This window comes from Camponotus vicinus, unplaced genomic scaffold (genome assembly GCF_025532165.1).
Source record: "Camponotus vicinus isolate PSW18456_S1 unplaced genomic scaffold, iyCamVici1.0 SCAF_12, whole genome shotgun sequence".
Taxonomy (NCBI): Eukaryota; Metazoa; Arthropoda; class Insecta; order Hymenoptera; family Formicidae; genus Camponotus; species Camponotus vicinus.
This window is the reverse complement of record NW_028141948.1, coordinates 684,633-1,088,341: the sequence shown is the minus strand read 5'-3', so window position 1 is coordinate 1,088,341 and position 403,709 is coordinate 684,633. Positions and strand designations below refer to the sequence as shown.

The window sequence follows — 403,709 nt, the reverse complement described above, 5'->3', positions numbered from 1 at the left end:
TTATTTCTAAATATTAAATACTATAAATATTAAAATTAAAATAAAAAATTGGCTCAAATAATAATAATTAAAAATTAGACAATTAACAACTAAAAGTCAGTAAAAGGCGCTGTAATTGGAGCACGAGAAAAAAACCTTCCTCTTTCTTTTAATTATTAATATATTTCAATATTAATATATTTCATATTTAATTATATTAGTATATTTCAAATTACTCGTCACAATACATGCAATAAACACGAACGTTTTGGTCATCTTTTTAATCTATCTTCAACGTGACATTAATACTACACGTTAGAGAAAATATTAGACAATAACATATGAAATTATATAAATCAGATACAGATAGCATTGTAATATCTGCATGTCGATTGTGAAACGATTTATTTATTATATATATTTCATATGTTATTGTCTAATATTTTCTAATGAGTAATATAGTGATGCGCCGTTAAATTTATTTTCTAGATATGATCCCGATCAACATCGGAAAATTATTTATTATAACAATATGATTAATTAATTTTTATAAATAACACATAATTAATATCTATATACGTATCGCGACGAAAATTCTCGAATCGGGTAATTCGTAATTTATTCATTTAATCAACTAAGAATTTTAATAACAGAAATCTAAAATAATAAATTATTATTTCGATATGAAATTGATTTTTACGAGCAGAAATTATTTCTTTAATTTTTGTAGATATTTATAGAGTCGAATATAATATGTCTGCGATGTTTTATCGTTCTATTTTTCAATCATTGAAATATAATTCGAATTATGAGGACGCGTAGTTAAATAAGTGAATCGTGGATCTAAACAAAATTAACATAATGTAAGGCTCCATGATACATCATACAATCTTTTAATAAATAATCGTATAATTAAAAAATCCATATAATCTAAAGTACTTCTATATACTTTAATATATTCCATGTATATAATATGTTAAAGTACGTAAAATATTTCGATGACGAACAGATAATAACACCGACCTTGGCGGCGTAAACAATAGCGCGCTAATGTTTATATGCCATAGTCTTGAAAAATGTTTTGATAAAAAAATAATAATAACACGGTCTTTCGGACTAATTTTCTCGGCTCTATTATTATTCGCGCGACGACACTCAAAGAGTAAAATAGTAGTACAAGGCGCTCCGTTAAATCCTTTTCTAGACGCGATCGCGATCAATATCGAAAAATTATATGCTGTATTAATATACGTAAAATATAATATAATATAATATAATATAATATAATATAATATAATATAAATATGTATTGTTTACGCCAAGGTCGGTATTATTGTCTGTTCGTCATCGAAATATTTTACGTACTTTAACATATTTATATTATATTATATTATAATATAAAATATAATATAATATAATACAATATATTTCGATATGACGAACGGACAATAACACGGTGTTCGGCCTTGACGATGTAAACAATAGCGCGCTAGTCATACGGTTTTGGTATCATTCACACGGCAACACTCGAGCAGTAAAGATCGTAGTGCGAATATATTCGTCGTATATTCTTAAATTAATTATTAATTAAACAATTATTGTATCATGACTTTCACTTTTTTATTAAACTTTCGATTCTATAATTCGTATTAATATACATGTACTGCATATATATATCAATAATGAAAACAACATTTGTAATGAATTAGTATTTAATTTGATCTCATAAAAACGTCGAGCGAATCGTACTTCTCTATCCCGTAGATCTAAATAATTAACTTAATAAAAAGATTCGTAAAAGATATATTAGTCTTTTAATAAATAATATCGTATAATTAATTTACATAATATCGTATAATTTAGCTACATAAAAATAAAATATAACACAAAATATTCTAATTACCTATTTATTTCTAAATATTAAATACTATAAATTTAATAATTTTATATTTCGTAAAATTTAATTATAAAAGAATCTTTAATATATTCCAAAAGAAACGAAGAACCTTTGCCAACGTAGAACAAAGTTAATTTTATAAACAAATTAAGTATTTAATTTTATTGGAATTTTATTATTAATTTTATTGAATTGTCAAACTATACGCGATCTCTGTAATGATAGCTATTCACGGAATAGATACAGTGAAATAATCAATCATTATCGCCGAAAAGAGGCAATAATATACTTTTAAATCTAATTTAAACTTTTGATAAACGATATGAATTTTTTTATTACGATGATAAATCTTTATTAAAGATCATACAACATAAAGATCTCGACAAACGACGCACGATCTGCTCGAGTCTTCCCGCGAGAATGTCAAGGTTAGTTCGAACGCGTGACGCGCGTAAACATAATACACGTATGTATGTACGCCAACAGTTCTTTTAAGAAAATACCCAGTATCGAAACAGTTTTACCAACCGGTCAATTGATCAGTTTTTGTATCAGTGATTGGTAGAACTGTTTCATATACTGATTTTTTGAAAAGTTTATTCATCATCGTTGTCGCGATATTAAGTTTGTCCGGAATAAATGGAATATATTCGTAAGTTACAATTTTATTATTAATAAATAGTTGATTGCTCTCGAAATACGATACTCGATTATATGATACAGGAATCAAAATCATAAATTATCATTTCGTTGCCATTTTTACGAGCAATGATTATTCTTCTATTTCTATTTCGTTTCTATTCTAATATATGTATACACACACACACACATTTAGAATTCTAATATAATAAATAAATATTCTCTCTAATATTTATTTGATCTAAGTATAATTCGACTTAGAACGCGCAATAAAACGATCGAATAAAAATCGGATAATTAACATAACGGAAAGTATATTTTTAAAGTTATATACAAGTGTATTTATATACAAGTATATCTTTAAAGTCACACACACACACACACACACACACACACACACACACACACACACACACACACACACACACACACACACACACACGTACACACACGTAAACACACACACACGTACACATAGATTAATTATTTATTAAACGATTAATATACCTCGTGAAGTATATTAATCGTTTAATAAATAATTAATCCGTGTGTGTGTGTGTGTGTGTGTGATTTTAAAAATATACTTGTATATAAATACGCTTATATTATTAAACGATTAATATACCTCGTGAGGTTTAATAAATAATTAATCTGTGTGTACACTGAGAAAAAAAAGTTGTTAACTTAACTAAACCATTTAACTAAATTATTATTTTTTTAATTGAAATATTTACCTATTATAAATCTAACATGACATCTATTTAACTTAAATATTTCAATTAAAAAAATAATAATTCAGTTAAACGGTTTAGTCGAGTTAACAACTTTTTTTTCTCAGTGTACGTGTGTGTGTGTAACTAAAAATATACTGGTATATAAATACAATTCTCGCATACGTCACAGTACGCGTTAAATATTTCGGCAGCGAGCTATCAATAATACGACGTTCGGCCTTGTGACGTAGCGCGCTATTGTTTACATACTCGACAACCTTGTATCATTCGCACGGCGATATTCCAGCGGGAAAGTAGTGATACGGAACGCTCCGTATTATCGAATTCTTTCCCTAAAAGTACGATCGCGATTAGTATCGAAATATAATTCGACTATTACAATTAACAATTAATTAACTTAATAAATAAGAGGAAATTGTGGCGACGATAAATTCATCGAAACGCGATCCTTCATTATTGCAAATAAAAATTGAAGCGAAAGGAGCAAAAATTACAAATTTTCTTGCAATATTCTCCGATTATCGAACTTTACGAATAATAATTATTTCTTTAACATTGCATAGAATTAAATTCAATTTCGCCCGATGTTTTGAACTTTCCTAAAATACATGCATATATATTATATTAATTAAACGATTGCTGTATCATCACTTTACATTACTTTAATATTTCAATCTTATGATTCGCGTTATTGTGCATATATTATACATCAACAAATAGAAATAATTAATTAGTGTAAGAATCGAGTGATGCATGATTTTGGCTTCGTTTAAATATCGAGCGAATTATTGTAATTTTCGTGTTCCTCTCTTACAATAATAATAAAATAATAATAATATAATAAAAATACGTATCTCGTATGATTACTTTGCGATCGGGAGTGCCGTGCAAAGTGTCTCGCGATCGTTTCTATATATGACTGAAATATAATTAATTGTTTGTTCGCGAGTGAATGTGAGTGCTACGAGGAAACAACAAAGGATGAAGAAGAAAGGAGAAGGACATCTGGAAAAGTATCGGATAGCCAGAGAGCAGGGAGAGAGCCTGAAGCAGCCAGAGAGATATGCGGTGAGTAATTTATAAAAATTATTTATTATTTACGTATACTATTTTTAAAATAGATATATTGCTTATTATTTTTTATCGTTCTATTTTTCGATCATTTAAATATATGATTCGGATTGAGAACGCGCAGTAAAACAATCGAATCGTAGATCTAAATAATTAACTTAACAAAAAGATTCGTAAAAGATATATTAGTCTTTTAATAAATAATATCGTATAATTAATTTACATAATATCGTATAATTTAGCTACATAAAAATCAAATATAACAAAATATTCTAATTACCTATTTATTTCTAAATATTAAATACTATAAATTTAATAATTTTATATTTCGTAAAATTTAATTATAAAAGAATCTTTAATATATTCCAAAAGAAACGAAGAACCTTTGCCAACGTAGAACAAAGTTAATTTTATAAACAAATGTATTTAATTTTATTGGAATTTTATTATTAATTTTATTGAATTGTCAAACTATACGCGATCTCTGTAATGATAGCTATTCACGAAATAGATACAGTGAAATAATCAATCATTATCGCCGAAAAGAGGCAATAATATACTTTTAAATCTAATTTAAACTTTTGATAAACGATATGAATTTTTTTATTACGATGATAAATCTTTATTAAAGATCATAATTGCAAAAATAAAAATGGAAATAACGGTAAAAATTATAAATTTTATTATAATTTTTCGATTATCAATCCTTACGAATAATAATTATTTATCTAATAATGCTCACACCCAGGGTCAAATATATTTCGATATTTCCGATATTTTAAATTTGCTTAAAATGCGAGCATAAATTAATTATTAATTAAGCAATTACTATATCATGACTTTCAATTAGATTAATCTTTCGATCTTTTAATTCGTGTTAATATACCATACACACACACACATACTTATATATACATATACATATAATACTATATTTATTCGCGTTTCTTCTTGGATCTTTCTCTCTCTCGCCTTATCTCTAATTGCCTTTAAAGGGCAAGCTCGAGCGAGCATCGGCTCGGCTTTATCTACTGTAATTTGATACGCAGATAAAAACTAAACTAAAATAATGTACGATTTACGTGTCCACCTATCATCGACTTTCTTATCGCGTATAAGATTTATGCTTAATTTAGTTACACAAATTTATTTCATATATTTCAGTTACTTACACACTCGTTTATAACAATGTAGTTTCGAGCACTTTCTCTTTAAACTCAATTTATTAAAGGCGCACTTTATATATTATTCATATATTACGATTAAAGCAATCAATGTCATTTAAAATGTTACATATACGTCATGTATAAATGTTTACATATACACATATTCTTTTAATTTTCAGCTGTAAGGTATTGTAATTAACATACATTAATATTAATTCATTGATGATTTCGATTCGCACTTAGAAAAAAATATATTTAAAACATTTTAACTATATTTTCTAAAAAATTATTTGCAGATTTTAAAAACACATTTATTATTCTATATAAATAATTCGCAAAGAATGTTATAAAAAAATGTAACACAATGCTTACACAGAAAAAAATAAGTGTCAAATCAAAACTTATATACTTAAATTAAGGCGTTCATTGTTTCATATATACGCAACAATTTATAATCTTCTTAGAAGAATTTAATAATTTTAAATTTCAACAATATTATAGCCTTGTTTTAATATTATAATTGTCATCTCAAGAATATTTAATTATTTAATTCTACTTTAAGAAAATTATAATCTTTGATTTAAAAATATTATTTTCTTTCTAACATTGTTTCTTTTCCATTCAAGAAAATTAAATCTTAAATCATAAGAATATATTTTTTTTGATTGAACTATATAAAATGGCTTCATTCAAGTAAGCAATTATTCAAGCAATTATATTTTTCTTTAATTAACGCAATCTCATTTCAAGATTTTCATGTTAAAACTAAATATATTTTCAAAACAAGAATGTCCTTTTTTTCTGTGTATTTAAATGATACGTTGTGTTACATTTTTAATCAATAAAATTTTCATCGATTCAGTTTAAGATAGTGTTTTATATGTACAATTAGATATTTTTCTTATTCAGATTGCTTTTATCTCTCGGTCAACATTTCGCATGTAAGAACGGAAATAAATAATAAGAAAAAGAGTTAAGCAGTTCACGTATTAATATGAACGCTGTTGCAAATCTAAGGAGCAGCAATTGCGACAATAATTATTATATATAATATACAATATAATATTATATACAATATAATTATTATATAATTTTCTCATTGTTATTTATATTATATAATTTTCTCATTGTTATTTATTATTACAACATCTCTGTGAATTAGATTCCAATTTTTCTTTATTAAAGAGAATGATCGTCGTGTAATTTTTTATTCAACAATATATAAGTAGACATTACAATGAAAAAAAAAATTATTTTAACTAAATGCACTTATTGCGTACGTGACATAAAAATCGGAAGCTCTAATGATTTAGATTACATTATTGAATGATATAATTTCACACAAATTATGTAAAATTATATATAATATAAATTTCTTTGTCTCTTTCACAAATTATATTATAAATTTATATAATATAACCCCCCATGGGTACACCTTGACGAGGTGGGGTGGCTCAGTACTTGGATGGTCCCTTGAGGTTTATCTTAAATTCTTTTATTTAAGATAAATCTTAAGGAGCCTGAAGAGGAAGCTAAGTACCCATTTGCCACGAGTCGCAATGGATCGCACGCGCATTTAATGCGCTGGACGCAGATTGCGTCGTCGACTTTTCGTCGTCGGTGCCGTCAACGTGTCGCGGACGGCGGCGTCTCGTTACCGCGTTTTCGCGTTTAGCTTTTTCGCGTCATCGCGTCATCGCGTTTTCGCGTTGGACTTTCTCGCAATCCCAATTTCACTTATTTGTCATCGAGTTGTCATCTTCCGACGTCAACTAACCGGGATGTCTCATTGAGTCGTTGCGAATGTAACGAAATTCTCACGCCTCGTGCATCGCGGCACGCTTGGTGATGCCGGCCGCGCACACGTATGTCCAGTACTGTGTACATGGGCGCGCGGTTTTGAGCTTTTGCTCAAGTTCGGCTGATTGAGGTCACGCTCTGCTTCGGGCTCCAGTTCGGTACGGATCGGTTAGAATTCGATCGATTGCTTGGAATCGTCGTTAATGGGTCCCTTCTCTTGTTCTAACAGCCATGAGATATTATGCACGAACAAGAGTCGAGTGAACTTCATTCGCGTTGATTCCATCAATCGATAGTTTTCTTCCGTTTCGGACTTAACTCTTGTTTGGAGGTAAGATGTCGTTGAATTCCCAACCTGTTGACTCGAAGATGACTCTCGTAAGTGAAATGGGATTTTCGCTCGTATCGAAACCGGGAGTGCCGTTTAAAGTATATATATATTAAATATATACATCGCGCGACCAAACAGAAAATTTTTAATCGTATCGAATAGTGCGGGAACCGTCCAGTATCGCGCGTAAAAGTGCGAAAGTAGCGATATAAAAATATCGCACGTGAGTGCGGGAGTGCCGCTGAAAGTATCGCGCGTCTAAGACTGAGAGGAGGAGGAGGCCTAGGAGAGGCATCGGGCTTCGGCAGAGCAACCTTCTGGTAAATAATTTATTTATTTACAATTATATATTAAATATTAAATATATTTATTATAATTTAAATTAAACAATTAATCGCGTAATTTGATTTTTTATTTATATGATTTAAAGAAGAGAATTGAAGAATAAGATTTTTAAATAAAAGCTATAATCTTGTAAAGGTATAAGCTTTTATAAAGTTATTAAAGAATTATTAATAATGTTTTTTTTTTAATTTATAGAATTATTTTATTAATCTGCTTATTATTATATGGATCGAATATAAAATTCAATATATACAAATAATAATTTTTTGAAATATTAATTTTTTGGACATTATTATAATTTGGATTTTCTATATGTATGTTATAGATGCAACAACCCAGATGATCTGAGAGGAGGAGCAGGCCTAGGAAAGGCATCTTGCACCGGCGGAGCAACCTGATGGTGAGTATTATTATTTATATTAATTTTATATAAATAAATAAATTAATTTGATTTATATGAATGATTTAAACATGAAAAAATTGGGAAAATTTTTATAATTTTTTCTATATAAAAGTTTCTACTTAAAAAAATTAATTACTTATAAAATTATTTCATATTTATATATTTATTTATAATTGCGTGCATCGGATATAAAATTCAATGAGTCCAATAATAATTTCTTAAAATATTAATTATTTTGAACATTTATATAATTTGCATTTTATATTTGTATGTTACAGACAACGTAGCTTCAATATTAACTCCGCTGTTGCGCATCAGTGCCGGTAAGTAACAACCTTTTATTTTGAAGCAAAGGATTTGTAAATGCATGAAAAAATCCGTTGCTTCTAACTCTCGGTTGGCGGGATAATACGCGTGTAAAAATTAAAGTAAAAGAAAAAATATTTTTAAAATAACAATAGATATAGAGGTACATGAAATATTTATTTCCATTATATATATCGGCCTTTATAAAACGGCCTTTTTAAAAATAGATTTTTAATTTCTAAATATTTAATCTAAAAGATAAAGATATTTATAAGCAACCCGACGACGGAGAGTTAAAATGCATGCTAATTATATTTTATATATGCATGATAATTTATATTTTGCGATTTCTGACGACTTAATGGCGTACGTTAAAATACGATCGTAATATCGTACGATCGTAAACAAATTATTAGTCGTCAAAATGAATATGGCCAGAAGAAGAGATAACTGGCTTGAAAAATACATATCAATATTGGCAATATTGGCCAAAAGATGTGTTGCGCGGCTAAGGCTTCCTAAATTTTATCGCGAATTTCCGGTTAGGGCTCCTTAAATTTCTCATTATCGCGGATTTCTAATTAGGGTTCCCCAAATTTCACCTTATCGTGAATTTCTACTGGTGTAAGCCAGCAAGTAGGGCGGTTAGGGCTGTTAGGTCTTTATTAGGTCTGTTAAGGCTATTAAGTCTGTTAGGGCTGTTAGGACTGTTAGGTTTGTTAGGGCTATTAGGGCATATAAAAGTTAAATTTATTTTCAAGAAAAAAAAACATAAAAATATGTTATTTTTAGGGGTCTGTATTAGGCTTGTTAGGGCTATTAAGTCTGTTAGGACTGTTAGGTTTGTTAGGGCTATTAGGGCATATAAAAATTAAATTTATTTTCAGGAAAAAAACCATAAAAATATGTTATTTTTAGGATTATTTTCATATATATAATTTATTTTATGTAAAATTAAATAAATTATATATAAAGAGAATTGAAATTAATTATAAAAAAAACTATAAATAAAAATAAAAAATTAATGTATGGAAAATGTAAAAAATGTAACTTAAATACATAATGTACATTTAAGTTGCATTTTATTATACGTATAACATGTATTAAATTTAATATTTTATTTTTTGTAAATTGTATTAATATTTTATCACTTAAAAATTGTATTTTCTTGAAAATTATACAATTTTAAATTCGAATGTGAATGTTATTAGTATCTAATATGATAATATTGATTCGATAAAATATTGACAGAAAAAAGTAATTCAATCTAAATAATTTTTTTTTCTAACTTATTTGAATCCATATACATTGATTATCATTGATTAATCATTTCAAATAATAAAAATTTTGCAATTTTCTTGTGTTGAGAATATTGATACTAATAGCATCAATTATTAAATTGTATCTAACATTGTAATTATATCTATAAATTGTAATTATATTATTTTTTATTTTTAATAATTTTCTTTGCAATTGTATATAAATTATAATCTAGTTGTAATAATGTAAAAGAAATCTATTGTACATTACACGAAATTAGATGAATACGTACAATAACAAAATTTGTTTAATTAACACATTTGATATATTTTATTTCAATATTTTTATTGCAAAATTATTCAAATATTTGGATAGCTTATTTTTTTATATTAAAAGATTATTAATAAATTCGAGAAACTCGCGCAAATACCGTAAAAAAACTCTTTTACATAATATAAAGATTATTAAATAAAAGTGAATCAAGAAAAACACGATGTTAACCCAATAATTAGATATTAGCTTTTTACTCGTAAAATTTGTCGCGCTTTTAATATTATAGAAACGTAAGTATATTCGAAAATAAAATATTGCGAAATATTGAACATTATCGATCACGCGGAAATTAAAATCTGTAAAACAAAATAATTTTCTTTGATTATCGTTTTTAATTAAATGTATTTCGAAAATTTCGAATCGCGTTAAATATTTATTGATTTACGATTTATTGATTTACGATTTTATAATAAATTATATTGCAAACAATTGCGTTCTTTTCACGTTTTTGGACGTGATCGCTATCTTGGCGAAGAAGCCTTATCGCTGTCCCTCATGTCAGGTGGACGCTAGCAAATGCGGTTTGTACTGGCGGAGAGTCGAAACGATCTTCATTGCGGAGAGTTATTTCTCGTCGGTTTTTGTGGGCTCTATCCGCAATGCTTAGTTCGGTGCCTCATTGAAAATTGGAAGTTTCCATTACAGAGTAGGAATTAAACCCAGGTTTTCTTGGCGGTTCCTGAAAACAATGTTTTTGGCAGTGATTTAACGACGATCACCGTACATTTGAAATCGATTTTATTAAATATAAAATACAAAATTCATTAAGTATACTTTGAGAGAAGATATATTTTCTTTTTTTTTATTAAAAATGTTCTTCCATTAATATCAATATTATTTTAATAATGAAAATATTTAATAATAGTTCAAAAATGGATATAATAGATAAAATTCACTTTTTCAAATATAAATTTAATTTAATAAGTTTTTGCGCAAACTTTTTTGTGCAAAATTTTTATTATTTGAAAAATTATGGTTACAAACAAGTATATTTTATTAATTAATTTTGAATTAATTTTATTTTTGGTTTCTTTTAAGAAACCACTTGCAGGCACTGGACGTTCCACTATCTCAGTATATTACATTTATTTTAGATAAGACGAGTGTATATGTATATATAATAAAATACATGTGCGCAAATTGTGATGTATTTGCAAAAACCCTTTTTTGTATTATTCTTAATAATATATTAGGATGATGCATGATATAATATAAAATGTGTGAGTAATTAAAAAGTTCGAGACAAATCGAATGGGTACTCTGATATCAGTAAGATTCTGTAAATTATTGTCACGTGTTAAGTGTTAAATGCAACAGAAAAATTAATTTCTTGATAATCTTCCATTTGATGTTGCTAAATATTCAAATTGAATTTTTTTTTAAATCTCGCTGTTATTGGATTTGATTTGTCTCGAGCACATTTGGTACCCTAAAGTTATTATTATTCATACATTTAACCGAGCAACGATAAAAGCGCATGTATTTCATTTTTCCTAAATATACTCGATTGTAACATGTATATAAAAATCATTATATCCAGTCATTTTTTTAGTAAAAAAAGATATTTCTTACAATGGAAGAACATGTTTTTTTTCACGCGAAGTTTAATCTCATATATTGAAAATGATAATAAGGGTAACAGTCGTTAATTCGCTGCCGAAATCACTGTTATTGGGAGCGATCAGGAAGATCGGGGATTCGTTCCTTCCTGTAGCGGGACTTATGACGTTCAATGAATCACTTAACTTTCCTTTGTGGATCGATTCCGCGGGATCCGAAATAGAAGAAATAAGACAAATTGAGGTCGCTTTCCACTTTTAAGATCGTTCTTCTCTCTGTTAGATATTAACCAGCGTATCACTCGGCAGAGGGATTTTGATCTGGTTTAATCGTTGGGCCAGTTATCCTTCATTGAACGTGGCGATAACGCGATTATTTTAAGGAACATTAAAGTTTAGCCTATTTGCAATTGTCCGCGACACAAGATATATATTTTTATATACTTTTGATCGCGAAATTTACATGAAATTGTATATTTGGAAAGAAATCGAGTATTATAGATTCTGCATCCGCGTTTAATTCCTTACGTATATTATTTACAAATTATATGAAATGCGCCTCTAATGTTGCAATATTTTTATTGTCACATGAAATGATAATAATTATATTGCGTGTGCGCACGTTGTATTCCGATTATAGAAATTATGTGTATTGTAATTAAATATTACTATTTTTATCAATTTTTTTTATTCATCATATACATTCGCGAAATTTAAACCGCGATTTTTTTTCTGATTTAATCGTTGGGTAACATCGATGCTTTACTTATCTTTTCGCGTCATCGAACATTTCTTTTAGAAAACCTTACAAAATGCATTAAAATTCCGGGTACTTTTTCTTATTGAAAGACATAATCGATAAATTTATTAATGATTCTTTTGGTTGCGATAGATTATCAGCGCTACGCCATTCTAAAAATTTCTAATAAATTGTACGCATTTCTGATATTTTCGTGTAATATAATAAAATATGCTATGTATATATTCTATATAACAATTTGTTATGTATTATTTTATGTTTTATATATAATGTATTTTTTATTATTGTTATAATTATGTATTATATACTATATATTTTCAACGGAAAATTTTATGTATTTATAAATTGTATTATAATTATAATGTATATTTTGTAATATATTTTTATATGACTGCAAGCTATGTAATTATACATTATAATATTTTATAATTATATAATATACATATATATTTTTTATAAATTCTATGTATTATATTTTCTATTTGGAAAATTTGAAAAACCTACACTATTAAAAGAAAATAAAATAAAAAAATTTTACCTCCTCGATGGTATCTCCACCTTAACGAAGGCATTTGCCGGGTGAGGAGGTTTGAGTACTCTAATGATCCGGAGAGCTATGCCGGCGGTAACATAGGCCGGTATTTATATAATCTGTTTTTATATTTAATCATCTTAAATATGGTCTTCGCATCTTAAAATTCTGTTCAATCTCAATGAAATAATAAACATTTTCTAAATTTTACTTAAAACGATCTTAAATATAAGACTATATGAACACCGACCTTAATTACTGGTAGGGTCACCCATGCCGGATAGGTCAAAGAAAAAGAGTCAGACTAAGAGAGATACCCCGTAATTATAATTATTATATTAATAATTATTAATTATGAATATAATAATTATATTATAATATATTATATTATAATCGTTAATTAGTAATTATTACATTTTTTGAATAAGATGAAAGTAAAAGAATGATAAAAGCATGAAGAGAGAGAGAGAGAGAGAGAGAAGGAAGAAGCACGAGTCCCTATGGTCTTGGGAATGCGACAGATTACAACACTGCAAAGATTTGAAGAAGAAGATACATTGAATAAAAATGCGTAGTAATACTTTATATAATTATGTTACACTTTATAATTTAGCACATTGTATTATAATATATAAAGCATCAAGCATTAAATATTTTGATGTTATGAAAACTATAATAAAATAATATAAAAAATTTGCTATAAAGTGGAACATTCGAAAGAATATCCACTGACGAGATACTATTAAAGATCGATGATTTTACAATATTTACCGTGACCACAAAATATTTATGTATTTATGTGTATATATATATATATATATATATATATATATATATATATAGAGAGAGAGAGAGAGAGAGAGAGAGAGAGAGAGGACCATAAGATTCGTTTATATTAAAAATTTAACACTGGCATTTCGTGTACATAGCACGGAATAAAACCAGAAATTGTGCTGAAAGGTTGATGGTGCGAACATTTAAACATAATATATCAGCTCTATTGTTTAAAACTATATCTGTAAGAAAATAATCAACTTTTCCTCTTGACTTTTTGGTAGAATAATTGCTCCTCGACTTCTTTATCGAAATATTCAATCGCTCCATTTCTGCTATTAATATTTTATAATTTGTTAGCAAAAAACCAATCATTTTCTTGGAAAAATATATTTCCCATAGTCTATCGCAAATATATCCAACATATTCGCAGACCAAATAATATTTTATGATATCGTGCGATAATTGGAGTGCAGAGTATTACTCTGTATCTATAGGGATAGTTTAAGTTCATTTATATTGCGATATTTTGCGGCACAGTGTAATATTAATTATCTAGGGACAGTATAAGATTAAATACAATGCGACATTTTACGATATTTTGCGATATTTACGGACGTAGAGTAATATTCTGTATCTATTGGTAGTTTAGGTTTATTTATATTGCGGTATTTTGCGATATTTGGGAACGCAGTGTAATGTTAATTATTTAGGGATAGTATAAGTTTAAATACAATGCGATATTTTACGATATCTTGCGATATTTGTAGCGCGGAGTATTATTCCGTATCAAGGGGTAGTTTAGGTTTAATTTATTGCGATACTTTGCGATATTTTGAGGCGCAGGGTAATATTAATTATCTAGGGATAGTTTAGAATTTCTAGCATTGCGATATTTTACGATATTTTTCGATATTTTGGGCGCAGAAAATTATTCTTTACCTAAGGGTAGTTTAGATTTAATTTGTTGCTATATTTGTTGCTATATACTTTAATATATTCCACATGTGTATGTGTGTGTGTGTGTGTGTGTGTGTGTGTGTGTGTGTGTGTATATGTTAAAGTACGTAAAATATTTCGATGACGAACAGACAATAACACCGACCTTGACGGCGTAAACAATAGCGCGCTAATGTTTATATGCCATAGTCTTGAAAAATGTTTCGATAAAAAATAATAATAACACAGTCTTTCCGACTAATTTTTTCGCTCTATTATCATTCGCGCGACGACACTCAAAGAGTAAAGTAGTAGTATACAAGACGCTCCGTTAAATCCTTTTCTAGACGCGATCGCGATCAATATCGAAAAATTATATGCTGTATTAAAATACGTAAAATATAATATAATATAATATAATATAATATAATATAATATATTATAATATAATATAATATAATATAAATATGTATTGTTTACGCCAAGGTCGGTATTATTGTCTGTTCGTCATCGAAATATTTTACGTACTTTAACATTTTTATATTATATTATATCATAATATAAAATATAATATAATATAATACAATATATTTCGATATGACGAACGGACAATAACACGGTGTGCGGCCTTGACGATGTAAACAATAGCGCGCTAGTCATACGGTTTTGGTATCATTCACACGGCAACACTCGAGCAGTAAAGATCGTAGTGCGAATATATTCGTCGTATATTCTTAAATTAATTATTAATTAAACAATTATTGTATCATGACTTTCACTTTTTTATTAAACTTTCGATTCTATAATTCGTATTAATATACATGTACTGCATATATATATATCAATAATGAAAACAACATTTGTAATGAATTAGTATTTAATTTGATCTCATAAAAACGTCGAGCGAATCGTACTTCTCTATCCCGTAGATCTAAATAATTAACTTAATAAAAAGATTCGTAAAAGATATATTAGTCTTTTAATAAATAATATCGTATAATTAATTTACATAATATCGTATAATTTAGCTACATAAAAATAAAATATAACACAAAATATTCTAATTACCTATTTATTTCTAAATATTAAATACTATAAATTTAATAATTTTATATTTCGTAAAATTTAATTATAAAAGAATCTTTAATATATTCCAAAAGAAACGAAGAACCTTTGCCAACGTAGAACAAAGTTAATTTTATAAACTAATGTATTTAATTTTATTGGAATTTTATTATTAATTTTATTGAATTGTCAAACTATACGCGATCTCTGTAATGATAGCTATTCACGGAATAGATACAGTGAAATAATCAATCATTATCGCCGAAAAGAGGCAATAATATACTTTTAAATCTAATTTAAACTTTTGATAAACAATATGAATTTTTTTATTACGATGATAAATCTTTATTAAAGATCATAATTGCAAAAATAAAAATGGAAATAACGGTAAAAATGATAAATTTTATTATAATTTTTCGATTATCAATCCTTACGAATAATAATTATTTATCTAATAATGTTCACACACAGGGTCAAATATATTTCGATATTTCCGATATTTTAAATTTGCTTAAAATGCGAGCATAAATTAATTATTAATTAAGCAATTACTATATCATGACTTTCAATTAGATTAATCTTTCGATCTTTTAATTCGTGTTAATATACCATACACACACACACATACTTATATATACATATACATATAATACTATATTTATTCGCGTTTCTTCTTGGATCTTTCTCTCTCTCGCCTTATCTCTAATTGCCTTTAAAGGGCAAGCTCGAGCGAGCATCGGCTCGGCTTTATCTACTGTAATTTGATACGCAGATAAAAACTAAACTAAAATAATGTACGATTTACGTGTCCACCTATCATCGACTTTCTTATCGCGTATAAGATTTATGCTTAATTTAGTTACACAAATTTATTTCATATATTTCAGTTACTTACACACTCGTTTATAACAATGTAGTTTCGAGCACTTTCTCTTTAAACTCAATTTATTAAAGGCGCACTTTATATATTATTCATATATTACGATTAAAGCAATCAATGTCATTTAAAATGTTACATATACGTCATGTATAAATGTTTACATATACACATATTCTTTTAATTTTCAGCTGTAAGGTATTGTAATTAACATACATTAATATTAATTCATTGATGATTTCGATTCGCACTTAGAAAAAAATATATTTAAAACATTTTAACTATATTTTCTAAAAAATTATTTGCAGATTTTAAAAACACATTTATTATTCTATATAAATAATTCGCAAAGAATGTTATAAAAAAATGTAACACAATGCTTACACAGAAAAAAATAAGTGTCAAATCAAAACTTATATACTTAAATTAAGGCGTTCATTGTTTCATATATACGCAACAATTTATAATCTTCTTAGAAGAATTTAATAATTTTAAATTTCAACAATATTATAGCCTTGTTTTAATATTATAATTGTCATCTCAAGAATATTTAATTATTTAATTCTACTTTAAGAAAATTATAATCTTTGATTTAAAAATATTATTTTCTTTCTAACATTGTTTCTTTTCCATTCAAGAAAATTAAATCTTAAATCATAAGAATATATTTTTTTTGATTGAACTATATAAAATGGCTTCATTCAAGTAAGCAATTATTCAAGCAATTATATTTTTCTTTAATTAACGCAATCTCATTTCAAGATTTTCATGTTAAAACTAAATATATTTTCAAAACAAGAATGTCCTTTTTTTCTGTGTATTTAAATGATACGTTGTGTTACATTTTTAATCAATAAAATTTTCATCGATTCAGTTTAAGATAGTGTTTTATATGTACAATTAGATATTTTTCTTATTCAGATTGCTTTTATCTCTCGGTCAACATTTCGCATGTAAGAACGGAAATAAATAATAAGAAAAAGAGTTAAGCAGTTCACGTATTAATATGAACGCTGTTGCAAATCTAAGGAGCAGCAATTGCGACAATAATTATTATATATAATATACAATATAATATTATATACAATATAATTATTATATAATTTTCTCATTGTTATTTATATTATATAATTTTCTCATTGTTATTTATTATTACAACATCTCTGTGAATTAGATTCCAATTTTTCTTTATTAAAGAGAATGATCGTCGTGTAATTTTTTATTCAACAATATATAAGTAGACATTACAATGAAAAAAAAAATTATTTTAACTAAATGCACTTATTGCGTACGTGACATAAAAATCGGAAGCTCTAATGATTTAGATTACATTATTGAATGATATAATTTCACACAAATTATGTAAAATTATATATAATATAAATTTCTTTGTCTCTTTCACAAATTATATTATAAATTTATATAATATAACCCCCCATGGGTACACCTTGACGAGGTGGGGTGGCTCAGTACTTGGATGGTCCCTTGAGGTTTATCTTAAATTCTTTTATTTAAGATAAATCTTAAGGAGCCTGAAGAGGAAGCTAAGTACCCATTTGCCACGAGTCGCAATGGATCGCACGCGCATTTAATGCGCTGGACGCAGATTGCGTCGTCGACTTTTCGTCGTCGGTGCCGTCAACGTGTCGCGGACGGCGGCGTCTCGTTACCGCGTTTTCGCGTTTAGCTTTTTCGCGTCATCGCGTCATCGCGTTTTCGCGTTGGACTTTCTCGCAATCCCAATTTCACTTATTTGTCATCGAGTTGTCATCTTCCGACGTCAACTAACCGGGATGTCTCATTGAGTCGTTGCGAATGTAACGAAATTCTCACGCCTCGTGCATCGCGGCACGCTTGGTGATGCCGGCCGCGCACACGTATGTCCAGTACTGTGTACATGGGCGCGCGGTTTTGAGCTTTTGCTCAAGTTCGGCTGATTGAGGTCACGCTCTGCTTCGGGCTCCAGTTCGGTACGGATCGGTTAGAATTCGATCGATTGCTTGGAATCGTCGTTAATGGGTCCCTTCTCTTGTTCTAACAGCCATGAGATATTATGCACGAACAAGAGTCGAGTGAACTTCATTCGCGTTGATTCCATCAATCGATAGTTTTCTTCCGTTTCGGACTTAACTCTTGTTTGGAGGTAAGATGTCGTTGAATTCCCAACCTGTTGACTCGAAGATGACTCTCGTAAGTGAAATGGGATTTTCGCTCGTATCGAAACCGGGAGTGCCGTTTAAAGTATATATATATTAAATATATACATCGCGCGACCAAACAGAAAATTTTTAATCGTATCGAATAGTGCGGGAACCGTCCAGTATCGCGCGTAAAAGTGCGAAAGTAGCGATATAAAAATATCGCACGTGAGTGCGGGAGTGCCGCTGAAAGTATCGCGCGTCTAAGACTGAGAGGAGGAGGAGGCCTAGGAGAGGCATCGGGCTTCGGCAGAGCAACCTTCTGGTAAATAATTTATTTATTTACAATTATATATTAAATATTAAATATATTTATTATAATTTAAATTAAACAATTAATCGCGTAATTTGATTTTTTATTTATATGATTTAAAGAAGAGAATTGAAGAATAAGATTTTTAAATAAAAGCTATAATCTTGTAAAGGTATAAGCTTTTATAAAGTTATTAAAGAATTATTAATAATGTTTTTTTTTTAATTTATAGAATTATTTTATTAATCTGCTTATTATTATATGGATCGAATATAAAATTCAATATATACAAATAATAATTTTTTGAAATATTAATTTTTTGGACATTATTATAATTTGGATTTTCTATATGTATGTTATAGATGCAACAACCCAGATGATCTGAGAGGAGGAGCAGGCCTAGGAAAGGCATCTTGCACCGGCGGAGCAACCTGATGGTGAGTATTATTATTTATATTAATTTTATATAAATAAATAAATTAATTTGATTTATATGAATGATTTAAACATGAAAAAATTGGGAAAATTTTTATAATTTTTTCTATATAAAAGTTTCTACTTAAAAAAATTAATTACTTATAAAATTATTTCATATTTATATATTTATTTATAATTGCGTGCATCGGATATAAAATTCAATGAGTCCAATAATAATTTCTTAAAATATTAATTATTTTGAACATTTATATAATTTGCATTTTATATTTGTATGTTACAGACAACGTAGCTTCAATATTAACTCCGCTGTTGCGCATCAGTGCCGGTAAGTAACAACCTTTTATTTTGAAGCAAAGGATTTGTAAATGCATGAAAAAATCCGTTGCTTCTAACTCTCGGTTGGCGGGATAATACGCGTGTAAAAATTAAAGTAAAAGAAAAAATATTTTTAAAATAACAATAGATATAGAGGTACATGAAATATTTATTTCCATTATATATATCGGCCTTTATAAAACGGCCTTTTTAAAAATAGATTTTTAATTTCTAAATATTTAATCTAAAAGATAAAGATATTTATAAGCAACCCGACGACGGAGAGTTAAAATGCATGCTAATTATATTTTATATATGCATGATAATTTATATTTTGCGATTTCTGACGACTTAATGGCGTACGTTAAAATACGATCGTAATATCGTACGATCGTAAACAAATTATTAGTCGTCAAAATGAATATGGCCAGAAGAAGAGATAACTGGCTTGAAAAATACATATCAATATTGGCAATATTGGCCAAAAGATGTGTTGCGCGGCTAAGGCTTCCTAAATTTTATCGCGAATTTCCGGTTAGGGCTCCTTAAATTTCTCATTATCGCGGATTTCTAATTAGGGTTCCCCAAATTTCACCTTATCGTGAATTTCTACTGGTGTAAGCCAGCAAGTAGGGCGGTTAGGGCTGTTAGGTCTTTATTAGGTCTGTTAAGGCTATTAAGTCTGTTAGGGCTGTTAGGACTGTTAGGTTTGTTAGGGCTATTAGGGCATATAAAAGTTAAATTTATTTTCAAGAAAAAAAAACATAAAAATATGTTATTTTTAGGGGTCTGTATTAGGCTTGTTAGGGCTATTAAGTCTGTTAGGACTGTTAGGTTTGTTAGGGCTATTAGGGCATATAAAAATTAAATTTATTTTCAGGAAAAAAACCATAAAAATATGTTATTTTTAGGATTATTTTCATATATATAATTTATTTTATGTAAAATTAAATAAATTATATATAAAGAGAATTGAAATTAATTATAAAAAAAACTATAAATAAAAATAAAAAATTAATGTATGGAAAATGTAAAAAATGTAACTTAAATACATAATGTACATTTAAGTTGCATTTTATTATACGTATAACATGTATTAAATTTAATATTTTATTTTTTGTAAATTGTATTAATATTTTATCACTTAAAAATTGTATTTTCTTGAAAATTATACAATTTTAAATTCGAATGTGAATGTTATTAGTATCTAATATGATAATATTGATTCGATAAAATATTGACAGAAAAAAGTAATTCAATCTAAATAATTTTTTTTTCTAACTTATTTGAATCCATATACATTGATTATCATTGATTAATCATTTCAAATAATAAAAATTTTGCAATTTTCTTGTGTTGAGAATATTGATACTAATAGCATCAATTATTAAATTGTATCTAACATTGTAATTATATCTATAAATTGTAATTATATTATTTTTTATTTTTAATAATTTTCTTTGCAATTGTATATAAATTATAATCTAGTTGTAATAATGTAAAAGAAATCTATTGTACATTACACGAAATTAGATGAATACGTACAATAACAAAATTTGTTTAATTAACACATTTGATATATTTTATTTCAATATTTTTATTGCAAAATTATTCAAATATTTGGATAGCTTATTTTTTTATATTAAAAGATTATTAATAAATTCGAGAAACTCGCGCAAATACCGTAAAAAAACTCTTTTACATAATATAAAGATTATTAAATAAAAGTGAATCAAGAAAAACACGATGTTAACCCAATAATTAGATATTAGCTTTTTACTCGTAAAATTTGTCGCGCTTTTAATATTATAGAAACGTAAGTATATTCGAAAATAAAATATTGCGAAATATTGAACATTATCGATCACGCGGAAATTAAAATCTGTAAAACAAAATAATTTTCTTTGATTATCGTTTTTAATTAAATGTATTTCGAAAATTTCGAATCGCGTTAAATATTTATTGATTTACGATTTATTGATTTACGATTTTATAATAAATTATATTGCAAACAATTGCGTTCTTTTCACGTTTTTGGACGTGATCGCTATCTTGGCGAAGAAGCCTTATCGCTGTCCCTCATGTCAGGTGGACGCTAGCAAATGCGGTTTGTACTGGCGGAGAGTCGAAACGATCTTCATTGCGGAGAGTTATTTCTCGTCGGTTTTTGTGGGCTCTATCCGCAATGCTTAGTTCGGTGCCTCATTGAAAATTGGAAGTTTCCATTACAGAGTAGGAATTAAACCCAGGTTTTCTTGGCGGTTCCTGAAAACAATGTTTTTGGCAGTGATTTAACGACGATCACCGTACATTTGAAATCGATTTTATTAAATATAAAATACAAAATTCATTAAGTATACTTTGAGAGAAGATATATTTTCTTTTTTTTTATTAAAAATGTTCTTCCATTAATATCAATATTATTTTAATAATGAAAATATTTAATAATAGTTCAAAAATGGATATAATAGATAAAATTCACTTTTTCAAATATAAATTTAATTTAATAAGTTTTTGCGCAAACTTTTTTGTGCAAAATTTTTATTATTTGAAAAATTATGGTTACAAACAAGTATATTTTATTAATTAATTTTGAATTAATTTTATTTTTGGTTTCTTTTAAGAAACCACTTGCAGGCACTGGACGTTCCACTATCTCAGTATATTACATTTATTTTAGATAAGACGAGTGTATATGTATATATAATAAAATACATGTGCGCAAATTGTGATGTATTTGCAAAAACCCTTTTTTGTATTATTCTTAATAATATATTAGGATGATGCATGATATAATATAAAATGTGTGAGTAATTAAAAAGTTCGAGACAAATCGAATGGGTACTCTGATATCAGTAAGATTCTGTAAATTATTGTCACGTGTTAAGTGTTAAATGCAACAGAAAAATTAATTTCTTGATAATCTTCCATTTGATGTTGCTAAATATTCAAATTGAATTTTTTTTTAAATCTCGCTGTTATTGGATTTGATTTGTCTCGAGCACATTTGGTACCCTAAAGTTATTATTATTCATACATTTAACCGAGCAACGATAAAAGCGCATGTATTTCATTTTTCCTAAATATACTCGATTGTAACATGTATATAAAAATCATTATATCCAGTCATTTTTTTAGTAAAAAAAGATATTTCTTACAATGGAAGAACATGTTTTTTTTCACGCGAAGTTTAATCTCATATATTGAAAATGATAATAAGGGTAACAGTCGTTAATTCGCTGCCGAAATCACTGTTATTGGGAGCGATCAGGAAGATCGGGGATTCGTTCCTTCCTGTAGCGGGACTTATGACGTTCAATGAATCACTTAACTTTCCTTTGTGGATCGATTCCGCGGGATCCGAAATAGAAGAAATAAGACAAATTGAGGTCGCTTTCCACTTTTAAGATCGTTCTTCTCTCTGTTAGATATTAACCAGCGTATCACTCGGCAGAGGGATTTTGATCTGGTTTAATCGTTGGGCCAGTTATCCTTCATTGAACGTGGCGATAACGCGATTATTTTAAGGAACATTAAAGTTTAGCCTATTTGCAATTGTCCGCGACACAAGATATATATTTTTATATACTTTTGATCGCGAAATTTACATGAAATTGTATATTTGGAAAGAAATCGAGTATTATAGATTCTGCATCCGCGTTTAATTCCTTACGTATATTATTTACAAATTATATGAAATGCGCCTCTAATGTTGCAATATTTTTATTGTCACATGAAATGATAATAATTATATTGCGTGTGCGCACGTTGTATTCCGATTATAGAAATTATGTGTATTGTAATTAAATATTACTATTTTTATCAATTTTTTTTATTCATCATATACATTCGCGAAATTTAAACCGCGATTTTTTTTCTGATTTAATCGTTGGGTAACATCGATGCTTTACTTATCTTTTCGCGTCATCGAACATTTCTTTTAGAAAACCTTACAAAATGCATTAAAATTCCGGGTACTTTTTCTTATTGAAAGACATAATCGATAAATTTATTAATGATTCTTTTGGTTGCGATAGATTATCAGCGCTACGCCATTCTAAAAATTTCTAATAAATTGTACGCATTTCTGATATTTTCGTGTAATATAATAAAATATGCTATGTATATATTCTATATAACAATTTGTTATGTATTATTTTATGTTTTATATATAATGTATTTTTTATTATTGTTATAATTATGTATTATATACTATATATTTTCAACGGAAAATTTTATGTATTTATAAATTGTATTATAATTATAATGTATATTTTGTAATATATTTTTATATGACTGCAAGCTATGTAATTATACATTATAATATTTTATAATTATATAATATACATATATATTTTTTATAAATTCTATGTATTATATTTTCTATTTGGAAAATTTGAAAAACCTACACTATTAAAAGAAAATAAAATAAAAAAATTTTACCTCCTCGATGGTATCTCCACCTTAACGAAGGCATTTGCCGGGTGAGGAGGTTTGAGTACTCTAATGATCCGGAGAGCTATGCCGGCGGTAACATAGGCCGGTATTTATATAATCTGTTTTTATATTTAATCATCTTAAATATGGTCTTCGCATCTTAAAATTCTGTTCAATCTCAATGAAATAATAAACATTTTCTAAATTTTACTTAAAACGATCTTAAATATAAGACTATATGAACACCGACCTTAATTACTGGTAGGGTCACCCATGCCGGATAGGTCAAAGAAAAAGAGTCAGACTAAGAGAGATACCCCGTAATTATAATTATTATATTAATAATTATTAATTATGAATATAATAATTATATTATAATATATTATATTATAATCGTTAATTAGTAATTATTACATTTTTTGAATAAGATGAAAGTAAAAGAATGATAAAAGCATGAAGAGAGAGAGAGAGAGAGAGAGAAGGAAGAAGCACGAGTCCCTATGGTCTTGGGAATGCGACAGATTACAACACTGCAAAGATTTGAAGAAGAAGATACATTGAATAAAAATGCGTAGTAATACTTTATATAATTATGTTACACTTTATAATTTAGCACATTGTATTATAATATATAAAGCATCAAGCATTAAATATTTTGATGTTATGAAAACTATAATAAAATAATATAAAAAATTTGCTATAAAGTGGAACATTCGAAAGAATATCCACTGACGAGATACTATTAAAGATCGATGATTTTACAATATTTACCGTGACCACAAAATATTTATGTATTTATGTGTATATATATATATATATATATATATATATATATATAGAGAGAGAGAGAGAGAGAGAGAGAGAGAGAGAGAGAGGACCATAAGATTCGTTTATATTAAAAATTTAACACTGGCATTTCGTGTACATAGCACGGAATAAAACCAGAAATTGTGCTGAAAGGTTGATGGTGCGAACATTTAAACATAATATATCAGCTCTATTGTTTAAAACTATATCTGTAAGAAAATAATCAACTTTTCCTCTTGACTTTTTGGTAGAATAATTGCTCCTCGACTTCTTTATCGAAATATTCAATCGCTCCATTTCTGCTATTAATATTTTATAATTTGTTAGCAAAAAACCAATCATTTTCTTGGAAAAATATATTTCCCATAGTCTATCGCAAATATATCCAACATATTCGCAGACCAAATAATATTTTATGATATCGTGCGATAATTGGAGTGCAGAGTATTACTCTGTATCTATAGGGATAGTTTAAGTTCATTTATATTGCGATATTTTGCGGCACAGTGTAATATTAATTATCTAGGGACAGTATAAGATTAAATACAATGCGACATTTTACGATATTTTGCGATATTTACGGACGTAGAGTAATATTCTGTATCTATTGGTAGTTTAGGTTTATTTATATTGCGGTATTTTGCGATATTTGGGAACGCAGTGTAATGTTAATTATTTAGGGATAGTATAAGTTTAAATACAATGCGATATTTTACGATATCTTGCGATATTTGTAGCGCGGAGTATTATTCCGTATCAAGGGGTAGTTTAGGTTTAATTTATTGCGATACTTTGCGATATTTTGAGGCGCAGGGTAATATTAATTATCTAGGGATAGTTTAGAATTTCTAGCATTGCGATATTTTACGATATTTTTCGATATTTTGGGCGCAGAAAATTATTCTTTACCTAAGGGTAGTTTAGATTTAATTTGTTGCTATATTTGTTGCTATATACTTTAATATATTCCACATGTGTATGTGTGTGTGTGTGTGTGTGTGTGTGTGTGTGTGTGTGTGTGTGTATATGTTAAAGTACGTAAAATATTTCGATGACGAACAGACAATAACACCGACCTTGACGGCGTAAACAATAGCGCGCTAATGTTTATATGCCATAGTCTTGAAAAATGTTTCGATAAAAAATAATAATAACACAGTCTTTCCGACTAATTTTTTCGCTCTATTATCATTCGCGCGACGACACTCAAAGAGTAAAGTAGTAGTATACAAGACGCTCCGTTAAATCCTTTTCTAGACGCGATCGCGATCAATATCGAAAAATTATATGCTGTATTAAAATACGTAAAATATAATATAATATAATATAATATAATATAATATAATATATTATAATATAATATAATATAATATAAATATGTATTGTTTACGCCAAGGTCGGTATTATTGTCTGTTCGTCATCGAAATATTTTACGTACTTTAACATTTTTATATTATATTATATCATAATATAAAATATAATATAATATAATACAATATATTTCGATATGACGAACGGACAATAACACGGTGTGCGGCCTTGACGATGTAAACAATAGCGCGCTAGTCATACGGTTTTGGTATCATTCACACGGCAACACTCGAGCAGTAAAGATCGTAGTGCGAATATATTCGTCGTATATTCTTAAATTAATTATTAATTAAACAATTATTGTATCATGACTTTCACTTTTTTATTAAACTTTCGATTCTATAATTCGTATTAATATACATGTACTGCATATATATATATCAATAATGAAAACAACATTTGTAATGAATTAGTATTTAATTTGATCTCATAAAAACGTCGAGCGAATCGTACTTCTCTATCCCGTAGATCTAAATAATTAACTTAATAAAAAGATTCGTAAAAGATATATTAGTCTTTTAATAAATAATATCGTATAATTAATTTACATAATATCGTATAATTTAGCTACATAAAAATAAAATATAACACAAAATATTCTAATTACCTATTTATTTCTAAATATTAAATACTATAAATTTAATAATTTTATATTTCGTAAAATTTAATTATAAAAGAATCTTTAATATATTCCAAAAGAAACGAAGAACCTTTGCCAACGTAGAACAAAGTTAATTTTATAAACTAATGTATTTAATTTTATTGGAATTTTATTATTAATTTTATTGAATTGTCAAACTATACGCGATCTCTGTAATGATAGCTATTCACGGAATAGATACAGTGAAATAATCAATCATTATCGCCGAAAAGAGGCAATAATATACTTTTAAATCTAATTTAAACTTTTGATAAACAATATGAATTTTTTTATTACGATGATAAATCTTTATTAAAGATCATAATTGCAAAAATAAAAATGGAAATAACGGTAAAAATGATAAATTTTATTATAATTTTTCGATTATCAATCCTTACGAATAATAATTATTTATCTAATAATGTTCACACACAGGGTCAAATATATTTCGATATTTCCGATATTTTAAATTTGCTTAAAATGCGAGCATAAATTAATTATTAATTAAGCAATTACTATATCATGACTTTCAATTAGATTAATCTTTCGATCTTTTAATTCGTGTTAATATACCATACACACACACACATACTTATATATACATATACATATAATACTATATTTATTCGCGTTTCTTCTTGGATCTTTCTCTCTCTCGCCTTATCTCTAATTGCCTTTAAAGGGCAAGCTCGAGCGAGCATCGGCTCGGCTTTATCTACTGTAATTTGATACGCAGATAAAAACTAAACTAAAATAATGTACGATTTACGTGTCCACCTATCATCGACTTTCTTATCGCGTATAAGATTTATGCTTAATTTAGTTACACAAATTTATTTCATATATTTCAGTTACTTACACACTCGTTTATAACAATGTAGTTTCGAGCACTTTCTCTTTAAACTCAATTTATTAAAGGCGCACTTTATATATTATTCATATATTACGATTAAAGCAATCAATGTCATTTAAAATGTTACATATACGTCATGTATAAATGTTTACATATACACATATTCTTTTAATTTTCAGCTGTAAGGTATTGTAATTAACATACATTAATATTAATTCATTGATGATTTCGATTCGCACTTAGAAAAAAATATATTTAAAACATTTTAACTATATTTTCTAAAAAATTATTTGCAGATTTTAAAAACACATTTATTATTCTATATAAATAATTCGCAAAGAATGTTATAAAAAAATGTAACACAATGCTTACACAGAAAAAAATAAGTGTCAAATCAAAACTTATATACTTAAATTAAGGCGTTCATTGTTTCATATATACGCAACAATTTATAATCTTCTTAGAAGAATTTAATAATTTTAAATTTCAACAATATTATAGCCTTGTTTTAATATTATAATTGTCATCTCAAGAATATTTAATTATTTAATTCTACTTTAAGAAAATTATAATCTTTGATTTAAAAATATTATTTTCTTTCTAACATTGTTTCTTTTCCATTCAAGAAAATTAAATCTTAAATCATAAGAATATATTTTTTTTGATTGAACTATATAAAATGGCTTCATTCAAGTAAGCAATTATTCAAGCAATTATATTTTTCTTTAATTAACGCAATCTCATTTCAAGATTTTCATGTTAAAACTAAATATATTTTCAAAACAAGAATGTCCTTTTTTTCTGTGTATTTAAATGATACGTTGTGTTACATTTTTAATCAATAAAATTTTCATCGATTCAGTTTAAGATAGTGTTTTATATGTACAATTAGATATTTTTCTTATTCAGATTGCTTTTATCTCTCGGTCAACATTTCGCATGTAAGAACGGAAATAAATAATAAGAAAAAGAGTTAAGCAGTTCACGTATTAATATGAACGCTGTTGCAAATCTAAGGAGCAGCAATTGCGACAATAATTATTATATATAATATACAATATAATATTATATACAATATAATTATTATATAATTTTCTCATTGTTATTTATATTATATAATTTTCTCATTGTTATTTATTATTACAACATCTCTGTGAATTAGATTCCAATTTTTCTTTATTAAAGAGAATGATCGTCGTGTAATTTTTTATTCAACAATATATAAGTAGACATTACAATGAAAAAAAAAATTATTTTAACTAAATGCACTTATTGCGTACGTGACATAAAAATCGGAAGCTCTAATGATTTAGATTACATTATTGAATGATATAATTTCACACAAATTATGTAAAATTATATATAATATAAATTTCTTTGTCTCTTTCACAAATTATATTATAAATTTATATAATATAACCCCCCATGGGTACACCTTGACGAGGTGGGGTGGCTCAGTACTTGGATGGTCCCTTGAGGTTTATCTTAAATTCTTTTATTTAAGATAAATCTTAAGGAGCCTGAAGAGGAAGCTAAGTACCCATTTGCCACGAGTCGCAATGGATCGCACGCGCATTTAATGCGCTGGACGCAGATTGCGTCGTCGACTTTTCGTCGTCGGTGCCGTCAACGTGTCGCGGACGGCGGCGTCTCGTTACCGCGTTTTCGCGTTTAGCTTTTTCGCGTCATCGCGTCATCGCGTTTTCGCGTTGGACTTTCTCGCAATCCCAATTTCACTTATTTGTCATCGAGTTGTCATCTTCCGACGTCAACTAACCGGGATGTCTCATTGAGTCGTTGCGAATGTAACGAAATTCTCACGCCTCGTGCATCGCGGCACGCTTGGTGATGCCGGCCGCGCACACGTATGTCCAGTACTGTGTACATGGGCGCGCGGTTTTGAGCTTTTGCTCAAGTTCGGCTGATTGAGGTCACGCTCTGCTTCGGGCTCCAGTTCGGTACGGATCGGTTAGAATTCGATCGATTGCTTGGAATCGTCGTTAATGGGTCCCTTCTCTTGTTCTAACAGCCATGAGATATTATGCACGAACAAGAGTCGAGTGAACTTCATTCGCGTTGATTCCATCAATCGATAGTTTTCTTCCGTTTCGGACTTAACTCTTGTTTGGAGGTAAGATGTCGTTGAATTCCCAACCTGTTGACTCGAAGATGACTCTCGTAAGTGAAATGGGATTTTCGCTCGTATCGAAACCGGGAGTGCCGTTTAAAGTATATATATATTAAATATATACATCGCGCGACCAAACAGAAAATTTTTAATCGTATCGAATAGTGCGGGAACCGTCCAGTATCGCGCGTAAAAGTGCGAAAGTAGCGATATAAAAATATCGCACGTGAGTGCGGGAGTGCCGCTGAAAGTATCGCGCGTCTAAGACTGAGAGGAGGAGGAGGCCTAGGAGAGGCATCGGGCTTCGGCAGAGCAACCTTCTGGTAAATAATTTATTTATTTACAATTATATATTAAATATTAAATATATTTATTATAATTTAAATTAAACAATTAATCGCGTAATTTGATTTTTTATTTATATGATTTAAAGAAGAGAATTGAAGAATAAGATTTTTAAATAAAAGCTATAATCTTGTAAAGGTATAAGCTTTTATAAAGTTATTAAAGAATTATTAATAATGTTTTTTTTTTAATTTATAGAATTATTTTATTAATCTGCTTATTATTATATGGATCGAATATAAAATTCAATATATACAAATAATAATTTTTTGAAATATTAATTTTTTGGACATTATTATAATTTGGATTTTCTATATGTATGTTATAGATGCAACAACCCAGATGATCTGAGAGGAGGAGCAGGCCTAGGAAAGGCATCTTGCACCGGCGGAGCAACCTGATGGTGAGTATTATTATTTATATTAATTTTATATAAATAAATAAATTAATTTGATTTATATGAATGATTTAAACATGAAAAAATTGGGAAAATTTTTATAATTTTTTCTATATAAAAGTTTCTACTTAAAAAAATTAATTACTTATAAAATTATTTCATATTTATATATTTATTTATAATTGCGTGCATCGGATATAAAATTCAATGAGTCCAATAATAATTTCTTAAAATATTAATTATTTTGAACATTTATATAATTTGCATTTTATATTTGTATGTTACAGACAACGTAGCTTCAATATTAACTCCGCTGTTGCGCATCAGTGCCGGTAAGTAACAACCTTTTATTTTGAAGCAAAGGATTTGTAAATGCATGAAAAAATCCGTTGCTTCTAACTCTCGGTTGGCGGGATAATACGCGTGTAAAAATTAAAGTAAAAGAAAAAATATTTTTAAAATAACAATAGATATAGAGGTACATGAAATATTTATTTCCATTATATATATCGGCCTTTATAAAACGGCCTTTTTAAAAATAGATTTTTAATTTCTAAATATTTAATCTAAAAGATAAAGATATTTATAAGCAACCCGACGACGGAGAGTTAAAATGCATGCTAATTATATTTTATATATGCATGATAATTTATATTTTGCGATTTCTGACGACTTAATGGCGTACGTTAAAATACGATCGTAATATCGTACGATCGTAAACAAATTATTAGTCGTCAAAATGAATATGGCCAGAAGAAGAGATAACTGGCTTGAAAAATACATATCAATATTGGCAATATTGGCCAAAAGATGTGTTGCGCGGCTAAGGCTTCCTAAATTTTATCGCGAATTTCCGGTTAGGGCTCCTTAAATTTCTCATTATCGCGGATTTCTAATTAGGGTTCCCCAAATTTCACCTTATCGTGAATTTCTACTGGTGTAAGCCAGCAAGTAGGGCGGTTAGGGCTGTTAGGTCTTTATTAGGTCTGTTAAGGCTATTAAGTCTGTTAGGGCTGTTAGGACTGTTAGGTTTGTTAGGGCTATTAGGGCATATAAAAGTTAAATTTATTTTCAAGAAAAAAAAACATAAAAATATGTTATTTTTAGGGGTCTGTATTAGGCTTGTTAGGGCTATTAAGTCTGTTAGGACTGTTAGGTTTGTTAGGGCTATTAGGGCATATAAAAATTAAATTTATTTTCAGGAAAAAAACCATAAAAATATGTTATTTTTAGGATTATTTTCATATATATAATTTATTTTATGTAAAATTAAATAAATTATATATAAAGAGAATTGAAATTAATTATAAAAAAAACTATAAATAAAAATAAAAAATTAATGTATGGAAAATGTAAAAAATGTAACTTAAATACATAATGTACATTTAAGTTGCATTTTATTATACGTATAACATGTATTAAATTTAATATTTTATTTTTTGTAAATTGTATTAATATTTTATCACTTAAAAATTGTATTTTCTTGAAAATTATACAATTTTAAATTCGAATGTGAATGTTATTAGTATCTAATATGATAATATTGATTCGATAAAATATTGACAGAAAAAAGTAATTCAATCTAAATAATTTTTTTTTCTAACTTATTTGAATCCATATACATTGATTATCATTGATTAATCATTTCAAATAATAAAAATTTTGCAATTTTCTTGTGTTGAGAATATTGATACTAATAGCATCAATTATTAAATTGTATCTAACATTGTAATTATATCTATAAATTGTAATTATATTATTTTTTATTTTTAATAATTTTCTTTGCAATTGTATATAAATTATAATCTAGTTGTAATAATGTAAAAGAAATCTATTGTACATTACACGAAATTAGATGAATACGTACAATAACAAAATTTGTTTAATTAACACATTTGATATATTTTATTTCAATATTTTTATTGCAAAATTATTCAAATATTTGGATAGCTTATTTTTTTATATTAAAAGATTATTAATAAATTCGAGAAACTCGCGCAAATACCGTAAAAAAACTCTTTTACATAATATAAAGATTATTAAATAAAAGTGAATCAAGAAAAACACGATGTTAACCCAATAATTAGATATTAGCTTTTTACTCGTAAAATTTGTCGCGCTTTTAATATTATAGAAACGTAAGTATATTCGAAAATAAAATATTGCGAAATATTGAACATTATCGATCACGCGGAAATTAAAATCTGTAAAACAAAATAATTTTCTTTGATTATCGTTTTTAATTAAATGTATTTCGAAAATTTCGAATCGCGTTAAATATTTATTGATTTACGATTTATTGATTTACGATTTTATAATAAATTATATTGCAAACAATTGCGTTCTTTTCACGTTTTTGGACGTGATCGCTATCTTGGCGAAGAAGCCTTATCGCTGTCCCTCATGTCAGGTGGACGCTAGCAAATGCGGTTTGTACTGGCGGAGAGTCGAAACGATCTTCATTGCGGAGAGTTATTTCTCGTCGGTTTTTGTGGGCTCTATCCGCAATGCTTAGTTCGGTGCCTCATTGAAAATTGGAAGTTTCCATTACAGAGTAGGAATTAAACCCAGGTTTTCTTGGCGGTTCCTGAAAACAATGTTTTTGGCAGTGATTTAACGACGATCACCGTACATTTGAAATCGATTTTATTAAATATAAAATACAAAATTCATTAAGTATACTTTGAGAGAAGATATATTTTCTTTTTTTTTATTAAAAATGTTCTTCCATTAATATCAATATTATTTTAATAATGAAAATATTTAATAATAGTTCAAAAATGGATATAATAGATAAAATTCACTTTTTCAAATATAAATTTAATTTAATAAGTTTTTGCGCAAACTTTTTTGTGCAAAATTTTTATTATTTGAAAAATTATGGTTACAAACAAGTATATTTTATTAATTAATTTTGAATTAATTTTATTTTTGGTTTCTTTTAAGAAACCACTTGCAGGCACTGGACGTTCCACTATCTCAGTATATTACATTTATTTTAGATAAGACGAGTGTATATGTATATATAATAAAATACATGTGCGCAAATTGTGATGTATTTGCAAAAACCCTTTTTTGTATTATTCTTAATAATATATTAGGATGATGCATGATATAATATAAAATGTGTGAGTAATTAAAAAGTTCGAGACAAATCGAATGGGTACTCTGATATCAGTAAGATTCTGTAAATTATTGTCACGTGTTAAGTGTTAAATGCAACAGAAAAATTAATTTCTTGATAATCTTCCATTTGATGTTGCTAAATATTCAAATTGAATTTTTTTTTAAATCTCGCTGTTATTGGATTTGATTTGTCTCGAGCACATTTGGTACCCTAAAGTTATTATTATTCATACATTTAACCGAGCAACGATAAAAGCGCATGTATTTCATTTTTCCTAAATATACTCGATTGTAACATGTATATAAAAATCATTATATCCAGTCATTTTTTTAGTAAAAAAAGATATTTCTTACAATGGAAGAACATGTTTTTTTTCACGCGAAGTTTAATCTCATATATTGAAAATGATAATAAGGGTAACAGTCGTTAATTCGCTGCCGAAATCACTGTTATTGGGAGCGATCAGGAAGATCGGGGATTCGTTCCTTCCTGTAGCGGGACTTATGACGTTCAATGAATCACTTAACTTTCCTTTGTGGATCGATTCCGCGGGATCCGAAATAGAAGAAATAAGACAAATTGAGGTCGCTTTCCACTTTTAAGATCGTTCTTCTCTCTGTTAGATATTAACCAGCGTATCACTCGGCAGAGGGATTTTGATCTGGTTTAATCGTTGGGCCAGTTATCCTTCATTGAACGTGGCGATAACGCGATTATTTTAAGGAACATTAAAGTTTAGCCTATTTGCAATTGTCCGCGACACAAGATATATATTTTTATATACTTTTGATCGCGAAATTTACATGAAATTGTATATTTGGAAAGAAATCGAGTATTATAGATTCTGCATCCGCGTTTAATTCCTTACGTATATTATTTACAAATTATATGAAATGCGCCTCTAATGTTGCAATATTTTTATTGTCACATGAAATGATAATAATTATATTGCGTGTGCGCACGTTGTATTCCGATTATAGAAATTATGTGTATTGTAATTAAATATTACTATTTTTATCAATTTTTTTTATTCATCATATACATTCGCGAAATTTAAACCGCGATTTTTTTTCTGATTTAATCGTTGGGTAACATCGATGCTTTACTTATCTTTTCGCGTCATCGAACATTTCTTTTAGAAAACCTTACAAAATGCATTAAAATTCCGGGTACTTTTTCTTATTGAAAGACATAATCGATAAATTTATTAATGATTCTTTTGGTTGCGATAGATTATCAGCGCTACGCCATTCTAAAAATTTCTAATAAATTGTACGCATTTCTGATATTTTCGTGTAATATAATAAAATATGCTATGTATATATTCTATATAACAATTTGTTATGTATTATTTTATGTTTTATATATAATGTATTTTTTATTATTGTTATAATTATGTATTATATACTATATATTTTCAACGGAAAATTTTATGTATTTATAAATTGTATTATAATTATAATGTATATTTTGTAATATATTTTTATATGACTGCAAGCTATGTAATTATACATTATAATATTTTATAATTATATAATATACATATATATTTTTTATAAATTCTATGTATTATATTTTCTATTTGGAAAATTTGAAAAACCTACACTATTAAAAGAAAATAAAATAAAAAAATTTTACCTCCTCGATGGTATCTCCACCTTAACGAAGGCATTTGCCGGGTGAGGAGGTTTGAGTACTCTAATGATCCGGAGAGCTATGCCGGCGGTAACATAGGCCGGTATTTATATAATCTGTTTTTATATTTAATCATCTTAAATATGGTCTTCGCATCTTAAAATTCTGTTCAATCTCAATGAAATAATAAACATTTTCTAAATTTTACTTAAAACGATCTTAAATGTAAGACTATATGAACACCGACCTTAATTACTGGTAGGGTCACCCATGCCGGATAGGTCAAAGAAAAAGAGTCAGACTAAGAGAGATACCCCGTAATTATAATTATTATATTAATAATTATTAATTATGAATATAATAATTATATTATAATATATTATATTATAATCGTTAATTAGTAATTATTACATTTTTTGAATAAGATGAAAGTAAAAGAATGATAAAAGCATGAAGAGAGAGAGAGAGAGAGAGAGAAGGAAGAAGCACGAGTCCCTATGGTCTTGGGAATGCGACAGATTACAACACTGCAAAGATTTGAAGAAGAAGATACATTGAATAAAAATGCGTAGTAATACTTTATATAATTATGTTACACTTTATAATTTAGCACATTGTATTATAATATATAAAGCATCAAGCATTAAATATTTTGATGTTATGAAAACTATAATAAAATAATATAAAAAATTTGCTATAAAGTGGAACATTCGAAAGAATATCCACTGACGAGATACTATTAAAGATCGATGATTTTACAATATTTACCGTGACCACAAAATATTTATGTATTTATGTGTATATATATATATATATATATATATATATATATATATATAGAGAGAGAGAGAGAGAGAGAGAGAGAGAGAGAGGACCATAAGATTCGTTTATATTAAAAATTTAACACTGGCATTTCGTGTACATAGCACGGAATAAAACCAGAAATTGTGCTGAAAGGTTGATGGTGCGAACATTTAAACATAATATATCAGCTCTATTGTTTAAAACTATATCTGTAAGAAAATAATCAACTTTTCCTCTTGACTTTTTGGTAGAATAATTGCTCCTCGACTTCTTTATCGAAATATTCAATCGCTCCATTTCTGCTATTAATATTTTATAATTTGTTAGCAAAAAACCAATCATTTTCTTGGAAAAATATATTTCCCATAGTCTATCGCAAATATATCCAACATATTCGCAGACCAAATAATATTTTATGATATCGTGCGATAATTGGAGTGCAGAGTATTACTCTGTATCTATAGGGATAGTTTAAGTTCATTTATATTGCGATATTTTGCGGCACAGTGTAATATTAATTATCTAGGGACAGTATAAGATTAAATACAATGCGACATTTTACGATATTTTGCGATATTTACGGACGTAGAGTAATATTCTGTATCTATTGGTAGTTTAGGTTTATTTATATTGCGGTATTTTGCGATATTTGGGAACGCAGTGTAATGTTAATTATTTAGGGATAGTATAAGTTTAAATACAATGCGATATTTTACGATATCTTGCGATATTTGTAGCGCGGAGTATTATTCCGTATCAAGGGGTAGTTTAGGTTTAATTTATTGCGATACTTTGCGATATTTTGAGGCGCAGGGTAATATTAATTATCTAGGGATAGTTTAGAATTTCTAGCATTGCGATATTTTACGATATTTTTCGATATTTTGGGCGCAGAAAATTATTCTTTACCTAAGGGTAGTTTAGATTTAATTTGTTGCTATATTTGTTGCTATATACTTTAATATATTCCACATGTGTATGTGTGTGTGTGTGTGTGTGTGTGTGTGTGTGTGTGTGTGTGTATATGTTAAAGTACGTAAAATATTTCGATGACGAACAGACAATAACACCGACCTTGACGGCGTAAACAATAGCGCGCTAATGTTTATATGCCATAGTCTTGAAAAATGTTTCGATAAAAAATAATAATAACACAGTCTTTCCGACTAATTTTTTCGCTCTATTATCATTCGCGCGACGACACTCAAAGAGTAAAGTAGTAGTATACAAGACGCTCCGTTAAATCCTTTTCTAGACGCGATCGCGATCAATATCGAAAAATTATATGCTGTATTAAAATACGTAAAATATAATATAATATAATATAATATAATATAATATAATATATTATAATATAATATAATATAATATAAATATGTATTGTTTACGCCAAGGTCGGTATTATTGTCTGTTCGTCATCGAAATATTTTACGTACTTTAACATTTTTATATTATATTATATCATAATATAAAATATAATATAATATAATACAATATATTTCGATATGACGAACGGACAATAACACGGTGTGCGGCCTTGACGATGTAAACAATAGCGCGCTAGTCATACGGTTTTGGTATCATTCACACGGCAACACTCGAGCAGTAAAGATCGTAGTGCGAATATATTCGTCGTATATTCTTAAATTAATTATTAATTAAACAATTATTGTATCATGACTTTCACTTTTTTATTAAACTTTCGATTCTATAATTCGTATTAATATACATGTACTGCATATATATATATCAATAATGAAAACAACATTTGTAATGAATTAGTATTTAATTTGATCTCATAAAAACGTCGAGCGAATCGTACTTCTCTATCCCGTAGATCTAAATAATTAACTTAATAAAAAGATTCGTAAAAGATATATTAGTCTTTTAATAAATAATATCGTATAATTAATTTACATAATATCGTATAATTTAGCTACATAAAAATAAAATATAACACAAAATATTCTAATTACCTATTTATTTCTAAATATTAAATACTATAAATTTAATAATTTTATATTTCGTAAAATTTAATTATAAAAGAATCTTTAATATATTCCAAAAGAAACGAAGAACCTTTGCCAACGTAGAACAAAGTTAATTTTATAAACTAATGTATTTAATTTTATTGGAATTTTATTATTAATTTTATTGAATTGTCAAACTATACGCGATCTCTGTAATGATAGCTATTCACGGAATAGATACAGTGAAATAATCAATCATTATCGCCGAAAAGAGGCAATAATATACTTTTAAATCTAATTTAAACTTTTGATAAACAATATGAATTTTTTTATTACGATGATAAATCTTTATTAAAGATCATAATTGCAAAAATAAAAATGGAAATAACGGTAAAAATGATAAATTTTATTATAATTTTTCGATTATCAATCCTTACGAATAATAATTATTTATCTAATAATGTTCACACACAGGGTCAAATATATTTCGATATTTCCGATATTTTAAATTTGCTTAAAATGCGAGCATAAATTAATTATTAATTAAGCAATTACTATATCATGACTTTCAATTAGATTAATCTTTCGATCTTTTAATTCGTGTTAATATACCATACACACACACACATACTTATATATACATATACATATAATACTATATTTATTCGCGTTTCTTCTTGGATCTTTCTCTCTCTCGCCTTATCTCTAATTGCCTTTAAAGGGCAAGCTCGAGCGAGCATCGGCTCGGCTTTATCTACTGTAATTTGATACGCAGATAAAAACTAAACTAAAATAATGTACGATTTACGTGTCCACCTATCATCGACTTTCTTATCGCGTATAAGATTTATGCTTAATTTAGTTACACAAATTTATTTCATATATTTCAGTTACTTACACACTCGTTTATAACAATGTAGTTTCGAGCACTTTCTCTTTAAACTCAATTTATTAAAGGCGCACTTTATATATTATTCATATATTACGATTAAAGCAATCAATGTCATTTAAAATGTTACATATACGTCATGTATAAATGTTTACATATACACATATTCTTTTAATTTTCAGCTGTAAGGTATTGTAATTAACATACATTAATATTAATTCATTGATGATTTCGATTCGCACTTAGAAAAAAATATATTTAAAACATTTTAACTATATTTTCTAAAAAATTATTTGCAGATTTTAAAAACACATTTATTATTCTATATAAATAATTCGCAAAGAATGTTATAAAAAAATGTAACACAATGCTTACACAGAAAAAAATAAGTGTCAAATCAAAACTTATATACTTAAATTAAGGCGTTCATTGTTTCATATATACGCAACAATTTATAATCTTCTTAGAAGAATTTAATAATTTTAAATTTCAACAATATTATAGCCTTGTTTTAATATTATAATTGTCATCTCAAGAATATTTAATTATTTAATTCTACTTTAAGAAAATTATAATCTTTGATTTAAAAATATTATTTTCTTTCTAACATTGTTTCTTTTCCATTCAAGAAAATTAAATCTTAAATCATAAGAATATATTTTTTTTGATTGAACTATATAAAATGGCTTCATTCAAGTAAGCAATTATTCAAGCAATTATATTTTTCTTTAATTAACGCAATCTCATTTCAAGATTTTCATGTTAAAACTAAATATATTTTCAAAACAAGAATGTCCTTTTTTTCTGTGTATTTAAATGATACGTTGTGTTACATTTTTAATCAATAAAATTTTCATCGATTCAGTTTAAGATAGTGTTTTATATGTACAATTAGATATTTTTCTTATTCAGATTGCTTTTATCTCTCGGTCAACATTTCGCATGTAAGAACGGAAATAAATAATAAGAAAAAGAGTTAAGCAGTTCACGTATTAATATGAACGCTGTTGCAAATCTAAGGAGCAGCAATTGCGACAATAATTATTATATATAATATACAATATAATATTATATACAATATAATTATTATATAATTTTCTCATTGTTATTTATATTATATAATTTTCTCATTGTTATTTATTATTACAACATCTCTGTGAATTAGATTCCAATTTTTCTTTATTAAAGAGAATGATCGTCGTGTAATTTTTTATTCAACAATATATAAGTAGACATTACAATGAAAAAAAAAATTATTTTAACTAAATGCACTTATTGCGTACGTGACATAAAAATCGGAAGCTCTAATGATTTAGATTACATTATTGAATGATATAATTTCACACAAATTATGTAAAATTATATATAATATAAATTTCTTTGTCTCTTTCACAAATTATATTATAAATTTATATAATATAACCCCCCATGGGTACACCTTGACGAGGTGGGGTGGCTCAGTACTTGGATGGTCCCTTGAGGTTTATCTTAAATTCTTTTATTTAAGATAAATCTTAAGGAGCCTGAAGAGGAAGCTAAGTACCCATTTGCCACGAGTCGCAATGGATCGCACGCGCATTTAATGCGCTGGACGCAGATTGCGTCGTCGACTTTTCGTCGTCGGTGCCGTCAACGTGTCGCGGACGGCGGCGTCTCGTTACCGCGTTTTCGCGTTTAGCTTTTTCGCGTCATCGCGTCATCGCGTTTTCGCGTTGGACTTTCTCGCAATCCCAATTTCACTTATTTGTCATCGAGTTGTCATCTTCCGACGTCAACTAACCGGGATGTCTCATTGAGTCGTTGCGAATGTAACGAAATTCTCACGCCTCGTGCATCGCGGCACGCTTGGTGATGCCGGCCGCGCACACGTATGTCCAGTACTGTGTACATGGGCGCGCGGTTTTGAGCTTTTGCTCAAGTTCGGCTGATTGAGGTCACGCTCTGCTTCGGGCTCCAGTTCGGTACGGATCGGTTAGAATTCGATCGATTGCTTGGAATCGTCGTTAATGGGTCCCTTCTCTTGTTCTAACAGCCATGAGATATTATGCACGAACAAGAGTCGAGTGAACTTCATTCGCGTTGATTCCATCAATCGATAGTTTTCTTCCGTTTCGGACTTAACTCTTGTTTGGAGGTAAGATGTCGTTGAATTCCCAACCTGTTGACTCGAAGATGACTCTCGTAAGTGAAATGGGATTTTCGCTCGTATCGAAACCGGGAGTGCCGTTTAAAGTATATATATATTAAATATATACATCGCGCGACCAAACAGAAAATTTTTAATCGTATCGAATAGTGCGGGAACCGTCCAGTATCGCGCGTAAAAGTGCGAAAGTAGCGATATAAAAATATCGCACGTGAGTGCGGGAGTGCCGCTGAAAGTATCGCGCGTCTAAGACTGAGAGGAGGAGGAGGCCTAGGAGAGGCATCGGGCTTCGGCAGAGCAACCTTCTGGTAAATAATTTATTTATTTACAATTATATATTAAATATTAAATATATTTATTATAATTTAAATTAAACAATTAATCGCGTAATTTGATTTTTTATTTATATGATTTAAAGAAGAGAATTGAAGAATAAGATTTTTAAATAAAAGCTATAATCTTGTAAAGGTATAAGCTTTTATAAAGTTATTAAAGAATTATTAATAATGTTTTTTTTTTAATTTATAGAATTATTTTATTAATCTGCTTATTATTATATGGATCGAATATAAAATTCAATATATACAAATAATAATTTTTTGAAATATTAATTTTTTGGACATTATTATAATTTGGATTTTCTATATGTATGTTATAGATGCAACAACCCAGATGATCTGAGAGGAGGAGCAGGCCTAGGAAAGGCATCTTGCACCGGCGGAGCAACCTGATGGTGAGTATTATTATTTATATTAATTTTATATAAATAAATAAATTAATTTGATTTATATGAATGATTTAAACATGAAAAAATTGGGAAAATTTTTATAATTTTTTCTATATAAAAGTTTCTACTTAAAAAAATTAATTACTTATAAAATTATTTCATATTTATATATTTATTTATAATTGCGTGCATCGGATATAAAATTCAATGAGTCCAATAATAATTTCTTAAAATATTAATTATTTTGAACATTTATATAATTTGCATTTTATATTTGTATGTTACAGACAACGTAGCTTCAATATTAACTCCGCTGTTGCGCATCAGTGCCGGTAAGTAACAACCTTTTATTTTGAAGCAAAGGATTTGTAAATGCATGAAAAAATCCGTTGCTTCTAACTCTCGGTTGGCGGGATAATACGCGTGTAAAAATTAAAGTAAAAGAAAAAATATTTTTAAAATAACAATAGATATAGAGGTACATGAAATATTTATTTCCATTATATATATCGGCCTTTATAAAACGGCCTTTTTAAAAATAGATTTTTAATTTCTAAATATTTAATCTAAAAGATAAAGATATTTATAAGCAACCCGACGACGGAGAGTTAAAATGCATGCTAATTATATTTTATATATGCATGATAATTTATATTTTGCGATTTCTGACGACTTAATGGCGTACGTTAAAATACGATCGTAATATCGTACGATCGTAAACAAATTATTAGTCGTCAAAATGAATATGGCCAGAAGAAGAGATAACTGGCTTGAAAAATACATATCAATATTGGCAATATTGGCCAAAAGATGTGTTGCGCGGCTAAGGCTTCCTAAATTTTATCGCGAATTTCCGGTTAGGGCTCCTTAAATTTCTCATTATCGCGGATTTCTAATTAGGGTTCCCCAAATTTCACCTTATCGTGAATTTCTACTGGTGTAAGCCAGCAAGTAGGGCGGTTAGGGCTGTTAGGTCTTTATTAGGTCTGTTAAGGCTATTAAGTCTGTTAGGGCTGTTAGGACTGTTAGGTTTGTTAGGGCTATTAGGGCATATAAAAGTTAAATTTATTTTCAAGAAAAAAAAACATAAAAATATGTTATTTTTAGGGGTCTGTATTAGGCTTGTTAGGGCTATTAAGTCTGTTAGGACTGTTAGGTTTGTTAGGGCTATTAGGGCATATAAAAATTAAATTTATTTTCAGGAAAAAAACCATAAAAATATGTTATTTTTAGGATTATTTTCATATATATAATTTATTTTATGTAAAATTAAATAAATTATATATAAAGAGAATTGAAATTAATTATAAAAAAAACTATAAATAAAAATAAAAAATTAATGTATGGAAAATGTAAAAAATGTAACTTAAATACATAATGTACATTTAAGTTGCATTTTATTATACGTATAACATGTATTAAATTTAATATTTTATTTTTTGTAAATTGTATTAATATTTTATCACTTAAAAATTGTATTTTCTTGAAAATTATACAATTTTAAATTCGAATGTGAATGTTATTAGTATCTAATATGATAATATTGATTCGATAAAATATTGACAGAAAAAAGTAATTCAATCTAAATAATTTTTTTTTCTAACTTATTTGAATCCATATACATTGATTATCATTGATTAATCATTTCAAATAATAAAAATTTTGCAATTTTCTTGTGTTGAGAATATTGATACTAATAGCATCAATTATTAAATTGTATCTAACATTGTAATTATATCTATAAATTGTAATTATATTATTTTTTATTTTTAATAATTTTCTTTGCAATTGTATATAAATTATAATCTAGTTGTAATAATGTAAAAGAAATCTATTGTACATTACACGAAATTAGATGAATACGTACAATAACAAAATTTGTTTAATTAACACATTTGATATATTTTATTTCAATATTTTTATTGCAAAATTATTCAAATATTTGGATAGCTTATTTTTTTATATTAAAAGATTATTAATAAATTCGAGAAACTCGCGCAAATACCGTAAAAAAACTCTTTTACATAATATAAAGATTATTAAATAAAAGTGAATCAAGAAAAACACGATGTTAACCCAATAATTAGATATTAGCTTTTTACTCGTAAAATTTGTCGCGCTTTTAATATTATAGAAACGTAAGTATATTCGAAAATAAAATATTGCGAAATATTGAACATTATCGATCACGCGGAAATTAAAATCTGTAAAACAAAATAATTTTCTTTGATTATCGTTTTTAATTAAATGTATTTCGAAAATTTCGAATCGCGTTAAATATTTATTGATTTACGATTTATTGATTTACGATTTTATAATAAATTATATTGCAAACAATTGCGTTCTTTTCACGTTTTTGGACGTGATCGCTATCTTGGCGAAGAAGCCTTATCGCTGTCCCTCATGTCAGGTGGACGCTAGCAAATGCGGTTTGTACTGGCGGAGAGTCGAAACGATCTTCATTGCGGAGAGTTATTTCTCGTCGGTTTTTGTGGGCTCTATCCGCAATGCTTAGTTCGGTGCCTCATTGAAAATTGGAAGTTTCCATTACAGAGTAGGAATTAAACCCAGGTTTTCTTGGCGGTTCCTGAAAACAATGTTTTTGGCAGTGATTTAACGACGATCACCGTACATTTGAAATCGATTTTATTAAATATAAAATACAAAATTCATTAAGTATACTTTGAGAGAAGATATATTTTCTTTTTTTTTATTAAAAATGTTCTTCCATTAATATCAATATTATTTTAATAATGAAAATATTTAATAATAGTTCAAAAATGGATATAATAGATAAAATTCACTTTTTCAAATATAAATTTAATTTAATAAGTTTTTGCGCAAACTTTTTTGTGCAAAATTTTTATTATTTGAAAAATTATGGTTACAAACAAGTATATTTTATTAATTAATTTTGAATTAATTTTATTTTTGGTTTCTTTTAAGAAACCACTTGCAGGCACTGGACGTTCCACTATCTCAGTATATTACATTTATTTTAGATAAGACGAGTGTATATGTATATATAATAAAATACATGTGCGCAAATTGTGATGTATTTGCAAAAACCCTTTTTTGTATTATTCTTAATAATATATTAGGATGATGCATGATATAATATAAAATGTGTGAGTAATTAAAAAGTTCGAGACAAATCGAATGGGTACTCTGATATCAGTAAGATTCTGTAAATTATTGTCACGTGTTAAGTGTTAAATGCAACAGAAAAATTAATTTCTTGATAATCTTCCATTTGATGTTGCTAAATATTCAAATTGAATTTTTTTTTAAATCTCGCTGTTATTGGATTTGATTTGTCTCGAGCACATTTGGTACCCTAAAGTTATTATTATTCATACATTTAACCGAGCAACGATAAAAGCGCATGTATTTCATTTTTCCTAAATATACTCGATTGTAACATGTATATAAAAATCATTATATCCAGTCATTTTTTTAGTAAAAAAAGATATTTCTTACAATGGAAGAACATGTTTTTTTTCACGCGAAGTTTAATCTCATATATTGAAAATGATAATAAGGGTAACAGTCGTTAATTCGCTGCCGAAATCACTGTTATTGGGAGCGATCAGGAAGATCGGGGATTCGTTCCTTCCTGTAGCGGGACTTATGACGTTCAATGAATCACTTAACTTTCCTTTGTGGATCGATTCCGCGGGATCCGAAATAGAAGAAATAAGACAAATTGAGGTCGCTTTCCACTTTTAAGATCGTTCTTCTCTCTGTTAGATATTAACCAGCGTATCACTCGGCAGAGGGATTTTGATCTGGTTTAATCGTTGGGCCAGTTATCCTTCATTGAACGTGGCGATAACGCGATTATTTTAAGGAACATTAAAGTTTAGCCTATTTGCAATTGTCCGCGACACAAGATATATATTTTTATATACTTTTGATCGCGAAATTTACATGAAATTGTATATTTGGAAAGAAATCGAGTATTATAGATTCTGCATCCGCGTTTAATTCCTTACGTATATTATTTACAAATTATATGAAATGCGCCTCTAATGTTGCAATATTTTTATTGTCACATGAAATGATAATAATTATATTGCGTGTGCGCACGTTGTATTCCGATTATAGAAATTATGTGTATTGTAATTAAATATTACTATTTTTATCAATTTTTTTTATTCATCATATACATTCGCGAAATTTAAACCGCGATTTTTTTTCTGATTTAATCGTTGGGTAACATCGATGCTTTACTTATCTTTTCGCGTCATCGAACATTTCTTTTAGAAAACCTTACAAAATGCATTAAAATTCCGGGTACTTTTTCTTATTGAAAGACATAATCGATAAATTTATTAATGATTCTTTTGGTTGCGATAGATTATCAGCGCTACGCCATTCTAAAAATTTCTAATAAATTGTACGCATTTCTGATATTTTCGTGTAATATAATAAAATATGCTATGTATATATTCTATATAACAATTTGTTATGTATTATTTTATGTTTTATATATAATGTATTTTTTATTATTGTTATAATTATGTATTATATACTATATATTTTCAACGGAAAATTTTATGTATTTATAAATTGTATTATAATTATAATGTATATTTTGTAATATATTTTTATATGACTGCAAGCTATGTAATTATACATTATAATATTTTATAATTATATAATATACATATATATTTTTTATAAATTCTATGTATTATATTTTCTATTTGGAAAATTTGAAAAACCTACACTATTAAAAGAAAATAAAATAAAAAAATTTTACCTCCTCGATGGTATCTCCACCTTAACGAAGGCATTTGCCGGGTGAGGAGGTTTGAGTACTCTAATGATCCGGAGAGCTATGCCGGCGGTAACATAGGCCGGTATTTATATAATCTGTTTTTATATTTAATCATCTTAAATATGGTCTTCGCATCTTAAAATTCTGTTCAATCTCAATGAAATAATAAACATTTTCTAAATTTTACTTAAAACGATCTTAAATATAAGACTATATGAACACCGACCTTAATTACTGGTAGGGTCACCCATGCCGGATAGGTCAAAGAAAAAGAGTCAGACTAAGAGAGATACCCCGTAATTATAATTATTATATTAATAATTATTAATTATGAATATAATAATTATATTATAATATATTATATTATAATCGTTAATTAGTAATTATTACATTTTTTGAATAAGATGAAAGTAAAAGAATGATAAAAGCATGAAGAGAGAGAGAGAGAGAGAGAGAAGGAAGAAGCACGAGTCCCTATGGTCTTGGGAATGCGACAGATTACAACACTGCAAAGATTTGAAGAAGAAGATACATTGAATAAAAATGCGTAGTAATACTTTATATAATTATGTTACACTTTATAATTTAGCACATTGTATTATAATATATAAAGCATCAAGCATTAAATATTTTGATGTTATGAAAACTATAATAAAATAATATAAAAAATTTGCTATAAAGTGGAACATTCGAAAGAATATCCACTGACGAGATACTATTAAAGATCGATGATTTTACAATATTTACCGTGACCACAAAATATTTATGTATTTATGTGTATATATATATATATATATATATATATATATATATATATATATATAGAGAGAGAGAGAGAGAGAGAGAGAGAGGACCATAAGATTCGTTTATATTAAAAATTTAACACTGGCATTTCGTGTACATAGCACGGAATAAAACCAGAAATTGTGCTGAAAGGTTGATGGTGCGAACATTTAAACATAATATATCAGCTCTATTGTTTAAAACTATATCTGTAAGAAAATAATCAACTTTTCCTCTTGACTTTTTGGTAGAATAATTGCTCCTCGACTTCTTTATCGAAATATTCAATCGCTCCATTTCTGCTATTAATATTTTATAATTTGTTAGCAAAAAACCAATCATTTTCTTGGAAAAATATATTTCCCATAGTCTATCGCAAATATATCCAACATATTCGCAGACCAAATAATATTTTATGATATCGTGCGATAATTGGAGTGCAGAGTATTACTCTGTATCTATAGGGATAGTTTAAGTTCATTTATATTGCGATATTTTGCGGCACAGTGTAATATTAATTATCTAGGGACAGTATAAGATTAAATACAATGCGACATTTTACGATATTTTGCGATATTTACGGACGTAGAGTAATATTCTGTATCTATTGGTAGTTTAGGTTTATTTATATTGCGGTATTTTGCGATATTTGGGAACGCAGTGTAATGTTAATTATTTAGGGATAGTATAAGTTTAAATACAATGCGATATTTTACGATATCTTGCGATATTTGTAGCGCGGAGTATTATTCCGTATCAAGGGGTAGTTTAGGTTTAATTTATTGCGATACTTTGCGATATTTTGAGGCGCAGGGTAATATTAATTATCTAGGGATAGTTTAGAATTTCTAGCATTGCGATATTTTACGATATTTTTCGATATTTTGGGCGCAGAAAATTATTCTTTACCTAAGGGTAGTTTAGATTTAATTTGTTGCTATATTTGTTGCTATATACTTTAATATATTCCACATGTGTGTATATGTGTGTGTGTGTGTGTGTGTGTGTGTGTGTGTGTGTGTGTGTGTGTGTGTGTGTGTGTGTGTATATGTTAAAGTACGTAAAATATTTCGATGACGAACAGACAATAACACCGACCTTGACGGCGTAAACATTAGCGCGCTAATGTTTATATGCCATAGTCTTGAAAAATGTTTCGATAAAAAATAATAATAACACAGTCTTTCCGACTAATTTTTTCGCTCTATTATCATTCGCGCGACGACACTCAAAGAGTAAAGTAGTAGTATACAAGACGCTCCGTTAAATCCTTTTCTAGACGCGATCGCGATCAATATCGAAAAATTATATGCTGTATTAAAATACGTAAAATATAATATAATATAATATAATATAATATAATATAATATAAATATGTATTGTTTACGCCAAGGTCGGTATTATTGTCTGTTCGTCATCGAAATATTTTACGTACTTTAACATATTTATATTATATTATATTATAATATAAAATATAATATAATATAATACAATATATTTCGATATGACGAACGGACAATAACACGGTGTTCGGCCTTGACGATGTAAACAATAGCGCGCTAGTCATACGGTCTTGGTATCATTCACACGGCAACACTCGAGCAGTAAAGATCGTAGTGCGAATATATTCGTCGTATATTCTTAAATTAATTATTAATTAAACAATTATTGTATCATGACTTTCACTTTTTTATTAAACTTTCGATTCTATAATTCGTATTAATATACATGTACTGCATATATATATCAATAATGAAAACAACATTTGTAATGAATTAGTATTTAATTTGATCTCATAAAAACGTCGAGCGAATCGTACTTCTCTATCCCTTATACGATATATTAAAGTGCGTCTCTCGTAATTATTCCGTGATCGGGAGTGCCGTGCAAAGTGTCTCGCAATCGTTTCTACATATGACTAAATATAATCAATTGTTTGTTCGCGAGTGAACATGAGTGCTGTGAAGGTGCAAGCAAAGGATGAAGAAAGGAGAAGGATAACTGGAAAAGTATCGGACAGCCAGAGAACAGTGAGAGAGCCTGAAGCAGCCAGAGAGATATGCGGTGAGTAATTTATAAAAATTATTTATTATTTATATTGTTGTGTCCCCGCGTCTCTTTCCTGTGGATGTATACGCCATCCGTTATTCTGTCGGGAAGTACGTCGATGGAAGAAGATCGTCTCCGCGCGCGTTGTTAAGAGATTGTTTAACATCAACGACGGTCAGCTGAGTCTGAGCCCAGCTGTCAAGCTGAGCGGTCGCGCGTTAAAATCTGTGTTTCGTTTTACGAATTATCTGAGTTCTTGTATGTTTCTCGTGGTTCTATGTTTCGTGGTTCTTGTGTTTCAAAGAACCGTATTATTATTTTCGAGTGCGCGAGTGCGAGCGTGTGCCGATCAATTGTGTCGCGCGCGTTCGATACATATCGTTCCGGGGACGCAACAATATATATTAATTTGAAAATAGACATATTGCTTATTATTTTTTCATTTTCTCAATGGTATATATAATTCGCTCTAAAAATCACGTAATATAATGCATGTATAAAATATTCCAGGTTTTATTTTAACACATTTAAAGTATCTATAATAAAGCATTTATAATATTTTTGTTATTAATTAATACTTTTATATATAAATATTTTAATATCTTATAAAATATTTTTAAAATAATATAATTATTTAAATATTTCATATATGAAAATTAACATGCTCTCTTTATATAATTATATTTTTCAAAAATTTATAATAAAGAAACATTATTTTGCTAGTTTTACATTTAAAGTATTAATATCAGAGATAAATCTCTCTTAAAAGATAAAAAAATTGATTGCGCGTAATAATTAGTTTTACAAAATAAATTATTTTGAGTTTTATAAAGAATAGATCTATAAGAATATTAATTGATTATATTTGAATTTAATTTTTGATATATTGATTTAAAAATAGAAGTGTGTGACAAGAATTAAAATTAATAATAATTTGAATTGTATTTAGATTGTTAAAAAGTTGAATGATAAAATATCGAATAAAATACACTTAATCTTTAAGTATCGTTAAAGAAATAATTATTCTTATAAAAATCACAATAAAATAAATTATCGTTTCATTGCTAAGTGTTAACTGTTAAATGCAACAGAAAAATTAATTCCTTGATACTTTTTCATTTGATGTTGGTAAATATTCAAATTGAATTTTTTTTTAAATCTCGCTGTTATCAGATTTGATTTGTCTCGAGCACATTTGGTACCCTAAAATTATTATTATTCACACATTTAACTGAGCAACGATAAAAGCGCATGTATTTCATTTTTCCTAAATATACTCGATTGTAACATGTATATAAAAATCATTATATCCAGTCATTTTTTAATAAAAAAAGATATTTCTTAAAATGGAAGAACATGTTTCTTTTCACGCGTATTTTAATCTCATATATTAAAAATGATAATAAGGGTAACAGTCGTTACCCTTATTATCATTTTTAATATATGAGATTAAAATACGCGTGAAAAGAAACATGTTCTTCCATTTTAAGAAATATCTTTTTTTATTATATCGCTGCCGAAATCACTGTTATCGGGAGCCATCAGGAAGATCGGGAATTCATTCCTTCGTATAGTGGGACTTCTGATGTTTAATGAATCACTTAACTCTTCATTGTAAATCGATTTCGCGAGTTCCGAAATAGAAGAAATAAGACAAGTTGAAGTCGCTTCCCACTTTTAAGATCGCTCCTTTTTTTATCGGATATTACCGGTATGTCACTCGCGTATCTGCAATTGAATATTTTGAATTATCGATTTATTTATTCGTCGCGGTTTATCGCGAATTTTAAATTGCGATTTATCTTATAAAAATTCGCAAGTAAATCGGTCGGTGAATTGTATATCCACAAACATTACAGACTTCAAATGATTGTTGAAATATTTTTGATTTTTTATACTTACGTGATAATAATTATATCGCGCTCGTGTCTATTGAGAGCTTCGATCATTATATTTATTCGTCGCGTTTTCTCGGGAATTTTAAATCGCGATTTATCTTATAATTTAATCGTTGACTTATACATTAAAGCTTTGTTTATCTTTCCACGTCTTTGAATATTGTTTTTATTAGTTCGCGCAAAATGCTGGTAGTGCAAATATTTTCTTCTATAATTTAAAAGACGATCGATGACTATATTAATGACTTTTTTAATCGTGATTCTTTACATTATTTAAATCTTATTAAACTCTACTATTACATCGATTATTAGAGGGACTTTGAAAATCATTCGTTCCGTTATTTTCTATTAAACGTGGCCACAACGCGATTTTTAATTATATTTTAAAACTTATAGAGCTCATTTCTTCTTATTCAGCTAATCATGCGCGGAATAGGATATGTATTTTATTCTCAATCGTGAAATTCGTATAAAGTCGCGTATATATTAATCGCAAATAAATCGGACAGTGAATTTTATGTTCATAAACAATACGAATCACAAATGTTTGCTAAAATATCTTCGTCTGTCAACATACGTTAAATTTCTTTTCTACAGATACGATCGCGATCAACATCGGAAAATTATTTATTATAACAATATGATTAATTTATTTTTATAAATAACACATAATTAATAATTATATACAGGGTAATTCATATAAAGTGACCGATGTGAATATTAGCTAAAGTTGAAGAGCTATGAAAAAATTTTTATACCAAAAGATGTTTGACACAGAGGGGGACATCGTATGGTACAAACGATATTTTTATAGATGAAGGCATTAAGGAGATTTCAAGATCAACTTAATTTTTTTAAATGGAACCTCCTATTTTTTATTACATATTCTTGTAGCTCATCTCGAGAGCTTTCCAAAACATTATAATTAAGTTAGTTTTCATTAAGTACTTTCCGAGTTATGAGGCTTGAAATCATTTCTTAATTTTACATAAACCGTAAAATATCTTGTAAAATATTCATTTTTCGATTATCTTACCTTAATACTTTTACGTACAAAATAATGAGAGGAATCAATTGGTGTAAAGAAAACATATAGTTGTTTCGAAGAAAACATATGTAATTTGCAATCAACAATTACATATTTTTTCGTAAAAATAACTATTTGTTTTATTTACACCAATTGATTTCTCTCATTATTTTGTACGTAAAAGTATTAAGGTAAGATAATCGAAAAATGAATATTTTACAAGATATTTTACGGTTTATGTAAAATTAAGAAATGATTTCAAGCCTCATAACTCGGAAAGTACTTAATGAAAACTAACTTAATTATAGTGTTTTAGAAAGCTCTCAAGATGAGCTACAAGAATATGTAATAAAAAATAGGGGGTTCCATTTAAAAAAATTAAGTTGATCTTGAAATCTCCTTAATGTCTTCATTTATAAAAATATCGTTTGTACCATACGATGTCCCCCTGTGTCAAACATCTTTTGGTATAAAAATTTTTTCATAGCTCTTCAACTTTAGCTAATATTCACATCGGTCACTTTATATGAGTCACCCTGTATATCGCGACGAAAATTCTCGAATCGTATATTTCATAATTTATTCATTTAATCAACTAAGAATCATATATATATAGTCACAGAAATCTAAAATAATAAATTATTATTTCGATATGAAATCGATTTTTACGAGCACAGAAATTATTTCTTTAATATTTATAAATATTTAAATATAATTCGGATTGTGAGAACGCGCAGTAAAACAATTGAGTCGTGGATCTAAACAATTAACATAATGAAAGACTCCATCAATCTTTAAATAAATATATAATCATATAATTAAAAAATCTATATAATCTAAAATACTTGTATATATTTTAATATATTATATTCCATGTATATATATGTTAAAGTACGTAAAATATTTCGATGACGAACAGACAATAACACCGACCTTGGCGGCGTAAACAATAGCGCGCTAATGTTTATATGTCGTAGGCTTGAAAAATGTTTCTATAAAAAAATAATAATAACACGGTTTTCGATCTTTCGGACTAATTTTTCGGCTATATTATTATTCGCGCGACGACACTCAAAGAGTAAAGTAGTAGTACAAGGCGCTCCGTTAAATCCTTTTCTAGACGCGATCGCGATCAATATCGAAAAATTATATGCTGTATTAAAATACGTAAAATATAATATAATATAATATAATATAATATAATATAATATAAATATGTATTGTTTACGCCAAGGTCGGTATTATTGTCTGTATTGTTCGTCATCGAAATATTTTACGTACTTTAACATATTTATATTATATTATATTATAATATAAAATATAATATAATATAATACAATATATTTCGATATGACGAACGGACAATAACACGGTGTTCGGCCTTGACGATGTAAACAATAGCGCGCTAGTCATACGGTCTTGGTATCATTCACACGGCAACACTCGAGCAGTAAAGATCGTAGTGCGAATATATTCGTCGTATATTCTTAAATTAATTATTAATTAAACAATTATTGTATCATGACTTTCACTTTTTTATTAAACTTTCGATTCTATAATTCGTATTAATATACATGTACTGCATATATATATCAATAATGAAAACAACATTTGTAATGAATTAGTATTTAATTTGATCTCATAAAAACGTCGAGCGAATCGTACTTCTCTATCCCTTATACGATATATTAAAGTGCGTCTCTCGTAATTATTCCGTGATCGGGAGTGCCGTGCAAAGTGTCTCGCAATCGTTTCTACATATGACTAAATATAATCAATTGTTTGTTCGCGAGTGAACATGAGTGCTGTGAAGGTGCAAGCAAAGGATGAAGAAAGGAGAAGGATATCTGGAAAAGTATCGGACAGCTAGAGAACAGTGAGAGAGCCTGAAGCAGCCAGAGAGATATGCGGTGAGTAATTTATAAAAATTATTTATTATTTATATTGTTGCGTCCCCGCGTCTCGTTCCTGTGGATGTATACGCCATCCGTTATTCTGTCGGGAAGTACGTCGATGGAAGAAGATCGTCTCCGCGCGCGTTGTTAAGAGATTGTTTAACATCAACGACGGTCAGCTGAGTCTGAGCCCAGCTGTCAAGCTGAGCGGTCGCGCGTTAAAATCTGTGTTTCGTTTTACGAATTATCTGAGTTCTTGTATGTTTCTCGTGGTTCTATGTTTCGTGGTTCTTGTGTTTCAAAGAACCGTATTATTATTTTCGAGTGCGCGAGAGCGAGCGTGTGCCGATCAATTGTGTCGCGCGCGTTCGATACATATCGTTCCGGGGACGCAACAATATATATTAATTTGAAAATAGACATATTGCTTATTATTTTTTCATTTTCTCAATGGTATATATAATTCGCTCTAAAAATCACGTAATATAATGCATGTATAAAATATTCCAGGTTTTATTTTAACACATTTAAAGTATCTATAATAAAACATTTATAATATTTTTGTTATTAATTAATACTTTTATATATAAATATTTTAATATCTTATAAAATATTTTTAAAATAATATAATTATTTAAATATTTCATATATGAAAATTAACATACTCTCTATATATAATTATATTTTTCAAAAATTTATAATAAAGAAACATTTTTTTGCTAGTTTTACATTTAAAGTATTAATATCAGAGATAAATCTCTCTTAAAAGATAAAAAAATTGATTGCGCGTAATTATTAGTTTTACAAAATAAATTATTTTGAGTTTTATAAAGAATAGATCTATAAGAATATTAATTGATTATATTTGAATTTAATTTTTGACATATTGATTTAAAAATAGAAGTGTGTGACAAGAATTAAAATTAATAATAATTTGAATTGTATTTAGATTGTTAAAAAGTTGAATGATAAAATATCGAATAAAATACACTTAATCTTTAAGTATCGTTAAAGAAATAATTATTCTTATAAAAATCACAATAAAATCAATTATCGTTTTATTGCTAAGTGTTAACTGTTAAATGCAACAGAAAAATTAATTCCTTGATACTTTTTCATTTGATGTTGCTAAATATTCAAATTGAATTTTTTTTTAAATCTCGCTGTTATCAGATTTGATTTGTCTCGAGCACATTTGGTACCCTAAAATTATTATTATTCACACATTTAACCGAGCAACGATAAAAGCGCATGTATTTCATTTTTCCTAAATATACTCGATTGTAACATGTATATAAAAATCATTATATCCAGTCATTTTTTAATAAAAAAAGATATTTCTTAAAATGGAAGAACATGTTTTTTTTCACGCGAATTTTAATCTCATATATTAAAAATAATTATAAGGGTAACAGTCGTTAATTCGCTGCCGAAATCACTGTTATCGGGAGCCATCAGGAAGATCGGAGATTCATTCCTTCTTATAGTGGGACTTCTGATGTTTAATGAATCACTTAACTCTTCATTGTAAATCGATTTCGCGAGTTCCGAAATAGAAGAAATAAGACAAGTTGAAGTCGCTTCCCACTTTTAAGATCGCTCCTCTTTTTATCGGATATTACCGGTATGTCACTCGCGTATCTGCAATTGAATATTTTGAATTATCGATTTATTTATTCGTCGCGTTTTATCGCGAATTTTAAATCGCGATTTATCTTATAAAAATTCGCAAGTAAATCGGTCGGTGAATTGTATATTCACAAACATTACAGACTTCAAATAATTGTTGAAATATTTTTGATTTTTTATACTTACGTGATAATAATTATATCGCGCTCGTGTCTATTGAGAGCTTCGATCATTATATTTATTCGTCGCGTTTTCTCGGGAATTTTAAATCGCGATTTATCTTATAATTTAATCGTTGACTTATACATTAAAATAATATGGTTAACTTTCCACGTCTTTGAATATTGTTTTTAATAGTTCGCGCAAAATGCTGGTAGTGCAAATATTTTCTTCTATAATTTAAAAGACGATCGATGACTATATTAATGACTTTTTTAATCGTGATTCTTTACATTATTTAAATCTTATTAAACTCTACTATTACATCGATTATTAGAGGGACTTTGAAAATCATTCGTTCCGTTATTTTCTATTAAACGTCACAACGCGATTTTTAATTATATTTTAAAACTTATAGAGCTCATTTCTTCTTATTCAGCTAATCATGCGCGGAATAGGATATGTATTTTATTCTCAATCGTGAAATTCGTATAAAGTCGCGTATATATTAATCGCAAATAAATCGGACAGTGAATTTTATGTTCATAAACAATACGGATCACAAATGTTTGCTAAAATATCTTCGTCTGTCAACATTCGCCGTTAAATTTCTTTTCTACAGATACGATCGCGATCAACATCGGAAAATTATTTATTATAACAATATGATTAATTAATTTTTATAAATAACACATAATTAATATCTATATACAGGGTAATTCGTATAAAGTAACTGATGTGAATATTAGCTAAAGTTGAAGAGCTATGAAAAAATTTTTATACCAAAAGATGTTTGACACAGAGGGGGACATCGTATGGTACAAACGATATTTTTATAGATGAAGGCATTAAGGAGATTTCAAGATCAACTTAATTTTTTTAAATGGAACCTTCTATTTTTTATTACATATTCTTGTAGCTCATCTCGAGAGCTTTCTAAAACACTATAATTAAGTTAGTTTTCATTAAGTACTTTCCGAGTTATGAGGCTTGAAATCATTTCTTAATTTTACATAAACCGTAAAATATCTTGTAAAATATTCATTTTTCGATTATCTTACCTTAATACTTTTACGTACAAAATAATGAGAGGAATCAATTGGTGTAAAGAAAACATATGCAATTAACAATTACATATTTTTTCGTAAAAATAACTGTGTTTTATTTACACCAATTGATTTCTCTCATTATTTTGTACGTAAAAGTATTAAGGTAAGATAATCGAAAAATGAATATTTTACAAGATATTTTACGGTTTATGTAAAATTAAGAAATGATTTCAAGCCTCATAACTCAAAAAATACTTAATGAAAACTAACTTAATTATAGTGTTTTAGAATATTTATTAATATTCTAAATATTTCCCGTATATTTCATAATTTATTCATTTAATCAACTAAGAATCATAATAACAGATATCTAAAATAATAAATTATTATTTCGATATGAAATCGATTTTTACGAGCACAGAAATTATTTCTTTAATATTTATAAATATTTAAATATAATTCGGATTGTGAGAACGCGCAGTAAAACAATTGAGTCGTGGATCTAAACAATTAACATAATGAAAGACTCCATCAATCTTTAAATAAATATATAATCATATAATTAAAAAATCTATATAATCTAAAATACTTGTATATATTTTAATATATTATATTCCATGTATATATATGTTAAAGTACGTAAAATATTTCGATGACGAACAGACAATAACACCGACCTTGGCGGCGTAAACAATAGCGCGCTAATGTTTATATGTCGTAGGCTTGAAAAATGTTTCTATAAAAAAATAATAATAACACGGTTTTCGATCTTTCGGACTAATTTTTCTGCTATATTATTATTCGCGCGACGACACTCAAAGAGTAAATTAATGGTGCTCCGTTAAATTCCTTTTCTAGAGGCGATCGCGATCGATATTGAAAAATTATTTGCTGTATTAAAATACGTAAAATATATTTCGATATGACGAATGGACAATAAATGGGCCCGGTGTTCGGCCTTGACGATGTAAACAATAGCGCGGTAGTGTTCATGTCGTACGGCCTTGGTATCATTCACACAGCGACACTCGAATAGTAAAGATATAGTAGTAAGAAATACGTATATATTGTTAAATTAATTATTAATTAAACGATTATTGTATCATGACTTTAAATTATATTAAACTTTCGAATCTATAATTCGTATTAATATACATGTACCGTATATATATATATATATATATATATATATATATATATATATATATATATATATATAAAATTATTCATTATTTATATATATTATTTTCAAAATAGATATATTGCTTATTATTTTTTCATTTTCTCGATAGTATATATAATTCGCACTAAAAATCACATAATGCATGTATAAAATATTCCAGATTTTACTTTAACACATTTAAAGTATCTATAATAAAGCATCTATAATATTTTTGTTATTAATTAATACTTTTATATAGAAATATTTTAATATTTTAGAAAATATTTTTAAAATAATATAATTATTTAAATATTTCATATAGAAAAATTAACATACTCTCTTTATTTTTAATTACATTTTTTTAAAATTTATAATAAAAGAAATATTTTTTACCAGTTTTACATTTAAAGTATCAATATCAGAGATAAAAGATCAAACAATTGATTGCGCTTAATAATTAGTTTTACAAAATGAATTATTTTGAGTTTTATAAAGAATAGATCTATAAAGAGTATTAATTGATTATACTTGTATTTAAATTTTGACGTATTGTTTTAAAAATATAAGTGTACGACAAGAATTAAAATTATAAATTATCGTTTTATTGTGATCTTTATAAGAATAATTATTTCTTTAACGATACTTAAAAATTAAATGTATTTATTCGAGTGTTTTATCTCTCTCTCTCCCTCCCTCTCTCTCCCTCCCTCTCTCTCCCTCCCTCACTCTCTCTCTCTCTCTCTCTCACTCAACTTTCTAACAATCTAAATACAATTCAAATTGAGAACGCGTGATAAAATGATCGAATGATAAAAGTCATATAGTTAAAGTTTTGTGAGATATATTAATCGTTTAATAAATAATTAATTTATACTTTAAAATATTCGTATAATTTAATTTATTCCACGCATATATACATGAATTATCAATAACACGGTGTTCGACTTTGGCAATATAAACAGTAGCGCGCTATTATTAATATGTTACGGTTTTATCATTTGCACGGTGACACTCGAGCAATAAAGTAGTAGTGCGAAACGCTTCACATATTGTCGAATTTTTTTTTTCTAAACACGATTACGATAGTATCGAAACATAATTTGATATAATTATTAATAATTAAAAATTAATTAATTTATGATAAACGACATGAAACTGTATATCGCAACGATAAATCGAATCGCAATCATTAATTACTGCGAATAAAAATTGAAATAGGGGATACATAAAAAGGGATAAAAGAATTAATTTTGTTATGATTTTTCGATTATTGATGCTTATTATAATAATTTCCCTAACAATACTTATTAGAATTAAATAAATTTCAACCAATACTTTAAATTTTCTTAATCGGCAATCACTTATAGAATATTTCAACGATAAATTATAATAATAACGTAGTATAAGTTGACTTTGGCGATATAAACAGTACCGCGGTAATGTTTTTGATTTATGATCATTCGCACAGTAACCTTGGGCAATAAAGTAGTGACGTTTCATATATTATCAAATTCTTTCTTTACATAGTCGACCCTGACGATATAAACAGTACCGCGGTAATGTTCTTGACTTACGATCATTCGCTCAGTGGCTCTTGAGCAATAAAGTAGTGACGTTTCATATATTATCAAATTCTTTCCTTACATAGTCGACCCTGGCGATATAAACAGTACCACGGTAATGTTCTTGACTTACGATCATTCGCTCGGTGGCTCTTGAGCAGTGAAGTAGTGATGTGAGACGTTTCATATATTATCAAATTCTTTCTCTAAACACAATTGCAAGTGCAATGAGGAACTTTTCGTGAATAAGTGTAAGTGCAACGAGGAATTCAAATGAGTGCAACAAGGATTAAAGTGCCACGAGGAAAGAGCGAAGGAAGCAAAAGAAAAAAGGAGGTTCTGGAAGTGGATGGATCAATAAGATATGATGTAAGTCATTAATATAAATTATTTATCATATTCATTATTTATTATATTGTTGCGTCATTAATATAAATTATTTATCATATTCATTATTTATTATATTGTTGCGTCCCCGCGTCCCGTCCCGCTGACTGTATTCGTCACCCGTTGAATTCTTTCGAAGAAGATCGTTTTCGCGCGCGTTGTCAAGATATTGCTATAAACAACGACTGTCAGAGAGTCTAAGCCTAGCTGTCAAGTTGTGCGGACGCGCGTCTATTTGTGATCCGTTTTACGATTATTCTGAATTCTTGTATGTTACTCGCGATTTATTAAAATTCTTGTGCACCTTAAATCGCGTTATTATTTACGAGTGCACGAGCGTCAGCGCATGCCGATTGTGTCACCCGCGTTCGATATATATCGTTCCGTGGACGCAACAATATATAAATTATTTATCAATAGTATATATATTCAAAATATACATATTTCTCGTTTCGTTTTATTTCTTTGATAGTGATTCAATAGTGATTTTAAATTGTAACATATATAATACATATACTTATAAAAAATATTCCATTTTATTTTAAAATAATTAAAACATTTATAAAATTGTTTATTAATTAATATTTTCAGATACTTCTTATATTTTATAAAACATTTCATATTAATATATTTATTTAAATATTTCATGTATAAAAAAATAGAAATTTTTTTATTTATCATATTTTTAAAAGTTTATATATAAGAAATATAAATTATTTTGTAATTACGCGATATATAACATTAAAATATATCTATTTAAAAGTAAAAATTAATTGCGCGCAATAATTAGTTTTAAAATCAATTATTTTGAACATAGCTTTATATAATAGATTTTCTTTTATCTTTTATATTTTCATTTATCGTTTATATTTGCGAATTTAAATTTATGTACTATATTACAAAATAAATTTCAAATTATGTATTATATTATATATAAAATTATATATAATATAACCCTCCCATGGGGTACACCTTGTCGTGGTGGGAGGGCTTAGTACTTGGATGGTGCCTTGAGGTTTATCTTAAATTTTTCTATTTATGATAAATCTTAAGGTGCCTGAATGGGAAGCTAAGTACCCTTTCGCGTCGTCGGTGCCGTCAACGTGCCGCGGACGGCAAGCGCTTCGTTACCGCGTTTTCGCGTTGTAGTATTCTCGCGTCGTCGCGTTTTCGCGGAACTTTTGGACTTTTCATATAAAATCCCAATTTCATTTATTGTCACGAGTCTCTACTTCCGTTGCCAACTAACTGGGATGTTTCGAGTTTGCACACGTTGCTATGCAACGTACACTCTTGCTTCGTGCTTCGTCAAGTGATTCGGCCCGAATTAGTTAGAACTCGATCGATTGCTCGGAATGGTCGTCAATGGGTCCCTTCTCTTTGCTCGTCTACAGCCACACGCACTGCGTGTGTTAACCCTGTCGAGGAGTCGAGTGGATTCCCCTAGGCACGATTTTCGCTCGGTAAAAGGGGTTGCCTCCCCATTTTCTAAATTGCTGAATGTAAGCATTTAAAAAATGTGGGTATCCTCTTCTTTTGCCGTCTACTAGCCTGGTGTAGCATATAGCAACCGCGGGAGGCATAATATGTCCGGGCGGAGCACCTGAAATCGTGCTTAGCGGGTCCAGGTTCGATACGAGATAGGATAATTGCGCGAAAAAGAGTTGGTGAACTTCATTTTCCTCTATTTCCGTCAATCGTTTCGTCTTCTTTCCGGTTTGGGCTTAGTCCTTGCTCGTTGTATCGTTGCAATCCCGACCGGTTGGCTCGAAGTTGATTCTCATAAGTGAAATGGGATTTTCGCTCGTACCGAAACCGGGAGTACCGTTCAAGGTATACATATTAAGTATATACATCGCGCGATCAAATAGAAAATTTTTTATCATACCGAAATAGTGCGGATACCGTTAAGTATCGCGCGTAAAATAGCGGAAATAGCGATATAAAAATATCGCTCGTGAGTGCGGGAGTGCCGTTGAAAGTATCGCGCGTCAACAACATGAGAGGAGGAGGAGGCCTGGGAGAGGCATCAGGCACCTGTGAAGCAACTCTATGGTAAATAAATTATCGCTTATATATAATTATTTATTAATTGCGTACGCGCGATTTAAATTAAGTAATTAATCGCGTAATTTGATTTTTTATTTATATGACTTAAACAAGAGAAAAAGAGAGAAATTTTTACATAAAAACTGTAATTTAAAAGTTTCTACGTTCGAATAGCTTTTGATAGAATTATTAAATTATTACTTATTAGTAGAATTTTTTTCAAAATTTATAAAATTGTTTATCTGCTTATTATTTATGTGTGTCGGATATAAAATTAAATGCATATAATAATAATTTTTTGACCGTGACTACAATTTGAATCTTCTTTGTATGTTACAGACCAACAAAAACTATTGTGAGAGGAGGAGGAGGCCTGGGAGAGGCATCTTGCATCGGCGAAGCAACCTGATGGTGAATATTTATTATTTGTATATCAATTGTTATAAATCGTACGCAAAATTAAATGCATATAATAATAATTTTTTGACCGTGACTACAATTTGAATCTTCTTTGTATGTTACAGACCAACAAAAACTATTGTGAGAGGAGGAGAAGGCCTGGGAGAGGCATCTTGCATCGGCGAAGCAACCTGATGGTGAATATAATTCTCGTTCTTATAATTTAAAGGAATTAAAGAGAAAATTAGAGAGAAAGATTTTTATAAAAATCATATATAAAAATTTCTATTTAAAAAGTAATTTTAAAATTTATAAAATCTTTTCACGTGTTTATATCTGCTTATTATTTTACACACCGGATATGAAATTCCGCACAATAATAATTTTTTGAAATATTGATTGTATTTTGAGTTTTGTTATAAATGAATTTTATATTTGTATGTTACAGACAACGTAGCTTCGACAACTCCGCTGTGGCACATCAATGCTCCGGTAAGTGATAAAAACTTTTATTTAATTTTAAAGTAACGGATTCATACAGATTGTAGATAAATCCGTTGCCTTAAAATGGATGAGCTAGAATAGATTAAATTAAATAACTTTTAATAAATTCGTTCGAAATATATTGCATCCATTGCGAAAATATATTGCAGTATTTCAATTATAAAGAAGAAAGATAGAGAAAAGATTATTTTTGTAGATTTTACCTAATTTATTAAAAATAAAGAACACTAAAAACTGTATCAATTACATCTAATGCTAATTTATTCGCTTATAACGCGCATTTATCTTATTCACTTATCTTACTCTAATTTCTTATTAGCTCATCCATTACAACATTTGTTGTAGATATTGTTTTTAAACTTAATGTAAAGCCAAATGATTAATTAATGAAATAACTTGTAATGTGATAAATGTAATATGACAAATGTTATACACATATTAATTTTATTTTATTTTAAATTATGCATTACTATAAAAAATTTATTAATTATATATATTATTATAATATCAATCAATTTTTATTGGTAATCTGCACAGAGACTTTTATATTATAAGAATTTCATATATTATACCAGGCTGCTAACAGCTGAAGCCAGGATAATCATTTACATTTGGGCAGGACATACATATACAGATTAGATTAATATACATATTATATCGTACTTCAATTTTTGCCGGCATTTATTAAAATAAATATAAACTTCTATGAGATAGTGATTAAAATGAACATAAGTAGTTACAAAATATTAAAATATAGTATTTAAATAAATATAAGCAATAACCAGCAATTATTAAAATAAATATACAAGCGATACTCATATAAATTACAATTGCATCTTTCGAAAGCGATAGTTATGTTATGTTAAATTTTGTGATACCCGGTATAAATTCTGTCCAGTTATAAATGGTTGCTTTTGTTTTACATTTTATCATATGAGATATGGCCGTGTTAGCAGTCTAATATAATATAGAGAAATTTGTAATTTGGCTTTATTTCAGTTTAAAAAATTAAATTAAATTTATTTTTAAAAATGCTTTAAAAATGAAAATATTTAAATTATTAATTTAAATTATTAAAATTATTTTCAGGAATACTACAAGAAATTGCAAAATGTATAAATGTTTAAGAAGATTGTAAATTACGTAAATTCATTCTTATGTAAATTACACGAAAAATTATCGAAAGTATACGTATAATGATTATATAATAGTAATTCATTAAATTAACATATTTATTTCTATAGTATATATTTTTTAAATATTCATAAAAGAGTAACAATTTATATTTTCATATCAGAGTCATTAATAAATTTGGAAAATTTTTATATAAAATGTAAAAATTCGATGCTAAATTAATGATTAAATATAAGCGTTATAAAATTCGACAGACGCCTTTGTTATAAAATCGCGAGTCAATTATTAAATTTAATGATACGCTTTCCGTTAGATTTATCTATTTATGAATTCCATATCGCGCGGAGCTGAATATTCTTAAAATAAATTATTAAATTATGATTGCGAAAATACCGTGTTCTTTCCGTGTTTTTTCCGCGTTTTTTCCGCATTCCTTTCGCGTTCTTTCCGAGTTCTTTTCGCGTTCTTTCTGGGTTCTTTTCGCGTTCTTTTCGCATCCTTATAAAAGATTACCGTTTTAACAAAAGAATTTTATCGCTGTCCCTCTCGTCAGATAATATTCCTAAATATTGCTAATTAAATATAAAGAATTATCGAATAAGAGTGTGAAGATTCGATGTGATAAGTCAACGATTAGATATTAGCTTCACAAAATTTAACGATCACCTTCGCTATTATAGGATTGCGAGTTAATTATTATGAATTTAATAATTTGCTTTTCAGTTATATTTGTATTTACGAAATCCGTATCGGAAAATATTCATAAATAAATTAATAAATTACGGTTGCGAAAAACACCCATGTTTTTCCCACGTTCTTTTTCGCGTTCTTCTTAGACGAGATTGTCGTTTTAATAAAAGAATTACATTGCGTCATCGACTTTCCATCGTCGGTGCCGTCGACATGTCGCGGACGGCGGCATTACCGTGTTTCCCCGTTGTAGTATTCTCGCGTCGTCGCGTTTTCGCGCTTCCGCGTTGGACTTTTCGTATAAAAATCCCAATTTCCTTATATTGTCACGAGTCTCTACTTCCGATGCCAACTAACTGGGATGTTTCGAGTTTGCACACGTTGCTATGCAACGTACACTCTTGCTTCGTGCTTCGTCAAGTGATTCGGCCCGAATTAGTTAGAACTCGATCGATTGCTCGGAATGGTCGTCAATGGGTCCCTTCTCTTTGCTCGTCTACAGCCACACGCACTGCGTGTGTTAACCCTGTCGAGGAGTCGAGTGGATTCCCCTAGGCACGATTTTCGCTCGGTAAAAGGGGTTGCCTCCCCATTTTCTAAATTGCTGAATGTAAGCATTTAAAAAATGTGGGTATCCTCTTCTTTTGCCGTCTACTAGCCTGGTGTAGCATATAGCAACCGCGGGAGGCATAATATGTCCGGGCGGAGCACCTGAAATCGTGCTTAGCGGGTCCAGGTTCGATACGAGATAGGATAATTGCGCGAAAAAGAGTTGGTGAACTTCATTTTCCTCTATTTCCGTCAATCGTTTCGTCTTCTTTCCGGTTTGGGCTTAGTCCTTGCTCGTTGTATCGTTGCAATCCCGACCGGTTGGCTCGAAGTTGATTCTCATAAGTGAAATGGGATTTTTGCTCGTACCGAAACCGGGAGAGCCGTCTAATGTATAGGTATACATATTAAGTATATACATCGCGCGATCAAATAGAAAATTTTTAATATAAGTTCTTATACAAAATTATCGTTTTAACAAAAGATTTTTATCACTGTCCCTCTCGTTAGATAATATTCCTAAATATTGCTAATTAAATATAAAGAGTTATCGAATAAGAGTGTGAAGATTCGATGTGATGAGTCAACGATTAAATATTAGCTTCACAAAATTTAGCGATCACCTTCGATATTATAGAATCGCGAGTTAAATATTATGAATTTAATAATTTGTTTCTTCAGTTATATTTATACTTACGAATTTCGTATCGGAAAATATTCATAAATAAATTAATAAGTTACGGTTGCGAAATCACCGTGTTTTTCCCGCGTTCTTTTCGCATTCTTAGACGAGATTGTCGTTTTAATAAAAGAGTTATCGTTGTTTCTTCCGTTAAATAAACGTTAATAAAAATTGCGTGACTCGTAAAGACTCGTAAGACGCCGAAAAGTCGAAACGATTTTCATCATGGAGAATTATTTCTCACCGGTTCTTGTGAGATCCATTCGCGACGTCTAGTTCGGTGGCCTGTTAAAAATTGGGAATTTTTATTGTAAGATTGGAACTAATCCCAGGTTTTCCTGGCAATTTCCGAAAGCAATGATTTCGGTAGTAATTCAACGACGATACGCTTCTTTAACGTCGAATTAATTTAAATAATATATATTTAGATGAGAGAAATGTATCTTTTCTTTTCTTCGTTAAAAAATGTTCTTCATTATTAGGATTGGTATCATTATTGTCTATATAACGCCAGAAAGATTTAATAGTAGATTAAATATGGATATAGCGTTGTGTATAAATTTTAATTTTTTAAATAATTTCATAATTTAATTAATTTTTATTAATTTTTATGATAAAAATGATTACGAACGAATATATTTTATTAATTATTAGTTAATTTGAAAAAATTATTTAAAATACATGCACAAATTAACGTATCCAAAATATTTTTATAATTTTTGTTAATATAATATATTATATATATATATATACGCGAAATTATACATGAATGTTACATAAAATGTGCGAATACTTAAAAATTTAGAGACGAATCGAATGGGTACCCCTATATCAGTAAGATATTGATTAAAAGAAAAAAATTATTAATTTAAACGTTACAAGAATAAGAATCTAGATAATTAATCTAGAATTAATTATATATTTAAAATTATTTCATTTATTTTATTTTGAACACTATTCGAATTGAAATTTTTTAAATCTTGCTGTTATCGGGTTCGATTCGTCTCGCGCGCGACGGTACCCCAAATTATGTGTTCGCACATTCAACATAAACTCCAATAATGCATATATTTTATTATTTATAAATATAATTGTTCGTAATCACATTTCAATAACAAAGGTTATATCCATTTAATTTTCAATAAAGAAATATATTTCTTAGTAATGGAAGAACATGTTTTTTGACGTGAATATCAATTTCGCGAATTGAAAATAATGACGAGGGATAATTGTCTTTGATTTAATACTGAAATCATTGCTATCGGGAATAGTCCGGAAGATCCAGGATTCGTTCCCTCCTACAGTGAAATTCCCGACGTTCAATGGATCACTTAACTTTTCTTCGCAGATTGATCTTGCGAAATCTGATGTAGAAACAAGATGTTAATCGTTCTCCATTTTTAAGATCGCTCCTCTTTTTATCGGATATTACCAGTATGTCACTCGCGTATCTGCAATTGAATATTTTGAATATTATCGATTTATTTATTCGTCGCGGTTTATCGCGTATTTTAAATCGCGATTTATCTTATAAAAATTTGCAAGTAAATCGGTCGGTGAATTGTATATTCACAAACATTACAGACCTCAAATAATTGTTGAAATATTTTTGATTTTTTATACTTACGTGATAATAATTATATCGCGCTCGTGTCTATTGAGAGCTTCGATCATTATATTTATTCGTCGCGTTTTCTCGGGAATTTTAAATCGCGATTTATCTTATAATTTAATCGTTGACTTATACGTCGAAACTTTGTCTATCTTTCCGCGTCTTTGAATATTGTTTTTTATAGTCTTCGCTAGTAGTGCAAATATTTTTTTTTGCTATTTAAGAAGATGACCGATAATTTTATTAATGATTAATCGCGATTATTTAAATCATTATATAAATCTTATTAAACTCTACTAATACATCGATAGTTAGAGATATAGTTAGATAGTTAAATTATTAGAGAGGGATTTTGATAAAATTATTCGTTCCGTTATTCTCTATTAAACGTGGCAAACAACGCGATTTTTTAATTATATGTTAATTATATTCAAAATTGTAAAGTCTTAAGATTCATTTTATTTCATTTAACTAATCATGCGCGAGATGTATGTATTTTCAATATGTATTTTTCAATCGCGATATTTCTATAAAATAGCGTATTAATCGCAAATAAATTCGCAAATATTACAGACCTTAAATATCTGTCGAAATATCTTTGCACTTGTGCGTGATAGTAATTATATCGCGCGTGTCTATTAGGTGCTCCGATTATATTATTAAAATTGTACATATCGCAATCAAATATTCCGAATATTGTCGATTTATTTATTTGTCGCGTCTTCTCGCGAATTGTAAATCGCGATTTATCTTATAACTTAATATTATCTTATAATTTAATCGTTGACTTATACGTCGAAACTTTGTCTACCTTTCCACGTCTTTGAATATTGTCTTTTATAGTCTGCGCTAATAGTGCAAATATTTTTTTTACTATTTAAGAAGATGATCGATAATTTTATTAATGATTAAAATCGCGATTATTTAAATCATTATATAAATCTTATTAAACTCTACTAATACATCGATAGTTAGAGATATAGTTAGATAGTTAAATTATTAGAGAGAGACTTTGATAAAATTATTCGTTCCGTTATTCTCTATTAAACCCGTTATTCTCTATTAATTATATCACGCGTGTCTATTAGGGGCTCCGATTATATTATAAAAATTATACCTATCGCAATCAAATATTCCGAATATTGTCGATTTATTTATTTGTCGCGTCTTCTCGCGAATTGTAAATCACGATTTATCTTCTAAAAATTTGTAATAAATTCTATATTCGCAAATATTATAAATCTCAAATGTCTCGAAATATCTTCGCATTTGTTTGATAATAATTATGTCGCACGCTGTCTATTAGCGGTTTCGATTATCATATTACAAAAATTATGCATATCGTAATCAACTATTAATTTATTCGTTATTTATTTATTCGTTATCGCTCTCTCGCGAATTTTAAATCGTTATTTATCTTGTACTTTAATCATTGATTTACATCGAAGCTTGATCTATCTTTTCGCGTTTTGAATATTAATAATCTACATAAAATGCGCCAGTAATGCAAATACTTTCTTCTACAATCGAAAAAACTATCAATAATTTTATTAATGACCCTTTTGATCACCATTATTTATGTTTAAGCGTTATTTATATAAAACTAATTTCTCTATTCTTAAATGTCGATTATTAATAATAAATATCGCGTAATTTATCATCGCTAATCAGCCTTGTTTAGACTATGTAGAAATTTTTAATAAATTTTATATTATACGTATATTTTGGATACTTTTGTAATTCTTTTTAATAATTTAAAATTATTCTTCAAAAATTAAATTGAATTTCTTTTTAAAAATGTTTTAAAAATTAAATTAAATTATCAAAATTATTTTCAAGAAGATTAAACAAATTGCATAATTATAAATGTTCAAGATATATTTTAGCATGTTATATTTGATTTTAAAAATTAAAAGTATATCATATAAATGTGTAAATTAACACATTACGGTCCGAGCTGTTTGCGCGAAAACTTTTGCGTGTAGCCGGCATATTTTAAGATAAACCCTATTTATATGTCTCCGACATTTTACGAGCAGTCAAGAAAAAACATATTTTTATGTCTCAGGACGGTAATGTGTTAATATATAGCTATAATATTAAGTCCAAATGTTAATGCTATCAATATCAAATTATTTATGTTATTAAACATTTGAATAAATCGAATACATTTATTTGATATTGATAACATCATAAATTATATTTTGTAAATCGTACTTTGTAATTAAAAAATTGTGTTTTGCAAATTGTAAATAGTTATAATTGTATATTAATTATAATCTAATATTGATATTTTTAATGATTGACATAGTTGTGTATAAAATACAATTATAACTATAATTATATTACATGAAATTGTATTTACGATTGTAAATTACGTGAATACATTCGAGACACTTCCGATTAGACACAGTACAATTGGACACAACTGACTTTGACTGGCTAATCGTGCTTGATCGTGCTGGTTACCCTAGGCATCGGTCGATATGATTGGCTGTGTCTAATCGTACTGTGTCTAATCGGGCAATTCCCATACATTCTTATGTAAATTACACGAAAAATTATCGAAAGTATACGTATAATGATTATACGTATAGTATTAATTCGTTAAATTAACATATTTGTTTCTACAGAATATATTTTTGAAATATTCGTAAAAGAATAACTGTTTATATTTTCATATCAAAGAGTCATTAATAAATTCGGAAAATTTTTATATAAAATGTAGAATCGCGAGTCAATTATTATAAATTTAATGATATGCTTTCCGTTAGATTTATCTATTTATGAATTCCATATCGCGCGGAACTGAATATTCTTAAAATAAATTATTAAATTATGATTGCGAAAATACCGTGTTCTTTCCGCGTTCTCTCCGCGTCACCTTCGCTATTATAGGATCGCGAGTTAATTATTATGAATTTAATAATTTGCTTTTCAGTTATATTTGTATTTACGAAATCCGTATCGGAAAATATTCATAAATAAATTAATAAATTACGGTTGCGAAAAACACCGTGTTTTTCCCACGTTCTTTTTCGCGTTCTTCTTAGACGAGATTGTCGTTTTAATAAAAGAATTACATTGCGTCATCGACTTTCCATCGTCGGTGCCGTCGACATGTCATGGACGGCGGCATTACCGTGTTTCCCCGTTGTAGTATTCTCGCGTCGTCGCGTTTTCGCGCTTCCGCGTTGGACTTTTCGTATAAAAATCCCAATTTCCTTATATTGTCACGAGTCTCTACTTCCGATGCCAACTAACTGGGATGTTTCGAGTTTGCACACGTTGCTATGCAACGTACACTCTTGCTTCGTGCTTCGTCAAATGATTCGGCCCGAATTAGTTAGAACTCGATCGATTGCTCGGAATGGTCGTCAATGGGTCCCTTCTCTTTGCTCGTCTACAGCCACACGCACTGCGTGTGTTAACCCTGTCGAGGAGTCGAGTGGATTCCCCTAGGCACGATTTTCGCTCGGTAAAAGGGGTTGCCTCCCCATTTTCTAAATTGCTGAATGTAAGCATTTAAAAAATGTGGGTATCCTCTTCTTTTGCCGTCTACTAGCCTGGTGTAGCATATAGCAACCGCGGGAGGCATAATATGTCCGGGCGGAGCACCTGAAATCGTGCTTAGCGGGTCCAGGTTCGATACGAGATAGGATAATTGCGCGAAAAAGAGTTGGTGAACTTCATTTTCCTCTATTTCCGTCAATCGTTTCGTCTTCTTTCCGGTTTGGGCTTAGTCCTTGCTCGTTGTATCGTTGCAATCCTGACCGGTTGGCTCGAAGTTGATTCTCATAAATGAAATGGGATTTTTGCTCGTACCGAAACCGGGAGAGCCGTCTAATGTATAGGTATACATATCAAGTATATACATCGCGCGATCAAATAGAAAATTTTTAATATAAGTTCTTATACAAAATTATCGTTTTAACAAAAGATTTTTATCGCTGTCTCTCTCGTCAGATAATATTCCTAAATATTGCTAATTAAATATAAAGAGTTATCGAATAAGAGTGTGAAGATTCGATGTGATGAGTCAACGATTAAATATTAGCTTCACAAAATTTAATGATCACCTTCGATATTATAGAATCGCGAGTTAAATATTATGAATTTAATAATTTGTTTTTTCAGTTATATTTATACTTACGAATTTCGTATCGGAAAATATTCATAAATAAATTAATAAATTACGGTTGCGAAATCACCGTGTTTTTCCCGCGTTCTTTTCGCATTCTTAGACGAGATTGTCGTTTTAATAAAAGAGTTATCGTTGTTTCTTCCGTTAAATAAACGTTAATAAAAATTGCGTGGCTCGTACCGCCGAAAAGTCGAAACGATTTTCATCATGGAGAATTATTTCTCACCGGTTCTTGTGAGATCTATTCGCGACGTCTAGTTCGGTGGCCTGTTAAAAATTGGGAATTTTTATTGTAAGATTGGAACTAATCCCAGGTTTTCCTGGCAATTTCCGAAAGCAATGATTTCGGTAGTAATTCAACGACGATACGCTTCTTTAACGTCGAATTAATTTAAATAATATATATTTAGATGAGAGAAATGTATCTTTTCTTTTCTTCGTTAAAAAATGTTCTTCATTATTAGGATTGGTATCATTATTGTCTATATAACGCTAGAAAGATTTAATAGTAGATTAAATATGGATATAGCGTTGTGTATAAATTTTAATTTTTTAAATAATTTCATAATTTAATTAATTTTTATTAATTTTTATGATAAAAATGATTACGAACGAATATATTTTATTAATTATTAATTAATTTGAAAAAATTATTTAAAATACATGCACAAATTAACGTATCCAAAATATTTTTATAATTTTTGTTAATATAATATATTATATATATATATACGCGAAATTATACATGAATGTTACATAAAATGTGCGAATACTTAAAAATTTAGAGACGAATCGAATGGGTACCCCTATATCAGTAAGATATTGATTAAAAGAAAAAAATTATTAATTTAAACGTTACAAGAATAAGAATCTAGATAATTAATCTAGAATTAATTATATATTTAAAATTATTTCATTTATTTTATTTTGAACACTATTCGAATTGAAATTTTTTAAATCTTGCTGTTATCGGGTTCGATTCGTCTCGCGCGCGACGGTACCCCAAATTATGTGTTCGCACATTCAACATAAACTCCAATAATGCATGTATTTTATTATTTATAAATATAATTGTTCGTAATCACATTTCAATAACAAAGGTTATATCCATTTAATTTTCAATAAAGAAATATATTTCTTAGTAATGGAAGAACATGTTTTCTGACGTGAATATCAATTTCGCGAATTGAACATAATGACGAGGGATAATTGTCTTTGATTTAATACTGAAATCATTGCTATCGGGAATAGTCCGGAAGATCCAGGATTCGTTCCCTCTTACAGTGAAATTCCCGACGTTCAATGGATCACTTAACTTTTCTTCGCAGATTGATCTTGCGAAATCTGATGTAGAAACAAGATGTTAATCGTTCTCCATTTTTAAGAATCGCTCCTCTTTTTGTCGGATATTACCGGTATGTCACTCGCGTATCTGCAATTGAATATTTTGAATATTATCGATTTATTTATTCGTCGCGTTTTCTCGGGAATTTTAAATCGCGATTTATCTTATAATTTAACATTATAATTTAATCGTTGACTTATTTATTGAAGCTTTATCTTTCCACGTCTTTGAATATTGTTTTTAATAGTTCGTGCAAAATGCTGGTAGTGCAAATATTTTCTTCTATAATTTAAAAGACGATTGATAACTTTGTTAATGACTGTTTGAATCGTGATTCTTTACGTTATTTAAATATTATTAAACTCTACTGTTATATCGATTATTAGAGGGACTTTGAAAATCATTCGTTCCGTTATTTTCTATTAAACGTGACCACAACGCGATTTTTAATTATATTTTAAAGCTTATAGAGCTCATTTCATCTTATTCAGCTAATCATGCGCGAAATAGGATATGTATTTTATTCTCAATCGTGAAATTCGTATAAAGTCATGTATTAATCGCAAATAAATCGGACAGTGAATTTTATGTTCATAAGCAATACGGATCACAAATGTTTGCTAAAATATCTTCGTCTGTCAACATTTGTGTGATAATAATTATATCGCACGCGTGTCTATTGATGGTTTCGATTATCATATTATAAAAATAATGCGTATCTCGCAATCGAATATTCCGATTATTGTCGATTTATTTATTCGTCGCGTTTTCTCGCGAATTTTAAATCGTGATTTATTTAGTAATTTAATTTTTGATTTCGAAGTTTATTCATTTTTTTTATTTTGAATATTTCCTTTGATAATCTACACAAAATGCGCCAGTAATGCAAATACTTTCTTTTACAATCGAAGAAACGATCAATAATTTTATTAATGACTCTTTTTCTTCTTTCACGATTATTTACGTTATATAAAACTTGTTAAATTCTATAATTGCATATCTGTTATTAATAATAAATGTCGCGTAATTAATATTCACTAACGTAACTAATCAGTCTCGTCTGGATTATGTAAAAATTTTTAGTAAATTTTATATTATACGTATATTTTAGAGACATTTTCGTGTAATAAATTATTCAATGTAATAAATTATTTTGTATTAAATTTCGAATTATATTTATTACTTATATTTTACATTAACTTTTGTATTAAACCCTGTATTCAAAGAAAATAAAAACAAAATTAAAAAAAATTTTCCTCCTCGATGTTTCTCTATTTTAACAAAGGTATTTGCCGGGTGAGGAGGTTTGAGTACTCTAATGAACTTGAGAGCTATGCCAAAGAGAAGAACGAGAGATGTCATGGTCCGCATTTAGGTGATCCCTGAAAGCGATGCATCCCCTATATACATAAAAACGTGAACATGAACTACGAAGCTAATATCTACGAATGTTTTTAGTGGGTAACATACAATTTCGGGTTGTGTTCCATGCTACGTGCATGGAACACTACGAAATGTCGACAGCACAAATGTTCTAACGCAAAACGTTTGTATATATTAAATAAACTTCTAATGTAAATAAGTATATATTATATATTAAATAAACTTCTAATGTAAATAAGTTTGGGTGAGCTCTCTCTTTCTCTATCTATTAAGTATAATTAGTTATTAAAATATATTACCCGATTTTATTATATATTAATCACACATCATCCATCATCACCGTCGACATTACTACGTAGTTTAGTATAATTTTTATCACATTTTTATTATAATTTACGATTTATCATTGAAAATAAATTATAACACAAAAAATATTCTAGTTTATTTCTAAATATTAAATACTATAAATATTAAAATTAAAATAAAACATTGGTTCAAATAATAATAATTAAAAATTAGACAATTGACAACTAAGAGTCAGTAAAAGACGCAGTAATTAAAGCACGAAAAAAACCTTCTTCTTTCTTTTAATTATTAATATATTTCAATATTAATATATTTCATATTTAATTATTAGTATATTTCAAATTATTCATCACAATACATGCAATAAACATGAACGTTTTGGTCATCTTTTTAATCTTTTTAATCTCTTCAACATGACATTAATATTACACATTAGAGAAAATATTAGACAATAACATATGAAATTATATAAATGAGATACAGATAGCATTGTAATATCTGCATGTCGATTGTGAAACAATTTATATAATTTCATATGTTATTCTCTAATATTTTCTAACGAGTAATATAGTGATACGCCGTTAAATTTCTTCTCTAGATACGATTGCGATTAACATCGGAAAATTATTTATTATATATATAACAATATGATTAATTAACTTTTATAAATAATACATAATTAATATCTATTACATATCGTGACGAAAATTCTCGAATCGCATATTTCGTAATTTATTCAATTTCATTTAATCAATTATAATAAGAATCATATATATATATATATATAGTAACAGAAATCTAAAATAATAAATTATTATTTCGATATGAAATCGATTTTTACGAGCAGAAATTATTTCTTTAATATTTACAGATATTTATAGATATTTAGAGTCGAATATAATATGTCTGCGACGTTTTATTGTTTTATTTTTCAATTATTGAAATATAATTCGGATTATGAGGACGCACAGTAAAATAATTGAATCGTGGATCTAAACAATTAACATATTGTAAGGCTCCATGATACATCATACAATCTTTTAATAAATAATCATATAATTAAAAAATCTATATAATCTAAAATACTTCTATATACTTTAATATATTCCACATGTGTATATATATATCTGTGTGTGTGTGTGTGTGTGTGTGTGTGTGTGTGTGTATATGTTAAAGTACGTAAAATATTTCGATGACGAACAGACAATAACACCGACCTTGACGGCGTAAACAATAGCGCTCTAATGTTTATATGCCATAGTCTTGAAAAATGTTTCGATAAAAAAATAATAATAACACAGTCTCTCCGACTAATTTTTTCGCTCTATTATCATTCGCGCGACGACACTCAAAGAGTAAAGTAGTAGTATACAAGACGCTCCGTTAAATCCTTTTCTAGACGCGATCGCGATCAATATCGACAAATTATTTGCGGTATTAAAATACGTAAAATATAATATAATATAATATAATATAATATAATATAATATATTATAGTATAATATAATATAAATATGTATTGTTTACGCCAAGGTCGGTATTATTGTCTGTTCGTTATCGAAATATTTTACGTATTTTAACATATTTATATTATATTATATTACAATATAAAATATAATATAATACAATATATTTCGATATGACGAACGGACAATAACACGGTGTTCGGCATTGACGATGTAAACAATAGCGCGCTAGTCATACGCTCTTGGTATCATTCACAAGGCGACACTCGAGCAATAAAGATAGTAGTGCGAAATACGTCGTATATTCATAAATTAATTATTAATTAAACGATTATTGTATCATAATTTTCAATTATATTAAACTTTCGATCCTATAATTCGTATTATATACATGTACTGCATATATATTTTAATAATGAAAACAACATTTGTAACGAATTAGTATTTAATTTGATCTCATAAAAACGTCGAGCGAATCGTACTTCTCTATCCTTTATACGATATATTAAAGTGCGTCTCTCGTAATTATTCCGCGATCGGGAGTGCCGTGCAAAATGTCTCGCGATCGTTTCTATAGTATATGACTAAATATAATTAATTGATTGTTCGCGAGTGAATATGAGTGCTATGAGGAAACAGCAAAGGATGAAGAAGAAAAAAGAAGGACATCTGGAAAAGTATCGGACACTCAGAGAGCAGTGAAAGAGCCTGAAGCAGTCAGAGAGGTATGCGGTGAGTAATTTATAAAAATTATGTATTATTTATATGTATTATTTTCAAAGTAGCTATATTGCTTATTATTTTTTCATTTTCTAAATGATATATATAATTCGCTCTAAAAATCAGGTAATATAATGCATGTATAAAATATTCCAGGTTTTATTTTAACACATGTAAAGTATCTATAATAAAGCATTTATAATATTTTTGTTATTAATTAATACTTTTATGTATAAATATTTTAATATTTTATAAAATATGTTTAAAATAATATAATTATTTAAATATTTCATATATGAAAATTAACATACTCTCTTTATAATTATATTTTTCAAAAATTTATAAAAAAAAATATTTTTTTGCAATTTTTACATTTAAAGTATTAATATCAGAGATAAAAGATCAAACAATTGATTGCGTGTAATAATTAGTTTTACAAAATAAATTATTTTGGGTTTTATACAAAATAGATCTATAAGAGTATTAATTGATTATATTTGTATTTAATTTTTGACGTATTGGTTAAAAAATAAAAGTATGCGACAAGAATTAAAATTATAAATTATCATTTTATTGTGACCTTTATAAGAATAATTATTTCTTTAACGATACTTAAAAATTAAGTGTATTCGATGTTTTATCTCTCTCTCTCTTCTCTTTCTCTCTCTCTCTCTCTCTCTCTCACTCACTCAACTTTCTAACTATTATAATCTAAATACAATTCAAATTGAGAACGCGTGACAAAATAATCGAATGATAAAGTCATATAGTTAGTTTTGTGAGATATATTAATCGTTTATAAATAATTTATACTTTAAAATACTCGTATAATTTAATTTATTCCACGCATATATACATGTAAATCGTAGTACGTAAAATATTTCGGAATTGAATTATCAATAACACGGTGTTCGACTTTGGCAATATAAACAGTAGCGCGCTATTATTAATATGTTACAGCTTTACCATTCGCACGGTGACACTCGAACAATAAAGTAGTGGTGCGAAACGCTTCACATATTGTCGAATTTTTTTTTCTAAACACGATTACGATAGTATCGAAACATAATTTGATATAATTATTAATAATTAAATATTAATTTACTTATGATAAACGACATGAAACTGTATATCGCAACGATAAATCGAATCGCAATCATTAATTACTGCGAATAAAAATTGAAACAGGGGATACATAAAAAGGGATAAAAGAATTAATTTTGTTATGATCTTTCGATTATTGATACTTCTTATAATAATTTCTCCAACGATATCTATTAAGAATTAAATAAATTTCGACCAATGCTTTAAATTTTCTTAATCGGCAATCACTCATAGAATATTTCAACGATTAATTATAATAATAACGTAGTATAAGTTGACTTTGGCGATATAAACCGCGGTAATGTTTTTGACTTACGATCATTCGCACAGTAACCTTGAGCAATAAAGTAGTGACGTTTCATATATTATCAAATTCTTTCTTTACATAGTCGACCCTGGCGATATAAACAGTACCGCGGTAATGTTCTTGACTTACGATCATTCGCTCGATGGCTCTTGAGCAGTGAAGTAGTGATGAAATTAACATAAATTATTTATCACATTCATTATTTATTATATTGTTGCGTCCCCCCGTCCCTCCCCCCTGGATGTATTCGCCACCCGTTGAATTCTTTCGGCGGAAGTACGTCAACGGAAAAAGATCATTTCCGCGCGCGTTGTCAAAATGTTAAACAACGACTGTCAGAGAGTCTGAGCCCAGCTGTCAAGCTGTGCGGACGCGCGTCTATCTGTGATCCGTTTTACGATTATTCTGAATTCTAGTATGTTACTCGTTCATTAAAGTTATTGGTTTATTAAAGTTCTTGTGTACCTTAAATCGCGTTATTATTTACGAGTGCGCGAGCGTTAACGTGTACCGATCCATTGGTCGCTTGATTCGATATACATATATCGTTCCGCGGACGCAACAATATATAAATTATTTATCAATAGTATATATATTTAAAATATACATATTTCTCATTTCGTTTTATTTCTTTGATAGTGATTCAATAGTGATTTTAAATTGTAACATATATAATACATATACTTATAAAAAATATTCCATTTTATTTTAAAATAATTAAAACATTTATAAAATTGTTTATTAATTAATATTTTCAGATACTTCTTATATTTTATAAAACATTTCATATTAATATATTTATTTAAATATTTCATGTATAAAAAAATAGAAATTTTTTTATTTATCATATTTTTAAAAGTTTATATCTAAGAAATATAAATTATTTTGTAATTACGCGATTTATAACATTGAAATATATCTATTTAAAAGTAAAAATTAATTGCGCGCAATAATTAGTTTTAAAGTCAATTATTTTGAACATTGCTGTATATAATAGATTCTCTTTTATCTTTTATATTTTTATTTATCGTTTATATTTGCGAATTTAAATTTATGTACTATATTACAAAATAAATTTCAAATTATGTATTATATTATATATAAAATTATATATAATATAACCCTCCCATGGGGTACACCTTGTCGCGGTGGGAGGGCTTAGTACTTGGATGGTGCCTTGAGGTTTATCTTAAATTTTTCTATTTATGATAAATCTTAAGGTGCCTGAATAGGAAGCTAAGTACCCTTTCGCGTCGTCGGTGCCGTCAACGTGCCGCGGACGGCAAGCGCTTCGTTACCGCGTTTTCGCGTTATAGTATTCTCGCGTCATCGCGTTTTCGCGCTTCCGCGTTGGACTTTTCGTATAAAAATCCCAATTTCATTATTGTCACGAGTCTCTACTTCCGATGCCAAATAACTAGGATTTCGAGTTTGCACACGTTGCTATGCAACGTACACTCGTGCTTCGTACTTCGTCAAGTGATTCGGCCCGAATTAATTAGAACTCGATCGATTGCTCGGAATGGTCGTCAATGGGTTCCTTCTCTTTGCTCGTCTACAGCCACACGCATTGCGTGTGTTAACCCTGTCGAGGAGTCGAGTGGATTCCCCTAGGCACGATTTTCGCTCGGTAAAAGGGGTTGCCTCCCCATTTTCTAAATTGCTGAATGTTAGCATTTAAAAAATGTGGGTATCCTCTTCTTTTGCCGTCTACCAGCCTGGTGTAGCCATATCCTGCATTGCGGGAAACTTCGTGTTCCGGGCGAAGCACCTGAAATCGTGCTTAGCGGGTCCAGGTTCGGTACGAGATAGGATAATTATGCGCGAAAAAGAGTTGGTGAACTTCATTTTCCTCTATTTCCGTCAATCGTTTCGTCTTCTTTCTGGTTTGGGCTTAGTCTTTGCTCGTTGTATCGTTGCATTCCTGACCTGTTGGCTCGAAGCTGATTCTTCGTAAATGAAATCGGATTTTCGCTCGTACCGAAACCGGGAGTGCCGTTCAAAGTATATGCATATTAAGTATATACATCGCGCGACCAAATAGAAAATTTTTTATCGTATCGAAATAGTGCGGAAACCGTCCAGTATCGCGCGTAAAAGTGCGAAAATAGCGATAAAAATATCGCTCGTGAGTGCGGGAGTGCCGTAAAGTATCGCGCGTCCAAGACTGAGAGGAGGAGGAGGCCTAGGAGAGGCATCGGGCTCCGGCAGTGCAACCTTCTGGTAAGTAATTTATTTATTTGTAATTATATATTAAATAGTAAATATATGTATTATAATTTCAATTAAACAATTAATCGCGTAATTTGATTTTTTATTTATATGATTTAAATAAGAGAGAATTGAAGAAAAGGTTTTTAAATAAAAGCTTTAATCTTGTAAAGGTATAAGCTTTTATAAAATTATTAAAGAATTATTAATAATGTGGTCTTTTTCTAAAATTTATATAATTATTTTATTAATCTGCTTATTATTATATGGATCGAATATAAAATTCAATATATACAAATAATAATTTTTTGAAATATTAATTTTTTGGACATTATTATAATTTGGATTTTCTATATGTATGTTATAGATGCAACAACCCAGATGATCTGAGAGGAGGAGCAGGCCTAGGAAAGGCATCTTGCACCGGCGGAGCAACCTGATGGTGAGTATTATTATTTATATTAATTTTATATAAATAAATAAATTAATTTGATTTATATGAATGATTTAAACATGAAAAAATTGGGAAAATTTTTATAATTTTTTCTATATAAAAGTTTCTACTTAAAAAAATTAATTACTTATAAAATTATTTCATATTTATATATTTATTTATAATTGCGTGCATCGGATATAAAATTCAATGAGTCCAATAATAATTTCTTAAAATATTAATTATTTTGAACATTTATATAATTTGCATTTTATATTTGTATGTTACAGACAACGTAGCTTCAATATTAACTCCGCTGTTGCGCATCAGTGCCGGTAAGTAACAACCTTTTATTTTGAAGCAAAGGATTTGTAAATGCATGAAAAAGTCCGTTGCTTCTAACTCTCGGTTGGCGGGATAATACGCGTGTAAAAATTAAAGTAAAAGAAAAAATATTTTTAAAATAACAATAGATATAGAGGTACATGAAATATTTATTTCCATTATATATATCGGCCTTTATAAAACGGCCTTTTTAAAAATAGATTTTTAATTTCTAAATATTTAATCTAAAAGATAAAGATATTTATAAGCAACCCGACGACGGAGAGTTAAAATGCATGCTAATTATATTTTATATATGCATGATAATTTATATTTTGCGATTTCTGACGACTTAATGGCGTACGTTAAAATACGATCGTAATATCGTACGATCGTAAACAAATTATTAGTCGTCAAAATGAATATGGCCAGAAGAAGAGATAACTGGCTTGAAAAATACATATCAATATTGGCAATAATGGCCAAAAGATGTGTTGCGCGGCTAAGGCTTCCTAAATTTTATCGCGAATTTCCGGTTAGGGCTCCTTAAATTTCTCATTATCGCGGATTTCTAATTAGGGTTCCCCAAATTTCACCTTATCGTGAATTTCTGCTGGTGTAAGCCAGCAAGTAGGGCGGTTAGGGCTGTTAGGTCTTTATTAGGTCTGTTAAGGCTATTAAGTCTGTTAGGGCTGTTAGGACTGTTAGGTTTGTTAGGGCTATTAGGGCATATAAAAGTTAAATTTATTTTCAAGAAAAAAAAACATAAAAATATGTTATTTTTAGGGGTCTGTATTAGGCTTGTTAGGGCTATTAAGTCTGTTAGGACTGTTAGGTTTGTTAGGGCTATTAGGGCATATAAAAATTAAATTTATTTTCAGGAAAAAAACCATAAAAATATGTTATTTTTAGGAGTATTTTCATATATATAATTTATTTTATGTAAAATTAAATAAATTATATATAAAGAATTGAAATTAATTATAAAAAAAACTATAAATAAAAATAAAAAATTAATGTATGGAAAATGTAAAAAATGTAACTTAAATACATAATGTACACATTTAAGTTGCATTTTATTATACGTATAACATGTATTAAATTTAATATTTTATTTTTTGTAAATTGTATTAATATTTTATCACTTAAAAATTGTATTTTCTTGAAAATTATACAATTTTAAATTCGAATGTGAATGTTATTAGTATCTAATATGATAATATTGATTCGATAAAATATTGACAGAAAAAAGTAATTCAATCTAAATAATTTTTTTTTCTAACTTATTTGAATCCATATACATTGATTATCATTGATTAATCATTTCAAATAATAAAAATTTTGCAATTTTCTTGTGTTGAGAATATTGATACTAATAGCATCAATTATTAAATTGTATCTAACATTGTAATTATATCTATAAATTGTAATTATATTATTTTTTATTTTTAATAATTTTCTTTGCAATTGTATATAAATTATAATCTAGTTGTAATAATGTAAAAGAAATCTATTGTACATTACACGAAATTAGATGAATACGTACAATAACAAAATTTGTTTAATTAACACATTTGATATATTTTATTTCAATATTTTTATTGCAAAATTATTCAAATATTTGGATAGCTTATTTTTTTATATTAAAAGATTATTAATAAATTCGAGAAACTCGCGCAAATACCGTAAAAAAACTCTTTTACATAATATAAAGATTATTAAATAAAAGTGAATCAAGAAAAACACGATGTTAACCCAATAATTAGATATTAGCTTTTTACTCGTAAAATTTGTCGCGCTTTTAATATTATAGAAACGTAAGTATATTCGAAAATAAAATATTGCGAAATATTGAACATTATCGATCACGCGGAAATTAAAATCTGTAAAACAAAATAATTTTCTTTGATTATCGTTTTTAATTAAATGTATTTCGAAAATTTCGAATCGCGTTAAATATTTATTGATTTACGATTTATTGATTTACGATTTTATAATAAATTATATTGCAAACAATTGCGTTCTTTTCACGTTTTTGGACGTGATCGCTATCTTGGCGAAGAAGCCTTATCGCTGTCCCTCATGTCAGGTGGACGCTAGCAAATGCGGTTTGTACTGGCGGAGAGTCGAAACGATCTTCATTGCGGAGAGTTATTTCTCGTCGGTTTTTGTGGGCTCTATCCGCAATGCTTAGTTCGGTGCCTCATTGAAAATTGGAAGTTTCCATTACAGAGTAGGAATTAAACCCAGGTTTTCTTGGCGGTTCCTGAAAACAATGTTTTTGGCAGTGATTTAACGACGATCACCGTACATTTGAAATCGATTTTATTAAATATAAAATACAAAATTCATTAAGTATACTTTGAGAGAAGATATATTTTCTTTTTTTTTATTAAAAATGTTCTTCCATTAATATCAATATTATTTTAATAATGAAAATATTTAATAATAGTTCATAAATGGATATAATAGATAAAATTCACTTTTTCAAATATAAATTTAATTTAATAAGTTTTTGCGCAAACTTTTTTGTGCAAAATTTTTATTATTTGAAAAATTATGGTTACAAACAAGTATATTTTATTAATTAATTTTGAATTAATTTTATTTTTGGTTTCTTTTAAGAAACCATTTGCAGGCACTGGACGTTCCACTATCTCAGTATATTACATTTATTTTAGATAAGACGAGTGTATATGTATATATAATAAAATACATGTGCGCAAATTGTGATGTATTTGCAAAAACCCTTTTTTTGTATTATTCTTAATAATATATTAGGATGATGCATGATATAATATAAAATGTGTGAGTAATTAAAAAGTTCGAGACAAATCGAATGGGTACTCTGATATCAGTAAGGTACTGTAAATTATTGTCACGTGTTAAGTGTTAAATGCAACAGAAAAATTAATTTCTTGATAATCTTCCATTTGATGTTGCTAAATATTCAAATTGAATTTTTTTTTAAATCTCGCTGTTATCGGATTTGATTTGTCTCGAGCACATTTGGTACCCTAAAGTTATTATTATTCATACATTTAACCGAGCAACGATAAAAGCGCATGTATTTCATTTTTCCTAAATATACTCGATTGTAACATGTATATAAAAATCATTATATCCAGTCATTTTTTTAGTAAAAAAAGATATTTCTTACAATGGAAGAACATGTTTTTTTTCACGCGAAGTTTAATCTCATATATTGAAAATGATAATAAGGGTAACAGTCGTTAATTCGCTGCCGAAATCACTGTTATTGGGAGCAATCAGGAAGATCGGGGATTCGTTCCTTCCTGTAGCGGGACTTCTGACGTTCAATGAATCACTTAACTTTCCTTTGTGGATCGATTCCGCGGGATCCGAAATAGAAGAAATAAGACAAATTGAGGTCGCTTTCCACTTTTAAGATCGTTCTTCTCTCTGTTAGATATTAACCAGCGTATCACTCGGCAGAGGGATTTTGATTTGGTTTAATCGTTGGGCCAGTTATCCTTCATTGAACGTGGCGATAACGATTATTTTAAGGAACATTAAAATTTAGCCTATTTGCAATTGTCCGCGAAACAAGATATATATTTTTATATACTTTTGATCGCGAAATTTACATGAAATTGTATATTTGGAGAGAAATCGAGTATTATAGATTCTGCATCCGCGTTTAATTCCTTACGTATATTATTTACAAATTATATGAAATGCGCCTCTAATGTTGCAATATTTTTATTGTCACATGAAATGATAATAATTATATTGCGTGTGCGCACGTTGTATTCCGATTATAGAAATTATGTGTATTGTAATTAAATATTACTATTTTTATCAATTTTTTTTATTCATCATATACATTCGCGAAATTTAAACCGCGATTTTTTTTCTGATTTAATCATTGGGTAACATCGATGCTTTACTTATCTTTTCGCGTCATCGAACATTTCTTTTAGAAAACCTTACAAAATGCATTAAAATTCCGGGTACTTTTTCTTATTGAAAGACATAATCGATAAATTTATTAATGATTCTTTTGGTTGCGATAGATTATCAGCGCTACGCCAATCTAAAAATTTCTAATAAATTGTACGCATTTCTGATATTTTCGTGTAATATAATAAAATATGCTATGTACATATTCTATATAACAATTTGTTATGTATTATTTTATGTTTTATATATAATGTATTTTTTATTATTGTTATAATTATGTATTATATACTATATATTTTCAACGGAAAATTTTATGTATTTATAAATTGTATTATAATTATAATGTATATTTTGTAATATATTTTTATATGACTGCAAGCTATGTAATTATACATTATAATATTTTATAATTATATAATATACATATATATTTTTTATAAATTCTATGTATTATATTTTCTATTTGGAAAATTTGAAAAACCTACACTATTAAAAGAAAATAAAATAAAAAAATTTTACCTCCTCGATGGTATCTCCACCTTAACGAAGGCATTTGCCGGGTGAGGAGGTTTGAGTACTCTAATGATCCGGAGAGCTATGCCGGCCCCTGGCGAAAATAAGAAACTTTATAAAGCGTTAACAACCGTTGTGAGAGTTTTCTGAGAGTTTATATGCTTTTCAAACTTTGTAAGAGCACTTACATAACGCTGTTGGGTTTTGAATGCTTATCAAACGCTGCAGTGTTGCAATTTTTGTTCTACAAACTCTTTATATAATGTTACATGAAAGTTTTGCAATGCTGAGGTAACATTTTTCAGAGTACGTTCAGTAAACGTTGATACATCTTCGTGTACAGAGTTTACTCAGACTTTTCAAACGTTTACGTTTACGCTATAACGTACAAACGTTTTTTAAACGCTGCAGTGTTGCAATTTTTGTTCTACAAACTCTTTACTAATCGTTTTTAAACTCTCGACGAACTTCCACAAACGTTCATGTAAACGCCAAACAAACGTCTCATTTTTGCCAGGGGCGGTAACATAGGCCGGTATTTATATAATCTGTTTTTATATTTAATCATCTTAAATATGGTCTTCGCATCTTAAAATTCTGTTCAATCTCAATGAAATAATAAACATTTTCTAAATTTTACTTAAAACAATCTTAAATATAAGACTATATGAACACCGACCTTAATTATTGGTAGGGTCACCCATGCCGGATAGGTCAAAGAAAAAGAGTCAGACTAAGAGAGATACCCCGTAATTATAATTATTATATTAATAATTATTAATTATGAATATAATAATTATATTATAATATATTATATTATAATAGTTAATTAGTAATTATTACATTTTTTGAATAAGATGAAAGTAAAAGAATGATAAAAGCATGAAGAGAGAGAGAGAGAGAGAAGGAAGAAGCACGAGTCCCTATGGTCTTGGGAATGCGACAGATTACAACACTGCAAAGATTTGAAGAAGAAGATACATTGGATAAAAATGCGTAGTAATACTTTATATAATTATGTTACACTTTATAATTTAGCACATTGTATTATAATATATAAAGCATCAAGCATTAAATATTTTGATGTTATGAAAACTATAATAAAATAATATAAAAAATTTGCTATAAAGTGGAACATTCGAAAGCATATCCACTGACGAGATACTATTAAAGATCGATGATTTTACAAGATTTACCGTGACCACAAAACATTTATGTTTTTATGTGTATATATATATATATATATATATATATATATATATATATATATATATAGAGAGAGAGAGAGAGAGAGAGAGAGAGAGAGAGAGAGAGGACTATAAAATTCGTTTATATTAAAAATTTAACACTGGCATTTCGTGTACATAGCACGGAATAAAACCAGAAATTGTGCTGAAAGGTTGATGGTGCGAACATTTAAACATAATATATCAGCTCTATTGTTTAAAACTATATCTGTAAGAAAATAATCAACTTTTCCTCTTGACTTTTTGGTAGAATAATTGCTCCTCGACTTCTTTATCGAAATATTCAATCGCTCCATTTCTGCTATTAATATTTTATAATTTGTTAGCAAAAAACCAATCATTTTCTTGGAAAAATATATTTCCCATAGTCTATCGCAAATATATCCAACATATTCGCAGACCAAATAATATTTTATGATATCGTGCGATAATTGGAGTGCAGAGTATTACTCTGTATCTATAGGGATAGTTTAAGTTTATTTATATTGCGATATTTTGCGGCACAGTGTAATATTAATTATCTAGGGACAGTATAAGATTAAATACAATGCGACATTTTACGATATTTTGCGATATTTACGGACGTAGAGTAATATTCTGTATCTATTGGTAGTTTAGGTTTATTTATATTGCGGTATTTTGCGATATTTGGAAACACAGTGTAATGTTAATTATTTAGGGATAGTATAAGTTTAAATACAATGCGATATTTTACGACCCTGGCGAAAATAAGAAACTTTATAAAGCGTTAACAACCGTTGAGTGAGGGTTTTCTGAGAGTTTATATGCTTTTCAAACTTTGTAAGAGCACTTACATAACGCTGTTGGGTTTTGAATGCTTATCAAACGCTGCAGTGTTGCAATTTTTGTTCTACAAACTCTTTATATAATGTTATATGAAAGTTTTGCAATGCTAAGGTAACATTTTTCAGAGTACGTTCAGTAAACGTTGATACATCTTCGTGTACAGAGTTTACTCAGACTTTTCAAAGTTTACGATTACGATTACGTTTACGATTACGCTATAACGTACAAACGTCTTTTAAACGCTAAAGTGTTGCAATTTTTGTTCTACAAACTCTTTACTAATCGTTTTTAAACTCTCGACGAACTTCCACAAACGTTCATGTAAACGCCAAACAAACGTCTCATTTTTGCCAGGGGATATCTTGCGATATTTGTAGCGCGGAGTATTATTCCGTATCAAGGGGTAGTTTAGGTTTAATTTATTGCGATACTTTGCGATATTTTGAGGCGCAGGGTAATATTAATTATCTAGGGATAGTTTAGGATTTCTAGCATTGCGATATTTTACGATATTTTTCGATATTTTGGGCGCAGCAAATTATTCTTTACCTAAGGGTAGTTTAGATTTAATTTGTTGCTATATTTTGCGATATTTGGGAACACAGTGTAATATTAATTATCTAGGGATAGTATAAGTTTAAATACAATGCGATATTTTACGATATTTCGCGATATTTTACGATATTTTGCGATATTTTGGGCGCATTGTAATATTAATAATCTAGAGATTGCTTAGGATTAATTACATTGCGATATTGTACGATCTTTTGCCATATTTGGAGCGCAGAGTATTTTGACCAATTATGGTTGATTATTTTTGAAATAATCGACTATGAGGGTGCAGTCCCATGGAGCGTATCGCGCGTATCGCGGATTGCGCGTATTGAAAATCTGACCAATCGCAGACGTTCCGCTGTTTTTGATTCGCGAAAGTTTCGTTTCGATTGATCAGATTTTCAATACGCGCGATACGCTCCATGGGACTGCACCCTCATTGGTTAATTCGTTCACGACTTACAACTTACGACTCATTGGCCGCATTCAGCAGATTCAACAGTTGAGCAACATTACTAGATTTTCCGATGTAATTCGACGCTGATTGGTCGGATCTGAAAGTATAAACCAATCACGTTCGATTGCTACTTAGCAGTTGAGACCGCTGAATGCGGCCATGTAGCGGAGCCCTAAGTATTTGATTGACCAATCAAAGTAAAGATTTCTTTGTCCCGATTGGTCAGGAAGTGCTTCCGAAATTATGGCGTCAATAAAAACACAGTTCTTGTTTTTACTTCTCCATCTATAAATTTCTACACGTCTATGGTTTAATCGATGTATCACGTGAACAATACGAAGATTCTCTCATGTGATCCTCCCAGTTTCTGACAGCTCCAACCGATTCGTACGTGATAGATTCCTCGAATTTCGAGTTTGCTTGCGAAAAAAGAACAATAATTCCATAAAAGTAAAAAATAAAATGGGCGCATCTGCAATTCCTGTACTAATTTTTACGATACTCTGGGGCGCCGTAATATTTCTAGGTGTAGCTTTACCACTTTTCGTTCCCAAGGGACCAAATCGTGGGTAAATAGACTTTATTATTTACTTTTTCTTTGTTATGATTTTTATTTATACATAAAATCGACGAATATTTATTTCTTATATTTCTCATATAAAGAATCACATCTTATAATCTAACAGTAAAATGAGTATATCTTGAAACGATAACCGTTTTGAGGAAATGTTACAGTATTCTTTAGATAAATCAATGTTCACTAAAATATCATACATATATTTTAATTAAATTATAAATTTATTAATATATACTTCCAGGGTACTTCAGGTTCTGTTAATATTGACAGGCTTTACATGTTGGTTGTTGTAAGTATATTTTTTTGATATTTTTTGATGTGTCGTATGTAATTAATACGTTAATATAATAACCTTAAATAAAACTTTTGATACAGTTGGCTATGTTGCTACATGGCACAAATGAATCCATTGATTGGGCCAAAATTAGATAATGTAACAATATTAGTTATGGCTCGGGAATGGGTAAGTCCTTTTATAATTAAATTTCTGAGTTAATGTACACATGTTAAAGAATATTTTATTGTTACAGGGTAATCTTATTACCAACTAATGAACATTTCACAGTAGAAACTTGCTTTTTAAATATATATATCCAATTCTCTGACATCTGTTGCTTTTAAGAAAGATGTATAGTTGCAAACAAAAACAATATGCATAATACATTATGATTTGTCCAAATGGAATCTTTATTGATGTTCGATTATAATTTGGTTATTGAGAATTTAATTTTTGTATAAAGTATATCCATCATTGTTATTTAGAAATGTGTAACAATTTTAATGATTGTAGTTATCTGGATTTATATCCAACTATATATATATATGTATACTATAATAATGTATATGTGTATGTTAATATTATTTAATCTAATTTAAAAACTTATATATATCATTATAAGTATCCTATTACGCTGTATATAATTGTGAAAGAAAAAAGTTAAAATACATTAGCAACTGCTGTCTTTTATATATTCTTATATTATCTCGTTATCGTCCCATTCTCTTGTCGTATATTAAATAGATTAAAGAAAACTTTTTGCATTATATTATTATGTAACAAAAATAATCTATTAATAAATTTCTGTATTTGCAATATACATAAATTATAAATTTGCAAATAGCATCATTTCTCTTTTATACTTTCGCATTTGATATAGCACATTCTACCTTAGAACATATTAAAAGATCGGAGCTGATTTGAACAACATAGCAAGTGTTTCCAATCTGCCTGTTTTTTATACGTTTGCACGTAAATAATTGTAATGATCATCGTGCTTAATTATTTTAAACGGAAAAATTTATTTGTAATAATTATTGGAAGCTGTTTCAAAATTAAAAAGTAGTTAAACTTTGAATTATTAAATATAACAATATACAAAAAGATTGAGTCATTACATAAATGACAATAATCTCTCTTCGATGTATATTATAATAAGGATTTTAAAATAAATTGATTGATCAGAATAATAAAAATAAAAATTTCCTTGTCCTCATTAATCAATCAAACGCTCTGTTCTAAGAAGTAAATTTGGAATCCAGAAAGCTTCCATCCGTAAATTTTATAATATAATATTAATTATATATTCTTAACACAATTTAAAGAAGGCAAATGTATAAATTTAAGCAAGCAAATTTATTTTCTCTTGCTTAATTTATACGTCATACGTGGAAAGATGGAGGAATAAAGTACGCGACATGAAAATGACGTTTAATACTTTGAAAACGAGCCATGCGGTATGCCATCAATATAAACCAACGTTAACCTTATGCATATGAAAACCAGCGAAATTGGATACATCTCGCAGTGTCTTGCACAATCTCTTATGTGTTTGTACACTTGTGTGTGTTCCACGGTTCTCCTGTTGTTTATGCAAAGCTGCGGGTGATTCGACTTTTTATAGTGTTACGTGTCAAGTGTCTACTCAAGGATTAGAAATATCTAGGGAGCGTGATAACTGATCGAAGAATCGATTTGCTATTGTTCCACGAAAGTAAGTAGACAAGTGATTGTGACATAACGAGCATTACAAGCAGTGTCAAGCAGCCATAGTGCTATAATAAGGGCGGGGATGTTATTCGAGATGCGGGTCAAATTTCATAATCGGCTCGGCCTGTATTTCACACCCATTCCCTTTTTCGGGTCAGCAGGCTAATTAAATACATGGAAGAAGAACATTTGACGCAAAACGCATCGTTTATTTCGTCATATATGGGTCCATCTAATGCGAGAGACTATTTCCTTGGACTTTCTCTCTTGCTTGAGATTAGCTTAGATGTGAAATAATGACTGATCGTCATGAATGTTATCGTTCTGCATTAGATTACTACGATGACTGTTCTGTTCTTAGAATTACGTGGCACATCTGATGTCATGATAGATAAAATTAAAAATAAAATAAAAAGATGTTTTATTGAATAAACTAAGCAAATTTTATTAACGTACTGTTTAGTTTATTTCGTTTATTGAATAAATGAGTGAACGAGGAAAAATTCCATCTCTCCTCGAAGAAACCTAATTCCTTTATTTATTCCTGATTTTACCAAAATATTTACAAAACCAACATAAATAAAAGTAGGATTAGGTTGGATTATATATATATTATATATAAAGTTTTTTGAGAATATATGAGGCTCATGTTTATTTTTTAGGTATGGTAAAACTGAATAATTATCAGCTCATCAATTTTTTAATATAAATGTAGAATATATAAAATAAAATTGATAATTTGCCTAGTTGTAAAATATAATTCTTAATTATAAGCTGAAGGAAAGTTCTATGCAAATTTTAAGCTAAATCAGAGATGATAACCTTGATATAAAAATTTCCAATTTATTCAATTTGTCTTTAATATAATAGCTTTTTAAAATTGCATATTTTTTATATCAGATAGATTAAACTGGAAATACTTTCCCAATTTACATATTTATTGACATCATTTGGCAGAATTTGAGTACATAAGTACATATTCTGTATATTACTGAATTAATAAAACTAATGAAAATTAATGTAATTATTTGCATATAACATATTTTATTGACAGATGGATTACTGAATTAATAAAACTAATGAAAATTAGTGTAATTATTTGCATATAACATATTTTATTGACAGATGGATATGCATAAAAACGGACCACCGCCACCTTATGAACCACCTCCATATGCACCACCTGCTTATTCCCAGAATGTAGGTGGAGTTCCTCCAGCCAGTCCATTTACGCCAGCACAAGCTTGTAAGCTTAATAAAAATTATATATAGATATTTTGTATTTATATTAATGTTATTAATTAGTATATATATATATATATATATATATATATACATATTATTTTATAGATGCAAATGGACCCACTATAGTTACGACTATAGTTCCGGTTGGGCCGCACTCAACCCACATGATATGCCCACATTGCCATGCTGAAATAGATACAACAACAAGAACAGAACCTGGCACGATCGCTTATATCTCAGGAATCGTAATAGCGCTATTGGGGTAATTATAAAAATACACGTAGATTTATATTGTGCAATGTGTAAAATTATTCTTTCTTTTATATTAGATGTTGGTTTGGTTGCTGCTTGATTCCTTGTTGCATCGATGAATGCATGGATGTTCATCACACTTGTCCAAATTGTAAAGCGTATCTGGGACGTCATAGGAGATAAGCAAGTGGATTGCATTAGCATTCACGAATTGCATTTGAATATTGGAATATCTTTACAATATTGACCACAATTCCAACAGATATGTTAAGCTTGATATTGAATCTCTACATTTTGGGAATAATTCTTTAAGTCAAGGAAGTACTATATAGGATGTAGCTTTATACCAATCAACTATATCTTTAAAACGAAGAATGTATAGTATTTAAGTAATTATAGATATCCTACAGTCCAGCACATGCAGTTTAACATTTATAAAATGATCTTATTGCATATAATTTGATATATCTTACACATTTTTATAAAAATATTTACAGCACTTCTGCATTAATAGAATTATTGCATGCAAAATTTTGAATAATAAGAAGCATGTCATTTCAAAGCAAATTTATGTTATGAAAAGAAAATATAGTATTAATGTGTGCTTCCTTATTAAGAAAAAATTTATATCTTTAATTTACTTCCATTAATAGCATAAATAAGCACCAAAGATTTGTGTAGCATTGATTTTGAAAGATTTACATTGATTTATTTTGAATTTATGTTATATATCTTTTCTGAAGCATAATAATTTGTGGTATAATATTAAGAAAGCTATAAAATGGTAGGCAACAATACATAGTAGGCAGCTCCTTCTTCTCAAATAATGAAAGACTTCTATAGAGTAATTAGAGTCTATAGAGTAATTAATGACATGTTCTATTTCTCGTGAAAATCCTGATAATCAAGCTTACATTATTATAGATGACTTATGATATTCTTATTCGTTAATTTGTTAGAGATAGATGGCAGCCAACATATTATGCATGTGCTTGAAAATCAAGAAAACTTACTATACTTGTTTAAAAAGATGTGTGATGTATGTATGTGTGTGTGTGTGTGTGTGTGTATGTACATATATATACATATATATATACACACACACACACACACACATACATATATACACATACATATGTATAATTTACTATATACATATATGTAATTTTTTTATTTTGTGCGAGCAGGTAAAAAATTAATATGTGATCAAATAATTAGTATGTAATGAATTTGAAATACTATTGTATATGTTATGAATTTGAAATACTATTGATATTATTTTGAATAATGATATTATTTTGAAAAATTTATACACGCTTTTTATATAATAAAGTGGAAAAATAGCCCTTAGTATGTCAAGTAATTGCGAAATTTACTACGCTTGTTTCGCACAGTTCGTGCATCGAATCGAAATTGCACCAAGACTTTTTAAACCTCATGTGCTCTTATATTACAAAATATTTCTATTTTGTTAACTATGTAAGAAAAATTGTGACCATTAAAATAAATATTAAAATCCAAGAAATATATGTACATAACGTTTAATAAAAAAATATATATAATAGTTGCAATATATTTAAAAGGAACGAGAATAATATTGTATAATAAAATTATTTTACTCTATGCTATATTTATTTTATACTATCCTATTATAATAACATAATACGAAAAATGCCACTGATATATCTAGATATTTATTTTAAAAAAAATCATTTTTAAATTAAACTACCAAAAATGCCTAAATAAAATATAGCCCCATAATTGCTCATTTCATTATAGTCTCTGGGTACTTTTCGATTCACGCATGATGCGCATGAAGTGACAGAAAATGTATAGTTCATGTCACGCATATTATACATTTTCTGTCACTTCATGCACATCATGCGTGAATCGGAAAGTACCCCATGTTGCACTTGATATTTGTAATGCTCATAAAATCACTTTATCCTTATTGCTCATCGCAAGTTAAATAAAGATAACTGATGCTCGCAAACGCTTTGAACAAGTGGAACACACTCTATGTATAGAGTTAAAGGTCCATATTCTGAATCCTCTTTTATCGATAAAAGTGCCTCTAAAAGTGGCTTATAGCCAATCAGAAGGCTTATAAGCCACTTTTAGAGGCACTTTTATCGATAAAAGAGGATTCAGAATATGGACCAAAGCCTGATCGCACGTGTCTGTCATATACAACGTAATAAAAGGCGGGAAGAGACATTATATAAAAAGTTTTGTATTATGAAAATGTCAATCATTTAAATATTTTTTATATTGTGATCGACTCTGGCTATTAAATTCCCGATATGGCTGATGAATTCCCAGATCAGGACGATGAGTACGATTTGATCTGTCAAGCAGATTATGAAGCTCTGAGAGAATTAGAGGGTAAATTCTTCAATGTAATTTTTTATTAATAGAAGAAATTAATATTTCTTTGTATTTTCTTTTATTATTTTCATCGTATCATTGAATCATATCATCATATTGAATATTTCATTCAATTCAAATCACATAATTGGTTATATTTGTGTGAAGAACTTGAGACATTGACACAACCTGGTCCTAGTGGATATCAGCAAACAGCAAAGAGAAACAAAGATCAAGCAAAGCCTTCCATTTCTGTTAACTTTGATAAAGTTATTGAAGCATCTAGCAGTAATAAAAAAAGCAGTTATGAAGATTTACATCATAATAGTATACCTGGCAGTAGTAAAAAACGCAATTATGAAGAATTGTCTGACGACATCTCTAATCTCTTAGGAACAAATGTTTCAGGTATCGCATGCAATAAAAAACTATAATTTGATTCTTTTTTGAATGTTATTAGAAAATTTCAATATTTTTTAGCTGATACAAACACGAACAAAAATCAAGCAAAAACCTCCATTTCTGTTAATTTTGATAAAGTTATTGACAATGATGCATCTAGTAGTAATAAAAAACGTAGTTATGATTTATATCATAATAGCATACCTGGCAGTAGTAAAAAACGCAGTTATGAAGAATTGTTTGGTGACATTTCTGATCTCTTAGAAACAAATGTTTCAGGTATCACATGCAATGAAAAACTACAATACGATTATTCTTTGAATATTATTAGGATTTTAGGAAATTTCAATTTTTTTTAGCTGATGATCTTGTCAAAGAACCAAAAGAAAAAAAACTTCGTTGGGATCAGCCTGAAAATGTCATTCAAAAAATATTGGATGCAAGACAGTTATTACATGAACACGATGGAGATGCAGTGAGGAAAACAAAATATGATGAGAAGTAAGGAAAAACTAGTGAAATATACTCTGCTTATGATTCAAATATTATAGAATATATGTGGTTTAATCTATATTGTATTTATGTTCAACATATAGCAAGAAAAATTCCATTTCTACACGAGTTCCATCATGGAATTTTGTAGCAGTCACAAGATTGTATGATTCCCAGCGTTTATACATCAGAGTTAGAAGTAGGCAAAACGACATCAAACAAACAAAAAGGCCAATTACTAATTTATTGTCGATATCTTACAACCAATTAAAAGCTCAAGCGCAGAAAATTGTATGTCTATTTTAGAATTTTTCTTTATATTGTTTTTGTTATAGTAATGATATTTTGTTGCATTACAGATGTCGACAAAAAACGAGTTATCAATACAGTCACCATCGAATTTATGTGACACTAATGACACAATTAATGACGAACTTTGGGTGGATAAATATCGCCCTCGATCGTATTTAGAATTACTCTCGGATGAAACGGTTAACAGACAGCTCTTATATTGGCTGAAGCTTTGGGATAAAATAGTATTTAATCGAAATATTATAAAAGCAAAAAAACAACTATCTGTATTTGGAAAGAAAAAAAATATCGATGAAAAAACAGATATCGAGGAAGTGGACAATAGAGGATACCCAATAAAAAGAATAGCTTTACTTAGCGGACCACCTGGATTAGGAAAAACGACTCTAGCGCATATAGCAGCCAGACATGCTGGTTATAATATCGTAGAAATCAATGCGAGTGATGAAAGAAGTCCAGATACATTTAGGTATGCATAAATTTGCACATGATATTCTTATATTTGAAAATTACATATTTTTATTCCAGACAGATCCTTCTTGCATCAACAGAGATGAAAGCTGTAATAGGCGCGGATCCCCGACCAAATTGTTTAATTTTTGATGAAATTGATGGTGCACCAGCTGCATCCATTGAACTTCTCTTAAAATTCATTCAAGGTAAACTAATATCAAAAAATAAAAAGAGCAAGGGGCAATCGGAGAAAACGTCCGATGGTTGCATACGACCTGTAGTGTGCATTTGTAATGAACCATATGCACCAACGTTAAGGTGATTCCTTAGCTAAAAGCGCTAAATAAAATAAATATTCACATAGTTTAGAAACAATATATTTGAATTTAAAAAAAATGAATGACATATTTTAAATAAACTGAATTGAATTTCACAGGGCGTTAAGAGCCGCTGCTATAATAATCCCGGTACCGGAAGTAAGTCCTTTAAGATTAGCAGAACGTTTAATGGAGATAGCAAAAAAAGAAAAGTTAAGTGTGGACTTTGGCGATCTTGTAAAAATAGCAGAAAGATCTGGTTGTGATGTTCGAGCTTGTGTAGGAGCATTACAATATATGGGTGGCGCTAATTTAAAAGATAATATATCTCTAGGCCTGAAAGATACTCGTAAAAATTTATTTGATTCGTGGAAAAATATATTAACAATTCCTATGAACAAAGGAGGAGTGATTACTATACCTGAAAGAATCCAGAATATATTAAAGACAGTTCAAAACGGTAATTTTATAAAATTAATTTCTGCGCTTTAATAGGAATGTATATTGTAATTTCCCTATATTATATTAGAACCGTAAATATATATTTATTAATTTATAAAATGAATATATTTTTCGCTTATTTAGGTGAATCGGAAAAATTGGCACAAGGAATTTTTCACAATTATCCTGAAATTTGTGATAGGAAACTTGATAACGTATCCGTGTCTCTGGAATGGTTTCAATTTTACGATTTAATAACATCGCTTGTCACACACAAGCAAGTTTGGTCACTTATGCCTTACACGAATTACGGATTTATTGCGTGGCATTTGCATCTTGCGCGAACGCAAAAAGTGAAATTATCTTATCCTACTATTATTAATGAAGTAAGTATTATCTAATTATGAAAAAATTTTAATTTAAAAATATACTCAAGTTGATTAAAAATTTGTACATATATACAATAATTGATATATTCTGAAAAATATATTCATATATTCTGAATAATTGATTTATATATTTTGAACGTTTAATCACATTGCTATCCTCTCCGATTTTCTTTCAGGTAATTCAGAAATCGGCGAAAAACATAGGTATTTTAACGGCGGTACGAAGAGTATGCGGACGCGATGCTTTTACTCTAGTTACAGACATTGCTGGTTTTTTACCAGATCTCCTAGCACCCAAATTACGTATAGTGCCTTCTCATTTATATTCGTCGAAGGAAAAAGCTGATCTCGTTAGAATAGTAAACGTAATGCTTGATTTTGGCTTATCATTCGTGCAAGAAAAGAACCCTCAAGGAGGCTACATCTATAATTTAGATCCGTATGTTGCATTGAGACAATGATAAATAATGCATACGCGTGCGCACACACACACACACACACACACACATATTTCAGCATCCTATTTAAAATTCGTAAATATTTTTAGTAACATTTTGGAAGTCGGTGTCCTTCCCAATTGCAACCCGCATCGATATCTGGCGTACGCAGTACAGCAAATAATTGCGCAAGAATTGGAAGTTGAGCGTTTAAAGCGGGCGAGTATCTTGACAGGAATCGGTGGAGTTAGCTTGTTAGAAAATACGACAAAGTCAGGGGAATCTGAAAATACAAAAAATAATAAAGATAATACAAAAAATACAAAAAATAATAAGGATAACTCTTCTAATTCACTGAATAGCACAAAATCAGGAAAAAGTGCGACGTCGTTAAAGGAAGTAGTAAGTCTCTTGCCTATCTTTTTTAATACATGTTATACAATTGAAATTTATATAATGTACTATAATTATAAACAATATTCTTCCATTTTATATTAAAATTTCAGGTATATAAAGATTTTTTCGGGAATATTATTACGAATAAGAACGAAAATAAAATGACGAATCGTATTTCTCCAAAATCGCAAAAGGGATATTCCCTAATGCAAAATATTTTAACAAAACACGGAATATGGTACAAATATAAAGAAGGCTGTAATAATGCTGTTCGTCGAAGTGTATTCATGGAAAAACTCTTGTAAATAGAAATATTTTCCTGCAGCTTTTGCGATAATTACCAAATTGAAAATTTTGATAATAAAATAATTTAATTATAAACTAATTGCAGAAAGTATATTAATTGAATTAAACTTGTTTCTTTGTACTTTTAAAAATCCTAAAAATGTAGTGCTACACATTCTTTCTTTTTTTTCTTTTTTTATGTATTAATAGCTTGAGTATTTTTTGTGGAGGAAAAAATAGTTTAATTTTTAATCTTGCAATGTATAAATTCTGATAAATAATCGCATGTGTATATATATATTGAAATTAATTTAAATTTGTGCTCGCTTGTGTAATACATCATATCCCATGGCGGCACATTTTCCGGATCTCTAGTGACAACGAGCAGACTTTGATGTTACTAAATTTACTATAACGCAAAGTGCAGTCTGGGAACAATCGGCAATAATATTTTTGAATTATATATAATTTTATAATTTTGTAACTCTTTTGTAATCGAAAATAATGAAAGACTTTGCACTGGAAATAAGATGAATGTATATATTCGAAGTTGTGAAAAGAAAGAAAACTTAGAGTGCAGAAAGTACTATCCAAACGAACATATCCATAGTGAATAACTTCAGATGCGAGGGCATTACACACATACATCGAACGTATGACGAATGTCCAAAGTCCAAAGTTGGAGCAGTTGGGAGATTTAACAGCCATCGTTAAGTCGCAGGTCGCGGGTTGATTTTCATCAGAACCTAGAAAATCTGACAAGAGAGCACAAAGGCGTAAATATGTCAGATCCAGAATTGGAAGCGATACGACAGCAACGGTTGATGCAGTTGCAGTCTCAATATAAGGTAATCGCTACGAGATTCCACAAGAGTTTGTAGCAGAAAAAAATTTTTGAATTATATACGTTCTGCTTGATAATTATTTAAGTACATCACTTGACACATAAAAGCTAAGTGTATGTAATGTATTGAAATTAAACATATTACTATGTGTATATTTTACAAAAGAATATATATCAAAAGAAAAAAAAATATATATATACACATTTATTCTTATTTTAGGATAATAATGTCGACAATAAACAAGCGATGGAAGAGAGAATGCAACGTATGGAAGAGATGAAACATACTATATTGACTCAAGTATTGGATCAGTCAGCTAGAGCGAGGTGTAAGTTATATCATATAACCCTTTTTTTTGGCATTACTTTTTGGCAACACTACAGGATTGACATCACAGATATTCGTGATATATAGGTATATTAGCTAATAATGTATGTATATATTTATCGATAGTAAACACACTTTGTCTTGGGAAACCAGAGAAAGGAAAAATGGTAGAAGAGATGCTTCTGAATATGGCACAAAATCGTCAACTACCTGGGAAGCTCGGAGAGCAACAATTAATCAATTTACTCGAGAGTTTAAATCAACAGACACAAAGGAAAACAACTGTCAAAGTTAGTAATCAATATAAATTATTTATGCATCTAATATTATATAAAAAATATTTATAATATATATTATAAAAATTATATTTATAATATATATTATAAAAATTATATTTATAATATATATTATAAAAAATATTTATGCATCTAATATTATAATCTAAAATAACAATACTAAAATTTTACTTTATTTTTTTAGTTTGATAGAAGAAGAGCAGCTTTGGATTCAGATGATGATATGGACTTGTAGCAAATGTACAAATTTTTTATCTGAAATATTACTTTAATCACAATTTAATATTTTTGCCCTTGATTTGAATGTGCAGTTGAAGGTAATCTTTTACAGTACATACTTTTACGCTTAGTTGTATACTTTACTTTTATGCTATAAAAATAAAAATTATCAATGCCAATTTGGCAGATTTTGGTATAGATATAAGGGAAGACTATTTAACATTATCTCCCACTTTCTATAGTGAAATATTTCATATATCCATATGTGTAGTAACATAACAAATATTTATTTTGTATTTTTTTTTTATTTGGTACATATAAATATACATTCAGCAATCGCCTAACACGCAAGAGATTATTTTTCTTTCTCAAATAGAAATTGCACAATCACACTTGCAGTCTACACAATACAACAACAATTTCGCACAACTTACACAATTTTAAATATATTACCATTATTTTGTCCTTATATATAAAAAAACAATATTTGATGTTTAATTCGATCTTTCACGTATGTGAATGATCGTGTCTAATATACAAATTTTTGATATATCTTACACTCTCTTTTTTTAAAGCTGTGTTAAAAGACAAATTTTTCCAAGTGTACTTAACTCGGTTGTATTGTCTCGTGGAATACACTTCATTTTTTTTATAACATAATCATAAAAGAAATTAATACATGTACACAAAGATGGATTTAAAAATAAAAATGGAATGTTAGCGATAAACATTAACATTATAAAAATTCTCATAGTCTTAAAACTTTGGCAAATTTTTTTTTAAGAACTTATTACATAATCAAAAATGTTTATATATGCTATATATGATAAAAAATTTGTATCTCGAAACTTGTATCTCTGTATAGTATATATCTATAATTAATTTTAGTCATTCTTCATATGACTTGTTCCAGCATTTTCTGAAAAGAATACAAAATGATTACATATGTTTATTATTTTTTTATAAAAATTAATACTCTTTTCGTGATAGAAAAATTGTACCATCTTCTTCATCATTTGCATCCAAGATATCTGGACAACAAATGCCATAACATATTAACGATAAGAATCCAACTGGTAATCCGACCAATACAGTCATCAAAATAGGATTGCCCTTCCACATTGAAGCCAGAGTGGTTTTCAATTCAAACCAGGTTCTATAACTACGCACTAGCCAATTGTTTCCACCATATCGCTGAAAATTCATCAATCATAATAAGTTTTTATTGTTATTCTTTTCATAAAGTATTAAGATTTAGCATAATTATTAAGAAAATATATAATAAAAGATGTGTACCGGAGCACTTTCATTGCGAATTTGTTCTAAAAACAATTCTATCACGTATGGAGTCAGTTTCTCTGTTTCATCCTCGGGAATGTGATGGTGATTAGTAGTTGTATTTATCACAATTAAGCTCGGTAAAGGTAATACCATCATCGCTATACTATTGACTAGATCGGGACTAGCTATCCAACCAAACTGAAAGTGACTGAATAAAACTATAATGTTAATTTATATCCAGTGCTTCTATAAGAATTATGCTTTATGCTATCAAGCAAACGTACTCGTGGTATTTCTCCCGTTTGCTCTTAATCACAGATTCGACCATGTCCCTGAATTCCAACATATCGGGCGCAACTTCTTCTAGTTGATTTTCTTCAACTACCGCTAAAACAAGATTCTTATTTGTTAAGAATAATTGATTTATGTTTCCTCTGGTCACCTTTGGAAACGTCGGAAAACGTTCCGCATTCACCCATTTGTAAAGCGTCTCGTTCATTTTCTCTATGTCACTTAAATTATGCCCTGCAAATCAAATTACATTCGTATTAATTAAAGATAATAATAATAATAAATACATTTTTTTCCTTCAATTAACTCTCACCAGTAAAGTTGTAATGCGAACTTTCCTTATACACGAATAATGCCGGGACATTTTCTACAGGTGCATGTTTATTTACAACGCTCGGATGAGATTGATAAAAGAATGCATGCGGTTGAAATATATTTGCAGTCTTGTGATAAAGTTCCTGTGTTTAGTCAATGCATTTAAATATATATGTAAATTTATTTAAATATATATGTAAATATATGTAAATTTATGGATTTTTCAAACTTAAAATTTTCGTAAAATTGTGAAAAGAGTTTACCCATAAGACTCCAGATCTACCGCCGACGTATAAGAAATAGAGATCGCGTTCTCTCTTTATAGTGTCAAAGCTCTGAGGTCTCGTCACCTCTTGCACGGGAGGACCGCTGAGTCTTAAAGCAAATTTGACTATTTCATCTCTAGTTCTGTCACCATGATATACATACTCTTGATCACCCTTTAAACTGCAAATTGAAGATATTATTGTATGAATATTTAGTAGCCAGAGAGAAAGGTGTACTTACAATAAAATGGTGGGAAATCCTTTAATTTTGAATGAACTCGCCACACTAGTAAATCTAGTACAATCCACACGTCCTACTCGTATTGACGTTGCATGCAAATGCTGAGCAACATGAGACCAAATCGGTTCCAATCTTTTGCAATGCGCACACCATGGTGCATACATCTACAAAATAGAAATAGGTATATGTTTTAAATACATAGAATGGCATATATTTCATATTTAAGAATCAAATATACCATGACCAGCCATTGTCCATCTTTGTGTATATCCAGAAATCTACAAGAAACAAAATATATTAAATGACTAGCATCCTCTATAATTCAAGGTAAACAGTACACAATATTGCCAGATTTCTTACCTGTCACTTAGCTCGATTACGCGCGAGCCTGCCGTGTGCATCAAAATTGCTGAAAAAGCTAAAATGTAATTAGATGATAACAAGCTTACGTAGGAATATTTCTCGTCGCTAGGATTATGCAAAAATCGAATAACGTAAATTAAATCAAATTATTTATGTAAATAAGGTTTCGTAGAAGTTTATATTTTTACTATATGTGAATATACACGATACAAAAGCTTTAAAAAATAAAGGTATACATCTGTCACTAAAATTATATAAATGAAATTGAGAATCACGTTTCAAGTGAAACATTTTATCAATTAATTTGAAGTAGATAAACAAAGATATTTTTTAATTAAGAAATTAGTAAAGATATCTCTTTGTGAAATAAAATCGAATTATCCAAATTAAATTAAATGACCAGATTTGGCTGGCAAATAGAATTTGCCAGATGCTCTTATAAATTCAGAGATGTATAATAAAATCAAAATGCAAACAAATACGTTACATTTTCCATGTGCATACAATTATAAAAATAAATTAATATTATATAAATTATTATTATTTATATAAATTATTATTAACATAAATTTCGTATCAATCAAAATTAGACGAGCATCAAGCGACATATCGATCGTATAAGATTACGTCGCGCGCGCAAAATTATCAATAAATCGCGTGGCGCATTTTATCTTGACGCAGAGAGGACAGGGGCAACATTTTTCGGAGTTCGTGGCCGACAGCCGCTTACCATAGAGAAGCGTAACGAGAGAGATTCGCGTGAGGGAAACCATTCCGATCGCGGATTCGAGATGTCGAGATATTAGGAAAGTCAGCCTCCTTCATCTGATCCCTCGGTAACACGAGCGTGTTGAACGACGTTGCATAATTTTCCTTTCCGATGCACGCGGACGGATTTGTTTGCGGCAAGCACTCCCCGTCCCTTCGACTCGTCACGCGAAACGATCGAACGCGTTCTGTCGCATCTTCTCGTATTACGTTGGTATGTATGCGCGACGCGTGTCGTGTCACCGGCCAGCTGTGTTTTAACTGCACTCCACTGCACTTTTTTTCCCTTTAAAACGGCGCTTGGAAGCGAGACGGAGGATATAAATTCGAGTCTTGGAAAAGGAGTGTAAAAAAAAGTGCACGATGGGTACAACTACGTGATATATATGTATATGAGACGGAACAAAGTACACAAAGTATAAATATGTAAGCTCTGGCTAAATATAATTAGGATTTGAAAGACAGTAATTATTATGCTACTAAAATAAACAAATGTATACAAGAGACAAATCAGTTCAAAGAGAAGTCATATTCTGATCACTTATTTTAAAACATAATTTGTAGAAAAAAAAATAGAAAATAAATATATATTTCTATTATATATAATTTTATTAATAAAAATCTCCTCCGATACATATATCATTGGTATAAAACATTCACATGATCAAAACAAAAAATATATGTAGAAGGAATATAGCGCGCTGTAACATATTCCTTCACGATAGAACGTAACTATTTTCACATTCTATAAGTATAACAAGTCGCATCTTTCTTTTTTTTCATTTTTTTATATGTACATTTTGTAATAAATTAGCGACAATTTCAAGTTAAGTGATGTAACTTTTTTTCCAAGTGTACTGCACCTCTTTTTCTGTAATGTACAAGAAAATCAATTAAACCGGTATCACTACGTTAACATTGTATAGCACACGTAGTTAGGACCCAATGGGGCGACTCCTCCCATCTTCCCTATCTCTTTCATCAATGAATTACATTTTAGGTCTATTGTTTCCTCGCATGTCGATCCATCGAGGCCCAATATAGATCAAGCGAGAATAAAATCGCTATAATCACAATGTCGCCAGACGCAACGCAAAAACGTATGGCACTCTTATCTAGAATTTTCTTTTGTTATACGTGTCATGAATATGTTATAATAAAAAGTAAATCGGCCCGCCTGAGAAAAGAGCCGCAATCGAGAAAAAGCGTTATTTGAGCGAAATTGACTGACGAGATCCGATTTAGCCGTCTTCCTCTTATAACCCGGGATTAACTGGCATCGGAATTTTGTCGCCACTTCTGTACCGCCTCTCGGCGCGCATCGGGCACCAACGACGATCGCATGCCGCCCAACACATTGCTGGTCGCCTCTGTGGCCAGGATAATCGGTTTTACGACCGTCGGCGGAATTTGTCGCAGTACACCGCCGACCGCACCGACCGTGCCCTTGTGCTCGTGTTCCTCACTCGCCACCCGAACCAACTGAGTCGCAGTCTCGCCTAGACCCTGAATAATCAAATATTATAGATATTATAAATCAGGATATTATAGAGATAGAAAAGAGGAAGTCAAAAATGCAAATAGCTAAAATAAAATAGATTTATTTAGAAAGATGCGTGAAGGAGAGAAAGAATATATGAAAATGAAGAATAAATACGTGAAAAAAAAATGAGAAGTGGAAAGTACTTTTTTTGTAAGAATAAAAGTTTATGATATAAGATAGAATAAAAATTTATCGATTAAAATATATAAGAGATATTATATATTATTATGTATTTGTAATGCATATGTAATTTCCGAATTGTCTCACCTCTTTTACCAATGTGTAAGCGTTAGCTACTCCCTCTCGAATGTCAAGTGGCTGACTGTATCTCTTTCGACGACCTTTTTGTCCCTTATTTTTGCACCTCACGCTGGGACCGGGACTAACTATATCATATGCGGTCTCAGCTGTGGTCTGTAACGCTTGCACGATTCTGCATGTCAATTCTAATGCAGCCATCGCGGTACACGTTGTAAAGCTATTCGCCCCGCGCTGTAAACCACGGACAATTCTCCCATCTCTCTGATACTGTTCGATTGGTAACCAAAATAGATCGCGTATGCCTTGAACTATAACAACAGTGCCATTAAATACAATCAATTATAAGTATGTGTGTATGTATATGTGTGTGTATATATATAAAATTATAAATACACAAATAGATTTATATATATATTATATATAAATCTATTTGTATTTATAATTATATATATCTATTTGTATTTATAAATTTGTCACACTATACAAATTACTTTATAAATGAGGAAACTTTTCATACTGCATTTAATTTCCACAAAGAATCAGAATTATAAATCATACATATATATATACTCACACAATTGTACCACAGAATGCATCGGGCCTACGCCGCCAAGTAAACTCGGAAGTTGATTCTTCTTGATGTCTTGCAACCATTCTGAAGCTAGATACGTGAGAAGCTTATCATATCCTAGTAATCCGTGCCTGTACGACAGTCTTTTCAGTCTTAATTCAGAGCAATTTAGTTCTGCTAAACCCATTAGCAAACCTGCCAACGGTCCATGAGTGAAATCCATACGTTTCCCATGGTAATCCAATCTGATAAGAACTTCCGGACCGAATACCACGCTTCTAAATAGCACATAATTTTTATGAATGAATTGTCCTGATGATAATAATTCTAATTCGATACATACCTAAAATATATCGGCTGACTATCGTCGTGGACTTGATGGACAGCCTTTGTTTTGGTTTTATTGTCCCTGAATGTCAGCTCGTCTTCCAAAAGTATCAACAGATTCTGATCAATGATATTATTCTGCGACATATTCATCATCGTGTCATTCTTCAATGCGTCATCATTCACGCTCATAATGGGCGGATGATGTGTAGGTGTTCCTTGATTCGATACCGGGGTGGATTGCGAGCTATTGGGTGTACTAGAGTTTTCTTGGCTTCGCTTCGATCCACCGCCTAGTTCGTTAAAAAATTGTATTAAGAACAGTAGGCTATCTTGGTCTATGTTCAGTCGCAGTGGCAGTAGACTAAGTTTCAAACAACATTCTTGGGCACTTAATCTGGGATCCGGCCTTACGTGAACTGCCTTCATTGTAAACATAATGGAGTGAGATTGCCTGGGTTTCGCTTCGCTGCTGTACTGATAAAGGAATTTGTTTATATGCGATGACGCCAGTCTATCCCTTACTTCGATCTCGTGCACCAATAGCACCTGTCTAGATGCTTCCCGGGTATTCTCAGGATAAACCTCGTGTTGGAAGCGAACCTTGCTCAATTGCAATTCCATCAGCACGTCGTGCCGTCGACCCGAGCCGCCTAGCGTATGCCAATCAATCAATGATTCGTTGCTTCTCGTTGTGCGCGGCGAATTCGGCACGCTGCCAAAGTGTATTTCGTTCGAACTAGATTTGTTGAAGCCTACTGCACCTATAGCGGATCTACTCCTATTAAATAAAAAGAGAGAGAGTTAGTGAAATTTATATTCGCAGAGTTCTATAGAAATTTCTTTTAATCTCTTAATCTTAATTTTGAATTTTCATACCTTCCATGCACGATATTATTGCGAACGTTGTCGTTGATGGTCACGTGTTTCGCGGAGCACTGTGGTTGGGAGCTATCAAAATCATTACCGCCGTACATGTGCCATATCAGAGTCATCTCGCAGAGAGTGTACTTCAGGACTGGTGCAGGATAATTTGGCGGAGTCTGTAACAGATCGGTTTTTCCGACCGGCACGGAAAAATGATTATCCACTATCCTCAATGGTTCTTGGCACAATGACCGAATTTCAGGTACTCCGTAGCGCGGTAATATTCCTGCACCGGCCTCTTCTCCTAAGATACAAAATTCGTCGTCATCGTCGTCGTCGTCGTTTACGCCGCACACGATTGTTTTACCACATTCTTGCGAAACCTTTGTTCGTGTTTCTATAGCATGCAAAGCGCACGACTCATCGGGGAAAAAGAATTCAACTCGATTCTCTGTCATCGGTGTCTTCCCGTTTTCAGTCCCGTTTTGAGTCGTTATCGTCGTTCCCTTCACAGTCTCTTCCAACGCGTCCTCCATCAGACTATAGACTCGCTCAACCTGACTTCTGCTTAGAGTGTTGATACTTTCGACACCCAAAAGATTCTCCTCGCCCGTCGTGGATGCCGGTGGCACAGTGTTGGGTATGTTCTCGGTGCTGCCGCGGCTAGTCGTGCTGTTGCTCGGTTGCTGCTGCTGTTGCTGCAAATCGCCATCATTGGCAACATACGTGAGCAATTGCATGAGAGCGCGACCAGAATCCGAGCACGTACGTATATGTAACACATTGTTGCTCGCCCGGAGATCGACGCGCGGCGCGCCACCATACATCCTCTCGTTCAGGCGCAGCGACAATTCAAACAGACCAAAATTCATCACGCACACGTAATCTCGCCTGATATCCACTGACTTTTCGTGCATTAATCTGTCCGATATAAAGAGCGCGACGTCTTCTGCGATGAAGCGCAATGTCGATGTGTTAGTCTGCGCTGTGATATTGCTCGATACGCTGAAATTGCCGAGAGTCACGATAGATCTCAACGGTAGATGAAGTGGCCTGTAGTCGATCGCGCAATCCCAAAGATGCAAATGCAGTTCGGTTAAAACACCCGGCGGTGTGTAACCCGCGACCGGATGATCCGCCACATCTAAACAGTCTAAGAACTCTGTGAACCACGTAGTGGCGGTGCTGCACATTCGATGTCTCAATGTGGCATTGCTGATACTTATCGCAACACGAAACGTCTTTATACGGTGCGTTTGATGAGCTGCTTGTATCCTCACCGCGATTGTCATCATGTCCTTGTCGTTGGAATTCGCTGCCATGCTACTGCCCGGGCCGCTGCGATATATTGTTCTCTCGCAATGTCGCGGTGTAACACTATTGATACACCTCAACGGTGGTGTTTGCGATGGGCTCGTCGTCAAACCGCAATGATCGAGCGATATGTTCTTCATCATGGCACAAGCGTAGCTCAGATTCACATTTCCCTTGTACGCCGTTACGGAGAATATTGTGGCATCCTCCAATCGAACAATGAGCTCTCCTTGTTGTCCGGGTATAACGTTACGCATGGAATCGCGTACGGGAGTGTACATTGATAGCAGACCCTGATTGATGCTTAAAGTCATTGCGAGTTTGCTTTGAGCTTTCTTCGACATTCGTGTCTGCTGATGATCCTTGCGATTTTTCTCGTTCGTCGCAGAATGGAAAATACCTTCCTCATCCGAGTCGGAATCGGAATTATATTGAATCCCGCTTTTGCACATGCTGAATCTACGAATAATTTTCAGAAATATTTCAAAACTTTCCCGAAATATTGAAATATTTACCTAGGATAAGCAGATTCCTGCAACAGAGTAGATGCCAAGTCGAGGCTGATATGACTTTCCATGTGAGTGGTATATTTGGGTCTAGGCGCTGACGGCTCCCATAGGAATAGATCGGTATTGAATCGATTATAGAGTTGTTCATAAATGCGTTTAGACGGTATTTGGACGGAAGCGCAAGGTAGATTGATCTCCAACTGCAATCTAGAGCCATGTATACCTTCTTCTATAAATTCCAACATCTCTTGTCGACTGCCAGGTATAATTAATTCCTCACCGTCGCTGTTAGAACATTAATAAAAAATAATTATAAATCTATAAACATATTAATTTATTGTAAACATTTTAAAACACTAACCCTTGCTCATTCTTTTCACCATGTTCGTGAGATCTCGAATGAAGCGTATCAGATTCGCGCATGATTCGTCTAGAAGTAAACGGGGAAGGCGCATGTTTCGGGGTTTTCTCCAAGGTATCGTCCAAAATCCTTTTATCGTTCTCGAGTTCTTCCTCGGAACTATCTTCTAATGGAGCACCAAGGCGTTCTGGATACACAATGATCACCACTCTCGCCCAACCAAGGCCGTCGCTGACCTGCTGACACGATGCAGCATCGTTCTTTTCGTCAGCCGTAGCTAAACCGATCTCAATCGGCGTGTCGCCTTCAGTTTCAATATATAACAACATTAACCGGCGACATTGCAACTCATGCCTGGCTAGATAGTGAGATCGGCTGTCCATAGTGGAATGAACTTGAGCGTCTGTCATTTGCATTATCATGTAATCGGGTCTCACGGATCTCTTCCACCATGGTGCACGACTCATATCGTGCAATGGCCTCAAGTCTGGGACGGGAAATCTGCATAACAAAAAAAATCAGGCTTGTTGCATTCATGAAATACTCATTACTTGATATTTTACATAGTACCTCAGCTTTATCATACATGACGATGAAGAAATTTTTATATCCACTCTGGAATCTGGCAGTGTTGCACTATCCACAGCTTGATCAAATAATGTCTGCTGATTCTGAAAGATATGTTGTGACTCTTGATATCGCAAATTGAAATATATAAGAGGATATTAGGGCTAATATATAAGAACGATTCCAAAAATATACATAAAATATGTACTTACAGCATCCCTAGTATTTATTACAGGATTGCAAGTACATATTGGCTGCGGATTAAGTATAGCGGATATTCTATCTACAATAGTAATGTCTACTTCGCCTCTGCAAGGTTCCATTTGAATACTGGAAGATAAAATTGCTTAAAATACTAACGTGATTTATTCGCAATATTACTGCAGCATATCATCGATTAATAAAAATAATTAGTTCTTTTATTAATTTTAGATAGTTATAAAACATTTAAAAAATATAAAGTAAAGTATTCAAATTGTTATTTAAACATTATTTAAAAATAAATGTGAGATGACTTACTCGATTTCTGTGCGTGGATGTGCAAATTTTGTCATATGAGCATGTCGGACAGCCTTTTGCGTATATTTAAATCGCATCTTAAAATCGATTTTATTGGAAAATCCAATATTAGTCGCGTTTTCCTTCGTAAACGCTAATAACTCGACAAACTCTGTTGATGCTCTGTACGAGTTGGGATTGTTGGAATCAACCAAACACTCTACAATTTCCAGACTAGCTAGAGTCAAGCTTCCCGATATCGCAGAGTACTGACTAGTAGTTTTTTCACTGCCTTCAACCACTAGCGGTGCAGCCAGTAATCTATAACCAATTGACTTTTTACTTTTCTTATTTTAAGTTTATACATAAATTAAAATTAATTTATCATTAATGTAAATGATTAATGTACCTGATATGACTTAATCGACAAGCATCTGTGAGAGATTTTGACGCTGTATCGAAATCTTTACTTCCAAAGCCGCCTACTGCAAATGTTCCCAATTGTCTGAAAAATTCCTTCGCGGCACTCTTCATTTGTTTTATGCTACTAGAAGTTAGACCGAGTTGTTCCACGCACGGCGTCAGTATATCTTCGTGCAACAAAACTAGAGCGACAGAAGACACCCTTATATGGAATTGAGTAGTTTCCGCGGAAGTGTCGTTGTCTATATTGTGTCTCTGTCTATTATGTCTCGTTGGCAGGTTCGTCGCAGAGCTTTTCGAACTGATGCTACTAGTCGATATGCTGCCCTCCATACTGAAACTATTACTGACAATCGAATCACACATCGATGTAGAACCCGGCAATTTCATCGGTAAAAATTCATCTTCGTTATCGGACTCGTCCACGGATCCTGTAGACCATCCTTGAGCATATCGTAAATCCTATAATATATATGCACAACATGTTATATTAAAAAACACTTATATTTATGCAAAAATACATTAATAAATCTCGTTACCGTAGTCTTGAAGTCTTGTATAGGATACGTCTGATGAATAAGTTCACGTTCTATGCGAGTGAAATCACTACTAGCCATAGGTTTCTCCGCATATCTTCTTGGAACGACATTACTCATGTCTTCTAGATTCGGCGATGCTAGGCCATGCGCTAATTCTAACAAAACGTGCAACTGCCTGGGACTCAAGAACAAGGTAAGTGATCCCAGAATAATTTCTAGTTCCACCTAAAGAATACAATCATTCCTTTATTTTACAGAAATATACGAAATCTAGACTGGAGATAAACACAGCATTATGAATAGCCTTGGAATCAAAGGAGATTAGAAATAATTTATAAAAATTCATTTACTTTTGGTCCCGATATTCCTTCCCCTTGTTTCATTTTTAATCTTATTTCTTGTCTACCCGCTAGCTTAGCAAACATAATGGGATTTAATTCATTCGAGTTGTTAACAGCATTTCCTTCTGGAGGAGTGTGCAGCATGCTCTGAGTAGGAGACATTTGTGCGGAGATAAACAAACTGTCCGAATTCTGTTGCCCAAAGAAAAGAAAAAAAGTTATATCCCGAGAAAATCTCTTTTGAAGTCGTACTTGTAATATCGACTTACTAGATCTTTGTTTATACTTACTTTAGAATCGGGAGTAGAGCACGTACTTGCCACTAGACTTCTAGAAAACGTTCTCGCGTGAGACGGAAACTCGTCAGTATGGAAAGTCACTCCTTCCATGTAGAATCGCTTGGTGGAGAATGCCGAAATGACGTAACCCTTTGCAGATTCATCGGGATCCAGAGACGTACTACTAGGATCTAATCCAGCTTCATCTGAATATTCAAGATTCTGTATCCACATTTCGACCGCCACTCCCGTGGAAGAATTCAAAGGTACGTGTTCCAAACGTATCACAGTATCGATGAATCTCACTTTAACCCTGGATAAAACTGAAATGCACGAAAAATAATTCAGTTTCAGATTAAAAAACATAATTGTACGCAAATTGTATTATAAATGCATAAAACATATTGCATTTATAGAAATAAAATGATATGTTACTTGAATCTATAGTCTGCGCAAACAGTTCTACTGCTTCTAAAGGCTGAGCATTTCCTGCATTGGTTGCCTCTTGCTGCAAACATTCCTGTGCTAGTTGCATACTGGACGTCATGGAGCTCCACATGGACTCAAACATCGACGTTCCGGTCTCAACTCTTTGTCGCGGTTGCACCGTAAATCTGAGACCTTTTACTTCCATATAACTCGCTTGGCTAAGTAACGCCGACCATGGTATACTAAGAGATATTTCCAATATAAAACCATCAACGAATTCCAATGGAACATGTTGTTGCTCTCCCATTTCGTTGAGGCCCTAGATAAAATACAAATATTCATTCTTTTATAAAAAGAAACCAAATATAGTTTTCATCAGTATTTTACAAGTATTAAATCAACAAAAGAAAAAAAATAAATTGTTTGCAAATCAATCAGCAGCCATTATGAAGTGTAAGAAATTGGCACGCTATAATTTGTTGATTAAGAAAACAGTTACTCAATTGTATTATCGAGTATAATAGTCTGTATAAATTATCATTTATTAGCACATAAAATATTATATAGCGTTAACAATGACTAGCACTACGATTCGATGCGTCTTATTAATTTACATATGAATGCAACCAATTGTATTTGTGCTAAATTGTTATTAATATAATTAATAATAAGATAAATATTAAAATGAGATTAATATATAATTTCTATTTATTATACAATGAAAAGAAATAAACAGTTTCATATAAAATGTAAGTGCTTCTGTAATTAGAATTAAAAGATATAATAAAATTATATTAACAAAATTTATTAATAATATAAATAAGTACTTTTGATAGGAAATTACACATTTAATAAATGTATTATTTCAATATTTCATTAGAAGTACATAATTTCTATAATATTTATTCATTACACATACATATATCACATTTGCACACATACACGCCTATAGTTTAATTAATTGTTTTATATAAAATCATTATTTAATATTTTAAAAAATCGTGATATCTAACATCAGAAATTGCATTTACTTATCAAAACATTGGACGTCGTATGGTTTCTTATTGGCTTTTAAATACTACGTCGGATCAGCTGTTTAATGACAACGTGCGAACACGAGATAATCGCGGCGCTGTAAAAGTGTTTAACACGCGTGCCATATTTACCGAATGCAATCTTATCTTTACAACTTGGCTAACGGAAGGAAGGAACTTTGCGCGATAGACAAAGGGCAACAAAGAGCGCCTGCTCTTAACCTACCTGCACATTGAGATAGACATTGTCGACCTGACCCTTGCCATTGTACAGATCGACGGTCAGCTGATCGAGCGACAGATCGTGAAGGAAATGACCGAGGTAACGTTGCAACAGGTATTTGCAGGCCCTCTTCTTGATGTCCGCCGACCAACCGAGCCAAGACATCTTGCACGTTGAAGTTTCGCGCGCGCCGAAAGTTAGGCGTCGTCTATTGCTCCGAGGAAAATTCCGCTCGTGTTTAGCGTCCGAAATAGAGGATCATCATCTCGTCGTCGTCGAGCCAGGCACGTTGTCGCCGGGCATCGTCTCCGTTCCTCTCGCCGCTAAACAACGAACGTATTCTAGCAACGTAACGGGCGATTCGCTCGACCGAGTCTCATCTCCTCGACACGCGCACCCTCGTCTGCGACGCCTGACATAATACCCTCGACCGAACAATGGCGATGCGATGCACTGCACACACGCGTGTGCGTCGTCGGTCGCGTGGTATCCCCACCTCGATCGGAGTCAAATTGATGGGGAGACACGAGAAGAAGTCTTTCTCTCGACAAGGCCTGGAATGAACGAGCGGCGAGCTCGGGTTCGCTCCTGGAGGCACCTGCCTTTCATTCGTATCCTTCTTCGCGACAATCTTCAGCCAGTCTATGAAAAGAAAGGAAAGGAATTAATATTTTCACGGTCTTCTATTTATAATTACCTAGGAAAAATGAATCTCGAATTGTGGACGAAATAGAGATCATCTTTCGTGATGAAAAATCTTCCGATTTTCCTCGGACTCGAGAAGCGATGAAGTAGTTGAATTTTATAAAATGAGGCCTCTTGTGTGGCCCCTGTTTAATCGTTTTTATTTCGAAGTTTTTGAAAAATTCAGAACGTACAGGAAAAAAATATAATATACACAAATTATATTAATTTGTCCTTTACGAAATCCCGCCGAAACCAAGGTGTCCATAAGGGCGCATTCACATCTTGGCAGAAAAGCAGAAAGCCAATCAGAACTCGCGCTGGTAATAAGCAGTGTGTAAGCAATACATTAGATAGGCGAAAAGTGAAAATTGTGACTACCAGCGCGAGTTCTGATTGGCTTCGGGTGGCCCCCGATTGACCACGTCGCCAATTGGCCAATTTAAAATAGAACTCTCTGATTGGTCAGTCGTTGCTAGTTACTCTAGGCACGGATCGATATAATTGGCTGTGGTCAACGGGACGCTCCCATTGGCTTTTGCTATCATTATATCGCGCATGCGCGGAAACGGGAGTTTATTTAAAGTCCTGTATTCATGCTAGAAATCAGCCCGAGAAATGTAATGACACTTGAGTCAGAAAATGGAAAGCACCCATTGATATCTACTATCTGGCGCTCGCATCGCATTGTTATGATTGCAGCGGGTGATTCCTCGCGCATGTCCATGGACGATTATTTTGACAAGTGAATCATATATCTCTATCAATTTAAAAGTGATTCCAAGCGTCTGTCAATGAGAGGACAGCGGGATCCATGGATTCCAATTAATAACGGTTCGTTACAATTGCTTGCGGAATCTTGGCAGTGCACCTGGACCGTGAGAAACATCCTCGTCTCGACCGTACAATCCTTGTTCTGAAATATGGCACTGACAAATATCTTGTTGCTCAGTCAGATAGCAGGCTACGTCGTAGCTCTCATCTTGTCCATCTGCATCATCGTGCCTATGAGCTTGCACCAGGATGAGTTTAGGTAAAGATGAGAGATGTATTTTCCAATTGACGCCAAACTATCATGTACTAAAATTTTTTTCTTCTTGCAGAGGACACTGTCTCCTGTTTTCGACTGGAATCTGGCAGGAGTCGGATGGCCAGTTCGTGGTGAACTGGGCATCACAGGCGTACTGCAATTATACGATATTCGTGGGCCTGATACTCCTCATAACATCGGCGATGCAGATCTATCGACTGTCCTTGCTCATGTATCGCAGTGAGGACAGTTCGTTTCTTTCCGCGTTTGTGGACGTCGTCACGTCAATCATCCTCACTACCATCACCCTGGTCGCGGCAATTATCGTTACTTTAGGCTTTATGACGTGGTGTCAATGTATGACAAAGAGATTCCCATCTTGTGAGCTGGCTGCTGGAAATGATATTGACAAGGCTGATGGTATCGATACATCTGGCTTTCATATCGAGCTCGGTGCTGCACAGTTTGGCATCTGGAGCAGTCTATCGATTTGGGTCGGTTTGTCGGTTTTCGCTGTCTTAAAAATGTTACGATATCATCAGTTGGAGAACATGAAGGTCTCTATGTATAGAGAGAGACAAAAATTGATAGAAGCCACTACAAGCGGCACTCAGGAGCAGGAACCGAGTTAAAATTCGGTAGCCTAGTTTTCGTTTCTCAGGGGTAATATGTTTGAGAATATATGTTTGTTAATTCTCAAGGATAAATAACACATTTATATAAACAGTTACAACATATAGTAATTTTTTATTAATTTTCAAACGCACAGAGTTAATGCAAGTGAAATAATATATTAATATAATGGATATTATTCTATAAACAAACTGATGCAGAATCGATTAGTTTTGCAAAAAGTAGGTTAAATTCTTTTTATTGAAAGGTCAAGATATATATATGTACAGCATAATATTTTTAAAATATACAAGCAGAGATTACAATCTTATTTCGATTGAACAAGTATTCTTCAATGAAATAATAAGAGTTAAAACAAGACTTTAATATAAAACACAAGGAGAAAAACGAGAACCAGGTGCAGAAAACGCGAATAAGTATCTTCATAAAAAATCTTTTAATTAAATATTTCAGTTTCTTGTCTAGAATATTTTCAATAATTGTTGAAAAATTTATTTGTATCATATATAGATATAATACAAGAATGAATAGTAAATACATGATATTATTAAGAATCTGTGTTTTATACTTGAAAATATTATTTCTTTAGCTTAATGTGTGACATTTTTGTAATATCTTATTGTTGGCTCAGTGAAATTCCTTGATGGAACTGATTGAAGGACTCGTCTTGTTCACATTTTGTTTAAATCGTGCTGGATTGCATGAACATCAAAGATGATTCCACATGGTTTTTATAAAATGTATTCGTTTACTACTCACTTTTGTACTATTTCTATGTGTGACACAAGTAATTCTGTAAACAATTATTTAAGATGGTCCAAAATGGAATCAAAATTTAATTAAGGATTTTTTACAAAGATATTTATTCGTACTGCTTTTTTATGCTTGGTTCTCATTAGCCCGTTTTTCTCTTATAAATTCTTTAGTAGTATTGCATCATATATTGTTCAAAGTTTCGATTTTCTATAACTTTAGATATATAAGATTTGTATAAAAATAGATGTTAATAATGTATATATTACAATGTATAAGTATTCCTATTTGTAATGAACAAATAGAAACATAGTCATAGTATAATATAATAAGTAACAAAAGTTAATGTATATACCTGCTTATTTTATATATTTCTCTTTATATTATTCTGATTCTATTTATATATAATGCATGAAGTCATTGGATTATTGTTTGAATATATAATTTGAAAGAGATATACAGTTGTTACAGGAGCCTAAATTTTAAAAAATTATATTAATATATATTTAAAAAATATTTAAATATATTTATATTACATATGAATTATAATTACATATATAAAAACTGCAATGTAATATATCAAAATTATATCCTGACCTAAGCTAATGTTATATCTAATCCTGAAAAATTTCAATATATAAATATTGCAAATATATCTTGCACGTTACAAATCATACATAAAAAAGATCAAATATAAATAAATGATCGAAATTGCGACGAGACTCGATTAAAAATTATTGTATTTGTCTTTGTATTTTTTTGCATACTCCGAGCATGCTTCTACGACTACCTGGTGGACATTTGGTTCTTTTAGGAACTTCGATTATCACAAAGGGCGAGACGTCAATTGGCATACATTCCAGTTTGAAGGTAGTTTCGTTCACACTTATTGTCCCATTGGGCGCGCAAGGACCGCCTGCGGTTTTGAGAGGATAACACGTACCATTGTACGGCACCACGCCGTCTTCCAAGCAAGGATTCTCCACGCAACGTGGCACTGCTTCGTCCTCGGGAAGAACGACGTAATTCTCAGATGGACAAGGACCTTGTCTGTAGGCCTCATGACAGGAATCGTTCAACGGAAAATACAAGAATCGTGGTTTACAATCGCACACCCAGGTGCTTTTTACACCGTCACCCGGATAAAGAAGCATGTTCTTCGGGCAACTGTCCGGTATCGACACGGGTATACGTTCCGTTATCACCTGCAAGAAAACGAGTATGTAAAGAAAGATATACAGCCCACTCTTCTGCATGAACTTTTTACACCAATATTTTTGTTACCGTGGAATTGCCGCCGCTGACGTGGGATATCTCTTCATCAATCGGAAATGTCAGCTCCTGGCCGGGTATCATCATATAATTGTACGTAAAAAGAACAATACCGATGTATAAGCACTTCATTTTTCCTATTGGACGAATCTGTACTGCCAAGAAAATACAGATATTTGTAAATGAAAAGTTGAAAAGCTACTGGCGATATAAAACTTCGCAATGCAAGTGCAAAGGTCAATCAGAGCTAATTGCGCATAAATATTTGCTGCTAATGATTATTTAAAAATCGTTAACGCATAAAGATATGAACGGCGCGCACAAACGTTTCTGATCTTCTTCGATGATAAACTAGAAAAAAAGAACGAAACACATATATATATACTCAAAGGAAAATACCCATTATAAACTATCAAAAGTTATCTAAATGACTATTAATGAGATATATATGAGTACAAATAAATTTATATACTAATTTATGTATCACAAGTTAGCTCTAATTGGCGCATTTCACATCGAGATTTAATGCAGGCGAATATGTAAATAATATGATAATTTCTTACAATGTTCTTGACAATAATATATCCTAGTTTCCGATAGAAATAGAAGGTACTGCGCGCGTGACAAGCGTGAGAATGAGATGTGAATTTGAAAGAGGTGTTTTAAGATTCTCTTAAATAATTATACTGAGCCGAAGTAACACAGCTATGATGTTTCAAGGCTAACCACTATTACACAAAAGAAAATGAAAGAGTGTGCCGACTTGAGCGATATTCCTCTTCCTATACCAGTTCTTTTAATACCAGTGCGTCTTTATGTAAGCAGCTGTACGTATAACTCATAAGAAAGCCATTTAATATTTACATATAAGAACAGTAAAGAAAGAGCAATTCTTGGGAATAATATACTTCTTGAAATCACGATTCAAAATAATCAAACCACATCAAAGTATGACTTAGATCAATATTGAAACGTAAATAATTTTTTTAATATAATATTTAATATAATATTATATTTAATATAATTCATATTTTTTAATTTCATATCGACGAGATGTAAAATATTATCTTTCTATAATTGAAATCCAAATTATTTAATAAGCTTACTAAGAATTTGCTCGAGCCGCGTGAACGCACTGTATACAATATTTCGCTGAATCAAACATAAAATATCTTGTAATACTTGAGTAATGAGAAAAGTAAAAACTTTTATTATCATATATTTACAAAAAAGTGTGTGATTCGGATCGTCCGTGGGGGAAAGAGAAAAAGACCGTGACATCGAAAGAGAGATCACTCATCTATCTCCAAGTTGTCTTCCAGTTTTGCAGTTTATTACTTCGATCTGTGCACTTAAATCGTTTATAGAAGCTAAAAATTATTCTTATGATAGATTTAAGCTGAGATTTAAATTGTCCTTAAAAAGTTCTATCATTTATCTTGGAAGTCGTCAAACTGTGTAACTCTTTAGCTGTTAGTTTGAGAGATTCCATAGTCTGGTATCTATTTATAACATAAAAAGAAAAGATATTTATAAGAATAGAAAGATATATATGAGAAAAAAATATTTGATTAAAACCAATGAACTTACTCCAATTTGACGTGATTCAATTGTAACGTACTTTTCTGCACGCTTCGAGCTTTAGGCTTCTACGACTACCCAATGGACAATTTCTTGAGGTAAAATTCGTTTCTACGATTTCATTGTAGATACGAATTTGAAAACATTCCAATTGGAAGGTTATTATGTTCACGTCAAATATCTAATCGGGCATGCAAGGGCCGCCTTTTGATTTGAGAAGAAAACACACACCATAATACGGCACCACGCCGTCTTCCAAGCAAGGATTCTCCACGAAACGTGGCGTTGTTTCGTTCTCGGGAAGAGCGAAATAACTCTTAGGTGGACAAGGACCTTGTCTGTAGGCCTCGTAGCAAGAATCGTTCAATGGGAAATACAAGAATCCTGGTTTACACTCACACATCCAGACGTTCCTTTCATCCAGATAAGGAGCCATGTTTTTCGGACAACGATGTTCTTCGTACGAATCCATCGACGACATGAGCATGCATTCCGTTATCCTCTGCATAAAAATGAGTATATAAGGAAGTGTATATAACTCTCTTAGTGAATTTTTATATTAATACTTTTATTACTTTTAATACTATTTAATACTATTTAATACTTTATATCATTACTTTTATTACCGTCCCATTGTCGATACTGATATAGGATGTTTCTTCTTTATCGGAAAGAATCTGACCAGATAACATCATATAGTTATACAAGAAGCGCAATACCAATATATAAGCACGTCATTTCTGTTATTAAACGAAACTGAGCCGATGAACTGTATTAAGAAGATTGAAAATACAAATACATTTACTTATAAATACAAATACATTTACTTATAAATAGGAAAAGGCTATTAGTTATATAAAACTTTGATATAAGTGCAAAGATCAAAGAGCCATTTATTTATCGTTAATTATTGTTTAAAAATAATCGCGCATAAAGATGTACATAAAGCGCATAAAGCAGTACATTAAGTATATACAGGAGCAGTAGTAGGAGAGGTGGGGAGAAGAATTTTTTGGAAAAAATACGATTCGGAATCACGATTGAAGATGATGAAATTTCTCGCATCAAGATAACATAATTAACACTAAAACGTAAATAATTTTTTTAAATAGATCTATTGATGTAAGGTATTATATCTTTCTATAATTGAAGCCCAAATTATTTAATAAGTTTACTAAAAGAATTTGCTCGACCAAGTTGTGTGAACGCACGATATACAATATTTCACTGAATCGAACACAGAATATCTTGTATTACTGGAGTATTGAGAAAAGTAAAAGCTTTTATTATCATATATTTACAAAAAAGTGTGTGATTCGGATTGTCCGTAGGGGGAGCAGAGAAAGGCCGTGACCTGGAGGGGATCATATATCTTCAAGTTGTCTTTCAGTTTTGCAGTTTATTACTTCGATCTGTGCACTTAAATCGTTTATAAAAGCTAAAAATTATTTTTATGATAGATTTAAATACTCCTTAAAAAATTCCATCATTTATGTTGGAGTGAAGTCACCAAACCGTATAACTCTTTAGCTATTAATCTGAGAGATGTCATAGTCTGGTATCTATTTATAACATAAAAAGAAAAGATATATACATGAGACAGGAAAATTATTTAAACTAAATATAACTATATTAAACTTTATAATTATTATACTTACTCTAATTGTGACGTGTTCGTACTTTTCTGCATACTCCGAATTTCAGGCTTCTACGACTACTACGTGGACAATTACTTGTGCGCGTATGGATAAAACTAAATAGCATAATACCTTCGCTACATTTCAGTTGGAAGGTAATTTCGTCCACATCCAATATCTCTCCGGGCTCGCAAGGGCCTAGTGTTTCGAGAAGATAACACGTGCCGTTATACGATACCATGCCGTCCTCCAAGCAAGGATTCTCCACGCAACGTGCCACTGTTTCGTTCTCGGGAAGAACCAAGTAATTTTTAGATGAACAAGGACCTTGTCTATAGGCCTTGTAGCAGGAATCGTTCAATGGGAAATACAAGAATGGTGAGTAACAGTCACACATCCAGATGTCCAATGCATCGTCAACCAAATAAAGAGACATGTTTTCCGAACAATGATGTTCTTTGTACGAATGCCTCGACGACCAAGGTATACGTTCCGTTATCCCCTGCATAAAAAGGAATAAAGAAAAGTGTATAATTCTTTTCGCAAATTTTTATATTAATATTTTTATTACCGTGCCATTGTCGATGTTGATATAGGATGTTTCTTCATCATCGGAAAGAACCTGGCCGGATATTATCATATTGTTGTACGTAAGAAGCACAATACCGATATATAAGCACTTCATTTCTGCTATTGAATGAAACTGTGCCGATCACGAACTGTGCTAAGTAGATTGAAAATACAAATATTTATAAATGGGAAAAGGCTACTTGTTATATAAAACGTTGATACAAATGCAAAAATTACTCAGAGAATTGCATATATTTGTTATTAATAATCATTTAAAAAACCATCACGCATAAAGATGTCATATGTTTTGATCCGTGTCAGCATAAATAAATAAATATATATGTATAGGAACATTAGAGCGAGAGGAATTCATCGGAAAAATACGATTCGAAATCACGATTGAAGATGATGAAATCTCTCGTACCAAGATGACATAATTAACACTGAAACGTAATTATTTTTAATAGATCTATTGACGATATAAAGTATTATCTTTCTATTTGGAAGTGCAAACTATTCAGCAAAAATTTGTCGTTTGTTTCTCATTAAGAATTTGTTCGATTTAACCATGTGAACGCACTATATACAATGTTTCGCGTTGAATCGAACATAAAATATCCTATAATACTCGAGTATTGAGAAAACTAAAAGCTTTTACTATCATATATTTACAAAAAAGTGATTCAGTTTGTCCGGGACAAAGGAAGATGATAAGGTGAGGAAATCATTCCTCTATTTTCAAATTTTCTTCCAGTTTTGCAGTTTATTATTTCGATCTGTGCACTTAAATCGTTTATAGAAGCTCAACATAATTTTTATAATATATTTAAGTCGAGATTTAAATTACTTAAAAATTCTATCATTTATGTTGGAGTGGAGTCATTAAGCCATGTAACTCTTTAGCTATTAGTTGAAGAGATTCCATAGTCTGGTATCTATTTATCACATAAAGAGAGAAAAAAAAATACACACACACACACACACACACACACACACACACACACACACACACACACACACACACACACACATATATATATATATATATATATATATATATATATATATATATATATATATATATATACACTCATGTATGTATATATGTATGGATATGTGTGCGCGCGCATACACACACACCCACATACATATATATACATATACATTTATGAGACAGAAAGATATTTAATTAAAACCATTGTACTCACCCTAATTTGACGTCACTCAATTAAGAATTGTGACGTGCTTGTACTTTTCTGCACACTTCTCCAGACTTCTACGACTACCCATTGGACACTTTCTTGAGGGAAAATGATCGATGACATCGTACACCATAAAAATTGGCATACATTTCAATTGGAAAGTCGTGTTTCGTTCATGTTTAACATTTCTACGAGCTTGTACGGGCCCATTTCTTCGAGGAGATAATACATCTCGGTACCATACCGTCCTCCAAGCAAAGATTCTCCACGCAACGTGGCACTGTTTCGTTCTCGGGAAGAACGAAATAATTCTTAGATGGACAGATTCTTAGACAACGACCTTGCCTGTAGGCCTCGTAGCAAGAATCGTTCAATGGGAAATACAGGAATTGTGGTTTACAATCGTACGTCGGGTGATTTTTACACCGTCACCGTCAAGAGGATAAAAAAGGATGTTTTTCGCACAACTGTCAGGTATCGACACGGGTATATGTTCTTCCATTATCACCTGCGCGAAAACAAGTAAAGAAAGATGTACAGCCCACTCTCCTTCGCGAACTTTTACATCAATACTTTTATTACCGTAAAATTGTCGCCGCTGACGAGGATCTCTTCATCAATCGGAAATGCCAGATCCTAGCCGGGTATCATCATATAAATGTACGTAACAAAGACAATACCGATATATAAGCACTTCATTTCTGCTGTTGGATAAATCTGCGCTGCTGAAAAAATACAGATATTCGTAAATAAAAAGGCTACTCGTGATATAAAATTTCGCGATACAAGTGCAAAGATCAATCAGAGCTAATTGCACATTTGTCATTAATGATATTTAAAAAACATTCGCGCATGAAGATATCATAAACGTCATAACGCGCATAAGCGTTTTGATATTTATTTCAAATCTTCTTCGATAATAAACTAGAAAAAAAGAGAACGAAATATACATATATACATATACTCCGAGGAAAATTCCCCCTTAAAAGTTAGCTTATCAAGTTATCTAAATGACTATTAATGCGATATAAGTAAAAATAAATTTATACTAAATTATATCCCAGCAAACACAGAATATTACGGCAACATTGCGGCAATATTACAACATTGCAGCAATGTTGCTACAATATTCTGTGTTTGCTGGGATATCACAAGCGCTCTAGTTGGCGCGATTTACATCGAGATTTAATGCAGACGGATATGCAAACATAATATGATAATTTTTTACAATGTTTTTGGCAATAATATCCTATTTTTTGATAGAAAAAGAAGGTACTGCGCGCGTGAGATGTGAACTTGAATGAAATATGCTTTAAGATTCTTTTAAATAATTATACTGAGTCGAAGTAACGCACCTATGATGTTTCAAGGCCACTATCAAACAAAAGAAAATGAAGGAATATACCAACTTGAGCAATAATCCTCTTCCTATACCAGTGCGTCTTTATGTAAGCATCTGTACGTATAACTCGTAAAAAAGCTATTTAATATTTACATACAGGAACAGAAAATGAACAGAAATTCTTGGGAAACATACACTTCTTGGAAGCACGATTCAAAATATTACAAGTGCCATAATTAAATCCCTTGCATCAAGGTGACTTAGACAAATACTGAAATGTAAATAGTTTTTCTTTTTAAATATAACTTATATTTAATATAATCCATATTTTTTAATCTATCGACGATCGACGAGATGTAAAATATTATCTTTCTATAATTAAAGTCCAAATTAATTAATAAGCTTATTAAAAGTATCTGCTCGACTTAGCCATGTGAACGCACTATATACAATATTTCGCAGAATCAAATATAGAAAATCTTGTAATACTTGAATATTAAGAAAAGTAAAAGCTTTAATGTATTATATCATATATTTACAAAAAAGTATGTGATTTGGATTGTCCGTGGGGGGGGGGGGGGGGGGGGGGCAGAGGAAAGCCGTGACCTACAGGGGAATCACTCATCTATCTTCAAGTTGTCTTCCAGTTTTGCAGTTTATTCGATCCATGCACTTAAATCGTTTATAGAAGTTAAAAATGATTCTTATGATAGATTTAAGCCGAGATTTAATTTCTCCTTAAAAAGTTCCATTATTTATGTTGGAGTGAAATCATCAAACTGTGTAACTCTTTAGCTGTTTGAGAGATTCCATAGTCTGATATCTATATATAACATAAAAAGAAAAGATATATAATATATATATATATATATATATATATATATATATATATATGAGATAGAAAAATATTTGATTAAAACCAATGAACTTACTCCAATTTGACGTGATTCAATTGTGACGTACTTTTATGCACGCTTCGCTCTTTAAGCTTCTACGACTACCCAATGGACAATATCTTGAGGGAAAATCATCAAAGAAACTAATGAGACCCGGAACATGCGGAAGAAATAGCATACATTTCAGTTGAAAGATCGTTACGTCCAGTTTCAATAAATAGGGTTTACAAGGGATGGTTTGGAGAGGATAACACGCATCATTGTACGGCACCAAGCCGTCTTGCAAGCAACGATTCTTCACACAACATGGCATTGTTTCGTTCTTGAGAAGAACGAGGTAATTCTGAGATGAACAAGGACCTTGTCTGTAGGGCTCGTAGCAGGAATCGGTCAATGGAAAATACAAGAATCCTCGTTTACAATCGCATATCCAGACGTCTATTCCTATATCAACTGGATAAAGTCTCATGTTTTTCGGACAACGATGTTTTACGTACGAATTCATCGACGACACAGGTACACATTCCGTTATCTTCTGCATAAAAATGAATATATAAGGAAATGTTTAATTCTCTTCTAAAATTTTTATATTAATACTTTTATTACCGTCCCATTGTTGATGCCGATATAGGATGTTTCTTCATCATCGGAAAGAACCTGGCTGGATATCATCATATAATTGTACGCAAAAAGCACAATACCGATATAGCACTTCATTTCTATTACTGAACGAAACTGAGCCGATAAATGGTATTAAGAAGATTGCATAAAGATGTACGTTTTAATCCGTTTAGCATTATATTACGTATATATACAGAAACAGTAGAGGGAAAAGTGGGGAGAGGAATTTATCGGAAAGATACGCTTCTCGGAAATTTTCACGATTCAAGATGAGGAAATCCCTCGTACCAAGAGGACATAATTAACACTGAAATATAAATAATTTTTTTATAGATTTATTGACGATGTAAAATATTATCTTTCTAAAGTTGAAATTTTGACCTTCTTCATTTTTACGAGATATAAATATTATCTTTTTATATTTTTGAAATCCAAACTATTTAGTAAGCTTATTAAGAATTTTTATCGACGTAATCACATGAACGCACTATAATGTTTAACTACAATGCTAAATCAAACATAGAATACCCTGTAATACTCGAGTATAGGAGAAAGTAAAAGCTTTTATTAATTGTAATCACATAATTACAAAAAAGTGTGATTGGAATTGTTCAGGAGGAAAGAAGACGATGAAGAAAGAGGATCACTCGTCTATCTTCAAGTTGTTACTTCGATATATGTGCACTTAAATATTTATAGAAGCTAAAAATTACTCTCTTGATATATTTAAGCTGAGATTTAAATTCCTTAAAAAGTTCCATCATTTATATGCTAGAGTAAAGTCACTTGTGTAACTCTTTGGCTATATACTATTATATACTAATTATATATTAATTTATATACTAATTTGTGTATCACAGGTTTGTACTAATTGGCGCGATTCACATCAAGATTTAATGCAGACGAATATTCAAACATAGTATGATAATTTCTTACAATGTTCTTGGCAATAATATCCTATTTTCCGATAGAAAAGAAAGTACTGCGCGCATGACAAGCGTGAGATGTGAATTTGAATATATATAGAAATATGTTTTAAAATTCTCTTAAATAATTATACTGAGTCGAAGTAATACACCTATGATGTTTCAAGGCTAACCACTATCAAACAAAAGAATATGAAAGATTATACCGACTTGAATAATGCTCTTCCTACCAGTTCTTCTAATACTAGTGCGTCTTTATGTAAGCATCTATACGTATAACTCGTGAGAACGCCGATTTCGGCGTAATTATTTTGAATCACGATTCAAAATAATTAAATCGCTTGCATCAAGGTGTGACTTAGACGAATACTCAAACGTAGTTTTTCTTTTTAAATAAAATTTATATTTAATATAATCCGTATTTTTTTAATCTGGTATCGACAAGATGTTAAATATTATCTTTCTATAACTGATGCCCAAATTATTTAATAAGCTTATTAAAAATTTGCTCGACCTAGCCGTGTGTATGCACTATATACAATATATCGCTGAATCCAACATCTTGTTAGAATATCTTGTAATACTCGAGTATTGAGAAAAGTAAAAGCTTTTATACATTATATCATATACTTACAAAAAGTGTGTGATTTGGATTGTCCCTGGAGAGAGGAGAGGAAGGCCGTGACGTGGAAGGAGATTATTCATCTATCTTCAATTTGTGTCTTCTAGTTTTGCAATTTATTACTTCGATTTGTGCACTTAAATTTATAGAAGCTAAAAATTATTCTTATGATAGATTTAATTAAGCCGAGATTTAAATTATCCTTAAAAAGTTCTATCATTTATCTTGGAGTAAAGTCAAACTGTGTAACTTTTTAGCTGTTAGTTTGAGAGATTCCATAGTCTAGTATCTATTTATAACATAAAAAGAAAAAATATATATTATATATATATATATATGAGATAGAAAAATATTTGATTAAAACCAATGTACTCACTCCAATTTGACGTGATTCAATTGTGATGTGCTTATACTTTTATGCACGTTCCGCTCTTTAGGCTTCTACGACTACCCGATGGACAATTTTTTATGGGAGTATTGATGAAAGAGGGATAAGCACTGACGATAGAGGGCCCCAAATAAGGAAGTGGCATACATATCAGTTGGAAGGTTGTTTCGTCCACGTCCAATGTTTCAATGGGACTGCCTCTACTACAAGGGCCGCCTATAGTTTTGAGATGATAACACGTACCATTGTACGGCACCATGCCGTCTTCCAAGCAAGGATTCTCCACGCAACGTGCCACTGTTTCGTTCTCGAGAAGAACGAGATAATTCTTAGATGAACAAGGACCTTGTTTGTAAGCCTCGTAGCAGGAATTGTCCAACGGGAAATACAAGAATCCTCGTTTACACTCGCATCTCCAGACGTCCATTGCATCGTCAACCGAATAAAGAGACATGTTTTTCGGACAATGATGTTCTTCGTACGAATCCCTCGACGACCAAGGTATACGTTCCGTTATCCCCTGCATAAAAACGAATAAAGAAAAGTGTATAATTCTTTTCGCAAATTTTTATATTAATATTTTTATTATACCGTGCCATTGTCGACGTTGATATAAGATGATTCGTCGTGGAAACGAAGCTGACCGAATATCATCATATAGTTGTACATAAGAAGCACAATACTGATATATAAGCACTTCATTTTTGTTATTAAACGAAACTGAGCCGATGAACGATACTAAGAAGATTGCATAAAGATGTACGTTTTGATCCGTTCAGCATCACATTAAGTATATATACAGAAACAGTAGAGGAAGAGTGGGGAGAGGAATTTATCGGAAAGATACGCTTCTCGGAAATTCTCACGATTCAAAATGAGAAAATCTCGCATCAAGATGACATAACTAACACTGAAACGTAAATAATTTTTTTTTAATAGATCTGTTGATGTAAAATCCCGGTAAGCAAAATGCGCGCAATTTGCCAGCAGATTGGCGACAGATTTCCACAAAAGTTGTTAGCAGATTGGCATCCGTTATGTCCGCAATAGGCTCACGATTTGCTAGCAAAACCTGCTCACAGAATCTGACAGCAGATTATTAGCAAAAACCGGATCTGCTAACATCACTTGATGTCAAATTGTCGGCAGAAACCGAGCAGGATCTGCGCGCGCGTAATCTGACGGCAGATTGGCAGCAGATCCCGAGCAGAATCTGCAGCTTCTGGTCATTCATATAAATAAGTAATATAAATACAATAAAATTAATTACTACAGATGTTAAATAAGACTATTATCGGCGAGTTACCGGTTAATTACAATTTTCTTCTAATACAACATATAATATGTAATATGTTATATCGTAGTTATATCTCACATAGTAAAGGACTCAATTTAATTAAATTAATAATAAAGTAAATGGTGAAAATAATTAAATTTAACTTATAAAACTTGAGATATAATTGATTTATGCCTGTTTCTACCAACGTCGTTTAACTTTAATCTTAGCTTAACTCACTCTTTGTCTCCTTCTAACTGTTCTTTTAGAAAGAGACAAAGAATGAGTTAAGCTAAGATTAAGTTAAACGACGTTGGTAGAAACAGGCATTAGAATTAAATTCTTCCTTTATGCTTCAAATAGGCAGTAAATGAATAATTATCCATTTATCCTATTGATTCCAATCAGTTTAATATTCTGAATCTTATCTGCTTGTATCACATATCAGAAATTAAAGTGATAGAAATAGTTACTATATTTTTGATCTTTTATTAATAATAGCGACTTTATATATATTTCTGACAGAAATTTGATTGCGAGAAAATACATCACATAGCGGTAAGCGAAGGAATTATCGAATCAAATGCAGATTGTTGCCAATTTGCCATCAGATCACGCATGCAAACCCTGTTCCACTTCTGCTGTCAATCTGCAGTCAAATTGCGCGCACGCAGATTCTGCTTGATTTCTGCCACCAATCTGCGTCAGATTCTGTGAGCAGACTCTGTTCGAGTTTTGACATCAATTTGTCAACTGGTAATAACAGCTTCAGTACCAAATTTGTAGCCGTTTTGCTAACATTAGTTGATAGCAGACACTTGGCATGATATGCTTTCTACAGACTTTGCTATCTGGGATATTATCTTTCTAAGATTGAAATTTTTAACTTTTTTTTAATAAAAATTTCAATTTTTATTGAAATTTTAGCTTTCTGAGCTATTTATTTAACTAAAAATTTGAATGATATGAATGTACATGTTTCAAGCATAGAATATCTTATAATATTCGAGTATCGGAAAAAGTAAAAACTTTTATTATTATAATCATATATTTACAGAAAGTGTATCATTGCTCGTTCAGGAGATAGAGAGAGAAAGAGAATCACTCATCTATCTTCATGTTATCTTCCAATTCTGCAGCTATTAATTCATTATGTACACTTGATTCGTTCATAGAAGCTAGGAAATTACTCTCATTATATTCAGGCCAGGATTTAAATTCCTTAAATAGTTCCACTATTTGTGCTGGAGTTAAGTCACCAAACTGTGTAAATATTGTATAGTCTTTAGCTATTAGTCTAATTCCACAGCCTGGTACCCATTTCCTAAACATAGAATACATAATTGTAATATAAAAAAATTATATATATATATATATGCATATCTACGACAGAAAAGTATTTGATCACAGTTATTATACTCACTCTAATTCAGGTATCACTCTGTTACAACGTTTCTGCATGTGATGTTTTACAAAATACGAAAACGTTATCCAATCTTCAAATGATAATTGCGAGTAAAGATCGATTCTTGGCTCAATTTTTACCACATTTATTTGCTCATAATCCTGCTTGGCCCATATACGACTTAAATTGTGTTTAGGTTTATTGTTTTTTCTTGGCCAAGGTAGGAAAGCATTTCTATTTAATGTTCCCAGAAGTTTATAATCGAACATTGTTTGAAATATCACTTTTGTATAAGTATACATTCTTTTGTTATCTATGTTACAACTACATTTCTATTTAAAGCATAATAAAAAGCCAAATTTTAATATAATCATCAAACATAAGATATTCTTTAAAAAAAGAAGAAAAATGAAATACTAACATTCCATAGAGATGGAGGTATCGCACAGTAGAAGACAGGTCTTCCACGAGTCATAAAGCAATTGCGTAATAGTAAACTTTGTATAAGATTATAAAAAAAATATTTGTTAGCTGTTGCACCAACTATCTGCATGGAAGTTTTGTCTTCCCATTTTTTATTTTCCACTCCTTGAAGTATCTGCTGTACCTGATTCTCATCTTTAAGTTTATAAAACAACTTGTAAATTGCAAAGAGATGAAAATTTCTCAAATCTAATCTTCCGGGATACATGTTATGGATTGCATTCAGTATTGGATGTAACTCCTTCTTTGTTTCATACAGATGAATCAATGGTACATCAGCTTTCAATAATTCTGTAGTCAACACACCGTAACCAGGACTCAACTCAGCAACAAAACATGTATTCTTTAAAAGATCATCTTTAATCAAAGAGACATATTTTGCAGCAGTATTTCTGTCAATGAAATATAATCCATCAACATCTGTCTTATATAATTTCAACTGATTTGTACAAACATTAATTATATCTGGATTAATTTTGCACACATGGTTAATAATATGGAGTGTCTCTTCATCATTCAATATAGATTTTGTTTTCGTCTTCTTTACTTTTGATTTTACTTCTTTTATCTTCTTCTCTGTAGAATCTTTATATTTGGCTTCTTTTACACAAGAGGTATCGCTGGTTGACGTCGAGCAATATACCTTCAAGATGTGCTTATTTCTTCCTGACAACCAGGAAGTTACTACTGTCATGAATCTTCTGCTCAACATTTTGCATCCAATTTACTATAAAACAAAAATGCAAAATTCAAGTGAAAGTATTAAGTATAACTCAACTAAAGTAATGATAGGAAGAAAAGAAATATCCTCTTTGAAATATCTGACATTTTAACAAATATTATAAAAATTAATTAGGAGGAATATTTTTCCTCAAAACTTTCCAAACGAAAGAAATTTTTTTTTTCTTTAGTTTTCAATTTTAAATGAAAGAGATAGTTGCATATCGGTTATTGAAATTGGTTAGGTTAGGTTTACCGTCAATATACAAAATACATTGTATAAAAAAGAACATTTCTTCTTAATCATAAATTCAATGTTGTCGATTGGCTGGTGATAACATTCGTGAAATTATTTCGAATCACATGTAATTTATTGAACAAAATCCAAACAAACTTATAAGAGATACACGGTATCCACACGTTATCTTTTAGAAATTAACCTTAACTTAACCTTAACTAGTGTTGTTCAGTATATGCTGTATAACCTAACCTCTAATTTCAACTTGTCCTGCTGTTTTGCCTGTCGTTATCTCTCTGGTTGTTATTATTTCGGATAGTATTACATAATTAAAAATTGTGCAATCGTAACGAAATTCCAAATTTTTAAAAAATTTGCTTATTTTTTGTCTCTTTTCCTTCTATATTCATTGAATTATGCATTAATTTCGATATGTTTTAAAAATAATAAAACTTCATTTAATATATTTTCTATTTTAAAATCTATGAAAAGTTTAGTTATTATTATTACATCGATTCAGATATATCAAAATTTAATTACAAGTAAGACCTATTTTTTATGCTTATTATTAGATAATTGTATTTATATTGCATATTAAATATATGCAATATGTATGATGTGTGTTTGTATACATATATTTTAAATATCATCTTTGAGTTTCAGGAAAGAAAACTGCTTATCAATAACACATTTCCATCATCATTATCATTATTATAATCATCTGTTCCAAGATTTTGTAAAATGGCTCAAAGTGCCGCTCTGTTGACACGCATTATGGCAACCTCTGTGTCTGCCACTGTACAAGCTGGTAAAATAATTCGAGATGTGTTGAATAAAGGCGGATTAAACATAGTAGAGAAGGGCAAAAATGATTTGCAAACAGAGGCGGATCGTTGCGCTCAACGATGCATCATAACTTCTCTGAGTTATCAATTTCCAAATATAACAATAATTGGAGAGGAAGAGCCATCCACTTGCGAGGTACCATCTGAATGGATCATCACGGAAGCGGATCAAGAGGTATTGCAAGTGAAGCTACCACCTCACCTGGAAGATGTTAATCCTAAGGATGTCTGCGTTTGGGTAGACCCTCTAGATGGTATTGATTTCTTAATTTAAATCTTGAAAAAAAGAATCCTTCATGTGACAAATAAAAATCATTTGTATCTCTGCTTTGTTTTATACACATTCTTGTATTCCAAGACATAAAATAATGAAAAACATGGATTATTCATGAAAGGACTCGCTTTGCAGGTACAGCGGAGTATACGCAAGGACTGGTAGAACACGTGACAGTATTGGTTGGTGTGGCGATTGGCAAGAGGGCAATTGGAGGCGTGATACATCAGCCGTATTATAAGAATGACGAAAACAGCACATATATCGAAAATGGTCGTACATTATGGGGTATCGATGGCGTGGGATTCGGAGGATTCGTGCCGAAACTACCTCCAGAGGGGAAGAGAATAATCACGACCACTCGGTACAGACGATTTTAATTTATTGTGATAATTTTATCACATCAAATACATTGTATTATCACCATTGTATTTTCAGCTCGCATTCCGACAGCATTGTCCAGAGTGCAATAAAGTCCTTAAATCCTGACGAAGTGGCGCGCGTAGGCGGCGCCGGACACAAGGTATTTACATGAGCGAATATTCATGATGATATCGATAATCTTCAAATTATTTGAGATATATATAATGCGACTAAATTGAATCGAAATATATATTTCTTCGCAGATAATTCTCCTGTTGGAGGGAAAAGCACACGCATATGTGTTTGCCAGTCGCGGGTGCAAAAGATGGGACACTTGCGCCCCTGAAGCTGTTCTTCATGCGATCGGTGGTGTCTTAACCGATCTTCATGGTGAACGCTATTTATATAATCGGGAAACGACGTATGCAAACACGAGAGGCGTGCTGGCCACCGCGCCTGGCCAGTCGCATCAGTGGTACTTGAATTGTATACCTGATGAAGTAAAGCAAAAGTTACAATAGGTAATATCGTGGCATAAATCGATGTGTTTTTTTAACTATTTCTTTGTCGAATATTCGGATATTTCTCACGTTTAACGATATTCGCATTTTTGCGCATCGGGAATTTTGATAATCATCCCGTGTGAACGCAAAACAAAAACATTCCCGTAATGACTTTATATTCTTCGGTGTTCTGATGTAAGGAAGGAAGTACAAAAATAACTTTATGTAATGTTATATAATAAAAGAAAAGAATTTTAGTTAAAAAAAAACTTAATCTTGATCATTTCGCTTTTTTTTTTATTAGAATCGAGAGATGTGAAATTTTTTCTTACTGTGATTAAAAATAAGTTTAATTGTAAAATTAAAGTCACGTTAAATTAATAAAAAGTAGCAGTGCGCATAATTTTCTACATAATCAAGAAATGTTTAGCAGATATGTTTCAAAAGATCAGTAGTAGTGCTCGAGATTATATAAATAAACGAAATAATAAATGTGTATATAATTCTCATCGTCAATATCTGACGTAGCATCATTCCGGTTTTTCATTAAACCGAGTAGAAGGGAGAATAAAAGACGTTCTGAGCAAGAAACGTCGGCGAGTCAGTGCGTGACTACTGATCACGAGCCATCCAGCTTCAAACAAATCTGTATTCTGTTTACTATCAAACTGGTCGTCCTTCAAGAATCTTGCCTATTAATAGATCTGGAAAGGAGGAAAGATACGAAAATCAAAGAATCAACGAAAAATTCAGAGGAATTTGAGAAAAAGATAAGACAAAACTCGTCAAGAGACTAATTAAGGATCAAGGACAACGACTGAGATCAGGAATGACGAAACGGTCTTTATTCGCAAAATCTCTCTTCCTCGCCATATTCTTTGTGAATATTCACGAGTATCGCGCCGTTTATAATAATGTAAAGGTTACAGTGGAGCCGCTTCATCCCGTAGGATTGCGCATGTCGATTCCTGGTAAAATCTAAACAATATAAATTAGATTATAATTACAATTCAATTAGAGATGAGAGAACATTTTAAATAAAATAATTAAAATGTGTAAATATATATAAAAATATATAAATAAATTAGAATATATCAATTATAATTATATACAGATAATTTATTTTGTTCATTCGTTTTATATTAATTGAAAAGAATATTTATCTTGAAAATTAAGACTAGCTTAAAATATTGCGTATTACTCAGTAAACAATTTTGAATAATAAAAAAAAATAAAGAAATCGAGAATGAGACAACTTATAGATGAAATAATTGTTATCTTGGGCAATTATATCTTGTAAAATTCGAGCTCATTAAGGGTACAATGTACAATTCTATTGATGTAGAGTTTTCTCAACATAAAACAACTAAAAAATAACTTTTTCAAAACTTTCTTTCATTAAATATGCAAAACTAAAACATTAAATATCTTACATCCTCTTTAAATATATAATTATTTATTATAAATAATTATTATTTATATTGTAATTTATCTATTTACAATAACTCGCAAATATAACTGAAAAAAATGATTTACTAAAAAATAGTATCATTTTATTTAACATTAAATTACTTGTCAAGAATTTTATCTTTCGAAATGGTTGATAACTTTTACATACTAATGCATCATCCATAACATATAAATTAAGATTAAGATTTATCAATCGTTATTTTTTATACTGTTGACCTTTACTATAAATAAACAAAAGATAAAGTTGCATACTCTAATCTGAATTTCTTCCTTATACAGACGAAGAGGGAATTACATTAGTGGCCTTCCACGTCAAAATCAACGAGGATTTCTATGGCTTAGAAGCGGGACAAATAGCGAGAGATATTGTCAAAGTTCGTAATGGACGTTGGACTTATCAGGATCGCCAAACTCAGTTAAATAGAGACGACATTGTTTATTATTGGGTTCACGTAGTATATCGGGGCCTTGGTTACAATACAGTTGATAAATCATATCGAGTTATTGGTAAGCTTTGTCTGATTATTAAATTAAAGTTGAATCAATTCTCCGTCTTTTCCAAATTCCATTTTTTGAAGCAGAAAATTAATTAAACTGTGATTAATGTTAACTAATACTTATACGAATAACTTTAAATTTTATTGTGATTATTTCTAACTATATTTCTATACATTATAAAAAACCTCATTAAACATAATTTGCTATTTTTAATTATTAGTGTTATTAAATCGTGTTTATCGCGATTTCTAGATTTTTATAATTCTGATGGCAGTATATATATCGGCAATAAAACTCAAGACCAAGATGAAACGTCGTGCACGAGAACGTCGGTCACATGGGTCTTCAAAAATGGCGGACGACGGCAAGCCTGTTCTCAAGAATTGCTCTTCGAAGACCATTTTGACACTATCAATGCCACAACCTGGAATTCGATTCAACGTTTTGCCGGTGCGCCGGTACGCGTATCATCAGTATTTATAATCAATTATTTATCGGAAAATAACCGGTTCTACAATACTATCGTGATTCAATCAATAATATTTTTGTTTTTTATCAGGATTATGAATTTGTTGTCTACATGACCAATGATGTAACGGATGTAAGCAACGGTTGGCTGCGCATCAAGCCGATTCCTTTAGAGACTAAATTCAGCAACAGAGAATTTACATTGAACGGAGAATTGGAAGTGGAAGGGTAAGCCTGATAATCTTAGAATTACAATTAAAATTAAAATTAGAATTTTCAAATCTAAATTAGAGAATCTGACTCGTTAGAGGATTTAATTTATGTTGTTTACTCGCTTACAAAATTCACATCTGTCACAAACTCGATATTACTTATTTTATATTAAAGCAGATATATAGACTTTGAATTGAGCTTTCTATATCATAAGATTTATTTTCCAAGAAAAAGAAATTTATTAAAAAACTTAAAAACTATTATTATATTCTTTTTTTAATATCATGCAATTTTATATAAGAATTTACATATGTTATTTTCAATTATGATAATTTTCATATCATAACGTCTTTAAGAGAATTCATTAAAATTAAATTTAATTATATTTTTCAGTTGTACAGAACAAGTTGGTACAAGCGATTGTCATCGTCGAGCTACCGGCTCGTTTATCTTACCACCGGTGATTTCGGGACGTCTTAATACAAAGGGGAAATTCGAGTTTCTCTTCGGACGCATCGAAATAAGAGCCAGATTGCCGCGTGGTGATTGGGTATATCCTCGTAAGTTTATCGTTAGACATTTTCAACCGTCTATTCCGTTTACGTTATCGCGCAAATTTCATTTCACAGTGTTAACCCTGGAAAACGCCGAGAATACGTGGGAGTTTGGACTCCATCGCGAGATTAGGATCGCATCCTCAGTGGGCAACGAGGCGTTAACAACACCCGACCACAAAGATATCAGCGGCCATATATTAAGAGCAGGTGGATTCATCTCTTCCTTAAATGAGAGTGACAGTACTAACCGGTCTAAACTACCCAAGAGACAATCGAGCAAGACTTGGGCAGACGACGCTCACACCTTCGAGGTCGAATGGAGCAGCGGTCTCATCGTAGTAAAGGTCGACGGAGTGGAATACGGCCAACAGACTGTGGGTACAGCATTTGGCAAACAGGTAAACCAGAAGAAAAATTTTATATTTTTTTTATTGATGTGCGTTGGATTTGTTTTATAATTTTATTGAATTTCGTATTGACATTGAAAGTAATGGAATTATTTTATTGCAGTCATATTTGACTTTGGGTATCGCTGTTGGAGGTATTCACGAATTTCCGGATCTCGTCACGAGTAGTGGCTATACTAAGCCATGGCGAAACGTCGAGGCAAAGGTGTGACATATATATATTTAATATATAATCACAAATTTTTATATATAAAATTTAAAAACACTCGAAAGACAAAGCCAAGTATTATTTAATTTATTAGACTTTGATAAATAAATTTACATACAATCGACATTAAATTATTTTTTTATAGGCGACATATAAATTTTATCAAGCAAAAGACAATTGGCAGCCCACGTGGAACACCGACACAGCCCTTAAAGTGGATTATGTGAAAATATGGGCATTATAAATATGTTTGTCCCTGCAAAACAATTCATCCACTTAACTAGGTATATTTTTAATATAGATATGTTTTATAACACATTTTTTTCTCACAAAATAACTGTCACTTATCCAACAACAATTTCTTACACCCGTTTATACGAAATAAATAACAAAATAATAAATAGTATCATTTGTACATGTGTACACTTGAGAATTAATTCTACTTTTAAGAACTCAGAGAGTGAAACTATCTCACTGATTAAATATAATTTGTAGTTCCATCGATTACATGTATCGAGTGCACTTGCGTGCGTGTGTTGTGGATCAAAAGAAATTTCTACCATCTTTGAAAGGAAGTAAAGGTGGCGTCAAGAAGGTACTGGGCACAGGTTGCAATCTACCTAACCGAACATCAGGACCAAGACCGTTCCCCAACTGCTCGATAAGCCACTCTCCACGATATCCGAAGCGCCGTTGATACATTTCCGCTGCGCGTGGCCCGTCCTCTGGTCTGAACTCGATGCGCATTGGACCCTGGTCAGTTTCCCCGAAGTATAGGAAGCGTAGAAGACTCCTAGTCCATTCCCGGAGTTGGAATTGACTCGGCCAGAACTTTCTCGCGAAAATTGAGAGTCGATTCCCGAACAACGTTTGTGGCCATGTGAGAAACGGCGGTGACAGATCAATTGTTCTGGCATTTCGTATCGACGTTTGATCGCTGCAACACGCGCTTGTCTACGTAATAAAAATCGTATGAAATTAATTAAAATAATTTATATTAATTACTTTAATGATAAGTTATAAAATTAACACTTTAACACACATATACAGGGGTGTAGTTTAACACAAAATATAATTGTAGAATAATATGAAAATTCTTTTCGCGAGTAAATGAGAGAATCTGAAGCGAATTAACTCGTATTAATCTCGAGATCACTTACCACGCAAAAGACGATCATTAAGAACACTTTATCAATGTACATGCTTCATTCGATTTACACTTACTGCGAGAACACCGGAAAATAACTAACGACGATTCCATCCGGCTTTTATGTCCTCCTATCCTGCGCTTCGTGAAAAATTCGTGATTCGAATAGAGTATGATCGCAGGGTAATCGATTCATGAATAACTAATTGTCATTCATGAGACGCCTGATTTTTCAAACTCTCGTGCGTTGTGGTGGACGAGCGATCAAAGGTTTTTTACTTTCACTCCCATTCTTAACAATAGACCTTGAAAGCATTTTCATATAAGCAGGTCGGATTTCTGAAAAGATATCACTCCGTATCGGAGTAGCGATATACCGTTTCTGAACCAAGCCATGGATCGAAGCCGAATATTGGTAAGTTTATTAATAAAATATAAATATTAAAAAAACAAACTAATTTCGATTTTGAAAAGTGGTTTATCAGTTAATTTATTCAGTTAATTCAATTAATTAATTCAGTTTGAAATCATGTTACATATAATTATAAACTACAAAGCGAATATTAATTTTGATGAGGTAATTTAAGTACGATTAGATTCTTTTGCGTTTATGATGTTCTACAATAATTTCAATAATCTCTCATTAATTATTTCATTCTTCGATAGTTTTTATATTTATATTTTTTATTATATTTTAGATTGTCGTACTGGTGGCATTCTTACTTCACAGTGAAATAATAATATCAATCGCAGACCCTTTGGCCTACCAGATTCTGCGTGATTTAATTCAATATAACATCGCAGGTCCACCTGTCTTCCATGAGGCAAGTGCATAAAAAGATACTTGACATGGTTTTACTTTAGTGGTTTCTAATGGTGTCATAATGGTGCATAGACAACAGACTGGGACTTTGACCCAGAGGCCGGCAAACAAAGGAGAATCCAGTACGAGCGGGATAACGGACGTTTCGGAGAATATGCAATAGCCAAATTAGGGACTATGGACATATGGAAGAATAATGCTCGTGGAAAGCTGAAAGATGAGACTAACGAGTAAATGCAATTTCTTTTAACAACATAATTTTTTCAACACATGATACTCTATATTTAATTTTATTTATTAAATATTATTTATTAAATATATACTTAAAACTAAAATCAATCTCTATTATTAATAATTAATATTCACGATGTGACGTTTCAATTGTCATTAATAATAATTGTACATAAAATAATTTTCTTTGCTGCAATTTTTTTTTCACGAGCAGACTAATTCTGCTGAATAAATTTTGATCACACGTTTGCAATTAAATAGAATAAGGAGTATATTTTAATTAAGGAGTATATTTTAACATATTTTTTTAATTGTGTCACTGATTATAACAGCTGTGCATATAGTTTAAAGTAATTAGAAATGCATGACTATTAGTCTCCTACTTTTTTTAGTAATTTAACATGTAGAAATTGTTCTATCGCGAAAAGTATCACGTTTTACAAATACTTTCACATATCTGTATTTCAGACGTTCCAGGTGAAGTAATCATTGCATGTAGTACAAAGTTTCCAAGAACTTTCACCATGTCACGATGTCGAGGAAAGAATTACGATGGTAGGGGAATAAAGAAACTCAGATCGAGTTCTGGCGCGGATCTAAAACGCCGGATGCAGCTACGTGATCGATATCATCTTGTAGTATCGAGTTGTTAAATTGTTTAATCGTGTTGTTAGAAATAAAAAAAATTTATTTTGTATCATTTACAAGATCATTTTCTTGCAACTAACCGAGAGAGTGAACTCGCGATCATCTGCCATGGCGGGTTTTATTTCAGTAAGTAATAAAAATAAAAAAATATTTAAAATGACAAAAAATGTATTCGCTCTTTTTTCACGAATATCGTCACACTCGATTAAGTAAACATTTATCGTTTCTTTATCATAATTTTTTTAATTACTATGCTAATGTATACATTTACGCGTTATCGCATTATATTTTTGTGGAACTTTTCTTTTATTTTTTTTTTCTTTGAAAAATTATATTATATGAAAAATAGGACAAAAATATTTTTTTTTGCTTTTTTGTTCGAAATTTTGTAGTGGCTGATTATGATGGTGTTCGCTACTATTTTTTTCGTTCAAATCCATGGAAGTACAGCTACGATCGCGGAACCTAAAGCACCTAATTTCCAATATTTCGAACGGTAAGTGACGATCGCGAGGCAAACGTTTCGCGATAATTCATTTATTTACAAATGTTAGTCAAATTCATCAATATTTACTCTAATATTAAGCAGGAAAAATATTTTGATTGCGCATTAAAGCGTAACAATCTCTGAGAAAAAAAGTTGCCGTTAAAATTGCATCGAATAATACCGTTATAATGATCTTTTTTTTTTAGGCCAAGATATCGCTATCCTTATTACGACGAAAATGGCAAGGGAAAGTTACTGTATGGTTACGGTGGACCAGAGTTGTATCAATATAAAACTTATAGTCCTCTTGAAGGAATTCATTAGCATAAATTTCTCTTTTTTTTAAAGAAATCGATTTATATAATTATTATTTTTTATAGAAATTCTTTTTTTTTTCATTAAATCAAAAGAAATTTTAGAAATTTTGAAATATAATGTATACTTGTATATATGTAAAAATATTAGATATAACATTTTAAACATTTAAAAAATTGTTATTGATATGCACCTTTCGAGAAAATCGATTCGAATACATGTATAATTATGTACATACAATATGCGAGTATCTTTCTGAAACTCAAACTTAATCTAAACAATCGAAAAACGTTATATTAAAAATGTTTTAGAAGAGTTAATGAATTTCACAAAAACGGAACGTGATATTGACTTTATGCATATGGATAAATAAATCAAAATCATATCAATAGTTTTAAAATTTTAAAATCCTCGTTTTTCATTATAAATTATTACAACTATGTCAAATACTTTCAAAATAATATGATTAAATTCTTTTTTATCAAGAACCTTCCAAATATATCTTAATGGAAGCTTTTCAATAATTGAAATGTTTACAGTTTTTTATTATTAACCCCATGTGTAGACAGAGATTATAACAGTATGCGAAGTCCCAAAATCTATTGAATGATAATTTTCTGATAGTAATCTCGAATTGTAATTTACCGATATTTTAAGTTATAGAATTGAATTATGATCAATTACCACCACATATTGATGACTAGTGTAATATTATATTACAAGTTGTAACGATATATTTTTCCAAAACGGCTGATGCGACGTTTCATAAAAATTTTGTGTCATATCTTTGTTCAAGGATATATAAAGTAAAAATAAAACCATTTCCCATTTTCTCAAAAATGGACTCAAACTATCAATTAAATCTATTAGGAACTCGGTCCAGCTATTATTGAAATTTAATATTCTAACTCTCAATTAAACGGCTCGCATAAATCTTGTTACATATGACATTACCTCATATCTTGATACGTCGCGTTTCGCAGTTTGTGGAATTAATAAGGAACATTATAAGAGCGTTTATTTTCGCTGATTAGAGAACTATATTCTTAAATGCAATCGATTTGTATGACTGTGAGGTTAATTACAAGTTTGTTTCTTTTTCTTACTCGGTAAAATGCTGCATGATTCGCTTCTCCTCTAACGTGAATTGACTGACAATGAATGAATAAATGACGGAATCGACGTTTCTTCTCACAAATGGATCTTAAAAATTATGCACATTATTTAGAAAAGTGTGTCAGAGAGAGATACAATGATTCGGTGCAAACATTGCTTTGGACTGCAGTCTATGACTATATTATAGATATATTATTGTTAAAATTCACTTTGATCTATCAAACGTGCATGGAATGTGCAGTAGCTTTGCTATTTTCTATAAAGTGATTCTGCCTCTTGTCAAGACGATAATGAAATAATCTAATAACTACAATCTACGTAATCTACTACATTTCGAAATGTTTCTCTCTTCTATATGTGTGACATACTGAAAAAAAATAGAAATCGAATATCAACGATGTAAAAAAGCCCGCAGTCACTGCGCAATCAATACATAGAATCTTTGTCAAGAGAATATCATTATTCTTTTTTGCGCGTATTAACTGCATATATATAACGAGGTTACGAATGTGCAAGCATAATCGAGTAGATGTGGGTTATAAGTAAAATGTCAATTATAAATGTCGCGAATGCGATTGCATATGTATCGAGATATCGCCGATAATTAGAGATAATAGAATAATGTGCTTATTCGTTATGATGTTTGTCCGCCTTGCTCTCGCCGGCAGACTGCAACTGTCATACAAAATCCATTTCGAACTTGTTATAATACTGGCTGTTGACGTGACGTCTTTGCAGCTGTCTCTCGATGAATTTCTTTATCTCACTGATCACGAAGACACTCGATGTCAACGCTGCCAGGAATAAAAGATCTGTAAAATGAAAAATAAAAGCATTGTAGAAGCATGTATCGATTGTCCTTTATCATTAAAATGCGTGAAATACTACCTTTCGCCGTGAGAGCCTCAGTCTGAAATATTCTTTGCAACGGAGGAAAGTAGATCACGAACATTTGTCCAATGACAGACAACGTTACCGCTACAAGGAACATTTTATTACTCCATAATCCGATTGTGAATATAGATTTTGTCTGAAATAAAAAGGGAGAAGCGAGAGAATTACACTATAGTGATTTTTCATCTTGACATCAAAATTCAAACACACAGAATCTCACCTGTGATCTACAGCTAAGAGCATTAAACATATCGAAGAATACAAAGCAAGTAAATGTCATGGTAGTATCTCTCGCAGTATTTCCATTAACCATCTGGAAATAAAACATACATATATACAAGGGAAATAATTATAGATCAATTTCTTGAAGACTAATTTCTGTTTTTTTGAAGGTACCTCTCTGTTGTATACCCATAAAGTACCAAGAATGATGATACTGGCCGACAATAAAACATTGATTATGAGGTGACGCGTGATCATTGGCTCCTTTGTATTACGTGGTTTTTGTTTCAACACATCTTTATCAACCGGTTCTACTCCAAGGCTACGCATATAAAAAAAGAGAGAAATTAATATACGCACATACAGAAAAAGGATGAAACGAAAGGATATTTAGTAATATCCGACCTTTGAGCAGGCGGACCGTCCATAATGATATTGATCCACAGTATTTGCATAGCATTTAAGGGGTTTGGTATACTCATCAATGTTGCGAGAGCAATCAGAGAGAGCGCGGCTATGCTAGTACTCAACTGAAATCTTACGAAATTACGAATATTGTGAAAAATTCCCTTTCCCTCCTCAATCGCCGCGCTAGAATCAAGAACAATGAAAACCGTAAAAATGTCGTCTGATTAAATCATTATATGTGCTAAAATATTAGATGAAAAATATTTAATATAAAATATTTACATAATGGTTCCGAAATCATCGTCGACTAAAATCATATCGGCCGCTTCCTTGCACACGTCAGTACCATTTTTACCCATGGCGATGCCTATGTCAGCTTTTTTCAATGCTACTGCGTCGTTTACACCATCACCAGTCATACCCACTATATTGCCATTCCTTTGTAAGGCTTTTACAATACAAAGTTTGTGCTTTGGTGTCACGCGATAAAATACGCTAACATTATTGATGCACTGTTCCAATTGATGCTCAGACATCATGTCGATTTCATCTCCCGATAGTAATCGACTGTGAAGCGTATCCAATCCAATTATGCTAGCTGCAAAATGATTGAACCATTTACAAGAAAATTCTGTGATCATGAAAATTTGCCCATTGTGTAAGAAATGCAATAACAAATCTCTTTCTTTATATGATATATATTACATTATTTATTTATGTACCTATTGCAGCTGCAGTTTCCTTGGCATCACCAGTCACCATTATCACTTTAACGCCACTGTTTATTAAGATGCTGATAGACTCGCGTACGTGCGGTCTCGGTGGATCGCAAATACCAACCAGACCGACGTAAATAAGGTCTTGTAATGAGGAGCCACGTGCCAAACCAATCACTGCAAACACATAAATTTGTATGTATATATAAATTGCAGAAAAATGTAAATCTATGAAATTTCTCCAATATCCATTGTTTTAAAAAAAAAGACTGCTACCTCTCAATCCTTGTTGACCGATATCGTATGCTTCTGTCAAGAATTCTTGATCCTTCTTCTGGCTAAGGGGATACACTTGACCATTCTCATAATACTTTGTACATTGCGGCAAAATCTTCTCTAAAGCACCTTTTACAAAGTATATTTCTTGCCTATTCTGAAATTGTATAGAATTGTAGAGTTTGTACTTAATATTTTCAAGGGTAGGAACCTAGTTATTTTGATTATGATCTAACCAGAAAGAGATTAGTCTTCCAATTTAAATTTACCTCGCCAAACTTCGGCGTGCATTTCACAGCCATCATTTTTTGTTCAGAAGAAAAGGGATATTCTTGCAATCGCAAATATTTATCGGCGATACCGTGCATTCCAAACTTCATTGCCAAGGCTATAAGCGCGCCTTCCGTTGGTTGTCCAAGTAGGGTATCGTTTTGTATGATTGCATTATTGCACACGCAACCCACTTCCAGCATGTTAGTGATAGCGGCACGAGCGAAATCGGTATTGTCGCATTTCCGTATGCGTACATCACCCACACTATTGTATCCCGCTCCGGTAACATCAGCGATATAACCTTCCGACGTCACGAGAATCGTAGCAGTCATCTCGTTCTTCGTGATTGTACCGGTTTTATCAGAACATATCACATTTACACAACCTAAAAACAAAATAAATCTCTCTCTGCACATTTAAAATTTTATATAAATATATTTTAAGAGTTAAAACTAATTAAAATCAAGATTGTGCCATAGATTTCAAAATTATATGCGTTACATGAATTATTATATGTATTATATACGTTATGTGTATTACATGAATTGTTTCATATTGTCTATATAAAATTTACAGAAATTTTTTTCACGTGTGCATGTAAATTATAATTTAAATGTCAGAATACAAAAAAAAACCAGTAATTACATTATAAAATATAATATGATATATATAATATTTATGTAATATAATATATAATTTTTTCTTTTTTTTATTGATATAAAAGTTCAGTTTATTTAATGTGTGATTTTTGACATCAAAAAATATTGAAATTATATTTAAATCACGTGTATACAACATAAATAAAATCTCTTTGATAAACCATATTTAATAGATACATTGTTGACATAGATGACATTTTAAAGTGTTTCAACTTACCAAGAGTCTCAACAGTTGGTAATTTCTTCACAATAGCTTTTCTCTTGACCATTCTCATCACTCCCAATGCCAATGTAACAGTTACGACGATGGGCAAGCCTTCCGGTATAGCTGCTACTGCCAAGCTTACACCAATGGTAAACATCTCAAGGATAGCCTTACCTTGGATCCAGCCCAACAGCATGATGATACCGATAATGCAGAACGAATAGAAGGACAGCTGTGTACCTAAAATGTCCATGCTTCGCTGTAGTGGAGTCTTTGGCGCCTCCTCGGCCTGCATCATCGAGAAAACCTCCCCAAATTCACTCTTTTCTCCCGTATTCACTACAATTCCCTGTATCGCGCGATATCGTAACATAAGTTGATGGTAGAGCGCAGTCATACCAATAAGGATATAGATTTAATTTGAATAGATTTACCTTGCCATTCCCGCACCGCACTAAAGTGCCCATAAAGGCAATATTTCTTTTCGATGTCAATCCATTGCTCTTGAGTAGAGGAGCCGTTGATTTTTGTGACGGCTCAGTCTCCCCGGTAAAACTACTTTCATCAATCGCCAAGTCTGTGGCTTCAAATATTCTGATATCGGCAGGTACTCTATCACCGATATTTAAATACACAATATCCCCAGGAACTAAATTGCGTGCAAGAAACGTCTCTATACATTCTTCTCTTAAGCTGGAAATAAAATATTGGAATAAAATATGAAGATCTGAGAAAATCTTTAATAAAAAAGAAAAAGCAAAAATTTTTTAGCAAATGTTTCTCTCTCTTTCTTTTATTTAAAATATAGATTTTATAGATATTTTATAAAAATAAATTTCATATAGATTGCAATGTATATACAGTTTGCAATGATATATATCTTCTTCTTTATCATCTTTACTTTAATACAAAAAGAGGATCTTCTTTACTTTAACATGAAAATTATTTTCTTTATTTTAACATGAAAAGAGGAATGCTTTATATATATAAAGAGTCAGTATATCCTCCAAAGATCATATTTCTAAAGAGTACTGTAAATTTAGTGTATATACATGCTATATATGGCTCTTGATTATATATTTTTTACCATTGTACGTTGAATCATGTGTAGTTAATAAAGCATTTAATAAGAAGCATGAATCTATTTACCAGTGGCACATCGGTGGTACCAATTTATTCAATTCCTCTAAAGATTTCTCCGACCGGTATTCTTGTACAAATGCAACTGTCACCACTATTATGATAGCCTACAAAGAGATGTAATGTGACATAAGCGATGGTTAGATGATGCCTGCCAAAGTTTTTAAAAGGAACGGAGATTTACAAAATATTTAAACATACTTACCACAGTAATACTAACAGCATCATCAAACTGCCTCATACATATGCTGACGAATGCAGAAGCAAGTAGGAGTAAAATCAATGGGTTCTTGAACTGAAGAAGAAAGTATATGTAAGAAATTCAACAATATGGAGCAAATTCGCTTTAAATTACATTCTTCTGAACATGAGATCATCTTTATATTTAATAAACAAGTGAATAGAAGGTAAAACCATACCTGTTCGATATATTTCTTCCATGGTGGATCCTCCTCCTTTACGGTAAATTCATTGAAACCTATCAACTGTCTTCTATGATCTGCTTCCTGCCATGTGAGTCCAGTTCGTACATCAACGTGCAATCTAGCTGCAACCTCCTCCGCCCCGAGACTAGCTGATTCGGCTGTCGTCAACCACATCTCGGGGTCTTTACCCTTGGTGTAAAACATATTGCAATATGTTTTAAATATACGTCGAAACGAAGATGAATAAAAATGAAATTAACGCAGGACAGAGATGTTAAGTGTGGAAACAACTTCCCAAATAATGCAAGGTAATATGAAACAAATGTATAACAGTGTTTACTGATGTGAAATTCACTTGTTTAAATTGTAATATATGTCAAGGCATACACTTGTGTCGCGACGCGCTCGTGCTTTTAATGTTAAATTATCATTCATTATCATTGCAATTGTTATAATTGTTACAATTGCGAAGTTCAAAATGAGTCACATGTGTACACGTTACGCTGTCAAAGCCACGACGAAGCGAAAAAAGAAAGGAAAAACCGACGACACAGCTGTGAAAACAGGAAACTTATGATATATTCGGCCCAAAATATATCTTTCCGACAAAATAAATCGAGCATACAACGATATACGAGGTAAAATAACGAAAACGCTTATAAATACTAACCTCACAGCGTCGACGACACTATTAGTCTCTTGATACATCTTTTTGAATAAATATATCGGAATTATTATGGTCACATATCTCGCGCGCTAATAATAGAACGGATCGGCAGAAAAGCGGCATAAAATCGAATTAGAGAGGAAATGAAATGTCAACGAGAAATTGCGAGCGATCACCGCGTAAACAGGACTTGCATCGCGCGACTCCGTCCACTCTGTTGGTGTGTATGTGATGTATGATGTATGTGTGTGTGTGGAATTCGGCGGCGCCGCACAGCCTGACAAGTGACAGTGAATGATCTCATATTAATATCCCATTCATTAATATACTAATGAATAATCTACAGATTAATATATCATTTCTTTAATATGCTATTAGCCTTTTGATTTATTAATTTATTAATTTAGCTAATAATTTATCTATTTTGATTTGTTAATTTATCTATTATCTTTTTTTTAAATTACTTATCAGATTCTTATTAATTTGTCGATTATTATTAATTATTTATTTAAATTATTTATTAATTTAATTTAATTTAATTATTAATTCTAATTAATTATTTATTATGTAATGTAGAAGTTAATTTAAATAATTGTTTAAGCATAATATTCGATATCGTGTAATTATTAAATAATAATTAAAAATTTATCTAATAAAATAAGAATTATTTTAGATCGCTCACTTGTTACACTGTGCGTCGAATCGATAAGCTATCAGTATCCTGTGTCAGAAGAAGGCGATTTTATAAATAATCGGTCGGCCTTTTTATCGGTTTTCTTTTCTTTTCTTTTCTTTTTTTTTCATTTTATTCGGCGTTCTTTAGTCCCATTTCAGTTTCCTGCGAAATCAATCATATGTGGAAACACGTGCTTGTGCATATACGTATACGTGTGCGTTTGTACATATCAGTGGCTCTCAAATCTGGATGCGTAAAATTCTATAAAAATCTGGATACGTAAAATTTTATGAAAAATAATAAGACATGATATCGTGAAAAATGCAGCCAAAACGAACGTACAGACTCGAAAGAACACGCCAGCAAAATGACTGATAAAACGAATACAATGCTATTTATATTCCACTTTGATTGATCGCGAATATTAGTTTGCGTTCGTGACTTTATTGCAGTTTTATGTACAACTGCATTTAAAATAATACGAATGTTCTCTCGTACAGACGTTTGGAATTGAAATAAAAAGAGAAAGGAAAGTGCTAATTAAGGCGACCGGGTTTATAAATAAGGTTTTAGCAGATTTCTAAAGTGCTGACACGTAGTAAAAGCGCATATTATTTGCTGACAGCAAAATGATTGTCACATTCGTATCTTATCTTATGCATTGATGCCACTAGAGCTGTTGCTACTGTTTGTATAAACTATTAGCAATGCTCTCATTTGCACGTCCTTGCATATATGAGTAAGAGTTTCACTTATATGCGATGTGTGTCATAAGATTTATGATTGCCTCGATTAAAAGAGATATATCGATTTCCTCTTTGGTGAAATCGCATTTTATATATTCGTTATAACAAAGTTTTCTTATAAAAAATTTTCTTACGATTCGGATACGAGCTCGTGTGCATTAAATCGGTCAATCGATATTAAAACATTTCAACACACGTGCTACCTCAGCGAGAACTTTAACCCCTCCTCCCCCTCTCCCAACGATATCTGTCGCATCATTTATTCAATACGCATTATAGATATGAATATCAGAAGTATCAAAAGAAAGTAAAAAGTTAATATATTATTTATTTAGAATTTAATTGATTTGCGACAAGTTCGTTTGATTTATCGAATATTATCGAATCAATTCATAAATAGTGAGGAAATAAAATATATTAGAATAGCGAGTAAAACCAAGAGCCCCTCTTGTATCCTGCATAATTTTTTCCTTCGAGAGAATTAGATTTATACAGGTGTTTCTTAATAAGTGCGAAAAATTTTAGGAGATAATTCTTTGTCGAAAATTAAGGTGGGTTTTTCATATAAACATATACTCCTACATTCCTCCCTGTGGAGTTACATTCCTCCAAAAATGGGGGCAAAAATTAGGTTTTTATTTTTTTCTCAAATTGGAACAAGTTGAAAAAATGAAATTAGGTAGATATTTTCTATTAATAAAAAGGTTCTTTATTAATATTTTTTTCAATCTTCCGTATTATAAGGGGATGAAACTAACACTCCTATTCAAATCTATTTTTTATTAGAACTTTTTAATGTTTATATGAAAAACCCCCCTTAATTTTCGACAAAGAATCATCTAAAATTTTTCGCACTTGTTAAGAAACACCTTGTATATATATAGAAGAAAAACACATATATATATATATATATATATATATATATATATATATATATGATACGCTAAGTATCTGTTGTTTTTGAAAATACAGACATATTATTGAAAGTGAAGCTATGATTCATATCTCTTTCCACGGTTATCATAATCGCTTCTTTATATATATATACACACATATATACATATGTATCTAAAATAAATGTGTTGGCTACACATATATTTATCTAGGATTGCGAAATCGCGCTTCACGTGATCCGCGACTGGGCTCACCTCGTTCAGTGTCGCATTCTCGTCGTTATGCTCTTTCTCGTCGTTGCGGATCTCGAGGCCGGCGTCATCCAAGAGCTGCTCGTACTTGGCCTGGTTACCGGTGTCTCTCATCGCGGAAACGGATGGCTTTCTTCAGCAGCGCACCGACACCGGTACCGCCTGTCGCGTAGACCGCGATTCTCCCAGGGGAGAGAAGCAGGAAGGGAAAATGCACAGTCTTACGAGTTCGGGGATGGAAAACACCAGCAGCTGACCCGACACCACCAAAATCGTGCGCTATCGATTCGCGCACTCTCTCTCTCTCTCTCTCTCTCTCTCTGTCTTTCTTTCTCTCCTCTTCTCTTTCTCTCTTCTAGTCCGGATCGCCAGGGAAAACGGTGCGGCACATCGTCTCTTTCTCCTGTGCCACTATATGTAAAATGAAACAGAACAGAACGATTTTTCAGTACACGTGATCATCATCTCCGCCCCCCTTAGATTTTGTCAAAGCGATTCCTAGTCACGCGAAGGCTACAGGAAACGATTTTGCGAGGCGATTCGCGATGTTTCGCGTGAATTTTCAGCGGGCTTTGTCTAAATCTGTCGATCGATAATGCGATAGATTAGAACATTTTGTATCTATAGCGAAAATTTTTGCACGATTTTATCTGTCACGGAAAATATGTGTTTTCCTATCGCACATAAATCGCCTCTTATTCCTTGATCAATTAGACGTCTATCAAAAGTGTTTTATTTCTATATATATATAATCATAATAGCTTTCATTTCTATAGCGAACATTTGCATGATTTTATCTGTCACGAAAAATATGTGTTTTCCTATCGCACATAAATCGTCTTTTATACCTTAATCAATTAGGCGTCTATCAAAAAAGCACGTGAGATTTTTTTTGTTAACACAAATTTTAATATTTCAGATTCTTAGTTCCTAATTTCTTTTTTCTAATTTTTCTATTAATGACATAATAGTTCTTTACAGACGCTCTAATTCTTAATCAAATTTCTGTCCCCCCCTCCTTCCGATGCGAATTATATTTATGGTGTTGTCTGTTTATCATTGTTAATCATGCACCTATGATTACTACACGATATCTTCTAAGCCAAGGAATCGAATCGTCCCTGCTACCCAAATTATTTTAAAATTAAATATCGTGGCAGTCGAGATATTTCAGGCGACGACGAAATTAAACTATTGTCAAGAACAGTCTCGCACTCGAGAAGTCATATAACATTTTCCGAAACGGCAAAAAAATGATTAATAAATCAATGAATATCAAACCAATGTAAATGTCAATGTCTAAAATTGTTTTTAGAATTTATGTTAGTACGGCACTTAGCATTTTACGTTTATGCGTACAATAAGCGTCTCTAAATATTAATAGAATAGAATAAGAAATGTCGGCTGTTAAAAGAGAGAACTTGATAATTCATGAGAGGTAAGGACGCTTGAAATGTTTGAGCATAAGCTATCGATCAATGACAACTAATGCCGTATTTTGCGAGGTTGGCATCCCAAATACCTGTTTTATTCTCATTTACACATCAAGTAATATAATTTTAAGCTATACTTTTCGACGAAATAAATTTACAAAATTAATTTGTCCTCGAAAGAACAAGAATCTTGCATAAGATATTGCGAATTATTTTTTATGTTAACCATGAATCATTCTATTATAATCATCGTATTGAATGAATGTTTATATAATACGAAACGGGAGATTACGGAAACCAGGAGTTCCTGTTTATCACTTATCATCGCGCAGATAATAAAATGCAATACAGAGAATTCTTTTTCCCTCTTTTCTTCCTTTATATAATTGCAAATATAATTTAGATATTAGATAAATGATATCTCGTACATCTTCTTCCCTAATGCTTTTAAAATTGATTAAATTGCGCGTTTATTTAATAATCTAATGTATTCTACAAAATAAAAAAGCAACAGTTTTAAATTTTTTTACATGCAAGCTGATTTTAAATTCACTCATATATTTTCAATTCTTTCGTACAATTTTCTATTATTTTAATAAATATAAATAAAATTGATCAAACACACACACATAAAATGTATGACACGTTAACTCCATTTTAAAAAATGCACTTGATTCAAACATGTGTTTTACTGATAATGCCTTCTTAATCTAAACAACACGATGATGACGATATAATAGTTCGAATGTATCCTCTAAAAAAAACAATGATTCCTATTAGATCGGCACAATGAATATGGCAGTTTGATTGCTCTATTAAAGCTCTTTGCATCGTTATGTTGCTATGACAGTCGCATTGTGTGCATGCAAGGATCTTAATTAAAGTATCTACTTAGAGACAAAAATGTGCAGTCATAAAAATATTGATAATTTCACGGAACAATATCATTCGATAAGAAATGTCGGGGAAGTTATTTATCGAGATTATTTTTGTTTATATCTTGAATCTTATCTACATCTCTCTTCTCCGTACATGATATACGCGTTCTAAAAATTGAAGACGATAGCGAATGGATTGATTAGCAATTGCGTACAGAATTAATACGGAAGGTCTCTCCTAGACTTTCAACGTTGACAGATGTTAATTAACAGATGCGCTAAATTTATCGCATTATCGAAATTAGGCCGATTAACGTTTAGATCGCAATAACGGACCAGCTATAACACAAGGACGACGTATAATTTAATTAATTATCTCGGTATTAATTAATATATAAAAGACCTTTCGTTTGAAATTCCTAAGTAAATGTTTGATGAACAAAGGGAAGGGAAAGGGAGAGAGAGAGAAAGAAATCGTTTTAAAGCGCGATTAAAAGCGTGGATCAATTCTTATCATTGTGCTCTGGATAATCGAATGTTTCTAGAAGAGACCAAACCGCCGTCAACGATACCCGATTAAAGGACAACACACGCGGATGGTTGTCACGCGAGCCGGTCAGCGATACCTGTGTAAGTACGTGTGCGATTACACACTTTTCTCACGAAGGTAAAAATCAATAATCCGTCCGCGCAACGTATATACGTAACTTTGTATATACATACCTATATATGTATATATATATGTATCGTCGCTCGATGATCCGCGAAAAATCGCTCTGGAAACGTCGGCGCCGTCGACGATGACAGCGATAGCTTCCGCGTGGATGGTATCTCGACCGAGTCCCGGAAACGTTTAATTCGATCTCGATTTTCGAAAAATATCGAATGTACGCAATTCACACGCGCGGTTCTCTTCCTCTCTCTTTAAATAGCGCGTCGTTTTCGTCGGCGAATGAAGAATGAACCGACCGGCACTGATGTGTTGTACGTATTATACCCCCAGCCACGGTCCACTTTCGTCTGCTCTTGTTGCCTGAACCTGAATCAACACTTGCCGGTTCTCCGCGTAGGGGAGGTCGATCGACCCCGACTTGCTCCGAAGGAACTCTCCGGACGAGGTCGATGGGAGCCGAGCGCGACGCGCTTGTTTTGACAGGCAGCGCCGCGTTGACAGTTGTTGACCACGTGGTCAATGACGCTCGCGCATGCGCAGAAGAGAGAGTCTGCCGGCGAGACTCGAGACCTTTCTCACGATCTTTCCTCGCTTCATAAAACGTTCTTAGGCGAGGAAAGAAGACAGAGAAGCCTATATTCCATTCATTTTTGGATTATTAATTTATTGTCCTGATAAATAACAATGATTTTAATGTGATGTGAGAGACAGGGTATTCCTAGCCTAACTTTTTCCGCATCGTGCTGTCAATTTTTTCTGTCATGGATATTCATTATATATCGCGTGCAATATAATTACATATATATCACGACGATAGTTCATCATCTGTCGGCGAATTGTACGCCCCAAGATAATCGCCAATGCCAAGGAAGGGATTATTGACAGCCAGTGCACCGCTGTGCGAGAAGATGATCTGCCCATCGCCGGAGGAACTGAGTGTGATAACGAATAATGTCAGATGCGAACAATGCAGCCTCGTCTTCGCGAATATGTCGCGTTATCGAATGCATGATCTTAAGGTGCACCAGCGTAAGAAATTGGATAAAATCGCGAAGGAGAACGTACGCTACCACTGCCCGGTGCAGACTTGTGTCTACGCTGTCAATTCTCAGAGATACTTCAGCAGCATGAAGTATCTGAAGCAAGTGCGTATCATGTATGTCTTAGTAATTGCTTGATGAAAAAAATTATTGAGATTAAATTATGTATAAAAAAAAATAATATTGAAACATTCTTTTAGCATTATCTGAAAGTTCACGCGGAAAAAAATTATGCATGTGATCGCTGTGGTAAAAGTTTCTCCACCGAATCGACCAAGGAAGGACACACGAGGGTCTGTGGCATAGAGTTCAAATGTTCCTGTTCAAAGATCTATACTACATATGAGGCACTGCTTACGCATGCAAAGCGATCCTCACATACCATAACAGAGAAATACAAAAATTGCTTAAAGTATGTTTATTCATTATATATTTTCAGTGTAATTATTGCAATATGATATAGAAAGTTTATCAATGTATTTCTGATATCTTTGCAGACATAACAACTCCAAGACAATTCAAATTGTCTTACCAAGTAGAATTATAAGTAAACCTGTCGCAATACTACCCAGTCCAGATAAATCTGAGACAAATGACAAAAATGTTAGTACTACAGGGAAAAGTACATCCGAAATCGGTGTACAGACAGATGATTGCAAAAAAAGCAAAAAGATATCAAGCCCATCAAAACTCAATAATAACTCACATTGTAATGCAAAACGTCGAATATCCAAACAAACACAGACCAACTTGACTAAGGAAAAGAACTGTGGAAAATCAATGGAAACACAAACGACACAAGCGAACAAAGAGTCTTTAAAGATACATAATCTTGGAAAGAAATATCGTCGTGCATTATCGAAACAATCGGATCATGTGTTGCTCAAGGAGGACCTTAATCTTGGTGACAATTTTGCATCGACGAATTTATTTAGTCCACTGCCGCTTTGCCACGATGTGGGTTTGCAAGATTTTTGGGAGAAGAATACGTCTGGCACACAAACGATACCAGAAAAGGATATGTTTGAGGCATTTAATGATAATGTGACTCAGACGGAATTCGAGACACTCTACGAGCATAGCCATAATCCTTTAATACAGTGTGTATCGAAGAACTCCGTGGCTCTGATGACATTGCCTTACGTCGAGGACGCATCAACAGTTGTCGAAGGATATCCTTTCACTTCAACTAACGGTATATCTCGAAAAGATCCTATGCTAACTGCGAAAACATTTGATGATAGATTTAGCAGCATAGAAACACAAACTGAACAAGCTTTTTCCCCCTCGTATTTTTATTCTGAATCTTTATCGAGATCATTTACCTTGAGTTCGAATATCGAGACTCAAACTACGGATAATCTGGATAACATGGAGCAATTGTTGTACAGTAATACATGTACTCAAACTTGCAACGAAATGCTATCCTCTGATCTAGGACTGTCCAATATACAAACTCAAACCGCTTGGTCGCACGATGACACTACAGTTTCTACCGAGACCCAAACGAAGTCTTTAATTTGCGAGACTGATTGCAACATTCCCATAGGAGCCTGTAGATCCTGGCTAAACACGCAAATAAGTCATACTGAGACACAGACCGATTTACTTAATATTTTTGAAGAATTTCAATAAAAAGTTAGAATAAGAAATTTGTTCAAATAATAATAATTAAAAATTGATAAGAGCCAGATTTTTTCTTTTTCCTCGCGCTCTAATTATCGCGCCTCATTGGCTCTTACTCGCTAATTTTTAATTAATTTTAGTTAATTAATAATTAATTTCAAATAATTTCTACTGGCTCTTATTGCTTGTATTATTTACTTTCTGTTATTTTGGCATTTAATTTGATTTTTATTCAATATTTATCTATGTTATTTTTTTCTCTGACATACATGATAGATACAAAGTTGTTTTCAAAATCATTTTGGCGATTTATTAATTTATTACGTATTTTATATCTTCTTGCCATCTATCTCATATTCTTCATTGTTCTGCTACAATATATTTGTTATAATATATTGTAAAAAATATCCATTTTAAATTTTCTTATTAAATTATATAAGTAATAAGATAATGTTGAAGAAAATTACTGGGGTTTTCGTAATATTTATAACAAGATCGACTAATTGTATTATGTTTACATCTTTTAACTTTTTTATTTGAAGCTTATTTTTAAAATGCCAAATAAAAAAGTTAACAAAGCAAGTATCATAAATGTTTCTTATCTGCAATTGTACATATGTGTGTGTATTGTTATTCAACTTTTTAATACCAAAGTACATATACGCATTTCACACATTCGAACGTACTTTGCATATGTATCTGCACATGTATTGATTAAAAAATAAATATCATACTGGCAATATATACATGTTATCGCATAATCTGTAACTTATCGATAGATTTATGGTCTGGAATCAGACTAACTGTACATATGTTTCGTATTTCTATTTAAAGCCTCATGTATACACACACAGTAAGAGGGTCACTTGTCAAAAATATATTTTGGCTTTTACATCATGCACTGTATTGCATAATGCATGCAAGAGATCACTTTTAGTTCTATTAGCTTCTGTTTTGATAATATCACGTGATATTTCGAGTATCTTTAAAATTCACTTTTTTTGTATTTACGTACAATATATAACTAAAAAAATATATATTTCTTTAATCACAAGAAAAGTTGCCGATAATAACGTCATCTGCATCTTTGCATCGTCATGATGTCGAGTGAATAGAGATTTTTGTACAAACTATTACATACAGAAATATAAAAAAATATGACAAATATTTCATAAATAATGTATATTTATACATTTGGATCAAAAGTGATCTTGCATTAGAATATTCGTATGGACGACAGCAACAAAGATGGTAATTTAAAATTTTGCGTTGAACGTACATAGATAACAACAAACAATCGAATGATGAGTAATACGTTTCGTTGCGTCTGCAACGTTTGCTGCACAATGTATTATGTTAAACCTGTAGCATAAGGATTAACTATTAGTAGATGCACAGCAAAATTATTACAATTGATGGAGTATATGAAAAAGTGATAAAATGGGATATATGTATATATAGAAAGAGAGAAAAAAGTTATACTGCGGGGCCGGCGGCATTGTCCTCGTCGGAATCAGGTAAAAAGTCTTTGGTCCAGTCTTCTATTTTATTCATATTTTCGAGGGTTGATGCAAGAACTCTCAGATTATCCACACCGGACATTAATTGTCTGTAAAAAAAAGAAAGAATTTACTAGAATTTTTTATAGAAGCAGCAACTTCCGTATATCTTTATTAAAATATAGTACTTTTTCCTGAATTACAGGTGAGAAAATGAGAAAAAAATTACTTTACTAAATTAAGTAATTATTTACCTAAGAGACACTTCGGCCGACGATGCAGCCGCGAATAAATCATGGGCGAGCCTTCTTACAGTACGATTCGTATTAGCGGCACCAGTATTTGACTCGCCTTGTCCAGTAGTCGAAGTTCTAGCTCGAAGTTGATCGTTTTCCAATCGTAGTAGAGACATTTCTGTCTAAATTAAACAATATATCAAGATCAATATATCAATCTTACATTTTATTTGATATTGTGTTAATATTTAAATACTAACTGTCAAAGCTTTAATCTTCTTCTTTAGTGATGTGACAGTGCTTTCAGCATTAACTGCTCGCTTCTGATAAAACAAATAATACAAATGATAATACAAATAATATTAAAAACACAAATGTTTTTTTATGTATATAAATATAATGCAGAAGTTATAATTTATACACAACTCAATAGATTGTGTTTCTGTACTTACTGTACTTCGTTTTAAGTTATCCTCGACTTGTTCCATGGCTTTTTCCAAGTGCGCTGTTTCCTCGTGTTCAACTTCTCTCTTGGACATCAGTTCTGCTTCCAATGAACGAATTCTGCAATTGACATGCAATAATCCGTAATTAATGATGATATACGATGATAAGCAAGAAATTCAAAACTATTCTAGTAAGCTACAATCACCTTTCAGTCTTTTCGCTTATTTGCCTTCGAGCTGTCTCTAATTGCTGATGTAACCTTTCATTTTCGAGTAGAAGCTGCAAATATATATATTTTTTTTTCATTTTTTTCCATATAATCTTATTTATTAGACTTTTCTGCTAACTCTTAATAATTACCCTTCTTTCTGTAGATTCTATCATACTCGCGCCGGTAGGTTCCGAGTCTGCAGATCTATTATATATGGGTCCGTCGCTTAAAAAGTCTGGCAAAGATTTGTGGACACTCGTTTCACTTCCTGGCAGATTACCGTCTCGTGTGGTCGCATTCACATTGGGATTAGATTCGGCAAAGGGTAGTGGTAAGTCAAATGGAAACTCTGCACAGAAAATAACTTATCCTTATGAACTTTGTAGGAATATAATGTAAAACACGAAATTTATTGTACATATATATGCACAGTACACAGGTACCTCTGTGTTCAGGACGAGGAAGATAGGGTGTATTTTCGTCGAGCCTATCCTCAAACACAGGCAAGTCAAAGTGATTCGAGTGCATTGACGCATTCGATGCAGGATGGTCTCTATGCGTCGAGCCTTTGTGCAGCGTCTCGGTGAGATCGAACGATCGTAGGTCGTCGCCAAAGATTTCAGGGTCATTCTTCTTAGTCTCATTTCGTAATCGGGATTGCCTATGTTCCATGCTGTTCAACGCAAAATCTGGTAGATTATCTACATCAGGCAAGACCGGCTGATCAGTTTCATGATTCAGATAACATTGTTCGATGACCAGATGATCCTGTACAAAATCCGGCAGCTCCGTTGGATTTCGGCCTGAATAAACGCTACTACTGGCACTGTCTTTATCAAAAACACTGCCAGGACTCGATGTGGGGGACGAGTAGACTTTGGGACGTGCCCCGGTATTATGATAGTTAGTTTGCTGTGTGCCATTCTTCAGAAAGGCCTTGAAACTGAAGGGATTACTGTCGCGACGTAACGAGGTATCCTGACCTAAGCAAACAATTATTTTCAGATCACTCTAGTTTGTAAAACAATTTATAATTGAAATGTATGATACAACAATAATATATAGCAAGATTAAGCATTTATCCATAAACTATTTAGTCTACATCTACACATAAATAATATAAATTATATTTAACATGTCATTATTATTAACAATGAGTAGTTTACAAAATATAGCTGATCAAAGATGCTTCATTTATGTTATAGAAGTTAAGAATTAGTTTAAACATATTAAAATTTTAATATTTCATGCTGTCACAAAAATATCAACAAATTCAATATAAACTGGATTTGATACTATTAAAAAAAGTATATATTATATAAATATTATATTGATTATATTGTATTATATAAATATTATATATGTTATTGTTGTATTATATAAATATTATATAAATATTACATCTTATAATTATTGCTCATATTGCATTCTGACATTTAATTTATAACAGTTTACATGGTTTAAATGAGAAAATGTAAACATAATGTAGACAATATGTAAATAATTCATGTAATTTTGAAATCTCACTCAACTGATATACAGTAAATCCTAACCTGTCGCCTGTTCGACGGGTTGATTCCTGAAATTGGAATTGTCCGATGTCGGTGACAGACGGTTGTTCCTGGACGGGTCTCGGCAACGAACGGTCCTCTTCTCTTCGTCGGACGACGAGGACGTCAAGCGAGCGAGATCGTTCTTGCATCGCGTTGCCTCGCAATCATCGGCGATCGCCGTCGTCGTTAAATCGTCCTCGTCGGACGACGAGGAGCACAGGTTGCGCATTAACAAGGATCTAACGTACGAATCGTCAATTACTTTACGGTTCGCCATAACCCTTCGTCGACCGAACCATTTACTGCTCCCTAAACTTGACCTCACCGAGACAAGAGGCCCTCGCTCGTCACGTCTGTCACCGTCCACTCGCTTCTGTTCTGCAAACCAGAGTTGTCAGACAGAGATACTAGATTGCAGACGCAACAGCGCGTAGGGAGGATACGCATGCTTGTATTTTGTTGTCAGTGATGACAGCTCCTATCCTCGCGCATGCGCATTGAATGTGGTATCAGTAAAGTAACTAAATCTCATGAAAAGAGGTCCTTTATGGCCCCCGTTTAATTATTTTTAAAATTTATTTTAAAATATTTGGAAAATTAGTGAAAAACATGAAATAAAAAATAATACATGCATAAATTATATTAATTAATTAATTTACTTAACGCCTTTTGCGAGATCTCGCTAAAACTGAGGCGTTTATCGCACATATGTCTTCGTTGTGCGTGAAAAAAGGAACCCATCTGAAACACTGCTGATTGTGTCGGGTAAAGTTGGCTCTTTTTATTTAGCATAAATAAATATAGATAGCGCGTTATTTTGACAGATGTCAATACTACGCATATATGCCGCTATTTTAATCCGTACTTTCTAAACTTGAAGTGAAATTAGTGTATATTTAGAAGAGTTTTAAAGAGAGAAGAAGAGAAAATAGAGCAGAAGGAGTAATTGAATGAATAAAGCGTCTTTATTTTCATTTCTCGTATGACATATAAGTTGTCATTGTTTTCGTAATGTATTTTTCTTGCAAGAACGCATGACTGACATTCCGTTTAAAATTGAGGAGAGGTTGGGAATTAATCTTTCTACGCATTATTAAAAGTTTGTCAACACTTGTCAACAATTTTTTCAAGTTTGGCATTTACCGGTACATCATATCATCCGTATTTGGATCACTATTATCAATTTTTTGTCGCACTAAAAAAATGGTAAATATAATAAAAAATTTCTTCAGTTAAAAATACGATTGTTGTATGAATAATAATTTATAAGGAGGAGTATATCGTAGTAATAATAATAAAGTAACAATACTAAAGAAAAATTTGAAGATAAATACAGAATAATTGTACATTTATTTTGTCCCCATTGTAGTCTAATTACTATTGCATCTGTTGTAAACAATTATCTAATGACAATCACAAAGATATATTCGATGAAAAATTGTTGATCAAATCACAAGGAAATATTGGAAATGATGAGGAATTTGATAAATGTATGATTTTGAGAGATGCTATTGAACTGATTACTGGCTATACGGTAAGTATCATGTAATAATAATTTATATGCGACATATATGTATATATAATGTTTATATAATAATTTTACTCATTATGCTTTTGATTTTATTTTCAGATATTGAAGATAGATGATGCAGTTTTGTGTGAAACATGTTTTCAAAAGGTAGAATCTTACATAAAATTTCGTTCTCAACTTGTTGCATCGTTTGGAAAACGCAATAATATCCAAGTTTCAGACATTAATCTGCCAAGTTCCAAGAGTATGAAAATTACAGAAAACAAAACTTCAAAAACGCAAATCTGTGATACAGGTTTGTTTATAATAATTAAAATATTATATACATATATATATGCATTGTTGATAGCAATTGAATTTCAGGATCAGAAGTATTCAAAGAAGTAACAAATGTGTGTGAGAATAATATTCTTACAAAATGCAGCGACTTATCAAACAGCGAATCCGAGGTTAATGATTCCTTATATTATTCTAATGTATTGCCAAACTTTCAAACTTTTGCTGACAACACTTCTGATTCCACTGATGATTTTGATGATAATTCAAATATTGAGATATCTCATTCAAAGATTCCGAAAAGCGATATAGAATCAGATGTAAATGTCTGTTCTGGCGAAGACAACAATGGAATATTAGAATTAGCTATCCAATGTAAACATAATGACCCTATCAATACTAGTTTAACTGAATCTGAAGAAGATTACGATTATGGACCAAATGCCAAAAAATTCAAGATTTCAAGCTCTTAAATTTTATTTCGATTTTTCTTTAATTATTGTATAATAATTTATATATGCAGGGGCTATGTATGTATATATATATATATATATATATATATATATATAATAATTTATATAATATATTTAATAATATAATATTATATATATTTATTATATAATATATTTAATAATATAATATTATAAGTATTTCTGCATTCAAATAATTTATCTTATATTTATTTTCTTAACAAATATGTATATGTCTAATCATTCTCTTAAATTAAAAAAGAGATAATAAATATGTATTAAAATAAATAATGTAAATTTTATTGCAGTCATTTACAAAAATTATTTATATTAAAGAGTGAAAACACATGCATAAATTTGTTACAATAATGTTGAAATTTCAATATAATAAAAATTGTATCAATTAGGTAGGATCAATCATACAAGAGATGAAAAACAAAATCAGGGATTTTTTGGCAAATTTAAATTTGCCAAAAAATAGATAATTTTTTAAAATATTTATACTTTATATGCATTGAATATTTATTTTACATCTTGTATTGAAAACGTATCTTTGTATTTAAAATATATTTATCACATTTTATAAAAAAGATACGTTAAGACCGAAATATTAAGCAGCCTAAGCAACTGGCCCATTAGCTCAGTTGGTTAGAGCGTCGTGCTAATAACGCGAAGGTCGCGGGTTCGATCCCCTCATGGGCCATATTTTTTGTTCTTTGTTATAACTACAATCTTCATATATCACACTAAATTGCTAATTTCAATATTAAAGATGAAACAAGGGCAGCTATTTTAAATTACAAAATATATAGATTAAATTAATATACATCGTGTCATATTTCAATTTGCTGGCAGTTATTAAAATAAATTATATTTTATAATAATTACCTTTAGTATCTGCCCAATTGAAATGACTATTCTTGCTTCAATTTTAGCATCGAAATTAATATATAATAGTTTATAATTACAATATAGATATATAATGTATGCATATATTAAATTCAAATAAAATCTTTTTATGGGGTGAACTATAGTTAAATAAAAAAAAAAGTTTTAATAGTACAATCGAAATGTTGATCCACTCAAGCAACTGGCCCATTAGCTCAGTTGGTTAGAGCGTCGTGCTAATAACGCGAAGGTCGCGGGTTCGATCCCCCCATGGGCCAAATTTTTTGTTCTTATACAATATAAGAGAAATATATAATAGTATTTATAAATAATAATTTTTATAAAATTAAGAGCAAAATATTTTTTTCAATGTGTACACTTGTGTAATTTATTTTGAAAATCTTTAATGTTTAATGCTTTAATGTCAGTGATCAGTGTGAATTGTAACGCACATTTGTCTTAATATCTGTTAAAGGTATGGTATATATTATTTTAAGCATGTAATTGAAGGACTCGTGTCTTTTTTCAATGGCATTTTTCCGGACTAAATTCCAAATTTTCAGTTTGCTCGTACCAGACGTAAGACTTTATTTCGATTAATATTTGTGCAGATATACAGCACTTGCTAATCATAATTTATTCTCAGAAGAATAAATATAACCTCTTCTTGCGACAACAAACATGGCATTGCGCTAGGCCCGTCTTGTACTTGAAAAAAAATATTAACGAGGATCATTATGATGACAATAAAGAACCGTCACCGGCCACGTCGAAGGCTTTCGAACGTTATGGTAAAAAATTATGTAAAAGATTTATCACACAAACAGTAATAGAATATTTGTGGAATTTATAAAATATGATACAAAATTGAAAAAAGAATACAAGAAAAAGAATTTTGAGAAAAAGAGTAAAGAATTTCTAGAAGAATTCGTCTCTTTTAACATAATTATTACAATGTCCTGACAGGAAAAAGAAAAAAAATGCGCTTCCTGAATTTCCGAAAAACACCGACGAAGGAGCGGTCAAGGATTATTAATTGCAAGGCGCAAAACCATCCGGAACGAAAGTTGACGTTTTGGGAATACGTGTTTGGTCCTAAAAAATCCTTATCAAATCCCTGTCGGCTGGTTTATCGTCAGAGACAAACGCGTCGCAAGGAGAATCCGCGATTATGCGATTCGCGTCATCAGGCGACGACCGGAAACATAATCTACATCGAACCAATTAAATCTTCGAGGAATTCGAAAAATTTAAAGTCACAGTCATCATCGATGTACAAAGTGCCTAGAGCTGTATTATTGAATAGGATGATACTGGATGGTTTTGACGAGGTATTAAAGAGTTTTAATTAATTTATTCCTCCTGAAATCGGAAAATCAGTAATATTTTCTAAATGCGATTTCTGAGGACATGTTTTATACTTTTTAATTTTTATTGTATTAATGATTTTATTGTTTCATTGATTGTAGAATATTAATAAATGCGAAACTAAAACGATAACGTTCACAATGACCAGAAGACCGTATGATGAAATGAAACCGCCTTCGAATTTACGAAGAATCGTCGAACTTCGAAGAGACGTCAAATTGGAAGATAATGAGAAATCGATGCCTCAAATATCGACACAGATAAGCGCGGATGAAGCTTGCAATTCGATGGCAAAAATATCAGCAATAAAACAAGAAAAACCACGAAGACTCTCGAGAATTGAACAATTAGAAACTTTGGTGAATGAGAAAAAGTTTAAACGCGCGTCACGAATAAATCCGGATTCTGAAAAATCCGATAAATAAAAATAAAACAAATAATATAATTAATTACTTAATAATTAATTAGATGAATTTTTTTTCTTTTTCACGGCATATCATTTAAATTATTTCCCAATCTTTTTTAAAACCAGAGAGATTGTAATAAGAAAACAAGACGAATTATTTTGTATATTATTTATATATTTCTTTTTTTGCACGCTTAGAATAAAATAAGTATAAGCACATATTCAGGCATCGAAAGAAAAAGGAAGAAGACTAAAAATTAAAAGAAAAATAACGCGCGAAAAATGCAGCTGCAGGAGAATCTACATTATCATTGTCCCATTGAAGTGTCGGTAACCTTGTGTCAAGAAGTAAGCATACTCGCCGCCAGGTGACTGAGTGGCAGCTGCGAGCGGGCCGTTGCGTCAATTCGTTCGGCGGGATAAAAAAGTTGACATTTTCCACATTTCGTCATTTTTCCTGAAGAAAAGGGACTCGCGAGTCGCGCACAAAGAGCGCACGTCTTTTGTCGTCCTCGCGATTACGAGCAAGCGGCGAAGAAGCGATCGCTCCCTCATCTCACGATCACCGGACCAGTCCGGCGACCGGAACATAACCGCTGCATCGATCCGACATACCGCTCCCTAACCCACCCCCCTGCCCCCCATCTCGTCGAGCGGCGTATCCGGTAAGAGGTTATGTTGATTCTGTCAGCTCGCATCGCGCGATCCTCGGTGGTTGACGATTGCTCGGTGTGAGTTGAGCAGATAGATTGCACTGTGTAACTCAAGACTGACTGGTGTTCTGTCACAGAGACGAGGGTCGAGCACGTGATCGGTAAGAAAAATGGAGCGCGCTCTCGTAAGCGCAACGACAATTGCACGTGCAACGCCCGTGCTCCCGGAGCGAAGCTACTCACCGTGAGAAAAAAAATAATGCTCTGTCGAATGTCGTTGTCGCTCCTGGGCTTCCTCCGCAGTGCTGGCCACCGAGTGGACCACCAATGTCTTGCAGAGGAGCCGCTGTCATCGCTTGCACGTCGAGACGACGCAGTCGAGAGAAGATTGGCTCCGAGGGAACGGAATGCGTGTCCTCCGACACGTTCCTTGCCCCTTCGAAAGCGGAGGGGAACGGTAAGAGGGATAGAACAGTTAGGAAGAACGAGGCTTGGCACCAGACGACGGTCAGCAAGAGCGCCGACGTCGTCGAGACGGTAGCCGACTTTGAGAAATGGCTGAAAATGCGCAACACGGAGCCATCGGTATCGTCGAGCATGGATCTGGATGCAGCCAAAGTGGTGGAGGGCGTGGATCGGTATCTGGGCGAGGAGGTGCTGTCGCATGGTTACTTTCTAAGCAAGGATCCGTATGGCTTGTCCATCGATATCGACTTGGCCGACACCAAGAAGCTTAATCTGTCATCAGGCTATGATCCGATACTGCAGGATCTGGCGCAGAGTGAAAATCGACTGCTAGAACCTCCATGCGAGAAGGTCGTCGACGAGTTCATGCTGCCAGAATTTCAATTGGATCATCTGGATCCGCTGGCAGCCCTCTCATCTGATGACATGATGGTGGCCGGTGAGATTCTGCCGTCAACGAGCAATCAACCGATACTAAATCAAATAGAGAATCAAGATGTTGAACAAATTACTCCAAAAATAAAAGTTTTAGAGCAGAATAGTCAGGTATCCTGTGAGAAATCTATGCAGGTTGCTCTCAATGAAATACCAGCGAATTTAGGAACCATGAGTAAGATGGAGGATATAAAGTCAGAGCAGGAAACTATGATACAGTGTTCGAGAGGTTCTTCAGAACTCTTTATCGAGTCATTACCGATGGAGGAGAACTCATCTCCAAATTCCATAGAAGCAGATACTCAAAATAGCATAATAGAACAATTAAAGTCGAAAACTAGGATGAAACTTGAACCTCGTATCATTAAAAAGCGTCGACAGATGACGGAGCGATTGGAAAAGAAGTTTGACAAGCACATCAATGGAAAGAATTTTACCGATGTGGATTCACAGGACGGTGTAATGGCTGTAGTTGCCATATCTACCGATAAAATATCCAACACGACACAAATCGTCATCAACACTGGCACAGAGAAGCAGATCTATCAGGGCAAGACTTCGGAATTGATCGAGGCAACGGGCAATTTTCCGAAATTGCCCAAGATAGATACTTCTGCCGCGATCTGGAACGGTAACGTTGAGTACAATATTGATAATAATCCGAGTAGCTCGTATGAAATTGTCATATCCAATGCGTTGGAGGAACTAGGCATCACCGACGACAGTCTACAACCTGTAAGCGTCACCGAACACGACAAAGTATGGCTCTGCCCACGAGCCGGTTGCAACAGGCAATTTGGCAGACTTTATACTTTGAAAGGTCACTTGCTAGCCCATTATGGAGTTAGACCATTTAAGGTACGTTGAAAAATATCATATATTTAGCTTTATCCTTTAATCTCTTCCTTCTGATATAAATGATACAATTTTGAAGATTATTTGAATAAAATCGAATTAAATATTTTCATAACAATTTCTTAATATTGTTCAACATATTTTTCTTTATAATTATCTTTATCGATCACGCTATTTTTATAGTGCGACTTCGAAGGCTGCACTTGGGCCTTTTATTCCGAGTTCAAGTTAAAGAGACACAAGGAGACGCATCTGAAGCGCAAGGATCACGTGTGCCAAGTGGAGGGTTGCAACCGTCGCTTCACCACTGTTTATAATCTATGGAGTCACGAGAAACTGCATAGTCGTCCAAACCGGATTGTTTGCCAGGTACCGAATTGTGGTGAGAAATTTCAAACGAAGCGGGCACTGGAACTGCATATGAAATCGCACGATCAACGCCACGCGCCTTATGTTTGCCAACACGAAGGTTGCGGTAAACGTTACTACAGCAGTAACGCATTGACATCGCATCAACGATCTCACAGCTATAAAGAAGTGGACATTAAGTGTTCATGGCCGGGCTGCGGCAAAGTTTTCGACAAACCATGTCGACTCAAGGCTCACACGCGCTCTCATACCGGCTGCAAACCTTATCATTGTACGTTTCAGGATTGTAAATGGGCATTTTCATCGTCCAGTAAGCTTAAGCGCCACCAAAAGAAACATACCAACGAACGCAAATTCATGTGTGACGCACCGGACTGCGGCAAAGCTTTCATGCGATCGGAACATTTAAAGGAGCATCGGTTGACACATAAGGAAGGCCGCTTCTTCCAATGTTTTGTATGCGATGCCCGGTTCTCTGCCAAGAGCAGCCTGTATGTGCACATTAAAAAGCATCAGCAGGCCAAGACGGATATAAGCATAGCCGATAATATGCCGACAGAATTTGATTACATTTCCGGTGATCAGAAACGTGTGAAGACGAAAGAATCTAATTGCTCACGAGTGAAGCCGATCGCCAAACAGAAGCGAAAATCCACGGAATTAACGAGTGTCATAGAAACTATCACGAAGGAAGATGACCTTGAGAAGCCGGATATGATATGTGACACCAGTGCGCGTTCCCAAAATTCTCAGAATCAACTAGAATGGTTGTATCATTGTCCGATAGAGAATTGCGATTATCTAATTGGAAACGAGGCGAGCTTACGCGAGCACCTACTGAAGGTACACAATATACATTGTGACGATTTGCTGGATAAACCTTCGGACGTTGCCGACGCAAACTACATTCTATACACGGTAGATGAGTCGCCCTCGACTTCGCCCATCGCCATCGAGGAAGAACAGACGGTTATGGTGACACCGTGCGATGCTGTTATCCTCGGTACCTCGTCATCAAGCGTGGATCGTCGATGTCTACCGGAACCGGAACCGCCTCCTTTCAATTTACTTACTAAGAATTCGGAATCGCTACATACTGATGTGTGTACCGAGCAAATTGATAAAGAAATGCTATCGATCAAGACGGATCAGAGCTCTGCGAGGACAGATCTAACATATTCGGATTGGTCCAGGCTAAAGAAAAACACACTGACGGATTCGATAGTAACAAATACACCGGACATTGCGCTGGGCACGAGTAGCGATCTGAGCGAGAGTCTGTTGCTCACGGAGGAACTACCATCGATGTACTATCAGGACGATGTGGCAGGTACTGAGTATCAGGTGTTATTATTAGACTCAAGTCCGCTTGAGAGTGCCGTTAATTTGCGCGGTCTCGAATGATTTTCGTGATAAATGTGAGTGAGACTTGGATAATCGAATAATTTTTATGATAAGCGAATGGTCGAATGACTATAGTATGTTTTGGATGACATGATGATTCTTGTTATTTTAAATGTAGCTTAAAATTGACACGATCGTTCTAAACTATGTGATGTGTGATCATTATATTAAACATAGCTTTTTTAAAAATGGTGACTCTAATACGATCTGTGATCTAGGAGCTGGCCTCAGCCTGATATCCATTTGTACTATGCGGCTCATAATCGCTTTAAATCGTTATTTTATTAATAAATCGTTGATATTTTTCCATAAAAGTCATTACCTGCGTATTTTATTGTTATTGCTATCCGACGCGTGTTTCGAAATTATATATATTGTTTACAAGTACTTTACTGTTTTTCGGTTTTCATTTCATTTTTAATCTGTATCTTTTTACACATATATTCATAAGAGCACTCATTATTTGATATACAATTTAACGACCATATCGTGAGATTTATCTGAAACATGCAATTTAATATCTTTTCTGAAACAGACTTATATATTAAATTATCGTAGGACCATGACTAAAAATTTACAGCGAACTGTAATAGTAACAATGGAAAAAAGAGACATAAAATGTACAAAAATAGACTTACACACATACACATTAAAGAATAATTTTTTATCTTTTCATATTCTACTCGTGAAATTGATCCATACACGTATCGAAAATGCTTTAAAAAAGCATTTAGCCAATGTATAACCAGTGTAATCAATTTAATTTTATTGATTTTTAGTGTATAATGATAAATTATAAATTTTAATCACACTCGTACATGTGATATGTGATTAAAACACATGAACAAACATTGGATTCTAAAGACACAAATCTCTTCACAGTTTTAAATCAATATTATGTGGTATACTAATGTCATTCTGGAATGTATATACATATATGCATTCTTCATTTATTTCATTTATAATTGTCTTTAGATTTATACGAGAATTTATTCTATTAAAATTTCTAAATTTCTAAGATAAGATTAATTTTACTTACATTATCTATATTATTTCCAAATTATTGTAAATATAAAAAAGATCTGCAACTCGTGTAATTAATGCTAATACTGGCAAACGCGTTCGCGTTTGAATTGTATACAATGTTTGATTAATTCAATTAACGGCGCGATTGGCACTAGATGCGAGGTGATTTTCATCAATTTATAAATATGCGTTCATACAATATTTTCAATTAAAAAATAATAATTAAAAAATGCGAGACAAATGTCATGCATAGCGAAAATACCATAAAATGTTTACATATAATTTAAATGTACAAAAAATGCTTGCATAATTAATAGTCTTGCCTTCCTTAGTGAAATGTTCACATTTAGCGAAAGGAAATACATATATTTTCTATATTTTACATGGATGTTTATCTTTTTATATAAATAGCAAATTTAATCACGCGGAAAATCTGAACGGTTATTATAATATAACCGAGCGTCCACTAATCTGGCTTCTACGATATTGTTATTATGGAATCGTATCTTATTTGATATCACACAATAACTATCGTTCTCCTTAAAAATATAATTTAAAATAAAAGTTCACAGAGTCGCGCAAGGAATTACCTAATCCGATCATATCACTCAAATACCCTGTTAATATCCTATTAATATTTTCTTGTTTTTCTAGCAAGATAGATGAGCTTAAGAATCATTCGCGAGGGAATTCTAGTTACTCGAAAGCGTAGCTACATCAAGAAGGCATCAGAAGTGAACTTTTTCCTTGTCGAATATTAATCTGCCCTACTAATATCCCGCATCCAGGATTACAAGATACCGGATGGACAAAGATATCGTATATAAATTTGTATTAATTAAACTACTTCTGGCTGTTTTTCCGGAAGCGGTTTAACGTTATTAGTCTGTGCGGGTTTGCCGAGTTTCTCGGCAATCTTGCGGTAGACGCGATCCCTGACATCCGCAAGCATACAACTGACGCAGTGCAACACTGTGATGAACGTGCAACCACCGACACAAACGAGTAACGTCCGCGCCGGTCGTTTCCAATCGATGACTCTGTAGATGTAATGGTAGCCGTATTTATCGAGTCCACCGGCGATGTAGTAGATCGCTGTGAATACACAGTAGAACACGGCGATCGACAGACACCACCAGAAATTTCGCAGACGGAACGGTATACTGGTGATTACAAAGTCGACCAGCATCAGCACGCTATTGCACACATGCATCATGATGTTGAGCGGATCCAGCTGATGAATTTCCGGATTGTATACAGTGAACCAGTAGCAGAACGTCACACCAATTGCCAGATTAGTCGTAACAACATACAGGAACCAATACAATCGCTCGGTAGACTTCAACTTGAGGCCGCAAGGATCGAAACCGGGTATCTTCTGCAATCGCCATCGCTTCGACACGAGGATACCACCGATCAGCGCCTGGGTGAAGCCCAATAAAACGTCCCAGTTGGTCAAGTAGATCGGCCACTTCTCGTACTGGAATAGCGGCTTATAGCTGCCAAATTCGAACACAGAGCAAATTATGAAACCAGCCCATACGAGGAAGATGATCCAGCGGTAGAATAGGTACCAGGTGGCCACGTGTGACTGACACTTGGGTTCCGTCAACACGCGTGCTTGCGGTGGCTCCTGTTTGCCCTGACGCCACCTGCGCCCGATCTCGTGGCACCAAAACTTGCTCACCATTGCACGTCGACCTGGGAGAAAAAATGCACATTACTTAATGTACTCTATTATATTTTATTCTCGCAATTCCAGGAAAAAATTATAGATTATGTGCCTTAAAATTCGTCACAATTAAGAAAAAGAAACGAAAAGAACATAAAATCTATTATTCAGAAAGGATATAAGAGTGCGTACTTTCTTTTAAATAATGTACTGTAATCAAGTGAAAGGAGGGGACACACGCGTTAGAAAGAGATCGAGAGCGGAAGCTAAAAGAACAGAACCGCGTCTACGACACGAAATAAGTAAGACTAATTTTAAGTTTGAAAAACGAATAAAGAGAGTTTGCGGTAATAAGCTATGAAGAACAGAGCATAAATTCAGTGATTCATGTCTTGATAAATTTAATTATATGCCAAAAGCCACCCGTGCATGCCTTCGTTTCCTTTCAGGAAGTCTATCATGAATCTCTTCTTCCAGCATGAACTCGTGAAAAATGAAAAATTTTATTGACAAATTCAGTATTTGTCAATAAAATTTTTCATTTTTCACGAGCTCACGATAGGGGAAAAGATTCATGATCGATTTTCAGATGAACGACGTGTATAACGCAACTTATTTCCGGTTACCGTAAGCTGGACGCATTCGAATGGAACCCCATAAAAAATTTCACCAGAGAGAGATGTAAATATATTTATTGATTTATTTATTATATATATATATATATATATATATATATATATATATATATATATATTTAATTTGTCAAATCTTATGAACAAATTTAATTTGTTTAATTTTATTTAGAAAGTTTTCAAGCCTCTCAAATCTTTTTAATTGAGCGATTCAATATATAATAAGGATTATGAGATGCTGATTTTATTACTTGAATTAAATTATTGTGAAAGGTCCAATTTCTCATCCAAGATTAAGGTTTACCTCTCTGAAGTGCGGACGTGTTTCTCGATCAAAAGAAACACATGCGTTTTCTGTTTATAAATATTTATAAATATTGTATAATTATTATGCATTGGAGCGTATTTGCAATCGAATTCCATTCGTTCGCAAAATGATATCTCGATAATCTGAAGAATATTTCAGCCGCATATTCCCCACGTGACTTACATAACGAGCATTGCAAAAGGAGCAACAGTAAACGTTTCAAGGACGGTAGTCCTGTGAACGACAGCACCATTCTTGAGAGTGACAATTACGGGAAGACGACTAATATGTATCCGAAAAGATATCTAACCGTAACCTGACCTAACCTAACTCTACTCATCAGCTGTAGCGTATGTTACGCAATCCGATTTGCCGCATCTGATAAGCGGAATGTGCGAGCACGCCCAGATGTAGGCGCCAAAATTTAAATATCTCAAATCCCGATATTCTCTCGATGTACCATCTTAATATTATTATATAATTTATATACAATATCCATGAATTGTTTGTTCACGAAAGTAATTCAGATTACATTTAACATCTAATTTCTAATTATCTAGCTTCTCGAATCTATCAATTTTTAGGAAATTTTAGATAAAAATATTAAACGTGATTTTGAACAATGAGCATTCGTCGATAGGGAAGTTTCACGTAATTTCTCTCTCAACCTACATCTGTCAAAATCTTGTTTACAGAATTAAAAAAATTATTCGCAGATCGAGTTTCATCCACGCACTACAACAAGAGACGAGTATCTCGTCAATAATAATAAAAAAAAAAAAAGAAAAACAACCGCGCGCGGTAATTCCGTGGTATTCTACGATCACGCGAGTAGGAGTGGTTTCAGAAGTCGCGGAAGGAGAGCATCGAGACGATCTTATCGAGGAACGATGCGCGGTCACGTATTCGAGTGTTCGGGTCGTCCAGCGGATCGGCCTCCAGACATCGTCGTCGCGTCGCAGATGGTGAACCACTTTGAACTAATTAACCCCCGTTGGTCCGCGCGCGATGCTGAGGTTCACACGACTCCGGCCGGAGGGAGAGAGAGACAGAGAGAGAGATAGAGATAACAGAAAGAGAGAGAGAGATAGAGAGGGAGCGGGGGATTGGCCGGCGCTTGCAGCGCGAGAGGTCGCGTCAGTGCGGTCAATCAGCCAATATTAATTCGCCGTTAATTTATTACAATCTTGGTCTATTATGTGCTACCGGTACCGAGCGCTGGAATGAGCAGGTAGCCCTGAAGATGGCGAGATTGCGAAATTATTTTTATCTACTGTAAAAAGAAAGAGAAAAGAAAATGGACGTGAATCGGGATGATCGTTAGGTAAAATTCTTCTCGTTCCGAGCTGCGTTTGAAAATTTTTCAAATGGCTTTTTAATTGTACTTTATAGTTTTATAATCTATTGTTGAAATTCTTATCGCCCACTTATAGCTTGTCTAATGGTTCTTATTGAAAGTCTAACGATCGATCCGTACGGGAGATAGAAGATTGTCGCGCATTGTAACCTGAGCAATTGATTAAGTTCATCTGTTAAGTAGTATAGTCTATTATTACTCAATTGGCGCGCGATAGCGTGAATTCGAAATATGTAACAATTGATTTCTCAGAGGAAAGTAGGAATCTACAAATATTTAGTAGGAAATTAAACAAGAAATCTATATCGCAAAGTCAATTATTACGTCAATTTATACGTTTGGAGATCGCAAGTTTATGTCACGCACAAAGCGTAAATTTCTGGCTAGTTCTTCCTAACATATATATATTTTTTTACAGAGTTTTGAGACGAGAAAAAACAATCAAGATCGAGAACAAAAGTGTAAGTAGAGGGGGATAGATTGGCCTAGATTCCTCAATAAACAGGATTAATTTAGCTCTATATTCTCGTTTCCAATTAATAAGACACCTGTACCGTTCATTTCGAATTTACCTTATTAATGTGCATATTCCCCGTCGTTTGAGTCCCCGAATTCTTCCGTATTTTCGATCGAAAGATCGTGTAAAGTTTACATTTCCAATAAAATTCACAGATGTTCTTCTATTTACTTATTTATTTTTTCTTTTTTGATTACGTAGAAATTTTCTCTAACAAAAATTCAGAAACAAGACACTCGAGCTATACTTTCGACAATTTCCGATTTGATGTTTCCACGATCTTAAAACTTTAAATCGCAAATTTTGCCGTTCCAAGGAATACCATATGTACTCGCGGTCGTTATCGATGATGAACTAAACTCTAAGATTAAGTTTTTAGAGAATAACACGTCAGAAATTGACGTCAAGATAAACCATAATTGTTCGGCTTTTTCGCAGGAGGCGAAAGTGACGTCATAGACATCGATGTAGGCGTCGATCAAGAGAGAAACAGAGATGGAATAAAAAGATAAAGATCTTTTAATAACCTTCCCAGAGTGCACCCGAGAGAAAGAAAGAGAGAGAGAGAGAGAAAAAGAGAGAAAGAGAAAATACACAGGTAATATCCGCAATAGTTTCCGCATTTCTAGTCAGGATTCATTTATGTAAACTCATTGGCACCTGTATGCATAAATTGATATCGGAAAAATAATGCGTACAGTTTTTCTCGATGTTATAAGAATACCAATTTGTTTCCATTATTAGAAGATCTCTAAGATTTTTAATTGCAGATAAAAATAACATTAATTAGTAATGTCAACTTAAATATATATGATGACGCGCCTTTGATAAGAAAAAATATTCATCTGTTCATACTTGCACACGTTATTGCATGCTATTTATTTCCTAAGTGTTACATAATTCGCGATTTCTTTTTATATGATTTGTATTAAAAGACACTTGACATGCTTATATTAATGTCAATCAGAAAAAAAATAATTCAAGAATAATATCTGCAAACTATCCGAGAAATAATTGTCATCCAATCGCAATGAAATTTTTTTTCTTTCAATTTATCGTTGACATACATTTTAGATGAGAAACTCATTAGAAGAAGTCGATTAATAAAAAATAATGCAATTATTTAAAAATGTACGATTGTCAATTTGGCCGAAATGGCAATTTAAGGTACTTGTGAATTTTTCCCGTTATAAATTTTATTAATTATAAGTGCGTATGTGTGATGTCATTACGCACTTCGTGACAGTTGGGCACGAGAGCGTGATATAGATATCTCGAGATACACACATACGTCTCTCGATATGCTCTACATAATTATATATGTATCTTTTTGTCATTTTATATCGAAAAATCACATTTTTAGGTAGCTAATAAATTTTTATTCAGATAGTATTTTTGTTAGTTTATTGTTTTCCACGCAATTAATGGCGTGGAAAACAATAATATTTGCGACTTCAAATGTCTTTAAATATTTCAATCTTCGCACAAGTTGAGTCAACACTACTTCTATTTGCACATAAATTGCTTTTAAATTAATGTATTTTCTACGTCCAAAATATTAACCAAAGTTTTAGTGATAGTTTTAGAAAAAAACTTGATAATTTTCAAAATAAGGCAACGGTACATGGAGAAAATATTGTAAAATTGAAAATATTGTAAAAATTACAATACAATTTTTGTAATCGTGGAATATTTAAGAGAAATCGCGATATTTTTATTCGCTAATGTTATATACGTTTTATATTTTTTTAAAAAGGAGTATTGTAATTATTCAAATATATAATATTTGACGTATGAAAAAACGCGTAATCGTTTAAAATACATAAAAATACATTTATAATACATTTAATACGTAAAAATACATTTCGGTATTTTTCGTGTAATTTGTACTGTAAAATATTTTCTCTAATACATCCTGCATGCATGGACTTGCAACTTTTCCATTTTTTAACTGGAGACACAATATGTGCAAATCATGATTATGATGCATCAAATGTATTCGCGGTTTATAAAATTAGTATCGATACATCGAGCTGTTTACGATAAATACATAATGCACTACTAAAAATTGTATCTCGCGATTTTATTCCGAATTGCAGTTTCGATGCAGTCGATTCTCGGGCCACCCTTGCGTTGGGTGGATTGTCGGATGACGCGCGTCATTAAACTACCTCGATATCATCTTCACTGTTTCGGGGATCTTTCGAAAAATCAGTTCGCGATGGATCTTTAATTTAATAGAAAAATCGAGGAATAAAGACCATGTGAAAGAATAGAAACCCGAATAAACACACACCGCATAGCGCGAGTAACTTTGGTGACTTGTTCACGACGACTTGGTTGATTGCACACTCATTCCTTTCCAACATGCCGCGGATCTCGATTTCCTCGCACTCGGGAGGCATTTCTTTTTTTTTTCCTCTCAACACTCGAGCCGACCTCTCCTGCTTGACGTACGTTTAGCTTTCAACTACCCGGCAACCGGCACCGCGTGCTCGCGATCAATATCAATCCCGGGATAGACACCGGTGCGGGGAGTTTCCCTTCCCAGATCGACATCAGCCTATGTGTTCCCAAGGAATCCCCACTCTATCCGATATAAACACGTGTCAGACGATTCGAAGCGAAAGCTGATTGGAGGATAGCGATTCGTGATTGAAATTTTGATGAATATTGCTTTGAGACATAATTTGACAGAAAAGTTAATTATTTATGAAAATTATAGATTGGTCAATTCTGATAAATAATACCCAGGTAGCACATGTTTTATATTCGTTATGTTTATATACGTTTTATATACGTTTTATAAAATTAATTTTTAAGTAATTTCAAATTAATTTCAAATTATATATACATATATACATATATATATATATATATATATATATATATAATTATTACGAAAACTATATTGATTTCTATTTACAAATAAATGGATATTAATTATGAGTAACTGCCAGTATCAGTGACTCTATTCACTATTTTCACTAATAATGTACTGAATCATTTTTAGAGAGTGTGTATAAATGTATTGTTTTATTAATTCCATGAGAAAGCAAACGTTTAATAAATAAAAGGAAAAAACGTATTTTAAACGTTTTTTTTATCAGAAAGGGAACGTATCTCTCGACGTTTTTCAAGTGGAAATTTGAATCAATTAAAAACATTTTTAAGAGTCGATTATGAAACATTTCAAAAAGACATTTGTGAAACGTTTTTCAAGTGGAAATTTTAACCAATTAAAAACATTTTCAAGAGTCGATTATGAAACGTTTCAAAGAGACATTTGTGAAACGTTTTTGAAATGAATATGTGCTACCTAGGATATTATTTTATTTATTTAGGGAAATATTCGTAATAGTAATATTCTTTTCCCTATAATTAACAAAAATATTTTTGGTTCGATACTTCACACATGAATACAAATGTAATATATAGAAAAGATATAAAAAATCTTATTTCTTTTTCTTTTACATACAAGTATGTCACGGAATAGGGTTGAATTCTAATCTATTATAGATTATTAAGAGCTATTTATTTTGTCGAAGATAAATTTAGTTATACGTTATTTCTATTTACAAGAATACAATGTTTTTCCAATATTCATGTACAATATTTATGTAAATTTGTGCATATGCTATTTCGATAAGTATTCATATACTATTCAAATTTCCTTGTGTTAAGAATGCATATATTCTTACATCTAATCATATATCTCTGGTTTTCTAACTGTACAAGACAATTGATTTTGAATCAAATTATTTTTCCAATAATCAAGTTTTATTTCTTGTTCTTGCATAATCAAATTTAATCTTTAAAAATATTTATAAATAAATTTTTTTATAATCATGAGAAGGTATATTTTATTACAATATCTTTTACTTGTATTAAAATTTTTTTCTCCTACATAAAATTTATATATTATAGTAATAAATATATAATTTATATATTACTGTTCGAGAAAGCATATATTATTTAAAATTGAACGTTGTTCTGAATTCTCCAATATTTTTCAAATCAAAACATTGCATTCAAAATACATTCCAAATACATATTAATATATCTGCCAGTTTTTCGGATTTTACGTCACCGAGCAAACATCCAAATTTGTGACAAACAACTCGGTATTGATTTTTGATTGATTGCCTAAATCGAACGATCGAAACTCGTGTTATTGTAGCTCATATTATTATTCAGTACATCGAAATTTGCTCATTCATTTAAGGATAAAACTTTGCCACACATGTCAGATGTTTATCTCGAAAGAAACGCGCTCGCTCATCTTCGCAAAATAAAGTATCTATCGCTTGACTTAGCTGTCACGACTTCAAGTGCACTTAATAGGAGTTTATATGTACAAACTTCACTTTTTTTAATATATAAATTTAACATTAAATAGACTCGATTATATTCATTTCTCACATTGGCGATTAAATGAACAATTTTAGTGTGAATTAAAGATGCGTCTATAATTACTATAGACATATATTATAGACACGGTAATTCTCGCGAAAATAAAACTATAAATGTATAAATAAATAAATAAATATATATATATATACACACACACACACATACACACACACACACACATCTGGACATTTATAATATATTCAGATTACAATAAAATAATTACTTCAATCACTTAAATGAGTTTTCGAATTATCTCAATAATACATCTTGTTATTGAATATAAAACATATGCACAAGAATTCTCTTAAAATTGTATATAATTTTTATACAGGATGTGTGTGTGTTCTTTTGAAATAAATAGTCCATCTTAGAAGCGTTTTCCTTGCTGCCAATTATATAATTTTTTATTTATGACAGAGTTTTTGTATAATAACACTTCGTTAAATAAATTATTGAAAATTATTTTCTTCCGTGGCAATACGTGGTTCGTATCAATATCTCGGGTTATTTTCATTTTTTTCGCTGATTCCAAAAAAGTTCTCCATTGTGAGAATTATCGTAATTACTGTACATAAAAACTATATATTATTTGATAAATAATTATACGGTATTGTCTTCAAAATCGATAACAAAAACATTCAATAAATAAATAAATAAATATAAATATAGGAAAATGTAAAACAGTATGTTGAATTCTTTTAAAAATAGTTGATGATAGTAGGAAGTAGACTGTTGTATTATTATCGGAAGTCAGTTGACCTTCATATGTTAAATACAATACATTTATTATTATTATATAATTGTATTACATGCACGTGAGCTTTTAATAAAAATTAAATTGAAATAAATTAATACAAATTAAAATATATGTATGTATATATATTTATACAAAGGAAATAACACATATAGAATTGATTTTATTTTATTTTAGTTGCATTTTTATTGCATATAATCTCTAGTAAATTTGATGTACTCTGTAAATTTTTATTTCCTATCTAATTTTTTTTAATGGATAGTTTGAATATGAATTAATAGTATAACATATTCAGATAGATTCTTCGGTTATAAAGATTCTCGAATTATTGAATTATATTAAGTTATAAATACCATAATTAGTTAGCATGATATCGAGTGGATCTTTGGTAATGAACCATGAATCCAACTCTTCGTGATTCTCTGCATTTTTCCACTCGGAGTAACCCTGCCGTCGTCGGCCACTCACTTGCCAGCATTTATTACTATTATTCAAGTCCATATCGATTTCCCGATCACTTTCGCGAATTTGATAGCCGAGCGCGATGAAACCGACGACGGACACTCTACTTATAAGCGACGCGCACGCGACACGTCCGTGAATATATACCGAGAACCGGTAGCGTCCTCCTTAATGTCTTTTAACGATAATTAATATTTATCATTTGACTTTGCGTCGCACGCTCGAAAGAGTCTCATTTTCTTTCTGGTCTTCTTTCGACACGAACACGCATGGTTGAGCGAATTTATCCGTCATTTTTAGGCAAAGAAGGAGCATTGTCTTCCTCTTCTTTCTCCTCTCCGCAAAATGGAACTGTGGTCGCCAATTTGGTCGTCATTTCGCAATCTACAGTCACAAATGATGTATATATTTTTCATTTTCTTTCATTTTACGATCGCACTGAATTTGTTAGCGATTTAGAAAGCAGATCTCTAAGAGAAAAAATCGATAAAACGATAATGTAAAAATCTTTTTCTTCGATTAAACTTGAAAACTTATCCACGAAAGTAATTTGAATTGAACTACGAAACACGATGTTCTTCAAGTTTCTAATTGCAAACAATCCAATATTGAAAATATTTAGAGGAAGAGGAGAAATGTAATATTTCTATTACATTTTGCAATTAAATATGCAATTCAAAAATTTAGAGCACCTTATAATTACGAAGAGACATTTAATTAACTTTACTTGCTCCAACAATTTTTATTTGTGAAATATGTATATTTCTTTAAATATTTCAAATCTACTTTCATATTTATAAATAAATATCTTTAATAAAATAATTATATCTGCAAATTAACATAAATTTATACAAAAATTGTAGAATGTTTTCCACTTTTGAGGACGAGTGTACATTTGTGTAAAAGCTATTGTAAGGTTAGCGTTGAATATTTTAATATTTGCACGTGACAAGCATTATCCCTCTACAATGCACGAATGTATGACGTTGGAGTTGTCAGGCCACCATATAACGACAGCAATAATGCTATAATGATTTTTTCAAACGTAAAGGTAATTTATGCTACAATACAATAGAAATGCATAGGTACTCGTCGCTTTTTACTGTTTTTAAATAGTTGCAAAATTCATTATTAAGTAAATTAACGAGACTTTTTCAAATCAATGCATCTATTAATATTTGATTATAAACAAATGTAGTCAATTATTTTGTTTGTTGGATATAAATTTTTAATTTTATATGTGTGTGCAATAGAGAGAAGAAAGAGAAAGAGAGAGAAGTATTTTAGAAATAAAGTATATTTTTTATTTTCGATTTATTAAATACTTTTTGTATTCTGATTACAAAGAATTAAACAAATTTTACATAAAAAATTGAAGGAAATTTTCTTTCGAATAAATTTAGGTATAAAGATACATGTACATATCCGCAATTATAATAGGTATATACAGGGATGGGAAAGTTACTTTTTAAAAGTAACTCGTTACCGTTACTCGTTACCGAGTAAAAAAAGTAACTCGTTACCGTTATTAGTTACTTATTTTTAAAAGTAACTAGTTAGCGTTTTCGTTACTTCAAAAGTAACGATTCGTTACTTTTCCCGTTACTTTTAATGTTAAAACAAGATAGAATTAAATAAAAAATTTACTTTAATATTTTTAATATTTTAATATTTTACGGTAATATTTTTTATTAAAATATTAATATAAAAGCAACAAATTCTTTATTTTAAATTTACAAAACCGTAAAAAATTTAGAGATATAGATTTTAAAGCACTTAACATGTAACTTCACATATAAATAAAAAAATTTTAATTTTCATTAAATTTATAAATACAGCTAAATTTGCATTCTTTTTGTGCTCTCCGATATTACGTCAAACTTAAAAGCTGGTCAATCATATCCATTCCTCAGACGAATGAAATAACTGTGATTGACCAATGATGTCATTAATCGCTCCAGAGGTGGCTGTGAAGCTGGCACGACAATCTACGAATTTTAATGTTCTTGACCAGTATGACATTTAGACCAGCATGACATTTAGACCATTCCGACCGTTTACTATTTTATAAATAATTATTTAAAACATCTCTCTGCTTGAAAAATGTTTCTAAAGAATAGAACTTTTATAGAACTGTCCAGAATTGCCGTTAAAACTACGGAAAATCATCACGACCAGCACGACACATTTTTACTAAGTGTCGTGCTGGTCAAGGACATTAAAAATTCATAAAAAATTATTAATTATTGAAATATTGGTCTGAAATTGCATATATAGGCTGAACTAGCAGAATTATTGGGAACTCTTACTAAAAATAATAATATTCAACGCGTTTTGGTTCTTTAGAGGGAAGAGTGTCGTGCTACCCTGGCGAAAATAATTATCGGAGCGTAAGTCGAATGTAAGGAAAGAGTAACAGAAGTGTAAACGAAGCTTCTAGGAGGCGTAAATTGAAACAACGAAACGTAAACGAAGTGTTAACACTTCATTTACGTTTCGTTGTTTCAATTTACGCCTCCTAGAAGCTTCGTTTACACTTCTGTTACTCTTTCCTTACATTCGATTTACGCTCCGATATTTATTTTCGCCAGGGTAGATTCGCAAAGTTAGCACGACATTTTTTCGATTTCGACTTTTTAATATAAGGAATGCGGAACTCTTTAATTTTTATCAGGAACTGTAGAACTATGAAAAGTGCTATCAGAACTCTTAGTATTTTTTTGAAATTCGTAGATTGTCGTGTCAGCTTCACAGACACCTCTCAGAGCAATAAATTTCATCCGAAATATTATCGAATTTTATATGAATGTCGGTCGATGACTAAAAATTGAATATGACAGAAATACGATGTCATAAGTATTTTCAAAATATGAAAAGTAACGGTAAAAGTAACTGTTAAATTCGTTATCGTAACGGTAAAAGTAACTGTTAAATTCGTTATCGTTACTAAAAAAATGTAACTACGTTATCGTTACAGTTACAGAAAAAAAAATGTAACGCCGTTACCAATCTGTTACCAAAAAAAAGTAACTATAACGGTAACGGCGTTACAAGTAACGTGTTACTTCCCAACCCTGGGTATATATGATATTTTATGATGAAAAGAATAATTTTTGGACTTGTATATTAATACGTAAAAATGCATAAATAAGTTATTGCTTGCATATTATCCAAAATGATGGTTTATATTTATTTTATATCAAATAAATATATGAAAATCGTTTATTTTTTATAATAAATAAACTTAAATACATAAATATTAATATAAATATATTAATAAATAAATAAGTTTTATAATAAATATTCTTTATGATAAATTAACAAGGAAAAGATTGGAAATATTCGCTTCCGATTTTGATCAGCTTCAGCCGTTTGGGCACGTATAAAACAATATATGTTTCTTATTTTGACCTACATTATAATATTTACATTATAATACTATATATCAAAAATAATTAAAATCGTAGACAGATGTCCAATTATTTCTTTATATCAATAATTCTTGACAATTGGAAATTCAGAACTTACTTTTTTCTCGTTTTTCTGAGATTCATAGATAGCATCCTAATTTAATAAAATTTTCTTTAATGTTTTCACACTATTTAATCTGCCTTTAATTCTCGATTGAGCTGATCGACAATTAATTAGTTTTGTTTAGATTATTCTTGACTTCTTTCTGCTTTGAACAGTTCGATTATATATACAGATTCATTCGAATTTCTCGTTCAAACTTTTGCAGGGAATTCGCATTATAAGATATCGTTAAATCATATCCCTGGGGATACCCTACGTGACCTAGACAAAGGAATACCCTCTCAATAAGGAATACCCTCGGAAACAACCTCGTCATGTCTGGCGATGGCTTCTGAGAGCCCTTTAGTTTCAATGCGTATAACGATTGCAAAATCGCAAATATCGTGACACAAGAATCTCATGCGTGTCGCATGAGCACGTCTGGATTGCACACAATTACAGATGTTATTTTCTGAGAAATTATTACATTACTCGATTCCTGGATATAATATTCTGCACATGATACATGTTATAATAAGAGGCAGCTTATATAAAGTGAAAACAATGAAAGTAGCGACTTTCCTTATATTGAAATCTACTAGGAAATTTAATAGTACGTTCCAGATCGTTATTCGTACGCAACTTCTTTAATTCATTCAATTAATATATACAGAAAATCATTAATTAATTAAATTTTAATTTAATTAATTAATTAAATTTCAAACTTTTGCACTTTCTTATTTTGCTGAAAAGCCAAGTCACATTAAGAATTATTGCTATGTTATTATAACGCATGCTTATGTATAATGTTTTTATAATTCTTTACTCTAGCTTTTATACTATAATCTTATCTAATATTGCATATTATATAAAAAATATAAATATAAGCAGCTGTGCACATTTACGATTTCCTCTCAAAAGATTTGAAATCCAAGAAGATTTTAAAATCCATGCAAACAATTGTCAAAAATAATATTAAAAAATTACTTCAACATATATTTCTTAACTGATAACTGTTTATTTTCTAATTGTTTCTCATGACAGATGAATTTGAAGCGAATAGACAAGCGCTGAAAGAAATGACGAAATTGGTGAAGCTGCTTTCCGATCTTCGAGAATCAAGGATTTGCAACTGCAGTCAAAATCAATTTCTAGCAATCCCCCGCCTTAGTTTCTCTCTCGGAAGCGTCGCTCTGAACGGTCGGCACGATTTTATTAATACCCGCGGACGATGCCAAAAAGTGAAGAAAAAGTCTCGAGAGAGACGGCGCAGCTCGAGCACCAAAAATAATCAGACCGGAGGTGAATCTCGTAGCCGGCTTGTCCCAGTGGCAGATGCCATCTGATCGCGAGGTTTCTTTCACGAATATCCGTGCCTTTTCTAAAAAAGAGCGAAGAAGCGTTATACGTTTGATCGGAAACGAATATCCATCGCGGAGGAAGGAAAAGAAGACGGGAAAGAGGGACGCGGCTTAGTTTTGTTCATGCCGACGACGACAGGTCAATGTCTTGTCTCTTATTTCGCGCTGATGTTCGCTGTATGTCTGGCCAAAGACGCGCACATGTGAGTTCTGCATAACGGTCCAAGAGATAACGCGCGATGTGTCAAAAGAAAATTATAAAATGAGGCGCTTGAAGGATCTAGGACCTGTCGCGTCATCATTTTCTTGTGTAGATTTAGCTTTGGTCATTGGGCTTTATAGATAAGTTAAACTAACTTTTAATAAATAAACGACATGTGTGTGTGTGTGTTTCACATATCGAAATGATGAGTAAATTACTTGCATTCTTATTTATCTTTTTGTAACGTCATAGACTTTGTGTTTATATCTAACGTATGCGCTTCTTTATCAACTTCTTACTTGCTTTCTTCACAAGAACAGATTTGCTTAAAGTACGCTAAATGACATAAAGTTAGTTTTAATTTGGTTGTTATTTATCATTTTAATTTATTAAAGAAAAGTTTGCAAAATTATATAAAAACCAAATCATATCGATGTGCTTGTAATACTTGTAATTTTTCTTTTCCAGAGTGGGCAGATGGGCGGACAAGTTGGGTACCGATTTATGGGAACTCGCAACCGAAGTTGCTCGACCCGAGGAATTGCTGGAAGTGAGCATATATTTATATATTTACTCAATATGATAAATATCATATGATGAAGATTCTAATGAGAAATCTTTCAATCATGTCTCACGCGATATAACATATATCTTTATATTTTGTATCATTTTTATATAGAATTTATCATAGAAAATTTATCATCTATAGAAACGAGTATATATTATTTTTAATAATTTTTTATAATGTTTCTTTCTCGTCTCTTTTCTTTATATTTAAATTTTTTGAAATATCTTTATATTCTTTCAATAATCTAATAAAACGTGAAAGGAAGATTGCTGAGCAAATGGTACTCGTAGAAATACAGGAGCATGAACACACGAGTCGAGGACAAGTCCGGAGAAGAATTAGTCAGCATAATCAGCGAGAATGTAGGTAGGATGCTGCGCCGGAAGATGGATGCTGTCACCTGCATTCGAATAGCAGCCGAAGCAGCGACGGAAGATTGGAACGAGCCTCTTGTGGACGGCAATTTCTCCTACGTTTCCGGCAAGTGCAGCCCTGTCAACGGTTGTTCACTGAACGACACGCAATGCGAGAGGGAGAATGCGAGCGTATACAGGTGAGCGCGATTTGCTCGGTACATTATTCTTTTTCAGGTTCCCTTCGGCGAGAATTAGTCACGGTGTTGTCCAGGTTGACGTCGTAATAGCTTTCGGCGGAAATGAAGAATGAATGATACAAATGGAATATTACGAATAATTTTGAGAGAGACCTTTTCCTAAATGTTAAATTAAAATTAACAAATGAACGAAACGATTTCAGAAACATGGAACTAACCGCGGATTCACATTTTTATAATATTCCGGTGAATACAAGCCATTCGTCGGTTCATATACCAACCAACGTATTCGATCTCACGCAAGAGGTTGTAGAGGATATTATGAGGACCGAGCTGTTGGATAATATGTTTCGTCAGAATTACGAATCCGATCCCGCATTATCATGGCAGTACTTTGGTTCAGTCACCGGCATGCTCAGACAATATCCTGCCATGCAGTGGCGAACGAGTGTAGAGGATGATGACACTGATGAGAAGCCTGATCTCTACGACTGCAGGGTGCGCAGTTGGTTTATTGAAGCAGCCACATGCAGCAAAGACGTGGTGATCCTGATAGACGTTAGCGGCAGCATGACCGGCATGGGAAAGACGATCGGTAAGCGAGATCGAAAAGAAAAGTTGGAAAAATTGATGGATGAAAACTTTAATAAAATTTGAATGAGCGTGACAAGGAAATAGAAAAAAATATGTAATTTCTTCAATGTGACAATTTAATATTTATCATTTTGTAATCATCTATTCGCGATTAATAATTTTATGATTGAAGGATTGTAATATTTCGATTACTTCATGTTTGATCGAAATGACAATGTTATGACAGCGAAGACAACTGTGAACTCGATCCTGGATACGCTGTCGAACAATGACTTCGTCACGTTGCTAAAGTACGCGAACGAGACCACCGAGCTGGTGCCGTGCTTCAAGGACATGCTAATTCAGGCCACTCCAGAGAATCTCGACACATTTAAAAAATCCTTGGACACTCTCAAGACGGAGGGCCCTGCAAATCTCACGGATGCTTTCACCAAGGCGTTTAGCCTGCTTAAGACTTACCGGGAATCTCGTGGTTGCGACGCCGACACGCCGTGCAATCAGCTCATCATGGTCGTCACAGACGGCATTGCTGGAAATCTAACGGAGGTTACTGATTGTTTTATTTTGACAAAACTATTACATGAACTTTTATCACTCTTTTCCTTCAACCTATTTTACATGCTGATAAAACTATTGAAGATAACCATCGGCGATAAGCATGAAACTAATTCTCTCTATTTCTCTCTTTTTAGAGAGAAACTTTCTTTCTATAAAAAATAAATTTTTAAATTATTTAAAAATAAATAATATTATAGTGATAATTTTTAAAAATAATAATTGTAATAATATGTTAAGATAAAATAAATTCGCTTATTTTATTTTATTTTATTGTTAATATAAATTTGCTTAAAAAAAATATTGAGTTGTGAAAAACTATTTTTTTCGACTGATCGATATTTCAATACGATTACATTATTTTTGAACTACGCAAAACTGCATGAAATGAAATACAAGAATGATATATGAACATCACACACACAAAGCACGTAATTAGCATAAATTATCCTTTCTACGATGTCTCAATTTTAAACATACTCTTTCGAACGATGTTTATTTTACACAATTATGTATTTTCAAAAAGTAGCATTGAATAGTGAATCCTAAGATAGCATTGAACAAAATTCCTGGTTAAGTATGTTAAATGTAATTTTAAATAAATCTCTCTCTTCTTCTTTGTCTTTTTTATATTAAAAAAAATTACACATACTGTCAATTACATTATATTGTGTAATGGAGCATACTTTGACTAACTAATTTAATGTTTAATAATTTGTTTATTACTATTTAATGCTTTTTTAAATAATATATTTATCAATGTTGCATAGTTAATGTATACTTTTTTTATACTTAATTTCTTAAATTAATATTAATTAATTATCCATCCATTTGTTTTAATTTTTTACCTCGTAAGAAAAATTGTCTGCTTTCTGAGCAAAGTCCGAGCAGCTTTTTCTTTTTTAAAAAAGATGCAATAATATATAATATATAATAGTATTTATGACAATATATTTAATTAATATATTTAATTAATCTGAAGAACCATCGAAAAGATTATGTATATTCATTGTTTTCCTAATTGAAGAATTCTCTCATTTTTAATTCTATTAATTAGTTTTATATTAATTTTTATTATTAATTTAACTTTATATAAAATTCAAAAAGATTCGTTTTTTGGATATGATTTCATATTCAAAGTAATCTTACAATAATTTATACGGCAAAAAACACTTTGAGATTCTTTTGAATAAAATATTTATCGTTTTCTGTTTCTTTGTCGTAGATATTCGAGAAATGGAATCGGGAAGAAAACGGTACTCACATACCGGTGCGAGTGTTTCCATTTCTTTTGGGGATGGAGGTGACCAAGGTGCGCGAGATACAAAGGATGGCATGCTTGAACCGTGGCTCATGCAAGCACGTGCATACGCGGGAGGAAGTGCGCGAGCAAGTGCTCAAGTACATCCCGGTTGTGGCGCGTCCCCTGGTAATTCAGGGCGTGGTGCATCCCATTGTGTGGACGCATGTTTACGCCGATATCACGGTAGGATATTCTTCAGAAAATTTTAATTTCAATTTATTTATTTATTCTTTTATAATTCTTAATTTTAGTTATTTATTTATTTTTTTACAATTCCGTGCAAATATCAAGCAAAAATTGCGATTATTCGTTTTCTCAACGAATATTTTTATCATTAGATTATAATTTTGATAATAATAATCTAGTGATAAAGTGACATGGGTCTTGTCTAATTGGAAAATATCACGCAATCGCGATTACAGGAAATTTATACGAAAGATATCATGATTCGTGGTAAGAAAATCTTATTACTGTTTGAGGAAACTAATCTTTACTATGTAAATATTATTCTTCTTTGTATATTTTTTGTCGCCACAAGGACAAAACTTTTCTTTTGTTTCCCTACAATATTTTGAAAATATTTTGTTAAAATGATAGTGGGCTTAGTGGGAGAATAAAATAAACATTCGTAAATTCCATCAGAATCCGGCACTTGCCGCTTGGCTGTGGCGGGTGATGGAACATGAGGATCAAAAGTCGCGTCTGCAAAAATACTTCAAGGGAAAACAGCTGGGCGTGCGAATAAACGAGGATGCAATCTACATAACGCAGGTTGAAATAGAATCAAAAAGCATTCCTTCCCTCCCTCGCAGCCTCTACTTTCCAGGCTTTCCAGGCTCTGTTTAGATCTGTATCGCATTATATCTCTCCTTGCTACATGCGTTCCTCGAATACCAAACGGAAATACAAGATTTATAAAAGATAACATTTTAATAAAGTTCATCAGCTTAGAAAACATTTTTTTTATTTAAAAATATATCTCAAGAATGAATGGATTGGAAAAAAAATTTATTTTATATTTATATTTATCTATAATTTACCAATTTTGTAAACTCTGTTTGGTAATTCGTGTAATATCAAGCGAGAGGTAATCGAAAATTGATGCAACACATTTCATATTAATTATTAGATAATTGACACATTGATTTTTGAGGATTTTTATAACAAATTTTAATTGTACAATTTTCATTATATAATTATAATTCAACTAAGCATTTCAATTACCTTGCTCGAGATTAATCACAAGCTTAGCAATCCAAAGGTTTAGCCACTTAGTTCGCTGAGCTGTCAACTTGGAGAACAGGACAAACATTCGCAATTAATCGCTGGGCATCGAGACACCACTAATTGACACAGTTGAATAGTTCTCGGCGATTGATTGTCATTAGCCGAGAACTTAATACCTGAGCTGGGAGCTAGGTTTAGTACCTTGTTAGCTGGGCTTCGTCGAATTATTTGTTTCTTGATTTTCTATTTATTTATCTTTAGCGTTAAAGATCAGTGTGAGGTGCTGCATAAACTGATTCGAATGGACAATCGAAGACTCGATTCTTCAAAAAAAAAAAAAAAATTACTAAATGGCACATTTATGCCAATTTAAAAATATTACATGACAAGTGCGTTTAACGATGCAATAGATTGTTGGGAGATTTCGGTTGCGCCTTTCGATTCCGAGAACACCCTCTACGTATTTAGCCCATACCATAGAATGACCGAGGGCAAATTAGATTAGCGTAGCCCTTCGCTTTAGTTTTACCCTAGCGACGTATCCGCTCCTGTTAATGGAAATTGTAAAAGTAATATGAATTATGTCATCGGTTCTCCATCGTCTGTGATCGCTCTGCATAGCTTGGCAAGGACGAGAACATTGAAGAGGATCCGTTCATCCTGAATACGACTGCCTGGCAGGAATACAGACTGCTGACTTCCGTGGGTACGCCCGTGTTCGATCATAGGAATAAACAACGCGACAACAATACACGCGTGGTGGAGGACGCGTTATTCGGTGTGGCCGGCACAGATGTGCCAATCGATGACATCCGCAAACTTACGTTGCCATACAAGCTCGGCGTGAATGGCTACGCCTTCATCGTGTCCAATAACGGCTACGTGATACTGCATCCGGATCTGCGGCCAGTCTACAAAGGCCAGCTTAAAATGAACTATAATAGTGTTGACCTCACGGAGGTCGAAATACTTGACGACGGACGTGGGCCGAGGTAATGTAACATGCAACGTCTTCAATATACTACTACCGGTTTTCTTCTTCTTTTCTTTTAAGAAATCCAATCAAGGAATAAAATAAAATTATAGTTATATTTTAGAAAAAATAACATAAAATAAGTATATATATATATATATATATATATATATATATATATATATATATATTTAAATTCTTTTTTTCTTCATTTTTTTAAAATGAGCGCAGGAACCCTGGTCCTGAAATATTGGAGCTGAGATCAGCATTGGTCGATCACAAGCATGGTAGCATGAAAGGGATCCCTGTGAAGTTACATTACGATGATAATCGTCGTGTCACTCTCGAGAAACGCAATTACTTTTACGCGCCTTTGCCTGGCACGCCGTTCGGCCTCGCGGTCGCCTTACCTAATTATGGAACGACTTGGATCAAGGTTGTAAACAGTAATTTAGTCCACTCTTAAATAACTTCGCGCGCAATTAATTGCATTAACCATTAAAATAAATATTTTAAATCACCATCAAAAATAATTATTATAAACCATCAAATAATTGATAACTAATTTTATAATTTTATGACGAATAATTGTCGATGATAATGTTACGTACTCGAGTAATCGCGTGTTAAATTCTTTAAGGTCGGCGATGAGATCCGCCGGAATCAAAATATGAATATCAACGTGTCGGACTATTTTACGGGCGATCACTGGCGCGTGCATCCGAGCTGGGTGTATTGTCGCTACCACTATTTGGAGACTCACCGGTTCGATCGCCCGGAGGACGAAGTACGCCACTTCCTGGCGCTGATGAGTCGACCCGGTTGGCGCTGGTCCGAACAGTACGAGGCTTATCCACCCGCGGACGAAGATCAGGAGCCCAATTGCGGCAGGCAAACACTCAAGTACGACGATTACTACTGCGACAAGGAACTTATGCAGTTGCTAGTGTTCGACGCCAAGGCAACAAATAACAGTTTCCGCGGCGACTACCTGGAGAACTTGCCGCCCAAGGCCCGAAATCTAGCAGAACTTTACGGCATCTTCATAAGATTCATCGCGACGCAAAGCGGTCTGACTAGATGGCATCACCTCAATATTAGCAAACTGGCGGATGCGGATGACGGTATTGTGTTCGGCGATCTTCACAGACGAGCGGTGAACGAACCTTGGTACAAAGGCGCGATCTTTCAAAACGAGATGGATCCTAACAGCATCTTTTTATCCGGTAAAAATTGCATTCGCCAAAAGATGAGATGAGAGAAACTCTTTTATAATTAATTTTTACATCTGTAGTGTTCAGAAATCATTAAAGACATCTTTATATTTTTTTATGTATTATTATACAGTGTGTTTCAATTACTATATATAGAATTATTTATTAATATATATTATATGAGGTAAAATTTTGTCACAGTACCCTGGGAAGCGGGCACGGATGCGGTGGTGACGGTGTCGATGACCCTTTCGCCTAAGGATGGTGGCAAGAAAGCGCCGGCAGCTGTGGTGGGCTTTCAAATGTCAATGGCGGATTTCTATAAACGATTTATCGCACTTACTTCGGTGACGACGAATCCCGACATGAATTGCAGCAATAAATGGATCGATTGCTACCTGTTGGATCAGAACGGCTACGTGGTTATTTCGGGGGGACACAACGATACCGGGCAATTTATGGGCACCCTGGAGGGCGCCATTATGACGTCCATGATCGGGCAAGGTCTCTATAACTCATTTGACATCTATGACTATCAAGCTTGGTGTCATGAGGTTGTAAGTATTCGTACCAAAGAGTTTATTTGATAAATCAAATTTTTAATTAAATCCTATAATTGCGATTTTTTTAATATTTATCAAAATTTGCGCGACAAAAATAATTCCTACTTTCACTCTTACTTATTAATAATATAGGTTTTTAATAATAATAATAGTTACATATATAAATAACAATAAAAATAATAATATGTTTCTATATTTATATGTTAGATTAATATTAATTCTATATAAAAAATATCATTTTAAAATAATATTAGATTAGCGAGGCTATTATATATTTTTTTCGGACTGCATGCGTTTTAAAAATGATGATGGAAGATAGTGTAAAGTTATTTTTAGGGTATGTATTATTTTTATAAGAGAAAGAGAATGCGTAATGTTCCAGCGAATCAGTAACTCTGCCAACAACATGATGGAACCGTTGCGATACGTTGGTAGGCTATTAGTTTGGTTTTTGCTGCGGTTGATATGGTTCGCGACGCAATTTGTAAATTTGCCCGGTATCCACGCCAAGGTCCACAACGATGAGGACGCGCCTGCACCGCCACCACCACCAACTCTCTATCTCTATCACTATCCTTGCGATCAGAAACGGACACTCTACATGCTGAATGAGACCATCGCGGCCAAGGGCGTCACCAATCATTCCGATTACTGCTCGAGACCATTTTATGCTCAGAGAGTAAATATTTATTTTCGCCAACTGTGTAAATATTTATTTCCTTTAACTAAAACTGACTATATAATTTTGCTGATTTAACCGTGTACGTAGTGTGAAATATAAAACCACGTATAGTTATAAATATCTCGCGCGGTTTCCAGTATCTTGTTTTTGCTAAAGATCTTAAAGATGGTAAAAAAAAAAAGTTTTAATGAGTATGAAGATCAAATATCTGTTGGCATTTTATGACTCACATTTTAAATTATGAAATAAAAAGATTATCTTTATGAAAATATGAATTAGTAAGAAAAGAAAATTTTATATGTTTAAAAACAGATTAAATTTTACGTCTTTTATATTAATTTTGTTTTTCGATTTTGCTTTCATTATGCGTCAGTTTAGTTTTCAACGTTCAGTAACTTGTAATATATGTGCATTTTAATAATCAATTTTATATAATTATTACATGAACTAACATATTTCATTCATAAATCACTACAAATTATCATGCAGAGATTATGAATAATTAAAAATAGTTAATACGCGTTATTATACGTATTGGACAAAAAAGATGAGAGTGTCCATTATAAGTTTAAATTGGTATTTAACAGTAGCATGATATTTATGTATGAAGTACTGTCAATAGACCTGATCGACAAATCTTCTTTGTCAAATATTTTAGCTTTGAAGAAAAAAATTGAAATGGACTTACGAGAGATCGTTTCTCGATTTATTTATAATGTCGACGATCCTCTTTACCTTTTCACATCTTTTACTTTTCAACTGACAGATATTGTCCACTCTGTTTATTCTATTCGATTATGGAATCGCTCATTGAATAATTTTTTAAATGCTAAATATTATGCAAATATTATTTTCCTGAAAAGAATCAATTTGCAAATCAGTGAAGTATTTAACATAAATTATCTATATTATTTGGATAAGATATAGTAGATAAGATAGTGGATAAGTGGATAAGATATACTATAAGATTTAGTACATTTCAACGAGTCAATTGAGTCATTTTTTCATAATAGACCGACATTCTTAGAATTTATGTACCAATTTTCTCTTTCTCTTTAGTATATATATCAAAATGCATTAATATACATAAATATTCTGTCAATATTCTTTAATAATTAATTTCGATAGTTTTTTTAAAAATAGAATTTTATTAATATAAAATTCTTGTCAAAATATAGCAATTGAATTTCGAAAGAATAATTGTCAATAATGTACAGGTGACGCATACGAATCTCCTGTTGGTCGTGGTGAACAGCATGTATCCAACGTGCTATAAAAGACTGGAAGTAACCCCTGTCAGCATCTCACCCCTCGAGTACACAAATAGCACGGCCGACAAACCTTGTCACAAAATTCCGCTGAATGCTTTAAAGAGGCGTAGGCTGAAAAGTTGCTTCACGGAACATCCTCTGGAACTTGAAATCGATTGCGGAGGGTCCTCTGAATTGACGATGTCCCTGTTGTTATTATGGATTACCGTCTTTAGGGCTCTGTATGCCTTTGTATGACAATAAAAACTTAGTCTCATACATACATACACACATACATAGATACATACATATATACATACATACATATATACATACATACATATATACATACATACACGTATGCACACATATATTATTGTTTTATAATGAAAAGTTATAAAAATAAAATAATAAGAAAAGTATCACCTAAGTAAGTATGTTTTCTCCTAAATTGTGATGTTATATCAACTATTTAATTAATAATAACTATATAATTATCTAATACTAAATGATATGCCAATAAATAAAAATATTCATATTAATATTTAGAAATTTTGAATAAATCTATAACAGTGTAACTTTTAATTTGCATACAGTATCCAGATGTAATAAATTATTCTCTATAACATACACTGTTATATGTAAACAAATAATTTTTTAAAGCTATAATAATATAAATTACTATTATAATTTTCTCTGCTATTCTTTTCTGCTACAGATTTATTATTCATGGGGATATTACAATTCGGCCTAGATAATACACATCCCTAAAGGACATCTAAAAAATAACTTGAAGATACCGTTTTTTAAACATCTTTAAAATATCTCGTGACCTTTTTATCCTGCCTGGGTTATCTTCATTAGGAAAATTGGAAGATTAAAAATAATTCCGACTCAGCATCTTATATTACCATTCATTAAAAAGTACAATATATATAGGAAATAATACGTTATGCTTCAAGCGCATGATGACCGCATTCAACAGACTCAACAGTTGGGTACGTTACTAGACTCTCATATATTATATGAAGATATAATAGATATGAAAATCTAAAAATGTGGTCCACATTGAATCCGCTGAATGCAACCATTTTCTGTCAAGTCGATCTTGCTTAACTAACGTATAGTGAAGCAAATTGACAGAGCACATATGACAGTAACAAGTACTATTAACAACTTCTTCGTCTTCGACAACCAAGCGAACAATCGAAGGACAAACGATTCTATTCCATTTGATAGTCGGTGTGGTCGGCGCGTCGTTCAGTTTATCTCGTGCGCAAGCCTAGTCGAAAAATCGATAAACTCGAAAGGCGCATAAGCCCCGAGTGAGTCGCCACAGAATCAGTGCTAACCGTACACGACGACGCCGACGACGACGTCGACGACAAGGACGATTGACGTGAGCATTGATGTGAGACGCGAGCTTCAGTTTTGTTTACAGTATCCTCGCGAGAACAATCCCTCTATCCCTCCATCCGAGGAGCGGACCAACAAGGTGGCCAGAAGAGGTGGTCAGGGGAAGTTATGAGGCCCTGTTTCATTCCTATCGTCATCGTCCTGATCCTGATCGAGGCACCTGATCGTAGCGACAGCATTTCCTTTAAAACGTACGTACCTAGAATGTTCATTTCATGCTGATTTCCCTCGCTTTGCTATATTCATATACACGATAATGAGATGACGAATGATATTTAGGTCAACCGTGAAGGACTGTGTCTATTGATGAGACTGTCATGCTGATGGCACGTTTTATAGAAAGTGGACTTTCAGGAATAAAGCAAAATCTTACGGTGATTGATCGTCGAAGCTACTTGTTTTTGCGAAAATTATTATTTATTCGTATTCATTACATTCGATTTAAATTTAGTTAATTACTATGTGCTTTTCACACACAAATTTACGATATTTGAGAGAAGCAAATTCTTTGATTTATTCATATGTAAAAATAGTTATTCTAATTCTTAATTCTTTGATTTATTTATATGTAAAAATAGTTATTCTAATTCTTTGATGTATTCATGTGTATGGAAAATAATTTTGGCTCACATATGTATATTCATCATTTCTTTTCGAGGGATGACGTGGATTCCTTTCGCGAATGAGATCATCGTTGCTTTATCGGATTGTTGTCATGTTCAATCAGATTACTATTCACACAATGTTACTATTGCCTACAAACTGCTTTCTAATTCGCATTTTATTTATCATGTGAGCTATCGTAAATAGATGCCGTATTAGAATTATATTTCAATTATTCTGCGATACGAGAAGAAATCGATGATGAAGCCAGAAATATGATATAGAATAAATTTTCGATATATACATAAATATTTTTCCGAATGATCTTGCAAAATAGCACTGTTGAAAAAAAGAAAATAATGCGCATATATTTTTTAATTATAAATAAAATTATAATAAAATGACAATTTATATATTTAGATTTCAGAATATTTTTCAATAAAAATTATATAATAATAATAATAATAATAATAATTTATATTATTATGATTATTTTCTTTCACGTGATAGGGTGAAGACATGGGCGCACAAGCTGGGCTTCGAATTGTCGCAGTTGGGCAAATTTGTGACAAAGGTGGAGAAATTTCAAGAGAGCTACAAGTCGACGACCGTTGCGCCTCGTGACGGAGCCGCCCTCGTCATCGAGATCGCTAAGGACATCAAAACTATGATGGAGTCCAAAATCTCAGCTATCAAGGTGCGATCTTCTTATTTTACCAATCATGAATTTAATGTCTGAACGAAATTTTTCTTCATCGTTGTCGATCGCTTTATTTGTTTAAATTACAACCGTAAGTGCGACAATTAATTACTTTCGCTCTTTCAGAGAATAATGGACACAGCAGAGCAATCAGCGCTATCGTCCATGGACATGGATCCACCTGAATCTTACGAGTTTATTAATGCAAAGAACAACAGCATCGAGCTCGAACATAGTGATCATTTCGGCGGCGACGTAAATCTCAGCACATCAACAGTGCATGTGCCTACGAATGTATACGAGCGCGCGTCAGACGTCATCCGGGCGATCGAGTGGTCTGAAAAGCTCAATCCCATCTTCGTCAACAATTATGAGCAAGACCCGTCATTGTCCTGGCAGTATTTTGGTAGTGCGTCCGGCTTCATGCGCCAGTATCCCGCTATGAATTGGTATATGGATCCGGTGGATCTGTTCGACTGCAGGACGAGGAGCTGGTACATCGAGGCGGCCACTAGTCCCAAGGATATTCTCATCCTGATGGACACTTCTGGTAGTATGACGGGTATGCGGCGGGAGATTGCCAGACACGTGATTAACAACATCCTCGATACTCTCGGCAACAACGACTTTGTCAACATTATCACGTTCTCTAATGTGACTAAAGAGGTAAGAATCAATCTGAGAGAATTGAATCAGTCAAGAAATATTAATTCAAGAAATAGAATACTCGAAGAAAACTGAAAAATTAATTATTTAAATTGTTGAAGTTTAAAATATTTTATCGTACATTAAATAAATTTCTTTCCTGTTCATTTTTAATAAATAATAAAAATAAAAATAATAGTAATAAAAAAAAAATAATAATAATAATAATTCAGAAAAGATATTGAAAAAATATAAAAAAAAATCGAAGATATATCGCAAAATGTCAATAGAACAGAATACAGATTTAATACAGGAAAATTTAAACATATGACAAAATCGATTATAACGTCTCTGTAAGAAAAGTTGAATAAATTAAAATTAGATCAATTTAAGTTAGATATCAAATATTTGTAAATATAAAAAAAGCTAGAATTTAAATTACATATTCTAGATATGATAAGAATAATTTCTGAGCATATCGGTTTTACGAGAAGTATTAAATTAAATAATCATAATTATTAATTAATTGATGAATTTGCAGGTAGTGCCATGCTTCAGTGACACTCTAGTACAGGCGAACCTGGCGAACGTGCGCGAGCTGAAAGTAGCCATCGCGGACCTTGATACGGAGAAGATAGCCAACTTTTCCTTGGCTCTGACTACTGCCTTTGAACTACTTGAAACATTTCGCACCGAGCGAGAGGGTGCCAAGTGCAATCAGGCGATTATGCTGATCACCGACGGAGTGCCATACAACTTCAAGGAGATCTTCGAGGCGTACAATTGGAAGGACAATCCGGACGAACCGCTGAAGGCTGACATGCCCGTCAGAGTATTCACATATCTAATTGGCCGGGAAGTCGCGGATGTGCGTGAAGTACAATGGATGGCTTGTGCAAACAGAGGATATTACGTGCATCTATGCACCCCGGCAGAAGTGAGAGAAGAGGTAAGTCATTTATCAATTTATTTTTTTATTTTTTTAAATCTTTATGAGATTACGTGCACTTTTTGGATTCGTTAGGTGTTAAAGTACGTACCGGTGATGGCGAGACCTCTGGTGCTGGGTCGTACGGATCATCCGACCATTTGGACGCCCGTTTACGCTGACGTGACGGATCCGAAAATGACCGATTGGCTGTGGGAACAGCGCGAAAGTGAGGACCAGAAGGACCGTTTTTTGCGCCACAAAGACTACTTGCAGAACAAGAAGTTCTTTAACATGGAATACCAGGATCGGCGATTTGTGAAGAAGCAGAAGCGAGGGCACGATCAGACGAACGGATGGCAGAAATACAAGCTGATGACCTCGGTCAGCATGCCTGTGTTCGATCGACGCGAGAACGCGGTAAGGTTTCCGATCTAATCTTCCATTATATCGTTTGATATACAACGTCGAAAGTCGGCTGGTGAAAAGGCGACAATCGTACGTTCATACGTTGTCGATAAAGGATCAAGTTCGTAAAGGATCGAGTTCGAATCGTTTCGTCCAAACAAAATGGTCTCTCTTCGGCAATCATTATTAAATATCATTCGTTCTTTCTTTTTTTGCTCTCGTCTGCTCTTTGCATTTTCATATACGAATCATATTCTTCGCGACATTCTCATTAATTCTTCGAAATATATAAAAATGCGGCTTGTTGACGAAAAGGATAGATATGAGATAAAAATCCCTCGCGAATCACATTTCCTTGAGGTATATATTCATCCTGCACTTGCTTGTTTTAAGTCCCTCTTTGTCCACAGAACATCACAAGGCAGGTGCTGATGAACGAAGCGTACTGGGTGACAGAGACAAGAGAGGTTGGCAGCTAAAACAAAAAACTCAAGCAACGTTGCTCTATGATGCATATAGTGTATCCTGTATATCTTTATCTTTCATTTTCGCGCGATCGACGACCTACGATCTCATCTTTGTCATCCAATAATTATAATTGTCATTTAATGGATCTTAATTTATTATTTGTCAAATTTTGAAGAGTGTTATTCGAATTTCACTGCAATTATATTTCAAAATTTGTTTACTTTTCTACTTTGGCAAGAAGATTTTTAAATCATCAATATTCATGGCAGCAAGAACATATAATCGCGATATAAAAGATGGACGAGGTCGTAGACGCGCATAGATCTCTTTTAGGTCCACATTCGACTCTCTGGTATCTTGTGTTAATCTCTAATACTAGTTATTGAAATTATTTCAAGTCATTAGGTAGGTTTAGGTACGTTAGTCTACCCTGTCGAGACGAGTAGAAAAAAAAGGCAAAGTCCTGCCCGCCTGTTGAATTGCGTACAACGAAAAAAGAATCCTCGTAAAGATTGATTCGTAGAGATCGTTTCTGCAGTGACTATAACTATATATTTCTATAATACGAGAGAAAGATATTGAATCGAAGGAGCAAGTAAAGAATTTCGAAAAAAAGTTTCAAGTTCAAAGTTCATTGACTTTCCAGGGGAATAACATGGTAATTTATTTTATACAATGACGATAACTAATTGCTTCTTCCGATCACTTGCTCCTTCCATCGCGAGTAACAACAGACACGCACGTACACGAATACGAATTTGACAGTTTATTGAGTGCTAGATTTCGTTAGTCAGAGACATTTGTAGATCTAATTCAAGCGATGATCTCTATCTCTTTGAGAAAAATTATCGTAATTAATTCCTTTGATGCCATTGAAAGAAAACAAATTTTTTTTCCTCTTATGTGGTAGTCATACAATTGGTATTATTTCTATAATATATTCACATAAAAAAATATTTTAAATCTTTAAATATTTTAAAATATTTCACACGAAATATTTCAAACCTCTTTTTATCAAATGAAAAATAAAGAGAGAGAGAGAGAAAGAGAAAAAGGTCATCACTTTGAAAGAACAGAGCTAATTGTTACTTGAACTAACACTTAGGATAGCCTGATCCGATGTTGTTGATTAATCATAGAAAGAATTTGTTGTTTAATTACTATAGTTTTTATTGTGTATCGTTATTACTATTCTTATTATTATCACACATAATTGAGACAGTAGTTGAACTAGTTATTGCGTCTAATCGCAAGAGACTTACACTCTTTTATTGCTCGTCCCTCTCGCGCACATTTTTACACATTTCCGAAATAAAAATACAAAAATGCATCTTCAATATTTACGATCTATTTATTTTATAATATCGATACATTTTCCAATTATTTCTCATCTTGTGCAATACATATGTAACAGATATCCTAATTACAAAAAAAGTTATTTACTATTTACTAAATATTACTATAATTATTTTTCTGTAAAATTTACAAAATAATATATAATTAAAAATTATTCACATCTTAATAATTCGGATAAACATATTCACGTTTCTCAAAAAAACATATACCTTGCCATCAATTAAAAATGATTTTATGCTCATTGTTGTCATACACACGCGAGGGGGTGATTATTTTTCGCACACATGGTTTCTTAATATATTAAAGCGTGTTTCTGTAGACGAACTCATTGTGATAGAACGTTGTTGGAGAAGGTAGATACGCTTCTGGTTATGCGACTTGGTGATGATAATAATTCGTAATTTATTTCGACATATCAACGTTGTCATGACATGATAGTAATGTCACGCAACGCGACAGGTTCTTTAATAAATGTATCAATAATTGTCTGCGCAGACGATGATCGCCAATCTCCTCGGTGTTGCCGGCACGGATGTACCGATCGATGAGATCCAAAAGCTGATGATGCCACACATGGTGAGCAACATTGCACAAATTAAGCTCGCTTTATTCCTATAAGAGATTATTTTTATCATCACAATGAATTGTTCGCAACAATACTGATTAATGATTTGTGAAACGAAAGTATAATATAATTCAGAATATTTAAAAATATAAATATAAATTTAATTCGTCAAAAATTTACAATTCGACGACTATGATTAAAAAAATTATAATTGATAGTAGTTTTTATTATCTCTTGAAAATAATTGAAATAAATAAAAATACACAATCCTCATTATATTATTAATGCTGTCTTTATTTTTCTGCCGTGTTTGAGATCGTTGCTATCGTTGATGTAAATTAAATTTATTAGGGATTATAAAGTTAAGGTGTTCTGTAAATAGATGTTACACGATGTGATCGCACAAACTCACAATATGATACTAAAATGATAAACGAGATACTTGAATGAGAGGTCAAGTGCCTCTTTGGGCACCGAACGACTCTCTATTAAGAAGAGTGGCATGAAACCGCTATTAATATCTATCATGGCCTTTACGAAGCCGACGGTGCATCAATTGACGGTATGACGAATGTAAATCGCGATGATACGATTTCTTTTCTTTTCTTTCTTTTTCATTCTTCTCACGTGGGAGCAGCTCGGCGTCAATGGTTATGCTTTCATCGTCACCAACAATGGTTTTATCCTGATTCATCCCGATCTCCGGCCAGTGGTAAATATACTTTTCAAATTATGTTTAGCTTTTTTGCATGGGCATGCACGTTTAGATCTTGAAATTTGATTTGTATTTATATTATATCGAATTACTAATTTTTATTATCTTATATATTATCGAAATTAAGATATTGACTTTAATAAAATAAAAGTAAACATATGATAGAAATAAAAATGTAAAAAATCAGTTTCAGGGCATCTTAAAGCCGGCGTATAACAGCGTCGATATGGCGGAGGTCGAATTAATGGACTCAGACAGAGGCCCCAGGGAATTCGATGAAGGATTAATTATGGTAAATAAATGAGAAATTGCTTCGTAAGGTCTTGCAGGCTTTCAGCGCAAATGAAGAAAGTAATTTCTGTAATAAAAGTCATAGGACACACATTAATGACACGCACGCATGAAGCTTGAGCAACACCCTTGTTAGATGTTACACGTGTCGCTGACAATTATTAAGTCATTATATACTAGTTTATTGCGTTTTCTATAGCTTCGCAACGACGTGGTGAATCAGACAAATGGTAGCGTGACGCTTCATACAAAGTATCATTATGACGATATGGTGAGTATATTACAAGGATATTTAAAATAATAAATATTCGTAAATACACGATTTATTTATTGATTTTATCGATTTTAATCTTGTAGTTACAATTAAAGACTTCTTTTATTATTCTCATTATTTTCACAGAAATGTTGCATCACAGAAAATAATATATAATATTTCAATTTTTGGAAGTTTTCTATTTTTTTATTATGTCGTTTTATTATTTAAATTATTTATTTTAGGAAGGATTTTAAAATAAATTTTCATAACGATAGATGATATTTTAACGTAGAAGCAGGTGTCTTTTCGCGTTTAATTTTTTATAAAAGAAATAAAAATTTATGAATAGCTTCTTTTCTCTGAAACGATCGATTCGTATTATTTTATTGTCGATTGATATTGTATTGATTGTTTTAGAAACGCGTCGGCAGAGTAAAGAGAAAATATGATTATATGGGAATCACGGACACACCATTCACGGTGGTGGTCAGCTTGCCCGAATACGAGCACACCGGAAGTTATCGCGTACGTGATATCGAAGAAATACATCGCTCTCACGCTAAAGGTACGCATTTTAAATTTCTGATAAATTATCCTGCAGCGACGAAAGCTTCCAATGATAAAATATTATCATACAATTTAGAATTTGATCGATCCTTTTCTAACAACTTCCTTGCCAACATTATTATTATTATGCTTTTGAACTCTTGAAGATATTTAAAATAATGATAAAAATTATTTCGCGCAAAATATCGACTAAAAATTTTATTTATCAAATTTTATTTATCATCATAAATTATATATTTAAATATATTTCGAGAAATATAAATCATGAATACATTTTATTGTAAGGATTTGTTGAAAATGTACGCGAATGAATAGATAATAAGATTTTGAAGTAGAAAATTATATATATGATCAGACAAGCTGAGAGAAAGTTTGACATATTCAATAGTATTGTAGAAACCTTGACAAAAGTTATAGTACACAAGAGATAAGTTTGCTCGCGAACTTTGCCTTAAAATTGTTGTGAAAATCACATCATCAGACGCTTCATATAGTTAAATTTTTCGATAGAAAAATACTTCTGGCGTGTAGAGGATGATTACCGTGTCGACTTTAACAAACAAAATGCTACCTCTCATAAATTATTCGGTAAGTAATCTGGATTTTACGCTAGAAAATTTTTCGATGCTTATGATATGTGTGTATTTTTTTTTTTATTTAATTAAAACTTAATTTATTGCGATAAATTGATATTACGAAAATAATCTCTGTGACTTATATTTTAATATTTCAAAGATATAATTTCCGAGTGAATTTAATTTTTGCAGAGCTATAAATATACGAAAATGATACTTATATTTGGCGATAATGGAAGAACACAATAATTGACGCAAAATTTTTTTCTGTTCATTGCATTGAAGATCAAAGTTATTAAAGTTATTAAAGTTATTAAAGTGACAATGTTTTGATTTTCAATTTTTCTCTTAAACAAGAGGCTTTCGTCGCTGATCTGTCTCTTGACTTTTTATGTTAAAGTTGAATGAATTGAACTATTGTAGGGAAAAACGTAACAGATTACTTCGCGGGTAGTAACTGGCGGGTGCACCCTGATTGGATGTACTGCAAGTAAGTCTCGAAAGAAAAGAGAAATTGCGGGAATGTAAAAGAGTGCGATTAGAAAGAATGGGACACGGACACAGATATTTATGTTAATCTCATGCAAACGTTAGGTACCACTACGAGGGTGAACATAGGTTCAACACCTCGGAGATGCAGCTCCTACATTTTCTGGAGCGTACCCGCCAACCAGGCTGGAAGTGGATCGAGAGTAAGTGGCGATCCCAGCCGCCGGAATACTCCGCTGCAGCTTCTAGTCATAGTTCTCATAGTACGTAATAATTCCCATCACTACGTTCGCATTATTTATTTTTATATTAATGTAATTTATATATGTATTCTTTTTTTTTGTGGAATTAATTTTTATAATTTTCGTAAGCTTAAAGTTAATTGCACCTCTAAAGTTATTCCCGTCAATTCGATAGCTAATCCCTCCAAGACCGACAAGAACTCATACTACTGCGACAGAAATTTACTGCTCAGTCTGGTGTATGATGCGAAGATGACCGAGTGGTTTGCTCAACAAAACGTAGCAACCAGTAATCGCGATGAAACAGGGTGAGCATAATTTTGATTTATTAGCCGACGTAAAAGAGCGCTCTACACAGCATGGCCAAGCTACTCGTGAAAACAATAAACGAATTTTCCTTTCATTCGCGTCTAAACGAGTACGCGATTAGTCGGTCAAATTTTCCAAGAAAATCATCCCCGAGTTTCATAAAATTTTACATTTTGATATTGATCATCAATTTAAAATCGACATTAGATTTGTATTAGAATAAACATCACTTTATGTGGCGTTGATTTTCAAAGACATTATTTGTCAAAAAGTAAAAATAAAAGAGAGAAAACTATGACAAAAAGTTAACAGGACATTATATAAATTCTTCAGTTGCAAAGATTTAGAAATAAACAGTTTGATTATTATATTTATATTCATTACTGAACGATCGACTAGTCGTTGCTCGGCGAGTCTTTAGGACGGAGAGACGTCATTCTTTCTCTACCATTATTTCCTTGTCAGAATTAAAACTTACACGTGGTCACTTTTACACACGAATACTCCGTCCCGTGTTTTACTTTGTTTTTTTATTTTATGCACAATTCTTCACTCTTTCTCTCTATTTGTCTGTCTTATTTCTCTTATTTTTATGAGGATAGAAAATGCACCTGTTCCTTTTGACTAATGTACTTACCACTTTGACGCCATGCAGACCTTTAGCTAGGCTGATGAATCAGATGACCAGGTAACGCCATCACAACGCACCTTACATTTTTAGAAAGTAACAAGTTAATTCTCGATCGTTCGTGTATCGTATATTATAATACGAGCGCTGGCTCTCCTCTCTTTCCTTATCTTTCTTCTCTCTTCTTAGCTCTGTCGCCCTCTTCAGAAGTTATCTCGTTTGGAACTTCTTTCTCTTTCACTTTATTTTACTTTCCGTTTTTCATTCATAAAAATTATCATTGTCTTATTTATGCTTGCGTTGGAATAAAAAAAATTTTGTCTCGAGTATCGTAGAAAAATTGCCAGAATCTTTCACTATTTTTCCAGACAGTCTCTTATTTTCTTAAATTTTAATTCGCTTCTTTTTCGTAAAAGTAATATATTTTATTAATATAATCTATTAGCTTTTCCTTTCTTTTTCTTTTCCTTATTCTATTTCTTCCTCTTTTTGTCTTTCAACACTTGGAGATCAGCATATTAGCTTGCAAGCTGTCGTAGGGCGAACGTCATCTTTTAGGAACAGAAACCTGAAGAGGAGGAACGCTTTTTGCGAGCAACACCGCGAAAGCAAGAGGACTTTCCTGACGTGTGATTAATTGATTGCTGTAACAGTGTTTTTAAAAATATCCATCGCGGCTCGTTTGCGCCATTTCACAAAAGTGAAAAGTAAAATTTTCTCTTTATAAACATCATAAAACATCATAAAAACTTTTAATGCAAAATCTTCTCAGTATTCGATAATAAAAAAGTTAGTAGATATAATATATAATATAGAGTGATTTATAAAGTTAAATTATATTTTTAATAATTGATGTGTCATGTGATTTTATTTATATAATATAAATTATCTAGTGGATAATTGATCGTTAAAAATTAAAAATTAGAACAAAGCAATAGTTGCAATTTCTCTTGTTCTTTTCTACTCGAAAATATGAATTTCGATAAAATATTACTCAGACAATGGTGCAAGGGAGTTAGGAGTTGGGCTTGCGTACGATTTTGAGAGGCTTGTATACGTCGTATAGAGCCAAGTTTATATATACGCTCCTATAAAAGCGCGAGTAAACGCCAGCTTGATTCGCAAGCGACCCGATTCAGCGTTTCTAAGGTGTTCTCTCTCACAGGAAGGAATTCCAACAACGTTTCGCGGTGACCCTGGCGTTCGTAGCCACGCACAGCGGGCTGACCAGGTGGCAGGATTTCCTAGTGGATGAGGATGTGTCGCTACCGAATGATCATTTCAGCAAGCTGTATACTCGAGCCATCGATGAGGTGTGGTACAAACGAGCAGTCGAGCAATATTACGTGAATCCGGACAGCTTTGTTTTCTCCATTCCAATCGATGAGGAAGGTGCCGACAACACTACTCTGGTCACTGCCAGTCGTGCGATATTCATTGGTAAATTGACAATCAAACTGTCTTTAAGATAAAAGAAGAACGTGTGTCTCTTGTAAAATATTAAAATCTCTCTCTAAAAATGTTCAAATTCATAAAACGATAAGCTTCAGTATTCGCTTTACGCAATTTTTTGAAAATTTTTTAGATCTTAAAATAAACGAGACATTCATTAAATATTAAATTGTCTAAAGCTGAAGAAAAGAAAGAAGTTTTCAGAAGTTATATATTTGTTTAAATTTCGAATGTTTAAAAAATAAATGAATCGCGAGATTAAAAATAAATAACTTTAGTAAAAATTCAATAGTATAATATTCAATAATTTAATAGGAATAATTTTCGACGATGTGAGAGAATTTAAAGAAGCTTTATATAATTCATTTATATATATACAATAATTTAAATTATATGTATGGCAAAAGAAGGCATTAAATCTATAATGAAAATATATCTGTAGGACAAGACGAGAAGAAGAAAGCGCCGGTCGCGGTGGTCGGTTTCCAGTTCCAACACACTGTCTTGCAAGCGCTTTTGCAGAACATAACATTTAGCTGCGAGGGACTCCACAATTGCCACAAACATTGCGGCGATGATGCCTGGACATGTTACTTGGTTGACAATAACGGTTACATAGTTGCCGCCGAGGATGAAGCGGACGCCGGTAGATTCTTCGGTGAGGTCAGAGGTTCTATAATGATTAGCTTGGTCAAAGAGGGTGTCTTTGAGAGAATAAAGGTCTTCGACTATCAAGCAGTATGCTTCAAGAATATGCAGACCAACAACGCTGGCAATGAACTATTCACAGTAAGAATTTCATTTGTGATAAGATTTTAAATTGAACTTCAATTTTTTAGAAAAGCCAGGTAAATAATCTCTTTGATATTCTGTCTGAAGAATTAAAAAAATCTTGATTGCTTGATTAAAAGCGCATGTACGTGTGAAAATATTCCTGTCTCAATCTGAATAATATGATTGGAAATATGATTGGAAAACAGTACTTTGACCATTATTTCTGCAATCATAATCAAAGTTTTATTTGCTCTAAAATTATTGTGTCGCAGCCGTGGAAACATCTCCAAAAGACATTGTCGTGGTTGATCAGTCAAGCCGCTTGGGTCTGGGCAAAGACGGGCATATTAGAGTCCGATTATGCGGGGGCGTACGGCCTTGTCAGTGACGAGGAAACCGCTGGTCACGATGATCACGACGATCAAGAAAACGAAGAAAAATCTTCATCACCAGCTGATTCAAAGGACGAGAGAACCTTCAACCAAAAAGTTTTGATCAATCGTACACGTTTAGAAGTGTGCGATCAAGAGGTAAACCTGAATGTTATTATGCACACTATCATCTCTCTTTTATCTATTAATACTGTTACGTTTTTCATTCTTCTGAAGATAAAATATTATCCTTGTGATCATATTTATAATCCGTTATGTCCGATCGATATTGAGTCATAAAACGAGATCAAAACATCTTCGAGTTGTTACAAAAAATTGATAATCGACAAGAAGAAAAAATAATCTTATGGAATCTTATGATAAAATATAGCAATCTCAACCCAATAATAAAATCAATGACAATTTATTTTGTTCTTTAACATTTATACATCATTATCCTAAAAATCTACAGGTAGATCTGTATTTGCGCAACACCTCGTTCGACATGTACGACGTGGATGCGGACGAGTGCATACGACCGTATGTGGTACAGCAGGTGGGCTCCAGCAATTTGCTACTGGTGGTGGTGAACATTGGATGCAGCGACACAGCATCGTCGATATTAAACATTATTCCCGAGGAAGTCGCCTATGGAAACAACACCCTGGTCTGTCAGAAGGCGATAATGAGCCTCAAGCGGAAGCGACCGCAATCCTGCATACGTACGCATCTCCGCGAGAGCGAGATCAAGGAACAGTGCGGCCTGGCGACGAACGCTAGATCAAATCTGTGCCTCCTGGTGCTGACATTGTTGCTGACATGTGCGCTGGCTAAAAGGAGAGTCATCCTTCTCTAAGATGAAGCTGAATTCACAGCCAACAATCGGTGTCAAATTAATCGATACTTGTATTCGCCGCGAATCGAACTCTCGACTGTCGCCTTGTGTAATCTGAATGAAACTTCGCTTGATGAGCGTATATGGATATTTGTACTTTTCATCGTTTTCTTCGACGATCGGGGTTGCTACAGTATAAATTCGATTTTCCATCTAATTTCTCGTTGATTTTTTCAGTCAATAAGTCATTTTTGTGCAATTCGAAATTCCTGATTATGATTATATTTACTTTAACAAAATTTGAGTAAATAGAGAGAACCCAGCAAACACCAAGTAACATTTATATAACTGTTAGTTGTAATTTCCCACTCAACAATATAACAGTTACATAACATCTGTTATATAACAGTTATATTGTTGAGTGGGAAATTATAACTAACAGTTATGTAACTGTTATTTGGTGTTTGCTGGGAAATAATGAAAGTAAAATAATCCTCTCTCTCTTTTTTTATTTCAGTTAAAATATTTCTAGATACGTATATTTTTATATTATGTAGATTTAATTAAAAAATATAGTAAATTTTTTTATAATTATACATTTTTCTAAAAAACACTTTATGTAATAAATAATATAATGAAACATTTCTAAATATTGCAAATTAACATGTATCAACCTTGATCGCAGATGTTCTGAGATATTCCATGCTCTCTACCTCTCGTTACTGCGATCAGCAGGCTGTAAATCCTCTTATACGGATACAGTCGAGTTACTTTAAACGAATTTAATGTGCTATCCGATCCTGCCCGGTGCGCCCAATTTTTACGCGATCAATCAAACGTGGCGAACGCAATCGATATCAAAATACTAAGATACAAAATTGTTCTCCATTGTCATTGAATCGTCAAGAAATCAAGATTAGATGATCAGAATTATAGATGCGTTTAGCGTAGCATCTTTTGCTAAGATATTTTTCATATATTATAATTCGACGAAGAAAGAGTCGGTCCACTCCGATACGTTGTTAAAGAATCAATGAATTGAAAGAAATCATTAGAAATTCTTTTTAAAATTAAGCGTTCATTTTCTCAACCGCGACAGGTAAAATTCTGTTAATTCTTTTCACAATTTAGCCATTTTTCTTTTAATACATCGCGCTCGAATCGACAGATAATATGGCCATTTCGAAAATGTCTTGACAGATAAAATTATTTGTTCCAAAAGGCGTTCCTAGCGCCAAATACATAGATAGGACAATCGAACAGATAGCAAGAAGTAATAATAATAGAACACTATAGTGCTCTGGTGGGATCTTGGGTCAGCGTAAATGTAATATTATTCGTAATATTCGTAATTCGTGGATTTTTCTAGCTGTCGGAGCAGGGTCGCATAAATCACACACAATGCATGTTCACGAGTACACTACAATACATTCGCATACGCGCTTTGTTATAAATGACGACGCGGAAAGAGACAACGCGTTACATTTGACATTTATAGAATATTACAAAAAGTTAATTTTGTATTATTGTATCATATATACGAAATGTACATGTAAAGAAGTGTGTGCCTTTGGACACGCGGTTAAGACAGGAAAAAGAAAAAGGGAGAAAAATACTCTTGTTGTATGTTTATCGAAAATAAATCACTGAATATTCTGCATATATACATATATATATATGTATGTATATATGTATGTATATATGTAATATGTATGTATGTATGTATATGTATGTGTGTCTGTATGTATGTAGATATGTGTGCTGTGTGTATGTGTGTATGTGTATCAGTACATATATAAAGCTAAACTCCGATTCTCGGATAGTGATCTCGTTGCAAGAAGGAAAAACGAGTTCTGTCGAAGGACGGAGGATGTTGTTTGTATTACATAGAGTTTATTACAATTTGCTATGTACAATGGCTTGCCTATGTAAAACGAGAACGTTTTCGTATCAAAATGACGACTTTTCAAGAGAAGAAGAGAGTTTATTTACTTCAATTACGTCTCCAGCTTTCTTACTACTTCCAACACATTTTCCGCGTCCTTATCCTATCTTTTTTCTTCTGCAGCGTCATCACTTTACTTTTACGTAAACTCTTTTAAGTTATAAAAAGCTTTATTTGGAGATGATCATCGATTATTCGAGCTTGATTACAGTCGTAATGTCTGTTTTGTTTTTCAATGTCATGTTCTTCTATTTATTTTTAGATTATTATTGTGCGCGCATATAGAGTTTTAAATTTTTATATATAATTTTAAATTTTGCCATCTCCATTACTCTCCTCTTGTTTTGTCATTTATATATATATCGGCGCATTTTGATAGCGTCTGTTCAAATTTCCTTATAGAAATATACATAGAGTTCTGTTTAATTATTTGATCATTTTATATACTTTTAAAAAGAGGAAAAAATCGGAAACGATTGCATATGATAAAATATTTTTTCTGAACATTGATACATACATTATTAACATCCGTTTTAACAGGTGCTGAAAAATCTTAAAAAGATAATAATAAGCTCCGATGCTTTTAAGAGAACTTTGATACTTTAAACTAATCAAACATGTCTTTTCTAAGAGATAGATCCATGATGATCCGTGACTCTTATCTCTTTTATACAGAATTTAACTAGATTAAATTCAGAATAGTAAATTATTGTATAATTAAAATGTACGATATAACAAAGCTATGTAAGCATATTTGAATATCGATTTGAATTTAGCGCGGTTTTTCGTCATGTCATCACGTGACCAAATTAGTTCCGAAACAGATGTCGCTAAGATTAATCTTTCAACCTCTTTTGAGAGGGGAGTTTTCCCCTTCTAACAAAATCATTGGAGTGCATTCGGGTGCAAATAGAAGCAATTGCAGGAGGAATTTTGGTTTTATAATCATAGTAACGATTCCTACGTTTAAGTCCATCCTACGTGTTTTATTGATTTTAATCTGAGTAGAGTCATGCAACAGCCTAAGAAACGTGTCTGCTATTATTATGACAGTAAGTACTGAGAAAATCGAAGAGAAAATCTGTGAAAATGTACTTCGAGACTATCAGGTGTTCAGACAGATAGAGAGAGGGAGAGAGAGAGAGAGAGAGGGGTTAGCGCGTTCGTACCTTTTCTCATATAATATCTGTCTTCTATTTAGCTCGACATAATTGTTTATTAGCTTGTTTGTGCTTCATCGATTTATAAAGGTTACAAAACGCGATTATGTTTCAATATAATATATCAAAATTTGCATCCTTGTCTTCGATAATACGATTTTCGCAGAGTTAAGCCGGTAAATTCTCAGCTTCACTTCGCGCGACCGTAGTGTCAGCCATACCTCCAGTATGTACAACAGTCACCATAGAGAATCTTCAAGTCATTCCTAGTTATCACATCTTAATAATCATAATTCGATTACCTATGATTATATCTAATAGATAATTTAATTCCTGAATATAGATTTTTGTGTAATAATTTTATCGTATGGGAAAAAAAAGGTCGATTTTCGAAACATTTAAACAGATAATTTTCCAAATTTTTGCCTAAAACAATAATTAAATATTATATTTAAAATTGTAATTTTTATTATAATAATAGGACATTATTTTGTAAAAAAATCTAGATTAGCTTTTAAAATCGTGAGAAATACCTAGATTTTGCGAAATTATCGAGTAATGTAGATTTCCATTATTTCTCGTTATGTATAATTTACGCTTTAGCCGAAAGAATTTTTTTATGTAAATCGGTTTGCAAATTTAGTGAAAATTGTTTATTTTTTATAGAAAGTTACGGGAGATTCTCAAGTGTACTCCGGCGTACCATAGTTTTTCTTTTTAAACGCATTTTGTGATGTATTATATTACATATTTCTTAAATCATACCGTATCAATTATTTTATTACCAACGTGTATGATATATATATTTTTATTTCTCTAGGTGATATTGGAAATTATTATTATGGTCAAGGACATCCGATGAAACCTCATCGTATAAAGATGACGCACAATTTACTCTTGAATTATGGTCTTTATAGAAAGATGGAAATATATGTGAGAATTTTTCATTATTTTATTTGTATGAAAAAACAATTCTCTTGATGCATGAAATATATCTCAAATTGTAGCGCCCTCATAAAGCCACACAAGAAGAAATGACAAAGTTTCATAGCGACGATTACATCCGATTTTTGAGGTCTATACGGCCAGATAATATGACAGAGTACAACAAACAAATGCAACGATGTAAGACATTCTTGCTGAATAAGCTATATTATTAATATAAAAACATTTTAGAATTAAAAACATTTTCATATTTTTTTATTTTGTGACAGTTAATGTAGGAGAAGATTGTCCTGTCTTTGATGGCTTGTATGAGTTTTGTCAATTATCAGCTGGTGGATCTGTAGCTGCCGCTGTCAAACTCAACAAACAAGCCTCAGAAATCTGCATCAATTGGGGTGGTGGCTTGCATCACGCGAAAAAAAGTGAAGCGTCAGGTTTTTGCTATGTAAACGACATTGTGCTCGGAATTTTGGAACTACTAAAATATCATCAAAGAGTTCTGTACATTGATATCGATGTTCATCATGGCGATGGTGTGGAGGAAGCTTTTTATACAACAGATAGAGTAATGACGGTTTCATTTCACAAATATGGTGAATACTTCCCTGGAACTGGAGATCTCCGTGATATTGGGGCAGGAAAGGTGAGAGAGTTATTTAAATATTATAATCATGCCTTCATTATTTTACCTTTATTATTTATTTGAAATTATTATTAAACATGTGTACATTCATGCATATACGATTTTTCCTTGTAATTCTAATAGGGAAAGTATTATGCTGTTAACATACCTTTGAGGGATGGTATGGATGATGAAAGTTACGAATCAATATTTGTTCCTATCATTTCAAAAGTAATGGAAACTTTCCAACCTTCTGCTGTCGTTTTGCAATGTGGTGCTGATTCATTGACGGGTAAAATTTTAAAACAAATTATTATCATAAGATTACACAAAGCTGTCTTTAACTTAAACTTTAATTCACTCCAATTCAGGCGACCGATTGGGATGCTTTAATTTGACTGTGAAGGGTCATGGCAAATGCGTGGAATTTGTAAAGAGATATAATTTACCTTTCTTGATGGTAGGAGGTGGCGGTTATACAATCAGAAATGTGTCCAGATGTTGGACATATGAGACATCTGTAGCTCTGGGATCCGAAATCGCAAATGAATTACCATATAATGATTATTTTGAGTACTTTGGTCCTGACTTTAAATTACACATAAGTCCTTCAAATATGACAAATCAAAACACTCCCGAATACCTTGAAAAAATTAAGTAAGTCATATTTGTAGTATTATTTTTTTATTTGTATGTATAGTACAATTAAAATTAATTATATTTAATTGTAGAACAAGATTATTTGAAAACTTAAGAATGTTACCTCATGCACCTGGTGTGCAAGTTCAAGCAATACCAGAGGATGGTGCCATTGTTGATGTTTTTGAACCAGAAGACAAGATGAATCTTGATGAAAGATTATCTCAACATGACTTGGACAAGAGGATACAACATGAAAATGAATACAGTGATAGTGAAGATGAAGGAGAAGGTGGACGAAGAGATAACAGATCATATAAAGTAATGATTTTTAATAATTTAATATATATATGATACACGCACACACATATGCAATACACACAAATATATTTAATTAATTTTTATCAGAAAATTCATTATATATATATGACACAACAACATGGAATAACATTATGAGTTGTTTTATCTCATTTTTTTTAATAAAGGGAACTAAGAAGCGACCACGTTTGGAAAAAGGTCAGGATATGGATATGCATATCATAAATATTAATATGAAAAAAGAGGATGACGTAAAATTGGAATCAAAAGGTATTAAATCATATATATATTTTTTCTATTTTATTTTTGCAAATTAATATTTAAAAATTATAATAATTATGTAATATTTTTTATTTAGGAAATGATAAAGACGAAAAAATAAATCCCCATAATGAAGAAATAAAGAAAGATAGTGGGGCTAATCTCTGATAAATGATTGTTTCAGGATATTTGCATATCCGCAAAAGTACAAAAGCCCCTATTAAAAAATTAGATATAGATAATCTTAGATACTTTAAATGAAAAAATATTGATAGATTTTTGCTGGAATCGCAATACCGCATGCTGAAGTGTATTCAGAGAACAGTCATGTGTGCAATCTACTTGAATGTAATCAAGATAGCATACAAGAATTTATTTATGAAAAGATATATGTGTATGTGTATGTGTACATTAGCGACGAGAAATTTGTTCGCGACTATAAAAGAGTAAAGAGAAGCCACCGTATATAATTTATAAGATGGAATTATAAACCTCATCTGAGAATTTTGTATATTATTGTATTTATACTTTTGTATTTATACAAAATGCATAAAGTTACGTGTCTTTTAGCACGCAATTTAGATATGAAAATAATTATCTTATATTAAGATAATAAAAAAGATTAATGAAATCTTGTGCATTTATCGAGCAAATCACTGGAACAATTTGTTTATTGCTAAAAAAAAGAAAATGATATTTTTCTCATAAGATCAAAGAAATGTGATTCTTGTCTCTATTATATAATTTTTATTACAACTTGCTATATACAATGGCTTACTTATATAAAGTGGACATTTTTTGTATCAGAATAATTTGAGAGAAAATTAATATCATTTTATTTGGGTTTCCAATTTATTAATTATTTCTAAAAGAGTTTTCATCTGTATATCTTTGTGCAATCTTTCCTCTAGCTTTTCTAGTGCTACTCCACCTTGCATAAACTCTGGCAAGTTATATAGAGTTCCATTCTGTAGCCTGTGATCGGTCACACGATCCTGATTGTAGTTATATGTTCTGACCTTCTCATTTCTAGATTTCATTCCCATCTGTTTTTGTCGTAGCTCACTTATGAATGTCGTCTGTTTATTTAATTGTTGCTCATACAGAATACTTCTCAGCTTAATCATTGCTACTTCCTTGTTCTTGATTTGCGATCTGTGCATTTGACAGGACACAGATAGCCCGCTCGGCAAGTGAATCATTCTCACCGCGGAATCTGTGGTATTCACGTGCTGACCACCCGCGCCGGACGCTCTTTTTGTCTCAATCTTCAGATCTTTATCATTAATTACAATTTGTACTTTTGATGGTGCTGGTAAAATTGCTACCGAAGCTGTACTAGTGTGTACTCGGCCTGATTTTTCTGTGGCTGGTATCCGTTGTACTCGATGTACGCCGCCCTCGTATTGCAATTTGTAGGTTTCATCACCAGACACCAAAACACTGACGTGCCTAATACCATTGTTATCATTTGTCTCCATATCGATCACTTCATGAGTTAAGCCTAAATATTTGGCATAACCCATGTACATTTCATATAGATCCTTAACAAATAACATTGCTTCCTGACCACCAACACCCGCTGTTATCTCAATGATAATACTATCATAAGATTCCTTGCATATATTGATCAATATATTGTCTAACAGTCTCTCATCGAGTTCGTTTAACTGTTCCTTGTACAGTGTTTCTTCTTCCTCGGCTAACTTTTTCATCTCTACATCCTGTTTCGCTAAAAATTATGTATTATAGGTAATATGAGAGATTTAATAGAAAAATATCAATAAGCATATTCTCTATTCACCTAGATCCTGTAAATTTTGAATATTCTCTACGAGATGCGCTCTGTCGTCCAATAAGCCACCAACAATCTTTAAATCGATGAATTCGAAGAAAGTACTCTTCGAGGCTTCATTCTTATACTTTTTCGTGACATAATCTAAGCATCTTCTAATTTTATCATCCAAAATATTCGGGCTCGCGTGCGAATCGCAAAAGTTTCTCACAGGTCCTAGGTTAATCAATGACGAGACATGTAATTCGCGAATTTTTGCGAGATTTCTAAGTTTCATACATCGCCAGTAATTATCGAACCTACATCTTCGAATTAGCAGAGACATTCTGCGAATTTGTGTTATTTAATCGTACAAATGCAAGAATTTTAGCTACGCTTACAGCCGCCAAAACACTTGAGATGACATTTTTGTAGTCTGCTACACAGATGATTTAAAGGCGCCTTTACATGTTAACGTTTGACTTTAATTTTCAACGTCAAGAGATATCACGTGATTAAAAACAAAGATATCAATTCGTCATTTTTTAGTCACGTGATGTCTTTTGAGAATGAAAATGAGGGTCGATCGTCTCATGAATTTGTATCTTAAGATAACTTGTGCAGCGTCAAACGGAACGTTTGCATTATTTAATTAAGTACATTTATTGATATTATTTTCAATGTTTTCATGTCAACTTGTGTCGCTAAATGAAAAGCATTCATAATAGCATACAAATGCTAACCAATCACGCTCTAATGATAATTAATTGATACATAAATTAATTACTATACATTAATCAATACATAAATTAATTGATACATCAACATAATATAGTTATTTTTTATATTTGTGTTATTTATATTTTTTATATTTTTATTTTATACTTTTTTTATATTTTTATTATTTTTATATTTGTATTATTTTTTATATTCAAGCGTCAGATTTCCATTCTCGAAAAAAATAGATCTGTTCGCGTTGCTTGCACTCTCTAAAAATTTCTGCATTTAAAACGAGATAAATATATATTAAGCGTAAAGAGAGAATGAGAGAGAGAGAGAGGGAGAGAGATGGGTGTGCAAGTGTGAGCAACGCGAACAGACTTAACATCTGTGGCCGAAATAGCATCGTTTTACAGCGCTACCTTCGCGACAAGCTTGCAACTCGCATGCGAGTGCAAGGCGCGTGCGCATGCGGTTGGTTAATGACGCTGTGTCCCGTTGGTGAGAGCGGCGATCACTCCGCGGTCCTGGTTTAATTCCGTTCACAGTGTTTTGTCGATTTATTCCAAATGGATCCCGTAAAAATGTCCATGCAGCCGCACAGTAGGAAACGCGTCTGCTATTATTATGACAGTAAGTTATCACAGAAAAATATCCACGGAAACATTACACACACACGAGAAGCTTGTCAAAATGTGTTTGCGCCATTCGCGCTTACCGCGTTTATTTCGAGCGATCTAGCTCGGCATCCGATCGTTCATCGGTCTACCTGTTCTACGTCGTTGATTAAAAACATCGAAGCACGTCTATTGACACGCGATACATCGAAATTCGCATGCTGTTCCTACTAGATAATACGATTTTCGTGACGTTAAGACGAGAGATTCTCAGCCGCTTTTTCGCGCGACCGTAGCCAAGCGAACCAAAAAGCGTCGGCCATGGCTATATATATGCGTAGCCACTATAAATCCGTGTACTCGAGAATCTGCTTTTTATCGAATCAATGTTACTTGATATAGTTAATAATTTATCATCTATCTTTGTTTCTCCAAAATTGTAATTGATTATTGCACCTTTTTGTAGCGATAGACCTTGTATGCTAACTGAATTTTGTAGCATGTCACTTTGACATTTGACGAATCGTGGATTTTCAAGTATATATACTCATATGTGGCGATAATTACGTACATTATATTTAAGACTGCAATTTTTCTTTGTTATAAAACAATGTTTTTGTCAATAGAAACGAAAAAAAGTCCGAAATTGAGATGGTCATAGGTTAAGTTATTAAGAATGTTGTGGGATTTTTATGATATTATTGACTAATGTGAAGTTCAAAAAGCTACTTCCCGAATATAATTTACGCTCATTGAAAATATTTTTCGCGAAAATCCGCATTTCGACAAAAGTTGTGAATGTTAATACAGTTTTTGTAGAGTAACTGCGGCAGATTCTCAGATATACTCCAGCGCACCGTAGTTAGTTAATTGTGTACCCCGCTCAGTGATAGCTATATTTTTACATTTTTTTATACTTTTTGAAGTGTATTGGTTCATTTATGTTATTTTTTTTCAATTAGGTGATATTGGAAATTATTATTATGGACAAGGGCATCCTATGAAGCCACATCGTATAAGGATGACGCACAATCTACTTTTAAATTATGGTCTTTATAGAAAGATGGAAATATATGTAAGAATTTTTTCATCATATTTTATTTATGCAAGAAACAGCTTTCATCATAAGCTCAATCAATTATATTTTATATATTATATATAATTATATTTTATCATATTATCAATCATATAAAAAAATATAATATTATACTTCATTATCTAGCGGCCTCACAAAGCCACAGCAGATGAAATGACAAAATTCCATAGTGACGAGTACATTAGATTTCTGAGATCCATACGACCAGATAATATGTCTGAATATAACAAACAAATGCAACGATGTAAGACATTATCATTTGGTAAATTATATTATTAAAATTAAGAACATTTTAATATTATTTTGCTTTTTACAACAGTTAATGTAGGGGAAGATTGCCCTGTTTTTGATGGTTTGTATGAGTTTTGCCAATTATCAGCTGGTGGATCTGTAGCTGCCGCTGTCAAACTCAACAAACAAGCCTCAGAAATTTGCATCAATTGGGGTGGTGGCTTGCATCACGCGAAAAAGAGCGAAGCATCAGGTTTCTGCTACGTGAATGACATTGTACTCGGAATCTTGGAACTACTAAAATATCATCAAAGAGTTTTGTACATTGACATTGATGTTCATCATGGTGACGGTGTTGAAGAAGCTTTTTATACAACGGATAGAGTTATGACAGTCTCATTTCATAAATATGGTGAATACTTCCCTGGAACTGGAGATCTCCGTGATATAGGAGCAGGGAAGGTAAACTTACCAGAACATAATGTCCGTTTGCTTATAATTCTATTTATGTGTAATAATTAATTGTCATATATGATTCTCTCTTTTTATCAACAGGGAAAGTATTATGCAGTTAATATACCCTTGAGAGATGGTATGGATGATGAGAGCTATGAGTCTATATTTGTCCCCATTATTTCAAAAGTAATGGAAACTTTTCAACCTTCTGCTGTCGTTTTACAATGTGGTGCCGACTCATTGACGGGTAACATTTAAAAAAATTATAATAAAAATATAATATATATTTTTTATAATATAAATATTAATTGATATTAATTTTATACAGGTGATCGACTGGGATGTTTTAATTTGACTGTAAGAGGTCATGGTAAATGCGTGGAATTTGTAAAAAAATATAATTTGCCATTCTTAATGGTGGGAGGTGGTGGATATACAATTAGGAATGTGTCTAGATGTTGGACATATGAGACATCTGTAGCTCTAGGATCTGAAATCGCGAATGAACTTCCGTATAATGATTACTTTGAATATTTTGGTCCTGACTTTAAGCTGCATATAAGTCCTTCAAATATGGCCAATCAAAACACTCCCGAATATCTCGAAAAAATAAAGTAAGCAATCTTGCAATTCTATAATAGTTTTTCTATTCTGGCTTTTATATTGTGTAAGCAAATTAATTCCATAACTGTGTCTAATTATAGAACAAGGCTGTTTGAGAATTTAAGAATGCTACCTCATGCACCTGGTGTCCAAGTTCAAGCAATTCCAGAGGATGGTGCTGTCATTGAGGATTCAGAAGCTGAAGAAAAAGCAAATCCGGATGACAGATTACCTCAACGTGACTTGGACAAGAGAATGCAACATGAAAATGAATACAGTGACAGTGAAGATGAAGGTGAAGGTGCACGAAGAGATAATAGATCGTATAAGGTATGAGTTTTGTTATACAATGTAATATTTATTATATGCAGTTAGGAAAAAAGTTGTAATTATAGAAAAGCGGTATATAAATATTTTTATATTTCTTTTTTTTTATTAAAGGGATCTAGAGATAGAAAACGACCGCGTTTGGAAAAAGGTCAGGAGGCCATTGACGCTGATATAAAGAAGGAAGAAGATATAAAATCGGAGCCAAAAGGTAGTGATACTTGAACATTACTGTTTTCTATATTTATAAATTAATGTTAGAGAAAGAAATTAATAATTATTAAAATTCTTTATTTAGAAAATGAAAAAGATGAAAAAACGAATTCTACAAATGAAGAAGCAAAGAAGGATGGTGGGGCGAATCCCTGATAGATGATTGCCCCGGAGCATCTAAAAAGATGGAAAAATCTTTATTTAAATTAAGTATATATAAGTTTAAGTAACTCAAATGATGGCAGCACATGATGTCATAGCTACTTTTACCTCGTTCTATATAATTCAAAATTCTTGTTTCTACTATTAAAACTCTCGAAAATGTTTAGAAACTTTTAGAGATATCAGATACTATCTTTTACCCTATTCGTGGCAATTTCATTGAAATTAACACGTATGAGCGTGTAGCGTTTAGAACGAGAGCATAAACTAAAATTTCGAAACATATTTTTGAACATTCTTCAATGAAAAGAGATGGAAAGTACCGCACAAAAATAATTAAAAATATCCACGCTCGCACGGAATGGTTTTTCGATCGAGTCGTCAGGATTTTATAATCTGACTACAATTCTTTTTATACATATTTATTTACAGCATATCACTTGAAGTATAGTGTCATTAAATCAGTCAATTTTCATGTAAAAGATTCTTTGTAGATCACTCATAGATGTTTATTTTATTTTTATAAGCACATTAATTTCACAGATTTTTTAAAATCAGATCATGAGATATTGACGATTGGTGCAAGACATTAAGTTATAGCAAGATTTTATCGTCTAAAAGCTGCAATTAAATTATATATATATGTACACATACGACCGCGTGTATCTTCACGCGCTCGATATAAATTGTACGTTTTTTTATTCATTGCTTGCAATTAATTGATCTGTTTGATGAAGACCAATGTGCAATTTATGCATTATAGAAGGACAACAATTAGACTAAATCTAAACACAGATTGCTCTTTTGAAATAGATCAAATGAATTTGTTTGCTTCCTATTCCTGTGTACATAACATACAGAAATTAATCTTAAGGCAAATATCCCTTGCATGCAATAATGATACTGGAATGATAATAATATTCTGTTTGAAAATGTAAAATGTATTTTATCTTACATTACTCAAAAGAGATGTGAATATCTATATAATTTTGATCACTCTTCTGGTTTATTTGATGGGTTGCAGTAAATATCTTTAACTCTTGTAACATATACTTTAGAAAACTAAAGAATAAGAAACATTTACAATTTGACAGAATTAGATATTTACATCTGCTTTCATTGTATTGGATTTGTATATATAACTTCATAACTATTATAAGTTTCAATTTTTTATACTATCATATATAAATGTCAATTCTCAAACCTTTGAATAAACTAGAGGGGTATCTAAAAGAAAGAAAAAAAATATTCCGTTGATATTTTTGAGTAATGCATGAGAGTGAAAAACAATCTGATGGAAAGTAATGAGTAATAAACAGTTGACGAAATATATATATATATATATATATATATATATATATGTATATATACATATATATATCTATTTCGAGCATAGCTGTAGAATTTTAAATATGTATTGAGCAAGATACTATAATTTAAGAAATATAAAAATTATTTATGGCGTTTGGATCGACTTTTACAACAAAAACTAGATACCGCCATGTCGCAAAAGTCGAACCTACATTCACGATCTTTATGCAATAAGAAATATTTTGTCACAAACTCTTTCCTCAGACTATACATTCCCACAATGAATTTCACTCTTTTTGTGCAGAGACAAAAATTGTGCATTTTAACAATTTTATGTATATAAAATTTAATCTTTTATTGCGATTATTCTTTCACATATTTGATTAGATCATACCATCATTGATTTTACATATCCATAACAATCCATAATAATTGATCGATTATACACTTGTCACGCACACAGAAATAAATTCAAAATGATGCAGTACATGTCTTGTATAAGTATTTGAGATATAGATCAAATAATATATGTGTATATATATTTATGTTCACGCATAAAAAGTACACATATGAATGGGCGTTTTTAAATATTTATAATAAAAAATATCTCTCTATATGTATGTAGTTTTCTGAAATCTATTTTTTTCTACAAATCCAGAAAGATCGCGAATCTGAGATTTGAAAATGTCTAAGTGTTGCTAATGATTGCTTTTCAGGAAGAAAAAATTATATGAAGTAAAATGTATATTATATGAAGTAAAAAAATTTACTTCAAAATTTAATTTATGTAAAGATTATATACAATAGAATCTTGTTTATTTTTATTTCTCTGGGGAAGAAGCGAAAACAAAAAATTCTCGAGTTTGGCAGACAAATACATTAAACAAATTTCTTAGGTAAGTTAATATGTACGTTATAATTAATATATATTTATGTAAAAAAAATAGAATCTATATAGCATTGCAAAATGAGCAAAAGAAAACAAAGCATTAAAAAAATTTTTTACGGATAATTTTATTAATAAATCATCTTTTCATTATCATTAATAAAACATCTTTTTGATTGTCATATGAATAGATGAATATTTTAATCAAATTTATATACATAAAAAATAACTGTAGATATGTTCTCTGTACATACATAAACTTCCTACGCTAAAAACGAGATAGAAATATATTTAGGAGTTCGAAGAGAAAGAGACGAAAATAGAAAAGTGCAAGAAGTTCAGCATTAAGGAACAACCTTGCATCCTGCATTACGTACTACGCACTATACTTCAATGTCGAAATCCAAGATGAATAGTTTTGAGGGGCCGGTAGCCGGCAGGCGCCTCGACGATTCCTCAGCTTCAATGTAACGTCCACAAATGTTATCGTAAAAGCGTGTCGTACAAAATGTAATTGATTGAGGATAACAAAGATTTTAGCGCAAAGCGCATGACATCCCTTCATCAGCGACTTATCATTCCAACCTTATTATTTACGATAACATTTCTCCAATTTATGCTACGATTACTCGTATGTAAACAATTTTCATACACCTACGATATATCTTACGTTAATCAAAACATTTTTTCCAAGAAAATCGCATGAGATGACTTTTCTGAATGACTTGATAGCTGAAACGAGTACTGTGATTGTACTCTTTTCCAGAGGGATGTGAAACTCAACGGAATTTTATACTGCAAATACAAGAGAGATTTTACAACTTAGTCAGATTTCAATCAGAGATTTGGAGAATGATTTCCCAAATGTCCCATGTGATGACCCTTGCTAACAGCATTATAGGAGTGAGCGTCCTGGCAATGCCCTTCTGCTTCAAACAATGTGGCATCGTACTGGCCATTTTGCTGTTACTTTTGTGTAGCACCTTATCACGACTAGCATGCCACTTCCTCATCAAATCAGCTGTAATATCGAGGAGACGCAACTTTGAGCTACTTGCTTTTCATGCATTTGGTCACATGGGAAAGTTCCTTGCAGAACTCTTAATCATAGGTTTTATGTTGGGCACGTGCATTGCCTACTTCGTCGTCATCGGTGATCTGGGACCACAGATAATCAGCAAAATGATAGACAGGACATCAGGGGAAATACGCACCAGTTTGTTAATCATTACTGGAGTCTTCATAGTTTTACCTCTCGGGCTGCTTCGAAATATCGATAGTCTATCTAGCATTTGTACTGCTACTATTGTTTTTTATCTCTGTCTCATATTAAAGGTATAATATAACAGTAATGTTGCAGTGTCCTTAAAAATATTGAATCTAAAATATATAAGCGCTAGAGAGAATTATATACATGCTATAATTATATACTTTCTTTTAATCAACAGATAATGAATGAATCTACTCTACATATCTTTGCGGAAGATTGGTTTGATAATGTTAATTATTGGAGACCAGCTGGTATTCTCCAGTGCCTCCCCATATTCTCCATGGCTCTCTTCTGTCAAACTCAACTATTTGAAATATACGAAACCATTCCAAATGCATCCTTAGAGAAAATGAATGATGTTGTAAGAGGAGCGTTAAATATTTGTACTCTTGTATATATGTGTGTTGGCTTATTTGGTTACATTGCTTTCTGTACTCAATCATTCACAGGTAATTTAACAGAACTGCTACGCATGTATCTTACAATAAAAGATGATTATCACATTATCTTTGTCATATCATTTATTATTTATTTGTTTTCAACTTGTGCAGTTGCTCTTACTATTTTTATATATTGCAGGGAATATTTTACTGAGTTTCGAACCTAGCATAACATCCGAACTGATTAAACTGGGATTCGTATTTTCGGTTGCATTCAGTTTCCCTCTAGTCATTTTTCCATGTCGTGCGAGCTTGAATTCTCTTTTATTTCGCCGGGTATGTATGTTTTTCAAAAAAGAAAAATTTAAAAGCCCAAGTGTATTATTACTCCAGTTTTTAATTTATTTTTTATCGTTGTGTATCAGGTACATACCCACGAACCATCTACCAATTATTTGTCAGAATCCAGATTTCGATGTCTTACTATCGCAATAGTCAGCATTTCTCTGATAATCGGTATTCTAGTGCCAAATATAGAATTTGTTCTTGGTATCGTGGGATCAACGATCGGAGTAATGATCTGTTTGATATTCCCGACAGTATTCTTTGTGTCTATAAACAGCAAAAATACTAATGAAAGACTAGTAGCACAGGTAAAGTTTTACCAGTAATTCTTTTTATTTTTTTTTATAATTTTTTTTCTATGTTATATATATACTTATTATCTATAGGGCATTTTAATTATCGGCGTTTGGATTATGGTGCTCGGTACGTACGCTAATTTATATGCAATGGAAGAATCTACAAATGCAAAATTAACGATAACGAGTAAACCGCTCGGTCAAATCAATTTACCATTGAACATTAAAGACAATTTACATATTCCTGATGTTCCTAATAGTTTGGAAATCATTCCTAGAGCAAAAGGTAATATTGTACGAATTTATCTTTTATTTTCATTGTGATCTTACTCTCTTATTTTATTTTCATTGTGATCTTACTCTCTTATTTCACATTCTATTATAGATAAAATTAATAAGCTGTCTGAGATTAATATTCTCGATAAAACATTGGATTTGAAAGTAAAAGACGTTCGACAAGAACCGCCCATACCCGTTGAACGTGTGATTGTGACCGAAAAACAGAGTATTGAAAAACCTGATAAAGCAGCAGTAGACACTCTTGTGCCAGAGATAAAAGAAATAGAAGTTGAAACAGTTAAACCTTTAAATGAAAATTTAAACGTGCAATTGCAGGTTGCTGTGAATACCGATATCGCTAAAATTGATGAATCTGTTACATTGAAAGCAGAGGAGAAGATAAAAATAATTGAAGAGAAGGAACGATCTGTGGATTTGCAGAAGAACGATAATCTTATTAATCTAGATGCAATAAAGAAGGAGGAATCAGAATTGGCGGCTGATGGAGATGTTGCTAATGCTAGAGCTGCAGAACGGCACGAGCAACTTAGAAAAACATTAGAAAAGCATAAATTGGAGCAACGTGAAATGATGCAAGAACAGAAGAAAATTCTAAAGGATATTAAGGAACAGAAGCAAGAATTTGAGAGAGAAAAACAGAGAATGGCAAAAGATGAGATACTTAAGAAAAATGAAAAAAAGATACAGATTGATAACGAGGATTTATTGCCAAAGAGCAAAACAGACTTGAAAGAAAACGATAGAAAAATTGTCGAAAACAAAGAGATCAGTATAGAAGAAAAAAATAATAAAGTTTTGGAGGAGAAGCAATGGAATGCCGTGAATAAAATAAAGATCAATGAAAAACAGCAATCTCAAGATGAGAATAACAATATAGCAGCTGAAAACAAGAAAAAATTGGATTCCTTTCAGGAAATTTCTCCCAACGAAGATATAGAAGCATTACAGAAAATATCAGGAAATGTACCAGATAAATCTCTTATCAAAGAAGTGGCCATTGATCGTGAAATATCCGAGAGATTGTTACACAAAGAAAAACAAGATGATACGAAAATTGAGAGAATAGAATTTAACGATTTGAAAAATATGAAGGGTCCTATCTTGAATATCTTGTCAAAAGGAGCTATACAGAGATCTATTGCAGAAGAAGTACTTGTTAAAGAGAACGATAATCGTCAAATAAAAGAAGAGAAGAGAGAGGCTATTAGAAATGGAGTTATGAACATGTCAGAGGAACTGCAAGGAAAATACGATGACAAATATTCTGTACCTGTAGCATTAAAAATGATGAATCAGTCAAAATTAGATAACACGATTGTTTCATCATCAAACAAAAGCGAACCAGAAGTCTCCATTGTACATAGAGATATTTTGGAGAATAATGAACGTGAAAAGAGAGACGTCGATAAAGAAGTAAACGTAAACGATACAAACTTCAGTGATCGTTTATCTAAAAAATCCGAATCTTTTATTAAAGATGTTAATAACGTCGATCGCGGAACTTGCTCAAAATTACAGGAGAATTCCAAGAGTTATGAAGATAAAAAATTTGATAAGAGAATAACTAAATCGAGCACAACTAAAGTGCCTCTAATTAAAACGAACATTTATTTATCCGAACAGGAAATAACGAAAACAATTTCTATGGACGCTCCACATGATGCTCTTAATGTGGAGTATATAAATATGAAACAAAGAGATTTGAAAGCTTTGAATCCTAAGAGTAATGTAGAAATATAAAAATAATAAGAAATATAATAAGAAATATAAAAATAATAAAACCAGTGATATATATTTAAAAATAATAGAATTCACACAGCATAATATTACAAAATGAAAAGGCTCTAATATATTAAATATAAAAAGATTAAATAGAAAGATAAGCTAATAAAAACTAAGCAGTAAGCGCAACTTAATTATATAATTAAATTTTTAATTACAATGAATGTTTCGATTTTTTCTTATAGCTTTTTTTATAGCATAATATTAGATAAAACATTTATTTATAAATCGCAGATCGTTTGTTATTTTCTTTTTTATTTGTGATTTATTTTATGTCATATAAAATATTAAATTATTATTAAGTTGATAAATCCTGCTAAAAACTTCTATTTTTGCTTCATGTATGTATGTGTGTGTGTGTATTAAGAATAAGACATTTATAGTAATGATTCATGCTGTGCTTGAGTGTGATGTTTAAAACGACTGTTAAATATGTTGTCTTTGATCATAATCTTCTCTAAAATTTAAAAATTGTAAAAAAATGATACAAATATTAGTTTATTAAAAAATTAATATATAGATAAGATTAAATAAAAATGTATTTTTACACTGGAATTTATATTGTTTCGAATATCGTTTTATTATATATTATCCAATTTTTCCAAGATAATATATATATTCCTAAATTTTAATATAAATTCTCTTTATAATAGAAATTATACAATAGCACTTAGATATTTGCATATATACATATCCTGTATTTTTAAGTATTTGTGACATCTATTGGTTCTGGTTTAGGTTCTGTCATTTCTACATCTCTGCATTTCGCGTGTTGCAATTCTCTCCTGATTTCGGGAGTGATTGAATGGTGTGACTGTTTTCTCAGTAGTCTTAGTAGAGCTTCCTTTTGCTCAGAACTGATATCACTCTTATATCGTTGCACAAAAGTTAAGAGAGCTTGATGCCATAACACTGGTAATTCTCTGGTGTCTCTTTCAAACCTTGACAGATTATATTTATATTTAATATAAACGTAATTTCTAATAATATAGCTGCTTATAAAAGATTCATTGTTATCTTACCTAACAAAATGAAATACCACTCCATCTACTACTCTGTATGGAAGCGCGTATTTCTTATCCAAGAATATTCTGAGGAAAATGCTATTTGCACCTGTGTAGTCCATTTCCGCGATTTTCAGTATAGCTGCCGAGGAGTGCAAGATTGGTATTGAATTCTTCGCGATTACAGATCCAATGATGACACTTTCTCTGAGCGTGCACGTGCCGGATTCTAAGAGTGGCAGCAAGATTCCCTTCATAAAACCAGCCGGCTTGAACAATGCTTTCCTTAACGCCTGATATAAGTGGAAATTTAGTCTTTTGTATTCCGCCAAATCGTCCCTAATACGTGGTAACAGAACAAGATTGTAGAATCTTTGGGCCATCTTATCCTTCAAGTTTGAAGCAAATATCCTTGTCGCTTGATACATGGCAGCAGCAGACCATTTTGGTGGATCTGTGATATACAGTATCTGTTCCCAATTCTTTAAGCTAGGCACGATTTTAAAAGCCTTTGGTAGTTTGCCACTACGATATTTCGCCAAAACGTCTCTGACACCCTCGTACATCGCTTTTACCCGCGGATCCAAGTCTTGCAACTGAATAGTCCCAGCATCAGAAAATTGTGTTTCGATTTCAGTCTTTTTCTCTGTCAATTTCTCCATTATTATGTCGGCTAGCGTTCTCGTAGGTACCGGATCTTTGGACATGAACATCTGTAACGCGCGTTCATCATCTTCGTTGATTTGAATGTCCTCATAATAGTGTACATTATCCACCGGTTCTTCGTCATCACTGGATCGATCCTCAACATCGCTCAATTCGGAGCTGAGTTTGACAGTCAGCTTTTCGCTCTTAGGTTTACTGAGATCAATCTCCTCTTCAATCTCTAGCTGCTGTTGTCTGGCTTGCGATAAGATCCTTCTCGTCAGAGTAGGAGCTACGTACTAGAAAGAAATAATAATTATATTAATTGTAATCAAGGCAAAACAAAAAAATGTACTTTTTAACAGATTTAATTATCTTTAATTTTCAGGAAAATGAGATGATACGAAAGAGATAAATGTGGAAACTAACTTCTTCTTCATCATTCGCCCGATGCCTAATCTTTTGCCTGACTGTAGGCTTCACAGCTTTATCAATTTCTATTTGCTCCGTCAAACTTATTTTCGGCTCTTTGGTTCCGCCTTTAGAAACTTTGATTTTCTTAGCTTTGCCCATTTTATTTTTTTATTTTAGCACGTTATTAGGGAAGGAACTTTCTTTTTAAAAGAATAGGAGCCAGTTTTGGTACTTGTCTTTGGAAAAACACGTGTTTATATGTTGAATATGATGCATTAATAGATAGGCATGTGTAATAAAAATAGATGGCTATAAACAACCTTAATAAATGCGATTTTTCAGCAAAGGCATAATGTCACGCAATTGGCTATCAAATAGAGAATTTTTAAAGTCCCTAAAAATAGCCAATCGTACGACGTTGTATGATGTGCTTGTCCAAAACAATTCGGACCAATAGCAATCTTTGAAAATTTCATGCATATCGCTCGAATTATTTCTATAGACATTCTCGTCAATATACTTTATAAGTTATGGTTTTAATTTGCGCGGGAAAGGGAGGCAAGCCAGAGAAGTCTTATTTAACCGTAATATTTGTTGAAAACAAGAATATCTACTGAACGATTTCAGTTAAAATTGTGTATATTAAGATTCGTAAAATATGGCAAATAAAGTAGCGAGAGATTACACTAAAGACAGAGGTAAGACTTTAATACTTTTAGAATTCCTTTATTCTATGAAAAAACTATGTGCTTGTCATTAATCATTTTTAATAATTTTAATCTTCATTAAATAATAAATTCGATACAAAGTCATATACACATACAATAACTTTTTCAGAACAATTCAAGACTTTCTTCTTGGAATTTGTGGCAATAGATGATAAGACAGATATTAAGACCTTCAAATATAGACAGCAGCTTACCAAGATAGCTCACAGAGAACAAATTAGCTTTGAAATTGATTTGGATGATGTACAATCGTTTGATGAAGAACTAGCCACATCTGTCGCTAATAATACACGAAGATACACTAATTTAGTTTTGGACGTATGTATTACTTGTACAAATATTATATTCAGAACTATTCACTTTGTTACATGAGAATTTATTTGGTATATGAATATAAAACTACATAAATTATATTATTGCAAATAATATAGTATAAAATATATATATGAGGTTATATATTATTTGTAAAAAATAATTCAAAATTTTGTCTCTTTTTTTCATATAAATAATCTAGTTGGTTCAAGAAATGTTACCTGATTTCAAAGAAAGAGTTGTCTTACCTAAAGATTCATTGGATATTTACCTGGAGCATCGATTATTAGTACAAGCTCGCACTAGGCAACCGGGTGAAGCTCAAGATGCCAGAGCTAAATATGCTCCTGAATTAATGCGTCGTTTGTAAGAAAACTTAATTTATATTCAGACATTTGTTAAAATTAAAAATAATCAAGGCTGATGAAGACAAATATTTTTCCAGTGAGGTGTATTTTAAAGATTTCTCCGATTCAAAGGCATATTCAGTAAGAGATATTAAGGCAGACAAAATTGGGAAATTGGTAACAGTTAGAGGCATTGTTACTAAAACTACCGAAGTTAAGCCAATGATTGTTGTAGCAACATACACATGCGATGAATGTGGTTCGGAAGTGAGCCAACCGGTAAAAAAACTATTTTATATTTTATCTATTATTTTTATATATGCAGTAATTATTATATAAAATCTTGTAATTTGTAATTTTTATATATAATATATCAAAATTTTAAGAATTATACATAAAACTAATTTTTGTTAGGTACATTCCTTAAGTTTTATGCCATTACGGGCATGTCCGAGTGAGGGATGTCGCGTGAACAAATCTGGTGGCAGATTATACTTGCAGACAAAAGGTTCGAAGTTTATTAAATTTCAAGAGCTAAAATTGCAGGAACATGTAAGTTTATTTCAATATTTTGAGTTTATTTAAACATTTATATATTTCTTGAGATACTATTGATTTTTATTATAGAGCGAACAAGTTCCAGTTGGCCATATACCACGATCTTTAACTATCTTCTGCCGAGGCGAAACGACGAGAAATTGCTTGCCTGGTGATCATATTATCGTTACTGGTGTGTTCCTGCCCTTTTTGAAAACAGGTTTCAATGCTAGATCAGGACCTGCGCTTTCTAGTGAGACTTATTTGGACGCCCATGTAAGGATAGACACATCTCAATTTTACAATTATATGAAATTTTCTTAGATTGATTAAATTAATTTTTCGTTTGATTTCAGAAAATAGTATGTCTGAATAACGTAGATACGGTAGATGATAGTAATGCCGAATTGACTGATCAAGAATTAAGTTTGCTGATGCAAGATGATTTTTACAACAAATTGGCTTGTTCCTTAGCCCCGGAAATTTACGGGCTCGAAGATGTGAAAAAGGCATTACTTTTACTTCTCGTTGGTGGAACGGATAAGAAGAAAGGCGATATTAAAATTCGAGGTATATATAATCGATTCAACGAATTATATTACATTTGATCTAAAAACTAATATTAATATATCTACTTTTGTTTTAGTGTCTGAAATATCTTAGATACAATGTAACGGAATAATCTTATTCTCTTATTTTTAGGCAATATCAATATCTGTTTGATGGGAGATCCTGGCGTAGCAAAATCGCAATTATTATCCTACATCACGCGATTGGCTCCAAGATCACAGTATACTACAGGACGAGGCTCGTCCGGTGTAGGTTTAACCGCTGCAATCATGAAGGACCCTTTAACCGGTCAAATGGTATTGGAGGGCGGAGCTTTGGTATTGGCGGATCAAGGGGTTTGTTGCATCGACGAATTTGATAAGATGGCAGACGCAGATAGAACGGCGATTCATGAGGTGATGGAGCAACAGACTATATCTATTGCCAAAGCCGGCATAATGGCTCGTTTGAACGCTAGAGTATCCATATTGGCTGCTGCCAATCCGGCATACGGCAGATACAATCCGCAGAGATCAGTGGAACAAAATATCCAATTGCCTGCCGCGTTATTATCGCGATTTGACTTATTGTGGCTTATTCAGGATCGCGCAGACCGAGGTAACGATCTTAAGTAAGTATATTCACGTATTATTTTTATAAATTGATACTATTTCTTTCAATCACATTTAACTTAATTATTTCTAATTTTGTATTTTGTATTTTATTTTGATATTTGTGTATCATGCTAATAAATATAAATAATCCTTCATAGATTAGCACAACACATTACATATGTGCATCAACATTGCTCGCAACCTCCGACTGAAACGGAAGCTATAGATATGAAATTAATAAGAAAATATATAAATTTGTGTAAGACAAAAGAACCTGTTATATCAGAAGAATTAACGGAATATATTGTAGGTGCGTATGCATATGAATTGTTATTATCTTACTTTTTAATATTTCATAAATTACTATACATATAAAATATAATTTTAATATTATTTATATTATTTACATTTTATATTAAATCACAAATTTATTCAACAAGTATATAATTATTAAAAATTTTACCATTGCAGACTCTTATGTGGAAATGCGAAAGGAAGCGCGTAACAGCCACGACAAAACGTTTACTTCCGCTCGTAATCTGCTAGGTATCCTTCGATTGTCGACGGCATTAGCACGATTGCGATTGTCGAACGTGGTCGACAAGGACGATATTGCAGAAGCGAACAGATTGATAGAGATGTCCAAGCATTCAATCAACTATTCCGAACAACGCACAAATAACACACAACAGAACCCGATCAATAGAATTTTCCATTTGATACGAGAACTTGCCGGCGATAAGAAGACAGTCAAAGTATCGGACATTTTAGAGCGATGTACGAGCAAGGGATTTAAACCCGATCCCGTGTACAAATGCATCGAAGAGTACGAGGCATTGAACGTGTGGCAGGTCAATCAGACCAGAAGATTGATCACTTTTATATAACTTTGTGCTTAAAGACACAATATCTTTCGCAGAATCTGATGTATCTCTTTTTCCTATATCCTGAAAGGTATTTCAACAATAAATAACTAATATTTATTTGTTTAAGAGAATTCCTACATACTTATATTAAAATTACATGTATCCTGAAAGGTATCCCAACAATAAATGATTAATATACGCGTGTATTTTTTATATTCATACTCATATTACAATTATATTAATCGTATAATTGTATTAATTACATGTATAATAAAAGTATTTCGATATAATGCGTATGTAAATAAAAAAATATATTCTAAATATTTTTTTAGGTATATATATCGACAGTCAATAAAGATGTAATCATCGCAAAGGATACTTCGATTAACGAAGGAGGTACGCAGAGTCGCCGCTAGGGGCGCCACGTTCGCGCGCGTACGGTCGAATTATATTCCAGCGACTCCGGGCCGGCGCTTCAGTCGCATCGAGTCGCTCGGGGGAGGTGTGTCGACGCGCGTCCATCCCGCTCCATTTCGCTCTCGCGGCGCGTTCGCGGTGCGATCAAACGTGCACAAGTGTGCGTCGCGCGCGTGTGCGTATCTATACATATACACGACACGCACATACACGTCCGTAAGAGCACATATGTGCGTTACACAGTGCGATAGCAGCAAAGTGGTCGAGCGTGCGTGTGTCGGGAACACCGCTGGATATACGTGATCGGCCGTCTCTGACCTCTCCTCCCCATCTATCTCTCTCTTATTCTTTTTCCTCCTCCTCCCCCCTTGCCTCCCCTGTTTCGAGAGCGCACCAAATGTTCGCGCCGCATGCCCCGAGTGCACGCAGCACTGCCGCCGCTCGTTTTCGTCGCCGTCGTCGTGCCGTCTGACGGCGCGTCCGCCGTTCGGCAAACAATCATCGCGTTCCGATACGGTGGATGACTCCGCCGGGAACGAATCCGTAAAGGAAGAAGAAGAAGAAGAAGAAGAAGAGAAGAGGAGGAGGAGCGCGAGAGGAAGGGAGTGAAGTTGGCGCTTATCGCGCGCGCGAGAGGAACGAGATTCAAGAGCGCTCGCGAAATATTCTCCGATCGTGCGCGAATCTTCCTCGCGGTTTCTTCTCTCTCTTTGTATAGAGATATAGATATATATATATATATATATATATATATCTCTCGTTCGTCGCCTACATCCGGAGCCATTTTGCCGAAATGAAAATAATAGCGCGAGCCGTCGCGTTCCCCGCGCCCTCGACTCTGTTCGCGTGGGTCCTCCTCGTGTGGTGCCACTGTGTGTGCTCGGTGGTGCACGCGAAGTCGCTGCACCACCTGAAGACGTCCACCGTCGACAACGGCACCGAGATCGTCGCCAACTGCGACCTGATCAGACCGTTCTTCGATACCAAGAACATCACGCTCGTGCCAGCCGCTGAGGATTTTTCGAACAGTAAGTCAATATTTTTATTTTTTTTTTTCGCACGACTCGAATTTATGTACCGCTCCGGTCCAGTCACTCTCCGCATCTGTGTTATTGTATTAATTTTGTATTCTGCCACATTGTCCGCGCGAGAAATTTATTTACGTCCCTCCGGGGACTATCGTTGGAAAGTGACATCAAAGTCAGGTGAAACTGACGTTTCTCTCACATGGATACACTTTAAGAGAAAAAGAGAGAGAAACCGAAAAAACGAGAGAGATAAATATAAAAGCGATTCGATGGTATATAACGTTGATTAAGATACATAATTGATAAAAACTTTATTGATTTAATAATTGAGATTATTAGCGCAATCGCGTTTAGTCGAATTTAATGCTCTCTCAATCAATCGCGTAAATGTCGAGGAACTTTTGATATTCGCTGTGAAACGAGGCTACACGTTTTGTTCGCAAAATAATTTCTTTTTTTGTAAAATTTAACACATAAAGTTTATTTTAATAATGTGTCGCGCGTGTTTCAATTTTCTTTAAAATCATTTTATTGTAAATCAATAATGAATCCAGTCACCCAGTTTTCAAATATTTATAATTACTCGTGATAATCAAATATGATGTAATAAAATTTTTATTAGTTCAATAATAATAATTACACTTTATTATATATCTCTCTATTATTATTATATTGATTTATTATTATTATTATTATGTTATTTTTATTATGCCGATATATTAATAATTCTTTCGATATATTGACACACTTATTAAATTTATTAATAATATACTATGCGACTTCTCAAATGATTATTAAAATTGCTAATATCACAATTAATATTCGATATCCAATGTCATCAACATTGATATTGATGTCATTCAGTGGGCAATTTCATATTAAATGTTATGATTTTTTTAAGCGCTATAGAGTGTTTCTGGAAATTTTTCTTCGCGAAAATGAATTAGAATTACAAGTATTGGTATAATTACATTCAAATACTTTGAAAGTTTGGGTAAAAATTTTTTCAACATCGCGTATATTTCATACGATTGACTCATTTTCTCTCTTTCTCTCTCTCTCTCTCTAAAGAGGAGATTCAACAAAGGAGGAATTTAATGTCTATCGATTCTCCAACGTCAAAGAATCAATCATTTGTATAATTATTGCTCCTCGCAACATGACTATTCTTTTTACCAATTTTCTTTCGTTCTCTTTATTCATACAAGTTTTTTCCTTCCTTGTTGATTTTGAGAGATTTATGATATTTTTTTAAAACTTTGAAACTAATAATTCTATTGGCTAATAATATATGATTCTAATATGATACACATTGCATAACACGTGTGTCCACGTGTTTTTTCCATCAATCTTACAAGTTATTTGTTTACGAAACAACGTGTGAAACTTATTTTTACCAATCCAAAAATAAAAAAGACATCATAAAGCTAGTTCTCCTTGATAAGTGAGGCTAACGTTCTTTCATTTTTTTTAGAAAAAAAATATTGACATTCCACGCGAGTATCATATTTATATAAATGATCGACACATAGATAGCTACATACTTTTATTTTTTTTATATTATTTTATTTGACATTTATTTGACATTTGATCCATATTTATCCTATTTTTGTCTGAATATTGTTAGCTTTATTTTTCAATTTTTTATTTCTCTCTAAACGTTTGATATTCTAATATTCCAAAAATTTGATATTTTTCTTTCAATATTCATAATATACTTCAACTATATAAACACATGTTCATTTATTAATATTTATTTTTCTATATTTATTTGTTTACATAGTAATTCTTTTTTTTACATTTTATTTTTATATTTAAATCTATTCTTATGTCCATATTTTTATTCGTACTATATATATATGTATATATAGCTCGGTCTTTAAATTCGATGTAGCTTCGTTCGCTAAACCGGTTCCCCCAGAGGCGAAGAGGAATGCACGTCACCGCGAGATTTCGATCGATTGCGACGCGGAATATTTTCTGATCTCGGTTGAAATTATCACGCAGAAACATTATTATTACCGTCCCTGAACATTGCTATTAATTTAACACTAAATGCACATGTATTCGAACAATGACTTTTATTATTTTCTCATTCAATATGCAAGATTAGAGTGCAATAAATTAGAATCGAATTTGAATTTTCTCAATTTCCTCTGTGCTTAAATATTTTTCTTGGGAACCTGCCATTTTCTAAGGAATTTTGGGTAACGCGTGCTTGAGAAAGAGAGAGAGAAAGACAGAGAAAGAAAATTTTATCGAAAAGTATTATGACTCGATCTATTTGTAGCGATATTGGAATAAAAAGACAATTTTTCGTATAATGAAAACGTAACGCTGACACTTTTAGTCTTTACATTTAATTGCCAGAGCTGTCTCAGAAATATAAAAAAAATGTGTAAATTTTTAAAAAGAATTTATACAGCCGGAGCTTGTCAATCATCTGCGGATCTTAAATTTACAAAAGCGTCACACTCGAGCCTCGATGTTCTCTTCGGCAAATGGAAAATGGAAAATGGAAAATCGTGGATTATGCATCGGGTTTTGCCCGATGCAGCGAAAATTCTGGCGACACGAAATGTACAACACAACATAAAACGTAAAATCGCGCGTGGAAATTCGATTAATTCGACGAAACGAAATTCCGCTTGTGTGATAAAACAATATTTGATATAATAAAATTTCCGTTTGATCGAGTTACAGGGATTACACGATCGCATTTCGATTACATTAGTCTTTTTCGAACGATCTCACAAATAGGTCGGATTACGGAGCTTTTACGCCGCGGTCGGGTTTATGCGGGTTGACGTTCAACTCAAGTCCCCCCTTCATGCTCCGTGCTCCAATTTGATTTAGCTTCAGTCGAAGGGGAGGCGTTTTAATGTGGGTAACGTTGCGCAATAATAATGCGAAGCATCTTTTCCCTTTTTTTTTTTCCAGCGACATGCTACGGCAAGTGCTGCAGCAAGGAGATGGAGGAGCGTTTGAAGCAACAAGCCCGGCTAGACTTCCACAATCTGATTCATCATCATAGCAGAAGTTTGCAGGGTCTCCTCGTCACCACCGCCGACGCTCTCAGAGGTAAGGCACTTTATCTCTTTGCCTTCTAGCACGTTCGCGTGGCCGAGCAAAGTGCTTTCGTAAGGAAAACAGAATGAACGTGTACGTGTAAATTTGTAATAGATGCAATGGCATCATCGTCGATTGATCTGTATTATTGAGAAGTTCGAATAATTAAGCGATCGCTCGATAGCTAACTTACTCGTGTGTTTAATCGATTCTATTTTCCTTCGAGTACAAGTTAGCTCTGCAATGACAATATTTTATAAACTATTTATTTAATTGGAACCGACTAGTATTGACAAATCGGTGAAATCGGTTTTTAACTGTTGCATTTTAATGCGTGTTATTTATTACACAGAATATCGAAGTAGCTTTTATCAAGTGACACTTGCTTCATTGATATAAAATTTAATATTGCGTTATTGATATAAAATGATTTGTAGTCGATGATGCAAGCGTGTTAGTAGACTTCGCTTTTAATTTTTGAAAATAAATATATTTTCGAAGCCTATGTATAAGGAACAAAGTTATTTTAATTTAAATTTAAATTATTTAAGAGAGATAAATAAGAGAGGAATGTGTGTCATTATTAAATTATTTTTAAAAGGAAAGAAAAATTATAAAACTATAAAGAATCTGAAGCGAACGAGCAGACGAATATGAATCGAACAAATTGTCGAAGTGTGAACAAGACGTGACGAGGCATTTAATTATTTAATTATTAATTTTCCTAATATTTTTTATAAGACGTGCGTACAAAATTATTATTTAAATGACATTTTTTCACTGATGTTCGCCGATACTCGACTTAAGAGACTCACCATTATAATACTTGCAATGCATATATCTCTCTGGGATATATGAAACTTTGTATCTCAGGTAACGGAGAGAGCGATCAGTAAAATGACCTGCGGTTTATTCTTCGTTTCCGGCCAATTTGGCCATTAGAATCTCTAAAGAGCTTTCATTCGTCCTTCGATACGTTTGATTTATAGAATTTCCATCGGTCGTTATATTCGACAAAAGGCGTAGGAGGAGGCTTGCTTTCCTCTCTTTGAAAAAAAAAAAAAAAAGACAAATCGCCATCGCGTTTTTTCGATTTATCGGACAGTTTCACTCGCACACCTCGAGAAAGATGGTCGAAAATTATCGCGAGACGACGATTTTCCAGGGGGTCTTCGCAGGGCTCCCTCGTGTTTGTCGGTCCTTCCATCTACGAGGGATCGAAGCCGCTCTTGGCGTGCCTTATACGGGGACAAGAGAGCGCGAATCCGCCATCCCTCCTCTCCGACCCTCATCCTCTCCCTTTCTTCTCCCCTGCCCCTATTCTCTTTCGCTCTCTCGATTCATCTCTTTAACTCCTGGGCATCGGCCTCGCGTTCAGATGCCGCAAACATGTCACTCCTTATTTCGAGCGCTTATCTCTCGACAGCGCGCGAGATGGATATTCTCGCATACGAGAAATTAACACCGCGATGCCGACTCGCGTGACTCACATCCTTGCTTTGCATATTACACTTCGTTGCTATAAATTATCGCGAATTAGTCCACATTGTTTCTATCGAAATAATGCAAAACATATGACCTTTTTTACTTATATTATTTTAATCGCTCAAGATTTAAAAAAAAAATCCTTTCTCTTTTTTTTTAATTTTCCGAAAATATTCCTTGGGCCAATTTTTAATATCGATCCACACGACTGTAGCTCACTTCGATTACGTGGTCAGTCCGGTATTTATACCGGTGTGCACGTTTAACCGATACGCGTCACACACACACACATACACGCATTCGTGCACACATGACAGAAACGGAAAACGAGATAGAGGAAGATAGCGGCAAAACGCGAGGCGCGTTCGCAAAGTGCGTGTCGTTGCCTCGGTAACACGGCGTCTAGAATTCAAGCACAGACTCCGGCTCTCTGCTATTTTCGATGCCGCGAAAAACTTACTTCCTCTCTCGCTCTCTTCCTCCTTGCATCGCGAAGTATTTGCATCTTTGCGGGAACCAACGCATCGCGTATGGCGCCGGCATTTTTTCCCAGTCTTTCACCCTAACTGAGCTCTCGTCGATCTCGGAATCTTCAAATTCGATTCAACCTGTGCTTGTTTATTGGCTCTATTTTGGAGAAAAATTTTCACACGAGATAAAATAAAAAACTGTTCGATTAATATACACGCGATTATATTTGTGTGATTTATGGGCTAATTTATTGGTATTAAATATTGAATTTTTCGCCTTTTATAGTTGACGATATCTCATGAACTTAATTTAATAGATTACTTTAAAAATCTCCACTATTAGTCATAGAAATTATTGAAAAATGTTTTTTTTGTACGTGTTTAAAATTCAAATTATAAGATATTCGATGAGATATTAATCAGAGATGTTTTAAAAGAATTTCATGAAAGTTTTCTTTTTAATTATTTTATTAATTTCTATCTCGAAATTTTTAATATTAAATTTCTTAAGTTTCTCAATTATCTTTTTATACGCTTTAAAAATGTCGTGTTATATAATATCATTCATATAGATACATCGAGAAAAAAATCTTAATAAAATTGTTCGATAAAAATCTTAATAAAATTGTTCGATAATGGAGACTCCGAATCTGAAGAGATTAATATAGATGAAATGTCTCGTTTTACATATACTGATTAAAATCGATATAATAGAAACAAAAAGCAGATACGTATCTACGATCATTGTCAGATTTATTTCCGTGTATACCCGGTGTTGGAATCTCCAACGGTAATTGAAGGAAAACAAATCGGAATAGTCGCGCTTGTGATACCGCTTTTGAAGTCTCAATTAACGCAGACGTAATCCGCCTCGACAAATGACGTTTCACACAAGGAAAAATATAAAGGTTCTCGTATCGAGAGAAAGAGAGAGACGGCTGCGATGACGGCTGCGAGATATCGCGATGCGTATTTTTATATGGCCATTAATTTTAATTAACGGAGACACATATCCTGCGAAAAATAAATTAAACCGCTTTGCTCCGTTGCGATGACGCGGCTTTCGTTCGCGAAATATAATTCCGAGGCGCAATGTCGCAAATCAGATATCGAAACCGGTATATTTACGGCAGGTCCAATTTTAGTATCGTACATGATGTCTTTTTGCGAAGAAAAAAACCGATATTTCGACAGAAACATTCCGAATGATTCCGAAACTGGTTGTATGGAATATTTTTGCTGGGGGGAGTTTCGAAATCTTTTTTTATACCATATTTTAATGTATCTAAAATATATAATTATGTATATTAATTTAATTATAATATATTTAATTATAATTATATTTTTATATAATATTATATATAATTATGTATATCTTTTATGATATAATTATGATATAATTAATAATTATATTATTATTTTATTTAATTATATTCTATTACAATTATTGCTATAATAATAATAATATAATTTATATGTATATATTTTTTTCTTTAATTTTTTTAATTATATACATTTCTTTAATTTTGATTTAATTACGATTTATTAAATATAATCAGATATATAATATATACACTGTATTATATATTACAATGTCATTTTTTTATGCACTTGAACATTTGCGTTAAAGTGTCAGAGCTTTTAAGCCATTTATAATTGATATTTTTATACTCCCAATATATAAGTCAACATCATTAATATTAATACCTTTCGCCCTTGCTATTGACTATTCGTCACTTCCCTTAATAGGATCATTAGAACCGTGGGGTGCACACTCTTTTAGAAGACGAAGAAGTGTGCATAGATTCTTGCCTGAGCCACTTGAAACTGAAGCGAGAATCGAGAAGCACTTCTTCTTATCCGTTTTCTTCGTTTTATACCTTCGCGATTAAGTGCAACCGCGCTCGTTCTCTTGAGCACGCTCTTTTTGTCACACTCGCGAAATCTCAAGTGGGCGCATTTGCATGAGGAATCATTTGATCGAGTTAGATTATGAAAAGAAACTGGTATAAAAAAAGAGATGGGAAACGCAAGAATAAACCGCTGATGAATTACGTACAAAGTCGAATAGAGTCTCCGGATAACTCAATCTCTATTCAATTCTTTCAAGTCTCTAAGTATTTTTTTATATTTTAATTTTTTCATATTTTTTAGTATAATTTTTATGTGGAAATTTCTCTGTAATATTTTTAAAAACAAATATAAGACTTATTTTTCAACAAAAAGGCAAATCTTTATATATATTATTTATGTAGAGAAAATATTTGTTGACTTATTTTATTTTATCAAGAAATAATATTTCCTAATATTTACTATTTATTTATTAACAAAGGAATAATATCTATTCGAAAAGAATTTTAGCAATTTTCTTTGATAACATGTTTAATCGCTCTAAGATAAAATTATCATATCGTAAAAAATGTATCACAACAATAAATATCATCTTACTATCTTGAACTCGTTAAAGATATATTTTCACTCTCCCTTTTCGAAGAATTAGGCGTATATTTAGAAAAAATTCCTTTTATCTCTCTTGAATATACACGTTACGGAACAAGTCGATTCTGGGAAAAGTTGTAAAAGTTTTCTCGAGGTTACACGGGTCGCGCGATATCGAAATAGAGAATGCAGATCTCTTCTCGAGAGTCGCATCAAATATTAAAGGGAGCGCGTGTTTGCAGACACGGTGATTGTCCTGCTGCGAAAGTCGGAGAACCAGACGCTGAGCACGTTCAACAAGGTGTACAGCTCGCTGACGATGGTGAGCAGGCCCTTGATCCTGGCGCTCTACCAGACGCTGGTGGACTATGTGTCGCCCTCCAACACCCCGGACGATCTCCAGCAACCGTTGACGCGGGAGACGTTGCAGGAGCGCTTCCGCGAGTTCTTCACGCATCTCTTCCCCATCGCCTATCGTATCATCCTCAGTCAACAGGATCGCCAGGATTTCACCGAAAAGTTCAAGTCCTGCCTGTATGAAACGATGGACGACATACAGCCGTTTGGCGACATGCCGCAAGATACTTATAAGAAGATCAGCAAGAGCCTAGAAGCTACCAGAGTGCTGATGCAGGCTCTAAGTCTCGGTAAGACTTTTCTCGACAAGACCGACAGCGTATTATTCCCCGCCGATAGTAGCAACAGTCCTCAACAAGAGGCCTGTTATAACGCCCTGCTCAGGATGACCTATTGTCCAAAGTGCAAGGGAATCGGAAAGGACGTGCGGTCCTGCAACGGTTTCTGCATGAACGTAATAAGGTGAGTCATGGTTGATTTATGAGAAAGGTTTCAAAAATTTCCGAATATCCCTTTTTTCATGGATATCGAAGTGGGTGTGACAAATCCTTGTCTCTATAATGGAGAACGCGGTAAATCAATCGAATAACGACGCTTTTGTACCTTTCTCCTGTTATAATTAATTTTCCTATTGAATTGTTGAATTGATAATTATTATGATTATTTGAATTGTGATAATTATTATATAATTATGTTATAATAATTAATATCTCGCGGATCGAAGTTATATATTTTTCCAATTGAGATTATTTGATAATTATTTGTCATTATATATTATTTGTTATATATAGAGAGATTAATATATAATTATTAGATAAAGAGAGAAAGAGAAAAAGCGATTTCTGATAGATTTGTGAAATAATCATGCATGATTATCATGTGATAATAGCATAAAATAATAGAAAAAAAATGTAAATATGTAAATGTTGCAGAGGCTGCCTGACACAGCCGGCGTACGAACTGGATCTCGCATGGTCCGGCTACGTGGAAACGGTCGGGAGGCTCGTCGCAGCGGTGGACAACGATAACAATCCTCTGGAACTGAACATCAAGAATGCCGTCAGAGATTTGGACACCCGCATTTCGGGGGCCATTATGTACGCGATGGAGAGAGGCCCGTCGCTCGAGGAGAAGGTAAGTGCGAGAGTATTTCACATTCATATTCAACAGGCTAGCTCGATCTGCTCGGCCGTTGGCGTCTGGGAATTTTGATGACAGGTGCAAAAGTAAAATTCTCCGTTTTATTTCGATTTTTATTTACAACTTGTGCGCAAATTGGACTTATTGTGTTGGTGTTTGTGAAGATAATGATTACTTTTCAATATAATTTCCGAAAAGATTGATGCACTTGTCCCATCTTGGTACGAGTTTTTAAAGATTCCCTCTCGATAAAAATTAAAACGTAATAAAACTGAGAACTTTACTTTTTCGACCTTAATATATTCACAATGTTTCGGAAAATAAGAATTCTTCTAGAAGCATACATACATTCTGGAATGTTTAAAATATTTCAACATTTTTACACGAACATTTTACATTGTTTTTCGATAATATCGATATGACACAGTTTGCTTGAATAATCAATACAATATAATTAATTCGGATATCTAAAGAGTAATTTTTTTATTAAGAAGACAAATACCATGATTTTAAATATATTAAATATTTACATATATCGCACACATCGTACGCTAATTTAATTTAAAATAGAATTAAATAATAAAGAAAAGGAGAGAGGAGCAAAAATAACACGAATAAAAGCTTAATAAATTATAATTGAGAGATAAAAACAGTTTATGTGAAAAACCACTGGAATTTTCTCTCTCACAATATCGGGTGCACTCCACGAACTATTATACCGTTTCACTGCTCGCTCCTCTTTTCCCCGACTTCCATTCGTCTTCCATACAACGCGCCACCTTATTCCCCATATTATCATCCTCGAGACAATTCTTCGTTCGGTGAACACGCATAAGTTATGCCCTCGCGCCATCGTTTCCCTCGTCGCCCTCCCTCGCCCTCCGCGTCATTCTCCTCCCTCCTTCCTCCTCATCTCCTCCACCTACCTACCTACACCACGATTTCTCGTCCCTTCGTTCCGGTTCTCGACCCCGAGTCCCGACGAAATGGGCCGCTCGCGCGCGCGCGCACGGAACGCAATTAAAAGTTTCTCACACGGGCGGTCACGCCGTGCCTCGCCGCGACGACAGAATCGATCCTTCGCTTAGAAGCCAGATTCCCGCTTGTCGTCTCTTCTCTGCGGTTCTTCCTTCCCGTTCCCACCGAAATCGATTCGCGGTTACCAATTGTCCTCGGTCGCCCCATTTCGCCTCGACTAACCCCGCGATTCTTGCAACTCCTTATGCCTTAGATATGAAACGCGTTTATGTTTTTGTACTTATTTTAGATTCTCTCAAGAAAAAATACGATCGATAATCCAATCCATCAATTTCTTAAAACAGCTGATTTCTGTCATTCTTAGTAGGTTCATTTTTGTAGGAAGCGCTCCGAAATATTTAACTTGGATTTTAATCCAAGACTTACTAAACAGCTGATTTCTGTCATTCTTCGTAGGTTCATTTTTGTGGGAAGCGCTCCGAAATATTTAACTTGGATTTTAACCCAAGACTTACTAAACAGCTGATTTCTGTCATCCTTCGTATTTTTGTAGAAATCGCTGCGATACATTTAATCTAGATTTTAACCCGAGAGATTTAAGAGTTTTACTTGCGAATTTATATAAAGATGAATAATCTCGAGGAATGTCGATGATACAATACACCTTGTTTTAACTTGACATAGCCAATCGCGCGACTCTCATTTCTCGGACAGGAGAAGATATATTTGATTATATTCGCCTCTAATCGCGAGAGTCTTATCGCGCATCGATTTCGGACTCGTCGAATCGCGAACAAAGGTCTACCTTTACGAACCGAAGTAGGACCAGAGGGGGAGGGGGAGCGAGAGCGGCGGGCCCCCGTGAGAGACCGGCGGCAGGTCCCCCGTTCGTACCTGTTGGTACCCACGTGTGTATGAGTGCGTACGTGTACGTGTGTGTGTGTGTTTCTACCTACACCCGATACCGCACGTATAGACCTGTTCGACCCGCTGCATTCAGAGGGTCCTCTCTCCTTCTCTCTCGCTCGCACTAATAATTCCCGGCGGTCGGCGGCCCGGGCGCATTCTGCGAGCATTACGTGTCTGCATTCCACGTGCAGGCCCTCGATCTCCCTTTTTCACCGCGGCGGCCGTGGGGGCCCCGGGGATCGTTAAGGTAGCACCTTAACGGCCTTTTTACGAAAAGGCGCCCGACGAGGTGTTCCCCCGCATCCCCGTGAATGTCCCTCATTATTATTCATCCCGCGGCGCCCCGCGCGCCCGTATATATACACGAGAACGTTTAACTTATTCCGTCCCGACCGACGGGTACTCTCTCTCCTCTTCTTTTTTTTCTGGTCTCTATCGGGAGAGCAGTTCGACAAAAGTCGCGTTATACCCCTGTACCGCCCCCCTTCCTCCCGCCCCTCTTCCTTAGTTCCGGATTAGCATGGGAATTCTGTTGTGAGACGAGAGGCGGGGGAGAGGCCAAAGTAAAAGGGATTAGCGAGATGAACCTGACACAGACCTGGTAATCTCTCTGTTGAATCTACAAGGGATCTTGTTATTTTTTCCTGTAAATCATGTAAATTGTAATGAATAGAACAAGAATTTCTCGAACACGGAGGATCTCGTGGTCGGATGAAAAAAGAAAAAAAGTAAGAGCTCTCGTTATTGGCGAATCTCTCTTAACGCCAGCGATCTTTTCTCGAGCGTGGAATATTTTACTATTTGTCGCGACTGTTGTTGACGACGGTTGTTGAATTATGCGCGGAGAAGAATGTTGAAGTTTTTGCATAAATCTGACATTGAAGTCAGCTGAGCAGAATTCTGACGAAATTTCGATTCTAGTCAAATCATCTCTCTCTCTTGGGACTTTAATGAAACTATTTGAGAAGAACTTTATTTTAAAATCGGATTTTTTTATTATATGTGACGTTTCTTATTTATGTAAATATAGATAGAGTAGAAAAGTCTCTATTTTACTTATTAATATGAGAAAAAGGACACTAATAAGATTTCAAATAATTTTATTAATTTATATGATTTTATGTGCCATCCGAGATTTCTTTGTTCCTTTCTAGAATAATACAACTTTTGAAGCATTATCTCTTTTCTCAAGTGACTCGTTGAAATAGTAGATGCAAATTACTCTCGAGCATCGCGCTATTTGACAGAATTGCTCGAGGGAGGGAATTCCTCCTAAAATCCTCTACGCGCGATCTGTTTGTCTTGAGTGACGAAGACGAGTGAGTGTCCGTTCTTACGTAGGATCGTCGTTTCGCGGATCCTTCGCAAGTCTTGGCAAAGAAACATCCTTTATCCCCGGTGGCGCCTAAGATCCTTAGAACCTCGCTCGAGCGCTTCCATAATTGGACGAACACGAAAAAGGAGGCATTGTCGTCTCGTTTTCTTCCTTCTTTCATGGCCTCCTTCTCAAGCGGAATTAATCTTTCGTCGTTATATTCGTCTTGTTGCATCCTCTTTTTCCCACACCCACATTTCGCGACGCAAAGACATTCGTTTTAGATCGCGATCAGTCCCACTGGAATTTTTTTATTTCCGGAAACGCTTAATCCGAGGATTAAGCGTAGACTTGTGCAGATATTTCAGGTTCTTAAATCGAATTCTTTTTAACATTTAAAGAAAGATATGGGAAATACGTGCAATAATTTATTGTTAATAATTGTTATACTTACTTTTAATTATTTATTTTGTTAATAATTTTGTATCTTTCTAATATTTCGATTCATTTATGTTTATATTTAATGATACGATGATACGTTTTTTTCATGGCGTTGTAAATCGCTCGAATTTAGATTTAACTCGCACATAGTTATCCATGTTTGACCCAGATCCGTGATGAACAGATTACCATGTAATTTAGGCAAACGTATTTACATCTTATCGGATTCAATCGCTTAATTCGATCTTGGGAATATGTTAGATCAATTTGAATATTCACGATATTGCATGTCGCTAATTCCGCTTTAATGGAAATTTAATAAGCTAAATGTCAATCTCGGAATAATTGCTTTCGAGGCAATAATTTAATAAGTTTCAATTTTATTTCATCTCGCTCTTATTTTATTATTTCTATATTATTTCTCTCTCTCCTTCATTTCTATATTATTTCTCTCTTCTCCTTCATTTATCGGTTATTTGCTTGAATAATCAATACGATATATAATTGATATGATCAGACTGTTAAAGAGTAATTTTTTTTATTTAGAAGACGAATATCTACGCTTTTAAATATATTTACATAATTTACATTAATATAATACAAAATAATTAATATAATAAAGGAAGAGAGAGAAAAATAATATTAATAAAAATTTGATAAATTACAGTTAAGAGAAAAATAATTTAAAGATCCATTAAAAAATTCTCTTTTATAAAAGAGATACATTATATATCGTATTATTAAATCATCAGACAAGAAAGTCGGATCGATCCCGTGATACATTTCACATGTGTTCATATGTGTCGGTAATCCGATGTCGGGGACGAGAGACATGTTCTTGGCAATCCCGCCCAGACGATTCGATACCGATGACACATGTATCCATATTTATGTGCATCTTTGACGATAAACGTCTATATTGGCGCGGAAATCACAGTATTTTTCGTCCTTTCTGGTCCTGATAGTCTCTCCCTCCCTCTCAATCTCTTCTCTCTCCCTGAAGACAGATATATGACGAACCGAGCCACAGTTTCTCTGGCTTGGACCCAGCCTCCTACGCGGTCGATATAATCATCCAACGAGAAACAACGCGTGCATACTGTAGAATCGCGAGAGGCAGGGGAGAAGGAAGAAGAAGGAGGAGATGATGACGATGATGATGATGATGATGATGATGATAATGATGATGATGATGGAGGAAGTAGAGAAGAGGCATTGGCACTCTGCCGGGCAAGGAATCAATGACCCATTCCTCCATCAGTATTTTCGGTGCCTACTTCGGATAATTGCGTGCTCCACCGGCCGCGAATACGCACGACGAACGTGTAACTTCCTTCCCTTGGTCCTCCCCCCTTCTCCGTTTTCTCGTCCCTCGATCGTCCCCGTCAACTTTGGCGAACTAGAGCCAACTCTAGCAGAAGTTGCCTGCTAGAGAAGCTCTAGCGAAAGTGAAATACCCTTAACCTTAAGAATTTTTCAATTGCTTTCTCGCAAATCTCGATATTTAATGCGGGATTTTTTTTTATTAAGATTTCATTGAAAATAAATAAATAATAATAATAATACAGGGTGTCTATTTTCTGAAAAATCTGAAAGTCTCAGAGGTTTCTTTTGAAATTCAGGGAATTTTCATGAAATTGTATTGAAACTCAGAGAATTTTAAAAAAAAATTCTCTCTTTGATAAATATTCAATGTTTTTACAAAATATTGAATATGCAATATTTTTTACTGTAATTTTAGCGTTAAGATATAAAAATGTTATGCAAGTAAAAAATATTTATCTTCAATTTTTTCCAGTACATTTGAAAATCTACGTTTGAAACTCAAATAATTCTGTATTTTTTCTTTGTATAAATATAAAGAAAACGATAAAAAATTTCATTTTAAAAAGTTGCAATCTTTAAAATATTCTCTGGAATTTAGAATGAAAATAAAAGAATATCAGGCAATTTTTTAAGATTTAAATAGACACCCTGTAATAATAATAACAATAATAATAATAATGATCTTTGCGAGAGAAGGAGAAGTAGGTCGAGAATCAATGGGTATGACTCAACGAATCATACCATTGGAAGATTACCGTTTGAATCTTTGATCGAGTGCTTACGCAGAAGATTCTTCAAAATCTGCAGGTTACTCGCTTATATATTTTTGCGAGCTTACACGAGGTATGAGCCACAACGTGGTGGAGCCCATGTGGCTCTTTAAAGCTCGTTGCCTGTCAATCCGCGAGTTAAACTTATGACGAGCATAAGCGAAACACGTGCCCGCGGTACTCCAGCTTTAGATTTCGACACTATAGCGTCCATCCTCCGTTTCCGCGAACATTCAAATGTAGCGCGCACCTCTTTAGATCTATCTTTAGATCTTGGTTAAAATCGAGATAAACGTAATATCGATTTTCCGCGAGCAGAAAATCCCCGATAGCGAGATCCGAGATCCGAGATATGCGCATGAATATGAATCGTTTCGTTGAAGATTTATAGTTAAGGTGCCATTGTGATCGGAATATGTTCCGAGAAGTCGATAGCTCGTTCCAGGCTGATGTCACGATTTTATTTCCGCGGGCGGTATTAGATAGTATCTCCTTTGACTACGGTTCCTCGAAGTGATTTCGCAATCATCGAGTCTGGAAAATTTACAAGAAACGCTTTATTTTTCCGTTTTCGCAACATGGCTATCTGTTTTCTATGATGCACGTTTCCTTCTTCGGCGTATTTTGTCGTCGAACTTTGCGAAATTTCACGACAGACGTTTCCGCTGAAAATAGTTCGGCAAATGTGAAACATAAGAAAGGGGGATTTCATAACGCCACGGTTTATGTTACCAAAGTAACGCTTCTCTGGTATTTTTATTACCCAAGAATTTTATATAAAATAATTTTTTATTTCTCATACAAATAACTTGACAGTTAAAATATAAAGAAACTTTAAAAAATATACACATTTATTTTATAAAAAATTCTATAAAGTAAATTTATTTTTTACATATTTTTAATGAAACACAAAATTATAAGAGAAAGAAATGAAACTTTAAAACATATACATATTCATTTTATAAAAAATTCTGTAAAGTAAATTTATTTTTTACATATTTTTAATGAAACACAAAATTATAAGAGAAAGAAATGAAACTTTAAAAAATATATATATTCATTTTATAAAAAATTCCGTAAAATAAATTTATTTTACATATTTTTAATGAAACACAAAATTATAAGGGAAAAAAATAAGCCTTCCTCGAGAATCCTATGATAAAAATGTTACTGAATTTGATAGTAATCGTACATAAGAGATGAAGCTATCGAGAGAAGCCATCAAAATTGATAATGGCACAAGGATTCATCTCTAAAAGATCATTGGAATAAGAAAAGTGGAAACAGCGGTCTTAAAAGGGAATTCGAGCGGACCTGTCGTACCTGAGGAAGCCTTGTGTGTGCTTCTCCGCGTCTCTCTCTCTACCTCTTTCCGCTTTTCTCTCTCTCTTTTTCTCTTCTCTCCTCAGTATGTCCCTTCCATGCGTTTCTTCGCTTGCTCGTTGCGTTCTCCCCTTCCTCTTTCAATCCGCATCCCTCTCTCTTCTCCTTTCTTCCTCACTCGATCGTTGCATCTCGTCGGCTCGGATGAATCTGGAGGGAGCGAGACGGAATATGGAATAGCCGAAGAAGGAAGACCACCGATCGAGAAAGGGCGAGAGGAATGCAGAGCGAGGGCTCGCTGTTGCTATGTGTGTACCGGTCGGTTGAGCGAGCGAGCGCCAACGCATCGACGACAATTTTTCCGTCCTGGACCGATGTCCTGGACCCAAGTCGCGACTACTCCTGCTTCCTCCCTTCCATCTCTTCTTCTTCTGCCGCTTCTTTCTCTTACCGTCCTCTTTATCTCCGCGTTACGCTGTAGCGTCCTATGTAGCTTATCTATTATGCGTGACTCGTACGCATATTCGCGAAAGAAATGTTTTCTCTAAAACCTTATGGAAAGAAAAGTGGAACCTTACATCGGATGGAAAAAAAAAAGTCGCAAAGATTATTCATCTCTTTTTTTTATATTAATTTTATAAAGTCCGAAAGAAGTGTTAAAAAACGGCGAAAAATTAATATTGCGATTTATTCGAAGATCAATAAACGTATAAATACCAAGCTCTTAAAACGGAGAGGAAGGAGAGAAAAAGAAGGCGAAAGGGAAGGAGAGAAGGACGAGGCGAAATTCGTTAGAAGAAAACGGAAGAAGGAGTCTCTAGGGTTCGGTCTCGAGGGAGAGAAAGACGATGAGGACGAGGGGCGGTGAGCGGTGCAGGCGGCGAGGGGCGCGCACCACCTTCCCGGCGCGCCCATTGCATTCCACGCATCCTTCGCCGTTTGCGGGCCGCTTTGACTCGGACCGACCGGCCCGAGTGTCCGAGGATCGAACTCTCTCGAATACTATCGATCGTAGTCATTTTGCGGGACCGACTCGAGCTCGCTCGTGCGTCTTATTCGAGGAAGACCTGCCTCGGGAGTCACTCGAATCGGTCGCGCCTAGAGAGAGAGGAACGACGAGCCTCCTCTCTTTTTATAATTCATAGTCTTATGTAATTAGAGAAGTGTAGGATTACAGGATTAATTACTGTTATTACTGTAATTCCTTCTTATTAGTATTTTTTTTTTATTATTAGCGATAGATTTATTAGACAGGTTGCAGGATTAATGTTTCAAATTTTTAATCTATTATTTATATTTAATTTTTAATCTATTAAATTATATAAAATAACAATTATATATAATATTAAATTATATATATTTAATTTTTAATCTATTAAATTATAGATTTTAGAAGTCCTTTTGAGAGAGAAAGAAAGAGAGATTATTGAATGCTAATCGATGCCATGGGAATCGCTGAACGCGAGTAACCGCCCGATTTCTTCGCTTAGCCACCCATCCCCAGGTTCGCGAGGCTGAATATCCCGGCGTTATCTGCGATCTCCGCCGCAGACGACGGCGGTTACGATTCTTTCTTTAATCGAGCTCGAACTGAACGGTGAACGCGCGCTTCTGACGTCACCGCAGCTAAATTGGTTGAACTTTGAGCCGCCAAGCGATCACCCTGTCGTCGTCGTCTTCGTCGTCGTCCCCTGCTCGTCTCGACCAACTGCTCGTGGAATTTGTCGCGTGTTCGTGCCCAAAGAATTTTTTTCGTCGGATAATTATATCAACCAACGCGATAGTGATAGATCCGATAAATTGTACGTCATACGCCAAAATTATTTTAAGCTTCGCATCATGGATATTGCGTTTGTATTTTTATTTATTTATTTTTATTATCATGCAACGCGCCGACAATAGTAAAATAAACTAGGGAAAGAGAACGGTATTTAATAACGAAATATTATTTTGCAAATTGTTTCTGAAGAAATCGCGAGAGATTACAAGGTATCTACTCCCTAGAAAAACATGGAAAACTTGTTCAGAGATTTTGTACCTGGAAAAATCAGGGAGAATTCTTATGGGGTTTTACTGAAACTTGAGATAATCCGTTGATAAATCAAATTGTGAATAATATGTTTAAAATATTTTAAATATTACAGATACATATCTATTTCTATTTACATATTTAATATCTGAACAAAATATTGAATATGCAATGCATATTTTTATAATAATTTTTAATAATAAGAAAAGTAAATTTGTTATGTAAATGAAATTGTTTATCTTAGAAAAAATATTCAATCTTTTCATTTACAAGTCTAGCACTTGAAACTCAAATGGCTCAGTGTTTTTCCTTCGTATGAAAAACATGTACAAATCTACATACATTTACAAATCTAGCACTTGAAACTCAAATGGCTCTGTGTTTTTCCTTTCTATGAAAAACATTAAAAAACAGATAATTAATACAATAGGAGCTTATTTTATAAAATACTGCATTAGAAGAGCGTTAAAATATTTATCTGGAATTTTAAACAAAAATATTTAAAAGAATTATCAGAAAATTCTTTCAGAGAATTTTTTTATAAAATTTGAATAGACATCATGGATTAATAACTTGAACAAAAAACGATGATTCGACATAATGGCCGCATATCATTCGTATATCACTCCGGGACATCGAGTGTAGGAGATGTCTGATGCGAGTCCACTCGATGTAGACGTCGTCGCCGTGCATTCTGGAAGGCACGAAATAGGTATAGCACTTTATATTCTTCGCGCATACACAAGAGAGATAAATGTGTGTACGACGTACAGCACGTGTGTGTGTATGTGTGTGCGAGTCGAGGATCCTTGGAATCGGTATTGTCTCTCTGTAGTAGGTGGAACAGGATGCGTTATTATTCATCAGCGGTTGAGGCGCGATCCCGCGTTCCCTCCACTGAAGGAGTATTATTACTCATGTCGTTTGTCGTCAATCCAGGAAATCTCAATTTCGATCTCAGTCAAGTACGATATCACGAGAAATCCTCGATCTCAATTTGTGAATGACAATTTCCTTGATCGATCTGATATTTCTCTCTTTCTCAAGGGAAATAGTAAGATTATAATTCTCTCAAGTCAATATTTTAGCATTAAAATTGATATATATATTTTTTTTACTTTATCAATTTTAATGCTAAAATATTGACTAAGAGAATTATAATCTAATTATAATAATTATAATCTTTTAGCATTAAAATTGATAAAGTAAAAAAAAATATATTTTTTTTACTATATTTTTTTTACTTTATCAATTTTAAAGCTAACAAAATATATATATTTTTTTTGTCTGAAGAAAATATTTTTGCGTACTGCATGTGATTAAATTATGCGAGAGAGTAATTGAATAAATAAATTATAATAGAGTTTGTCTTTTTAGAGCTCAGCTGACATTTAATATTCGAATAAAAAATTGTAACTTGCCTGTTTCTCTTATCTCGATGAATGTATCACGAATTGTCATCCCAAATATTTTTCTCTCGAACGATAATCCAGTGAAATGGTTGTTGCATTTCTATATTTGAATCGCACGCGCATGTTGCATATCAATTATTCGGTTGCTATCTTTGCGAAAGGAGGCTTCTCGTCTCTTATCCGACGAACGAGATCTCCTCGTGCTCGGTTTCACGGGCATGTTCGAGCACTCTTCTCTCATCCGCATCCGTTGCCTCGGTGGCTCGGTTATCGATATAGTTTATCGCTGACATGGATATCGACGAGACGGGGTATCGATACCCTCAATTACCACCCTTGTCATCGAATGCGCGGTAAAAGATCGATGTATCATCGTCCGGAGATGTATTTCCTTTTGAAACCGTGCTCCACTTTTATCTCACGTTGTTGAGTGAAAAATTTAATTTTGAATGACAATTTAAAATTAATTTCACAGCCAGACGCTTTGGGAATATATTCTTTATTTATTCTATGCATTCATCATGATTCCTCTGCTTTTTAAGTTCTATTTAGGTGTTTTCTTTCATTTTAAAAAATTGAAATTATTCAGTCCATTAGTTTTCAAGGTATCCGTCACATCAACTTTGAACAGTATTTTGAGAAAAACACGTTAATTATGCAGACTTATTTCAAGACTCACGCGTTATCCTATTCAAGGTTTTATAACTCTGTCAATTTTGCGAATTTTTCAATAAAGTTTGAAACATTCATTCTTCGGACATCTTATTTTTAGAAAATGTAAAGAAAAATCGATTTTTCTGACTCTTTAAAGTAGACTTAAGTTGATTCGATTCCCAAATTCGGTAGCAAATTCGCAGCTAAAGCACATAATTTGGAGTATGATCCTCTGATCTTTTCTAAACGCGTTATAAATTTTTAGCTCCCGATTAGCTCTCTGGAAGATTATGAGTTATTATTCCTTGCACAGGCGCCTTTCTCGAGATATTATTCGATGCGTGCGAGCGAGCGCGACCAGCGTTAAGCGATAACATCCTAATCTTCTAATCTGCCTCGTTTGTCCCACGAGTGAGAAGCGGAACTCATTGTCGCCACTTGTCGTAGAACGGGTCAAGGGTAAAGTCGGGGGAACAGAGTCTTTGCGTGTAGGTGAGTGTGGGAGGGAGACGCGCGCGCGTCAAAGTTCTCTTGATAAGATTCCACGGCGATTCATTCACAGCTGATAGTGTCATCTCGTCCGGTTGCAATTTGGAAGATCTCTTTCTCTCTCTTTCGATGCGGTTTTCAGAGACGATGTAATCCTTGTTCCTCGGTCATATCTCGCGAAGCATAGAAGGGTTCTCTTCTGCAATTATAGATTTTCAGAGATCTCTCCTGCAAAGTCGGATGGAACATGTGCGTTTTAGAAACTGCGAATATATGCTATCGGAATCTGCTATGAGAATCGAATAAATTTAAAGAATTGAAGAAATAGCGAGAGAAATCATATTATTAATAAAAAAAAAGACAGAATTAATAAAGAATTTTATTCTGAAATACGTAAAATTCTTGAAATGTTTGAAATACTTCTGAAATTAATATTAAATTGTTATTCACAATTTTTTATATTTTTTGAATGTACGACATCTGAAAAACATGTCTTTTAAATTATTTATTGAGAAATATGCAAAATTGATGGAGTTATAAGACTTTGGGATAACGGGCCTTGAAATATGTAGGTCCGTCAAATTTTAAATGTTTCTCTCAAAATACTATTTTCAAAGTTGGTGTGACGGCTATTTTGAAAATTAACGGATCAAATTTTAAAAAGTAGAGAGATCACATCATCAACATAAGATAAAAGAGTAGAATGTAAATAAAGAATTTATTTAAAAAAAGCACTTGATTATGAAATATCAACTACATGACGAGACAAGAATAGAGAATACTAGTTGCGATCGAAAGGAAATATCTCCTGCGAAAAAGCAATTTTTATAAAGTTAACGTATCGTTTTAAAAAATATGCAGAGATATATATCTTTTTTATATATTAATTAATGAGTTTGTTTTGTTGTTCATAATTTACTTTTCTGCAATTTAAATTTTATTTATATATTCATTTATATATTTGATCACTGAATATCCATATTTTTTATACTTGCTTATGTAATTGATGCGCAATTTATTTGCAAACTTTTTACTAGGAAGAACATAATATCCTTATCTTTTCCTTCCTTCTTAATAAGAGTAAAGAAATAAAAGAGAAGCCATTAAATCATTAAGTTAGCCATTTAAATCATCTATAGCGCTGATATTCTTCAAATACACAAGCATTATCTGTACTGTACATTTTAAAATTCCCAACTGCAGCCTCTTTTGTACAAAATTGATATGTCATTGAGAGATATTCATTTTTTAAGAAGTCATTAAAAAGGCTTTATACTATCAATCAATGCAACAGACGAATGTAATTCACATATGCACTGTATTATTATTTTTGATGACTTATGTCTTGTTTGTAGGACACAATATACGAAATTACAATTTACAAAATTCTAACGAGACGCTGTATCGTACAATTGATACGGTTGATTAAAGTCTTCTCAGTGGATATGAAGTTCATTTCGCCTCAGTATTTCGTCTGCTTCGTTCGAGTAGTTTCGTAAAGAGTAGGAGGAGAAGAGGGAAGGAAGAGTCGTGCTTCTCTCTCTTTCTCTCTCTCCGGAAAGAGAGAGAGAGAGAAAAAGAAAAAAATGAGATATCGAGGAGACGAGACGAGAGGGCGAGCGACGTTTGAACGCCCACGCGTGCCGTCTTAATTACGCTGGACCGGCCGGTTTTACGATTATGCCGCCTCGAAGAGCCCAACCGTCGTACCATCGGTGCCCGGCTCCTTTTATGGGCCGCGTTAAAAAGTAATTAGGACAGAAAGGCAGCGCGGGAACCGCGATGTCAACGATAACTTTAATGATTATTGTATAAACGTGTGCGACGCGCGATGGCTGATAGGATGATAAGAGGATTCGCTAAAGATGGGGAGGAGGATCAAACCTTCTAGCTTAGTAAAAATTAAAAAACTAAGCCTCGATAACTTGCCATGATAAAAAATTTTTAGCGGGAACTTGACGAAATTTTCTATTTAAAACGTTATTATGTCTTTAAGAGAAAAATTAAAAATTTAGAAACTATCGAGTAAAGCTGACGAGCAATGAATTACGTGTATGTTGATTGATATCAAATTGATAATAATGATGATAAGAGTATAATAAAGAGATTTAAATCCGTTAAGAAGAAATTATTAATGTTTGTTATATTGATTTATGATATCGATGATAATAATGGAAAAATAATGGAAGAAGCGATAAAAAATTAAAACACATTAAAGAGGAATGTGCTCAGTAAGATTTATGAAATTGATAATAAGAGATGATAAGAAATATTTTACATTACATTTTCAAAGAAATTCTCACAACCCATTTATGTGTCATAAAATGCATTTAAGTTAAAATTATGAGTGAAATGCTATGATTACAAAACATTACTTATCATGTGTCAATTCCTCATAAAATGTATAAATGTGTTTTTTCACAAAGAATTATTTGTTTATAAAAGATTGCGATGTATCTCATTAAATAAAATAAAATTGCAAAGAAGAAAAGCTTTATATATTTTAAACAAAATCTATAAAAAAAGAAATAAAAAATTAAAACATATTTTTATTCTACAAAAATTATTTCACTAATTTCATAAATGTTTGTCCAAAAATGGGCAAACTCTTTTTGGTAATCTAACAATTTTTTATTTCGATGGAGAAATAGTAGAGAACTGTCGTTTCGAGAGAAAGCGCTTTTATCTTTGCAATTGAACTTTTCGACAAAAGAGCTTTAAAGCGTTTTAACTTTTGGAGCTCTCCACATGTGAATCTTTAGTCCTTTTTCGATGAAATTACGCTTTTTTGAGAAATATGTGTTTTGAAGAATATGATTTGACAATTTTGTACGTGATCGCAATGTTTCATATGTGACTTACAAATAACAATCTGCAACTTAAGCTGCTCGAAATATCGCTACTCCCTGTACGTGATCGTTGTGAATGCACCTTAGATTATCTCAGGTTCGTGCACACGTACACGTACAGACACATATATACGTATGCGAGGTTGGCGTGCGGAGAAGAAGACGAGAAAAGTTGCGCTTTTGGCAAGCCACATTTCGGGCTCTGGACAGCTCAGACAGACATTACATTATAAAAAGACGCGCGTTACTATTTTTCCGGCAAGTCTTGCGAAATCCTAAAACGATGCCGCAGAAATATCATCATCAGCTGTCGTAAAGTGTCTCTACGCTTTAGAAAATATCCGGGAAAAAGGCAGTATTCCAAGACAAATTTTCGAACGTCCGACACAATCTTCTCAAGATGCAATCGTATGTCGCGAGAGCGTATATCTTGATTAACGCGTGAATAACGCACCGTGAACGTGATCGAGTGTAAAAACTGTCAGGGCATGTCACCTATTAAATTGTCGAGAAATTGACATCGTTCGAAACGGGAACGAGTCGTTTCGCAGGCGACACTTTCCAATGTGGCTTGCTCTCTTGTGCGAGCCGGTCTTTATGCGTACACGCATAGCCAGGTGCAGCGACATTGACGTGCGGAGTCAGACACCTAGCGAGTGTCTCCGTTCATCATCCGTGAATTTTTTTTCCTATCTAGAATTCGATTCGATCTTTTCCTTAGCTAGAACGAAGGAAGTCATTTGGCATGTTATTAATGTTCAATGTTGGCTGAAAAAGTCTAGTGAGTTGAAAAAACTATGATAAACTCAGGTGTTTAGTGTTTCGCGGATTTTATACAATGGAATATAAACTGGCAAAAATTATAAAAATGATTAATATGTAAAATGCTATAATATATTTATATAAATTTATGCAGAAAGATAATATTTTATTTTAGTTATTAAATTATATTAATCACTATATACTTTAAAAAACGAAATCAATATAATAATAACATTTTTTTTTATTCAAATTAATAATATATATATAAAATATATTTTCAAAAACTTTGGAGATATAAAAATTATTCTAAATTTTATATTAATTTTTATTGAGAAAAATGTAATAGTAACACAGAATTAAAAATTTTTATGAATATAGGTGTGATTTGCATTTATTGTTCAACATCTTGTAACAAAAAACTAATTTATTTATTATGTCCTAATCTATTATGGATTTTATTATGGTTGAAGCTTAAATTAGAAAACTAATCAATTTACGAATATTGATAAAAAGTTTCCTATTTATTTTAATATTTTTAATGTTAAAATAATGTTGAAATAATTTTTATCAGTATTCGTAAATTGAAATTCAAGATTTACCCCAAATAAAATCCATAATATATTAAGAATCGACAGAACAAATAAATTAATTTATTTATTTTAATATTTTTAATAGAGAGAAGATTAATTTTTTGCCAGTTTTTTCGGGAAATGGATTTTATCATTAATCTAGATTTTATCCAAAAATGTGAAAAATTGTGTCAACCTTGTTAATATTAAATTTCTTTTTTTTCATGTAAAAAATGCATGTCTTTAATATTCTAGAATCTATTCTTAAATAATTCAGAGTCCACTAACATTTCGATACCTCTTCATATGATTACTCTCGTCATATTTTAATTCTATATGAATATGTGTAACGATTTCTTGAATCGGGCTCAATGTTTCAGGTGAGAAAGGTGTGCGGTCGTGCGGAACTGCTGCCTTCGGACGAGGTGAACCCAGTGTACTCGAATGCAGCTGCGAAATCGTCCGTGTCACCCGGCAAGGTGCACGCAGCTGCATCGTCGTCGTTAACGTTCCTTGCGCACGACGACCTGCTGGAGGGACTGCACAAGCAAATAGGTAACTTTATGGCGAGCTTCGAGACGTCCCGCTTCTTCTACATGATGCTAGCGGACACGATCTGCGAGGAATACCCCCGCAAACATTGCTGGAACGGCGAACGCATCGGAGAGTGAGTGCACAATCTTTTCATAATTCCTTACTCGAGATTTGTCTCCTTAAAAGGATTGGAGAGATTAATACTCAAGCTTAAGCTCCGGGATCGTAGGATCTATGCGCAAATTTGCAAAGGCGTTAAATTATATCAAGAATTAATAAGACTTAACTTTGATAAATATGTAAATTTACTCTCCAAGTACGTTATCGTGTCAGGTACAGAGCTAATTTTTGTAATAGAAGAATAATTCGTCGATTTAGTGCGTCTATCTTCAATATTTTAAACCACTGGGAAAATAAGAGAGATAATCCGATATAAAAGTCTCTATAAATGTACAATCTGAGATGTCTTCTTTAGTAAAGCTAATATTTAAAAATTTAAACGAATTAATTAGTCAAAAAATTTTTAGAATTAAACGATTTATAGTACAAGGGAATTATTTTACAAAATATAATTAAATAAGAATATAATTAAATGATTAAATTAAATAATTAAATTAAATAATAATATAATTAAATGATTAATTAAATAATATAATAAATCAAAATATAAATATAATAAAATATAATAAAATATATTTGAATATATAATATAATAAAATATATGACACTTTTCCGAATAAACAAGCCTGCAGCGTTACAAAAGAGCTGATGCAACAAGAGAAAAATAATGCAACGCCGAGGGGGAGAAAGATAGAGAGAAGAATCGGCCGAATGAACGATGGAGAATAAATGGGCGCGATTCGTTAATCGAAACCGCCGTCGCTCAAAATCCCGAGCCGCCGCGGAATGCGTGGGAACGATCGTGACGCGAAAGCGGGAACGACGAGGAGCAACTCGAAGAGAATGGAACGCGAAGGTAGTTCTCTCGCACCCTTATTAATCAACGGCCGGGTGGCCTCGTCCTAAAGCGCCCCTCACACCGGGCCTCTCTCTTCTCTCTTCCCTCCTTTTCGCGACAGAGTCTACTCAGAGTCCGATCAGCTGATCGATTTTCCCGATTTCACTGATCGACTCCAATCGAGACGTTACTCGATTAATTCCACCTCGGCGACGAACGGAGACAGGAGCCAGCTGATAGTGGCGATTCAAGAAGAGGGGAGTGAGAGGAGGCGTTTCCGCCTTTATCAACCATTGTCCGCAGCTGATGTTCGAGATGCTGCCACTCGACCGTGAAATGAGAGTAGCATTGAAACGGGATACTCGGTCGAGTGATAATATATAGGTGATCGCGCGGAAGATAATTCGAAAGATAATCGAACGTCGAGTATCAGAGCACGTTTAAATGAAATTTCCTAAATGTTATCTTTCTGCCAAAGAATAATTGATCAATTTAATTAGCGTTTCTCTTCGATGTTTTAATAACGATAACTCGGTGTAAAAATCGAGAAATTTTATATAAAATGTGATAAGTTAACGCAAGGATTATTTTACAAAAAATATCTTATAAAATGCATAATTAACATATTAATTTATTTTACAAAAATGGAAATAATATAATTATAAAATATATAATTAAATATATACACAATATGAAACTTTTTCCCGAGTAAACAAGAATGCTGCGTTACAAGAGAAAAGTTCTAAATTGCCGCGAGGTGTTTACACCCGGAAATAAAACGTCTCGTTTCATGCGACAGAGAGGTGAAGTCTCCGACAAACGTCACCCCTCGCACACTTGTCGCTCGACATTTTTTCCCCTCGCGCATATTTCACTGCTCTTTGTATTCCGCGCGAGGCGGAAGGCCTCGTGTAAACATCGCATCACGCGCGAGCGAGCGAGCGAGATACGCGAAGGAATCTCGCGCGGATGCGTGCAATTTTTACGGGAAAGTCTCCGTAAAGTCCCTCGCCGCAGCTGCAGAGGCGGCCATCGCGGAAGAGAGGCCGCCGATAAAGTATTCCCGGCAGACGCGGCTGCTAAATCTCTCTCGAGAAATCCCGGTTTACCCCGCGACTCTAGACGAAGGCGAAGTTCCGCGCGGTCACCACTTTGCTATTCACAGACGCACACAAAGCTTATAAATACACCGTCGCGTGCCGCGGCTTCCACCGGAAGAGCCCTCTCTCTCTCTCTCTCTCTCTCGCACGCCTCTCAAGCATCGTACTGGGGTTCATAGTATCTCACGATGGAAATCTAAATGAGATTCGATCCGTCGAGGAAGCCGTCGCGATTCCGCACGATTTCGATCCGCGGTGGAAAGTGAAACCGGCTGCTCTCTCCCTCGATCTCCTTTGCTTGGCGCTCGCCAATTCGGGTAATTCGAGTCCACGAGGGGTCGATTGAAAAAGCGTCTCGTATATTTAGGGGCTGCCCGGAATTAATTCGCGTTACGTAATGACGAATTTAATTAACCTTGGGCGGTTACGCGGATATGAATTGAATCGAGATGCGATAATAGATTTTAATTGCTCTCCTTCTCGGTCTGACGATCGTCGCGGATACGTCATAAGGGTAATTTACATAAGTGCGCTATTTAAAAACACATATTTCTAATTTTTTTAATAAACAAATTTGCATAAAGAATGATGAGTGTCAAGGAAATTAATTCTCATCGATATTTTAACAATGTTATATTCCAAAGGTCTCTTAATCGATAAAAAATTGTTTGAAATTTATTTTCTAAATTTGTCGTATGATAATTTTCTTTAGATATTAAGGAATATGTATAAACTTTTGTAGATTTTCTCACTTTTAAAATTGCAACAAGCGACATTGTAATCCATATATGACCAGGAACAGAGCAAAAAAATGTATGACTTACAAGAGTTAATATAATTTAAATTTTCAATTAAATAGAATATCGCATAAAATACGATTCGGAATAGCTTATTGATCGATGCCGATCGTCTTTACAGCACGATATATATACCGTATAACGCGGCATTTTCATCTCGAAACTTTGAACAGAAAGAAATAGGAACGAGAAAGTTTAGAGAGAAAAAAATAATAAATAAAACTTGGTCGCTTGCTTTATTTGTTCGAAGCATCTTCGCGAAGACGATGTCGTTGGAAACTGTACTGAATAGGGAGACAGCCGAGAAATCGCGAGAAAGAGAGAGAGGGAGAGATCAATGCTAAGAGGAAGAGAATGATGAAGAGGCGATGGCGGGGTGCGGAGGCAGGGGAGCGAAGGGGAGGAGGGGCCTGACGAGGAGAGGAAACGGCGGCGTAGCCTGTAGGACGCCAAGCCGCCAAAGAGTCTGGCAACGAGAGCAAACGGGCGCCGTAACGTCGCCCGGTACCTGACGGCACGCGTGTGAGTGCGGATACACCGTACGTACGTGGATAATGTCACACACGTTTATACGCGTGCGGGTGTGCGTGCGTGTGTGTATCGCGCGCGCGCGCGCGCGCGGTTCGCGATGCGTCGACTGAGCGACGACGCAGCCAAACATCTCAGCCACGAGGTCACGATGTCGCAAGATCATCCGCCCTGCTATTTCTCGCCGCTTTGCTGCCGCTTGACTGCCCCGCCGAGTTGAACGAGCCACATTTCGTCGCATTGCGCGAGATTAGCCTTGATTTTGCGCGAGACAATTAAGGGGTAGGCGTTGGACCGCGTGCGTGTGGGACGTTTGAGGGACTTGTAAAATGTCTCTGGCACCGCCAAGTGTTTTTCAAATATACAAAGCTTGTAATACGCGGAGTGTATACTTCCAGGAGAAACCTGGTATTCTCAGGGATTTTTGTCCTACTTTGAAAAATCAGGGAATTCTCGTGGAATTTTATTGGGACTCGGGGAATTTTATAAAAAATTTTGTTTCTAAATATTTATGTTAGCCTAAACAAATTTAATTTTGGAAACTCCAAAGATTGTTTAAGTAGCTTAAGAGAACTTGAGAGAAATCCATTCTCTTTCGCAATATTTATTAAATTTTAGAATCTTGTATGATCTTATTAATTTAATTTTTTTAATCAACATCTCTTGTACAAATTTTATATTATTCTATATTAAAAATATTTTTCTTATATATTTAAGTAACACATCATGTTACATACATTTCTTGATAGTTTATAATATTTTTGGAGTTTAGATAAAATATTTTGTTGTATATTGTCCAAGTTTTATGATTATTTAACCAGTATCAAATATTAATTCTTTAGAATCTGTATTTTTTATTCGATACATAAATAGTTATTTTAAAACATATTTATAAAAAATATGAAATTTTGTAGATTTAAAATATATTTTACTTACATTAAAAAATTACGCACAATAAACAAACTTTTGTTTAAAAATTGCATCTAAAAATACTTTAATTCTGTTTGATATTGTAAACAAAAATATCTGGAAAATAATCTCCTCCGTGAAATCCACGGGGAATTTATTTACAAGATTCGAATATACACTCTGTTCTAAACGTGAGAAAATTCAGGAGGGTGATTTCTTGAAGAAAAGTTCATATATACCAATGTTCTAAACGACTTGTTTTCGAGATACGGGGTGTTAAGTTTTAAAAATATTGAGTTAGGCAACTCTCCTTGGCTCTCATCCCTCGGGTCCCAGAATTAAATGCCTTGGATTTTTTCTCTGAAGTCGCTTTAAATCCTTAGTTTATGCTACCCTAATATTGAAAAATATTGAAGTTTCCGAGGAATCGTATCATGAAATAATTCAATATTTTTTTAATATTTGCCAATCAATGAGAAACAGATTTATGTATCATAACTGGAGATGATCATTTCTAATAATTCCTATAATTTAATTTAATTTAATTTTAATATTTAATTTTATTTTTGTTAAAATACAGTTTTTGAAATCTCATGTTTGTAAATCAAAAACTATGATGTATAAACCTTTTTTCAGCAAATTATCCAAGGCACCACCCCCGAAATTTTTCGCGTAATACTCTGTATAAATGTGTGTTACATACACCAAAAAAACAACAGACGTCTTCTTACGTCTCGACTTTACTTTTAAAAATAAAGATTTATATAACGCGATATTGCGAAATAGACTCTTGATTCATTTCGCGAATAATATCTCCGTTTGGAGCGGCGCGTAATTGGCGATAACTCGATATGTCATCGTTAAAATACCTGCGGCGAACGGACACGCGTTACGCGTCCGTTAAATAAACGCAGGAACATTTAATCCGATTAATTCCGTTATATGAAAGCGCGTTCCGCGCTTCACGCACTCCGCGTCGATTCGATCGACGTGATGAACCGCGGAACCTGATATCTGAATCGCGAGCTGTGAAACCGTATATCGTCTGCGTCCGATACGGCCGGAAAGAGCGCTTCGCCCCCTCGCCTCCCCCGCCCTCCATCCCCCCTCGCCACGCCTCGCCTCGTCTCGCTTATGCTAGCTTCGCGCGAGGGCCGGCCACTGGCGATCACGTACTCGCCTCGGAAAGCGAGTTCCCCGACGATGACTGGATCATCGACGAGACGAATACACACGCACATAGTCGCAATCTGACATCGCGAGTCCCCCTCGTCCACCCACCTCCTCCGACGACGACGGGATGACGATGCGCCGAGCGTTCACGCGCATATTCATCGATCTCTGTTTCTCGTCCTCTGCCGCGAGGAAAGATCGCTGACAAATAAGCGAGCGCCTCGGGACGATGGGATTTAATTGGGCTGTGTGTTATGCGAATTACGGCACAAAAAGTCGAGTAATAGGGGGTCAAGCGAAAGACAGCGCTTCGCGATTAAACTTAATAATTTAATCGAGACGAGAGCACGGAACAATACTTGTTAAATGTCCTTTGATTTTGTAGAATAGTTTTGAGGAAAAGACTAGTCCGCGTTAGAGTTGTTAATAATAATGGAGCTTTGTCCTGGACGAATTGCCTCCAGGGGAAATTACATAAAAAATTTCGTATTAATTTTTTTTTCACACAAAACCTTCATTTATTCATTTCTTTCATTTACCATCCCAGTTGCAGGTTGTAAAATATTGCAGCCTTGTATGTTAATAGGGTCTACTCCCTAAAAAAACATGAGAACCTGGAATTTTCAGGGATTTATCTTGGAAAAATCAAAGGATTCTGATGAATTTTATTGGGATTCAGAGAATTATTTATTTATTATTTATTTATTTAAAAAAGCTCTCTTTGATAATTTTGCTCTTGTAACTGTAAACAGTTGGAAAGCCAAGTGAATTATATGTTTTTAAAATATATTATAAATATATACCTATATTTGTTTGTGCAATATCTTAATAAAATATTGCATATGAAGTACGTGTTCTTTATTGAAATTTTTAGCGATGAAAAATGAAAATTTTACAAGTAAAAAATGCTTATCTTAAGTTACTCAATTTTTCAAGTACATTTACAAATATACACATAGCACTTGAAGCTTAAGAGGTTCTATATTTTTCCTTCACACGAGTGAAAACCATTAGATAACACACATATAACAAGAAAACTTATTTTAGAAAGTTGCACCAAAAATCTTTAAAATATTTTCTCTATCTAGAATTTTCAACAAAAATACCTAGAGGAGCAGAGAAATTTTCAGGGAATTCTTTTACAAGATTTCAATACGCGTATGTGCAGAGATTTCCTCTAATTAATTCTGCGGAGGAGAAAATTATTTATTTTAGTGTGAAATTTCTAAGACCGCGATTGTTCGTAATAATTTATTTTTATTGCGTAAAGTAATTTTTTTTTTCATAAGACCTCATAAGAAATGCGTGACGCAATGCGTCATCGACGTGTATCGCGCATATCGCGATACGATCGTACTTCTAATTTAGTTGCAGCTTCATCGACACGCTCGGTTGACGTCGGACACCACGGGCGATATATTAGCATATGTTTATCCGATACATCGTTCGAATGGGAACGAATTGCGCGGACGATATATGTTATAAATAATGCATTCGCAATGTGATGCCAACGGATGACGGTATGTGCGCCAAGACTTGAAGAGATAGCATCCGCTGGAATATCAATGTTCTAGTGCAGCAACGTGCATGAATAGCGGAATCATTCATAGAGAGCCTGCTCGGTCCATTTGTCGCAAGGACGCCGATAAAAATGCTCCTCTTTCAGAAGTACAAGTCAAAGATCCGGCTTTGACGATAAACCTCCACGATATTTGCAGTGGATTTTGTGCCGAGTAGAAAGCCAAGATTTTTTAAATTTCAAATTGCAATTAAATTATATAAAAGCATATCATACATATAATTGAGAAGGAATAAATAATGATTACCTTTTTTATTTTATAACGTTAATTAATTTTTTCATACACTTTCATTCGTTTATATAAAGAATAATCTTTGTTTTTCTTTCTCGCGACACACGTCCGGCTTTCGTTCCTGCCGAATTGTAATTCTCTTGATGAACGATCGGATGTATCTCCTAACAATCGTGAGAACGCGCTGTATCCGGCCATTAAGAAGACCAGTCGCGATTAATTTAGTTGCTTTAGTTTAGCTTCAATGTGATCAATGAACGCCGCGATAATCGAGCGAACTTCTTGTTGTTCATTCGCTCAATTACGAAAGCGCTTCTTACATGGAATAAGCTTAGTTAAGGCGATTCTAAAACGAAGCCACTCTTCGTCATGGCACTCTTATCTTGATTGGATTTGGTCTTCTATAAAATTATCATTTCGCTTATATTGTTGAATTCTACGATAACATTAATATTAAATTAAATGCAACTCGACAAAGATGAAGCACTTTAATTTCCTTTTATACAAACGATTCTTTAGTTTCTTCAGCTAAAGTTAGTAGCTTTTAAAAAAAAATTGATGATTATCCTTCTTCGCAAGAAATGCAAAAATATAAAATATAAAATATATTAAAAATATAATATATATAAAATATATAAAAATATAAAATATATTAATATTATATATTATATATAAAATATTTTAATATATTGTGTATTAATAAGTAAAATTAATATTATATCAATTACGTCTCAATTTTCTGAATAATAATTACTTAAAATATAAAACACTAAAACAAACACAATTATTATAAAATATAAATACTAGGAATGATTTGTTGCATATGTTCAAATAAGAGCAGCGTATTCAGAGCTGCACTTGTCAGATCGGGTACCAAATACCAATGTCCCATATCGCGTACGATGATGATATAGCTTCTTCCGTGCATGCCTTTGGAATTCGCGGAATAATAGTGGCATCTCTAACGGCGCTCTTACCCGGCATTGAAATATTAATCTGCCCCAAAGCACGTTCCATCTCTCGTACTGCAAATCGATGCGCGCATAGGTATACGCTTTTAGCTGAACCACCCATATGCGGCATATAAAGGGTATTCTCCTCCGCGGTCCCCTTCATTCACAGATTCTTTGACCAATTTGCAGCGAGCATTTCTCCGCGAGAAAGGAGTCGAGAGCTTTAAAAGAACTTTCAAGTTATGAGCGTATTGAGAATCAAAGCTTTCATGAATTGAGCTTTAAGCCTTTATGTCCTTCATTCAATTTCTCTCTCTTCCTCTCTTTCTCTTTCTCTTTCGAGCAAACTCTGCTTGAATGCGAGCTTAATTTCAGCTTTAATTATAAAAGCGTCGATCAAAAGTCTTGAATATCAAGCGACAAGTTTATTTTCTAGGACGAAATTCATCTGAAATGTCTAAAGTAATATACTCTTGAACGAAGAATTATCCAACTTATCTCCGTCTTTCTTCCTTCCCGTTTCTTTTTCGGTCGCGACGCCAATTATCAAATATCTTGTACGCGCATCGAGATGGAAATACAATTTTCGCCTGGATAGTTTTCGCATTCGATCCGAGAACCAGTTTTTGTCGGCCCGTTTCATCCGGTTCCTCGTCTCCGCGCCATCGAGATCAGAGATCGGATTGTACTCGTTAGGGATGATGAGGTACTCAAGCGGAGAGAGGAAAGAAAGAAGCGACAGGTGGGGCGCGAAAGAGAGAAATATCTATCTTTTTTTTAATAAACACTTAAATACTTTTAAATAATAATTTGATAATTTTGCATCTTAAAAATAACAAGCGTCACGAATTGATCCAAGAGTTTACATAGGAAACTTGCGCCTTGTATAAGACTTGAAGAGAAAATATGGGAGTCGCCGCAGGGTGCGATTTAGCGGAAAAGGAGCAGAGGGTGGTGGAGGGAGGGGGACGGGAAATCGCTGGAAGATGATGGTGCGGGAAAACTGAGGAAGCGACATGTGCACGGTGGCGACGAGGGATGAAAGAGGGGTGAAGGGACGATCCCTCTCCAAGTACTGTGGTATTCGCCGGAGCACCGAAAGGTCTCGGGGAAGCTCCGACTTTGGCGATATTTCAATTTGAGCTATCTACTATAGCTATGCTGAATACTTTGGGAACGCCTGTTTGGCGTTTCGTGTAATATTTTTCACGGCGGATAGCGGAAATAACAGCGAGACAAAATGGATGAAGAGCGAAGTAATGGAGGCCTTTAGAGAAATATATAAGCGAGAGGAAATATAGAAGGGGAAAGAGTGTGAAATTTATACAAGTTTAATAATTGGAAATTTTTAATATTTAATAATCGTATTTTAATAACATCTTAATAGCAAAATTAATATAACATTAATATAAATTAATGTAAACTTATATATTTTAATAATGAAAATAATGATAATGTTGCTTAAAAACATAGAGACGAATTAATTATCGTATCATTTTCGATGCATTATCTTGTAACCGCGCATTTCACGATTGTTATCTACCGCAATAACAAATGTAATGTAGTGATAAACAGCCGCGTTCTCTCTTCGCGTAAAGCGACAATGGAGTATTGTTGGCCTCTGGACTATTCATAGGACATACATGCATGTTCTCGGTTCATTGATTCATGGGCGCTTAATCGCGTGGCGATCGAAAACGGAAGGCGTCATTCCGCGAAATGCGCGCGATTTGTCTCTTTTGTCGGTCAGCACCCCGCCAAAGATAGAAGCGCGAAAGATAACCGCGCTTGTGAATGCGACGTGTATCGATGTTGCTCGCATCGCCATTTCTGCGAACGAAACCGATGAAAACGGTACACCCGATCGGCATGCCTCGAGATATTGCTCGCTAGGACTATAATTTTTAGTTCTACATTTGACGAGAAGAGAGAGAAAGAGAGAGAGAGTGTGTGTTTGCTGATCTGCAATTATACTATTGAACGCATTAATTTAGTTATTCATCGAAATACCGCATCTGATTAAAATTCTAATGAATATGCATGATTATATTTGATTAATCGTCGAGATAAAGATAGAAGCAACGCATGACATATCGAAGTGATGTTCGCGATTACCGTAAATTAAATTTGCGAAAGAAACGCATCTTAATTAATATATGCCACTGCATAATTTTCCGATTGAATTTCAAATCCTCATATTCAGTTTTAAATGGTAATAAAACTTCCGATATTATTTCCTCTAACATAAAATCATATTTCTTTCTTTTTCATGTATTCTTCTTAATTCATTCTTAATTTATTTCCTTCTTTCTTTATTTTTTTTTAAATTTATTTTTCTTTTATTCAAATTAATCGTGCTAAACTCTGAGTATTTCTGAATATCTCTTTATTATTTAATAGAATGGAGATTAAGATTACTTTGATGCGGAAAAGGAGGAAGATAATTTTCATATTTTGTTTGCAAGACTATTCCACTTGTTTGTGTGCGAAATGTAATTTTGCGAAATGCATTTTGATAACGATCGCGCAATTTTTTGCATGACTTCAGGTACACGAAAACCGTGGTGGATTCCAGTCCGAATGCTCAGAGATACAATCCTGAAATCACGTTAACGACGACGTCGTCGACGCCGGTTACTTACGCCGGCAACACGAACATCAGCGCGCTCATTGACCAATTGAGGCACATTAATCAGGTGAGTGCATCAAGTCGTAATTTATCGCTCGATCTCTCGAGTGGATTCGTCTCTCTCTCGGATTAAATCGTGCCGCAATTTTCATTCGCTCGAGTCGATTCAAGCGACGAATCGTGCGACGAACGCGACTGCCGATCGATTCTCTCGTCGAAAAGAAATCCGCAATGTCCTCGAACGAGAAAAGCGCAGAGGCAAAAGTCACGTTCTTCCTTTCTTTTCGTGATTTCGGCGATAGGGACACTTGTCACGTACGCAGATTCGAGCAAATTGCTCGAAATTTTCCAAAAAAATTTTTCTTACATCAATTGTATTGATCCTCATAAAGCTATATTTGATTATTGAATTAATTAACTAGATAAATTGTTACTAATAAAGCGCGAATTATCGAATTAATTTAAAATTTCATTCCTTTTTTTCCTCCATTGGATACAGATCGTATCGCGTAGCATGCGGCTTGTTAACGATTCGTAAACGGTTATCGCAATAGCTCATTGATGCGGAAAACCTGCTCGGTGACCTGTAACTCCCAGACGACCGTACCAGACGAATCATAAATTCTCGTCTAATCTAGAATTATTCATAGTCAGGTAGAGATCGCAGACGGTGTGCGCCGAGCACAGGCACGTGTCGCGCTGCGTGGACGGATCTCACCTGAAAAGGCACATGGGTGCTCAAAAGCTGATAGATATCCGATTTCTAGGACTGCCTATATGAACGCATGTCAAAGATTCTGGGAAATAATTTGCGAAAAATAATTTTAGTAGAATTAATAATTTTAATAAAAAATAATTTTAATAAGAAATAACGATTAATTCCAGAAAAAAATCATTACGCATATGTGAGTATCGCATTTACATACATCAAATTTTACACTTAAACGTAAAATTAATTACGTTTGATCCTACTTTATTGATTGCGCGTGAATTTCGGAAAATATTCTTAAGATTATGGGATAAAATTTTAAATAAATTAGTCTGTTTTCAGTCTCGTTTCGTATTCTTCGGCAGAGCCTTTAGCCTTGTTAAAGTTGGCAACCGTCGCGTGTGGGATAGACACATAGCGCCCACACGCATGTTAATTCGCGTGCCGAGAAATCGGGCCGCTTACTTTTGATTAGAGTGTCGTGAAACACGCATGTATACACGGTGTCACGATCAATCTTGCCGCTTGCGTCGCGCGAGCGATAAAAACGACTGTCCTCCGATAAAAACGACTCGTTCAGAATTTCGTTATCTCGTAATATCCTGTAAGGATGAAATTTTTGCCCCGCGAAATTATTCGCTCGAAATCTCTCGGGTGCTTGAACGACAGCGAGAAATTCATTCGTGAGATTCAGATATCCCCACCGTGTATATGCGTGCATACGCAACCCGCGGCATGATATCTATGATACGGTATAGATCGGAAAACCGTTAAATAGCGAACTAGAGATATTATTAACAGGTGCGAGAGAGCTTTGAGTAATGATTACGGAGCGGTCGCGGGATTAAAGGTTTGTATCGATGGCAGATTTTAAGCGAAATATAAATCTACGTCATGCATATGTACATATGGTTAGATTTAAATTGACAGTGTCGGCGATTAATTGGACGTTGCTTGCATCTAGAGTCAAATGGGTTAATAGAGATCCTTGGGTAAATGGAACAGCTTAATGAGTCGCCAATCGCAAAATTAATCGCCGTTATTTTCCCTCATGATCATATGTGTGCAACCGCTGAATGAAAGGTTTGATATAATCAATTTCGGAAAATTGTTGGGTTTTATCTCACTTACTCGACTATTTCAATTATACTCTACTTGAACGAGTAATTTGTAACTATATCACACGTAACGAGTAGTATTTCATTGCACAGTGATTAGTTACAGGACAGACTAACAGAAATAAAATATCTCTCTTGAGATTAAAAATAAATTACTTTGAAGAATAATTTTAAATTTTAATTAAATAACATAAATATTAGACAAGAAATTTATAAATAAATTTATAAATAATTCTAGATAAGAAAATAACATAATTTTCTAGAAAAGAAATTTATTCGATATTTTACGCGACAATTCACGAGATTGTGTATCCGACGTCCTTTGTGTCCTCCTGACAGCTGGTACAAACGCAATTGGCGTCCTCACACGACATCGGTATGTTCCTGGCCGACGAGGCCCTGGACGGTTCCGGAAGCGGAGACAGTCCGGTTTGGAAGCATCCTAACGGCGAGATTGACGACGACGAGGACGGTCACGACGACGATCGCGATGATGACGAGGCGTCCGGCTCCGGAATAGGTCCGACCACGACAGGTACTGTATCCTGCATATCCTGTAAGCCGCATTACGTCTCGCATTGATTTGCATTTCGATAATCCGGCCGATGTATTCCTGGTGGAACTCCATTGCCGGATGGATTCCATATAGTATCTGCGTATCGTTATTCGTAACGGAACTTCGTTCTCAGGGGAGTTTCATGATATCGAATAGAGTACATTGTCCGAGAATATATTCGAGCGAAAGGAGAGCCTTTTCGACAAAAATATAATGGAAGGAATTAATTCGGAATTTTATTGAATGTAAAAAATGCGTGAAATATTCCCAGCAGAATTCCATTATAAATTCTGCATAAAGATCGCGTATTATTATCGGGGAATATGTGTCGGAGTGAAAACATTTCAATGTTTCTAGATAAAGCATGGTGACATCAAACTGAGAGGTGGGCGATTGCAAAATTACGCGGTGAAATAAACGAGACCATTTTTCTTATCCAATTGCAAATTGTAAAAAGACTCCTTTCGCTTCGCTAAAATCGAAAAAAATTAGTTCATCGAGATTATATCACAGATTTGCATATCTCTTCGTTTCAGATCCGTCGACGAAAACACACCAGAACGAAAATCGCGGCGCCAGATCGTCGGCGATCTTGCTGCCAATCACCTTCGCTATTGTTTGCGCATCGCTTATCGCTTAATCGGCCATATCGCTGAGACGAGAGACGGGAGGAAGGGACGATTTCAATCTTTTCTTCCCATAGCCAACACGTAGACGAGACGTAGATAAGGAAAGATAGACTAGATCCTGCGATCGGAAAGATCGTTAGCGGATCGAATCGATCCGTTTCACGCGGGTCTCTTCCGGCGTCGACAAGAAGAGAGAGAGAGAGAGAGAGAGAGATTCAGTGCCCGCCGGAATCGTATATAACGCACTATTGATAATTTATTGGTGGCAGCGTGTTGGGCAGCGAAGCGTACTGTTCCTGCCGCGATCCTCTGTTGGAGGCACAGGGTGGTTTTCAATGATATATCGATGCGCGGGGAGTGCGGGAGACAGATTGGTAAAAGTATACGAGAGAGAGGGAGGAAAAAATGCGGCGAAAAAGGAAGGAAATGGAAAGGAGCGAGTCGCGCCTGAGATGTCGCGCTTGTACAACGCGATGATAAATCTTGGGATGCTTCCGAGATGAAATTTTTCGGCAAAAAATTCGCTAGTTCCTTATATATAGAAATCCGATACCGTGGAACTGGAACGTGTAATGTTCTCCTCCGTGGAATTCGAAATTTATGGCTCTAAAATTTAAATAGGATTTTTCTCCAGAGTTATATATTTTCGGGGAGAAACTTGCGGACTTTTTTAAATCTGGATATATTGATTTTTTTACGATCATGCGGGATATTTATTCTTCCTAGTTCGGAAGGAACGAGTCAGCATTGGTACATATATATATCGTTTCAGTCCCAGAGTATCGAGACGGTGATCGAGAATCGTTATTAATATCTAGGTCGAGAGGGATGCAAGTCAGTATTCTCTCCATTATTTTTTTTCCATGGGAAATTTTTCCGAAAGAAATTTACGATTTTATTTTGCGATAGAGTTGCACGAACAAAATACGATCGTAAGCCAAAGTTATTAGTGAAAAGTATTACGTATATATTCGTCGTTGCTCAAGTTACGAAGCCACAAACAAAATTATCCTACGAGAAATCTTATCCTGCAAATCGCGCGCGATAATGTCATTAAAGTCAAAAAGGTATCAGGATGTGGACACTCGTCCATTTAGAAATATCAAGCGCGCCTAATATCTTACCGATTGACTTGGTGTATGACGTCTCTCACGAAACGTCATAGACAACAACGTAAATCTAATCGCGCGAATCCCCGACAAAATTATTCCATCAAACGGGAAAATTTTTCAAGTCATGCTGGTGTTATATAAGAATGCAGGATGGTCGCGAACCGCCATCGATCGCCGGTTTCAGGAGGGACAAAACTTCCGATTCGAAGGTCGACGAGTCTCACTGTCCGTTTATCTTTCGCGAGAGGGGAAAAAGTATGTCGCGCCGCTCTGAGAAATGGCTTCGAGGAACGTTGTCTCTTCTCCGTTACATTGGATGTACATTTTGTTAGTTGCAAGTTGCAAGTAACGTATGAAAAATTTGCTAACAAGCGCCTAGAAAAGACTGCAATCGCGAATCTAAAGGATTCAGAGAGAAAAAGAGAGAGAGCTGATAGTGCGCCGATAACTCTGATAGATAACTAGTTGACAGATTCCATTTTTGCCTTTACAGGGCGGTATTCGATCTGTTTATGGAATCTAACTAGACGTTTTCACTCAAAATTTATTCCGACAATTGTAGAAATATTTTATTCGGGATTTACGTCTTTATCTCTTGTTAATTTACATCTTTATCTCGTCTTTATTACAAAGTTATACAAAAGTAAAAAATATATGTATTTAAAAAATTATTTAAATAAGAGAGATATTGAAATCTAAATTTTCTAACACGTCGATTAGGTGTTTCTTTTTCTTCAATCTGACATTATTTATTACAGAACTAAAATTGTTCTCTCTATTTGTACATATATTATATTCTCTTCTTATTTCCATTTTTTTTTAAATTTATTTTCTCGATGATCATTGAATTATATAAAGTCCAAATTCGATATCTCGTGCGATCACGTTCGGTGCGAATACCAGATGTACATATGTACATGCAAAACGAAAGTATTTTACCTTCACTTGCTCTTGTACGACTCGTGCAAGAAATCGTACGCAAATATCGTTATATTCTCGAGCCAATCGGCCGCGAATCGCGCGCCGACCAAACAACAGTCACGTTAATAATAACGTGTGTGCCTCGTGTATTTCTCGCGCTGTTCTCCGTTTTCTGTATAAAGCAGGGAAAAGTGTCTTTTTCGCCCGCTTCGGCGGATGTCGTCATCGATATATTATTATTAGAAGAACGACAAAGGGGGGAGGAGGCCATATATTATCATCCGAACGTCGGTGATAACGCGCATATATATGCCATATATAAATATATATATATATACATTATATACGTACGAAAGTTAACTGCCAAAATGCCAGTTACTACGCGATCGAGAGCTGATTTTTACTCGAGACGATAATTATTATTCGCTGCGCGAACCTTGAGATCCCTATGTAGATGTACTAGTGTGCGATGCGTCTTCTCTGCGTGTGAGTATACACTCTTCTGTGATTTATCTTTCACTTTTCCTTCCTAGAAAAAGGGGCCTTTTTAACGCAGCAGACACACAAAAAATTTGTCGAATAAAATAAAACAAGAAAAAAAAAACAAAAAAAAACTCGCGACTCGCTCCCGCTGAAATATTTTCGAATTTTTTAGTAGATATTGATCCGGATAATTTGCCGGAAATTACGTAAATATATATGTCATTCTAGACCGTAATCAGTAGTCTCTCGAAAAATCGTCGGTATCGTGGATCATTCGACATCCGCATCAAAGTAATAGATATACATTTCTTTTTTATTAATTTTATATACATATATTTTTTCTTATTTATTTTTTATTATTAATTATTTTACAAGTTGGAAAAAAGTAAATCTTCTACCAACTAATTAATTGATAATATAATTGATCATTTTTTAGCTTGTAATGTAGAATCTAATCAGCACAATAAATTTTCTTATTTATAATTATTTTTTCACAACACACAGTGCAATAACATTGGAGATATTCATCGCAAATCGCGACACTAGTAAACAGTATTAAGTTTGATGATACGATTGCAGTATGGTACATTTTTATATCATCTTGTGCATATTAGATATTCTTAAAAAAGATATCTATATTCAGAGCTGACATATTAATTAGCGCGATCGATCATTAAATGAAGCTCGGTGACAATTTTATTTTCATCGTAGAAGAAATGCTTCAATATTTTTTGCAAATTTTGCCAACGTATTAATTAATTGGAAAATACGTCATGTGCCAAATCGGTTTACGTTCTCTCTAATATTCAATTCTCATGCATAAATTAATTAGAAATAATTAATGAGAGCGCAAACATTCTGGTGGTATTGCAGTTTTGATACCTTTAAATCATGATGTTACGTTTATATTAAAAAAGAAAATAGAAAATTAAATTTTTACGTCTTTATATACTTTGATATTTTTAATGGAAATACTTTAAAAGAGATTTTAATCTCTCTTTTTGCATTGTCACTTCTTCGTGCGGACTTTTTCGCGCTTCTCGAATAATTTTCGCGATTAATTCAACGATAATTCCAGATTGAAATCGTCGTCGATGATCCACGATCGCGATTCGGTAAAGATAACTAATCTTGAATATCTTGATGCCGTTATTTTTTTTAATGTCCAGAGCGTTCCATGACGCAAGATTCTTTCTTGGATCGATATCTTATATAGCATTACGATATTAACCAGCCGAATTGTATCTCATTATTAAAATTAGGGGTATTATCCCATCACGTTTTTCGCGCGCACATGACTCGCACATTTAACTTGACGGTAAAAGTCGAAAGAGGGAACTATTTCCACTGTGTTATATATATACGCGAAACCGAGGAACTTTCGACGTTCTCGTGGCAAATTTTGTGCACATGACACTTGAATCTGGCGGTTTGCTTTTTAAATCAGAATGCTTTTGAGACTCTGAAATGATTGCATATTTCCTAATTAACATGATATTAACTATAATATTATTAAAAAATGATAGTTTATGACGCGTAAAATTACGAGAAAATAGTGATTTTATATATTATTTTTTATTTTATATATTATAATCGAAAATTATATAAATGATTTGAAATTAATTTTGTTACTTTATATACTAAAATATACTTTATATATTTTTTTTTCTTGAGGAGAAAGAAGAAAGCGATTTATTTGCGATATACTAGCTAAAAATTTTACCGATTGTTCTGATTGATTTTATATAAGAAAGTAAAAAAATGGTAGTCGGCAACAAACAAGACATCGTTTCTTCGAGATAGCGCGAGTCGCGACGTTTCGGCGACGCCGTATTCGTTTTGTATATTTGATTTTCGGATATCTTTGAGGATGAGTGAGTGCCTTTCTGAATATCCCTGGCCGTAGCGTCGCGTCGTCGTTCTTTGGATGAGAGAAAGAGTAACCCGAGTGACCACTCGAATAAGGGTGCGGAACCGAGCTCTTTCTCGCTATAGCGTACATGTGTATATGTGAGAATATATATATATATATATAATAATATATATATATATAATATATGATAGCTTTCTCTTTTCCTTTTGTAATTTCTTCCATCGTACACTCGCCTCTAACGTTTCTACGTGAGCTTTCCGAAGATATCTAGCAGCTTCGCAAACATTTGTTCCAACATTGTGTTAGGATAACACATCGCGTGGGCGAAAGAGCGGATGGTTTGCAAATTGATGGAAATGCGATTGAATTATAGAAGCGAGATGTGTTTGAATAATCTTGAGACGGTAATCTCTCATTTCCGATTTGGCCAACGATATGGAGCCCTCGATATAAAATATTCAACATATCTATTTTAAACGATCTTATTTTATAAATTATTAGAGTAAATATCTATTAAAAATAAGATCCAATCAACTGCCTTTACTTTTAGATATATCTTGTGAAATTGAATTCAGAAACGTCCCTCATGTGATTTAAAGCGTTGAGGATTCTATCCCGCACAACATACATCTCAAAATGAAAGTATTGCCTTTTATAGATATATATTATTAAATATTTGTGCGAAACTCTCAAAATATTACAGTGGTATTTTTTCTTCAGAGATCTCAAAATTGGATATCAAGTCTAGATGCTAAAAATAAAAGTAAGAATATATATATATAGGGTTTTTGAAGTGACTATCTAGTTTGGAATTATAAAAAGCTTTTAAGAAAAAAAATATAAATACATAATTTAAATAAAATATATACTTATGGATTTAATTTAATTATTAGTTTCGTGGCGACCATAAATATCTTTATAGACTTCAAAACGATCAATTTTTTCGCAGAATAAACTTATAAATGCATGAAATTGTTATAATAATGGACATGCCATTATAACATTTTTTTAAAACATTTATAATTTTGCCAAAACAGTCACTTTAGAAATATCCCATATGTATGAAATTTAAAAGAAATTAGGCGTTTTCTCTCTCAAAGGAAGCAATATATAGCAATGATATCTTATCATCAAATCGCTAACGAAGGAAATTCGATATCTGAATCCATTTTGCGATGATCCAATTGGATCATTTATATCCATTGATTCGATGAGAGAGAGAGAGAGAGAGAACAACGGCCCATGACGAACTCCGATTCACTCTCTTGAACGTGCCATTGTCCGGGAGATCTCCTCCCTTTCAGAGCTCTAATAAGATCGAAATCCGGTGAGAGATAACGAGCCGGGCTCGCCATGGTGATGCCCGGCGATGCTCGCAGCGCAAAGAGCCCTAATTCAGCGTGGGCCAGGCATGCAATTGTTCGACTTTACCGTCGTAATTCGTCAATTTCGCAGGCTTTTGTCGGGCATATTTAAGCAGCGCATTCAGACGAATCTCTCAAACGCGCGCGCGACTCCTCGTCCTTGCGTCCGCCAACATCGGTCGGTCTTGGACCCTCGTTGCCTCGTTTCCTGGTGACGATTTCGATGATACAGATACTAATTTGTCATAGTACGCGTAAACGATAATGTATTTAGAACAATTATAACACTGTGTCAATTATTATCTTATTTCATATCGTTAGTATTATTATTCTAATATTGCCGAGATAACAATCATCATACGTGCTGGTTTCAGAAAATGTGCGTTATACGTTTACTTAAACTTAACATGAAGATCGTTCAAGTCATTAACATAATCAGGAAATTAGAGTTTATAAGACTGAACATGTGTGTGGGGGATAATGTCGGTGTTGATACGGCTTTAATTTAATGGCTAATTTAATGACAACGATCCGCTCTTTCGTCATCAAAATTTGCGAGAGAATAAGGACAAGGAGAGAGATAAGCGGGTGCTGTAGAAAATGCGAGTTACGATGCAAGAAAATAGAAATGAGAATGTGAAAGAGAGAGAAAGAGAGAGCGAAGAAGAAGGAAAGTGATCTGTAAATACATAACGAATGCCTGCTGTATTTATATAGTTATTAATACGTTAAAAATATCGACCTAAATGAAAGTAGCAGCTAATAAAGCAATTAAAATAATTATCGACGAAGTAACCGTTAATTATAATGTTGAAGCGAGTCTAATTATATTATGATATGCGTAAAGGAAACATATGCGAAGATGCGAACGCGAAAGGAAACTCGAGCGATCGATTAGAGCACAATTTTTTCTTTTTTATTTTTTTTTTTCATCAATACGCGTATCGCATCTCTCGTTGTTATTGCCATTTGCCTCGTATAGCGAAGCGGCTTATCTCCTTATAAAGGTTTTCTTCGTTTATCTTGTGAGAGCGAATGCGGGGAACGAGACGCGAACTAAATACACGAACAATCGTTCTTATAATCGTTCGATCGAATCGCTTTGTAATTATACCTATGTAATTAGGAATGAGAGAGAGAGAGAGAGAGAGAATGTGTGTGTGTCTATATGTGAGAGAAAAAGAGTGCGTGGATTTGTTCCGATTACACTGTATAACAATTATTAGTCTAGCATGATGCATATTTTATCGTACGTACTAACAAGATCCGTTGTTTTTTTACGGAACTATTGCGTTACACACTTAGCTATTTAATGCGTCTTGCAATATTTATTGTTGCGCCTTGCGTTTACTATGTGATATAGGGCTACTTATATTATTATCTCGTTATTGTCGCGTTCTTGTTTCACTATCTAATTGGACGAGAATCAACGCGCGTTTCCCGACGTCGTCGGGCGAAAGGAAGGAGATCAACTGTTCGCGTTGCTCCATCGATCGTTTATTACACTTTGTTTAATTACATAATCATCCGATCCGATTATAAACTCGTCGCGATAACGACGTTGATGACGTTAATTATGCATACAGTCGCGATTGTAACAGATTAATTTTCTTCATATGTGATGATTCCATTATTCTATCAGATTGTAATAAAAATAGCTTTGCCTATTATTTCAAATTCTGAGATATCTCGACATTTTTATCGTAGAATTATAGACAAAACTAACAAAATTCAAGCTGTGAAAGTATAATCCCCTTCCCTCCCCTCCTTCTCCTTCAACTTTTAAAGAGGCAATTTCGATTCGTAGTTAGACAAGCGAAAATACAGTGTATGTAACATGAGATAGTTTCGATCACGCGCAGTCCTCGATTAAGTCACTAACCCAAATTGAACGAGAAAGCGTTAGTAAAGTGAGCGTAGGTAAAAAGAAGATGCGGCAGAGAGGGAGAAGAATGCGAACGGTGATCGTGAGCAATCTACATATGTATATAATGTGTCTACGCGTACATTCTTGTGTGCCTGTATGCGCATTCTTATATACATACATTATACCTACACACGCACGCGTACAGGAACGTGTACCTGCGCGCGCGCGCGCGTTATCATAAGTGTTATACGAGAGATTAAACAAATTATTATTATTATCGCGGTTGATTCGGTCGCGATAACGCGGACGCGTTAATCGGCGACGATCTGTAAAAACTGTTTACGAGTGAATGACGAATAAAATATTATACAACAATGTGAGAGCTTGTCTGTATGCTTGATGGATCCTGGTAAGTCGCGCGAAAACGGCTCTAAGAAGTAAATAACGCGATAAAATTTAGATTATTGATGACAGAATCATAAAAATATAATAATTATTAGTGATTAAGTTATATATCGTTGGATAAAATAATCGTATAATGTTGCTTATCGAGATACAGATATCAAGTTGTAAGTAATTTTATTAGTAATAACTAATATTAATTAATTTTAATTAATATTTTTAAATGTAAAGTAATTAAGATTTTTTATTATCTTTCATAGATTCCTAGAATCTTACCACAAAGATAGAAGCGCTCAATAACTTATTCATTCTTTACATCATAATGATTTATTGCTGGTGTTATACTTACAATAATTTCTGCACTTTCACGTAATGCGTACAATATAAATTATCTGTGGCAAATTCAATAGTAAAGATACATCATTTTTAGAGGATCCTTTGCCATCGCAATACAGTGTTATAAAGTGCGACTTATTGTCGTCGTAGTATGAACTTGAACGATGAGATGTACTACACATTTCTCTACCGGCACTGAATTTTTACATTCATATTTTTTTTTATGTATACGGCAAATATGGAGAAATTTGTGTACGAAATTCTTAGATACTTTATACAATGTGTTAATTTTTTTGGCAAAGTATAAAAGTCTTAATTGTATTCTAGAGAAGACGTTCTCTTTGGAATCTGTTTATATTCAAAATTAATCGTCTGTTTGATTAGATTAGACTGCCTCTTTAAATTTGGCAGAAAAATCCTCTTTCATACTCGATATTTGACTCGATATCGAGTAATTGTTGCTGAAATCTTAGAGAAAAACATGTCGCCTCAAGTCCATATAAAATTGCCGTCTTTTGGAGATTGTATCTGTTTACATTCGATACTCTCATGTTTCTTCAGATTTCAATACCTCTCTTCCAAAAGCTCAGTAGCTTTCCTCGTAGTTTTCCTTGGTGAACAGCGTCCTTTTTCAACCTGACGATTGTCATTGTCAAAGATCTTGGCGCTATTGATTATTTTACTCTCCATCGTTCGATAATAAGGCCGACACATCGTCAATTCTATTCTTAGCCGAATCAATTTTCTTCGTTCACTTCCGGGAACATCATCACGAATAACACATCATTCTCTTTGATAAGAAAACTTTATTGCGCAATAGTTGCACAAAAGTTGTCTTGCTCGCGTTTTCGAACACGTTTGATGAATGTACTTAAAAGCTTGATCAAGTTCTCGATACCTTCCAAATAATTAAAATCCAAATCGGAGTCATCCGCAGGGAAAACATGTGTAAAATCAATCATGTTTACTTTGACCCAATTGCAGTTGTTTTCTATGTTGCGAATATCTTTAATCGTGACGTTATTCGTGCATGGAAGCGAAAATTGGCTCGGGCAAGATCGACACAGGCGGTTTATCTTGAAATCTGGACTATAAAACCCGCTCCGATTCAATATCTGCTCACACGCTATCGGCACGGATCCGCTGAGACTTACGCTCCTTTTGAGTATTGGTCTACTTATCTGCGCCTCCATCCAATTTCTCTTGATTCCTACGTTGGAAACGGACGCGATCAACGCGACTTGCTCGGATACGTTTGGGCCTGAAGTGGTACGACTCGTCGACGGAAAGAACGCGGACTTATCTCTGGAGTACATCTGATCATTGGGATCTTCATTATCAAAACGACAGCACTGCCGTAATTTTCGACCGTCGTAGGCGACCAAAAGTGAACTGGAGTAGAAGCGATATTTCCGCTGTATGCGGAAGAACAGCATGATTCTCCCCAGGAATGACAACAGTGCGAAGATCAACTGCCGACAGGCTGGCCTCTCAGGTGTTATGTTCAAGAAAGTTTTCATTGCTGCATGAGGACAAGAAGAAGATTTTTTAACGCGGTTTCGAAAGATGTAAAACTTAAAGTCTTATCACTAAGTCATAAAATATGTCGCAAAGATTTTTCTTCTCATTAATGCGCCCAAGCTAACGTCTAATTTGCTATTGACTCTAGAACGTTGACATGGAATTATTATCGTTTAATATAATAATATGATTTAACATATAGTAATAGAAAATTATACAATATAGGAAAAGATCAATAGAATGTGCGCAATTATTTTAAATTATGAAAAAATATGACGAAATATCATAGAAGTAACGTGATTAAGTCCTGTCAAGGTTCTAGAGTTAAAATTCGTTCCATATTGATATTTGCAATTTGAAAAATACACTAATTTTGATTTCCGATCGATCACCAGTGAGTTAAGAGACTTAGCCTTAGCCATGCTCGAATCGGAGGCGGACAACGTGCTATCTCGGTTATTTAAGAAAACTCACTACGCCCTACGTCCTGAAATAGACTTTTAGTATTCGTAAATCTTGAATTCATTTGCATCGGGTGACAGTTATACTTTTTTTTTCTTATCGAACTTTGTATGTCTCCTAAAACTCTAAAGCAGATACCTTCTACGACGCCCTTGGCATCAAGTTTCTTGCCATAATCTCTGTCAAATTTTTTTAATCGTCCAGTGGAGAGACAATATACTTGAAAACCGGTTATACAAAAACCATAAGCACGCTTCGATTCGGCATACTTGAGTTCTTCCGTTGCCCTCTTCTCTGGCGTGGCTAAAGGATCCCACGTGCGACGGCCAATCTTGATATCCATCACACATGGCTCTGCCATGCCCTCCGTGATATCCTTAAGCTTGAGAAACTTCGTACCTGTCATCAAATAAATTGATTAGATAACGCGATTAGATTAGAATATTAATATTGATAGATGCTATCTAGATATCAAGATAAATGATTAATTAATATCATATTCATAACAGTAAATTCTAATTAATTCTTATACAATTACAATTGATATATTCTGTAAATGCATGTATATTTAAATTTTATATTATTTACATTATATATGTTATATATAAAAAAAATTTTGAGAGAGAGAAAGAGATCAAGTTAAATGTTATTTCACTTTAATAACAAAGATATTGTATCGCGTTTAGATTGTAGGAAAATCTTTACGTTTGTTAAAGACTTGTAGTTCTGTTGTGCCAAAATAGCATGGAACGAATTTTTTTAGTTGCACTATCGTGGCATCATGGGAATTCTTCAAGTCCTCGTAGAATGCAATTTCTCTTTCCCCGATGATCGCTTTAGTCGCCGGTTTCAATACATGTCCAGTCCGTCTGCATACCAACATGCCTGCATAAATACACCCCTTTGTAAATTATCTAATACACATAAACAAATGTTAATACTATCGATAAATGTGTGATATTTCCAATTATATTCAACTGATATAAAATATTATTGCATATCTGTTTTTATTTTATAATCAATATTATAGAGATTCTCTGCTTATGCTTTAGATCGATAAATTAAAAGTAGTATATAGGAATACAAAAGATCGACCTTAATATATATTTTTGAATGCGATGTGTACAAAAATATGTGCAAGATAAGATTAGAATTGAGCAATTGTTAGAATAGTACTAAATCAAGAGCAGATAAATCAACTGTATGCAAACATTTCTGAATTTTCGTCGGACTTCAAACATTACTTGACATAATTTGTAATCTTCTATTATTTTACGTATATTTTTATAAAAAAAGAGGAAGAAAAATCCTTTTTACATTTTAAATTCTGGCCAAAAAGATCTAAGTTTAATAAGATACAATAAAGATCTAAATTTAATATATCTTAAAAAACTTTTATTATTAAAAACACACTCTTAATAACTTGCATTAATTTATATTAAATTTTAATTAAATTTAATTTATTATAAATTTTGAATTTTGTATCAATAATTATATAATGGTTCTATCTGCCTCTCTGTACACTTGATTAATTTATAATTTTATTAATTTATATTAATATATAATTTTATATTGATTTATATTAATATGTAATATTTTATAGATTAATTATATATTAATTATATATTGATATAATTTTATATTTAAATTTATGTGATATAATTTTATATTAAATTATATCAACATATAATTTTAAATATCTCGCACAAATAAAATGCGCGCAAAATTTTCGCACTTACCAATAGTGTGTCTATCACCATCGAAGAAGTGGCCGGCCATCTGACATTCTAGGGGGTTCAGTCCATCGGGGAACATACATCCTGCCGATCCGGAGGTCGTTTTGCTCCATTCCACATGCGGCATTTTATCGACATGGGTCTCGTCTGATTCTAGGGTCGTCATAATTAATAGCGGAAGATGCGGCAACAATTATCTCTGCAATTAAACGTCGCGCGTTTCTCGTAGATGACGTCGGGGGATTCGGTGCACTTTCGCTAAACACGCATTCTATAAATATGCGAAAATAATTTACAATATATTATTTATTAACATGTCATAAATTTTTTTCCTGTAGTGTTACTTTGACAAAGAGAGAGAGAGAGACGCGACGATCGATGCGAAACCTTTTATCGCGTATATAAGAAATTGCGCTCACCTTGAAATTAACACGATTTCGATTATCATTGAATTTTATACGTGTCTTTATTCGAATACGTACACTTTCGCGCGAAATTTTTCACTGCAACTCGGAGCGACTGAGCGCGCTCTTTAATAATCACTCTTTTAATCGTTCTGCGAATTTATTCTTTTCCTTCTATCTTTCCGTTATCTCTTTATCTATCTCTCTTACCGGTATTTTTTCCTAGTACACTTTAAGTCGACAATTATCGCAAAAGATATAACGTATCGGTGATGTCAAATAACAACGAACGGTAGGACAATAATCGGGTATCAATTTATATTAATATCGAACATTGTGCTATTAGATTTATTCTTTTTAGCTGAATTAGAATAGAGAATGAGATAGATATAAATTTATAAAAATTCAAGAGAGAAAGAAAAAACGAAAAATGCAAAAAGTTTAGTTAAATAGAACAGGTCTATTGCTGCACTTTGCCTTTCATTGTTTCAAAATTATATATATAAAAATACTAATGATATCTAATATATCCAAAAATTATAAAATTATTTCAAAACTAAAATTATCTAAAAGTATATTCAAATATATATACATCTGAATATTCAAATGAAAGATACAGAAAGATCGTCTTTAGAGACGCCGGTTTAATTTTCGCGCTCTTACGGGTCGGTGAAACTCCATAACGAAGTTTACGTTTCTCCGATGAGATGCAATTTTCGAATTCGAGTCAAATCGAATTGTTTTGACACACGAAACAGCGATAATCGCGAGCGATGATCGTTCGCTGAAACAAAACCGAGATAACTGTCGCGAGATAAGTCCGTATCGCGAGTACTCCGAAAACTCGCGAGCGCCTCGAAGCTCTCGAGATAAATCGCGCGCGTAAATCTCGGAATTAGCTGCCTTATTAAAAAAAAAAAAAAAAAAAAATTTCGCGTCTAACCTCACTCCACTTTTCTCTCTCTGTCACTTACTCTCTCTCTCTCTCTCTCCCCCCCCCGCTCTCTCTCTTTCTGTCACTCTACTCGCTCGCGTGCACGCTTCGCGTGAAAATAACAAAAGATCGATATATAAACCGTACACACGTATTTTCTTTCTTTCTCTCTCTCTTTGGATTCGGTTGTTAGCCCGATCTTACGCGCGCGCCGTTATAACCTATACCGCGAACGCGATGATGACGCGAAAACGCACGGTGATCGCGCGTAGACGACGGGGCGTATCTTTTCTCGATAAGCAAAAATACCGTTCTCGTTAAATCGACTACGTTTGCCAAAGTTTCCGTTGCCTCTCGTCCGTCCGCTCTCGTCACGATACCATTCCGTTATATGTGCTTTCACCGCCGTCAGAGCGCTCTGCTACGTACACAGCTTTAGACCATGAACGTAAATATCAACATAGACATGTCGAGCCGTTGACATTTCAGCATGTCGTCTGCTTCGCGAGTTCAACATGGCTGTCGATAAAATGGCGGAATTACTAATAACTGTCCAATTAGGTGGAGGAACCACCGATATTCCATTTCGATCGACCAATCAAAACAAAAAGAGTAAACGTTTCTTTATTCTGATTGGTTGACGCAATTCTTCGAAGCATCTCTAGTATCTCGATGATCATAGCTAAGAATGAAAGATGTATACAAAGACACATGTCACTTTGGCTACAAATACAGAGTTTTATTATCGTATAATCTTCAGTTCAATTTTTGTTATGTTAGAGAACTCTCATGCAAAATTATTTAGACGAGTTATTTTGTGTAATTAAGTAATATTTGCTTTATATCGTGAATTTAGATAGGAATTATTTTCATTTTCGGATAATAGAGGTATGTCAAATTCTTATTTTATCGTTACAAATTGTATTATTTTAAATATTTTACTAATATTTTTATAAATTATGTCTCATCAAAATATATAATGTATTTCTACTAATCAAGTCGGTAGATGCTGTCAGAAAATGATATAGATTTCGAGGTGCATTAATTTTATTCCAAAATAAAATTGTAGCAATTGTTAAACTGTCCATTTCATACATCTCGTATCTAGATGAGTACCTAGACACTTTATGCAACAATATCTAGCACCGCAAGGTATACATGTATAATTACTAGGGAAACCACATACTGCGCAAAAATGCCTCTCGGGAAATCGGGAAGGTGGTGCCTGAGCACAAGTATAATTTGGTGGATTAGGATTTATATTCAGATCTTCCTCGACAAGCTGAGCAAACGTTTTGCGAAAGCGTTGCTTGTAGTATTCTGCAGAGCGAGTTTTCTTTTTTCTGCTGCCACCTCTATTGTCTAGTGTCTCTTGAAATTTTGGTACTTTTTTACTCATGACTAACATGAAAAAATTCAATTGATTATTCGTTGCAAGATATTTAGGATAGATTTTATGACATACCTAAGTCAGCATGTGGATCATCATGGAAATTATCTTGTTCCAATGCTTCCAAGGCCTTCTTTTGCCTGCGTTTACGAGCAACATCGTCAAGGACTCTCTTTTGAAATGCATCCTTTATTCTACCAGACTCTCGAGCCATTCTTTGATTTTATAATATTACAAGTCTTAAAGTATAAATTGTATATATCTTCTTTTGTTTTATTTATTTTTCTGCATATGTGAATGATATTTGATCCATTAGATCGTCCACTTTTGCTTGCAAAGTCTCTAATATATCAGCAGATATAAATAGGTGTCTCTCGTCCAGATCTTGAATTATAAACTTTCTTCCCAGTGCAGATGTTTCATCCAAATGTAGGAGAAACTGTTTCATAGCTGCATCACTAAATGTAGACAAATTTGTTTAATTAATAATTTTTGTAATATTGTAGATACATAGATACCATGTCCAAAAGAAAAGGTGTTTCTCTCGAAGAGAAACGTTTAAGAATAATACAAATATTTCATGAAAAAAAAGAATTCTTTACGCTAAAGGAAATTGAAAAAATTGCTTCAAAGGAAAAGAAAATTGTGGTGCAATCTGTTCAAGATGTACTACAAGCATTGGTGGATGATGGTTTAGTACAATCTGAGAAAATTGGCAATTCTATATTCTTTTGGAAATTTCCAGGGTAATTTTACGAAAATTATATATTGCTGTGTTTAAAAAAACCACAAGATAGAAAATAGTTGAAAAATTATATTTTATAGAGAAAGTATTGCTGCAACAGAACGCAAAATAGCAGACACGAGCAAAAAGATAGTCGAAACAGAATTTAAGCTTCAAAAGCTGAAGGAAGAGATACAGAAAGAAAAGGTGACATAAAAATTAATATTGTATGTTTAATGTTATACTAAATTCATATCTAGTATTCTTTGCAATTATCATTTATTATATAGGAATTAAAGAATGATACAGAGGAGAGGAGAATATTATTAGAAGAAGTGGAATGTTTAAAGAAAGAGGAACAAGAAATTCAAAAGCAAATTGCCAAATTCAGTGTTATCAATCCAGAAGAAATTGCAGAAATAAAAAGGAAAGCACAGGTATCGAGCATTAAAATAAATCTAATAATTAATTTATCTCTTTCTTAAATATCAAACGACAATTTTAATCATCATTCTTATATTCCATTTAATAAGATAATATGTAATATTAAATTTTATTGAAATTGGCAATGTGTAACACTTTGTTAGAGGGCCAAAGAACTAGCAAATATATGGACGGAGAACATTTTTGCTATACAGAGCTGGTCCAGAACTAAGTTTAACATCTCGGAACAAGATCTCAATAAGCAATTTAATATTCCTGATGGCTTGGATTACATAGAATAAGTCTCATTCTCTGCTAGTTTGTAATCTGTTATCAACAAATTATTTTTTATTTTTTTAAATAAACTTACCATTCAACTAGAATGCCTTTTGTGACATTTACCATGTCTCGGAATTATCTTCTCTTGAGAAAAAAAAATAATGAGGGGATCGGGTTTTAATAAATAACGCTTTTTAAACTTTTAGTAGTCTCCTTCGCGCGCTGAAAGAAACGCGAATGATCACCTTTCCGTCGAACCGGATAAACTAAATAACATAAAGCATAAAGAAATATTTATTAGAGAAGAAACATGATATGAAATGACGGATACATGATTTTCAGAACCATCTACTTTGACATCCCTTTATTAGCGATGAAGAAATTTTCCAATCACCTAATCACATCTGATATCTAATGATAAAAAGAGACTCTTTGATCAGAGTAACGTCATAATAGATTAATTTTATACTGATAATAGCAATTTTTTTCAAAATCCTACGAGAAAGAAAATTATGTCCAATCTTGAGCTTGACATTTGCAAGTATGGAGTCGTTTCATTGACCAATCAGGGTAAAGGATTTCTCTGTCCTGATTGGTCGATCAATAGAACCGGCGCGATGGACAAAAAATGGCGGACCAATCATGAAACCGTATCATCTTGTAACATATCTTAATTAGAATCTATATATTACTAATAATTATATTTTTAGCGTTGACCTAAACATGTGAAACAAATCGAAACAAATAGATGAGTAGGATCAAGTACAATATAAGACACAAATGCAAAAATTGGCGGCCAATTTCTCGTGGCCATCTAGCGATCGTCCTCCCAATGACATGTACGTATGTACGCACATACACACTTATGCACGTCGATGTTGCGTCAGCACTTGCCAGTGGTGGACCAGTGGCTCTAGATCGATCGGCACCGCTGTTCACAGTCAAACGACGGTCAAACTAGTTACGGTTTTCCCGTGTGACAGGAACGTTCGGTAAGTAGGACGAGCACGCACGTACGCAGGAAGCGTGCACGCACAGTGCGTATTGAAGATAGACGAGCGTCTTTGCTTTCCCGAATTGATGTCGCTTATTTAGTCCTCGCGATGACCTGGTACCACGTGCTCGCTCGTGTCAGTGAAACGCGATCCCGATCGATCGTGTTATCTAATCGCATTCACGCGATTTCGAAAACGCGCTTTTAATTTGAAAGGTAGAGAAAAAGTTTGAAAAGATTCGCGGCATCTTTTTCTCACTTTCTTTTTGTCGTTCCCGACCTTCTCGTAGGAGCGCGTGAGACGAGAACGAATTACGTAACGCGTCTAACCCTGGCCCTGAGCCAGTATCAGAATCTTAGAAGCAAATCTTCCAACCGGATTTTACAATCGTGTGACTCCTTTGTCCGAGGTCGCGTCGCGGGGGTGGCAGAAAATGCCATCATCGATTGATCGAAATGGCGCTAATCGCGATTGTAATAGATTTTTGCTCTCAATGGTACAGATGATTTACAGCGAGAATCGGATATGAGGTAATTCGATTTTGATAAATTGAGCTCAAAGATCGATCTTGGCCGCACGTGGCTGTACTTCCTCCCCCCCCCCTCCCCCTTTATACATTATGTTTTTTTATTCATCCCGATCTTGAATGAACTCGGTTACGACATGTGATATCATTTATCACATTGATGCCACGTGTTGCAAATAGTTTCTTTGATTTAAAGCAGTTTGTTAAATGTAATCTGGATGGTATCAGTATGATTGCTTAAGCTTTAAAGTTCCACGAGCGTGACGTGTCATCAAAATCCTTCGGATACGTCATACACGTGTGACATGTTATGACGAAAGAATTGAATTGCTTACATAACAAAAAAAGAACCAATAATGAATCAATGTAATAATATTACAATTTATTAAATTTTAAGAAACAGAGATGGAGACAAATATTACATAAAATTTTTAATATAGCAATTATATATTTAGAATTTTAAATTATATAATAGACAAAGAATCTGTCGTTATATAACTATATATACATCTTAAACATTATAAAGATGAAAGAAAGAGAAAAAAAGAGATTCAAGATTTATAAATATTTTATAGAATATTATAAATAAATTTAGAATTAAATTTGTTTATCATCTGTATCTGAATCTGAAGAAGTGTGTTTAGAGTGTATTTTCGTTCTTTGTTGACCAATGCTCGTGTATTTCATTCGCATTCGTTGGCAAAGCAAATTGCTAGTAGAAACAAATATTCTCTTGCTGGCGCCAATTTTTCGAAATCACTCTTACGAAAGTACATACCATCGTATCTGTGATTGAAAGGTCGTTATCGATGACTATCTTGGTTATTTAAATTTAATTTTTTATTCAAATTTTAATTTGATTAAAATTATATATTTGTTATTAATATTATTCTTATTTTTAATGTTATTATCGTATACATATGTATATACATTCATTAAACAAGTAAACTTTTTAGTGGAATTTACATTAAACATTAAAATAATAAAATATTTAATAAAATATACACGTATAGATGATAAAGATTAGTTTCTCTATTTTCTTAATATTACAATTCATGAAAATAATTGAGCATTTTTTTTTTCAGATTAGAGAATTTTAAGCAAATATGGGTGTCCCGGCAGGTGATCCAGAGAAAGGAAAGAAGGTAACGTGTTAAACATTTGTATTAAATATTTTGCAAGTTGACGTAATATGTTAGCAATATTACAATAGATGTAATGAATAGTGAATAATGTGATTGAGGACAATTCTATAAACAATATAATGCATTGAATAACACACTTGTATAAATGGTAACTTACTTACGCAATTGTCTATTTTGCTTTCTAGCTTTTCATCCAAAGATGCGCACAGTGCCATACTGTCGAAGCAGGTGGCAAACACAAAGTAGGTCCTAATTTACATGGTCTCATAGGTAGGAAAACTGGTCAAGCTCCAGGTTTCCTATATACCGATGCCAATAAAGCAAAAGGTACAGACTTAGTAATTTATTAAAACAATAATTAAAGTGATAAACTTAGAAATAGCATTCAAAATTTCATTTTTTTCTCATATATTTAAAAATATAATTTATTTAATATGTTTTAATGTAATTTATTTATGCATTCAATTTTAATTTGTGCGTAAAACTACTTTTCAGGTATCACTTGGAATAAGGATACCCTCTTCGAATACCTGGAAAATCCAAAGAAGTACATTCCCGGCACGAAAATGGTGTTTGCCGGATTAAAGAAACCGCAGGAACGGGGTGACCTTATTGCTTATCTTGAACAAGCGACGAAATAAGTGTCCTGCCTCTCCTCCCCGCGTACATGCCACCAATTGTAAAAATCGCGACAAACGCGAGCAAGCACGCGCGAAATGCATGGTGGAGCGATATTAGTACGATTATCATCTCATCACACTCCTCCCACTCATCTCACTCGTGTTCATCTCATGGACTCCCCACTCGATGGTATTCAAAGCGTTCATGATCAACTAGTAATGAATTGTTATTCTATTATTGATATAAGTAGGCAAGTATGTACTAATATGATAGTGGGATTCAGCTAGCTGATCCTGCTTCTTCTCTTTTTCTTCATCGAAGAAATGTTCTCAGGAACGCGAAACCATGCGAATGGTTGAGCTATTCCTCTCGCATCCTGCGGATTCGCGCGTCCCTATTTATTCTCATTATATCGATTGTGTCATGCAGCGAGTGTTGATCTGTAAATCAAAGACAGAATACAAACTAGGCAATTGAAAATTTGTAATTGTGTTCTCTTTTCCAAATTATTTTGAACGGTTGGACTAAAGTATTTATGAGGCATTAATTGTCATTGACATATGTTATGATTTTCAAACATCGATTAAATTGAACAAATGCCACAGTGTTGCTATGTCGAATGTTTGAGCATTTTATCGCTTTTGTATATTATACCTTCCGTATCTTATTAGTCTTTCCTCTTTATTTAAGGAACTTTAAAATTGATAAAAGCTCAACAGAAAGGATGCGGTTGTCGCCGACAGGAAGTCTATGGCTTAGAGTTTTGCTTGGTTTCTTGGTGAAATTTGATAGCACTTGTTCTCTGTGCATCATTCTAATGTAACACGTTGTGCGATTCACATAATCAAATATTTCGAATAGTGTTACGGAATATTACGAATAGTATAATGGAATTTAACGCGTAAATAATAATCGTTTGAAGAATTTGGAATTTTAATTATTTGTGATAATCATTCGGGAAGAAAGAACTGTAACAGACTTAATTTAACTGCATATAATTTGTTATTTTAATTCTTATTTTTCAAATTTGTGTTTTTTTTTTTTTCAGAGTTTCGGTTTACATGAAATCGAGAAAATATCTTGATTCTTTATACGTATATGATGATAAATTTCCATTTTTAATCTGACAAGTGTGTTTGCATAAAGTGTGCTTGAATAAATCGTTCTCGAAAAATGACGAGTAATTCAGAATCGCCCGATCGGGCTTTTTCGAGCATCGACAACAATCGTGTTGCAAGACCGAAAGATAAGACGTCTTTGAGACTACGATTAGGTCACATCTTTAGTTCTAGTGGATTCAAGAGTCCCAAGAGTCCGAAAAGTGTGTCGAGCTCGCGCGGCTCAAGTCCTAATCATGGTAGTCCTCGCGCCAAGATGAGGTATTCCTGGCAATTGGGAACTTTTGACGGCGAGGATAATCGATCGCCGCGTTCGCCGGAAAGCGGAGTATCGAGTTTTTCATCGTCGTCGAAGTCGTCATCGAAGTCATCGTCGATCGGCATGAATGCGATAAGCTCGCCCAAAAGTCCGTCTACGCCAAAAAGCCCCTGCTCGATATGGCATATCAATAGGTAAGTTTACTTATTTGCGTATTTTTGCAAAACTGACGTATGCTGTAAATTGATTTTGTATATACCCATGTATTAGACAAAAAATTTTATCTGTGTGGTCAGTTATTGAAGGGAAAAAAGTAAATTTTATTAATAAATATTATAATATAGTACATTTTTTAAAAGACATTTAAAAGTTCCAACAAATTTAGATCTAAATGATAAATTATGAAATTTAATCTTTTCTCTTGTTCCTTGCTGAAAATGTATAAAATTAGTTTTTTTTTCATCAATTCATATACCGGAAACAACATTTGCATTGTTAGAATATTTAATTTGTATGCTATAAAATTAATTATACGTAATTAGTTTAGTAATTTTTTTATAATTTAATTCCTTAACAAAATTTTGGCATTTTCTTTACATTGAGATATTTATATTTTCTTGGTGATTATTTAAGACTAGATATATTTATATATTTTTTTAAACACATATACTTGTGAGGCTTTTATGAATATACTTCCCACTCTTTGATATATTTATAACACGTATATAAAATTGTATGACGAATAATCCTTTTTTTTTTATTCTTTGTGGGCGTTTCGCTGACCTGGAATTACGATATGGCGTTTGTCAAAGGGTAACTTGAACTATTTTTACCCCCGACAGGCGCACGACACCTCCAATGAAAGATTATTCCCGCGGAACAGATAAACGCACTTGCCGCTGTGTACATTAGTAACGTTTGCGCGGTGTTTGTAAAACACACTATGTAAGCTGTTTAATCAGATTCCGCTAATATGGTCATATGATTCTCGTATCACGTGATAACACGTGAGCCTCAGATTGGACTAATCAAACTGAGAGCTGTGTTTAATTGACACAGTTTTATCATCACATTATTTTCTCTAATATATAAAAATCTAAAAAATTAAATTTATTAAAATTTAGTTAGAAATTTGAAAAAATCAAATTTAAAATTTTCTCAGAATATATAAATTAATATAAACTAAAAACTACAAAAGAGGTAATTTTATTAAAATTGCTTTAGAAAGAGAGAGAGAAATATATTAAAACTAAAAGTTAAAATTATTAATTATCATTTTCCACGAAAAACATGGAAATTAAATTAAAAATAACTCAATTTTAGTGATATAGAAATATATATCTCTGCTTTATACATAGGTATTTTTTCTCTGTATATTCTTGCATTAATATTTAAATACCAAAAAAAGACATATATTATAAACATATTATACTGGTTTTAGGTATTGTTATCTAAGGACTTTATTCAAATATTCTGACCGCATTTCGTGGCAAACGTAACCGCGAAGTTTCATGCATAATCATGCGCGGTTTTCCATACACAGGAAGAGAAGTCCAAGAACGGATGTATCGATCGGGATGGATAGCTTTATGTTTGTCGAGCGAACACCGGTTACTTGTTCCGTGTCAGATAACGAAGATAAAAATGAGAGAAATTGTTTTTGACAAATGTTCAAGGTACCGGTCAAAGTTGCAGCGTCAAGCGAATCGGTGATCTAAGGATTATCCGAATGACTCTTGTCGCAAATATAAGGTGCTTTCCATTTACATCAAAATTCAGATAAATCTCACTTCTGTCTTTCTTCAACATTCATGTTAAAGAAAGACAGAAGTGAGATTTATCTGAGTTTTGATGTAAATGGAAAGCACCTATTGTATACTGTACACATTCTGAATCACGTAAGACGAGATTACTATGCAAATATAGAAGGTAATCGTGTTTGCATAAAGCAAACAAGGCAGCGAGGGGGATGAAGTTTTACGGTTTTTAGTCAGTTTCTTAAGCGCTTTTTAATTGAACGAAAAAAACAGGGTACCTATTTTCTGGAAAAACATGAAAAACTTGGAAATTCTTGAAAAAGAAAAGATCTTTCCTTTCTGGAGAATGATACTAAAAATTATTTACTTTGCAAGGTAAAAATGTTTTTATATTTTTTTATAATTATATAACTATATTCATAAAAATAAATACGCGAAAAACAAATTTCAGAAATTTATAAACACCTGTCTTCTTTCTTTAAAAAGTGTCTTTACGTGTGTTTCAAATTTTACCTAATTCGGGACATCTGCGAGAGACGTGGTTTTAAGTACGCAAAGCTTGTTAAAATAAATTACATCGAAATTGAATAATAAGGACACCTTAACGATGTCGATTTGGAGTCTCGTCATAGCACTTGTGTAAGATAAGTTGACAAACGAAACGCGAATTTTATTATATACGAAAGTAGGGCAGATTTCAAAAATTTCAAGGATGAACGAGGGAGAGGGAGGGACAAACAATCCTCGCGGGGTTCGCGTTTCGGCAGCCGCGTTCGATGGGTGTTGGAGCTTTTTCGTTCACCATCGAAAAACCACTAAGCGTGCCGGGTCGATGCAGCGCCGGCGCTGTGGAATGCGCGACCAACGAAGACGAAGACGAGGAACGACCCCACCATCACCGTGCACCTCCGAACGATCGCGTCGACGTGCAGGCTGCGCGACGAAGAGGAGGCACCACCTCGCCACCTCCCTCCTCTTCTCTCCCCTTTCTCCCGTTCCCTCCTGCTCTCGGTTTCGATGCATCTCGTCGTCGTGTTCCGCAGAACGCTACGCGCCGCGCACGGAACCGCTGTGGAAGCTCGCGCGTTCACCAGCTAGAGGAATCGACGTCCGAGCTCGGCGAACGAGCTGCAGCGATCAAACACGAGTCGATCGGGTGAGTGACGATTAGAAAATTCGCGTCGACTCTGTCCTGGGAACTTGGAGAACCGTTTCACTCCGGAATCCAGCTAATCTAGAGGCAATTTTAGGGAACAGCTAGAATATAGTAATAGAATAGTATGAGAGATCATTTGCTTGTAGACTTTGATATTTTTTTCATCGTACTCACCATGATATATTTATTCCGCGAATGTCTTTCACTAGGCTAGATCACATTCGGCTCTCGCATTCTACGGTTGACAGATCGATTTAACGTGGCTTTGACATTTAACGACTATTGATCTGATTCCTGAAACCATCATAGCGAAGTCTAAGCATGTCGATGGTTATCGGCGATCATGACACATTAATTGAAGCACAAATGTTTTATAACTATTGAAATATGTTTATTATTTTATTTTATTTTTTTTTTAATAATTGTTATTTTTGCAGATGTTTATAGAAAAAAAATTGCAAAGACATCTATCGCGATCCTAATATTCAGAAAGAGGTTTTAATATTCTAGATATCTTGACTCGCTCTCTCAAGTCGTTATAATTGTCATGCTTATCGATTGTCAATTAATCAATAATTTATGCGGGAAGACTTAGGTTTATTGTTAGCGATTTAAGATAATCGACCAACGACTAGGATGGACGCTTCGAAAAACGATTGGACTCTTCGAGATGATCGTGTATTCTTAGTTTCTTTCTCTCTCTTTCTCAAATAAATTCTATTCTCTAAAGTATTGACAATAGAAAAACTTATCGGATAATCGAGTTATGAGATGCCGAAATAATTCGACATAAATATATAATATATCTCTGTTATTTTTCCTTCTTCTTTTTAAAGTATGTGAGCGAAAAAAATATTGTTAATAAATTTAATTTTATAATTTTCACAGTCGTATTAATTGCGAATTGAAATTGACAGAATGTTTGAATTTTGATATTGTATATACACGAAAATAATTTTTTTGATTAGTGTTTTTATGCATGGCTATAAATTTGCTTTCTTGAACGTGAAAAATTAATCTTCGATTTCGCGATTAGGATATGAAAACACGTGTAAATCCATGGTGATATTTTCGAATATGTACGCAGATGTATAACGTTTACTAATATTTTGCTTGGGCCAATGACTCGTAACCTTTGTTGCTGATATCCATCAAGTAAAGCTCATTCAATGAAGTAGCGCGTGCAGGTCTAAGGACGGCCTCGAGCAACGACCAAGATTTAGGGCACGGAATCTGTCGACATGCGTGTATGCACAATTGCACGTGCGTATATATATATATATATATGCGCGCAAATACACGAGCTCGCGATGATATATGTCAGATGATTTATGTATTTATTTTGCAAAGTAAAACAAGTAATATTATTTCTTGGAAAAAATTAATTTACTCAAAATAGAAATCATTTATGGTGAATGGAAAGAAAAGTATCGATGGCAAATATCGAATGTTCAAAAATTAAAATTTTTTTCTGCGAGAAATTGTTTTTCCAAAAGAAAACTTAATGAACAAAAAAATTGTAGTTAATTTTCACAAAAATCTTCAAGAGTAGATTATCCTAAAATATAAAGGCCAGAAAGTCTTTAAGTGTTTTTTTCTCTGTATTCCGGATTTTCTCTTTGCATATTTAAAAGAAGAAAGAATGAAAGAAAAAGCGTGGGGAAATGTGCGGTATCTCTGGAAAGTCAATGTGAATCGAAATTATATCTAATTGCAATTGCAGCTGCGAGTTAGCACGGTGCGTATGACGAAATGTGCATTTACTGCTATTAAAGATGCGTGACATCACGATCGCGTAATGCAGATGACTGTCGGTTGTATATGAAGAGAAAGAGAGAGAGGAAAAGAAGATATAAACAGATAAAATCATCACAAAAAACTAATGGATATCCAGACAGGCTTATCATAACTTTTGCAACCATGTCCGTAAACGTTAATCAAAGTTAGCCGATTATTTGTAGAGGCAAATTGAAAGAGAAAGATAGAGACCACGTGCTTCTCAGCTGACTCTAATGAATTTTTAAATAAATAAATGGAGCGAAAATTCAGTATTTCAGCTCGTAAAAAACCGGATAGAAGGAAAAGGCGGTATCGAGAGCGACACGGCCATGTATATATGATGTCAGCCCGCTCATCATCGGAAAAGTAGGTCTAGGGAATCAGCTGGTCGAAAGAGGCGCGTGCGCCAACTGAGACGCCCACCTAGCGATTGCGCGCTCCCGGAAAACGGCGGTTTCGTAACAGTATAATAAACAGAGCCGTATAATATACGGAGCAACGCTGACTCGCGTTTCTTTCGACATGCATGACATGCGTATAAAAAAATTCGAAACAAAATTTCTTCAACATAGGGGCGAACATGCGGTATTAAAGTCGCCTTTGCGATTAGATGAAGACGATAATCAATGAAGCATATGGTTGATTAAAAAGTAGAATAGTAAGATTTTATAAAAATTGAATGTGTTATTGAAAAAATTATTGCTCTTCGAAATTAAAGATTATATATCACTCTGAGAACGAGATTATACTCTTTATTTTTTGCTTCGTGTGTGCGTTAGAGACGACCGTGATCAAATAGACGCGAATAAACATAGTCAAGGCTGATACCGCATTTACGCAAAAAGATCTCTCTTCGCTCTTCGGAGTTCATTGCGGAATAATTGCAATTGGAGATTTATCAAAAATAATTGCTCGCGGGCTTGTTGAATTCAACGTCTTACATCACGAGTAAAAATATGTAGAAAAAATATACGAGATATTAGGTTTGGCTTCCGCGGTTCTAGGGTTTGAGCCGCGTAAATTCTTCATTTCATTTCAACGTTTCGCGAACATGTCAGTTCACTTCATCAGGGAAGAACAACCTGATACTACAGTATAATATCAGGTTCCTCTTCCCTGATGAAGTGAACTGAAATATTCACGACATTCACCGTCTTTCTATAAAACATTACGTTAACGTTAACGTTCTCCAAGTTCCATCTCTGACGCGAATATGATGAGCACTTCACCTCCAATCTTTCTCTCACCTTATCATTTTCCCTATCGCACGCAACAGCGGACATGAAGTACTCGCCGCAGCAGCAACAGCAGCAGCAGAAGCAGAGGAAGTCGGAGAGCAGCGACGCGGCATCCATGGACGCGACGTCGCCGTCCGTTGCACAGGAGCAACGCAAGACCTCGTCGACGTCGTCGTCGACGCGGGCCACCGTTTGCCGTTCGCCGTCCACTGGTATGTTCGCCTGGATGCGGGTGTTCCGGCTGGCGTCGATGCTGCACCAGGTCGGCTGCTAAGATCCTCCACCGCGAGCGCGGGGCCTGCGAGGGAGAAACAGAGAGAGAGAAAGAGGAAGGAAGAGAGGAAGAGTCGATAGAAGAACCCGTATCTTAAACAATCTCAGATTAATAATTAATATCTTGCAACAGCGATGAGACGCGCACAGGAGGTTCTACTTGGTCCCCTTCGCGCGTCGCGATATTTATATATATATATATATATACGTAAATATATATATATTTATACACGGCCAAGTCGTTAACAAATCGTAGGAACGCGGCCGATGTCGTAGCTCGATCATAGTGCGTTACGCGAATGGCGAGTCGTAGAGACCCGATTCGCCGCGTAGATGTCGTAAATTGGGCCGCGCCCAGGTAGCATCCTGGTGCGAGTAGGGGTTTCCTTTCGAAGATACTTTCTCGAGTGAGCCATTTATTTACAATACGTATCTTCTCGCCCTTCGACGACTCCGTTGAATAGCTTGGAGTCGCGAAAGGAATCCGATTATTATTCCGTATCGCGTATGACATTCTCGTTTCACTTTAGTCGGGATACCCGCGTAATCTTTGCAATCTAATTTAGATTATCGCCCCCTCTCCCGCAGGAATTTGGCGCGGCCCGAGTCGCACACGCAGCCGCACGCAGAGCAGAATGTCTCGCGTATGTCTCGCGAGTAACGTCGTATATTTTTTTTGGACGAGTGAATTGATTAGAGAGATTCGGAGGGAGGGGGAGAGGGTCGCGTTTCGACGAGGAGGATGCGACGTTACTCGCGAAACGTCGATCGCAATTAGCCGATTAATCGACCGATCGGTCGGTCCTTCCTTAGCGTAAACCTCGTAATTGGGGAGATGGATTGCTTGGAGAATGATTTCCCTCTCGGGAAACGCTCGTTATTCAACGGGCGTCGAGTATACGTCTGCCATAGTGATGTTGACCCGTAGTCGAACCATATACGTCACCGAATGTCACGGCGTCGCGACGTCTCCGCGAACAGCTGATTGACGTTTGATTTTTCGATCTGTAATTCATCCGCGATCCGTTGAGTTTTCTCCCCGTTCCCCCGATTGTTCGATGACGTTACCGTACACCCCCAATTGCGCACCGTGGATTCTATTTTTATATAGCATGTATACACGCAAACGACGAGACCGTTTTTTTCGCAGACGCACCGCGCTTCGTCGCAAGCGAGAGAAAAATGGTGAGACCCGGTTAACAAGGTGCGCCTCCCCCCGTTGCCCTTCCCTGTCGGTCCTCGTCCCTTCCCCGTCCCGCTTCGCCCTATTCTCCCCCTCGGATCCGCGAGGAAGTTACGCGACTTCCTCTAGGGTGTCTGCGATTACGTCCGATTCCCCCGTTGATTGTCTCGTCACGTTCAACGCCGAGCTCTATCGATGTTATATCTCGTTGATCGTTACATGAATATATTTTATGATTGCGCAGATTCACTAATAAATTAAATATTTGCTTTAACTCGTGTCGCAGTCTGCTGTTGTTTTTCCCTTTCAAAACAATTTCAATAGTTTGTTCAAATATGTAGCATCGAAAAGTATAACAATATAATTCTGAATGAAAAAGAGTTGTATACAATAATTGTTAGATATAAAAATTAAGAATGTCATATGATTTAATGAGCCAGTGCTCACTCGCCAAAATTTCCTTAATTAACAATTCTTTTTCTCTTTATTAATATCAAGTATTTCTCAAACAATAATAAAATTAATTAAAGAGATATTCGAAAGTAAATAAAAGTAAAATTTATTAAAAAATATATGTATATATAAAATTTAATTTAATTTTAATCGATTAATGTATCTAATTTAATGTATCCAAAAATTAAATGTGTATGTTCAAGTGATATCTGAAATATGATGTATATGAAATTATACAGGAAATTACATCGATTATAAGATAATTCTACTTAATGAAAACATTGACAAAATATTAAATAGACTATTTAAAAATATAGCATACGCTAACGCCCTCAGTAAATACTGTGGTTCAAATAAGAAACATCAAGCCAAGATTAGCACTGATGGTAACAACAGAAAATTTGAATTTTTAATCGAATTTTTACATAAAGATTTAAATCAAGAGAGATAATAGAACGAATAAAATAAAGATTAATTCATTTGTATAAATAAAATTGAATTAATTTTTATTTTATTCATTCTATTTCTTTTTTATCGATCCTCTCATAATCATTTTATATTAATTAAATATTACATACCTATAGTATCTCTTTCAATGCGAAATGGCGGATAATTCATTACCAATTAAATTAATCAGCTATACGAACGTGAGTCTGGAAAGATCGTTTTTAAATGTTTATCCACACGGCGGAGCGCGTGACCTACCTTACCTGTCGAGCCAGCCGCGAATCTCCGCGGGGGGGCGGCAGCCGCGCGACGCGAAGTACGTCGCGAGTGACGCGCGCGCGAGGGAGGAGGACGGTCCATCTCGCGCCCGCGCGTAGTCCTTCATCTCTCCTCTCTCCTCGCGCGTCCCGGTATCGCGATCGTACTTGCTTTTCCCGGTATCGCAGAAAGGAGCGCGCTCGCGCGCCCCACGGATCGCGTGGTGTCGTCAGTGAGACTTTTTTCCGCGAGATAAGATTCGATTACGCGCGCGAAAGAGGAGAAAGAATCGCGCGAGGCTCCGCGTCGACACCTGTCAATCCGCGGCTGACTTCGCGCGAGTGCGACTTGGCGAATCGTCGTCGTCGTCGGTGCTCGCGACCGCTCGCTTCGTCGTCGGTGATATCTGAATGAGACATGCGGCGACCCTTGACCCGTCATCTCTCCGAGGGTGGCGGCAGCGGGGTCGGTGCCACGACCGACAACGGCCTCGGCGTCGGCAGCGGCGCCGGCAGGCGACAACTACGCTCGTCAGCGAAGGAGGGCGGCGACGAGCGCGGATACACCTGGACCTGCCGCGATTACAGCCATCACTTGTCGTTCGCTGACCTCCTCAAGGCCCCCGCGCCCCCGGCCGAGTGTCGGGGACGCGCGACCGTCTCCCCGGAGGCCCGGAGCAGCGCGATCCACAGGTAGGGTGCTTAACCCCGTTACCTTTTGCCTCCTCCCCGTTCCCTCCCCCCCGCTTCCTCTCTATATATAAGCTTTTCTTTCGCCTTATCGCGCTTATCGTCGTGTATATACCCGGTGGTGGTGTACTACATTTCGTATTTGGAAAGCCAGGCGATTCGAAATTTCTGACCTGAAGCTAACTTCTCTCTTGTAATAATTCCTCTCCGCTTACGTCGTCGTTAGAAAGCAATTACGAGATCGCCATTGTGGTTTATTAATGCATCAGTATATCTCGAGTCGAATATGTTTCCGGCGTTATTATTATCTCTCTAGAAGGCCGAGTAAATACCTTTTGTATGATTCAATGAAATTCATTGGCTACGATCAACATTGCTTACATAGGTGTCATTACAAGGTTCCAAGCGTTATTGAAACTCTTATATCTCACTCATCTCTCTTATCTTATTTACTAAAATATATATATCATATTTATATTTATTAATTTACACAATGCAATTTTTTTGAGAAAATTAGGAATTTGTTCAAATAAATAAATAAAAATTCGCACAACTTGGCATTGTGCCAATTTTGACTTAATTTTTATTTTTTGAGAAATTCCCTGGAAAGTTGTCCTGCAAATCATGAATAATTGTATGTATACAGTTGTGTATTATTAAGTTTATATGTATATATATTGTGGATAATTGTGTTATTAAAATATATGTAAAATGATATGATGTATACTGAAATTATATATGTAATATTATTTTACATAAGTATATTGTAACGATGCAATTATTATAATAAACATATTGTATATAAAATAATACGAGGTATATCGAAATTATATACATATATATGTAATTTCAATACATCATTTTACTTTTTACATATTTATTTTAATAATATAATCCTCCAATATATACATGAATATAAAATATTACATCTAATTTTCTACGTCAATTTCTCGCTTAGAAAATCTGTTCCATCAAATACCGTGATATTTGCCTTACATAACGAAGGGGATCATTTATGCGGAGTGTCAAAGGGAGGGATACCAGAGAGAAAGAGAGAGAGAGAGAGAGAGAGGACATCCTCATTCCAGCCTACATCGGCCTAGCGGGCGATCGTCGATCGACCGTCGAGCGGAGATGATCGTTGAGTAATAAATTAGATTCGCTAGGTGCCGGGAATGATGCGATCGCGGCGGCAAGTAGAGCGGGCGCTGCAGGGTAATGCAGGGCAAACGGAAGAGGAACGGAAACGACCTTGAGGAGAGGAGGCGCGCAGCGCTACCTCGATCGGCGGGATGACCCCGCTATTTCGATTAGCTAACGGAGCTGCCGTTCGTTCGTTCGTTCGTTGCGCGACCGGAACACCGGGAACTGGGTCAGCTGGCTTTTTTAAAGGCTTCGCGCGCGCGCTTCCCTTCTCCCTCCCCCCCCCCCCCCTTCCTCCCTTTCCATCCTTATCCGTCACGATGAATGAATGAGGCGCGTTATGTAAACTCGACGAGCGATAAATATAAACCGAGAGATCCCGGTATTAATAGAAACGCACCGCCAATTATTTTTACTGGAAATTATTTTCCTGTCATCAGAGAAAAAAGATGTTCACTTGGAGCAAGTGCCTTCCTGCATTTGTGTATAATATTAATGATAATAAGGGATATAACGTAACGTTTTAAAATTTCTAGCGATCAGATTTCTCCCTTTTTTACGGAATTGAAACGATTATATTTTATTAAAAGTTATAAGAAGGCCGGTATTTGTGAATTTATGGAGGATATCCGTAAGAAAATATTGACGTTCAATATTATTTCGATAAATGGATTTCTGCCGTATTTGATTATCCTGTCAGTAAGATTGAGTTGGCGAGATTCTCATCACGCTTCGTAATATCTTACAGTCTCAAGAGAGGAAAAGAGAGAGGGAGAAATAAAAAAAATATTAAAAAACCAATTATATTAAACAAAGTATTATAAAGAAACGTAACTCTATCTCTTCAATTTTGTATTTATATAATTATTATTTATATAATTTTTTCGTGCTTTTATAAACACATTTCTTCGAAATTTCGGGCACCATACTAAATATTGAAAAAAATATTTAACGTTATATCATTGGCCTCCGTATTTTTCGGCTAATTAGTCGCAAAATTATCCTGAATATTGCTTGTAAATGTCTCTCGTCAGATTATCGTTTCTCGAGACTGAGAGACAAGTTGGTTCGTTATCAAGGGTTCGTTCGAAGGCCTTTCTCATTTGTAACTGCGACAAGAATCCGAATGCAAATTGACGTACTGCCGTGTCACGCGTGCGATCGATTTCCAACGAAGATTAATGACCGCGCGCTAATGACGGCGGCGGTGGAGGGTCGCGTAAAATAATTCCGCTAAATTTGACGGGTACAATACGAGGTGTCCGGGATTGCTCGAGAAAGAAATGCGCGCGACGTGCGCCGGTAATTGGCTATTCTACTCGCGATACACCCGGATGCCCTACTCTGTGACCTAACTACTTCCACAGAGGGTTGTATCCCTTCCACAGAGAGCCTCGATTGAATCCTCGGTGAAGGGATTATTTTTCCCCGGCCAGGAAAAACAGAAGGGAATGACTGAATTGTCATCTCGGAATTTTAAGCGTCAAAAAATGTTTCGAATAAATTTAAAAAAATATAATATTAATATTCTTTTATGTTATAATTAATTAATGTGCCTTTATGTGTTGGAATTATAAGTTTTGAAATACGAAAGGACATCATTAATAACGTTATCGCGTCAAGAAAATATACAAGCTCGAAAATGATTTAAACATTTATATATATTATTATCTATTATATTTATAGATTATTACGCATAATTATATTATTATTAATATTTATAATTTATAATTATAATTATACTACTACTAGTAAGGATTAATTTAAAACGAAATTTATTAATTATTATTAATGACCTATGAATATGAGAACGATATCTGTGAACGATTATTATTATGCAACTATCAGGGAAGCTTTATCGGCGTTTCTGGCGCTTCATACATAAGACTTTCCGGTTCATTACGGTGCGAATAAAAGATGTATGACTTCATTCAAGAAGCAATCTTATCATACTGGTGGAACAACGATGGGTGGGTTCGTGGCATTTCGTGGAAGGAAAGTGGGCTTCCTGCACGTTTGAGGAAGCTCGAAATTTCCCGGAGGCTTTATCAAATAGTGCGGTTTCTCGAGGGAATTTATCGCGAATAAATATTTGCATCGTAATATACACAATCATATATAAATATATGATAAATGAATAAAAGTGGCGCACATGTCGCGAACAATCTTATTTTTGTTTTGTTTCCGAATTTTATCACGCGACAATTTTATAATAAAAAAATTCCATTTAGCTATTATATCTCTCTCCGATATTGTAAATATTTTTCGTGCGGTTTTCATCGGTAAAAAATTAGCGCGATCGGTCGAACGCTGTAAAATTCATAATGCACTTTGGCTCTCGGGGCATCGAGCGATCTTCCGCGGTCAAACAACGGGGCATACTATTAGTATATACGTTCGGTAACTCGTCTCGTGATTTTCCGTCGGGTTCCCGAGGTTCTCTTCCCCGTGCTATTATCCCAGTCGAAAATGATCGGTCTTGCCGCGGAGTAATGGCATCAACGTGGAGGAGGACGTCTAGAGACCAGAGGGTTCTTAACCCTAAACCTAATCTGACCCTTTCTATAGGCTAATCTTTCTTTCTTACAACAAATAGAGATCCCTTAACAAAGAGATCTCTATCGATATTTTCTCGGAAGTAACCAAAACCGACCAGGGAAATTCGGAACTAAAGAATGGCTCGTATAGCCTAACATGCTTCGATATAATTTAGCTATTTATTTATTTAGCTTCGAGGTGATTTTTTTTATAAGTGCCGGATAGATGATGAAGCGATCATATTCATGTAATTATTTAGAAATTTAATTTTTATATTTAATATTACCAATATATTATGAAAAAATTAATAAATATATAAATATTATCAATTATATGATATATAATTATATATTAATATATCATATATTATGACATATTAATATAAAATAATTGATATATAAAATCTATGGATAATAAATCTTGGTAAATAAAAAAGAAATGAAGCTATAAAATCTAGTATAAAAATCTAGAAAAGCTTGTAAATTGATAAGATAGTTAGATTTCTAACAATTCTAAGAATTTCAACAATGCAGGGAAAGCCGGAGATTTCTCAAGTATTTCGATAAAAGGAAACAAGCACCGTTATCACCCATTGATGGTAATCGACTGTACTCAAAGTGTCAATTGCCAAGAGTCAATTGGCTCCTGAAAGAGCGCAAACATCTTATCGGACAAGAAAGACTGGCGAGATACTCTCGCGAGTGAGTGGTTCGCGAGTCCTTCTCTCGAGGATCCCGGTCAGGAGCGGAAGGCGGAGGTGGTGGAGGATCCCCGAGCAAAGAGAGGAGCGATGGAGGAGGAGGAAGAGATAGTGGAGGAGGCTGTTGCGGGTGGGAGAACGAGTGCCACTGACGATGCAAGTACGAGCGGGCTCGTTAAACAGTTGTTCGACGCTTCGATCCGCTGTCGCGTCTCGTCGTCTCTTCTTTCGGAGTGTCGATCACGCGAGAAAGATCTCTCGATCGGTGTCGATCTTTTAGCGAAGGAAAACGGGGAAAAACAGAAACAATACCTACCAGGAAACTTAGTCGAATCGGTAATCGAAGTATATTTCAGGCACGAAAGGCTTACATTTAATAAGTTGAGATCCTTATAAAAGTTTCGTTGTAATAATATGTCCATAAGCTTCCCCCGAATGGAAGTTATTGAAGGGATTATCGTTATATTTGGTGTGAATTACGCATGAGCCGCGAAAGTCGACGACGAATAATAAATTTTGTTTAATTTAATTGTTGTCGGGTGCACAGAGTAACCGCACTTAATTGGGACGAAAATCAAATGTCAAATGACCCACGTGGATTACGCGAGCGGCGGAAGCAATTAGTTTCCCGAGAGCCAATGATTCGTTTTAATTTCAAGATCGTTTTAAAATTTCTGTCATAATATATAATACAATTATGGTAGTCGTCGATTTGTTTTTAAAACAATGCGGATTTCCGATGATGTCACGAGCTTACATTTCGAGAATCCTTTTAGAAATCGTGAGTCTATTCATCAAGAGAAGCCGCTGAATTTTTCATGAATCGCTTCTGCATATCTAAAAATTCCACAGGAATATTTTCGAACCAGTTTGGAAGCAGACCGCTTTCGTGATCTGAATCATCATTTGTCACAACTTGAAAATATGCTCTCCGTAGTCTTAATGTAGAACATCTGTGGAACGTCTTTATTTATTATGTAAATTACTTTAAATTGTAATTTAAATTCTAATTATTCTAATTATAAAATATCGAAAAGAAAGTAAATAAGAAATAGAGCCACTTGCATACGTAAATAGTTTAGTCTACTTTTGCCGGAAATTTACATAAGCTAAAGGTATAAATTATGAGTGCACATTAATTGGAATAAGATTAATATAACGGATAATTTGAAACGAGGATTGAAATTGAGGCGAGCACACGCCGTTAATTGAGAGAGGACATATCGGGGCTTCCTGCTCGCGAGACGATCTCGAGACGAAAAAAAAAAAAGAAATATCCGCGGATCTCTTTCTCTTCCGTGTCGCGGTGACCTCGCTTGCGAAGAAGCGCGGGAATCGGGGGAATTAATCGATCGCGAACGATAACGGGATCGGCGGGTGTAATCGCGAAACACATGTGCGCGCGTTGCGAATTCACCCCAAGATCATGTTCTTGCGATCCGCGACTCGATCGGCGCCGGTTCTCGGAGAACCGTCGTTCCCCTCGAGAGATCTCACATCTACCTCTCCCCCGGGAAACCAATTTCTCGATAAAATCATTATTTACGTTAGCTAACGAGCCACGACGGCTATTACGTTGCTCTAATTGTGTTTAATGTCCTAATTTGCCGGTACTTACGTCGTATACATAGCGTTGAACGTGCTCCCCTCTTGGAAAAGAACAGGTGTATGTGTTGGCGAGATAATATTATTAACAAGTTACTACAGGGTGTCTACTTCCTGGAGAAACATGGAAAATCAGAAATTCTTAAGGGTTTCTTAAGGTTTCTTTTGTATCTGAAAAAATTGAAATTATCATGGAATTTTATTAGGACTCGGGGAACTAAAAATAATTATTTCTTTGATAATTTTGCTGTTATATTAAATAATCAACAAGCCAAAAATTGTACGTTTAAAATGTATTAAAAATATCTATTTTTTGTTTATATATTTAATGTCTCTTTTAATAAAATATTGAACATGCAAGTGAAAAATTTTTATCTTATGAAAAATAATTATTCAGTTTTTTCAATGCACTTGCAAATCTAACATTTCAGTGACATTATGTTTTTCCTTTGTATGAGTGAAAAACACTAGAAAACACATGCAATAAAAATAACTTATTTCAAAAAGAATTGACCAAAAAATTATTTAAAATATTCTCTCTCTGGAATTTGAGCAAAAATATCTGAAAAAATAAAGAATTGCTTTGCAAAATTTGAGACACTCTGTACTATAAAAAATGTAGATATCTATTATTATATCGAAATCTTTAACACATATCTTTTTCTATAATTTGTTTGTCATATTTTATGATATATACAAATTTTATGAACATCGCGATTTGTATTTAATTTTACTAGAATTGTGATATTAAACCTCCAGCAAATACGAATCTATATCTGAATGTGTTACAAACTATATTTATATTTCTTACGTTTCTCACACCAAGCATCTGGTAAAAATTCAGGCTTGTGCAGCCATCAGAGGTGATCGAATAAATGTGCGTCTTGTGTGCGAGGTGGTGACTCTCGTGAAGCGCGCGCGACTTGGTTTCGAGGCATCGGGGACGTGGTACCGTTGGATAAATCGCGTTAGACTCGCCCGGAATATCGGTCGTTGGCGACGTGCGATTATTTCATCATCGACGACGAATCGGCGACGATTCCGATCTCTGACCGGAGGTCTCGCACATGTGACGGGCCGCCGACCGATTCAGCATACGACATGCTGAAGATACGCATGCTGGATTACATCGGCGATACCGGGTGAGTGTTGCATGCTTGCACCTACAACGCATATCTGCTGGGAATATGCAAGATGTGCTTAATCCTTTAATTTCAAACTCGCATTTCAATCGAGTTTGTATCAACTATTGATTTATCCTCGATAAGTTTGTTAACACGATTGTTGTTTGATCGAGGTGATCGAAATATTGTTACAATACAGACTGTTTTTAAAAGTGACTATCTATTTTGTGAAATAATAGGAATTGGAAAAAATAACTTTAAGAGACATGAAAACATATATATTTACAAATTAAATACTTTATGGACCTAATTTAATTATTTATTAATTTCTACGTGGTTTTATCATGTATGGATCAAGTCCATAAATTTGTTATTAATTTATAATCTTGTTGATAGAGCTTATTTTATGATATGATTTTTCACACTTTTCTAATTTAATTTCTCTATCTTTTATCTTGCATATTATTATTATATCAGTATAATGATTTTTTTAAATATCTCTAATTTCACTAAGATAGATAGAAACACTCTGTATATATGTTACAGAATTTAATACTTAATCATCGCACATGAAATTTAATATCTAATTAATCTTTTAAATAATTAAACATATTGTCGCTCAATTAGTGTAATAAATAATTTAATTGAATTCAATTTGGAATCTATCTTAACATCTGGAATTTCCAAGCGACGTTTGATTAAATTACGCGCGCTTAAAAATCGCCACATTAAAATAGATTAAAAATAAGAAGACGTTTTTTCTCGGAAACGATATTGCGCGAGCTTGTTTCGTCGTGACGAAAGACACGCTTGCGTCGGCAATTTATTATAAAATTACGATCGTTAGGGCTCGTCTTGGTGCGTGTGAGTAGCCACCGATCTCGGCCAGTAGGAACGCGCGTCGTATCGCTCGCATCCGGAATACCAATGAACTCCACCGCGAGGAGAACAAGGCTGATCATTCTTTCCCGCTTCGGGTGCATAACGACGTTCGCCTCTCGAGCTCGCTTGATGCAGATCGAGCTCAGGATGAAATTGGAACGACCTAAGAGCCGCTCTCTCGGGGCCGATGTACCGAAAGTGACAAAAGGAACCCCGAAATTTATAGAGCACTTTCGTCCTCTTCGAGAGGAACCAGACTACCGCCTGCCGCTTATCGCCGACAAATTAATTCAGTCGACGTTCAGTTGAGTCGCGTTCTGATGGAGGTATTTATTGAGTTTCAATGTAGCCTCTTTAAAAAAAAACGGCTCGCGACACTTTACGAATGCTTAGGTTCGTGATATTTTTACATTTTGCGAGGATATAAATTCATGAGGGTGTCTACTCCCTGAAAGAACATGGAGAATCTGAAATTCTTAGGGATTTCTTTAGAAAAATCTGCATAGAAAAAAAGGACATTCTTGTTTTGAAAATATATTTAATTTTAACATGGAAATCTTGAGATGAGATTATATTGCGTTCATTAAAGAAAAATATAATTGCTTGAATAATTGCTTACTTGAATGAAGCCATTTTATATAGTTCAATCAAGAAAAATATATTCTTACGATTTAAGATTTAATTTTCTTGAATGGAAACGAAACAATGTTAGATAGAAAATAACATTTTTAAATCAAAGATTATTATTTCCTAAAGTAGAATTAAATAATTATATATTCTTGAGAGGTGACAATTACAATATTAAAATAAGATTATAATATTGTTGAAATTTAAAATTATTAAATTCTTCTAAGAAGATTATAAATTGTTGCGTATGCAATGAACGCGTTAGTTTAAGTATACAAGTTTTGATTTGACATTTATTTTTTTCTGTGTGGGAATTCTTGTGGAATTTTATTGGAAATTTCTTTAAAATTCCACAATTCCTCTTTATATATGATAATTTTGCTCTTATATTGCAAATAGTCGGCTAGCCAAGTGTACTCTATGTTTAAAATATATTATGAATATATCTATGTGTTTGTGCTTGTATAAACAAAGTTAAATATGCAGCATATATTTTTTATTATAATTTTTAGTGAAAAGAAATAAAGATTTTAAAAAATGTAAATGATGGATTTATCTTGCACAACTTTGACAAGTTCTACGCAATCGGATTTAATTAATTAATTTAATATTATTTCATAGACAAATATAAAATACACAGTGCAGACACACGTAATGAAAAATGATATTTTTACATTTGAATAGAGATCCTGTTGATGACTTAATCACACTATATTTATTTCATGTTTGTGAATAAATAAATAATAAAAATAATATTAAATAAATAATAAAAATAATATTAAATAAAAATAAAAGAATATTAATTAATGAATTAATCCAATTGCGTAGAATCGACGAGACAAAGTTAAAGTTGCGACAAGGCCATCATTTACATTCTCTTCTTCGTCGTCGATATACACGTCATTTTTCTGCGTTGTCTCGTATCACAAAAAATGCATCTAACGCACACACGCTCATTACGAGTGATGCAATTCCCTCACCGCGGCCATATTTGCGCACGGTATGACGCGGATATATTTCTAATTTCCTGCTTATTCCGCTTATGTCGGCCCACACTGTCCGTTCATCCGGGATATATAATGACGGGGCGCCTCTCGTGGGTGCGAAACATTGGCAAATTAATCGAACGAGGTCGAGCGTCGGATCTCGAGCTAAGCAAGCGCGTGCAACAAAATCATAAGGTTTCACTCGTGGTGAAACTTTTCCGACACCGTATTTACGCCGTGCTCGCCGACATGCTTGTTATTCACGGTGCCAAGCGATTCGACTCGACAAGCAAAGATAGACTAGGAACGATATGAAAATATGAAATTTCTGCTCAAAATTGCTCGTGGAATTACTTCCTCTCTATTAGATTAATACGAAAAATTATATTTAACATTAATTTCACAAGAGCTACATATCATTTCCGTTATTTGTGCTAGAAAATAAATACAAATGAAATGTAAAATAAATTCGAAATTTTATTTAACACATAATTCTTTCAAATATTAAATCTTTTTGAAAACTTTCTCAACCATTAGTGGATCGTATTCATACGATTCATGGTAGGAAGCGCGATTCAATCAATGTGTCATCGTGTGTTGTTCATCCCATGTCCCTCGCGACACAGGAAATTACGAGGAAACGAGTCAGGAAACGCAACCGCGGAATGCATGAAAATTCTCGAGAGCGCCATTTATTACGATTTCAAAGAAAGGCGATACGCAACGTTACACTGGCGCAATAAGAGTGATTATATGGCATGACGAACATTGATAACAACGTGATGTGACGATAATATACGTCGCTTTGCGATGTCTCGCATGGCTAATTTATAACGATGCTCGAATCATCGATCGGAGAGATTGCTACATCAAATTAGCTTGTCATATTTACATATGACAATTTCACATTAATATCGTGAAAATTTATTAAATACATAGTTGTGAATTTAGGTCACACAGAAAAAAATAAATGTCAAATCAAAACTTGTATACTTAAATTAACGCGTTCATTGTTGTTTCGTATATACGTAACAATTTATAATATTCTTAGAAGAATTTAATAATTTTAAATTTCAATGACATTATAGTCTTATTTTAATATTATAATTGTCACCTCAAGAATATATAATTATTTAATTCTACTTTTAAAAAATTATAATCTTTGATTTAAAAGTGTTATTTCCTATCTAACATTGTTTCTTTTCCATTCAAGAAAATTAAATCTTAAGAATATATTTTTTTCGATTGAACTATATAAAATGGCTTCATTCAAGTAAGCAATTATATTTTTCTTTAATGAACGCAATATAATCTCGTTTCAAGATTTCCATGTTAAAATTAAATATATTTTCAAAACAAGAATGTCCTTTTTTCCGGGGCACATACTTGGAAAAAAAAGATTTCCCTGCCCCAGTTCGTGTGAAATCTATTGTTCCAGTTATATAGATATATTCGTTTTCGCGGATTTTGTGCAAACATCCTTGTTTTCCCAAAACTGTCCGCTCGTAAATTCCCGGCTGCAAACATACGACCGCCTGAATTCACGATTGTTGTTCAATTTCGCGGATTTTGCGATCAGATCCCCACGGACTGATAGCTCCACGTGGCTGCATCATAAATTCTTAATTTCTTGGCACGATAAATTTCCGTTTCCGCAAAACTTTATAAGGATATACGACAGGTCCCGCTTCCACTACGAATTCTTTTATTACACGGCGGCGTGTCCGTTAGATTAATCGCGGTTTCGCCGCGGTTTTATATTCTTTTGGGTACATTTTGCCGCTCCCTCCCACCCTCAGGGACACAGAGGATAAATTTCTTGATATCTCGCGCGCGAAGAGCCTCCTCTCCTTCTCTCTTTTTCGTTTTCCACCTCGGATTCTCCTTTACGGATACAGTGCTTGAAGACGATTTATTCTTGGAAACGATACTTTGCGAAGCAGGTTTCGTATACATCGGGGACTATTCGTACGTGGATGTACAGAGTGTTTCAGACAATCACTTAAACCGAGTCTAGATCAAGCGCGAACGAACAGATATCAGTAAAGAAGTATTTAAATAATAATTTTATTAAATTAAAATTTATTACAAAATTATCGAGTTAAAAAATTACTACAAGATTTTTTAAAAAGGACGAATTGTTTTTAAAATTTATGATTTATGATGATCTTTTCGCGTGCTTGTTTGCTTAGCCTGGACCAGACTTTATAATAAAAGCTTTACGAAAATGGCGTTATCTCGAGTTTCAGGAAAACATGAAAATTTTAGGAAAGAGTTTGCATGGGGGAGTAGGTTAATAACTTGCAAGATTCATCTTGCGCGAATATTTTAGTCCTTTGCAAATTAATATTTAAATGAATGTTACTAGGTGGGAGTTTGTAAACATTCTTCTCTTCGACTTTTTGAATATTTCAAATTTCCTTCGATTATGATGGCATCTTTCTACAAAATTTATTACTCAACTTTCAAATTTACTCCTCGTAAATTCCAAAAGCAAAGAGCGAAACAATTTATTTAAAACATCACTTTATTTCTGCTGCTATTTATGTAAGCTTGCTATTTGTGTAAGCTTACATAATGCAAATTATACAATATAAGAATGAATGAAATTATGCTAATGTCGGAAGGATGAAAATATCAAGGGCAAGGAACCGGAAAATCTAACCGTCGCGCATAAGAAATCAGTGCCGCGTGTCGACTATTAAAAAAAAAAAAAAATCAGGTTCTCGATCTGTAAGCATGTGCACGCCCACTTCCGTACGGATCGTCTCCTCGTTTTGCGACGTCTTGAAAAGGATGTAACCGTCGGGGTGAATCGCGTGTGACCGGCGTGGACATTTTTTTAGGCGAGGTACCATAATGTAACGGAAAAATTGATATAAACGTGGAAGGGAATAAACCTGATGCCAGGAGATTTAGTACATATGTCTCTCGATATCGAGGAAAGGATAAGATTAAACTGTCAAATATTTCGATCGCAGGATTTTGGAACACGAAAAATAAAGTACGCAGATCGTGAAAAATATTTTACATAAAATAATGTAAAATTCTTTCTTGCATCAATTATTGCGTGTATATTTTATATTTTTTAATATTATACATATTTTATAATTAATTCTATAATAAATTTTAAAATTATTATTCTTAAAATAATTAAAATTATTAAGATAATTTAAAAATGTCGAAACGATTTTTATTATTTTTAAGAAAGGAAATTTTTTTTAAGACACTGTATTTGTATATCATTTTCCTTTCATTTCTCTCTTTTTCTTTTTTATGCAGTCGAAAGCATCGGAAGAACTCTTCTTTTTATTATTAATAAAAGCTTGACAAATTGTCGATTATATCAAAATCTCGAGAAGCACTAGATGCAGTACACTTAAACGTGATAATAATTATACGAGACTGACGTGATTCGTTAAGTACCTTATACGTTAAAGTGGTAAAACCAGTTATAGATGAAAGTAAGACGCGAGGAAAATTACACGATTAGATAATCCCTGATTGCTTAAGCTATGCTTTTTCCCTCTGTCCTTGATGTTTCCATCATCGCTCGATTCATGTATGAGACACAAAAAGTATCACTTTGAAGTATATTGGTTTTCGCAAAATGTCGAATTTAATTTATTTAATAATAATAATGCATCTTTTGTCATCATTTTATTTTTTTTGCCTTTACAAAAAAATTATTACAAATTATATTACGGTCTTGTTAAATATTAATTGGTAAATAATTAATTGGTGATAAATATTAATTTTAAAATATTATATGTGTATGATTTTATGTTATATATTAATTTACTTTAATTTAATTTAATTTAAAATTAGAGTCAATATTTTATTAATTTTTATACAAATTAATTTTGCTTATTAAATTTATCTATAGACCGAGAGATTATTTATTTATTATTATTTATTATTTATTTATTATTTATTTATTTATTAATGCATAAGTGTAAAATCAATGTATATTTTAATAATAATCTATAGATATGAAATGATGAAAACTACAATAAAAATTATATATGTATATCATGTGTCTCGCCTGGACAATCGCTTTTGAAGTCGACTATAGCACCATGTACTATGACCCGACGCATTCGTGAGTTCGAGCAATAATCTCTCGACACCCGCGACGTGAACCCGGGACTTTCTTCGCGTGCGTACCTATGCAATACGGGGTGTTCTGTTTCATTCACACCCTGAATTGTTAGAACTTATGCCCAGTAATAAGAAAACATATACTTGTATCGATATTTATTATAAACCTAGAGAGAGAATCAAGCGATAGTAAAATTATTCCTTTCTCTCATAATATGTCATTTAACGTGAATTAAAGAAGATATAGCTGCAGCTTAGGGCTTGGCGTTTGTTGAAAAGAGTCTCTCTGGGAGTCACCTTAAAGAAATATTTTTTTAACGTTTACTGTTATTCGATGAAGGAAGAATGTTTTTAATCCACCGTCGAGGCGACTGATGAGAACACTCGACCTTCCACTTCCAAGCCTTAGAAACGCACAGTTTATTCCTGCTTCGAGGTATAAACGTGTACTTTACGCGGTAATGGTACGACCTACCCTTTATGCGAACTCGCAAACCAACCCACTTTTGCCACGTCCATTGGGGCGAACAGCATTAATGCTAAATATCGAGGTCACCGGGGAAAGCTAATTTATTGTCGTCTTCTGCGGCTTGTGACACATCGATATTATCCTTAAAAAGATCAGCGATAGTGGTTTTTCTCTGACATATCTGGAATCGAATAAAATATACATAATGATATAATCGTCGCCACGACCGTGAACGATTCTCTAAAATTTGCAAATAGCATCCAATAAATTATGATTCCGAGCGAATATTATCGCTTCCACTTTTATGGCTTCTGAATTAAACGATGTGACGAAGTACCTCTTTGACGTAAATTTTTTCCCTCGGTTGCTTAAAATAATTCAAACAATAATATTCATTGCAGCTACGGAGAATCCAGTTGCTCATCGACACCCAGTACATCGTCACGCACGCATGTGTTTATTCGCAAACAACATGCGTGTTCGCAATCAACGTACAGAGGAATATCGAGCTCTCACCGTGAATACTTGCAAGAATTCGCTTTTCTCTGCACGAAGGTAATCGTTGAATACGAAAGTATCCACGGGATATATTCTCGCGTTTCGATCTTGACGCGCTTTCCTAAACTCGCGTGTCCCGACGATGCGAGAGAAGCGATAGAAGTAACGCATGAAAATCAGCCTATAAAGTGATATGCACGTCACGATACGTCAAGTATAATAAGTAAAGTTGCGGTAAAGAACACGCGCGCTTGTATTTTTATTTTATAAAATTTTTTTATTTATTTTATTTTATTCTTATTTTACATATAAGAGAAATTCTCTCTCTCGGCGAGGAAAAATTAAACAAAATTATCAGGTTGATCAATTATTAGTATTATACAATATATATCTGTTGAAATTAAAATTGAAGTTGTGTCGACCGCTAAAATATCTGCCTTTATCGAGATATGAGAGTATTTTTCGCAAAGATTGATAGAGCAAATTTTATTGAAATAAATTTAAGAAAACTTCAATTTATATACATCATTTCTTGGAATTTAAAATTTATATATATTTATTTATTTTCATAATATTTTCTAGCAATATATTCTGCAGAAAATAATAAAATTATTTACATACACACATAACTAGAGAAATCTTTACTTTGGAGACGAGAAACATTTATGCGGAATATTCATAGGATTTTAAATTTATATATAGAAAGGTTCTGAAAGAAACTAATTTAAAAGCGGAAATTGTAGGAAAATCGAGAGAAATGGTTCCGAGATTATTCTATAACTTCTAGAAAAAAAAAATAATCACAGTAAAACTTAATTATACCGAAAAGAGCTGATTATGTAACGACTTCAACTCCCCCCTGAAAGACCCCCTCGAAATGTCGACGGCAAACTTTTCTTTTATAAACGGCCATCCGTTTAAATAAATGGACTCTTCGCGGATAATAAGACGCTCGCGCGTCTCGGTTTCTTCGATCCCCTTTATCCTTTCGCGCGCGCGGCAACGGCGCGTACATCCTTACATCCTGCCTTTATATGTCGTTAGTCAACGTCTCCGTGGAAAGGACATCAGCTCGATTTACGAAGCGCCGACAGGAAGAAGAATTTCCATTCGTTTTAGTTTGCGCGTGAGGTCTCGGGGGGAGCGGGGAGGGGGAGGGGGGAGGACGCGATGACGTTCACACGTTAGCCGCTTTGTCGACGTTTCTCGCCGCGAGAATGTAATCCCGTGGAAACGACAATACTTGGACATTGTATTCGGGTACGTGTAAGACTCGACTGTGTCGAGATTACGACCTTCGAAAATCTTTTGATCCTCGTTCTGACTGCGCATCCAGCGCTAAATCCTGCCGGACTATTGTCGGTGTCATGTCGAAATTTTCTATTAATATTTATTATTAAATATTTGAAAATTCAGGAAAATTTCTGAGGTGAACTTTCAATCTGAAGATAATTGAAAGTAATAAATTATATTATTTTTAATTGAATAAAGCTCCAAATTCGGAAATTGCTTCGCTATAAGATCAAAAATTGATATCTTGGCATTTTTTTTACCCGAGAGAAAAATTTAAATATTAAAGATTTTTGAAAATTAATTTCTCTCTGAAAAAAATTATTACACTTCACGTTATGCAATTTAATTCTGGCAATTCCGAACTAAATAAATGTACGCGACGAGAAAGAAAGATACTTTATACGAGCAGTGATACTTATCGCCGTTGTTAACTGTAATTACCAGTTCCCTGACATGGCACAAGGATATATCTTGATGGGTCTTCTCAGATTTAACTCACCGGAAATCGCGTGCCGGAAGAACAACGGGAGAAACGAGCTGCGACGCATTGCACCGTTGATATTCCGACGTTTGGTCTCCTTGGTGGATATATGTATAGTGCTTTAGGTGTACCAGTTAACCCTCGTTAAACTTTGCGAGTGCAGCAATTAGATGTATTATTATTATTTCGCTCGTGGTTGCTTTTGCGCTGAACAATTAAGTAAGTGAACGCACAGTCGCTCGTACAAACTTGCAAATGAAACATTTAATTATACATTGCCGATTGAAAGATTTTGATATAAAAGAAATCCATTATTTAAAAACAAATTAACTAGAGAGGAAATTTAGATATAAGAGCGAAAATTTAAAATATATATTTATAAATATTAAACTGTAATTTTTTTCTATAAAATTAATCTAAATTTTTTAAAATTTTAGGATTAAATTTTAAGCTTGTTTCTTAGAGTTCTTGAACACATATATGCACACACATGAAATCCTTAATAATTGTAAATATTACATCAAATTATTTATTTTCCTTTTTTTTATATTTTTATTAAAATCGTTTAGGAACTGCAAATTAATTTCTTTTACATAAAATATATATGTACAGAATGCCATGAATCTATCAATATTCCTGCAATGCTTCGAATAAACGATAAATGTCGAATAAATCGCGAAATATGATGTGACAGAAGCGGAAATGTAACAATAGCGGTTTTCCTCTGTGTCATGGAAAGTATCCAGAGTATAATCGAGTTTATCTAACAATTGTATGAATAAGATCCGATCTTAAACTCGCACGATTCGACGGAATGCAGATCAAACAAAAAAATAAAATCTCGCAAAATAAAACATTAATATACTTTTTTTATCGTTTATTAAAAAAAAGAATTTATTAAATCTTTAATTTATATGTAAAAAATATTATAATTATTTTATTAAAAAAAAGTATATATTTTTATAACAGATTTGTTACATTTTTGCTTACACGCCTGTTTAGAATATATTCAAGAAATATTTAAAAGTTTCTTTAAATAATATGAGGTACATTTTGTAATTTTTTTAATAGCTGTATATATTAATATTTCCGTTCATATTTTTGGGATTATATTTTCCAGCACACACTTAACTATCGAAAAAAAATCAATAAAATGCAAATCTCTATTCGAAACGTATCGAGTCGTGAAATTAATCCACTCGAGATAAACTCCGACACTGCAGCGTGCGGCAAATTGAAATAGGACAACCCCTCATCCTCTAAAAATCTCTACCCCAACCGGGAGTTTTGTGCTCGCGTGTCCGCATCCCTTCGTGCTATTAATAATAACGCATCCTTTTTTCTGATCTGCTCTGTATAAAATCGCGGTACACGAATGAATGAAAGAATCGAGCATCCCCGTGCGGCAGGTTTTTCTGCGGGGCACCCTTCTGGCCAATCTGGCCCCTCTTGTTCCCGCTTCGTTTCAATGGCACTTTCGGGCGGGTGCGCGTTTTCGTTCCCTCGAAAATTTCGCATTATTGCGTAAAATCTGTCTGCGTGTTTCAAGATTTTATGCCAAGATATTTTCTATCGAACATATTGAAAAGAGATTGCAGGCTTTCTTCAAATTTCGCATTATTGCGTAAAATTCGTCTGCATATTTCAAGATTTTATACCAAGATATTTTCTATCGAACGTATTGAAAAGAGATTGTAAGCTTTCTTCAAATTTATCTGCCCAAAAATTCTTAATTTAAATTAATTCTGGCGAAAAATCGATCTCAAATTTGTCAAAAATTCTGCCATTAAAATAATAAATACATAGATATCATATGTATATAATAACAATAACATTCTCATAAAATTCTTTGATTAAAAAGTGGCAATCGCAGTATTATTGGCAAATTTCTCATCTAAATATAGAGATGGATATGGCACAGTTTTTCTTTTCTTTGAATAAAATATAAGACTTCCACCGATATGACGATTCAGTTTGCATCCCAAACATGCGCGTCAGTTTATTATTTCAATTGTTCGTTCAGTCCTTCCAACCAAACCCTCTTCGGGAGCTTCCTTTCGTTCCTCGTGTTACGATTCGTCAAGCCCTGTCAAAACGACGCGGCAATACTGTCAAAGGGAGCCGGAATATCGGTCGATTCTTTGATACTTTTTATTGTTTTCGCGCATCGCGCCGCGTTCCACTTTTTTTCATTCTATATCCGATTTGCACGGCCCGAGGGAGAGAATTGTCGAGCATTGTTATTGTTTATTTGCTTTTATGTATCTTGTTTCTAAACCGAGTATTTTCGGTTCGCAAAATTGCAAATTCGTTCTCGAAACATTGTTGCAACCGGCGAGCCTGACACGCAATCAGCTGTGTATTAAATAATATTAAAGTGTCGTTTAAAGAGAGAGAGTGCGATATTTCCTCTCTGCTGCATTATTTTTTATCGTCCATTTATTTATAACCGCGTCGGTGAAAATGTTTCGTATATTTCTTTGCGATTTTATTGTGACGCGATTTTGCAAAAAATAAAAAAGCACCACATGTGTTTACTACAAGTATTAAATGGATGTCGCACGCGAGGACGTCGTTCACCGCAACGTTTGCAATACGTTAAATTACGTAACTACCGTCATTTCCGTTCGTTTTTTTCCTTTCTTTAATAATCGAGTCGACAGCTTTTCACAAGCCGCCTGCGTTTCTCAGTCATTATTAGCGCGAGCGGGCGCCCGCGCTAAGAGAAAGAATATTATTATCTTAACGACCGCCTTTGTTCGCGCCCGGTTATCGTTCGCATCTTTATTACAGTAGCAATGGCATCCATTGAACTCGCAAACGCGCAAATATTCCCTTCGTTCCGAAATATTAGCATATATTACGTGTAATTCTCGCGGCGCTTCTCTGCCATTGTATCCAGGCAACTTTGTTTCCGGAACAATTGTTTCGCTCAACGAGAATCTATTCTTCGCACTGTTTAATCCCCGACACGATCTGTTTCACCGATCGCGTTTCTATCTCCGCGAAAAGCCTTTCACGTTTCCATCACGGGAAACACCGTCTATATCTCTCATTTCATGGTCATCAGCGAGAATTCGCGATTTAATTTGCTTGAACTCGATGCAAAAATCGCTTCCATATTTGTCCGTGACGCGGTAACGTTCTTTTTCACGCGACAAATCGGGAATTCAGTTCATAACAGTAGTTGTAACAGTTCGTGTGGTTTTACAAAATTGAGCCTTGATGTCCGACACGCGAGAAACCGGCCTCGGAGCAACGGAACGCAAAAACGCCGCGGAAACGGGACAAGTCGCGCGAATCCATTCGCGCGAGTAGGTGAGTAGGTAGGTAGGTAGGTAGGTAGATAGGTAGGTAGGTAGGTAGGTGGGTAGGTAGATAGATAGATAGATAGATAGTCGAACGGACTCATAACGTGTGTAGGTAGATGCTGCAACTGCCGCGTTAACGGGTGCACCGCTCTTTCCGAAACGAATGCACGAGATGCGATTATAATGAGCGAAATAACTGCACTGTGATATTAGAATCATTGAGAGCCCAGGCTACTGTAACAGTACGAAAAGTTGATGATTTAAAAAAAATTTTTTAAGACTATTAGAAAGGGATCTTTTTGACGTTTCACACATGTTTTTATATGTTTCAATAATATTTTTGAATTTTGGATATTTAGCTTTTTTGCGTGTTTAAAAATGCATGTAAAACGTTGTAACGTATCTAAAACGCTGAGATCAATTTTAATGTTCTTTTAAAAAATTCCTAAAAATCATCAATTTTTCATATCGCTAGAATAGACCGAGCTTTGGATACGACGAAGTGCAGTAATTGAAATATTTGGGGAAATGGAACGATGTAATATAACGGATTTCCAATTAAAAAATGAAAGATTGCGCGATTGTAAGTTTGTCTCTTTGAAACTATAACAAAATTGATTAAAATATAATAGATAAAAAATAACATGAGAATTTTAGGAATAATTATTTTTTAACAATTCGATAACAATTATATATTAAAATTCAATATTTGCGGAGATTTTCTCTCATCATCTCTTCTATAGCTTTTATATCAATTATTAATTTTATTATTGTTGGAGAGATCACATGCTCTATTTACTTAACAGTTTCCATGATTCAACTCTTACTTATACGTCAAATTATCGGTATTTAAACAGTAGTACATCTCAATATCCAATTAAATAAGAGATATATATTACGATAATGATAATTACACATTCCTGAAGATCTATTACCATTTCCCATCCTGTCCCTCGTGGTCGTTGACGTTCCGCGAGTGCCCTCCTACGTTCTGGAACAGTGACAATCAGACCGAAGAGACTGCATTGTTGTCGGGCATGGTTTACGAGCGTGTAGCACATATGCTCGAATATCAGCAGATACGCGATACTCGCATTTCTGATGAATAGTAGATTTCACCCGGTGATCCCGAACGCTATCGTTATTACCGGTAAATCATCGAGGTGACGTTCCCCATCGTGGTGGTGTAAATGTACAGTTTCCAATTTTTCCGAATACCTCCGCTTTCACTGCCTGGCGATCGTCTGTTGTCGGTTTCCTATTTTCTAGTCGGCGTTTTCGCGCTGGTATAAAAGTACAACTAGTTTGTTGTAATAACATTGAGAGTAAAATCTATAATTTATGATGAAATGGAAATTATATATAATTTCTATAACTTTCTATTTAATGACTATTTGATTGTCAGTGTGTCGTTTGTAATACACATCTTTTTATAATTAACGCAACGTATATCTTTATAAAATATCACTTAACGAGGGAAAAATATAGGTGTTGCAAATTGTGAGCTCTTGATTATATAAATTACGTAGAGAAAGCGCATTCCGGCTACACGTGCGACTTGAGTCTTCAGGAACATATGGGGATCAGAGTTCGATATATTCAGCCAGTCCCTCCTTTACGGCGTCCCACGGGGTTTTGTCGATAAATGCGCGAATACCACGAGTCATTCGTTTCACGTATTCGACCCAATCGAAGTTGCTCATGTCGAACTCGAATATCTCGCGATCCACCGCGTTCATTCGTCCCCATAGTTTGACTATCGCGTTATTCGTAAAGTGCCACTGCTGCGTCATGAAGTAAGACGTCGCCGAGAGATGAGCGTGTATCAGATCGTAGGTCTTGCACCATCTGTGAAGTCAGAATTTTGCAGGGATTTTAGATAAATAAGATGATAATAAATGAGATGAGAGAAAAATACCCGACCTTGCGTCTCGGCCGGTGACAATAGCCGCCGCGTCCACCATGATCGCGGGCAACAAGTGGAACAGAAACACGAGAATCTTGTGTATCCACAGTCTCCTGGTCCAAAACATACACTGTAGCCGTATGTCCTTCGCACCCGATATCTTCGATGCGTGTTCGCATACGTGTTTTCGGAACGTTTGCCAGGTTATCGGTCTTTGACACGAGGACACGCAGTTGTACACCGGTACCCTTTCCACGTTCGGCACGATACCGGTGTCCACGTCTACTTTAAAGTCCTTCTTAACGTTCCTATTGACAAAAATTGAATTAATTCAAGCGTTAAAGTCCTTTAAAAAGATTGCGAAAGCATAGCGTCTTTAAATTTCGCATTTTGATAAAAAAAATCGATGGAGAATATGTATGATTTACTCAATAATTGATTTAATATTTACTAATTAATTAATAATTAGTAATATTTAATATTTTAAATTAATATTTAATAATTAGTAATTAAGACTCAATTAATTAATTAATGATTAATTTAATTCTTTTTTCTTGTTGATACAGAAATTTATTTCGAAAGCGGAGCATCCTTAAATTCCACATTTTGATAAAAAAATAATCGAAGGGGATTATGTATAATTTACTTAATAATTAATGATTAATTTCTTCTCGTTGGTAGAGAGGTTTATTTATATTATTATGTAATCTTATTTTAATTCGTGCTTATTTGCATCGCGATTGCTATTCCGTCTAAAAGGTGCGAAAGAAAATATTCATTGGAATAAGAATTAACGAGCTCACCTCACGTTGGTGTACCAGGCGGCGGCGATCAGACTCGACGTCACGTAATCGGCCGGTACAAAGTCGAGCTTTTTGTCGGTGTGACAATATATCGTACGCAATAAGCCGAGGCTCGAGCCGGCCAGGAGGCCAACGGGCCCGTAAACGCTGTCGGTCCAGCCTGCGATCGGCTCCTTCCAGGTCGGAGTCACGATGGACGATCGCACGATGCACGCCGGTATCCCGCCACGATATCGCAGCACCGTGTCCTCCGCGATTGCTTTCGTAAATGCGAACACGTTGGGCCAGCTGCCGATCAATCTGTCGAATGGATCAGAGAAGTTCCCGTGAGAAAATGCGCATCGGGGAGGACGGGGAAAAATTGGAAAAGTAGGACTTTTTTTCTAATCTTCGAATAATCGATCGAAAAACTACGCATGATTCGTGAAAAATATTTTATATTGCTCAAACGACGCGACGTGAACAAATTTCTCGCCCTTGTACACGTCAAATTTCTTGTCTAAATATTTAAAAAAAAAGCGTTTTCATTTTGAAATAATACTCACGCCGGAGTGATAGCCTCCAATTTATCGTCGTTCAAGTTATTTAATAGTGACAACAATTTATCGGTCTCCAAGGGCGGGGGATAATGTCTCTCTTCGATGGATTTGATTACGGAATAAGCGAAGACGGACGACAGATGAACAAAGACCTGAAAGTTTGTAATTTATCGCAACGAACTCTTAAAATATACTATTATTATCCTAATAGAATTATTATAAAATAATTACCTTGAGATCAGGCATCTCTTTCGCCAACAGTAGTATTTGCTTGGTGCTTTGCACATGAATGTTCGCCATGATGCGAAATTTTTGATTGGATCGTATAATCGTTGTACCGTGAAAAATAACGTTTGTATCGAGCAATGTAGTTCGATCTTGCGGAGACAACCCTAAATTTGTCGTGTTCAAATTACTTTCGATTACTCTTAATTTCTGCAAGAAGTCGGGCTGTTCCTTCTTCAATCTCTCGTATAACTAAAAGATTTGACAATTTTTTTTTACTAAACATTAAAAAACAAACAAATATATTGATAACACGCATAAAAAATAAACAATAGTAATATTTATATATCACTGTGATAGTAATATTTAATTTATTATTACTATTTATATATTAAAATAATAGTAATATTTATGTCAACAATTTATATATCACTAATAATAAGATTTAATATATTACTATAATTTATATATAAAATAATAATAATATTTAAATCAATAATTTTACATTTAAATGATATATCACTCATTTATTTTTTAAAGATCATATTTTTATGAAATATTTTCGCTAATGAATATAAAAAATATCTTACGGGCATTTCGGCAAGTTGCTGGATGCGTTCTTGAGGACTCTTTCCATCTTTCCTTCTTACAAATACGTACAATATCGCGATGTTCGGGCAGGATCTATGCGAGAAATGCGCAACATTTTGCGTATAAATAACTGGAAGAAAGTTTTCTGCAAGTTTGACGGTGGATGATTTATGCTTACCGCAACAATTTTTCGATTAGAAGCTTCCCGAGAAAGCCCAAACCACCTGTTACGAGAACTTTGCGGCCCGAGAAAAATTGCGCAATTTCACTTTGCGCCCTATCGACTCGTGTCTCGTCGCTGAAACATTATAATTTCTCGCAATTATATTTGTATATAACTCATCGTGGTAATTGATAAAATAATGTCGCAACATATATATATATCTCTTACATTTGGTTAGTCATCGTGGTTCCTGGTAATATCTGCGCTTCGAAAATTCTCTAATTGTCGAAGTCGCTGTTATCGGTGCCAAACTTTGACTGTGACGAACGTTCAACTTGATGGAATATATAAAATCTCATTGTGAATAATGTATTCTAAATCCGAGGAATGTCAAACAATTAGCAAGTTAAATCAAAGTTATACAATGTATGCCATGACTCGACATTTTCGAAGTACATATCAATCGAGTTTCGATATTTACCTGTCTAACAAATATTACTTCGTTTCATTCTGATAATTTCTTCGGGCGATTGCGATGTAGTCGCAAACATAAAATCGCGCAAAAATTATTTAAAAATTATCCATTTAAATTTATTAACATTTTTTATATTAACGCAATTAATTAAAATTATCTTTTTTTATCATAAGTTTCTTCTGAATAAAATATTTTTTAATCAAATTTAAATTTAAATTTACTTGATTAATAACAAGCCAAATGCAACACGTCAATTTCAAAGAAAATTAATTTTTTCAAAATTGAATTATTGTGCACGAGGCGCATATTTTCCTTGGTGTGAAAAATGTGTGCATGATTCAATTTGAAAGAAATTAACTAATTTTCTTTGAAACTGACGCATTATTATACGCGATCTGACTCGTACTCTATCTCGATAAATTTAAATTTGTTTTCACATTGAAAGCTTTATTAAATTCTTACTTATTTTTTGATCAATTATGTATGAAATATATATAATAGAAAAACAAAAAGTTTCCAAACTTATTTTAAAATTAAAAAAACCAATTATATTTTTCTATTACAAATATTCTACTATAAAATTCTATTATAACATTTTACAAATATTTTATTATAAATAGGTGTGTCATTGACATCACAAAAATTTAAATTCTTTACATAAATTTCCAGTATATATGACTGCAAATTAAGAATTTACTCTTATAAAAGGTTGAAGACCCTCTAATAAGAATCTTTTTTTCGTAGCAAAAATATTAGAGAAAGGAAAAGCCAAACAAAAGATATTTAATAATAAATATTCAGATATATTTAAATTTAAAACTTGTAAAGATAAATACTTGTAAATATATCTCTTTTTTATTTGATTTATTTGTTAAATTTCTAAGAAATTTTAAAAGATTTTTATTAATTATATAAAATTATATAAAATTTTTTTCTATAAACATTGAAAGAGAATTTTTATTGAATTAACATAAATTTATTTATTTAAAATACAAAATTAATTTCTATTGAAAAATAACAGTGATAGTAACAAATTTATCGTTTTCATTCAAGTGTCCAGATTCTTACTAAAGGATCTCTAATAAAACGTCTACGAGGTACTGCATCTCGATTCGCCCCAAGTAATATCGCTAGAGAAAGAGGCGTAGGTGCGCTATAAACGTGTATTCCGTAAGGAAAGAGAAAGAAAAAACATTCATACAGGAGAAAAAATACACGCGACAGTGCGTCGAAAGACGGAGATGGAAGAAGAAGGAGAGACGAGAAACGAAGAGCACGTTTCTTTCCCTCGGGGGCCTGTGCGCGCTTGAGCGCTCGGCTCTCCTTCCCCCTCCACGCGTCACTCTTACCCCCCCGGCGACCACCGCCGGGGTCTTACGGCGCCGGGGAGGGGCGCATGCGTGACGCTCGTCATGCGTCACACTTCACACTCGTTCTGTCGCGCTGTCCGCGCGCACGTGCGTCGTCGCGTCCTACGATCTCTCTTATCGTCGTTCGGTTTGCGCTCTCGATCGCGCGTGTCAGAGAGATGCAAGATTTTGCGTGCGAATCGTAGTCTCGCGGAGTGATTTCGAAATCTGAATCGCGAGTGTGTGTGTGTGTGAAGGAAGAGGAGAGTTTGTAGGACGAGATAGTGCGCGTTCATCTTTCACGTGACCTTAAACGCACTTAACCTCATGTGCAAATACGAATGCGTTGCTCTCGAATGGAAATCTCGAGATTTTTCCCTCTTGTCATCGAAACTCGGCAGGCACGAACAAAGACAACGCGAGGCCGATAATAGTGTCGAGTAGCAGTCACGGTTGATTGATCGTGATTCCGATCGTGTACCTCGGTTTTCAATTTCCATCTCTGTCACAGGAAGAAAGATACTGTTGTAGACGGTAAATCGAGTACGCGCTAATCGGTCAACTGTCACCGATAACGCTTTCGATCTCGATTGCGAACCGAAGACTACGTGCGCCTGAATCAAAGGTCTCTACGCTCGACCGAGAGTCTCTCGTTTCCAGGAAAAATCCGAGAGATACAAGAGCCGCAGATAATAGTGCGTTGTCTTTCTTCTCACTCGGAAAGGATTATTCACCTCTCTGAAGTCGATCGTAAGTAACTTGGCTGCGTAAATTCACTTTGGTTTAACTTGCTTGGGAATCGGCTTTGTTTACATATGTACAGTTTGTCATTGTCGCGTACGTGTCGTATGTTTTTTTGTTTTTTTTCTCGCTATTGTTTATTCTGGAATTTGATCACCGAGTAAAATGTTAATATGCGAGAATCCGATGATGCGCCGAGTTATATATTATTGTTTTATATAATAATATTATATATTTATTTATTTATTCGAAGAAAGAGAGAATGTGTATGTGAATATTTTAAATGCGTGAGTTTAATTCTCTGAAAGCTTTCAATTAAAAATAATATATTATTAATATATTGAAATAATTAAATAATTAATTAATATATAATTAATATAATTAATATATAATTATATATATAATATATAATATATAATAATATATAATATATAATATATAATATAATTAATATATTATATATTGAATGTGTGTGATAGGAAATCTTTTCAAGTTTTATGTTGATTATCTGAGAAGCGTTTTCTGTTTTTGTCATAAAACGGTATAATAAATTAAAGTTCTCTTTTAAATGTAATAATGCGCGATCTCTTTATGTACATTAAAGATATCGTTTGTTATCTCTATATAGATCTCGACAAATTGAAAGCTCATAAAGAAGAAACACAGTGCAAAAAAACAAGAAATTGAAAAAGGACATTTTCAAAGAATCAAATAATTGAAACGTATTTAAAACTATATTATATATTTCAGATTTTTATAAATGAATTTTCGAAACAGATTTTTCGAAAATATTCTGTTTTTACATTATTTCTTGTAAATTGAAATTGCAAGAATTGAAATCACACATTTAAAATATGGATTTTTATAATAACCTTGCATTTTAATAAGAGATCGATTCATAAGATATTTTACTAAATAATAATAATAATAATTAAATATTAAAAAAAAACTTTTACATTATTGTTCAATTTATTTGTGAGAAAACGACATTTAATATTTTAAGACGATAGATTAAAAAATTAAAAGGATTTATTTAGTTTAGTCAATCAATTCAATTTAGAGTTTAATTAAAATAAAATCCATCCACTCTTCATATACATATATATCTCTCTCTCTTCATACATATATGCATAGCTTAGCTATAAATTAAAATAACAAATGGCAAATAATCAGACTCGTCGAATATATGTATAGATTGTCCGTGCAATCAGATCCAAGTCTCGCGCGATCCATCACTATCTTCCGATGATAGGATCTCCGATCGATCTACGCGTGCCAAAAGCACACGAAAGCAACGAGAGACGTCGCGCTATCCATCAAAGGAGTACCCTCGAGCCCGCGGGCCGAGAACGCTCTCTTATCTCGATAATGGTTATCGAATAGACGAGTGCTCGGAGACTCGAGCCGAGCACGAGAGGAGGAGGGAGAGGAAGAGGACGAGAATTAAGCGCGAGAATCATCGAGCCGAGCGGAGGGCGGTCGACCTCGAGATAAGGGAGGACAGCAACGGGGAGGAGCTCGCCGATTGTAAATTATATTCACCCGCGACTGCGACGGAAAAATCAGCCGAGCCGACGAAATAATTATTGTGCGCGTCCCTCGTCTTTTTCTTCTTTTTTCGCAAAGAGAGGGAGAGAGAAAGACGGACGAGGGAAGGTGGATTAATCGCGTCATGCCGATCGCGACGTGAGTCGAATGCGAGGTCCACCACGAGGTCGTCGTCGAGGGGCGGAGAACGCGCCCGTGGCACAAAGTGATCGGCAAGGTGTCGTCGCGGCGATCCTCCATCGCCGGACAGAGGGTGACGTAAGAGGAGGAGAAGGTGGCAGAGCGGGACCGTTCGTCTGGATGCCAGTTCTCGAAGGTGGAGTGCGCAAAAGGGCCGTGCGCAAAATGCGGATGAGGATCTGCGCCGCGACCAAGGAGTCCTACACGCTTCTCTCGAAGAAACGGTAAAGTGTTTTTTTTCCCTCTATCTGATCTTGCGGGGTGTCTGCCGGAGAAACTGGAATTTTCAGGGATTTCTTTTGTATCTGGAAAAATTGAGAAATTCTATGCATATTCGAGGACTTTACTTTCCTCCCAAAAAAGTCTGATAATTTTGCTCTCGTAAACAATCGACGTGTCAAATGAATTTTAATGTATTTAAAATATATTTTTTAATATTTGCATGTTTGTATGTTCTTAACAAAATGTTGGATATACAGTACACGTTTTTCATTGCAATTTTTAGTAACAAAAAAAAAGAAACTGCAAGTGAAAAATGTTTATCCTGCGAAAGCTGCTCAGTATTTCTCTTTTTTCCAGTACATTTTTAGAAATGTAGCACTTGAAACTCGAGTGGTTCTGTGTTTTTCCATCGCAAAGTATTAATAAAAATACGCATACATTAAATGAACTTTTTTACTTTTTTAAACTACTTTAGAAAATTGCGTTGAAAAATCTTTAAAATGTTCTCTTGGGATTTTAAAGAAAAATACCTGGAAAAATCAGAATATTTTCGCAACATTCGAGCAGGCACCCTGTCTTGTTACTCCTGCAATGTGAAATTTTTTAGTCTGTAGAAATTAATCAAATTAAATATCAATTGAAGTCTTTGATTTCGCGCGTTTATCTTATTGTTAGGCTTCTCTCTTGTTCTCGCGATGCTCTAAACATTCATCCTCGCGTCCTGTGTATCCCGATTTCCGTCGAACGGTCGAATGTCCGTTCTCCTTTAGCAATTCGCTAAAGTCGAACGACGCAGCGGCCGTGGTTACAGTTAAAGCGTACGAAAGCGGAAAGAAGAGACACGAGAGCTGGAGGTTGAGAAGGGGGAGGAGGGGGCGATGAGAGTCGATCAAACCCGTAATCACAATTTACGGACGAAATATTTATGGACTGTCATTTCGTAAATTACCGCAAGATTACGGCTCGTTACACGGCTGCACTCGCGCGCGCGCAAAATCGAGGGTGAGAGAGAGAGAGAGAGAGAGAGAGAAGGAGAAAGAAACAGAGTCCGGTCGCGCGGGACGTGTAACGGGTACGCTCCAACTTTCAACGACACTGCAATCTCCGTATACGGAAAGGAGGACGATGTGAATATGCATCTCTTATCGGGGGTTGAAATTTTACGACCTGTCGCGAAATTCCTCAAAAATCTCCTTACGCTTATCCTTTCTTTTGGACTGCATAACTAAGCGCGAATTTGCAATTTTACGACCATGTATTTTGCATACATAAATCATAGAACGCGCACGTAATCACATTTAGAAAAAAAATAGGATATAAATAGGAGCATGGAAAGGGGGGGGATACACTCGTTGGTATTCGACACCGAGATGATCGATAGTCCATTAAGCTTCCTTAGCCGTATCAAGAATCGATTTATACGGCAGCTCCGAGAGAGAGAGAGAGAGTGAGGGGCGAGGGGGGGATTTAGCTCGCGGGTACAGAAATAACTTGGCTCGAGATACATAAACGCGCGAGAGTGTCTCACGATTATTGCGTAATCCGGGGTATTTCCAATCCTCCCGATTGTCCCGGGGTGAAAATCGGCCGTCGTTTAAGTCATTATGTCCACAAGCGACGAGACGTATTCACGCGTCGAGCATTCACCGCGCGAACGGAATTATAATAATTCACGGCGCGTCGTCATAAATATTCATTCGCGCGTAACCGTGTACCTTGATTATTTACACAGCTACGTATGGAAAATTATAAACGAGCCTCTTAGAACTTTTGGTGTCCGATTACCATCATCGTTGACGGATAACGACCTGGAAACCCTTCGTACGTTTATATCGCGGAGAAGTAAATGTTTCACGGTGTATTGTTCGCCAATAAAGATGAATTATTGTCCTTTTTATCGCATCGTGAACTTTCGTAACTAACTTTCGAAACTAACTCGGCGATAATTAATCGAGCGGGACTTTTCTGAAACTGTATTTAAAATGATATGATAATAAATATATTTAATGATTTCCTTATAAAATTCCTTTACATTAAATAAGAATTATAATTTATTTCCGTAAAATCGAACAATAAAATTAACAAAGTTAAACTTAAAATTCCCTCACAAGTTCTATAAAGTAAATGATAAATTATGCAAAAAACTTGTAAATTAATTAATCTAAAAATTAAATATAATATATTTAATTATTCAAAGATAAATAAATAAAGTTTCAGACATATTAATAATAAAAAATTCAAATGAAGATTAATGAAGATTGAACATATTGACATTTTATTTATTTTTAAAATATTACGTTACACGAAAAAATTTATATTGAATTTACATTTATAATTTATATTTGTATAATAAAATATATATAAATATAAAAAATAAGAATCGAAAATAAGAAATAGAAATAGAAAATGAGAAAATAATATTCAATAATTTTTTTTGTAAAGTGAAAGCTTCGTTAATCTTTTTAATTTAAATTTATAAATATTTTTTATATTTTTTGTTTTTTTGCTATGCGATTGAATGATATAAATTTTAATTTATTAAGAGTACTTGTTGAAAAAAAATGTATAAATGCGCATACTACACATCATACAGATTACATATTAAACGATGCGTTATTATGGAAATCATAAAATCGAGAGAGAAGTATCGGGGCTGTAACGTCACTCTTAATACTGATTTAGTAGTAAAGGGATTCGAGGATGAGATTGGCAAAAAGGGGTGACTAGGGATGCCCTAGGGGTGTGCAGGTATAAAGGCAAACATCTCTCTGTCTCTCTCCCTCTCTCTTTGTGATTCGAGATCGCTCGGATATAACTTTGGAAAACAATTTAGCTTGGAATATTTATTGCCTAGGGAGATGAAAAGGGAGAACAAACTTTTAGATAGGAAACACGACATACGTTGAAAGTGTTAAATTTTTCCGAAATAGATCTTTTTCAGAATCTATGTATTGGAAATGACAGCTTTTCTAAAAATTTATTGTATTTGAAATGAAACAGATTACTATTGTTTTTTTAAATATATAAAAGAATTTCTACCTATCGTTTACGCTTGTATTATTAAAGATATACCGTATTCTACGTAAAATGAAATTGATTTCTCTTTCACGAAAATTTAAATTATATTTCAAAGTTTGCGATTAACGTAAGTATATAACAAGAATGTTTTCTCTTTATCTTGTCTCCCTATTCAATGAGCTTTGTGCATATTCGAACAAGGGCAATGGGGCACTGTCCCCCCCAGGCAACAGTCGTTCTAACTCGATATGACGACAGATATAATTCGCACCTCGCGCATTTTTTTTTTTACTCCACGTTTATCCTCGAGTAGCTTCGATAGTTCGCTTCGTGTCGCATTCCAGCGTTTAAAGATTAAATTCGCTGATATTTTCCCGACGAATCTCCGCCCATGCCGGGTACGAGACGCGTGTCTATGGGGTATCTCGCATTTATCGCAAGTTTTTCATCCAAGGGAGAAATTTAAATTTTTAACAGAAAATGTTTAAAGCCCCTTTCAATGTCAAGTAACAAGTATTTAATCTAAAATGCGATTATCGAGATATATTAACGTAATTTTATGAATCTTGTAAATTGAAATTTTCTCTCCAAGAAAGGCTTTTGCCTGAATTCTGTGATAAAGGAAACAAGATTCTATCAAAAATCAGCTCTGCGGTATTTGTACAGCAAAGATAGCGAGATACATACATCCTGCATATTAACACATAAGTCGAGAACAAGTAAGCTGTGTGTTTGCGATATCTCCGACTATTCCTTCTCATTTTCTCTCCATCGTTCTGCTTCCTCTCCCCTTCTTTCATTTCGCTCTCCTCGTACGCGTTCACGCGTGTTGCAGCTGCCACGTTACAGTCTACACGCGTGTCGTTGTCGTCTCTTCTCATCTCGTCTCGTCTCCTCCTTCTCTAGCCCTCTCCTCGTTCTCTCCTAGGACCCCTCTAATAATGAATCAAAGTACTGTGTATCGCGCTTTTAGACTGTAGAACAGCGTCTAATAGCGGTGTTCTGACCCGTATTAGCAACACATTAGTCGCTATCTCAATCATTTTAATCGCGCCGTGGAATAATACGAGCTCGCAGCGTTTCATGTGTAGTTTGCGTTTACACATTTACGTTAATTATCACGATACCCGACATTTACATTTTCCACAATTAATTAATAACATTTTCCATGTAACCAATTTCATTACATTGATTCTTTTTACATTGTTTATGGCGTAATTGCTTGTTTTACCTTGCTCATTCCAGTGCAATTACCGCTAATATCTCTTAAATATAATTATGTTTTTGTTAATTACCTTTCTGATTCATCCAAATAAAATTTAAAAAAGTAAAATAAAAATAATATAAAAAAATGTTATTAATTATCACGATGACCATTTACATTTTCCATGTAATGAATTTCATTATATCAATTATTTTTTTTACACTTAATTATTTATCTTACCTTACCTACTCTAATTGCAATTGCCGTTAATGTCTTTTAAATATAATTACAATCTTGTTAATTATTTCTCTGATTCATCTATTTGAGCACAATTTTATACAAATAACTAAAATAGAGAAAAGTTTTTAATTATCACAATCGACGATTATTTACATTTTTCATATAATCAATTTCATTACGTCGATTAATTTTTTTTATATAATTTTTATTGCCTAATTGTTTATTTTTTACCTTGCTACTTTGGTTGTGCAATTATCGCTAATGTCTCTGAAGTATAATTACTCTTGTTAATTATTTCTTTTATTTATCCATTCGAGTCAAATTTTGCACAAAAAAGCAAAATAGAAAAGTGCTCTTAATTATCGCGATATTCAACGATTATTTACAATTTTCATGTAACCAATTTCATTACATCGATTAATTTTTCTTTTTTACATTTATTGGGCAACATTCATTCGTTTACTCTAAACAATTACTGCTAATATATATCGAGTATATTTCTTGTTTATTCGTTCGTATATCGAGTATAGTTCTTGTTTATCATTCGTTGATTTGTTTAAAATTCTATGAAGCATAAAATATAGAAGAGTATCCTTCCCACGCAACAATATCTCGTACTTTACGTATAATAAAAAATTAAGTGATGAAAAAATCTATGACACACTTTGCAATTATACGCGCAGTTTGCTAAGATCGCTGATACGGAAGCAATTAAATACACCATGCGGGATATTGCAACGGCAGATTTGCGATTGGATGCTCTTCTTATATATCTCATCGGCGAAAGACTTACGTCGTTAACGGTTGATTCGCTCCATCTTTTCCGTTTCTTACGCCGACGTTTCGTTCGAAGAATTATCGGATCATCGTATCGGAGTGGCGGGTACAGTTATGGAAATGAATGCCCAGTCACAGCGGCTTTAAGCGTGACTTATGGATATTAGAAGCGTAGTCCTTTCAATGTAACACACGTCCGGTATTGCCGTAACATTAAACGCGATAGATACAAATCGATCGGATCGAGGAACAAGATGCTAAATGTGAAAAGTAGTGCGCGCTACATTTTCGTGAATATCTTAATGCTGGAAGTTTCCGTTAAATTAATTACAATTCGCGGAAAATATATGCCGTCATTATTAAATTCCTCTGGCATTTTAATTTAATCTTACATGAATATATATTTTTTTTATATTTGTTATTAAATTAAATATATAATATTATATATATTTTTTATTTTAAAAAATATATAATATATAATTTATATATATTTATTTTATATATAATATAATATAATTTTATATATATTTATTATATAATTTTATATATATTATTTTATTTAATTTTATATATATTTATTTTATATATATTTTTTATTTTAAAAAATATATAAAATTATATATAATATTTTTTATCTCATACGCAATAAATTGATTGATGACTTGAGGATATTTTTCAATATTATAATTATTATAAAATATGGAATTCATATTTTCATGTAACTCAAGCATACATTTCGTTTTATAAAATTGATTATGTAAAATCAAATTAATACTTTTTATTTTTATATGCAAAAATTGATAGATTGATGACTGTAGGATATTTTTAATTTAATACGCTCTTATATTTTCTTTCTGAAATATTAATTTCCTTTCACCTGATATGATGTTTCAAACGGTTTTTTTTTTCTATAACGTGATCTTTCTCAATGAGCAGTTATCGAAACCAGAAGAGTCATTAACAACCGTTAATGATAATCGTTACACGAAGCGTATTATTATTATTATGAACGCGTAACTTTGTACGGTGATTAGTCGGCGAAACGGTTCATCCGGTAGCATCTACCGCTTTGTATGAGAGAGGGAAGAGAAAGTAAGAGCGAACGGAGATAACCGCGTGTCCGTCGGCGATAGACGCCTCATTAAGACCACCGATCCTCGAAAGGATAACTGGGACATAAATGCAACAACGCGGATATAAAATGACCAGCGTTCAGAACCCGTTTCTTATCGCGTCGACGAAATGCTATGCAAATTGTTCGATTGAGCGAACTTCTAGACTCGCATGCAAATCTGCAATCCTGATGATTTCTCCTTTTTTTCACTGTCACGAGACATTATGTTGTGGAAATGACTCATTTATCGTAGCCTTTTAAAGCACTAATAGCGAGTGATAAGGCGGAATACAATGTTTTAGTCTTCGGAAGCTCATCGTTAATCAGTCGTCGATTAAATTCTTTGTGTATAATAAAAAAAATGATAAAAAATATTAATTTAATTTCTTGTATTCAAATTGATATAAAACAAAATGTATATGTGCAAGTTAGATAAAGAAAGTATGAATTATATTGTAAATTTAAAAAAATTATTCCGTAGAATTTTTTTATTTGAAAAATATTTTTAAAAAAGTAACACAATATTGTTGAAAAATTTATATTTATTACAGCTAATTAATTATAATTATATTATCTAACCCATCGATAATAATTCTTAGACAATTTTCAAAAATACGAACGTAAAATAATTTCGGAAGAAAATAATATATATAATGAACCATTTTATTGTACTTTATCTTTGAAATTGATTAGCTTTCAGTTATATAAAATATAATTGAATGTTTTTCTGCTGCATCGAGCTTTGATTTATCTATTTTAGTATTACAGCGATGACAATGATACATTAATCTATTTTTCGTTCTATAAAATCTTTAAAAAGCCCCGACAATTAATGTTTCTTGACGATAACCGCAGGCTTAGATATAACAGTGTTGCATCATACTTTATCGCGACTTAAATAAATCTTTCAAAGTTCACTTCACTTTTCGAATGTTGAAACGCTGATTTTAATTTTAATACAAACGGGACGCAATAAAAAATAATTATATATTTCTCCCTTTTATTCTTGTTCTCAAATATATATATGTGATTATATATTACATTTACATGCATTAAATTATTGTTATATGATCTCTTAAGAGAAGCAATATATTAAAAATATAACAATAAATAATAAAAAATAAAATATAAATAAAATATAACAATATTTAAAAATATACATTAAAGCATTTTCTTTATAATAATTAGTAATAATTAATAATAATATTAATAATAATTTTTTGGCTCTGTCAGTATCACATAGATATTAATATTTCGCGTAGGGGAAATCATACGACATCCACATGGTTTAAAATTATGCGTGTTTTCCTGAAAAACGAAACAGTTGCAGAATGATATTTTGTCGAAATTTCTATATCGACAAGCATTGACCCTTCGAAGCGGGCTTATTGAGAGGGTGAATTATCGGGAGTTTTGGACAATCTATAGGGGACTGTGATGAAGATGCGAGGGATGTTGGGGGGAACGAAATTGGAGATTATGCCGAAAGTGCGTCATCCGTCGTTTCGTGTAATGTCTGTATTTACGGACGTGATGATATTTCGAGCGAGCGGACACGACTATGTCAAGAGTTCGTCGTACGTGCCTTGGCACGCGATCGAACCGGTTTCGCGGATAACGTGTAATTGCGATTTACGCAAACCCACGGTTTCCCCATCGCATCGGCGGCCGGTGAATTTGAGCAAAATAACGCGATCTATTGAATTTTCCCTAGGACAATATTTCACATATTTAACAAGGAATACGAGTTGATCAAAATTTTGTAATTATGTGAAGAATTTTATTTGTCCGGCAAATAATACATTTATAAAAAATTAAATGCAGAGTTATATACAATATGTATATTATGTATATTATATATGTATATTAAAATTTAAAAATTATTAGAATTTTCTATACGTAAAGATATATAATTTTTAATTATTTTAAATATATTATATTATTTTAAATAATTATATATTTGAAATATTACGTACATCGTATTTCTCTAAAAAGAGACATGGAAAGGTTGATCTCGATAAAATATTCAAATTGGTAACGTAAATATCAAAGTCATATCTATCAAATCTATCTAATTGTTTCAATATTATCGCAAGCATTCCATGATCTATGATTGTATCTTGACGTTACTGCGGTACCGAGAATGCTGTCTAGAGAAGGTTGATCGGCAGACTCGAGTCAAAGACGAAGCGGAGGCGAGGCAAAGGAGCCTTCTGGACAGGAAACGAGCAATTAAGAGGCCAGAGCGACCTTATCTCGCGCGAGCAGCATGCTAGGCGGCTTCTTGATGTTGCATGGGAGGAAGGGGCGGAGGGGGGAAAGGGGAAGGTTGTAAATGAGAATCGGCACGAGGCTCCAAGACGTTATTCGCTGTAACATCATCCCCGTCATCGGAATGTGACGGGATGACGGGAGAAATTGGTGATTCAACTGGCGTTAAACGTCCGACTTTTCAGTTGAAGCTTTAGCTCGTTCATTGAGAGAGCCCTGGATTACTTATCTACATCAGCCACTTTGTGAATTGTGAATTGTCGAAACCGAGGGAATGTTAATTGACGTCGGATATTGATTCATCATTAGAATTGATTGGAATTTCAGCGAGGTGCTTGAAATATTTTATCGTTCTTTTTTTTATATTTTTTTTGTACAATCTATAATCTTTTTAAACAAAATCATTAGATATATTCGTGCAATAGAGATTAATGAAAGATATTTAAATAGCTTTATATATACTTGACCTGGAATATGTATATGAATTGTATTGCGTTTATATACTTTTTTAAATATTTTTTTAATATGTTTTTTTAATAGCTTTTAAAATTAAATTTAAATAGAAAAGCATCTTGGAGAAGATAGAGAGATGATAAAAATAATAGTGCAATTAAATACTACGTCATATATCCGGAAAGATGAGATAATTTCGTCTTCTTTGTCTCGTTTGTATAACGGGTTTAAGAACTCTTTCCTTTCAATCTTGATAGTCGTCTCTTTGCCGGAAAACTGATAGATAAAAACTTGAACGTGGGTTGGCATCGTCTCTATCTTTGAAGAACGTTGGGTTTTATTCTTCCATAAGAGAGAGGAAGAGCCGATGCCAATTTCCGTCGCAGTCCGTAATGGAAACGCGACACGCGCCGCTTGCTTCCTGCGGCACACGCTTTATTAAATCAATCCGATTACTCTAATGTCGAGCGGTGGCTCGGAGAAAAGAGAGAAAGAGAGAGAGAGAGAGAATGATGTTTGCGCCAAACAGACGTTATCGAGCACGTAATCTGTCTGAATGGAGTCGTACGCCGTAACCGCAATTCCATCGCATGTGGAAGCTCCGACATAATGGCCAAGTTTCGAGGGCCACGGTTCGAATGGCACATATATATTATTGGTATATGTATACAATGGTAATCGGAGGGGTGTGCGGGACAGTGGGCATTTTGTGAGTCATGCGTCATCCATCCCCCGCCTTGCGCGGCGCAACCCCTCGAGATCATCATCGAGATCCGCGGGCCCTCCCCCCGCCCCTTCCTCGCTCCCCCGTGGCGCGAGGTTTGGCCACGTTTTTATCGCTTCCACGTGGGGGTACTTTGCATTTTTTTTTCGTTACCTACTCTTTAATTATGTCCCTGCCGCTGCCCGGCTTGATGCGGTATTATGCTCACGATGCAGTGTTATACTCGTACGAAATGTCGGAAGGTATCTAGATTTTATTTTTATATATTTTTTTTTTACAATTTGATTATATTTAGATATTTATTAAGAAGAATAGTGTGTTTTTTAAATATCTATACTTGAATTTTTTTCAAATAACAAATATAATTATAAAGAAATGTTTCAAACGAGAATTATTTTGCTTAAGAAGGTTGTATATGATGACACAAATACAAATTTTAAATTATTTTGTTTTTAAATGACTATGACAATTTTTTATTCGAGATATTTGAAGTTATTTTTCTCTACTAATACTTGAAAGCAAAACAAATGAGAATATCTTGTAACGATTATTGAAAATCTCAACTTTATTGCACATTAACGAATTTGTCATAAAATACTTTAAAACTCTAGTAAAATAGATATTTTATTTATAAAAAAATAACGCATTTTTTTATTTTTTATTTAAGTCCTATTATATAGATTTTTTTAAACAAGATAACTTTTATTCGAAACATTTTTTATGACTGTTATTTAAAAAAATAACTGAGTGCACTACACTTAAATCAAACACAAATATTTCCTCTTTTTTTTCGCTTTTTGTGAAGTGTTGCTAGAGCAATGACCGCCAAAGAAATCATTTTTCATTGATAACATTTCTTACGAGTCTCTCCGAATTTATCAACGTCATTGAATATATGATTCGTATTATATACATACTCACAGACACACATGTATAAAGAATTCATTTGTATATAAACAGATAAATAGCCGTCTGTCGGTTTAGTAAGAGAGAGAATCTCCGAAATGATTAATGATTTAATCCAGAAATATACATCGCGTACACCAGAATGGACATGTCCGGTTACGTAATGGACCAGAAGAACTGGTCGCACCCTTTTCAAGGGCTCCTGGGTGGTAATAAACGGGGTGCAAACGATACGTGAAAATTTCAACCGGAATCAATCCCGGAGATTATTGCCACACGTTATGTAATTCGTTTCAAGGGCCGCTTTCCGACTCGTGTTTTATCGCGCGAGCCACCGCGGGTGGACATTGATCGGATCACGCAAATTTAGCACGAAGTCAAATATCAATTAGAGTATCGACAACGCGCATGTACAAAGCGCCGAATCAAGCGTTTATCAGCGTGCGTTTTGTGTGCAATCGGTAGACAAGCTCGCCCTCCGGCGAGTCATATTGTTTCGCGAATATCGTTTTATTAAACATCTGGTGTTTGCGACAATCGCAAATATCATCGCGCGAATTGATAATAACCCTTGTGGATTGACCAACGGTTTCGCATTGAAGATTTTTTAATTTTATTCATTTATACTCCACTACCTTTAACGTTATAATCCGATTTAACGTTAAACATACAAAACTGTTATTTGATTAAATTTTATTATCGTGAATTTCAATTTTAATCATTTAATTCGGGTATATAATAATAAAGTCTTCTTTCACGATTTGCATTAATTAAATTGAAATAAAAAAATTGGCAATAAAGCTCACTTTGAGCTTCATTTTTAGAATATTATACTCTCGAAAAGCATGTTAAAATTGACAAGCAAGGTTGAAATAAAATTATTACGAAAATACAGATTTTAATTAAGGTTTCTCTTCGCTGACTCTTTGTTTCCAGAGAGAATTAAAGGAGAGAATATACATTTATTTATTATATAAAACATTAAAAATATATTGCATCAATCTACTCATCGTGAACTTAATCTAGATCGCTTTGCGCGATCTTGCGATCCGAGTAATTGCTAAATTCTTCACTTAATTACAAAATACCCGTTTCCCAAATTCCGAGCAGTTTATACCGAGACAGATGAAGGTATGCGATTCCGCTGGGAAATCCGCGCTCGGCGAGTAAACTTGGAAATTACCGGTTAAACTATGTGGAAATAAGCATGCGTGCCGTGTCTGTGAAGCTGGCACGACAATCTACGAATTATAAAAAAATACTAAGAGTTCTGATAGCACTTTTCATAGTTCTATAGTTCCTGATAAAAATTAAAAAGAGTTCCGCATTCCTTATATTGAAAAATCGAAATCGAAAAAATGTCGTGCTAACTTCGCGAATCTAGCACGACACTCTTTCCTCTAAAGTACCAAAACGCGTTGAATATTATTATTTTTAGCAAGAGTTCCCGATAGTTCTGTTCAAGTTCAGCCTATATATTCAATTTCAGATCGATATTTCAAAAATTAATAATTTTTAAACAATTTTTAAGATTCTCGCCCAGCACGACATTCTCCCTCTAAAGTACTAAACCGCATTGAAAATTATTATTTCTAATAACAGTTCTCGATAGTTCTGCTATAGTTCAGCCTATATATGCAATTTCTGATTGATATTTCAATAATTAATAATTTTTTACGAATTTTTAATGTTCTCGACCAGCACGACACTTAGTAAAAATGTGTCGTGCTGATGATTTTCCGTAGTTTTAACGGCAGTTATCGACAGTTCTATATAAGTTCTATCTTTTAGAAACATTTTTACGCAGAGTTCCGGCCGATTACTATTTTTTAAATAATTTTTTACAATAATCCAGCACGACACTCTCCCTCTAAAGTACTAAGACACGTTGAATATTATTATTTTTAGCAAGAGTTCCCGATAGTTCTGCTACAGTTCAGCCTATGTATGCAATTTCAGACCGATATTTTGATAATTAATAATTTTTTATGAATTTTTAATGTCCTCGATCAGCACGACACTTAGTAAAAATGTGTCGTGCTGATGATTTTCTGTAATTTTAACGGCAGTTCTCGACAGTTCTATAAAAGTTCTATCCTTTAGAAACATTTATACGTAGAGTTCCGACCGTTTATTATTTCATAAATAATTTTTTACAATTATATTATTAATTGTTGGAATATCGACCTAAAATTGCATATATAGGCTGAATTATAGCAGAATTATCGAGAACTCTTGCTAAAAATAATCATGTTCAACGCATTTTAATACTTTAGAGGCAGAGTGTCGTGCTGGGTTATTGTAAAAAATTATTTATAAAATAGTAATCGGTCGGACTCCGCGTAAAAATGTTTCTAAAAGGTAGAACTTATATAGAACTGTCCAGAACTGCCGTTAAAACTACGGAAAATCATCAGCACGACACATTTTTACTAAGTGTCGTGCTGGTCAAGAACATTAAAAATTCATAAAAAATTATTAATTTTTGGAATATCGACCTAAAACTGCATATATAGGTTGAACTATAGTAGAACTATCGAGAACTGTCATTAGGAATAATAATTTTCAACGCGGTTTAGTACTTTAGAGAGAGAATGTCGTGCTGGGCGAGAATCTTAAAAATTGTTTAAAAATTATTACTTTTTGGAATATCGACCTAAAATTGCATATATAGGCTGAACTATAGCAGAACTATCGAGAACTGTTGTCAAAAATAATTATTTTCAACGCGTTTCACTACTTTAGAGGGAGAGTGTCGTGCTGGGTTATTGTAAAAAATTATTTAAAAAATAGTAATCGGCCGGAACTCTGCGTAAAAATGTTTCTAAAAGATAGAACTTATATAGAACTGTCCAGAACTGCCGTTAAAACTACGGAAAATCATCAGCACGACACATTTTTACTAAGTGTCGTGCTGGTCGAGAACATTAAAAATTCGTAAAAAATTATTAATTATTGAAATATCAATCAGAAATTGCATATATAGGCTGAACTATAGCAGAACTATCGAGAACTGTTATTAGAAATAATAATTTTCAATGCGGTTTAGTACTTTAGAGGGAGAATGTCGTGCTGGGCGAGAATCTTAAAAATTGTTTAAAAATTATTAATTTTTGAAATATCGATCTGAAATTGCATATATAGGCTGAACTTGAACAGAACTATCGGGAACTCTTGCTAAAAATAATAATATTCAACACGTTTTGGTACTTTAGAGGAAAGAGTGTCGTGCTAGATTCGCGAAGTTAGCACGACATTTTTTCGATTTCGATTTTTTAATATAAGGAATGCGGAACTCTTTTTAATTTTTATCAGGAACTATAGAACTATGAAAAGTGCTATCAGAACTCTTAGTATTTTTTTATAATTCGTAGATTGTCGTGCCAGCTTCACAGACACATGCGTGCCGTGGTATAATGATAGCCGTAGCCCCGTTTATGCAACATAGTGGCATAGGGGAACGAAAAACGGTATACGGCGATGCGTTTGCCGATGTACGATCAGCTGATAGCATCGGCTGCCACGCGCGCATTTAATCTCTTAACCGGCGATCATGGCAGGATGAAAACGGGGGCGATATTCATTCACCGTGTCGTTACTCGCGAGAGGTATTTAAGTAGCAGTTGTTTCGGTTTTTTGCACGTCAGGGATCCGAGCGTACGAATCAAATTAATTTTTCGCAATTATCCGGATTACACGTTGTCCGACTCGATTGGCGAATAATTGTGCGCTGTCTTCGTAAGATTAAACGACTAGACTACTCGAGATGGTTTTATTATCGCGCGCGATGATTAAACAAGTGACTGGATATTTTTAAGAAACAATGAAATAGTATTTATAATTTTTTGTCTGTTTTTTTTAATGTCATATGTATTCGTTCAAATTCAATATTTAAGGCTCCGGGGCTTTTAACGGAAAGATATGAAAATTCGCCATATGGTTGGGAAACGAAGTGTAAATAACCGCGAATTACACGCGTATTACATGACCATAAATTGGCGCGCGTCTCCGATGGAAATCGGAGCGTGTCGATGCGGTCGTGACGCGTTTAAAACGTCAGCGGGCATCAAAGCGAATTACCACCGTATATATTCTGCGGCGCGTGCGACATAAGTACTCTAATTCTAATCCCATTGGCATATGGACACATCGTTGAATAGTCGAATGTGGGTCCAGAACTGCCACAGGCACGCATACCTTCTGCATGAATCAATTGAGCGAAATCCAGTGCGCGAGTCTGAAAAACTAATTGAAATGTCAGAGAACTGTATCAAGGAAGGAAAAAATTGAAAAATTTTAAAAACTCATCATAAAAATAAAATAAAATATTTCTTCGATTTTGCTGATGGTATATGTGAGTTTTAATATTATAGAGCAATATTAATTATATATATAATATTATTAATAATTTATAATATTAAATAAAATATATTTTTTATCCTCAATTTTGAAATAATTTTATTATATCTCTATTGTTTCCTCTTATATGAAAATATAATAAAATGATTTTTCCGTAAAATGGGAGAAAGAATTATAAGAGAGAGAGAAAATACATTTCTAGAAATTTTATCAGAGGAAAAATACAATCTTCAAATTATATGTGTGTACTGTTGTGTTTTCTATAAAAAGGATATATAATAAAATACTTCCATACATCAAATTCCATTATAAGCATATTACATATTTTATACACGATAATCTTACATAAAATCATTAAAGCTCTGATGACTATCCATTCAATAGATAATACGAAATGGTTAATATAATACGTGACTCTCCGATCAACCATATATTATCGAGAAAATATCGGTGCTCGGTTCACCTCGAAGCGTCACATCCGAATCGATTAACCCCATACCTGACGTTAATTCGACCGAAGAGGGGGGGAGGGGGAGCGGGAGCTTTTCATGCACGTGGCACAAGAGGGAAAGAGCCGGAGGGCTAGTATCTCGATAGAAACCAAAGATATGTGTAATCCATACCGCGTGCTATTCGTAGCCCTCGTAGTTGTATTTTCGACGTCATCTGCTTGGGAAAGCTGCCTAATAAGATATCGTTATGTATAGCCATGATCGTGCATGTGAATGCAATACGATTCCGTGTTTACGACGCCAAGCGAGTATTTGTATTCGACTCTCGCTCGCTCGTTCGATTTGCATTCGTACGTATCTTGGTCGGCGAGCCGAAACATTGTTTTACAAAAACGATCTCGTCGACGAATGTCACTCAATTCTGCTGAATATAATAACGTGGACATAGAGTACACTCTGTGTATACACACACATATGGGTATATGTGTATACGTGTGTATACGGTTGGATTTTTGTAAAAAGGGGGAGATATTCGATTAAAAGCTGTCTTGTTTTTATTCGCGACGGAGTTCGGGAATGGAAGTTCTATTTATAAATTTACGCGCATGACGTAAAATACAGAAAGCGTTCAAAGAATCAGAGTATACGGAGCGTAAAATTATAAATGGAATTTTAATCTTTGTACGAAAATATACATAAAATTCTAAACGAAATTTCAGTCCCGAATTTTGTCGCGGATTGACTAAAGTGGGTTTTTAATGGCTCGTTAATCGGCTTCGAAATAAAATTCCAGAGATAAAATAAATGCTTTTCGCGTTAAGAGAAATGTTTTTTTTTTTAAACCACCGCGTCAATTATTCGACACAGTAGGAGGAAACACGTGCGTATTAAATGCATCTCTCTAAAGTGCATGACGACGATAACCGCGGCACTTTTGCACGGTGAATCGGCAACGAAAGTGCTCTCTCGAATGTAGAATTTCGAGGGTGCCATTGGAGGAGAGATAGGAAGGAGGAGAACAAGAGAGAGAGAGAGAGAGACCAAAAAGAAGGCGTGAATGCTCTCTTTGTCGGGATGCAAATGTCAACGAGATACCGCACTGGGGTGCAACGGCATTATGCTCGATGCACAATGCCGAAGTGTGCTTATAATAATGATAATGAGAGGAGAAATACGGCCTATGCAAATGCAAGGACGAGTCTCCGTGTGTTTCGGCAGGCGCGCAAGCAGGATCTCCGGATCCGAAGTAAAATTCGTTTAACGGAATCTTTACAGTCAGATTATTTTTTATCACGTATTGTTATTATTTTGTGATATTACATTTTACACTGCAGTTTTATAAATTAATATAAATAAATTAAAATTAATATATAAAATTAATAATTAAAATTAATATAAATAATGCGTACATATTTTTAATACAGAAATGTCAAAAAGTATAACGTCGCGCGATATTAAAAATAAAATACTTAATTTACGAAGAATAATTTTTCTAGTAAAAGTAAAAAATTTTTTTGAATTTTGTGAACAAAAAAAAATGAAAACTATAAAATATCGCTCCACGTGCTTGCTCGATATGTCCGGAAACGCTGCTTCCTATTGCTGCCTTATTGCTGTTGCGTCCCTGAGAGACGTATCTCGCGCTTGTGCACAGGGTGTCGCATATTTTTCTGGCGTGTAGAGATGCCGGAGATGCGTATCAACGTATACGCATACATTTGGCCGAGCGACATATGCTGCCACGCATATATCACGTCGCTGTCAACCCCTCGAACGGACGGGCGGATCCCTGAACCCCCGAAATTACGAGGGACTCTCTATTTATTATTTTTCTTCTCTCCTGTCTTTTTGGCCTCTGTCCAAACACACGCGACACCACGCGAACGACAGCATTAATTCTCGTTTAATTGTTTTTTTTTTTTTTGCGCGATGCGTTTTCTAGAGACAAATAAAGTGACGGACATTGCGGGATTGCATATTAGTTTGGGAGAAACGTCGTTAAGGAGTTAAGTTTATTTTTCAAACGAGATTTACGAAATCTCGATTAGCATCGAGAAAAAATATATGCAAGATGAATTTTATATATATATTTTATATAAAATTCATCTTGCATATATTTAATATATAATATTTAATATATAATAATATCTAAATAATGCTTCTGATAATAATAATTAAATAATAATTAAACATATGTAGTGATTAATTTGATGATATATTCGATCTGTGTAATTTTCATTTTGGAATACGTGGATAATTTTTCAAAACAAATTTAACACGCAAAAGATGCTTTAATAATAAAGGACATTTTATGCTACTTCGCGGAAAGTTTATACTTAAATAAATAAAGAAGTCTTGAATTCCGCTTATGGTCGCGTCGAGCACGGGGGTGGGAATATGTCTCTCTTCTTATTCGATCCTCGCCTCGTATACCATTAAATGCAAACGGCCGGACAATGCGAGACTGCACTTACGGTCCAGCATATTCCGCACCACGAAACTGCATTTGAAGTCGAGCACGTGGGTGTGACAGAAAACTGCGAGCGCAAACGTGTGACGTGCTGTCGTAGTATTCATAGATCCGACGATGACCTATCATTTTTTTTGTATTTTTTCATGACGAAGGAATTCACAAAAGCGTTTATTTAAATTTTATTTTCTCGCATTTTATTCGTTCGCGTAAATTGTGACATCAAAGCGACTAACATTTGCGCATGAATATCGAATGTTATTTTCATTACGAAATTTTTCGAGGCAGAATTATTCCATTATTCGATTGGGAAAATGTATTGGAAAAAAAATCCTCGGTTGACAAATGATAATCGTCGGACGACTGAATATTCGATATAGTGCACTCGCTTGCGCATATGTCGCTTGATTTGTTCATCAGGGGTTGATGAACGATCACCCTGACGTTCGAAAATCGGAGAAAAAAAAATAGTATCGCTAATATGGGCCATGCCATAAATCACGATAGGTTGACGTTGTCAGCGCATCGCCGCCGATTTATCGATTCGTCGAATTTCCATTTCGTCGTGATGAAGTCGTTGCCGACAAAAGCAGGGGAGAGAACCCCGATAAAATTTTGACAAAGTAAACTAAACGCGCCTACGTGTACACACCTATATTTGTTATAATCAAATGTGTGACGCGATAAAAAGACTACTAAATCTAGCAGATGATCGTAAGAATGCTAATTTTCTCTTTAACTTGTAACAGAGAAGGATTCATTTATAAATTTATAATTAATAAGATAAATTTCTTTGTAAATTCAATATAATTATTTCATTTTTCGTTCTAATTTATAATAGATATAGTTTAATCTAATTTTTATAATAGTTTTTAATTTCAATTTTGTGCGATATGTTTGTGTTTTTTAAACGAATCAAAATACACGATACTTTCAATACTTTTAAATTAACTTGGATTTACATAAATTTTATCATTTACATGTGTTTCAATTTCTTCTCGGTCGAATAAAATCGGCATTAAAAGTGCTGTCATGCACAACAACGGATTATCCACCGAGTTCACACGAGGTACAGGTGGGTCAAATTTCTAAGGCCCGATTTATTTATCGATACAAAGGGTACCCTCGCACTATTTAATCCAACCCATTTATTACACACGTCCGACCGAATGTTTTCGTAAAAGATTTCTAGGAATGAAAAAGTAGGGAAAAGTATTTTACGAATCAAGATGGATATATAAAGAATAAAAAATCAATTTTATCTTGAAAAATCGAGATAAAATTAGCGGGAAAAATATTTTCCAAGGAATAAAAAATAAAAAGAGCCCATATGGCCGTTTGAGATCGAATGGAGAGAGAAAGAGATGAAAACAAGGATGAAAGATTTCGGTCGCGCAATCAATCATAAGCGTTTGCGCGCGCGATGATGCACATGTGTGCACGTGTGTATGTTAACATATTCATGCGTGATATTCGCATACGAGAATTGCTTCCTGGACACATCTGTCCGTCAATCTTCGGGACCCTTTTCGTGCCGTAAAATACGGCACCGATGGGCGAGGCTTTCGAAAAAAAGATATTTATTTTGTTACATTTTTTACGATAGTGTTATCGCGGTTGGACAGGAAGAATGAAAGAGGAGAGGGAGGAGGAACTCTGATAAAAGACTAAAATTTTTAAATGATGTTTCAAACACGTGACACATTTGAGTTAGTATTTAATAGTCATCGTAAAAGCATCAAGGATCGTTAATCTAATTCATTTATACACATATATCAAACAAGACATATTAGAATATATATTAGAATAACAATAGCATCCAATAATATGTATTAGAATCACAATAGTATAGATACACGATGATATTTCTTCGAGATTTATTACCTCTGGATCGATCGGAGCGATGTATCGATCAAGACTTGACCCATAGATAGTCAACGTATTACGTAACGGAATGCATCGGGAATGTACGGAGAATGCGTAAAGGACATACACATATGCATCGATTAGCCGATGAAGGCCTCTCTACGCATTTACCGTAATAACGAGAATACCGTTGATGTAAAAGCCCTGATATATAATTACTTATTAATATACTTTTTTATATTCTTTTAACGCGATTCTAATTTAATATAAATTGCTCTAAAATTAAATAGTACGATGCATGCACGTGTGGAAACGAATAATCTTATTTTGTCCGATAAAATGCAGCGTAGCAATTCTCTTGCCTAAGCTATATAATTACACGTCGATAAATTGAAAAGAAGTAGGACACATTGTAATATCTTATCGTTAAATTATATTGTGCGAGTGAGGGAGTCGTTGATCATGAGATACAAGTCGCGTTACGTTTCCTGAATGCCTACTAACATTCTAGTCGACAATATATATGTGTACGATATATTTTTGTCGAAAGTGATAAATCCGTTGTGTATCTACTAAATAAAGACAGTCTCGCGCGATAACTTTCACGAGATAAAATTCTCGTTCGGGCCCGGGCGCGATTTATCGAGCAGTAATCGAGTCGCAACGATCGCGGTGGCGACTCTATTCGCGATTTCTCGGATTGCTTTATATGTCTAATATGCCGCGCGATAAATATAGTTTTTCGAGATATGTAAACATGAAAAACAGGTGATTCTCGATTTCGCGGAAAAATACATGTTTTTGAAATTTAATTTTTCGCGAAACGTTTAAATAAATGTCGAAAAGCAATTTCTACCGAAAACGTGGCGCGTATTTTTTCAATTTTCACGTAGATAAAATCACTCCGAAAAAAGAAATGATAGATTAACAAGGATCACATTTACCGTTGACATTTCTGATGGAAAATTTCGAGCTAATTCCATCAATTTTCGCGTGGGACTTTAGTGGGATTTTTTCGCGTATTGTTTAGAATATCGTATAAAAATTTGATTACCTGAGATATAAAACACGTGTTTTTGAAATTTAAATTCGCGAAACGTTCGATTAAATGTACAAATTTCATCTACCGAAAATGTGGCGCACATTTTTTCAGTTTTTACGTAGGTAAATTTACTTTGAAAAAAAATGATGGATTAATAAAGATCACGATTAATTAATATTTCTAATAGAAAATTTCAAGCTGATTCCATTAATTTTCATATATTGTTTAAAATATCGTATAAAAATATGATTATCGATTTTTATCACTGATAGCATTTTAGCTATTTTTGCACATTAATAGTGACGTTTCGATTTCTTAATATTTTTTTCGAAAATATTTCTCTCGCATACGCACTTTTTTTTAACTATGCTAACACACTCGCAGTTAGTTGCGAAAATTGATTACGGTTTCGATAACTTGGTTCGGGATTTCGGATTGGTTGTCATCCTGCGCGCGCATTGCAAAATTGATTTTGCAACACGCAAGTGGCACGGCGTCTGCCGCAGAGAACTCGTTTGTCCGGTTACTTTCCATTCGCATGTACACTTCGCTCGCATTTTTTCCTTTTCTTTTTTTCACCCTTTTTTTTCTTTTACTTTCCGCAAAACGCGCAAGGCTGCAGTCGGGATGTTAATCGTCCCCTTTCCCCCTTTTTGCGCCTGGGCACGCTTGAAACGGGGCATAAAAATGTCGTAACGCACGCGCGTGTCATTTTTAAAATTATCGTCAATTCTTTTTACGCAGAAATGAAATGTGCGAATGATTTCGGACGTTTCAATCTCCGACGCAATTCACCGACACCGAATCAGTTTTGTTTGCGAGCTGAGAAACACGAAGCTTTGTTACTTATTCATTTTACTTTTGTCGGCATAATTTACATTTAGGAAAATTTTAAAGTGAGATAACAATCTTCCCATAAAATGGGAACGAGATACAATGGAAGCAAGCACATTATTCATCATTTTTATTATCATATGCAAGATATTATCTCGCTAATTTGGGCGAGATTGTCGCGATATCCTGTTTGAAATGAAAAGTAGCGGCCTTGAAAGGGAACACGTTGCCTAAATTAGACATCGGAGACGAACAAAACACTTGGAGCGTAATCTCCGTGAGTGTACCCACTGGATTACGAGCGGCAATTATTAGGACGTTCATCCTGGCGTGCGCTAATTTTTCCTTTGTTCGTCCTGCGTCGAGAGCGTCCGGCCGTCAACGGTTTTCGACCGAGAACCGTCATTGGAGCGTTTTATTAAATTAACTCGTCTAATTGGGCGCATTCATTATTCCGTGGATCCCGGATGCGCGTCGAGTATTTCGAAGAAACACGATCCAATGAGAACCGTGTGCGCAATTCCATCCGTTGAATACGAATGACGTAAACCCCCAGCTTTTTCAAGCGGCGAGCGAGATGTTCAAAGATTTTTTCGGATCAAGTTTGATCGGGTAAAAAACTAGACATTCGAAAAATTGAAGAAATTCAGGGGGAATATAAAATATATAATTTTAATTTATAAACTTCCACATCACATTTATTATTTTATTTTATTTTATTGTTAGAAGATTTAATTACCTTTTTTGTGTTTTTTTTTTTTGGATTGTTAGAGAGGCATTTAAATTATATATTATACGTTTATAGAGATTAAAAGCGAGGCATTAAAATATCCGCGCGCGAAATTATGCGATATTATTTGAGTGGACCGGTTAAGGCCAGGAGTGGTGGGGAGGAGGGGTGATCTCGTTTGCGTAATAATCGGCTTGGGAATGGAAAACGACAATGGCGGTCGCGGCGGAATGCGCGGCTTGTCGACGAATAGATAAAACGATAAATGTCAATCGCGACGAGATTGTATTGTAGTGTATTGTCTGCTTGAGAATTAACAAATACTGTCATTGGTTGCAGAGGAGGCTCGAGAATTGAGCAAATTTGCGATCGTTAAGTCTAGCACGGCCAATCGAGATTTATTTGAAATTTCACCATCGACTTTTTAACCCTTTGAGGATGGCAAATGTATATTTAGATTTTAAGATTTTTTTTTTTTTCAAAAAACGGCAAACAGACATGTATAAATTTTTTAACTTTAATCGATAAGCTTCAATTTTATATTCAATTTTGTTTTTTTCTTTCCTGAAATTTAATAGAAATTTCGTTTTCTGATAAAATCAATTTGGTGACTTCAGAGTTTAATTAGTCAAAGAGATTATCAATCAACATGCGAAATCAATTGAAACTGGCATTTTCTTTCTTTTATTAAACTTGAGCCTGATGAAAAAAGAAAATGAAGATGTGACATTTGTAGCCAATCAGTTGGAAAGGAAGAAAAGATCAGAGTCAAAGTATAAATGTGTAGAGCATGATGGACTATTGATTTCTTTAAGGAATATCGTACTTTAACACATTTTTAATCAAAACAATATTTTCGTTAAATAAATATTTTTTTGATAAATTTGATATAAGTGTAATTTTTCAAAAAGATGGTCGTCCTCAAAGGATTAAAATTCGCGAATAACTCATATTGAAGGAACAGTTCGAGTAGAGGTTCATTTTTTTGCTCAGTTTTGTTTATTTCTCCCGTTGCTTCTTTCTGGCATTAAACCCGGTTATGGCGCGACAAGAACTTGGGTTCCGAGGTGGTCCTTTATGGCGTTCGACCGAGTGTGCGGAATGCGCAATTATTGGATATACGACAATAAATACTAGTCGCAGAAGGAAAGATCACGTCAGTCGTTTCAGAAACGTGCCGATTTCTTGTGTCGAGAGAAAAGAAAAGAGTGAAAGAAAGAGAGAAAAAGAAATGCGGGATTGTCACTTTCGCAAAACTTTCACATTGTCACGCGAAAAACTTGTCATTTTTTTGTCTCGTTGCATCGCTCGCTAGAGTGACGTGATGCACTACGGAATTGATGCAAATTGCATCGGTTTTGCCAACACTAGCATTCGAGTGGGATTCAAGTACTCTTGCTGAATACATGTTCTATTTGCGTTAGACAGAATAAAATATTTAATGTGCGATTTTACATTAAAAATGAAATAATGTATATTTCTAAAAATATGTATATTTCTAAAAAGTACTAAAAATGCGATATGATATATTTATTTGAAAATATATAAAAATAATAAAAAATACCACTAGAAATATATGATACTCAAAAAATATACAAATAAAAATATTTTTTAAATATATTTACATATTAATATATTTAAGAAATAATACAATGATAAATACATACACGTATGATTCGTTAAAATTAACATAATAAAGATTTAATATCACCGCGAAATGTATGAAAAGAATAAATAGAAAATAAACATTATGAATTAAAAAAATAAAATGTACGTTTTAATACATGTTCTGGAAAAAAATATTAGAAACATTAGAATTTACATAGACATCTCTTATCCCACATTTACGTAATTGTCGACTTGCCGTGAAATTGTTGGCGAATTTAGAACACTGTACGCAATTGTAGGGCAATTTTCTTCTCTCTTTTCCCTCGAACGAGAACGATATAATGAACCACAAACGAAAGGATGCCACCGCCGAGATGACGTCGTCATCGTTGCTAGCCCGAAAAGTCCGCAGCTGTCGCCAGATGCGGTCGCGCATCTTGTTTCAGTCCAGTATATCATGCTCGCTTAGAGATGTCCCGAATTAGGCTGTCTCATTTCAGGATTTGGGCAATTTCAAATACATCGTTGCTAAATTTATCCCAATTTTTAACTTTATTTGCCCCTCAAAAAATTATCCCCCGAACTCTCATTTTGAATTAATCGCAATTAATACAGCATATAGCTCGATTAATCGGATTGCTCGCGTGGTGAGCGTGCGTTTCATGCATAGACTCGATTTATTCAACAATTTAACGCTCGGCTAGAGCCAGCTCGCGCCCTTGAATTTCGAAGAATGACCAATGAATCGACGGCGGCCGTTTACGCTTTACGTCTTACGCGCGATTTTCTCGTGCGCTCCTCTCGGATCCTTTGGCGAGGCCGAGTTCTCTCCGCGATAGAAATACGATCGTACGAAGCGATTATTTCTTTGCGGCACACAGAGCCTGGATAATTGCTATCTCGCTTATTGCGCCGATCTCTCGATCTCGCTCTCGCGTTTTGGTCAGCGAGTATTTGGAATGGATGCAGTGGCGTAAGCTCGAGTTTGCGAATTTTAGAAATTTTAACAAATACAGGAGAAAGGAAGGCAAAAGTTTTTATTCTAGATTTTTATCAGCCGTTTTCTTTAGATTTCGTTATTTATAAATTTCTACAAACGCATATTATAAAATTGCGGCTTAAAAAATATCAAAAAAGGTGCATTGATTCTCAGAAATATCGAATTTTTAAAATTGGTGTTAGCTTTATTTTAAATATCAAATATATTTTGATATAATATTAAAATGAAAATTTTTAATTATGCAGAGTGTTTTGAAAGTAAACATTTACGAAATAAATATTTATTTAACGATGTAGCTATAATTTAGCTAAAAATTTCTTCCTGTGCTTCTGTAGCGGATTTTTCTCTTTTCATGAAAAAAAGAAAAAAAAAGGAGATCAACCTACGCCTCTGACGTGAGTACTCGTCTCGCAGTCAGAGAGTTTGCGTTATGCAGAAGAGCATTCCGAGTAGTTACTCGAGCTCAATTCGACCAGGGCCCCGGTGCCTTATTAGAATTTATAGTCAGAGTATTTCAGAAAATTGCACATTGCCGCTCTCAGTCGAGTATTTCCTAATGAATCCGGGATCACTTTTCTTCCTTTCGTTGTCGAAAGATCGTTGGCAACTTTTTACCCTTGAATCCCTGACATCAAACTTTCGAGTGTATTAAATTAAATGTATTAAATGCATGTACACGAAGTTGATATTATTTTACTGGAAACTCGTAAATTGTTAAGAGCGTGTTCTTTAGCTTTATTTCTAATAGAGAGAGAAGAGAAAAGCTCTGTTACAGTCTTTGTTAATTTAGACAAATTATTCTGGCTATTAAAGAAAGAAATTGCCGCAAAATGCCTGAAGCGCGAAATAATGTCTCTCGCTTTGTCCTCGCTTGCGAGTCTTTGCGTATAATTTTTGTCGGATGTTACGAAATTTATAGTTCCATATTTTTCAATTGTGGAAAAAGTTTTACCTTTTAAAAGGAAAGAGAAATATCGAGCATATGTACCAAAAAAGTAAAGCTAAAACTCTCTATAATTTATGAGTTTTCATAAAACGACACGGTTTCATATAATTCGAGATTAATTTAATTCTTAGTCTTTTTATAATAGAGCATTATTATAGCGTTGCTAGTATTTTTATAATGTTCTAGATCTGGTATACGAGATGAAATATCATTTTCTCATCGAAACATTGAGCAGCAAGGCAGTTAATTCGTCCATTTTGATAACGCCTTGTCATTATCAGCGACATAGATACACACACAATGTGTGAATTACGTCTTTGCGCGCCACAATATATTTCACTTTACCTTTTACCTTCGTTATTTATCGCGCCTTGTGTCTACCGCAAGTTTTCCTCCCACAAATGGCTGCTCCGAGTCGAGCCTCACAAAGCGTTTCACCTTAAGATTTACTCACGCGTCGCCGCAATATCGTTTACGGCCTACAGAAGAGATAGAGAGAAATAGAGAGGGAAGGAGAGAAGCATGTCTCGTAATAATATCGGTGTAACTTAGATACGGAGCGAGTTATTACGTGCCTCCGCGCGCGGAAATATGTTAATACGCCTATTTCTTAATACACGACAACCGGTAATGATGCACTTTGCCTTATGGGATCGCGCGCAGGCAGATCGATCGATCGGAACGTGTTTTCGATGCAGCCAATATCTACCAAGAGATGCGAAATTTTTCTGCCGGCTGCGTTTAACCCTGTGCACTTTTCGAGATAGACTCGGCTAAAAAGTGTACCGATGAGAGAGAGAAAAAAAGAGAGAGATCAAGTATGAAAAAATCGATTGGAATTATGTATATGCATTTGCTAATGCGGAATAATAATAGAAAGGGGAAGGAGGGAGGGGTTTGATATATTTTATCGATCTAATCCGTCTGATTGGTGCAACACACAAAGAAACTAATTTATCTAGAAGCTTTTGTAGAATAAAATTTATTTGATTTCTTTTGTCTTTCATTTTTTAATATTATACCTTTCAGTATATTAGTTATAATGAGAGGATAGGAGTCTTGATTAAACAAGCTAATATGGGATATTTTTTCCTTCCATGGAATACTTGGAATTCTCAGAAAATTCTCTTGTACCTAGAAAAAGAGGAATTTTCAGGGAATTCTTTTACAATATTTAAATGGCATCTTGTAATAAATTATAAACGTCACTACATTTTTACGATTTTTTTATTTTGTTTACGAAAAGACTCTCTACTAATCTGACTCGTTAATTTTACAGAAGGCAGCAGTTGGAGCAATCTGTGTACGAGCCCGAGTCGCGGCGATCCACCACCGTGGAAGATGACAGACAAGGCTCCAATTCGGAGAAAGTCAAAGTGAGTTAATCGCATTAGTCTCTAACTGATTCTATTTTAATTAAAACTTTCTCGACACTTAGTTTGTGATTACGTTTAATTAATGTGTGAATGCGATCGTGAAAAGAAAAACGGGAGAAATAAGAGAAAGGGAAAAGAGGCGCGCGGAGATTCAAAGACATTCTGAAAAATCTGTTACAGAGCACGACGCAAGATCTGTTCGAGTTGCTTGAGCGAGTGCAAAGTTCACGTCTCGACGATCAACGCTGCGTTCTACCGTCATACTTTTCTCAGGTATGTTTAATAAAATTTACATTAAAATATACACAGCAGGAGGATTTTCGGAGTAAAATCCTTCTTATAAAACGAGTAGAAAATTTCTATAAAAATAATTAAACCTCTCGTTTTTTTACGGCGTCTCTCAATAATAACTATATATTTATATTTTAAAGTAAAAATGTTTACGATCATTATTGTTCAATTTAAAGCGACTTATGACGTATAATACTTATGCGATACCGGTGCCCGTATATCTCGAAAGAACTGTTAACCCCTCGTTTTCAAATATCACGCGTTTAACCGCGATCTAACGAGCAGCTCAAGAGCTGAACTATGTCCAAATTTACGACGCTTTGCCTCTATCTCACGCCTTTACGGTCAATTTAATCCTAAGTAATCGCTTCGAGGCGTCCGATATGAGATCAATAATCGTCCCCAAAGTTTCACGTTCGCGCGTGACCAACATTATAAATATATACATGCCTGGAAGATTAAAAATCAAAATGTCACGATCCACGATAAAACTTGTGCATTACTCGAGGAAAATTTTACAGGAATAAGATAAACGTTTTTCTTATAAAGTTTAAAAGTTTACAAAGAAATCTTATATAGTAATAATCCAAAAAATCTTTCCAAACTATTTTTATACGCGATGAAACAGCTCACTAAAAGGAACGATTAACTCGTTTAAAAGACTAACTCGCACTTTTCCAAGCTCATCCATTCAAATTACTCTTAATTGTCCGTTTCTTGCGCGCAATTATCGTCGAGTCGCTTATGTAAATCTCGCGTGTGCGACGCTGTACGCATTTGTTGAAGGCGACGGCCTACTCGTTTGCGCGCGAACGAGCCGGAGATGAATGGACAACGCGAGCGAGGAGGAAAGGAAGCCAAGATGAATGAACAACGCGATTCGTCACGGTTGCCGGGATGCAGACGAAAAACTCGAGACGAATCGCTCGCTGCTCGATTCCCTACCATCGGCCTGAGACAATTCGTTTTCGTTTCGGAAGAAGGTGAAATTGCCCTAGTCGCGTGTTAAATTGGCGTGTTAAACGGAAGAAAACATTCTTCAGATCGAAATGGAGGAAGATGCATTCGTTTCCACGTCGGGTTATTCTATGATTGAACTTTTGACATAGAATCGAACGATACACTAAAAAGAGAATGAACAATTCAGAAAAATTGCGTATCTTGTCAGTAAAAAATACTAAAGAAAAATATCAATGTTCAAGTTAAGCTTTTAGAATTGAAATGAATTGAATTAAAATTGAAGTTAAAGAGACTTTCTTGTATAATTAATAAAATGAGCAATTAACGATAAAGTGTCAAAAAATGAAGAATTATTTAATATTAAAAAAGATTTTCATTAATATTAAACCTCTATTTAATATTAAAAATGACTCGTATATAATTAATAAAAGCAGTAATTATTAATAAAGTATGACAGTTGGAGAATTATTTAATATTAAAATTTAATTGATATTTGAACGAATAAAGTCTTTGCGAGTAAAACTTCGCTTTTTTAAAATTTAATTAATTTTTTAATTTAATTTAAAACGACAGGGTCTTAGGTTGAATCAATCATACTTTATTTTATCAATCGTGACAGTTCGCTGCAGCTCGCTATTTTATTGTCGACTTAAGTTGGATCTTTTCTTTTAATGGCAAAAATTAAGTGACTTTTATACTCGTGGGAAAAAGTAGCGAATACGCAGGAAAAAAAATGATACGTCTGCAGGAAGTTGCGCATATGGGAACTGCTTTTGAGGAATATTACGCGTTTCTCGTTCTCTTTCTCGTTGGCGAATCGCGATCCGGATTTCAACATACAGGCTGTAATCATCTGTATGCCACATGCTATCCCACGAGCTCGTGAGAAGCAGCCCTCGCTCTTTTTTACTTACCGAATTCGCTCTTCTTTTTCGCGCCTACTTCACATCTGCCTGATCGGCGGATATAGTTTTGCGGCCGATAATGCAGAACGTTTTGATAAAAACTAGCGAATCCCTATTGTGTCGACGGTACACAACGATATATCGACTTGAGATAAGAAAGTGGTTGGTAACAAGATTTTCTTTCTTACCAATGACTAAAAAAATATTTAACACTGTTACATTTTTTATATAAAGTGAAATAAATACATATAAATTACATATTGATAAAAAGAAGAAATGAAATATTGAAACTGTTTAATTCGAAGAAATTTTAGTCTGTATTTTTATGTTGTAAATTTGACAATTGTTTTTAATTGACTATATACTTAAAAACATAGAAAATTTGTTAAAACTCAATCAAATATTTTTTAATATTAATTTAATTAACATTAGAGAAAAATATTTAATTATATTTAATTTTCAGTTTAAAGGAGAGGAAGAGAGAAAGTTATATATTTTAATCATGTGTATTTTCTAATATTGCGATAGAGATTTTTTTACATTATTATTTAGTGACTTTGCAATAATTATTAAATGAATATTTATTTTTTTAATAATTTTATTATTGATCAACTAATAATATTGTCTCATTTATTCAAATAAATCTAGTAACGAAAATAATTTACGGTTATCTATTATTATATAATGATAAATAATTATCACTTATATATATTATTACATAATAAAATGAGATATTTCTTCAAGTAGTAAATAATTATATGGTTTATTGTATGCGAACCGAAACTCCGAAACGCGTCGCTGATTCGCGCAACGCGATAAAATGAGACGCGCACCATTCGAAGGGCGAGGCAAGGGGGACGCGATGCTTCCGGTCGACCAGGTAAGCGCGCCGGAAGTTGCCGCTTCGAGCTGCGTCGTCCTGTGGTCGGATGGACGGGAAGATTTTCAGATTTGTTGCCCTCTGCGCAGTGGCCGTGAAGATTGTAGATTTCGTGCACATGGGTCCCTTTTTTCACAAAAGATCGTCATTATTGTGCTCTTTGTAAATTACGGCTGGGAATAATTAACTGGGAAACGTTGCGAGGCGAATGAGTTAAAAAAAACGAGGATAAATTAATAATTTTACATTTCAAAAGTGAGTAAATAAAATTTGCATTTACAAAAAAGGTTCTGGAAACTCAGAAATATCAAATGAATCGACTTGGAAAAAACAAATCTTTCATGAGAAATTTTTTTATAATTCTTTCTTTATATTTATTTTAATATTTGTATTAATATCTTATTACATAATTTTTTTCTTTCAAAGAATTGAAAAAATTTCCTCCGAAAGATTCGTTTTTCAAATCGATTCACTCGATATTTCAAAACAATTTTGTTTAAATGTAAAGCTTATTTATTCATTTTTGCTCCTCTCTCTTTCAAATGTAAAATTATTAATTTATTTATCTCTTATTTTAACTCTTATCTCGTGACGTTCTTTTGTTAATTATCCCCAGTCTAATAATAGTTATGATAGTTGAGTTACTTGAATACAATTTTTTCAAGGATTTTTTTTTACTTCCGATCTTCGATTTGCTAACAAGTCGTTATCAGGGATGTTAAACGCATGGTCGCCATTGATAGCGATTTAAATCGACTGCAGCTGCTACAGCTCGTTAATACTCGTTATCTCCCAACTAAACTCCAATGAAAAAAAAACCCGATATTGATATCTACTACGCGCTCATCCATTTTCGACTATCATCTCTTCCCTTCTTCCCTCTCGCTCTCTCTCTCTTTCGAGTTTTATATAACTAATCTTCTGCCTAATAAAAGATTAATATGTATCGTGTAATCACTATGTGTCAGCTGCTTTCTGGCAATCGGTATAATTATCACAATGTCGGTATAATGACACATTTTATCCGGCGATAATTCGAAATCGACGATAATTCGAAATGGAATGAAGCGAGTTACAATTTAATATCCGATTCACTCGCTAATCCCATTCCAGTCTACAATTCTATTCGCTCTCTAATCCGATTCGCTCAAATTCGATTTCATTCACCATTATTCGTGCATATGGCGCAACATATTGTCCGACTCGCGTTTAAATCTTTACAAGTTCCTCTTTTTTTCACTAGAGAAGAAGAGAAATATACATGGTTGATCGTTATCGAGGAGGCGATACTCATCTGTATTCATCTACCCACCCACTTGTGAGGTGTACAATTTTGAAGAGTCGCGTATGTAAATAGCAGGAGGGGGAGGGAGGAGTTTGACGCTTTCGAATTTTCGGGCACGGGAAGTTGGGAAGCGAAATAACGAAACAAAGAGACGCGGACACAAAGAAATGAGAAGCCTCGTCGACAATGAAGTAAGTCGACCACGAAAGGACATCCGGCTCTCTCTCCCTCTCTTTTTCTTTCTCTCTTTTCGTGTCTTTCCCTCTGGTTCTCCCTACATTGCCACAAACTCGGCGTCCGTTTCCTCTTGGTTTCACCTTCCGCACCACCTGTCCTCACCATGCGAATGCCAAGGGTTCACCTTGCTCTTGAAAGATTCCCGTGTACGCGAATGAATTTCAACTACGTCAGCTAATGCGTTAACAAAAACCATTTCCTATAAAATTTTTTTTTTTTACAAATAGAATTCAATCTAGAAGTCTGATCGCACATGATGATTGTCAGTGTTGATGTAGAGATTTTAGACAAGAAATAATTTAATTTTGTATGTAATCATCTTCTGTCAAGTGTAAAGTATTTGTCGGAGCCAAAAGAGATTGTTTGTATTTATTTTCTTTTTTAATATAAAATTATTACGTGAGATTGAAATGTTTCGTGAAGAATAGACATTTTACGTTTGACACTTAATGGGATAAATTCAAAGCAAAAATATAGATGGAAGAAAAGAATCGACATCGCAAAAGGGAGCACACATTTTTCCACGTACAAAAACCCCATAAAACCCATAAAATCTTCCAAATCACGTAAACGAGCGAAGTGAAAAAGGATTCCGCATTCGGATAAGGGTTTCTCTTTTCAAAATCTTCAATGTGGCGCCAGTCGCCGGATTCGTCTAGACTTGTCCGAAAAAAAAAATAAAGAAAAAAGGAGAAAATTACCGTAAAATATCGAGACGTACGACCCGGCCTGACCTGACCTAATTGATTGGAAATAGCGCGGTTAGAGAGAAGTTTATGATACGGTTTACGAAGAATCGAGTTTACGTGCTCGATGGGGCGACCATGGCAACGATTGCTTCGACGGTGGGAGTAGTTTTAAGAACGGTTGGACAACAGACCGATGTGCCGAGGGGTGAAGGGAACTGTCAGTGAGGTGGACTGTCGGTCGTGACGAGGGGTATAGCAGGGTACGATGCAATGACGGATGTAGAGAGGAAGGCACTGTCTTTATTGTCGTTTTTTGCTTGAAATTTATTTATTTATTTAATTTATTAATTTATTTATATTTATTAATTTATTAACTTATTTATATTTATTAATGAAATATTTATTAGAAATAAACGAGAAAAAATCCTTTTAATATACAATAAAAGAATAAAAAAGATACATCAGCCTATGACAAAAAATTTACAATTAAATAACATGATTAACAAAACAAGTAACCCTCTTGAATTTATTTAAAACGATTTGCAAATATAAAGATCACTTTCTATAAATATTTTGGATGAATGAAAGTATAACTGGAAATAAACAAAAATACTTTAACAGATTGACTCTCCCTCTCGAAAGATTTCGACCGAAAGACACCTGCCGCGACCTGTTTTGGTACGAAAACGTGGCATAAACTCGATGTAATAATCGAATTTGACTTCATCCTTGATATTGCCCTCGACGGGCAAAAGCAGGAGGCGTTCGCCTCGGTTTTCTTCGTCCGTTACTGTCGGGACGGTGAACGCGCTCACCGCGACGCTCGGCCAGACGCGCCAGGCGCTCAGTCGCGTCTTTGCACTCCCGGCGCAGGGTCACGTGGGCCGCTCGAGCGCCGCCCCGTCTCGCGCCTACCTTCAGAGTAAATCCCGCCGCGCTGCCGCGCGCAGTTGCTCTCGCGCGTCGCGTCGCGCAGGATCTCCTTGCGCCTTCGTCTCCGTCTCCCTCGTCGCGATCTCAGTCGAAAGCGATCCGGCTCGCTTTCTACTCTGACCTCGCTCGGCGACACTCGAAGGGATTCGCGCGCGGAGAATAGAGCGAAAACTTTTGTCGGACTCGCGCGAAGTTAGCGGCGAAGTTTACGTCCGGGCGCAGGATGACAGCCACCGCGATCGGCGACGACGATCGTCCGAATTCAGGCTCCGGACTCCGCGATTCTACGCCGTTTTCGGGACCGCCATCGCTCTGTACATCGTACGGCGGGTAGTATTCGAGGTTCCGAAAGAGAGGAACTTTGTATTCCTTCGATCTCCCGAGAATGTAATCGGCGGACGAGATCTTCCGGACGTCAACAGGTGCACGCACGGATTGTTGAGGCTTCAAGAGCAAAGTCGAGAACGAAATATCATTGGTTTAGAAGTAGCCAGCGAGGATAAAGTTGGACCCGAATTTTCTGAGAATATTTATCCATACGACAACGTGCCTCGTGAAACGCCTAGACAAGACAGACTTGACGAAACTGCACCTATCCCACCTACCTATCCACCTACACGCCGCGGGATAGAAAGTAAATTCTATCCACTCGGCAAGGTCCGAGTTCTCAACCCGGCGATCGCCGATCTCGTCGACAATCGAAGGTAGAGTGGATCGAAAGCGAGGAACGTCAAAGTGGAGCGCGCGTCATCGCCGGACAAAGTGAAATTAGCGGCGAGCGTGTATCTCGTGAAGTTGATCGCGATCTAAGAAGGTGGTTTCTTTAAACCGGGGCGATCTCTATCCGGTGATCCGGTGATTATGATGGGGGTATTGAGATGGAGGCACGATCTAAGATCGGAGGCCGCAACGCAGCAACAGGAACAGCAGCAACAGCAACAGAGATCGGAACGATCGGTCGGACACAACAATCACACGCACACTTTCCCGAAACTCTTGTCGCAGGTGAGTCCCTTCCTCCTTTCGCGCTCTTCATCATTAGAAATACAATGCAGGTGGTTCTTTCAGATCATAAAAATCAGACGAATATCTTTAAAGTTCCTTAGAAAATTATAAAATATCTTTTCAAAAAATTTTAAAATTTCTAATTTCGTACAAATCTGTCAATTTTTAAGTTTGCCGATTTTTTTACATTTTTAATGAGATTAATAAGATTTCGATGGGTATTATAAATAGACAGTTTAGTGTAACTACAAAATATACTAAATAAGGAGACAACATATACAGAAAGTCCCATGTGGGAAGTTACTAAGGTTAATCAGGTATTATTTTTAAACGCATATAAATTACAAAGAAAATAAAATATCTTCTAATAGAGAACATTTAAAGGTTTTATTTATATAAAGATAACGACAATATTATCCGAGATATTTTCATTTAATAAGCATTTACAAAAAATGTCGACAATCTTAATGATATATTTTTTCGAACCAAATCTCTTTCGAAAACTGTAATAAACTTTATATAACATTTTTTTATGTACTAGAATTTATCACGAAAGAGATACTTGATACTTGTTTCAATTCTGACAGTGTGCAAGATATCGAAAATATCTTTGAAAATTTTTTACAATTTCCGAAGGGGAAACTTGGTTCGAAAATATATTTAATCATTCAGACTGTCAATATTACATTTTTTTTATAAATGTTATTAAATGATAAAGATATTTCTGATTGTCTCTATCCATATATAAACTATTATATATGTCTTCTATTAAAAGATTTTATTTTCTCTGCTCTCTATATGCGTTTAAAAATAATTACATTAAAGCTGATTAATTTCAACAACTTCCTGTGGGACATCCAGTAAAATACAAGAGAAAAAAGTATAGAGCATGATACTGTAACACGCAATATGAAATTCACTTGGAATATTTGTAAGGAAAATGTCTATTTTTTAATACAAATAAGCAAATAATTGCTTTTGCGTGAATGAAAAATTATCGGAGCATCCTTGACTTTTTTTAAGCGCGTAAAAACTTTAAAATTAATAAAGAGTTTGTTAAGTAGCGGAAAAGACGAGAAGAAAGACGCGGTAAATCGTGAAATGAGAGCGTTAACTGTAACGTCAGCCTGTGGTGGTTTGATCATTTTCTTAGTATAGGCCCGTTATATGCGTACGGAGCCGCCGTATATACGTCTTAAAAAAATTCCATTTTCCCACGACTAATAGCCGTTTCTGCACGTGCGGATTTCTGCACCGTGTAAGAGAAAAAAAGGAGCATACGCGGATCTGTCTTTTTCTAACAGTGCTATCCGTTGCTCGGCATTTTAATTCTGTCACCATTTCTGGATCACAGTTATTTGTCATCAATTATTAGACTCGAGTTATATAATTAAAACACATATATTAAGGGTGGAAGAAATATGTATCTTTCTCATAAAGTAATCAAACGCTATAACAGAGTGTCTACTCTCTAGAAAAATATGAAGCTTGAAATTGTCAGGGATTTTTAATTGTTAGAAATTTTTTTTATACGTGGAAAAATTAAGGAATTCTTATAGAATTTTATTGAGCCTCAGAGAATTTTTGAAAAAATTCTTTCCTTGATAATTTGATTCTTATATTGTAATCATAAAGTCCAATTTAAATATATTATATGATTAAAAAATATAATTATAAATATATATCTATTTCTATTTAGATATTTAGCAGAATATAGAATAGAGAGTTCATATTTTTTTATTGTAATTTTTAGTGATACAAAATTAAAAATATGCAAATGAAAAATGTTCATCATATGAAATTTCAATTCGTTTTTAAAATATTTCAAATCTCTGTAGCACTTAAAACTTAAGTAGCTTATATTTTTTTCGCATGAGAAAGCAATAGAAGACACACAATAAAAAAATTCAGAAATTGTTGAATTGCATCTATAAAAAGTTCTAAAATATTCCGTTTACCTGGAATTTTGGACAAAAAAACTTTACCTGGAAGGTCAGGGGAATTTTTTTATTACAAAGTTTGAGTAGACACTCTGTATAATTGAAAGTTTCGACAAGAAGGAAGAAAAATTCGATGAAAAACGTCGATTAAATTGAACTGACGTTTGTCGAGAGAGAAGAGACGGTCCATAGTTATTTCGATCGTTTCGTCTGTCTTTTAAAACCGCGGTTACGGACTCTCGCCGATCATTGCGCACGCACCGCAATCGTAATTACATTCGAAGGGACGCGCTCGATCAGCGAGTTAAAAGGCGAGCTCGTTTAACGACCGGCCAGCACGTGCTCGACGACAGGCATTTTAATTCCCCGCAGAAGACACGGCATCCAGAGCTCCGATTGCCGAGAATTACACTTGTCGCTCGACTTAAACGCGCGCGGTCAATTATGCGTCGTTCCCTCTTTTTTTACGCGCTCGACTCCACCGTGAAATTTGCAGTCGGCTATCACGACTCGCAGATGTTGAATTAAACGAGAATTATCGCTGATGACCTACGGTGTTTTAATTGAGAAATCGAAGAATTTTTAATCAGAAATATATAGAGACGTATTAAAAATAATAACGATGAAGAGCCAGATAGATGTCGAGATAATATTGCAAAAGTCGTCTTCGCGAATGCACGCGTTCATGATTATCATTATTAATTCGTTCGCTCGACGTGTGTCATGGCTAATGCGATTGTCAAAGCGTTTCACTTGGAGTGGCTCTTGGACCGGAGAAACTTATTTACGGCATCCTTGAAAGCGTCGTCGGAGATTCAGATGTGTACTTGAACACGTCTTGAAAACTTTCATTTATCAGCGACACGTGCTTACATCCAATCAACGAAGCGTTTGAGATTTCGAGTACCTTTCAAGGTAAAGAAATCGTGATTCATGGCATCTTAGACAAATCGTCAAGGCAAGGATTTAAATATATCCTGACTCATCCCGACGCTTTTTATTTTCTCGATAACGTAGATTTACGTTATAAAATTCACCCAGTCATCGAAACGATCGTCGAGACGGAGGGATCATTATTCGTTGCATCTTTAAAAGGGTTCGTCGCGAAAGCTCTCTCGTCCTGTTTCCACCCCCGACATTGCATAATTCATACTTACGAACGGCAAGAGAGCGATTCGAATCTGGAATAAAGGCGAACGTCGCTTCGGTAAGAATCGGATCCAAGTCACGAGCCACGAGGAAAAAACGTTTTCTCGTAACCGTGAAAGACGAGCTCGTTTTAAAAGACGCTCCGCAAAAGGGGCCGCACAGCTGTTCGCGTGTCCCTCGGCTTTCTCTCTCTCTCTCTCTCTCTCTCCCCCCTCGTTTTGACATATAAGGTTCTCGAAGCCAAGCAAGCTCGCGATGTACGAACTCGTACGGATGCGCACCCGAAGGGAGATTTTGGTCGGTTGTCGTCAACGATACAGCGATGAAAAATATCCATATACAGTGTGCTCCTTCGAAATACCGGCGTCGGCAAAATTTTTTCGCGCACAAATTTGCGAGATTTTTAAGGGTTATTTGCAACTTTAAATGTATCTGAATTTCAATTTATTAAAAAAATACATAAAAAAATTTATAAAATTTAAAGAAAATAAATAGTAAGTGATATGATTTGGTTCGATATGATTTTTAAGGCATAAAAAAAATTTACTTGGCGGTAATATTTGTCGATCACGAGGAAATAAAATTAGATTTGATCGGGTGAAAAACGGGGCGCGAACGTTACGAGGCACCACCCTATATAAACAACCAGGTGCACTGTTCACTTCACAGCTGTCGGGCCGTCTGGCTTCCGGCTAACGAAAAATCGATCTATTTTACCTGGAATTCGATCTCCGACACTCACTTCTTCTTTAATATTTAACTAAAATATTAGTGTTTATAACCAAAATATTATATTTAACTAAAATATTAGTGTTTTAAGCAAAATATTAGTGTTTATAAAATGCATTTACTACCTGTATTAAAATCTATAAGCATTTGTTACAGCTATTTTTTGAAACTCAGTTTTCTGTTATCAGCTCAGCCATAAAAAATAGATAGATTTGTGCGAGAATAATTCGATAGATTTCTTCCAGATATATGTATCGATTTTTTGGAAGATTATATATTTAATTGGTTACCGACTTCGTATTTTTGACCTTAACCCCGTTTTCGCGTGCGTTAAATTGGAGGCGTTAAATGTGATAAAGCATCTATTCTAGAGCCAGATAGGCTTGATTAGGTTAAACTACCCGCGGAGATTCTCGCAAACGATTAGACATTCTCGACAATACGTCGAGCGAGACGTTGTAATGATATGTAATAATCTTCCTCTGAAATGTGCAATTATTTTTTATTTTTTTACATTTTTAATATTCATCACAAGGATGCATGTAAAGTTATCACATATTTGATGCATCCATCCTTTAAAGAATTTTCTAAAAATGTTTGAGTCTTTCAATGACCTTAAATTATTAATAACTTTTTATTTTCAAAGTGTCAAAGACATAAAAATTGGGAAATAATTTCAATTCGTAAATCAACTTTTTTTTTTTTTTTTTTTTAACTATTCTCTTTAAACTTCAAGTTGGATGTCAGTTTGCAAAACAAGAGGAAATCTAGCTGCATGCATATTTCTGACCCGCTTCTTTATAGTCCTGGTCAACCAGTCGTAACGGTGACAGGATGAACCGGCGATAATTTACTGTATAGAGGTCTAGGAGACTCTTAATGCAACAACGCACGATAACGGCATTCATCAGAGATATTTCCTTCTATCGTACTTCCGAATTTTATCTCACGCAAGTAGGACCTAAATATACCTAAGCTGATCTGTGAAACAACTAGATTTTCACTTTTCTGAGAAAACTTGAAAAATATTTTTTCTTACATAGAATTTTAATAAATTAACGAAATTTTTCTTGTGTGGTTTTAATTTTATTTTAATTTATCACAGTGAAACAAAAAACTTTGATTTGATTTAAATTTTATATAATGTAAAATTAAATTCTTATAAAAAATTGTCATAATAATTTTAAATCACATTTGAACTGAACGATCAATTAATTTGGAAAAAAAGTAATTTTTGATATTTCGTTGGAAATACAATCGCAATTTTCACAATTTCGTTAGATCCTCTCTGCGCGATTTTCTCGTGAGATTTTTATAAAAGGGCGATTGTGTTAAACATATGAATGATTGAAGTCTCAGCGACTACATCTAGCAATTTCATTCCTGGCACACCTCGCGAGTCCGTGTACATACGGGACTGTACATGGGCGCGTCCAACAATGCACGCCTGCACTGAATTATTCATCTCCGCGATAGAGAGAGGGAGAGAGAGAGAGAGAGAGAGAAAGAGAGAGAGACAGCGTCTCTCTCTCCTCTCGTCTTCGTTTTAATCCCTCTCTTTCCCTCATTCACCGCCTCCTCTGCCTACTCGGTTTCCTTTTTCCTCGCAGATAGAGACGGGGATTCCTGTATTCCATGACTTCCCGTCCTCTTTCGTCTCTTTTTTTCCCCCTTTTCATCCGCGCATGCAGACCGCCAGTCGACGAAGAAGCAATGAATGAAAAAATCACGAGCGCCTTGACCCTTCGTAACCCGTCTCCTCATCGCCGAGAGAGAAGTATCACGAAATTATCGCGTTTTATTCGACAGATTTTATTTTCTGCGATGGGATATGAAACACTCCTCTCTGGAACAAAATCTCGTTTAAGTATCAGAAAAAATTAATGAAAAACTTCTATCTGTAATCTTAACTATTATTATCGCTGAACGGAAAATGTAAATTGTTTTCGAATATTCCAGTTTTAAATTCAATAGTGAAATCTGAAATCTGAATAATAATTTTAAAGATTTATTTATCTTTATGATATCGGTTGTATATTTAATTGTAATATTTTCATGAATTCGATAAATTATGAAAAGTCTTGCCAGAATGCTTCTTAGAAAAAAATAACTTCTCGGAAAAACATTTGGATTTTTTAGGGATATTTTTGTACCTGAAAAAATCAGAGAATTCTCATAAAATTTTATTGGGACTCGAAGAATTTTAAAAGCATTCTTTCTTTAATAATGTTGCTCTTATTCTGTAAATAATCGGCAATTCTCCGATAAGTCATGTTATAAATTATGTGCATTAAAATATATATATCTATCTCATATATTGAATGTCTTAATCAAATATTGAATATCAATACATGTTTATTATAATTTTTAGTGAAAAAAAATGAAATAGCAGTACATATTCATTATAATTTTGAATGATAAAAAAATGAAAACGTTACATAAGTGGAAAATGTTTATTTTACGAAAATTATTCATTAATTATTCATTTTTTTTTCAGTACACTTGCAAATTTAACACTTGAAACTTTAGTAACTTTGTATTTTTTTTTATACGAAAAATATTTAAAAACGCATACAATAGAAAATTTTATCTTAGAAAATTGCACCATAAAGAATCTTTAAAATATTCTCTTTACCTGGATTCTTCTGAACAAAAATATACCTGGAAGATCAGGAAATTTTTTTACAAGATTCAAGTAAACACTGCTCGGTTTAATAATACTTGATTTTGAAGCGAGAAATTAAAATTTTCTTTAAACAAGAAATTTCGAAATGTCTCGATGTACCACATCTCTCGACATCATCCCCTCTTTCGATGATGCGCGAGTCCGCATCGAGATGAGCGGTTAATGATTGTTGCGGCGCGTCAGCGGAGCGATATAATTGTTCTCCTCATCGCGGGCGCGTATTACATCATCGCTTACGTGATTTTAAACGCGAGGCATGATGCACGGTTATTTCGCGCCTCCGACGCACGCGTACGTGCTCTATCGCCAACACTAAACAGAGTACATTTGCCTCTGCGTGTCGTAACCGGTTCTCGGACTTTATCGTCTCTTTGACACGAGACGTAATCGTTCGGATGAGCCATAATAACGATAGAGGATTAGACGTCGGTTACATTTCAAGATCTACCAACTGCGTATCTGGCTTTAGAGATCACAATTTCCCTTACATGATATATAAGTGTGTTGACTAACTTGTGGGATAAATTTTGCGATTATCATATCGACGGTTTATGCCGAACAGCTATTAACCGAGAGAAAGATGCTTGTATATACATTTTCCTGGGTACGAAATCATTTTCGCAATCAATTCGGAATAAATATAATTTTATAAAAAATTCTGAATGTAATTTTATAATTAAATTAATAAAATTAAATAATAAAATTAAATTAATATAATTAAAATTATATAATTAAATTAGATAATATAATTACAAATAATATAATTAGATTATAAAATTAAATTTTGTAAATTTTACTTAATTAATAATTTAATAAGAATAATAATAATTTATAAGATAAGAAATTATTAAGAAGAAAAATAATTTATAAATTTTATTTAATTAATATAATTTTATAAAAAATTCTGAACATATAAATAATATCCAAATATGAAGTGTTTCTTGTAATTTATACCTACTTTACAATTAAATTTTCGCTATCTTTGAAATATGTCAAATAATATAAGAATAATATAAATGATAAAATACATCGCTTTATTATACAGATAACTTTTTATGTCAATATGTAAGATCTCTATTCATGAAGGGAATGAGTCACTCTAAATGAGAGATCGATTTTCCGCGGCCGCGTTAAGGATCGCCCGATATCGTTATCGGGGTTAATCACGAATGGCACTTTGTCACGAAAGGCATGTGGCACATAAGGTCATCCCCTGGACGTCTTACGTAACGCATGTGCGTGTGCACGTTTACACTATGAATGTACGATGACGAATATTTAGAACGGTGAATCGGTCGTTCGTGGTTAGTTAGTGAAAGGTAATAACGCATAATTGCAAAATTTCCCGTTTGTCACAGATTTAAAAAGATTTATTATCGTATTGTATCGGGAAAAGAATATGATTTGGAAATTTATTAAAAATTGAAATCTGTAGACTAAGCTGAATTTGAGTTATTCGAGAACAAAATGGAGAAAAACAAAATTAAAAAAAGAATTATGCAGTTAATAAAAATTAAAATTGATAGTAATAAAATTATAAATGTAATTAATTATAATAATTAAATAAATATATTGTGTAAATTATATAATTACTAATTATGTTCTACATTTTAAATATTTTTTCAATACAAAAAGTGACAGTAATAGAATTATGAAATGTAATCAATTATATATAAATATATAATTATATAAATTATATAATAATTAAATATATTGTGTAAATGATACAGTTATTAATTATACGATTAATATAATTATGTTCTACGGTTTAGGCACTTTTTCAACATAAACTTCTCAGTCTTGATAAGTCTAGCAAAGCTTTTGTGTATTCTAAACTGTTATTAATCTCATTATTCCATTTATGAGAAAATCGCTTTTTGTAATTATCGGCGAACGCGTCATACTTCCTACTTAAGGGCTTTCATTCAACCTTGTGTAACTAAGTAGGATGTAACTATTGCAACTAATCTGTCTGACGGAGGTGGGCTCATTAACGCCGAGCAGCGGTTCGTTAATATACCGGAGGCAAACACTGACAGAATGTATTCTGTGTAAACAATAGCTGTATCTGTGTATGTGGCGTGTATTAATTATAATTATATTAAAGTTATAGAGGAAGAAAATGAGTATTAAGGTATAATATATATATGTGATTGTACATTATTTATATCAAATTTCCTTCATAACTGATGGATAATTGAACATTACAATTGTTGAACTTGATCATTTTCTCTTTCTTCCTTTTTATACATCATTTTAGTGATAGAAGACCCTCGATACTTTGCATTATCTATGAAAATAAATATTAACCAACTCAAGAACTATCTTTGAAGCGCTATCGACCCCAAACAAGGCTGTCATAACAATTTATATTTCCCCAAATGTAATCGCGATGTCATAAACCAGAATTGATGTCATAAAAACGGGAACGTTTCGCAAACTATCCAGATATTTATCGATCAACTTGTACCATTATAAAAACGTAAAGTACGAGAAGAGGAAAGAATTTGGCTAGACGAAAACATCGTCGAAAATTCCCCTCTTCGCTCGGAGAGGAAGCTCATTACGGCTCGCGGATAAATTGCGTCATCGTGGCATTATACGCCCTTCCGATATTACTATTGCGATCGACACATGATTCACGGGGAGGCGAAATTGCTCGCGCTTATCGTAACTAGCCTTATCGTAACTAGCTCTGCTCCGATCGATTCTGGCGGCTCTCGCTTGTACAAGAAACATGCAAAGGTTCGCAGCCTCCGCCTCTAGAAAGTCTCCTTTCTCTCTCTTTCTCTCTCGACCCCTCTCCCCAGCCCTTGCGGCGGTAGTTTGCATTCGCCCCCTGAAATTCCGAGAGAGAAGATGTACCGTTAAGAGATGTACGGCCTCTCTATTTCTCCATTTTGAGGGTTGCATTCGCCCTTTTCCATCCTTGAAACGCTCGTTTACATCCACAAGCACTTTCGCGGTTTCTGAAGAGAAGAACGACATGGGAGGGTACACTCGCACGCGGAAGATTCCCACGTATTTCACGCTTCCGCGTCCTGATAGCTATGGTAGTGTCCGTGCCTGACGGACGTTGCAAAACGCACCGAATTACTCCTCGTTTCCCGAGAAAGCCGGCCAATCTTTTTGTTAAACAGTGCCGTTGCTCCTTGATCTCTCTTTCACGTTTGATCATTAAATATTAAAGTTTCGCAAGGATCGCAAATGCAACATCCAAGTCTTCAATGCGGCTCTTCTTCTTGCACCGACTCGAGAAAATGAATTTTCAAAGTTTTGAGAAAGTTTATTTTAAATTAATTTTGTCGAGCTCGCGGAAGAAAGGGAAGGGAATATTAATCTTGATTTGAGAAAATTAAATTTGCTTTTTAATTCTTTCCAAAAAATTGTATTGAATTAAAATTATTTTATATTAGATTATTAAATAATTAAAATTACACGTTAAGTTGTCGTTTGATCCATTAGAGATAATCAGTATCCAGTTTCAATTTTCTTGCCAAGTTTTTTTCCTGGAAACAATTAATTAACTATTAAGATTGATTGGGAAAGTTCAATGAGTGGAAGAAACCATGACTATTTAGGTTTTTACTGTCTCGGACAATGGAATAAATTGGCAAAGACTATAAAAAATGATTAATATGTAATACTTTAGCTTTATTTATATAACTTTATGCACACACAAAAAAGATATTTTAAATTATACTAATCACTATTGTTTAAAAAACGAAACCAGTGTGTGTAATAATAAAGTCTTTTTAATTCAAATTAATATATGAAAAATACATTTTTAAATTAAAAACTTTAAAGATAATACAAATGTTATTGAATTTTATATTAATTTTTAGTTTAATGAGAAAGATATAAAATCGTAACAGAATTAAATATTTTTATTTATATAGATTTATTCGCGTTTACTATTCAACATCTTGTAACAAAAAATTTATTTATTTATTACATCGATTTCTAATCTATTACGGATTTCTTATTTTATATAAAGTTTAACTTATAAATATATCTCAATGACGAATATCGAGAAAAAGATTCTTTTAATTTTTTAAAATTGAAAATTAATAATCGTATTTTTTTATAGTTAAAAATATTTTTAATAGAAAAGACCAATTTTTGCCATTTTTCCCGGAAGAAATAGCAGTTTTATGGCGTGGATTTTATCTAAAAAAATATGGAATTGTGCCAACTTTGATATCATCGCATCTTTGCGATTCCCAGAATCCTCTAATTGTAAGTTTTACCTATTCGTCTGTTCCTCCTCGTTGATTCAATCGAGGGCTTCCTACTCGATGACTCACACTTCGTACATATTACATATCTCCTGCCTCCGTAATTCAACTTTCACCATCTCTTTTTCTCCTACGTGTATAATAAAATCCTCTCTCTTTTTCTCCATCCTTGTCTGCTCATTGCCTCTTTATATTTCCGCTTCGTCCAGTCCTCTCAAGGCTCAATGCTTCCTTTGAAATTATAGCGTTGTGAGTACTATACTAGCTTTGAAATTTTTCTGTAATTTTGTAATCATTGAATTAAATAGATGTCGAATTGCACGGTTCAACTGGTTTATTTATACTTGGTTTATAATTTTTTTTTCCTTTTTTGACATTTTTTGTGATGATTATTTCATGCGAAAAGAGTTCTAATGTCAAAATTGTGAAAAAAATTGTTACTTTCAGTTCGTTATTTCTTCAAACATCAGAGATAGACGCTATATTCCTGTGGCTCCCTCATTCTTCCCCTTGTTTCATCCGGATCAAATAATTTCCACTCTCATGCGCCAACATTACCTACACAACACAGCCTACCAACTGACCATTGTTCGCAATCACATCGAGGTTGCCGATGGTATCGCTAGCTTAGCTGTAGAGATACAGACATACCTAAGCACTATCGAACGATGATGGACTCTCCCCTGATGGAAGCCGTTAACTAACGAGAACCGCGTCATGCTGTTTCGGAACTTTCCACCCTTGAAAAAGGCAAACTATTCCACGCGCGCGATCTTCCTCGTCTCTCTTTCTCGAACTTGGAACGTTGATTCTCTGACCGTAATTGAATCGTCGATCTCTTACGGCCAACATTTTCGATTTTCGATTTTTCCTATATAATTGTACAATTTATATATAATTTCCAGGAATTCTAACAAAAGTGTTAATTTAAAGGCGTTATGGAAATTACATACGCAAAAATATCGTATATAACATTTGTGATGTAATAGATGTTGCGAATAATGCGTACAAATTGGCCTTCAAAGTACAATAACGATCGGACAAAACGAAGCAATCAGTGATATTCGGAAGGGTATAATTATTATTCGAGTATACACACAGCTTTCCACATTCTCTACCGCGCTCATGGATATTTATAAACATGAGAGATATTATGTAAGTCGGATATGTGTTGTGTGCGCGATTGTATCCTCCTGTCGAGGACAGACGCTAATTAGCAATACGGTTCCCAAGTATCTGAATTGACTATAAGAGAATTGGTTTATTTTATTTTACTTTACATCTAATTTTTCATTTTTATTGTATGTAACTAGACAAATTGCAGCGATGTTTCTGAGACTGCAATAAAATAAAGATAGAAATATGATTTTAAAATATAATTTCTTTGTAATCTTATTCAACATAAATTAGCATTTGAAGAATCAAAAATTTATTGATTTATTTATTTATTATTTAATTATTTAATCATTCATTTCTTATTTAATTATTTAGTCATTTATTATTTAATCATTTAATCAATTATAATTTATTTAATGTATAATTTAATGTATAATTAAAATTTGTGATTTACATATATTATTTGCAAGCATAATTTATACATTGCTTGTCAAAAGATATTAAATATTATATAATAAAATTATATTTTGGATTTTGTGTTGTTTCTGATATTTATTAAATAATTTAACGAAATGTGATTTTTTAAATTTTTACTTAACGTAAAAATCAATACTAGAAAAATAAAAAATTTACATAATTATATATTAAAATTTGAGATTTATATACGATATTTATATACAATTTATATACGATTCGCATAGTATAAGTCGCTCGCTAAAAAAGCTCAAGTATTGAAAAATAAAATTATATTTTGCTTTTTCAATATTTATTAAATAATTATATTTATCAAATAACGACACAATAATGACATTTGTTGAGCAACGTGAACGTAAATTTTTTAAGAAGCTTGTATAAATCATGCACCGAGCGTGACTTTCGTTCAATTGACAGGGGTCCGAAAAGGTCTTCTCTCAAGACTCTTCCGCTCTCTCGCACGTGTGTGACTCAGCCACGTGAATCACTTTAGATAAGCCGATCGAATACAATCGGCCCTTGTGTTCTTACAAGATGCGAGTGCAACTTTCTCCAGAATCCGACGTGCGGCTTTCCTGCTAAATCAGGATCAATTAATTACAGACAGATAAGCCGTTCCAATTCGCGCAATCGTGTGCGATAATATCGCTGGGAAATCGATAGTCGGTCGAAAGATTCGCAAATTACGAGTCTGCTGTCTAACTCGTTTCTCTAATAATTTGAACAAAATTGATTTTCATTATTTAATTTTAATCCAATTTAATTTCAAATTAATTTGGACATTTAAATTCTCCCAACTTTGGAGTAAACTTGTTCAAGTTTCTAAGACCGTTTAATTGCATAATTAAGAGTCATAACATTGTTACACAGGCGCTGAAATTACCATAACGTACACTGTATTATGATATTCACGCGTTAATTCCTTATTTAATTAATTCCACACGTATTGTCTTAATTACTCAATTAATTTTGTTGGAAAAAAATGTGCCAGGGGCAAACGTACGCAACGAAAGGCGCGTAACGAGGGACATTATTACTATTTGTTATTCTCGTAACCGTACGTGCTACCGACTCTCACGTTAATAAACCGCCATAAATATCGAAGACGCGCGCGCGGTTTACCTCGGATTCTACGAGACGGAAATAGAGTGCGTGGTACATGTGCAAGCATCGTATTAGAGACATTACATCGGTCCAGTCATTCGGAATTTCCATATGTAATTAATATCTGAGTTATTATTGTATTCGGAAATTTTATGTAGATGAATGTTATATATATTTTATGTCATTTAATATCGAGCAGTATAATTTTCAAGAACTCGAGAAATTAATCGAAGACAGAAAGAGCGAATCGTATTGAAGACTCGTGGAATATCGATTATAAGTTTTATTAACGGATGTTGGACAATTATATATTTAACACACCTTCTTCGTTTTATTAAGCATGTTAATTGAAATTAGAATATTTTTCAAATATTTTTAGTTTACGTTCATTCAGAAAATGTAAATAATGTATATATGTTACATTATCATATTTTAATTTAATTTATTTTCAATTTAATATCCTCTTCAGTCGTGTAATTAAATCCGCCACTTGTCGTTGTTTAGTTTGTGGAGATTTCGTGTCTGCAATTTAATTTAATTTTTTTTTTTCTAAAAGTCACCTGTAAAATACGTCCGTTACACGGTTATATGGTGAACATGGCCACCACAAAAAGCGGGCAGCGGGTGTAAATAATACGAGCACACATGGCGTCGCAGCAGGTGGTACCGGTAATAATATATCGGCAGCTGTTATGTGTGCTGAATATTGCAACGTGTGCATGTGAGTGTTTTATCGGGGTCGCGATTGGCTCTCCTTATTTCGATGCTTTCAAGATCCAACATTGGAGCGTCGAATGTCTTAGAAGGTATTACGACTCTTCAGTAACTTGTTCGAGCAATTTTGATGTTGAAGATTTGTTGAAAAAAAAAAGTAATACATTCTCATATTTTTATAAAAGAAAAAAAAATGTTACAATGTGTAGGATGAATATAAAATAATTATTTAATTGAATAATAATTTTAAATATTTTTGATAAATAAAATTAGTCAAAACGATCTTTATCTATTTAACCGAAATTTAGCTTTAGAAGGTGTTGATGTGAATTCTTGTGCTGATTTGAAATAAATGTAAAAAATTTATTTATTCCGATTAACTCGAGTCCATATAAAATCACGATCAAACTTCGAAAATACTGTAAATATAACGAGTGAGTTTAGTAGTTGAGAAATGTTTTGCAATATGTATTTCCTTCTCCGGTCCTTTATCCGGACTCCTCCGTCGCACTGGGGTTTATATTTGGCGGAGGAGGCTGCGCTCTGTCTCTCTTTGTCTTTTCTTTTTCGAGCACTTACATCTCTGGATTCCTTTTTTTTAATCCTCTACTCGCATTCGAAATTAGAGACGCTTAAAATTAGCGGACGAAAGGGGAGTCTCTCTCTCTTCGGAGACGCTCGATGACTGAAAATGCTCTTTCAAAAGAGAGAGAGGGAGAGAGATGAAAAGAGGAAAAGCACAGAAAAATGGACGAGGAAGAAGACCTCGAAGAAACGTAATCCGAGAGGCCACATCCGCATTACTTTTAAACCGCGTTTTACGCCACTCCGGCATTTTTTCTCTCCGCCTCGTGCCTCGTTAGAATCGTGTTCATTCTGCTGCGTGCCGTTCGAACGGAACCGAACTCGAAATAGAATGGTTTTATCGGGACGAGTCTCTAGTGAACGTCCGACCGAGACAACTTCGATGCGTCCGGATAATAATCGGCGATGACCGCAACGATTTCGCACGTACATATAAGATGAAAAAGAGCAACAAAAAAAGGAGTATTTCATCTAAGACTGCGAAAAATCAACAGCTCAAAAAATTAATCTCTTTCTTTAAAAAAATAATAACGATTTATTACCTTTAAGTCCTGAAATTGTTAGAATCGATATGAATATTCGAGCTTAAAATTACAGACAGAAACGGTCTCTGGAAAAATGTGGGAAACCTGGAAAATTCTCAGGGATCTCTTTTGTACCTGGAAATATCAGAGAATTATCGTGGAATTGGTTGGGACTTTTAATCCTCTTTGATAATTTTCCTATTATATTGTAAACAGTTGGCACTTTGATGAGCCATATTATGAATATTATATATGTTTAAAATGTATTATAAATATATATCTGTCTCTGCTATATTCACAATGTCTTGACAAAATATTAAATATGTAACACATATCCTTTATCATAATTTTCAGTGATGAAAAATTAAAATGTTATGCTAATGAAGAATATTCATTTTACGAAATTTTAAATTCAGTACATTTGCAAATCTAGCATTTGAAACTTAAGCAGTATTTTTCTTTCACACGAGGGAAAAGCGTACAATGAGAAAATTTATTTTAGAAAATTGCACTAAGAAGTCTTTAAAATATTTCCTTTATCTATTATAATTTTAAATAAAAATACTTGGAAGATCGAGAGTTTTCGGGAAATTTTTTTTACAAAATTTGATCGTAGACTTGACGTTTCGGAAATCGTCGCGCTATAATTCGCGAGATCGACGTGTTAATAGTTTCCTATTGGACTGGAGATTTGATCGAGGTGACCGAATTATGCCGTGTCGCTTTGAGGCAATATCCGATAACTAAATCGCGTCGATATTTCGATGTCGCGGTAGCAGCGGATGTGCATACAGCGGCACATGCATTTAGCGGTATGCACTTGTGTGCGATAGCGCGTGTATAATACACGTGGTAATGTAATCCCGCTCGCGATGCGCGTCATTGATCGATGAAGCTATCGCGGGATTGCACCTTTCCACGAAGATAGAATTATTCCGCTGATAGGGAGAAGGAGAAAGAGGTCATCGTAATATCGATTCCGCGATCGATCGTGCACGAGTCTCCCCCACGAAGATTCAATTATGATTAAATTTTCTTAGTCCGGATATGTCTGCGAAAACCCGACGTCGTACAAGCTTTGATTATCGCAGTATTTCCTCCTCTCTTAAGTAATAATTAAAATAAATTGCAGTCTCCCGTGCGAAAATGTGTACTTGCATGCAAAACTCGAGTCGGAGGAAAATAACACGAGATGTAGAGGTGCGCGACAAGTGCCATTTAAATTTCGCAGAGGCGGGGGAATCGGGGTCAAATTCAGCAGATATATCCGAGTGTGAAACGGGCCGATTGCAGCCGCGCGACATGAATAAGTCGCAATCTTCCCTAATGAAGCTCGGGAGAAAATGCGCATTAACGCGCGACCGCTTTTACGCGTTCATCTCTGGAGAAATCTGTTGATGTTCTCGGTCGACATTAATGCACAAATGGTAGTTTAACTATGCAAAATTAATCGCATAGCGCAGAACGCGTTCGAAAGCTCCATTCAGTCCCTTAATCAGCTTTTCCCCTCTCTATTTCTCTTCTAAAATAATTGGATAAAATCAATTTATTATTATGCACGTATTTAATTATTTTATTATATCGATTACGAATTACATATCTGTTAATAAGAAATAATTTAATTATATTTAATATTAAATGTATGCAGAAAATTTATTGTTGACATCGCGCACGGGATACTAAAATTTCATCGTGAATAAAATAATAAAATAATAATAATAAAATAATAAAGTAATAATAATAATAAAATAATAATAATTATCTGCATGCTTTGCATAGGTAGGAGAAATACTAGAAGTTGTTGCGCATCGATCGTTTCATCGCGGGACTAGTATTCCGAGCACCTATCGGGTAACAGTCGATATTTGACTTGGTCCACACGAGGATCTCCGTGTGGGTGCCCACGGTGTTCGGTGACACGTGGACGTATTTCGTTTCCGTTTCCCCGACAAACGCGCACTCGTATATGGGACTTCTTGTCATGTCTACCGTTCGACCTACTCGCCTCGATCTCTCCTCGACGTTTACGACACGCGACGAGACTCCTTGTCGCTTCTTCCGTTTGTGCCGATCGATCGCGTTCGCCTCGGGAAAGACGAACGACACGAGGCAATCAACGTCGCCGGTCGCAAGAACGGACGATTCGACACCTTAACTTTGGCGACTGATAACTAAACGAGCGGTTGATAACGCTAGGTTGACACGACATGCAAGTATCGACATTCTAACCGAACGAAAATACATTGAGATGTTCAGTAGAGATTATTTTCTATCAGATTGTATCAATAATGTTGATAGTATTATTTAATTTTTTTATGATGACTAATATTATTTAATTTCTTCTTCTAATTTAATTTGTTTTTATAATAATAATTTGAAGAACACAAAAATTGAAGTTGTCCTCAAAATCAGCTGAATCTAAAAATAAAAATAAAATAGATTCAGAGATCTACAGGCACGTATAGAATTAACATGTCAAAGGAGATATTTCGCCTTTACTGTAGTAAGCCTTACGCAATTCGCCAAAAAAGATCGCAGAAGAAATACTCTGACACTTCAAGAACCCTCGTTACAAGTCTATTTACACGAGCAAACAAATGTACAAACTATGACGAGTAACACAAAATAATTATTAAGTGATACCAGGTTGATGAGTCTTAATAAAGCGCAGCATATAATTATCAAACCGAAGGGAGTTGATGAATGTCAGAGGTCCTTAGCAACTTCCATTTTTTAGCAACTGGACGATAATGCAATTCCATTGAAATCTTGCTTGTACAGACATAAATCATAAGCAGAAGGTAGGAGCGGATGAATAATTGAGCTTCCATAATTTTGTCGCAGACGCCGAGAGATGACAGGACGACGTCGAGTCCCGGTGGTGCGCCGAGCAGTCACACTCCAGCGCTGTCACCATCGCCGGTGGGCGACGCACCCTTGGGCAGGGCGCTCATGGAAGCGGCCCTGCAGCAGCAGGCCACGACCGGCGCCCAACCGCCCTTAGTCGTCACGCCGTCCGGATACTGGGTCGATGGTACCGATCATCGACATACCCTCGACTCGGCCGGCAGGGCGTTGCTGCCGGCGCAGCCCGCCTGGCAGCCCAGGATAGACCAGGATGATACGGCCAAGTGCTATCGTCGCTTCTTCGTAGGCAGGGTAAGCGTTTTCTCTCATTTCTCATTTCTGAATAGTCCGTGGACTTCTTTTCATGAAAGTAGATGATCAGAAGATAGACTGGTAGCTTGCGATTTTTTTGGAATGTCCATTATAATTAATAAGAAACTCGTGCGTAAATTTGTGGACGTTCCTCAGCATTCGTGATCCATCTTGTTTCCGAAGTTTGATGAAAACTGAAGGATATCGATCTTGTACCTCTACATTTTTTTTATGTTTCTTAATTTGTCCGATCTACGCGAGATCAGGGTACCTGGTGAACCCTGTTTCGCCGTCCCTGAAACCGTATTCGAGAACTCGAGAACCGTGATGAACTGCGATCGCTCAACCGACGCACGTAGGTGTACGAGGAAAGAAGGATGTATGCATGGGATAAGACGGAGATAACGAGAGGGAGAAAAGGATGAGTCGGAGCGACAGCGGTGAGGGCGAGAAGGGCGAGGGAGGGAAAAAAGAGGCGCATAGGAAAAGGAAAAGAGCACTTTGGACGTGGGAGTGGGAACGTTCTCATAGTCTCCACTAGGGCTTCTCCGATGCCTGGAGAACCAAGGAGGGAATCCTTCTCTTCTCCTCCTCCGATATTCATCCGTCCTCGATCGTTTTCTTGATCCCTATTCGCAATTTTCTCCACTTTTCTCCCTCACTTTTTTCCCTTCGTTTTTCATCAGTTGTCGCATCATCGAGTCATCGAGAAATGTTTCATTGAAAATAGCGACAGATGCATTTTAATACGTGTATAAGCTGCAAGAGGATGCTCTCGAGTAAAAAAGAGATATTTGCGAGATTTAAAAATGGCTGTTGACAATGAAAATCTGCCATCACCGAGTTATTAAAAATATGGAAAATGAGAAAGTGTCATTGAAAGCATGTGAAAAATATCGGGAAAATTGCGACATGTCGAAAAATTCATTATTTATTGTTATTATTATTATTATTACTATTATTATCGTTATTATGCACGAGTCTCGTTTAGAGTGCAATATTATTACGATATATTATTACAAATAGTGCGAGTGCTGCGCACCTTCTCGGAAAGTCTGCTAATTAGTGAATCGTTAAGTCGCGCATAGTTTGTAAGAAAAAGAGCACACCATTTTCCGCTTCCGGCATTGCGTGCGCGCGGTTTTTCTAGATAAGGCTCGACGGATGAGTTCCCGTTCCGCCTATTGTTACCTTTACCGATGGTGTTACCTTTTGCTCGGCTCGTAATAGTTTTTTTTTTTTTTTGCTTTACAACATGAACGCTGAAATCCGTAACTGTATGAAGTAACGCTTGCGATATCTAACGCGATGCGGAACTACGATATGAGAAAATCAGATCGAAATTGGCTTCTGAAAATTCCACGAATTTAGTACATTTATTTTTACATTGCAATGTTCGAAATATTTCCTCAATCCAAAGATATGATTCAATTAGCGCGTAATAAAAAAAAATTCAAAGAACATATATCTAATTTTTTAATTTTTGTCTCGCAATTTCCGTGGAAACAATTTTGTAGAGAAAAATGAATATCTAATTTATTAAATTTTCTGCTAATTTTTTAAGAAATTTATCCAAAAAGAAGAACATAACAGTTGTATGTACATATTACATATTTGATAACTGTAATTGTCAGTACATATTTAATCTGTTAAAATACGAATTGCTGATCTCTTTTTATATCATATCTAACAGAGCGAAGATATTCCTGCATAAAAAGTCCAATAAAATCAGATAAAGGAAAGGTTTATATAATCGCGCAAATTTTAGTTCGTAAATATCATATTTTCTATCTGATATATTTGATGAGTTTTTTTATCATTTCGTTACTATATTATTTATCGTTTTTAATATTTTATCTATATTTTTATCAGAATTAATTGTATCACTTATTCAGGCCAAAGATAAATAATTATTTTTGGTTCATAAATATTCTATATTCTAATATTATGTATAATAAGTATATTATATGATACATCACGTTTTCCATATCTTTCTTATTACACACCACTTAATTATTGCGATTTATTTTTTGATTTAAAATTTATATAATATTTTTATACGAGATATATGATGTGATTTTTTTCTATAACAATAATTTATATACATTATGGGAATATTTTTTGACAAAATTTATACAAATGCTCGTTTATAAAAAAATATAATATATGCATAAATATGTCTTGTAATTCGCTGATTGAATTAGATTTAAATTGAAAATATATACGAATATGCATATACGTCAGGATAAATATATAAATAAAATACGGGTTAAAAACGAAAGAATTAGATATTTCTTTATCTAATCAAATATATATATGAATTAATTGAAATGAGATAAATTTATATAAAATTTTAATCAAATTTGAATCTGCTTTTATCATTTCTTATCGGACTTTTCAAACACGCCTTTGCTAGTACGCAATACCGATATCTCGTGCTATCGTAATTGCGGTTTGTTACACACGTAAAAGAGCAGAAGAATAAGCCATAAGAAGAAGTCACACATATGGGAGGAGAAGGCGATTACTTGTGGGAGATTACAACGGTGCGCGAGTAATTCGAACCGTAACAGCAAACGGTTACACACCTCGGAGCCGATAGTAACAGGTAACGATATCAATCGAGAGCCGGGGAACAAAGGAAACAGCGCGGATACAGAGTAAAAACTCGTTGCTTACAATAGAGGAGGGTGCGCCGTCGGCGAGTTCGTGTAATATCACAAGACAGGCATTACACTTGCCATTTGAGACATGGATTACGCTCGATAAGGGAAGAAGCGTGTAGACATTTCGATAAGAATTAACCCACTCGCGAAAAATCTCTATAAATCCAAGAGAAATCCTGAAAAAAATGGCGCATTTTACCTGCTTCATATATTGACTTGGAAAAATTATACATGTATAAAAATTTCCTGAAAATTTCCTCCCAGATATTTTTGCTCAAAATTCTAGAAAGAGAATATTTTCAAAATTTTTGGTGCAATTTTCTAAAGCAAGTTTATCTATTGTATGCATTTTTTAATGCTTTTTTCGTGGGAAGGGAAAACGCAAAGTCACTTGAATTTCAAATGAAGATTTAGATTAAAAATTATAAATTAGATTTCCAAATGAAAAAAACTGAAGTTTTCACAAGATAAACATTTTTCACTTGCATGACATTTTCATTTTTAATCACTGAATATTACAATAAATAATATATACTGCATATTCAATATTTTGCTATGACATTGAATTATAAACGATACATATACACTTATAATATATTTTATAAACACAGTATTCACTACTTGATTTATCGGTGGATAGTCGACTGTTTATAATATAAGAGCAAAATTATACCAGAAAAGAAATTGTCTTAAAGTTTCTTGAATCTCAATAAAATTCTTATAAGAATTCCCCAATTTTTCTAGATATAAAAGAAATCCCTGAGAATTTCAAGTTTTCCACGTTTCTCCAGGAAGTAGACATTTTGTTCCGTCAAACACGCACATATATGGTTTTAATTTATAGTTGAAACTTGTGGATTTTATTTGTTTGATTCGCGATTAATTTACAGCTTTAAGTAACTCAATCGCCATTGAATTATTAATTAATCTCACCAAAATCCACGCATGCAGTTGACGACGCCCCTCAAGTGTACATGTGATAATATTGTTATTATATTTAATTAATGTAACGGTAAAGTGGTAATAATAATAATGGTAACAATAATAAACGTGTACGTACAATAATGGCGTGAACTCTTGTGAACTCTGGGCGCGTTGCCCTTTCTATAACCCCTCTCCCTCCACATCATCCTATCCGAAGGTTAGCGAAACAGCGAGGGGAAGGGAGTTGTGTGTATGCATTTCATCGCGCATCATTCTCTATGCGCGACCCGACCTTTCGTGTATCTCTCTAAGCCGAGCTCGCATTTTTGATCGCGTGCTTATGCACGCTCGACGACGATGCACCGTTTTTTATTCCCCGTCGCGGCTTCGTAAAACGGAGGAAACACTCGCCATTCGCATCGTAATTTTTGCAGCTATCCACCGTTCCGTATCCGAGAGAGAGAGAAACGTAAGAGGGGCCTAAAGCTCGCGGGGAAAGACGTACGATTTTTTTTCGTTCTCTCTCTCTTCTTTTTCTGTTTACGCGTCGAGAAACACTGCAAAATGTGCAGAATCGCGCGCACTTTCCAGATAAATTAAATAAAGAAACCTGCGTGTGTGTAAATTTAGCCGACTCGACATCTGCACGTGAAACAAGGTCGTGCATGCGCCCGATGTTTGCTTTTTGGCAACATTTTTATTTGGAAGAATTCCGATGTCTCTGCGAAAACACACTGACCGTTTTATTGTATCGGCTTCGAGAATAATCGTTTGATATAAAAAGCTCGGGTTAAGTTGAATCGTACATTGAGCAACTCGCAACTTTGCTGTTGCAAATACGAATACAGATAGGTCGATATCGATAATTTGGACTTGTTATACCATCCGCGTTTATCACTGACCTACATTCGACGTTAGACTCCCACGAAAAGCCGCCGATCGACCGAACTTTCTGATAAACTCGCTCTTTACGTAATAATACGTTGTCCCCGATACGTCTCGATACGCGCGAGACACCGTGTACATGAACGAAATCGCGGGACAAAATCGCGCCAACTATAGTTTGCAAAAGCGTTCTGACGTATTACTGCGTAACACGGTGGCGTTTCAGGGCCGCAATCACCTACATACGCTTATTTTACTCGCGGCAATTTCGTAATGTCTAATTGAATCCGGAACGCGCGAACTACCGTAATTGTTCTAATGCCTGTCACACATTGCAACATTGCAACGTTCATCAATCACAGGGTATTCTCGCTTAAATCCAATAAATGTGATTTTTACTTTGTCGAATTTGACGATAAATTGCGATTGCGAAATTTAAAAGGGATATATTTTTAGATTTTTTTTATGCCAGAATTATGGAAAATATATTGGAGAATTTTAAAAATTTTGAGATTTTTAAATTAATTTTTGCAATTTTTCAATTAACTTTTAAAGCGTAAATTTGTGAGCTGAAAAGGAAACCTGTTGTATACAGAAGATCAATTTTTATTTTATTAATCTTTATTTCGAAGCTTCCTTAACGATCTAATCTAGCAATGAGAAAGTATAGAAAATTGATGATTTTTAGAAATTTAGAAAAAATATTAGAAATTGATTTTTTTGACGTTTTATATGTTTTTATAAATGTTTGAGCAGTATCTCAATTTATTTTTAATTTTGGGTATTAATTTTTTTTATTCAATACTTCTGCGCGTATTCGCAAAAGTGAAGAGGTAACATATTGCTTTTCATGTAATTGTTTGAAAAAACTCAGTCTAGTTTTATTCCATTTTTGGAATATTGAATCTAATTAGAATTTAAAAAATTAATATTTGATATTTTTCTAATCTTCAAGAAATGAAAAAATTTCAGTAAAATTGAGATATCTAGTTTTAAAATGGTACTATTTGTTATTTTTCACAATTTTTTCTAATAAAAAATTAAATTCGATATTCCTAAAATATCCTACGGAATAAAATTAGATTATTTTTTCATTTCAGAAAATTACATAAGAATCATGGCACATCATCAAACCATGCATTTTTGAACACTACGCACAAAGCTCGTATTGAATAAAAAAAACTAAATATGCCTTTTTAAACATCAATAAAAATATGTAAAATACCAAAAAGATCGATTTCTAATATTCTTTAAAAAAATTCCCAAAGTTATTGATTTTTCTAGAGTAGAATGAGCTTTTAATACACTAATCTGCAACGTTTCCCATGACATTTCCAACTTTTCAATGATCCTTGAGAGACATGACGTATGGTTTTTAATGAAGGTACCGGAAACCGTGGCTAATTGCTACCATAATTGCCTCACACGAGCGTGAAATACGCGTCTTATCGTCTTGGCTTCTTTTTCTTATCCGCAGGAACACGTGAACTTCGTGGGAAGGGACGGTGAGAACGGCCCGATCCTGGTCTCGGTGAAGGCCGAGACGGTCGCCGGACAGGAACATTGGCGGGTGTTGCTTCGATTGCGAGCGGGATCGACGCACGACCTGGTCCCCGCCTCGAATCTCAGCCCGAATCCTACGCCGACGAAAATGGTCAAGGTAATGGCGACATGGATAACAGTCGTTCTTTTACGACAATGATCCTTGACAGTCGGAGTATAACGTCACGCGATAAAATTCAGATTAGAATATCTCGGGAAGCACGCATTCATATAAACTCATTGAAAATTCTAAGAAAGATTAATGTGCAATAATACATATAAATTTACATTATATTGTTAATTATAAAATAACGTTTAAAATTTGTAGAATATTTTTATTTATTTACTTTCGATTTTATTTATTTATTTTTGATAAAAGACAACTCGCAAAATTAAAATCGAATATATACAAATTTACATTATATTGCTAATTATATAAAATAACATTTATATTTGTAGGAAAAAAGAATTTTTGAATTTATATGTCAAAATAACTATTAAATTGAAATTTAAAATGAAAAGATTAAATATTAGCTAAGAAAAATTAAATAAAAATTAAATTTCGAACAAATATAATTATGTAAAATAATATTTAAAATCTTGAGAATATTTTTATTGATTTTTGATATTTCATTTATTTACTTTTGATAAACGATACAACTTGCAAAATTAAAATCGAATGTAATGTAAAGATTTTTTTTCGAAAGACTGTTCCAATTTTTAAAACCTATGATCAGAGAGAAACTTTTCAAAAGAACTATGCTTCTTTTACTTGGAGCTATTGTGCAATATATCATACGTTGTTTACGTATCGGAGACGTTGCTTATACCGGGTAGCGCACTCGAGACGCACAGGCATATTCTCGATTACCTATATGTTTGAAGAGATAATAAGAAACTTATGGATCGCGGTGTGTTTACGGAGAGTGATATTAATACACGAACACTGTGAAACGTTTACTATAGGCCCAGTTTTTCAAAGTTGTTTTAAGAGCAAACAATCGCACGTGCGATCGAATACATCGCAGCGAAGAGCGAACTCGACGATGAAAGTTTCGCTTGTAAGTGATATCGTGTGTTTGAATAATTAACAGTTGGATGAGGAGCTACGCAATGTATAATCGCACCTGCATACTTTTTTTTCTTATCTAGAAAAACTATTGAAACGTGAATCATCGTAAAGAGGAAAAAAAAATTATAGATTGAAAAAAAAGAATTTATAGAATTGTAGAAAAAAAGAATTTTCGAATTTATACCTATGCGAATATATCAATTAATCAAAGTAACTATTAAATTGAAATTTAAAATAAAAAGATTAAATATTAGCTAAGAAAAATTAAGTAAAAATTAAATTTCGAAAGAATATTTTTTATCATTATTCGAAAGTTCAAATTTTTGTTAGAAATCTATGATTTTTGTCGAAAATATGTATCAAGAATAAATCAATAAATCAATTAGTTATCGTAATTATTAAATTGAAATTTGAAATAAAAAGATTAAATATTAGCTAAGAAAAATTAAATTTCGAAAAAATATTTAACTGTTTCGAAAGTGAGAATTTATATTTTTTATATATGAATATGTCAATTAAAGTAATTATTAAATTGAAATAAAAGAATTAAATATTAGCTAAAAAGAATCAAATAAAAATTAAATTTCGAAGGAATAACTGTTACTTTTTTGCATTTATTTAAAAGTGCGAATTTTTATTAAAAATAAATATGGATATATTAAAAAAGGATGACTGAGAGAGAGAGAAAGAGAGAGAGAGAATTTTTCCTTCCGTTTGTACGCAAGGTCTTGTTTCATATTATCTGTAAAAATATAAAAATGTAGATAAAACACTTTACATAGTGGAAAACTGTTTAAAAGAATCATTAGTTCCAATGGAAAGGCTATATTTGACCTTAAGTTTTATATTCCACCAGTGAGCAAAAAAAAACGCATAAACAGGCTGAATTATTTAATATCCATCGTGTATGCATGCTTTATCTCTCGTTATGTATGCGATCGCATAGTGGCAGGAGGAAGCGAGAAGAAGAAAAGGAAAGAGAAAGAGGCGTGCCATCCAGCGCGATAAAACACAGGAAAGACCTTGCCTCACTTTTCCATAATTATACGTCGATTACATATCATTCTTCTCATCGAAGAACAATTGTTCGCAGGCGATCAACGAGTCTCTGAACGTGAGCCCGCTGATGCCGGTCATGTGTCCTGGCGCTGGTACCCTGATCGCTCGATACGACGAACATGCCCTGGTCTCCAGGTTCAAGTTTGGTGTTTTACATCAGCGAGCTGGCCAAGTCACCGAAGAGCAACTCTTTGGCAATCGGCAAATCACACCAGCCTTCCAAGAGTTTCTTGACTTGCTCGGCCAGAAAATCGATCTCAAGGATCACAAGGGGTAAAATTATTCTTTTCAAGAAATGCTTTTTAAAGATATTATATAGGATTGCAAGGATACGGAATAAAAAGATCCCTAATTTTTATCCTCGAATATTTGCCTAATGGCTGCTTTGATCGCATAAAAAGATAAAATTTGTCTTCTTGCCTTTATATTTTTTATTTTGACTTTTCTAATTCGATGATATTGCAGTTATCGCGGCGGATTGGACACTCGACATGGCCAGACCGGCGATTCGGCCGTGTACGAAGTATTCCGAGGTCGGGAGGTGCTGTTTCATGTGGCCTCGTTGTTACCGTATAGTCCAGGCGACTCACAACAATTGCAACGTAAACGGCACATCGGTAACGACATCGTCGCCATCATATTCCAGGAGGAATCGACACCCTTCAGTCCGGACATGATTGCCAGCCACTTCTTGCACGCCTTTATCGTCGTACAAGTCATCGACCCCTGCACTCCTAATACGAGGTATATTCTTAGATTCATAGTTGCTCTTTCCACACGCTGCCTGTAGTCTGTCGCTGAAGTCTTGGCAAATAGTTTATTATCGAACTACTTATCTTTCGTCAAAAAACTATTAGTTTCAGTTAATGCGAGAAGCAATAAATAATAGTTGAATTCTATATAAAGGTACAAAGTCAGTGTGACAGCGCGTGATGATGTTCCCTGGTTCGGTCCAACCCTGCCGACACCTGCGGTCTTTCTCAGAGGTGTCGAGTTCAAGGAATTCTTACTTACGAAACTCGTAAACGCCGAGAACGCTGCTTACAAAGCTGAGAAGTTTTCCAAGTTGGAGGTAAGCTTTCCCGTCTTGAGCTTCCCATCTTTTTGCTTCCGTCGTTCTACGTAACTGAATAGCGTCCATGTTCTCATGTAACGGCATCTAATAGCTGCTACGATAATTTTCTGAAAATGTGACGAAGAATATTGCGCCAAAGTTAACTCGCGCAATTTTCAGCTACGGACTAGATCGGCCTTGTTGGAATCCCTAACGGAGGAATTGCAGACTAAAACGAGCGATTTTCTCGGCGGTCCGGTCACTCTAGGAAACTCGGGTTTGACTATCTGTCCGGTGAGTCCAACGACAAGTGATGTATCCGCTTCAGGGAGCAGCGGTTCGCGATTCATTGACACCGTACGGAAAGCGTTGATTTCGCGCGTGAGGAACGCGTCGACAGAAAGTGTGCCGCAGCAACTAGCAAAGAAAGGTCAGACGGAACCCAGTCCACCGAGCAATCGGCAGTCGACCACAATAAAGGTGAATCAAATGAATGAATAAATGAGTAATGACAGATATATACGAGATATATAAATAAAAAGACCTGATAAAACAGATTAAAAATTATATTTTTGTGTGTTTAGGTAAGTGGCAGCAGCAAGCGCTCAGTGGAACCGTCCAGTCCTCTCGGCTCGCCGGATTTGACACTGAGGAGGGATTCAGAACGCGGTAGTCTCGGCAGTCAGGACAGCAGTTTGTCCAATACCGACAATCAAGACAGCAGTCTAGCGACATTGCAGCAAGACGAATATGATCGTAGGGAATCGCAACAAAGTGCCAGCGTTGTCTGCCTGGATAGTGACACTACTATCGTCGACAAGAGCCCGGTCCCGACGTCGACGACAGCGGTGCAACGACTAACTCACGAGAACTTGCGCACACAAGAAAAAACAGCGACGACAGAAGTGACGCAACGAGTGATCTCGGAGAGCGACGACAGTTCGCTCAACAGCGAACTCGAGCTCGATCAGGCTGTATATCCTGATAGCGACACAGGCCTCGAATCCATGAGTTCCGCAGAGACTCACGATCCCGCCAGGTGTACGAGCAAGGATGGAGTCATGGAAAATGATACCCTGAGGATGGAGGTCACTAGGCTTAAGTGTGACAAGCTCGATTTATTGCGACAGAATGTGGTAAGTAAAAGAAATAAAATTGAAGTTATACTTAAACTGTAGAGACTTGCGAAAAAAGATCTCGATTATATAATTTATATCACAGACATGCCAACGCGAACTGAAACGTCGTCGAGAAAAGGAACTGCAACTAGAATCCGATTTAGCGGCGGCGTCCAAAGAGATTCTACGGCTGCGAGCAATGCTGAAAGAATGTTCTACCAGCATTCCGCTGGATAACAATAACCAGCAAACCTCCACTGTGTAGAAAGCTCGTGAATGCGAACGCGTATTAAGATGCGATTGCGAGATGGAAAGATCCTTGCTTTAAAATACTGCATATGTCATAGATTCGACAAATTATCTTGCGCGAAATAAATTTCGTCTTTATTAGGAATCTGTCGCAACACCCAGCTTCACATGCACGCTACTTGTTTTACATTACTTTCGCGCACAGCCCGATATCGAGATTAATGAAATGCCAATAATCTAAAGAATATTAAACGAAAGATGTCTTTCCGACGCTTGACAAATCTCGATACTTAAACACCACGTACCTTCCATTCATCAGGAATTGTTCATCACTTCCAAAGGTCTACCGTTAGTGCTTTATAAGAGCATGTAGAGCAACTAAATAATTTAACGTAAAGATTAATTGCTTAAATTAAGCTTTCTTTCTCTAGGTAAAAATCGGTACAAGTTCTATAAGTCATGTTCGAAGTAATAAGATTAGTGAAAATCTTGCAAAAAGTTGTGTGTAGTGACCGAACCGTTCTCGGAACACTTGCAGTATAAACTCAAGATTGTTGGAGCTATTGTTTGACTTGTATAAGACACATATGTGTAATATTTATCTATTAATTTATTAGTAGGCTTAAGTTAACCACTCGTAGTCAATATACATGGACATGAAAAGAAAGTAGAAATATCTAAAATATTAGCTGTTTTAGAAGCGCGCAGATGCAATATTCTCGAATATTTAGAAAAGATGAAAATTACGAGGATCGAGAGAAGAGTTAATCTGTATATCGATTACGTGTTAGAAAACTAACGATATATAATTCCTTATTCTTCCATAGAGTGCGCAGATTATCAAAAACGATTGCGAAAAATTTCTTTCAAATTTAGATAATGCGAGCTTACATAATCGGGAGATCTTTCATCATCGCGATTATAGAAAGAAAAATATATATCGCTAGTTTGTTAACAGTATTTGTCACGGTAGACTTACCCGACACATTTATTCGTTTACTAATTTCTTAGTATTAAATATAGAGAATAGTTTTATAGAGAGTATAACCTCTATAAATGAGGTTTAATCGTCCTTAAAGCGCTATCCCCGCATGCTAGTTTTAGCAACAACTGGGGTTTCTAACCATTTTTAAACAATTGCGCACAGCACCAAATCATTTAAGTATATGCATCACACATTTTTACAAAGTATAGATATTTTTTTTTCTTTGTACACGTAAGCAAAAGTATGCTCTCATTCACCGCTTAAGTTAAGTTATTTTGTATTTGCTTTTGGTTGACAAACATCGAGTCTTCTGTTATCTCTTACGACTAGTATTAATACGATTCTTACCATTATTATTATTAGTACTTTTATTAACTTTGATTATGTTATACTTTGTATGATCTTTGTAAATAATCGTCGATATAGGCAAACACTCAAAGGCGCTAAACAGACAAGCACAAAGAGGAGGAACAACGATGTTCACTCACATATAATACCAAAGTTTAATGTAGTAAAAAATTCACAATTTTCTTTTTATTTTTTTCCTCAAGCTCCTTATCTTCCCACTTTCCATAATTGTTGCTGAAAATTAAACACTAGTTTATTTTATATAATGTGCTTTCGTCTTAAAGAAAAAAAAAGAATAGAAATGTCGTTTTTACTTAGATACTTTGACGAGATACCACTTTATATATCACTGCCTATACGCCTCGACATTTCTCTTTCGAGAATACATCTATTTTACTGCTTACAAAAAATTGTACCAATGACACTTCAATACTGAAAAACACGACTTCTGATATACTGCCGCTGTAGTATCGATAATTAATAGTAAAAAAATGTCAGGTTTTGTTACGCGCGTAAAAACATAAAATTTTATCCTTAAAAAAAAAACGAGAAAAAAAAGTCGTAGAAAAAAGGCGAAATATATTCTTTTTAATAGTTTTATAAATTTTACAATAATAGAGAAGAAGGCAAAATTAATATGTATCTGTATAATTGCAGATGCTAAAGCGCGCAGTACTTCAGAAACGAATTTATACTAAAACCACAGCATTCCAGGTGAAATTGTTGCGATGTTGAGAAAGAAATTGAATAGAAATTATACTTTCCAAATCGATATATTACGTCCTTGTGTTGTATATTCATTAGCCGAAATATCTATCGATTGAACTCGTAGCATCGATAAAATAAATTTTTATATGGATGTTTGAAAATCGTCGAATAATCCATTATAGAATTTTTGAATAATTTAAACAATTCTTTTTCAGCAAAAATTTCAAAATCATAATTTTCGAATTGTAAATGACTAAGAAAAGAATTTTTTTTTGCGAAATAAACCTCAAGTCAAATGAAAAAATTACATTTCTTAAGTCTGTATAAAATTTACTTTAATAAAGTTTTGATTTAAATCCAGTGATAAAAATATATAACTAACTCTTCTCTTTTGTAAAATGGCTTTGTCATTGAGAGAATATTAGTGATTTTATGTATTTTGCTATATATATTATTATACAAAAATTCTCAAAAATATTTGTAAATGTTTTTCAGTCGCAAAGAATAGTATTTTGGGAAAGAGAGGAAAAAATTAATCTGTAAATTCTTCAAAGTACGTTGAATTAAAAATGTACAAAATTAAAACATCGTTAATCTATATCTATAAAATAATATGCGCGATCTATTTTGATTGATTGTTGATGTTATCTGATCGCAAAATACTTGACGAAGATAATATTCGAGATAAGTGAGAGATAAGCCAAAGAATATTGGAAAATCGACGTATCACAATCGAGTCTACAAACGAGCACGCACATTATATCTTATCCTTGTCCAGTTAATCGGTCTTTTCATAAAATAAGAAAATCAATTTCTTAAAATTAAAAAATACATATTTAGAAACTTTTGAATTCTCAAATTAAAAATTTTGAACTCGCCCAAAAAAAATTTTATCTTTTTTTTGCAACCGGATTGGGCTGTTCACTTAATTCCTCTACAAAAAAAAATTAAACTGCTTTCAATGATGAGCAAAATTTCAACTTGCAGGATTCGAAATCTAAATAATGTCTAATTCTAAGATATTCGTTTTCTTTTTTTTATTACGATAGGGAGAGCAACTGGATGAGGATCTTTATTTCCACACAGTGTCAAAAGAATGTGATTATCGTTGTGGACATTATTATTATAGAGTGTATGATTTGAGTATTTTTGGAAATGCGTTCTCTCTACTGTTAGATATCTAAAGAAATTATATTACGACTCTTGTAAGGAATTTAGAGGACTTCCTTGCTTTGAATATACATATATGACATCGAGAATTGCGTTTAATTAAGAGAAATTGTTGTCTAACATCTCTAGAGAGAGACTTAAGTTTCATCACTCTAGTAGTGTAATTTTTATGCTGGCCTTGCAAGGAGTCAAAGAAAGATTATCTATATTATAAAGAGATTTTCATAATATTATATATATTATTAGAGGCGAAAAGAACAAGAAGAGAAGACAGGAAAAGAGAGGAGATAGAAAATACTCTATTGCTACAGATATATAAATATATTTTGTATCCGACATTATAATCATTCATCTGTCTCTACAATTACTCTCCGAAGAATGTATATTTCTTACGACACACTGACGTAAATACTCAAAGTACTTCAAAATCTACTGATAATTGTCTTAGGAAATATATCAACGATGTACAATGATGGGAGATACGTCCATGCTCTCGAATACGTAAAGCGCTTCTTTCGCGGGATCGCATGTCTGAAAAAAAAAACTACAATTCTTATATATATTTACTGTATCGCGATCTGCATAAAAAATGTATGTATATGGCGAACGTTAGCATAACTGATTCAATGTTGCACTGGAAATTGCATCCACTTAAAATCACATTACGTTTCCTAAACTCTAGAAAAAAACTTGGACCAAACGTGAAAACTGTTTCAGGAAATTGTTTGAAAGTCTATCGAGATCGATCATTAAACTTAAATTATCAAACAATTGGCGCAAAATGCGAAAACGATTATACTTTGTATGATTTACAGACTATTGTAAAATTCTTTGCGCGAGACAAATGGAAAAGAAAGCGAGAAATAATTGTTGTTTTCCTGAAACTGCAAAAGAATGCGGAGAAACAATTTTAAAATGAATTTACATAGTTACAAGTATATGCGATTGCGCCAATTGTTTTTTTTATGCAACATTCGGCGATCAATCATTTTATGGGTGAGCAGTAACTCTCTTCGAAGCACAATTATATAGAGAAACATGCACCACTGGGTAAATGTCTAAAACTGAATAAAAATTAGAACTATTTAACGCAATCCTACGGGAGATACTTCAACTGAATGTGATTAAACTCCAATTCTGAAATTGTGTTTCGTGAAAAAAAGTTGTAATGAGCTCTGATTATTGGAGTAGTGTCTATATGTATATATATAAGCTTACATAAATATTATATATAAAAAAAGAAAATAAAGAAACAAAATAATAGATGAAATAAGCTAATTTAATACATTTAATCTTGATTTTTATTAAAGATTTTATATAAATTTTCTGTTATATTAATATATATGTATATTACTTTAATTAAATGTATTCGCTATAAATATTACAAGTGTAAACATTCAAAATTCTTAAAGTGAAATTTTAATACGGAAGAAGAAAATTGATTCTATGATACGAGGAAGAGAACAATTTCCATTTTTTAGTTTTCTTACTGAATTCATTTCAAATAGTTTGTAATTTGTGCAGATAAAATTCAGACTTT

At 33.3% G+C, this 403,709-nt stretch overlaps 40 protein-coding genes, 9 long non-coding RNA genes, 2 other non-coding genes and 1 pseudogene across 104 annotated transcripts; 33 read left to right on the top strand and 19 right to left on the bottom strand.

Moving 5' to 3' along the window:
• Positions 1 to 6,912: 6,912 nt before the first annotated feature.
• On the top strand, positions 6,913 to 9,583 carry LOC145962798 (uncharacterized). The gene is made up of 3 exons (XR_014435968.1): positions 6,913 to 7,937; positions 8,288 to 8,362; positions 8,644 to 9,583. It is a non-coding gene; the product is annotated as an uncharacterized LOC145962798 (long non-coding RNA).
• Positions 9,584 to 18,208: 8,625 nt separating this feature from the next.
• LOC145962799 (uncharacterized) lies at positions 18,209 to 20,879 on the top strand. The gene is made up of 3 exons (XR_014435969.1): positions 18,209 to 19,233; positions 19,584 to 19,658; positions 19,940 to 20,879. It is a non-coding gene; the product is annotated as an uncharacterized LOC145962799 (long non-coding RNA).
• An 8,629-nt stretch (positions 20,880 to 29,508) lies between these two features.
• On the top strand, positions 29,509 to 32,179 carry LOC145962800 (uncharacterized). The gene is made up of 3 exons (XR_014435970.1): positions 29,509 to 30,533; positions 30,884 to 30,958; positions 31,240 to 32,179. It is a non-coding gene; the product is annotated as an uncharacterized LOC145962800 (long non-coding RNA).
• An 8,627-nt stretch (positions 32,180 to 40,806) lies between these two features.
• Positions 40,807 to 43,477, top strand: LOC145962802 (uncharacterized). Its single transcript, XR_014435971.1, has 3 exons — positions 40,807 to 41,831; positions 42,182 to 42,256; positions 42,538 to 43,477. It is a non-coding gene; the product is annotated as an uncharacterized LOC145962802 (long non-coding RNA).
• A 19,048-nt stretch (positions 43,478 to 62,525) lies between these two features.
• LOC145962994 (uncharacterized) lies at positions 62,526 to 64,759 on the top strand. Its single transcript, XR_014436049.1, has 5 exons — positions 62,526 to 62,688; positions 63,022 to 63,093; positions 63,207 to 63,278; positions 63,530 to 63,573; positions 64,675 to 64,759. It is a non-coding gene; the product is annotated as an uncharacterized LOC145962994 (long non-coding RNA).
• A 2,086-nt stretch (positions 64,760 to 66,845) lies between these two features.
• Positions 66,846 to 73,776, bottom strand: LOC145962839 (uncharacterized). 2 transcript variants are annotated; one of them, XR_014436001.1, is made up of 3 exons: positions 71,336 to 71,498; positions 67,977 to 68,091; positions 66,846 to 66,925 (listed from the first exon to the last, which is right to left on the bottom strand). It is a non-coding gene; the product is annotated as an uncharacterized LOC145962839 (long non-coding RNA). The 2 variants fall into 2 exon arrangements; XR_014436002.1 differs by lacking the exons at positions 66,846 to 66,925; positions 71,336 to 71,498 and adding exons at positions 72,577 to 72,663; positions 73,713 to 73,776 and having other exon boundaries at positions 67,748 to 68,091.
• Positions 73,777 to 80,675: 6,899 nt separating this feature from the next.
• Positions 80,676 to 83,012, top strand: LOC145962968 (uncharacterized). Its single transcript, XR_014436040.1, has 3 exons — positions 80,676 to 81,250; positions 81,606 to 81,680; positions 81,962 to 83,012. It is a non-coding gene; the product is annotated as an uncharacterized LOC145962968 (long non-coding RNA).
• A 6,800-nt stretch (positions 83,013 to 89,812) lies between these two features.
• On the top strand, positions 89,813 to 91,052 carry LOC145962624 (V-type proton ATPase subunit e 2). The gene is made up of 4 exons (XM_083083835.1): positions 89,813 to 90,067; positions 90,317 to 90,364; positions 90,451 to 90,538; positions 90,606 to 91,052. Exons 1-4 carry the CDS (start codon positions 89,961 to 89,963, stop codon positions 90,624 to 90,626), a joined length of 264 nt encoding a protein of 87 aa, XP_082939961.1. The 5' UTR covers positions 89,813 to 89,960; the 3' UTR covers positions 90,627 to 91,052.
• A 763-nt stretch (positions 91,053 to 91,815) lies between these two features.
• LOC145962623 (LITAF domain-containing protein) lies at positions 91,816 to 94,404 on the top strand. The gene is made up of 4 exons (XM_083083834.1): positions 91,816 to 92,066; positions 93,188 to 93,308; positions 93,413 to 93,569; positions 93,637 to 94,404. Exons 2-4 carry the CDS (start codon positions 93,188 to 93,190, stop codon positions 93,740 to 93,742), a joined length of 384 nt encoding a protein of 127 aa, XP_082939960.1. The 5' UTR covers positions 91,816 to 92,066; the 3' UTR covers positions 93,743 to 94,404.
• A 1,053-nt stretch (positions 94,405 to 95,457) lies between these two features.
• On the top strand, positions 95,458 to 100,405 carry Cutlet (chromosome transmission fidelity protein 18 homolog). Of its 4 annotated transcripts, none has more exons than XM_083083827.1 (14): positions 95,458 to 95,594; positions 95,882 to 95,944; positions 96,095 to 96,334; positions 96,407 to 96,607; positions 96,688 to 96,829; positions 96,925 to 97,111; positions 97,180 to 97,601; positions 97,661 to 97,903; positions 98,022 to 98,362; positions 98,488 to 98,729; positions 98,909 to 99,171; positions 99,280 to 99,571; positions 99,676 to 99,866; positions 100,226 to 100,405. In XM_083083827.1, the coding sequence occupies exons 1-14, from the start codon at positions 95,579 to 95,581 to the stop codon at positions 100,263 to 100,265; spliced, it is 2,883 nt and encodes a 960-aa protein (XP_082939953.1). In that variant the 5' UTR covers positions 95,458 to 95,578; the 3' UTR covers positions 100,266 to 100,405. The 4 variants fall into 4 exon arrangements, with proteins under 4 accessions (XP_082939953.1, XP_082939955.1, XP_082939952.1 ...); XM_083083826.1 differs by lacking the exon at positions 95,458 to 95,594 and adding an exon at positions 95,668 to 95,753; XM_083083828.1 differs by lacking the exons at positions 95,458 to 95,594; positions 100,226 to 100,405 and adding an exon at positions 95,669 to 95,753 and having other exon boundaries at positions 99,676 to 99,950.
• An 81-nt stretch (positions 100,406 to 100,486) lies between these two features.
• Pdcd-5 (programmed cell death 5) lies at positions 100,487 to 103,871 on the top strand. 2 transcript variants are annotated; one of them, XR_014435891.1, is made up of 5 exons: positions 100,487 to 100,698; positions 100,915 to 101,023; positions 101,149 to 101,312; positions 101,503 to 101,635; positions 102,528 to 103,871. XR_014435891.1 is itself a non-coding variant. In XM_083083833.1 (4 exons), exons 1-4 carry the CDS (start codon positions 100,633 to 100,635, stop codon positions 101,551 to 101,553), a joined length of 390 nt encoding a protein of 129 aa, XP_082939959.1. In that variant the 5' UTR covers positions 100,487 to 100,632; the 3' UTR covers positions 101,554 to 101,742. The 2 variants fall into 2 exon arrangements, 1 of the variants encoding a protein (XP_082939959.1); XM_083083833.1 differs by lacking the exon at positions 102,528 to 103,871 and having other exon boundaries at positions 101,503 to 101,742.
• On the bottom strand, positions 101,823 to 105,398 carry Tmx3 (Thioredoxin-related transmembrane protein 3). 2 transcript variants are annotated; one of them, XM_083083831.1, is made up of 10 exons: positions 105,025 to 105,398; positions 104,292 to 104,349; positions 104,170 to 104,209; positions 103,932 to 104,095; positions 103,688 to 103,871; positions 103,423 to 103,567; positions 103,103 to 103,343; positions 102,834 to 103,026; positions 102,539 to 102,731; positions 101,823 to 102,456 (listed from the first exon to the last, which is right to left on the bottom strand). In XM_083083831.1, the coding sequence occupies exons 1-10, from the start codon at positions 105,065 to 105,067 to the stop codon at positions 102,422 to 102,424; spliced, it is 1,296 nt and encodes a 431-aa protein (XP_082939957.1). In that variant the 5' UTR covers positions 105,068 to 105,398; the 3' UTR covers positions 101,823 to 102,421. The 2 variants fall into 2 exon arrangements, with proteins under 2 accessions (XP_082939957.1, XP_082939958.1); XM_083083832.1 differs by having other exon boundaries at positions 104,292 to 104,340; positions 105,025 to 105,396.
• Positions 105,399 to 105,652: 254 nt separating this feature from the next.
• Atg2 (Autophagy-related 2) lies at positions 105,653 to 115,772 on the bottom strand. Its single transcript, XM_083083825.1, has 16 exons — positions 115,151 to 115,772; positions 113,897 to 114,209; positions 113,474 to 113,784; positions 113,193 to 113,375; positions 112,843 to 113,067; positions 112,290 to 112,765; positions 111,902 to 112,201; positions 111,595 to 111,712; positions 111,386 to 111,486; positions 110,816 to 111,316; positions 110,461 to 110,739; positions 108,644 to 110,404; positions 107,781 to 108,545; positions 107,441 to 107,715; positions 106,873 to 107,174; positions 105,653 to 106,568 (listed from the first exon to the last, which is right to left on the bottom strand). Exons 1-16 carry the CDS (start codon positions 115,310 to 115,312, stop codon positions 106,332 to 106,334), a joined length of 6,309 nt encoding a protein of 2,102 aa, XP_082939951.1. The 5' UTR covers positions 115,313 to 115,772; the 3' UTR covers positions 105,653 to 106,331.
• Positions 115,773 to 116,463: 691 nt separating this feature from the next.
• Positions 116,464 to 121,044, top strand: LOC145962606 (transmembrane protein 179). The gene is made up of 2 exons (XM_083083812.1): positions 116,464 to 116,864; positions 116,935 to 121,044. Exons 1-2 carry the CDS (start codon positions 116,755 to 116,757, stop codon positions 117,491 to 117,493), a joined length of 669 nt encoding a protein of 222 aa, XP_082939938.1. The 5' UTR covers positions 116,464 to 116,754; the 3' UTR covers positions 117,494 to 121,044.
• On the bottom strand, positions 118,749 to 120,348 carry LOC145962612 (uncharacterized). Of its 2 annotated transcripts, none has more exons than XM_083083818.1 (3): positions 120,083 to 120,348; positions 119,532 to 119,674; positions 118,749 to 119,452 (listed from the first exon to the last, which is right to left on the bottom strand). In XM_083083818.1, exons 2-3 carry the CDS (start codon positions 119,649 to 119,651, stop codon positions 118,982 to 118,984), a joined length of 591 nt encoding a protein of 196 aa, XP_082939944.1. In that variant the 5' UTR covers positions 119,652 to 119,674; positions 120,083 to 120,348; the 3' UTR covers positions 118,749 to 118,981. The 2 variants fall into 2 exon arrangements, with proteins under 2 accessions (XP_082939944.1, XP_082939946.1); XM_083083820.1 differs by having other exon boundaries at positions 119,532 to 119,669.
• Positions 119,658 to 121,866, bottom strand: LOC145962613 (uncharacterized). Of its 2 annotated transcripts, none has more exons than XM_083083822.1 (5): positions 121,727 to 121,866; positions 121,332 to 121,602; positions 121,110 to 121,211; positions 120,746 to 121,021; positions 119,658 to 119,870 (listed from the first exon to the last, which is right to left on the bottom strand). In XM_083083822.1, exons 1-3 carry the CDS (start codon positions 121,793 to 121,795, stop codon positions 121,126 to 121,128), a joined length of 426 nt encoding a protein of 141 aa, XP_082939948.1. In that variant the 5' UTR covers positions 121,796 to 121,866; the 3' UTR covers positions 119,658 to 119,870; positions 120,746 to 121,021; positions 121,110 to 121,125. The 2 variants fall into 2 exon arrangements, with proteins under 2 accessions (XP_082939948.1, XP_082939947.1); XM_083083821.1 differs by having other exon boundaries at positions 119,659 to 119,870; positions 121,718 to 121,858.
• Positions 121,867 to 121,969: 103 nt separating this feature from the next.
• On the bottom strand, positions 121,970 to 124,127 carry LOC145962610 (uncharacterized). The gene is made up of 3 exons (XM_083083815.1): positions 123,309 to 124,127; positions 122,759 to 123,239; positions 121,970 to 122,662 (listed from the first exon to the last, which is right to left on the bottom strand). Exons 1-2 carry the CDS (start codon positions 123,420 to 123,422, stop codon positions 122,760 to 122,762), a joined length of 594 nt encoding a protein of 197 aa, XP_082939941.1. The 5' UTR covers positions 123,423 to 124,127; the 3' UTR covers positions 121,970 to 122,662; position 122,759.
• Positions 123,775 to 129,867, top strand: LOC145962617 (uncharacterized). The gene is made up of 4 exons (XR_014435890.1): positions 123,775 to 125,967; positions 126,840 to 127,263; positions 127,379 to 127,521; positions 129,354 to 129,867. It is a non-coding gene; the product is annotated as an uncharacterized LOC145962617 (long non-coding RNA).
• LOC145962607 (uncharacterized) lies at positions 124,222 to 130,030 on the bottom strand. Of its 2 annotated transcripts, none has more exons than XM_083083814.1 (3): positions 129,896 to 130,030; positions 129,293 to 129,824; positions 124,222 to 124,242 (listed from the first exon to the last, which is right to left on the bottom strand). In XM_083083814.1, the coding sequence occupies exons 1-2, from the start codon at positions 130,004 to 130,006 to the stop codon at positions 129,324 to 129,326; spliced, it is 612 nt and encodes a 203-aa protein (XP_082939940.1). In that variant the 5' UTR covers positions 130,007 to 130,030; the 3' UTR covers positions 124,222 to 124,242; positions 129,293 to 129,323. The 2 variants fall into 2 exon arrangements, with proteins under 2 accessions (XP_082939940.1, XP_082939939.1); XM_083083813.1 differs by lacking the exon at positions 124,222 to 124,242 and adding an exon at positions 129,018 to 129,205.
• Positions 124,516 to 125,607, bottom strand: LOC145962614 (uncharacterized; annotated as a pseudogene). The gene is made up of 2 exons (XR_014435889.1): positions 125,092 to 125,607; positions 124,516 to 125,017 (listed from the first exon to the last, which is right to left on the bottom strand). The product of XR_014435889.1 is annotated as an uncharacterized LOC145962614 (transcript).
• Positions 126,031 to 127,688, bottom strand: LOC145962611 (uncharacterized). 2 transcript variants are annotated; one of them, XM_083083817.1, is made up of 3 exons: positions 127,354 to 127,688; positions 126,784 to 127,279; positions 126,031 to 126,674 (listed from the first exon to the last, which is right to left on the bottom strand). In XM_083083817.1, exons 1-2 carry the CDS (start codon positions 127,462 to 127,464, stop codon positions 126,800 to 126,802), a joined length of 591 nt encoding a protein of 196 aa, XP_082939943.1. In that variant the 5' UTR covers positions 127,465 to 127,688; the 3' UTR covers positions 126,031 to 126,674; positions 126,784 to 126,799. The 2 variants fall into 2 exon arrangements, with proteins under 2 accessions (XP_082939943.1, XP_082939942.1); XM_083083816.1 differs by having other exon boundaries at positions 126,784 to 127,282; positions 127,354 to 127,670.
• A 46-nt stretch (positions 130,031 to 130,076) lies between the features above and the next one.
• Positions 130,077 to 133,651, bottom strand: Mttfb2 (mitochondrial transcription factor B2). Of its 2 annotated transcripts, XM_083083807.1 has the most exons (5): positions 133,445 to 133,651; positions 132,407 to 133,195; positions 132,004 to 132,317; positions 131,636 to 131,904; positions 130,077 to 130,214 (listed from the first exon to the last, which is right to left on the bottom strand). In XM_083083807.1, the coding sequence occupies exons 2-4, from the start codon at positions 133,178 to 133,180 to the stop codon at positions 131,682 to 131,684; spliced, it is 1,311 nt and encodes a 436-aa protein (XP_082939933.1). In that variant the 5' UTR covers positions 133,181 to 133,195; positions 133,445 to 133,651; the 3' UTR covers positions 130,077 to 130,214; positions 131,636 to 131,681. The 2 variants fall into 2 exon arrangements, with proteins under 2 accessions (XP_082939933.1, XP_082939934.1); XM_083083808.1 differs by lacking the exon at positions 130,077 to 130,214 and having other exon boundaries at positions 131,591 to 131,904.
• LOC145962604 (3'(2'),5'-bisphosphate nucleotidase 1) lies at positions 133,526 to 135,685 on the top strand. 2 transcript variants are annotated; one of them, XM_083083810.1, is made up of 5 exons: positions 133,526 to 133,968; positions 134,084 to 134,525; positions 134,681 to 134,909; positions 134,984 to 135,068; positions 135,172 to 135,685. In XM_083083810.1, the coding sequence occupies exons 2-5, from the start codon at positions 134,168 to 134,170 to the stop codon at positions 135,427 to 135,429; spliced, it is 930 nt and encodes a 309-aa protein (XP_082939936.1). In that variant the 5' UTR covers positions 133,526 to 133,968; positions 134,084 to 134,167; the 3' UTR covers positions 135,430 to 135,685. The 2 variants fall into 2 exon arrangements, with proteins under 2 accessions (XP_082939936.1, XP_082939935.1); XM_083083809.1 differs by having other exon boundaries at positions 133,527 to 133,968; positions 134,090 to 134,525.
• Positions 135,686 to 135,823: 138 nt separating this feature from the next.
• On the top strand, positions 135,824 to 140,223 carry B-gluc1 (beta-1,3-glucan recognition protein 1). 2 transcript variants are annotated; one of them, XM_083083805.1, is made up of 9 exons: positions 135,824 to 136,382; positions 137,161 to 137,388; positions 137,632 to 137,837; positions 137,939 to 138,075; positions 138,454 to 138,620; positions 138,690 to 139,015; positions 139,128 to 139,229; positions 139,378 to 139,516; positions 139,728 to 140,223. In XM_083083805.1, exons 1-8 carry the CDS (start codon positions 136,241 to 136,243, stop codon positions 139,474 to 139,476), a joined length of 1,407 nt encoding a protein of 468 aa, XP_082939931.1. In that variant the 5' UTR covers positions 135,824 to 136,240; the 3' UTR covers positions 139,477 to 139,516; positions 139,728 to 140,223. The 2 variants fall into 2 exon arrangements, with proteins under 2 accessions (XP_082939931.1, XP_082939930.1); XM_083083804.1 differs by having other exon boundaries at positions 137,632 to 137,852.
• Positions 140,224 to 140,488: 265 nt separating this feature from the next.
• Positions 140,489 to 142,130, top strand: LOC145962615 (uncharacterized). Its single transcript, XM_083083823.1, has 4 exons — positions 140,489 to 140,794; positions 141,078 to 141,203; positions 141,275 to 141,432; positions 141,902 to 142,130. The coding sequence occupies exons 1-4, from the start codon at positions 140,774 to 140,776 to the stop codon at positions 141,912 to 141,914; spliced, it is 318 nt and encodes a 105-aa protein (XP_082939949.1). The 5' UTR covers positions 140,489 to 140,773; the 3' UTR covers positions 141,915 to 142,130.
• LOC145962616 (uncharacterized) lies at positions 142,066 to 144,847 on the top strand. Its single transcript, XM_083083824.1, has 3 exons — positions 142,066 to 142,207; positions 142,474 to 142,577; positions 142,775 to 144,847. Exons 1-3 carry the CDS (start codon positions 142,190 to 142,192, stop codon positions 142,890 to 142,892), a joined length of 240 nt encoding a protein of 79 aa, XP_082939950.1. The 5' UTR covers positions 142,066 to 142,189; the 3' UTR covers positions 142,893 to 144,847.
• Spock (secretory pathway calcium atpase) lies at positions 143,269 to 155,869 on the bottom strand. Of its 3 annotated transcripts, XM_083083799.1 has the most exons (17): positions 152,455 to 152,577; positions 150,567 to 150,722; positions 149,888 to 150,161; positions 149,212 to 149,406; positions 148,998 to 149,087; positions 148,802 to 148,899; positions 148,087 to 148,345; positions 147,665 to 148,001; positions 146,785 to 147,173; positions 146,516 to 146,672; positions 146,246 to 146,416; positions 145,806 to 146,121; positions 145,521 to 145,706; positions 145,290 to 145,437; positions 145,114 to 145,206; positions 144,888 to 145,029; positions 143,269 to 144,811 (listed from the first exon to the last, which is right to left on the bottom strand). In XM_083083799.1, the coding sequence occupies exons 4-17, from the start codon at positions 149,389 to 149,391 to the stop codon at positions 144,678 to 144,680; spliced, it is 2,700 nt and encodes an 899-aa protein (XP_082939925.1). In that variant the 5' UTR covers positions 149,392 to 149,406; positions 149,888 to 150,161; positions 150,567 to 150,722; positions 152,455 to 152,577; the 3' UTR covers positions 143,269 to 144,677. The 3 variants fall into 3 exon arrangements, with proteins under 3 accessions (XP_082939925.1, XP_082939924.1, XP_082939926.1); XM_083083798.1 differs by lacking the exons at positions 149,888 to 150,161; positions 150,567 to 150,722 and adding an exon at positions 155,486 to 155,869 and having other exon boundaries at positions 152,455 to 152,862; XM_083083800.1 differs by lacking the exon at positions 149,888 to 150,161.
• On the top strand, positions 155,571 to 158,852 carry Asciz (ASCIZ zinc finger protein). The gene is made up of 3 exons (XM_083083803.1): positions 155,571 to 156,580; positions 156,676 to 156,887; positions 156,973 to 158,852. Exons 1-3 carry the CDS (start codon positions 156,296 to 156,298, stop codon positions 158,108 to 158,110), a joined length of 1,635 nt encoding a protein of 544 aa, XP_082939929.1. The 5' UTR covers positions 155,571 to 156,295; the 3' UTR covers positions 158,111 to 158,852.
• L(3)04053 (lethal (3) 04053) lies at positions 158,602 to 162,530 on the bottom strand. 2 transcript variants are annotated; one of them, XM_083083801.1, is made up of 9 exons: positions 162,373 to 162,530; positions 162,048 to 162,286; positions 160,938 to 161,477; positions 160,644 to 160,843; positions 160,489 to 160,562; positions 160,289 to 160,400; positions 160,097 to 160,159; positions 159,855 to 160,018; positions 158,602 to 159,710 (listed from the first exon to the last, which is right to left on the bottom strand). In XM_083083801.1, the coding sequence occupies exons 1-9, from the start codon at positions 162,492 to 162,494 to the stop codon at positions 159,578 to 159,580; spliced, it is 1,647 nt and encodes a 548-aa protein (XP_082939927.1). In that variant the 5' UTR covers positions 162,495 to 162,530; the 3' UTR covers positions 158,602 to 159,577. The 2 variants fall into 2 exon arrangements, with proteins under 2 accessions (XP_082939927.1, XP_082939928.1); XM_083083802.1 differs by having other exon boundaries at positions 162,048 to 162,435.
• A 246-nt stretch (positions 162,531 to 162,776) lies between these two features.
• Positions 162,777 to 164,615, top strand: LOC145962605 (uncharacterized). The gene is made up of 4 exons (XM_083083811.1): positions 162,777 to 163,253; positions 163,417 to 163,581; positions 163,678 to 163,873; positions 163,942 to 164,615. Exons 1-4 carry the CDS (start codon positions 163,251 to 163,253, stop codon positions 164,325 to 164,327), a joined length of 750 nt encoding a protein of 249 aa, XP_082939937.1. The 5' UTR covers positions 162,777 to 163,250; the 3' UTR covers positions 164,328 to 164,615.
• Positions 164,616 to 164,953: 338 nt separating this feature from the next.
• Trnai-aau (transfer RNA isoleucine (anticodon AAU)) lies at positions 164,954 to 165,027 on the top strand. The gene has a single exon. It is a non-coding gene; the product is annotated as a tRNA-Ile (tRNA).
• A 389-nt stretch (positions 165,028 to 165,416) lies between these two features.
• Trnai-aau (transfer RNA isoleucine (anticodon AAU)) lies at positions 165,417 to 165,490 on the top strand. The gene has a single exon. It is a non-coding gene; the product is annotated as a tRNA-Ile (tRNA).
• A 1,701-nt stretch (positions 165,491 to 167,191) lies between these two features.
• On the top strand, positions 167,192 to 171,842 carry LOC145963330 (uncharacterized). 2 transcript variants are annotated; one of them, XM_083085143.1, is made up of 3 exons: positions 167,192 to 167,651; positions 167,777 to 169,397; positions 169,578 to 171,842. In XM_083085143.1, the coding sequence occupies exons 2-3, from the start codon at positions 167,967 to 167,969 to the stop codon at positions 171,165 to 171,167; spliced, it is 3,021 nt and encodes a 1,006-aa protein (XP_082941269.1). In that variant the 5' UTR covers positions 167,192 to 167,651; positions 167,777 to 167,966; the 3' UTR covers positions 171,168 to 171,842. The 2 variants fall into 2 exon arrangements, with proteins under 2 accessions (XP_082941269.1, XP_082941270.1); XM_083085144.1 differs by lacking the exon at positions 167,192 to 167,651 and having other exon boundaries at positions 167,659 to 169,397.
• LOC145963332 (protein rolling stone) lies at positions 171,431 to 194,241 on the bottom strand. 9 transcript variants are annotated; one of them, XM_083085147.1, is made up of 4 exons: positions 193,920 to 194,241; positions 182,199 to 182,691; positions 173,768 to 173,894; positions 171,431 to 173,692 (listed from the first exon to the last, which is right to left on the bottom strand). In XM_083085147.1, the coding sequence occupies exons 2-4, from the start codon at positions 182,344 to 182,346 to the stop codon at positions 173,032 to 173,034; spliced, it is 936 nt and encodes a 311-aa protein (XP_082941273.1). In that variant the 5' UTR covers positions 182,347 to 182,691; positions 193,920 to 194,241; the 3' UTR covers positions 171,431 to 173,031. The 9 variants fall into 9 exon arrangements, with proteins under 9 accessions (XP_082941273.1, XP_082941271.1, XP_082941277.1 ...); XM_083085145.1 differs by having other exon boundaries at positions 171,431 to 173,894; positions 193,920 to 194,237; XM_083085151.1 differs by lacking the exons at positions 182,199 to 182,691; positions 193,920 to 194,241 and adding exons at positions 174,749 to 174,851; positions 174,988 to 175,470 and having other exon boundaries at positions 171,431 to 173,894.
• On the top strand, positions 175,672 to 197,290 carry Ca-ma2d (Ca[2+] channel Muscle-specific alpha2/delta subunit). Of its 6 annotated transcripts, none has more exons than XM_083085138.1 (16): positions 175,672 to 175,769; positions 176,580 to 176,622; positions 177,117 to 177,276; positions 186,865 to 187,384; positions 187,852 to 187,933; positions 188,242 to 188,504; positions 188,708 to 189,099; positions 189,325 to 189,644; positions 190,879 to 191,139; positions 191,599 to 191,727; positions 192,805 to 193,175; positions 193,388 to 193,592; positions 193,797 to 194,382; positions 194,572 to 194,927; positions 195,316 to 195,612; positions 196,833 to 197,290. In XM_083085138.1, exons 4-16 carry the CDS (start codon positions 187,305 to 187,307, stop codon positions 197,121 to 197,123), a joined length of 3,633 nt encoding a protein of 1,210 aa, XP_082941264.1. In that variant the 5' UTR covers positions 175,672 to 175,769; positions 176,580 to 176,622; positions 177,117 to 177,276; positions 186,865 to 187,304; the 3' UTR covers positions 197,124 to 197,290. The 6 variants fall into 6 exon arrangements, with proteins under 6 accessions (XP_082941264.1, XP_082941263.1, XP_082941265.1 ...); XM_083085137.1 differs by lacking the exon at positions 175,672 to 175,769 and adding an exon at positions 175,909 to 176,128; XM_083085141.1 differs by lacking the exon at positions 175,672 to 175,769 and adding an exon at positions 175,910 to 176,128 and having other exon boundaries at positions 186,865 to 187,122.
• Positions 197,291 to 197,484: 194 nt separating this feature from the next.
• On the top strand, positions 197,485 to 213,455 carry Stj (voltage-dependent calcium channel subunit straightjacket). Of its 7 annotated transcripts, XM_083085129.1 has the most exons (20): positions 197,485 to 198,472; positions 199,395 to 199,581; positions 199,711 to 200,250; positions 200,771 to 201,178; positions 201,254 to 201,577; positions 201,976 to 202,032; positions 203,885 to 203,965; positions 204,592 to 204,666; positions 204,857 to 204,961; positions 205,160 to 205,231; positions 205,634 to 205,781; positions 206,294 to 206,371; positions 206,782 to 206,848; positions 206,953 to 207,110; positions 207,265 to 207,397; positions 208,054 to 208,086; positions 209,192 to 209,466; positions 209,921 to 210,267; positions 210,525 to 210,782; positions 211,096 to 213,455. In XM_083085129.1, exons 1-20 carry the CDS (start codon positions 198,390 to 198,392, stop codon positions 211,477 to 211,479), a joined length of 3,813 nt encoding a protein of 1,270 aa, XP_082941255.1. In that variant the 5' UTR covers positions 197,485 to 198,389; the 3' UTR covers positions 211,480 to 213,455. The 7 variants fall into 7 exon arrangements, with proteins under 7 accessions (XP_082941255.1, XP_082941259.1, XP_082941257.1 ...); XM_083085133.1 differs by lacking the exon at positions 206,294 to 206,371 and having other exon boundaries at positions 206,797 to 206,848; XM_083085131.1 differs by lacking the exon at positions 201,976 to 202,032 and having other exon boundaries at positions 197,486 to 198,472.
• A 795-nt stretch (positions 213,456 to 214,250) lies between these two features.
• LOC145963456 (histone deacetylase HDAC1-like) lies at positions 214,251 to 218,192 on the top strand. 2 transcript variants are annotated; one of them, XM_083085422.1, is made up of 9 exons: positions 214,251 to 214,455; positions 215,384 to 215,496; positions 215,571 to 215,688; positions 215,778 to 216,151; positions 216,275 to 216,422; positions 216,502 to 216,787; positions 216,862 to 217,090; positions 217,255 to 217,357; positions 217,446 to 218,192. In XM_083085422.1, the coding sequence occupies exons 1-9, from the start codon at positions 214,416 to 214,418 to the stop codon at positions 217,514 to 217,516; spliced, it is 1,482 nt and encodes a 493-aa protein (XP_082941548.1). In that variant the 5' UTR covers positions 214,251 to 214,415; the 3' UTR covers positions 217,517 to 218,192. The 2 variants fall into 2 exon arrangements, with proteins under 2 accessions (XP_082941548.1, XP_082941549.1); XM_083085423.1 differs by lacking the exon at positions 214,251 to 214,455 and adding an exon at positions 214,661 to 214,789.
• Mrf1 (mitochondrial translation release factor 1) lies at positions 217,138 to 219,578 on the bottom strand. The gene is made up of 2 exons (XM_083085424.1): positions 219,153 to 219,578; positions 217,138 to 219,080 (listed from the first exon to the last, which is right to left on the bottom strand). The coding sequence occupies exons 1-2, from the start codon at positions 219,466 to 219,468 to the stop codon at positions 218,179 to 218,181; spliced, it is 1,218 nt and encodes a 405-aa protein (XP_082941550.1). The 5' UTR covers positions 219,469 to 219,578; the 3' UTR covers positions 217,138 to 218,178.
• A 737-nt stretch (positions 219,579 to 220,315) lies between these two features.
• Hdac1 (histone deacetylase 1) lies at positions 220,316 to 225,474 on the top strand. Its single transcript, XM_083085420.1, has 9 exons — positions 220,316 to 220,475; positions 221,422 to 221,534; positions 221,682 to 221,799; positions 221,875 to 222,248; positions 222,342 to 222,489; positions 222,571 to 222,856; positions 222,947 to 223,175; positions 223,287 to 223,383; positions 223,471 to 225,474. Exons 1-9 carry the CDS (start codon positions 220,412 to 220,414, stop codon positions 223,539 to 223,541), a joined length of 1,500 nt encoding a protein of 499 aa, XP_082941546.1. The 5' UTR covers positions 220,316 to 220,411; the 3' UTR covers positions 223,542 to 225,474.
• A 549-nt stretch (positions 225,475 to 226,023) lies between these two features.
• On the top strand, positions 226,024 to 231,060 carry LOC145963452 (uncharacterized). 4 transcript variants are annotated; one of them, XM_083085416.1, is made up of 7 exons: positions 226,024 to 226,375; positions 226,511 to 227,079; positions 227,193 to 227,463; positions 227,594 to 227,730; positions 227,820 to 228,047; positions 228,126 to 228,321; positions 228,421 to 231,060. In XM_083085416.1, exons 2-7 carry the CDS (start codon positions 226,597 to 226,599, stop codon positions 230,073 to 230,075), a joined length of 2,970 nt encoding a protein of 989 aa, XP_082941542.1. In that variant the 5' UTR covers positions 226,024 to 226,375; positions 226,511 to 226,596; the 3' UTR covers positions 230,076 to 231,060. The 4 variants fall into 4 exon arrangements, with proteins under 4 accessions (XP_082941542.1, XP_082941544.1, XP_082941543.1 ...); XM_083085418.1 differs by having other exon boundaries at positions 226,477 to 227,079; XM_083085417.1 differs by having other exon boundaries at positions 226,439 to 227,079.
• Positions 230,101 to 232,455, bottom strand: Bys (Bystin). The gene is made up of 3 exons (XM_083085421.1): positions 232,196 to 232,455; positions 231,140 to 232,065; positions 230,101 to 231,058 (listed from the first exon to the last, which is right to left on the bottom strand). The coding sequence occupies exons 1-3, from the start codon at positions 232,337 to 232,339 to the stop codon at positions 230,821 to 230,823; spliced, it is 1,308 nt and encodes a 435-aa protein (XP_082941547.1). The 5' UTR covers positions 232,340 to 232,455; the 3' UTR covers positions 230,101 to 230,820.
• Positions 232,456 to 232,720: 265 nt separating this feature from the next.
• Positions 232,721 to 236,264, top strand: Mcm7 (minichromosome maintenance 7). The gene is made up of 10 exons (XM_083085419.1): positions 232,721 to 232,878; positions 233,018 to 233,226; positions 233,423 to 233,586; positions 233,666 to 233,846; positions 233,982 to 234,119; positions 234,195 to 234,380; positions 234,461 to 234,674; positions 234,807 to 235,284; positions 235,426 to 235,577; positions 235,739 to 236,264. The coding sequence occupies exons 1-10, from the start codon at positions 232,839 to 232,841 to the stop codon at positions 236,152 to 236,154; spliced, it is 2,178 nt and encodes a 725-aa protein (XP_082941545.1). The 5' UTR covers positions 232,721 to 232,838; the 3' UTR covers positions 236,155 to 236,264.
• Positions 236,265 to 236,605: 341 nt separating this feature from the next.
• Dally (division abnormally delayed protein) lies at positions 236,606 to 284,768 on the top strand. Of its 2 annotated transcripts, XM_083085289.1 has the most exons (8): positions 236,608 to 237,578; positions 240,519 to 240,659; positions 245,284 to 245,860; positions 246,331 to 246,532; positions 262,745 to 263,031; positions 273,676 to 273,823; positions 275,923 to 276,118; positions 276,676 to 284,768. In XM_083085289.1, the coding sequence occupies exons 1-8, from the start codon at positions 237,344 to 237,346 to the stop codon at positions 276,777 to 276,779; spliced, it is 1,890 nt and encodes a 629-aa protein (XP_082941415.1). In that variant the 5' UTR covers positions 236,608 to 237,343; the 3' UTR covers positions 276,780 to 284,768. The 2 variants fall into 2 exon arrangements, with proteins under 2 accessions (XP_082941416.1, XP_082941415.1); XM_083085290.1 differs by lacking the exons at positions 273,676 to 273,823; positions 275,923 to 276,118; positions 276,676 to 284,768 and adding an exon at positions 266,004 to 266,915 and having other exon boundaries at positions 236,606 to 237,578.
• Ipk2 (Inositol phosphate kinase 2) lies at positions 283,422 to 290,623 on the bottom strand. 6 transcript variants are annotated; one of them, XM_083085291.1, is made up of 5 exons: positions 290,493 to 290,623; positions 288,849 to 289,116; positions 287,815 to 287,994; positions 287,248 to 287,508; positions 283,422 to 286,648 (listed from the first exon to the last, which is right to left on the bottom strand). In XM_083085291.1, the coding sequence occupies exons 2-5, from the start codon at positions 289,009 to 289,011 to the stop codon at positions 285,933 to 285,935; spliced, it is 1,320 nt and encodes a 439-aa protein (XP_082941417.1). In that variant the 5' UTR covers positions 289,012 to 289,116; positions 290,493 to 290,623; the 3' UTR covers positions 283,422 to 285,932. The 6 variants fall into 6 exon arrangements, with proteins under 6 accessions (XP_082941417.1, XP_082941418.1, XP_082941419.1 ...); XM_083085292.1 differs by having other exon boundaries at positions 290,331 to 290,601; XM_083085293.1 differs by having other exon boundaries at positions 290,335 to 290,601.
• LOC145963392 (meiotic nuclear division protein 1 homolog) lies at positions 289,794 to 293,103 on the top strand. Of its 3 annotated transcripts, none has more exons than XM_083085300.1 (5): positions 289,794 to 290,631; positions 292,080 to 292,319; positions 292,399 to 292,504; positions 292,588 to 292,734; positions 292,885 to 293,103. In XM_083085300.1, exons 2-5 carry the CDS (start codon positions 292,093 to 292,095, stop codon positions 293,020 to 293,022), a joined length of 618 nt encoding a protein of 205 aa, XP_082941426.1. In that variant the 5' UTR covers positions 289,794 to 290,631; positions 292,080 to 292,092; the 3' UTR covers positions 293,023 to 293,103. The 3 variants fall into 3 exon arrangements, with proteins under 3 accessions (XP_082941426.1, XP_082941425.1, XP_082941424.1); XM_083085298.1 differs by lacking the exon at positions 289,794 to 290,631 and adding an exon at positions 290,696 to 291,071; XM_083085299.1 differs by lacking the exon at positions 289,794 to 290,631 and having other exon boundaries at positions 290,695 to 292,319.
• On the bottom strand, positions 291,213 to 291,787 carry LOC145963393 (zinc finger HIT domain-containing protein 1). Its single transcript, XM_083085301.1, has 2 exons — positions 291,649 to 291,787; positions 291,213 to 291,584 (listed from the first exon to the last, which is right to left on the bottom strand). The coding sequence occupies exons 1-2, from the start codon at positions 291,785 to 291,787 to the stop codon at positions 291,259 to 291,261; spliced, it is 465 nt and encodes a 154-aa protein (XP_082941427.1). The 3' UTR covers positions 291,213 to 291,258.
• On the bottom strand, positions 291,851 to 293,285 carry Tfb5 (transcription factor B5). The gene is made up of 2 exons (XM_083085305.1): positions 293,091 to 293,285; positions 291,851 to 292,031 (listed from the first exon to the last, which is right to left on the bottom strand). The coding sequence occupies exons 1-2, from the start codon at positions 293,123 to 293,125 to the stop codon at positions 291,851 to 291,853; spliced, it is 216 nt and encodes a 71-aa protein (XP_082941431.1). The 5' UTR covers positions 293,126 to 293,285.
• Positions 293,286 to 293,847: 562 nt separating this feature from the next.
• Positions 293,848 to 296,769, top strand: Cytc (mitochondrial cytochrome C). 2 transcript variants are annotated; one of them, XM_083085302.1, is made up of 4 exons: positions 293,848 to 293,991; positions 295,606 to 295,665; positions 295,851 to 295,992; positions 296,161 to 296,769. In XM_083085302.1, the coding sequence occupies exons 2-4, from the start codon at positions 295,627 to 295,629 to the stop codon at positions 296,304 to 296,306; spliced, it is 327 nt and encodes a 108-aa protein (XP_082941428.1). In that variant the 5' UTR covers positions 293,848 to 293,991; positions 295,606 to 295,626; the 3' UTR covers positions 296,307 to 296,769. The 2 variants fall into 2 exon arrangements, with proteins under 2 accessions (XP_082941428.1, XP_082941429.1); XM_083085303.1 differs by lacking the exon at positions 293,848 to 293,991 and adding an exon at positions 294,407 to 294,524.
• Positions 296,770 to 299,489: 2,720 nt separating this feature from the next.
• LOC145963395 (uncharacterized) lies at positions 299,490 to 305,323 on the top strand. The gene is made up of 2 exons (XM_083085304.1): positions 299,490 to 300,576; positions 303,632 to 305,323. Exon 2 carries the CDS (start codon positions 303,637 to 303,639, stop codon positions 303,865 to 303,867), a length of 231 nt encoding a protein of 76 aa, XP_082941430.1. The 5' UTR covers positions 299,490 to 300,576; positions 303,632 to 303,636; the 3' UTR covers positions 303,868 to 305,323.
• A 983-nt stretch (positions 305,324 to 306,306) lies between these two features.
• Positions 306,307 to 401,865, top strand: LOC145963389 (rap1 GTPase-activating protein 1). Of its 4 annotated transcripts, XM_083085285.1 has the most exons (12): positions 332,823 to 333,455; positions 334,641 to 335,398; positions 362,690 to 362,786; positions 362,967 to 363,059; positions 388,075 to 388,389; positions 394,342 to 394,524; positions 396,572 to 396,810; positions 397,003 to 397,281; positions 397,444 to 397,609; positions 397,772 to 398,071; positions 398,176 to 398,727; positions 398,813 to 401,865. In XM_083085285.1, exons 2-12 carry the CDS (start codon positions 335,142 to 335,144, stop codon positions 398,972 to 398,974), a joined length of 2,643 nt encoding a protein of 880 aa, XP_082941411.1. In that variant the 5' UTR covers positions 332,823 to 333,455; positions 334,641 to 335,141; the 3' UTR covers positions 398,975 to 401,865. The 4 variants fall into 4 exon arrangements, with proteins under 4 accessions (XP_082941410.1, XP_082941412.1, XP_082941411.1 ...); XM_083085284.1 differs by lacking the exons at positions 332,823 to 333,455; positions 334,641 to 335,398 and adding an exon at positions 306,307 to 306,899; XM_083085286.1 differs by lacking the exons at positions 332,823 to 333,455; positions 334,641 to 335,398 and adding an exon at positions 313,850 to 314,024.
• LOC145963398 (uncharacterized) lies at positions 311,513 to 313,705 on the top strand. The gene is made up of 3 exons (XR_014436155.1): positions 311,513 to 311,613; positions 312,909 to 312,943; positions 313,620 to 313,705. It is a non-coding gene; the product is annotated as an uncharacterized LOC145963398 (long non-coding RNA).
• Positions 327,251 to 331,215, bottom strand: LOC145963021 (fatty acyl-CoA reductase 1-like). The gene is made up of 8 exons (XM_083084598.1): positions 331,110 to 331,215; positions 330,897 to 331,016; positions 330,718 to 330,811; positions 330,134 to 330,379; positions 329,909 to 330,054; positions 329,364 to 329,663; positions 328,578 to 328,868; positions 327,251 to 328,502 (listed from the first exon to the last, which is right to left on the bottom strand). Exons 1-8 carry the CDS (start codon positions 331,121 to 331,123, stop codon positions 328,238 to 328,240), a joined length of 1,476 nt encoding a protein of 491 aa, XP_082940724.1. The 5' UTR covers positions 331,124 to 331,215; the 3' UTR covers positions 327,251 to 328,237.
• Positions 401,866 to 403,709: the final 1,844 nt, after the last annotated feature.

What these genes read in the sequence shown, in the direction of transcription:
- LOC145962624 (XM_083083835.1), top strand. Translation starts at nt 89,961, where the DNA reads ATGGGCGCATCTGCAATTCCTGTACTAATTTTTACGATACTCTGGGGC. An exon ending in CCCAAGGGACCAAATCGTGG is followed by an intron (nt 90,068 to 90,316) that starts GTAAATAGACTT and finishes ATATACTTCCAG; the next exon opens with GGTACTTCAGGTTCTGTTAA. An exon ending in GGCTTTACATGTTGGTTGTT is followed by an intron (nt 90,365 to 90,450) that starts GTAAGTATATTT and finishes CTTTTGATACAG; the next exon opens with TTGGCTATGTTGCTACATGG.
- LOC145962623 (XM_083083834.1), top strand. Translation starts at nt 93,188, where the DNA reads ATGGATATGCATAAAAACGGACCACCGCCACCTTATGAACCACCTCCA. An exon ending in ATTTACGCCAGCACAAGCTT is followed by an intron (nt 93,309 to 93,412) that starts GTAAGCTTAATA and finishes ATTATTTTATAG; the next exon opens with ATGCAAATGGACCCACTATA. An exon ending in ATCGTAATAGCGCTATTGGG is followed by an intron (nt 93,570 to 93,636) that starts GTAATTATAAAA and finishes CTTTTATATTAG; the next exon opens with ATGTTGGTTTGGTTGCTGCT.
- Cutlet (XM_083083826.1), top strand. Translation starts at nt 95,714, where the DNA reads ATGGACCAAAGCCTGATCGCACGTGTCTGTCATATACAAC. An exon ending in CTTAGGAACAAATGTTTCAG is followed by an intron (nt 96,335 to 96,406) that starts GTATCGCATGCA and finishes AATATTTTTTAG; the next exon opens with CTGATACAAACACGAACAAA. An exon ending in AGAAGTCCAGATACATTTAG is followed by an intron (nt 97,602 to 97,660) that starts GTATGCATAAAT and finishes TTTTTATTCCAG; the next exon opens with ACAGATCCTTCTTGCATCAA.
- Pdcd-5 (XM_083083833.1), top strand. Translation starts at nt 100,633, where the DNA reads ATGTCAGATCCAGAATTGGAAGCGATACGACAGCAACGGTTGATGCAG. An exon ending in AGTTGCAGTCTCAATATAAG is followed by an intron (nt 100,699 to 100,914) that starts GTAATCGCTACG and finishes TTCTTATTTTAG; the next exon opens with GATAATAATGTCGACAATAA. An exon ending in TCAGTCAGCTAGAGCGAGGT is followed by an intron (nt 101,024 to 101,148) that starts GTAAGTTATATC and finishes ATTTATCGATAG; the next exon opens with TAAACACACTTTGTCTTGGG.
- Tmx3 (XM_083083831.1), bottom strand. Translation starts at nt 105,067, where the DNA reads ATGGTTTCCCTCACGCGAATCTCTCTCGTTACGCTTCTCTATG. An exon ending in TCTCGTTACGCTTCTCTATG is followed by an intron (nt 104,350 to 105,024) that starts GTAAGCGGCTGT and finishes ATTACATTTTAG; the next exon opens with CTTTTTCAGCAATTTTGATG. An exon ending in GTAGATCTGGAGTCTTATGG is followed by an intron (nt 103,568 to 103,687) that starts GTAAACTCTTTT and finishes GACTAAACACAG; the next exon opens with GAACTTTATCACAAGACTGC.
- Atg2 (XM_083083825.1), bottom strand. Translation starts at nt 115,312, where the DNA reads ATGTCTTGGCTCGGTTGGTCGGCGGACATCAAGAAGAGGGCCTGCAAA. An exon ending in TCATGTATGATAAAGCTGAG is followed by an intron (nt 111,317 to 111,385) that starts GTACTATGTAAA and finishes TTTGTTATGCAG; the next exon opens with ATTTCCCGTCCCAGACTTGA. An exon ending in GCATTCTGTGGTACAATTGT is followed by an intron (nt 107,175 to 107,440) that starts GTGAGTATATAT and finishes CTGTTGTTATAG; the next exon opens with TTCAAGGCATACGCGATCTA.
- LOC145962606 (XM_083083812.1), top strand. Translation starts at nt 116,755, where the DNA reads ATGGCACTGACAAATATCTTGTTGCTCAGTCAGATAGCAGGCTACGTC. An exon ending in TTGCACCAGGATGAGTTTAG is followed by an intron (nt 116,865 to 116,934) that starts GTAAAGATGAGA and finishes TTCTTCTTGCAG; the next exon opens with AGGACACTGTCTCCTGTTTT.
- LOC145962612 (XM_083083818.1), bottom strand. Translation starts at nt 119,651, where the DNA reads ATGAAGTGCTTATACATCGGTATTGTTCTTTTTACGTACAATTATATG. An exon ending in TCAGCGGCGGCAATTCCACG is followed by an intron (nt 119,453 to 119,531) that starts GTAACAAAAATA and finishes GTTTTCTTGCAG; the next exon opens with GTGATAACGGAACGTATACC.
- LOC145962613 (XM_083083821.1), bottom strand. Translation starts at nt 121,795, where the DNA reads ATGATGTTATCTGGTCAGATTCTTTCCGATAAAGAAGAAACATCCTAT. An exon ending in ACAATGGGACGGTAATAAAA is followed by an intron (nt 121,603 to 121,717) that starts GTAATGATATAA and finishes ATTTTTATGCAG; the next exon opens with AGGATAACGGAATGCATGCT. An exon ending in CGGCGTGGTGCCGTATTATG is followed by an intron (nt 121,212 to 121,331) that starts GTGTGTGTTTTC and finishes ATGAAATCGTAG; the next exon opens with AAACGAATTTTACCTCAAGA.
- LOC145962610 (XM_083083815.1), bottom strand. Translation starts at nt 123,422, where the DNA reads ATGAAGTGCTTATATATCGGTATTGTGCTTCTTACGTACAACAATATG. An exon ending in TCAACATCGACAATGGCACG is followed by an intron (nt 123,240 to 123,308) that starts GTAATAAAAATA and finishes CTTTTTATGCAG; the next exon opens with GGGATAACGGAACGTATACC.
- LOC145962611 (XM_083083816.1), bottom strand. Translation starts at nt 127,464, where the DNA reads ATGAAGTGCTATATCGGTATTGTGCTTTTTGCGTACAATTATATGATG. An exon ending in TCGGCATCAACAATGGGACG is followed by an intron (nt 127,283 to 127,353) that starts GTAATAAAAGTA and finishes ATTTTTATGCAG; the next exon opens with AAGATAACGGAATGTGTACC.
- LOC145962607 (XM_083083814.1), bottom strand. Translation starts at nt 130,006, where the DNA reads ATGAAGTGCTTATATATCAGTATTGTGCTTCTTATGTACAACTATATG. An exon ending in TCAACGTCGACAATGGCACG is followed by an intron (nt 129,825 to 129,895) that starts GTATAATAAAAA and finishes GTTTTTATGCAG; the next exon opens with GGGATAACGGAACGTATACC.
- Mttfb2 (XM_083083807.1), bottom strand. Translation starts at nt 133,180, where the DNA reads ATGTTGAGCAGAAGATTCATGACAGTAGTAACTTCCTGGTTGTCAGGA. An exon ending in TACCTCCATCTCTATGGAAT is followed by an intron (nt 132,318 to 132,406) that starts GTTAGTATTTCA and finishes TGCTTTAAATAG; the next exon opens with AAATGTAGTTGTAACATAGA. An exon ending in AGAGTGATACCTGAATTAGA is followed by an intron (nt 131,905 to 132,003) that starts GTGAGTATAATA and finishes TTCTATGTTTAG; the next exon opens with GAAATGGGTACCAGGCTGTG.
- LOC145962604 (XM_083083810.1), top strand. Translation starts at nt 134,168, where the DNA reads ATGGCTCAAAGTGCCGCTCTGTTGACACGCATTATGGCAACCTCTGTG. An exon ending in TTGGGTAGACCCTCTAGATG is followed by an intron (nt 134,526 to 134,680) that starts GTATTGATTTCT and finishes CTCGCTTTGCAG; the next exon opens with GTACAGCGGAGTATACGCAA. An exon ending in TAGGCGGCGCCGGACACAAG is followed by an intron (nt 135,069 to 135,171) that starts GTATTTACATGA and finishes ATTTCTTCGCAG; the next exon opens with ATAATTCTCCTGTTGGAGGG.
- B-gluc1 (XM_083083804.1), top strand. Translation starts at nt 136,241, where the DNA reads ATGACGAAACGGTCTTTATTCGCAAAATCTCTCTTCCTCGCCATATTC. An exon ending in GGAGAATTGGAAGTGGAAGG is followed by an intron (nt 138,076 to 138,453) that starts GTAAGCCTGATA and finishes TATATTTTTCAG; the next exon opens with TTGTACAGAACAAGTTGGTA. An exon ending in TGGTGATTGGGTATATCCTC is followed by an intron (nt 138,621 to 138,689) that starts GTAAGTTTATCG and finishes TTCATTTCACAG; the next exon opens with TGTTAACCCTGGAAAACGCC.
- LOC145962615 (XM_083083823.1), top strand. Translation starts at nt 140,774, where the DNA reads ATGGATCGAAGCCGAATATTG. An exon ending in TGGATCGAAGCCGAATATTG is followed by an intron (nt 140,795 to 141,077) that starts GTAAGTTTATTA and finishes ATTATATTTTAG; the next exon opens with ATTGTCGTACTGGTGGCATT. An exon ending in GTCCACCTGTCTTCCATGAG is followed by an intron (nt 141,204 to 141,274) that starts GCAAGTGCATAA and finishes AATGGTGCATAG; the next exon opens with ACAACAGACTGGGACTTTGA.
- LOC145962616 (XM_083083824.1), top strand. An exon ending in AATTTCCAATATTTCGAACG is followed by an intron (nt 142,578 to 142,774) that starts GTAAGTGACGAT and finishes TTTTTTTTTTAG; the next exon opens with GCCAAGATATCGCTATCCTT.
- Spock (XM_083083798.1), bottom strand. Translation starts at nt 152,565, where the DNA reads ATGAGAGACACCGGTAACCAGGCCAAGTACGAGCAGCTCTTGGATGAC. An exon ending in ATGCTGTTAGTATTACTGTG is followed by an intron (nt 148,900 to 148,997) that starts GTAAGTATGTTT and finishes ATCTCTTTGTAG; the next exon opens with GCTATCATAATAGTGGTGAC. An exon ending in TATGGGTATACAACAGAGAG is followed by an intron (nt 145,207 to 145,289) that starts GTACCTTCAAAA and finishes TTTTATTTCCAG; the next exon opens with ATGGTTAATGGAAATACTGC.
- Asciz (XM_083083803.1), top strand. Translation starts at nt 156,296, where the DNA reads ATGCCAAGGAAGGGATTATTGACAGCCAGTGCACCGCTGTGCGAGAAG. An exon ending in GCATGAAGTATCTGAAGCAA is followed by an intron (nt 156,581 to 156,675) that starts GTGCGTATCATG and finishes ACATTCTTTTAG; the next exon opens with CATTATCTGAAAGTTCACGC. An exon ending in AAATACAAAAATTGCTTAAA is followed by an intron (nt 156,888 to 156,972) that starts GTATGTTTATTC and finishes ATATCTTTGCAG; the next exon opens with ACATAACAACTCCAAGACAA.
- LOC145962605 (XM_083083811.1), top strand. An exon ending in AACTGATTACTGGCTATACG is followed by an intron (nt 163,582 to 163,677) that starts GTAAGTATCATG and finishes TTTTATTTTCAG; the next exon opens with ATATTGAAGATAGATGATGC. An exon ending in AACGCAAATCTGTGATACAG is followed by an intron (nt 163,874 to 163,941) that starts GTTTGTTTATAA and finishes ATTGAATTTCAG; the next exon opens with GATCAGAAGTATTCAAAGAA.
- LOC145963330 (XM_083085143.1), top strand. Translation starts at nt 167,967, where the DNA reads ATGTCTTGCAGAGGAGCCGCTGTCATCGCTTGCACGTCGAGACGACGC. An exon ending in ATGGAGTTAGACCATTTAAG is followed by an intron (nt 169,398 to 169,577) that starts GTACGTTGAAAA and finishes CTATTTTTATAG; the next exon opens with TGCGACTTCGAAGGCTGCAC.
- LOC145963332 (XM_083085145.1), bottom strand. Translation starts at nt 182,346, where the DNA reads ATGGACTTGAATAATAGTAATAAATGCTGGCAAGTGAGTGGCCGACGA. An exon ending in TATCATGCTAACTAATTATG is followed by an intron (nt 173,895 to 182,198) that starts GTATTTATAACT and finishes TTTTTCTCCCAG; the next exon opens with GTCGACGTGCAATGGTGAGC.
- Ca-ma2d (XM_083085138.1), top strand. Translation starts at nt 187,305, where the DNA reads ATGCCGACGACGACAGGTCAATGTCTTGTCTCTTATTTCGCGCTGATG. An exon ending in ATGCAATCTACATAACGCAG is followed by an intron (nt 191,728 to 192,804) that starts GTTGAAATAGAA and finishes CGCTCTGCATAG; the next exon opens with CTTGGCAAGGACGAGAACAT. An exon ending in TAACAGCATCTTTTTATCCG is followed by an intron (nt 194,383 to 194,571) that starts GTAAAAATTGCA and finishes ATTTTGTCACAG; the next exon opens with TACCCTGGGAAGCGGGCACG.
- Stj (XM_083085129.1), top strand. Translation starts at nt 198,390, where the DNA reads ATGAGGCCCTGTTTCATTCCTATCGTCATCGTCCTGATCCTGATCGAG. An exon ending in CGGCAGAAGTGAGAGAAGAG is followed by an intron (nt 201,179 to 201,253) that starts GTAAGTCATTTA and finishes TGGATTCGTTAG; the next exon opens with GTGTTAAAGTACGTACCGGT. An exon ending in ACATCGCTCTCACGCTAAAG is followed by an intron (nt 205,782 to 206,293) that starts GTACGCATTTTA and finishes ATTTTTCGATAG; the next exon opens with AAAAATACTTCTGGCGTGTA.
- LOC145963456 (XM_083085422.1), top strand. Translation starts at nt 214,416, where the DNA reads ATGCAACAGCCTAAGAAACGTGTCTGCTATTATTATGACA. An exon ending in GTGATATTGGGGCAGGAAAG is followed by an intron (nt 216,152 to 216,274) that starts GTGAGAGAGTTA and finishes TAATTCTAATAG; the next exon opens with GGAAAGTATTATGCTGTTAA. An exon ending in CGTAAAATTGGAATCAAAAG is followed by an intron (nt 217,358 to 217,445) that starts GTATTAAATCAT and finishes TTTTTTATTTAG; the next exon opens with GAAATGATAAAGACGAAAAA.
- Mrf1 (XM_083085424.1), bottom strand. Translation starts at nt 219,468, where the DNA reads ATGTCTCTGCTAATTCGAAGATGTAGGTTCGATAATTACTGGCGATGT. An exon ending in TCAAAATTTACAGGATCTAG is followed by an intron (nt 219,081 to 219,152) that starts GTGAATAGAGAA and finishes CATAATTTTTAG; the next exon opens with CGAAACAGGATGTAGAGATG.
- Hdac1 (XM_083085420.1), top strand. Translation starts at nt 220,412, where the DNA reads ATGGATCCCGTAAAAATGTCCATGCAGCCGCACAGTAGGAAACGCGTC. An exon ending in CGTCTGCTATTATTATGACA is followed by an intron (nt 220,476 to 221,421) that starts GTAAGTTATCAC and finishes TTTTTCAATTAG; the next exon opens with GTGATATTGGAAATTATTAT. An exon ending in GAATATCTCGAAAAAATAAA is followed by an intron (nt 222,857 to 222,946) that starts GTAAGCAATCTT and finishes GTCTAATTATAG; the next exon opens with AACAAGGCTGTTTGAGAATT.
- LOC145963452 (XM_083085416.1), top strand. Translation starts at nt 226,597, where the DNA reads ATGATTTCCCAAATGTCCCATGTGATGACCCTTGCTAACAGCATTATA. An exon ending in ATCTCTGTCTCATATTAAAG is followed by an intron (nt 227,080 to 227,192) that starts GTATAATATAAC and finishes TTTAATCAACAG; the next exon opens with ATAATGAATGAATCTACTCT. An exon ending in AATCATTCCTAGAGCAAAAG is followed by an intron (nt 228,322 to 228,420) that starts GTAATATTGTAC and finishes ATTCTATTATAG; the next exon opens with ATAAAATTAATAAGCTGTCT.
- Bys (XM_083085421.1), bottom strand. Translation starts at nt 232,339, where the DNA reads ATGGGCAAAGCTAAGAAAATCAAAGTTTCTAAAGGCGGAACCAAAGAG. An exon ending in GGGCGAATGATGAAGAAGAA is followed by an intron (nt 232,066 to 232,195) that starts GTTAGTTTCCAC and finishes ATTTCTTTCTAG; the next exon opens with TACGTAGCTCCTACTCTGAC. An exon ending in GTGGTATTTCATTTTGTTAG is followed by an intron (nt 231,059 to 231,139) that starts GTAAGATAACAA and finishes TAATCTGTCAAG; the next exon opens with GTTTGAAAGAGACACCAGAG.
- Mcm7 (XM_083085419.1), top strand. Translation starts at nt 232,839, where the DNA reads ATGGCAAATAAAGTAGCGAGAGATTACACTAAAGACAGAG. An exon ending in ACACTAATTTAGTTTTGGAC is followed by an intron (nt 233,227 to 233,422) that starts GTATGTATTACT and finishes TAAATAATCTAG; the next exon opens with TTGGTTCAAGAAATGTTACC. An exon ending in AGCTAAAATTGCAGGAACAT is followed by an intron (nt 234,120 to 234,194) that starts GTAAGTTTATTT and finishes TTTTTATTATAG; the next exon opens with AGCGAACAAGTTCCAGTTGG.
- Dally (XM_083085289.1), top strand. Translation starts at nt 237,344, where the DNA reads ATGAAAATAATAGCGCGAGCCGTCGCGTTCCCCGCGCCCTCGACTCTG. An exon ending in CACCGCCGACGCTCTCAGAG is followed by an intron (nt 240,660 to 245,283) that starts GTAAGGCACTTT and finishes GCGTGTTTGCAG; the next exon opens with ACACGGTGATTGTCCTGCTG. An exon ending in AACGGCGAACGCATCGGAGA is followed by an intron (nt 263,032 to 273,675) that starts GTGAGTGCACAA and finishes GCATGACTTCAG; the next exon opens with GTACACGAAAACCGTGGTGG.
- Ipk2 (XM_083085291.1), bottom strand. Translation starts at nt 289,011, where the DNA reads ATGACGACCCTAGAATCAGACGAGACCCATGTCGATAAAATGCCGCAT. An exon ending in TGGTGATAGACACACTATTG is followed by an intron (nt 287,995 to 288,848) that starts GTAAGTGCGAAA and finishes GTATTTATGCAG; the next exon opens with GCATGTTGGTATGCAGACGG. An exon ending in TGCCAAGGGCGTCGTAGAAG is followed by an intron (nt 286,649 to 287,247) that starts GTATCTGCTTTA and finishes GTCCTCATGCAG; the next exon opens with CAATGAAAACTTTCTTGAAC.
- LOC145963393 (XM_083085301.1), bottom strand. Translation starts at nt 291,787, where the DNA reads ATGGCTCGAGAGTCTGGTAGAATAAAGGATGCATTTCAAAAGAGAGTC. An exon ending in TGATCCACATGCTGACTTAG is followed by an intron (nt 291,585 to 291,648) that starts GTATGTCATAAA and finishes TTTTCATGTTAG; the next exon opens with TCATGAGTAAAAAAGTACCA.
- LOC145963392 (XM_083085300.1), top strand. Translation starts at nt 292,093, where the DNA reads ATGTCCAAAAGAAAAGGTGTTTCTCTCGAAGAGAAACGTTTAAGAATA. An exon ending in TTCTTTTGGAAATTTCCAGG is followed by an intron (nt 292,320 to 292,398) that starts GTAATTTTACGA and finishes TATATTTTATAG; the next exon opens with AGAAAGTATTGCTGCAACAG. An exon ending in AAGAGATACAGAAAGAAAAG is followed by an intron (nt 292,505 to 292,587) that starts GTGACATAAAAA and finishes TTTATTATATAG; the next exon opens with GAATTAAAGAATGATACAGA.
- Tfb5 (XM_083085305.1), bottom strand. Translation starts at nt 293,125, where the DNA reads ATGGTAAATGTCACAAAAGGCATTCTAGTTGAATG. An exon ending in AAAGGCATTCTAGTTGAATG is followed by an intron (nt 292,032 to 293,090) that starts GTAAGTTTATTT and finishes GTCTACATTTAG; the next exon opens with TGATGCAGCTATGAAACAGT.
- Cytc (XM_083085302.1), top strand. Translation starts at nt 295,627, where the DNA reads ATGGGTGTCCCGGCAGGTGATCCAGAGAAAGGAAAGAAG. An exon ending in ATCCAGAGAAAGGAAAGAAG is followed by an intron (nt 295,666 to 295,850) that starts GTAACGTGTTAA and finishes TTTGCTTTCTAG; the next exon opens with CTTTTCATCCAAAGATGCGC. An exon ending in CGATGCCAATAAAGCAAAAG is followed by an intron (nt 295,993 to 296,160) that starts GTACAGACTTAG and finishes ACTACTTTTCAG; the next exon opens with GTATCACTTGGAATAAGGAT.
- LOC145963395 (XM_083085304.1), top strand. Translation starts at nt 303,637, where the DNA reads ATGAAGTACTCGCCGCAGCAGCAACAGCAGCAGCAGAAGCAGAGGAAG.
- LOC145963389 (XM_083085284.1), top strand. Translation starts at nt 306,625, where the DNA reads ATGCGGCGACCCTTGACCCGTCATCTCTCCGAGGGTGGCGGCAGCGGG. An exon ending in TACCGTCATACTTTTCTCAG is followed by an intron (nt 363,060 to 388,074) that starts GTATGTTTAATA and finishes ATTTTGTCGCAG; the next exon opens with ACGCCGAGAGATGACAGGAC. An exon ending in AGAAGTTTTCCAAGTTGGAG is followed by an intron (nt 397,610 to 397,771) that starts GTAAGCTTTCCC and finishes CGCAATTTTCAG; the next exon opens with CTACGGACTAGATCGGCCTT.
- LOC145963021 (XM_083084598.1), bottom strand. An exon ending in AAGAGATGCCTGATCTCAAG is followed by an intron (nt 330,055 to 330,133) that starts GTAATTATTTTA and finishes ACAAACTTTCAG; the next exon opens with GTCTTTGTTCATCTGTCGTC. An exon ending in GCCTGGTACACCAACGTGAG is followed by an intron (nt 328,869 to 329,363) that starts GTGAGCTCGTTA and finishes TTTTGTCAATAG; the next exon opens with GAACGTTAAGAAGGACTTTA.